General features: G+C 36.6%; 11 protein-coding genes and 1 long non-coding RNA gene across 52 annotated transcripts; 5 read left to right on the top strand and 7 right to left on the bottom strand.

The window, feature by feature from the left end:
- The first annotated feature begins 7,841 nt into the window (after positions 1–7,841).
- On the top strand, positions 7,842–18,199 carry kcnk1b (potassium channel, subfamily K, member 1b). Its single transcript, XM_088609739.1, has 3 exons — positions 7,842–9,329; positions 12,029–12,424; positions 14,691–18,199. The coding sequence occupies exons 1-3, from the start codon at positions 8,975–8,977 to the stop codon at positions 14,951–14,953; spliced, it is 1,014 nt and encodes a 337-aa protein (XP_088465865.1). The 5' UTR covers positions 7,842–8,974; the 3' UTR covers positions 14,954–18,199.
- Positions 18,200–26,886: 8,687 nt separating this feature from the next.
- slc35f3b (solute carrier family 35 member F3b) lies at positions 26,887–71,699 on the top strand. 3 transcript variants are annotated; one of them, XM_088610770.1, is made up of 8 exons: positions 26,887–27,284; positions 28,408–28,637; positions 58,975–59,302; positions 63,673–63,892; positions 65,517–65,642; positions 65,999–66,191; positions 66,948–67,037; positions 67,441–71,699. In XM_088610770.1, the coding sequence occupies exons 1-8, from the start codon at positions 27,190–27,192 to the stop codon at positions 67,680–67,682; spliced, it is 1,524 nt and encodes a 507-aa protein (XP_088466896.1). In that variant the 5' UTR covers positions 26,887–27,189; the 3' UTR covers positions 67,683–71,699. The 3 variants fall into 3 exon arrangements, with proteins under 3 accessions (XP_088466896.1, XP_088466897.1, XP_088466898.1); XM_088610771.1 differs by lacking the exon at positions 26,887–27,284 and adding an exon at positions 27,330–28,145; XM_088610772.1 differs by lacking the exons at positions 26,887–27,284; positions 28,408–28,637 and adding an exon at positions 50,511–50,803.
- Positions 67,652–77,209, bottom strand: LOC148646239 (5-hydroxytryptamine receptor 1D). Of its 4 annotated transcripts, XM_088610767.1 has the most exons (5): positions 75,062–77,209; positions 74,175–74,335; positions 72,265–73,474; positions 68,621–68,679; positions 67,652–67,739 (listed from the first exon to the last, which is right to left on the bottom strand). In XM_088610767.1, the coding sequence occupies exons 1-5, from the start codon at positions 75,240–75,242 to the stop codon at positions 67,683–67,685; spliced, it is 1,668 nt and encodes a 555-aa protein (XP_088466893.1). In that variant the 5' UTR covers positions 75,243–77,209; the 3' UTR covers positions 67,652–67,682. The 4 variants fall into 4 exon arrangements, with proteins under 4 accessions (XP_088466893.1, XP_088466892.1, XP_088466894.1 ...); XM_088610766.1 differs by lacking the exon at positions 67,652–67,739 and having other exon boundaries at positions 68,507–68,679; XM_088610768.1 differs by lacking the exon at positions 67,652–67,739 and having other exon boundaries at positions 68,507–68,679; positions 74,241–74,335.
- A 106-nt stretch (positions 77,210–77,315) lies between these two features.
- tarbp1 (TAR (HIV-1) RNA binding protein 1) lies at positions 77,316–96,733 on the bottom strand. The gene is made up of 30 exons (XM_088610765.1): positions 95,679–96,733; positions 95,310–95,407; positions 95,105–95,174; positions 94,595–94,743; positions 94,260–94,312; positions 93,872–93,969; positions 93,564–93,699; positions 93,253–93,349; positions 92,624–92,713; positions 92,181–92,328; positions 91,870–91,966; positions 91,152–91,342; positions 90,847–90,941; positions 90,297–90,455; positions 89,630–89,826; positions 89,139–89,364; positions 88,626–88,814; positions 87,236–87,423; positions 86,985–87,056; positions 86,294–86,414; positions 85,626–85,736; positions 84,623–84,772; positions 83,962–84,048; positions 83,453–83,655; positions 83,188–83,269; positions 82,843–83,014; positions 82,520–82,699; positions 81,214–81,338; positions 80,747–80,883; positions 77,316–78,019 (listed from the first exon to the last, which is right to left on the bottom strand). The coding sequence occupies exons 1-30, from the start codon at positions 96,631–96,633 to the stop codon at positions 77,866–77,868; spliced, it is 4,830 nt and encodes a 1,609-aa protein (XP_088466891.1). The 5' UTR covers positions 96,634–96,733; the 3' UTR covers positions 77,316–77,865.
- Positions 96,734–98,156: 1,423 nt separating this feature from the next.
- LOC148646237 (FERM domain-containing protein 6) lies at positions 98,157–119,120 on the bottom strand. Of its 3 annotated transcripts, XM_088609724.1 has the most exons (14): positions 118,740–119,118; positions 112,254–112,419; positions 111,438–111,528; positions 109,978–110,057; positions 108,565–108,641; positions 107,686–107,872; positions 107,038–107,193; positions 105,316–105,381; positions 105,038–105,106; positions 104,495–104,669; positions 103,171–103,485; positions 101,453–101,548; positions 101,040–101,110; positions 98,157–100,807 (listed from the first exon to the last, which is right to left on the bottom strand). In XM_088609724.1, the coding sequence occupies exons 2-14, from the start codon at positions 112,320–112,322 to the stop codon at positions 100,526–100,528; spliced, it is 1,734 nt and encodes a 577-aa protein (XP_088465850.1). In that variant the 5' UTR covers positions 112,323–112,419; positions 118,740–119,118; the 3' UTR covers positions 98,157–100,525. The 3 variants fall into 3 exon arrangements, with proteins under 3 accessions (XP_088465850.1, XP_088465851.1, XP_088465852.1); XM_088609726.1 differs by lacking the exon at positions 101,040–101,110 and having other exon boundaries at positions 100,664–100,807; positions 118,740–119,120; XM_088609725.1 differs by lacking the exons at positions 109,978–110,057; positions 111,438–111,528; positions 112,254–112,419; positions 118,740–119,118 and adding an exon at positions 109,257–109,928.
- A 39,214-nt stretch (positions 119,121–158,334) lies between these two features.
- dact2 (dishevelled-binding antagonist of beta-catenin 2) lies at positions 158,335–164,803 on the bottom strand. Of its 2 annotated transcripts, none has more exons than XM_088610029.1 (4): positions 164,692–164,803; positions 162,020–162,152; positions 160,895–161,161; positions 158,335–160,387 (listed from the first exon to the last, which is right to left on the bottom strand). In XM_088610029.1, the coding sequence occupies exons 1-4, from the start codon at positions 164,695–164,697 to the stop codon at positions 158,592–158,594; spliced, it is 2,202 nt and encodes a 733-aa protein (XP_088466155.1). In that variant the 5' UTR covers positions 164,698–164,803; the 3' UTR covers positions 158,335–158,591. The 2 variants fall into 2 exon arrangements, with proteins under 2 accessions (XP_088466155.1, XP_088466154.1); XM_088610028.1 differs by lacking the exon at positions 164,692–164,803 and adding an exon at positions 164,255–164,682.
- A 44,993-nt stretch (positions 164,804–209,796) lies between these two features.
- Positions 209,797–245,897, bottom strand: smoc2 (SPARC related modular calcium binding 2). Of its 3 annotated transcripts, none has more exons than XM_088609750.1 (13): positions 245,115–245,897; positions 238,855–239,017; positions 233,357–233,463; positions 232,360–232,459; positions 231,853–231,897; positions 230,093–230,176; positions 228,531–228,605; positions 226,707–226,893; positions 224,377–224,459; positions 212,141–212,282; positions 211,526–211,773; positions 210,907–210,947; positions 209,797–210,385 (listed from the first exon to the last, which is right to left on the bottom strand). In XM_088609750.1, exons 1-13 carry the CDS (start codon positions 245,184–245,186, stop codon positions 210,362–210,364), a joined length of 1,371 nt encoding a protein of 456 aa, XP_088465876.1. In that variant the 5' UTR covers positions 245,187–245,897; the 3' UTR covers positions 209,797–210,361. The 3 variants fall into 3 exon arrangements, with proteins under 3 accessions (XP_088465876.1, XP_088465877.1, XP_088465878.1); XM_088609751.1 differs by having other exon boundaries at positions 230,093–230,143; XM_088609752.1 differs by having other exon boundaries at positions 212,183–212,282; positions 245,115–245,896.
- Positions 245,898–250,762: 4,865 nt separating this feature from the next.
- Positions 250,763–260,269, top strand: eif3l (eukaryotic translation initiation factor 3 subunit L). Of its 4 annotated transcripts, none has more exons than XM_088609842.1 (16): positions 250,763–250,917; positions 251,415–251,457; positions 252,122–252,332; positions 252,905–252,984; positions 253,363–253,392; positions 253,869–253,930; positions 254,331–254,400; positions 254,870–254,943; positions 255,057–255,228; positions 256,631–256,785; positions 257,885–258,055; positions 258,275–258,408; positions 258,630–258,803; positions 259,285–259,474; positions 259,712–259,792; positions 260,066–260,269. In XM_088609842.1, exons 1-16 carry the CDS (start codon positions 250,885–250,887, stop codon positions 260,150–260,152), a joined length of 1,767 nt encoding a protein of 588 aa, XP_088465968.1. In that variant the 5' UTR covers positions 250,763–250,884; the 3' UTR covers positions 260,153–260,269. The 4 variants fall into 4 exon arrangements, with proteins under 4 accessions (XP_088465968.1, XP_088465970.1, XP_088465969.1 ...); XM_088609841.1 differs by having other exon boundaries at positions 250,774–250,926; XM_088609844.1 differs by lacking the exon at positions 253,363–253,392.
- Positions 260,270–269,018: 8,749 nt separating this feature from the next.
- On the bottom strand, positions 269,019–275,275 carry LOC148646233 (uncharacterized). The gene is made up of 3 exons (XR_015927907.1): positions 274,742–275,275; positions 269,904–269,973; positions 269,019–269,385 (listed from the first exon to the last, which is right to left on the bottom strand). It is a non-coding gene; the product is annotated as an uncharacterized LOC148646233 (long non-coding RNA).
- Positions 275,276–281,769: 6,494 nt separating this feature from the next.
- On the bottom strand, positions 281,770–291,767 carry asrgl1 (asparaginase and isoaspartyl peptidase 1). 2 transcript variants are annotated; one of them, XM_088609821.1, is made up of 9 exons: positions 291,629–291,767; positions 290,908–291,015; positions 290,582–290,782; positions 290,122–290,264; positions 288,445–288,599; positions 287,922–288,043; positions 284,132–284,242; positions 282,634–282,867; positions 281,770–282,237 (listed from the first exon to the last, which is right to left on the bottom strand). In XM_088609821.1, the coding sequence occupies exons 3-8, from the start codon at positions 290,766–290,768 to the stop codon at positions 282,656–282,658; spliced, it is 930 nt and encodes a 309-aa protein (XP_088465947.1). In that variant the 5' UTR covers positions 290,769–290,782; positions 290,908–291,015; positions 291,629–291,767; the 3' UTR covers positions 281,770–282,237; positions 282,634–282,655. The 2 variants fall into 2 exon arrangements, with proteins under 2 accessions (XP_088465947.1, XP_088465946.1); XM_088609820.1 differs by lacking the exon at positions 291,629–291,767 and adding an exon at positions 291,125–291,298.
- A 5,904-nt stretch (positions 291,768–297,671) lies between these two features.
- Positions 297,672–412,380, top strand: rims1a (regulating synaptic membrane exocytosis 1a). Of its 20 annotated transcripts, XM_088610779.1 has the most exons (37): positions 297,672–298,293; positions 305,371–305,442; positions 336,563–336,776; positions 342,036–342,047; positions 351,931–352,232; positions 353,593–354,461; positions 362,483–362,550; positions 363,353–363,463; positions 364,618–364,717; positions 365,166–365,289; positions 367,081–367,137; positions 367,874–367,920; positions 368,604–368,716; positions 369,887–370,017; positions 370,856–371,027; positions 371,278–371,431; positions 372,579–372,650; positions 373,499–373,658; positions 373,906–374,028; positions 375,463–375,525; positions 376,795–376,872; positions 379,286–379,399; positions 380,282–380,371; positions 382,084–382,161; positions 382,857–382,931; positions 384,905–384,976; positions 387,148–387,330; positions 388,124–388,236; positions 390,812–390,927; positions 391,133–391,293; positions 391,885–392,040; positions 400,465–400,685; positions 406,433–406,577; positions 408,087–408,199; positions 408,619–408,720; positions 408,973–409,112; positions 409,965–412,380. In XM_088610779.1, the coding sequence occupies exons 1-37, from the start codon at positions 298,130–298,132 to the stop codon at positions 410,181–410,183; spliced, it is 5,304 nt and encodes a 1,767-aa protein (XP_088466905.1). In that variant the 5' UTR covers positions 297,672–298,129; the 3' UTR covers positions 410,184–412,380. The 20 variants fall into 20 exon arrangements, with proteins under 20 accessions (XP_088466905.1, XP_088466908.1, XP_088466906.1 ...); XM_088610782.1 differs by lacking the exon at positions 342,036–342,047 and having other exon boundaries at positions 336,566–336,776; XM_088610780.1 differs by lacking the exon at positions 342,036–342,047.
- Positions 412,381–427,811: 15,431 nt separating this feature from the next.
- On the top strand, positions 427,812–575,275 carry kcnq5a (potassium voltage-gated channel, KQT-like subfamily, member 5a). 8 transcript variants are annotated; one of them, XM_088609556.1, is made up of 16 exons: positions 427,812–429,625; positions 543,196–543,286; positions 545,523–545,649; positions 551,067–551,242; positions 552,065–552,190; positions 553,857–553,967; positions 554,571–554,666; positions 557,176–557,270; positions 558,598–558,624; positions 560,283–560,339; positions 563,193–563,410; positions 567,322–567,430; positions 570,184–570,315; positions 570,936–571,049; positions 572,023–572,149; positions 572,248–575,275. In XM_088609556.1, exons 1-16 carry the CDS (start codon positions 429,261–429,263, stop codon positions 573,196–573,198), a joined length of 2,922 nt encoding a protein of 973 aa, XP_088465682.1. In that variant the 5' UTR covers positions 427,812–429,260; the 3' UTR covers positions 573,199–575,275. The 8 variants fall into 8 exon arrangements, with proteins under 8 accessions (XP_088465682.1, XP_088465677.1, XP_088465676.1 ...); XM_088609551.1 differs by lacking the exon at positions 560,283–560,339 and having other exon boundaries at positions 427,813–428,208; positions 429,233–429,625; XM_088609550.1 differs by lacking the exon at positions 560,283–560,339 and having other exon boundaries at positions 427,813–428,208; positions 429,031–429,625.
- The last annotated feature ends 1,441 nt before the right edge of the window (positions 575,276–576,716 follow it).

Raw genomic sequence — 576,716 nt, 5'->3', positions numbered from 1 at the left:
TAAAACTCACTGGAATAATTACATTTTCATACACGTAGAATCATTGGTTTTAATCAGATTTAATACATTTGAATCAGTCCTGTATTCACCAGTACTGTATTCACAAAGTCTTGGCTTACCACCGGGAGGCATCCTTAGCACCAGGAAACGTGAAATTTGCAGTTTTTCATGTGAATGTGCTTAGTATCGTATAGTCTGCCTTTGAACACAGCAGTTATTATTCTCATTGTCATCATCTTTACATCATCAGTGTCATCCAAAGCAGGATGTGACAATCGCTTCTCTTCGAACAAGAGGTGTGTTCTGCAAGCAGGAAAAAGCAGCAAAAGAAAAAGCAAGCCTAGCTTCTTATTTCAACATGAAACGAACAGGAAGCAAAGAATCATGAAACTCTGTCCTTTTTTATCTTCACCTGATCAGCAGAGCTGTTGTTTAAAATGCAATTTGGACAGTTCCGATTGTTGAGTACAATATCAAGAGGTTTTTTTTACTTTTTAATTTTTTTAAGTCATCATATAGAATTAGATTTGAAAGCATGAAGGCTGTTCGATACCAGCAGGATATTAAAAAAAAAAACGTTTGTCTATTAGATTATCTTAATTTTAGTAGATGAAGAAATTCTAGTTCATTACTAAAGCAATGTTTTATTATATTGGAACTAGATATAGTATTATTGTATCAGCCCTCAAATGTATTACAAAGTTCATATTATACAAATTGAGAATCAGAGGGCCCTAGGAACAACCTTGACTGACTTTAATGATTGAAGCCCTTTTAAGAATCTCAGATTTGCATTACAGAGATCTAAAATAACAGACCACAACAGGACAGTAGCTATTTTAGGTAACAGGATTTTAGCTGGCAGATGACCAAGAGAAAAGAGGTCCAGTTCCATTGAGGTTTAGACAAAAATTGCAGCATCAGCGGGAAGAGATTTAAACACATTTGGGTGAATCAGCACTAAAATACCATGGGCAATAATACACTGTGTCAATCTTTAATGTATTTTAGGGCATGGGAAACAAATATCAATTCTAAATTGCTAAAGGCCAAAGTCATTCAGTCATTTAAACTTCTATTGGAGTGATAAATGTGTCACTTTAGAACCAAGTCATGATTGTGCTCATCACTGCACCAAACATTTATTTTGCTTGTGTTCTGTGGTTTTAAAAAAGGGTTGAAGAGCAACAAAGATGACTGCAAAGTCACATACAGGAGAGATGATACAAACAGAATGGGGGTTTCTAAAAATAGTGAAAGCTTTTGGAACCAATGATGTAATCAGAACGTTATGAATGCTGATTTGTCTGGAGCATTCAAGATGTGTCAGAGGTCCACATAACAAATAGCTCCTATTCAACAAATGAGTGCAATGGAGTAATTATCTTCTGAGTCATTCCAAACCTTTACCACTTCTCCATGAATTCTGAGTAATATACAAATATTGTAAGTCATTTGAAAGCATAAATTAAGTTTTAAATTCTACTATTAAATCTAATTTAAAAGGTAGATAAAAATAAAAGATTAAAGCAATCTGTTTTAAAGATTGTCGTAAATATTATTTATGTACAGTACAAATATGTGAATATATATATTATGAAATATATATTCAAATTACAATTTCAAACATATATGAATCAAATAACCAAGGATGTAGATATATTTCAAATACAGCATCACAGTATGTTTATTTTGTCAAATAAAGACAACACTTCTAATCACATACTGTCACTGCATAGTCAATGTCAATAAACACACTTTTATCTGTTTTATTGTGATACGTTCAGCTCATCAAACATGTTCTATATTTCCTTTTACATTTTAGTATATTATTAAAGTCTATTTTAAAATTCATTATTCATCCCTGTTTTTTAGGTTAATGTAGCTATTAAACATAATTAAGGCTCATGAGAGCTCTAATAATCATTTTAGGTGTTCTGAAGACAAAGTAATCATCTAAAGAATTACTTTTTCAAATACCCTATAGAAAAATGTAACAGGGTTCATATTTAATTTATGGTTCTCTGTGTCACAGAATTGATCCAATACAGGAAGACTTAGGAAAATGTCAGGTATGTTTATTTTTCCATCCATACTGTTTATTTTTTGTTATAATTTGTGTCAAAGCCTTTACAGACTTTATGTTTTCTTGTCTCCTATTACATTGTATTATAAAGCTACCTTTCTGAAATACAGAAATATTTTAGACATACAATTTTTTCCTGGGACATATCACATTTTTTTTGTATGTTACTGTGTGGACAGGATTGTGTTTTAAAGTATACATGTAGTAAAATTTAGTTTTATAGATGACATCTAAATTGAAGATGCAATTTTGCTTAGTGTGAGTTTTCTACATTAACGACTATGCTTGCCAAGTAGAAAACTGTTTTTCCATTACTAGTACAATGTACTGTTGCAATGAGCCATCCAGCCAATTTCCAGTACAGTAGTATCATAGTAAAGGACAGGTATACTGTAGATGCTAGAGTATCTGAAACCTACCTTAAAGTAGAGTAAGTGGAGCTTAATCTCTTGGAAACTGTTTATGTGTGTTGTATAGTGTTGCTTTGAAAACCACCTGGTTTCAGTTCCCTAAATTTTCAAGGAAGGGCCTGTACAAGCAGCGGTAGAAAGTTTTCAACAGGATAGAGCAGTCATCCTTTAGAAGATGTGGATGATCTCTACAACTGGAGGAAGGATGTTACAAACTACAGGTTAACTAAAGGTCCACATGTTGCTGGTTTGATCCTGCATTTTACCACTGTATTCAGAGACTGGGATTCCCCAGATAGTGGCACACCATTGGCAGAGGGGTGTGATGGGAATTAGTTACCGTTTTCAGTTACAACAAATCAACAACCTGGTCATCTGCACACTTGGTGTGACACCAGTGAAAGAAACATTACTCCTCCAGTCGGCAATACATTTCCCATAAAGCACTGTGAAACTTGTAGATTGTCAAAAGATGATGTGTGTTGGTATGATGTGGCAGCGTTTCTTACAGGTCCTGACTCTCCCTGTTCATGCACAGAGGTATAGCTAGTGATTCCATACTGTTTTAGTGGAGTATATTACCTGAATCAAAATTAGTAATCCATTTCAATTGAAAAAAAAATAGAAGCAGCTGCAGCTTGTAACTTACAACAAGAGAACGAGACGTTAAGTTAGAACCAGTTATTAACTGTGGCAGCACAATAAATCACTGTCATTCTGAACTGTCCTCAGGTCTGTGATGTGGAAAAAGGATTGTGTGCTTTATGGACACATCTTTAATTGTGAAAAGTAATGCTTCAGCAGCCCTGCCCACGCCTCATCGCAAGGTTGGGAAAATGGTTCTGTTTGTACCCGTCAGTAGTTTGTACCAGTCACCACTAAACTGTATTGCAGAACTAGCTAATCTCCACTGTCAATATGGGTGAGGTCCCATACTTACTCTCAGCAATGGCATTCCCATTACATCTCATGTCATGCAAATGTAGGCAAGAGAAAACTCCCATCAAAATCTCAAGTGACACTCCCAGTTCGCTCGGATTTGAATAAGTGTTTATTAAGTTTAAGGTTGGCTACATTGTAACTGGCCTTCAGATTTCATCCTCCTAAGGTACACCTGAGCCTTAAGCGACACTTTGAGCTGTGCATCTCGAGGCAGGGGGCAATATGTTGCCTCTTCCTCTGAAATAAGGTAATTTATTTTAATTATGGGTTTCCTGCTTGATTCACCACATTGGTGGATCATTTTAGTGTACTGTATGTGTTCAGTCTTTGTGGAGACATCAGAATATTTGTAATATTATTGACTGTTACTATCTTTGTAATTGTTTTTGTATAGATATTATTGGTCTAAGTGTAAGTACTGTAACGCTTACGGCCAACAGGCACTGTGTAAGAGCCGGCGTACCAGAGCAGGTGATGTCACCGCCCTTCCCTGTGATAGCAGGACTACAGCTACTGGGCTGTAAAGAGATCTCTCTTTAGCTCACGGGGCTAGGTCGCTGCAGAGAGATGCGGGAGTCCCGGGTTCGAGCCTCAGTCAGGATGGGGCTGACCTAATGCGGCAAGGGCGCCCGCCTGAGCCCCCGTAGCGTTACAGTACTAACAGTAGCACCGATACCAGCAGGAGTAAGATTTGTTTCATTAACAGCAAAAAAACCTTTTTTTCTTAGACTACATTTTAGACCTTAAACTTTAGAGCTATAACTTTAAAACACTCAGCACTCTACTGCTAATAATAATTGCTTACACTTATTGAGTGCTTTTCTAGACACTCCACTCAAAGCCCTTTACAGGTAATGGGGACTCCCCTCCACCACCACCAATGTGCAGCATCCACCTGGATGATGCGATGACCTCCATAGTGGAGAGGAGAACAGAGTGATGGAGCCAGTTCAGAGATAGGGATTTTTAGGAGGTCATGATTGGTAAAGGCCAATGGAAAATTTGGCCAAGACGCTGGGGTTACACCCCTACTTTTTTCAAGAAACGCCCTGGGATTTTTTAATGACCACAGAGAGTCAGGACCTCAGTTTTACATCTCATCTGAAGGACAGTGCCTTTTTACAGTATAGTGTCCCCATCACTATACTGGGGTATTAGGACCCACATAAACTGCAGAGAGGGCGCCCCCTGCTGGCCCCACTAACACCTCTTCTAGCAACAACCTTAGTTTTTACCAGGAGGTCTCCCATCCAGGTACTGACCAGGCTCATACCTGCTGAGCTTGAGTGGTTGCCAGTTGTGAGTGGCAGGGTGATATGTTCATTCTGCTGTTCATCACAAACACCAGGAGAGCCCACCCCAAGAGCCTATGGCCAGATAGAAGACACACCCTTGAAATGAGTGATTCCTGTTTAAGTGATCCTTGAACTTGTAGACAGCCTGAAAGCTGGTACTGTCAGCACTATCTAATCTTAATATCAGGCCCAGTTTTCAAGACAGCCAGGAACTTACGTTACAGAGGGATTAATGTACATGACTGCAAACAGCCTAGGATTGTAAACTGCAGGAATTGCATGGAGTTGAGTACATACTACATGGGACCCACATACTGGCTGCTTTCAAAGAAGAAGTAGATGTTTATACTGATACAGTACATCATTTACATCTTCTAGACAAGGAACAAGTAAAAGTTAATTCCAAGCTGATAATAACAGAATGCTTTTCCAGGTTACTACTTTTTCCAGGTTTTTCTTTGAACTTTTCAGTATGGAATTGACCTTTACATTTTTCTTTGTGGCCAACACTCACAAAAGTAGCTCCCTAGACATTTAGAAAATGTGGGGGAAGTGATGATAAGGGCAAAATGATAGGATGTAAAATTAAAATCCTAAACATAAGGTCAAGGTATGTTATGTTATAGTTATAAAATGGACTTTTAAAACATCATTTTGAATATTATGTAAAATTGTGGCAAGTGCATGACAAAAAAGACCATCAGTCCAGAGGTGAGCAACCACATACTTTCATTAAAAGAATTTAAAGAATGTCCTACACTGGCAGCTTTGCCAATTTTTAGTCTTGAGCAGAGTACACCATGAGGGCATTGATCAAAATCCTCAAAGACACTGACAAAGTCAACCTAATGATGTCTTCAGAACCAACAGTGAAACACTGTGTTACGGATTTGGCCAATGATACCGAAGCTAAGTAATGAACCCACTTGCGGGAGCTGAAAAAATAACCCTGAAAAAAATCTATACTGCGATACAGAATCAAGTCCAAAGGGGAAGCCAGTAATCCTAAACCAGGGAGAGAGCTACCGAAGCCTTAGTCGAAGGAGAAAACCAAGAGTCCATAAGCAAAAAAGTAGCAGAGGGGAATAAGGCATAGGGCGACAAAGTAGCTCAAACTGAAAACCAATACTGAGCGCGGAGGTAGGGGAAAACTGTGCTTAAGTACAAGTTGAGACGGAGGTGTGGTGGTGAATACGTGGTCTTACAGGTTGTTTTAATTCAACATGGGCTACACCTTCTTCTGCCTCTTCCGTTGCCGGGAAGCAGGGATCGTAACACAACGGACACAAGTGAAACCCAGGCATGAATCAAGAACAGGACATGTGTCAAGCTCATGCACGTATACTGTACTGTATGATAAACAAATACAAGCTAATCAATGTCACTCTTGTGGATTCTGAATGTGAATTATTGATGACAAATATGACTTTGCTTTATTTAATGCTGATAATATTACTGTATTACATTTTCAGATGTTCCAAGCTGTAAATCATTCTGCTGTTTGATGTCCATTGTTCCAGATTTTGTTGGTGGGGGGGTATAAGTACATTTGGAGGACACCCAAAGAGCAGCTATTTCAGAATTCAAACTCTTAACAGTAAAAAGGATGGTTAATTATTAAGCATATCAATTTTAAAGGCAATTTTGCTATTGTATTCTCTTGAGCCCCCCAAAAATGAAAGCAGGCCATTAATAAAAAGAAAAGTAGAACAGACTATTACTGTCATTTACAACGTGTTCTGCTATTAAAGGTGGGTCAAATAACTCACTCTAAAATATGTCTTTTTTGCTGTTGGCAAGTCCACTTTTTAAGAAAAATACAGTACATGTAAAAAAGCTTCCCTTTTAGTGTATAAGACGAAGCAAGATAATAGAATGTGAACAGACTGTGTAATAGAGGAGTGGCGTGATCTTATATCTGGGTGTTTAATCAGGTTTACACACTTTTTTAAGAAGGTTCCCAATAATGCTTTTGAAAATATATTATAAATCACGCCTGCCCAATGAAAAAAACTGCCCAGTCCACTCTTGTACGTCCAGTCCCGTTTTTGTTTTGATTGTTCTTTGCTGCGTATAGAAGCCTGCTCAGAGGTTTTGAATTTGGTTTTGTCTAAAAAATACTTCGCCTTCCGTTACGACTATAAAGCGCTTGTCAACGTCTGCTTGCGATGTGGAATTTGCGGTCTCCATCATTTTCTTTTTCGTTTTAGGTCCTTCTTTCCCATTTTTATTGTATGTTTGTCTTAATTAGTGCCACTTATTGTAATAAATAAATACTAGCACAATAACTTTAATATATATTAACATTGCTTTACTACTATCATTTATTGTTACTGTGTTATTACTGTACTTCACTGCATTATCTCTACTAAGGGAGTCATGTTTATCAAATTTTTGCTTAAGGAAGACATTCAAGAAACGCATCCCTTTCGTAAAACGATGATTATATTATTTATTACCCATAAGCTTAAATTGGGCTTGTAAGCAATACCATCAACAAGCGCTTAAGTCATGTGTCCATGTTTGTAATGTGATGAAGTAGATAGGAGTCTTTTTTAAACATACATAGTACATAGTACATAGTACATAGATTTCCTAGCTTATGCGACCTGCTCATTTCATTGGCTTGTTTTTCAGTTTTTATGAAAGTGCGCATCTTGCTCAAACCTCTCAAATACGGAGCAAGAAACCCTGGGGGGTATCAGGGCCTCCTCCTGATCTGAGTAGGTAGACTTAAAAGAAAGAGCAAACGTTTCCTGGAACAGAACTTCGTTTCTGCCCCTCTCAGAAAAAAAAAACATGACTCTTGGCACTGCGCAGGTTGTGAATGAATTCCGTTTTAACGTTTTAACTGTAACCCTTTACAGTTAAAATGAACTCAGCAGTAAAACCCCCTTCTGGCTTATTGTTGGGTGGACACCCTGCAGTAGATAAACTACAACAGACAGGTACACGAAATGAGCATCAGCCGTCTGTAAAGGAATTCACTGTGGCGTCATCTGAGAATTCAATCTGTGCAATGATGCAGAAACTCAAGTTTAGCAAGAGTCACAATGCATACAGTATCTGCTTTTCACAAGCCTTACAGCACGTGTTTCTGTGTGGTGTGAGACTGAGGTGTGTGAGGGTGAGTTTAATGTAAACTGCCGCTTCCATTCACCAAATCGTCTTCACTATGTTAATTATTTGTTTTTTACTTGGATAACATAATGAAGCACCAATCTTTAAAAGCATGGATATTTTTAACGTGAAGCACTCACTCCTAAAGCCCATTACCTGCCAGCCTGCCTTTGACGAATTTTCTAGATCTAAAAGCTGCATGAAACTTTTATTTTGTAGGTTCAAAAGCACCGTTTATTGTCATTTCCTATTTCTAACTGTGCGTTGTGTGGGAGTTTCCTGTGAAATGATAAATGTCGTTAAAAAGAAGACGGGGGCAGTTTGAGCGTATATGTTAAGACCTGTGCTTGTTGTTGAGTCCTGTGCCAAAACAGACATATCAGAATGAAACCTGTAATTTGATAGTCGGACACCACAGGCATAGCACCGGAGTCTAAATTAACATACTTGACATATCGTGTGAAAACGGTCTAGATTTTTCCACGTCGCCATCACTCCAAGGCTTAAAATCAAATGAGTCTTCAACCCATGAAAACACGATACCTTCAGAATCCCGGACAAACCGGAATGTCGAGGATGATTTTATTATATCATTTTTTTGTATGCTAAGGCAGGCCACGTATACATAAGTACGCATGCACACACTGGGCAGATATCTACGCAAATATATACAGTACCTTATATGTACAGTACGCTACAATATCTCTGTCTTATCTGTATTTCACTGTTGTGCCATGAGAGCGAGCGGGCATTTGCACAAAGGGAGTGAGTTTGAACTTCAGTCCTTTTGTCAGCCGCTTCGCTCTGCGCTGCTACGCGCCGAAGCACTGCCTCCTCCTTCTGTAGCTAAGGAAGCTCTTCGGTCCTCCTCCTGTTACCTGGGCTGGGGAGCCAATAACGTCACAGGCGGGCTGAAGTCATCGCCACATCAGCTCGTCTAGCCTCAATGAATGTGAACCGACCGAACCAAAGAAAAACAGGGATCGGGAAAAAGAATTGGCGCTGCGCGAATGCGACACACAAATGAATCCTAGCTGGTTCTAAGTCGTATTTGGTGCAAAGGATACGGTCTTGAGAAATAACAGTAACATTACTGTTAATACCAATTTAGCTACTGGAAGATGTTACAATCCCTCACAAGTAACTCATGTGTGCGTCTCATACAGAGTAATAAATCGACGTGGTATTTCTTGTTTCTGATCCTGGGCTATGTGCTGTATTTGATTTTCGGGGCCGTGGTATTCTCCTCGGTCGAGCTGCCTTATGAGGACGAGCTCCGGCAAGATCTCCGCAATGTGAAGCGGAAGTTTCTGCAGGAGAACGAGTGCCTGTCGGAGGACCGGCTGGAGGAGTTCCTCGCCAAGGCGCTGGAGGCCAGCAATTATGGGGTCTCCATGCTGAACAACGCCACCGCCAACTGGAACTGGGACTTCACATCAGCTCTGTTCTTCGCGAGCACAGTTCTGTCTACCACAGGTAAGGAAGTACCGGGGGGAAGTCAAATACAGCGATGCAGGATGTTCAGTAAAGGGGCATGTCGAAATAGCCGTGTTGTATCTGCTTTATGTAAATTGGTAGTGGATTTTCCTAAATGGCTCAAAATTTGATTGTCGGGATAATATATTATAGTATCACTCTCATGTTGTGTTACTTATGTGTCAAGCCAGTAAGGGTGGGGTCGCTCAGTGAGCCTAGATTTGCATCATGGAATGTTTTGACCTGTAATAATATGCATGTGTTCGCTCAGTGGACCCTTTGTTCAGTGTCTGATGTGCCACAGTCATCCTACACTTTGGTTAAGACTGGGGTGCTTGATTGACATCGATCAGTTTATCCCGATGGGCCTCGCAGTTTTGTTTTGTTTTTGGGGGGGAGGGTACTATTAGGTGGTTAAACATTATATTTCAGACCTTTAGACAACAGAAATCCACTCGTTTTGTTGTCCTACAGATAAGATTTGCTTTTTTTCCTTCCATCAGCAAAATAACCAAATCAGCCAAATAATAAAGTTACAAACAGATCTATTTCGAAGTCCACGATTAAATTCTGAAGATCTAATTAAACTTCATGTAACCCTATATGTTCGAAACCCATTTCCTTTCTCTGTGCATTGATATACAAAGTCTCTAGAGCGCTGCAGGCGCTCAGGTGAAACTCGACTCCTGAGAGCCCCAGTAGAAGTCACCATTCACCGTCAGCATGGCTCGTCTGACTGCAGTGAGGAAACACGATCCCCATGACTTACCTTTCCCGGCACTGGCATCTCACCATTGTCCTTACTAAAGCCTGTAAAGAGTTGTTTTTAAAATAATCGGTTTACTTTAGGATATTTGGCCTAGACTTCCTGATGATAATGACATATCAATGCAGTTGCCTTGTTAGGTGAATGGTAAACCTAGAACATAGTTATAAACAAGGGAGTTCTCATGGTTATATCTGTGTCACTAGGTATCACACCATTACTGTATTCAAAGAGCAGTTGCACTTTGTTCCTGTTAAAGAATTGTCCCTCCCACTGGTAACCATAAAATCACTTCCTTCAATGTCAAATGCTTTATTTGAAAACATTCTGCAGAGAAGTACTTAACGTTTAGAAAATAAAAGAAACGTTTAGTCACCCCTGTAAGAATAAGTGAGTGGTTTGTGTAATAAAAGACCCAGTACTGCCCTGAATGTCCTGTTGTTAACAGGCTGCTGAGCTGGATTCTTGACTAGGAGAACCCGAATTGTGAGAACAGAGACCAATGGGTTGGACTGTGGTCTGACAATGGTGGTGATTATGTACACATAGACTTTCAAGATTGCCAACTGCTTATTCATTGGGTTTTAACTTTGGCAGGCACAGAAGAAAAGAACCACAGGAAATATTGTAGCACACTGAATGGTTATTGATTTTCATAATTACGCCCTTCCTTTTACTACAGAGGCCCTCCAGCAAGCTCAGGTGTGCCTGCTTTCAGTATCACTCCCTTATTGCATCATCCACTACATTGTAACAAGCACAACTGACAGGGTTCATCGCAACTTTTCTTGCTTCACCTTCAGGAAAGGGAACAACAAAAGAATGAGATGAAAAGCTTTATCATTATTCAGAGATCATGATGAAGTGTGGAGTGATCGTAGACTGAAACATTTTTTGACATATGGGAAGGACTTATATAAATAAACCTTTGTAGTCCATAGATACAGTAGCTGTACTGTTGCACAACAAAACATTTAAGTACTAACATGCAGTGTTTCTGTAGGTATGACTCCTTCCCCACCATTCTGTTGTGCTCTTCACTGCTACAAGTAGTGCTCTTTCGTTTTATCATAAAGGTCACCAGAGTAGCAGATCATGTTTGATGTAGAATTGCAGGTTCATGGCTCTGGTCTTTGAAAACTGCAGTGGGATTCTACAGTGGGTTTTGATGTTTTCTATTTACTGGCACAATAAATCGCATGTGAAATCCTGGCTTTCCTGACAGGCAGTTCAGTGCCATCATCCCGTACGTCAGTTATGGTGCAGGATCTTTACAATATGGCCCTTCGTGCTAGATCATCTATTTTTTTAACAACATGTATACTAAGAGGTACTGTCACAAAGGTCATAAATCTTCATGGAGGGAACCAGATCTGAGAGTTGAGTGTAGAGGCTTGTTCAGGGAGTTCGTTTACCTGCTGTACACTGTACTTCCCCAAATGTGCAGATACTTGGCTATGCAAACTATCCTAAAGACCTTGGGGGCTAGTGCGAAGGACACAGTCAGGGCAGAGCAATCTAATTTGTCACAAGTTCCACAGGTTCAGGTTAATGATGTTTCTACCCCATAGCCTGAGGAATGTTGCAAACAGTCAATGCACTGTAGGTTTAATAAATGGTTATGTATAACTTCACTATGTGCATTTTGACGTTGTCAGTATGGATAGAAAAATACAAATTTTTCTGTTCTACTGTAATGTGGTAACGTATTTATTTTCCATGTTCTCTTACCAAGAAAAGAAATCAAAGGCAGTACATTGGGTTTCAGGTGAAAGTTTTGTTTGCACATTCGGAGGTTAACATTTAGCATATATATACATGTAAAAGGATTGGTAGAAAGATCAGGTGGAGAGCATTTTTGTTGTCTCAATTTGTGACGTTTGATAAGACTTATTTTTATACTTTAACAGCCTGTACTTCTTCTCCCTTGCAGGCTATGGACACACGGTGCCCCTCTCAGACGGGGGCAAGGCATTCTGCATCATCTATTCAGTGATCGGGATCCCCTTCACCCTCCTCTTCCTGACAGCAGTGGTGCAGCGCATCATGGTGTTCAGCACCCGCCGTCCCGTGACCTACATCCACACCCACTGGGGCCTCTCCAAGCCATTGGTGGGGATGATCCATGCCATTTTCTTGGCCTTCATCACAGCGTCCTGCTTCTTCATCATTCCTGCTGTGGTCTTCTCTGCCCTGGAGGAGAACTGGAACTTCCTGGAGTCCTTCTACTTCTGCTTCATCTCCCTCAGCACCATTGGTCTGGGGGATTATGTACCCGGAGAGGGCTACAACCAGAAGTTCAGAGAGCTGTACAAACTGGGCATCACCGGTGCGTATCCTGTGCTTGTGAGTGGGTGAGGTGCCATGGAGTGATAAATGATGATTTTCTTTGAATATTTGGATCCTTGTTTATCTGGGGTTACTAAAAAAAGTGTTTAGGGCAGTCTGGTGATGCAGTGGTTATCATTGCTGCCACACTGTGCTGGGCCCCTGGGTGAAATTCCTGTCCTGGCATGCTATCTGCTTAGAGTTTGCATGTTCTTCCCATGTTTGTGTGGGTTTCCTCTGGGTGCTCCAGTTTCCTCTCAAATTCAATAATAAGAATATTGCTTAAACTTATATAGTGCTTTTCTGGACACTCCACTCAAAGCGCTTTAAATGAAATGATGCAACAGCAGCCAGAGTGTGCCAGTACACTCACCACACATCAGTGGGGAGGAGAACAAAGTAATGAAGCCATTTCTTAGATGGGGATTATTAGGAGGCCATGATTGGTAAAGGCCAGGGGGGAATTTGGCCAGGACACCGGGGTAACACCCCTACCCTTTTTGAGAGACGCCCCTGGGATTTTTAAATGACCACAGAGAGTCAGGACCTTGGTTTTACATCTTATCTGAAGGATGGCACCTTTTTATAGTACTACTGGCCCCACTTCCAGCAGCAATCTTAGTTTTTCCCAGGAGGTCTCCCATCCAGGTACTGACCAGGCTCACACCTGCTGAGCTCCAGTGGGCTGCCGGTTGTGAGTTGCAGGGTGATAGGGACATACTGGTACATTAATAAGCTTCTGGGAAAATTAGTCCTGGTGTGAGTGGTGTGCATGTTTATGTCTGTGTGTGCCCTGCAATGGCCTGGAGCCCCATCCAGGGTCTAAACCACCTTGCTCCCACTGCTTGCCAGGTTAGGCTTTGGCTCCCCTGCAACCTTAAATTGGATTAAGTGGTTAGAAGATGGATGGATGTAAAAACTGTTAAGTTATTTTGTCTTCTCTTAACCCACAAGAACTGTGACTATCTGCAGGTAACCATATGGACTGTCATTTCAACATTATGGCCATTTACATAAATTTCCCTTCAGGATCAATGAAGTCTTATCTTATCTATTTACCATCTTCTTGGTTTTGGATTGTACTACTGGGTGCAGTTTTAAGAGGGATAATCCATTGAAGGCCGGTGTCTGGGATGCAGAAGACAGGGAGGAACAGCTAGTTAAATTGCAGCACCTCTAACAGTACTTGCAGTAGAGAGCAGATGTTATGTGCTTTGATATAATTAGTGCCTTAGCAACGTTCCTCAAAGCACAGTACAGGAAGACAAATGTCCCCTTCAAGCGGCAAGAATCTTATACTATGGAACAAGTAATAGGTTTATTCCATGCTGAAAAGAAAGAAAACGCAACGTTTCAGCCGTGGAGCCTTCCACGGCCGAAACGTTGTGTTTTCTTTCTTCTCTTTTCAGCATGGAATAAACCTATAACTTGTTCCTTTGCAGCCTACGCATGCAGACGCAGTTGCCCACCTGAACTACTACATCTTCTACTATGGTTAACTAGATCTTGACTCTTGAGCCTTGAAGTTATCCAATTCCGTGGACGGAAATATGTTTAAATCCAGTTTTCGATACAGTGTGACATTACAAGAGCAAATGTATTTTTTTCTAGACCATGTTGTTTTTCAAGCCATGGTTTTGTCTCTGCAACAACAACAACCTTGTTTCATTGGTTCTTTTTTCCATCTGGTACCTGCCTGTACCTTTCAAGGGCTATAAAGCTTGTTCATGTGACACAAGGAGACACTCCTTGTCATTTAGATAAAGTTACCTTTCCCAGCTGCTTTTGGTTTAATCAGTGTAATTTAGAAGCATTTAGCAGATGATGGCATTGACGTCTGAGGTACAATGAGCCCGCGGGCAGGGCCTTTTTACAATTAACATCAGTAAGGGGCGACAGATGGTTGATAGTGTCTCTACTGCTGGTACAGTTTTTTTTCCAAAGAAAGCATTCCCGATCCCTCACTTTATTTCTGTTTTCTTTCTTGCAGATATTAATAATGGGGATACTCTTTTAAAGTTTTACAGGTGTACCAAGTAGTGTTTGTTAAAAAAGAAAGAAAATTGCTTAGTATATTTTATTATTTTGAGCAAACCACTAATCGTGATGCTCTGTAAATACCGTAGACAGGTGTGTTTTTTTTACCAGGCGTTTTATCCTCACTACAGGTTTTTCAATTACTGGGAAAGAGCCGAGAGCAGCTGAGGGCTCTTGTCTGGCCTGTACCCTGTAATTAGTGTGTGTATGTGTGTTTGTCTCTCTGCCAGTGTACCTCCTGTTGGGCCTGATTGCCATGCTGGTGGTGCTGGAGACTTTCTGCGAGCTGCAGCAGCTGAAACAGTTTAGGAAGATGTTCTACTTGAAGAGGGAGAAGCCAGAAGACCGTGTCACCATCCTAGACCACGACCACTTGTCTTTCTCCTCTGTATCTGACCAGGCTGCCACCCTCAGGGAAGAGAAAATCACTGAACCCTTTGTGGATGTGCAGCCCGTGCTTTACACTGCTACAGATGGCTCCATCAACAGATAGGGTTCTGTATAGGTTACTCTGTAGTGGAATGTTGTGGAGATATAGAATCATAGCTGGACCATAGCCCACATAAGACCAGAATAGCTTTTTTTTCAGAACATATACAGTTTATTGTGAAAAATGTATTTCAGAGGTTTTACAGGCTTGCTGTATTTGTTGAGTGGTGTGCTTAAGGAAAGCAAAATTAATTTAAGACAACAATGTTAATTTTAACTGACAGCATGCTATCAACAAGTGAATTTAGATGTCTATGTTTAAAAAGGCATACTTACTTAACTGCTGATATTTGGAAAGTGAGTTTAGTGTATTAAGCATAAGTCAAATAATGTCAATAGTTCTATCTCATGATTTCACTGGCTGTCGTTACACTAAGGCATACAGTAGGTTTGAACAAGTCTACCGTTTGTATTACTTTAAGGTTGTGCTTTAAAGTTTAAAGGGCTTTGAAGGATGATGGAGTTAAAAATAATAATGGTATAACTGTTCACCTAATGTGAGAAAAATATTAACATTCAGCACATTGTCTTTAAATCCATACTGTACTTGAAATTGTAGATTCAGGGAAAGTGTTGAGGATGATTTAAAGGTGAATGATTTGTGGATTTACACATATAAATGCATTCCTTGTTTCTGTCTAGAATACAAAGCAGCAGATTCCTGCTTTACAAGCTGCAATTATTCTAAAGATGGTGGAAGGTACTGTAATTAGTATTATTGTTATCTTAACACGTCTGTGGTTTTCTGTCATAGATGAGTAGAAAGAAGTGAAAAGAAATGTAATTTTAAACAGTCTTTTACAAGTGGGTATGGGGGCTGGTCCCTGATATTGTATTACAAAAGTCTTGCCAACTGTACATTTGTACATTGTATAGAGTTGCAGGTCCAAAAGAGAGAAAAATATTTTATAAGCAGCACAAAAATGTATTGAAAGGAGCTGTCAACAGTGTGACCTGAAGAGTTACATACTACCAATATAAAGGAATAAAAATGTTTTATTGTGAGATTTCCTAGTGACATTAGTTTACTGTATATTATTGAATAGTCCGTTCTCTGGTATTTGCACTGTACTTCTGTGTCTCTACTGGGTCATGTGTGGTACGTCAGACCGACCCATTGTCTTAGGAAAGGAACTCAAGCACAATGCATTTATGCACTCAAATAGCTGCTTCAGGATTAAATCATACATAGTGCATGCGCTGATATTCGATTGGTAAATTCAGAGTATCTGTGTAAAACAGAGTTTTTTCTTCTTATTTAAAACTGTAAATTGTGAACCTGGAGTATAATAAAGTGTTTATTAAGTTCAATTTCCTGTTACGTTGTTGTTAAGAGACCAGCAAATTCTGCAGTATGAATGTCCCTCTTCTTTGAGGTTGAAGATGAACTTTCTGTCAAGAAGGGGCAGTCGATTTGCCTGTTAACAGTTTTTCTTTTTGTCTTCCGGGGCTGTAGAACTGCCCTGATGCACAGAATAATAGACACCAACTGACCGTAAGAACATTAGAAATGTTCAAAATGAGACCAGGATGTTCTGTCTAGTTTGTCTGGTTGCTATTAACCAAGTAGTCCAAGGATCTGATCCAAGTCCATCATCAACAATTTCATTAAGCCAACTCAAGATAATTGACATGATGTTAAATGTAAATTAAATGATGCTTGTAAAAATATTGGATTGTTTATTAAGGTAGAATTTAACATGTCTACATGTCCTTAAAATGGGAGTCTGACACATTTGTTATATGATTAGTTATTTTCATTTGTGCAATAAGTTCAGTGGTACAGTATTAAATCTTTATTACTTTGACTTCTTTTAAATGTATGAATTATTTTCATAAGGTGTATGGTTAAGTCCTTATGGATTTCCTTTGTCATCAATGAAATCTTTAAGTATATTCATCACACAACTTACACAATAGTTCTGTAATTTTAGTTTGTTTTTATCAAAGGCTCCACCATCAGAGACTGATTTTATCTAGCAATTACATTAAAAACATTACAAATTAAAAGAAAATTACTTATATAACCAAGTGTCACAATGCATATATTTGCTTTGATGAACAGTTTCTTTCGAATTATTGTCAATAGCAGGACTGTATGTAGCTGTGCCTGAAAAGGAGGTTTGGAATAATATCCTTACTATTCCATCTGCCACACTCCTGATGGCACAGTCTACTTTGATCCTGCACGCGTTTTTTATATATTATTTCCTAATAAGTATAAAGATGGATGTAGAAAAATCAGTATGCAATTATTACCCAAGCAGACAATTTTGCTTGAACAAGACCTGGCTGTAAGATGCTCTCTTGGTTGCAGGAAGGGTGTGCATTTTACACGCAGAGAACATGCACACTAGAGCTGAATCTTTTAAGTGTTACCCAAAGCTGATAAGTTATTGATAAACAGTGCTGTAGTAAAACAGATCTGATGCAAGGGGTTATTCCTGGTGTGGGTGAACACTGGGTGAAGGACTAGTTTCTACTAGGCTCAAGGCTACTCCAAATCCAGCAGGCTCCTCCCAAAACGTATTGTTTTTTTTTTGCTTAAGCTTTAACATATTTCAGGTTATTTTGTTCACTTACACCAGAGGTGCCCAATCCTGAGGCCCACATTCCTGCTGTTTTTCATTCCTACTCAGCCTAATTACCAAACCTTAATTGAATTAACTGAAGTCTTAAGGGTGCTTGGTTGGGATATTTATTCTTTAACCTACTCAAATGTCTGGGACTTTATTTAGTTCAAATGAATTCTCTTCTAATGTCAATTAAGGGTTAAATCATGTAACCAAGAGTGTTTAGGCCTACGGGACCAGGATTGGGAACCATTGAGTTAACTACTGTGCGCATCAGTGTGCCGGAATAGCTCCACTAAAGTTGCTGTCAAAGATAATACTTTTACAAACCTAGCAATGAAAGAATGTGGATAGAGTGACTTCTCCTTCACTGCTCATCAAGCGAGATAGGCATCTATACACTCTTGGTTTTCAGGTCCTCCTGGGTATAAACAGGTTAATAATAATATGGTACACTATATACAGTAATGTATCTTTTGTCAGATTTAATGCTTATGTTGTCTGTGACATTCCACAGCTTATTCTTTGACTGAGTTCATTTATTGTTTTATTTGCTTAGATAGAATGCATGGCAAACCTTGTAAGACAGTATAGATCCTTTGTGATTATTGTACTGTGTGTAATGTTTGCACATTCTTGATTGAGATTAAAAAGCTCAAGGTCTTTCAAAGTTATAAGCATTTTTTGTCTTCTATTTTGTGCATTAAGAATGTGGAATATGAATTCTGCACCACTCTTGTATTGGATTCTGTTAAACTTACTCCTTTATCTTTATTGACATGCAACTATTTATTTTTTATAAAATAGTGGATTCTAATAGCTGAATATCCATACAAAGCATGGTGACTGACCGCTCCTAACAATTTGTGTCACTCATTTGCTCGTTCCAGAAGCTGTAAATCTGGGTAAAAACAGTTTTTGTTTAGCGTGCGTGGCATGCCTTTTTACTTGTCATCTCTTCACTTTGAAATCTTGTTACTGGAAATCTATGGGGAATGTGTTTTTTAAACTTTTATTTGATAAAAACAAAAATTGTCTCTTCAACATTGGGGAACTCTATATAGCTAAACCAGCTTTGGTTTTCATTTATCCAGAACCCTGACCAGAATCAGAAGGTCACTTTACCCTGGTATTTCTCCATTCATTCAATTTTCCTGCAGAATAAAGTGGATTTTAGTCTTTTCTTGTTGCATCACATTTAAACTTAACCTGGCGGACTGTCTGTACCTGTATACTTGGAAGTATAGGTTACAATGGCAGAGCTGTTGTCCATTACTTTACCATTAGAGAAAAATAGTGGTATGGTCAGAGAAAAAAACTAAAATAGGGAATGCTGAGCCATTTGCTGTAAGAAATTCAGAACTGTGTATGCAACAAGACTGTAAAGCTGTTTCTATGGTTATTTGTCAAATTCCCAGTAATGTATTTCTACTGTTTACCCACATTCATGTTTGCAGCCTAGAGCCACTGTCTGTAAGAAAAATTCCTGGGCAACATTATGTATTGTCTCAAAAAAGCACAGTTGAAATTTCATTTTAAAAGAGAAGTCACTGAAAACAAAATAAATGCTACTGAAAAAGGTTAGGCTAGGTAGCTTTTCAACCAATGTATGCTTCATATTAAAAATGTACACTGTATATATATAAGGAATCTGTAATGTTATGACATGTCCTTTCGGTTTTTAACATTAAACTAAAGTATCTAGTACGGAACGTCACAGTGAAATTAAGAGAAACCATGGTGAACGTGGCAAACTGTAATGAAAGAAAACTAATGACTATAATATTACGATGTTATACAGTAGCTGCTTCTAGACAGCATAAAGAGCGTGTCTCTGTTGTATGGCTTTGGAAAGCAAATTCACATATTGAGCCAAAAACAGCTTTCAGAAAAAAAATCTAAATAATTAACTGCAAAAGCAGGCATGTATTTTATGTGATGGCAGAAGGGAGACTATCAGGTGTATGCAAAACACTTTTTTAGGAATTCTGAAGCAATTTCTATCCCAGCATAATACAGATACCAAATCACTTTGTATTCTAAGTACAGAAAAGGCACGAATGTTCACTTTATCAGAATCAGATAATCAGAATGTAAAGACTCTATATATGAGGTGTTTTTAACCTTCATTACTCAAAATTTGGTGATGTCAATAAAATGTTTTCAGTTTGATTTAAGCAATTGGCATGATTACAATAGTACTGTTTCTTTTCCAATTTTGTGGAAATACAGGAACATTCCACACAAAGATAGTAAGTCTTTCGAAAACATCTTTCAGGGTGTCTGATATTGTTTCAACCGAATATTAGAAACATAATTCAACGTTGATGTCCAATCATCACTCACAACATCAGATTAGTTTGAGCACCATGGAGACCAGAGCACCTCCACAGCGATGAACTAACAGCCCTTCCAGAAAAGAGCAGCAGGATGCACAATGCATTGCTAATCCAGGGAGGAGAGAAATGTAGTACCTGTTATAGTACTGTGGTTTCCCAAATCATGTCATTTCTCTCATTCTGCTTGACAGGGTTCCTGGCCTATTTTCTGCTGTTCAGACTGTGTTTTGTTTTTGCAATGTTGATTAGGGTTTTTTTTTACTGACAAGCCACAAACTTTTAAGTGTATTTGAAAGTGAAGTTATTCTGGCTTCCATTAACCCTGGATAAAATATGCAAATGAAGCTGTTTCTCACAAAATCAAGAGCAACAGGCACTTAATGATTTAAAAATGTGAAGTAATCAGCCTGCATAATTTGTGCATTTTGGCCAATTACAATATGGCCCCAGTATTGCAGACTGCATTGCTAAATTGAAAGGCAATTAAGAAGATAATTTTAAAAACCAACAAGAAGGTATCTCACATCAGGAAAACACAAAATGTGCAAGATATTTCACTGCAAGTCACTGCAGTTGTATTTTCTAATGATAAGACAGAGCATTGTGTTTGTTTTTTTAATATCAAAAAACATTCAGCCAAAGTAAAACAAATTCTGCTAATGAATGTTCTTGCCACTTACATATACTATCATAGAGAAACTGAAGCTTTTTTTTCCTTCAAAAGGAAGCAAAAATCAAATATTAATTGGTATGTCATCCTGACCCATTTAACAATGCTCAAAATAGCCTGCAGTGAGAACAGTCGTTAGGAAGCATAGAGAGAGGCAACTTTGATGCTTTTTACTTGGTTAAGATGAACAGGAAAAACAGACAAGGCGATTGTCTGAGAAAGGTGGAAGGTCTTTTGTTGGAAAATTATGCCATATGCTAAGAATAGTATTCTAGGAACATCCAACTCAAATCAGTTGTCTTCATCGTGGTCTATCTTAGTTAAACATAATGCACAGCAATTATATAAAGCTTGAGAATCTTCACAGAAATGCCCATGGTGATCAGTTTGCTAGTCAATTTCTTGATATCAGGAAAGAAAGAAATATCCCAAAAACAGAAGCCTTAAAATTCACCTTTTAATAAAACTTTGCTTTTTCCTTGTTTTTTTTTCTTAGCAGTACAAAAACAGAATGTTCTTTAGATTCTTATAGTAAGAGATATATGATTTGGTGAAAAATTAACATCAATCTATATTGCTTTCACAGATGAGACCCCATCTGACACCACATATCTAAATCTTGCTTCATTTTTCTGAAAAAACAGGACATGAAAAGAGCATATGGCACTGTCGTACGTATTAATTAGTAAAATTAATGTCGGATGCAATGTATTGGAGTGCATATTAAAAGCTATCAGAGCTCTGATTTTGCACAAAACCAAGCCATTGCATATCCTTTTTTTTCAAAGATTTACCAAGATTTAGAAACTTTGCCTAGTACAGAACTCTTTATACTGTAGTAAAATATACCCAGCAATATTATGTACAAAATTCCCAACAATACTGAAATTCTTAAAAATGTTGAAGTTAAAAATATTTAATTTTGTTTCTTCAGTGCAGCTAAATTATGAGATATTCATTTTTCAATTTTAATTTGCTCTTGATTATTCAAACAAATTGAAGTGGAACTCATAACTCATGTACTGTATACCACAGAATAACATTTTAATTCCCCATAAAATTGGCATACCTCTTTGTTAAGGTTTGAAGATTTTGTTTTTCATACCTCTACTGAATATTCAAGTGGCTTGGGATTTGAAATACTTCATAATTGATCATTGTGATTACATAATGTTTTGAAAATATTGAAATATTTTAACTGCCCACAAACATTTTTCTATTGTTGTATGTATTAAAAGGTAGTATATAAATCATTTTACTGAAGGGTTATTCTAATTGGAGTCTAGGGAATATGGCTTGTCATGCCCAAAGCTCTGATTGTCAGGGACCTGTCTATCTAGCTTTTCAATGTGTATTGCCTAAGAATGCTGATATGTCAGTTTGAGAGCCAATTAATAAAGTAACAGAGAAATACAATGAATGATGAGAAACACCTTAATTTTATTTTAGCTCTCAATGAAGCAAATATTGTACCAGAGCAACTCAATTTCCACTGTTTGAGATTATGGCTGTAACTTAGATAATTGTCGTATGTCCCTCAGGCTTGATAACCCAAATACACTTGAGCATTTTTAGTGCTTTACATATTTTTCATTATGTCTGGGATATCACATGACATGCTGGATCCTTTAAAACAAATCAAATTTTAGGTCTCAGAAAAAGACATCAGACACACAGACTTTCAGTATCTCTTTGTAGACCTTTAGTAACTAGAGGTCAGTAGTAGAACAAATGACATTTAGAAAAGTTGGGTCATGGCACTTTGTCAGCCATTTTCTACCATTTAATGACCACCAATATACATGAACATCACAAAAAATATTACTTTCAGAAAGAAAGAAAACATTATTGTTGCAACTTTCCATTTATTTTCCAATATAATCAGATAACAGCTGATGAGCAAATGATCCAGTACCCTGGTTCATAGCTCCTACTGTATATTGTTTCTTGCAACCACTTGATTTAGATGATAAAATACCTTACTGATGTTTTGATATTTGTAGAAGTGCTTGGCAATAATTTTAGATCACTCATAACTCAGTTTTTAATAGAAAGCTGATTATGAGAGAAGAAATCTTTCTTAACTGCGTTTCAACTGAGTTTTACTGCGATTCAGGCCCTGGGCTTTCAGCCTTCTATTGAGCAACTTCAATTACTTTCAGATTTTAAATCAACATGGTACATGGTATAATATTTACCAGCCCAGCTCTCACCTTTTACCTGTTCCTTAAATCTCTGCTGGTGACTAAAGCATTTGTGTGCAATAAGAGTGTTGTTACATTGGCCAAGTCATCAGGCACTCAAGGGAATCTTCAGACAATAAACAGCAATCAGACCTCAGAGTCAGGTGGCTGAAAGTACAAAAAAAAAAAATAGCATCACTCTCCCTTTCACTGCAAAATCACTGATTGTCATTATGATTGTAAATGTTTCACGAAGCAAATCCTGAAAAGACTTAGAATAACAAGCACAATAATTTGCACCTCCTAGTCACTCCTTCCTCTTACTTGCTGGTCTCTTCCTCTCCAATTAATTTGCACCAGTGGGACAGAAAGGCAAACAGGAGAAAAAATATGTTTTAGTGATTAAGTGCTGTGAGGACTGCTGTGGAGAACTTGGAGTGGAGGTTAAGTGAGGACTTCTGAAATTCTGGATGTTGTGATTTTTAAGGAAAGATGAAAAAAAGGTCTGAGACTTCTGGTCATCTTTTATGGTGAATGAATCTAATGGCAGAGGCTTTAGACCTGATGTCTGCTAAATAGCATTCAGTATTTGAACTACCCTTTAATGTTTTTGGACTAATAAATAAAAGGTTTTAAAATAAATCATAAATCTACGTCTGTCTTATTAGAAACTAGCAGGTTATGTTCAGTTAATAAACATGATATCCACTTTATTACTGACTAACACTGAGAGCTGTCCTAAATCCACAGAGCAGATTGGAGGAGGCTTCCCATCGATGATAATAATACACGTTTCTGAAAAATGTCATGAATTGCATTATGAGGAATAAACAGTAGCTGTGACAAGGAAGAATGCAACATAAAATACCACAAGACAGACTATTCTTTATTATATATTTTTTCAACCTGGTATTCTTGGTATAACACTTGAATGCAGATGAGTAGCAGTGCAGTTGACACGATAGGTAAGGACAGGATTTGTAAATATTGTCTTCTATGCCAAATTGTTCTTATAAGTGTCTGAAGTCACTAACTTCAGATTTCAAAATAGCATATTCAGATTAAGTAAAGTTATAATTAGATTTCAAATCATCAATGATCTATGTGGGAAGAAAACAATTAGAATAAAACATTAGCAGTCTGTAACATTTTTCATTTTACAAGCAACAACATGTTACAAGCTATTTTAGCAGTTTTAAATTCTAAAAGCTTTTTCAGGAATACTGCTAGTTTAATCATGAATGAGCAATCAGCCATCACTTTGAAAGGGACACAAAGTTTTCTCCTAAAATATTGACAATAAAAACACACAAGTCTTCAAAGGCCTCTCATTGAATGTGAAAATTAAAAAAGGTTATGGTGGTGATATAGCCCAGAGAATGTTCTTTACAATTTTTCCCCGGTGGACCATGACATCACCTTTGACACCTCTTCCCATCTCTGTTGAATTCTGCTGAATCACCAAAGTTTGGGTATTACCTATTTTATAAACATGATCTACTGTAACAGAATTAATTAGCAGTAAAGTGTGAAGCTCATTCAACATATATAACATTGGACTACAAATAGCTGTGTTTCACATAGTGACAGGTATGTTATATAAGACAGCAGGGTGAGGTTATAAATAGCTCAGTGTATAAATTCCACTACTATGATTACACTGTGAAAAAGGCCATTGGTCCCACATCTGGTAATGATTTGATTTTTTTCATAGAAACGCAAAATATCAACAGCATGCTTGATTAAACAATACAGAGAGTTTTACATCACTCCCCTTCGTATTACAAAACAAGCATGAGAAAGGATCCTACTGAAATGAGGCATCATTTGGCACAAAGCTTCTGCCTGCTTTAATATTCCTGTGAAGTTTGTGTTCGTTTGTTGAGGGCTTTCTTTTCATCAATCTTTAAAGAATATGATTTTCAAGGCAGGTGACATGGTGGTGCAGTGATTAACATTGCTGCCTTCAAATGCTGAGGTCTTAGGTTCAGTTCTAGACCTAGGGAGCTATCTGCATGGTAGCTTTAGTTCTCCCTGTTTTTGTGGGTTTATTCTGCTTGCTCCAGTTTTCTCCAACAGTCCTAAGATATTCTTTTAAGAAAATAATCTTTATATCAATGTATACAATTCTTACAAGGATTGCAACTCTAACATAACATAGAATCTCTACAGAATTATAAAAAAGGTCTTTAAAAGGGTGATGGTCCATTGACAATAAATGAATATAATTGATTGTGCTTAATCATCCTGCGCTAATAGAATCAGCAACACTAGCTTTATGAAAGGAACCTATTTGAACAGTGCTTAGCCATGTTTTATAAGGCATCTCGTGACAGATGTGATGCAGTGCTCTCTTCATTATCTGCTTTGTGGGAAAAAATAATAACCAACTTATTATATATAATGTAAGTAAGAAGTGAATAGGGCTGCTAGCATAATGCATTAATCAAGGTACAGTTTTCCTGGTCATTGTTATTCTCGTCATTACATTTTAATCCACCTGACATTGATTTTCAGCAATCCAGCTGCTTTCTCTGAATGACTTCAAGGAATTGACCACCCCCAAGAGATGCAACCAGGGTTGTTGATTTTCCTCAGCCTATCTCATTCTTCTGGGCAGCTAACTTGCAAAGAGCAAATAACCTGAAGGCATTCTTCTCGCACCAAAAAATGTAAATCTTCAATTTCAGGCTGTGAATTATTCTGAGTCCCCTGGCATTTCACTGTAGAACTTGTTTTTGAAGCTTCTACAAAGGGTATAATTACTTTACTGTAAAAGATAACTGCCTCTAATATCATATGGCATGTTTTAAATATTTATCAGATTTGTGTGATGCTGTACATTTGTTGATGTACCTTGAAATAAAGTGATATTTCTATATGTGAACCTCCTGGTAATGTCTCCTGTGAGGTGCTGTACTCCTTCCTTATTAAGTTCCAGAAGCACAGCACAGTATTCATTTCAATAGTTTCAGTAGTCAATACTTAATTATGGCAAAGAAGAGGCATGATTTGAATAGTGAGCTTTATTGGGTAACTCACTGGACTGAGGAGAATGACAACCTGTTCGTAAGGATGGGCTAGTCTGACCTCTCCTACCTTTCAATGAAAGAAAACACAGGGACCTGCAGCAAAGATGAAGCCAGGATGGAGAGAGGGGTGTGAAAATGAAATGCGCAAACGAGTAGGTAAGAAGAACGATAATTATACGAAGGCAGGCTGAAGTGGGTGAGATTGGGGATTGACCTCTTCCAAGCTTTTGTTTTAAAAGTCCACTAATGACATATGATATGGTTTACTAATATTACTTCACTGGGAATAACAAAGAATTAAGAACATTGAAAGGTTTATTGAGTATTTTAGTCATCATGAATCTAGTTTAACCCGCCTGGCTGAGGACTTACTTTCTGGCTATAGGACAAAGAGGCTTGAACCCCCATGCTGAGTGAGGGAGTGACCAAGGGGCAGCTGCAGAGGTGGAGATGGGGTGGAGGAGGGATGCAGAAGATATATGCGAGGGAGAAAATGTGATCACGTACAGTATTTATAATGTTTACGTGAGCAAATGACGTCAGGAATGATTATGAATTATTGACAGCTGAGGCTGATTGAACTTGGCTGTTGTCATGCCCCCTGAATGTTTTGTATAAGCTCCATTTCTTGCAGTCTTACTATATGTTCAATTTTACAACACAAATCTGTTAATCCTAGTTAAGAAAATATGTTTTTTGACATGGACCATCTTCAGTCCAACCCTGCCAATAGTGCTTATGATTTCTCCCAGTGTGATGTAGTACATTCTAAGCAATAATTGGTTGGGATGCTGGTGGCTTATTTTGTTGAACTATTTTGCATTATCATAAGAAACTTAATAAGACAGGATTAGAGGAGTAGACTCCACCCTCTTCATCTTTTCAATGTAGACTAATGAAGATTTTTTTAGATAGATTTGTTTTTTTATAAGCCTTAATTGGTTTCCCTCTGTCCACTTGTTTATATGGGAATAAGACTAAAATGAAATAATTTTACTTCTTTTAATTAAGATTAATTAAAAAGAGTTCTAGATTCACATAAAAATGGAGCAGTTAAAGCGTTGTTAAAGCTGTTAAAGCTGTTTAAAACCTCATTTGTATTGTTCATTTTCTATAGATGCAAGAAATGATTCTTTGAGTGATACATTTTAGTAGCATTATTTATGTCTAATTTTTGTAAAGATCGAAGAAAGAAAATTAAACCTCGTCTAAACAATCCCTTTTCACGTATCTTTTCACGAGTTTATGTACTGCTGTGTGACCTGCTGGATATCTCGTTTGCCCGGCAGACGGCGTAATTGAAAGAATTACAGAAGCCCCAAAGTATACCCGATGGGTTGCCAAACGCATTTGTTTAGCTTTATTGAAATAGATGATGCTCTGTGAGGGAGAACTAGTGATCTTGAGGGGTTTCTGAGGGAACAGTAACTTGTTAACGTCCTTATGTATGGCGATGCCAAAGCAGACGGTGTGGAAAAGAGTCTGTGCTCCAGCCAGCACTGCCGATGCCAGCTGGGATTCTCCACTTTGATGCCGAAGTAAGACAAAGAAAATCTATCCTGACAGTCGTTTAATATTCCTAGCTATATAATGATATTTGTTGCTTAAAATATTTTCATCCTTTTTATTAAATGAAGGGCAAATGTGACTGATATTTTAGGGAAATATGACCTTTTCTAACGAAGTGCATTTTATCCCTTAAGTTTTAGATTTTAGAATATTTTCATACACGAGATACAGTAGTGTGATTAGGGTCTTACATGATACAGTATGCATAATCTTTAAAAAAATGCGTATACAGAACTGTAGCCGGTATTCTTGAAAAGAAGAGTTGGATCCATTAAAGTTACTAAATACCACGTGTACCTGATAGTGTTTTTAAATGTGTATAAAACATCTCTTCTCTATAGCGACACAAGGTTGGAAAAACGGATAGTCTCGAATTTAGAACTGATGCATTCAATTAGAACACATCTACACCATAAAGGCTTAAGAGCATAAAGCTACGTACATTTTATGCAGGGATAAACAGAATTTCAGAAAACAAATAATAATATTAGCTTGTTGTGTATGATTTTAGTACTGTGACCGTCATAATAATGACAGAAATTAATCTCACTCAATTTGAGCTTTTCAAAGAGAATGCCTCCCAGTGGCGGTGAATGTGATTAAAGCAGTGTAACGTGACAAGACATCACTTGGCTTTTCGTGGTCTCAGGAAAGGGGGAGCCTTCACGTTCACAACCCAATGGATCGTCCTATTTTGTTGCAAGTACTCTTTTCAAACACCCTGTGTCGCTTTATTTTATATTAATTTCTTGAATCTACTGTTGGAATATCTCTCTTCATATGGGGATCGGGGAGTTCCGCAACAAAGGAACCCATTCAGCAGCCCTAGTGTAAGTGTGAACGACTTTAAACGGTATTATTGCTTTCGCATGCAGTGCCAGTGAAAACGGAGTTCTGTAACTGTCCCAGAAGTACCCTGTGTAACAAGGAACATAATTTCTCATTTTTATGACGGCGAGGGTTTGAAAAGCTTCCACTTAACGGTGCCATCGAAAATGTGCAGTTAGGTCTCTATAGCCGGGCAGAGCTGTGCTTCTTACGGTACCTGCAGCTGGTTCTCTGCTCCGGTAACCCTTTGCTCTGCTGTTCTAGCGGGATGCGGAGATCGCCAGATGTGAGCCCGAGGAGGCTGTCAGACATCAGCCCCCAGCTACGGCAGCTGAAGTACCTTGTCGTAGATGAATCGATCAAAGAGGATCTGAAGTCGTCCAGGTCGGTGGAGGACATAAATAGTGCGTCTATTGGGCTAACTTCCATCGAAGAGAGGATTCTGAGGATCACAGGATACTATGGATACCAGCCCTGGAGCGCGATTTATAACAGTAAGACCCCGATTAATTCGTTAAATAAGGCTGACTGATTGATTGCTACCGTCATTATCAAACCCGATTCAGAATTCAATTACCAGCGAGCGTTAAAGTCCACATAAATTGTAATATTTCTGCCCTTGTGTATTAGAGCAAGTTAATCCCTTGATACATCATCAAATACATATTTTACTTAATTATATATGCCCCACTGAAAAAGCTTTATTACTCTTGGAATTTTAAGAATTATGTTTTTAAACGATAAAATGAGCCTGCTTTAGTGTCTGTTTTAGGACAGCACTTCACACTGTTTCTGTTTATTTCTCAATCGTCCAGCTGAGCTTTACTACCGTTAATAAAAAGACTAAAACAAACAAAAAATACTTAAGTGGTTTATTCAATTGTTTATTGCAGACATTTACAGCTGTGTTGCTGCTGTTGTATTGTTTGTCAAGCCTATAAAGAACAAAACTGAAGCAACAACATGCTTTGGTTAAACTCTTAATTGGACATAAAATTAAATTACTTGCTTTGTAAAACGGGTTTTAATCAGGCTGTTTTCTTAACGGGCTTCTCATTGGGTTACTGTGTTAAAGGTGATCTTCTTCAAATGTTTGTCTGTCTTTGTGGGGATATACCATTAACTCCCAATCTGTATTAATTGTATTCTCTCTACTCCACTGAAATGTAACTCGACACAGGATGAAAGAAGATGTAAAACGAACACATTTGATTTCAAACAAGATGCAATTTGATTTGTAAAGAAGTTGTTTTATTGTGGGATCATACCCCCCATTCTTTGTAGACTATCTTTGGGGGGAACATTTTGTCCCAAACCTTGCTACACATGCATGCATCTCCCCCATGACACAGAAAGAAAAAAGAACAGTGGAGAATAAATATCTTCCATCAATGCAGACATGAATAGCGGTAGAGAGATTGAATTAAATATCTATCCATGCAATTTATTTTGTGAATGAAAGTTCTTTATGTTTCTGCTGAATGATGATATTGACCTACACAGATGACTTTTAAGCCATTTTTGTCTCAGATTTCTGAGCTATAGGGGAATTCAATTTTGGATGTAGAGACCTGGGTCTTCCGTTATTGTGTCTCACCAACATCGCTTTCAGAGCATTCAAGTGATTTGTTTCCAGTGCTTTTTTACAGAGACAGTACTAGACCTTTCAAAAGTTTACTGTGTACTGAAAGGCTTGGATAGAAAACAATATTGCTCATTTTCAGGCTTGGCAATCCCTTAATTCAATAATGTTATTGCATATCTGAACATGTAAATGTCTCTGCTCTGTTGTAAAGCTGCAACATTGTGATATATTTTAATAGAAAGCTGGCATGGATGAGGAAAATGTTTAAGCAACGTGGCAGTGTAATATATTCTCCCAGGAAAGCTATACAACTTTGTTTGCATGGTGCCTTGATTAATCAATGTGTTACTTCCATATCATAGATTGTTGTTGTTTTTTCTATTTCCTATTAATGAAAAGAAATAATGAGTACTGAGACTGGGAAGAAATTGATGTTTTTTCTTTTCTCCGACTCAAAGATGACTTGTATGTTAGCACAAAATAACCCCCATCTCCACTAAAACATGTTGCACATTTTGTTTCACATGTTTGACAGCAGCTAAATTAGTCCTCCCCTCTTCAGCTAGGGAGTGTGTGTGTGTTGTCTAATAAATCATGTTAGAGTACGTATTTGAACCACTACTAAAATTGTGGAAAATTTTAAGCATTTTAAAACCTTTACAATAATTAAAAGAAAGGAATGATTCAGATAAATCTGCTTATTAAATACACAAGTGATTCAAATGTCGTATGTTGATATATCAGAAACTACACACAACCTCACCCAAATGGAGGTTTCCAAGTAAAAAGGAAATATGAGGCTGTCACCCCCTTAGAAATTAAGATCCAGGTGTGTGATACATGAATGCCATTGGCAGTCACCCTAAGTTCTGTATCTTATAAGACCTGTTGTGTCAGAAGGTTTGGTCTCTGTGCTTCAGCTGCTCAGGAGTGCAAACCAATGGCAGTGATTCACATGTGGGCTTCAAGAGATGTGATTAGTATATTTTGTTTAGCACTAATTTCCATGTTTTTTCTTGCTTAATTGAACTGGTCTTTGACCAAGATGCTGTACATCACAGTAAACATTTAGAAGAGAAGGATCATGGGAATCATGACATGCAGAAAAAGTCAAAAGTGATGTGTGTTAAAATATTAAATGAAATATTACTTTCTGTGAAGTGGCAATGGTTTTTACCCACGATGTACAGATAGTATTGAGAGAAGTTTCTGTTTTGATCATATTTTCTGGCAATACTGTATATCTATGCTTAAAAAATAAATCTGTAAATAAGGTAGAGTGGAAGGGAAAGTTTTAAACCCTTCTTGTACATTAAAAATTCTCAAATGAACTGCATGGACCATGAGGAAAATCTATTGGCATTGTAGTGATATTCCCCCTTAAATTGATAAAAACTAAATTTTATGCATCTAATAAAAATCTCAATTAATTCCCCCCCTGTAATTTTTATAAAGTTGAACAGATGGTACGATTCATTGCAAGTTACAGCTTGTGTATTATATACTCATCTGTGGCAATGTAATAACCAGTTTGCACAAGAGCCTCCAATTTGTTTTGACACATTGCGTTAGCACTCTACAATTAAATCCACCAGAGAGAATGTTGTGTGTTCTTTTTTAATACCAGCTGAAAAACAGAAATATCTGTAATGGTTCTGAGCCATTAAAAATAATTTAAATTCCTTTTTTCGGACAGAGGACTTTATTCATAACAGGCATGGACAGTAAAATGTGTTATTTTGTTCAGATTTCACAGTAATTTGGAAATCTAAGCACTGTAATATTTACAGGCATAGATGGTAAAAACTGCTGGTAGTAAGAACTGAGCTCCAGTAATTACCATGACAAGTGAATAGGTAGAAGGCTAGCTGTGAGATACAGCATCAGGCTTGCTGAGCTCTTACATTTTGTTTTATTGAGTCAGATTTTTTCCCCGTTATTCTTAAAAGTTGAAATGGAAAGAAATAACTAAAACAATGACTACATTGATCAGCCGAACAAAAACTTAGGTGTGGACCCATGGTTACTAAATACTCCAGCAGACTCCCCAGTAAGAAAAATAAAAATACAAATTCTCAAATATTTGCAATTATTAGGAAAACCTGACACAATAATAGGTTTTGCTTGTACTGAGTGACGAACTCTAAATTTTGTATTGTATTGTCTAAATTGTTAAGCTGCAATTTTCCCTTTAGCATGTAGTTCAGGCAACCTTACTAGTGCTGGCAGTGGTGTATTCACCTCAGATTCTACTGAGAATATACAATTCCATCATGGGATCTCACGTCTCCAAACCAGTTACACCACTAATTCCACTGTTTTTCATTAAACTGTGGTTTGTTTGTTTGGCAAAGGTATAAAAGTGTTTAATTAATCACATCCATGTGATTGCATATCAACCAGACTCATAAAAAAAATCTTAATGATAAAAAAGTTTTAACTGATTGTGTTGTTGAGCTCTAAGAGCAACAGATATTTTTGTCCCATGATTTAATCTGTGTTTTTAATGTGCACAAAACATCTGCACTTAACATAGATGGATTACTGTATGTTAGATTGTCAATATCTGTAAACACAAACATTCATTTCATTTCTATCAGGAATCTTTGTTCCCCTGCCTTAACTCTGTGACCAAGTCTGAGTGTGCAGAATAGTTTGTGCCCTTGACCAAATTCTGTCGTATTCTTGTCTTCACCATCTCAATCACAAAGATTTCACAGCACCAGCAACACGAACCAAGGACGTGTTCGTATTAAGCAGTGAATATGATGGATATCAGAACCTCTGCTGCTGTAGAATATACTTGTGTTACTGGTATTACAGTATTTCAGAAGTGCAAATAATTCCTTTCCTTTTCTCTTTCAAATGAAGACGAGATTTCCTCGTTCTCTTCTTTGGAGGTATTCTAATGCAGCACACATACTGTATTCACCACAGATCTATAAAGAGTGCCAGGGTAAATATGAAACAATTCCCCATTATTTATCCAGCTGCAATGGAAATCTCAATGTCAGATCAGTTCTATAAGGCAGCATTGTAAATAATATATGTGTTTTCACTTCATGTGACACTAGATCTCCTTCTGTTCCTGAGTTATACAGATGTAATAGAACTGGTCATGAAATGTAGTCCAGAAATCCAGACACATCACACAAGCTTGGGAGACAACCTTAAGACTAGTGCTTTCATTCCTGCTCTGTGGCATTGTACTTGTACTAAAATTACAGTTATAAAATGCAAATATATTGTATAGTGTCCAAAAGAGTAGTATATATAGTGTCAATCATGTGGGAAGACAGGTTTGTTTCAATGTAAAAATGTAAAGTCTGTGCCAGACATACAGCAGTTCAGATGGGTACTCCAGTTTTCTGAAATTTGTAAGCTTCTTTGAAAGGTTTCCCACATCAAATCTTAAAATATGCTGCTTTTTGCAGATGTGTCCCAGAGACAAAAACATGCTGTTTTAATTATTTGGGGGTGTTCTTTAAAAGTGATTTTTATAAAAAATAATGTCCACACTTTCCTTATAATAAGTTTTATCATAAGCCCCCTGCATGGAAAGCATAGAAGATAATTCAATTTTCTTTATAACAACAGGCAATATAAAGAGGCCATTTTCAGTTCATCCATGCATTTTTCTAATTCTTCCAGTTCAGGGTCACAGGGAGCTGGAACATATTCCTGCAAGCAATGGGTGCATGTCAGGACACACCCCTGAGATGATGCCAGTCCATCTTTGGGAAGATACAAAAACAGACACGCACATACTCACACCTAGGGTCAATTTTCCCAAAAGCCAATTAGCCTACCAGTATGTCTTTGGACTGTGGGAGAAAACTGGAGTACCCAGAGGAAACCCACATGCAAATGGGGAGAACATACAAACTCTATGCAGATACATAGACACAACAGGTCCAAAACTGAACCCAGGGCCCCAACACTGTGAGCCAGCAGTGCTAACCATTGTGCCACCATGCATGCAACCATAACATTTTCTTATATAAAAAAATAACTATGCACACTATTCTTTCTACACTGTAAAATAATTTATTGACTAGCATAGAACTTGTGAACATTGCAGTATACACAACCTTTCATCAGGACACATACACCCTTGGTTAAAGAAGGAGGCTTTGAACCTTTCGTTAATCTCCATTGTAGATAATTGTATATAATCACTTTACATATACTGCAGCATTAACAATAAATGAATATCGGGACCAAATACATTTATTGTGTATTTAATGCCTTTTAATTTTAAATGCAAAATAATGTTATGAAAAAATATATTTGCAAAGCTTTATATGATAAAAAATAATACATTCTTCAATGCAAAAAAATATTTAAAATTACAGAAGACCACTATGTGCCACCATGCTTCCCACAGGCAAATAAATAATAATATCTAACCAAGATGTTTCTTTTAAAGTTCATGCGGCCTTAAACTGTGTTGTGTTATTTTTTGATTAATTACTAAGGAGATCTGATAACCTTGCTGTGAAGATAAACCTGCTAGTGACTGAATCTACTGCCTAATTCACTTTGACTTTCAAGCAAACTGGAGAGAAGACAGTCAGGTGATCTGAGCTTTTGTATTAAAAAGTTCCCCTAAATGAGGTAAATCACAACGGGACAGATAGTTGACGTTGGGCTAAAATCACACTAGTACCCCCCCCTGCACTTGTTAAGTATTGTAAGGGGAAGGAACATTATGTTCACTTGTTGTCCAAAGTGTCATGGTCCTTATGGTTGTGTACAACCTGGATAAATGGCAATGATAATGTAATTATTATTATTGATGGCCTTGGCACACAACTGTTGTGTTTTAGAGTACAGCTCAGAGCCCCCTTATAAAGGTGCATCTTGCTCCTGTTTAGAAGAGCATTACTTTACTTTCCCACTTGACATCTGAAAAGCACAGCAGGGCCTGTCTGAATCAAGGACTGAGTCTACAGCAAGCATCTGTGTAAGCCCAGTTAAGGTCACACAAACCACAGCATTGGCAAATATGACAAGGATTTGTTGCCTCAAGAGACTACTGTCTGAAAAAAACAATGCTACTCTGTTTCTGCATTTAAGAAATGTATAAAACCTGCCTTTTCTCACTGCGATGAAGTGGGGTAAATAATTGATTTCATGCTGCGTTGAACGCTTGACTGTTTTTAACCTTTTTTCACATTTTGTGATGTCGTGATGAGGGATACATTTATATATGTGGAGAGAGATTTTAAAACAATAATCAAAAGAAAAAATCAAAACAAGGTTAGAAGGGAGTTATATAAAAGTCAAAGAACAAAATAACTGCATATTATTATGAGAAGTAAATAATTCTGCCCAAGACTGATATTTTGCTTCTGGATAGAGAGACTAACAGAGATGACAGAGAATAGAATGATTGTAAAAGTTTGGTACAGCAAAACAGGGACCCTTTTCCATATAAGCCTGGAGAGGTATTTTGGCTTTTTTAGAGTTGATAAATACAACCTGATGAAAAAAATAAATGGCTTTTGAAGACTGGGCTTTCTTATGGACTAGACCTCACTATGGCTTAGTAATGAAGTTCAAGGAGTCTCTAGACAGTGATATGTTTTAACAGCCTGCATTCATCTTTGTGTTTCACACTGGCATCTATTCCACAGCAGTGAGACTACTGATCTGACTTCATCAGTTATCTGTTCCATATCTATCTGTGGCTTAGCAACATGAGCTAGTACAGCTCCTGTCTGAGACCAGGGATATAGTATATGGCACTAATATGAGAGCTATACTGTACCATCCCTGTGTGAGTGGTGGACAGTTGTTCCCAGTATAACCACTGGCTGCGATTGGTTTTTTTTCCAGTCCAAGGTGGCGGTGGGGACATAACCAATATTGGTTATGCGACTGAAACAGAACAAAAGGAGCATGATAGGCCAAATAGTCTCCTCTCCTTAGGAGCCAATCTAATGTTCTGTTGTTTAGATGCCCTCTCTCTGTTGGCTTTGGCTTTTCTGAGTTCATCCTCTACCCTTATTTTTTTCTAACATATTGTGTGTGCCCTTCCCCTATTTCTCTTTTATCAGAATGAGTATGGTGGGCTTTACATATTCACTGATTCTCCTGAGAATGGACTGTGAATCGGGTGTAAGGTGTTTGAAAACTAAGCAAATGCTGTGCCTGTAGGCATATAATATTAGCACAGCAAAGGCAAAATTGGGTTGTGACTAGCCAGGTGGGTTTGCTCTTAAGGTAAGGAATTTGACAGAAGGAATATACCTGAGCCACTTCCATTAGCTCAGTCTGTGAATTTGGGTGATTTGATGTCATTACCATCAGGTTCCATAATTACTTCTTCACATGTCTAACAATAGAATTTGTCTATATTGCTTTATTGTCTAGAATGTTTCTGGTTTCCATTGTGATGTATAAGCAGTTACACTGCAGTTTTTTTCTTACTTCAGCTCTTCCTCATAATCCATTCCCCAGTTGTCTTCTGCCAGAAACTAGGTCAAATTAGAACTCAGTAGAGTTGGTACACTGCTCTCTTATTTTGCTCTCTGTTATAACACACGACAGAGCTTAATAGACTAGAGTATAATACTGTAATATTATGCTGCCTGAGATGTCATGATAGGTCAATGTATTAAATTAAGTTGGTTTAATATCACAATCCAAACAACAACTTTCCCCCTCCCACATTCACCACCACATAGGACCACCCCACTGAAGGATTTTCTCTTGTCTTCTACATTTTGGTTGGCTACAGCTGGTCATGAATGAAAAGAAAACAAAATGACTGAAAAATTCATACAAAATTAGAAATGCAAAGATGCTGACATTATGCTCCTATGAGCCCTGAATCCAAATTCAGTTTCACTAGGGACAACAACATCCAAGGATTGAATGCTTGTGAATGCTAGGTATACTTGTTAAGAAAAGCTTGGCTTATTCTGCTTGGTTAATGGGCAGCCTCCTGGCCACAGGACAAGGAGGCTCGAACCCCATTCAGACTGAGTGATCCAGGGGTGGAGATGGGGCGGAGGAGGGATAATTGAGACTAATGCATTGGAGTTCAGTTTATGTAGCTAGTTTGGTGGTGATCATGGTTAGGAACAGCGATGTGAGATTAACTTCTTGTTATCCCTCCCAAATTTTAGTTTATAACTTCCATTTAATGCATTGAGACATTAGTATCAGAATAAAACATGCAAATAGAAACTTGGTCAGGTATGCTGACAATCCACCCGACACAGTAATTATAGCTCGATTACCAACCTCATGTGGGTGGATTTCGTGCTGGCCTTTATTTCATTGGGTCTCTTCTTTTCCTCAGAGGGGCTGCTATCATTTATAATTGTGAAGGCCGCACAAAAAAACAGAGCTCAGTATGAGAGAGGCCCCACTGAGATTCTGTCTTATTTTGAATTCTGGTTTTCTGGCAGAAATGTTGTGTTTGAATGGAAACTGGGAAAAGGTCAGCCCTGAACAAAGTTTAAAGAGCTAAAGCTGTTATGACTGAGAAAAAGATAGAAAATAAAAAGGATATCTATGCTCTGGTGCCTATTCCACCCCAGGGGGTTAAAAGCATCCTATAGACTAGAGCAGTGTTCTTTTATCATTCCTTAATATAATTTCTTTTTCAGGCCTGGTATCCAAGGACACATCATGAGAAAGGTCTTGTTCCTCTTCCTGAATATAAAGGAATTAAAAAAACATATTTTCAAAAGGAGAAAAATGTGAATTATATTGCAAACTAATTTTTATAGTCTTGTTGGGGTCATTGGACTATCTTGGTGTTGGCTTAAAATGATTTTATTTGTTTGCTTGCTGATTTTTTTAATTGAATCAGGCTTTGAAGATACTTTTGAGAAGTAGTTCATGTTTTGTCCCTTTTGAAAACAGTGCCAAAGTAACAAGAATTAAATTGACTTTCAATTATTAAAAATGTACCTCATTTAGTATTCCCTCTTATAGGACTTTAATCATCTCCGAACTGTTGAACATTGCTTTGCAACATAATGGCAAACGATGAATTTTGTTTTGCTATAGGTTTTGACTTGACTTGACTTGACTTGAACTTTATTGCCATATGTAACCGGTGCTGGTACAATGGAATTCTTACTTACAGAAAGTCTCTCGATTGTAAAACAAGTGTAAAAAAAACAAAACAAAGTGCAAACAGTGCATCAAGACAATGTACAAACAAACAATAGACAATGTGCAAGTAAACATGCAGACAGTTTGAATGTAAACAATACAGACGTGTAAACAATGACTGGAGACGTACAATAAATAAATTACAATGAGGTAGATGGTGATGGTGTAGGTGTGGTCCGAGGGGGATGGCTAAATGTGTTCGCCAGTCTCACTGCTTGTGGATAGAAGCTATTGAAGAATCTAGTGGTAAGTGTCCGTATGCTCTTATATCTCTTGCCTGAGGGCAGTGGGGTGAAGAGCTCATGCCCGGGGTGGTGACTGTCCTCTGTGATGGCCAGAATTCTACCACGGCAGCGGTCCTCATAGAGCTGTTTAATCTCGGTGAGACCACAGCCGATGATCTTCTGGGCCATATTGACCATTCTCTGCAGTGCCTTTCTTTCTCGCGAAGAGGTGTTGCCATACCACACGGTGATCCCGTTGGTGAGGACGCTCTCGATAGTGCAGCGGTAGAAGTTCACCAACACATGTATTGGCATCCCCCATCGCTTGAGGCACCTCAAGAAATAAATAAGTATAGACTTGTGGTAATTATTACTAAGTACTTAGTGCTTTTTGCAAGAGCAGAGTGGTTGACTGAGAGATTGTGGGTTAAAGTCCCTGCTGCAGAAACTTCTTAGAGAAGGGATTTATCCCAGTTTTTCTAGTATCACCAGTATTGCTGGGGGGTTATCTCTGTGATGTATGTGTATCCTGTTGAGGAAGGCAATCATGTGCTCTTTAGTATACCTAATGCTCCAGAAACCATAATAGGCTCTGGCCCAATGAGTCACCTTTTTACTGTTATGAGAACTAAACAGCTGTGAGGAAGCTAATTTGAGAATTAATATGAGGATTAGTGGCGAGTGAGGAAATAATCTGGACGGCACATCACCTAAAGGTGCTGAAACTACAGATGTTGTATCATTCAGTCACTCATTAAGATTATTTGTTAGCGATGATGGAAAATTCTGGCAATGTGACTATGGCTACTGATAAAAATGGAGGAAAAATGGTGTCAACCAGGACAAAATAGTGAAGTGAGGTTTTCTGAAAGTATTGATGCTCTACCATGAGTCACTCTTGGCTTTCCCATGCCTCTTCATTGATATGAACTTCATAAGATATATTGAATGATATAGACTGTGTTTTGCCAAACATTTCTCTGCCTGTACTGTGGTGTACCACATTAAACTTTCATGAGGTCATGGTATGTCATGTCAGAGAATGTTCAGGTGTTGGATCTCACAATGCGGGTTCTAAATTTAATTAAGTGCTAACTTAATTAAGTGTTTTTATTTTCTCAGCAAATACTTTTAAAATAAAAAATGATTTTTATATATTTGAATAATATACTACAAGGTCACTTTTTAAACTCAGTACAGCAGCAGAAGAAGAAGCTTGCGTCTCAATTGATTATTCACAGCATTTTTTCTGTAGTTCAGGGAAGGCATGGCTGTTTTTTACTTCAGCCAACAAGGGCATTGCCAACACAGCTCAGCACACTGCCACTCCTATCCCAGTGTTTCTCACAGTGACATCCAGAAGAACGGCACCGTGGTAGAAATCCTCAATTAGCGAGAAGAAGGCATTTAACTAGATGAGACACACAGGGAAAGTGAAGAGACAGCTGAGAGTGGGGATGCAGAACAGACCAAAAGAAATGTTCATGTGCTGTGCAGTACGGCTGCAGAAGTGCTGAATCATTGGCCTGTGATTGGCCGTGTGGAAAAGGGAAACAGGCCCTGCCAACCACAGATGTATTCAAATGCCTTTTACACACTATGCGAAAAAATTCAATATAATTCTAGTCATTAATAATTAGTGTTAACACTTGAAATCACGAGACAGTGGGAGTACTGTATGTCTCTAGTCATTGTTCATGACAGTGTCAGCTGACTCAGTGTCCATCTGTTTGTCCAAGGTGTGAGGAGTAGGCTCACTGAAAGCAGTGCTTGTGGTGAAGCTGCATAAGAACTGACTTACATTGCTCGTCAGGCACCTACCTGATGTAAAAGGCTGTGGAAATGAACAGGGAAATGGAACACAGAATACACGCAGTACGTCCTGCTCTGTGTTTGTTGGAAATTTATTAACATTATGAATACCATAAACTACAATTATGTGCTAATGTACAGTATAACTTTGTAGTTGTATCTTTACAATGCTTGTATCTTGTCAAGTCTGTGCCCCTATTAAACAGCTTCTCCAAGCAGTAGAATTGGCCATATTAGGTGATGTACTGTGGATGCTTGGTGTTTGCAAATGAGTTTTACCCTTTTATTAAATAAAAGTGACACGTTTTTAGGATCAGTTTCTCCCACACAGTTTTGTAGCCGTGATTGCAGAGCGTTACTGATTGTATGTCGTGGGTGTGTGTGAGCTCTTTAAATGTCGAGGAAAAATATGTGATGGTAACTCTGTAAGACAACAACATTTAAATCAGATTCCTGGAACCTACACAGATTTTAAGATGAGATTTTATTCAGCAGATAAATTCCTAAATGCTCACAGGGGTCTGTAATACACAGTCAAAGCTGTTATTTCTCCAGCCTTATCTGTAAATGGCTAGTATTATAAAAAAGAGAACCCATGGTATTTTGAACACTTTCTTAGTATCAGTGTTGTTATCTTAGTTACAGTGCTGTAACAATGGTGTTGTGTAACAGTAGTTGTCGGTTTGTTCTAGATCCTGTTTCTGTTCATGTTGCATTGGTTGTGTTTTTTTTAATAATCTTAAAGATAAGCTTAGGATATCTTCTGATAAACATGATTAAGAATGAGGTAGAGTTCACTTTGTGCATTGAATGTGTTGTTCTATCCAGCAGACTTGAAAATGCACTCTCCTGAAGACCTTGATTTGAAACAGACCTCTGGGTCAGCATTATTGAAATTTTGTAACATATTTTTTTATCGCTGCATTTTTCCTTTTTTGAATACCTCTCCCCTATTAAGCTTGTGTTTTTTTATTTAAAAATCTGAGAATAATTAGCCAATTTATGCCTATAGTTACATGGAAAGACTTTCACTGAGATACTTCAATGCCAATGTATTTATGCACATTTCTAGTTTGCTACCCAAATTTGTCTTAGTTGCCATATGTGCAACTTACAATACATAGCATCTAATAGTTATTTTCAGTTTACCCATTAGAAAGATATATTTTATTTAAATAAAAACATTATGTATAGCTAGGGACCAATACACACTGTATTACAAAGCATGCATTCTGTAAGCACACATCTTTATCCCACACCATATGTAACATATGTTAAGGGTTAGTCACAAGTACTCAATGTGATGAACCTTGTGGGGAGAATGCAATTATTGGTGCTAACTGAATTTAAGCTTGAAATCAGTTGACAGATTTCATTAATGCAAATATGTGTGGTCTCAATGCTATTTCCACAGAGAGAAGCCACCATTTTTCACACCTCATGAATCTTAATAACAGTGTCAGATCTTGTTGTCTGTCTGCAAAGGGGAAGCACTTATAATATAAAGCAAGCTTTCAAAATGGAAAGATCATAGGTAAAAATTAATTAATAATTAATAACAAGAGGCAGAAGAAGTAAATGCTGCATTTCCTTTACAATTTTGCAGCACACCAGTTAATGATACAATAAATGATAATGGCTATTGATCTTTTACATTGGATGTATCAGTCATTAAATAACAAAGGTATGATTTTGATCTAATATTTATTTGGAATATCCAGATAAACAATTATGGTGCAAGGGCGCAGTAATGCAATTGGCACTATATCATGATTGCACATGCTTTGCTAAAAAACTATTTATGACCTCATTTCTGGTACTGGGGATATTTAGATGACTATGACAGATAACTGTAGACATATAGAACCTCACAATTGAAAAGAAAGTGTAAGAAAAATCTTTACTACCTTAGGTAGAGTGATTATGTGAGACTGCAATCCCAATACTTAGACAACTAATATCTGTGTGTCCCAGTGTCATACTCGGAGAATCAAGGGTTTTGAGACTGTAGATAATTATATTCCTAAATGAACTGTACTGTACAGGCCTGTAGGGATTTCAGTAAATTGTTAGTTACTTTGACAGGTTCAGTGTGATAATGTTGAAGAGCGAGTGTCCTCCTCCTTAGAGTGATGTTAATGATTCATAGGTGATTCAGGTGTTATTTTAATAAAGCCAAGTGTTTTTGTGCATAATGGTGGTGATTAAGACTAGAGTGATCTATGGATTATTTTTCCCTCCGAGATGTCATTCCTCAATGCAAGGCACAACCTTGTGTGCTGAATTATTTTTCTTAATGTATTTTTCAAATAAAAGACGAAAGCATCAATGTATTGTAAGCTGAAATGTGGGATAGCCAGCATGTATCTCTAGAGGATAGTTAGCAGGGGAATAGAAAAGACAGGTTTGGCTTTATTAACTTAGAGTTCTAGTAACAAACAGCAGCAATAGCGGAATATCTTTTTGGATTCAAAACCAGTACTGGATATTTAGATTTTGATAACATATGATGATTACCTTACAATAAAGTTACTTTTAATTCTCAGATTGCAAGAGGTTGAGGGGTTTAAGTTTTTTTTTTTATTGAGTACTATTTAATGGATAGAAAACAAAGAGTCCGGATAAGGGATGAATGTTTAAATTGTGGGTGATACCAGTTAGTGAAATACTACTGGGACCTAAATGAAGATATATGATGTTCCTGATTATAACAATAATCTAGATTCTGGTAGAGTTAGTAAGGTCAAGTATGCAGATGATACCAAATTAGAAGGATTACACTGTGGAAGCTGCAAAGGATATTCAACAAAACTGGGGCAGAATTTAAGATTGGGCTGCCATCTAGCAAACAGATAAATAGACTTAGGTGTTTAAGTTGGTATATCTTTTTTATCTTTTTTTATCGTCTGTCTTCTAGAATATTGTGTACACTTTTGGACAGCATGATACATAATATTGCCATATACAGTATATAAGTTACAGTTGCTCTGCAATCAGAACTATCTACAGTAGCAACATCCCAGGTCAAAGGAAAGTCCTATTCTGACAAGCTAAAAAAAAGCTAAATTGCAGTAAACTTGCTCAGCGATGGCTATAATGGGTATTCAGTATTTAATCTGAGTACAGTATTCAAAATCTTCTAAGGCAAAGGCAAAATCAAACAAGTGTAGACCAAATTGGCTTAAAAAACAAAGGCATAGTGCCATCTGCTGTTAGGCAGCTTAAAGCCTAATACAGGGTAATCTTAAATGTTGAAACAAATAAGAAGAATACTGCTGGTATTAAAGTCTTAAAAAAATAACTGCAATTATCGCAAGTTTATCTTTCCATGAAATGACCTTGCTTTATGTTTTCTGATGAATTTATTTATTTATTATTTATTTATTGGTGATGTATTTTACTCTTAACTATTTATTACTATTTTAAATATTAATGGCTCAGTTAATCAGTGTCAGTAGAACTGATGTCCCTGTGTGCTTGTTTGTGTTCTGAGATGAGCTTGTGTTATATCCATTGTGAAGTCCCCTCAGGCTCCTGGTGCTTCCAAGATAAGACCTGGGTTATTGTGACCCTTACCAGGAAAATACAGCATTGTAATGATATAAGTGTGTGGTATACAGGCACACAGTGTGTTTAGCCCAATTCTAATTTTCATTGTTTTAGCAAAATGTGGTGTTCTCTTTTCAACAACTTAATTTTTTTATTTTATCCATTCATTTTCTAACTGCTTCATCCAATTCAGAGTCACAGGTGAGCCTGCGCCTATACCAACAAACAAAGAGTGGTAAACCATAGACTAGACACTGCTCTGTCACAGGGCAGACACACTAACACCTAGGCCCATTTTCCCAGATTGCAACAGAAGCCAGTTAACCTAGCAGTGTGTCTTTGGACTGAGGAAGGAAACTGGAGCACCTACAGTAGCAAACAGAGGGAGATCAGCACACAGATCACATTACAAGTCAAGAATTAAACCCAGAGCACCAAGGCTATGAGGCAGCAAAGCTAACCACTGGACCACTGTGCCAATTCTGAGTTTCATTATTTAAAAAAACACACTGATTTGGGCACACTGGACACTGCAAATAATTTATTGACAAGCACTTGTCAACAATTTGTCACGACATACACCTTTGGCTAGAGAAGGTGGCTTTGAACCTTTAACTCATCTCCAATGCTGAGATGGATGTTTGGAGGTTTAAGTGAAAATGAAGATTTATGCAAAAGTTTTTATTTTCCATATACTTACCATATACACGGGGCATTAACAACAATTGAATACAGGAGCCAATAACATTTACTGTATATTTAATGTCTTTTAGTTTATTTTAAATGCAAAGTAATGTTATGAAAAATATATTCATTAATATGTAGTAAAACATAATACATTGTTTTGTGCTTCAAATCATATTAGTAAATTATGCATTATAAAATGACAGAGGACTCATATAGAGAATCTTTATTAACTTTATTATAGAGAATTGTATAAGAATAAACTATTCTTATTCACTGTTTATATAACAACTGAATGAAATCAGTAACTACTAAACATATCAAAATGTATGTAACTGCAGTTTAATATATATATGTAATGTATTTTTAGTATGAAGCTCTTTATATCTAATCTTGTACATAGAAATACACAAGGTTTGAAAGTTATATTTCTTCTTAAAACACATTGGTATAACACATTGGGGGCTAATTTGAAAATGTGGTTGGATTTTAGCAGTCTAAATTCTCTCAAAAAGTACAGAAAAATTGTTATCAACCAGAACCTGCAGTTAAATTCTCGTGAAGGTTTAGACTATGGTGTATTCAAATATTACCAATAGATGGCAGTATATGTAACAGTATATTGTGTTTTGAAACTGAAATGGAAAATGTTTGAATGGTAGGAAAAGTTTCAGCTGCCACTTGCATGAGCTGCAGGGGGTTGTGGGCTGAGGGCTATAAGGATGTGAAGGTACGAATCCTGTTCAGTTCAATTAGTGTTAAATTTAGATTTCAATAAGAGTGTTTTAGACTGAGTTGTAGACTGGACATACCTTCAAAACTAGCCTGGACTAAGACTGAGTTTCTGGCTCATGTGAGGCCTATTGATAAGGTTGAACTGGAGTAAAGGCTATAATCGGGTAAGGTTAAATCTTAAATTAAATGATAATTTAATTAAATTATGGTATGAAAAATAGTGTTTGAATTGAAAGTTACTTAATTAGTCACATACTGTAAGTCAAGTAAGGATGATGTCTGTGTTTTCAGTGGTTGTGCAAAATTTAAAAAGTCCCCACTAAATTTCTAGCCTTTTGAGCTCATAAATGCCACCACCTACACCATTTATTTGCAAGCCTGGAACAGAAGGTGAACTATGAGAATTCAAGTTCAGTCACAGCAAGAGGCTTCTTGTCAAAGCATGTTGATCTGACAAGCATTGAAAGGTCAGTATTAAGGATCTAAACATTTACTAACCTGTTTTAGCACTCTTTAATTAAACATCACACACATTGCCACATGCTGTTCATTTTACTGTTTAGTCAAGATTATGATGTACAGGCACCAGGTGGTAGAGGATGGGGTAAAGCAAAAGAGGGCTTTTACAGGGAAGTGCAGTTTTAAGCAACCTGTACTGCACAGTCAATTAGTTGAGTTGAAACAGTGTGCAGCTTGTTGGGACAATCCAACATGAAGCACGCCCAACAGCTGATAGCATTTGTCATTCTATAATAGTGGCATCACTATGTAAAGGACGGAAATGCATTCCTATAACTTAACTGAGTCAGTGCTTAGTATGTGCAATTCAGGCAATCCATAACATGCCATGTTCCTCGAATTATTTCTTCTATCACCAGTTTTCATGCAAAAAGAATGTTTGATTGCAGTACATTCAATCCCATTGAATCATATATATGATTTCATGGATGATATGTTTATAATTCCACCTTATTTTTTACAAGCCATTTATCTTACATTGCCCCTGGAGATACTTAATGTCCTCTAGGAATAAGTTTAAATACCAGATTCATTATTTATTCATTTATTTGACTGAAACTTTATCCGGAGTCACTTAGATTTGCACTCATTTATACAGCTTGGCATTTTTACGGAACCAATCTTAATGCGTTGCCAGGGCACAAGTCAATATCTTTAACCACTACTCCACACTGCTGCCTCAGATTTATAAAGCAGTTTTTTTCCGAACCCTCTTTTTCAGTTTAGCTCAGTATGGCAATACTGAGCAATACGTTCACATGTGCAAACGAAAACTACATAAATGGTCATGTTAACAGTGAACTGAACGAAACAATTATTTGGCACTTAAAGGTGAACTAAGAATGAAATCAATCTCTGCAAAGAGAGAATGAAAATCCATAGGGAAAGAAATAGCAAGACATTATAATGTATGAAATTAATTCTAAAAGCACCTTATTTCATGTTTTAATTCACACCTGTCATCTGTTGGCTTTGACATCAGGGTAAGAGTTATGAAGATAAAGCTCACCACCAAGTCATAATCATCATGAATTAATGACAGGTATGAGCTATTGTATTTCAGTCGGAGTATATAATAAACTTGAATGAAATGCAATAAGCACGATTGTCTCACCCCTTGCTTTTAAGTAAGAAAGAGGAATAATAATAATAATGTAACCTCCATTTCTGATCAGTGATTTTATTTAACTGAACCAGAGCTTTTTTCTTCCATTTTAATTTTGCTGAAGCAGTTCAAATGTATTGAAATAAACAACACACTATCAACATCAACCCATAAATTAACACAATGACCAAACATAATTTCAGCAGGCTTCTGTCAGAATTCAGTTCCCAAGGGGAATCAGCACTCTGGACAGCAGCAGTGCCATTGCTGTTGTACCATCGCCACTCCCTAACCCAAAGCTAGTATGAGCATCTGTATAATTATTGGTTGTGAAGTACGTATGCTCAGCTGCATGAAGCAATTGGTTTTGAAGTACTGAATTAATTTCCACTTGGCAGTATGTGGAGATCTTTGTTCAAGGTCTTTTATAATACAGTTTGTTACAGCTGTTCAAAGGTTTTCATATTCCTTTTAATCTTATGCTCAAAACAGAATAGCAAGAAAGAGAAGGGAAGGGCTACAGTTGCTAGAAATAATACCATAAGCAAAGAGCGGCCTTTGTGGCAAATAACCATTTTTCACAACCTAAGATAAGTGAAATATAAATCATAAAATGTGATCATGTTCTAATTGGTTTGCATTATAACTTTGGGTTATTCTTTTTTTCTTATGAAAACGGTAAGTCGGGAATTAAAAGGGCAACACAGATTGTAATATCAAAAAGTAATTGGCCGATCACTTGCAAAGTCAATGAATTAATACATCTTTTATATAAGTCAAATTTCAAAATTGCATTTCTGCCCCTGGAGAGCCATTGTGCATGTTCATAGTTTTCTTCATGAACGTCAGCCCAGTCATCTATCTTTTCCACTTTACCTCTTTTGCTTATACAACACTTTTGGGATAGAAAGCAGTCATGCTGAAACACTCCTTTCACAAATTATTTTCCTGCTACAACTTTGCCCCAGAGACCTCTTACAAGGTCACTTCCTCACCCGGCTTTGCTTATTTCAGTGTGCCCTGTGTGACTGGAACGACTTTAATAAGGTGGCTGACAGGGCCTAAGCAAATTAAGACTCACAACCGCTGTACAGAGAAGAGTTCATAGTGTAACAAACTCTTCATGTTGGAAAACAAAACCACAAGAAAACACCCAACACCACTAATACTATGCACACCCTTTTTATACCAATGTTTCACCCATGTTTGAATGTGTATCCTTCAACCACTTAGTAATTAACAAATGAATCCTCACTGTGACTATTAACAAGAATTAGAGTCTGAAATTGGCCTCTATAGCTGGTATAAAATACCCCCCTGGACAGTCCATTTGAGTTTCCTGCTTATTGACAGGACAAGAAAATTAGTGTTGATAACCAGAATATATCAGCTGTGTGATAAGCTTTTAACCTCAAAATCTCCTGTGAGCTGCATTTAAAAAAATGTGAATCAGCTCTTTTAAAAACCATTAAGATGTTTATTAATCTCTTCTTAACAAGTCAACCAAAGTAGCTTGGTAATGTGGAAATAAACCAGAAACAGTAAGTTTAGATTTTATTATTTCCATTACTTCATGGATACATGAAATACAACCACGTCTATCATGATTAAAATGCCACCATGGGAAACTGAGAATTTTCTGCCTTAGCTATTCGTCCTCTGCATGTATTCTTTCACTGCCACAGAGTCAAATAGCATGCACACCTGTCTGTGTTAGATTTATATTAAGATTTGTATTAAATCTGTATTAAAGTTTACAAATCCACAAACATGGCCCAATTTCAAGCTATTTCTCCCAGTTTTTTTTGTTTTTACATTCAATAGGTAGAAGTAAAGTATGGTCAATAGGATTTTTCCTGTTATTTGATTGTTCAAGGTCACAGAGATCTCTTTCGTTTCGTTTAGGCTTTGTTAATGAGAAGAGACATTGCTGTATTGGTCGACTCATGAAATTAAACCAGAATGCCTGCATGCAGTTCTGCACAGAATCACCGCAGGGTCTGCAGTTCCTTTAGAATCTTTCAGTTTGTGAAATTAAAATAAAACATCAGCTCATCACTCATCTGGTTAAATATCCTGTTTTAGTTCTTTAATAGTTCTGAGAACAAATACTTCAAAGGGTCCATTTTATCCATTAAACTGCATTTTCTTCTTTTACAGTTCCAGAATATTCTCGACTTTGTCCGCAAGAAATCGTAAATATGTCCAAAATCTTTTGCTAGGCTTTTGTGGAAAAAGAAACGTTAAGTAAAAAAAATACATGGAAAAAAACAGAGAATTCCAAGATATCAGTTTTTGGCGGCATCAGCAGATGTTTTTTGTCTTTTAACGGAGATGAAAAGCAGAGTAGCAATTAAAATGACAGTCAAATGTGAGTACATATATCTGTACCGGCATAACGATTCCCCTTTGTAAATGTGCATGACTCACACTGCAGCCACACAGACCCCCTCCTTCTCTGCTATTCACAGGAGGTTATAAATCACATCTGCTCTGGTATACCTCTAAGTGAAAGAAACTCATGTGATGTTCTAATTATTATTATTATTTGATTAGTCCATGGGCTTAATGCGAGGTGACTTACAGTAAAATCCTTGTTGAAGAGATTAGTAGGTAAAAGCGCTTAGAACCAGTACAGAGAACTCAGTGACTAAAATATGTATTTAACAGAGTCCTTGGGAACTAGGGCTTTAACCACAAAGCACTTGCTTTCAATAATTTATTGTCATAGCCACGCATAGCTACCCCGCACAATAGTACCATCACAGTCTTTTTACTACACATCCTGCTGTAGTGTCATCATACAAGCAGTACTGGATACTTACTACAGTAAAATTGCTCAGTGTTGTGAGAGGTAGTTTTTGAAATGATGGAAATATAACTTTAAACTCATAAGAAAAAAGAAAGCTTCTTAGCTTCCTGAATCATGAAATCTCTATTCTGGGTCAATGCAGAATGTTGGTTCTACAGTACATAGTGTGTAAGACTAGTACCTTTAGGCATAGGGGACCTGGAGCAGACTTTACTAAAACCTGTTTTTGTTTCACTTGTACACCCTTATTTGTCTTCAATAAAGGTGCTACACTCAATAAAAAGATTTCACCATGAAACCTTACTTTCTTCATTGCTGCCCTGCAGAAGCTACTGTTTCCCCTCCAGTTCAAAGCCTGTATTGCCACTACCTCTTGTCAGCCCTTCCTGTCTATCTTTGTTTTAGAGTAGTCACCCTGACCTCTCTTTTCTATGTACAGTTCTTTCTGCAGATTATGAGGAGCAGCTCTATTGAGTCGACAATGCTTGAGTTAATTAAAAGCAGTAAATTAGAATAGCAGGAGTTAAATCTAGCCGTCTTCACCGAGACCCACCGTTTCCTTAGCTACCTGTTACAGTGGCCAAGATGCTCCCAGATATGCTACTCTTTTGGACATTCTAGCAATACAATAACTTTCAGAGTTCTAAAAAGATTAAACTATCTGAAAAGAAAAACGGAATCTCGACATCTGCTTTATGAAGGGGTATTTAGTTAATTGTCTTCGCTCCCTATAAAACTTCCTGCATTGTTACTGTGTGCGGCAGTCGTTAACGAAAATTAATTCTTAATTTCAAAGTGTATATGCTACGCATCTTGCTTACGGCAGGCCGCCTTGAATTAAAACCTCTACAATAATAATAAAATTAATGCATCATGCGTTCATGATATAGATCATAACAGCTATAATAATTGGGCTGTCATTTATAGGTTTGTTTATTGTGATTAGTTACTGTTTGTTTTGTTAGAATGAGATAAACTAAATACTCATAAATAAAATATAGACGTCAGTGTTTTTTTTTACTGCTGACTTCCACGGCTTTCTGCAACAGTGTATTCTTGCTCTGACTTCAGCACGATGTTTGAAGGAGTCCCGTTAAATATGACACAGCAGCTACTGCAGTATCTTCTGCTCTCCTCCACTGAATCTCAAGGTGGTGTTGGTTTCACTGGGTTTGCCTGGGCTGGGTGATGGGGAGGTAGAGAGGGGGTGTGGACAGTGGAGTGTTCGTGACGTGCTCGAATTGCAGCAGTTGGTGATGGGAGTGTGACAGATCAGCATTCCGAGGGGTACTGCAGACAGGGGAAAAAAACGGAGAGGGAGAAGGAGAGAAAACGGGGATAAGCTTAATACAGCCTCTGCTGCGACACTGGTTTCAGGGATGTAGTCGACAGGGAAGAGCTCTGCTTTACCGAGCTCATCAGAATGAAGAAACACTCCGCTAGGGTAGCCCCGCTGTCTGCTTGTAACAGCCCGGTGCTCACCTTAACCAAAGTAGAAGGTAAGCGCTTGGGTTTGGGATGTGAACAGTGAGCATGCTGTAGTCGAGATTAACGTCTATCCGCTAAGTGACAGAAGAGGGTCTGAGTACAGTCCGTAGGATGCGTTGCACTGTCAGGGGCCAGTGTATTGGTGTCATGACGAATTGCTTAATTGCTGCTTGTGTTAATATCACTGTTTCTATGTGAGCCTCCCTTTTACGTATACAAGCCATATAGGGTTACTTTAAAATGCCCCAAATGGGGGTGATCAATAGGGTATTTTCCTAAGGGCAATTATGTAAAATGTCTGGTGTTGTGATTTGCGGACTGTCACAAGTACAGAGCAACTTTTATCGCAGCAATATAGCGCGCGTAGAGAAGGGAGACTCCGCTGGGGAGATACCGTGTCTGTCTTTAAGCATGACGGTCACGTTAAGGACAGGCGATGTAGCTTTGGAGATTCCAGGAGATGCGCTTATTATGAATGTGGGATCTTGCGAGCACCACGGAGACACCATGTAACACAGTGTTTGTGCTGTACCGTGGGGAGAGCAGAACCGCCGAGAGTGCAATGCAGTGTTTCAACTTGCAGTATTTATTTTCCTTACTGCACGGAGAATGTCTTCTATATTTAAACGACTGAACACGTAGTGAGGGGTTGGCATAGTGTCCATAGAAGTTTTAGAAATTGGTTTCTATGCGAGGAAAATGTGTATTGAATTAAGCACAGTGCAGCCACCCCTCCCCCGTGATTTGAGGGAAAAAATATTTTCCAAGTCACCACAAACATTTCTATGTTTAAACATTTTCAATTCTGGGTTCAAATGTGTTCAATTCTCCATCTGGAGTTTGTATATGCGCATGGGTTTCCTTTTGTTTCCTCCCTCAGTCCAAAAACATACTGGTAGGTTAAATGGCTTCTGGGAAATTTGGCCTTAGGTGTGAGTGTGTGTGTTTGTAACTGTGTACCTCCCCTGTGATGGACTGGCATTCCATCCAGGGTGTATCCTGCCTTGCGTCTGTTGCTTTCCGAGATGACCCTCCCCCATGACCCTGATTTGGAAGAAGAGGTTAGGAAAGGGATGGATATGGCCATACTGTAGATGGCACAGTGATGCAGTGGGTAGCATTGCTGGGGCCCTGGGTTCAATTCTGGACCTGGAGTACTATCTGTGTGGAGTTTGTATGTTCTCCCTATGTTCACATGGGTTTCCTCCAGGTGTTCTGGTTTCTTCCCACGTTCTAAGGACATAACCTTGGGTTAATTTGGCTTCTGGGAAAATTGGCCCCGGTGTGTGTATGCATGTTTGTATTTGTGTCTATCTGCCCTGTGATGAAATGGTGTCCCCTCCAGGGTGTATCCTGCCTTGTGCTTGCTGGGATAGGCTCTGGCTCTCCCTCGATCCTGAAATTGAAGAAGCTTTTAGAAAACGGGTGGATGATATGGACATAATTGTGCTGACAAATTTGTTGCTGGGAATCTCATTTAAGCTCCTTTATTATTTTCCTATCTATCAGGACAGCCACACTGGTCCTGTTATTTTCAGGGTGTTTAAGAACAGTTTGAATAGCCACACTTTGATTTAATGTGGAATAAAGTCTTTTAAGAATTCCTACTGTCACTGTCTTCCAGGAGTAGAGAAAATAAAGCTCATTTTTCACAAAGTTTACTATATTGCAGGTGTAGTGAATCAAGTGTAGCGGATACATCTGTTATAAAATATTTGATTTCATCCATCTGTCTTTGTTTTTATTTGTGGAAAGAGTGGGTAGAATTGTTATGGATATTTAAAATATATTTCTGCCTAAGGGAAACAAGCTATTTACATTTGTGCTACATGTTAGAAGACAATTTAGTAGACTAAATTATTACTGGCTCAATTGCCACTAAGCCTAATTTTACATTTCTTTTGTTTCACCATTAATTCTCAAAAGATGCTCTTAAATACTCTTCCATGTGTAGTGTTGTCTTAAACAATCACTTGCAACAGCTTATGTGTTATTAAAGCATTTATTTAGCAATGGGTTTGGTGTTAGGATTCTACACATAATGTATACTAATCATTTTACCAGCTTGTTATTTGCAAGGAAATGAACATTGAACTCAACATTGTACTTCCCACACGCCTTTGTGTCCTTAGATGTCTTGAAGAAATTGATATTTTAATATTCAGAGCTGAGGATATCTGAGATATTAGAATGATAATGTGCTCTCTAATGTGTTTTCCTTAGCTTCTTTGGCCCTCTTGTGAAACAGCTGCATGATTCCTGCAACTTCTCTGCTGTACATGCAGTTCATATATAGAAGCTTTATGGGATTTGGAGATCACAATCCTAATGGATTCCCACAATTATTCTATCCTTGTCCTATTACAATGAATCCTGCGAGATCTTCCTTTAGAATTATTTTAGGATTTTCTACACCATTTTGCAGGATTTTGTAGTGTCAGTTTTTTGGGGTTTCTATAGACATACAGAAATTGCATGTATGTATGTTGTGTCCTTATGATAAATGACCTACTCTGTGTATTGTGTCCAGTCAGACTGCTAAGGTTGACCTGCATGTATGGAGTGCTTAAAAGCTAGTTTCATTTAATTTGATTTTGAATCTGATTTGCTTTGATATTTTGAGTTTAGTCTTTTAACCTCTTTAAACACTCATTATATCCCCAAAGCAATGATCTTATTTCAGGAGCTTCCCTGCTTTACTGTATCTAAGGGTTATAAAACAGTTACAAACCATACATGCTTCAACACTGTGAACACTGCTATTTACACATGCGGAACTCAAGTCATCAAGACAGTGGGTCACCCCCATTTCCACAGCAGTTTAAAAACACGCTCCAGAGTATTTTCTTCTCATCCATGACTAGCAGTTGTGACTCTAATGTCAGTCATTTTCCTCTAAATGGTCTTTAATAGATGTCCCTGATGGGGTCACTTTGACTAATAATGTACTGGTGAATGGCCTGAGGTGGTCCAAATACATTAAACCACTTCCTGTTGGAGCTTTTCAGTGAGACAGGACACTTCCATTTACAGTTCCAATTCTGTTTGGTGTGCAAATGATGGTATTTAAATTATGGATAAAAATGTGATTAGTGAAATTAAAATTGGTAAAAATGCAAAAAAAAAAGCAAAAATAGAACATTCTTTCTAAATGTAGAGTGTAGCTCTTGGGGTTAGAATTAGTGTAATCTTTGCAGTTTTCTGTTGCTTTGAAGATTGTTACTGCATCTCGATTATGAGGCTGTCAAATGCCACATTATTTAATAACTGTACTCCCTTTATGTGAAACTGGCTAGGGGAGGGGTCTCTCATAATTGGTCATTGTGTGAGCATGTTGAAATGACCTCAAGGGCTCTGTCATTTTGAGTCAGAAGGTAAGGCAGATGCCTGCATAATCCTTGCCAGCTCTTTCATTGTTTCCCATCACGGTTTCTTCAGGACTTTAACTCTCTTATTACATTACTGATTGATAGATTTCATCATTCAGAGCAGTTTGCGATCTAGAAGAGATGGAAATGTGGAAGGTATCTCATTTCAAACGGAATATGTTTTGTGTCAAGTTATCAAAACAAAAACGGTTACATTAGAGAATTCGCACGGGCAGTTAAACATACCCAGAGTTATGCAGATTGATTAAATTGATTTTTGGAAAAGAGAACTGTCTTCTTTGCCAGTTTTTAAACTTATTTTTCACTGACTCGGACAGGATTGTTGTGGCTGTCAGAAGATTTAGTCTACTCTATAACACATAGCAGGCATTGAGTAATTGTTTACATTGCCAGTTTCGATTTTAATTGATGATGATGTTGCACATAGCAAAACGGCCATTGAGCCAAGGCACATATTACCTCAAGTTTGCTTTTTAAATGACTAAGGCCTGTAAGGGTTATTGCTATTTATACATTGAGAGGCTTCTTTACTTTGGTGGTGAATATGTTATATTGGTCTTTGAAATAAGGTACCTAAAACTGTTTAGTAAATACGCATCCTTTAAACCACATATAACTTTACCACTTCCTCCAGCCTATTTTAACCTACCATTTTTTATGTTCTCTTTATGCCAGACACCCCTGCAGACTCATCTGCTCACTCCAATTGTTTACATGTCTTTGATTGACACTCTTACCCTACTTTCACAGTCCAAAATCCAGTGCCTGACATTCTGAGAATACTCGCAGTTAATCAGCACTTTTAGGGAGAAATTTTAGGGTGATAACAACTTTTATACACATCACACATCAATGCGTTAAAATTCTACATAACCAATAAGTGATATCAAACTTTGAATAATAACAAGAAAGGCCTACATTTGAAAAAAAGGTTGAAAATTAATCAAATAAACACAATTCATTTTCAAAACTCCAGGATATTGGTCATTAAGGATGGTATAATACCACAACCTTGCATAGCAATTAGCGAACCTTCAGCTTGGAATGTTCCTCTCGGCTTTGTGAACAGCCAGTGTATCGGAGAGCCATGTGGGACAACAGTGTTAGGTCAACCTTTTCATTGGCATCTTGTCATATCAAAGATGTCAAAGACAGGTAAAGCATTTATCCTATATGAAATTGAAAATTGCAGTTTTGTGATAGTTGTTAGATCATGAGGCAGAGCAGTGTTCTGCAGTGTCTTTCTCTTTCAGCTGTTGTTCAAAGACTGCAGTCATACAGAGCAATGCTGCCATGTGGATTGTGACAAGGGCACTTTAATCCAATAGAACCAATTGGATTCCAGTCCTGGCCCTCATTATTCCTCCTGATATTCACTGGGGCTGTGCTGCGTTCTATTAGATGGACAAAATAACGGAAAAACCTAACCTTCCTATCCACAAAGAGTTAGCCAGCCTACCACAGAAACTGTTGAAACCATGCCAGTCTATCTGGGAAACAGAAGACAATCTCTGTGTTGCTCACACAAGAACTGTAAGGAGGAAACTTACCATCACTGACTAGAGCAGAGACTTCGATCTCCTCCAAAAGACAATGGATTCAACTGAATCCACACAGATCCTGGGTGAAGTGCTGCTCCAGAAGGGGAAGATTATCCAAAATGTTACTGTGATCATGAGTCCTAAATCAAGAAGTAAATCACAACCAACTAACAACAGAGATCTATTGCAGATCCTTCCTTCCCTGTGATAATCAGGAGGCCATTGAAAGGTCTGATAAGTGGACGTCCAAATGTAGTGCTTTTCATGTCATGTGACACGGAAATGGTCTTTGGTCAGGACTATGTTTTACACTTTAAAAGATGTGAAACAACATAGCCTTTTCCCGATGTTTAAATTATTTTTTTGTGTCACCTATTTTTATTTTGTTTTTGTATGGAGGCAAAATTGAGTATTTCTGTGGAAATGCTACTGCACAAAATGTAAATGTATGAAACGGATTTTTTGGTTGTACCGTGCATTACACTTAAGTATATTTTCAGCCTGAATAAAAAAGATGTTATTATTTATTATTTTATTTATGTACATTTAAATGAATTTATGTAACAGTGCAACAGTCCCAAGTCCACTGCCTATATTATTAAGTATTAAGGTGTCATACTGACTGTCGTGTAAAATCCAATTCTGTTACTATATGCAAAAACACTTTTGTTAGCAAAAAATACATTCTAAAATTGATCAATAATAGAATATATTGGTATAAAATGAATAGGCACATTAAAAAAATTTGAGCAATAAAATCAGTGGAGGGTATCAACTAGCAGTAATTGATTATTGACGTCTGTGTTTAATATAATTCTGCCCTAGCTCCCGACAATCTGTCAGCTATGACAACACAACCTAATTGAACTTACATGAAGCCAGCTAACATTTTGACATACACCTTCAACAAAACAGGATAGAAAACCATAATATCTTCATAATCTGTGTAAACACAGCAATTGCGTGCTTTGAATCAGAATGAGGAGATGAGGTTCTGTGAAGTGGAAGGTAATAGCGGAAGGATTTGCCAAGCAGCACAGCAGGTAATCTGCAATGCAGAAATGGGAGTTGGACGCAAACACGTTGAGGAACTGAGTACAGTAGCTAGATCAGTATGAAACACAGGAATAATATTTACATGCATATTTATATAATAAATAATTTATTGCAAATAAATAATAATAATAATAAATAATAATATTTAAATGCATGCAGGAATAAAAAATATTCCTATCACTGTATTAGCACAATCGAATTTCTGGGGGGAAAAAGACCACAGAACAATAATATATATATATATTTCACTGGATGAGAAATGTCTTTTGCAAATATTTCTAATACTTGATTACAACTTAAATCCCATTTTGAGAGACAGACTGATGTGAGTCTGCATATGTATGTTTAAGTTGTTCAGCACAAAGTACTATTCTTTTTTAGTAAAACACAAATAATACTGTGTGTTTTTTCAGACTGCCTACAGTATGTCAAGGGAGGTAGTGTGTTTATTTGTATGTAATCTTCTCTTTGGAAATGCACAGTGGCTATGGACAGAAGGAGTTTAATGCTTTTCATAATACTGAATACAGTGATATTAGATGGCATGAATAGGTGGATTAAGGAAATTACAGTTCACAATACCATAACAAATGTCACTTAACATGAACACAAATAAAATATATCCATAGTTTATGTAAACTAAAAAGAACCTGAGATCTCACTGTGGCTTTCTGTTTTCAGGGATAACATGAACTGAAATTTAAAACCTCTTCCTGTGTCAGCAGTCTTTAGCATTTGAAGTGTTAATGTGGTTGAAGAACAGAGGTTCTGGTAAATGAGTGGGAGTTTCCTGGTCACTCAGGAATGATTTACTGCAGACACAGTAGTTCGTCAGAGCTCATGACCAGACCTTATCCTAATGCCCTGAGCAAAAGAAGAACAATAAAATGCTAAATGTAATATTTTTCATTTGTTGTTTGGATTTTAATGTGGCTGTTTGAATAGCTTGTAAATGTAATGTAGGTATTTTCTTTGATCGTTTATTTCATTGTGTTGACTGCAAATAATATTGAATGTTACAGCGATACACAGTATAAAGGACAGAAATAGGGAACCTCCTGAATTAAAACAGTGTGTTGAAGTGTTTGAATGATGTAGAACCCTCAGAGATTTGAAAGCACTGCAATCCTAAACCCTTAGGCAGCCAGCCAAGAATCTGGGTACCCAGTCGACACAAGAATTTAATTTAGAATGATCTACTTCTTGAATCATTGGCTTAATAATCTATTTTCTTTATGGCATATCCATCTTTGTTTGAGCTACTGGTTTCAGGTACTGAAAGACATTACCAACAGAGCAATAAAGATCTAACTGTGATCTTCAGGGCCTGCTGTCCATCATGTGGTCATAATATGCATTTTAGTCTGGCAGTACCTTATTCCACAGCTTTGTTAATAGAAGAAGAAAACAAAGTAGCACAATGATCTTTAAAAAATCTTTGTCTACCCTTAACACTGAGATAGAAAACAGATCTGATGAGAAACTAGGCACAGAAATAAATAGGCAGGGCAATAAGAACATTTTCTGGTTTGCTGCAGCAGGTGTTTGATAATGGGAAAATCATTTACTAGGCAAGTTTTTAATAACAGCTTGTGATCTAGAGAGGTGAGAGAAATGACAATAGGAATTGCAGAAGCTAATGGTATTTCTTATTGTAGTCTGTAAGGCTCTAGACAGTAATATTAAATCAACACATTTTGAGAGGCCTGGATATTAACAGTGAAGTACTTGTAGATTTGTAGAGCATTTAATTTCTGCAGATAGAAAACCATAGGTGTGGAAGACAGTGTAAATGGATTCATTAAGCCAACATAATTTAGTGTCAGATAGTTTTCACCACCTTTTGATTACCAAGATGCAAATGGGATTTTGAATTAGTAATCTAGGACAGGGGGTCTAATGTGAAAGTTATAGGCAAACAATGTTATACCTTTGCGATGCAGATCTGTCCCATTCTTCCTGTTGAACCTGGACAAGCATGTTCACTGGTCTCTGACCCCTAGATGCCTCATGTTGTTCAAACTCACCCCGCATATGTTCAAAGTGGGTCAGGTTTGGTAAATAGGGCATACGTGGCAAGAAGGTTTCTGGTGCGCAGGCAAGAGGACTCCTGGGAGGATAGATTGTCAAATATAAGGTGCAGCTTGAACAGGGTACATCAGTGAGGTTCATCCTGATGTTTGGTGTGTCTTGCAGGAGAGGAGAGACCCCGTGAGAATGCCGCCCCTGTGGATGTCCAGCCCCCCCTGGTGGGGGAGACGGGGGGTCACTGTCTGCTGCGCTGCTGTCTTCAGATCTCGGCTGCCCAGGCCCGCAAGGCACTGTGGGGCGTCGCCATGGTGCTGTGTGTCTGTTCCTCTTGGACTGGCTCCACGCAACTGGCCAAACTCACCTTCCAGCAATTTGATGCACCTTTCACCCTGACTTGGTTTGCAACAAATTGGAACTTTTTATTTTTCCCCTTATATTATACAGGACATCTGTACAAGTCCACAGAACGACAGACTCCAAAACAAAGATACAGGTACGCCAAAGTCTGCTGGAAATAAAAGCAGCATTAGATAGCTTGTGAGTAGTGTCTTGTACAAGAATATCAATCACTCTGCCTTTGCTGTTTCTGCTGATGAAACTCATCGCCGTGGCTTCCTCATCCAGAAACTAGCGTAATACTCAGGCTGACACTTTTAATCCTCTGTCCTGATTAATACACTTGAACCACAGACGGAAGGAGTTATTATACTTTAAGTGGAATACTGTAATTATTTCTGAGCTGCGGGCTCTTCGTTTGTTAATATGGCATTACTTTTAACTGCACATTCTTCAAGTAATTGTCATCTACTTATCCCATTACAAAAATATCTATTAATACTGTCCATGTAAAATCCTGTAAATTCTAGAGTATGCTCTTATCTGGATAAAAAAAATAGGTTGAGGAAGTGTCAATGGGCAACACTGTGATTTGGCGATTAGCACTGCTGCCTCTTAGGTCCAAGGTTCCAGGTTAATTTTTGGCCCTTGGTATTTGTCTCTGCAGACTGTGCATTTTCTCTGTGTTCACAGGAGTTTTCTCCAGGTGTTCCACATTCCTTCCATTTCTCACAGACACACTGGTGCAATTTGCATGGCTTTCTCTGTAGCCCCATTATGGACAAGTATCCTGTCTAGGGGGAGAGCATGCAATTGTCTCTACTCTGACTCTACTCTGATATCCCTCATTACAGTGTTTTTCAGTCCTGGACCTGGAATAATCCTGTCTCTTCTGGTTTTCATTCTAGCTGAGATTTCTTAATGTAAGCTTATTAAACTCATTATTTAAACTTTATACTAGAATACACATTTCTTGATTTGCAGAGATGGTTAGAAATCAGGATTTACCCTGTGCAGGAAGATTAATTTTGTAATTTGTCTCACTTGGGTTTGTTGGTTTAAGGTGGAAATGTATCAGTGGGTCTATACAACACTAAAATGTTTACAAACTAGTATTTGACAATTCAGTGACTCCTGTGTCTGTACATTGTTAATTGTTTAGAAAGCTATGCAAAAGCAACAATTTTAAACATATTTGAAATCTGAAACAGATTTCGGATGCAGCATTTTGTGGAAGCTTAAGCATTAATTAATGAAAAGCTTAGCTGAAACAAAAATCAGAAGGTAAAAATACAAACTGTTCTGACATAGAGTTCTATACATATTTGGTTTTATTTGATATACACAGTGTTAAGGAAATCCTCCATTTAAATATGCGCATCTCCCTAGCTGTGCTTTAGTCTTATAAACTGAATCCAACCTTGCAAAAATCTCATTTTTAATTCTGTTACATGGTGATTCTTATTGTATTAGGTCCATGCCTGCGTATCTTTGTATTGCCAGTAATTGGATTTTTTTTTGTATTCATCCTGTGTACCGCTGTGTGGTGTAGATCCTTGGCACGTTGTCAGCTTTCCCTAGGATATTACATCGCTCAGAAAACCTTTGTCAGGCATATTGAGTTAGCATCTTGTATATCAATCTGGATTTCTGCATGCGATGGTTTTGATGCAAAAATATAGTAGGTTAGAAAATATAGTGAGTATTTTATGAATGGACAATACCTGTAATGAGGTTATTTTTTAACTTTAACAGTTTGTTTTATCTTATTCAGGTTAAAATGCTCTTGATTTTGTTTAGGTCTGCTTTGTTCAATAAAAAATATAGTAATAATAATATAGTTTCTCTTCTGAAAAAATAATTTGCCTAGGTTTTCTTTTGGTTTATATTTAGGTCCTGAAAATATGGCACATTTTAAAACTATAAACCTGGCCAACAGAATTCACCCGCCTTCATGCCTCAGTAAGTCACTTAGCTTAAGCCTTTGAGATTGTGTGTATTTTATGTGTGGAAAGCTGTAGTTGATTTTTATCTTCCTGAAACAGACTTTAGGAACACTTACAGAAGGTCTTGGATGTTTTACAAAAACTGCTTGATCGGGACAAAAATAATTCAAACATTATAATAGCCATTTAAAATATTTGACTTTCTAATGGAGCTAATTGGCACTGAGGAACTATTACAGTTCTGTCAATTAGACCAAAGAGATGAGCTAGAGGACTTGTGTACCAAGTCCTCTTTTGTTCCTATTGAACATTTTGTTCCTATTGATATCTAACTTCCTTCCCCCTTTAGGAGTTAAATGTAGGCTGAGTGTGAAAATAACAATGCAGTTGATACAGGATTTGGGCTAAACTATAATAAAATGCTGCTGATGTCTACTTAACTGTAACGTCAGGGGTGAAGACTGTAGCTAGTGAGTTCTGCAGCAGTGCAGCACTGCAGTCCTAGTCAGGATGTAGTGCCTGCACTGTGGGAAGCTGAAGGTTGGCAGATCCTGAGGAAATGGACTGGCTGGAAACATCAGAAAGAATAACAGTAAGATTCCAAACGAGATCTGGTCACGACTTGTTAGCAGAGGGCATTTTGGTATAATCAAGTGCTCTGGGAGACTGCCAGCTGTCTCAGGACACAGATCGTTGGGATTGAGTATTGGCAACACGTCCTCTCATTATGGGAATATGGATGGGAATCCCAAGGCCACCCCCCCCCCACTTCGCTCTGGAGATTTTCCAAACAAGGAGATATCCTCAGTGGCTGGGGAAATGAGTGGCTGAAACTTTGGGGATATCTCATTAACTGAAACAACTGCCTCTTCTGTAATCTGGAAGATGCATATGTTCTCTGTTTTGGTATTGTGGGAGACAATGTTCGGACTGTGATCAGAGAATTGGAATCTGAGTGGTGAAAAGATAGGAGCAGAGGCAGGCCGTCTGGAGTACTAAGATAGGATTGATCCTGAGAGGTCACAAATTGGCAGGCCACTTATAACGAATCACTTATCAGATTATTCACAATATGACATCACTATGTGTTCATTATGGATTTTTTATTTTGCTGTCTCAGCTTAAGAAAAAATAAACAACGTGACACATTAAAAGTGTGTTTGTGCCTTTGAGCAAACTATGCTGCTATGAAAAGAAAGAGTGTTTTTGATTAAAAATCATTAAAGACAGATATTATACTGGGCTCTCAATGAAATCTTCAGTCTGCTACTGAAAAGAGGAGCTGACGTGTGAGATCAGAAAAGCAGGTTATACCTTTCTGGGCAATTCTAGGCAGGCAACCAGGTCCCTGAAAATATCGGAAGAGTATGTTCTGGGAGATTACTGTTTGCTTATAGTACACTAATGTAAGAATTCAATGGAATATGTTCTTGGTTTGTTTTTCAGTTTGTGAATACTCAAGTTATTGAAAAGTTCAAACATTATTATGTGGGAGAAAGAGGTATGCAGCCAACAAAATGATTTCTGATGATGTACCGTGTGTATATGTAATGAGAAGAAGAAAGCATCGATCCAGTAAACAAATTGAAGTGTGGCAGAGACTTTCAATATGATCAACTTCAGCCACTGAAACCATTACAGACCTTTTAATCTAATGGAAACTGTTTTTATGTTGTTTATTTAACGCCAGGATACAAGTAACTGTTATAGGGGATTTATATTTGTTATATACTGTATAAATAGCAATATCTATTTTAAAAGAAGGCAATTGCTATGAATTATGGGAAGGAGACTATAAATTACCCATGATCAATTTAGTCATTTTATAATACTAAAAAGGAAGACCACATAAACAGACTTTTAATTCCAACTAACAATATAAGACGTAAGAGACAGCAGTCACAAACAGCTTCTTTGCCCTTTTTGTTGATAATTAGTGTGATATAGCTAACTTTGACTAGTAAAATAGGCATGCACATCTTACTAGGAACACCTTCTAGGTTGCTGAGGTTATAGCTGAGCTCTTTGCGGAAGATATCATTGGTATATTTTTACTTAATATCAACTGTTGAGCATGGATTGGACAAAATGCTTAGTTTCACATGTTGGAGTTCATTGGTTATCTTCGGCATGTTAAAATCATTTTACAAATGCTTTATGGATGTATACATGTCATTGTTCTCCACAAAACAGTAAATGTGAAAAATACATAATTCTTTGGGTGTTACCATGTCTCAGGGGGCTGCGTTATTAATGGTGGGTTGTAGATTAATGTCCCTGCTGTCTCTGCTGCTATTATACCTTGAGCAAAGTTCTGTATCCCAGTTGCTCCAGTCGACTAAAGCTGTAGTTACAGGGACAAGTTTTTTCCTGGGCTAATTCCTGTGGTGGACAGTTACCCCATCCAGAGGGGAGTCACATACTCTCTTTTCGCTTAGTGCCATAGAAACCAGGATAAACTCAGGCCCCTGTTGGTCAAATATGGAACCACCTGCAGTACCTAACTAGAGTGTCTGGCCCCCTTTTCAGTAACTGCTGCATCATTTCCTATCACTGGCTTTGTTGCTTCTGTTTTTCCCAGAGAATGCTGCAGGTTTTTTGGGGATGATGGCTTGACAGCGAAGGTGTTCTTCACCAAGGTAGCCCCCTTTGGCCTTCTATGGACATTAACAAACTATCTGTACTTACAAGCACTGAGGAGAATAAACACAACGGATGTCTCTGCACTGTTCTGCTGCAACAAGGCATTTGTGTTCTTGCTGTCATGGATTGTTCTGCGAGATCGCTTCATGGGAGTGCGAGTAAGTTAATCCAGGGAGCTCTGCAAGCTCTGTGTCTTTAACCACTGTCTAAACACTCCTGTAGATGGGATTGCACTTGCTCTGTACAGTCCTGAAACACAGTGCTGAGATTGGTGCTACAACCATTTTGGTGTTATATCATATTTATCATAATTTTTTTGTTAAAATAGCTTAACTGTGTGACTTTAAGAGAAGGCATAGTCCATGAGCACCTGTTTTCCAGTATAATTTTTTTTTTAAATGGGGAGTAGAACTGGACCCTTCATCACTGTGGTATAGACCTGCTGCAATGATCCTCCATAAAATACACTATAGTGCAGCCCATGTGATGAAAGAGTCTCTCATTTGTTCCTCTGTTTATAAGCATCAAAGAGGAGTGCTTGTAATTTTTTAAGCCTGTGTGGGCATTGGAGATGGTTTCCTACAATAATAGCTGCTTCAAGTACAGTACAAGTGCTTTCACTTGATATCTGACCGATTTATTAACTCTTCTTCATGAATCCACAGTACTGCAAATCTGTGTAACAGCAAATGGCCTTAAAGGATTGAGCAATACTGTGTTTAATTCATGGTGAACATGGGACAGGTAAATTCCCAAAACAAGCATATTGAGTGCTTGATAAAAGCTTAACTGTAGAAGTCTCCCTTTGAATGTGAATGAGTTAATGAAGGAATGATGTGATGCCCAAAAGAAAAAGACGTTCAAAGAAACATCTGGTTTCTTACAGCAGAGGCATTATTTTGATCACCAACCCCTCAGTGCTCCCAAGAACAGAGAATGCAGGCCATTTATCTTCACAATACCTTCTAATCCTCGTCTAATGTAAAATACAGTCAGGCCGGTACCCATTCATCATCCAGTCATTTCCGTTTACTCACTTCCTTTGCTTTATGTAGCAATGAGGATGTTGTCCTAAGCTGGAAAGAATGTTTGTAACTGATAAAGACCAGCATTGCTTGTTGAAGTTAATAAATAAATGTAATACATCCATTGCAAGGTATAGTAAATTATACTGGTGTATATAGGGAGTATACAGAAACATAGCTTGCTTCCAAGCCTATGTGGAAAAGGAATAAAATATATTTCTCTGGTTAAGCATCTGTTCAGATGCACCCAACTAGGATTACTCCTAATTAAGTTTTTGATTCCTGCATTGTTTCCATTTTAGAGTGTCTCTCAATGTACATTGAAAACAAGATTGCTGGTGGCCTGAATAGCTCACATGCAATACTGCTTCCCCTCCTGGGCCTCCAGTGCTTTATCTCACTTCTATCTTTACCTTTAACCAGTTTGACAGATGGACAAACAGAAATTGTCATTCCATACAGAAGCTGTGCAGCTAGAGTACTTCTGAGCCTACTATGTGTGACAACACTATCATTGCATTACTGTATGATGTGGTTATGGTATTATATAAGATGTTGTCCAGAAGCAAAACCAATAAACACATTTATGGAATATTATAGTGGTAGTAATGATATTTCCTGATATCAACACCAAGTCAGCTCTACTGACATTGTTTATGCTAGACTGGAACGTTACTAGTTATGAGTTAAGCTGGATGTTAACTGTTTGCAGAGCATCTGCAGATTGGAATCTGATCATATTCTTCCTTCTGACCAGATTGTGGCAGCAATTCTCGCTATAGCTGGTATAGTAATGATGACCTATGCCGATGGATTTCACAGCCATTCTGTTATTGGAATTGCACTGGTGGTGTCGTCTGCATCCATGTCTGCTTTGTATAAGGCAAGTATACTCAAAACCCAGTTCACGGCCCAATTCTAGCAGCTGTATCAGTACATTGGCTTTGCTTTTTTAACTTCCGGTGTTCCCATTTCCATATCCTACTGTAGATTTATTTTGTGAAAGGATATTAGCAAAAGGGGTCTATTAGGATTGCTATATGCATCAATATTTGGGTAAAAAAATACAGTTTTATGTGCTCTGGTAATCCCTCAACTGTTCGTCAGACTGACAGATGGATCAATTCCAGAACAAAAAAAGAACCTGGATCATGAAGGGCAGCAGATACCAACAGTAGATTGACTGAGAAGTCCTGAGTATCTCGCCAGTCTGTTTCCAACCAAACTCTTGTCCCGCAGGTGTTGTTCAAGCTCATTCTCGGCAGTGCCAAGTTCGGAGAAGCAGCCTTATTCCTCACAATCCTGGGAGGAGCTAACTTTGTGTTCATCAGCTTCATCCCTGTCATCCTGTACTTCACCAAAGTGGAATACTTTGACTCCCTGGAGGCACTTCCCTGGGGCTGTCTGTGTGGAGTGGCTGTCCTTTTACTAAGTAAGAGTACTGTGCACAGTTCCTTTCACTCAGATTCCAACTTCAGTAATTGCTGACACAACCTTCCTAGAAAATACAGCTTATTTATTTTGATGGCCTGTGATATGTGATGCAACTGCTCCGCCAGATATCGTCATTAGTGTCGGGTTTAAGCAGAGTCCACCCAACTTTTGCAGATCAGCATAGATTCATTTTTTATCTGAATTGCTATTTATCTCCTTTCCTTAATACACTTAATACACATGTTTTCAAACCTGTAATAGCCTCCTTGTCAAGTGAAGTCATGTTTGTGTCAGGAGGCCATAGCTTCTTAGCAAAAGTAAAGCATAGTTGTCTACTTAAAAATTAGTAACCCTTTTATTCGGTTTGAAAATATTTTTCAGTGTTACAATTTCACCAGTGGCATATTTGAGCCATTGTAGAAGGTGGAAAAAGTAAGTCAACCATATCAGCCCTATAACCAAAGGCTCAGTAGGTGTGAATTTAATGAAAACTCGGTCTGTCACTCAAACAAAATTTCAATCATATAGAATTTGCAAACTGACTACAGTGAGAAGCATTAGTCAAAGCTCAGTGGGCGTTACATTGTATGTAAAGCTAAATTATGCATTTGAGTATATTGTTTATAAAAAAAATATATTTCATTCTAAAGAAATCTGGAAAATGGTGGTACTACATTGGTTTTGTTTTCTAAGTGTCTTCTGTTAAATTAGTTTGTGTGTATCAACCACATCTGTTTTTATATTTTTGTTGCAGCTTTCAACATGCTAGTGAACTTTGGCATAGCTATTACCTACCCCACACTCATTTCATTTGGGATTGTCTTAAGTGTTCCTGTTAATGCTGGTAAGTAAGCAATTTGGTTTCTCTTGGAGTACAACAGAGCAAAAACTAATCGTTTCCAATGCTGCTGCCAGCACCTAGTAAACATTTGACTGATATGTGGTATTATGAAAATAAATGTGTTTGCTGCATACTGAAGGCTAGGATTTCTTTGTACACAGAGGAGTAGAAAACATAGTTAAATGGCATAAAGAATTAAAGTAAAAATGTAAAGATGAGCTTTGGATTCATAAAACAGTGCAGGTGAGAGGCAGCAACAGGAGAACTTGTGTTTTTGAAACTGCACCTTTGCATCCAGTGGTTCCTCCAAGTGTTGAGGCTCTCTCATTGCGGGCTTCTCCCTTCTGTGCTGGTGTCTGGGACACTTTGCCCCCTTTCTGAGTGCTGCTGGCCTGCTGTGTTGCAGTTGTGGACCATTACACCAGCGAGATCAGCTTCAACTCGGTGCGCGTCATTGCCGTGCTCATCATCTGCCTGGGCTTCCTGCTGCTGCTGCTGCCCGAGGAGTGGGACCAGTGCTTGATCCAGCTGCTGGCCCGGCTCCGCACGCGCAAGAAGGAGGAGACGGCCGAGGGCGGGGCGGAGGCGGGGCCAGGCCTCGGCTGGAGCCGGAGAGGCAGGACCTCCATGTCCACCTTTGCTCACTGATCACCCCCGCCACCCCCCAACGGTGACTCGGTCTGTTCTGTGCCCAAAAGCTTTGTCCTACCAAAACAAGGTGAAAAAAAAGCACAGCTGTTGTGTTGTAAATCTTTGTAAAGTTTTTTTCCCCATTATTTTTTACATAAGCTCTATATAAGCTGTATATATATCCTATCTGGAAGTGTACAGATTGATGCATGATCTCCTGTTGCCTGATTTTTTTTTATCATCGTATCACTGAGCCTTTTCTGGGGCAATGGCAGTAATGCATTTTTACAACTGAAGGCTGGAATACAGGGTGAGAGTGGAACTGCTGCATAAGAAAACATGCAAAAATCTGTTTTGCATTTTGACAACTAGGATAGAGAAAGTACTGAGGTGGAGATTTGTTATTTATATCTTATAAATAGGGGTATATGCAGATCAAACAAATTGATTTTCAAACCCCATTCATCATTAGGTTAAACAGAGTTAACTGCTTTCCAAATCCAAAGAGACTTGTTTAAGACTTGTTTGTTTCCTTAGGGTGATGGTGGAGGGTAAATTTTGATATTGAAAGTTAAAGACTTTCACTAGGCATGTGAATGGAATGGTCACATAATTAATGACATAACATTATGTCACATATCGTCACACATTATGTCTTTGTTATCTGTTTTTTAAAAACGAAACAGGTCACTCAGCTGAAGGCTAAAATTCAGTCCCTTTCAGGGGCTTGTTAATGGTTTTTCACAGCCTGGATTGTACCTGTTTGTTCTTGACAGTATTGCCAATGAGGGAAAACTAGATACTTTACATGGTGAGAGGTTTTTCAGATGTTGACAAGTAGGTCACTGCTCAGGTATGCTTGTGAAAGATGGGACCGATGTGCTTAACCAATCTAATATAATGTGCTCTTTGCACCATCTTTCACATGTAATTTTAATATTCAGAAAAACACCAACCTGCTTAAATAGAACAGTGCTTGAAATTTTCTGACTTGTCAACGGAAGATTTTGAAAGGCTGTCAGGGGATGACATAAGAGTGTTTGATGATTATGAAATTTTAGGATATAAATAAAGCATTAAGGAAAATTAAAGGCACACATTCACACAGGGATTATAAATGGAGTAAAAGGGGATTCCACATAGCTGGTGTTGATTGGCTATGATTATTGTGAAGTGGACTGTACAGTTCAAGAGTCAGTTACCACTTACTCTCCAAGGAGTCGGTTTGCTTCCTAGTGAGGCAGGAGCTCTCTGGTAGGTGTGTTCTGAGCTGTTGGTGGTGAGGCTGGGAAGGCTTCAGGATTTTTAAACCAAGGTTATTCTGCAGGGAAACTGGGGTGTTCACTTGAAGAGACAACAGGTTGCTTTCCCAAATTTCTGAAGATGTAGTATAGGGAAGTTTCAAAGTGTCCACAATTCCAGGGAGGGAATTTCTAAAGTTCAGACTTTCAGAGAGTAAGATTGACCCAATGAGCAACACTGAACATTTTTTTGAATTGTAATCAAGGGGGAACCGGACGGCAAGACACTATAAATTAACCACACAGTCTCTGGTTTATGTGTAAAACTTCCCTGAGCCACACTGTTGTTTCAGTGGATCCCCTACATTTGTCAAAACTAAAAGTCTAAACTTTCACTGTTACCTCAGTGCTAGACATTTGTAGATTTGTCCACTTATATAGATTAATTGGTATTCAGACATTAAGATTTACTGTCTCATAATCAACTAAATCATGAGCATTGTCTTAGCAACACTGAGCTTTCATTTCCATAAATATCCATTGACTATAATTTTTTGTAAAAAGACTGATTATACTGACAGAAAGTTAGCTGCTGAAATCTTTCACAATCCAACAGTTCCTCAGTAGATGCTGTGATTTTAAAAGCAATATAGATCCACCTTACTGTGACAATGTTATTTTTACACCCCGTAAAACATTCCACATATATAAGATTTTGTGGTGCCAGAAAGGCAGAATTTGCATCAGTAATATTTTTTAATCTTTTGCATTTTATACTGTGATGATTCAAAGTGCAAGTGTTGCTGATTATTGCTGTGACTGTAAAGAGAACTGTAAAGGTAAGTGTACATGAGCACCTTGCGTCTTACTCCTCCATGTTTCATAAAGAGCAATAGTGTTCTATTTGTTTGCAATGAGTTGAATGTATTTTTCTTACTAAAAATGCACATCTGCTTTCTTCTGGAAGATACACATGAGGTTTATTCATGGCAATTGCAGTTGTCCGCCTAACAGTGTTTCAATAATGGACACTAAAGTAAATTTAGAGACACTTAGTGATTTGTTTACTGCCAGTGAGTGATTGTGTCAGCTCTTAGTCTCTACGCTTGAAGAACATGTAAAACAGAAAAAAACAAAAAAAACACTGAGCTTAAGTAATTACTTTCACTGCCTTGTACAAAAATACATCTAACACTGTTTCCCATTGTCATTTTATAATGACAATAAATTATTATATTGTATTCCTCTGGAATTATTGCTAGAAGTAACAGTAAACCTTTGTAAGGAATGATTTATACACTGAAATGCAACATAACTTCATCACATTTAATTAAGGGTTTGGATAAGGGAATTAGCTTAATAATGGCATTTTCAGACATTACCATATGTACATATTTATGTCAGGAATTTTAATGGAAGAACTTGTGGGTTTTCTATTGAATGTTTTAATAAAATAATAGTGTCGATTTGTCAGTGAAGATCTTGAAAATGCCATTTATGTGTCTTAGTTTTTGAAAACAAAATGCTTGCATATTTAATTTCATACACAGAATAAAAGCAAAACAATATAGTTGTGCAATAAATCTTGTAATCATTTCGATCCACAAAGACAGCTAACGATCTTGCTACCCCAGGCACAGAAGGTATTAAGAAGTATTTAAAATAATGCACCCTTTAAAACATACAGTTGTGTGTTATATTGTAACATCTTTCTGTGAGTTTGCATGGAGTCTATGCTGCACAAGAGAAATGTGAGCAGAGACTGTATAACATTTAAATAATTCATCCTTTAGAAAGGCCCTCTTTGAATGTTCTATAAAAGTGTGCAAGATCAGGTTGGTTATTGCAAAGCTAATTTGTCTGGGGGACAGCTCAAGCACTGTGATCTGATTGTGTTTAAAGGTGTTATATACATTTTTTTTATTCAACAATATTTTTACTTGAGAGAGCAGAAGAGAGAAAGCTTAGCTACTGAAGGGTACTTAAATACAGACAGTCACACCCCGTGTCTTTATTGTGAGTAGGAATATGTAATTGTTTGCACTGAACTTAATGGGCATTTCTTTAGATTTCTTATTTTAACTGATGTATTGGCCTTAAACATTTGCATATACATATTGTTTGTTACATTTGTAGGCTCATGCCTATGAAGGGTATGAGAATTTGGCACCAGGGGTAGAAACCAAAGCAATAGTTGAGATGAAGAGGTTTTCTGACAGCAGTTTACAGAAGATATAGAAGACAGCTCAGGAAGACTGGCTGATGAGGTTAAATGGAATGTTTTACAGTGGATTCAGTGCATTAACATTTTTTCAGGTTCCAATGCATTGACATTTAAAAGATGTAGAAATCACTTTTGGAAAGAGCCTGTAAGAGCATTAGGGGGTTCACTCATCCTGCTTCTCCCCAGGTGTTGTGATTTTTTGTCTTAAGATGACAGAAATCACAAATCTGAGAGATACATATTGTCCTTAAATTAGTGTAGATGTTTCATGTGACTTAAAACAATCTGTTAACAAATGGTGCTAGCAGCCTGGAGGAGTGCATGGGTGTGTGAATCAGGATTGTGGCGCGCAGGCAGTCACAAGAGAATTTCCAGGCTAAGAGAGACCATTTTCATGAGGTCGATATCAAAGTGCCGTTGTACTGTCTGCAAGATCTCATTGAATCAGAGCTTTGTTATCTTAATCACAAATATACTTTGTACATTTTATTTTTCTATACCTTCACTGCAAATTTTATCAAACGACTGTAAATAAAGTGATAAATACAATAAATCTTGACAAAAAAATAATGTTCTAATAGTGTCCTTTTCACTTTTGAACTGATGCAGGTGATATGAGGTCCATCTGTGACATTGGAAACAGTGGTCTGTTCTCAAGTCAGAGGGATGATTCCTTGATGTTTCTAATGGATTTGGTGACTTCCATGTGTATCCTGCCAGGATGTACTTTAAGCTGATGAGCATGACATGTTATGAAAATTCTCTGTTCTGTTTAACTTTTGATCATTGGAGGTTAAAGCAAGTGTTTATGAAAAGATGTTGAATCAGGGTTATCCGAGAGGGTGACAATGCCATTCACTGTCTTTGATTGACATTCAGTAGGTTTATACTATAGTAGCATAAAGTAGCATGAGAACTCACAATAACAAAATATAGGATCTGCGCAATACTACAGCATGATTAACCTAGGTATGAGAGTTGCATGAATTTCTTTGTTTTTACTTCAAAGACTGAAGTAGCCCAAGGTAATGGCAGACACTGCTCTTTCACACTGCATAGTGAAGTCCCACAGACTGATGCAACAGATCCCGTGGTAGTCATTGCACATCATGCTCCACTTTAACTGTTATCTTACCATAAAAGAAGGTCACCTGTCTGTCAGAGGGTGAAGATGGCCTACTTGGCTTATCGCTCTCTACAGGGGCAGAGGGCACCTGCAAGTGCTGTGTATCCAGCCCCTGCCCCTCTGGCTTCACACAGACACACTCTTTGGTCCTTTCTAGTTTCACAGCGGAGGAAAGATGTCCGGGCAGGAGGTTGTTCCTCCTAGATACTTGTTCCTCCTTGTAGCCTTCTGGTGTGCAAGAGTCCAGGGAGAAAAGTGAGGAATTAAAGGCCCTTTCTGGACACACAGAGTTCATGCTGGAGGCAGCTGTATTACGGGGGCACTGTGGGCTGTGCTCTGTGCATGTCTGGGGGTTGCACGCCTGCTGGCTAACCCTGGCATGCAGTTTGTGGCGCAGGCTCTTCAGTGCCTTCTGAAACCTCTTGCTCAGTAGAGCATAGAGCAGCGGGTTGATGTCAGAGTTCAGCAGAGCCAGCCAGTAGGCAAAGGTGATGACGTTGTTGGGGATGTGGGTGGACTGGTGAGAAGTAGCGGTCTCGATGGCCTGCACCAGTGCCACAATGATGTATGGCATCCAGCAGCAGAAGAAGGCAAAGATGACCAGAAAGAGACGGAAAACGCCATGGTGCTCCTTGCTGTGGAAGCCGTGCCTAGTCAAGAGATTGTGCAGCCTCCCTGTGCTGGAGGAACTGCAGGAGGGGTATGGGGAGCTGAGGGTCTCGTCCCGGTGGGTCTCTGGGAGTATCTTCCCGCTGATGCAATAAATCAGCCTGGAAAAGGTGGGCTTCTCCTCCTGCTCAGCGGGATGTGGTCTGTTTCTCTGCAGGTGATCTTCCAGGTCGTGGATCCTCCGTGCGTGACCCCTGGCCACTTTCACAATCTTAACATAACAGAAGACCATAATGCAGGCAGGAAGCATGAAGGAGAAAGCGGCCACGAACCCAGTGTAGCTTGGGCTCCTGGACCAGTCCACTGCACAGCTGTACATTGGAGCGATATAGTCCAAATGACTCCACCCCAGTAATGGGGGGCAGCTAGTGACAGCCGCCTGGAGCCAAATCCAGATGACAGCAGCCACCGTCCTCCATACTGTGCTCTGAGAGCTGTAGTGCAGGCAGTCTATGATGGCGTAATATCGGTCCAAAGCAATCGCAGCCAGTGTCAATACTGAGGCTGTACAATACACAGAGGATGTGTAACCAACATAGAGGCATAAATCCTGCAAGAGAAGAAGTGAAAATAGCACTGAGAGGGTCTTATAAACCCTATATTCCAAACATAAACAAACTCACCTGAATGTCTGAGTTCATACTTGAAGCAATGGAGAAATATTAAAATAACAGAGCATTATATAATTATGAATATTTTTTAAAATCAAATGCCTCGTAAAATGTTTGTGTGCATTCTTTAAGACATGTTTAATGCTAAATTTATGTTTAAAATTGTGAGGATTATCAATATTTGGATTTCACTCTGAGAGGTTGTGTTCAACCCATATAAAACATGTCATTGACCACTGACATGTAAATTAATTCAAAACTCATTTCATGTCAAAGCAAAACTGAATATTTTACCAAATATGCCAGCCTCTAAAAGTTAATCTGATCTTGTTAGGATTTAAAGAAGAAAAATAGACACACAATATTACCAATTCACATGTCTTTAAAGTTTGAAGATTGAAATTAACCACACAGCAGCTAAAATACAAAGGAACTAGTGAGCAGAGGGAGAAGGACGTTGACAAAGACAGGGACAGGAAGGTTTCTTCTTTAATTCATACAGAGGGTAAATGAATACATATTTAATATAAAATTACAGGTTTTGAGCATAAATTTCTATAGGATTAGAAAGAATAGACAACGGCGTTGCAAGACCTGAATAAATGCTCTTTTCTGACAATAAAAATAATAAAAGCTCACTGTGCAATCCACCCATCCATCGTACATAACCGAGATGGCAACGAAGGGCATGACCCCGATGCCCACCAGAAAGTCGCTGATGGCCAGGTTAATGATCAGCACTGACGTCACCGAGTGGAACGTCTTGGTCGCGGCCACGATCACGATCACCAGAATATTACCTGCCAGGCCGAAACAGAACCTCCGTTACACTGCGCTGAAATTCATTCGCATTGTGCTTAACCTACAGGAAATATTAACGCTTGACAGACGCCTACAGTTAATAAAAAAAGCAGATTTTACCCTTTTAGGTTATTTAACTAAACTTTAAGCTAAATTTAACTGACAGATAGGCAAATGAAAAGAGTGAAACTACATACACTACAGCACAAAATAAAATATTTTCCTCCAAAACATTGACTGGTCACCACTTCAATACGGAATCTGATTTTAAACAATCAAGAACATAAATTCAATTTAGAGTGCAACTCCAGTCCTGGGGCACTTCAGTGTTAGTGTCTGAATGTTAACTCAAAAGATCTGAGCATAGGTGGGCTAATTAGGTCTGTTGCATTATTGCATCATTAGGTGCAAGTCATACATAATAAAACTCAGCTTTAGATAAACATTGCAGCCGGATGATCCATGTATTTTCTTATGACGTTACTCACGTTTTGATGACATATAATTCACAGGTTTTAATAAAAAGTTTGAAAATGTCTGAGACATGCAATACACAAAAAACCGAAATATGCATCATGTAACTGCTCCAACGGGAAGGTAACATGCTTTTTCCCGTGCCTTCATGCTCTGATTTTGGCATTAGATTGCCGAATTCTACAGTAAATCTATAAAAAAAGCCGCCTGCTGTGCTGCTTCGAATAGCCGTCCGAGATGCGACGTCTGACCTGCCACTGCGCCCAAAGCCATCAGCACTATCAAAACCTCCAGGAACAGCCTGGTGCGCGCAGAGATGTTCAGCCTGACCTCCGAAGAACTAAAGTTTACAGCTCTGAAACCGCCGGCAATAAACGGGTCACCGTTGTAATCCAGGGACTCACTAGAAGACCATTTAGTCGGAATGTCCATTTTAACGTTACCGGTAGGTCAGCAGCCTAACTGGAGCTTAATCCAGAAGCAGCGAAATTAGGTCCGCCTTGGCAACCGACTGGATACCAGACTCGGGCATGAAGTCCTGAAAGTGTTTCAGACTTGACAGCATGGCGAACACCAGAAGAAAAAAGTACAGCCGATACCAGCAATACCGCGGACCCTAGATTATCCAATCTTCCGTTCGCGATACCGAAACCTAAATATTCGGTTATTAAAGCTCAAGTAAACGGGGAGTCCAGACGGGAGATGTCCTTCGAGCCATTCGCGTCTCACCAGCTCCTCACCTGCGCTCTCGCTCCCCACACGAAACGGGCGGGGCCGCGGCACCCTGCGAGGCAGGGGCATATTCGACTGGCTGACGGTGTGGAAAATCAAACAACTTTTTTTTTCTCTCGGCAAAAATAAAAAAATAAATAGTAGACAAATGGTACTGTAGAAAAACGCTCTCTTATGTTTCATTAATATTAGTTTTCCATGCAATTGTCTGCTTTTGCGCCATTCTCTGGTTGCATTCAGTGAGTGCTGAAGGAAAAACAAGAAAAAAAACAATTTCTATAAACTTATTGACCTTTTGAGTGGTATTTTAAAGCTTTCTTCTAAGTTACTCTCTTACCAGTGACGCCTGTTCCTTCTTAGGAGAAAACCATGATTTACTTTGAAAGAAGTTTTTCTGTTTTGTTTGTACAATCCTATCGCATTGCAATCATACATAGCAGGTGAATTCAAATGTCTTTTTAATACAGTACTGTTTTAGGTTTACTGCTTTCCATTTTATGTTGCCAAGTGTTTTTACAGGTATGCTTCTGCATTAGTTTATAATATTAAAGTATTTCCTGGCAGCCAAAGTGCACCAGTACGCTCACCACACACCAGCTGTCAGTGGGGAATAGAACAGACGAATGAGCCAATTATTCATAAATAAGGAGGCCATGATGGTAAAGGCCAAGGGGAAATTTGGCAAGGATTCCTGGGTTAAAACCATCACAAGAAACTTTTTGAAGAACACCCTGGGATTTTTAATGACTACAGAGGGTTAGGACCTCAGTTTTATGTCTTACCCAAAAGCTAGCACCTTCTTTACAAAATAGTGTCCCTATCACTATACTGGAGCATTAGAACCCACACAGACCACAGGGTGAGCACTCCCAACTGGTCCCACTAATACCACTTCCAGCAGCAAGCTTAACTTTCCCAGGAGGGCTCTTATCCAGGTACTGGCCAGGATCGCAGCTGCTGCGCTTCAGTGGGTTGTCAGTTGTGAGCTACAATACAGGGCGATATGGCTCTGCTGGCATTTTATAAATGAAAAGGCTTACACAGCTAGATCCCCTTGTCCTCTTACGAAACCTTCTACCAACCACTACAGTACCTGGCACACTGCAGTTTCTTGCTGACTTTGGTCTCAGTCTGATAATGTAATTTCTGTAAGCTGAGTTTTGTTGTACTGGTACAGGAGACACAGAATAGTGGTAGACTACTTCATGCTTTCAAAGCTAGGTGATGATATCACTGTAATACTATTATTAGTACTGCTGAGGTACACATCTAACTCAAAGGATGTAAACAAACGAGACCAATTAAAAGATGTGTTTCAGTTCTGCCTTTTCTCTGTTGCCAGCATGTTATGGTACATTTTGCTTTATCACAGCATCAGCTGTTACATTTCAACTATCCATCTCAATTTTACACTCCATGTGTTGGAAAAGCTCTAGGGATATTTCCCAGAATGAACGCTGCCATTTTCTGCTGACGTCAGTTCCTGAGGCCACACAGGTCTCTTCGGTGCCGTTAAACACCTCATGACACCAAACTCACTCTCCATATCAGAGATCTCTGAGGGCAGAGCTGAGCGCAGTGGAGTCAACACCTCAACCCACTCCATCCGACACCAGTCATTCCCGATTTGGTCATTTCTGTTTTTTCCCCACAGTTTAGCTGAAATAACATTGTTATTCTGAACCTTCAATAATCTCCCCAGCTGTGATTGCCCCCATCAGACACACTGTAGACATATGACATGTTTACTAAACAAAATTGCCCTAGACAAAGTTAGATCAATGCAGTTTATTATTTGAGACAAGAATGAACATTTCTTTAAATAGTTTCTTGATCGTTGCCATGTCTGACATTAGCTGCCTGAACACGCCGATGATTCAGTCTGCAGGAAGGGGTCAGCGACTTTTTGCACATTCCTTACCCAATGTTTTGATGATTGATTTAAAATCTTCTATAGCATTTATTGAGTATAACATTAAAACAATTTAAAAATACTAAATCTTATTACAAATTCAAACCATCAACCACATTCACTCATGTGGTTTAAGAATAAAACAGTTCATTGAAGTTCCCATGAAATTCTTATGACTACAAAACCAGCATTAATATTCTTTCAATTCCAATAGGGGCAAAGGTGGGGCTCCCTTAAAATGAGTTCAAATAACAAATGATCTCTTCCAAGGTTTGTTTAAAATCCAGCTTTTCTGTTAACCCATTTTCAGGTTCAGACTGTTTTTTTTTTTAAAAGGAGCTCTCTTCGGAAGAATAGTAGCACTTGTGTCCAGGACTGTAGATCCCTGAGAACAGTCATCCCAGCAGATCTCTAAGGGTCCCCCATGTGCTGGCGGGTATACTCCCACACCAGCAGAGCCCCACTCACATGCACATTGAGCGAGCGGGTCACGCCAAACTGGGGGATCTCCACACACACATCCAGCAACTGCAGGAGGTTTGCCGGGATACCCTCCCGTTCATTTCTGTTGGAGGAAAGTTCAAACCGACAAAGAGATTAAAACCCGTCAGCACAGCATGGTCAATATCATATGAAATACATCACTTTCAATTGCAGAGGAACATCTTTCCACAGAGAGGCGGGATCTGTTCTGCACAGCCTCTGACAGGCCCCGCGACTCAAGACATTTTATTTTCTAAATATTTATAGGGCCATACTAGTTTACTGCTTTGTGGGAATTAAATGGGAACTAGCAAACAAACCTCATCGGCAGAAGGCTTCTGTCATTTTGGATCCAAGCCATAGCAACAATGGACTCCAAATCAAATGCAAAAGCATTGAACGGTTAAACATAAGTTGTTACAAAATTTGTTATTTTATGTTATGCATAAGTAAGAGATTACCTCAATTCTAAAAATGCAGTTAGATTTATATGAAAATGCTCAGCTCTACCCACCATGTTGAGTTAACCAGAAATAACATTATGCTATATTACTTTAACAGAACAATGTAGTCTGTAAACTACATAAATAAAAAACCCAGGAAATCTGTTATATTGGCAACACTCAGCCCTTAAGTCATACGACCCACAGCTGAACACCAGCCAACTCAGATATGAAAGAGCCAGAGCTTCAGTTATATCTGCACTGCACAATAGACTGGAACCAATAGGGGAAGTACATACTGCTGATAAATGTTCCATCTGGTCCTGACAGCAGAAACAGTGTTTGCTTTGACTGTTCTACAATCATATGTGCCATTCATTCAATGCAACATACCAGATAATTTCTTCTTTACAACACCATATGGTTACATCCCATCAGCTGAAGATCTAGTTTGCTTATTCATGCCATTATCACCCTGTGGCAGCGGAAGATCTCTGCAGCAGTAAAACTGCTGTCTTTTTTTATGTCCATTCAAGATCAAACTCTGTGCAATGGCATCAATTAAAGGTTGATGAGGATGCTACATTAAATGAATTTTAATTTCTGGTAGATTTAAAGCAGAAGAGATAAAACATATTGCAAAGTATTGTCTATAATTGCAATCATATGTGCACACATATATAGCCCAACCTATCTGTACATTTGCTCTAACTGCACACTTTTGTGCTATTGAATACCAATATAGGAATAATAATAGGAAAAAGGATTACAAATGAAAGAAGACTGCTTGGCCCATGCCCTTTGGTTGCTGATAAATAATTTAATCCAAGGATCTCACCTAGCCTTTTCTTGAAAAAAGTCAGGGTACTGGCTTCAACAACTGGGCTTGGTAACATGTTCCATATTCCTACAACTGTTTGTTTAACAATGCACCTGCTGATCTCAGTTTTATATGCCCTTCCATGTAGTTTCAAATTGTTTTCTGGTTTGTGTTTCATTGCAGATTATGTTGAAGTTCAGTTTAGTTCAATGTCTTTGAGGATTCTGAATTTTTTAATCAGGTGCCCTTGTAGTTTTCTCTGTTGAAGACTACAAATGTTCAGCTCTTTTAGCCTGTCAATGTAGCTCGTTCCTTCAGCCTTAACCTAGATGATTGATATAAATTAGAAGAGCTGTGGTCCACATACAGATCCCTGGAGTACTAATTACATTACTCCAATTTGATTTTTTTTACCTTATCTTTCTATCTTACCTTCCTTTTTACCTATTAACCAGTACCAAATCCAAATCCAAAAACACACATTACTTTAAATACCTAATGTCTGTAACTTGAGAATTAATATTATATGTGGAGTTCATTATCTAGGAATCTAAGCTTTATCATCTCACTCACTAGACCTTTAAAAAGCTTTGCCTCATACTTTTGTGCAGCTGTTGAACCTCCAGCCACTAGCAAAAATTTAACAGGACCTTTAGGATATAACAAATCCTGAAGTTCTGAAGAGCCATCAAGTATTATTTGGCAAGGCGCCCTAAACCTTTACACTTGCAACAACAGTGCACAGGTTATAGATTGCAAAACACACTAACAAATACCATTTCACAAGGTCAAATACAAGACTGTAATTGCATGCTTCATTCTGTACTGTGAAGTGCCATACTGATATGATCCTAGACATGATAAGTGTTTGTAAACAAATTAATGCACAAGCAAGCCTAGGCAGGTTTGTACATCGACATGGTGTAGTGGAAAGATGTAAGCAATTATCTTAATTAAACTTAAGCTTGGAGGCCGTTTTAAATTAGAAGCATCTGTCAGCAAGAGGTGGAAGAGGTAAGAAGGTAACGGACTGTTTGTGTGGAAGAGCATTATCGGTTCAAAGACAAGGGAGGAGTTCTGAAACAAGCAACTGCCAGCATTATAACCAGATGAGCCACAGACTGTAGCAGCACAGTGCAGGTCACTGTGGCCTATGATAACAGCATGTGGCAAACAAACACCCCTGCAATCTTTAATGTATTCTTCAAGACTCCATTCATTATTTGAATTAACAAACGGAAGGGCACCATGACCTGAGCTGCATTTCCCTAAGTGCTGTCTACAACCAAGTGTGACGCAGTCCTTACATCTCTCCCTGTATTCATTGGAGCCATAAAAGATCGATCTAATCAAGAGCTGTTGTCAGGCAAAACCAGATTTTTGGAAAACTGACAAATTTTTACAACTATTTACTATTTATCACTCTTAGCACTCTGAAAAAAATGTTTTAGATCAATGTTGAAGTCGAAGACTGCATCTCCCGAATCTGTTAGAAGGTGTCTGTGTTGTTCTGGCACAGGTCTATCAGAAACAAGGAAGTGCTCACCCCAGGAGCAGCAGGGTTTTTTCTGGGAACTTGTAGTCAGCCAGACTTTGACTGTTTGCTGTCTGTTCCACACCCACTATACTGTAGCCTTCAGTCTTCTTTTGCTCTAGATAGTCAGCCAGCTGAGGGGGCTTCACCTGCTCAGAGAAGACAGTAGACAATTCACAATGATTGTAGAAAACACCTTTTTGGCTCCAGAATCTTTGACAGCAATTAAAATAAAATATTTGGTCCTGCAATACATGGGGGATTGTTATTATGCATCGGCACTCGCCTGGATGAACTCCCTGAATTAAACTGTTTTTTTTCATTCGGAATACAAAAAGGTAAAATATGGTGCTGCACCTTAACCAACTTCTTGTGCATTAATCACAGAATAAACAAGGGCTAAATTCTAGGTGACCGAAATGAGCACAACTCTAGTAAAGAGACAGGAGAAAAGAGCCAGGAGAGGCAGCAGAACTCACCTCCAGCAAAGGGAACCAGAGCTCTGCAGAAACACTGAGAGCCTGAAAGTGTTTGTCACTGACATAGTGGAGGCTGTCCAGCACCAGTGCAGAGGCCCCGAAGATCTCACACGTCCGGCACAGACCTGTATGTACACAAGGTTGAAAAAACGTCTCCCCAGATACATAATAGGAGAATAACCATTTCCTTGTTTAGACTGACAGGTTCGTTTTTTTAAGAGCAGAAATATCTAGTCTTTCATAATATGACTACTTTCTTTATAATTATCTACAATGCAATTTAAAACTATTGGATCTTTTAACAGAAACACATCACAAATTATCACATCACAAAAATAGCAAGATGGGTAATTTCGGCCTAGCTTAGAGTTTAATGTGCAATGCCTGATTGTAAATACTATCCCAGTGCGTAGCAACTCAAACTGACAAGCCGCACTCTCCTGGAAATCTCTTATCTATGAATGTAAATCTATGCAGGTTACACAATGCAAAAATTAACAAATGTTCTGTTTCTTATGAGGTTTTCAGTATAGTAGCAATTCATACTAAACCACTTACCGCAAGAGATCAGTCTTCATTTATATAAGATGTAGTAATTGCTGCCTATTTTTCCATTTACCAAGCTCATTTTCTCTTAAGAGCTTGGCTTTCATGAAGCATTGCTGAGATTCTTGTTTTCTCTCATCTTTTTGGATGAGGAATTGAGTTTTTATTCTTTATTATATTTTAACTTTTTAACTATTTTATTTATTATATTTTCACTTCTTTATAATAAAGGCTCGTATGTGTTAAGTGCAAATGGTACAGGATAGCACCAGATGTCTATGTATTTGGTGCAACGATATAACTACTGTACCATAAATAAGCAGGCATGTTAATCTTTTCCTACCTATGTTTATGCATTGGCTAATGACAATAAGCATGTTATTTAAATACTTAATCAAAACTGTTATAATTTTCACAATTAGGTAACATTCCGTATTAAGGTGAGGCTTTGGTGTTTGAGAGAACACTGTTGAGTTCTAGAACTAATCAGAGACTATAACATGGAAAATAATGGAATTTAATTTAATAGTTTTCACCTTACACGCAGTTTTTGAGGAAGAACTAAAGCTCGTAGAACAAGAGGTTTCTGTACACTGCAAGAAAATGCACAAACTCAATGATGCAATTATTAATTTAAGCCCTACACCGAAACAACTACAGTTAGTGCTTACAACTAATGAATTTGTAATGAACCTCATGAAGAGTTCAGCTTTAGAAAAACTGAAGAGTCTGTTAATAAGAACTAATGTGCCCGTCTTACCTCCAAGGTTAGTAGGTTTGTCAATCAGTGAAGCCACCACAAGGAGAGCGCTGTTGAGCTTGCCTAAGCGGGCAGCTCTCTGCTGATACACAAGCTCTAGATCCTGATCAGGGACACTAAGCCTCCAAGGCATCATCTTCTTCTGCACTTCCACCCACTCCAGCTCCCTCTCACCATCACCTGCACAGCCAGGACAACTAGGACCTCAATGGAAAGTCAGCAGTAGGAATGACCACAGAAAGCTGGTCTAATTCTAACAGTTCTACCAAAGCTCAAGAGGTGTTTAATTAACAATCTGCTCATTTACAGCAACCACAACGTACATTTGTCGTGCTGAATCCAATGTCCGACTTCCAGCTTGCCCAGATCTGTCCGGAGGTTTCGCAGTGGAAGCATGGAGTTTATGGGAAATTCCATATGTCTTTCAAATTTCCACACCGGAATCCATTCATCATCAGCCAGTTCAGACAGACTGGGAAAGGTGTAGAATATGGTCTGGAAAGTGGGGAAAAAAAGAGGTAAAATCACAAGTTAGACATGATGGCTAGAAACAAAAATTAGTATTTTGCTCACTAAAAAGGTAACGGGATACAACCGTCTATATTTAACAACATCATTATGAATTGATATTCCACATCAGATAATATTGATTAAGCTTTAAAACGCACCTCTATGCTGTAGTCCTTCAAAGGGTGAAATGTTCCAAAAAAAAAGTGATCCTGAATCCTCTGCCAGTTCTTTACAGCATTCCTGTTGGCAGGAGGACAATCTTACTAGAACAACTGCCCATATGATAAAGGATACAGAGTAAATTTTTAAATTCCACATACTAGCACAGAAAAAAAAAAACTAAGAGGCAGTATGATGGACATCTCCACATAATACAAATAAGTCTGGGGCCTGCCTGGAACTGTACACCCACAGAGTACATACCCGGAGCCTTGCATGGCCTCTGTCTGCTGCAGGCTGGCCTGCACCAACCCAGACAGAGCCCCCAGCTCCGGCTCATCCCCAGAGCCCGTCCCCTGGAGACCCCACAGCCGCTTCAAGGCCAGCAGGGCGTACAAGCGCACGGTGAAGTTGTGACTGAAGCACCATTGCAGAGTGACGCCTAATGCTCTCCTCCATTGTGCACCCTGTCAACACAACAGCACGGTTATTAATAACAGAAGTCCAACACTCCCTTTTCAGTAATCGCAGTACAATTCACACAATGATGGCTTTGGGCAGTGGTCACTCAAACACAGAACACAATGCAGAAGAACAATGAAAACAAAATGTTTTACCAGGTTCAATATCATGTTTAAAGTTTTTCCATGCACAAAATAATTTTTTCTAATAACCCAGTAAGCACTTAAACCTAGAGGAAGGATGTCAAACTTTTTCTTTTAGAACTAAAAACTTTTTAAAAAAGCTATCTTCATCGAAAACACAGATTATACCTTGTCCTCCACGTTTTGAAGAATGATGTCAAAGTGTATTAACACAGACAGGAACGTGCAGATGCTGGTTTTTGTCTTCTCTTGATCCTACATATAAATTACATTCAGTATTTTTATAAAGAAAACATTGAAATAATCCCATTTATTCATATACCTTTAGAGAACTTTTAATTTGCAGATTAGTAACAAACAATTACATTCATATCCTGTTTCAAGTATATTTCCTTAATATGGCTCATAATAAATGTAATGAATAGCACACCTCTTGAAGAAATCTGACTAAAATAATTGCTGAAATTGGATATATTTTTACTTACATCAGCATATAAAGTGCCTACAGAAAGTCAACAAACCCTTTCTGAAGTAATTAATTTTGTGGCCTAACAGCCTAAAATCAAGATACATTAAATCAGAATGTATTTTACCTTTACTTACTCGTTGTAATACACAACCTCCAAGTAGAAAAACAAATGCTCTAATATTCTGAAAAGTAATAAAAAATTAAAACCTAGAAAATGAGCTGGATCATTTCGACACACCCCTGAATTAGTACTTGGTGGAAGAACCTTTTGCTTGAATTACAGCCATAATTCTGTTTGGACAGGTCTGTACTTAAATGGCAATGTTTAAGCTTGTAGTGTATTCCACATCACCAGCTCACCAGGAGGAAGCAGGCCCACAAGGTGTGCAGCAGTGCGGGGTGATGAAACAGGACCAGAGTGATCAGCCACTCAATCAAGTACTTCACTGATGCCTGGTTACTGCAGAAGCCAGCCTCATACACCCTGCCCAGGACACTGGCTACAAACCCCTGCAGAGAGCACAATATTCCATGAGCCTCACTCCAGAGACCAAAGTCAGCCTTTAAGTCACTACCTCCTGAGTTATAGGCAAAGGCTGGTGTTTTCATCTAATGGGGTACTTAGAAGGCAATAGGATTTATATCATACCAAACAGCTACTGAACATCGAAGTAAACATAACACCACTTATACCTGTATGTTTTAACAAAACTGAACTACACTGTTTTTGGGTTTAGATTAAATGCTTTTGGAATCATTTTGATTATTTCAGCATTCATAGTTAAGTGTGATAGCCTGGGTATAGTTGTTGCTCAATGTTGTTACATTATTCCCCTTATACTGCTTAATGATTATAACTTCAGTGATGAAGTCCTGGGACCTTACTGCTACTCTCACTGTGGGTTCATCCAGACTTGACAATATTTCAGCTGAACAACACATCCTCTTTGTGTATATTTATATATAAGTGTACATTTATGTAATTATGTTTATGTATATTTATATGTGTAGTGAATGATATAACATATTCTATTCTCTTCAATCAAAATTTTTTAAAATACAGTTCCTTGGTTCCACAAGATCACAGAAACCAAATGAATGAGAAGCTCACTGGTCCTGCAGCCTCTAAATGATTCTGCAGCCTCTAAGTCTGAGGAAGTCAAACAATAGTTCAGCATTTTTTTAAACTAGAGTGAGAGCTTGATGAGGCAGTATGGACGCAGATCTACAGGAACCTTCTGCATTCCCTGTCCTGGCAAGAAGGGGTGACAGCAGCTGTCACCAGCCTGTGCAGTGACTGTTATTCTGTATGAGAAGTGCCTTTCCTAATGCGTGTGTTATTACACGGCAGAGAGAAGCTGACCTCCTCCAGTCTGGGCAGCAGGACAAGCAGAGTCTGCCACACTCTATTCTTCACGCGGTGCTGCAGGGAGTTGCCATAGTAACGTACTTTGGATTTGGTCACCTCTTCATCCTGCAGGGAAATGGGAAAAGGGAGTGAACAAGAAGGCCTGGGGGGGGCTGTGTTGTTGTATGTCAACACTTGACTGCTGTAGAAGTTCTGCATGTGAAACGGATTAAGAGAGTAGCCCTGAGGTCCTCAGTTTGGTCACACAGCCTTGACCAGAAGCACCAGCGATGCCCAGAGACACACAGCAGCTGTGTGAGAATCAGAAAGAGCCGCTCCCTCAACTAGACAAGTGTAAACACCATACCATTTCATTACATTTCACTAAAAGAAATATTCCCCCTTGAAAAGGAAATAAGACATCTGTCACAATAGTTAAACAACTTGGTTCAAGGTCCTGGACACGTGAACTAAGTCTTGAGCTTGCTGATTTTTCACTTTTAACAAACTATAGTAACAAAATCATCCATATAGATACTTATTAGCTTTTCACCACAATGTTCAGTCTCTGTTTCAAATCCTACATTTTTTTAGTTAGAAGCACCACACTTTTCAATACTTAAACCAGTCCAAATGCACATGTGGGAATTTCATTCTGAATATCTCTTTTTTTATTTAAATACCTTTTTAAGAAGCTGGAGAACAAGCTCTTCCATGAAGGTTTTATGAAGATTGTTTGAAGGATCCAAGCGGCTCAGGAAGGTGATGGCACAAACCCGGGGATAAAGATCATCCCTCCAATCACTGTAAGACAACACCCAAAATGGCACCCTCAGCCAGCTTACAAACTCTTAGAAATTCAATGGATACAGGACATAATTGCCTACATAATGGCGAGCAGAATGACACACCATTTGGTACAGGTTAACACTAGTATACAAAGTTGTACAAATATTTGTTTTTGTACATCGTTATCAAAGCAGTATTTATCCATTTTCTAACATTACACTCCAAAGCAAATGCTGCATTTCTCATTATCGCCATACAGGTTGCATACTGGCTTTGCCTATCCCTTTGGTTGCATATTTTATCCATTATTAAGAAAATTCAAAGATTCTAAATGAGGGGAGGGCAATAGGCCCGGCTAGCTTGTTTGATAGTTGTATCAAATCTAGTGGTGTGGCATTTGATGTTTTTGATTGTATTAGGATTAAAAAGGTCCTCTTGTGCTTTAAAAGCACTGTTCTACACATAGAAAAGAAATGTTTGATTCAATCCAATGATAAATTCCAATTCTCAGTTTCATCCTAGCTTCCAGGTTATACGTTCAATAATGTGACAGTGCACTGTAACACTCAAGTGAAATGAGTTTACCTTTTGACAACAGTATTTGCAGCACATTCATCTCCAAGTTGTTCAACATATGTCTGTACATCTTGAATCAACCTAAATCAAGAAACACCTGTTAAATTCAACACCAAAAGCTCTGACACACAAAACACTAACTGAACTATAAAGACACAGTCAATGTAGATTCCCTACCTATAGATGTTACCCATATTAATAATTACCAGCATTAAGCATTAATCTTTCACAGTCTGGAAGAAAAATAAAGATCAACTAACCTCTGGTCTCTCCTGAAGACAGGCCCATGAATGCAGGCTTCTGTGATAATGTCCAAGTGGTTTAAGGCACTGGAGAAAGCACTCTCATCCCCAGGGTCAGGAGGCAGCCAGGTCTCACAGCAGTGTTTAATGAGAATGTTAAAGACTCCCATTTTCACCTGGGACATTTCAATTAATTCTGAAGCAATCTGTATAAGAACAAAAACAGGAATGATGGTGGTGTTTCCAGTGCCTTATATATAGGTGTTTAATCTTATCTCTGTTGGAAACTGTCAGTTCTGGTGTAAAACAGAAAATGAAACTGAGCTGCAAGCCAAAACATACATTTTAAGATCACCAGTCATATTCATTCTTCATTCTATTCTTTACAAATGCCTATTTTAAGCTGATGGCTAGAAGACCAATTTAGAAGAATACAGCAAACAAAAAAAATCATATTACAGCTCTTGCTTCTTAATCTATGATAAATATAACACAAAAAAACTCCTTTGTGTATAGTGTTTAAAAAATACAAGCTCACAACTCCTGCGTTTAAGACCTGCACTTTCCTTGCAGTCAAAAGGACGGATGACCTGCCAATATTTTCTGCAGCAATTAATCATATGATGAATTCCGTCACCAAAGGGACAGAGGAAAAGTGTGACTCAGAAAGCATTGAATATGGATTAAAAATTCTCCCTGTTTTCTTCAAAAGTGAGTTTTGAAAATAGAGGACAGTCAAAGAGTTGAATTAATTTGCTCTATCACCCTTTGTGCAGAACCTCATCTTTGTAATTTCAGATTAAAAAGCAGACTATACTTGTGCAATAGGTCCCTAAAATAATCTGAACCAAGATCATTCAGTGTCATATAAGTGAACAGAAGAACTGAAATCCACTTTAAATTGCTGTAGCAACCAGTGCCATTTACAGAGGATGGGAATTGTGCACAAGAGGGCTTTTAGTTAGTAAACAATGTAGAGGTCAGTCATTTTAAAACCCATTTAATACTTTAGAAGATAATCTAGTAAGTAAGATATTACAGAAGTCTAATCTTAACAATAAAGCCATGCATGAATATTTCAGCATCAGGCTTAGCCACGGGTTTGTTACAACGATGCAAAAGATATCAGTGGGACACTGTTAGTTTCAACTGATAGCATGGTCTCAAAGGTAACACCAAGGTTTCTAAATCTACGAGCATAACCTCTGTCTATTTTACCACAGTTTAGCCTAAGAATATTCTGGCATATAAATCTAACTCAATATCAGATCCAAACCTGTAAATTGCAGGAACAACAGCAGTATTGTCTAACCCGGTCCTCATACAAAGCTAACCGTCCTCAGTAAAGCAACCAAAATCCAAGGCAGAACAGACACTGTATGACCCCCTAGATACAAACAGATTTTACCTCCTTCACCGTAGATGGAATCAGACACCCTTCCTTGGAGCTGAGCTCCAGAACACTGTGGTCAAAGGCAAAGAGGACGAAGCCTTGAAGAGCTGTCCAGAAATCATGTGGATTGCTGCTGAGGCCTTGGACCACCTTCCATGTCACAGTCATAGCCTCCACGCACAGAGATGCATCTGAAAACAATAGCTGTTGCAGAGCAGAGACAAGCAGGCTCAGGTTTGTTACCAAGCATCCTATATTCACTCATATAAATGCATATCTCTAATGCAAAGATTCTGATTGAGTTTTTGGCTTAGTGCACGGGTTTGCTCTAACCTATCATCGTTAAAAATGATAAATACAGTAACAAGGATGAATGTTATGTTAAGAGATCGATCAATGTCAAGAACCTAAAATGGATTAACAAGTCAATACTTAGGTATTTTATTTGAACCACTTCGACATTTATGCTGGCTAATAAAAAGTTTCTTGAGTACATCTGTATGGAAAGAGAGGACTAAAGAAGCGGACCTTGGGAAGTACTGTTCTCATACAACACAGCACTGGCAGAACATGGTCACATGGCAGGATAGCCAGTGCCTCCAAAGCTGCTTTCAGAACAATGGAAGGCTGAGGGACAACAGTGTTAGGCTGGACATGATGCTTAAACACAAAATTCAGACACGTCCACTGGTCCTGAACAAACTGTGCAGCCACTCGGCCCCAGCCCTGCAAAGAGGACAGCTCTTCAACGGTACTGCAAAATAAAGGAATATGAGCATCAGCGTGGACTGACAGCAGGACCTGAGCAATGAATGAGGAATATCTCACAGAAGTACTTTTTAATTGTTATGTTTTGGTAAATACAGTATCCACACAAATAACACGGAACACACAGTCTTTCATTTTGTATTGACTCTATTAATAACTACGAATCTCATAACGGTTTAAGTGAGAATTTCTACTTTTACTCTGCAACAACATTAGTAAACACATTATTAAATGACAGCTGTTACACTGACCCCTGCTGGTCTCCACCGGCATCAGGTTTGTCCAACGCCTGGTTCATGGGGGCAGATGAAATATGGGCAATTAACTCTGCGAGAGCCTTGGTGGAATTAGAGTCAAGCTTCTCGTGGTGTCTGTCTACCACCTCACAGACCCATGCTAAAGACGCCATGCTTACGGACCTCTGGACTTGCGCCTCCAGTTGGGGGCACTGCAAGGAAATACAGAGATTAAATTGCCTGGAGTGAATGCAGACATTATTATAGTGTTGGAATAGAAAACGAAATCTGCTCTTCTAACAGATTTTGTTAGGAAAATGGGACATCCATCTATGGACATTTAATACAACACACAGGCAGCAGTAATAAATTAAAGGGAATGTGATACAAGAAAATTCATTTTTTCTTCTGTAGAACTCCAACAACTGAAATCTGGTCAAGTCTGGACTTTTTTTTTTGTTCCTGTTAAAACTTTGTTGCTTATAACATTACATAATATCAAAATTGTTCCAAAGGCCTGACATTCTCCATGTTAAGAGCATCGGAAGCATTAGCACATGGTCATCTATCCAATGGAAAACTATGCCATCTAGTGTTATAAGTTTATATACGACACAACTGCAGTAAAACAGTAAATCAGTGATGTAAAGTAAACAGTAAAACAGATATATCAGTGATGTACCTGCTCTCTCTGCAGTTGCAGGTTCCTCAAGCAGCTCTTGAGCAGTGACAGGACGAAGCTCTGGAGCCAGGAGGTCCTGTGCCAGCCAACTGCGGTGTACAGTTTAACCAGCTCACGTAGCACAGAAAGATACAGACTGCAGCGTTCAATATCGGAGAGCTGAGAACCACAACAGATAGAAGAAGAAGAATTTGTTTCTTAAACTGCAATGCTTGAAGGCAGACCAGACTAAAGACACTATATTCCAGCACAATATCATTTTTTAGTTATAGGTACAGTTATACACTCAGTTTCCTCAATAGTCTGAAACACATGGTAACCCATAATACTGCAATCAATGATGCAACCAAAGCACATTCTGGGTTGTCACACAGATCAAAACAAAAGGACTGGGAGGTTAATTGTTTAAAAAGTGAAAATGTAAAACACAAACAAGTTGATTTGTGATGGCTCCATGTATTATATAAAAAGAAACTTGAAAATGGCCAACATTGACATGTTGCAGCACAGAATGTCGTGAACAGTTGAAGGACACACTGGATAAACTCACTGTACACAGTTCACTGCTCAGCCTCCTCAGAATGTACTCCAGAACTGACCCAGTGCTGGCCAGCACAGCTTCTTCTAAAGCAGTTATGACAGAATCTGGAATTTTAAGAAAGCACATTAACTCAAGGAACTCCTGTGTATAAATTATCCTATTTGTGCTGTACAAAAGCACTGCATAGTAATATATACATTTCTTTGGCATTAAAAAGACTGCGGACTAAGGTACATCAGGTGCTCAGTTTAGTCAAAATTTAGGTTTTCACTTCTTTTGGAATAAATATAACCAGTACTCTGTGCAGTACTGACCCTGGTGAGCTTTTCCCTGCAGAGATAGGCTATTGTCTTTTCCGTGACAGAGCTGCAGCAGAGCGAGCAGTAACTGCAAGCTCTTGTCAGTCTTGTGCACAGGCAAGTAGACATTGGTGCTGAGTCTGTGCAGCGTGTCCATAAGGGGGCCCAGCAGTCGTCCCAGTCCAGGCTCAGATGCTCCTGCTTCACTGAACAGTACAAAAGACACATCAGCATACTGTACGTGCTATAGGTGTCAAGACAAGATGACTCCAATTAAAACATTCAAGCACCGGTTTCATTGGCCAAGGGTTCCCCTAGAAAGGAGAACCTGGCTGATCTTTGGCGGCACAGTTGTGAGGAAAAGTTTGTGAACCATTTGGGATCATCTGTACTCCTGCATTAACTGCTCCTAAAGGGTGCTTTGATCTTCAGCTAACTCATAATAATAGACAGTCTGATTAAATAATTAACACACAAACAATTATGCTTTTTCTTGCCTATATTGGACACATTGTTTAAACATTCACTGCTTATGCTGGAAAAATATGTGAACCTCTAGGATAATGACCTTTAATAAAGGGGGTAATTGCAGTCAGGAGTTCCAATCAATGAGATGACATTCAGGTGTGAGTTTGAGATGCCCTGAACCTATAACAAAACCCACAAAGTGTGGTTACGCACAGAGTCTGCTCTTAACAACGTCTAAAATCTAGTGCACCTGAACAAAGAGCACCTCTTCAGTCCATGTTGCTCCTCCAGATCAGCAGCCAACAGTATTGCTCTTGCTACCAGCTCAGCATCACCCCAGTCTGGCAAGGTGCTTGGAAGTCCTGAGAGACAAAACCATGACCTCTAACTGTTTTGTAAAGAGAAACAAATAATGATTCTAATACAATTTTAACAAATGCAATACAGTGATAAGCTTCAAAATGAGATAAATCATCAGTTAACACAAGTTGTGTGACAATTTTCCCTGGGAGACATGCTGTACAGTAAGAAAATGCTTACAGGATGAGAGTACAATTACAGGACACTTCCCCTCACCTGTGCTTGCAGGAACTCTCAGGAATGACTCCACCAGGTTCTGCACAAAACTGCAAACTGTCACACTGTCTCCATTTCCTGAATACGTGTTCTTGTCATTGACTCCAGGCTTGAACAAACGCTCATTGCTGTGCAGCCAGTTACAAAGCTGCAAATTGACAGTTTTGTGAGATTACAAATGATTCAGATGTCAAACAGGACTTATCATTATCATTAAGAATGAGCCACACTTCCATAAAGTTCCAATTATAAATCAAGAACAAATGAGAAACATTCAAGGAAGGGGTTTTCCTTTAGAATTTATTGTTCCAATTTAAAAAATGTGAAGCATGCATTGCATTTTTTAACAATAAAGTCCACCCTGTTCATTTTGTATTCAATAACTCTGCAGACCAATTGCTAGGAATATACCATTGGGTACTAGGACATGATGGTTGTCTTACTTGAGTCCAGAGCAACGCTCCTCTGCACAGTGACTCCTCCGTTCTGAAATGCTTGAGGAGGCTGAAGACATCCTCCAGGGTTACTGTGGTCTGTGGATACATGCAGGCCTCAGACACCAATGGTGAAGGAAGTACTTAAACAATCGGTTTCTCCAAGGAGAAGAAACACTATTATTTTAATTACAAAATGGAATTCTAAAGCCATCAGCCTGATCATGTCCCCAGGTGGTGAGGTACAATTAGGAATATTCAGCCAAGGGCCTCTAAAGGATCTATCAGAGGCCCCTGTGACTCACCACGCATCTACAGGCAAGCAGTGATGTCAACGAGAGAAGCATCACTTCTCAAACTGGTGCCATCTCCTCTGTCAGGCATGGGAAAACAAACGTGTGTGGCCATAGCCAGTTTATATCAAAAACACCTTATCAGACACCAGGACACCCCACACTGTAGGAGCGAGAGTTTGAAAGCACAATGTAAACTTATTGAGAGATGGAGAAAAGAAAAAGATTAATGCCATTACGAAATAAAAACAACGAATTAAAAAAAGGTTTAAAACTCTAAATGCCACGGCCTTGTGCAGTATTACTTGTATCACAGGTATGCAAGAAGGCAGGTGATTCTCTTACCACATCAGTTAAATTCAGGGCACTCTGGAGCAGGAAACACTGAGCAGCACCTCGCAGCAGAACCTGGTGAGTAATCATGGTACAGCGGAGAACCTCTCTGAAAAATAAAGACATACGTTGCTTCTGACCCATCGGTTTTTGTTGCACAATTACCTGGTCATCAGGGTGAGGGCTCTGATTCAGGTGAGGGGGTGCTAAAATGAAACATTTCTTACATTCAGTCATTTATGTATGGAATACAGATATCAATTGTGTGCTGTTAGCATTGCAGTAAGCACCGCAGATTGAAAGCAGTAGCCCAGGAGTCCTACCTAAGAGCACACAGACCCTCCAGTCCAAGGGCTGAACAGCATGGGAGCTGGGATAGCGCCTGAGAGATGAACAGGAGGGGAACAGCACACCAGTGACGACATGCCAGGTTCTGAACCATCTGCAGCAGCACACTTCCTGCAGGAAGGCAATATGGAGACTGGTATGGTATTCCTTCACTGAAACAATCACTTAACTATAAGATCTGTAGATCTAGGCAGTACCAGTAAGGCAGACACAACCAAACACAAAACTACAATTAATTTGGTCTCTGGAGACCTGGCCATTTCAGTTTGAGATATGCTCTTACCTTGTTTCTCCTTTGGCAGACTACTGATGAAAGTCACTAGAAACCTTTGCAGCTTGATTGCCAGTTCAGGGCACTCCCCGATGCTCTGTCCTACAGACCTAACACAGCAAACCACTATTGTGAGGAGTACATTTTTATCATCTTGTAATGCAAAGAGAATATTTACACATTACAAGTTCTTATTTCAGAATTCTGTCAGTAGTGTCCTGGAGAGAAAGAACTTCTCTACTTCAAGGCTTTTCTATATATAATGGGATAATCACAGTAAAATCTGTGGTAAACTTCCAACAATACGTTTTGTGGCATAATATATTTCCTTTATGTTTGACGTATGTTTTCTTTATGGGCAGCTGTTGACAATAACTGATGTTTAAATAACCTGGCTCACCTGTTAAACAATGTGCTTTCTGCCAGGACATCCAGGAACGGACCCACAATGAACTGTAAAAATAGACAGAACAGTCATTGTGGTTCAGTTCTGAACTTTGTTTGGGAAAGAAAATCACCGTGAGTACTCTTAGAAGATTGAAAACCTGGACCTGCTGCTTAGGTTTTTATCGTTCTGAAATGTATTGGTTTCCGTGTGTTTCCAAACTTCATACTTAATCAGATGAGAAGTTCTAGACTGGAAAACCCCTGCATTCAGGAAGAATCGAAGAAGCTCTTTTTCTCTATGATTCAACAGGTCAGAAGGATAGTGTAGAACAAACCTGCCATACCTACCTCAGAGAAGCCCAGGGAGAACATGGGCAAGTCCATCACAGACATGTCCAGCAGGTGGCACACCCCTACTCTCATCACAGTTTTATTCTCACTGTCGAACATCCTCCTGTACACACATACCAGCCAGCTGGGGTGGAACCGGCAGTGGTCTGGGACAAAACAGATGGGAGTAAGAACAGGGAAACAACTGGCTCAGATTTTTGCTCAGTGGAAAAAAAACTGCAACAAAGAAAAAGAAGTGAAAGCTTTAAATAAGGAGATTTTATTGTGGTTCCTACTTCAAATCAGTTTGAGGTTTTATAGGCTGTGAACTGTCATATGTGCCAATATCAGGTGCTTAATATTTTAGGCATTTTTCATCTTATTTTAAGAAAACATGCGTGGACCAACTTTGCTTCTTAAGCAGCATCAATTGTACCAGAGATTGTAGTTTGTAAAACCTAAAAATTGGACAAAGGAATGCGTTATGGGCATCATATCTTTCCTTTAATACAGCATTTAGAACATTACCTTGTCTGTCCATCATAGACACCTCCATGAGTTTATTAATTCTGTTCAGCACAGGCCTGACAACATGAATCTAAAACAAAACAGATAAGGACTTATGTGAGGTATTATCTGGACTTCTTTCCTGAACTGTAATGGAAGCATTTGTATTAATGTCAAAGAGATACTATTTTATAAGAATATATATAGTGTGTTTTAGGTGTTATACCTGGTTTTCATCCAAAGTCTCCATTATTAAAATGTAATCTTCCCAAAATCCCAGCAGAAGCTGATGTTGGTCTGGAGCCCACCAAAACAGACTGACCCCTGTAAACACACATGGACAGGGCAATGACATGACCTACCAGTGTTCCCTATTCCAGCCTTGACTATGATACTGGACCTATTCTCGGAATCCGAAATTTGTCTTTAAAATCTCCATCTTCACAAATACGTTCAGAAGTATCACCTTTGCAACTACAGGGGATGGCACTTGTAGTTATAATATTAAAATTAAAATAAATACAAATGAGCAGAAATGGCATATCCAGTACTGAGCATTACTCGGCTGTTCCTCATACCGTTAATACACTCTTACCGCTGGCCTCTGGTGGACCGCTGTGGAAAGCAGTATTCGTTGCTTCCGAGACGGCAATGCATCTCTTCAACAAGTAAAGGGCTCTTTTGCGCGACACGTTGTCTCTGTGAATCAATCCGTTCTGAACGGTCTTCCAGAAGCGCTCGGAGAGCCGCGGGTCTGGGTGGTCGGTGGTCTCGGCACAGGGCGAGAACATGTGGTCTGAGAGAGCTGTCAGGCACAACAGGATGCGTCCAGTCACACTGGGGCTGCTGTCCTCCACCTGCCAGACGCTTAAATCTTCTAAGATGCGTTGCAGCGTATCCGTTTTCCTCATTTTGCTGTAGTTCAGAAGAGTGGATAAAATCCTGATTGTCACTTTTGACACTACGTGATCTTTATGTTTCCTAATGCAAGTGAAAGCAGCAATAAGCACTCTGTGCGTCGTCCGTGGCTCAGATGAAATGAATGGTAGTGCAGCAGCTATAACCTCAACAGCGATATCTGCATCCAAGCACCCATCGCTTGACAATTCCAAGCTGTCCTCGTCAACCCCTGCAAGCATAAAAGGCAGAGCGGTATCTACCACTCTCTCTGCCGTGTCAGAGCGGCCACATAGTCCGAGACAGGCGTTTAACAATCCGCAAACCGCAGGGATAATCTCCCTCCTTTGACCGTTGTTATTATGTTTGCTCAATTCTTTTTCACGGGAAAATTTAAACAACAGCGGGAAACAATGATCCCACACTACATTTTCTACCTTATCGAGAATCTGCCTCCTGTTTGGTGGATTACTGGAAGCCCCATCACCAGCTGGCGTGCGGTCCAACACACTAGCAATGTTTCTGATAAAACAACTAAGAGCTTCTACCGTCTGCGTCTGAGGCCAGGAATCGCTTCCCCAGCAGAGTGAGTCTAAAACAGCCTCAAAGTCCCGGCAGTTTAATAAAAGAACATCTATTAAAACAGAGGTCATTGTGCGCACCGTTAAGCACAATGAAACTGAAAAAGGAGCAGGCACAGTCGAACACGCTGTCAACACAACTGCATTTAAGATAACTTCCGGGATTCCACGTGCTCTTCTGGACTACGCATGCTCACGATTACGTCATCATGACGTACTACGGCGGTGTATATAAAAATGCAGCCGTCTCCAACGGTGTATTGGTTTGTGCTTTTTCTTTTACGGTTTTCTGGCAAAATCGGAAACTGTCCTTCCAACAGATAAATTTGTGCACCCCGTATATGCAATTAAAAACCAGACATTATCCCCCGTCCACGATACATACTTTATTTACATGTTCATGTATTTACTTTTTACGTTTCCTTTTCCTTCTAGCGTTAAGCAATTGTTTAGTGTCTCTGTGTGTTGAATGGGACTTCGATTTGACTTATGAATCATATCTATAACTCGTAAACTGGTAGAAAATGTTCAAGCCAACCACCTCTCACTCTCCTAAAAACCCACAACAGGACATAATCCCTTCACATGGATTGTGATCTATTCCAGTTATTGAGTCTGAGCACTGAATCTCGTCACGTAAACGAGATCTTAGGCTAGCAAAGGATGAAGTTATCCACCATTGGTGACCATCCAAATTCTGACTTGTGAGGAGGTGACACACCCTACAGAGTTCTTTTTTGTCTGGATCAAAGGAATGTTCTACATAGATCTGTCAAAGGAAATTAAGCTCTCCAGTTCTGAGCAATAGTTCTGACACAGGTTGTGTAGGAAACCAATTGCAAGGTAAATCTTTAGAGGCTGAAAAAAATTGCTTTAAAAATAAATAATAAGCCAATTAATTTAATAATAGCTAGAGCATATCTTGGCAAGCAATGGGAGCAAGACAGGACACACCCTGTATGGGATGCTAGTCCATCACAGGGCACACACAGTTTGTCACACACTCACACCACGGCCACTTTACCAGTAGCCAATTAACTCGTTGTATGTATAACATACTTAACTTGTAAGTATGTTTATGGACTCCTGGGGGAAACCAGTGCACCCAGAAGAAATTCACACGTACACTGGTAGACCATACAAGCTCCACACAGAGCAGCACCCAGGTCTTGGATTGAACCCAGGAGCCCAGCACTGCAAGGCAGCAATGTTAACCACTGTGCTACCATGCAATATATAATCTGTTAATACATTTATGACATGTATTTCATTTATAAAATACTGTATTGGTGAATCTAATTACTGTACCTTCTGCAAACACTGTAGTTTGAGATGTTTATAGAAGTGCAGGTGGTCCAGGCTCTGACCAGTATTAGGGTTTTATTTTTACATGCAATTTCTCTACTTCAGAGGATGGTTATCATCCCATTTACATTTACTCTGTTAATACTGTATTACTATTAATCCTTTTAGAAATATTAAATGATTTTCATTACCTCTAATGTAAGATGCTAAAGAGATTTTTATGTGTCCCGAGCAGATCTGAGTTTTTGCCAAGCATCTTCAAGGACATCAAAAACAAGTCTTCACTTCAATTCATTAGGACATTTAATCGTTTTTATTGCTATAGTCTTACAAAAATGTTTCCTTTCACTGAAAGGAGAAAGCATTTAGAGAAAAACTCTATTTACCTGTTTAATGTATAAATGATTTTAAACACAGCAATTAATACAATATGGTGTAGTTAGTCTACATAAGATATAAATGATCATATAGGTCACAGATATAAAAAGGTACAAGGAATTTCTTAATAGAAAAATGCCAATATAAAAAATGAGAAGAACGAACAGTCACAGCTTTTACAATTAATACTAGAATGAAGAATACCAACAAACCTGTTGGTAGATTCTTTGCATAAAATAATCTTATTTTCAATGCTAGACATAAATAAATAATACACAGGAAAATGCAATGATTGATGCAACTTCTAAAAATACAAGATACATATTCCAAATAAGATAGGCTTTGAACAAAAATAACATATCACGAATCAAGTGCAAGAATTCTGCAAACTGATAAACCAGATGTACCCTTCTCATAGTTGAGAATAATCCTTATCTCTCACATTCACACTTTCAATTTTCAGAATCCTGAAAGACAAACGGGGCATATTAACAAGGACATATATACAGTCTTAACATTAATGCACCCCTTATTTAAACAATTTGCATAAGCTTTGTGATAAATCCTTTTAATCAAATTGCAGAATGCATTAAATTCAATCTTATGAAAATAAAGCCATTAACACAGAAAACATTGTATAAGTCTTGGTTTTGAAGAAGAACCTTAAGTTGTTATAGAAACATTTCCTTTAGTGTCCTGTGAATCCCCAGGGACACAGTACCTTCCACTAGTAGAATAAACCTTCCACTAGTGAATTAATAACATGCCAAAAAAGTGAAACGTGAAAACGATACAAGAGCACTAGAGCTGGAATAACATCTGAACACTTCATCCTGCTCAATAGCACACCTTCATTCTTACCGGATAACTTTCTTTAATATAGTACATCCTTGTCACAGGAAAAACAGTTACAAATACAACTGTCTTTTCATTTTGCTTCAAAAACCATCGGCTGCACAGAGCAGAGGTTGAGCCCTGTGGCTCAGACAAGTCTGGGTCATGTCAAGAGCCGACTGGGACTGGAATTTGAAAAGTGGCGGCACCATTGTGTGTGTCAAGGCCGAGCCTTCTCGGCATTCAGTAAAACAAGCTGCGACTTGCTTGCCACCCCTCAGGTCTACGGTTGCACCAGGGAGAAATGAGTTCTAGCCTACAAGAACTTTCCAATAAGGCCTTGTGGAACTTGCAGTGTGTCAAACAAAAACTTTTCTCACAGGCAGGTAATCAGAGCAGGACGTCTGCAGGTCCTCATTCTCTTCATGCAGTACACAAGCTGGAACCTCATGCTAGTCTTAAACAACTAGGGATCCCAAAGAAAGCTGGTATTTAAAAAGCGGCAATCCCAAATTGTTCTAAAAATAAAATTGCCTAAACAGTTTGTAATACCAACTAATTGAAGAAAACTACAGTAAATACACTAAAATTGCACTAAAAATGAGTTTTTGACAAAAACACCAATGAAAGCTGCCAACTACCCTCAAAAACATTCTTCTGCCCTGTCCTGTCCCTCCATTCCCTCCTCTTGCACTGTTCCCTGAATTCACTCTTTACCACAAACAACGTCCCGGTCCCCAACTTAACTTTTAACAACACATAAAAACCACAGTAAAAGACGACTACAAGAGCACATTAAATGTTAGTTACCAAAAATGTAACACTAAATGGATGTTATTCTTTATATTGCAATATTCTGTCAAATATCCCTTTCTATGATAGGAAGATTGTTAACTTATCTTATCATGAGAGATGATAGATTTGTTACCTCCACTGAACAAATCAATTTGAAACATATATTATTCAAGGCAAAGTGTGGACTGAGTTTCTGGCCCAGTACGCTTTCTTTTGCAACAACTGCAGCTACGTTTTTTAAAATACTAGTTCAGCTGCCAGAACATGGAAGACACAGCAGCTTGTGAGAAAATGGATTACAAAATAAACATTTTCACATATAATCAAAAGAGTTTTTACAAATTAAGGAAAACCTTCCCATTTCAAAGCAATAATGGAGTATCCAGTATATTTGTTCACTGGTCACTGAGTGTATGATCAGCTGGCTGTGAGGTATAAAGGTATATTCTTGCATGGCTGGCAATGCATGATTTCCTTCACATGCAGCCTTTGTATGCATGAGTCCTTCAATACAGTATTTGTTCTATAGGCACCCTTCCTCCCTTTCCAGAGTCTTCAGGCAGAGGACTGGACTGACCTCCTTCTCCAGTCAGAACAGGCCTACATTTTAAAGTGCTGTGTATGTGGGTTGCTTCCTCAACGCAGTCCTGAATTACAGCATGAACTCCAGCAGCTGTTCGTTCCCCAGCAGGTCCAGGGAGAGGCAGTTCATGGACCTCTTGCCATAGAAGGATGGTTTAGTCTGGCCCTCAGTGGTGCAGTATGTGTAGCAGTACTGGTCCTCTGGGTCAGGCGCGCACAGACCGAAGGTGTAGCTCTGAGACGTATCTGTGTGCAGGCCAGCGCCTAGTGGGGCTGGTGGCGAATACAGACGCACGTCATCCAGGCTCTGGCTATGCCGGTCTGTACAGCTCCGACCTTTCCGCTTAGACGCCTGTCAGAGAGGTGTGGAAGAACAAGCATGAGGAAACACACCCAAGCAGCGCTTGTGTGAGACAACAGGACAGCAGTCACAGAAATCTGGATCCTAACTTTCACTATACACCCAGCTCCTAGAATACTATCCCACTATCTTACTGGTTACATGACTCTCCTCTTTGGGATTTGTAATGAGATTTAAATCAGCAATTATCCCTAAACTCTCAAATGTGTCTTCAGCGACTCACCTGTTCAAGGGAGTCTATGTTACGTAGTCTCACTCGCGTTTCTATTGAGCTCACAGGCTGGATAGTGACATCTGCAAAAAATAAAGCTATATGATAGGAGTTTGGTTTCCAAATAAAGGTAATACTTTAAAGCACTTTTTAGTTCAAAATACTGAAACTCTTCATTGAACACTTGTGTGACAATTGCTTTTATGAAACTGCTCAGTTATGGAAATTTGTAATTCCATTTTTAGAAGAAAAACATTATAGGACAGTAGGTGGCAGTAAAGGCATGGCTGAGAATAGTTTGGTATTCACTATTACTATTGTCACAGAGCAGCTACTACTATATGTGTTCAGCTGTACAGTGATGATTGATGATCTATGAAGTGCTGTGCAGTCATCCATGTGTTCTCAGCTCCATGGTCACTAACCCTTCCAGCTCTGTTCTTGATTGGCCAAGAACTGCAACATTTCTTCTGGGTCATCCACAGACACCTCTTCAGGCTCATCCACAGCCAGCTCCACCTCTGCACATGAGAGACAGGTCCACATCAAACAACATGAGCCCAGAACAGACAGAGAAACTTTATCAGATACCTGATAAGTAATGACAGGTTTTATGAATGACAGCTGGCTAAATTGCTGAAGTGTGCATTATTCCTGCAAATGTTACTTAAAACGCATGTTCAAAAAATGACCAAGGATTGCTTGACTTTGCATTATTGCGTTGGAACATCTGATCAAAGTAAATGGTTCATTTACCTTTATCAAGAATGTATTGCTTAAAAGCAAAGTCCCCTTAATTGTAACCCAGATAACTTTGTGTAGACTCTGAGTTATAGTTAATATCTTAACGAGTATGCAGTCATGATGCCTTGTACATTTTCAAAAGCAGTTTTCTGAAGTTGTGTTCTACATTGTTGCAATTGTAGTGCTAAAAGTTATTTTCAAGACTGACTGTTAGTGTCTTTGATCTAATTCCTAAAACATAAGCTTATTTCTTATCTTAGGAAAATATGTGCTTGTACTTCTACAGTTCTAGCATTCCAATATGACCAGTGTTAAATATCTATCTTATAGAACAATACTGATTATAGCTGGAAAAGTTGTTTTATATACAAACCTGTGGTTCAAGTACTGCATTTTGTTTTTAGAAGTGTTTACTTTACATATACTGTATATTGCTCATTTTCTATGGTTAAAGGACCATAGCAAGTGAAACACAGTTAACCAAAACTGAGCTGTAAGGTAAAATAAGTTTGTAACAAATACTAATCATCTGTTTTTTTTCTGAATTAGCCAGTGAACCTAATCCAGTGTATAATTTCTGCATCTATCATTTGCACATCAAATAAAAAGTTCAAAACCCTTCATCATACAAGTTACAAAGCATTCAAACTGAATTTATCTTTTTCTATAGTGACAAATAGACTTTGTTCTGGTCAAGGAATGGGGTGTCTTTGCTTTGAGAGGGCTGCCAAAGAACACAGAGAAGCTGCTCACATTGAATAAAATACTTTGCAGGCAATTATCCCCACACAACAGTGAGGAATGTATGCAAACAGAAGTTCAGCCAGCCAGTTTAGTAATCCAGTTAATGGGTAACATCGTGCAGAATCTGGAGAAAGGTGAATATCCCTTCAAAAAAAGCAGTTTGGGAGACCCTCAGCAAAGTGTCAACACAGTAGTGGGAGTTGTGGCTCACAGGTATACAGATCAAAACTAAGGCAGGCAGATTTTCTTAAGGGGCCAGTGCCCTAGTTTACTTAACAGCTTCACCACAACTAAGCTCCTTCTCTGAAGTTCGGAGACATGAGCTCTGTTGAGGACAGAGTCCTTCAGACTGTCCTAGGGACGGGAACTATTGGGGAGTAACAGGTGTCTAGTTATCTACCCAAAATAGGGAAAAAGCAGGGCGAAGCCCACTGACCGTTGAAGGACATGACAAATAACACAATGAAGATAAGAATCCAAAATTCAGATCAATTCTGTGCCAAGCCACACTATGTTTAGCCAGGATTCTGAGATGATCACGGGGTGACTGCAGTGGAAGTACCCAGTCCTGCTCCAGAGTCCCTCCGTGATCCCTCACTCCCTAATCCGGACAGTGTAAATGCGTGGAGGCAGAGTGAGGGCGGTTTCCCCTCACCGTCATCCTGCCAGTCCTCATCGGCGCGGGTCTTGCTGCCGGTCTCGATGCCGGAGGTGTGCGAGCTGCCGTGGCTGATGGCCGAGCTGAAGGACTTCATGGCGGAGTGCGCGGGGGGCAGGGAGAAGGGTTCGTCCACCGACATCTCCACAGACGTGCGCTGCCGGGCGTCGGCCTCAATGCCGGAGCTCCCGCGGCTGCTGCCGGAGCAGGAGCGGCGCGGGAAGCGGGGGCTGCTGTCCCCACCCGGGCCAAGGGGCTCCAGGTCCACTTCCAGGGTGTCGCTGATGTAGGACTCGCGGTATCGCTTCTTATCTGGGGGGGACGGGACGACATACCTTCATTCACAACTCATATTCCATCCTCTGGCAAACCAAAGGCTTTACTGGGATTTTGACAGATTTATGGAATGCCGGCAGCTATATCACTCAGCAGCTCACAGCTGGCAGCCCACTGAAGCTTAGCAGCGAGTCTGGCCAGTACCTGCATGGGAGGCCTCCTGGGAAAAGCTTGTTAGTGGGACCAGGAGGGGGTGCTGACCCTGCAGTCTGTGTTGATCCTAATGCCCCAGTATCAGTATAGTGATGGGGACACAAACTGTAAAAAAAAAAGTGCTGTCCTTCAGATGAGATGTAAAACTGAGGTCCTGACACTCTGTGGTCATTAAAAATCCCAGGGTATTTCTCAAAAAGAGTATTTTGGCCAAATTTCCCCCAGGTTTTTACCAATCAGGGCCAACTAATAATGCCCGTATATGATTCGGCTGCTCTATTCTGTTCTCCTCCCCACTGATAGCTGGTGTGAGCGTACTGGCACACTTCGGCATGTCGCATCGTGCAGGTGGGTGCTACACATTGCTGATGGAGGGGAGTCCCCATAAAGCAGTTTGAGTGGAGTGTCTAGAAAAGTGCTATATAAAAGTAAGGATTTATTTATTTTACAGAACCAGCAAAACTAAATGACCATTTAACCTCTGCTGGACTCCTAAAATTCAGTCTTTTTCCTCTCTGGATTTTATTTCATAGGGATATGATGTTTGACATCACTCACCAGCCTTTTGCCGCTTGTCACAGCTGCTCTATGTAAGATCAAATGGTGAAGGACGAGTACTTGGTTTTAATTTTGGTAACTTCATTGCCTCAGAGAGAAAAACCTTACCTAAAAACAAACTTCAGCCTTTTTTTTTTCTTACGATGTCTATTATTTGCGATCTCTACGACTGTCAGTAATGGTGAGTAATACATGATTATTTTAGTTTATGTACAGTTCCCTGGACATCGAAGCAAACTCAATAGCTCTGTCCAAGCCCGTCTCACACTCTTACCCTCAGTCTCTTCGATCTTGCGGATGTGTTTGAGCACCGGCTGGATGTTGAGGTACAGTCGGTGGCCGTTACTGAGGTGCTGCAGCAGATGCCTGGACCGGAAAGGGGAGCCAGTGTAATACACAAGCTTTCGGGCTGATGGCAGCCCATCCGGCTGGATTTCAAACTTTTTACCCTGCAATATGGCAAAAGTAACACTGACGACTTTGTCTCTTATATTTCACCTGCAATGTAACTTGCCATCAGTATCCTGTGTCACATTCCTCTCAGAAACACACATTCTGTACTTCTGCTACAGTATGTGCATCTTAGAAACTGTTCTTCAGAGTTTCAAGCCTTGTATAAGGCAACAAGAAACATTCAAAATTGATATAACAAAAGTCATCTGTTAATACACAAAATAAAAGAGTCAGTGGATGTGTCAAATTACAAGAAAGATTAGCAATGCATTGTTGCTCTTGTTATCTGCTTGGCACGCCATGTTGACCGATGAGAAACAGGTTATATGAGATTCCACAAAGGAGAAAGATACACCCAACATACCAGGAACGTCAGCCTGCCAACGTTAGACCACGGGAAATCGTACAGCAGCTGACGTACACGGTTCAGCTCCTAAGACATAAAGAATGAACAATCTCAAAGCATCTGCTGGAAATAGCTTCAGGTAATCAATCTGTGCCAAACAAATCATAATTAACCACTTATCATTGTTCCCAGTATCTCCATCTACATGCATTATCTGTACTCAAATTCTTAACATTTTTCACGTATGCTTGAATTCTAAAATTTGGACATTTTGGAAGCCGGGCAAAATAACACACCTGATAAATGTGCATTCCTCGCAGGGTCAGCCCCAGGATGATAGAGCCATGCTTCTCCTTCTTGTCCTGTTGAAACCAAAAACTATTAGTCCCATTTCTGTTATTAAGATAAATATTATTTTTGAACTCTTATGTTTAGGTTTCTACGTTTCCACTATCACCACGTGATTTTAAACCAATTGGTTGGTGGGTACTGACTGTGTGAGTCTCATTCCCTTTTTGTCAAGCGTGTTGATAACTTAGATCTGGGATTTCGAACTGACAGCTGGATAAACAACTAGCTCCTCAGAAGTACGCTGCCTATCTCGACGGGCAGTGTTAAAATGTGTTTATAACCTTCAAAAGGAGCTGAATGATTTCTCTGAAAAGAAAACTGAAAATTGAAAAATGTTTGTGGGTTCTGGAGCTCGCATACATGTCAGGTGTATTCCAGTTACTAAATACTCTTAATCAGAGTATGAAAGGCAATTATCTTATCATTTTGAATGTTCAAGACAAAGTCAGAACTTTTTCTAGCAAGATATTGCATTGGGGGAGATAAAACTACATGAGAGTGACTGAAATGTTCTAGCATGACAGCTGACAACATTCTGGCTCCATATTTTCCCCATCTTTCACTCCGGAAGGATTATTTTATTGAGTTCTTCCCCAAGCTTGACATAACTCACTTAAACTGGGTCAGAAATCTGTGCTCATCACTAACTGAGCCAATTCTTGGCCTGCGGCCAGAAGAGGAAAATACTGAAAATGTCCAAATTTTATTTCCAGATTTCTTTCACTGTTTTCTCTATCGGTGTTCTGGATCTAAGTGAGTGAGGAGTACCCACAGAGTGAGAAAGCTCTTTAAGGTCTTCTACCCTTTGGAACCTCTCATTTGTGTGAAGCAGATTTTTCCACTTTAAAAGTCTTCAAAGACAGAGCATAAATACACATGGAGAATGATATGAAATCAGCACTAACATGAACAAAATCACATATTGCAGCAACCACCAGTCCCATCCATGCCACTGCAAGGGGCCAATTAGATCTTTATTATGAATTCTGCACTGCACTGCAGTTAAGGTTATTTTTTACTGTGCACCTTTAACGATAATATTCCATTAATTACCTGCATAAGCATCTTAAAACAGCTCATTGCAGCAAGCTGAAGAGGGTGGATAAAAGTACGATATGTTTCAGTGAGATGGGGGTCCTTGGTCAAAGTGCAGTCATCTTAGGGGGCCTTGAGAACCCTAATTTTTGGTATGTATGACCAACTTTAAGTACATTTCATTCAAATCTGGCCCACCATAGTAAACAAGTTTGACACCCCTGAGCTCAAGTGCTCTGCTGTATGTCACATGCCTTTAAGCTCGAGACGAACATATTTCTGAACACCTACTGTGTGCTGAAACGCTGTATTGCCACACCTCCTCTCTGCGAGTTCAGAAATGAAATCACCTATGTAAGAAGAAACACCCACAACTGCTGGAATGCTCAGCATACCTGAGCAAACATAATCCAAACACTTAAAAGAGGTTGGGCACTGCATGTTTAAATGAGTCACTTTTAATTTTGGTTTTGTATTAACAATGAAATTTCTGACTAAGGGAAGAAATGCTTTCTTTCTTAATTGCAGTACGTATGCTAGCTCAGCTGAAACCCACTGCATTTCGTATCTATGAGACTGATTTTAAGAATTGATTTTTCAGCTTTTGGCAGATGTGAAGTGCCTGCCCTTACCTTACGCAGCCTGTAGAAGTGCACAGGCACGTCCTCCAGCAGACAGGACTCCCTGACAAACAGAAGAATGGCCTCCTTGGTCAACAGCCCCTTCTGCTCCCTGTGGATCTTGGGCGCATGCTTCAGGATGTAGTCACAGCCTCTTCTGGCAATGACCTGGGATTTGGAAAACACTGTTAATTATCTTTCCTCTCGGGACAAAATCCCATAGGCTGGGGAACAGGCACTGAGCAGCACTATCTGTGCTTAGGCTCTCTAGGAACCCTCTCCATCCTACTGCAAACTCTGTCTAGGCTAACTAGAAACTGACATCTCTGAGAATAGGCCTGCCCAAGACTCAGGACAGAACTTATAATGATTTAATTTCAAAGTGAAATGATTTCATGGATCACTGCTCCAAAGACATAACACACATCAAATGGCTTGACTTGTTTGTATGACAGATGATATTAGGGTGTTACTGGATTGTGTACTTTACAGTACCACCCTAATTGGAGTGCTCTGCAAATTGTGCTCTGTAAATACATGTCTACCCCATATTTCATAGCAGGCAGGGAAGCTGGGATTGAAAAATACCGCAACTGTAAACCAATTTTTCGAATGCCCAAACAAAAATAACCGGTATTGCGCATTTAGTGAGGCACCTACCCATGAAGGGAAGTAGTCCTGTGGCTTGAAGTACTCTCCCACATGCCCCTCGGTTTGGTAGTCCCCTAGATCAGCCTGCAGAGCATACGCTGCTAACAGGAAATATACCTCCTCTTTGTGTCTACACTCCGATCTCAGCACTCGATCTCGTAGATCACAGTAGTATAGGTGTCTGGCCTTCCTGTCACTGCCAGGAAAAAGAAAGGGGCCTAGCAACACATCATATTGACTTAATATATTGCAATGAAACACAGATTTGTCGGAACACAATGTACACTGATCAGTGACAGAGTCCACCTGAGAGCAATCTTAATAGTGACAGAGTCCACCTGAGAGCAATCTTAATATCAACACCAATACATATTGTATTTCAAACTGCTGATTTAATTCGAATGCTGCTCGCCAAGATTTCTATAGTTTATCTCCTAATATTAATTTAGGAATATTTATTGTTTTATACATTATATATTTTATGTTATAAATATTATTTAGGAAATAAAATGTTTACAAAATATTTATATTTCTGTGGCTCCCAATGATGTCACCATACAACTTTGTCTTTTTGTGCACGAGTCAAAGATTAACTATGAATTTTCTATTAAATACACCTATCATAGAACAACTTGCCAACTTATGTACACATTCATATAACAGCTGCAGAACACAATGGAATATGTTTATTTTCTTAAGTACAACCTCACAAAATCTATAAGCATGCAAAAGAGTATTAAAAACTGATTTCATGTGGTATATAGTTTTACTAGGGTATATAATTCACACCCTCTAATCTCCAAAATAGACTTCAGAAGTATGATTGTTTCCTGCTAATGAGTATAAGAAACATTAAATCCTATAAACATTCTTGTTCAGAAACATTACCTTAAGAGTCTTCCATTCTCTATGTAATATTGTACCTGCAGACAGGTGACTAGAGGCAAGTCGGGACAGGTAGAGCCCTGCAAGAGGAGGGGACAACCAGAATCAGAAAGAGACACCACACTATAGCTTATAATAATACATATAGCTTATTTAAGTTGCCTTTCCAATCTTAAGCATTTCTTTGTGATAATTTTCAGTTTTTATAGATATATTTTAATAACTTTAATTGGAAAATCATTCTGTTCTGACAAAAAATAGTTAAACAGTTCTCACTCTGGTACCTAAGTAAAATGCATGCCAACAGTGCCCTAAGAGAGGTATACTGGACCACCACTTACTAGAGAACACAGTATCCTCTAAGCAACAAATATCATACCGAGAAATATATAGACCGATATTAGGAAATACTAGGTGGAGTGCATTTAAAGTCACAAACATGATGCCCTTCTATACAAAGAGCATCGTGGGAGCATGAAACAAGTGATGCCATGTAATAGAAGCTAATATCTCAAGCCTCTTTCAAGAATTGGCTGGACAAGATCCTGGGATCAATTAGCTACAAACTACCAAACAGGCTGGATGGGTCAAAAAGCTTCCAATCGATTGAAACCTTTCTTATGTCCTTGTGTAAACAGCAAAAAAGACAGAGGTAACTAGATTTGCTTTAATAATAATAATTAATAATTGCTTACACTTATATAGCGCTTTTTCTGGACACTCCACTCAAAGCGCTTTACAGGTAATGGGGACTCCCCTCCACCACCACGAATGTGCAGCATCCACCTGGATGATGCGACGGCAGCCATAGTGCGCCAGAACGCTCACCACACATCAGCTATCAGTGGGGAGGAGAGCAGAGTAATTCATAGAGGGGGATTGTTAGGAGGCCATGATTGATAAAGGCCGATGGGAAATTTGGCCAGGACGCCGGGGTACACCCCTACTCTTTTCGAGAAATGCCCTGGGATTTCTAATGACCACAGAGAATCAGGATCTCGGTTTTATGTCTCATCCGAAGGACGGCGCCTGTTTTGCAGTATAGTGTCCTCGTCACTACACTGGGGCATTAGGACCCACATGAGCCGCAGGGTGAGCGCCCCCTGCTGGCCCCACTAACACCTCTTCCAGCAGCAACCTTAGTTTTTCCCTGGAGGTCTCCCAACCAGGTACTGACCAGGCTCACACCTGCTGAGCTTCAGTGGTATGGCTGCTGGCTTTAGTAAGCAAATAACATTTGTCTCTATATAATAATCAGTGACGTCTCCAGGTGCTCAGCAAAACAGTTATTAAAATCCTTAATGTGTTCTAAGAGCACAGATTGTACTAAACAGTGTTTATATAAACTAACGCGTAGTAGGAACACCTTCAGCTACATGTGCATGCAGAGGTGCACTTTTAGACATCCAGCCTCACCTTACTAGAGTCTTTCTTCCATTCTTTGGGGAAATACTTGGTCAGTTTTTGCTCCAAGTCCATGAATACAAGTTCATTGTCTGAAAGAAAATGGTACAAAAGAAGCATTAAGATCATGTAATCATGCCTGAAATGATGTACAAAGATTTTAGAATTAACGCGGTGAGTTTGTCCTACGCATTATTTCTCGGCTACTTACAGCCTCTATGCCTAAACACATTGCTTCCAAAACACTATTTTCTCACTCCAATTTACCAAGAAACACCTTTTACCTTGACTGAAAGCAAGTTTTGGCAACAATTGTGAAAGACTGTTAAACTTTAGGTAAAAAATACAGCTAGTTTTAAAATGTGGAAAAGCAAGGAATATTTTCTTTAATAAATTTCCTTTGTCTGTAACCCTGTGCTGCCTCGTTCAGAGATGGCAGTTCCAAATCCAGCACAATAAACACACACAGAGCCTCAGTGAACTTAGTCACTGCATGCTTCACAGCTTACAGTCCAATTTCCAGAAACAATCTTTGAAGGAGAAACAACTTTTCTTTTCAAAGGGCAATAATAAAAAGGAAGATTGATTTGCAAATAATCTCGCTGTCAGTCAGAGGTACATGATGAATGTGTCCAGAAGCAATTTGCACCCCCTCACAATCTCCATCTCCCCTCTGAGGAGGAATGCTGAACTACATTCCAGCCTTAATGAAATTAATATTGCTGGAATCCTGGGTAATAGTGAAACACTCCATCCTGCAAAAACAAAAGGGCTCTTGTTGAGAAGGTAAGCTTCACAGGATTAGCCGAAAACAAAGGCAAAGACAAACTTTGCAGCTGTTTATCAAAAGATTAGGTATCTCAGTTATGCTGGAAACATTCATTTATTCAAACAAATGGCTTTGATTTTGGCAGCACACCCTCATATTGAGATTTCTTATGTAGATGGAGCACAGCACTTCAAGGACAGGCCTAGACCAAGAGATTGGTCCTGGTGTCAGCCAGTACGGCTTAATGACTCAACAGGAGAACTGGCAGGGAGCTTTGAAGTTTATAGACTGCTCTTGCCAGCTGTCTGAAGCCGAGTTCACCGCTGGAATCATATCTTTACACTGTGACAGTCCATACCCATCATGATTTCTTCTACACAACATTCAGTGTAGCAACATTTGAAGTAGAAAATGTGATGCAAACCATACAGGGGCTAGAATTAAAACATCTAAAATATAACACAAGCAATAAATCTATTATTAGTAATAAAAATGGACTAGACCAGTCATGTTGAGATTAACCAGTTTTTCTCCTTTGTTTTAACCTTTTAATCAATTATATCACACAGAATACCCTGAGACAACCTTTCCCGCGCTAAAAAAAGCCCATTAATAAGTACAGGAATGAAAAATAACATGAAGCAAGCAAGTCACATAAAAACACACATTGTCTGCACTAAAAAAATATTATAGTAAGACCCACCTTTCACGACGCTGAGCCCAAAGAAGTGAAGGTTCTTGACTTTCAGAAGCTCGCAAACACGACCAAACAAATCCTGCCCTATCGCCTTCACCTGCATCACACAACAGACCGACAGCTGGAACAGGCTCATCAACATCAACTACCAAGGAAACCATTTGTTCCACTTACGAGAGAACATTGTGCTTCTCTTTTATGCATTTTATCTACTGAATGGGGAACACTGATTTGTTTTTGTTACCTTCAGTGGAAATTTTACATTCACTTCTATCTTTTTAAAGCACTCCTAGGAGGGCATCCTTCGTTAAAGAAGCAGGAAGGACAAATGCTTAAGTAGACTTCCCACAACTTACTTAAATATATGAGCTGTGCTGAAGATGATTTAGTACTTATAATTTTATTAACTTTTACAACATGCATGCACAGAACTTTGCTCTTGTGAACATGCAGTAGCTGAGCATGAACTCATCTACGTTCACAGCTACAGGACACTTTCTCTGGTTGAAGAAACTATAAAATTAAGTGTAATATTGAAAGGGCAACGTGCTAACAAACATTTTTAGGGTTTTTTTTAATACTGTTATTTTTTCTACACTACTTTTTTTCATTTCAAACCCATAACATAGACCTGTAATAAAATAAACTCAAAATATTACTATTACAATATATTACTAAATATTGAAATTAGATTTATTCTGTAGTGAGTGACTACTCAAAGCCTCTAACATGAAGCGAAGACAGTTTCTTCTATGGAACCCGCATCTCAGCAATGCATTCACATACATTAACAGCAGTGGGCAATTCCGATTCTGCACTTACCCCAATGGTGATGTCAAGCTGCTCTTTGTTAGGCAACAAGACACACACACTTCGCTCCTGCTTGCTCATGGTAACTCTTTTATCTGATCCTTCACACAGGTCTGGCTAAGGGCCCGTTCCTTTTACAGGATTGCTCCAAACAGAGGCCCCGGAGCCTTCATCTCCCCTGGAAAAAAAGCAGAAAATTAATTAAGGGAAACAGCTCACCTCCTCCGCATGAAGAGAGGAGTAGACATGTCCTGACAGCTGCATTGTTGCTTGATGAAAAACGAGGCTTCAGCACATTCTGCACAGCACATTAGAACGCTGAATTCCACCAGCACAGACAGTATGCACAGCTTGTATTCTTTTCGGACTAACCCGCCAAGCACATCCTTTAGACATGTTTAACACTGGAAATGTTCACAGATCTTGCCGTTTTCTTAAACTTTCACATGCATTCAGTTTGCTCTGCCATGGCTTTCCACAGTTTCAATCATGTTTCTCTGAACACAACACCCTGTATTATCCATTTAGCCAAATAAAGTACCTTTGCCATCCATCAAAAGCCTATTCTGATCCATGTTTTGGTCAAGCATGAATGTGTGCTTTGTGATTTTTGAACATTCTTAAAGGTGCCATAAAAACGTCAGCCTCAGTCATTCATCAATAAAAACTCTTTGGTGTTTGGTCCAAAGGAGCAGCCAACAGAAAACATACACTTGTCATTACTTGGCAAGCACTCCAAGGTCCATTATTGCTGGCTATATTGAGCAGCTGTGAAATGTCTTTGATTTAAGCTGCACATGTGGGTGTCAGTCTTAAGCAAGAAAACCAATAGCTTTAAAAAAAACTCACAACAGAAAACCTTATTTGAACTCCTGAGCTTGTACATTCTTGTACTGACTGAGCTGTGTTGTTTAGCGATTCTGCTTCCAAAGTGGAAATCTGATGCACCAATTTTATTTTTGTTATAGTTCCAAATCCAAAATGCCTGCCTTCAAAACTTTCTTTACTGGAAGACAATTTGTTATTAAATTCACAAAAGATAAACAATTATTTGATTAGGTTTAATTTTTGTTTTATCTATTTTACTCCAACAACTTAAGACAAATTTAATCATGTATTAATTCTCATGAAACAAATGTCAAACTTTTTGTCATCTGTCAAACTTTTTTTTGCAGTTTGATCTTCATTTTTCTACAAACTGTTTTGACCTAATCTCAATAGCTCTTACCTTGTCCATTATGCAGAAACTACACTGAACCTAGACTCAATAGAGCACATCATCCACTTTTAAAATGAGGCCTATCCTGTGAAAAACAAAGTAGGTCTCTCAAGTACATGAGTGTGTTTAAGTGACTGAACTGAGATTCCAGTTTGAGATAAAACAGATGGCACAGAAAAGCAAGTAGAATCTGACATTACAGTATATAACACAATGGAATACAATCTATTCAGTAATTCAATGAGGTTTGAGTTTCCGACAAAATGTTAAGTCGATTATGTTTCAAGGCCCAATGCTTTTCTAAACTAGTACTGCCACTGAGTGATTAACGCCAACTTAATCACAAATCAACTAATCAGCTTAAAAAAGTTACAGTACTCACCCCAGCAAAGCTGTGGTTTAATACAGTTAAGGAATGGGAAGAAAAACAAAGATGAGAGATTGACATTTATTTACATTAGATAAATTTACAAAAGCTCAGAACACAATTTTCTTCAAGGTTCAACTGAAAAACGGACTTGGGTCTGTAAAATACTAACATATCCTTCCGAAACTAACATGAATTTTTCACAAATAAGATCTCGTGCAACATTTTCTTGAGCATTTGTGAGATTTCCGCATGTCTACTGGAAGTGTATGAGGCCATGTATGCACAGTAAGCAGAGTCCAGCTCAGCAGGCTTCTCACAACTTTAATTATCAGCCACAATAATGGCATAATGAGGTGTGGTCTTTTTGTATGCATTAAAACATTTGTTAACGTTTGAAAGACAGCACCCATGTATCCCATTCACGGTACTACTGTTCATTGTAAAATAGTGAAATACTTGTAAAATCCAATACCGTATAACCCATCTGCGCTGGCAACTTACAGTGCGGCAGCATCAGTATGGCTAAACATGTAAGGATAACTACAAATCAATTATTTTTAATTATATAATAAAGGATTGAATTAATGTCTCTAGCATTTATTTTAACAAATGAACGTGCATCCAAAGTTTTATCTTGTATGATTATAACTCTTCTTTATAAGCCTGACAACATTTTTTTAAATTTAAATCCAGTCTGTTAATTAAAATGTCAGCACAGCATGATTCCCTTAGCTCTGGTGGACCTACAGCTGATGAACAGATGCTCTCATCAGAAGCACCAAGGCTTTTCACAGCCAATTAGAGACAAACAGTAATGCCTATCTTGAGGTTTACAGATATTCAGAGGTATCACTGTGAGGTCAATCGCATTATGAGATCTCTGGAGACCTCGTTTTTAACCAGCATTTGCCAGTGACCATGCAACTATTGGCGAGTGTTAGAGACAGCGGCATTTCAAGTTAAACATATTCATGTAATGAAAACCCAGATACCCAATGGATAGGACAGAAAAGCAACCCCAAAAGCCTCACTTCAACCACAGAGAAATGTATTTTTATCAAAGAAATAAATTAAAGTTGACAGAAATATTGTATAGAAAAGCTTATTTTTAGTATTAGTTTTAGTACCAATTAATTTTTACTGTGCCTAAAAATAACTCTTCAATTTCCTTTTAATCTGGTTTACCCTTTGTTTTATGAAGTATGCAATTTAACTGTCCTCCACATTCAGTGAAACTCTGTTTGTTTAAAGAAGGTAGGCTATGCATACAAAAAGATATTAACCTGGTTTACTAATGATTGAAATATATATTCAGATAATATGTTCAATTAAAAAAAAAACAGATAATCTGCTTCTTTAACAATAATAGTAATATTCTTAGTAAACAATGAATACCAACAAAGAGCTGTGAACGTTACCCTGCACTGTACCGCTCAAGAGATTTGGACTCCTTCAAACCCTGACTATTGACCTGAGCCTGTGTTCTACTGTCATATTCTGAGTCAGTGTCTGAATCAACTATATCTGGAACATCCTGGGCTCACACGCGAACACTGAGCAGGTCCCTGGACCCCCACACTGCAGTGCATTTACACATGAATCACATGCTGACTGCAAAGTGAGTAGGCGTAGGTGTGGGTTTAACTTTGCTCATATTGCTATTTTACAAGTGATGTTTAATTAGCATTAAAATGCCTTTTGCATTGCATTTGAATTCCTTTATAAAATGTCAAGACTGAGGTTAATGGTGCACTAAAGGAGAATTCCTAACAGGATACAAACATGAGGAAATGGAAAAACACCAAGACCCACCACTTTTCATAAGACTGATTAGATACCTTTACCATTCCACAGTCAAAGCACTTAGTGCACAAGTATTTACAACACACTAAACCCTAAGAGAAAGACTTTTCATTGCTTCTGCAAAAAGGTAAGGATTTTGAAAGTATTTTGACCCGGAATATCATAAAAGTATTATTTTAGTGTATTATTTAAGGGTTAAAGCTGTAGCTGATTTTGCTTTATGACTTAATATCCTGGTAATAAAATGCATTCCCTATAAGTAGATGGTCTCATGATTAGTTACCTTACAGAGCAGATAACGCTGAACTGTTATAGAAATAACATTCAACTTTGCTCTCATGTGTGGCTCGTTTTATTAGCAAATCTAAGCCCATACTTCCGCACACCTGCTTGTATTCCAATGATAGTTTTTAGGAGAAAAAAACTCACCTACCCAAAGTAGAATTAATCTGTATCCATTCACTTTTAAAAGAAAATCTGCATAAAGCTGAAAAATAATAGTAATTTCCAAAAAACAGGCTACTATTTTGGTGAAACACATAGCACTCTAATGGCGTAACTTTTTCACAAGAATATAAAGCAACTTTTTGTTGTAGTTGCCTAGTTCAGAAGGCGAGAGACATCTGATTTATTTAAACTGTCTGAGCCTGGCATTCTCTGGAAGGGAGTAAAATTACCCCCAGTTCCACAACCCTACAGCAGTACAGCTGAAATGACTTTAGCTTCTACACACATCACCATCCCACCTCTCCCTCCCAACAAATACCTTTGTAGTCTATAGTAGCCACAGTGACTCACAGACAGTCACTGCTGAGTATGGCCTAACATGGAAAGTACAGCAACTGCTTAAAGCTGCAGCTATTTAATCAAGTGTCTGAACGCAGTGACTTCTGTGGTTTGAGACTTTTTGTGAAGTCAGGCACGTCTGGAGAGAGATGAGGGGTTCCAGGAGGGAGATGAATCTTTGCTAGAGTTTGGGGTCAGCCATCATTGTTTTTGTCCATTAAAGCAGAAAATTGAGACTAGCTAAATCCTCCTCTGAATCTTCCAAACGACTCCACGCAGCCCTCCTTAAGGACTGCAGCAGGCAGTGACAGTGAGCAACCCAGGGAGAACAGCAGTCCTAAAGTCAATTTATTTTCTTTTACAGCTTTAGTATTATGGCAAAACAAAAAACAATCCCACTAATGGGACATCACTTTAAAGCAAAACAGGTCCTGTGCTGTCCCCAGACTCAAGACAAAGACTGGTCAGTCCACATCCTGACAAAGAGTTTCTTAGACATAAAAAAAACACATGAAGTGGTCTTTTGTTACTGAACCCATGCGGGATACTTTGAAAGATAAACACCTTGGAGACCTTCACATCAAGAGTTGTCAGATCCCAGGCCCATTTCACTATTTGGTAAACTGATAAAAAAACAGCGTTTCAATATGTATACATCGGTGGCCCAGTTTGACTACTAATTTGCAGCCATACAAGACCAGAACCAGAAATGGCCATCTTGCCTATAGACAGCAAGAGGAGTGCTTTGAGATAAAAGATGAAAGGCAGTGACAAAGACATTACCTACTGTAGGTCTCTTAAAAGACAAACTTAAAAGGGGGAAAATTAATAATTGACATGGCCAGGTGTGTAAAATAATTCACTTTCTTCATTTCACAGTCAGCAGTCTCAAGCAAGGTTTTCCCACAAGCTAATATATATTGACGACATCTCGCACTCAATGACGAAGACCGTGAGCATTTGCGTTTGCGTGTTAATTTGCTGACATCAGAAACTGAAATACCACCGATGATCCATACAACGTTTTAGACAAATATGCAGTGTAAAATACATTTCATCCAAATGATAAATCACTGTTGGAGCACATTTAAAGGTTGGCTGTATCACAAAAATACGTTCAAAAAGCAACAAAATAAATTTAGTCTAATGCGGTTACACTACTTTTATTTCTCTTGCCTACCAAGCATATTAAAATACTGATTTAATACATTATTTTAAAATTGCCATAATGATTAGCAACATACCATCAAGCCTTCTATATCGCAACTGAGAGGTGTTTCCCTATTTAAATGTAAAACTGACGATCTGCAGACTACAGTTTTGTTTAAATTTAACAGCTACACAACATATGTGTTCGGTACCATTGCCTTAAGACTATATAATGAGATAAAAAGAGATTAATTTGCTCTTGCCAGGCTAACAACCATCTGTACGCCGATCTCTGTAACGCCTAGAGATCTGTCAAAATCTTATTTTTTTTTTACAAACGTGCCTGCTATGCCTCGACTGACGCATTAGAAACGCACGGGAGTATCACAGGTTGAAATAAGATACCCGTAGTCTTAAAACAGAAAGCTTATTTAAAAACACGATGGCAGGTGTAAGGGTCGCATTTTGATGAAGCCTGGGATAAAAACGGCCCCTTGTGTCAAATCTCAAGATATCCCAAACTAATTATAAGGAAATTACGCTGATCAGAATGTTGTTTCAGCACCAGTACGTTACATGTGGAAGACGACACCAGTATGAATCAACAATATGGTTCTTTCTGATTTAGAGCCCAGTGAATATAAATCGTTTCAGAATAATGTATTAAGTTTATATTGAAACAGTACGTTTGCAGGAGTGAGCGCAGAGCACGGGCAATGATTCCTAAAACAGAATGAACCATTCTATTGCTTAGCAATATCCACTGACACAGTTAAAATAGCGCTGTACAATTCACTGGCCAAGAAACTCCGCGTTTCGGTGACGATATTGCACCCACTAAGCAGGTTGTATACACATGGAATGTTTCATTGAGAAATGCTTCAAAATTGAAGATTTTTATTTAGAAAAAGGCAGAAGTAGATGCCACTTCACTGCTTACTTCCTCACTTTAATTCGGGACACAAAAATCAGACCGAGGTAAAAAAAAAAAACTGATTCAGTTGCGGATGCGTCCCCAGTTTAGAAACTTTATTTTCAATCAAGACCACCAACATACATTTCAATGCAGTTAAAGTTCAGAGACTTAGCCTAATATCCAATGAGCAAACTGAAATAACCATGCCATTTGTGGCTCGTTAACTTCTAAGGTAAAAGCCAGAGTTGTACTCACCAAAACAATGCACAGCACAGGATTCGTGAAAATAGTTTGAGGGTGACGTTTGACTTCTCTCAAGAGAATTGTTCTTCAGAGACGCTGCTCACTGGCTACTCCTAATTCAAAAACCCCTTCTTCATACACTAAACCTACAATCCTAAAACACACACCCACCTCCTCCGACAGCCCATTGACTGCCGGAGAGTAGGGATGGGCCAAGACACTACCAGCTGGAATTAATTGTGGGGGGCGACGCAGGGGAGCTAACTTTTAAATGAAAAAAAAAAGTAACATGAAAGACGCGTAACAGGATTACTTTTACTTATCTTTATAATCAGAATTATAAATGTACAGCATACTGTACTGTTAACTGTACTTGTATGCTTCCTGATCACGGAGACTATTATTTTAAAAAAACTACTGTAGTTATTTTCAGTCAGCGTGACTAAAAGGCAACAGCGGCCAGCTCGTTTTAAAAGCTATATAAATAAAAAAACACGTGAGACTCGCCTCTAGTATGCAAACTACGACGAAAGAAGGAAGGAGAACGCGAAGACGGTATAGTGTTAGTATTTTAATCCCAATGTACCTTTTCCAGATGTAAAATTAACATTTTAAATGATAAGAGTCCTGCCATGACTAGTTAAACGGTACTGAATATTAAAAGAACATTTCGGTAAACGGTCTAACGTGATCCTTTTTTTATTTGAAAATTAAAGTTTGGAAAAGTATTACATTTAACAAAACAACGCTGATACCTTAATAGTAATTAATTATACTTCCTTGTAGTGTTATTGCCAAAATGTCTATTCCTGTTTTGTTTTGTTTTTTTGGGTGGTGGAATTTAGTTATGCGGAAATTGCTCTTACGCGTATCTACAGACCATAGGTTGCAAATGGATAGAGGCAATAAATAGCGTAAAAGTCCAAGAATCAATCCCGCCTCAAGCGTGTTTTTACCATTACGGCTTCTAAAACCTGAGTCAACCTTGTTATCGGCTGATAGCAGGAGGCGGCGTTCATTTCCGAAGCCTGATTGTTGTCGCTAGTCGAGAGTTCAACAATGGGACAATAGCCGAGTATTAACAATGGAGCCGCTAGAGGGGACCGACAGCCCCAGTTCATTCACTCGCGCACCTGAATTTCTTGTACTGCGAGAAGGCTTACAGGGAGTTTGGCACGTTTACTTCTCCGTGAAAGTGTAAAAGGTTGGAATTGTAAACCAGAAACGAAGAAGCCATAGACAAAAGGGGCGAATGCTTTGGTTGTTGAATTTAGTACGTTTAAACGAAAGGCACAGCGCATATGGGACCAGTAGCTACAGTCCAGGATGAAATGCACTTTTATCTGTTGCGTGTCAATGACATCTGCTGCACTCGTAAAAAAAAAAACGAGAATAGAATAATCAAGATTCACAGCTTATTCTTTTTAAAGGACTATCTTTGATATTACTGGTGCAAGTAGCAAAATGAAGCCTTTACCCAATTGAATAAACCCCAGCATCACCTGTCAATAAAATGTTGGATTTTGACCAACTGATTAATTTCTGAACATTTTAAAATGATCAATTGACTTAAACCATATTCTCCCTTTCTTTGAGGAACTTAATATAATTTTGTTTTTAGCTGTGCCCTGCTACAGAAACATGCCCTGAGATTGATTTTAAAGGAAATTGAAAGCCTTTAAGATGTGCCTTTTGTGACTGTCACTGAATATGGTTTTGCATATGCCTTGCTTTGAGTGCTGGGAAAGTGCTCTCCGATGTGTGAATGGTGCTATGGGAGAATACATTTGCACTATGTGGTGGTTTTTCTCCCTTCTTGCCCATTAGACATACTGTAGTTCACCTTAATGGCTGTTTTGAAGGACTGGGGGAGACCATGTTGGTGGGTCACTTTGGCAAAATGGCACAATTCTTCAGTTGTGTTTGAAAATCAAGCACAGTGACATCCACAGAAAGGGTTAATGTATTGGCTTTACATAGGTGATGGGAGGTGCTGAATAGCATGACCTCAGTTTTGTTGCAGTTTGAGAAGGACATTTTGAGTCATCCCGTTTTTATATCCGAGATGCAATTAGGGAGTGCCGAAACAGCAACATAAGGGTTAGATTTCGTATGGATAGATATCATCACCATAGAAATGATCATTCAGACCATGTGAGTTCAATATCTGACCAAGTAAGAACATGTAAATTCTGAAGAGCGGGGGGGGGGGGTTGGAAATTGAGCCTCGGGGAGCACCAGAGTTATTGACCCACAACTTCAGTACTTCACTAAAACCCCCAAGAGAAACAAAACTTTTCACCTATCAGTAAGATACGAGTTGAACTATTTAGGAGCGATGTTAGAACTCCAAATAGTCTCAACACAAGAGAGTAAAATGTCATGATATCAGTTTAAAAAACAGCACTTAGGTCTAGCAAAATTAGGATAGAAGGAGTACTAGAATCAGCTGCCATAAGAAGTAACTTTAACATGGTTATTGTCTGAATGTTATTGTCTGAAACTAGATTGGAGGGGTTCAAAGAGACTGTTTGCAACGAGGTGATTGTAAAATGTACTGCATCAGAACTTTCTAAATTTAGGTGAGTTGGATATAGGAAAAGAATAAATAATTTAGGTTGTCCAGAGGTTCTGGTTTTTTAGGCACAGGTGTAACTGATGCCACTTGTAAAGCCATTGGTGTCACTCCAGTGCTCACGGACTCATTATGCTGAGGACAGGACCACAGAAGGCTGGAAAACAGGACTGACATAAAACCGAAGGAATGGGGCCTAGTAGACAGGTGGTGGGTTTATAACAATGAACAATATCAATGTACTAAGACATGCAGTGTCATGTTGAGAGACGCAAGAAAGAGGAGAACCAATAAAAACAGGTATGCAGGGAGGAGGTGTACCACCACAGGTAAGTGTGGTGGAGAGAATGTGATGTTGGATAATGTTCATTTTGGTTGGGTTGGGGGGACATACTAGCTACCAGCAGTAGCTTCAAAAACCACCAGGGGTCCAATTCAATTCAATTCAGCTTTATTTGTCATTATACTTAACACAGGTGCATAGTATAGTGAAAATTGTTTCTCATTAGTCTCTCAGGTGCAGTATATAAATGGTACAGCAGACAAGACAATAGACAGTAATACAATAACGATAACAGTGTAAACAACAGTATGGTGCCAGTGCAAAATTGTCAAAACTGTGCAAGTAAGCAGAGAAAAGTATACGAAGAGGACAAAAACAGTGCAAAAGTAATTTGGCGAACAGTGCAAAAATAATACGGCGATTCATAAAAAGTACAACTAGTACAATTTAAAGTACAATAAGCCAAGAGCCACAGGTAAGTTACAACTGCCTTAGAGTGGAGTATTTCATTATTATTCCTCTGCCACAAGGATGAGCTGGGGGACACACTCTACCTCCAAACTTCTTACCTCAGGTTTTTATTCCATAGAGACTTATATTGAACCATTGCTAATGTAGGAATGCCCATGGAGTAATTCACCTTCTGTGGTAATAATACATATGAAAGTGTTTAAATTACTTAATTTTTTGCTTACTTAATTTTTTGCTGACTTTTACCTGAAAAGAATAAATGTTTCTGTCAAGCACAAATCTATGAAATGACCCATTACCCCCAAAAAAATGTCCATATAAATTGGCTACAAAAACAAGGAAGGACTGGGTCAAACATGACAAACGTTACAAATAAGATTCAACATCTGTCCCACTATTAAGTCAAAATTCCATCATGTACCATATCTATGCTGACACTATGTCCAAGAGTAAATTTATCTGTGATGGATGTTCTAGGATAATGCTAATTTTTAGCATTTGTGCACAGTATACAGTTAGTCCAAAAACAGCTGTTCATACAGTATGTTGCATGGGGAAATGGAGCAGGTTTCAGGTTGTCAAATGTTTCTGATGCGGCTGTCATGCACAAGCAGAAGGACAGTGCGCTTAATGTGAAGTTATTGAATTACAATTTCAAGATGTGCAATGTGGACTGATTTCAGGAAACTTTGCAGGAACTATTTTGTGATTGAATTGACAGTTTGGTCTACCTTAAGGTGGGAATGTCTTTTTTTAATTCTTTGTATATTCTACAGTTCTTGTTTTTTTGGGGGGTGGGGACTGAACAGTCATTAGTAATGTTCCTGAAACTGTCATAAGCCCCAAGATCTGTCTGTATAGTCCATTATATGTCCATAAACTCCTCACACAATTTCCAAATTAGTTTATACCTATGATACCCATAGAAACCAGCACTGCTCAGTCCCAGGACCACCTTTAGGTGCCTGCTTAAGAATGGGGGGTGGTGTGGTGGCTCCTACTCTGTTGGGCCCCTGAGCAAGGCCCTTAACCCCAACTGCTCCAGGGGTGCTGTATAAATGGCTGACCCTGCGCTCTGACCCCAGGCTTCTCTGTCTGTGTGTCTCATGGTGAGCAAGCTGGGGTATGCGAAAAGACAAATTCCTCATGAAAGAAATTGTATATGGCCAATAAAGTTATCTTTTCTTAAGAATAATCTGTTAAACCAGCATATGTGGCCTCTAAGATCTTGGCAGCATGTTCACTAGCCTTCCACTGTGTTGCACTTTTTAATTCTCAAGCTGGTAATGTAATAAGTTAATTGCACTTACTCACTGTTAACCTAGAATATGCACCCACAGGGTGTTTACATAACTGCTCTGTACTACACTATCAGTATAACCTTTTAGTCGCCTCCTTTGTGTTTTGTTTTCATGTCACCTGAGTTGCACTTTTGTCATTTTATATATATTAATATATATTTTCTAATTTCTTAATTAAATTTTTTGTTTGTTTTATATTTGTTTTGCCTGTTCTTATACATACTGTTATGCTGACTTTGTATACATTGCTCTGAATAAGGATATAGTAGTACATAAAAAACATAGATTTTGTTAAGAGTGACAACAATTAAAACATTGTAGAAATGTACTCCATGTCCTTATTATTATTTTATCTTTGTATTTTTCTTTATACTCTTTTATTATAAAAGCAGAAATTATAATTGGCTTCAAACCTATTGTTAAACCTCTGTTTAATTTTCAACATTTGTTAACGACAGGAAGCAGAAAATCTAGCCTTAAGCAGCCCATTGATTGTGATTCAGTGGAATTTGAAAAAGTCTTTGCAAGAGGTTAAAAGTTGCATTAAGCAGCTGAGACTAATTCCTGGAGCTAATCAGCTATGGTTTTTATTGTCCTGTCCAAATGGCTTTCTCTGTCGGAGTCACACCTGTTCCTGTGTCTCTTTGCCTTTCCTAGAGATAAGAAGGATCTGCATTGTTTTCATTTTTGCAAGCGTGCATGGTTCAATTCCACCCTCCCCCCAGCAGCTCCACGAACTTTCCTCTCTCTTGCAAGTCGCCTTCCAGCACCTATTCATTTACATATACTACATTACATCATCCAACAAAGCATCTTTCACTCGGGCCCCGTACAATGGGAAAGGGGGTTAGCAGCTTTCAAATGGGGCTAGGAGTTGCCATGGGAACGCTACATTCCAGGATCAGCTGCTAGCACTGGCTACATGTGGCTGGGCCTAAGCTAGGCTCAGACCCTGGGAAAATTCCTGCACACTTCTGCAAGCTGAGTGAAGGACCCACTCTGCTCACAGAAACTGAGGGCTCTAATCCTCGTATAATGTCATCATGTTTCAAATACCACAGGAATTTACAGGGGAGCAGGGTGTGCTGACAGTGTTTTGAACATAAACGAAATATCTCTTTATACAGAGAACTCATCTTGTCTAGAGCAGAACCAGGGCACTTTAGAGTAGTACTCAAGATGGTCATTTTAATTATTGATTTAGATATCTGAGCAATTACACCTACTTGCCAGAATGTTACTCCTCTCTTATCTCATTTAAAACAGTGCCATTTTAGGATTCATCTGGAGGAGAGTAGGGATTATTTTTATTGCCAAACAACTTCTTTAAAATAAATGTCTCATACACATCAGCCAGAACGGTGACTTCTGCTTGCTGCAAAATCGGAGCATCGTTGTGTGATTTACTGAAGCTAGTACTGTTCAACCTATATAATATGTTTGCTTCAACACAGTCTTAACACTAAGATGTTTAAAGTATTTGTATTTCATAGTTCTCATTAGGGAGATTGGCTCTCTGTTTTCCATATCTGCCCGCTGCTATGTCCAACATACAAGGGGACAAACACGCAGAAAAAAAGTTGGTAGAGAAAAACTGAGTTCATCTGGAATAGCAAAGTTTAGAAGAGATTTATTTTTCTCATGCTTATATGCACATCATAGAATAGTAGCATATTGATACTGTTATCTATCACTAATGATGTATTATAAACGCTCTGCAGTTATTTCTGTGTAATTAATCCTGTCTTCCTCTGAGTTAGCTTCCTCTTAGCATTATCTTAGTCAGACAAGATTAATCAATACTGTACTTGTGTAGTGTCATCTGCCCTTTGAAACAGTGTTTAAAAATATGCCTAAACCTGACGCATTTGTTTGTCTTTCTGCAATATCAGTATGTAATAAATTATGATTAAGACGTTGACAAGTATCACAGGATGATTGCATAAAAGTTCATGTACTCCCTCATGTTCTTTATGCACACTAAACTGCCACCATGTGGACAAATATTTTACTTGCATGTAAGGTTCAAGAAACAGTGCACAAAAAGAACAGTCTATCATGCTTCTCTCATGCAATTCCTCTAGACAAGACTCTTCACTTATTACATCTATTTGTGTTTGATTCATATTCTTTCTGCCTCCCCTCTAAGCATTTTTTCTATATATATAATTATTTGTGCTTGTCTTCTGCTAGCAGCACGGCTGTGTCTTCTCTCCTTTTAGATGGAGGGTTTTCACTCCTTACCTTGCCCAACACCACCCCCTTAACACTAAAACCAGCTGCCTTTGCACGTCCAAATCATACTGTCACTGACCACTTTCCAATACATTCTTAAAACGTATCCATCTTACAGTTTGCCTGTCGGTCTTACAGCCAAGAAATTATGATCATTGTTGTAGTTTTTAACACCACCCACTACAGAGGTGGAGATCACCACCGCAATAAGCAAACTTTTTTACCGTAGTTGTGCATTATGTATCAGGCATTGTAATGTTTGCTACATTGTGCATTTAAAGAAAATACAGTATTAGTATTGTATTTTAATGTTTGTAAAGGTACGAAGTTAACTGGTAAATTTATAATATCCTATCATACATAAAGTAAATCTTTAAATCAAATAGTATTAGAGGAATGTAATAATTATATTTTAATATAAATACAAATATGAAATCACACCCTTGTGTGAGTACCTTCTCATTATAGAACAGAGCATAGTCCTTTAGAAATTACACAGACACCCATCAAATCCCTAACCTTGAATCTAATTCAAGAATAATTTCAGAAAAGAAGGCTATGAAGAAATGAAGTTTCCAAACCGAGAAACGGTTTGTGAAAGAAATATGGGTGTAGATGTTTCATGTCCTCATTAAGTCAATGTAGGTTAGCAACAATAAATAGAATTAATTTTAGATTTCACTGGATTGCAACCAAATAACCAAGAATCTTAAGTCATGATTAGTCTTGCTATTTGAGGGTCAAGTTTGTGGAGGTTGGTTGACAGACTACACTTTACCTGACTGTCATTAAGCCATTTAACTCCTGACCTCATGCAATGGCCCCTCAAACACAGAACTTGGTGTGCGTCTGAGAGCCTGGACATTAAATTCCTGAAAGCTGAGTAAAAACGCTTTCTGACAGCCATCAGATTGACCTGAAATACCATCTGATTTAAGACATTTTCTAGACCTTAAACACAGACTTAATGGTTGAATGACTTAAAGCTTTCCTCTTTGTAAAATGCCCATGGGTAAAGCTCCTCTGAACCTTGTTTTCCACTGATTGCAAAAGACACATTCCCATTAGTCACAAGGCAGAAGGAAGGGAATATGCTCAGGCAATAAGGTAGTTGGTGAAACAATTGTAAAGGCACCGTGGACCAACAAGAATAGATCTTGACATGTGAGATAAAATAAGTGGAGAAATGTAGTAAAGAGGAGTTGTACATAATGAGTAGAATCAAATTGAGGGAAGTAGAATTTAAATTGTTAAAAGATGAGGAGCGTAAGAGTGAGAAAAGGAAGCAAATGAGTTAAGATTAGATTACTTTATTGGACATATACAATTTCTTGCATTGGGAATATGTCTTTTCACATACCCCAGCTTGCTCTCCATGTGACACACAGGCAGGGAGAGAGAAGCCTGGGGTCAGAGCACAGGATCAGCCATTTATGCAGCACTCCTGGAGCAGCTGGGGTTAAGGGCCTTGCTCAGAGGCCCAACAGAGTAGGATTCCTCTGCTGGCTGTGGGATTTGAACCAGCAACCTTCCAGCCACAGCCACAGATCCTTAGCCACAGTGCCACCATTCTGCCCGAAGTAGGGGTGAGAATCATACCCCTAGACCAATGAGCCATACATACCCCTAGACCAATGGGTCAAAAGTGTTATTGGGCATATTGATGTTGTGAAGCTATGTTATCTTTTTGGAATCAGCCAACTTATCAAAAACAGTCAAATGAGATAAACGCACCAAAAAGTCTGAGTGTTCAAACACAAGTAAAATAATTAATTTGCTTATCATTCCTACCACAAATGTGAACTGAGTGTTCTGCTCCAGCAAGTAATCAAAACAAAAGCACTACACTTTTTATTTTACATCGTGTCTTTGCAGAGTGGGTAAGTTCCAGGCAACTTCCAGGCAAAGGCTGAGGTCACAGAGCTAAGCAGGTTATATTGAAGATAGACAGGTAGATTTCAGGCAGGTAGAAGAATGTGCTGATGATGTTGGTGATTGCATGTCTACCTCTGCATTCAAACAGCAAATAAAGCTTCTTTTACAATATCAGTCAGCATGCAACACCGCTATTTTTTCCAATTAATGAAAATATTTTTTATCACACAAATGAGAGCCATGATTTTATTTAAATTATGATCAGCATTTTGTGTGCAAAATGAATTGTTTTTGAGTTTTTTAAAGTGTATAGGCATTTTTTGTGGACTTGATCTGGTTTCCATCCAAAAACCCTATAGAGAGGAATAGGTCAGGGACAGAACACAATCGAATCTTTTTCTGTTTTGTGTTTTATATAATGCAAGGATATTTTACATCAGCATCTTTAAGGTATTCTTTGAACAATGTACTGTTTGCCTATAATTAATAGTGAACTCTGGAGTGTATTAGTGTTCTTCTGTGCAGCCAGACAACGAGCTGACAGGATTGAAGAACAAATTGATTTCAGCCTCACTGGTCCCCTGGAATGAGTGTGTATTTCTAAAGGATTAGCAATGTGATTGTACACAGAGACTGGTGCTTTGAAATACAGACCTATAAAGACTCAGCTGACTGACTACTCAGACAGCAGTATTTCTACTGTGCCATGTGATACTGCAGCTGACATGATCAAACAGTCAATGGCAAGTCCTATTAATTAAAGAAGACCTTTGTCTGAATCTTTTTACCTTATTCCTTGAGCAGACTATTTTGCAGATTAGGAAACAGGATCATTTGGACTGCTGTCCTCTGACTGTGAGATACAAATCTCAGAATCTGGTTGCACTGTCCTCAATAATTGTTCAAAATGTGTAAAATATATGTAAATGCTTTTGGTGCAGTTTCTGTAGTACTTAAATGGCTCTCAGATAATCTACCCATTTTTCTAGACTAGCATTTCTGTGCATAGAAATGGATTACACAGTAATTAACAAGTAAAAGTTATGAGGGCTTCAAGAAAAATTATTAGTCTATAGCGCCACCTGGGGAAATAAAATGTTGAAGTCACTGAATTTGTCTCAGCTTTGTGAATTTGTTTTTGCTGCCCTGAAAACTTCCTGAGATTCTTTTAATTATGAATGTAAACTGCACTTTTATTTACCAGGCACATGCTGTATCAGGCATATTTGGTTCCTTATCTATATTAAGAAACAAAGAGACACAGACCTAAAGTAATTAATAACAGTTGCTTTTAAGGTCTTAAACCTTAAAAATATGTTCTTGGCAGCGGCATTCCCACCCTGTAGCCCGATCTCTTTAAGAAGGGTTGAACCTGGTCAATACTGATGATGGATGAATGTGAAGATGGGAGGCTTCTAAAGAAATCCAGGTTGGTTGACCAGTAGGTGGCACTCTTCTCTTCCGTCTGGACCAGAATGTCCAATCCAAAGTTGCTATATAGATCACTTTATGGTGACTGCAGCTGTGACACCTGGGTTGTTAAACTACAATCTTACTTTGAATTAAGAAAATATTATAGTTTCTAGTTTGTAGTATTTATTTAAAATGTATAGATTTTATTGCTAATACCAGTTCTACATTGTCTGTCCTTTAAGAATGTAATCATTGGTTGTCACCACAACTACTATGTGGAGTAGCAAGTTAAAGATCCTGTGACTTTTCAAATCAGAATGGGTGCAATCCTAATGTCCTGGCTAAATTCCACTCTGGGCTTCCTTAAAATGGCCTTCATAAAGTTCCTGTTTACATAAACTGGGAAAGCTGTTTCTCCTTTCCTATCCTGATCTGTTGTGTAGTGGTCCTTCTAGAGTGCGTATTCACTGTTGCACTTCACCCATGTGGGTGCTGCATTTCGTGGTGGATGAAATACTTCAGTACTTCCCCTTCTATAAAAATAAATGAAGCACTTTAAGACCTTTTCTTCTTCTTCTTCTTCTTCTTCTTTTTCACAGCCTTAGTCCCAGACTGTCCTGGGGTCAGCTGCTTTGGTTGCTCTTCTCCATTTGTCTCTGTCGAGCACATCTTCCTCACTCACTTCACATACCTCCATATCTTTTCTCACACAATCTATCCATCTCTTTCTAGGCCTGCCTCTTCCTCTGTTACCTTCCACCTCAAATTCCATTACCCTCTTTGTTACTTCCTCAACGTCCCTCCTCATGATATGTCCATACCACCGTAACCTCGCCTCTCGCATCTTCTCAACCACATCCACCACCCTACATCGTCTACGGATTTCTTCATTTCTGATCTTATCCTTCATTGAAATCTGCAGAATCCATCTCAACATCCTCATTTCAGTTCTTCTCATCAAGTTTTCTTCCCTCTTTCCAACTGCCAAGCATTCAGCTCCATATAGTAGTACAGGTCTAATCACAGTCTTGTACATTTTGCACTTTAACTTTCTGGGAATTTTCCTGTCACAGATTATTCCAGTTATCTCTCTCCACTTGTTCCATCCAGCTTTCACTCTTTGTTTTACTGCCTCCAGTGTTTCTCCTCCCTTTACCAGTTTTGATCCAAGGTATTTAAAGTCATCAACTTGTTTCAGTTTTCCTCCATTTGTCTCCTCAACATTGGTCATAGTATCTCCTCTTCTCTCCATTACCATTATTTCAGATTTTTCTGCATTCATTTTCAGTCCACCCTTTTCCAGACTCCTCTGCCATTTGAACACTTTCTCCTGTAGTTCTACTTCTGAGTCTGCCATCAGTGCCACATCATCAGCAAAGATGAGTTCCCAAGGCACTTCTGTTCTTACCTCCTCTGTCAGTGTGTCAATAATGTTTATGAAAAGGAAAGGACTTAGTGCTGATCCTTGGTGTACTCCAACTGTGATTTCAAACTCTTTTGTCTCTCCCTGTTGTGTTATCATCTTCGTAGTTGCATCTCTATAGGTTGCTTGAACTAACTTCACCATGCTTTCTGGTACTCCTTTCTTCCTCAAGCACCAATACACCACCTCTCTGGGCACACGGTCATATGCCTTCTCCAAGTCCAGAAAGGCCACATACAGCTTTTTCCCTTTCTCTAGTGTCTTTTCCTGTAACTGTCTCATCACAAAAATGGCATCTGTTGTGCTTTTCCCCACTGAGAATCCAAATTGTGAGTTGTGGATCCTGATTATCTTCCTGAGTCTCTTGTCCAGAATTTTTTCCAGGATTTTCAATCCATGTTCCAGAAGTCCATGTTTAAGACCTTTTGTAGAAGAAAAATGCTAGATAAATGGAAGTCATTAACACTGTGGAGTCATTTGATTTTACCCACAATTACTGACAGTGACATGACCTTTTAATCCCTGCTACCTGCTTATTGTGATGATTTGTGTTATATTTCTATAATCCTATCATAAGTTCCAGTTTTTCTTTTTTTAGTATTAACTATTAATCATTACACATTAAATCATACTTTTCCCAGTTTAATATATTCATACAGCTAAAAAAGAATTCTATAAGAATGAAAGCACTATTACAATGCTTGGAGAATTTCTGCTTCATAATTCATTCATTGTAAGCCCTAAAGGAGATCATGAAAACAATAAACCATGCACCAATCTTCCTGTCTTGCACACATCTTCCCAAAACTCAAATCAATAAAATTCCCACTCAAACAGAATTTTAGGACAATTTGTTTTCAATATGGTGTGTTCTAAATTTAACTCAGAATCCCAGTTAGCTGCACAAATAATTAACACGGTATCTCATTAGTTATCAGACTGAGAGACTCCACCGACTAAAGGGCAGCTTACCGCCCTGGGGGAGAATCACAGCGGGGGGTACCTGCACCAGACAGCAAGAGGCCGGTTGTTCCAGTAGAATGACTCAAGCCAGGAATGCGAAACCCCAGAGAGAGCAGAGAGCCAGTAGCTCCAGTCTAGTAATGTCCAGAAACTGTCTTGTGTTCAATTTCACACTAACTCTTGTTCCTACCTTCTAAACATCTGGCATATTATAGCTCCCGGGCCCTGTGATATTCTTGTTATTGTCTTGGTGATATGGTCTTTCGTTCATTGCAAACCCATTGAGTTGCAAACCTACGAAACACAGTTAAAACAATAATGAATAGAGTAGTTAATGGGACATTAAACCATTGTGTGGCTGAGTTGTATTCTGAATATACATCTGAAAGCACTGACCATTAACACAGTGAAGTAGTCTGTGAATTGAATAGTCAAGTATGGCCAGCAGGGGGCAGAGAATCCATGGGTACAAATCTCTCCGTTTAGCCTACACTACAGTTGGCAGTTACTCATTTCTTTGGGTCCTCACTAGAAAGCATGACAATATTTAAAGGTGGGAGGTAAATCACTGAGATTTCAGGTGCCCACTCAGCAATGACATTAGGAATGGTCTTAAGTGGTAAATGTTTTGACAATAATGGAATGCAAATGGAAATGGAATAGCTACTTACATCTATTTTTATTTATATAAATTTCCTCCTTCATATGTATTCATATATGTAAATTGCTCAAGTAACAAAAGAATGTAGGAAAAATGTATAAATAGGAGAAGATGATCTTGCTTGTTTAGTTTTGTATTGAACAAAGAGTCCAGGCATTTCTTGAAAGATTCAGTTTCAGCACCTTTTCTGGGTAGGTGGTTTAGAGACTCTCAAATGTACAAATACCTACTCACATCTCCTCTAATTTCTGCTTGTATCCTTGGGTCCTTGTTTCATTACTTTGAAGCAAACACTTAATATGTTTTTTTTTTCAGAATTTGTATTTGTATACTCATACTCAGATTCATATATTGGTTAAACCTATGGAGAAGGACAGTGGTGCAGTGGTTAATGCTGCTGCCTTGCAACTCCTGACCCAGAGTGCTGTCTGCATGGAGTTTGTATGTTTAACTGTGTCTGCATGGGTTTTATCTGGGTGCTCTGGTTTCTTCTCACAGTCTAAAAACATACCTGTATGTTAATTGACTTCTGAGAAAGTTTGCTCTGGTGTGTATTTGTGTCTGTGTGCCCTGTGATGAAATAGTGTCCCATCCAGGGTCTATCCCACTTTATGCCTGTTGCATACCAGGATAGGGTCTGGCTTCCTCATGACCTTGACCCAGTCAGGAAATGAAAGGATGGATGAAGTTCGGTTTTCATCTTTGCCAACTATATGGCAATGCTGTGATGCCAGGTCTTAATGGAAGGTAATAGGCAGATAGATGAAAAGAGGTCCAACTTTTTCGACTGCAACAAAGATTTGGAGGAAACCTGATAAAAGCCTTCGAAAGTTGTGAGAAACGAGTAACAAACTTTTGCATTTAACTGACACTTGCAATATTTTACTTGCCATGCCCTCGGGGCCAGAGGGCATGGCAAGTAAAGAACTGCAAATATTTTCAGGACTGGGAACAGGAAGCACTTCTTCACTCAAAAAGATTGTGTGGAAAGAACTGTCCAGTCATGCTGTGGGTGCCGAGTAACTGGGGGCTGTGGAGGGAAAATCTGGACAGGGATTCTATGAATACTAAGCTACTCAGAAGTGGGAGATCAAGTTGAGCAAAAGGCATCCTTTGATCTGCAGTCTTTCTTCTGTTCTTAGTTCTATTCAAACTGGTAAGACTTGCATTTCTGTCTTAAGATAAACTTAAGTATATCCACACACTTTGAAGTTTTCCTTGTACTTTAATGAAGTCTCTTCTAGACTATCACTTTGCTTTGTTTCATCTCCTACATCCACTATTCCATGACTCAGAGTTATTGCTTTTATAGGTTTAAATATCTGCAACATTTTTTAAATCAGGACGCAAAGCATGAAGAAATTCAAACACTAAAGAACAACAGACAAATGATTTCCCAAAATTAAATTTCCCCCAAAATGTTCCTGTATTTTAAACGATTACTGGATATGTCCAGATCCTGTTAACACAAAAATATTAATAGAAAGCCCACTTTGTTGTTATTTTAAAGTCTTTATCTTCACCTAAATGTTTTTTAATCAAAATAGAAGTGCAAAGAATGTAGGGAATCAAATTAAATAAAGATAAAACTAACACTACGTACAAGGTTTGTTACAAGCTAGTTGATTTTGGAATTTGTTCCAGGCAAACAACTCAATGTTGTGTTCTGGAGTATTATTGATTTAAAATCAATTTGCAGATCCAATTTACACCTGCTCTGGGTCTCTTCTCAAAGAAAAAATGAACGTTAATAAAAAATTAATTATGTGGCATAATAATGATAGCATAATTTATAATAATAACAAATTAATATAGCATAGAGATTATGTTCTGATTCATTCAATATCACCAATAAAAAATATTTTTACATTTTGTAATTTCTTAGAAGTTAACATCGGTATTTTAAAAATAAAGAATTTGTGATTTTCTGCTTGCTGTATGTATGTGTGTTGCTCTCATATATTTAGTTTACATGTCAAAGCAATGCTGCAAAAAACTGTATGATCCAAAAATTAATAATGCAGGAAAACTAAACCGCAGTCAGTTTGTACATTGGGGAATTTTCATTAATTTCATTAATGGGCTGGTGGAGTAGTGTTTATGTTCTCAATGTGATCCTTTAAATGAAACATATTCAATGCTTAAGTAAGTTTTGGATATAATCTTTCTTTTTTGTCATTTTCCAATGGGGTCCAGTGAGTCTCTAAGGCTGCACTGAGCCATGTCTTTAAGAGGATTACAAAGAACGGGGGGTCACAGAGATGGGTGAAGGGTGCTTACTCACTGTGTTGGCTGCCCCTAACAAAAACGGCTTAATTAGTGAATTTAACTGCCGCTCAGCCACAGACATTCTTGAGTTTAAAGTAAATATTGTACCAGCCAGCGGTAACAACATCAGAGAAGACAGCTATGTTTTTAAGAAACCATGATAAAAAAAAACAGTTAATCCAACTACTGGCCAGCCACTCTGTCTTGTCATGTACCCTCAGATGTCAAAGCACTTTTCCATGCTTTAGCAGGTGGCTGAATTTTACTCAGGCACATACATTCATCAGAGCTAGTGTCCAACCACAAACTGTAATTTGTTTGAAAGGAATTGTACTCCTAAGGCACCAGTAGTGCTATCTTAGCATTAAATTCTCCGAGAAGCTTTTCCTTGACTAACTCCTTTGCAAATCACAACATGCATACTACCACTATCATGCATATTTCACTGAGTATTAGCACTTGATGTTCATTTATTGAAGACCATAAGGCAAAGGTGTCTATACCGTGGGTGTGTTGATCAGCCCAAATGCCAAAAATAGGTTCCAGCCTACGGCAGCACTTAAAAACACAGCATTCTATCAGTACAAAATTGTGGATGACATACAGTATAAAGGTAAAAGAGGGAGAAAAAGTAAGTACTGTATAATGGGTGGGTATGAGAGGCAAATGATTTGAAATGCACGGATCAGTGGCACAGAAGAGACTGACCTGGGGCAAAGTAATAGAACTAAGAAACATTAGTGACCTAGGTGCTCTTCTGCTTGAGCAAAATTACCTTAAGCAAGAACACTATCCACTATTGTATACAATATATGCTATATGTATCCACACCTGCACAATGGGAGAAATGTAGGGCTGTCTGTCAAAACAACAGCTGTGCCAAACACGCTGGTAAGCAGAACAGGAGGAAATAGCAAATTATCAGCCAGCAGACATCATCAGCCTGGTCTTTCTGGTCCCGGATTTCCACATTACAGCTGTGCGATGGAGTAAATAGAAAGGCTAAGGCCATTTGCAAGGTTTATTGGTTTCCTGTTGGCAGTAATGTAATTAAACTTTTAGCAGCAGGTTGATTGTACATTGTTAGTGCTCCATGCTAACTTCAGCACAGATCAAATGAAATATTGCCGTTGCTTTAAATAAAGTACATGAGTATTATATCCAGTCTCCTGGCTAAATTCCTTCCTAAAGTTCCTCATTAGATCATTTGGTAAAGCAGTTTCACACATCTCTACCTGATTTGTTATATACAATGGTGGGGCTGTTGGTGCATTTTGGCTGTCATGCATCAGACAGATGGGTTCTGCCCTTCAGAGATTGATTAAATAAGTTCCCTCATACAAGCCTTATACAATTGCAGTAGTAGTATCTTTATATCTTCATTTGTGGGTTATAACTCAGAATCCTGTCTGGATTATAACAGGTGGTGTTCTGAGCTATTATTATTTTGAGAGAATAAGCAGGCATGTTTAAATCGACAAGAAAACTGCTTTTGTTTCTGTTCTGTTTCCTCCTTAAAGCATGAAAGTCAATGGTTAAAAAATTCTGCCTTCTTCTGAAGCATGCCCATGCAGAGAATAAATCTTTAATTGTATTTTAAACACATAAATGTGTAAATAGAGTACTTTACCTCCCTGTGAGAATTCATATGAAATCCATTCACTGTAATCACTACAGTAATATAGTAAACAGACTTCCCATGCACTAGCTATTTATCAAAAGATTCATTCATATTTGACAGGACATAAACCAGTCCCTTAGTCTTTTGAAAAGAAAAACAATGACAATAATGATGAATATTATAATTGTCACTTTAGGTAGACATAGCAGAAGTACATTAGCAAGAACATTTATCATGTATAATATAATTACTGAATTATATTTTTATGATGTTTTTTTATTATTTTCTGTCATGTGCAACATAGAAAAAGCTCCCAAAAGTACAGAGAAGTTTTCTTGCAGACTTACCTTATAGTGAATTATCCCTCAAGATAAAGACTGTGGCTTGCATCACAATCGATTAATTATATTGTCATGGAGGAGGTATTATTTTATTTTTGTCTAAAAACCTGAATAAAAGTAGTAACAGTGAATTATTCAATTAAAAGATAGAGTATTTTCTTACAACCAATTTTCCACATTTTTGTGTGCTTTTTAAATGATTAATTTGCATTATGCAATGGAATTCATTTCACATGGAAGGGGATTTAGAAATGATAAAAATGTATTTTTAAGAAAGCAGTATTGCTGTGATTTTTGCACTACTAATGATAAATAATAATAATTGCTTTCACTTATAAGGCCCTTTTCTGGACACTCCACTCAAAACGCTTTACAGGTAATGGGGATCCCTTCTACCACCACCAAATATTATAGTATTTGGAATGGAAAATTTTATATTTACTGTCCAAGTAAGATGTAGCACAAAGAGAATGAACAGTGTGCAGCTGAAGTACAGATTTCCACTATCAGTTCTAGTTACGGCCTGTCTCTACCATGAAACAAAGACAGGAGTTTAATGTCCTCAGAGACATATTACAGCCAGTGTATTGATCTTTAATCTTGGTGGTGGTGGAGGGGAGTCCCCATTACCTGTAAAGCACTTTGGGTGGAGTGTCCAGAAAAGCGCTATATAAGTGTAAGCTACTATTATTATTATTATTATTATTATTATTCTTAATAAAGTCAAAAAGAGAGCTGCAGTTAACATGACACTCTATAAAAATGGGATAACAGTCTATTCTGACCTTTTTATATATTTTCAACAATAATCTTTCATTTTTGGCAGCTTCAAGAATCATGTAGAATGTTTAATGCTCAATAAAGCATATGACGGTAAAATACATCCTTAAGAGACCTAGGTTAAGGTGATGCTACAGCAAAATGAAATATAGTTTTTATAATGTAAACCTTAAATCTCTGTTGTGGAGAATGAGAACCCATAATGCACATATTTTGAGCAATATTTTCAACCACACTTCCTTAAAAATCTAATGGTTTTCATTCAGACATGCTTATACCTCCTGCCCCAACTAAGACACACTCACTTTGCTACAAAGAAGCACACGAGCTTCTCTGTGTTTTACTGCTTTTTTAAAGCTTTGATCCCAAGTGTAATGGGCACCTAGCATCCTTAACATATGGGGAGCTATCACACTTGGAAGGCTCTTTGTCATACACGTATGGAATGGTGGTCCATTATCTGGCCTCTGCATGGGGTCTAGCAAGGAGATAAGAACTGAAGAATTAGTGTGAAAAAGGCTCTGATCAACAGATTAGATGTGCACTCTTACAGAAATATGTGGTCATTTCTTTCTGACATTACACAAGCAGGTTAATGAACAATAGTCACCAGGTTGTTGTCATTTTTAGTAAAAAAACTGACAATGAAATTTAGATTTCATTTAAATTTGCACCATTTAGATGCAAAGAACGGTAATAGAGATCTTTGGTATCACCTCCTGTTTACCTCTGAATGGTGACAGAGCTGTGATGACTTTGCTCTAGGGAATGGCTTGGGGAATCTGCGAAGATATCTCATTTCCTTCTTCCCAATTTCTGCACTGTAAGAGGTAAAGATAAATATCTCCCTACTGTTGCCATGGTTTATTTTATTGTCTGAAACAGGGAAAATAACATACAATCTCATTTTATCTGTAACAGGGAGCTACAGTATACTGAATTCTAAAGCAAAATAAACCTTATTTTTATTAATATTCACCCAACATAAAGGCATATATGAAAAAAACACCACATATGATGCTTATTATAATATTTGATGTTTTAATGTCTCGGTTTCATTATCTCAATAGAAAATTCTGATCTTCCTCATCCTACTGACATAGAAAACATACTAAGACAACATAGACCTTCATCTTCATCATGGCCCTGGGCATGGTTTCTTCATCTGACAGTAATTAAACTGAGACATCACAGACCTGAAAGGATCTACAGACCTTTGGACACCTAGTAAGACCAAAAGGTTGCTTTTCAACAGAGAGAAAAAAATAACTTCCTCCACATTTAACAGAAGCAAGTGAGATACCATTAACAACAATAAACCACAGACCCCCTACAATGCAGATTAAGAAAAAAAAACATGATATTTATTGGGGCCCAAACTCTGCTATCTAAGACTATAATTTGTGACAGACTGTTAGTCTCATAAGGATACATTAATAATCCATTCAAGATGCAGTGTATGTCTTGCCTATAGGCTCTAGCCTCAAAACTAAGCAGTCTTCACAAACAGCTATTTGTTGAAATTATAGGATATTGTTCCACTGTTTTTCACACTTTGGGTTCTGACAAGTGAGGTGTTTAGCCTATTATTTTTAAATGCCGTAGATAACTCACTTAAATCACTAGGATATATTTAAAATAAAATACAAAAGATAAGACAATCAGCAAATCCCCAATGTGTGTTGTCTAATTTTGTGGAACAGTTTAATTTACATAGGGTCCTCTTTAGCTTCAAAAAGATGTCCTTTAAAAAGTGTCCTGTAAAAGATTTGTGTGTATTCTGTCAACAAACATAAATCTAATAATGTGTTATCATAACCGCAGTAAAGGAGACTTTTGTCAGGTCTGAGCAGGTAACTAAAATATACTACATTTGATATATTTAGACATTATATGAAAAGGAAGTCTAAATGCTAAAATAGGCCAGTTTAATGAGAGTTTTGTTCTTCAACACGTTATAGATATTTATATACATAAAACTAAGTCAGTGTATGCACATCAAGATACTGTGCATCAGCATACAATGCAATACAAACATTAGAAGCAGCTAACCTTATAAATACAACTGAAGAAGCACATGAACTCCTGAACCCTTGAAAATATTTGAGCCTTCACATTCAGACCTCTTATTTGCTGAGTCTTAAGAAAATATTTTTTTCTTTTTAAATATATATATTTTTTTCTCCAAACCACCCTTGCCTTCAGAAATAAACTGCTTAAGCAGTATTGTTGCCAACAGAGTTTTCACCTAAGGTGTTTGGTCAGTCTCACCTCAGGCTGTTTAATAAACCATTGCTCACCTATATTTGTCTAAACACTTCTTAATAGGCTGCTAATTAATGATACAGAGACACAGCTGGAAATTACATTGTGTTAAATGTTCCCATAAGAGCTTTTGTTGTTTTTTTTTCTGCTTGGCTTAAATTCCTGACACTTATTCATTTAAGTAGTATGCATAAATGAGGGGAACAAAGATCTGTAAAACTTGGAATTAGAGTTAATGTTAATATGTAACACCAAATTACCTTGTTAATAGCAAAAAATGGTTACAAAAAGCTCTTTGGAAGCAAGGCTTTCACTTAAAGACTTCAGTTATAATGAACACCAGAAAACAGTTTTGACAAGGCCCAGCACTAAGAATGACTGGACTGTTTAAAAATGAAACAAACAGGTAGGTTATTTGATATCAGTTCTCAAAATCATTGTGAATCACACAACGTTACGCTTTTATGTTTTGAGGGGGGGAGTAGTTGTCACACAGAGTAGGTGTTTTACTCTAATCGTGAATAAACAAATGAACAAATAAAGATGGCAATGAATGGAATCTGAGATTCAGGGTGGGAAGAGGGAGGGTGAAAAAAATATCACAGTTAGTTGAAGCTCATAAGCCACACAAACAGCTGGGAGATAAGACTGATATGGCAAATAATGGAGGCAATGCCCTTGCAAATAACATTGAGCAACCTCCTTTTTTCCATGAAGCATTTTGCACAGCTGAAAGACAAACTCATTTTACAACCTTGAGGAGTTAGGCAGTTTGGACTGATAAGAAGTTGGAGTACTCTGGTCAGATGTTATCTGTGATGGAGCAGGGAGTAGCAGGGGGAAAGGAACCTATATATCCTCCCTTCCAGCCAGGATAAGGCCCTCTCCACATCACACCTATCTGGGATTGGGATCTGCAATGATATCAGTGTGTGTCCAGAGAAGAAATAGCAGGGTATAATTGATTGCATTCTTAGTCCATCCTTACGTGCAAACCAATCTACTTCTTCCCTGATGATCAAATGCTCTAAAAGTGCAGATTATGAAAAAGACATTCAGTTTGTGAAGTCAGTGACAATCCAAAGGGTGTTTGAAGGAATAAAGGAACTGCATACAATGATTACCATGAAGAAGAGCACCGCAGCTTCATAAAGAATGGATAATTTACTGCAGCAATGTTTAAGGTTCACTGAAGAGATTAAGTAGTTGTTACACAGTGTTGTTTTTACCCCTTACCTGCAATTCCACGAAGAAGTGGCTTAGTGATAAAGGATGGATAATTACATCAATTTTATAGGCTCAAATGAATTTTGATGGTTCATTAATGGTGTATTTTACTCTGTCTTAGACCGGTATCTGAAAAAATCTGTATACTGTACCTCTGTGGGTAAAAATATATTTATTGGAGGAGATGAAAATCATCAGGGACCACTTGCATGACACAGCTTAATCCTGTGATGAAGAATAAACTACTCTAGTTAAACTTTAGTTATAGAAAACTAATGGTGTTCCCAGGTGTAGATCTGTTTATGTAGTGGGAGACATAAAATACCTGCTGAATCCTGACCAAAATTGGGAAACCTCACTTTGTCTTTTAAAAAGTGCTCTATGAAGAGTTCCGTCTTGTCTCAATTGCTAGAGTTGAGCTGGAGAGACATTAGCTACATGTGTATCGTGTAAGATAGAAATCAAGAGCATACAGAAAGTGTTTAATTTCCAATGGAAAACGTTACAGTATTGGTGCAAAGTTTCTCACAGTCTGCAGATAAGTGATACATTTGAATGAACCCTTCAACTTGTAAATTAACCCTGGGTCTGAATAGAATACTAGTTTAAAGTGATAAAAATACACCAGACTTTCTGACATAAAATCCTATGAATTATATGCAAACAAAATAAGGTCAGATGTCCCATTTTACTAGTTTGGTTGCTAAAAGTGTGTTAATCCAAGGATCACCAGGATCTACTTCCTGTGGGCCAGCTCTCCTGACATCATGTCTCCATATCCAATTCCCTGTTGCTCCCTGATCCCCAACAAGGTCTTCAATCCCTTGATGCGCCAGCTAACTGGGACATTAACCTGACATTTTAGACTGAAGACCTGTCTTAGTGGTTTTCATTCCTCATATATTTGTAATAGCTATTTTGTCTTTACCTTTCCGTGTGAAATGCTCATACTTGCTCTGTGTAATCACGTGAGACATCTTACCCCACTGCACGCTAGTTCATAATTATCTGTCTTTTCCAAACGTGTGATTATGAAGAAAAGTATTTATTAAGATAAATTTTGTTTAAGTTAATTATATAAGTATTTGAGTCATTTTTCATTGGGATATTCTTAAATGTAGCATTAAAACTCTAGAAAAATTATGTTCCTAAAAACAAAGAGAATGACAAAATCTATGTAAATGTTTACCACAAGAAATTTATAAGACAAATAACTGACTTTCTTATTTCTTTCTTAGACATGAATTGCATATTCAATAGTTTTCTATGCAGTCTATTTTTCTACACCAAATGTGAAGACACAATAGGCACAACAGCTGACCGACCCAAAACAGTAATTTTGTCTTAGAACAGACACACATTTTATTTTCTCCTGTTCTACTCAAAAAAATGTATCTTTTTATTTCATAATATGTGCTTTCCTATGGATAACTGTGCTTCTTTTTCCTTGGTAGGATGTCTTTGAAAACTTCGTTAGTGGACAATGTAAATTTACACACTCTTTCACACACAAACAAGCTGAAAGACAAAGGCACTTCCACATGGAGACAGTCTAGAAATGCATTAGAATGCAATAGAAATGTATTTTCAGGTTCCTTGCAGTGCAACATCCTTTATTGCTTCTTCAGTTCATAAAGCTTGTTTTAAGGGGATTGCTCAAGAGTGTACACAGCTGGTCAGACAGGGCTGGCTGTGTCTGAAGAGAGTGTGTGCCAGACAGCAATCAATACTGGAGCTTACTGTTCTGATTGCTATCACCCCTCTGGACTAAATGTACTAGGTGTGTTTAAATTCTCTGTTTTAAATTAATCCCATGCTGGTTTTCTTGAAGAAAGGAAAAACATAGGTTGTGATTAAACCCAAGAGACCAATAGCGGTTTCTATTAATTTAGTCTCAGAACAATGAAACTCAAAATTGTTTGAAGACATAAAGGGCAACCCAGAATTTTGATCCCTAAATACTTGTAGCAGGCCTTCCAGTGTCTGTAAAATGATACAGAAGGAGAGATAAATTGTCAAGCGGAAGGCAGTCTATGAGCTAAGTTTCTGCAGCTGGATCTAACACTTCAGTGATTGCCTCCTGGTGATAACTTTCACTGTCTGATGAGTGACATGCACCAAGCTGTGAAGTGCACACAACTCAATCTTTAGTAAAAACAACCTATATCACGAGTCTGGATTGAACCTTTGCTCAGCACAATGCTGTCTCTGAAGAACGTAGTGTCACAGCTCTGAGATGGACATGAACAGAACAGATCCTCCCATAGGTGACCTTTGAGCTGAGTCATTTAAGCCAAACAGGAGAAGAATATACAAACATTCATCGACATGTGTCAGATGTGTAGACATGCATGGCAAGCTGTAAGCTACCTGGACTGGTATAAGGGGAGATATCAGTATACAAATCTTCATCTTGTATAATCTGGTCTCTAGCATTCTGTAGCCAGTATCAGCAAAATTCACCCTATTATTTTCAATTTATTTCTGCATAATACACTTCTCGTATTCTGTCATCTTAAGACATTTAATGTGATTCAATATTTTAAATTGCCCTGCAAAATGTAGGTAATAAAGTGCAGTTGTAAAATTATATTATCATTTATATTTTAGATGGCTTAGATTATTTGAGATGATTTAGCTGTTGCATACAGTACATGCCTGCAAATGCATGTGTTCTGTGACAATTCAAAGAGAAAATTCTATAATATATAAATTTGGGTTTCAGATTAGAATTTGGCACACACAACATAAATAAGCAATCTGAAAGATTCAACAAGTGAATTAGAAACTTCATTGATAGTTAATGATGCTAACATGAAAAGCACCATCTGGGTCAGACAGGCAAACTAACAACTGCCTTAGCTGGTTTTTGCTGGTAGCTGTAACCAGTCAATGCTAGGAATGGTAGGAGGTGTGGAATGCCTTTCAAACATGTCTTGAAAGCTACCATACAAGTGTGACCAATAAACAAGCGTTTTCCTGTTTCTCTGGAACTTTTAACAAAAGAGGCTTCTAAACACAGACAAGCAAAGCAGCATCGAATGATAATAGCATAGCCTGGCATAGTAAGCATCATTCTTCAGTTCATGTTTCCTGTACTTCAGACTAGCAGTAACATTACTTCCTTTTCATGGACGTCAGCATAAAAGATCACCTCCTTCCTGAAACAGCAGTTTTCTGTATTTTTTGTTATGTATTTTGCCCTTTCTCTATGAAATGGCAAACATCACATCACTCTCACCCCCTGAGACTGATCCACAACCTCATGTTGCCTTATTTAAATCAATGAGCAAATCACTTTCTATGGCATAGCTTTGCCAATGCTTTAATATACTTGTAATTTATTTGTTGATCCATATATTTATAATTTATATAGTAAAAGGAATACTTGAAACATTGTTTTACAAAGTCTTTCAAACTGCATTACCGTTTTATTATTTCATTTGGTGCCAGATTTTTGTAGAACATACAAGTCACTGCTGGTTTGCTTGTTTTATGTTGGGCTGTCATGATGATAGGCACCATTTACACATTTCATACTGTCTAAACTTGCCCATTATGCACAGGAGAAGAACGTGAATTGAACTGTTGTTACAACATTAAAAGCTTTTGAATGCTTCTTTAGTAACGAAAAGTAAAAATTGCTCATTTCGTTATTTCCAGTATTGTCCAAATCTCAGTGTAATTCACACTAACAATGAATACAATATATTGTACACATCATACAGTTAACCTTTATATAATCACTCCCAATACCTCTATTCGACTTTTCCTATTGACGGATTGAAATGATCAGGACTTTTTCAGAGTTTTTGCTGCTGGTAGGATGGAAATATGCTCTTGCTTTAGAACTGGAGTCATGAGACAGTGTGATTTGATCAATTCTGCAGCCACATGTCAGGCTGATCAGGAAAGTACTAACTCCCGCAGATCAGCTGACCTAGCAGCGTGTGTAGTCTGTATCTAGGACTGCGGTCATCTGTAGGTCATTCATGAAGGAATGGTCAAGTCATATTTGTGAATTTATCACAAGATATGTCTAGATTAGAATTGATCTAATCTTATTATTAAGAAAGAAGCAATGTACCAAAGTATTTTGAAGAGGAGATAAATGAAGCTGGTCCATGGTGTAGCACCATTCTTACCACATAATTAGTTTTACTGGGATGTTTTCAAAAGGCCTTGTTTGAGAATATTCCATGCATTCTCAGTGGGGTTCACATCCAATAACTTGCCAGACTTATGCACTGGCATTCCAGGAGCTTTGCATTGCATGGACAACATGACCCAAACAAGGATCCTTCTTAAACAATCCCTACACTCCCTTTCTTGTGATCTTTATTTCACACGAAGGAAGAAGACCAAACAAAAGCACCGTAGAAAACCTCAGTAGTATTGGTTCCACATGTTTTTCAGCTCTACATGAGAGATGAACAAAGCATTTATCCCCACCAATCTACTGCGATTATGCATAAATATGTCTCACCCACAGTGCTTTAAATGTTTTTTTCTACCTTCACTCAAGTTCAAACTGACAAAGACGTGCTTCTTGCTGTACAAAACGTGTCCTAAAGCAAACAATCACAAGCCTGCTTTATAATAGCTTCTGTTTTTCATGTCTGGCAGTTGCCTACTGAGCTTAACTTGTTGCTACAATTCTTGGGAAGGCTTAGGAGTATTATGACTTGTCCATCTACAGTACGTGGATGCCAGCAGTTGTTGCTGTTGCAAACATTCACAGTTAAAAAAGAGACAAAGAGGTTTTGCAAAATTTAATAATATGTACACTTGGTGAGATGTCCACAAGAATAGGACTGCTGGCTTCTTTTTTGTCAAAGTATCTTTGAAAGTAGGAAGAAAAACATAAATGCAGCTGTTAGAGCATGGTAACATTGTAGCTAAGAAAACAACAAGAACCAATTAGCAGGAAAATGTAAGTCCCAGGGTGTAATTTATTTAGGCAGTCACACTTCAAACAAGTCACACATTACCAGGAAGTTGTGGTGTTGGAACTTTTACAGTCACTGACATGTCAACAGTCTTTTAGGAGCAAATACTTGAAGGCAAGAATAACAGAATTATGTTAAAGTAAATGTGAAGCACACTTTGGTAGCATTTGCTTTAAATAAATCTTGACTGTGGGTTGCTAAAGCCACTCTCAAATTAAGAACATAACAGTCTCTGACAGTGTCTGAGGGACTGCCTGAAAACAAGGCAGAGTAAGATGGAGTTAGCTGTTTAAGGAAAATAGATTTGTGAACTAGAAAGGAATACTTCAAAAGATGCTTCATGAATCAAGAATGATATATCATTGATATGATATATCATCTCTATGAATTGGCTACATTACTCTGCTCTCCTCCCCACTGATAGCTGATGTGTGGTGAGCGTTCTGGCGCACTATGGCTGCCGTCGCATCATCCAGGTGGATGCTGCACATTGGTGGTGGTGGAGGGGAGTTCCCATTACCTGTAAAGCGCTTTGAGTGGAGTGTCCAGAAAAGCGCTATATAAGTGTAAGCAATTATTATTATTATTATTATTATTTAAAGTGATAATTCCTCATCTAGATTTAGTATTTCACCTTGTGTAAAAACTGCTAACACTTATCAGAAACACACTGTCCAGTGTTAAATTGTCTTTGTGGAAAGTAGAGATATTTTTGAACTGTAAGGATGGATAAAAATGTTGAAAAAGTGGAAGGGTCAATACTGAAATTTCACAAATGGCTGTGGTAAGACTGTCTTTGTATGCAGTATATCCTCATCTATACCTGTGAGCCTGTTGCAGAGAAAAAAAGATGGTATAATCACAGGACGTATTACGCTATGTATACATTTTCAATTTATAATCTGGGAATGAAAATAATCAAAAACTAAAGTATATCCATGATATGTAGTTATCAAATAAATGCCTAATACATGCCTAATTAGTAATTATTAAAATAAAATGTTACAGTAATATGTCTTACATAAAAGCTTCATCTAACATCAGAAAACAGCTTGAATGAATTCTCAGCGTGATGGGACAGTTTGGTGTTTGTCAGTTTCTCCAGCTCTCAGTGTTTTCCATTCAGTTATGTTCACATTGTATTTTTGTGTGCTTTTCTTGTGTGATTTCGATTCCAGAACATTGAACTTGATCATTCTAAACAATGACTGGAAATTTAAAGAAAAAATACAATATTATGCTAAATTTACAATAGATTCCAGTATGTGAAAGAAAACTTTATTCTTGTGCCATTGGAGAAAAGGAGATCTCCGCAAATAGTATTTAAATGTATGTCCCTGCAACTTTAGAGATAAACATTTGACATCAAAAAGATTTTGACAATCTCCAGAGAGGCAGTGGAAATGTAAAAGATAAGTGCAAATATAACTTGGGGATTAATTTTTGCATTTCACAGCAGTTGGAGACCTTGCTTTCCTGGCCCATCTGTGTCCTCCCACTGGGTCTAGGTGGATCTCTTGTTCAAACCTCCTGTAGCTAATCTGCCCTCAGGTCGCATCAGCAAGTCAGACAGAAATCCTTACTAGAACTGGTAGCAAGCAGTGGACCAAACATCAGTAGCAAAAGGATTCACTCTACCACTGGGACTTTCTAGTCTTTTTAATCCTTGTTGCCATGGTTCTAGATTTAAAGAGGAAATGAAAGAATCAAATAGGTAAAAGCTGACAAAGCACTTAATTAGGTCCAGTGCTGGAAGATTAAGTTCTAAAGAAGAGTTTCTGGCACCCAGAGAAACATAAACAGAGGACACAAGCCTTGCACTTCCTCACTTCCTGTGACTTGGCTGCCGAGAGCACCATGGCAACAGACAATGAAGCCACCAGATTGCTAAGGATATATATTTTTAAAGCCTCTTGGTTGTTACCCTGTTAGTACTCTGATTGAATGACCATGTGTCTCTGTTTACCTATAATTCACTGAAATGTGATTTTTTTTTCTACTCAACCAGAATTCATTCTTATTTAATTTTTTAACACGATTTTACTGGAGAATTTAATACAATGGATTTTGCAATCATTTATTATCTAATAAGGCTCTGTTAAGTCAGTCCTGGTCCTGGTCTGCTGGTATTTCAGGTTTGAGGGCATTCAGTGGACAACAATTTTAAGGCCATTGCTGATGACTTCAGCAGGTGGTTGCTGTGAAGAGTGAAGAGTTCATCGGATGGCTCTCAAGGAAAGTAAAAAAAAATTAAACTCACGTTTGGTACACCAGAAAACACATGCCACATCTGATGTACATTTTCCTTTTGAGAAATCTGTCCTCTGATGGGGCATGGGCAAGATGAGGTAGCTATGAAGACAAAATTATTCTGCTGAAGTTCTGCAGGTGAATCAAAATGCAGGTGGCTGAAAGTGCATTTATTCTATTGTTTCTATTTATTTGACATCTCTTTTGCCTGATTTATCTATTGCATTTAAGTCAAGTACAGACTCACTCAATATAAATGTGTGAAATACAAATAGAATAAAAATATAAAGCAAACATTTAGCACAAATGTATCAGTATACAGTGACATCTTCTATTCCTTTAATATGATATATGTTTATTCACATGTCATTTAGGGACATTTCGTTTACCACCCAAGAGGTCTGTTATTGTCTGACTAAAAAGAGAGTTGTTAACATTTCTTTTGATTCAAACCAGTATTTAGATATTTACAACAGATATTGAAGTGCCAGAATAATTCTAGAAACATCTATTAGGTTCAAATGGCAGCATCCCATGGGCTAAAATAGCTCTAATACACATACTCTTTTCAGAAAAGAGATCAGAAATGCTTCCTACCTTCCTACACATCACCCTTCTATACAATTTTAAATTGTACCTCACAGGTTTAAGTGGTGCTTAAGTAGTACTCATGTCATTCACATTTCTGTTTGTTTTATATTTCAATGGACGTGACAGTGTCCTGGTGAAAAATAAGAAATGGTAAATGGTTTAAATGACAATTAAATGCATTTGATATACACCCCTACCTCTTTTTGGAATATTTTAATCTGAACATTTGATGGTAAGAAACACATGAATTATTATCAACATTTCGCATAACGAAATTATTGAAGACGTGATAAGAAGAAAAAATTGACACCCTCCACCAAATGTAGAGAGTGGCAAGGAAGGTATCGTACAGATCCTTTCATATCGAGTAAACACATCAAATTCCACTAACTAGTATGGGAGAGAGCTAGCACAGAGCCTAGCACAAGAGACGTGTTATACAGCTCATCGCGTCTTGCTTTGTGTGTTGTTCGCTATTGTGTGCTCTTACTTTTCATGTAAGAAAAAAAAATGTGGTTTAGATTTTATCATGGACCCTAAAAGTGTCAAGAAAATGAATTGTGAGTGTGTGTGATATTACACAGAAAGCAAATAAGGTGGTTACTGTATAGTACAGAACTGTACTGTACTAAGGTATTATTGTTTTTTGTCATTTTTTTAATTGTTATTATTGTTTCTTTTGTCATTTTTTGGTGAAAAAAGTAAAAGTAGGGGTTACATTTTCAGGTTCCAGAATGGCTTGTAATTTTCCCCTCTAAGAAATAAAAATAAGTTTTTCTTTTTATGAATTTTCACTGTACAAAAGGGATTCTGAGAATGAATTCCATTCTTAAAAAGAGATATGATTTCAGATTCATTCAGTGTATTTCAAATCTATATTTATTTATAAGATCAAATATCATTGAAAGTAAAAAACACAGTATTTCAAAGTTTTCCACAATAGTCACTATATAATAAGAATATACCAATAAAGATATCTGTACATGTGAACAGCTTGCTGAACCCATCTGTGACTAATCATTCTGTCAGTGAGCTTCAAAGTTAAATTCAGCCCCTTTATGTGCTAATTTTAAAGCCAAATGTCTGTTCTGTTATTCTAATCACTAGTACTGTCTTCTTAAAAGGCCATACTGGGTCAAATCTGTGAGATTATCTTTGCAAGGAAATGTGAAATGTAAAAACACAAAAAGAATGCAAGAGAGGTCAACCTCCAGTTTTATTATTTGTATCGTTTTGAAATCGGTTTCCAGAAAATCTAGGCTCAAGAATTAACCTGTAATACTTGGTCAAAAGCACTCTAGAGATCTAGATAGATAATATCATGCACTATACCATCCATTTTAGTTGTTGCATCTTTAAAGATTGGATAAAGAATTTAAAGGTTGGAATGAACATGGCCTTTCAGAAATCCATACCATGTCATTATAGTGTGAAATATATACCACTATATACCTTCTCTATGTAGAAAACCTTCGGGCTTAACTCTAAATATCAAATTCAAATACTTTGTTGAATAATACATACAAGTTAAGCTGGTCATTGATTGATTGGTTCTGTCCTATCCTTGTTCCCCTGGATTGGAATCATATTTATGGCTTTCTTCAGAAACAGTCTGCAGAACAGCAAATGTCAGTGAAAGATGTAATGCTTGGCTGAAATGAAGAAAGCTGTGCTCCTCAGATAGGGAGCTGACCTCTGAAATATTAAGTTTCCTTGTTTCTTTTATGTGACCTCCCTGCTGACCCTGAAGTGTCTTCTCTCAGGGGAATGGAAGCTGAAGCTTTTTGTCTATCCGGGAGTCATTATAAATTTTGAAAACCCTGACCCTGGTCAACAAAATATAGATGGGAATGAAACAGGCGGTGACAGCTAACACCTGAGCTCTAGCATCGTGCTTACCGCTGTGCTCATTTTGTGCTAATGATGAGCTGGCTGCTCAATGATGAAAGACAGTTGGAAACTCAATTCACACATTTCTAATTCTTGAAGCATAGGTTGTGTAGGGACTTGTCTTTGGAACAGGCCCCAGGGAGCTTCATATTTCCATATAGGCATCAGCTCTGTACAACAGTGTATTTTAATTAAAAAACGAATATGTTGGTAGGAAAATTGACATTGCACACAGATCTGCTGAGATCATTTAAGAAAATGGTCACCCTGGTACAAACATGACTCTTACACGTTTGATACATATCTGCCACACTTCTCTATCAGAGCTCCACCTACTCTTCTAGATGGGACTGTGTACCCTGTTTATTTTGTTTGCCTGATTTCTCCTTGGATCAGGGGCTCGTGTATTTTTTGAGGCATTCCAGGTCTCAGTCCCTTCTACTTTCTTGTGAACACAATTACAGTCAGGAGTGAGTGTTTTTTTTACATGGTATAAAAACTCCTTAATTAATACTTAAGTTAATGATATCTTTACAAACAAAACAGTAATGACAATGAGTTTTTCTACTTTTGGTAGTAACTACTGTACCTATAGGTTTAATGACAAAGAGCAATATGATCCTCTGTAATTTCAACACAGGACTGAAGAACAATATAGTACCTGGGTATTCTAATAAAGAAAGAAAAATCACAAAATACTGTAGAAATATGGTTGTTTTTTCAGTATATAGACATTTTTGGATCCTGATTAGTATATACCCATACCTCCCACATCCGTTCAGTAAACACTTTTTAAAAAAATGTTCAAATCTCTCAAATTCCTTTTAACTTTTCTCCCATGCTAAACCAACATCTAAGTAAACTGCTATAGAGCATTACCGCTCAGTGGAGCTGATCCTTTGTCTAACAGCAGGTCCCTGATACTGTGGGGTAATGAGTAACTGACCTAAAAGAAGATCATAAATAAAAGGATCGAAGCTGCCAAATGTTAAATGCAACAGAACCAAAATGAAAAATAAAAGCTATACATCTCACTAAACCTGGTGTTCTCTGTAGGCTTTCCTTGTAGGTTGTCTTTTGTCTGTACAGACTTTTCTGTAGCTTTATGTATGGTTTGAATTATTATACCTTTTTTGGATTGTTTTAGCATAGGCGGTTTTCTTGTAACTAAATGTTCAAAGCTAAATATTAAGAATCAGAAAAGGTGGAAACTTAATCTTTGTATGTGATTGACTAGGCTTTTGAAGTTTGTTGTACTGTATAGGAATAGTAACACAATACATCTATAAAAAAAGTTTAATGTTCCTCAGCCTCCTTCCTGCCAATAAAGAATGTAATTGAGTTCACAAGCTGGCTGTGAAGTTCAGGCATTATGAGCTCAGTTTTACTGACGTGCAAGCACTGCTGAATCAGAGACTAATGTTTTCACCCAAAGTTCAAGATGCTTTACAGATATGTGTTCTAAATGTTATTAAATAGGTAGCTGTGGGACTCTACTGCTTTTAATCCACCATTGTATTTCCTTTTTAAATCTGGTTGTTGCCGCTTGGTTTTAAAGCAACGTGCTCACTAAGGTAGGAATGACCTGGAAGAAGTAAAGAAAAAAAATCGAATGGGATTTTTGGAATTAGTAAATGTGCCATCATTTTAAAAATACAGATGCCACTTAAAAGAAACAATGTTTTAGGAAACATGAGATAATCCAGAGTGCTTCTCTTCTGAAAGAAGAGCATTTGTCCACCCAAATAATCTAGGTAATAAAATGTAAAACTGTGTAAAATGATTAACTTTGTTTTATTCAATCAATGAAACATTTTGAACCTGGAGGATAAGACAACTGTATTTTCTTGCATGAAATTAGGTGACAGCCTTCAGTTCTGATGTTTAAAGTGCCGTGATTGATAAGTGTTCTGCTTGCATGCTGCATTTTAAAAGAAAAAGTAAGATGAAAAAGAGGAAAAAGCTCCTTATCTATCAACCATTTAGACAATCGGTTAGGAAACCCTTTTGCTGCTCTTATCTGATCTTATCTATAGGATATGATAGAGCAATGCAGAGACTTAAGTTCATGTCCAGTTCTTTCCCTTTGATATTCAGATCTTAGCTGACTGCTCCCTGAGAAATTTCCTTACCCAATATCAGCCTTCTATCTCAAAATCTTGTAGGAATGTTACTGCCTCCATGTAACCCTCAGGGCATGATTTGTTGCAGACTCAAATTATATGATCTGTCTACTCCAACATAAACACAGCAGTGATAACAACTCCAAGCATATCTCCAAGCATGAAAAGTGCAGAACCTCTAATAGGAAAAAACTTTCTTTTTCCTTTTTTTTTCTAAGTCAATACTAACTTGTCTTGTACAGCAATAGGATTTTAGTTACTGTTGGTATGTTTGTGATTTCCCCTTTTCATTTTTTAAAGATTTGTTTAAATTTTGTATTTCCTTGTACAAAACTCTACAAATTTCTGTGTGTGGTAATAAGATGGCACGTGAGGTTTTGCCCATTTCCTTATTTACTGGACGTTTACAATAAAAGAAACTGTTTCTTTGGGGTCTCCTTGGAGAATTAAAGAAAAACAGTGCAACAATTATCAAAAATCCTCAGAAGTCCTTGATTTGTGTAGATAGGAAGAGCAACAAAAAGCTCCAAGTGACCAAGTGAATTGAAACATGAAGCACAATAATACCCAAAAGCACATGCATGATAAATGAAGAAAGCCACACATCTTTTTCAGATCATTAGAGGCTTCTGGTGCAGAGAGAAAGCTATTCAAATGTGTTAGCAGTAACATAATGGTCTCTTCTGGGAAATCGGAATGTTTTTGGCCTGGTTGACCTTTTGACCGCTTTTTGACCATAGCAGAAGAGCCACAATGCACTGCAAACACTGGTCTTCAGACAAGGAGCAGGTGCATTTCACCAGACCAGGCGGATAAACAGTACAGATGTGCTGTAAGTCTGGATCTTTGAGTGCCCCAGGAGTTCTTTTAAAAGCATTCGGAGAAAAGAGAGGACTGACTGGAAGATCTTGTGCACCTTACAGCTGGATGAGCCCACAATCAAAAACAGCACTGGCCATTCACATGCAGGAAATGGAAGTTTCCTGAACCTCCCTATTCATATGTACTGTATTCTAACAAAGAACTGGACACAGAAGGCTTTTCCTTTGCCAGCAGGGAGTTTGTGATCCTGTGGGGGAAATACAAGTACGATCCTTGCTCTAGGAGGTGACAATGGTCTTCTTATATGAGGGCTGTTGCTCTTTGGTTTTATCACCTTTAAAATGCTTCTCCTTCAATCTGACATCAGGAGTTGAGTTTGAACTGAGTTTGGGAGTTCTTTTTTATATTTTATTGTTTTAACAATATTGTTTGATAAATTGCAATATTTCCTCAACACTACAAACATCCTTGGTCTTTCGTACAATCAATCATATTTAAGTGCTAAACGCTGCATATGACACTTTGTACTGCTTAAAGAAACAATAGCAGGATTTTTACCTTTTGACAAAATATTAGCTAGGTCAGTTTTATAAGAACTGTATTATAAGAATTACATTTTATTTATAAGAATGTGTTTTTCTGAATTATTAAGGGGATTAGAAAGAATTTAGATTTGTATAGAGGGCACTGCCTCGTCATGTTTAAATAAATTCTTAAGAAAGTTGTGTTCAAGCAATTGCATAGACATGTACTTTCTTTCCTGGGGCACTAATACATTGTGATTAGGATTCTTAATCTCTGATCCAATGATTAATGACGCTTCTTGGTCTTGATAATAAGGAGTAAACCATAAGCTTGGTCTTGACAACATGTTAATGCAATCCTTTCATCAAATCCCACTACAGTTGCTCACAGTACTTTCTGATGGGCATAGCCTTAGGTGTAGCAGCGAAAGAAAAACGTTATAATTATTTTAAAGGCAAGTATCGTGGCTACATGGCTACGATTTCTTAAAGAGCATTTCCACTGATGTCTTTAAATATTAAAATATTTTGTCATCAATGAGATAATATAAATAAATATAAGAACTGTAAAAAAACAAGAAATACATTTTACATATACCTTCATGATTACTAATATAAATTATATATTATATATAAGACCAATTGTCTTTGTGCAGTAGTTGCCTTGGTCTGTTGTTTTATATGCTATCCTGTAGCTTTGTAGTATCACATAAGAACCTGCGCAAAAAGACATTGTACCTCTTAAAACAAAAATTCTAAATGAGATTCAACTCTTTTAAATGCAAGAAACACTCAGCTGGCTGTTTTTAAGGGAGGTACTCACACTGTGGTGGCATACCTTGCAAAAACATTCTAGAAGAGCAAGGACCACTGTACCAACAAACTGAAACAGCAAAGAAAAACACCCAGGCAATCAGGATCATTCGTAAGGGACATCTGTTGAGAAGATTAAAGTGAGGGAGTTTTAAATAAGCAGTCTTGAAAGGGAACCTGTTTAGTTTTTGGATTATTCCGAAGGGAAGATATGGCTTTAGTCTCACTGCTTCTGTTCTGACCAAAACACATTTCAGACTTTAGTTTTAGCAACCAGAACTCAAAACATGGTTTTCAGTTGGAGATTATTCTGTTACAAGTATACACCAGCAACACATCAGGGAACAAATCAGTAGAGGATGTTATTAATTCCTAAAAAGTGTTAAAGTTTTAAAGAGCTAATCCAGAAGCCAAGATATTTTATCTAACAAAGATGACTTTACATGGAACTGTTGAGATTAAATTTTTCCTCAATAGAGATGTCTTGCATTCAATCGTTGAAACAGTACCTCAGATATTAAAAATCATTCATGTTTTATTTGACAAAATAACCTGTTATAAGGAGTTAGTACAGTTTTCTCTTCTGTTCAGATCCTGAAGCACATTCATCACATTCACATATAACACATTCTTTTTTACTTTCATGTTTTTCACTGACTGAGATGTTTCTATAATTACCTCAACACAACACAATGGCTGTGGAAGACTTTAGTTTAGCCAAAGATATTTTCATTGATGTCTCTGATGGGGCTTTTCAGGCTGTGAAATGTGGGTTTAATGGTTAATGCATTGACAAGCAATGCAATACAGGTAATGATTTGGTAAAAATGTTTGTCCCACAGGATCTGAAGAGAGACACAGTTTCTTTAATATATTAATTAATTAATTAATAATTAATTTAATATGCCTGTTTAGAACATTTACAGAATAAATAAATAATGGAAATGACCCTCCTGGGGAAGCAAGAGCTGTCTTAGTGTAGTTAGCTGGAGTGTGGTTACAGCTGGAATGTTTTGTCAGAGCCCTGGGAGATTGCTGTAAGCATGGCCCTCCTGTTTCACAGTGATTAACAAGTCAAAGTTCAGGGCATTCCTCAACTCAAGCAAACTGCAGTACAGCCAGATATTTAGTAGAACACCGTAAGAACAGGGTTTAACCTTTACAATGCTATGAACTGTACACAGATGTATTGATGGTACAGCACAGATTACTGCCTAGTTGACATTTACATGAGCAGAGGATATGGTCTCCAAGATAATCAGGTTATAATTGTGTGACAAAACACACCGCATCAGACAAATGTGAAGTGGCAGAGTCTGACAATACAGTCAGCCTTTTGTGTAAGTAGGTCACAAAACACTAAGCTTTGCTATGCCCTAAAATCTACTCAGGTCAGCAAATTAGTTTAATTTGGCTTGTCGTTTGAACATTGTTTGATAACAAAAAGAAGACATTATTTTGTATTTCACTCTTTCTTAGATTATTGCTCTTTGTTAACCCTTAAATACCTAAGAAGGTCAAGAGAAAAACACCTCTATCCTTAAGAACCAATAGAAATGATCCCTTTGGCAAGAAAAGATAGATTTGTGGTTCATGAAGAACATTAAGCTAGTATATTATTTTGCAGTACTAATGGTACATAATAATGTAATGAGATCCAACATGACATAAATAATCTTTTGGTCTTGTCTGACAATTCATTTTGAGCTCTTTAGTTTATTAGCGTAGTCACGTACTATACTACCTAAGCACACCTACTCAGTGTACTGAACAAAACTGTGAATTAACTGTTGTAATTATAGTGATCTCCCTCAGTGGCCCAACATATTGTAAATAGTTTAATTCAAAGGCTTGGATAGATAAAATACCAATCCTTTACTAATATATATGAAAATAATTATGGAGTGAAATACATATGCATTGGTACATGATAAATGCTGTAAAAAGCTCTATAAATATCTTTATTAGTTTGACATTTAATGTTTTTGAAGCATTTCACCAAACATTTTCACAGTTTTATTTGTATTGAAGCCTGGTTAGCAATTGTAAAATGCATTTAAAATCCTTGCCAGTTAAACTTCATTATTTTACAAGGCATTTAATTTCCTGCTAATAAAGTTAAATGTCATAAAATGCCGTGGAGTACCTACTGATGAGTCACAAAACTGAAAATTCGAATCCTTTTATTTTTAGACAATTATTTCCCCGAGAGCTTATTTAGATTTTTTATTCTGTGTTCAATGTTTATCTTTAGGTCTGTCATGCTTAGCAACCATCCAACCTGATTGAAGCAAAACAAGTATTTTAGTTTTATATGCTAAGGGCAGCAACGAAAGGCTCTCAGCCACGCCTTGTTGCTTTCATTCTCTTGAGATACACCTGGCCATAGTTAGACAAGCAAGTCTGTATATATCAATAATTCATCTTTAGATGGAACAGCTGCTTAACGTTCAGTTGACATGCGTGACGCAAGGTTAGAGGAGTAGACAAAGCATTCAGGAAACCCCTATGCTACATAATAATTATAAGATTTAAAACAGAAATCTACCTGAAAACAGATCTTTACTGCGATATATTTGGAGCCACACCACTCTTAACAAGGAATCTCTACAAATCGTTGAAAATGAGATGGAACATCTTGGAGTCGATGGATCGAATTGAGGACCACGCATTTTCAGATATCAAACTGTCACAGTGATCTCCACCCCATTTAAAATGTTATACTTCATATCGGAAATAACAGCAGAAAGATGAACTTATTAAGCTAAGTCAGTCTTAAGATCCCCTTTGAAATTCCAAACTATCCAATGTCCCTGACATCTTAAATCAACAAAGAACGACAGCACATATTTTAAGCAGAAAAAAAAACTTTCAAAACAATGATAACTCTTTCAATTCAACCCCTGCTAGTCAATTATACAGGCAAAAGGTTTGCAGTGTTGAGTGAAACTGAGGGCGTACGCTTGTCACAAAAATCTCTTCTAAATGCTAAACAAAACAGAATGACATAATTAATGCTGCTGTTTCAGATTCGAAGATATGAATGGGTACTTCAATGCAGCTTGTAGAAGCTTCCTAGATGTCAGTGTACTCGACAATGGGCAAAGACATGACCCTGCAACAGAGGTCACACTGCCAGATAAACATGGATGCCCTCTTTACCATATAGTGTGATATATTGTATGTATGACTTGGTGTAATTCATTTTTGTGACTTTTTGTTACAATCTATGAACAGCTATCAAAAGCTCTGTTGCAGTTGAACAGGAGATTGTTTGGAAGCCATTAGTTAGATAAGTACAGTAGGTAAACAGCTTCACTTATTCACCAATTAAAACTGTGTCATTTCATACACTTACTGTATTGTACACTTACTGTTGTTTCTCTACAACTGTGGGTGTTTCCCTTGGATTCAGCATGCTTCAATTTACAGGTTAAAAGACGTGCTACTAGCTTTCAAGTATAATGTGCATTGCATAACATTTCTAGTTTCCTGCTATTTCTAGTTAACTACAAAAATGCAGTGTACTTTTGGATGCAGTGTTCAGTCAGAAATAAATCTGCCATCGCTTGGCACTTCGGTCTTCTATAATTCTCCGTTATTTATCCATACAACCATTTTCTAGCTGCTTTATGCAATACAGGGATGCAGGGGAGCAGGAACCAATCTCGGCAAATAATAGACGCAAGGCAAGATATACCCTGTCCCTCACACACAAACACACACTCACATCGGTCTGGCTTTGGACTGAGACTGGATATGTTTAGTAGAATAATTTACATCCAAAGACAGTACCAGTTAGATGTTTATATGCTATATAACAAAGATGGAAAGTGATTTTCTTTTGTATTTTGTAAGTCATAAGTATTTTGGGGAGTTATGTAGTATTAAAAGTTCTGAAAATACTGCTTCACTATTTACTAGAAAAACTCAAACCACAAGATTTTATCCAATATTAAATAACATTTTATTAACACATAACAAATCAAATCTGCTGTAAAGCAAAGCATTGCTCTATTAAGAAATGGTTACAAGGTATGGTGAACAATTTGTAAGAAAAATCGAAAAATATAATACAGAAAGTTAAATTATTCCACAAAAATACACTTGGGATACATAGGTTGAACTCCAGTCCAGAAATGAAAGCCCTCATTCCTCAGGAGGAAGCATAGCAGAAATGCAGGAAGCTACGCAGGTGATCTACACCATAGTCATCACCTTCAGAGCGGCTGGCTGGAACCTGCGGATCTTCTTCTTCAAGGCCTTGGAGGCTTTGATGCGGCAGGCAGGGGGCTCTGGCCTACTGGACAGGGGTAGTCCTGCAGCTGTTGGGCCCACAGTGGATTGTGCCCAGACCAGCTCGCCGTCCTCCATGTCCTCAGAGTTCAGGGAGAGACTGCTGTCAGAAGAGCCATCGGAACTGCTCTCGCTGGACTCGCTGTCCCCAAAGCGGTTTGCTGTGAAGTCGCTCAGCTCTCCTTCACTGCTCTCTGCAATGGTGGAGTGGAACAAGGAGGCGCACTCGGCTGAGTACTCAGACACCTCCGACTCGCTGAGCAAGCAGGAGTAGGAGTTGGGGTGGGGGTGGCGTGGGACACCATACTGACTTGGCCGGTGTCTCAGGCTGGTGCTCCGCATCATGCCAGCCTTACGCAGAACCTGCAGATGCCCAGCGGGGCGGCTGTTAGGAAAGGGAGCCAGGGAGGGTTTAGTGGAGATCTCCACTACAGACTGCCACTTGCGTGTCTGTCTCTTCTTGTTCGTATCCACGGAAACTCTTGGTTCTGGCAGGAGCAATCTGTGGGTTGTGCTAGGCCCGGACTTGGGAACTTGTTGCGTCTGCCTCAGATGAGCAGGATATAAGCTAGACTCTGAACATGACCTGCCAGCTGCTTCCCCAACACAGTTGTGCTCTTTGTAAACTGCCCTACCCCCAGAATGCTTATTAAAAGGAGCTGTCTCAGCAGAAGGGCCCCCACTGACCAAAGGTATCTTCAGATTTTCACAAGGAAGCTGTTTAACAGTTCTCAGTTTCTCACTGCTTCGCCTCTTGAGTTTTACTGCCTTTGTCTTCTTGCCGGCCTGTCTGACCTTCACTTGCAGTGACCCGGCAGGGACAAATTTGGCGTGAACAAATTCTGACTGGGGAAGCGCCTCATGGCTTTTCTTCTCCAGGCTAGAGGTGCTGCTGTGCTTTCTGTTTAGTGCCTTCCTTGATAATGCTGCCTCACAAAGTGTGTCCACACAGCTATGGTCAGGACAGGAATTCCCCTCACCCTTCTGAACTCTCTCCGGACATTTATTAGCTTCCACAAGCACCGAGACCCTTTGGTCTGCATCAAGGGGGGAATGGCAGGCTTTAAGATCCTCTCTGTGGTGGAACACCTTAGCAGTTTGGGCACAATTTACTGTCTCTTGTCTGTAGTTCACAATTGCCACTTTCTCTTCAGAAACAGTCTTGACCTCCTGCGGTTTTATGCTGGGCTGTCCTTGGGAGAGACTCTGATCTCCCTGAGATTTGAGCACTGCTCTGCAGTTAACCTTAGTCACTGCAGTGCTAAGAGAGAATACCCCATTATGACATGACAAAAGAGGCTGAGCTCTGTCTACCTGGCAACAGCCCTCAGGCTGAAGAGTTTCCCTGTTTTTTTTGTGCTGGAGAAGTTTGTAGATGTAACCATCAGGCCTGCTTTCAAAGGAAGTTTTTGAAGACACGCAGCTGCTGACAGTGGCGCCAGCTACTGTGTCTGTTTGACTGCCTTGTGCTGTGGCAGTCTCCCCACTGAGGGAGAAGATAGGGCTCTGTAGGGCTACTGCATGGAGCGGGCTGGGATACTGGTACACATCGGAGCCATTCCTAGACACTAGGTTGCTCTGGTACCTGGGGTCAATTGCAGTTTGCTTAATGTTGATGCCATGAGATAAAGACGGTACAGCCTTCGTATCTGGGGCTTTATAGAATCCCAGTCCTGGCAACACCATTCTGTCCAAGTCACCTGGAAAAAATGAGTAACCATTATTCAATCTGCAAAACGCAGCCAGATAACACATTTTCTGAAGCAGACAGGTAAATTATTTAAGACGTACATAGTATCAAAGGTAAACATGTAACTCAATCTGTTTGCAGCATAGGAAATCTGTACAAGAATACTATGCTAAGGTTTAGATTTCTGGTGGCATTTCATTAAGATAGCAAAATTAAATTTGAGCATTATGGCCGTCTGCGATGGACTGGCGCCCTGTCCAGGGTGTACCCTGTCTTGCGCTTGTTGTTTGCCGGGTAGGCTCCGGCTTCACCGCAACACCGTGTGGTATAAAGCGGTTTGGCACATGACATGACATTATGGCCGTCATGAACAAGATTAAAACCTGTATTTTACACTTTAAAAAAACATTATTCAAATATAGTTCTCACCAGTAAACAGCTGGCAAGAGAGACATATATCAAAAATCGACCTCAGTAATCACATCATTCCGGGATCGAGAGCGCAGGCCCTGTTTACCTGTGGAGACAGGCCTCTGTCTGGCCCTGGTGCTGCTGGCAGGCGGGTCCGTGCTGGTACGGATCCTGCTCCCCATGCGCACCCCCCCCCGTTGAGATGCGCTGCCCTGCACGGTGATCTCGTCGGCGGACTGGGGCCTCGTGCCTGGGGGGCTGTGCTGGCAGGAAGGGAGCAGGCTGCTCTGGGATGAGGACAGGCACTCGCTGTACACCGAGGTGCAGGAGTTGGAGAGGGACACAGAGCCACCATCGCTCAAATCATAGAAGCCTGAGGAACAGATTATACAATTAGCATGAGGCCAGAATTACATTTTGATATATCCTGAAGGGCACAAAGGAGCACAAAGGGAACAGAGTTTTTGTGTTGGCTTGTGTTGTAGTGTGAATTCTGACTGAGCAATGTTTTTAAATGTTGTTTTGTTTCACGGTATTGTGATGTCGCTATATTGTATTGTTGTCTATTATTATTGTATTATTGTATATTGTATTATGATTATTGGTATATGCTTGGAGCTCTTGATGTGCAAAAGAAATTCCCTTAGGGGCAATAAAGGTTAATCAAATTCAATCCCAGTTTCCTAATTATTTTTTTGAAGCTGAACTGCTAAAACATCCCAATCTACGAGACTTTAAACCGCAATAAAGAGAAAATCAGCTAGATTTGTTTTTTTACAGATGGCAAAACAGCATTAGTGGGAGTTTTGTGGCACTTTGTCGTACCTGTCTTTGGCCAAAACTAACACACATTGCTCCATGAGGAAAACAGGATTGAACAATGTCATTGCCCTTTGTAGGATTAGCATCTAGCTGTGTCATCATTCTCCAGAACTCCTCATGGACAGCTGTTCCAGAGCAGAACACAGGACTGTTTTTCCACTGCCTACGTGACAGAGCCCGGCTGCTTACTCCTTGATAATGTGTGCTAAAAAAATACACACAAACATTCTACTTGAAAAAGGCTTTGAAATACTTCTAGCACACAATGTTTTAGTGTATTGAAATTCCCTAGTGTAGGTTTAACTTATATTCAGGGCCTGGCCATTTTAATTAAGGCAGTTTCACAAAAGTCCTACAGGAGCTGTGATGCCAGTTGGTGAGGGTTGTTAGCCTCTGACAGTTCAATTACCTGAGCTAGGCCGGCTGTCGCTCTCCAGGTGCTCGCTTGAGGCCTTGGACATGTCCAGTTTCAGCTCGCTGATCTGCTGGTCCAGCTGCTGCAGGTGGCTCTTCAGCCCCACGTCCTGTCTTCGCAGACGCGACTGGGTTGAGAGACAGGTTGAGAAGCAATGTTAAGGGACTCCTCGTACAGCAGGACACGTCTCCATTTTCTACCAAACGAGGAACTGCAAGTTTAAACTGTGTTGAGAAAATGAAATAAGCAATTGCAACCTTTACATTTCATTGAGGTTGCCTGGTAAAAATGTGGCAGATGGACAAAAATGTGATGTTAAATTGAACAGGAAGACTATCACAAAGAAAACAGACTTTTTTTTACCATTGCAAACCCACTATTTCACTACTTTTTGAACTGAAATGTTTTATAGACAGGACCTGCGTTCAGAATGAGCCACTGTGTGACATTAACCTAACAGTACAGAAGGCAGTGACCCAGACCAGAAGGAAATGAGAGCTTTCACTGAATGTTTAGCAAACTATGTGTCAAATAAGACAACTGACTCTATGCAGGGGTTCTAAACAAAGTGTGACACCTCTGTTAATTCTCTCACATATTTTTAACATTATACAACACTTTGGGGGAAAAAGAAGTAGCAATTGGTTTACCATTAACAGAGGCTGGACATGAAAGCAGCTGAATTAGCTTTCATGGATAATTCATTACACCCCCAAAGCAGTTAGTTCAGCATTGTGTAACATCGAAGGGGGGAGGACAATGAGAATACTGTTTGTTTAGCATCTAACCACAGTAATTCCTTAAACCAAAGGAAAATCATTATTACTGAAGTGAATTTAATTATTTAGCCATTCTCCTAAAGCCCTTAATTTTTTAAACAAGAAGAGATAACCTTCTTGGCCTATCCAAAATGACACAGAAAAGACCCTGACCTTAACCCGTTCATAGTTCTTGTTGATAATAATCTATTAGCCATCTCATTTATTAGTCCGAAGACAAGCATTATCAGTCCATCTTGGGACAGAATTGCAATTAAATATAAAACACAATCTAACCACTATCCTTTCCTATTTTCTTAACAGAACTTAATCCCAGTGCAAGAGAACACCGCATTACCAAATGTAGTTAAAAAGAAAAGTGTAAAAAGAAAGTGTAAAGTTTGTATTTGAAACTACCCTTTTTCTAAATGGTCCTATTTATAAACTCCAGAATAACATGATTGAAGGTTCATATCTGCCAGTGTCTTATTATTGATTCAGAAACAAACATTTTAGCTTGATATAAGCTTCCAGTAAACATTTGATGTTAGTTTCCCATACTATTATTCAAAAGCTGTAGATTAATCGATTGTGTTTTCTATTGCCTACAGTATATTCTGCTTATGTACTTACAGCTATTTTAGTGGTGCGACTCATTTTGATGATGCTTGTCATGAAACGGTATGGAAGATTACCGATTTTCATCACACAAATGAATTGACCCTAGTCACTTTGAAATGTTTACAAATTTGACATTTAATTTTCGTTAAAGCTTTTGAAAGATTAATTGCGCCGAACCCTCCCAACAATAATTCGGATCCTTTGCAGCTCTGAAAAAGAATCCTAAATTGTTCAAACTCTCCAGAGCCATTATTCATATCTGGGTGCTATGAGGGCTGCAAAAGTCATAACAATAATCATTTATCTTTATAACTTTATAACCTGCGACTCTAGAACATTCCTCTGTAATTGTTTTTAATGTAAGGTTTCATGTTACTCCCGGATCAAAAGAATTGTAGGCCACTATAATTTTACAGAAGGATTTTTTTTGCATCGAACTTTGTGCAATTAGAAACGTTTTGATCCTCAGACGAGAATTAACGGATACACGTAGACGTGTCTTGGCTTGGAATAATACTGTATTCTTGATACAAAATGCAACTGAGATTATAATGCATTTATGTACCGGAAACGTCCTGCTAAGCAAATTAAACTGTAAAGATGCGTGCCACAAATTAAAGAAAACGTGCTATAATACTGAAACAAACTTTGATGAACGCCAAAAAGCTTCTAATGTATTTTACAAAATAATACATTTTAGGTTATGAAAATACATTTACAAAAGACATTTAAAAGGAATTTTACTAAAGACCTTATGGTTTACGTGACCAAAAGTAATTGCATTTCTGTCATTGAATTCAACCTAGATGAGAGAGACACACAAACTTCAGCATCTGAGTGAAATTCATACCAGCTGTTCCTTCAGAGCTGCTAAGGTAGCTTCCAGCCGCTGCTCATCCGTACTGCCACCTGGATCCCCTGCGTCTGGATGGGGCACTAGTGCAGGCTTCTCCCGGGCCATCTGGAGAGCCCATTGAACCATCCCGCTCTGCCTCTCCTTCAGGAGGTGCAGCTCCTGCACTCCAGCCAGAGCAGCCTGTAACCTCTCCCCGACCCGGCCGCGATCAATGCCCACGGTCGCGTTTACAAATCCTGATCCTGAGCCCAGCTTTCTGTTCATCATTTCTGGTGCGGACATCGGAGCGTACCAACCGCTGCCACTTTATAAACCGGCCCTATACGGTTTTTTATCACCTCGCGAGTAAAAACTCATACACAGCAGTGAATCCCGTTTTCCAACTTCGCTTTTGGCAGACCTCTGTATCTCCAATTCGAACTGCCACCTACCTGCATTGATACGCTCCATGGCCCGCCCACCAATTTTCACCAACCGCACCCACTTTCCTCCAGAGGAAAGATCCATTGGCTAGCAAGATCTTTTGACGCCAAGGTTTGCTATCCGCATCTGTTTGCGACAACGAGTGCCAAGACTGGGCTCCCTACTCTGCGTTTCTGGGAAAACGTGTCAGAAAAAAAGAAAATAATGTGTCTTAAGTCTGAACCAAAGTATTCAGTCTAGAGCACCGTATAAACACCAAAATTACTAAATTACCTTCTGTATTTATTATGAAAGAACACTTAACCTGGTTTAAGTTACAAACTAGCATTGTTGTAATAAGTATTGTCATATAGAGGGTATTTCAAATACGATCACACTTGTTCTCTATGAATCTATAGCTGTGCCTATGCTTATGCTGTCTAACAAAGTTTTTTTTGTCTCTTGTAGCGGCAAAAAAAAAAGAGAAAAATCGGAATTTGTTTTCCACATGGTTGTATTTTGCTAAGCCTGCAGGAGTCCGCAGCCCGAAGAACAGTAACGGAACCAAGAATCAAGTCGCGCCTTCAGAAGGGTTAATCAGTCCAGTCTGCTTTGGGGGTTAGACATTGGTGAAATTTAAATCAAGTTTTGTCAATTAGCCTTGTGTCTTTAGTTTGCGTGTTTTTAAATAAAACACTGTCAGTCACAAATCAATGAACATTTGAAGAGGTTCAAACACTCAAAAAAAAAGTACGATCACGACTTAGATTATTTTGTAAATAACATTTTCTTGACCATATAATCGGTTAGTGGACAGCTCGAGGTAACAACAGGTCGAGTGCACCCTCATCAGGGTCCGGACAGGAGCACAACCATGACAATCATCCTCCGTCTCTGTACGGTACATCTAGGACATCCATCTCCCACAAAGACATGATACATGCATACATGTTGTTTACTTAGGAAGGAAAAACCTCTGCTCTACCGACATATTATTATTATTAATAATATAGCGCATTTAGAAGTAGCTTCTCAGGGCGGTTTACAGTACAAAAGGAAACAAAAGAAAAATAGATTAAATATATGCAATGAGTATGTACATGACAGGAGGTAGTAGAAGGGAGTACGGGATGAAGGAATCTGTTATTTTAGAACATTGTTTTGTTTTTAAAAATACCACACGATGTTTCTCTTTGTAGTTTTCCCACCAGAAATAAAACGTCTCTGACTGCCTGACGTAAAGACAGTTAGAATTAGTTTATGTGAAAATCAGGATGCGAGAGCATATGTTGATTACCACAGGCAACAGCAACAGTTTTGTACAGCTTTTAAGTTACATAGTAATTAAAAAACGAAATGTCAAGACATTTTCTCACATTTTTGTAGTTGAAATGAAGGCATCATTCCACCTATTTTTCAGGCAAAGAACAAATGCTGTTTTGCACATAAACCCCTCGATGGTTATTACACTCTTTGGGTGTAGTACAAGGGGGACATCTTGTGTTCACTTCGGTATCAGCAAGGCTTGACCACAATTGGTGATCTACTACGTCAGGCTGTACATAAAGTTACATACATTTCCCTTGTTGTTCTTGGTAAACATGTTCATTCATACGTTGAATTAATTTATACATTCAAAATGAGCGAAATGAAAAACAATTCGACGCTAAACGCTTAACTGATCAACCGTTCGCTACAATACCCAACTCCCCAAAACATTTTCGAAACAATCAGCAACATTGTTCAGCTGTTCACAGCATCATAGCAAGAATAATTAATTGTCGATCAGTATTACACGTTTATCACGCACGGATATCAATTAACAGATTTTTAAACAAAAGTGTCCCAGGGCAGAAGAAGTCATCATCATATTATCATCTTTAATAACAATATCAATATGCCCCATGTGAAACCCAGTCCACGTAGTTTAAGGTTGCCTTTAAATCATGATGTTTTTTAAGATTAGGATCACTTGGAAGATATTGATCAATTACGCAATTACGCATTTGATGAAAATCTTGAGTCTTGAGTCCTGAAGCATATCGTTCATGCATACGATAGCAATTGGAAATGACTACATTAATTGTTGTTTAATTAATCAAATGATATTTCACCAGGACTTTAAAAAATGGTGATTTAGCAATCAACTGTAATATCTGCTAAAGTTCGATGCCTCGGGACCAGGTGTGGAGACCATCTGCTGTTTAGCGATCGATGTTTGACGTTTCTATAGATTGTACCGTTGGAAGTTTGTGACGATTTGATTAATCATGCCTGAATGGTAGAGTGAAGGATGTATTTGATTGCCTACTTCCAATTTAACAGAAATGGAAAAAACGAAAAGCAAAAAAACTGGGAGAGAAGTTTGAGTTATCTTTTGCACAGTCCGTGTATGACCTGATTGCAAACATTAGTAAAATGGATTTCAATGAAACCCATAGCCCAACACACTTAATGTTTATAAAAAGTTTTCTTTCAGCAGTTATGCTTTATTCGACCGTCAGGAAAGTGTCCTGAATCCTTGAAATTGACTGTTTTATCGATGACAGCTAGGATCTTCTTATCATTAACAGAAACTATGACTTACAGTACCAGCAGCCAGGCCTCGTTATCTAGTTCTCTTTAAGTTAGCTTCTCAACACAATGATTTAAAAAATAAAAACATGCATGTTCTTATGTTCTAAATTTTTTAAATATTTCTGTTGATTACAGTTTTTATCAGTCTTCTTGGTACTGATGTTCGAGACTGGAGAATGAAAGGAAATTACTGAGGAAATTGTGTCCAGATTGGGATGTGTATTCTGAGCATTCATGCAGACAGGTGAGTCATTCCTGGCTTTTTTTCGGGTGCTACCAGTATGCTGTCCTAGGTCTGTGACCAAGCAATGAGATGCATTTCTAAAGGCTAATACAATCGTCCAGAAGAACATCCAGCTTTTCCTGACTGACAATCTTTCATCTAATCTTGCTGTTGAACATGCAATGGAAAAAGTACTGTAATGTTATGTATTTCAGGAATGTTATTTCCATTATAATCAATCATATGTGTACATTGTATAATTAGTATTTGTCAAAACATTACAATTCTGTGTGCTGTGTATATGTGCTCTTCAACTAAAGAAAACAGCGGAAAACTAATTTTCATGGATGTTGTGATCTAGATCCTGTTGCAGAACTTGCCTGTCCAATATTCAGAAATTAGCTGCACATACTAATTTCTTAAATCTTTATTGATTTAAGTAAAAAATAAACTCACCACCCAACTGTTTATACCCAATCTGCTTCAGCTCAAAACACTTTTTCTTACCATGCTAAGTGATACTTTAAGTTAATAAATGTGACATTATCAGTGTTGGAATTTATTTGGTATTGTTATTTTTGGCAAATATCAAAAAGCCAAGCTGTGGAGCAAATAATTAAGACACATAAAGCCCATGAGTGATTAACAGTGTGAAAGATGTGCTTGGATTAATGTAACGTGAGGTAATGATGATTTAAGACTCTAGAGGCTCTTAGTTTTGGCAGCATGTAAAATGTTTTCTGGCATGATTTCCCTGGTCCACAAGGCACAACATAATTAATCTCTCTTAGTTTGTGTTTTCTGACATGACAGCCTGCACAGGGCATAGAGCTACCAGCAACAAGCAGGATTTAAATTGTGTTCTCGCACATCCAGGCATGAAGCCTTTTCTAATTTTTAAAAGGTGCAAGATAATAAATGTCTTAAAAGCTGCCATTTGTAATGTCTGTATTTTAGTGATGCAGGCCATGGCAAAAAACAGTGCATGCCCCACATGCCTAACCTTAAAGGAGTTCAAGATCACATATGTTTATTTTACATTGAGACTGTGAGTTTCACATAAGTCTACATTCTAATCAACATGTGTTCAATGTACTCTAAAGTCATGCCAGTTTACTGAAGAAATGAAACACACATGCAAATGCACCTGTCATTGTCTAAGGAAAGAATATATTTCTTGCATATCAACTGGTAATATTATGCAATGAAGTATTCAAAATTAAAAGGATTCAGACATGAGGGAAGAGATACATTTGTTCAAAAGAGGAACACCTGATAACATCTATTGCTGAGTGATTCTACCCTTATTGTTAGGGGTTTTGAGCTTGCTCATGTTTGGGTTGTGCATGAATCCAATATCGTTCTGACCTTTACATTGTAGAAACAAATTTCAGCCGGGTTTCTTTTAAGGTGATATCTTAACCCTACTGATAAAGACCTGGAATAAAAACATGGACATATTTGAAGTATGGCACGCAGTAGGAAGTATTCTGGAAGAGCCTTTCTGTGAAATAATGTTTTGTTTTTTTTGTATGTTATCAGTTGTAGTTCTTGAGAATCTGTTTGAAACAGGTCAGATAGCTACTGTTCTGTAGGGCTGAAACATAAAACAACCGGTCACGCAGGCTACAAAGATTTGGAAAGCTGGCTTAACAGGACGTGTCAGCAAACAACCTCACTTACAGGGCAGCTGGTGCTCTTACTGTTGAGGAGTGATGAACTGCAAGACATCTTGTAGATCTTGTACTAATGCAATATAATGTAGATATCAGAAGAATTCCTGCAGAGTACCATGTGGAATTAGAGTTGATCAAATCCACAATTCACACAACGGATGTGAATATTTAAAAATGATATCAAGCCACATTTGTGCAGCTATCTTTATTTAGAGCTTGTATTTGTTTTCCAGAAAACCACTTTTTTCCAATGTAATTTTAGTTAGTAATTTACATGCAAAAATCTCCCCCAAAAGCTCTCAATGTTCTTGGCATAATAAACATCAAGATACATGCCAGATGACTTTGTTAGTCATCAATTGTTAGGTCGAGGACTGGAGGCAAAAGTACAGCTCACAGCTTTGAAAAACCTTTCTTTATGAACTTCCCAGTGAGAAACGCATGCAAACAAGCTTCATAATGGGGACAAAGATCTGGCCTTAATGAGCTCCTCCACAGATTACCAGACATCTCTCTGAGACTCTCTGAGAGACAGTGACCAGCAAAACAGAAAATACCACATAGAGAGAAGAAGAACTGTTTAAACTTTCTAAAACATGTAAACTTTTGATAAGGAGGGTCTGTAATCCTTTCAGATGTTTATATTAGAGGTCTTTGATGCTGGAACAAGTATGTAAACATACTTACATGTTTACTGTGAAAGAACAGAAGTCCAGCTTCCTTGGTGGGTAACACTATCTAGTTCTCTGATGCAGGTACTGCACATTGCTGCCAATATTGCAATTTATACCAGCATTACTTGAGTTTGCTAGGACAAGAATGCCACACCACCTCTATATATGAATAACATCTGCACTAGGGTAGGGTAGTGCAACATGCTGTCTTCTGTTCTCTGTGCTCTCCATGTGAACTACAGCAATATTTGGCCTCTGGAAGCTAAGGGGGGTTATATTATAATTTACATTACCCGTGAGACCTACTGTCACGGAAATAGATATTTATACGCTTTCAGTATTGCAGACATAGTACTGAATATGTTTTTCCATATACTTTTTGGAGGGGAGATACTATACAGTGTACGTCTCCAGAGCCAAACCTAAATAAAACATTCTGCTGTGCAAGTGGTAAAAGGACCATATTTGAGGGACCACTGCAATATCAGGAATGAATGAATTTTGTACATCATTAGAGAAACCAATGTCTTTCATCTGTGTGTGTGCTATTTTATTTCATGTTTGGATTGCATACTGCAATCTGGCCTACTGTAGGTGCCTGGTAATGGCAAATAAATCTTATACTACCATAGATGCCAAAAGAAGCTATTCAGTCACGAAGATTTTTGGATAGTGAATTCACTTTCCAAATGAATTGAAAAGTTTTGTTTTAAGATTTTTCAATATTAGATAAGTTAAAAAAAGAAATTTAAATGGGGCATTGTTTCATGAATATGAAACTAAAATCAAATTAACAAAGTAATTTAATTAATTAAAATACAGAAAAGCAGGTATTACATGGTATTAGAAATAATTACGGAGGAAGTGACTATATAATATTTGTTAATATCGTTTGTAAAAAAATTCAATCTTACCTAAAGCTCTACTACATTGAAATGTGACAATGCCATTTGTTGGCAGGCCACCCATCAGAAAGTGCACTATCACCTCAAAACCTTTAAAAATACAAACTGTTACTGGAGTGATGATTTGTGCCTAGGGAGAGACACTGGAAAATGAATGCAGGATCACAGGCTGACAGCATTGCATGGTTAAAGGGTTAAGGGATTACAGTACTAAAGTATTAAAATATTATAGTGTTACAGTTTACACTAATATACAATTACATGATTATGGGGCTATGGAATTAAAGGATTATGGTGTCACAGTATTACAGAATTGCAGGATTAGAGTTTACCAGTGCTATGGAATTACAGGATTAAAAGGTCTCAGGATTAGACCATTGCAGGACTTTAATGTTTAGGCATTGCACTTCAGTGTGGTTTGATCCAGACACTGATGATTTTCTGTGAATACTATTATAATCATTAGATTTATCCAACTTTTTAGAAACAAATATACTAATTTAGTATACCATGACATCATGGGCCTTAAAAATGTAATTGAAAAATTAGTGTAATCTTTTTCAGGAAAATTGTGGATTTTTTGTTTCCTGATTGGTAGTTTTATGCGAAATATGCTGAAATGTTGGAACTGTAAAGTAAAACCCGGTTATCTGCTTTTCCATATTCCAGAAGTACGATGTGTTGCTTTCGCATGTTAATTCGTATGGGCACGGAACAGTTACAGTAGGGTGACATTTATCATAAGGAATTTTTTCCAAAACTGTTAGACCATAGTGTACTTTTAACAATTCTGGTAAGCTGATGTAAATCCCAGTCCATTCATATTCAAGTGAATCACAAATAAGGAGACTCTCCGACTTCACTGTGTAGAACAGAGGAGTTCAGTCTTGGTCCTGAAAGGCCAGTGTATTTGTATGTTTTTTTTAGTCCTACTCACCTCTTAATTAACTAAACCAGCTGGCTACTGTCTTAACTGGACCATTTTAATGGCTTCCCCCAGCTCTTCTGGTGCTGCTGCTTTAAAGAAACCTAGAAAAACCAGCAGACACATCGGTCCTCCAAGACCAGGATTGTGCACTCTTGGTGTTGAGCATCACAAAGGAAAAAAAATGTGATCTCAATGTCAGACAGTATGACCAGCGGAAAAATAAGCATAATCACTTTTTTAACGGCAGCACTCCTTTCTAACTTGGATTGTGTCACTTAAAAAGCATGGGTAGAATCTGTCTGACCTGTAGTCAGGCAATATTTAATGTTGTGTAAAATAATGCTTATAAATCAATGAGGAAGAGCAATACTAATCAGGAAATGTAAAGGTCTACTTTCTTCAAAGAATGAATTCTCTTGTGTGGTTATTTGTAATTGCAGTTACCACTAGATGTCACCATTTAACATTTCATACTGTTGAACCTTTTCAGACTGGCTTTTAATGGATGTTTTTAGAAAGCACATTAAGATCTTGATACTTTTTTAATCCTTCTTTTAAACAAAACAGGTATACATCTTACCTTTTCAGAAACAACAGTCTCGTTTTCTTTAATGAAATAAGACACCAGAGGGTGGTATGCTGAAAAAGTATTAAAACATATTAATCCTGCTTTCCTGAAAGAGAAAAAAGATTGCGGATATCTGGATTGTAGCAGTTTCACAATATTAAACAATTATCAGTTTTATCCTCCTAACCTGGTTTTACAGTTTTGTAAGGTAACAAATCTGCAGTGTACAAGAATCTGGTATCTCAAGGAGTGATCTTAATCTTTTGTTTGTGGGATTACAAATGTAGCGTATTTCACTGTGTTTTCTATACAATATATTAAACTTAAGGTTTATAAAGTGCTATTGTAGTAGCCAAACCAATAATTTCATATACAGTTATATATCAAGTAGTAACTAACCAAAATTAACGATGATTGGCATAACAGGAGCTACACTGCCACCCATTTACCCAATATACAGGAATCTCTAAGTGCTGTGGCATTCTGTGAGCATTCTGATTTCTTCACCCAACACCAGGGATATAACTGACATGCTAGTTGTGGACTCAAGCATTGAACTTTAACTATCCCAAGACATGAGCTCAGGGTTTCTTGTATGGCAATGTTTTTCTTTTAAAATTACAGGTTCTCCACCCTGCTGCAATACACCAGTGCCCTCTTCACCATTGAATCTCTTTCAGACACTTAGCTTATAGTCCCATGTGTTTGTTTCACTATTTCAAAACTGGTAGCACAATAAAATTTACCTCAGAAGAAAGCTGGCGAAAGAGAAATGTCATTTCCAAAGATGTCTTAGTAGAGACTTTTTCTCATACTCGGAGAAATCAAAACAAAAAGAGTCGAATGTCTTGTGTGCTGTGTTTCCTGATGCACAATACTATATGTCAGATTAAGTGAAATATTACTTGGCATACAGTACCATTTAAAATTGTACAAAATATGTGTTCAGTGTGTATGAAAATATGATTTTGTGGTCAATTTTACAGACAAGTAACATTTGTTTTAAACGTATGAAAACTAATTGTCTGACGTTGCTGGCAGAATAGCATGGCCAAGGAAAACTTGGGAACTCTCTTTATAAACATTTCAAACCACTTGAATGAAGAACAAGAAAAACAAATCTAAACTTCCTTGTTTGTAATTTTTGTTTTACTTTTTAAAAAGCAGCCACCTCAGGACTTTACGGGCCCTTTCTAATTGATGTCATCCTGCAAGGATATCGATATAAATGGCCAGAACACTGTGTGAACATGTGGAGGCACATTAAGAACGATAAAATGTTTTCTAGTTCCCCCAAGTCACTGACTGACTCTTTTGTGACCAGCAGGACACGGTGCAACATTGACATTTCTTTCTATTGTCTGTTAATGGAGTCCATGTATGTTTTTCTTTTAACTGTTCTCCATAGTCATTGTGCCTTTTGCAGATGCTGTGGGCCAAAACTCAAGTAAGACATAACAGGAAAAAATACATATTCAGTTTCAGTAACTGATTGTGTGCAGGAGCTCCTAGTTAACACACAGCATATTTTGTAGTTACACAGCTGGTATTAATGCATATTAAAACTTAATTCAATTCTTTGCCATTACTTTTGTTTTAGATGATTTTCAATAAAGTAATTCAGTTTTAAAGATCCTATTTCTATTTTCTTCAATGCACAGAATTATTTATATAAAAATGAGATGTTGATGAGTGCCAAATAAGTACAGTACTCCGAGAATTGTACTTCCTTATGATCTTAATAATTAATAAAAGTAATCTTTATTATTATTATTATTATTATTATTATTATTATTATTATTATTATTATTATTATTATTGCAGTGGAGTCACTACTCTCATAAGAGAAGATGCTGCACAAACCTTCAGTATTATCACATAGTTCTAGATGTCCTGTATATAAAGCATAGCTGTTTTAGGCCCCATGCTGCTGGTTTTGCCAACAGTCCATAACGGCCGATATTTTCAGTGACAATCACTGCTGTATGAGTAAAGCAGGAGGTCAGGGAATAGTGCAGATATTCTGTCAGTCCGTGGGTGGAGGGCCAGGAAAGACCTGTGCAAAAACGTTCCAGTTAGGGCACATTGTTCCACAGCTCTCGAATTAAAATTCCCACTTTCATTATGCTGGGGACTAGGGATAGCAAAGCATCAGGCCATTGCTTGCTGCAATTCTAAAGTACTTGACATTGAAAGAACTGCAAGCCCAGAGAAAATAGGCATCTTCAGAAAGTTACTGTTATGATTTTAACATTGTATATACTGTAAAGTTATAGAAGTCACAGTACAGCAGCACCAGAAAACAGTTAAGAGATGTTTTTCACTTTAAATTCAAGCACTTTATTTAACACACCTAAACTAGAAAGACAAAGGAAAATGGAAAATGATCTGCCTATAAATAATCAACATGAAAGGAATTATGTTGTCCTTTTCCTGTGCAAAGCTTTTTTTTTATCTGAATATTTGACTTTTCATCAATCTAATTTGAGAAATGTGAGTGGCAGCCTAGTGTGGCACAGCTCTCTGCCCTGTGCCCAAGGCGCTTCAGTAAATCACAGTCTCTGGGGCTCTGGGGTCCTCAATGGGGAGGAGAAGCCAGATGTTCTGCATGTGACCTTTTGCATGCTGGGTCTCCCTGCTTCCCATAAATAATGTCACAGAGTTCTCTCTACAGAGATACTCCGTCCTTCTAATGACCACACATCTTAGAGAGGTCTAGAGTATGTTATCTTTATTTTATGTTTCTTTTTATTTAAGAGACTAGGCAATCTTAGGAAAGGTTACTGTGGTATGCTGTGGAAGAAACAGATTGAAGTGTTGTAAAGAACAGTGAGATCATGATAAAAGTAAGGGGACGTAGAGAGAGGTGATACAGACCGTAGGAAACCAATGCAAAGAGCAACTAAAGCAAACAAAGAGAAAAGTGTCCAAAATCAAATTTGTGCTTGCATAAATGCAAATGTACATAAAAACAGAAGAAAGGTTACAAAGACGAGGAGGCTATTTTTCCAATCTATCCCAATTGGTAGTTAGTAGCTCATTGACCTGGGGATCTCATCCGTCTGATTTGTGGAAGAAGACAGGGTACTGGCTGTATCAATCTGACAGGATGACCTGGTCTGTACTCTGACAAACAGAACTGCTGCCTGTTGTCAGTTTTCAGTGCTCTTTCACATAGTTTCTACTTGTAGCCTCTAAGTTCCTGTTTAACTGTTGCTTCTGTAGGCATCCGCTAGGATTTATAATAAAGTGCAGAGTTAAACCATTCATAAGGCCAGTGCTCAAGTGTTTTGTTTCCACTATCAAGAAAACAAGAAAAGGAAGAGTGAAAAACACACAAGCAGGCATCATTAAACTGTTTGTATCGTTTGTCTATTTTTTTCTTTTAGAGACCGATCTGGTCAAACATCCTTGGTTGTGCACTGATAAGACTTTGACATGTTGCAGTGTCTTCAAGTTTTCTATCTCTCGTTATCCTCAAAGAGCATCTCAGGTGACATCATGATTTCTTAACAGACTTTCACAGAAAATTCATTGTACCTCCTGCATTTATTTAAAATGTTCAGGATGATGCAGGTAGCATTTGTTTATGTGTGCCCTTACACACCAGAATATAAAAGAGTTGTGCTCCATACCACCTCGAAACAGATGAAAAAGAACAATGCAAGACCTTTGTTTAAGTAGGTCCTGTACCTTTTAAGGTACCGCCCTTATCATTTTCTTTGATCTGAATGTTTTCTAGTTCCTCTGTTCAGGTCTCTTTTAGCCATTAGTAGACAAAGATTCTCCTTGTGTGTTGAAGTATGTAAAAAGTAACTATGTCACACTGGAAAAAGCTAGGGTGAGATAACATACCCATCTTAAACAACTTTAAAAACAAGACAATAAACAGGATGTTTTTTGAGGACATTACAAAATAAGTATTATCTCTTGTAATTTGTGGGATTTGCACAATACATGAACAAAATGCTTTTGTATGTACATTGTTTGAAATAACTTGAAATACAATATTTCAAGCACGTCACAAACAAGTAGCAATTTCAAAGCATATAAAATTGTCTCCGACTAGAAAATGATTATGCAAGTCTTATATTCCAGAAGTGAGTGAATATTATGTTCTGTAGGCTAAGGGGCCAACATATTAACCAGTGGAGGTTCAGAGATCTGAATAGTCTTAGCTAAAGCATTCTTCCCCCGTGTAGACTGTTCCTAAGTAAAGTGCAAGAGAGTATATCACTGTCATTTTATTTGTAAAATCTTTTTTTTTTTACTTAAACAAATTAATCCACTACACAGAGAGAAAAGTGTGGGAAAATGAAGAAACCAGACTCTTTGAATGTCAAGTAAATTAAAACGAATGATAATTTAATCCCAGAACAAAACTGACCTGGATCATCCAGGCACTACACATGTCTTCCAGCACTTCATTGGCTAGGAGCTTTGATGGTGAAGAGACAGATTCTAACCCTGTCTGACGGTTCAGTGGGAATACATTGATAGTATCACACTGGCATCTGTGTTACATTACAGACATTTAAGCTTTTGAAATGTTCTTGCAATTTTTGTGTTACAAAATTGTTGTGCAAACTAAATTTCTGTTCACATAATGTAACATTTTAGTTGAATGCTGAAATTGTGAGCTTTAAAATATGTATTTTTTCCATCAGTGCACACTCGACAATATTCTTTGCTGTTTGGTTATAAGTTTTCCTTAGGTCTGTTTGAGTATTCCTTTAAAGCAGGTAGGAGTTTCACTTTTCACAGCCTGATATGAATCATAGAACAAGTAGTAGCCAGGATAGGCCATTTTTAAACACCAATGCTAGAGTAGAAAATGTACCCAGTATTACCAAAAATGTGTCTTCCAGAGTAACCCAAGATTAATGTACAAGGTGTTTTTTAATATAAACTGGAATGAACCATGAACTAGGATTGGGGAAAAAAAGCCAACTTAATATTAAGCTGAATGCCCCTATTTATGTTTGGCCAATAAAGTTTCAAGCATGAATATAAAAAGAGCCAAATCACATAGAGGAGTGACTTATCACGACAGGCCTCTGGTGACTTGTATCATTTCATGAAAAAACATACACCTCCTTATAGGTCATGACTGAATGTAAAAGCTATGCCTCTTAATTTAATTTAAAATAAATTAATTAATAAACAAATATTTGTAAATGAGACGTTGAAAACTGGGGCCTCTTAAAATCATCTGGTTCACTCCAATTTCAAGTCTTCGTGTATTTTCTTCTGGAAAATGATGGAATTTTGTGTTGAAAACCTCTACAGTGACTGTAACTGTCATTAAGACGCGTAATGTGGCACTAGTTTGTGACGATAGGCTTTTCCTGCTGTCTCTATTAACAAGTGTGTTTTAAAAAAGTGAGCTCAGGAAATACTTTCCTCCAGGCTTTAAATATACTATACTGTATCTGCATTTCCATAGAGTAATAATTTACTTCTGCTGTGTAGTCCAACTCTTAATAAACTATTTAAAAAAAACTAAGTACAAGGAACAAAGGCCTCTCTGTGTACATAATGTGATGCAGCATTCCATAATAAAGTATTACAAATAAGACCTTTTTATACCAGTTTTGTACTTTGAGAAGTAATTATAAAGTATTCTTAAAGCATTTCCACAACCTGTAATGTTTGATCTTTTATAACGTCCTTACTAAGCATTGCTTAAACAGTTACATGACTTTAGGCATTACCTAAGATCCTGCTCTTCCTCAATGTGGAAAAACTCCCCAGCATGTAAAAAGTGTTGTGGACAAAATGTGTAGGATCAGAAACATTACACGTTGTTGAAAAATAAAAGTTGTTTGCTTGAAAAATTGTTTTTTGTTTTCAGGGTTTGTTTTGACGACATGTTTATTAAGTCCTTGCCAACATGACAGGAAGAAGTTTATTAAATCTCAGAAATCACACAAAAACATTTATTTTAAATGTACACTTGTTAAAAAACATTGAAATTTTAAAAAGTGCCCTTTTTAAACAACTGCTCCCTGTATAATACAGAATCCATAGTGAATTCATTCTTCTTTTTTGTTGTTTTTTCTGAGTCTCAGATGAGACATGGCAGTAAATTTCAGTCTGAATTCTAACTGCAGAATAACTCAGGGGAATGTTCTGCATCTAAAGGGAAACTGCTTGTCGTAGACAAGAACCTTTCTACATAAAAAGCTAATGTCACTTTGTTATTGCCTTTCCATTCTCCTCTGGACAGTAGTGGAAGTCTCTGTGAGCACCACATTTGGAGAAAAGGGTTGTTAAGACAATAAATAAGAATTTTGTTTAAAATGGCTGCAAACATGCGAAGAGGCTGCCATGTACGAGGAGACTATGGATCTCGACCTTAAACATTGTGTCCCTTATTTTCTGATCAGAGTTATGCATAGGTTCTCTAGTAAGCAAGCACACCTGAAGCAGGAGAACAAAGGTTGGAGCTTGTATTGAACTGCAGTGGGCCATGTCAGTCAAAAGGACAAAGAGACAAGCAGCTGTGAAAGCTGTTTGCAGGATTCAAAATACAGAAACAGGTTGGTTTATTTCCAAGAGATTAAGTGCTCATCCATTTTAACCCAGACAGATCTTCAAACCTTCTCTTGTCAGCATGTGATTCACCTCATTTCAATTCCCCAGCCTCCTGCTCCTGCGTCTGAACAGTAGATGATGGAGAGGCCTCTGTCAGTCCTAGGAAGTTTAAACAGCACTAAGCTTTTTTGCAGTTAAACATCTTTGTTTTATTTAGACATGCACCTATGGGACTATTGTCAGTGTGGTCCTCAATGATCTTTTATTAACCGTAATGATGTCGCCATGTTATTTATGCATTATGCCTTCTTCCTGTCAGTTTATTTTATGTGTCCAATATGTATTTAGATTTTCTTTTCGTTGAAAAGCTGCTGTATGGAGACGGGGCAACGATGAAACTCAAGCTTCATAAATACCTACTGTATGTTCACAAAGAAACTATGTTCTACCCTTTAAAGCAAAACAAGGAGTCATTGTAATTGGCCAAACCTGTCTGAATTTAGGCTATCTTCAACATTTTAATGTTCAAAGGCTAAACAGTAGCTCTGCACACGTTCCACATTGCCCAAGGGGTGCCAAGTGGATTTAATTAAAGCAACAATACAAACACAGCTGGACATTGTGGAAATTTGCATGAAATTCTTGCAGAAGCATGCACCAAACAACCACTGCTATTAAGTCATAATTGTGCATGCTGTAAAATATCGCTTACATAGGCTATGCATTTTCGCTTTGATCCTTTGATCCATAAGAAGAGAAAAATATCATTAATAGTCGCAAATTAATATTACTAAACTGATGTTGAGCCAGGAATATTATCCAGCAAGAAGCTTTTTTCTTTTTTTGTTAAGTTTACACACTATAAGGTGCTGGAACCTGATCTGACAGTCAGAGGATTGAGTGTGTTTCATTAAACAAAAGACCACACAAGATTATTTTGTTTTATAACTATAAACACTTAAAATAAAAGAGTAATTCAACCAAATAGCACAAGATTTTCCTTTACAGGCTACTTTAAGTATTTAAAAATCAAAATATTTTAAACACTGCCTGCAACAATTAATTGCTTCCCAACACCCTCATCACAAAGGGAAGGGTGAACAAAGATGTTATGATAAAAAATGTTAGCACAATTTATGTTGATGCTTGTCTGAATGAATGTGTTATTAATTGAACATATATACTGTATGTGTATATGTATCATGACATTTAAATGTGATCAGAGGACATTTTGACCAGAACTAAACACTGTTTTTGGTAAAAATAAGAAATAACGTGAGTGAAGATTTCCATGCACAACCTGAAGCAGATTTGGGTTTTGTTTCATCATTTCATATTTCCTTGTATTATTGCACAGAATGTTCAATAAATGGATATAACTGAAACGACTTCTGCTCAAGTCATCTTACAACAGGAACAAAGCCCACACAATATTCTTTCTCCTGACACCATAAAGTCTGCAAATTGCAGACTGTACTGTACCTCTGAAAGTCTTTGTCATACTGCTGAGTACGTTTCCTTTGCTATAGTTCCACATTTTCAACAAGAGCAATACCCATGCTGCTCATCAGTTCAGTTTAAAAATGATACATACAGAACAACTTTATCTCCAGGAATTCAGGTTAATTCTAATAACTAGATGCCACTTTGATAGGTCCTGTACATCCTAGTATTAAGACTCCATTCACAGGTCCCCACAGTAAAGTTGCTTTTTGTCTGTGATCTCTAAAAGTACTGGTAATAAAACCTGCATATGTTATTACCATGTAAATTTAATTTACCTTTTCCTAACCATATACTTTGCTTCCTGTGAGGACTTTGGTGTATAAGTGTTTTAAATATAGAGTCTCTTGTGTTCTAATGGTATGTTATGGACTTTCCAATTTATATATGGACTTTCCTTTATAGCTACTGTAGTTTGCCACTGTTACATGTGCACTTTAATAACATCTATGGAACTTGGCCTCATACTAAGAATTAAAAATGGTCAGGAAGGTCGGGGAAATACTCAAGCCAATGTACCATAAAACATTTTCTCCAAGGCAATTTTAAATACAGATTTGTACTGTTTACAGCTCAAGAGGGGGAAACTTAAAAAAACTAATAGTACTGTAAAACTGTTTAAAATGAATTATGCCGAAACCAGCCAGTTTGCAAAGATGTATATAATTTGTTTTATGTTATAATTTAATATGTAGTATTGTATTAATAGCATCACAGGGGGCCTGTGTTATGAATGCAGATTGAAAAGAATTTCACAGGAGCAAGACAAGCCTCTTTATCTTTTTAACATCCCACGAGGTTGTTTTTAGATTTTTTTAACAATTTTGAATTATACTTTTTGGGCTCCATGACCTGTTCTTATTATTTTCCTACAATCATGCTTTGCATTGTTTTCTTAATTTCACTTCAGCTCATGACAAGGATGCAGGAAGCTGGTGTTTCAGATGACTTTTTTGCATCTCAAAATGTTTACCAAACAAGCAAGAGTTTAAATAAACATGCTTAATTTTTGTTTAGCCGGGCCCCACTTTCCAAACTCTCTAGAAGCAAGACCTCTCCTTATTCTCAAACGTAGGATTGATATCAATTAAGTGCTGCATTGTGACAGACCTGATATGGGATGTGCTGTTATTTTCCATCCTGTGGTGAGCTAATCACAAACCCCATTGACCGTGTTATGCAGTGAGAAAGGCCAACTGAAGTAGCCTTCTCCACCCTCTTAATGAAAATAACTAAAACCCCAAATGATCTGAAACATTTAAGGCATTATGTCATGTGCGTTGCACATCATAAGCACCGTGCATGACACAAGAAACTGCTTGAAAGTCATATTCTTATTATTTACATAAGTTCAACCCATTTAGAATACAATGTGCTAGAAATGTAAACTGTTTCTTCAGCATACTTGTGACTCAGTCAAGTCAGTTAAACACACAAGTGAAACTGCCAGATATGGTGTTCTTTGTGCCGTCTGCCCGTACAGACGACATCCATTGCTGAACGTCTAGGAACTGAAACTGACATGGAATTTGGACAGAGATGCTGGAGGCTGACTTGTTTTCCTGCCAGGCTGAAATCTCTACACATTTTCTTTGGTAATGTCTGACTTCTGGCTTGCTTTGTGAATAGCTTTCATTGCGCCTCCCTCCAAGTGTCTGTCTCTGGACATCACAAGCATTGGTTGGTTTAGAGTCAGAGACCCGTAGTATATGGGTCTATTGATGGACATTTCTTCCTTTTAAGTTCCAAGTTGAACTTTTGCATATTATAGGAAAATCAGATTCACTTATGATTCAACACTAGACTCATTTTATGTCACGTGGGGTTCTGGATCAAGCAATAAAACTATCCCGCCACTGTCTCCATGTGAAAATGAACTGATGAAGCAGTGGACAAACAGTAAATTGTAACATCGAAGAGATCTAACTTTAACTTAAAGGCTCAAATCTGAAAGACATAATTCATACTTGAACCTCTCGTGCTCATCCTTACTGCCACTCTTTCAAAGGTCAATAATGCACAGAGCAACTATAATTATCAACCATAGATTTGAGGGTGGAGAAGCAGCATCATGTATCATGTAATGATAACTATTTATTATGAACTCAGGTTTTGATAGAACATGAAATAAATGATGATGAGTAGTGAAAGATCTTCAATGGGTATGAATTCAGATGTAATCTTCTTGCCTCGTGGCATTCAGGCTTCCGTAGTTGTTGATTAATTTTTATGTGTCAGTGTTAGTGTAGATGCCGCTGAATTATTATGAGAACTCTGCTTAATCCAGGTAAGGGTCATGGCACTTTCCTAGAAGTTTAGGCTTGGACAATACAATGGAAAGGATACCAGTCTGTTGGAAAGGTGTCTTTGTGTTTCACCTAAAAATGGTTAGAGCGTAAAAGTTCACCTTCTTAAGTGCTACAAGAAAAGGTCCTATACTAACTTGCTGGCCTCTCTCCAGGATTACAATAGGTTTTGTAAAGAGAAGCACTGTAAATTAGCAAAACTCTTTAAAAGCTGCACCGTGGGTGGCCCAGTCCTCCTGAGTAGGAGATCCATAGTCTTCCTGGTTTTGTCGTTATCTTAAACTCCTCAGTTGTTAAAAACTCGCGAAAAGAAAAAAAAACAATCCAGTTGATCAAGGGATCAGACTAAGAAATTGAGAGCACAGATGCAAAAACAAGAGCTCCTTCAGGTCTCGAGGAGCAGCCAGTGGGGCATCTTTCATGACCCTCCCATGCTGATAGTGATCCTAAAAGATATTTGGTCTTTTCGACAATACTGTACCATGCAGGTGCTTCTCGTTCAAGGGTCGTGGTGGTGTTAGCAACTTTTATCAGTCATGGGGACTCCAGTTTAGTTTGGAAAAGGAACAGGAATCCCCAGAGCAGATTAGTGGCTTTGGATCTTGAACTAACAACCCGAGAAAGGTGTTACATTTTTTAATTGGGGTCAAGAGAAGTCGAAAGCAATTTAAGAGTCTTTTTTCTCCATTTTTATTAAAAATTACAAGGTGCCCACAGTAGAAACATTGTTTTTTGTAAGAGAATAGCAATTAAATTAAAAGAAAGAAATGAATAATGAAATTAAGGTAAAGCAGAAAGAAAGAAAAAGAAAACATCAAAACACACATACAGTCACACTTCTATCAGAGTTTACTATAAAAAGTGATATATAAATAATGGCTTAAGGGTATATATTGAGCTCCTTTTTAAACCTAATGCTTTCAAAGGCTCATTCCACAGTTCTTTAAAACATTCCAGCTCACCTTTCAGGATTAATTTTAACTTTATTTAAGAGTATTGTAAGCAATGTAATAGCCAATAAACTTGAAGTTTCAATGGGATATGTAAACTCATCAAAAATACAATTAATGTGATAAGAACATTTGGAAAACCTACACACTAAAACTCTTTCTCTAAAAGCCTATATTTAAGCTATAAATATTTGTACTTGAACTTTGTAGTTTTTCATTTAAAGAGTGCATAAGAAATTTAACAGTGCAATAAAATCCTGGCACCTGACGTTAAGAAAAATGTTGATTTATACAACTGCATTTTCACTAAAAGTGTGAATAACAGAGGTGCTATTATAGGAGGTTTAATATTCTTTCCCAATGAAGAGTTGCATTGTTTCAAGAAAGAAGAAGGTAGATACTGAAACGAGCAACATGTTTTACAGGAATTTAATGTCATGGACATAGATAGTCACCAAGCTGTAATTTAAAAAAAACACAAAAAATACTTTTACTATATAAATCGAAGGATTGTATTTTATGAAATTTAAAAGTCTCATTTGCAGTGAATTAATGGAACGGATCCAAAAGTACAGTAATCATATCCTCAAACTCACACACATTAATATAAACTTAATAGGTGGACTAACGTGCAGCACCATTCCTCCTAGTTGACAGTTAATAAACCAATATTCAATAAATGCAGAGTAAGCTTTACAAATTTACTAATTATTTACATGATTAATTGGCTGATTGATTTAAAATCAGTAACTAGTTTTCCTGTTATTTTCACAATTTCAAACACAGTTTTTTAAAATCATGATTCTAGACTGAAAAACACAACAGCTTTCCTGTTACAATTGGAAAACATTAATGAATTTACTCAGCCTTTTACCGAGTTCTCTTCATTATCTCCTAAATTGTAGAAATGCCTCTACATTGATTTGAGGGCATAACAGTTACAAAAATGTAAATTGTCTGACTTGACACAAACCATTAAAAGTTAGAGTACTCTTCTAAAAAGGTGATGAACACATTCCAGGAATGCTGGGCAAGAGTTCAGACTGACTGAAAGTCACTTAGTTTTTTTAAAAATCACAGTTTATAAAATTATTGAATACCAGTAACATCAAGGAGAGAAATATCTCTTGCACATACATTACATTATACTTATATGTACATTTCCCATCATTATTCTAAAAGACAGGTGTAAAGATTCACCTTTCAGGTATCCTCATCAGAGGAAATTGGATAACTTTATGTTCATTTGAATAGTCTCTTGAAGAAGAAAGCTATGCATGAAATACCATTCTTAAGCCTGCTGCACTCTGGGCCAAATGTCACAAAATATTTAAAGCCATAACTAACCAGCAGTAGAGCAGGTTATTTTACACCATTAAATTATCTTCCAGACAGCTTGTCCTAAACCCCACATACTCTTATACAGAAGATGCATATCTGGGCTTGTTTTCACAGGATCAAAACCAGACTGAATTTCTTGCATGAAGATTTTTTAGCGCCATAGAGAAACATAGAAGCTTTCAATCACATTAGGGAGCAAAAGAGAGAATGAACTGTAACACAGAGACACAAATGAGAAATACTCTTTCTTTTCATCTTTAATGGAAAAATGGTGACCAAGATGATATTTTCAATATCAAAAAACATAAATGTTCTAAGTTTTCTAAATCAAAATTACATGCATATAAATGCATTTAAATCTCAAATGAATATTAACCTCAGGGTTACCTGAATCCAGTCTCTTTATCTAACCCAGATCTTACAGATCTTACATAGTCTTTTATTTTAATTCCAGCTGCACTATACATAAATACATTTGACAGCTAATCTTCTTAATTAGTACAAGTTAATTATCAACCATTTAGAACCTTGCGGAGAACCAGCAAGATTTTTACTGTCCAGTAAGAAAGTTGATGACTCCTAAACTAGATGGAGAGAAATGATCTTTGTTTACAACAATGCATGTTTTATTTTTAAAAAGTTTATTGGTACAAAAATCATTTGATTTTCAAAGAACACAACAAACTTAAATACTTGGATCAGACAATGTACAGTATCAACTGGCTTTTACAACAGCAAAATAGAATATTTCCCAATCCTTTATCATAAACAACATGCTCATTAAGGCAGCACACAGATGCCTGGAAACTGTACAAGAGGACTGGATTACAAATAAAGTGTAAAAGTCTTGTTCATTGAAGATTAATATCTGGAATGACAAAAGACAAAATTTTAAAAAAAGTTTAATAACCACTCACAAACTAAACAAGTGCTTTTTTGTGCCACTTTATACTCTGCTTTGGAAGTAATCTTTTCAAATGAAATAGGCTGGAATTTTTACAGCCATGGCCAACAAACGTCAGTCTGCACAGCCAGCCAGCTGTCCCATGATTCAGTGCTAAATGTGATTGATGAGTTTGGCCTGTAGGAGTCTCTAGGTTTGTTAAACACTTCTGCATTCTGTAGAATTTACCATTACCTTTAAAATGATATTTTACGAACAATTAGTTAGATTCAGTAGAAGCAACCGGAGAAGAATATTGGATGCTGTAGAATCTATATGGATTTTTGCAGATGTTACAATACATGCAGTCAGATAAGATTAGTTCAGTTTGCTTTGACATAAAATAGCTTGGTAAGGAAATGATTAATATTTTAATAGAATAAGATGTTGTTAGTTCATCTATTCATAATGAAACGTACATGCCACTAAAAAGTGAGGGACATATTTTGTGTTCTATTGCAGACCATGTTTTACTCACGAATAAACCTCTGGGTGATACAGTATGTAGTCAAATATATTTTATTCAGCCTTCTTTTTAAGAACAGATGTGTCTCTTTCACTAACCATAGTTCCCCCCCATTTTCTGACATCAAAGCAAAATTAACTCTCCCAACCAAACCTTTTCTATTTTCACAAAAGCGTGTTTTGTTCCGGCCTTCATTTTCCAAAGTCAGTAAATAACCATTGTTATCGGCCTTTCAAACAGAAAGTATCTACAGGATAGCTACAGGTGGGGAAAAGGGAGACTAGTATGTAGTTTCTACACCTAAAACTGACTTTTTGCTAGCTGACCCATAACTAAAGCATTTACTCTGAATTCTGTCAATAATTGCACCCAAAGGCAATGTGACAACTTCAGCAAAACCCCTGTAATATAATCAGCTCTGAGCCTGGTAGTGCACAAGGCTTTCTTTTCTACAGAGTTCCTGGTAGCACTACACTCTTACTGACACACTTAAAGGTTACGTTTCATCCAAATGCCACAATCTAAATATTTTCTTTGTAAACCTGAATAAGTATCAAGAACTAAACAAAACATTCCACACAGAGCAGATTTGTAGGTTAACATCTTGTATATTTGCAAGGCAAATGTTAGCTTAATAATTAAAGAAACAGTTTCCATACATGGTTTAAAATGCTTTAAGTCAATCAATCTTGACATGAAATGGCAGAAAATTGCCCATGCATTTTGAAATACAATCCATTATAGGATCCATTTTGCCTCTAAGTGCATTTTGCCTCACAAGTTCTGAGGATGGAAAATATGTGGACCATACTGATCATACTGTAGTGAAATTTAGAGAAATTACACTAGAATGGGGGCCTGTGTGCCACTACAAGTAAAATGTTCCAAAATGTTAAGAATTTTAACACATATATCCTTAAAATGAATTATGTTTTGTTTTTTATGGGTGCTATAAATATGCAAGTTAAATTATGAGAAGGATAAAGGATGCAGTGGCTTTGTATTCACATGTACTGTATGTATTTAATTAAAATAGCATAATACAAGGGCTGTGTTCAAGCAAGGTGCCACAGCAATAATTAAACATTGCTTATCTATTGGTCAGTAGCTATTCTTTTGATTTTTCATTGAATATTAACTAAAATATGTTATTCTGAAGGTATATGAAGTCCATACAAAAATTATCTTAAATTTCCAAATAATATGGAAAAAACTGCAATGGTGGAATATGCATGGTTAAATATCACCACAACAGTTTTATGGTTTATCAACGAACTTCTTGTTTGACGGAAAAAATCATCTTTGAAGGAACATAGGAAGCTACCTTTAAAAACCTTGAATTTTATCCTTCAACTATTTGTCAAAATGACTTTATGGAAATTCCATTTCAAGAGAGTGGTTAGATTGTTTAGGAAACCACAGCATAATTTGGTTGTGAGCAATAAATCGTATTTGCAGAGCATATTTTGTGTGGGGGCCAGAATTGCGTTCCAGTGCCAACATGAGGCTGAAAATGACGAATGCATCTGAAGGTGTCTTTCTCTGAAGTGTTTATTTTGTTCTTGCCATGTAATGTATAATCAAAAGTGGGGCAAAGCACACCTTTGAGACTTCTCAACCCAGTGCTCATACATCTAAAGAATCACTATTAGAAAAGCAAACATGCTGATTGCCATGAGCCTTCCATAGTAGAGCCAGCCTCAACAAGTCCTTATTGACAGCTGCCTGAAGTAATAATTTACTGCATACAGTTGACAAAAATCTTCTGAACCATTAATAACACTTCCTTCAGTGCAACCTCTAGCTCAGGTGTTTTTGTTTCATCATTGGTAGGATTTGAACGCATTTGTAACACTTCACTTCGTGCAACAGACGCCTGTGCAAACAAATCTCTCTCTGTTTGGTATCTTTATTGGAGGCTAACTAGTTTTTCAGCCACCCACACCTGAAACTGGCCCTCAGATGGAATACACAGTTCTTAAATGCTTTAAATTGTGCTTTTTTTCTTATACTAATGTAATTCTTTACAGCTTCCAGACATTTAGACATACTGTGTTCTGTCTCCTTGGAGTTATTACACTGGTGGTATTCTTTGTTAAACAGAGATGCACTTTTCACTTAATATTTACTTTGCTAATTGCTTGCTATCATATAATGTAGCAAACTAATATCAATATCTGAAAATATTGCAAAAAGTGAATAAAAACATAACATCTTGGCTTTTAAGTATATGAAGTACTGTATATGAGGAATCTCATTAATCTGTAACTATACATCTATTGAATATGTGTCATTATCAATATAAATGTAATCCTTTGTGATTTCAGTGCCATTAATGCTTTCATTTAATCATTTTAAACTTTAAAGACTGTGTGTGGAATTTTTTTAACCAGAGTATTCAGATTCTAACCAAATCTTTGCATCTGATAAGGGAGTGAGTTTAGATTCCCGACTTTTCTGGAGGATTAATGACCATAATAATACTATACCCCAGACATGGCCACTTTAGACCTGAACTACAGTATGTCATTAGATGACTGTGTCCAGATTTCCTTAAGCAGTGGCAATTGGCTACTAGAGTCAGTCAGGTTATACTCAGCTGCATAGCATCATTACGGCAGCTTGTTAGGCTCTTCTGAGCTTGCAGTGTTATAACTGAGTGCAGCTCTTCCATAAACTGAGCACCATGGATCTTGCAATATGAACAATGTCTGATGGTTCTGACTGTACTGTATATGCATGAAGAAAACTTTTACAGTATATTCCTCAGCCCCACCCTTACTACTGTGAAAACCATAGTGGAAAAAGCCTTTGTATAATTTTTCAAGTTTTTTATATACTCATCCTCATTTAAATAATCAATTTGGGGGTAAGACTACATCATCAGGACTGCATGGGGAGAATGCACATACTATTCTGACAAGCTTAGCCTCATCTGTTTGACACACTGTGAGATCCATCCTGCCTTACAGGAAAGTAAACACCAATGGCAGCAATGGTGTGTTACTGCAAAATTGTAACTGCCCTACAAATCACAAGAGTTACCATTTCACTGAAAGCCAAGAGAACAATGATCCCTTTTATGTTGCCAAATTCCCATAAAATAAAGGTACAAAAAGAAAGTAGTGGTTTCAGTTTTTAAAAATTTTAAAAATCCAAAAACTGGTTTAATTCAAGACAACTATTACATTTTAAAAAGCTGATCTACACTTTCACACAAAAGCAGAAGACATATATTCAAACAATAACTATGTATTTTCCCATTTTTATGAGAAATACATTTATGTTGACAGATATGAGAGAGTACCCTAATAAAGAGATATTTTTCTCACCTTGTTAATATATGAGCTTCTGAGAGATGGACTTGTTTCTAACAAGATTTTTGCTTTCCTATCGGCACAGTTTATCTTCTGATCAAGAATGTGATATAGGGGCACTATACTACAACAGCGAACTAAAGGCGTGTTCTTTATATTTATATGCACTGCCCATAAAAAACTGCAGTGCTTGGCAAAGACTCAATAAATGCAACATTGTTCCAAATGTGAGTTTTCTTGACAGAAATGACAACAGAGATGCAGGTCTTTCATAAACAAATCTTTCAAATCGTACAATTTGATTTCTATTTTCCAGTGCTGTATTTCAAAATACCCTTTTGTCTTTTCTGTGGGTGGATGAGCATCACATGGTTCATTTGTCAAGTATCAGTTGAAACCAGTCAAAGGAAGAAAAACAGGCTGGGTCCTATACAAAAAAGTGTGCAATTTTATATATATGAAGTTCGTTAGGCTTAATGGTTTCCCATCTGGCACGTTAAGATGCTTGCTCTTCTCTTCTGTATCCCTATGATGTCTCCACACCTCCCTGGTCACACTCACTCTACCCAGTAGGCTGGGTATTCAGGTACACTGCCCTTACTGCCTCCAGTGGCCACACTTTATCGCCCCCATACCCCAAGCTCATCCACCTGTGGCTCTGGTGGAGACCCTCTCAAGCCTACCCAGCACCCAAGTACCCTCAAAAGACCATCACTTTTACTGTTGTATTTTGGGGCTCATAATGGAGCCAGAATAAAATCCATCCTCCATTCATACTTACATTCTTTACTTTTAAGCTTCATTCCACTACCTGCCTTATGAGTCCCTTGTTCTTATTACTCCCTTTTGCTTACTCACCACTGGTTCCTAAATCACCTGCACATCAATGCAAAAGAGCCAGTCTCAGCTCCAGCAGTTTTTATGTTACTCTTTCCTGGTCAAAATGTCAGCAGCCCATCGTGTAATCCCAGTGTCTACCATCAAATGCCAGGTTAGTGTTACTGTGAAACCTACCTTGCACATATCTGAACTGACCCCATCAACCAGAAACTTGCACTCTATAAGCTTTGTCTTGAAGAACTCTCATCCTGTGTGATGAGGTTCCTTTAATCTCTTTTGGGATTATGTTAGCTTTATCCACATGGTCAGGTTGCCATTTTCTTAGCAAGACAAATTGTGCCAAATAAACTTTCACCACATAAAATTCATCATTAAATTGCATTATTTAGTATTTGACCAAATTATTGAATGGAAATTTGTTTTCCTCGAGTTCTAGATTTGTTACCAACATGTTTAATGAATTGGCTATGATTTCTATGAATTGGCTACATCACTCTGTTCTCCTCCCCACTAATAACTGGTGTGTGGTGAGCGTTCTGGCGCACTATGGCTGCTGTCGCATCATCCAGGTGGATGCTGCACATTGGTGGTGGTGGAGGGGAGTCCCCATTACCTGTAAAGTGCTTTGAGTGGAGTGTCCAGAAAAGCGCTATATAAGTGTAAGCAATTATTATTATTATTATTATTATTATTATTATTATTAATGTGAAATTCACCAGAATAAAATGAAGATTTTCCATGTTTTCTCCCTGATGAATGTCTTGGTTACATAGGCCATATATTTTGAGTCATAATCATGCTTTACTGTAAAACACTACCCAATAAGTATGGAAATAAACAAAACCAGTTTCTGTAAACTCAGTTCTGAAGGTAGCCACTCAAACCAAGGGCAATGATATTACCTCTACCATGCTTTACAGATGATGTGGTATGTTCTTTTAAGCATCTGGAGTTCCTTTCCTTCTCCACATTTTAACCTTTCTCCACAAATTAACACTTCAGTAAAGGTTTATCTTGGTCTCATCTGTCCATAAAACTTTGTTCCAAAACTCTCCTGGCTCATCTTTGTACTTCAGAGCCAATTCGAAGTCTGGCTTTTCTCTTCTTGGTGCTGCTGAGAGGTTTACATCTTGTGGTATAGCTTTTGTAATTCTGCTGTCTCAGTCTTTTGCAAACTGTGGATTTTGATACCTTCACCCCTGCACTCTCGAGGTTGTTGGTGATTTCACTGACAGTTGTTTTAGGGTTTTTCCTGACAGCTCTGATCATTTTTCCGTCATCAACTGCATATGTTTTTCTTGGCCAACAGGGACCTGGCTGATTGGTAATTATACCTGTGGTTTCTTCAACATATTCCAAATTGTTGATTTTTGCTATGCCCTATTTCTGAGCTATGATTTTTCACCTTCAAAATCGCCTGATTTCCTTTGACAGGAGGTTCTTTATCTATATATAGTTCTTTGTGTTTTTCCTTTTGACGATGGACAAACATCGAAGTCCAAGTGAGACACTTCTCTTTTATGATCCCTAACTAACGTATTGGCCCAATATTTTAAATACTTCAAAATAAAGAGTTTCAAAACTATGAATTTGTTATATTCACTCAAGAAGATAGAACTGAATTTGCTTTATTAAAGATAAGATACTTATGAGTTGTACTTCTCTGTTGTATCTTTTCTTGAGAAACCATTTTTATTACAGTTCATAGTGAAAGCAGAGTTAAGACTTCACTTCCCCGGTATTTTTGGAGATCACCGTACACTTTATAGCTAAATCAGTAAAGCAGAGATTTGATAGTTGTGTGTTAAGTAGCTGTTGAATTTCCTGCATCACTCATGTAATTGGGATACATTATACCTGCACACCTGTGAAATCTTGACCATAGTTTATTTTGATGTGCTCAGCTAGCACAACTTAATTAACACAGAACAGAGATGGATCACTGTCTAACACTTCAATCTGCAGCTTCAGCCTGTTTGTCACACATTCTTATTTTTCAGGATGTGGTGAAAAAAATGCTAACGCATTGCCAAGATACTTTTCTATTGTTCGGGCTTTTGCATAAGCCCACCAGCTGCACAGCATTCTCATTTACATTCTATGTGAAGCTGTCTTGCTTCATTTAAAAACATTGCCTCTGTTGAGACTGAAACACCAATGAGTGCACTGCAATTTAGATTCCATTTTATATTGGTGGGTTGCACATTTTTTTTCTTCATTTTTTTAAAACCACATTTCGGCCCGAGATAGGAAACAACAACTGAGTGACATGACACACTCATTAAAATAAAGAAAATCTTCTGTGCGATTCTTTGTGTATATATTGTGTATATTAGTATATTAATTTCTTAAACAGCTTCTTGGCTTTGCTCACCACATAGAACTGTTTGAAAACCTGACCCTTTATGCTAGAAAACTATCAATTAAGAAACAGAAATAAAGACAAAGATAGACTTTTATAAAAACAATCTACTGTATGCCTCTCTTTCACACACATGCAACATACTCTGTCCTGAATTTTTATATTTTATTGTTTTGCTAAGTTCACTGAAAAACTGAAGGCAAAAGAGTCTCATATTTTATCACACCATTGAGTGGTAAATGAGACAATAGCTTTTACTCTATTGCAAGTTATTTGTAAATCCCATCTTTCAGGTTGAAGGAGACATGAAACATATGCTGCATACATGGCAGGTCTGTACTAGATAAGCACTCTAAGAAAGAAATTCAAAACTAATTCCATTTAAGCAACTCATGACAGAAAATACACATATAATCTTGCTTCTAACGTTATTCAAGGAGTGGGGACAACAATAAATCTTTTCATGGTCTTTCACCCAGGATTACAGTTGCTGAAGTCTCCTCTTTTTGAACAATGTGACTAATACCTCACCATCTGTAACCTTTCTGGACAGATCACAGCCTGTCTGTTTTGCTGAGGGTTCATTCACAGCAGCTGGAATGTAAAAAATCTAGTTGTGTGGCAAAGGAGTAATCCAAAAATATCATACCGATCTGGCAACAAGTATCTTTGGGAATTTAGCAACATCAACCACAAAAAAGGAGTTTGCAAGCCTTACATGTCACTGGAGGATCATCCTGGTGATAAATGGATGAACAATCATTGCAAAATGGAGAGTAGGTCAACTTGAGAATCTTACGCCTTCTCAATCTTCAGATTCACAGAATTGTGATCACATTACATGGGCTGCATAAATATAATAGCATCTTCAGCACCCACTACAGCAGTTTGATTGCAACTGCCTGGTTTCTGAGTCTTTTCTGTGGTTAGAACATTTGTAGAACTCATTAGGCTGATGATGGAAATGCACATAAAATACAACTGAAATTAGTCTTTGGGTTTAGAAAATGAAATTCCCATTAGTAATTTGTTCATGGAGTTTTTCTGCACATTTTTCTGAAAATTACTTTCTGTCACAAGGGTACAAATGAAAAATATAATAATGACTTTAAAGTAAGATGCTCTGTTTCCTTGTCGTCTGTTTCATTCCGTATAGCATTTTCATATTGTATTGTGGGAGTCTTCACACAAAGCAAAATCTTTTCTTCCCATGGGAATAGGGGCTCTCTGTAATTTTGATGTCATGTCTTTAAAATCAGTCTTACTCATGTGACTTGTACTTCAATTTTTAGTTCAAATTGTATCTAACACATGTTACAGATGTAGAGTAGGACATTATACAGTCATAATACAGGTGTGAATATGAATAACATTGGCTCTGCTCCTTTAAGGTAATTATAGAGAAATATTTAACCGTTGTCCTTTTATTAATAAACTAAATATGAACCTGCTTATCAAATGTATGTATCTTTTGTATGTACCTACCTTTGTACCTTTACCCACCTCTGTCCTCCTATATTAATATTTTTGGATAGTAAAATAATCAGATTAAACAGCTGATAGAAAGCCGTTTTTGAAAGTCTAGATATTGCTTTAATTAATGTACCAGTCCCAAGAGAAACAAGAAACAAAGTACTACATGGTGGTCTAAAGGCATGCCTTTATGATTCATCTAAACGTTTCTGCAGTGATCTTCAAATAAGAGTGTTTTGTCAACAGAAGTCACTTTGCATGAACACCATTAGGCATTTGTATTTACATAAACATTATTTAATAGTTTATGAGAATGTTTCCGGATTTTTTCAGGCATATGAAATAGTGATCAGGTAATTACAGAAACCTTTAATAAAACTGGACCTGATGCAGTTCTTCAAAATGTCTGTGTAACTATGAGCGATCCCTTTTCCGTTCCACAGCTCACAGTACACAATGCATAAGAAATTTTATTTTAAATTCAAATTTAAATAGTCGATACAATTAGTATTCATATCCTTTAGGGGTTATTAGTTATAACTATTTAATTAGCATTGTTATCCAAGTGTGTTCCCCATTAGAAGAATTGTCTTAGATATTCAAATGTTATTCATTTGATCTTAACAGAATTCTTTTGTGTTTGCAGCCATTATGTTATGAAGTATCTCAATAGTCTAACAATCCACTATGTAGGTAAATCATGCTTGACTCACAAATTTGCTTCTTAAAATTCTTTTCCCGTCCACCGGAATGCCTTTGAAACACAATTATGGTTCCAAATAACATTTCCTGGTTAACCTCATGCTCACAGATGATGTGGTAAAGGAGTCTTTTTAGGCTCATTAGCTGTACTGAATATGATTGATTTTGAATAATGTTACTTTTTATTTCCTTGGTGTTGGGGTAATTTTGAAAAAGCCATTATTTACAATTATTTTAAAAACTGTTGTTGAGTTACACCAACGTAAGAGTTTTATAATGATTTCATGTTAACAGTCATTGTGTCAGTGGATAGTACTGTAGCTATAAAGAAAAATCTTATTGTATTTTCACCTACTGTACTTGTCAGAAAGCTTGTAGTAAGCCTCAGTAGGCCTTATGTCAGGGCCAAGTAATAGTTTAATGGACAAATATATACAGATATATTACTGGGTTACTAAGGTAATTTAGTTGTGTATTTTTTATTTTTCTCCTGGATATGAAATTATTTATTAGATTTATCTTGAAGTTATATTGTTTTATTGATTTTCCAAAGTATAAGTGTAATGCAAATTAGGTTTAAATCATTTTTGTGTCAATGATTATTTAAAGTTTTATTTTACAGTGTAAGTCAAAATGAAAACTTTGGAAAATAATGCAATTTCATTACATTGAGTTTCTCTGTGAGTAACTGTAGGATTAAGAGCCATAAGAATACTCTCATTATCTGTTTGTGTACCCTTGTGCTTTCACCTGTCTGTTCAGTCTTTTGCTAATATGAAAGGTAACTGTGGGAAATGAAAAAATAAGATGTTTTTATTGACCTTTTCATATATTTACAGTGGTTTCCCTGTACTTAACTGCACTAGGAATTCCATGAAATATATACATTTTGTAAAGCATTTTTACTGTAGTGTACCATTGTATTTGTATAGCCCAGTGTAGCACATGGTGAACACATGTGAATACAGCTGAAGATGTATTAAAACCATAGGAAATCATTGAAAATCTATACTAAAACCACAGTAATAGTGTGTAAAATCCTATGATAAATATTAACCACAATAACATTTCACAACTGTGGCGATCTTTCTGTAATTATACCAAGTGACTTCTTATGGACTTTCCAGGATCTTTAGGGTTGTTTTGTTGTCAATCAGTTTAACTGTTAAAAACGAAATCCTGCAAAGCATCAGAACAGTTTTAGAAGTTAAAATCATAAAACATCCATGCCAACTGGCACCCCAAAACCAAGACCAAAGTGTTTCTGTTCAGATTTAATCTTAATATGTTTCTGTAATCACAACCTTTCTTTTATGTAATGCTTTTAACAGAAACCATTATATTAACTTGAGTAGAGAAAATAGAATTGAAATAGAATTGTCTATATGTCACTGGGCTTTTTCTGTGAAGAATGTTCATAAGGCTACATGTGACCTACATCCTGAATGCACATAAACATTTAAAGATGAATTGTCCCAATATTTTTACTAAAAAACACATTGGCTTAATTTCCACCTTTCCTAGATCTCATAGTAGATGATTATATATAAGCCTATATATCAGAGATTGGTTTTTAGATGGGAAAATCAGTCTTTAGAGCATTGTCTCAGTGGTGAAAGAGAATTTCATTAAAGGATTAATTCTGCAGCGTAATCATAGATCCATAATGGCAGCTAATCCTATCATCATTCTAAGAACCTAATGACCATTGCTCAATGCCTAACTGCTGCAGAAAAAGAGCTGACATGGTTCTTTGTCAAAGGACTTATGGCAGTATATAGAAGATTGCATGCATACCTATATACCTCCTGAAGGCCTAAAAGACTTCTTTGTATATGCATTGCAAAAATGTTTGACCATAAAAGTTCCATAAACCACATATACAGGATATCTAAAATGCATTTGTAATAACAAACACTAAGTAATTCTTTTTAGAAAAAAAAAACATTCATATTAGATGCAGGTATTCAAACTTGATACATTGTGGCTCAAAACAGGACACACTTGTATTCCAGAGCTTTTGAGTTCATTTTCTCCTTGCTTGTGTGTTGCAAAGAAATCTCCCTTCAGCTATCCTTTATCTCTACTAACATAATAATCAACTTTACAATGAAAAACAATCCTACTGTGATGATCTTTTCATTTGATGTTCATAGATCTGTATCAGAACAAAAAGTCAGACAAAGGAATATTTATTACATCAAAATTTTAAGCTTTGAAACTGGAGTCCGTGCTATTTACAAATTGTTCAGCCAATAGCGATATTATATTGTTGCATGGGTACTACAACAACACCCATTAAATTTTAAGTGATCATTTTCTCTGTTTTCTACATCTGAAATAGATTTAATTTTTCATATATGTAAATGGAATAGTTTTATATTTGATCAACTTGTTCAGTGTTACTGTGAAAGCTTTCTACAGCAGCTTTTGGTGCTAAAACTCATGGATGCTTAATTTTTAATCGTTTATTTTAAGTGTAGCAGAAAAAGTTAACTAGCTTTGTAATTAATGATACAATATTGTCCAAAACATAAATGAAAATTGTGTCTGAATGAACATGTCGGTATTTACTGTATGCATCTAATGAATTGCCAGTACAATGGACAACTAGACAAGGTCTGTCCTTGGACACTCAGAAATAATCAGTTTTTTGCAGCACACTTCACAGAGCAAATTTGGCCAAGACATTTCCACTGACATTGTAGCACTGTAGTGGGACGATGCACATATATACAGTGCCTTGCGAAAGTATTCGGCCCCCTTGAACTTTTCAACCTTTTGCCACATTTCAGGCTTCAAACATAAAGATATAAATTTTTTATTTTATGTGAAGAATCACCAACAAGTGGGACACAATTGTGAAGTGGAACGAAATCTATTGGATTTTTGAAACTTTTTTAACTAATAAAAAAAATGAAAAGTGGGGCGTGCAAAATTATTCGGCCCCCTTGCGTTAATACTTTGTAGAGCCACCTTTTGCTGCGATTACAGCTGCAAGTCGCTTGGGGTATGTCTCTATCAGTTTTGCACATCGAGAGACTGAAATTCTTGCCCATTCTTCCTTGCAAAACAGCTCGAGCTCAGTGAGGTTGGATGGAGAGCGTTTGTGAACAGCAGTTTTCAGCTCTTTCCACAGATTCTCGATTGGATTCAGGTCTGGACTTTGACTTGGCCATTCAAACACCTGGATACGTTGATTTGTGAACCATTCCTTTGTAGATTTTGCTGTATGTTTGGGATCATTGTCTTGTTGGAAGATAAATCTCCGTCCCAGTTTCAGGTCTTTTGCAGACTCCAACAGGTTTTCATCCAGAATGGTCCTGTATTTGGCTGCATCCATCTTCCCCTCAATTTTAACCATCTTCCCTGTCCCTGCTGAAGAAAAGCAGGCCCAAACCATGATGCTGCCACCACCATGTTTGACAGTGGGGATGGTGTGTTGAGGGTGATGAGCTGTGTTGCTTTTACGCCAAACATATCGTTTTGCATTGTGGCCAAAAAGTTCGATTTTGGTTTCATCTGACCAGAGCACCTTCTTCCACATGTTTGGGGTGTCTCCCAGGTGGCTTGTGGCAAACTTTAGACGAGACTTTTTATGGATATCTTTGAGAAATGGCTTTCTTCTTGCCACTCTTCCATAAAGGCCAGATTTGTGCAGTGTAAGACTGATTGTTGTCCTATGGACAGACTCTCCCACCTCAGCTGTAGTTCTCTGCAGTTCATCCAGAGTGATCATGGGCCTCTTGGCTGCATCTCTGATCAGTCTTCTCCTTGTCTGAGCTGAAAGTTTAGAGGGACGGCCAGGTCTTGGTAGATTTGCAGTGGTCTGATACTCCTTCCATTTCAAGATGATCGCTTGCACAGTGCTCCTTGGGATGTTTGAAGCTTGGGAAATCTTTTTGTATCCAAATCCGGCTTTAAACTTCTCCACAACAGTATTACGGACCTGCCTGGTGTGTTCCTTGGTCTTCATGATGCTCTCTGCGCTTTCAACAGAACCTTGAGACTATCACAGAGCAGGTGCATTTATACAGAGACTTGATTACACACAGGTGGATTCTATTTATCACCATCAGTCATTTAGGACAACATTGGATCATTCAGAGATCCTCGCTGAACTTCTGGAGTGAGTTTGCTGCACTGAAAGTAAAGGGGCCGAATAATTTTGCACGCCCCACTTTTCATTTTTTTATTAGTTAAAAAAGTTTCAAAAATCCAATAGATTTCGTTCCACTTCACAATTGTGTCCCACTTGTTGGTGATTCTTCACATAAAATAAAAAATGTATATCTTTATGTTTGAAGCCTGAAATGTGGCAAAAGGTTGAAAAGTTCAAGGGGGCCGAATACTTTCGCAAGGCACTGTACAATAACAGAACAAATGCGTAATGCAAAGTAGTAACCACCACGACTTATAATAATGTAATACTTTACCAGTGTTATGTTGTTTCGGCTTCTTTTTTTCAAAGTAAGCATTATACCTCTGGAGGCCCAGCAGGTCTTTAAAGTGTATGATTCTCCACGTACCCCACAATTTTCATAATGCCCCCTACAATATTGCATGATTTATGAATCACCTTACATATAACTCATCAGCTAAGAAATCCTCTCAATTATATTGTAAAAATAATCTTATTGTTCAACATATTAAAGAGCTAAGCAGCCAGACATTTTATTCATCTATAAAAGCATGAGATGGCAAGTCCCTCTAAATGGTAAATTGGCTGTATCATGTATCACCGTCTCGGTGTATCAGACACCTTGGAACACAGAGGTACGCACGCAGAGAACCCCGGGCTATTTGGAAACCATCAAAGGAGACACGATATATTTTTAAAGGTTATGAGGTAAAAAAAAAGGTCACATGGGGAAACAGCATTTTTATATTTCAGTGTGTAGGAAAATAGAAAAAAAATATATTTCTGGTGACTCTCAAATGGCCAGGTTCAACTGGTTATTGTTTGTATTCATAGAATTACATAACCTGGTCTTAGACGTCTCTTAGGCTTTTATGTACTTGCAGCTCGTAAGACATTTCTAGAAAATCTGACTCCACACCAGAATTAACTGTAGTGAGCCTGAGCTCAGTTCTGGTGATCTGGCACTCTGAGACACTGGGGCTGTGTGGTTGTGTGGGTGCTACTAGAGAAGATGGAGCGAAGTGTGCTTCTTAATTAAAATAAATCATTTTTCTCATGTGTCAACAGGTTTGGCACTCAGTTCTCACAAGACTTCTCCTCTATTTTGCTGCAGACCCAGGAGACAAATGAAAGAAGGTGCTCCTGCATGGGTTTGTTATTATTGGAGTAAGACTATTGTTAGGGTGACCTTCATCATTGTTCATCTCTGTTTAAACATTATTTTGTGTATTCTTCCATGTGTCTAGCGCTAAGGCATTATAATTAGATTACAAGTTAGAATACGAAGTTATCGTCATCCTCAGTTTACTTATTTCTATATCGTACCTACTCACTAAAACTACTCATTTCACCACACTGTATTACATGACTGTTCTGTATTCCACTGTCTTGGTCGCCCTGTCGTGCTCATGAGTCGTAGTGTAAAGCAGCATGGCAGTTGATTACGTACAGTACCTGTGGTGATAAGTGTTTACATTTATTGTATCTAATTTTCAGAACATCAACAAAATCAGGACTTACACAGGGCTCACAGAAGGAAATTTGCTTGAATCTTTCTATGTTGCCTTTCTCTGATCACTTTCATTTAAGCAAGAAGCAAGCCATATTTATACAGAGCTAATGCAGATTATCTCCTAAACTTTACTATCATTAATTTATAGCTGATATAGAAACAAATATATGCAATGCTATATACACAAAGTACAAAGTACATACTTCAAGGATTCAAGTATATGTAAATGGTGAACATAAGAATTAATTTGTCACTCTGTGTAGTGTTTTTACAAAAATGATATACTCAAATAACATTGACTTGCATGAGCACTACATCATCTCATTAGTGAGAATTAGTGATGAGTGATGTCATTTGTGACGGGGTGCAGGATATATGGTGATTTAACCTGTTGAATGTCAAACCTGCTGAAAATCAAGAAAGAAAAACAGAGGAAGTAAAATGTCCTGCTATTCAAGTGAACAACTCCTTCATGCCATTCATATGTTGGAAACTGGAATAAGTCTGTGCACTGTTCCTCACCACCTAAGGTGTTCACAGCCAGCAATTTCTGATCTGGCAAAATGTTACAGCTAAACACAATCTGTCAACAATATGCCATGATCTGGGAGACCATGAGTCATGACATCTTGCCAAGATAGATGGGGAGGTCTAAATATGACAATCTGGGTTTAGTAGTGTTGAGAACTACAGCGTGATGGCAACCTGTCTGGAGAGTACTACATTAATCGATTCCTGGAACCTAATGTGTTGCTCTCCTGTGGGATCATAGTGACTACAACATTGCATCAGGACAACACCCATCTTCATGCTGCTGTAACAGTGGCTTTCTTTCAAAGTGAGAATGTGATATGTATATTGTGGATGCCCTACCCTCCCTATTAGCTGTCTTGAGCTCCATTAAACATCTGAGGGATGAGCAGAGGCAGCATGTGGCACCTTGGGGAAAAAGACTGCTGAACGGGCACATGCTTCTCCAGGGTGCACAACAGGAATGGGAAAGAACGGCACAGAAAAGAATCTGCAACATACTGAAAAACATGCGTCGCAAATGTACAGCATGCATTGTTTCCAACAGTGGTCACACACTCCATCAGCCTAGGAGTTTCCCAGTAGACTGTACTGTTCAGCCCTGTTGATATTAATCAGCATAATGGCTGTACCAATGTCATCCCTGTTCAAGAAGATGCACCTGTTAGGAAAAAGATTCTCATTTTCCTGATAATAAGTTTATGAATTTGTTGCAGTGATAAGTTGATAAGAGTTGACAATTTGATCATCACAATTTCATGTATATATTATTAAGCCAGTTTAATGGGACACTTAAGAGTATGACAAGGCATCTATCCTACAGGGTAACTGATGAGGAAAGGAACAGAAACAAAGTAGGCACCTTCTAGTTATTCTATTGCAGGGATCATAACATGCAAAAAGCACATAAGCATTATGCAGTGCTTGTACCCTTTGGACAAAATAGATCACAGCTGCTCCAACTCCAAAGAAATGACTTCTGCATTTTTAACAATGTTTAAGTAAATGAATTCCATATGTATCGAGAGCAGCCATCTGCCAGTAATGATCTTCTTGTCTTGGCTGTCAACACAGTCTAGATTGACAGCATACCTCCATTTATTTTCACTTTTTAACCTACTTTTCAGATTATTACATCAAATATGAAAAGAGTGAAATTCCAAATATTACATCTCACCATGTTTCCTGTCTGTAAGCTCTTCAGCAGACAAGAAGGTTTATAACAATTTTAACTATTTTGCTCAGCATTGATGACTTTTTTTTTTCTGGAACTCCTGTGCACCTGCCTGAAAGGCCAGCTGTTGGTAGGAGTTTGTCAGCAAAATGTCCCACAGCACATTCCTGCAGATAACTGATTCACTAATCCCTAAGGCTTAGACTTGCCAGCCACTGAAGTGCAGAGAGACTTGAAGGAAATGTTTCCACCATCACAGCTTCACAAATGATAACCAGCGAAAGGTTTATTGTGTGAATGGGATGAAAGGATCTCCCTCCCCTGTAGGCATAATCCTTGAAGAAATTCAAGAATGAAAGACAATATTGTTTGTTCTCAGGGAAAAAAAAATAAAATAACAGGATGTATCACACACCTGCTCCTAATTTGTACTAGCACATACATGGAGTACTGTATCTGGTAGTACTGATTTTTTTAAGGAACGAAGCCTTAGGTTTAATTATCTCTATTACCCATTTAGACCAGTTTCTAACTTTGACATCTCTGTATATACGCAATCTTTTATGCGTGAGCTGTTTATGTGGGCACACTAGGAACAAGTACATAATAAACAAACATTACATAGAGAGCCCCCAAGTTTTGTTCGCATCAGTGTTACAATCGTATATTGTAATATTTATTACATGTAAGAGAAAACTCTTATTTATCATAAACAATTGAATTCAAAATGCAAGGTTGAATTATTTCCGCCTCTGTAGTTAGTATTTTGTAAATCTTCCTCTGGCATGGATTACACTGACAAGACAACTCTTGTAGTATGCTGTAGGGTTCTTTCACTTTGGGGGGGGGGGGGGATTTTTGTCATGCCTTCAGGCAGAATTTCTTTAGGTCTTTCAAACCCATTTGTCAAGTGTTTTCTTGAATTTGAACCATTCTTGAATTAAACTGGATAGAGGGCTTGAGATTGAGATAGACAATCCAAAACATTTATTCTGTGTGCAACGAACCGTTTTTTGTCATCTTGGATGTGTCCTTTAAATCATTGCCTGGAATGTCCATTTCCAGCTCTGTGTGAGCTTCTTGGCAGGGGGAACCAGGCTTTTGGGCAAAATTCCTCCTATCTTAATAAGGGCTCCAGGATCCATATATACTGTACATAATAACCCAACCCCACACAGCATTTCACATTGGGCATGATATTTCTATCAACATGAGCTTCATTTTTTATACCTGCTGATGAACATAAGATATGGTTTTGGTTGTCAAAGTTATGTTTGGTAGCTTTGAGTTGTCTCCTTCAGTAATTGGCCCTCAGAACAAGTTTCTTCATTGCAACCCAGATATGAATATCAGATTCATGCAGGTGACTGCAGATGGTAGATTTCAACACTTTTTTGCCTGAAGATGCAGGTGTGTATTGAAATCAACAGTTACCTTCACATTTATGTTTGCCTTCCAAACCACATTAGTTACAGCCTGTGGTGGCAATATACACTTGCATCCTATTCTGAACAGGGTGGCCACTATATCATTTGCTTTACATTTCAAATGGACACTACAGTTGAAAGTAGTGCTTTTGTGGATCATTTTGTAGCCATTCCTTGTGGAGCTCAATGACCTTTTGCTTGCTGTCTTTGTCTCTGACATTAACCATGATGATGCATGGTAACACTGAATGTTTTTTGTGTATTGCCTCCTGCAATACCACAAGTTAATAGGAAACCTTTGGAGGGCTCTATATAGTTCTGGAGACTACAATTGCACTTACAAGGAGCAGAAAGTAATTGTAAAACTGACATTGTTGAATTTTATTTCTAAGAGCGCTTAGAGAAGTGAATAAATGTGACTCCCTTGTTTTTTGGAATTCAATTACTTATTCATTATTATTATTATTATTATTATTATTATTATTATTATTATTATTATTATTATTATTATTATTATTATTGCTTACACTTATATAGCGCTTTTCTGGACACTCCACTCAAAGCGCTTAACAGGTAATGGGGACTCCCTTCCACCACCACCAATGTGCAGCATCCACCTGCATTAATTTGACTTTTCTCAGTCCAATGCTGATACAGTTACAAAAACATATGAACATTATTTTAAGCAATATCCAGTATCCAATCTGCAATGTATTCTGTATTCAGATATTTTTTTCCTATTTTATCAGAGGTATGAATGTACTATATCTGGAGGCTACTGTAATGCAATTTTATCAATATTCACAACCCTGCTCACAAAGCAGAAGGGGGCAGCATAGCATAGTGGATAAATGTCTGACTTGTGGGTTGTGGGTTCAAGTCCCTGCTTTACACATTGCTGTTGTATCTTCAGCAATGTACTTGACCCCAACTGCTGCAGTCCACCCAGCTCTATGAATAGGGACCTGCGTTTGCTGGGGATAGGCTCTATAATGGATTGACTTCCCTTCCAGGGGGAGAGTCATGTGCTCTTGTTCACTTAAACCAGGATGATCTCTGGACACTGTGGCTCAAATACGGAACTACCTACCGACACTTAGCAGAAGCTAAAGCTATATAATAATGTGGTGACAATTCCCTAGTAAAACATAATTGTTATACAGCATAATTAAATGGGTAAGAGGACAAATAAATACGGCACAGGAAGAGAAACAATCTAAACAATCTAAAATGGTTATGATTTAATCAATCCATGCCTCAAGGAGAATAGGCAAATCTTCTTTTTAAAGTTGATGAGAAATTTGTCATTTTTTTGCCATTCATTCTTTTGGAAATGAGATTTTTTTTCCATCATATTCAGACAGCATACTTTTTTATGAACTTGAGGGAATTCTGATGCCTGTCCAGATGGTTTTGGCTTACACCCACTTAGCTGGAAGGAATATAAACAACAGCACCAATCATTTGTCAAGTTGTTAAAAATATTCAATTATGACTGACATGCTCCGGTGCGGATTGTCTTCGATACTGTATATCTTAACATATCTCTCCACTGGGCTGAATGGTCTTTTGAACCGGTTGAGGACAAATCTAAAAATTCATCCACTCGTGTGTTAGTGTTTTGTGATATGCAATTAAGGGATCTCAGGCCTTGCTGATTTTTTTATTGTTATTTATGTGTCCCTAAGCAGTTTTCCAGGCTTGGAAAGGATAGCTTTTACGTGCTGTTTGTGTCAGGAAGTAAGCTGTCTCAGGATTCAGAGTGTGATCCATTTTAATGCATCTCTTTTGGCATCAATATTCAAGCCTTAATACCTATGAAAGAAAGTAAAATATATACTGTATATGACTATTTCCAATATCTAGATATTATACAATATATCATTACAGAAGCTTATGTTATTTCCCTCCCTTGTACATACAGTATCAACCAGGTAATTCTCACAGAACAGCGTAATTACAACAGTAATTTAAAGTTAATAAGATGCACCTAATCCCATCACAGAGCACTGCCACCAACATTGTTTAAAATTATCTCAAGGTATGAAAAGATGAAACGGTAAGCATCAACTAAAATTATAAAGTGTTCAATGGAAATTTATTACATTTAATTTATAAGGCTGACATGAGAGCTAGAGTCTGCCAAGAGTTTTAGCTTTCATATTAATGTTTTTCTTTGTAAATACCTAGAATAACACAGCTTCTGTGTCCTGCTGAAAATCACAAGTACTGTTCTCAGCACCAACAGGCATTAGCCAGAATGGATACAATTCCAATGACATAAGTTGACTTGGATGCAAAACCTAGAAATAAATTATGAAAATATGTTCCAGAAGGAGAATGAATTCGTTCTTTAAGAATGTAATTTATGTCTGCTATAGTTAGTGAAATGCTGCTTCATGATTTTGGAAACATAGTCAAGTATGATCACTAAAAAAGAAAGAGGTTAGGTTATTTGTGCTCTATGTCAAGATTTTGTTAAAAGGTTAGATTTACTTTGGGTAGCAGATCTTACTTCGTTTATAGTGCAACTTTTGGTCACAAAAGATTTATTCAACACAAGCATAGATGATGTTTATAGTAAGAATATATGACATATTAGTTCAAGTAGGTAGCTACGTCTTCAGGTGACACGTGAAGAAGGCTTCACAGTCGAAACGTGTTTCTTTTCTTATATATTATCAAGACAGCACACAAATTGATAGAGCTCCACCAAGCACCAAGTGTAGGGTAGGTATTAGACAGACAGAGCTCTTTCAGCAAAACAATGAACCTTATGGCCTCCAGAATATGTGCAGTTTTGAAATGACACTGGAGAGGAAAGCACTTCTCCTGTAGTTGTCTACTGGAGGTTTCAGTATAATCACAAGGTGAACAGTTCAATGGGGGGAACATCAGAGGATCTTCACTGCCCATCCTTCTTCTGCCTATGCAGCATTGTTGCTGTGAGTCTGGCCATTAATAAAATTATTGGTGATTCCAAATTGATCGGGTACAAAATGAAAAATACAAAAAGAATAGAAAATATGGCATGACTTAATGAAATAAATGTGCATAAAAAATCACTGGCGTGGCATTGGACAACAACAAACAATGAGTGAACTGGCTTCAGTGTGAGGCAGTAAATGTGTAGTCAAATGTGTGGTATGTACGGTATATTAGGAAATGTAACGCTAAAACCATTCATTACAGAGAATTCAAGGTCAATTCTGGTTACCACCAAACAACAAGGATACTGCTTTGCTGTAAGGCACTTAACGAAGGATAAACAGGACTTCAGTAAAATTTGATTAAGGGAGAGAAAATCTGAACCCAGTTACTTTCAGCTAAGCGGCAGCCAACCAGGACCAGAAGACACAAATAACAAACTAAGCAGGAGTTCAGAGCAGGAACTCTTTGGCCCATCAGACCTGTCTTTTATAATCCAAAGACAACATCTAACTGATTTTTGAAGAATCCCAGCATGTTGGATATAACCGCATGGCTCCAGTACACTGTTCCAAGCATTAACCACGCAGCATAAAAAGTTTGTTTTTGCATTAGTTCCGAATCTACAGTTACTAAGTCTCCATATGTGGATGACTGTGCTCTATCTCCTATTTGAATAAGTATGAAACCCTTTAGCTAAGTTCTTTCCTAAAAAAAAAGTTAAAGGGAGCTGGTGAAGAAGGACCTCCCTCTGCAAAATGCATGATGACAGGTCTTAACAATTCTTCTGTACACGTACATTCAATAATTTTACAGCACTAGGCTGGTACTATGTCATGTTACATGAGCCGGACGGGAGTTTCCTTTTTGTACATAGACTGACAATGAAAGAAATCAGCTGAGGTCTGTATTTATTAAAGAAACTGTGACTCTTGGCTATGGATGATAATTTTATGAGTAATGTTTTTCAGCCTTTTTAGCTTAAGTACCACTTTTTCAAGACAGGGAGAGTAGTGTGCCCAAATGAGCAGTAATATCATTAATACTGTATTACAAACCTTATCAGAAAAGAAATATGGATGTGTAAAACAGAACAAGTATGGAGTGGTAAAGGAGAGCCTGCAATTGATTGATTGTCTGCTGCTATATACCAGTGGAAAGGTGTTTACATACCGGTAAAAGCTTAAACAGTTTAAGTAAAAGTACCACTGTTTAAAAATCAGTGCTGCAGATTGTTCTTCAAAAGAATCCATAGAAGTGTTGTATCAATAAGACAACCCAATGACTAAGATGTGTTATATGGGCTCTTCATGAGCGGCTTACCAACTTCGTGCTAAATCATAACTGATGCTCATAAATAACAAAAACATCAAGACTAAAATGCACTCTGAGCTTTTATTTTTAGTCAAAAGCTCTAGTGATGGCTCACATGATTTCTTCCAATAATCAGATGGTCTGTGCAATGTGTTTTAGTATAATGTGGCTTGTTCTAATAAAATATAATTGAAAAGGGAATTCTTGGCAAATGATTTCATTCAAGTATAATCCACTTCAGCAGTTAAGTTTCCTCCATCCTGTAATGATTACCACAAGTAAAAATAGATGAAGCAACTTAAAACATCATCAAGGTAATTGGAGAAATGACATAATAGTGTTCTAATAATTCTAAATATTCTTTTTTTAAGACTACCACAGCTGCTCTGTTCATGTGTGGAATAAGACATAATGACCTTTTTGCGGCTACATAAAGCAATGCACACATGAGATGTATTATAATTATAACCAAACCCTTCTGCTGCCTAAGTGATTTTTGCTTAGAAATCAACTGGCAAATCTTTCTATAGTGACACTGTTTTTTTTACACTACTGCCGATCTGATAAGATTATGTTTTTGATTAAGTTCCAAACACAATCTATATCTATTACATTAAAAGTTATTTAGTGCTAATTGGGTTTTCATAAATTCCATTTCTTTTCTTCTTTAGATCTATAATATTACTGATAGGTAGTTTTTTTTAATAACACAGGCTAATCACTTGGAAGTTGATAGTAGTTGTTTGATGACATCAAAATATTATATAATTAATATTTGTGTAACCATAATATTCACTGTTTCCACCTACACAGAGCCTAAACATTTCTTTACCCGTAAGTCATAACCACGTTTTCTGTTGTGTGGAAAAATCATTAAAAATAATTTATAGAGCAGGGCAGAGCTTCAGTCTTAAAGCTATATTGAAGAAACTACTTAAAGCCATTCTTTTTGTGAGGAATTTTCTTAAAAAATAGATTCCTTTTTCAGAGATGTTTTGCATGTGTATATTTTCTTAGGCATTTATGTTTCCCATATTTTTAAAATTGTATAATAAGAGGCATCCAGACCACAGAACTGCAGAGTGTTCTACATCAACTAAGCAAAATAAAGGCTATGATACAAAAATCATAATACAGATAGCAGAACCAAGAAATGCACAGGAAATAATCTGGAAAATCGTAGTCCTATCATAGTACTTACCACTCCAGACATATGCATTTTATATGTTAAAGTTGTATGATTATGAGAAAAGATTTAAGTTACTCCCTTTGCCAAGATAAGAACCAGTGTCTTCCCTTCTGGTGGAGTGTACATCTGCTTTCACCTCCTCACTCTTTGTTCTGAAGGCACTTCTAGCAGGAACAACAGATGTTATTTAAACCTGTAATGGAAATCCCCCTGTCTGAAAGTAGGGTGCCACAGGCAGGATCAGTGTCCAAATACCCTTAAAATGCAGGGTGTTTTTCTATTGTCAATAATAGTCATCAATCCAATTTGCAAAATTGTGTGTAACTGCTCCAACATTTATGTTGGGGCTTGGCAGCATTAATTTTGATAGTAATGACAACAGATGCTATCTCAGTCTGAATATGACTTAATACTTAATAACTTATGACAAAACAGAAATGGATCGTTGGAGTGGAAAGCAAAATTAATTTCATTCAACAGGAATAATTGTAAATGTTTTTACAGTACACTATGCTAAAAAGGAAGTTGAGTTGTGTTAAACCAGAAAGAAGCACCATAAAAAGAGCAACATAGAATACAACTAAAATATGAACATGTTTAAAAAAGGTCAAGGAGCCATTTAAATGTCTTGTGATAAACATGTTTATTAGTTTACCTTTTTGTTATTTATTGACAAAATATTTTTGAAAAAGGTGTAAAAATGTTTTTTAATTCTATTAATTCATTTTAATAACAACATTTACTTTGCATCAAGTCATGTTTAATACACACTTTTAAAACTACTGTACTGTTGCTCTGAAATGAGTGCTAAATCAGATGGGAAATTAATACAGTATCTCTACTATAGCTTCAGCAATTGAACCCAAAGTCTATTCTTTTTTCTAGGAAAATGCAACTAAAATAAACTATAAAACAAAATGAAACACATATACAAGAAATCTTTTACAACTTAGAAGCCATACCTTTAAGACACAAAAGACACATACATTGTATGTGTTAATTTTTTAACAAAAGACATGAAAACTACTTACGTCTTTCACAGATTCAAAAGTCTGCTTAAATACCTTGCTTCTAAAAAGTGAATTTACATTTTAAAGTACAAAGTGCAAATACTATGGTTTTCATTGCCATTTGGTGAGGAAACAATCTCCGAGAGAATTAAAAAAGTGTTGCCGCAAGAAGTTCATATTTTCAGCCTTGTTTCTTGGAGGCTTGCTGGAAAGAAGAAAAAGAAGGAAATCAAAATGGTTACAAAGGCATTTACAAAGTTTTTAAATTGAACATTAGAAATTGGCGTTTTTTTCTTCTAAAGGAATGCAAAGCTTTGCACAAAGGTCTAGACTGAATGAAAAAAATGACCCACCTGCAATTATAAGTGACAAGGCCAGTTTTCAGTTTTTTTGCCCTCTAACTGAAGCAAACCTTCCATCAAGTACTAGGTTTGTAATTTAAGAGTCAAAGTTTTGATTATATCCAGGAAAAAGTATAAAAGACGAAGCAGATGCATAAGAATACATTTTGTACAATATATTGAGCAAATGTTTAGGGCATCTGGATTTCACATTCAGACAACTGTACCCTCTAGCATCACGCCAGTGAACCTACAATACAGTTCTGTGCTGATCTGAAATGTGGATACCACTGTTCACAACCCCCTCATGTGAAACCTAAACTGGTGGTGTGAAATAAACCCCATGTCACTCCCAGCCTCCCTTCAATGTTGGAATGTCACCCACCTGTCTGGTAGAGGAAGCGCCATCAACAGGACTTCTGGGCCCTAAGTGAGGGGGGAAAAGGTTAACCAAATATTTCCAGTCTTGACCAGGTAGTCAAAATTGAATGTCAGTTATTAAACAAATAAAGTTATTAAACACATATTATTAAACACAAATAATGTCAACAGCTGTTCAGTAAGTGTAAAGATGAACAAAAAAATAAAGATTTGTTTAAAACTGCTGCATAAAATTGCCAAAGAGTTCTTGCCAATATCACTGAATAATATTTGGATTTACTAAAAAAACTGGATGTTAAAAACAGTTTGCAAGAAAATCTGCATTTTAGGACATCGATCATTTGTATAAGTCATGTAGCCATGCGTTCTGAAAAACATATTTTTGCATTTTTACCTGATCATAGAAAAAATGTCCTTGACATTATGAAAATTTTCCATTCTGTCTATTTATATCTGTCAAAAGATGTCTAAAACTGTATACTAGCAGAGCTTGACAAACACATAACATTGTCACTTCTCTAGGCTTATCTGGGGACAATTGTAGCAATGGCCATGTGCCAGGCCAGAACAACAGGAAGGAAAGTGTGTATTTAGTATTACAGTTTTAGGACAGCTTCACTCACCTTCCTCTTTGGTTACTCCCAGGCAGCCCATGAGCTCCTGCAAGGAGAGAGCCTTATCGTTGCTTACGTCACAGTATTCCACAAATTTCTTCACACATTTCTTGGGTTTGGATTTCTTGCGCAGAAATCTTTTGAAGGGTTTGATCTCCTTCTTGCCAATATCTCCGCTGGAGTTCTTGTCCAGCTGGCTGAAGTACCAGTGGACCACCCTCTCCTCCAGAGTATGGTTGGGGTCTGGCTCGCACATCCTGAGCAAAGGGCAGCAAAGAGCAGTGGTGTCAGGTCAGAGTTGGAACTTTATTATCAATTTACTGAGAGGAGAAACGTCTTCATTAGTTATACAATGAACCTACTTCATTGCGTTAGTATCACATTTTAAAGAGTACTGATATGCAATTGCCCAGGCAATAACAGGTCCCTCCAATCTCAAAGACATAATTGCACCTTTTGTGGGAGTTTTACTCAAATATTACATTTATTTTTTGAGTCATTCTCAAGGCAAAGCACAAGTAATGGTTTAGGCTTGTGTAACACAGATAAAAGTACAGAATCCTATGATTCTAGTCCCTTGACTTTCACTGTCTCTTTATGACACACTTTGAGAACACTGCTGACCTCCTGTCTTGTACTTCCCCCTGCGGGGACAGGGAAGCCCACCTGGCAGCAGAGGAGGGGTCAGTCACTGCGTGCACCATATCTGTAGACAGAGCATCCAGGACGCTGGTTAGAAACTCAGTCTTCTTGGCCCCAGGGCATCCTGAATGGGAAACAGATAAAATAAGGTGTTGCAAAACACTTTGATTTTTTTTTCTTCACCACTTTGGTTTGTCAAGGAAATGTGATTAATCAGCACAATTGCACAGAAGGAGAAAATAGAATAATCCTTTCATGTTAATACATCAAACACAGTTTCCAGGGACTGCAAAATGAGCAGCAGGCCTGTAGTTTTAATTTCCCACAACTGATACTCAGTAAATACAGATGCTTCTCCATCTTCTGCAGATAACAGCCAGGCAGACAGTTTAACGTGCAGTGAACATTTAGGGATGAAAACCCTGTAAAAAGTACTTTACAATATAAGAAGGTAGCTTTCATAAAGCCCATTGCTCTCTACAGCCTTTTTATTCCTGTAATAAATAAGAGCTCCTCAGCCTTTGGAGGGAGGAGGGCATTTGTCAATCACTAAGCTCCATTATCCTATTACACTTTACAACCGGCCTCCAGGGCTAAGGGAGGAAGGGAAGAAGAGCCTGACAGGTCTGTCTGGGAAATGATCACTTAATAGGCCCTGCAATGCAGAGCAGCACTCCCGACAGAGCAAGAGCTGTGCTTTCAACATAAAACACAGAATGCAATTTACGATGCCCCCAAAACAAACACAATCAGCACACATCTGAACGTCTAAACCTTCAGATTGGAAAACTCACTTATGATGTGCAGTGGATGTTGGTGACATGTTCAGCAGCACTAAACAATCATCATGTTATGTGAGCAATAAGAAGACTAATTTCCTCTCAATAAATAAGCCACAAACTGTCGTTTGACTTGAAAAGACTGTGGGATTCCCATTTAAAGAAATCTAAGTAAAGTCATTTTTAAATTATAGTAATTTTAAGTAGTACGTCTAAAATATCTTTTTCGTAATGAGCATACTGTATTTTGGAATGTTAGACAAAATGCAAACAAGAAATAGGCTCCTGAAGATTTGCGCCTGTTTGCAAGGGAAGGAGTCTTTCCAATCATTTAGAACTAAGCCCTCCAGGAGCAATTTCTGCCCTTTCTAGGATAAGTGCATGTTTAGTTTTGAATCGCATAAACAGGTGTTGACTGCCTACAAAGTACTATATATACAGGAATACATCCTACATAGAGGAGGGGACCCACTTTATCCACTGCTGAAGTGTAGAAGCCACCTGGATGATGTGCAGCAGCCTTCATGTACTTCAACAGTCTCACTGCACATCAGATCAGGTAGTGAACAGAGAAATTGCTTCTCTGATTGAACTACAGTGAAATTTAGATAGCCCAGATTGTGCAAATCCAGAGTAGAATACTCCAAAGTAGTAGCCAGGATACCAACATTAACACTCCTACTCTTACCATTAGTGTAATAGCATATTTAACACACAAGTAGAGGGATCATGGGATGGGACAGCATAGTGTCCCCGGTCATTGTAATTGAGCATTGGTGTGGAAATCTGGACCAGATGGATGGAAATCCACCAGTTTGTATACCAACGCAGCAGAAAAATGCTTTTTCTTAGAGATTTCCCATCCCTGTATTGGCCAAGAACAGTCTTTTTTAGCTCCTGAGATCTAACAAGATCAGGCTAGAAGGTAGTAATGATGTGCAATGTAATATTTCCTGAATACCACACATCTTACTGTAAAGGTTCAGTAACCTATTCTATGTTATGTGTGAAAAGAGATACTGTAGTTGTGCATAAAAGTCCTTCCAAAATAAACACCACCTCAAGCATTGCAAAACCTGCTGTGTAATAGTCAGAGCTTTCAGCATCAGCCATTCTAAGACAAAGTATTTATATTAGCTGTCAAAGCTATACAAAGTAACAAAATAGGAAACTGTAACAACTCCTTTCGGTTGAGAACTATAATTCCTTCATTACATTTAGTCTCTACAGGCAGATATAAGGATAACTTGCAATGAATAATTCATTATAGCCTAATTCAAGCTCTGCCACCTGATCTTTGAGATGAGTGACATTACAGTGCAGAAACAAAACCAAAGGAATCTTCTGAGCTGGCAGAAGCAATATCACTAGAGACTGGCAGATTCGTCTGTGCTTTATGTACAGTATAACACAAAGCACATTCTAAAGGCTCTATGGGATAGCATGACATCAGTATATAAATCACTCAAATTCTCTCTTAATCCAAAATTGTCTCTTAATATGTTATTACAACAATAATAAAATTAATAATAAGTACTTACATTTATATAATGCTTTTCATCCTAAAGTATCCCAAAACTCTCTCCATACAAGAAGGAACTACTTAAGTGCAGCACTTACTGTACATGAGAGATGTTTTGTGCCTGTATAATATGGTATGGTGGGGAGCTGTGAAATTGCTGCACAAATTGAATTAAGGGAGAACTTTATGAAGGCCAGATTATACAAGCCCAGAATGGAATTTATCTAAGACGCTGGAGTTAACACCCCTTTCACTTTAAAAAAAAATGCCCTGGGATCATTAAAGACCAAGTACTCATTAGACCTCAGTTTCACATTTCATCAGAAGGACAACACCTCCTACAGTACAAGGTACAAGGTTGTAATGCTGCTGTTAAATAGTGAAAATCCTTTAACTAGATTTGTAAACTGAGAACAAATTGTCATTTACAATGACATAAGGAAGAGAGGTTATTTTGAACAATTTATATGGAGCAATCTAAGTGACGTACAAAGGTATTACATCAGTGCCCCATTTGGAATTCAAACACATTAAACACAAATCTACTGCTCACAAGTCCTGTCCCCTAATCACTATTCCCACATTGTAGCAGAATGTTATGTGCTTTCAACTTATTTTGATGACATTAAGGAATGATAAGGATAAACAGAACTCAAAAACTGTATGTAAAGGTTTGGGAAGTGTTTTCAACCAAGGAGTACAAGCTCTTTATATGCAAGGTTCACCTGTTTACCTTTACGTTCCAAACTAAACTCCAGAATATTAATTGTCTTCCTCAAGTCCAAAATCAAACATTAAGATAATGTATGTTCACAGTTGTACTGTATTAATGCCCTTTATCTATGAAATGGAGTCTGGCTAGCTTGTGAAAAAAGGACATTTGCAGCAAATTTGTGCAGATGTTAAACATTGACATTGAATACTTTACCACACAACTGGCCGGTTGTGATTATCTTTGTAGATCATAAAAGGTTGCGATACAAATAACTAAAAAGCCCAACAATTAATCCACTAATGAAGCTAATAATCACAATTCCTTGTGTCCCAGGTATCTCTGAACACGTAAAAAGATTAATTTGCAAATATGAGCTGTACTGTGATGTCAAGACTAACGTCAGTATTTGAAATAAATATTGTGCCTCTCTAAACATGACATTCCAATGGAACACAACCAAAATGTGGTTTACAAAATCACTACAATGTGTGACCATTCTGTTTATATTGGTTAGACTGGTTGTACTTCTCATCAAAAGTTAAAAGAACACAAAGCAGCCTACACTGTGGTCACTGAACACATTTGATTGTGTCTGATATGCTACAATCATCTAGATATGAACATTGTTACCGTATTGCTATTAACGCACTCCTATCATGAAAGAAAGAACAAAGGGTTTATTCTAACAGAAACACACTGGGTTTCCTTTAATTAATGAGGAGGGTGGAATACATCCACAAGAACCCTGTAATGTCTTCTGGAGAATTTACACAGATTAGAAGAACATGGACAGAGTCATCTGTTATTTGTTTTTGCTTTTCTAATACTGTAATTTTTCATGTCTTTTTGTGCATTTCAGAGTTTCTTGCACACGATGATGGCTGGAATGCCGGACCAAAACCTGTGAACTGGTTTTAATCTTTGTTCTTTAATATCTAGTTTTAATTAAATTTTAAATCTGTATTGAACATATTCATAAAGGTAATTTGTGTAAATGTTCTAGTTCTTATAAGGATATTATAAGGTTAAAGAATGTACAGTACACATCACACACAACACAATATACACATTAGGGAAGTTAAATAAGAATAATATAATCCCTTAAAGAGAAACCATGAACTGTTTCAAACTCACATGCATAATACTTCAACAATGCAATTCGTCTATGGGGTTCTGAAGGATATCATAAGAAAATACAAAATAAAGAATTTTCAATGTTCTTTTCTTTTTGTAAATGTTTTGTAATTGGTAATTATTTTTATTACATACCACTCAGTTTGTAATTAACCATTATGTTGAAACCCTGACTATCTGGTACTGGCCCCTGTGTACCTGCTTGGAAGAGAATGAGAAACATGGATGTGCTCCTGCGTCACACGCATTTGCACAGCCATTCAGTAAGTGACATGCTGCACTGGGCCTGACAGAAGAGGGAAACCTAATTGGAAGAGCAGCTCTCTCACTGACATCACTGCAAGCCCGCAATGACAGAAGCCATTGTCTGACGGGAAAGTGCGCAGAGCCCTGGCTGACTAATCCCAAACCTATCTCCGCAGCATTCAATCCAGACACAGTCAGCCAGTGACATGGCAACTGCTCAAACCCTCAATGTCTGGGTCACAGAGCTTGAACTGGCACTGCATTTACTGGTGGAGACACACTGGAGCCTCCAAGAACGAGGTCCTCATACTTCTCAAATGTTATTGCTGGAGCTCATGAGAGAGTTAGGACCCCAGTGGTGTCACGTCAGAAGAATATGACAGCAACAAATTAAACCCACAACAATAACAATCTTCAGAATCTTCAGGCAGGCAGAGGAACCAAGTCTGTCTAGAAGCAAGAGATTGCATGTGTGTCAATGGACTCATATTCTGCTTTGACACACCTACTAATGCAGTGGATCTGGGAGATGAAATAGAAAATATATTTTTTAGTATCACTCCTTATTGACTTACCTCTGTGTCTAATACAGATTTGTTTTTCCCATTTTCTTAAATGTAGTCACCAATTAAAATGGTCTGGAACCGCGAAGAAATCTTACTTATGTCACTTACAGTTCGATATTTCAATGAATTCAGACAAACTATGGTTTTCCTTCTGTTGGGGTGTAATCAAGGGTAAAGAGGATATTGGCAAGAAAAAGGACTGTGCCTCAAGGTTGTTTTTTTCTGTCTTTTCATGATCACTCAAAGTACTTTGGCTTTTGCTGTAAACCCTCAGATGGAACGTGGTGTCAATGTGCATAAACAAACCTGTTTGAACACATGCTGATATGATACACACATGCCTGGAGAGTGATGATTTAATAATCCAGATGTATTTCTTATGTCTTCATTTTAAATAAGATTGGACTTGTTTGGTAACGGACTCAGCAGTTAGATTGTTCTTTTAATTTTGTCTGTGAGTCATTGATTGCACATCTGCAGTGAATTTATCTCATTGTCAGCAGCTTCTTATGCAGAAATGTAAATCAATGAAAGGTTTGGGCTCTAGTGCAGACCTGCTAATAAAACAATCAAGGCCATTTTGTCTTTTTAAAAGCTAACATCCGATCCCGTGCACTATTAGAATAGGGCTACCACTGCCAACCTGAAACTTGTGGTTTGATTTTTGTACTGTTTGGAAGAGAAAGATATTTGTGGGAGATATTTTTATGGTCCTGGAGACTGAAAATGAGCAGTGGGAGGCATGAGGCTTTTGTGGAATGTGAGATGATGTGTGGTGAGTGTTATTTCGTAAACACTGGGGGATTGAGTTCTTTAAACAAATGCCTGCACAAACTCCTAAGGGTTTTCTATGGCCCCTTTCCATACACCTAATTTCAAAGAGCCCTTCATATGCAAATACTGCAAAATAAGATTGCAGTGAATGAACTGGAATATAAACAAGCAGTTTTTCTTTTTTTCATTTTCATTGCAAAATTCAGATCATAATTATAGAGTGGAAAAATCAAATGACTGTGATTAGTAGATTTCAATATATAAACCAATCTTAAAAGCCTTGCTTTTAATGCATCTCCATTTGAAGTATTTTGTAATGATGGAAGGGTACCTAGGAAAGAAACTGCTTTTGTCCATCTTTTACAAATATTTGCTATATGCAATTCTGAATATCAAAACGAATCTAACTTTAGAATATGTCTTAATTCAGTTTTTTTGTATAAATAAAAGATCTTTTAGTAAAAAAAATAAGTTAATAATTCATATAACGAATGCACCCCATCAAAATATGCATTAAAGTAGTATCCTATGCCTATCGGTCTCTGTGGAAAATAATTAATAAATCTCTTCTTAACATGTCTTGATGTTGATTTTATTACACAGCAGATTAAGTCCTTAGTTCAAGTTAATGCACTACTTATTGAGATCTTTCATGGAATAAAAAGCAAAGTTTGATTTTTTAAGTATTCCAAAAGACTCCAAATTAAATGTTAAAATGTGACTGCAATGCAACTCATAGCCTATCAAATGAAAACCGAGTTGCTCTCAGCACAGAGATCCTAAAACATGGATTATGTGCTGGTAAGGTTCAGGTACCTCTTTCCCGCCAGGGTAGCAGGCCGATTATACATCCATGACACAATGTCTTACACCTAGCTGTGGCCACCTGGCCGTTTATTAACCAGCCAGCAGTGTTTGTGCAGCTGTCAAGTGAGGCCAGTGTCTCCGCACCTAAAACCCCCTGAACCCCAGGCAGGATCCCTTCAAAATAAAATGTTGCCTTTTCAACTGCAAATACAGTACGTCAGTCCTACTTACATCTCCTGCTGAAATCCAGTTCCGTTTGTCTGGATTCAAGAATATAATAAATCTTTATGTAAAAATTCAACTAGCACATTCTTAGAGGTATTTATTTTTGTTAAGCCAAGGCAATTGGCTTTCTGTCACGTGCTGGTAACGCAGACATCTTGGCTTTCACCGTTCTAACAAAAAACAACCACTTTATGTGTGTAAAAAGACAACCTGTCTTTTAAACTGTAATTAAGTCCAGCAGTCTCAAGAGGTCAATGTGGCCTTGGATCAAGCTAGTAAAGTGTAATCATTTAACAGTCATACCAGTGTCTTTTAATAATTCTAATTAGCCTTCAGAAAAATCTGTAGTAAGCAGATGAGTTCATAGTTTTGTAGATACAGTAGCTATTGACACGATAGTTGAATATCAGCATGTACAAATATATAATTTATCAAAAGAACAGCTCTATATGGAGAATAAACTTCACTCTAGATGCCCCAAATGGCTTCCTCCTGCTTGGAACTTTTCTTCTTACCCTTAGTTCTTAGGATAAAATGATTTTATGAAATTGTTTACATAAAAATCCAATATCAGATGTCCCATTTCTGACATGGCATTAATTCCTTAATATAGAATAAAATACAAATACAATCTGTTATTAGTTCTAAACATATTTGTTTTTTTTAATTAAATTTATGGAATAAGTCCAGTTAACTCATATTTGACTAAAACACACATTCTTTGTACTTTGTTTAAACATTCCCAAATTTTTAATCTAACCTGCTTTCATGGATTGACGTTACTCTTTTAAAATGTGTCCATATATGGAAAAACCTCTTTCAGAAAAAAATGGTATCAACCATTTTTCATTTTTGCTTGTCCTTGTAAATAAAGATTAGAATACATTTAATATAATTGCGCTCTTCAGGCAGTTTTTGAAAGTGTTTTCTGCTGGGGAAATGCTGAAAAATTCTTTTATGTTTGTGATTAGTTTGTCTGCTTCCAGGATATTAGTGCCTGGATATTACTGGCTAGAACCAATAGTACTTCCATTGTAGGTCAAATGCAGAGAATTTGGTAACAAATCTCAAAGGAGAGCATTGTTTTGCTTGATTACATAAGTGGCATTATCAGTTCCAAATTCAGCTATGTGTTTTACAAAGCCTTCAGCAAGTGGCAAGTTTTTAATATTGTCTGAAAAGCAGTATCCACTAACTGTAAGTTGTTTTTTAGATGGTTGTTCATTTGTTGGTTCTTGAATTTTCTACTTGTGCACACCAGCAGTTTTGGGGATATATTCCTGTCTCAGGCATCTTGCAGATGGAATGTTCTCCCCCCCTTCCCGAGACTTACGTGTTTATTAAGGAATTTACGCCGTCTAGTTTTTCCAGGGGAATACTAGCAGAGACAAATGCCTCTGTCAGATAGCAAATAACTTAACTTTCCTGCCTTTCTTTTCCTTTTTCTTATGTAAGATGATGTCTCACAATTGCCAGTTTGAATCTTTAATTTTTTAAAATGTTTTTGTTAAGTGTTGATCTACTTTTGCTTTTTGGTACAAAAGATAAATTGCAGGTGGTGCAAAATAAGCAATTGTATATCAATCCATGTAGGGCACACTAGGTATTTATTGCTCTCTTTGGCCTCTCAAAGAAACACAGTGTATTTTGTATTTACATGCACATCCATCTTTTCAAGATGATTATTGTTTGGATTAGTGGAATCTTAGTTTCTATATGGACCAGTGGAGTTTAAGGACTGATTTGTAATGTTATACAAAATGTGAAAATGCACAGCCCTCATTATGCATACATCAAGATCAAAAGTACTTAAACTGCTAATTGCACTTTTTCACACATGGTAGTAAAAATAATATGTTGGCAAAGTGGTCAACAAACAAGCTCCTTATAATGAAAAATATTACTCAAACCTTTTTCTCAATTTTTTTCTTTAAACAGTGTGGGTTTTTAAATAATATTTAAAACCAGTATTCATTCAGCTTCCCCCCTAATAAATCAACACCATCAGCTTGGACCTGTTTTCAGCAGCCACCTGTGTCAGTCAGACTAAATAAGGAGACAGTTACATAAATATAGGAGAGAACAGTAGAGCTTCTGTTCATTAACACTCTGCATGTCTAAAGGTCTATTAAAATGTTTACAAGCCATAAAAGGACACTGAATAAACATATTACACTTGTGCCACATATTTGACTATTCACTTCTCACTAGGACTGTAATTTTTCAGGAGCATGTCAAGGAAAAGCTTTGTGTCATAGCTAAGTCTTTAAACATGTCCAATTTGAAAAAAAAAAAACTGCTTAGAGAAACAAACCTATTATAGTCTGCAACTCCAGCATTTTACTTGGTTGTTGTTTCACTGCCTAAATCCACACACACTGCATATTAATCTACTGTTTGCTTTAAAAAATTCTGGCTGAAAAACCAAATGGAAAAAATACACTTCAGTCTGACAGGGACTGTTTATTCCCTCACAGTGGAAGAGATAATGGCACCAATCTCACTAACACCTTAAAGGACAGAACTAGAACAATTAAGGATAAATAAGTGTACAATAGTAAAAATGTTTTGTACAAGTAGAAATATGAGTTATGGAGCCACTAAGACTCTGTTTATTCTTTGTGGCTCCCTATGAAATCTTTAACATTCAGACAATACGAAGATGAAGGGTATGAAGAAAATTTACATCTAGCAGTAAGTCTTTCAGTGTGGAGAACTAATATAGATTCTAGTGTTTCTTGGAAATAAGTTCGCAATTTATATGCTTTGCTTAAAACTACCCATGCTAATGGCCGTTAGCGGCGACTCGAAAACTGATAGGGATATTGATTTTTACTTTAAAAATGCTTTTTACTTTTAAAAATATCATATTAACGTGTAATAACCAAATACCAATATTTGAGAAAACTGGCTTCACTGGTTTTACATTTTTTGTGAAGGCTAAAAACATTTTATAATTAAGAGTTTATGAAATGGAAGCACTTGGTAGCTTGTACATTTTTTAAATATCCTTGTCAAATTATAATTAATAACAGGTTTCATTGGAGTTTAAATACATTATTGTCTCTTGCAATTTTTGAATCCATATTGCACTGCAAATGTTTTAAAAAATGAATTGAATCATAGATCACAGTATATTACAGCTGGATAACTCATCAACTCACTGACCAAAGTCTTACAGTCATGAACTTATGTATGTCGCAATTGCAAAAATGCAGATTTATAGAAACAAGCATTATAAAAATACAATAGAAAGGAGCTCAGAAATCAGTTTAATCTTCATCTTAGTTCTATTGACTATGAAAAAAGAGTCAGAAAACCATGTCTTTTCCTGCTCTTCCTCTTTAACACAAGACTTCTCTGCAAAAATGTCACAAAGGTTTTCTTAATTCTGAACTCTGAAAGAATTTGTCTCCACGGTTTCTGGAAGCGTATAAACCCTCCAAAGCTGTCCTGAACACAAAACCATTTCTTTCTTGCTCTCCAACTTTGTGAAAGAGCAATTTTGGAGAAGAATTCTGACTCGCCTTGTGGAAGTTTCTTTTTCTTGTTGCAGTTGGCTGCAGTGTATATGAATATGTTTTTGTTTTATCGAAGTAAAGCCACAAATGTATTATCATAACGATATATATATTTTTTCTAATCAATGACTAATTGTTTCCCAAGAGGCTTTTTAGTTCTAAAGAAAAAACAGTTTCATGCTCCTGGCCACAGAATTCTTGGCCAAAGCATATTCCTATAATCTTCTTCACTGGAGTGACTGCTGCTGATGAGGCATAATTTTAATAAGAACATTCTAAAAGAGCTGTTTTGCCTTTTGTAAGCAAAAGTTACATTCTTATTCTACTACAAATAAACCAAGGAAACACGATTTCATTATGAGCTGGTTTTGTATTAATTAAATTGTCTGATGAAACAATTGATCCTCTTCAAAAATAACCTGAGCCAGAGATGGAAATAGCAGGCATCACATTGCAATTGGAGATGTGTAAAAGGGAATGTGATTTTATGTGTCGTTTCTTGATTTGAAGTAATACTTAATATAATTTAAATTATTTTGGTTTTAAAATACATAAAATGACGTACAGCTGAAAAAATATATTATACCCCACTGAAATAACATTGTGTGATTTATTTAATTCCCCAAGTAATATTGCTTCTTAATTTGATTTTGTACTTAGAGTTTATGATTTTAATGATTTATTGTATCTGAAAATATGAATTTATTTTTGAATGCTACAGTTAATCCTATATCTTATAAGTGTCCACATAAAGCACAGATTCTTGTAGATACTTCTGTAACTACATTCATAAAGAACATGTCAAAAGTTGTTAATAACCCTAACAGTTAAACCGTAAAAACTGGACATCAGCACTTGATAAGGGACAGACAGTGTTTGGTAGAAGCTAAGGACTTTGGACTCCCCATGCCTCATGTGACGGTTGCTTTAGGTTAATGCAATCCCCCCCCCAATTTATACAAGTCCTGAATTTTTAAGCTGAAGAATTGCTGCAGACAATGTGTATTTGTCCTGGTCATGGTGTCATTATGATCATCAGTCCACAACAAAAATTGAGACACAATTCATGTGTATTATGGGGATGGGGTAATATTGGATATTTACATCCACTGATGTAAAAGGATTCTTTCTTTGTAACTTCAAATAAATACAACTAAAGAGGAATAATTAACAACTATTTTTATTACTATTGTGTATGGACATTTCTTAGAGTGCTCCAGTTTACTAATAAGCTGATTATTATTTTGCTAGAATGCCTACCCCAGCTTAATTGGAATAAGGTTGAGGTGAAGAAGATCATGCATGGACAATATTTATTTAATACAGCTGCTTTTCAAATTGTTATACCATCTGTATCTGAAATGGGTATTTTAAATGAAGACACAACAAGTGATCACTGTCAACTTAAATAAAATGTGACTTTTAAAACTTGTCCTGTGACTCCTGTTTCAAAGCATACATATAGCCGGATACTCCATAGTATTGGATAGATTTCCAGTCCTGGAGCAGCCATTTCTGTAATCATTTCACAAAAGGAAAATTCTATAATGCGAGCTGATCCACAGAAATCTCTTTTAATCATGTAAACAGAAAGTGCACATTGAGCTGAGCCTGCTTATCACTATTGATGGATGTTCTCCCATTATTTTTGTGAAGGAAGCCAAGGAATATTAATGTTCCAGTTTACAGATAACAGCATTAATATGGCCATGTGCGAAACGCACTAAACAGTAAGCTGTTGTGTGCAGTACAGTTAGGATCAAGTATTCTGTGTGTCATGGATAAGAACACCACTTTAACTCTGTAAAGTCTTCCCTTCTCCTTTCTCTCTCTCACACACACAAGTGCACACACTCTTTCTATTTATTTATTTCTGTCTCAAAGATGGGTGCTGCGCTCCTGTACTTGAGCACAGTCCTTTGCACTGACCTTGGAGATGCCTGGTCTTGAAGAGGTCTTTTGGTTTTGTAGGATTGGCTCTTGCATTCCCATCACATTTGGGCTGCTCATACCTACAAGATACGCAAGCATATAAGTAGTGTCTAGGAAGCTATTTCAAAGCTTTTACTCACCTGCTTCTAACTTCCCCAACAAATTCAGCTTATGTTTTAAAAAATAATGCCTCAGAAAAAGATGACATATTTGAATTAACTTTAGCTGAATTTGCTATATGAATCCTTTTTGTGTTTATTTCCAAAAAGACAGGGAGCATATAACACCGTGAATGTAGAAAACCATTCTTAATGCGTGAAATGGAAGGATTTTTTTTCTGTAGTCTGGATTTCAGTGTCTTCACTGTATGCAGCATAAAACAAAGGTTTTGAGAAGGTCAATCCCTAATCTCACCCAATTCAGCCTACCTTTGTATAAGTATCACTCTTCTTGCCTACTCACTTGCAAGTTTGCACACCCCATATTTGCCCTTGCAGCAGCCTTCTGTCTCATCCTTCACTAAAAGGGAGGAGGACTTTAGCTGCCCCATCCTTACAGACATGTGGTTCTCCTCCTCAACCCTGTGATTTACGCCAGGAAAGATCACTATTCAACTCATCCCTCTTCTTCACCTTAATTAGGGTTTGACCAAACTACTCAAATAGATAATAAATATATTTATAGTTTTATAGAAAAGTACATTTAAAAAATCTGTAGAAAAATTATATAGAAAAGTGCAACTTCTTTCAGATGCATGTTTGATACGCGTACATATTTTGAGATTATAATGTTAAAGTCATTCTTTGCTTTCATTCCCTTCCCTATCTGGCTATATTTGCCCTTTTAAATTAAAGCACTGAATGTGGAACTGATGTCACTTCTTAATCAAGAGAATTGGGGAAAATGAATTTAACAATCTTTGCTTTGATCTCGATATGTGTGCTTATGGTACAATTCTTGGCATGAATACTATTGATATTTTACATTAATTATAAAACCTCTATAAGTGGTGTATGATATATGTAGAATAGTGAGTTTCTATATGGTGTTTTGGTGAGATTTTGTTTTTGTTAAAATCCACTTTCAGAGCAAACGCCAGACCCTTCTGATGGCTGAAAGGCCATCTGATATGTGATGAAACTTCATGCTGGTACTCATTAAGCTCCAGGAGTGAGAAAGGCACCCCTCTGGAGACCAGGATAGAAGCTGCTTTGATGGCGAGGCTGAAATGCATTGGATTCTGATAGCTGATGGGTGACCTCTTGAATCAGCCAAGAAAACAAGTGAAAGGGAAATCTCCATGCTACACGCACTAATGTGGAGTCTGGCATCCTGCCTGTTGCTCGATTAATCTGATACCCCACTTTACATTTCTTTCACTCATTAATTCTTGTTCCCCACACATTTTCTCATTTCCTAAACCTTCTAGGCAGTGAACCACTATGAACTACCTTGTTAACTTATTATCTCTGGACAAGCTCATACTGCTACTAATGGTGCAGTTTATAAATTAGTCACGCACCTGTAGGCCCATCAAGAATCTCTATCTTAATTTTCAAGATTGAAAAACAATAAAAAGAATCTCTTCAAGGACTGGGAGTAGCCACCAGAGCTATTACACAATTATATAACAATTCTCAAGGTTTATTTGAAAAGTTTGTGGTGCAGTTACTGTATAAAGTTAAAGGAAATTCAAGGCTGTTTCTCTCACTGGAATCTACAGTGTGTAATGTAAGTTGCTGTGGGAAGTGATTGTAGAAATATTACAGTCAGATGAAGACAGAGCTAATTTTTAAGAGCTCAGCACTGTGAGAAAGAATAAGAACATAACACATACACCAGAAAAGGTGTTTTGTCCTACAACATAAAGAGAAAGTAATATAAAAAGAAATGTAAAATTAATTGTACAGTTTTAAACTTTTCAGAAATCCTTTCACCTGTCCTAGACACAGATAAGGCCAAGGCTAGAGAGAGCAAAGAGACTCCCGTGTGTCTAGCAGGGAACTGCAATATCTGCAACACAACTACTCCTGCTGTGCAGGCAGAAAACAACATCTGACTGCGGGATGCTTTGTGTGAAATATACCACAAAGCTCCAGGGGGATTAAATCTTCCTGAGAACTCTCATACATGCCTCTGCATGATTCATAGCTACATTTGAACTTTATATTATTGAAGGCAGGCTGCTTGGGAATTCATACACTGATGAATAAATCTCCCCTTTAGAGCACTATGATTTATGTGTCCAAACCAGTGACAGAGAAACCGACAGTAAGCCATAAGGGCAACAGAGGAAGTGGGCAGCTTGTCAAAGGGTGCAAACCTACCTTGTGGATGTACCAGGGATGGGACGTCCTGTGTCCACGAGCACACACCAGCAGTACCCCGTAGAGGGGTGGCACTGCACAGGTTTGTACAGACCCCCGCTGGCACACTCAGGAATAAAGATGGCTTCATTCTTGTTCTGCCTTGCTTCCTCCTGTGCGGACTGGTGCTCCTGATCACAGGAAGAGGCTGCAGAGGAAATCATTAACAAACTAGCAGAACTACAATTTCACGGTATTATAGAGCTATCCAAGGTGATAGAGCTTTGAGGCACAGAGATGGGAGAATCTCTCATCCGGCCATTTCTTGAAAGAACCAATTGGCACTGGCTCCAACAACATGGCTGATAACTTGTTCCAGATCCCCACAATCTTTTTGAGTACAAAAAAATGCCTCCTGTTCTCAATTTTAAATGAAATAGTTATGCTAATGGGATTATATGGTTATTCATCAATTGTGATTAAAGGAGTTAGCAACAATGGTATTTTTATTAAAAAAACAGCAATTTCAGTTTTTGACATTTCTGACAACAGTCTTGATTATATATAAAATACTAATGCAACACAAAACTGGTACCCCTTTGCTAATGGGAAAATTGAAATCATATCTGCTTTGTTAAATGGATTTTCTCAGTGCTGTCTAATTATTTATTAAACATGTCAGTCCGTCTTTACATCATAATTTTCACTCCTTTAGAGTTTGTGGAATAAATTATTTTTCTCTTGCATGGCTAAAAGAACAAAAGATAAACAAGTATTCTATATGTGTCGAAACAAATAACACTGGCAGACTTTTCCTGGGAAACTTTTCCTGTATTCTCCTCGGGACCTTGCTAATTTCCCTTCATTCTGGGCTGCATCACAGTTTCATGCTTTTGGTTGGCAAAGCAAACCCAGACCTTCAAATGGAGCTGGTTAGTTTATTATACTATTACAGCTATTGAAGAGCACATAATATGTCTTCCATAAAGACCAGAAAATGTATTTTATTCTTTAAGATTTTTTAATATACAAGACTGTGTATTAACAATAGGCTAAACAAGATGGCACTGAAGAGTCTTAATCAGCAAATTAATTTAACTAAGTCCAGCCAGTTCTGTCATGTTTGTACTCTTTTTCTGAGTACAAAATAACAGTTTCACATTTAAGGGAGTACAAAAAAACTCTTAAGCCTGAAAATACTGCATTTCTGTGCCCTTTCACCCCAGTCTTTTAAACACTCACCAAACATTTAAACAAAAGTTCCCAATCATGTAATAATTGCCAACTCTGTTATCTGCTCCACTGAAATATTTAGAAAAAATAAGAAGCTAATGTCTTTTCAGTGCTTCGGGTGCCAAGGTAAAATAAACATTTAAAAGTCTGATGTCTTTGTCAGCAGTGGCCAGTGTGGCTCTGCCCAGTGTTTCACAGCACTGCTTGTTTACTTGTGAGTCAGCAGGGTAGTGATAGGGAAATCTAATGCATTCACTTTGGCAACATAGTTTAAAAAAATATCTTCGACTGATAACTGAATCAGCATATCCATAAACAAGCAGCCTAATAAGGCATCTTGTGAAGATATTCACATTCTCATTCCAGGGAATTTAGTGCTGCCAGAACAAGTAAGACATTTTAATCAAAGTATTTCAAGACATATTCTGTTCTGAATTCTCCTGACCCTTGGTTCACTGGCAGACATTAGGCGTACACTTAAGGCCACGCACTGTAGTCTTTGTGAAATGAATGTTTTGTCAGTGGAAGTGGAAGTTTAATGATTTTCTCCCCTGATTTGAGCTTTTGTAACCTCCTGTACTGTACCTTGTACTCTTAAAATAGATACAATACCTTGAGATCTAGTTCTGTTGGTCTGTCTGCTTCTCACTTGTTCAGTCCAGAGAGTCGGATATTGAGATATTAAATCTAAAACAAAAAGATATTCCAGAATTTAGCCACATGTTTCACTGTTCATTTTATCTAATCAAAAATATTTTGTCATGATAAACATACACCTTTCTACATTAAAACAAATCATTACTGTCAAAATATGCTCAAGTGATCTGTCATGAAAACGGTCTTCTTTTACAATCTTGGAAACTTTACAAAAGGATTATCTTTGCTCCCTCCCGGTAGAGTCTGAAACACTTTCTTGCCTTTGACTCCTATTTCCTGGACTACTGCACCATTCATATTGGACTCCCTTCAAGTTTCAATCAGCAAGCTAGCAGATAAAAAAAACATATCTGAGAGAATTCCTATGGCACAAAGTGGTACGAACATGCTACTGCACACATGGTTTGACCAGCAAGGCTTCAAGCCTAGTTTTGAATTACTTTGAAGACTTTTCTCCTATCCTATCAAGCCCCTCCACAACACTAGGAGTGGTAACCTCTCCAATCAGCATACTCTCTGTGTTCCTACGTGATAACTGATGCTCTGCTTCTAGCATGTTTGCAACTTCTACTTTTGACAGCTGCCCTTGGAAAGTACTCTTTCGGTTTTATCACACTATCACTTTGAAACTCTCTGCTACTGTAAGAGAAGCCCCAAACATCTCCTTGTTAAAATCTGCATTGATGACACATCTGTTTTCCCTTTCTTTCACCTGGCCCTCTTTTCAGTCCTACAACAGGCACCAGCAGGTAAATGGAGCAACACACCTGCTGCTTTTCTTAACATTCAGCTGACATTATTTTTGCAACTGCTCTTTCTGGCCAGGGGTGATTTCTTTGCATAGTTTATTTTTTTAGCCTTGCTTCTCATTTATTATAAATTTCTAGGCTTCCTCTATATATGTGAACTTTACAAAAACATGGATACTAGATTCTTGAATCTTGTTGTTGTGGCCTTTTTATTTTTTTAACATTATAAACATAATGAATTACAAGATGATAAATATGAATTCTGCTTGATCAAATTAATTCTGTTGCTGTGTTTCCCCCTTATTAGCACAAAATGGTTATTTTCGACCAGTGAAACATAAATATATATTTCTCAAGGATTATATATAGTACACAAAGCAGAATATTAGAAGTCTGTTTTCTAGTGTTCTGTGTCAGAACTAATTATTATTGGAATGTGAATAAGTCATGGGTGCTTGATTGTAGGACTGTACAGTATATGAAGATTACTTTATAACAACTCTTTTGATGTATAAACTTTTTACATTATTGGTAAAATCCATCTTTAAGGCTTGGCTTACCATGAAAAGGAGTCTATATAAAACTTGAAATGGATTGATGAGATGACAATCAAGCAGAGCAGAGAAGTTATGAGATATATCACCTCAGGAATCACAGCTATTTCATTGGAAAGGAAGTGAATATAAATGGGTTGCTCCACATAAAGACTTCTGCTTGTAGTTTTAATATAATATAATGTTTTTCTTTAGAATGAAGGGACGATCTCACCTTCTTCATCTGTGGGTGGTGGTGGCTCCACTACTCCTCCTGCAGGCTCATCTGAATTTAGAATGGATAAGATTTGCAAGGAGACTACAATTATGAGAGTAAGCTAGATATCACTCTACATTTGTCAGTAGCTCATGATTTGCACATAGCCCGGCCAATAGGAAAAACACAGAGAGAGCAGTGGGGGTTGGGCTGATCAGGAAGGGACCTAGAAAGAAAGGGGGAGGGGGAGTGATGGGTCAGCCAAAGAAAGAGAGGGAGACCTACGAAAAAGTCAAGAGAGCAGAGATACTGTCAATGATCAACAATGGGTAGAGGAGGGAAGGAAAGACTGAGAAAAAAACAGTACAAGTATTACATGCTTCTTGTGTGGGGAAACAGCATTTGTGGTCTGTAAACAAGTGAAGGAAATGTGTAATAATTTTTATTACTCATTAATGAGTAAATACATTAACCACCTCTCAGAGCACAGCTTTAGACACCTCACAACTCCAGCAACTAGAAAACTAAGGGGGAGACAGCAAAGGTTAGATTGATGAGTCATAAACATAAGAATCCCAGGAATTAGAAGAAAAGACATACCTAGGCAGGAAAAAAAACAGTCTAACAACAAAGTCTGAAAACAGATCCTAGTTCCTCTGAAATAAAGGGGAAAACGACAGTAGAATATGATAATTAAAATGCTAACAGTCTTTCCTTTGTTAGCAGCAGTCTGGAAGTGAATGAATGATATGACCCAAATGCATGAAAACAAAAAGGAGGGGGGAAAGCAAGTAAATCAAAACTTAAAGGAAAATTAATTTATGGTTTTGAGAGATGACAACCAAACCTTTAAATACAGGTCACAATACATGGTTCACTTGTTATCGCTTTGCCTTATTTCAGGCTTGTTTGCCCTGTTACTAATTTTGCTTTTGAACTATTTCCATAAGTAACTTAAAGACAGGGTTGTTGCTTCTGTCAATGGAAACAATGGAAGAGCTATTTTGTTGACTGTCTTCCACAAATGAAAAGTACAGTACAGTAGGTATAAATATCATCACTGCTATACATCACCCAATTGGGAGCTACTGTACATTTCAGTGGTGGAAGAAGTGGGTCACGTCCTGTATATAAAGCACTTTGGGTATCTTTTAAGATGAAAAGAACTATACAAATGAAATTAATTAACCCATTAATTAATTGATATTATCACTCCATAAGCTAATAATAGTCTCTTTCTTATAAACCGAGAGAACAACGCCTCTGTTAGTTAGGTTTACACCAGACATTCCCAGGAGATACCTGTGCTTGAAAGAAAAATAGGGCATCAAAAATGAGCCAAGGTTAATTTTAAAGACATGAGAATAGAAAGAAATCCAGACTTTGAAATATGCATGAGTTTACAGATAATTATCTGAACCAAATAAATCCTTCTTATTCAGACAGACTGTTCCCTCAAGGAGAAATGAAAAAATTCACTGAACAGAGCTTCAGTGTGAGTGCAGACATTCAGATTATCTGTAGTAGTTACATTGTTATGTCACTGGCTATTATTTTACTCAATTTACTGCCCAGACTGAATCTTATTTTATACACGTGTCATGTACATGTATCTCAGAAAAAGGGTAATGAAGGATAGAAATATTAGTTATTTTAAACGTTTACAACACGAAAGTGAGAATTAGAAAAGGCCATTGATATTACTTCCTGTTGACAATCAGAAATTTATGAGCGCTACAAAAGCAGAAATGGCCATGACGATTTTTTTAAATATTTACCTGCTTTTCCTGGTTCTTTTTGTGATACCTTCTCTTGTTTTGATCCTAAAAAATAATGTTATTGTATTTAAATAACCCTGATAAAAGCATTTGTTGCCGTAAAGTTCAATAAAAAAATTCTAATGGCAAAGAATTTGCTCTTGCTCACATATTCATTTATCTGTAACGATACTTCTTTTTTTTCTTTCCCCTTTTTCTGTATGTAGACATACATTATTTTTCATATTTTATTTTTAAGACATCGCAATTTTGGAAACATTTTAGTTTTCAATACCAATGTACTGTAGATAAATATAATGAACCTACAGTACATGACAATTGCTATTGATTAAAAAAAATAAAATCTCTAGATTTCTTGCATATTACTTAAAAGGTCTCAATATTCAATTGCTTATTTTTGAACAAATTCTACTTCATTTACATATGTTATTAATCCCCACAATAATTAGTCTTGGTAATAAATCAGTACCAGTTAACCCAGTACTCCATGTTACAGTTCCGTACTACCTTGGCATCTGGGCTTTTTATTAGCTACAGCTGATCCACTGATGGGCCTCCCATTTGGAGTGACACACCAACAGTACCCCGTGTAGCTATGGCACTGCACCTGAAACAGCACAACACAGCTTTAGATAACCAAATGCTAGAATACAGTCACATTCCTCTGCTTTACACAAAATTAAAAAAAGGATTTAGCATCTTGTGGCATTAAACGAATAATTCACATACAGCTTAGTAAAGTTTAGCCCATTGTACAAACTAAATTCAGTGTTAAAGCTCATATAACAATTTTAAATGATTTTGTGTTATACTAGTCATTTTTCACCCAGTGATATTTTTGCTATTCCCTCAGGAATAACAAAAACCCTTTCAAACTCTGATCTAGTTTGTCATTTCATTTAAAGACTTGAAGCAGGACCAAATCAAAACTTTGACCCACTCTCAATCACAAATTACAAACCTATTGCTTTCCTCTAAGCAAAAGGAAGAGGCCTCTAGCAAACTCAAATCCACCATGAAGTCCTGGCAGATCGGTGTAATGTTTATTGGGTCCAGACCTTGGCCATGACTCTGTTGTACCTAAAACCTTCTCCATAACCACACTGCACTGAAAGCATAATTGCACTACAAAATAACATCATTATATGTGTTTTTAGTGTGTTTACATATACTAGTTTATCTTAAAGTTTGGGTTCTTACCTACATTACATAAAGTGATGAAAGTGTACAAATCTAGATTGTGTCTATTTTTTACTGCATTCAACCATAAAAGAAAGTATCAGTTACTATTATTTTTCAGTTCGCTTGCCATAGGAAGACATACTGAAATATCTGGGACTGACTGGTTTAATGCAATTTGTAGTGAGGATCTCACTTAGTGGGTGACAATCAAAACCCTGTATTTGATTAAATGAACACGTCCAAAACGCATGAGAAGATTCTAACTAGGAGTAAGAAATGATGAACAACTCTGGATCCCATTACTGTGTCTGCAGGTGAATACCTCACTGTATGTGCCATCTGGGTTGCACACTGGAACAAAAACTTGAGGAAAAACCTTCTTTGCTTGCTGTTCTGTGTATTTTTTTTCTGCCACACATCTGGAAGTATCTAAAAAAGATATAAAAAGAGATTTATAGGAAGAATATTCTGTTTATATTTTATGAAAGGAGGGAATAATTCAAGATGTTTCGGAAGTGGTTATCATTCGTGGACTGGGAAAACAACCAACATACTATTCTTATTAGAACAGCTGACTACTAACCAGCATTACATCAACTGCCAAGTGGTTAAACAATTAGGATATACTTGTTCCGTACTGCATGCAGAAGCAACCAAGAAATCAGACATGCACAAAGTACACCCTGCAAAGAAATAATCTAGGTTTTATCAAAGTTCAGGTGAGAACAATAATTCTCAGACAGCAGAAATCTTCCTTCCTCCCCATTATTTTTAAATATTTAAAGACATAAAAGCAGTTATATTGAATACAATTCCAAATAATGTTGAAATAACATCTGTGCTTTTTCATAAGTACCAAAATGTAGTAAAGTTACATTTTCTTTTAATGAAGTCTTAGTCAGTGTCTAATGGGTACCAATACCAATAATGGGTAAGCATTGTATTGTTATTGTTGTTGTATTATGTTATCATAATGAAAATCATAATCATTATTATGACTGCTGCACTTCTCTTACTGATGCAGGAGAGGACAGTTAGCTTTGGTGGAAAATGAAAGTGACCCCATTCTCAAGCCCCAGCTGGAAAAACTGACACAAAGTTGAATCCTCTAACTTATAGAAAACAAATGTGATTCCTGCTCGGGATCTGCAGGCTTTGTGCCTCAATGATCAGCTGACATAAGTCCTCTGTATGCTTTCAACCAGAACAGTTGCAATTAATTTTTTTGAAGGTCTGCAAAACTCCCATTTTCCAGGAACTTGTATGGACTCAAAAGTCAGCTATTGGATTAGCAGCCTGTGATACACAATGAAACTTTTATTCCTTTTCTTCATAGCTTCTTAGCTGGAATTCTCAGGGCTAATACATGCAAGTCCCAGCAGACGTCTGGGTGTGCAGTTGTTGCTATGGTGCTTTATGAAGGCATGAAATCTAACTTTTCTACCAAGGACATTTTTCCTTGATCTATTATTCATTATTTAAAAGAATAACTCATTGTATTAACTGGGTGATAAACTGCAGAGGCGTAACTGGGCATAGGCTGTCCAAAGCATCTTCCTCCATCTGTAATACAACAAGGGATCTGTGAAAGCTCTGACCTTGCTTTCTGACAAGGGCATCATTTTTCACCAAACATAACACATGAATTCTGATCGATTTTGACAACATTGTGGATTTTCTCAAAGCTCTGCTCCTCTTTTTCACTCTGCCTATTATATAAAACCAATGATGGTAATTTTCTCATAATAAGACTAAACTGAATGAAAGACCAATCATAAATGCTACACGATACTCCAAGAAGAAAAAGAGAGGAGAGAAATGAATAACATGGGTAACAGACACATTTTTCAGATGAATCTGGCTTGTAATCTAAAGAATCGTAACAATATATTGGGGCAAAATATGGATTACTAAAGCGCTTTTTATTTATTTATTGATACCCAAAAGCCTTGAAAAGAAATAAATAACCAACACAGAATAAAGTCGGGAATTTCTGTGGCATTTCTTTCCCCTTTAAATTAACAACTCAAAGAATTCTCTGAAAAACACAAGAAGAATTCTCAAAGAAACTCAATGCATGTATTATATTTTTCATAAACATCATTTGGTAGAGAATGCATGGCACAGCAGTTACTCTTTGCATTGAACTGCAATGACATTTGGAAATGTGAAAATGAAAGGCTTCTGTAACCAAATTGAAATGGTCATATTGGAAACATATTGCTCACTGCTGGGGGCCTTTCCAGTAAACAACGAATATGCAGTGTAAAAAAATCAGAAGATATACAACATCTAGTCAATAATAACTTGGTTCGTTAAGATTTATGTCTTATTGAAAGAGTCTCTTTTGTTCGTGTGTTACATTTTACTATAAATTATTAACTATTAGCAGGCAATTACACCAAACTTAAAAGATCATACAATTAAAAAAATATTGAAATTCAAAATAATTCTTAGTAAACATTTTCCTTTGAAATAAATTATTTTTTAACCATAGCTGAGTTTTATTGTGTGTTCATGTTTGTTTTTACGGGGAATTTTCCAGAGTCAATGACACTGTGACTTTTATAGATATTCCTAAAATCACAAGTAAGAATGGAACTGAGAGTCGGGCTTGCTTATGTGTTATTTTGTGCATTTTTGCAGCTTTTTACGTAAACAAAACTCACCACAGAAATACTATTTTGAACAGACGTACTTCCTGCCTGTCTGACAATTGTAACTTGACAGTAGTGCACATTTGTAAATATTTCTTCACTTCTGTCACTAAAATCATATTTCAATTTTACTGTTTCCTAGTAATACAAGCGTGTTTGTAAATATAAAAGCAAGGAGAACTTTTAAGAAGCATTAAACTGAACTTTTTTCAGGTATGTTTTCTACTACTCAAATTCTTCACTCTGGCCATAAATAAGCAGCCTTTATAACACATACAGTACATACATGTGGATGAGCTCGAACAATGACTGAATTTTAATGTGAGTAAATCTAATAAATCAAATAAAAAGATATACCATTCTCATCCCTGGAGAACAGAATCATATTAAACAGTTAACATAGACTTACCAAAAGAATGCAAATATGTGGAAAGGATTTTTTTTCTTTTTTCACAAAGCATTGTTCTGTCCTACAGTTACTGATCTGGCTCTTTTGTAATCCATCAACAATACAGTTTTCATGTGGAATTCTTAGCATAGTTTAATGTTCTTCCTCTGCGGTGCTGGGACACACTGTAGTATTTTACTTGATCAACCATTTAAAAACACTGGGACATGCAAAGCCTACACGTGTATACACACACATATACACATATGCATGTGTAGAAATAGGGAGAGCAGAAATGAGCAAGATTAAGTTAATGGAATGGCACCAAGTTTGGAAAAAAAAATCAGTTTTTCTAGATTCATTGATACTGATAGCGCCGTAAATATGAATGATGTTGAAACTGTACTCTTGTACTTGAGTTCTTAACAGTTGTGTGGTTATTCATAAAAGACTGGGGCCAGCAACCTGGCTAGTTGTTGATGCAGATTCTACAATGGTTTCTTCCAAGAAATGGCTGGATGAGATTGTTGTATCATTTAACCACTAATAACCCAAGAGGTAATTTTTCTTTTTTTCTTTATTCGTAAATTCTAATTGAAATGTTGATTATTGGAGAGTTTTATTCACAGAAACATAAAAATCTCAGTCTATATTTTAACATACACTAAATATATTTTGTCAGGGCAACACAATAGTGCAAACTGATGAAATGAAAACATTTTTCAGATAATATGTAGATGACCACTTCTCTCTTTTCCAAAAATTTAACTTTTAGAAGAATAATTTCTTGAGTAGAAAACTTTGCCCTTTGAATTTTACAAGACATTACCACAAAGCACTTTCCAGTCTGCTCAGTAGTCATGCCTGGACAACTCTATTTATTTGCTTAGTAGCTTCTACTGTTTGTTTTGACACTTGCTTATAATTTTAGTCACTTTTAGTGTGCCACTCTGCATGACCTGTCTTGACGATGGATTTAGGAAAGACTTAAAAGGTTGTCCTGATGTTTGAATGAGGCCATATGGACACACTGTCTATTTTTAGGAATATTCGCCTTCTGTATGAAACAGGATCAGACAGAAAGTCTGACCAGGACCAATTTCAATTGGAAAACGTCCTACAGCACATAAACACGTAAAAGATACCCTTGATATAATTTTGATATAAGGGTGAAAATTTACTCTTTCTTCACAGAACACAATCTTGTGATCTTCCATGGCTGAAATCACATGACATCAGAGACAGCCAAGACCTCACAACTCCTTTTTAGTTCCTGTACAATTCATTGTTTTGGAGTAAGAAGATTAGTGTTACTTAGAAAGCTCCACGTTAAAATTCTGATAGCGAAATTTTCTTGAACTTGAACATTTTTAAAGGAATGTTTTCTAGTCCCTGTTTGTGGACTGTGGATGATCTCTGTACAGCCCAGTACGTTGGCTGATTATGCACAGGGGAGTGACAGGACAAGAGGGGATTAGAAGTGATCTGCACTACATTAACTCAGCAGCAGTTGGTTCGACATGCTCCTCACAAGCTGGCAGGCAGGCATTATAAACCCCTGAAATAGAGCCATCCAAGGTATTTGGGTGGGGCTGCTGTCTGTCATTACTGAACTCATGAAAGACGTATTGTGCACTTGGCAGTGTAGAGTGTGGTTTTTGTTTGTTGGTTAATTCTCCACCTCAGTAAGATCAGTTGTGTTCTGAAAGTTTGCTGTAGACCCCACACGTCTGTCTTTGTGACTGTAAGACACCTGGAAATGCCTTGAATGGCTCATTTCCACAATGGTAGCAGCAGTGATACAGCAGTCTTTGATAGTGCTTCATGTTTTAATGTAGTTAACTGTACCACAAAAGTGATATTAGGGAGGTTTTAATATCAAATGTAGAGGAACATTTTTAATACCTGACAAATGTACTTGCAGATGTATTAAATTGTAATTTGTGGTATATTTGTAGCTTGTCAAAATTTCATATTTGAGGTACTAAGCAATTCATTGAATTATTAATTAGCCAAAGTTTCTAAATTTAAATTTGACATGGAAGTAAAAAGTACATATAAATTAATTTACTTTGCATTTTTGCACCTCTATAATAATGGTCCCAGAAGGACCAGCTTTTGAAATTGAATATATTTCTTAAAGTATTCAGTGCAGGCTAAAATTTGCAAACTTCTGTCAAAGCCAAATGATTCCTATTCCCTGACCAACACCGTTCCTTGCAATTCCAAATTGCATTTACCTCCTACAAATATAGACTCAGTACAAAAACCCTGATGAGAGGAACAATTTGTGATCACCCGTGAGATGATCATTTTAAATAATGCAGTTGTTTTCAGTCTGTGAAAGTAAGTTCTCACATGGGTTCATATGGATTTTCAAAAAACAATCAGTAAAAATAATAAATAATAATCAGTTATTGTACATAGTTAACATGTCCCTAGGAGGTGGAAACAAAGGGGATCAACAAGAGTCAACTCATGCTGGCAACAAGTATAGTCATCAGGGGAGGTGTCAAACCCTTGACCCTAGAGCTCTGATGCTGCCCATTCGTAAGTACCAAATAATGGAGATAAAATGGGGATCTTTAAGAAAGAAACTAAGCAATGAAAAAGCATAGTATATATGAGGCTCTTTGGAATTGTTAAGATTTCACTAAGACACAGAAGATTCCAAATACAAAAGCTCTTATGAATCACTTTTTAATACAATGCAAATAACCACACATTTCTTACAAGAAAATGAAAAAGGTCCATGACCGATACAATAAAACTCACCTTTGCAGGGTCCCTTAATGACTTCTAGCTGGGGGTCTCTACACTTGGCTCTCTGAAACTCACATCGAGTCATGAAGGTTCGCCCATCAGAGGCACACAGGGGTTTCTTTGGTCCACCACTGCACTCCAGGTTGCATTCCTTATCTTGGTCCACCCGTAAAAACTGGGAGAACAAGAAGCATTTAAAATAAGTTCCAAGAAATCTTGATCCGTAAACAAACAACTTCCCAGTGCTGAAATAACATTGGCAGTTTGTGACAGGAAAGGCAATGTAATAAGAAACGTGCAAATGGGAAATGCATATAATCTTGCCAGTCTTTTCAGTTCTGAGATGTAAATGACACCTTCAGAGTACTGGCTGCAAGAGATGTTCAAAAAACATACGCTCATTGTTGGCTGTTAAACAAAAGCAATAAAGCAGTCAAGTGGCATTTTGATTGGTTCATTACTTAATTATTAGTAAGATAAATGTAGAAACCACAACCACATAAACTGAAGCAAATTAAGCATACGCTGTAGCATGTCTTTTTCTTAATATAACCACGGTAAACCACAGTTGAATAATGTTACTACAGTAAGTTATTCTATGTCATAATTTTTCTGTGCATTCAATATAATGTGAGAATTTTTTAACAACAATGAAATTGAAAGTAATTTAAAATGCAAACTTATTTTTATTGAAAAATATCAGGCATTTGTCAAGCTCATAGAGGAGCAAAATAAGAGCTTTTATTTACAAAGTACAATTCTTTCAATGTGGGCTATGAATCAGTAACTTCCTAAGACTGTGGTCTAGTGACTAGAACAGAAGTATGTACAATATCTATTTCTTATTGAAATAAATTACAGTCACTGAGTTAGGTTTATCCTTTTAATAAAACATCCAACATAACAACCAGGGCTCTGGAAGTAAATGCAATTTATATACAGTAGCATCATTTCTATGCAGGGCATTGTAGGGTTAAGTTATTTTGTGTTAAAACCCCTTCAGTCTCTGTCATCATGCAGGGGAACATGCTGTCTGTTTTCATACCACTTTTCCCAGGAAAAACCTGTTTCTAATAAATCTTGTTTTTAAAAAACTGTATTGAATTGCCGAGTCAATCCTAGACAAACAAAGGGTCTGATCAAACATGATATATCACCAGTCCAGATGGATAGATTCAGGCAAATTTGCTCTTTCTGACATATACAAATTAACAGTATTTAAGTCAATAATGGCTATTGAACTTTAAGACAAACGGCAATATCTGCACCTGGAAAGGTATAAAATCAGATAGCCTGGAGCCATAAAACTCTGTCTTTCTTATTATCTTTCATCCTAAATCTTTGAAAGAAATAACTGGTTAGAACATATCAGAGAAAGGAAGCCATTCAGGAAAAGAAAGTGTTGTGAATCAAGGAACATCCCTCTACATTTTTCTTCTAACCAACTTTCCATGTATTTAAGTTGAATAGTTGATGGATCTCTTCTGTCTTCTATTTACTGTCCCCAAACACACCACCAGTTAATGTAAATTTGCTTGGGAATTCCTCTTTCTTTAAACTTCTTTTGGTTTGTTTTTTTAATGGCTATCACCCAAGAAATGTATTTTTGTTCTTTTTCCTCCTCAAAAGCAGAAATGTTCTCCTATTTGACTAAACATATATTGGGATGTTTGTGATCAGAAATGATCAGATCTTTCTTGTCAAAGGCCATTCTGCTAGTCAAAAACCATTCCCAATGATGGTGTTGTTTTGACTGCTGTGTGACCCTGCAGAACTTTCAGCTTGTTCCTGTTGCTTCACAGATTTAACAGACGTTCAACCCATCCAGCCCTTAATTTAACGAATAATCTGATTAATTAGACCTTTTCAATTGTTTGCCTCCCCTGAAAAGGTGAAGTTTTCAAGTCACTTAACTTCTAGAATTGAAAACAAGACACAAAAGCCTAGTTGGCAAATTAATTAATCAAGTGCTCAGCTGGAACAAAAACCATCAGACACTGGGGGTCAGGAAGAGCTGTATTGGGAAGTGTCGATGTAGATAGAGGCTGTGTCCCTCCACCCCTGTCCCGATGCAGTCTCGGGTCACCGCCTGTCTTTTTCCTCCTCAGGCAACAAGCGGTTTGGATTTCTCCTCTGCAGCTGTGACCTCTGTGCACTCATCTTTTTCTTCACAGCTCAGTTTGCACATCAAATAAAAGACAGAATGAAAGACCTGTCAAAAAATCTTTAGCCGAGGTCAGTCTAACTGTGCCAAGATCATTTCAAATCATAATCATTTTGTCCCACTGCCAAAGCCTCCAGTATCCATCCTGTCCCAGTGGACAATGACCTATGGACTGTGAGAGTTAAGGGGGAAAGTGGCATAGAAGTGCAAGAAACAGTGAAGGATTTGAAATTTAAATAGAAATAAATGTATGAGGGCAATCATAAAAATCAGAGCTTTCAAAAATATTCTATAACAAATTTATGGGTTTGTAGGTTAATTCCACTAGGATAAGAACTATTGTAAATGGTAAGAGGTTTTTAATTGGTGTTTTTATTTAAAATGCAAAGCTTATACTAACAGAAAGCACAAGTGAATTAGAACTGATACAGTATGCCACGTGATTTCCTTAATAAACTGTCATATAAAGAAATCTGATAACATTAAATGTAATTTTTTAAAATCACAATAAACACAACAGGTGGTTTCCTAAGTCTGCTTTGTGAAATAAGGCTGTGTTTGCACTTAAGTGCACTTGACAAGTCAGAATTTGCGTTTTCATTGGTTTATGTTATGTTCACAAATTAAGTATTGATTCGTTAAATAGATAAAGACTGAGGTTTATGTGAGCTCTGAAAATGCAGTGTATAAGTAAACTTTACCATTTTAAAAATCAGTACAGAAATACATAGGAATTATGAAAAAAACAGAATTTTCTTCTTACTTCATACTTAACCTAATATTCAACAAATAAAATGTTATCCCATCTTTGGACAGCTGCAGAACCGAAGACCGTCTTTTCAATATAAAACTCCAACAGAGTATATATTGTTTAATTCTACACAACAGCAAAGAAAAAAAGTCTTGATGTGCATAGGAGCGAGCATTGAACAGGGGCTAATCTCTAAATAGGACACCAGCTGAGCTGCCATGAAGATGTGTGAAATTGTCCCCCCATGAATTTCCTGCACAGATTGTGTGATTCATTAATTTCCAGCTTGGTTCAAGGACGATTCTGACAGGCTTTAACCAAGCTATTAACTCAATCAAATAGAAAAGCATTTAATTGCTTTGAAAAACGTAAAGAAAGGCTAGTTACCATGTGAATAGTTTGCAGGTGCAGCATTTCATTTATTTTTGGTGAAACTAATGTTAAATGCCTCCTGTTACATTAAAAATATTTTAATGAAAATTTTAAACTGATCATCTATGCATGTTTAGGTTACATTTTGTGAGTTGAACATATTTTTTCTGGTATGGACTCTAGAGCCTACATTAGGTAGTCAGTCAAAAGGAGTTTAAATATGTAGAAAAGTACAACAAGGGGAATTCAGGAATTATTTGATCAATTTGAAGAGTTTTGTCCTCATCTTAAACTAAAAAGTCTCTTTGGAGGACACAGTGTCACAGAATAATATATAAAACAATACATTTTCTTCACTTTTTTATATCACAAAATCTTGCTTGTGCATAGCAGATGCACTTTGACGCACTTTGACTCTGTCAACTGGTATATTTGAATTAATATAGAAGAAAATTAACTAAGGCTCCATGAAGGTGACATTGCTAATAATCACCAATACTGAAGTAGATTCCCATCAATTTACCAACATTCACTTTTTTTTTCTCTGTAATACTCATAGTCACACACACACCTCATCATTAAGGTGTCAGAAGCCCAGACACTCCTAATGACTACCACAGTTATACGTTTGTAGAAGCCATCGCACTACTGCATTTAGTGTTATCACTATGAAACCAAATGACTAACTGCACTATTAACTACTGGAAAGAGTCTGTGGTTTATACTTTATGAAGTGGACTGTGTGACTAAGTACATGTGCAAAGTTCTCCTGGTATTAACATCAGTTTCCATTAGAGATACATATTCTTCAGCTTCCAGCATTCCATGGCTTGTCTGTGAAAAAAAGTAGTTCTGACCTTGGGTTAACAACTGCAGCAATTGGTTTCCATTTGGATGTCAAGACCTTTAAAGGATCACATAAATAATGTTGATAGGGGGTGGCAACTGTTACAGGCAGTACTAAATCATCAAAGCAATGCTTTGACACCATGCATTCCAAAAAATAAAGTTTACAACTTGCAACGCACAATGGTTCCGTTTGCAGAACTGCTGTATTGTAAACTACATGTGTGGCAACCAGTGTGCTATACAGCACTATACATTCTGCACTACATATCTGTCTGGACTAGTGTTAATTTGACATGATAGGACACTCATTATCTTCGCATAAGTGGCCATGGAACATTAGCAGAAGCCACCAGGAAAACTCATATTCCACTGTACGTATATAACAGGATGATCATCCACTTTAATAAAAGACCAGAAACAATCATTGTCCTTTGTCCTGTAATCCCAAAGTCAAACAAAATACATTTTTAATTGAGACTAGTAGTATGGAAAACAAACCACAGAAACCAGATGTAAGTATGGAAGGATTAAAAGCTCTCGTTAAGAATCTAGGATTCCATAAAACAATGGAGATGCAAACCATACCCCACCCCACCCAAAGTCAGTTGTCGACTGAATGATTCCATCCGGCTTAGAAACTGACATTGACTCATTGCAAGCCTCAACAACATAGCCTGTCATAGTGTGCAGTGTGGAATGTCCAGGCTGGTAATCTTTGAGCACCTGGGACCTTCTCCCCAGAAGAACATTCTGAAGCCATTTCTGCCTGTATAAACCTCAAATAACATATTGGGTCTGTGGAAAATGGTGATCTAGTTCATACCACCTACGCCAGGCAAAGACGGAAAGGGTGTTTGAGCATCATTGACCTGAAATGCACTGAGCATGTGAAGGGTTTCCTAGAATTATCTCCACAGAGGCATTATAGGAAACCCTCTTTCTCACACTTTTTAATATCGATACTGCGCCTGGAATGAGCTGAAATCTCACAGACCAGGACTGCTGATATAATCCATACAATCCATGTGTAGATGCACACAGCACTTAATATTTACATCTGGCCTGTATCTAGTGTGTATATTTATATCTAGTGTGAGGAATGGGGCCTTTTTTATACCATCTAACATCTTCTTTCTCTATCCTTTCACTTCTTTCTTTGTATATGAGTACATTATATCTACAATAGCAAGCTACCTTAAATGAGACTATACTGTATATATGGCACAAAAGTTTAATAATTTAACAACAATACCAAATTAAACTGTCCAACATTGAACCCTCATAACTAGCAATACCTGAATATCTGAGACTTTGCAGTCCTGACATATTCACTTTATCTGCCTTGATTTTCAGTCACCACCTCTCATTCCTTAATAATTTTTTTTGGAACATGTAGCACCCACTAGAATTATAGCTCTTAGTGTGCCAAGCAGAATGAAAACCACACTTCCATCATAGTTTATGTGGATAAACATCTTGTATTTACATTATTTTCAATAACAACATATGCATACAAACTAATCTAAACCTTCTTTTGTTTTTGTAGACAGACTTGTCATCAAAGGAAGATATACTGCTTGGTTCGGTCTGTTCACACATATAAATATGTTCATGAATTTAAAATGATTTAAATTGTTAAATTAATTGATTTTAATGGAACAGTGAGTTCAAAAGTTTACTTTTTTATCTTTAAGGACAATGTAAAACAAAGCACAGATTTTAGGTGAGTTAGTTTATTATGTGAATTTGGGCTGTTTTCCTGCTTGGAAATCTCGTTTGCAACAATAGATGCCAACTGATTCCAAATGTCAGTGGACTCTTCACCTCTTTTTTCTAGAAACTTATTCAAATAATCATAATTTTAAAGAATTTATGTGTTTGTCACAAACACAATTCTTAAGCCATATTCATATTGGAATAGACATTTGTTCTATATATAATAGTATAACATGCAAATTTTCCATACTTATGTATAGACTGAAAAACAGTTAAATCAAAGATTGCAAACTAAATGCATAGACACATATGCACCAGTCATGATCAAATTACATTACATTAAACACACACACATCCTAAATCATGTGGAAGCATGCAGCAGCTACATGAGTTTGCTTGAAGTAAAGCATGTCTCCTCACCGTGAGAGCTGAGAATTTCTGTGAGTATCCAACATGCAGAACCAATAGAAGGAGTAACGGCTGAAACAGCATCCTGGTGGGACTCAAACTGCGTAGCTCTTCGGACCCCCTCGAGGTGCTCCCCACCACCCTGCTTTTCACAGGAATTAAACCCTGCAGTCGGGCAGCTGTCAAATTCTCACTGCTAGCAGAATGATTTTCTGGATCCCCTGGTGTAATAATTTGTTTGTGTGCTTCCTCCTAAGCCAGATAAAGTTCTTTTGTTGTTCTCTTCTCTTTTTTCCCCCTGTGTCTCTTCTTTTTGTGTCACATTGATGTTTCCCTCCTGCGTTGAGCTTTTTCACTGAGCTCTAGGCAGCCTTTCTGCTTCTTCAGCTTCTTCGTATTCTTCTTTCTCTTCTCCCTTCTATTTTTCAGTCAGAGCTCTTATCACGAATGCAGGATCTGCCTCTCTGGTAGGTAGGTAAGTGTTGGATAAATCTTTCATCTGCTGGAAGCCAGCACAAACACGAGAAAAGTATTTGTTTCTTTTTTTTTCTTTTGCTTTGTGTATGTGATCAGCCGCTACAGGTAATCCTTGTTTTGTTCTGTCGTATTTCTTTTTGTTGTTGTTGTTTAAAGAAAGGAAGAAAGCAAGCCTGTTCTCTAGCTGTACCTTTGTGTGAATGAGAAAGTGTGTGTTTGTGTGAGAGTGAAGTGCATTAATCTGTGCCTCACAGGGCTGACTGAACTATCTGACTTCTCTTTCTGTCCCTGCCTCAGTCTCTCACTCTCTCTGCTCTTTCATCCCACCAGCTGGCCACTAAAGAGTTTCTCCTCCCATGTCAACCCCTCCACATTTTTTTCACTCTTCAGCGATTACTAAATCAAAATAAAGGACAACAAATTACAGGAAAATAAAGGACAAGTTACAACCTAGCTTGCTTTATGAAAGCAAAAGCTGGCAATTTTAGTTTCTTTTTATATTTTAAGAAGTTGAATGATATTGTATTTCCTTCCTTCTGTTATTTCAGTTTGTCCCTTTTTGGCAAATAAACTATCAGCACTTCTTGCAGAACATACTGAGCCTCTATTGCTGGTTCTCCTAGTTTGTCAAATGTAAGATACAGCACACTGTGCATAAAATAATTAACTCAAGGGATATATCTTTGTTACTTTTAATCAGATGAGAAAAACACCCAGTAATGAGGTGTTGCAAGACGTTGAATAGAAAACTTTCTGAAATATATGGCAAAGGTAGAAAACAGGCACTCTGGCTACAAACCTTGTAATTTATAGTCTTGTTCCTCAGTTTACTGATCTGAGAAATTAAGTATGAGCTGACACCTCCTGTGTGAAAATAGAATGTTTACGTGCCCTAAAAAAACAAGTGCTGTCATCACAGGTTTATGTCCTTTGTTTCTTGTCTACATTTTTTTAAATAAAATATTTCTGCATCTCAATTTAAAAGAACGTTTTATGAAACTGAGAGCAAAAATCCAAAAAACTAAAAGGTAAAGAAAATCATACTTCGACAGTTTTCCTCAAAAGCACTATTTAATGAAGACAAATACTACCCATGTTAATATGGTATTAGTCAGAGAAAAAAAAGTGGTTTTGTTAAAACTGTTTTTCTATAATAGTTCTATTTCTTTTTGTAATACTTTAGTTATTCTACTTGAAGAATGAAGAAAGCTTTTATCTGATATTTTTTAAAGGAATCTCTTATTTAGAAAGATGGTCGCTACCCTGTTTGACCAGTGTTTCCTAAATTTCATTAAAATACATCAACATATAAAACCATTAAAAAGTATGAAAGAACAAAATACTTTTAACAGTGGACTTGCTAAGGTACAGGCTTTCACAGAACACAGACAAACATCAGCCTGGTTACAAATAATTCCTTATGCAACATACAAAACACATTTTAACGTTTTTGATTTCTAAGCATCAATGCAATGAGAAGTCTAGTGCACTGCCACCACACCAGTATGTATTGCTGATTAATTACATATAAAAAGCAGTGCAGTGTAATTAACATGAGAGGTGAATTTGATTCAGTTTTACAATAAAAGTGATGAATTATAGCTTAGCCTATATTCTAATAAGCATTATTTTGTTCTGCAAATCTCTGAAAAAGACGAGTCTAATTATTTTTTGGGTAAAAGGCTTTTGAGTTAAAACTAAGTATTTACACCTTTAATATTATTACTAATCATATTTTAAAACTATTATTAATAATAATAATAATGCTGTTTCTCCTTTTGTTGTTAGTTTCCTCGTCAATGTATTTCCCGATGTTCATTATATTTAGGCTACCTCTACTTTATCTGGTAGTATTTATTCGTATTTGAAACCTCTTTGTGGAAAAAATAAAACGCATCCAAATTAAAATTAGAATGTAGTTTATTGTACACAATAAAAAGGGGGGAAATTGAGATTCGTTTAACACTTTAAAACAGAAGAAATTCACACAGAAGAAAGACTTAAATCTACTTTTTTCAACTACATTCGGCTCTTCGATGACTTTTAACTGTGAGCAAACGGCACCCTCTATTGGCAGACTTTGATATTGCAGTTTCCATCCTAAGGGAACATTTGTTTAAGTCTCTTAATTAAAAATAATTATTACGTTTATGTAGCTCTTTTAATTCCAAAGGATCCCAAAGAGACTAGAAGCACAGTATTCACTTGGATGAGCAGCCCCGCGGCACAACAGATTTGGAAGGGAAATCAGCATTTGCTTTTCTAATTGAATTAGGAGGCCATACTGGGCAAGCCCATGGTGGAGCTTAGCCTTGACAGTGGGGTTAACAACTCTATTACCTGTAGATTTGGAGGCACCCACCCCCAAAACAAAAAAGCCACAAGCAATGACGCTCAATGCATTGGACCTTGGTTTGACATTTCATCCAAAGTATGACACCGGCTACAGCACTGTCATTAGACATTGCTTTTGAAACTGCGGCCCACTGGGAAGAGTGTCACCTGAAGCATTAAGCAGCAACTTGGATTTCCCTGGAGGTCTCCCATCTCAGTACTTACCAGGCACAGTCTTGCTGTTCATCCAGCTACTGATTTCCTATTTTAGAAGACTTGCAGCAGCCTTCAGGTTATTTTTCAAAGGGCTGGATTACACACCTTGTGGATTTTGTCACACCTGGATTTGGGGGTGGGAGTGTGGATTATTAGCGAGGGGCTCTGGACACCAAACCAGGAGGCCATGACTGCACTTCCTGGGTGGCACCCTGCTGTCGTCCCCTTGAGCAAAGTACTGTTCTTGTCTCAGTTCGCTCCATTAAGTGTACTGCTGCATAGGTGGGTAAAAACCAGGTTGTCAGTGTGAACTAGAGTTTAAGGTATCTGGTGAAATAATTACAAATTATTTTGAATTAATCGATAGGAAAAAGATGTGCCTTGTTCATGTGGTAAATCCTGAAGAATAACATTACAAATTATTATTATTAATATAATTTTGATAATAATATTGAATAGGCACAGAAACCATCACCCCAGTAGATTTCTTCAGTCTTAATGTAGAAACGTGAACCAGAAGAAACAAGTGGATACTATGTGAAAGTGTGGAAGTGTATTTAAAAGTCAGCCATCATTTCTAAAGAAAGGGAAATATTTTATAACAAAAAGCCAACATGTGTACTTGCTGTACAAGATGACAATGCATAATGTAAACCTTGTATCTTGTAGTGGTTTTATTTAATAGAAAGATAATAGTGGGTGTTATCTTCCAAAGCTTAAAACATACCTCGATATTATGTGCTTAAGGTAGAACTCCTACAATCTGTAACATTAAAGAGCAAAGAGTTTTCACCACTGACGTACAGTAATGATGATGTTCCCATCACAGTAACATAACAATTCATTTGGGAGTCTGGGAGTCTCAGATTCTAGATTGCTATTGCTTAGAATTACACTGTGGTAATTGTAGCAAGACTAGCATATATCACCTTTCAGAAAGTATAACGGTAATACATGTGGGATCATTGATATACAGTATGATTTACTGTTATACCAAACGATACTGTTTCTGATCAGATGTACATTTTTATGCCCGATTAACTGTAAAATGTATCTGACGACTTTCCAAACATGTAGCCCTGTAAAGTTGCCTTTTCCAATACCATTAACATTTCACGCAAGAATGGAGCCTGTCCTTTATTTCGGATGTGACTAGGAATTCGAGGAGCTGAATCGCGGTATTTTCCATTGTGTAGCAATAAGTGGTACACTTCACACTTCCCACACCTCTGTCGATGTTCCAATAGCTCTTAGGATTAGGCAGTTTCACGACAACGTAATTGTCCCGTTAGTATGCATAATTCATTTTTGTGTAGATTGTGTGTAACACATTAGGCTTAAACTGATGAGTATAGCTGACATTCTTACATGCATTTACATTGTATTTTGCACAGATTGCCTATTTATTATTTTAAACCGTGCATTGGCAACAACGTAAGTGATTATGCCCGTGCAAGTACAGGCGTGGAAATACATTTGCATAAATAGCGGGACTCAGGACTTGACCAGGTAGCGCTAGCAGGCAGAAGCGGTTACATGCATTCTTTCGTTTTGAATACACAGCTGTGGCAACAGAGTGCTTCTTGAGAAACTGCGTGGCTGTGTACACTCTTCATTTTGTGGATGCTTGACCTGGTTACGTTTTTTCCATAAGAGTTCACGCAGACGTCGAACTTGATTTGCAATATGGGCAATCGATGTAAATCGTGGTGCGGTGAAGACACCTTGATTATGTAGTAAAACTTGTCGACTTCATTGGTATCATTCTAAAAAGAGTATGAATTCCTGTCTGCATCCTCGCCGACCCCATCTCGCTACAGTATCTATAGTGTTCCTACTATTGGCAAATAAAACCACGACGTAATGCAGGGGAAAGTACACAATCAACAACACATATAGCAAGTACAAATAACAGCTAGTTGCTGACAAACATTTCCTCTTCTTTTAGAAATAGAGGGAATAGAGGAAGGTCAGCACCTGATTGTTTCCAGTGCTAGAAAACGGAGAATCGACTGTGCTTGTTATTCCAAAAAACATTCTTAAGACAAATTAAATTTGCCTAAGCATATGTCTCGTTTCCGACTTTGACAGTAACATTACTGTGAAATAACGGGAGAAAACAACATGTCCTTTGGATAAATCTTAGGATATTTTGAATAGCTCATTGTGAGCCTCGAATCTGCATATGCCTCTTCACACCAAGTGATGCAGAGAGAGAATTGGCGAACGTATTATTTTATTTCTTATGTATTGAAAATAAAATTAAAAGAAACATTAATATAACTGTTAGATGACCTCTTATGGACACAGGATTTTCGTAATACAAGACAAATGCAACTTTCATTTTATGTCTTTGTAAGTAAAATATGCATCAAGATTATAAAGCACATGTATTACACTGTACCACAACTTACTGGTTTCACAGCGAAACCTGTTTTTACACCTGCTGTCACAATACCGTATTTTTTAACATCGTAAAACGCAGAGGGCAGTCAATTGCATTCACTTATTCTTCGATCACAATCTCTCTACGAACAGCGCCCCCCATGATTGAGTCTGCACTGACTGGTAGTTTTAACACAAGCAAAAAGTACCATGGCCGGTTCCACCACAATCCCAGAATGCACAGCACGTCGGGTTTTACTCCGGAAGTGAAGGCCCTTTTTTCCTCTTTCCTGTGCACGTTATGTGTGTTGCATGGTTGTATTCTTTGCTGGAATCTATTACAGACTGAAAGGGGACCAATCCTAAAACCATGTCATACCAGAACGAGGACGTAGACGGAGATGTAAGTACTGTGAGTAACGCTATACTCGTTCTGGAAAAAGTCGAATAATGCACATGAAATAATCACTCTCCTAAATAGAGCTGCCGGCAGGCGGAGGCCCGCGGCATACAGTGGTCATTTTCAAATTGTTACATATAGTAACGTACATACAGACGAGCGTGTAATTGGAAGGAAATACATTAATTTATCGTTTTTATGATTCCGACGTATAGTCTACCCGTTTGACAAAATATAACGAGCATTGTTTTAGATGGTCAACTACCTCATACATTAGTTTATACCTCATCATGTGTATTCTTGTGCATCGGGTGTGAATAACTGTGTTGCTCCCTGTGAATGTTGGTAAATATTGCATTTGACACTTGCGAATTCCAAATGTTTGAAACGTTTTTAAGTAAAACGGGGGTGTTGACTGATGTTAGACTATTTAACAGCTCTAAAATGGACTGTCTGCATTTTCCTTTTTAATTTATCAGCTGTTTTTTTTCTTTTGGCAGTATGATCCCTACTCTTACTCCAGTGACTACGACTTGCACACTGGTGAGTGTTTTAAGAGTAAAAAAACGTAAGCTCTCAGCTCATTCATCCCCAACAGGGTGATTCCATTCAATTAAAAATAGTTTATTCCAGCAGCCAGCAGCCATATCAGCCTGCAACTCACAACTGGCAACTCACTGAAGCTCAGTAGGTGTGAGCCTGGTCAGTACCTGGATGGGAGACCTCCTGGGAAACACTAAGGTTGCTTTCTTAGTGGGGCCAGCAGGGGACGCTCACCCACTCAATGTGAGTCTTAATGCCCCAGTATAGTGACGGGGGACACTATGCTGTAAAAAAAGGCGCTGTCATTAAAAATCCCAGGGCGTTCTCGAAAAGAGTGGGGGTGTAACCCCCAAACCCCAAAATTTCCCATTGGCCCTTACCAATCATGGCCTCCTTATAATCCCCATCTATGAATTGGCTTCATTACTCTGTTCTCCTCCCCACCGATAGGTGATGTGTGGGGAGTGTACTGGCGCATTATGGCTGCCATCACCACATCAGGTGTTTACCTGTAAAGCGCTTTAAGTGGAGTGTCCAGAAAAGTGCTATATAAGTGTAAGAATTATTATTATTCATATGTAAGATATATGCATGAACACATTTGCAAAGCTGACTACTGGTAATATTTGTACACTACATTTGCCTTTCTTATGTTGTCTCTCAGGTGACCCTAAAGCAGACCTGGCTTATGAGCGTCAGTATGAGCAACAGACCTACCATGTCATCCCAGAAGTGATAAAAAACTTCCTGCAGTACTTTCACAAAACGATCTCAGACCTCATTGATCAGAAGGTTTATGAGCTGCAAGCCAATCGAGTGTCCAGCGAGAGCATTGAGCAGAAGATATATGAGATTCAGGATGTATATGAGAACAGGTATCGCAAGGTTCTAGTACACATGCTCACTGAGAGTACACAAACCATTACCAGCAGAAACATGTTTTTGAATAGGAAAAGCAGAAATGTATATGTCTGCTTTAGCTCAGAAGCATCTGAGAACAAGTACAATAGAAAACAGATCTTTAAGTCCATCAAAGCTTACAGATTCCTCAGATGTCAATAATTATGTGGTTCTTAAAAGATCCCAGTTTATGACCTTAAGCACTATGTTTTGGGAAACACTATCTAGTCTTAGTACAGAAGAAAAATGGCTTTGGTAGTTATTGAATGTGCTCTTAGTAAATTTGTGGCTCCCTGTCTTCTGCTTGGTGATTCACCTGCTGTAAATGGTTTGTCTTTCAAGTTCTTTTCTCCATGTAGCCTCTGTCTTTCCTAAATTGCACATTTTTTTCCATTTTTTAATTAGACGTACTCTTATGAAAAGCCAGGTGTTACAGGTGTTTGTATTTGTGTCCTTTGTTTATGTGTACTGTTTCAAACAGAGGTGGCTTGCAGTTGTTAAATGAAGGTCTGTGTACCTATACCACTTCTCTCCCTCTTCTCTGTAGCTGGAATAAGCTGACTGAAAGATTTTTCAAGACCTCCCCATGGCCAGAAGCTGAGGCCATAGCCTCCCTTGTGGGAAATGGTAAGTTTTTATTTTAACAGCATTAGCCAAAAAAAATCTTCTGCTTTTCATTTTTTGCATTTTGTTTTTCATATCAGAATAATAATTTATTAGCAATAGTGTCTGCTGAAGCTGTGTAAAAGATGTTTTAATTTTGAACATTAACCCTTACCCTTACATATCAGAAAGAGTAATACTAAAGGTAATAAAACTATTAACTATTAAGTTTTGTTCTTCTTGATATGGTAAAAATGTTTTTAATAAGAATACTGATGTAAGTAAAATGTACATCAAGGAGATTGTGAGGCACACTATCAGTTTCTGTCAGGGTGTATTACACTGTAGCACAACTAACTGATTGGTAAGGCTATTTTAAAATCATGTATTTTTGAATCACAGAAGTGCTTAATCCTCACTCAGGAAAACAAGGTAAGAGTGCTGCTAAGAAATAAAATATTTATAAGCCATTTTACAATGTTAACCTCAAAATAGAACAATAGTTAGAAATACCACATTTATAGGACTGTTTTGTAATTTAAATTAGGACTCTTTTTGCTAGAATTCATGCATCTTCCTAAAAGCAATCAGGTTTCTAAATGTATTTACTTTTGGGCCTTTTGTGTGAATCCCACAAGGTTAGTGGCTAAGATGGTGTGGCATGTGCAGATAATTTTATGAGAAGATAATTCAGCATCTTAGGTTCCTTTAAACGCAGTATTTGTCATTTTAAGCTGAATAATGTCCTTGTGTTTTATTTATACCTCATTGTAAAAGTAGTGTTTAGATTGTGTGACAGCATCTTTTTCATACTTAATAAAATTGTAGTTCTGTAGAATAAATTAGACTTCAGCAATCACTTCTAATTTTTTCCAGAGTTGTGTTAAAATGGCTTTGTTTTCTCTCAGATGCAGTGTTCCTGATTCTCTATAAAGAACTGTACTACAGACACATCTATGCAAAAGTCAGCGTGAGTCATCCTGTCTTTCCTTTGTATATTGTAGAGAAAGATGAAATAAATTATTAATCTGAATATTTAGAAATAATTAAAAGTATCCTAAATGTCTTGCATAGTTTGCACAGTATATGCAGTTCTCTAATTTAGATTAACATTTCTGTGAACAAAATGGAAGTGCAGAAGGCATGCATTTTAGTCCTTTTAAATTTGCTGTATAAACATAATTGAATAAAATAACCAAAGCTTTTATGAAATACATAGAGCTGGATTCAGGGTTAAAGAGCAGTGAATTTGAGTTTGAGACATTTTTATAAAGGTTTCTGCCAACATGTTGGCGATTTTAGTCAAAAGTCATTTGTATACCATTGGTTAAATCAACAGTGCTAAGCACTAATCAGAAATTGTTTTGCAGGGAGGACCAACACTGGACCAGAGGTTTGAGTCCTATTACAATTACTGCAATCTCTTCAACTACATTCTGAGTGAGTTTTTATATGGGAACTTTTGCAGCTATTTTCTTTAGGAGCTATACCAAATAGTAGTACCATTTTGGTCTTAGATTTGTCTTCTAAAGTTTTTATCATTTTTTTTGTATTTACTTCAACTTACTACTGCTACAAGTCAGAAAAAAACAATATTTAATACTTTGTGCAGTGTATGTCGCAATCTTATTAGAAATTATCTCAAAGAACTGTTTTTTTTCTAAAATGGCCATTTAAATAAAAGTTTTAATGAAAAAAAATCTGTCTCAAACCTAAAGTGGTCAGATGAAGCTGATCAGATTTGAAATTCAGAAAATTGGACGTCTGAGATGCTGCTGTGAGGTGGTGAGGCTTACGTGTCCTGCTTTCAAACAATTCTCCTGATATTTCTGCAATTGTTAGCATGTAGCTGTCAGTAGTGTGAACAGTCCTCTTACCTGACATGCCTCTCTGAATGCCCATCCCTCAGATGCAGATGGCCCTGCTCCACTGGAGCTCCCTAATCAGTGGCTGTGGGATATAATTGATGAGTTCATCTATCAGGTAATCCTGCAAGTTGGGTGCATTGGAAATTCCACAATGTTTTTTTGCCTTTTGCTTAGTTTTTCCGCATTTGTTTTCATTTCAGTGATTGTTTGTTTGTCTCTGTGCTTCAGTTCCAGTCATTCAGCCAGTACCGCTGCAAGACCGCAAAGAAATCTGAGGAAGAGCTGGAGTTTTTGAGGAACAACCCCAAAATCTGGAATGTGCATAGTGTGCTGAATGTGCTGCACTCTCTGGTTGACAAGAGTAACATCAACAGACAGCTGGAGGTGTACACCAGTGGGGGTAAGTACACCTGAAAACGATGAAGGAGCCTATGCAGTCCAATAATTGTGACAATGAGGAGCAAACGGATGAACATCCATTATTATATGAAATGAGAGGAAACTTTTTTTAAGGACATAATTGCTTATAGAGGGTTATCATCTAGGTGTTGATGTATATTAATGAATTACCGTCAATTTACCTTACCTCACCAAACTGTTTGCAATTGCATGGTGGCAGTCTCACAGGTCCAGGTTCCTGTTATATTCCAACTCTGGGTGTCTATTTGTGTAATTTGCGTGTTATCTTAAGCTCATGGGTTTTTTGGCAAATTCTTCTGTTTTCTCTTCTCTTCCAAAAATCAGCCAATTAGGTTTGATTGGTTACTCTAAATTATAGCTTTTGAGGGAGGTATTTGTTCCTCTGTATGATTTAGTAGACAAGCAGGTGTTTTTGTAGCTGTTCTGATGTTCAGAGAAATACCTCATACTTCTGTGACTCTGTTCTTAATTTGTCTGGTCAGTGGTCTGTCTTCATGATGAGTTTTAGTTTGCCTGTCAAACTGTAGATACTTTGTTTTCTTTAGGTTTGGGAATATTTTTGTTTTTGTGAATACTTTTTTTCTGAGCTAAGATGGGGCTACTGTACAGTTTTTATCTTTTTCTTTGATTTGAGATTTAATTAATGTTGACATTAAAAACATTAGAATGGTTTTAAGTGAGAGGAGGCCATTCAGCCTGTCTAATATGTTATCCATTGGTCATTAATAGCCTGTTGACATAAGGATCTCATCCAGCTATTTTTTAAAGAAAGCAAGAGGATCAGAGTCCTTACTTACACAAGGATTGATTCAGTGGGCATCAGGTCCTTTTTAATAATTGTTCTTTCTGATACAGTCAATATCAAGAATATAAGAAATGTTAGAAATAAGGCAATTCTGCCTGTCTAGCTTGGTTGGATTTTAGTAGGTGATTGATTCTAAGAAGTCATCCAGAAGTTTCTTCAAGCCAGCCAGGGTACTGCTTTCAACAACATGGATGGCTAGCTTGTTCCAGGTTTCTCAACTATTTGTGTAAGGAAGTGCCTCCTGTTCAGCTTTAAATGCATTTCCCAGTACATCTGTTCAGGAATAAAAAGATTATTCTTTTCATCTATCATTGTGGTACATTTCTTTAAATTAGAAATGTACTGGTTGCTCTTCTTTAGGCTGATTGTAGAGCAGCAGTGTTATTTGTGTTTGGGGGTATGCCACTGTATCATAGCAAATCCCACATAATACAGTAAGGTGCAGAAGAGTGCAGTAGGGGAATATAGCAAACCTAACCCTTGTTTTTCTTTTTCAAAATAGGTACCTTATTTGTCTTTGTATGTCTGAGTCTCTTAAGCCCCTGTTGGGATTAATCAGTGGTGTCTTTGTTTGTAGGAGACCCTGAGAGTGTTGCTGGGGAGTATGGCCGGCACTCACTGTATAAGATGCTAGGATATTTCAGTCTGGTGGGTCTCCTGAGGCTTCATTCTCTACTGGGGGATTATTACCAGGCTATCAAAGTGCTGGAAAACATTGAACTAAATAAAAAGGTATGTTGTGGACACAGAAATGCTTATAGACCAAATTATATATATATATGTATGTATGTATAGATTCACATTTGGGCTTGGTGCCATTAAAATTGTTATAGTTATTAACTTTGAAGAATGGAGGGAGAGATCACTGTCAGTAAGTACTTATGTCAAAAAGCATTTTTCAGTTGAATGCAGATTAGTTTGCAGATAGTTTTCAATTTTAGGAATAGATCAGTATAACATTTGAATTATGAATATGTTTCTAAAAGCTCTGGTTAAATTGCGTAGGCTGCAAATGAACAGTTAGCGGGTTTATTCCATGCTGAATTAGTTTTCAGTGCTGCTTCCTTTTCTAAATATTATAGCATGCTTGGAAGGACTTCAGTGTGGTTATGCTGGAAGAGATGAGTTTCAGTTAATTTGAACCATATAGATCTTTTACACAGATGAATTTTGGATTGTAGAGTTTTTTTCTGATTCACAAATTACAAAATTGCTGCAAAATGGATTAGGTTTGCCACATGAGGGAGGCCCCTCATAGGGAGCAGCAGGGTAGTCAAGGCCTGTTTATAACCAACTGGCACCAGTCTGTGTGACATCCATCACTGACATTTCATTCACGTTTATCCAGCCTCAGTGCTGCTCAGTGCTCCTTTTCAGGATTAATAAAGTTCTCAGATGTCTTTTAAAGACATTTTCTCGGATTCCTGACATTAATGAAGGCTTTTTTTTCCCTGACTACTCTGCCAGTCTGTGTACTGCATGTGGGTACCGTTCAAACCCTAATTCCACCAGAGCTGAGTACCTCAGTATACACTGCAGACTGGGATATAATAGATTTGCTGGGTTTGGAAGTGAAATCAACTAACTTCAAACATAATATTCCTTTAATTTATTCAGTCTGCGCTGATTCTTCTCATTCTTCTATCCTGTGCAAACAATCATGAGCAATTTACATCTCTCCAGACCTTCTTGAAAAAGTCTGTTTGTACTTAGTATGATAAACGTGTAATCATCCCATATTGAAAAAACGTATGAAGCATATAATTACCTGAAACTGTTTTGTGTATTACTAAGTTGTGTACTTAACAAGTCTCTCAATTGTGTGGTGCAGAGCATGTACTCCCGTGTCCCAGAGTGTCAAATCACCACCTATTACTATGTGGGTTTTGCCTATCTGATGATGCGACGCTACCAAGACGCCATCAGAGTGTTTGCCAACATCCTGCTCTACATACAGAGGACTAGGAACATGTTCCAGAGATCAACATACAAATACGAGATGGTCAGTGTCTTAGGAGTGTGTATGTGTTGACACCTGTTTGTATTATTGAGTCCACAGTGTCTTGAGTAAGCATTTCCAAATCACTTAATGCATTCCTTATGCAGGGTAGATTGGTCGGTGTATTATTATTGCTTCTCTCACTGTGGATTGTGTGCTCAGTTCATTAGATAGATGTATCTAGTTTTGAAAGCATATCACTGTAGAATTTCTGTTTTCTAGATTAATAAACAAAACGAACAGATGCACGGTCTTCTGGCCATTGCTCTCACGATGTATCCCATGAGGATTGATGAAAGTATTCACACCCAGCTGAGGGAGAAGTATGGGGACAAGATGCTACGCATGCAGAAAGGGTAAGTCTAAATAACTAGGTTTATTTGTCAGACTTCATCATACTTACAGATGCTTATCACATAGGTCGTGTAACACAATCAGAACTTGGCATCCACCAATTGTTTGTGAATTTGTTGCTTCTTAAGGTTTAATGGGTTGACAGTACTTTGTATTGAAGCTCTTTAGTACCATTGCAGTAGTGCTGTATGTGGTCTTATTGTTATACTTCATTGGTCCTCAGTGATCTCCAGGTGTTCGAAGAGCTGTTCAGTTTTGCCTGTCCCAAGTTCCTCTCCCCTGTCGTTCCAAACTACGACACTGTGCATCCCAACTACCACAAAGAGCCCTTCCAGCAGCAGCTGAAAGTCTTTGCTGAGGAGGTACAGCAGCAGGCTCAGCTCTCCACCATTCGCAGGTATAGTTTGCATTTATTATGGTGTAATTTTTGTTCTCTTTGAGCCTAGTTGTCCACATGCTTGTGGACAGACTATTGTATGTGAAACCATGATTAACCTTACCATTTTACAACATTTTCAAGGTGTTAAATGTACCATATTGCTGTTTATAGCCCAGCAGAGTAGCAGTTTTTCAACTATGCATTTTCATTGAAGTGTTGGTTTCCTTAGCTAAGATTATTTTTTCATTTCAAGGGTTTCTAGCTGTCAGTTATGAAGGTGCCATTTGTCTTAGTGTAATATTTTCTCATACTTACTCAAAAGCTGTGTCCTGTGATTTAGTGAGGGTGTGCAATACTAATTTTCAGTTAATAAGCATGATAAATGACAGACTATACCAGTAACCTTCAGATTAGTTTGACCTGTGTGCTGTTGCTCAAAGTGTTAGAATTGTGCTGTCACTGCTTGATATCATTACAATTTAACCTGTCTTTTCCCTAGTTTTCTAAAGCTGTATACTACTATGCCAGTGGCAAAACTGGCAGGATTTTTGGATATGTCGGAGCAAGAGTTTCGGATCCAGCTGCTGGTGTTCAAGCACAAGATGAAGAACCTGGTGTGGACCAGTGGGATCTCGGCTCTTGACGGGGAGTTTCAGTCTGCTTCCGAGGTCGACTTCTACATAGATAAGGTCTGTAGATGTGCAGGGATACCACTGTCTCCGAAGAATCTCCGGAAGCCCCAGTGGCAATTTATGATGACGTGTTAGTCTTTGAGGGATGTTAGTTTAAACTCTTAAGTGAATGGCATCCCATAGGTTCCACTCTAACTTATTAATTAAGTGGAAATGTTTTTATAGTCAGCAAAGCTGCTTTTGCCATTTTTGATTTTGGCCTGTTTACATTTTGTTGGTGATTTTGTTTTTTAGGATATGATTCACATTGCAGACACCAAAGTAGCTCGGCGGTATGGAGATTTCTTCATCAGACAAATTCACAAATTTGAAGAGGTAAGAAAAATCTTTTTTACTTTTGACTTCAAAATGAAGAAAGCACAAACCTGGCTTAGTGACGCAATACTGTCTTTTTAAACTAGGCTGTTAAATATTAAGTTATTTTTTGAATCCTTATTAGCATGTATGGATTTCCAAATTACCTGCAGTGCAAGATTCCAAACAGCTGTTATTTTACTTGCAGCTAAAATAAGACTGCCTGTTAGGTTTTAAACTATGCTAAGAACATGCGTCTTACTTCCCTGATATTTGTCCCATTTTTCCATATAGCTGAATCGCACTCTGAAGAAAATGTCAGTGGCTGCAACTCCCGGGACCTCCAGCACCACCAACAACCCTGCCTCCCGTGCCACTTAAACTGATAGAGGGCTTTGGTCCTCGGAGCAGTGGAGTATGAGACTGGTTCTGCTAATCAAAGAACAATGGAAGCCTCAGTCACACATTAAAAAAAAAATAATAAAGCTAAAAAAAGAGGATGGCATAGTTGAGTCTTTCTTCTTGGAGATCGCATTAAGGCATTGCTCATGCTATGTAGTGTTATGGTTTTCCGGACCCGGCTCCCATTTTGTTAGATCAGTGGTGTAGGGTACAGCAGATCTGTGGCAATATTTCACAATACATAATACAAAAATGTTAAATTGGAGATGCGTGTAATGCTAAGATTCATTGTTTAGACTCTTTAAGTTTGCATTCTCTTATTTTGTACACCTTTTGTGCACAGTTGAGTAACTGAGTTTTTACTTTCTGTTATTTCAAGGTTAAAGCTAAGTTGAATTGACAGCTCAGCAGTGACAGCTTAGACACCAGTGGTGGTTGGTTGAATTAAATAAGTAAAAAGATGGTTAGCAAGGGGCTGAGTAGTTGTTCCAAGTCCACAAGGAAGCTTGTGATAGGTTTTTGCAAATACAATAGTGATAATTGATGAAATGGTGAAGGTTGTTCTCTAAGTCATACTAGAGTGAGAATTAGCCATTGACCACTAGTCACACAGAAGAAGATGCTGATCTGCAGCCAATCACCACAAAGTGGGGCAGGTGGGCTAATGTATATTTCTGCAGAATTCAGAACCTTGTCTCACCCAATTGCATTTTCTGTAGTTGACATGGAAACTGTTTGCTGAAAAGTTTTGCTGAATCTGGCATCCAGATGTTGACTGCTTAACCCAATGAGTGCACAGATTAGCTGAAAGCAGTGAGATAAGTGGCTAGAGGCACCCAATTTGGGTAAAGATTTGTCATTGTTGTAAAAACGTTAATTTTTAAGCAATGGATTTGTAGATAAAAATGTCGCCCTCTGCTGGTACCTAGACGCATGTTTTTTAATTGTATTGCAAAGCATGACATTTGGTGCATGGCTATTCATATTCTTTAAAATCTTAAGCTTATCATATCCAATTATCTGTAAGTCTGACTATTCAAAACTAGCCTCATTGCATTTCTTAGTCTTGCATCTGGGATGGAAATGTTGATATATCAAAAGTGAATTATAAATGCAGTTGGTCGCACAGAAATGAAACCGATTGTGAAATAAAAATTCATTGGAGCTCAAACTTTTTCTTATGCAACAAAACCTTGACCATACATTTTTTCTGGAACTTTATATTCTAACTATGGTCAAAGTTTTTTTTTCAGCAGTACAATAATCCATTTTTTTTTAATTCATGATGGATGGATATTTACAATGATTACTCTTTCTACAACTTGGATTCAGGTAAGAATTTACTGTCAGTTTTCTTGATGGGTTAATCGTCAAAGTTATAGATTAACAACTAAGTTTAAAATGAGTCATGACAATTAAAATCTGACAAGTAATGTAAATTGAAACAAACTGTAAATAGGGGTGAAAAGTGATTATACAATCACAATTTGAACAGAAATTAATATATACTTTTGGTATTTAGAGGACTCTTCCTATGAATCACTATCTGTAAAAGGCATAATGGCAAACAGACATGTAAGCAATGAGTTTTTAAAGTTTAAAATCGTCAATATTTATTAGGAAAAATGCAGCAGAATTTACACAAGCCTTTATTCTTGGAATATCAAATTTTAATTGGATATTGTGTAAATACATCAACATGATTAGTACCTGTATAATATACATTCTGAAGATTTTTTTTCCCCAAGTAATGCTGAGACGACACTTTCTGTGCCTTGGTAGGTTAAGTCAGGTGTCCATCGGATATCAGTATCAAAGACCTATACATAAAAAACGTTTTATAAAGAACTTAAATTGATGCTTGCAAACCTTTCACAGTTTTTAATCCTTTTAGTCTTAGCTCTGCAACAACTTGTAGTGCACCACACATCAATACAATACAATCTTAGAAAAATAATCCTGCTAATAGGTCACAAAGGGTTATTAACCACCAATTTAAAAAAGAACTGCTGAAAATACTTTTTCAAATAAGTCCACAAGTATTGCATTTATATTGCAATTAAGCCAGGAAAAATCTAAAACCTGACAGGAAATGAAGACTTCCACGTTAATGATGTCAATGAAGCAGAACAGTCGTCAGCACATCTTGCACACAAAGCAAGGTCATGTTAACAGGGGCCAGAGAGGTGGAAGTGTTTCAGCCCTGTCTGCCCGAAGGGGCGTGCACGCCGTGACTTCCTTTCATTGAGCAAGATCGCAAGTGCACAGCAAGAATGTATTCCAAGTGTTGACATAATTTCACATTTGTAAGATAGCAGGAAAAGCTAAAAATCATACCACAAATAATGTGCTACAAACGACATGGATCTTGAGCTGTTAAAAGGATGTTAAGTGTGCTGACTAGCAAAGAAGGGCAATCCTAGTTGTGCATTTTTGTCATTACTCCAGAAGTGGAACTGGGTAGCTAGCAGTTGAACAACCCACCTCACAGCTTTAGTAACAAACTGAAGTTGAAAAAGCAAACCGTACAAATGTAGTCATCTTTTAACACATGTACTTACAAGACTCCCATTCACTGTCCTGTATTAAGACAGCACAGATTTCTAATGCATTTTTAAAGAAGAGTTCCCTGTAAATATTACAGGAAATCTGTAAAAACCATCATTTTTTTTTACTCCCATGATACATTGTAAAAACAAAATGTTCTTCAAGGGCTAGGAGTTATAAATGAACTTGTTCAACTTCTCAGGAAGGAAGCACAGTTATATAACATATCTAGGAGCTTCTCCACCAAAGTCATTAGGTACACTATGGTTTTTATCCAAGCGTCTTTTAAAAGTAATGCTAATTTCCATAATTTATAAAAATAATTCAAATGATTTAGAATTACAAGCAAATAAGAAAACTATTTTATTAATACATTAAAGTTGGTAGGTTTAACTCCAGTGTCTGCTTTTTTGAGCCCATCAGATCAAATTCCTACAGAGCATAAGTGTACTAAAGTCCAAATCTATTAGTTTAACCAAGCCCATTTCCTCAGACGTTGCTTTTCCGAGCTAGAGAGCGCAAACACCCCTCTCCCAGCCTCTTTACTTGCTAAAGCTGAGAGTGTAGGATGTTTACACTGCCTTCATCTCGGAGCTCTTGTGAGAAAGTGTTCAGTATTTAGCAATAGAAACCCAGTTAAAGACAATGTAAGTACCTTATTCAAGCCTCCTCATAGGTTTTGAATCCACCTTTCCTCTTCAGCTGAGAAAGTCTTGACTGCCTAATTATTCATATTTCCTTAGTTCAGGCTGATGGTTTAAAGCATTCAAATCTCTTATGATGAGAATCAGCCCAAATCTATATCTAATACATTGAACCTATAGAAAGATATGTAATCTTTTTCTGTCAGTATGGTTGTTTAAAAGTCCCATCGAAAGAGGTCCAGAGGAAAAAAGGACTTGTATATACAATGATTAGTCAAGTATTCAAAACTAATACTGGCTTTGTAGAAACGCTGTTTTCTGAGGCCCAGGCAGGAAGCTTTGATGTGTTCTGGCTCTCCCAGTGTTTACAGGGCTGGACTCGCGGAGAGTTAACTCCACCAAGTGCATTTCCTCCACATTCCCCAGTTTTATTCTAGGATAAAACGGCTTTCCTCTTAGCTTTCTGGCAACAAGCTGCACAAGGTGCTTTTCTTGGGGAACAATCAGTCAACCTTGTTAAGCGCTCGAGCCATTCTCCTTAAGGAATTGTACGTTCTGAGTGGCGGATAACCGAGAAGGACAGTTTGTGATTTTTGGTTTTTGAGAAGTCACAGAAGAAAAGGTCAAAGCCATTTCAAGGATCTAAACATTCCTGTAGTAGCAGAACAGCTACTACAGGCCACTGCTCATATTCTATACAGTGATTCCCTGTAGATTGCTTTAAAAGTGTTTCTAGAAAGACAGAACCTTTCAAATAAATTGTAACAAACTACAGTGCTTATGTGTATCACTGTGCTTTAAAATAAACATGAGAGAAGCAAACTGCCCTCTGAGACATTTGCTCCCACTGATGAACGTCATTGTTACAATCTGGCAAGAACCCAAACTAACTCCCTCCTTCTTTCTTGTGCAGAGGATGTGGCAAACCTTATGAATGCGAATGATTTTGATTGAAAGCTTTTCATATTCATTGGCCCAATTTTCTCTGTTGAAAGGGAGTCTCCTGATTAATCCCATGAGCAAACAGAGACATGGAATTGGTCCACACGCTCTGTTTATAGAGAGCCCAGGGTCAAGACAGGCTGGGAAGAGGTGTCTCTCGATGCATGATATGTGGGAGAAGATTTTAAGAAAAGCACCAGAGGCTGCTCCACTAATTGAACTACTTTTCAGAAGATACTCCCTTTCATGATACACCAGAGAAACAAAAAACAAATCTACTGGCGCAGGGGGAGGAGTCAGGGCAGCCCTTATTATTAAAAGAACTGTGTGATGAGTTCAGGGACAAGAAACGAGGAAAATGGTTTGGATTCCATTATATGCAGCAGTGGTAGACATTAAAGGATCAATGAAAAAAATAAACAGCTCAGTTTTACATTTCCTGAGGTAGAGCAAAAACCCCAGTGTAACGTCATCAGATCGAAAAATAGGTTGTTAACAACCAGCTTGTGGACTAATAATTTTTTAGATTGCAAAACTCGCTATTATTACAAAAGGTTTTATCATATCAGTGTGACAAAGAAATAAGCGATTCCACAATCTATGGAAAACTAAAAAAAAACAATAACATATCTGATAGCACCTCCTTCAGTTTATCTTTGTATGCATTTATGTTTAAGGTTATTCACAAAGGAATTTATGGAAAATGTATATATTTATTAAGTTTAGGCCACAGGGCTTTCAGAATATCTTATACATAAATAGGTAAAAAGAAAAACATTTGATCAGAGCCCACGACACATTGTTTAAGGTCCTTCATTATTTTTGACACAATAATTTTCTCAATTGCTATTGGATTTGTGGTAAACTGAATTGGGAGACTCTAACCCCAGAAAACAGCAGTAATATGCCTGTGAACTGCAAAAAGGCAAAAGAATATTCCCTTAAGAGAGACAATTTAGAGTCAAAGAATATGAATTGAAGATTCAAGGATGAGGATGAATAGATAGCTATGATCAACCAAGGAGAAATGTTATTGAACTCGCGGCAGGGATATAATTAGAATACTTATGGCACTGTCCTCTCTCAGCATAATGGATTGATAAAAAATATGGTTGGGGTATCTGAAAGTATGCTGTCCAGGGTGCTGAATTCAATGATCAATTTATTAGAAAGATCAGCCTTGGTCATAGAGAGCCTTCAGGCTTTCTGTTGTCTGTTATAATTGCTTTTAATCAGAATCCAAATATCACAGTTTTTATGCATTTTTAATATTCTGTAATATAAGCTAGAGTTTTGACTCTTTTTTTCTTACTCTTGGTCTTTGACCTTACTCCTTTTTTCAACCTTGTGGATCTTCAGGAATGCAACTGAAGACTCCTGTCAGACTGTATTGCTTATTAGAAGGATTGAACCATTATTAAGATCCAAAGTAATACTGGGAGCATACAAAAGAATCCCCCTATAGTACATTTTCTTTAAATGTTTCTGTGAGACAACCCTTTTTACACTACATATTCAAGCTAAACCCTGAATGGAGTCAACAAAAACATCTACAGCATTCACTGTGCTCTATTTTATATATGTTTTAGGGTAAGATACTTAGACATCATAGGAAAAATAGAACACTGAAAGACCTGTTGCAATTGAAGTTGTTGTCATCCTGAGTTTAAGAAAAGCCGAAGTTATGGCTTCTTGAACGTGTGAGCAGCACTAATCTGGTAGTTATGGTTCTGCATTTGCTTGAAAGGAATGTTTCTCTTATGGTCACTAGAACTAATCTGAAAGAAATGCCATGCCAAGTGTCACAGGGTTGACATTTCACTGCTAAAATCAGCACTCGTTAAGATCCCCCTTTTTTAAGCTCCCACCCCAGGAGTTTAACATTTTTCCACAACAGAGGCCAACCAGAAAGAGCTGCAACTTACAAAGCAACCATTTTAATTACCTATTGGCTCTGGTGTTTTGTTTTACAATGTTTTTTATTACTAAAATATATCCATTCGTTGAATTCAAGGTGTAATTCAATGTGCCACATTGGCTTTAACTTCTAAATGTTACTTCTTATAAACCAGTTTTTGCATACATTTTCAAATTTCTTGCATTGATTCAAGGAAAGTGAAATCAACAGTACGAATACAATGCTAGTTGCAAATGAAGGTATTTAGGAAACCTAATTGCAGTCAACTATATGAATTAGGAGAAGCACCCAATTAAAATTAACAACAATCATCATAATTGTTTTTAATCAATTGTTTTCTTGTCATTGTACCAATAAAAAAACATGCCAAAGTAAAGAATAATTCTCATCAATTATAGTTAGCAGCAAGTGTTTTATTAAGCTATTTTCACTATATTCACTGTGACATTCAGAATTAAATACTTTTGAATTATTTAAAAATCTTTGTTATATTGAGAATTGTATGGGGCTTTTGTCCAAGGAATGACAATGTTTTTTTTTCTGTTTTGTTCAGTGTTTTTTTTTTGCATTTTTTTTGTTGGAAATGATCAACTTCTTTGGGAAGGCAAGATGGGAGCATCACATTTCAGAGAGTTATTAACAAAAATGAAAGAGGGATTTGAAGGTAATAGCAGTTGGCAGCTGCAAACATCCGACTGAAAGCCCCATCTTCTGCACCAGCTTCCAGTCAAGGATGTTTACAGTTGCCAGTACTGCCATCTATCTTTGTCAACCCAAAACCATGAGAAGCACCCACGAAGAGACTCTCACACTCTCAGGGCTGGATTTTAGCACATTAAATGATGACATCAATGCCACTTTACAAACAAAATACACTGAAATGCAAGATAACATGGTTTTTAAAGAGTCTCATACCAACTTTCTTAAATCACACAGATCACAAACCTGTCGAACACAGAATCAGTCGATCAAATGGTAATATGACTGTTTCCTGTAATCTGACCATTGCTATTCCGCAACCCGGCTCTTGTTTATGTTTGCCCTTCAAGTGTGTCCAAACAGGCACATCCCTGTTTACCCTAAAACTGCAGAGTCTGAGAGATTGTCCTGCAGGTGCTGAAGTGGCACTTTTTTTTGTAGTGTTCAAACTGCATGACTCAGCCACAAGGAACAGAAATTATTTTTCTGGTTGCATAACCTTTGATGGTTCAAAATGTCACTGTTTTGAAACTAAAGGCCTGATTTTAAATGGAAATATGATCTTGCATTTACTCTTGCAAGAAGTGAGAAAATTTGTCTGGATTTTTTTATCATGACCTCAACGCCCCCCATCCCCACTGCTCCCACATAACCCCCTGCCCCATTCTCCATGCCCATGCCTTCTCTCCCTTCTTCATGCCTTCATACCCCTTCCACCAATCCTATCTGGTCCCCTTTTTCCTTTCTCCTATTGTCTGTCACGATCACTTCTTCGTCAAGCTACCCACCGTGCCTTCGGCTCCAGCAATGCCTTCTGTGCTCTCGTCTCCTCGTCTTCCCCCACCTCTTCTCTTTTAGTTACCTCTACAGAAGGGCACTCCGATTCTGATGTCTGCTTTGCCCACCCCTGTTGGCTCATACATACGGCATCAGTGTGGGCCCTGATCCTTCTCCACTCTGCTTTCCACCCACACACCGGGCAGCCTGCTCTGCCAGGCCAGCGATCCAGCCCCTCTGCCTGACTGCAGCTCCACAGCCCCTATCTTGCCTCAGGCTATTTCTTGTACTAAGTATGACACCCTCAACTCCCTCTTCCACTCCCCGGTCTCCCTCTCTAGTGCGTGAACATTATCCTTGGCCTCTCTTCTCAACAACACAACCCTACACACCCCCAGAACTGTAGCTCGGTCACCATCACACTAAAAACTACAGACCCCCCTCTTTCATGTGCTTTCAATCTCTGAATTCTGCCTACCTTGTAGGTAGGTCTTGTGCTCCACCTCCCAGAAAATTTGCCCAAACTGGACAACATACTGTATTGGCTCTCACTGTCTGCTTTGCGGGTCTGCTTTCCCAATTGACACAGGCAGTTTCAGTTCAGGGCACAGCCTGCCTTCAGCAATGACACCATTGCTTCTACTGTGTAGACGTACAAACGCACTAGGAACCAAGCTCCTCTTGATGTCTGGCCTTCTCCCTTCCCATCCCTCTGCCCCTATTCCACATCCAAAGACTCCTGTCACTCCATCAACTTCACAGGAGGGGCATCAACCCTCTAATATTTTAACAACAGCTCTGTCAGATGCAGAAACTCCTCATCATCTTCTACACAAATGTAGCTATCATTGCCATCTTGTATATCGTGACTTAATAGCACCTTTCCGGGGAGGACTGTTAAAAGAATAGGATTTTCAGAGTTACTGTGACAATTAAGTAAAGCTGCAGATGAAAGGAGGCTGTTCAGACTGTCTTTTTTTTGGTCTTGTGGTTTAATATATCAAGAACATTGATTGGATCATCAATGTGGCAGTCTGTTGCACACAATGGCTAGCAGTTTTGTCCCCATAACTCCAAACACTACTGAGCACTTTGCTTTTCAGTCAAGAATCATGTATCTTACCTCGACCACAATAATACAAAGAGAACAAACGCAGGAGTAACACTACTCCAGTATTCATGAGGCAGTGGAAGTGGTTTTTGTTTATCTCTACTGAGGGAAAGGGGGCAGAGGTGCTCTCAACAATTCCTTATTTAATACTGACATACCTCTCCATCAATCCTAAAACTGTTAATTATTTAGAATTCAGAAAAGTGCAGTTAAGAGCTAGGTTTATTTTAGAAACAGGTTCAGTTCTCAAACAAATGAGCTCATTGGTATTTCTGTAGTTAGGAAAACTTTCTGAGCACAAGCATAGCTACCCTTTTACCTGAATGCATTTTGTGGTTTTTAGAATCATAATTTTACAGTGCCTTGGGGCTTTAAAAGTTATTAATCATCAGCATTTTTCAACTATAGCTCCTTAGTATAATTTAGGAAGGTGCACTAACTCTAGCTTTGAAAATGTAATAAAACCCCTGGGTATTAAGCAGGTTGAGGCAGTATGCCACTATACTTCATAAAAATTCTGGCTCTCTTCTATTAAAATCCCAGGGTCCCATATTTTCTTCAGTGGGTCAAGTCACTGAGGGAACAAAGCAAACTTTATCAGAACACTGCAATTCTGCATTCCGGGAATTCTTAACACTTGGCAACCATATAGCACAGTAAAGCAACAGGGGGAGGGGTGTTCATCATAATCAGAGGTGCAAGTCACTTATTGAAGGCCAGGAGAGTAGTACTATGACAGTATCAACTGTGATTATATGGATCAATTAGGAAGCCAAGGAAATTATTTATATGATATGTCCTTGATAATTTAACCCGATATTACATGGACGTGTAATACAATTCTGTTGTTAAACATTTATGCATGATGTATCACATTTTTCATTTTTCATGAAAGAGTGCTCTTTATTTTAATGAAAAGCCGATAATTTATATCTATAGACAAAAGAACAATTATCTTTAGGTTTTAATTAAAAATGGTATCCATTTTAAGGAAAAAATTGGGAGACCATGATTAGGGTGTGGATAAAGAGTAGGGAAGATTACAAAGTGCATGCAATTTCAAACATGTTATTGTTTCAAATCCATATATACCTTTCCCAATGAAGTTAAAGAGAATCAGATTTTCCAAACAGCACGTGTGAGTCATCGAAAGGTCATGGTCCTACAAAGCAAAACAGAAAAACGTTTTAACATTTTTATTAATTTTTCTCTTTACACTTTATTTTTGTGAAATATTGTAAAATGCACAGGTTTTAAATATAATATGCTAGCCAAACACTAGAACTCATCTACAGATTATAGTTGAGCTAACATAGGTTTTTAATCTGTAGTTTTTCTCAAAACTTCACAATACAAGGGCTTTTAGCAAAATCTAAAGTGATAAAAAGAGATCTTCAAACAAAAAAAATAAAATAATGGAACACAGGCTCCGGAAGATCAGTTCAATTGGACCTGGAAAAGGAGACATCAAAAGAAAAATAAGAGCATTGCTACCACAGATGACCAATAGGTGTCTCTGGTAGACGAGGTCTTAGTTAATAAAGCACTGGTAGTCTTAAATAGGCAGTTAAACCTATTATTACCATTCAGTCTAATTGGTAAGACATTGCAACTGTGACATACTACTAGTTTATGGTTATATAGCAGTGCTGTGGTAGGTGATCTCTGACTAGTTAAATACAAGATTGTAGAATTGCAGAGGCTTTCATGTGTATTAAAACCTAAAGCACAGTTTGTGTCAGATCATCTTTTGTGCTGGCTCTGTGATATTCTGAGTTGCTTCTTTAAGGTGAGGAGAAAACTTCTACTGGCAATATAGTATTCCTTGAAGTAGGATAAAAGAAATGTTGATTTCTGTTTTGTATAATGAGAAGATGGGGGGGACACCAGGAGTACAAGAAAATCAAAGTGGTAGAAAATGTTGTTCTTTCTAAAAAGTTCATGTGTGTATGTAGTTATCTGGCCCAGGTAATGTGGTGTAGGAACTTTCACAAGGCCTACAGCAGACAAAGGATGGTGTTTTTGTTTCTCCTGGATTTAAAGGTCAGTTTTGTATTTTATCTGCCTTCCTTTTGTATATTTGACTATGATAATTGTTTTATAGGTACTGTTTTTGAGGCCATATTCCTTACTCACAATTCCAAATGGACATTACATGTGCAGGCTATGCTTTATTAAAAGTATGACTTTAAAACATTTTTAATTAGTAACGTAGTGCTAAATTAATTAATGCCAAGGAAACCATTCATCGCCACCATTGAATATTCAAAGTCTTTTCAGGTGACTTTAGTGGACACTTGCTTCTGTGTATTTTTTATCTCTCCATCCACTCTGTTTTGTTGTCTTGAGGTTCACAGTGTGTCTGGGGGGATACCTAAAGGGGAAAACCAATGGCAAACCTCTTCCATCGACGTCTTAAGACATTCTGCAGTACTTATGTTTTGCACTGAATAATGATTTTTTTCACTATTCAAAGGATTTAAATCATTAAAATCTCACCTTTCAGCATAAATCTGAAACTATTACAAACGTATGCCTATTTATAAATGCTTTAAGTTGCTTGTATAGCATTTTCATACTAAATATTAAAATGCCTGAATCCTAATATATTCTTTCTTATATGGCCCCACCTTATAAAATGACAATGCAAGCCCTCTGTACACCTGTAGTCATGGTCAGTGAAAAGTGATACGCTAGCAAGATCCCCCCCCCCCCCCCCCCAAGAAATTCTTGTTCTTGTTAAAAGTGCCAAAATCCCCCAACCCAGAAAAAAAAATAACAATCCCCAGATTGTCTGAATGTAGACCCCTTGGAAACGGATCTCTCCAAGTCTGGAAATAATGCAAGGAAATATAAAATCAGAATTAACCACAGGAGTCTTTGATGACAGAATGCCATAGGATATGAAATTCTATTTTTTTTTGCCAGCTGATTGAATCACAAGTATTTTGCAAGGAATTAACAACTTTAAGGCTTCCTGTCCTAAACAGACAGTCCAATGGTCAGTTTTGTAAATGTACTAATGACAAACCATCCAGAGGGGAGCAACCAGATACACTCACAGGCTTAAAGGAATGTCCTACACTGACAGGCTAAATGAAGTGAATGTTTTTAGTCATTAACAGAAGAGACAACCAGGTATTCCAAATCCTCAAAGGCACTGACAAAGTTAACTTGATAGACTCTGCTAGAGTCAACAATGAAATGTAAATCAGAGGAGGCAAATAGGGAACTAAAATTAAGTGTATTTGAATTGAGAACAGGTGGTACTACACAATGGGTTGTGGGAGTCTTGAACAAGCTACACATCCATGCTGCTGCAGCTGAAACTCTGACATCTTTCAAGGAACAGCTGCATGGGATCCTGGTAACATTTATTTACTAGTAACCAAATGAGTCAGATAGTTTACAAACGAAAGGAGTCAATTCAACCCTTCTTATGTTCTACTGTATAATTCTGTCTGGCATTATCTGTTTGTTTATTATACAGCATAAATAGAAGTTATTAACTGGCGTTCGGGTGGGATAACAACGATAAGTCAATCTCGCACAACTGCACCTAATCACCATCACCATTAAACTAGCTACATAAACTGCACTCAGACACCTCCCTTCACATTCCTCTCAATCGTCCCTCCTCCGCCCCATCTCCACCTTGCTCTACCCCTGGGTTCACTCAGTCTGAAGGGGGATCGAACTTCCTTGTCCTACAGCCAGAAGGCTACCCATTAACCAAGCAGGCTAAGCCAAGCTTTTCTCGCCAACTATTCCAAGCATTCACAGGCATTCAATCCTTGGATGTTGCTGTCCCTAGTGAAACTAGTAGAGCAGTGTGGAACTATCTTCTCACATGTTGTTTAAGTTTATATTTGCAATTATGCCATTAGTGCTTCACTGCCATCAAAATTAGTTACTGAGTAGCTTGTAACCTTCAGAACTCAAGTTTGTCCTTTCCAATTGCAATTTATTTTGGAAAAGCATAGCTATGTTTAGTCATATGTGTTTCCATTCTTTATCTGATTGGACACACCCCATACTGTAAATGGTGGAAGGAAAGCATTTCCATCGAGTCTTTTTTTTAAGCAAAACAGAGCCCCGCGGCAGTTATTCGATGAGACAAAAACCTTTTGACCTTGCATAAGAGAGAGAGTTTTGACCACTTAGGTAGTAATTAAACAACAAATGATATTCTGAGCACGATTTAAAACAAAGCCACCACACCAGTCATCCGTAACCTTAGTACACTTATTAACAAGGCCGGCTCTCAAAGGTCAACCAAATGTCAAAGCATTTTCCAAAGTCTCCTGCCTACAAAATATTCAACTTGTTTGAATGGTGCGTGGGAAAACAAAATTCAAATATTTTGCAGTGATAATTTAACATGTCAAGGGATTTCATAATAGCAAATGTAAGAGGAAGAGTGGTTTGTTAATGTATAGATTTTAGAAGTACACATATTACTGGTATACTTGATTATCACTTTTAATTGATGTGATGAGTGGGGAGCTGTCAGCCAAACGTGATTTAATTGATGCCTAATTAGTTTGCATATTAGACGTTTCAGGTCCAATAGACCAAGTAAAACAACAAAATACAGGTTGAAATTGTAGTCATTTCGAATGTGGACAATCCAAGGATTGTGATTTCATAAAATAATGACCTAACATACCTATAGTTAAAGCTAATAATCACAATCAAGAAAGTCAAATGTCCTATGCAAAAAAAAAAGAGGAAGCCATTTGACTCAGCTTGATTGGTTGCTAGTAGCTATTCTATTCTAGAATCAAATTTTTTTTTTCTTTAAAGATGCCAGGGCATCACCCTAAGAACATAGCCAATTAGTCTGTAACAGACACACATTACAATTTGTGTAAAAATGTTTTCTGTTTTAAATGCTCTTCCTTGTAGTTTACACTTGTCACCTGGGTTGTGTTTTATCGTTGATTCAGGATTTCACGGTGTTGACTGTGTTTGGGAACCATAATCTTGGACAAGATCCAGGTAGGCCACATGCCCAGAGATGTCTTTGATATAAATTAAAATGTATCCTCTTTCAGAAGCTTTAATTCCTTTTCAGTTAACAGACACGTACAATATATTCATCTGTATCTTTCCTAATGAATTAAATTAAGAGGTTATGATGAAAATCTATATTAGCGAAATTTATAAGCAAACCGTTTAAATAGGGGTTAAGAATAAATAAGTCAGAACTCATAATTCCCCAAGTCCCGTTAGCAAAGCAGAGTATTTACTCAAGTTACGCAGTACATCTCGGAAAGATGCGTAACAGTTTAAATCAGGGGAATAAAGTGTGGGCATTATGATTTTATAAAGAACAATCAGAATCTCAGACGTACATTAAAATAATCGATTACTTGTAAGTGTAAAGTGTTCAAATACGATACGTTTTTCTATGAAGGTTCTTTGCTTTAAAAACCTAGCTGAGCGAGGTTCATCAAAACATGATGTAATGCTCTGTATTACAGCAACTAAAGACCTATGAAATGAGTTATCTTGTCTTCAATGTTTAAAGTTTTGAAACCTTTCCGTTTAATGTCTTATCGTCTGGTTTTCCAAGCTAACTCAAAGGTGCTATGTAATCCTAAAATCGTATGAGCAGTTGTTAATTATTTCGGAAATAAAAATTTGCATTCTTCAAAGCATTCCCAGAGTCTTAATTAGAGACAAGTTTTCAGCATTCGTCTTACGCGGTCAAGAACTGTTAATGTCACAATCTACTACTATTAGGCAGTTTTGCGGACCGAGTAGTCTGAGCGGTCAAATTCTATTTCCATTAACTGCACACTAAACAAATAGAACCTGTTAGGGATTTCACTGATATCTTTGAAGAGAAGTTATGCAACGACACTGAAGTCACTGCGGCAACTACTTTCACGCAGAGTTCAGGTTTTCTTTAAAATGATACTCACCAGAACTGTTCGCTGGAAGACAAGTGAAGGGTAAATTCTTTGACCCCTGCCGTCTTGCTAGGTTCTGAACTTTTCCATTACCCCCTTTAAAGCTGGAGGAACTTCTGTTATAAGCTTTTTTTTTTTAATCATTCGCGTTTCGTTTTTCTGATGTGCGCGTATGTAATATTAATCTGAGGTGGCATTTAACCGCTGCCCACTAAATCTCGCCATGTTCTTTGTCTTTTTCACTCTTGACCATTTCCCTATGTCTGACAGCTGGGGGCTCTATCTTGCTGCTCTCCCTGGAAATCATTCGTTTCACTGCGGAGATTTGCAATGCAAAAATAAAACGGCGTAAAAACAGTTAAGCACTGGGAGGAAAAAAGTGTTACCTGTAAGAAAATGAAAAAGCTACTTGATCTGAAAACAAAGCGAACTCTTGGCTGTTTAATTCCAGCTGTGTGTACTCTTCTTAATCGCTGTTTGTTGTGACCCACACTGGCCGCACCGCACGTCTTGACTTTTTCTATGAAGGCTCTTTGAAATGGGCCAGCCCCTTTTTCTGGCACTGGTACACAAAACTGACCAATAGCCAGCAGCACAACTCGCGTTCAATGGGAAGAGCGGTCCACACATACAGAAAGAAATGCAAAGGCACACTGACCTCCTGCCACAAATTACCGTAACATAAGCGCCCAATCGGCCTCGGAGGCTTTGCAAACATGGCTAAAGAACCAATCCTGGTATAAATGATCATAACCATAGCTAGTCAATTGGTTTTCCATAGATGTTTTCTTTTTCCACTTAATTAGACAACCAACAACCTGCATCGCCTTTTTTATGACCTAGCATTCTCTCACGCAAAATCCCATCGACAGTGGTCCTAAATGATTACTCAAATGGGAAATCGAAATTCTTTCCGTTTGAAAATATTTTCCCGACAATACCTGAAAGTGGACAGATGGTTCTGTAAAAAAAAGTCAGCTGTTGGTTTAACAGAATTGGTGGATCTAAATAATCGTCCGTATGTTTGCAAGAATAAACAGTTTCTTTATACAGCTTTAAGCAATTTGAAAATGAAAGACTTTGAGGTTTGTGAAGAGCCAATTTATACCCCTTTGATACAAAGATGTAGGTTTCCGTCTGTTTTAATACAGAAGGAATCATCCAGTGAATGTTCTAATTTAGGTGCGGAGAAAACTTGAAATGCAAATCGTTAGTAATCTCTACTGAATATTTTCACTCAATGCTAACTTCCAGTTTTCTCCGGTCAGGTCTGTCTCCTCTTTTAAAGCTCTGAAACAAAGGTGTTGACTTTGGGTACTGCAACTATAGTAATATCTGTTTCAAACGACAATTTATTCCGCGAACATTGTGATTGTGTGAGTGACTTAGACGTCATAGATACAACTCAATTTATTTAACTACACGGTGTCGGAGAGCCATGCTTGCCAGAGAACACGAACACCATTCTTCATAAAATCTGTTGAACGTTCACGAATCGGAACCGAGCAGCGGAGCGCTGGAATCTTGCGGGTTGGATAGGACCGTAAGATATTACAACGTAGGGTACCCTGCACCGTATAGAAAACGAAATGATTGTATATTCCAAATAAGCACATTGTTCAGCTGAAATGATTTTCTAGGATGGAGAGGGGTTACATATCATTTATTGATAAACATTACTGTGAACTGTAGCAGTTGGAGCTGTAGGAGGATCTGAAAGCTCTCACATTGTTCACATAGCGCCCTTGATCTTTTTCGCAGTCGCTTCCATAGGATGTCCATTGCGTTCGTTGTTTCCATCTAGTCTGCATTCTGCTGCTGTGTGCAGTTTGCGTTGGTTTAATGCCTGCAAATTCGCACCTTTTTAATCGTACTGCCATGGGAAGATACTGTAGATCTTTGATAGTATCTGTTTTGCTTTTCAAAATAGCCCCCATGAAGCCTGGGAAGGACTACTATGACTGCATTGTTAAATATAAATATTTATGACGATTAGCCCCACTTGAGGTAAAAACCTCATCCTGCCATTTAGAAAAAAGTAAATAACTGAAAAGGCAGTCGGAGTGCAACAGTGAAGATCAGTGTGGAGAGGAATCCGTTTAGTGTTGTTTTAGATTAAACAGAATGGAAATGCCTCTTCAATTCTTTTACCCTCAAACAATTTCGCACAAGTATTAAAGCCTTATTTCAAAACATTACAAAACTAGTAAAATGTTCTAACTTCAGTCTTGTTATTTTAATGGCCATACATTCATTTGAGTATTTTGTTTTCATACTGTATATTAAGAAAAAAAATAGTGGTGGTGAAGGTAAAGTAGCTGCTTTTTTTCCAGTACTATCTGGACAAGCATGATACCTGAAACTGCTGCACATTGCTGCAAATATTTAAAAGCCCCTTCTAGCAGAAGCTTCTGTCAGAAGAATAAGTAGTGGAAGCTGCGATTTTTAACAGCTGATAAACATGTAAAGCAGGCAAACCTTCCACATGCCACAGCCTTCACTGGCATTTCTGTTTACACCTTCACTGGAACGTCCAGAAAAGTGTGCCACTTCTTCAGTTTCAATTGGGGCTCCCAAACTCACACTTTGGTTCTCAGCAGGATTCAATTATTTTCAAATGCTCAGATAAATATACTGCATACCGAAGGAAACCTCTAGTTCAAAATGCAAATCGATTCACATCACTGTAAAATTGTAAAATTCACTGACTCCTAGTGCTCTTTTTCTCATAGAGTCTGGACAAACATGATTTGCCAGTGGCCAGTGAGCCCGAGATGCCACTCTTTCTGTTCCAGCTCATCCCACAAACATTCACTGTGGCTCAAGTCTCCTGTGTAGTGTATCCATGGCATAAATGTCACATTCCCATCCCTCCTGAATTTATACCACCAGGAATGTTGTCACATTGGAATAAACCTGTAGGAAAAGCAGCAAGTTACATGCAAAGATTTTTACCTTAGAGCACAGAGAAATTTGATTTATAACTGGATCTTATCTTAGTACGCAGCGGGCGCAGGGCAGGATACACCCTAGACGAGACACCAGTCTATCACAGGGCAGACACACAGGCACACACACACTCTGACCAGTTTTCCAAGAAGCTTATTAACTGAACCACTATGTTTTTGGAGTGTGGGCAGAAACCTACGTGAAAAGAGGGAGAACAAGCTCAATGCAGATAGCCCCCCCCTTGGAATCGAACCTAGGGCCACAACACTGCATGGCAACAATGACAACCATTGTGCCACAATGCCACCGGACATAACTCAAACAGTATTTACACAAAATAAGGCCTGATGCTGAAGTTTCATATTTAAAATGTGGGTACAATTCTGCTACTTTTTGGGGATAACCATTTTCTTTTACTAGGTACCTGGACAGATCTAATACTTCAGCAAGAAATACTTGCAAGCATGTTTTTATAACTCATGTTTAGTACTGTAAGATAGTTATTGTGCCAGGTGAACCTTATATTGAGCATACATTGTACACCTTTCAGAATGGTTATTGTGTTGCAGTGATAGTGACAGAATCAGAGGGGTCTTTCATGAGCTTGAATTGCTGCTCTGTTTCTAGCAAAGGCCTACACAGACTTTGCTATATCATGGATCGCATCATAAAACTCAGGGGAACAAACAGGAAATGACAACATTCCAGGACGGAACAAATGACTGGGCAAAGCGCTGCCAGGGCCTAATCTCCAGAGAGTCTGTAGTTTCTCTGTGACAGACGTCTTGTTTTTCTACAAAGTTTTGAACCTCCAAATCCACTGGATATTTAACATGTAGACTAGAATATTGAATATTGGTCATGATGGAAGTTGCTGTAGTGAGAAGAATTAAAGATTGTTGAAGATGATGCTATACGTTTCAAATCTTGATTTTTTTTGTATTCAATTGTATTCCTGTTGTGTTTTAATTATTTGTGTTTTGAAAGTTAAAGTTAAATACCCTTATTATAATGTTGGCTGCTGTAATATGCCATTACGCAGTTTAAAGCATTTAGGCATTCAAAGATCTGGAGATGGACTTCAAAATAACATGTTTACTGCTGAACAAAATGACCCTGCTTTAAATCAAAAGTATAAATGAATAATCCTAATTATTCAACAATAGAAGGCAATTAAAAATAATTGTTTTGATATCAGAACTTACCTGCATGTTGGCATTTTTTATATTTTATTACTTAAAACATCCATGTATAAAATTTAACATTCCATTACCACATATAAACAGTATTATTTCCTACATGTTCCTTCTATAGACTCATTGTATGGTCACTATGTATAAACTCACAGTCAATTATTTACATATCTATTTTTAAAAGCTTTGCTTTATATTTCCAAATGTATAAATGCCCACTAGAAAAAGTGATTTTATTTTTTAATACAGTATTATTCTTGTACTTTATATATAGGGAGAGAGTAGGATTGTACAAACATAATAAAGTTATATTTTCTGCAAATGTAAAATAATATTTTAACAGTACAATGTCAAATGTTAATTCAGCGTAGGAAGTGAGAAGCACTCCTACAGCAAGCATAGGAAGATTATTTTGACTATAAACAATCAAGGTAGAACAGGCAACCAGACAGAATCTGACTCATCAGATGGAAAACAGGTTCTGATGCTCAAACCCTAAATCCAGTTTTGCACCTATAGCAGCAACGGCCCCTATTAGCAGTGGAGCATGCTTCATCTAATTAGTGTGGGTATGTTTATACTGACGACAAATGATGTACAAAAATAGTCTTTGCAAAGGCTGAGTACAGTACACCTCAGCCTTTCACCTTGAACACCCCACACTCTTGCAATGCACATGCGTCTTTATTTCAATCTGCATTAATTCCTGTTCCACCAATTGCTGAGCTTAACAAAGGTTTTTATAACCTTTTTTAAGGTTATAATGGTTTTATTTTCTCAATGGTATCCATTACTTAGGCATTTGGCTCTGGGGGCAAAGCTTACTCTGATGATGCACAAAAGGAATTAAAGCCCGATACCTACGTGGAAAAACACTTACCGATTTACAGGTTATTGCTTTAACCTTAAATATATTTCTACTTGATGACCACATATATTCCTGTCATCAGTTGTACAGTGTACCTGTGAGTCATCAGTTACGGATTTGTTTGGGATAGACCTTGTGAATTTGGTTTTAAATATTGGCTTGTTGTCATGTTGGTAACTGTAAATCATAAACAAAATAATCATTTTAAATCTTAACCAAGAGAAAGGTCAGCCAAAAAAATACTTAAGGTTAAATAGTACAAGTTCCATTATGGATCTTATAATTTTGCACACAATTAATTCTTGTAAAAATGAATTAATAAAATGAAGATTTAACATTTTTTATTCATTTTATTCTGCAATGATTTATTGTACATGTGCAACCAAGTCCCTTTTAGTTTGTACCATAACAGCTTAATGGTGCATTTGCATGATTCACTCTTGCACTTTTTTTCCAGTGGCTCAGCAAGTTTGTTTTTAGACTGAGACAATCACTCACTTTGTGTTAGATTTAAGCATGTTCAGCTCAGATTTTTTTTAGATTGATAGTAACCAGACGTGATTGTTATCTTTGTTCTTTAGTCTGAAATGGTTCAGTATAGATTATTGTTGTGTTTAAATTTGCGTAAAATGAGATTCACATGTAAGAAAAACAAGAATTCTTATACTTCTGTCCATATTGCTTTTCTGTGACAGTATGGCAGTACAATCCTCATCTGTAAGACAGTTGTAGCTCTTACTTTAGAATGGATTATCAATTTATTTCTACACTTGTGAGTGCTCATAAACGATTAAGAGAGGGAAAACCGAACTGGCGATACTGAAGTCAAGGTTAAAGGTCAAAGATTAGATCCTGACATTTGACAAAAATTTGTCCAAGTTAAAGCCAGGGCATTTTGATATTTTAGATCAGAGGTTTAAAATTCCATTTATAAATTTGTAACATGTAATATATTATCAAAGCATTATAGAGTGTTAGTAACCTGGTAGGAATGGACTTCTACTCATGTTTAATTGCATGTTTAATAACAGGTCATTTTTTTTAAATTAAGAAGAGGTTGATAAATAGCCTATACTGTATATTTTCAAAGTCTCTTTTAGCACTTAATCTATGTTACCTATTCTCTCATTTCAAACCACATAAAATTAGTTTTGAAATAGATTTAATATTAAAAAAATACAAAAGTGCATTCTTTTCATTGACTTGAAATTTTAACTGTTAGTATATTTCCAAATACATTATTCCCTTTTGTTTTGTTCTCCAGGAAGTATTTTGGGATATACTGTAACTGCTAAAACATCCCAGGGGAGATCAGGTAAGTTCAATCTTCTATACCTGTTTTCCATGGACAAATGTCATTACCAATTATATATTTTTATATCTTTTAGCTTAGAAATCTATTCTCAAATACATTGTGTTTTTCCAATGTTTCCTCAAGAAAAGGTATGCAGAATATTCATGTGAATTTACAACAGGACAATAGTGAAAACCTAACCATGTAGCCGTGAGTTCGGTTTTAAAAAATTGATTAAATGCAATTCTTCAGTAACTTGTTTCCTTTTAATGAGCCATTTTTTTTAAGCACCTCAAAAACATTTTCTAATAACCATGCTGATTATTATCTATAATAATCCTATCCTGGCAAGCAATGAGAAAAGGCAGGACACACCCTAGACAGGACACCAGTCCATTGCAGATAGAAAAACATGCATACACTCAGACCAGGGCCAATTTCTCAGAAGCTAATTAACCAACCAGTATGTCTTTGAACTGTGGGAGGAAACTGAAGTACAGTATGCCCAATCCAACATGGGGAAAACGTTCATACTCCACACAGGCAGCACTGCAGATCTGGAATTGAACACCAAGCCCCAGCTCTGCGAGGTAGCAGTGCCAACGATTGGCCACTGTGCCACACCTCAATTTATTTTTATGTCTTCAATAAAACAAATATCCATAACATAAGTCAATTTAATTTCCATCATGTGTTCTATTTGAGCATTTAATAAATGGCAAATCCCACCCACATACATTTTTTTCAGCTTTATTTTTAACAATCAATGCATTCAAAACCTGAGGTTGAGTTTTAGAAGTTCCTTGTACATTGCTTAAAATGGCCCTCTGCAAATGAATTTTCCCAACATGGAAACATTTTCACTAAAGATTTTAACATTTTTTCAAAGATCTTTATAGTCTTTATAGTAATCTCCATCTCAAATGTGTACTAATAAGAGTTTGTTTTCACTTCATCCATGTTTCAGTCGATTTCTTAAACTGATTTATGAAACTGAGTGACGCAATTAAATTTTATCTTGATTTGATACAACTAATATAGATAAGTTCTAAAAATCACGATTCTAACATTTAATTGGATAAGACTTTTATCAATTACGATTCATAAATCGACCACCACTGTCTCACCTCTATAACCTATAAGATTAGCCCGACAGACTCAATATCAGAAAAGGCATGTAGTCCACTGCAATACCCAATGAAACCTGTAAAAAAGACAACATATAATCAATAAAATCCAAAAGAGTGCAGTTTTCACTGATCTGTGACAAGGTATCTGCCAGAACCAATGTGTGAGATTTTATATTATAGCCTTTTCAACAGAGTTAAAAAATTCATCTTGCAAACAAAGAGGGTTTCATTAAAAGGAAATGGAAAATGTTTTGCTTTATTAAGACAACAATTAATCGCTGTCGGATTAAAAAATAATAATTTCTTTTGAAATCAGTGTCAAAATGTCTTTCTTGAAAACCATTTGGCACAAAACCTAGAGGTTAGATGTGACTATGACTACCTTCCAAACCTTCCAGAGCAGAAACAATTTAATTGAAAAACAAAAATTATGAGATTTAGAAACATTCTGTAGAAATAGCAATACTTACAACAAGATGTGCAAGGAACGTGCTAGGTTTTACTTATGGGCATAGAGAAGAATTCATCTTTGTACAGTCCATTATAAAGCTGATCATCCTTTGCTGCTGCCCAGGACATTTGCTTGGAGTTAAATCTAGCAGCCCAGTCTCCAGTTTTGTCCAAAACCACAACCCCTGCAAACCCCTGTACTCTTTCGAACATGTATGCCAGTGCAATATCGGAGGCTTCTTTTGGAGACTTTCCTGAGATGAGGGAGAAAAAGAGAGAGGAAAGAGAATTGAGATTATATTTGGAGCTCAAGAATACTGTTAGTACTCGAGTCATCTCATTCCTGGCTTATAGACCAGGGGAAAGGACTATACCACTAATTCAGTGCAGTTTAATGTGCGTTACTGTGTCTATTTAAGCTTTACAACAAAGGGTGGGTGGTGTCTGTGCTATTGGATAAATGACCCAAAAACTATTTGCTGAATTTGGGACATGATTTATTTACTTTCCAATTGGTGACTGTGGGAGGAAGACTGGAATCTTTATTTTATGGAAATTTCTTGGAGAAATGGAGATCTTTTTCCATATGTGCATGTAAATATTTAATATGTTACATGAACCATTAGCACAATATCAACACAAACCATTAATCAGTTAATAAATATAAAATGTTACATTTTAATCTCAGTCCTGTTAGGACATACTTAACTGTGAGACTACAGGGAATACTGACATGACAAATGTCATGTTTATTGACTTTCTGATTCATTCACTTCTCCACTGAGGTAAATGTTTAACCAACAAACACCAGATCTGAATAACCTTGAGAAATGGTCAGCGAAAAGACATTTCAGGTAGAAAACTTGCACAGACATTTTAATCGATTTCTTTTCTCGTTAACTGTAGGTCCTAGGTTTTAATAAACCTTGTCCTCTGAATTAGATGATAAAGTAACTCCATTTTGAAGCTAATGATTAGAATGAATGTTCATAGTCATTTCCATCCTTTATTATGTATATTATGTGTAGCAAAAAAAAGGTTACATTACAAAATAGAAATGTTTAAAGAATATCCCTCAGAAATGGATCCTCTTCTATAAAACTTGTTAACTTCATATCAACAGCTACGTTAGTAATTACTTCTCATTCACTGCAGATAGGTCTGCCACCATCTACAGATCTTTGAGAATACTTCCTCTTTTCAACCCACATACTGCTTTGTTGCAAAAATCCAATTTGTTTGCTACTTTTCATGATGGGGAGCCTTCTGTTTGGTCATCTCTCCACTTTGTCCTGTTCACAGGTAGGAAGAACCTAACAGAATATTAGGAATGGGCTGGAACCATTTTGCAGCAGAACTGAAAAGATAGCACAACAGCACTTAAACCCTGGCTGCCCAAAGCAACTTTTATTTGCACAAAACACATGGCCTTTTCAGGCGACGTGTCCACCAACACTGCTGCACTTTCCTGCCATTTACACAGTATGTACACAACAAACACATATGTTGTAAGTTTACCTTGCTCCATGTGAAAAAGGATAAGTCTGCACAATGTCACCTTCATGATTTCCTCCCCAGACCCTGTGGGGGACGCTGCACCCACATAGTTATCTGCATAGGCGCCACACCCTGGGGGTAAACAAAGAGGCAGCTTTCCAGTTTAGGGTCCTGCATCGTGGCCAAAGCTATTGCTAACTCAGGTGGTTCAAAACACAGGCTGCAGGATTCCCTAAGGGATGGCAGTAAAACGGGACTTCTGCTCATCGAGCAGGGAAGCATATACAGTACATGTATTCATAAAAATGCACTTAAGATCCCAGTTGTTAGCATTACTAGAGATTTTAGTCATCAAAACTAAAAACAACAACTCTGGTTGCATAAAAAAGCATGTATGACAATTAAGTCGGTCTCCTTATTGGGATACATATAACATAAACATATGGAGAACATTTTCTACAATTCATTTGTCCAGATTCCAAGACAAATAACCTCTTGAACTTCTCCAGCAGAAACAGCCGTATCTTTTTTTGGTTCTTACTTGTCATACATTCTATTCTATGCTATTTTATTACATGCACTACTGCTATAAGACCACTGGTAAAAAGCGTCGTGATAAGCAAATTGGAAGAGATCAAAGACCAGCAAAACCAGCTAGATGTCATAAATCTTATTACCCACTAGGTGGTGCAAAATGTACTTAAGAAAAAGCTCAAGATCATCCACTGTAGTAGCAGTTAATACCTAGGACAAACACAAGCTTCACAGTAATTGTTCAAAGCAGGTTAAAGAATGACGTTTCTTAATCAGAAAACCTGACATATAAAGTCATAACGTTGAGACAGATAAACGGCACTAAAAACAATACAGCCACATAATTTGTTACTGAACAGGGCAATCTTATCATGCGATTAAAATACGAGTTCTAAGTGTTACTTTCTATTCCCAGATGTTATTAATTTAAACCATCTTGTGTATGTTTCAAAATTATTAAGATTACTGATTTTACAATTGCTTGCAGAGGAAGTGAAACCAAACAAATCAAAAAAGTATTAAAAAAATTAAACTATATAAATAAAAAAACACTGAATGAATTACAGAGAAATGCCCATAACAATATATTATAAAGCAAACATATTTCGTTGGAAATAGTGTAAAAGTGTGGTTTCTGCTCCTTAAAGAGAATGGCTGGTGCTCATTGGCTCTTTACACCCTCAGTAATCTAAATACAACACCTGCTGGGCACAACCTTATCTGACAGGTGTTGAGACATAAAGGTTTAATAACTTCTGGTTGAGAAAATTTCCAATTTGTATCCGTTAATACAGTGGATTGGAATTCTACTTACCAAATAATATCGCGAGTTAAACACGCGTGATGTACCAGTGATGTGGTTGTGTGTGCAGTATTACTAAATAGGTATAGTCTTAACATTTACAAAATGAAGAAATATGCAGCTGTGTTGATTTGGGTTGTGTTTCATTACATTCTTGTCCGTGAAAACCCACGCAGAAAAATATTTATCAGTAATGTGTTTATTGGCTACATTTATTTTGATAGGAAGATCTTGATTCTTGATTATTTCCCACCTAATAGCTACAAAGATCAGAATTCCCTGACATCAAGGCATACCTCTAAAGACCAAAAGACAATGGGCCATTAGAATAACCGGTTTCTGGGTCGATTTACATGAGAAAAATTGCATGATGCGTCTATCGCCAAACAACTTTTTGCCACCTGCTGACAATGTTTTGAGCAGGGACAGGAAAATGAATGTTGACGCTCTCTCCTCAAACTGCTGGTGATTCTACCATTGCAGGACACTTTGTAACATGGAAAATAAAATAGTAGACAAAGCCTTTTGAAAAAAGTTTTAAAATAACATTTTCAAGTGTACACAAAAAGCACTTCACACAGCCTAATGGGAAAATCAAGTTGGTTTATCTGCTACTATCATGAATGAAAACCGTATTTATCAAATCTTACAAACGTACTATATAGCACATAACTTACTTTTATTTTAAGTCTGCTTTTTGTGTAATACACACCGCACAATTATTCACACATCACAAATTATTTATGACAAATTTGTAAGTAACATAGTTGACATGAGGGTAACAGCTGACAACTGTAATCCTTACAAATTAATTGAAATTGGTTGAATTGAATTCAAAAATGTGCAAAAGTGTGCAAAAAACGTTTGAGGAGAAACAACTTCCGATATTTGAGGGGAAATGTTATTAACTGAGGTACAGTATTTCTCATTTTCGCAGCTTCCAAAAATAAACAAGAAAACATATCTAGACAGCCCAGCCTTTCCACTGCCTGTAAAAACGACACCTCTCAGAAATATGTGGTTGTGCTGCTTTGTCACATGCAGGCCCACTCCACCCTTGGTGGTTTATTAAATACATGTATGACTGCACAGACTTAAATTGCATGTTTGCACAGTCATGTTTTTAATTTGAACCTAACTTTAACTTGCAAGAGCTCACGGGAACACCGATTAAAACAAGCATATCAAAACTTTCCAAAAATAAAAACGGCAAGTTTATTTTTATTTTCAGCTACCACATCCAGCTATACAAATTATATTTATATTCCTAATTAATTTTATTAATAACATTCAGGAATGTTATTATATATATATTTTTTTATATTTGGCTACAACATTTTCCCTTTAGTTACATGATTCAATATCAAGTGGATTTAAAGACCTAGGCTTACAGTACATGAATGTTACAGTACTGTACAAGTACAAAACATACTGGTGTAGTGCAAGAGCCCTCAATCTAATGGATCCACGCTCAATTCATAGCATGCAATTCCCTTTATAGAAAAAAAAATGTATAGCCATGTTACATTTTAAAATTGCATCTAGGCTGTGTTTTTGTATGTTTATATAGCATATGAAATAAGTTATTTTCAAGAAATGTGGTTTTCAGACTGAGAAAAAAATTAAATGATAATGCTGTTACAGTGGCTGAACTCCCTATTTTGGTACCATCTGTGAATTTTTCCTACATTTTTCTTAATATAATAGAATCAAGATCACCACTGTAAGTTTCTAAGTAATTCATAATAATTCACAACACTTATATAGCGCTTTTTCTGGACACTCCACTCAAAGTGCTCTAGAGGTAATTGGGACTCCCCCCCACCACCAATGTGCAGCCCCCACCTGGGTGATGCAACAGCAGCCAAAGTGTGGCAGTACTCTCTCCACACATCAGCTATCGGTGAGGAGGAAAACAGTGATGAAGCCAGTGGACCGATGGGGATTATTAGTAGGCCCTGACGGTTGAAGGCCAGGGGGAAATGTGAAAGTCAGGACCTCAGTTTTCCATCTAATCCACACGGTGGTGCCTTTTTTACAGTATTATGTCCCCATTACTACACTGGCTAATTATTACCCCCACAGACTGCAGGGTGAGTGCTCCTTACTGGTCCAACTTCCAGCTCTTCCAGGTGGAACCACTATACATGTATCTTCCACCAGTAACCCTAACTTTCCCAGGAAGTCTCCCATCAAGGTACTAGCCAGGCTCACACCTGCTTCATTTCAGTGGCTTGCCAGTTGTGAGCTAAATGGTGATATAGTTGCAGGCTATAAGATGAGCAGTGGAATTGATTCCTGTTGTACCCAACTACAATACATTTAGAAATCAACTTGTTACACAAAGTGGTGTGACTATCTATAAAAAAAACTGCTGAGCAACTAACAACCAAATCAGGAGGCCATTCTACCCATATTGTTCTTGTAGTCTTACAATCATTTGCAAAGAAAACTCACCATCTTATCATAACTTACCTACACAAGCTGTGTCACCAACACGCCCCACCATCTTATTAAGCCTTCCACCAGTAGATGTTGCGCTGGCCACATTCCCTTCAGCATCAATTGCAACAGCACCGACTGTGCCCATTTTTTCCCTGTAAAATTCACAGCCATCAGGACACGTCAGTGAGACAATTACACAGCACAAGTGTCTAGATATTCCTACAGGAACCATGAAAGCTAGCAATGTACTGTAGTTGCATTAACAAGTTAGAAGGCGCATTTGTAACAAAAAATAATTCCACAAATGCTGAAATTTAATTGAACTGAACATTTTCTGAATTTAAGTTGATTTCTTTAGATCTTCATTTGTTGAATATTTAAGGATATCTTTTGATAAATTACAGGAGCACACCATTGACGGTGGTTTCAGAAGTGTACGAAATTAGCTTTGACACAATCAGAAACTGCATGCTGTTGACTACAGTGTATTTACATGCAAGGCAAGCTTAATCTTTTGGCATGCAAACATAAAAAATAGAAAAGAATTGCATACATCTGACATTGCACTGGATTGGATCCAGGGGGCAGATTCTTCTTCCATCTCATCCTGGAATAGTCTGTTTTTAAGGACTCCTCTGGCACCTCTGGAATACCCATTGCTTTGGCAAATCTAGATGCACCATGACCAGTCAGGCATACATGATTCGTCTAGAAAGAAAGGCAGAAAAATTCACTGCAATACATTAATCTCCCTGGAGCCTTTATTTCTTTTTTATAGCAAACTGAAAGCTCTACCAGGTTTCCCTAGGAATTGAATTGCAAAGTACATAATTAGTGAACTACTTCCAGGAAAATCAATAAATTTCAGCCAGTAGCAGTTGTAGTTTAACATGAAAAAATAAAGAGGGTCATGCTTGTTTTCTATTCTACATAAACTACTAGCATTCTTTTGAGAGACTGAAGCGTTGGCACTGTGTTTCCTTCCGAGACCAGTAAGTCCAAATGAGTCTGACCACGTCTTTTCTCCATGTGAAAATATTTAAGGTTGTCCTACCTACTTCTGCTCACACCCAAGCCTTTTTTTTATCCCCAGCCACTAAGCAGAGCTGAACCGATCTCAACAGGACTTGTGGATGCAAATGCTTCTCACAGCTGTATCATGGTATGAGAGCATGGCTGCCACCAAAGCAATTGACCCTGGATGTTCATATTCAAGCTCAAAGTTAATCCAGAGGACTACCACAAGATGGAAAAGTATAACCGTTACATTTAAGACTGAAAACAGGGTTCACGTCATAATAAGAGCCATTAGGATATGGAACAAACTGCCAACCAAGCTGTTCAAACAGATACATCTGTGAAGGATCCCCGGGACAGTATAGTATGTGATCTTTGCATCAATAAGCTACCAGCAGCACCAAAGAGCAAAAACCCAATCATATCCTTATACAAACAGGATACCATGAGTACACAGAACAGCAACATGAAAAGAAAAAGGGGACTATAACATGATCAACCTAATGATTTAGATGATAAACCTAGCCCCTGACCAGTAATGTGAATCAGGAAGAGTGAATAAGGAAACTAAGCCGATTACTGTTAAATGCTGCTTCAGGTACTGTACAGTATATGCCTTCTTATCTGAAATGTATGGAGGGTTTTTTTTGTGTGTATGTGAAGTTCTTATGAGCATACTATATAATCATTTCCTTGGGTGTAAATCAGTCTTTGAAACTATAAATAACACCTCCTACCTTTAAAATTGGTACATGTTAAGCGATAGTCTAAGAAAAACAGATACCTACTGTAAAAATCAAAAGATTTTCCATATATCCAAAAAAAGTGTTAGTCTTTGTGCGAATACATAATGCATCAGACAGAAAATTAAACAAAGACTACATTCAGTTTGACCATAAAATGAACACTGTTAGTTCCTACTTGGACATTTCATTTTATTCCCAGAATGGAATTCTTCATTCTCTTTAGAGCTCAGACAGGTGTATTTAGATAAGATAAGATCACTTTATTGACCATATACAATTTCTTGCATTAGGAATGTGTCTTTTCGCGTACCCCAGCTTGCTCTCCATGAGACAGACAGGGAGAGAAGCTTGGGGTCAGAGCGCAGGGTCAGCCATTTATACGGCATCCCTGGAGCAGCTGGGGATAAGGGCGTTCCTCAGGGGCCCAACGGAGTAGGATTCCTCTGCCAGCTGCAGGATTTCCATACCTTTTCCATAACGAGTCTTGATAGTTTGATTGGATTTGCAATTCTTCTGACAGCTGAGACTGCTCCACTGTTCAAGGTTTTGCCATCCATGATAATCGCATCCATTTCAATATCTCCCAGTTCATTCAGGACTGAGCCACGACCTTTGAACCAAAGGTACATGGGAAAACAAGAACACCAGACGAACACAGTATAGTCTTCAAAACATGCCATAATATATTTAAGTCACTGCATATTTTGTGTGAAACAGCAAATGATACCATGTGTCCGCTTAAAGTACCAAACATTGTGTTGTGTTTTGTGGAAATGTTTCTAGGCTACAGGTTATTTTAATTTTTGTTAAAAATGATTAAATTTAGAATTATTTTTACATGAATATCAGGATGGCGCTTGATGTCTTTGTGGATAGGTTCTCGTCTAGTACTACAGCAGAGTATCCAAAATTTAAGTCATATGTTACCAGCATTAAAAACGGGGTTGTTCTCCATTTGCACTACAGCCTCCTCCACTGCGTCCAGCGCGGTACCACCACGCTGAAGGATGCGGTACCCGTGAAGAACTGCTTCCCGCACTCCTTGACGAGACAGCTCCACTCTTTCCTCCGAAATGTGCCCGGCACCTCCGTGCACCACAATGACAGGTATCATGGCAATTAATTCACCTTGTGAAAAATTAGAGATTAAAAAAAAATATATATATTTATAAAGCATACGAATCTGCCCTCCGCGGTATTTTTCAGTTCTTTTAAATTATTCTTAGCTCAATTTTGCAGAACGTTTCACTAACCTTGTAATACTGCGTTTTGAAATTTAGGAACTTGGCTCACGACAGGAATCCTCAGCGATTCTTGTTTCTTGGCAGAAAAGTGGGCAAAGCTCGTTTCTGAACCTTGACCTAGAACAGGAGTATTTTATCACGTGAATTGCGTAGCGAAACTAACCATTAACAACGGAATGAAAAACTTACCCAAAATATCCCTTCTTGGGTTAAAGTAAAAAAGTACCTTTATTATATTAGGTAAACTCTTCACCAGACTTCACTGCCTTGTCATTCTCACACCTGAAGAAGGATCCACTGCCGAAACGTTTTCTTTCTTTATTTTTTCAGCATGGAATAAACCTATTACTTGTTCCTTTGCAAGAACAACTTTGCATGCTGACGCAGCTAATGTACCTACCGGAACTTTCTACGTATGCACTAGTAAATCGCATCAAAGAAGGAACTACGTATCTCCCAGGATTTCACATGACAGGAATACCAACAAAGGAATACATGCACTGCAAATTTTCAAAGAATAATTTTCATATGTATTGACTGAAAGAAACGGACTCCAGAGTGCCGCTTTTTACAGCGACAACATTCTTAGTTGATTACACAAATAAAAACCCTTAAACATTAATTTAAAAGAGTAAACAAATTAGCTAAACCAAAACTTTATCCAGGTATATCATATATGGGTTTCAGCTTTTAAAAAAGAAATTAAAGCATATTCAAACCATAAACAAACCTCTGTAACATGAATCCAAGAATCGTTCTCAGCAAACCAGCACCGTTCCTCCGTTATACAGTCGCATTTAGGAAATGGAAAAAACTGCTGATAAAGCGCACGGAAGCTTTGTGCGCCATCTATTGAACACAATGTAGCATTACTGGCTTGGACGACAAAAACGCATGGGCTAGATCGTAATATCAAAATGATAGTCTTGCTTTGTAGCTTTAAATACATTACTGAAACAAAAACAATGTCTGTAATCTTATAATTACATACTGGTATCTGTTGATAAGATAAATACCAGTATTAACACGTGCTTATTTACACCAGATTTCAGTTATCTACTATCAAGCTCAAATACTGGGTCTGTCCTGAGGTTATATCAGAGATCTCTACTCCTGGTCGTGGAGAGGCTGTGTGGCTGCAGATGGTCTAGGTCTGTTTAACGCACCAGCACCTGAAGAACTCGGAGAATTAGTACATTTATGCCAATGACGAGCAGATTCAGGTTAGTACAAGCCCAGCTGCCCTGCAGGACCAGGAGTGAGAATTTCTGGTCGATACTGGTAATTAACAGAAGACAGATCATTTTCAGGATGCTAATTATGCAGGTTTTAAAGGTATGGGTAAATATTTTTTAAAGACTTGGGAAAAAAAGTACTTGCAGGTGATTTTGTTTAAATGAAGTATTTCACAGCTCACTTATAATTCTCTTGGGTGAATAGTGATTACTAAATTGATCAAGTCTTTTGAAATCCTTGATTTAGTGTGATTTATAAAATACACTGGATTAGGGCTCTCCAGACCCGGGACTGCAAAGCCCTGATGTGGATTGTATTAGGCAGGTTATGTCAAGATTTTAACTGCTGTTGAAGGTAGTATCAATAGAATAATAACATTCTGAAAAGATTTCTTCCACTTCTATACAGGCACACCTGCTAAGAATACAATTTGAGATTTTGTTACACCCAGGACCAGGAGCCAAGTGTAAAAATAAAAATAAAAAACAAATATGAAATACTTGACAGAATTGTACTCTCATAGTGATTTTTTTACCTGCAATGCATTGTTTAATCAGGTGAATAGAAAAGTGCTGAGAAGAGAAAGAAAACCATAGCCAAACGTTTAAAGAATACACTTAGCAGTTTCAGCCACATTCTTAAACTCATAAACACAATGAGAATTGCCATTAAAAACCATACTCAACCCTCAGAAACGGGGGTATGTAAAGACAACAGGTGCTTAATTATACAATTACAAAAGCAATAGATTGACATCCTACTAGATGTCAATTGCCTCAGTGATTAATTAAAATAGTCATGAAAAGTGTATAAAGTAAATGAAGAAAATATACACTATTACAGTACTTTCACTAGACATGTTTCTGTAACTAAGTTGACTAATCTAAAAATCCTGAATCTGCCAGGAAGTCAATTGTAATGTTCCTTGTCAAACAGTTCAATACATTCATGTGACCAAGCTACCCTTCCCACTATTTGAGTTGTGCTAGCCACGTCACATGACCTGTTGTCATTTTTAGTGATCCGGCTTCATGTAATCGTTACATTCAAATGCCCTCCAGGACTCCTAGCTTTCTCATTGGTCACCTTCTGGAAACAACCCAACATATTCAGGTCTTCCCCGATCTCTCCCTTGTGTCTTACACATTGACAGCACTAATATTTTTACTCTTTGGATCTTTGCACTCTTTTACACTAGGCACAGAATGTTCATTTCAAGTTACGTTGTCTTATTATGTTCTTATGTATCATTCTGCAATGTCTTGGCTCTCTTGAGCAAAGCAAAAAGATACACAGCTTTTTTTTTGCCTCCTCACATCTCCTCATTTGAGTGCCTTCTGTAAGCCCAGGTTCAGCAAGCTATTCCTGTTTTTCAGAAATGTGATACTCACACAACCTACCAATTGTGCCTAGGACCCATGAGTGGCACACCTCAGTGCATTATCCTTTTAAAGCTGCTCCAGAGCTCACCAGTCCTACAGGCCTGTTAGCTACACAAATGCATTTCTAACAACATCCATTTTCAGGGGTCTGCCTGTCTCTCAATGAGCCTAGATACAGCCTCCTGATTAGTCAGAGATGTGACTAATTCCATGGGAGAATTATTCTCACGGCTCTTTTCCTTCTCGTGGAATTCCATTCTCTCGGAATGCTCCAGACTCAATCAGCCCAGCTGTGTCTCATTCTGCTGCAATTTTCAATTACCAGGCAGCCATCTTGACCCAATGCAACGCCATTAGTCCTGGGGTTTGAGCCAAAATGGTGTCTTCCTCAAGGAGCAACCTCTTAAAACATCACAGCTTCCTAATTAAACAAATTGCATGAATCCTGTTTTGCTATCTGCTAAAAGCTGCTAAGAGCATTAGAACACTAAACATAAAAAAACCTCTTGCAAAAAAAGCCATAAATAACAAAACAAAAATGGATGATGCACAATCACAGACTGCAGGGATGTTACGTGATTAGGAATTGCAATTACAGTTTAAGTAATAGCATAAGAAAGGTTAGATATGAACCACTAAAGAGGCCAGATGGGCAGCTAGCTCATTGTAGCCTTTATTCTGTTCTCATCATATTATTTTAACATAGTACTGTATCATATATTTCCCAGACTCAACAGGTCTTTTTACTTCTCTATTTATTTCCTGTTTCTGCAAGCTCTAAATGGTTGTACAAGAAATGTGTTAATGTAGTACAAAGTCGAGATGTATAACAATTTTAAGTGAATACCATCTCAGTGATGACACATCAGAACAGCTATTACTGTTTTTATTATTTTTCAAGTATCTAACTTTGTTTATAGTTTGTTTTTCAGAAAGTTTCTGTTAATAGAACAAAAGACAAAACAGAGGCTTTTTTATGACACACCTATAACAGTACATGAAATGTTTTGACAACAAAGAAAAACTCATTGCTCCTATAAGGATTTTATTATCATAAACAAAATAAAAGCATTAAGACTATGTACAGTATACTTGTGCTACATTGTAAGTGAATGTCTTGCTGCTAGTATTATCCTAAGATTTACTGTTTGTATAATTGTGATGTTTTTGTTTTTAAATCAATAGCTAAAAACTTTTGTTTCTAGCCTGAAGTGAAAACACAATTTGAAGAGAGACTACAGGTATTACTATATGCTCTATTGTTTTTTAGCACAATAAATTAGAGAATTATCTTTTATAACAACAGAATAGTCATCTTTATTGTGCACATGTGCAATAGTGAAAACAGGACATACATTAATAACACCAGTTCACCATGTAATTTTAAAAGACAAAATCTTTTAATCTAGTCAGAGTAAAAATATTTACTAGTGTTAGAATTTAAATACATTTTTACCCATGTTACCTACCTTGGAGTTACAAGGAAATTGTGGTATTTGCATAATGTATAGCAGGCCAATACAACCTTAGTGGCTTTTTTTGCTTTAAAATTGTGTATGTTTGCTTACAAGCAAAGGTTACTACAATAATTTATTTTTTGCATCTGATTCTTGGATCTACATTTTTTTAAAACTATGCAATTCAGCCATTGTTTCAAATTTTCAATGCTTTTTTATGGGTTTGGGAAGATAGTGTTCAGGAAGTAGAGTTGAATGCAACAGATTATTGCTGTAAGCAAGAGGCTCACACAGATAAGATGAATCTTCTCTTCCAAAGAACCACAGATCAGCTACAGTATAAGTTCTGTCCATGGTCCTGAATCAATGGTTATTTTATGAAAATTGTAGCAGTTGAAATTGCAACCATGTTTAACATCACTGGTAAATGAATAATGTTGTTTGTAATGAGAGCCTGTCATGTGTAGTGCATATTTTAGGACCCTGTGCAGAGTCAGAGAGAGAAAACTGAATTCCTATGCGAACGTAATCCAAATCGTGAGGCTAGAGCGAGGTCGGGGATCAGAAGCAGTAGATCAGAAATCCAAGGGGTCAGAAGAACGAATGAGAAGTCTGAGTAAGTTGCTAACTGGATGTGTAGCTCTGGCTGAGGAAACCTCAATAGTGAGTGAGGACAAGTTGCAGAGTGGGAGTTTAAATAGACAAGGTGAGTGAAGCTCATTAGTGAGTGATCAGGTCCTTGTGGGAATGCAATGGTGTCTGCGTGCCTGTGTGCGGTTTGTTTATGGAGCTGTTAAAAAATAGCTTACCCATATAAATTGAAATTTTGGGGATTTCCAATTCCTTTCCAGACTTCCAGCTGTTAAACAGTCTGAGCATCACATGCCTCCACTTTTATTGGAAAATAGCCCCACAAATCACATTCAAATAAAAAAAAAACATTGATGAAAAGCCTACTATCATTTCCAAGTCCATCAGAACCAAATGAGAACAGAATACCAGAATAATCATCCACCCATTTTCTTAATCCAATACAAGGTTGTGTTAAAACAGTTTAACAACAGCTAACAATGAGCACAACTAGGAAACCTGGACAGGATGTAATTACTATAATAATAATCTTTAAAAGAAAGCAGCAAAGAGTAATGACTGGGAATATAGCCATTTTACACTATGATGACCTCTACAGCTCTAAGATTCTACAATACAGTTTTGCATTTGACAATGTGGAGAGGTTAGAGGTTATGAAGATTTTTTTGATAGAGCATGTGACTATAACACTAGTTCAAGAGCCAGGGCCAAAGAAATTCAACTCAACTGAATTAATCTGTGGATGTTATATTAGACATAGGTCTCTTTTACTTAAAGATCTGTGGATCTCCTACATTCTGTATCACATTATATTCTATCACATGCTCTAATTAATGCAAACATCCAGAAATTGCTGTTGGATTACGATGGCTGTCTTTTTTTATGTAGCTACTTCTCCTCAATAACTTTGATAGCATAACAATGCAGACACGGCTGAGTATTTTTTTTAATCAAATCAAGTGATCAATCAAGTTTTCTTGGAAAAAACATAAATCAAAGTTATAAAGGAAGTCTGTAGTCCAAGTTTCAAATCTCTGTCAATTGTGTTTTTGGAGAACATTGGAGAACGGAGTCAAAGATTCCCGGAAAAACCAACTACAGTATGACTGCCATCGTGTGCCTTTTGTTCTTTATTTTGGTGTTGTATCAGCTTTTCATAGCTCTCTAGAACCATTTGACTTTTCCTAAATATTTGTCTAATAGTATGGATGGTCAAAAGCCTCATGATTATGATAAATATTAATAAGCGTATAATAAGTACACGCGCATAAAAGTAATCTCAATCAGAATTGTAAATCATCCTAATAAAACCATACATATTTACTTTGAATTGATTCAACAGATCCTGCAAATTGTCTTCAGTTTAGATCTGATGATAGACACTGAAATTTTGTTACACGGTAATAATGAAGGAAAATTCAAATGGTGTTTGGGGATTCTTCCAAGCGATCTCTCTCTCTCTTATCGATTAACTTTCTTAGTTTACTTTCTTTCTTTGAACGTTCACTCTAGTTTCAGGAGATTTGCTGATGTTTAATCGATTATAAATCTCCCTATGCTCAGATGTTTACGTTGATCAAATTCAGTATCTTTACCCTCTCTCTTTTTACTGGAAGCTACGTAGGACATATGAGCGCAGAGCCACATTTTCAAAGTCAGACACCCCTCTTTACATACAAGAATGAAAAAAATATATAACTCATTGTGTTATTACCAGTAAAATACAGATGACAGATGTGCATTAAAGGGAGTGAAACGTGCACATCATTCTTTCAAATTAAGGGCGTGATGCATTGTACTTACCTAAAAAAATATAAGGTATAGTTTTACAATATGTTGAACATTTTACAGCAGTGGTGGTTATCAACTACTAGATACTGCGCCCGTCTTTCAGACAGTGAATTCCCGGCACCAGGACTGCCTCCGGCTCAGATCCTGAATGAACAAGACAGTAGAATAGAAACACGGACGCGCACGGGAAAAGGCTTTGTACTTCCTGCTGAGATTTATTCGTGCACGAGCCCAGAGGGGGTAGGGGGTAGGGGGAACGGGGGTGGCAGAGGTGGGAGGTGGGCGCGCCGCCAGCTTGTTCACATGGGGAGAGGTGCGCGTACAAGAAGTCCCATTCTCAAATGTGAGTGCGCGTATTCGTGCATGAGAGGGGTGCGCGCTTGAGGGGCTGCGGTCCCATTGACTGTTCCATCTCCCTGACAGCAGCATCAGCAGCAGTAGCAAAGAGCAGAGCAACGTACGGACTCCGCCTAGCCAACATCAAACACCAAACCCGAGCCTAGTGGTAGGGAAATTTCACAGCAACCAAACCCATGCGCCGCTGATTTACTGTGTGTTATCTCCCGATTAAAGATGGGCTACCAGTAATTGGAGGTGGATTTTGGTGGGGTGGGGGAAGTCGAACTGAAAAAAAAGCACAATCGTGGGTGCCCGCAACCATGAAAGGCTTGCACTGTTTGCAAGAGCCGCTGCTCTGTCCGTGGACTATATTGTGAGAAGTGGGTTTGTACTCGGGTTTTATTAAGAAAACGGCACGATAAGGAGGGATATAACATGTCTGCTTCTCTGGGGTCCCACGGCCCTCGCCCACCCACCGCGCCTCCTTCGATGCAAGATCTGCCGGACCTGAGCCATCTGACGGAGGAGGAAAGAAAAATTATAATGGCTGTGATGGTTAGACAGAAGGAAGAAGAGGAAAAAGAAGAAGCCATGTTAAAGTAAGGGAAGATCAGTTCCTTTTAATTAGCGTTGCACTCCAATTCGTGTAAGGTGGCTATGGTCTGTAGAGATAGTGAGATACTGGATTCCAGTCCGCCATCATTTTGGTTATTAAATATTTCCTCAGTCAATTGATTATTACCATTTGTAGTACAATGTTTCAAATTGATTAAATAGTACTTACGTGAAATCTTTTATTATGTGTGTTTGTGTATACAAGGGAAGCAGCATGCCTTTAACAGAGACTGCAATTGTTCAGACTCATTTACTTCTTAGATTGGTAGCAATTTACAAGAAAGGTTAGTTCGTATTAGGTACATGTCAGATAGCTGGGTGCTGTATAGATTCTCCCGACGACATACACATTGATACACAGGCAGCCTGCTGATAGACCAGTATAATGTAGAAAATGGTTAAGCATCTTAATTAAGTAATCGGTGGACTGTGAGAATAAGATTTGGTCTGAAGAAAAAAAAACGCGAGTCGAACATGTCCACAGCTGTCTTCGATCTCGGAGAGGCTAGAGGGGGGCGTGATCAAACAAGAACAAATATAAAACAGATCAGAGTCATAGTCTGTTTCCACCCAACAACTTATCAAAGTCTTTTTTCCCCCTCCTTATACCCCTGTTCTCTCTTACAAATGGGGCGCTAACCGGTTTTCTATTGCACACCTCAACGCATTTAGTTAGCAAAGCAGCAGGTCAGAAATGTGAATAGCATAGCATATACAAATAATTAATTACTAATGGTGTTATACAACAAGAGCATGGCCTTTGACAGCAGTGACATAAAGGAGAGGTGGCAAAATTCTTTGCGAAACCTCGTTACTTCGCATTGCCCTTTAACAATTGATAAACTGTATTTATATAGTCCAAATTCCCTCGAAGGGGATTCCATGTTCGTTTTTCAGCATGCGGGGTGTGGTTAACAATTTTAGAGCTTTGTGTAGGCCAGCACTTTTTCAATACATTTCTTGGACCCGTAAATGAGATAGGTAGCTAAAAAGATGAGAAAAATGCAATTTTATCCAGATTTCTAACAATCCTGTTAGTATGTGTGATCCAGTTTCATACAGACTTGCCGATCGTCCATTGTTCCCTGTTTTTTAGGATGCGATCACGATACGCCGCGTTTCATTTGGTGTGAGCTGCCTCCAGTGTTTTTATCATACAAATTATTTTGCAAGTCATTATGATCAACTGTAACAACCGTATCGTATATTTTTTTGTGTTTTGTGTACATCCAGCACAAAATTGATTTAAACGAGCGCTGTGTAAATTCCATTATTTTTTACAAAAAGGAACAAAATGGGTTCAGACTGTAATCTGTAATGTACAGCAGCCCATTCTATGGTTAAAGAAGTACAATTGCTAGAGAAAGATTTAACAATGCTTTTTGCTTAATTTTAATACCCTTTTAAGATTTTCTCCCCTATTCAATTATTGGTTTAGACGTAAAACAACGGATGAACAGGTGGTTTGAATATACACTACAGTGTCTTTAAATGTTTAAAACTTGTCTTTAATGTGACGCGTATAAATTTGGCAGTTTAATGTGTTTTGGAACTAAAGCAAAAAAACAAACAGGTTTGGTTGTAATAAATAACATAATTTACACGTTTATACAAATGTCTAAGCGTTTCCCACTGAATAATAATTTAAAGTGTTTTTCTTTTCAGTATCGCTCACAATTTAGGTTTTTCTTACTGACTCTTCAGTATGACCCTAATAAATAAACCGGGTAATGTCAGCGTCGTAGAAGCAAAGAACTTCATATACTGAGAAGAATTGTCATATTTCATTGGAAATAAGAGCTCAGTCAATTTGTTGTTTTTATAAAGTAGTTGTTTCTATGCATTAGTTTAGTTTGCAATAGTATGATCAATTGTCACAGTTGTAGTTAATTTAGCGAGGTTATGAAATTAATAAATATGTCTGCCTATGTTAGACCTGTCTCTTGTGTATTGTGGAAAAAAAGACATTTTTGATTAACATTATCTTAAAATTTAAAATTTTATTGAATTTTTACCCTTCCATAAAGGGAAAACCCTTCTCTTTGTTTGTGTGTACTGTATCTTTTAAATACTCACCTTTGAGACTACATGTTCTTAAACTTGAATTCTTATCATGCTCTAAAGAGAGTTAAGTATTCGTGTCCTAGAAAATAATACCCAATATTTGTTTTTCTTTTGCTGGTATGAAGAAAAAGATAATTTTGTTCTCCTGAGCTGAAATTTCCTGTTTTTTTCTGATTAGAAAATCTTGAGAATTTCTTCTTGATTTTCTTTTACTTTCATTGTGTTTCTTTTTAATTCAGGTGTCCCTGCTGTTCACTTGTATTCTAATATGACACAGCTGTTATTTGAAAAATATTTAGAGGTTGTTGGCTGTTAAAAGTATTTTCATTTCACATTTAGTTATTTTTTTGTATCCAAAACAGACGGTGAAACTTGGAAACTGGTAAATTTCTGTTGTCATTATAGTCATAGTATCATTTGCTGTTTTTTGTGAGAAATGTAGCCTTTTCTAAATAAATGATGGGACATCTAAGGAAATCAATATTTGGATTCTAATGTACATTAATTCTGTCTATTCCTAATGTTGTAACGATCAACACTGGTCGATTTATTACAAATAATCTGCAAACAACATTCTGGATTAAGTGGTTTGGTAAATCCCCTGTACCTCCTGCAACAGGTGGTTGTACCACCCATTGTTTTGTAAATGTGTTTCCTCACATTTTCCAGTTGGTACATTTATACAGTAGGTAAGGTTAAACTATGTCAGCAACAAACAAAACATCTAAAAATAATGTAAATCTCTCTTTTCATTACTCTGTCAGCATTTATGTCAGAAATTTTTAATTTATCAGGGATTTCACTATAACAAAAGATTATTAAATGTACATAGTTTTATTTGTAATCTGTATTGATACTGGAAATAAATTGTGGTTTTACTGAAGGTCTGGATTGCATTTTAGAAATAAAAACCAGTGAATTAATCCATTAATCTCTTTAAACTTCAATCTCTGAAACAAAATTTAAAACTGATGGTCATATTAACAGAGCAAAATGATGGCTCCAATTCTGTGCTATGAACCAACAGGCCAACAGTACAATATCTGACTGGGAATTTTTCAGGTGATTTTTTCTATTTAAGACTCAAGCCTGAAGGTAAAAGTTGGGGCCTTCACTTGGGTTCATGGCTTTTAATTGAGATCATGTTAAATATTGACCCCTGAGTCTTTACTTTTTCCTGTTTTTGAAGCAAGAATCTAATTAAATATTACTTTCCACCTCCATTAAGCTTATAATTCAACAGTTAAATCTTTTAATGTTCTCTTCAATTATAAAGATTCTGTGCATAGTTAGATCCCTTGCCATATGTCATGAACAAAGATAATAATGAGACATATTTATGTTAAGCCTTTTTAGAATGCTAAATTGAAGGAAATATTTCTATAATGTATTTGGGTTATGTAATCATTTAATTAGGGGGTGTTGTGTTTGGGTTCCTTGAACATGATAACTATAAATTCTCCATACAGGTGTTCTTACAAACAATACCAGTATTTGTACATAATTAAAGAAACATGTCTTGTAAAACAGCTTAATATTTAGCAATACTGCTGTAACATATTTTTAGAATATCTAACATATTAATACTGTCTTCTCTATTCCAGGTATTTGGATATGTCAGGTTTACCTACAATATAAGGTCTTATCTTATGTGGAGGATCTGATTTAAGTAGGCATCAGAAAAAGGAAGGTTCTTGGGGTACAATTGAAAACAGTTATAACAGTAACTGAGTAACAGACATCAGTAACCATCATAATTGCAAAGGAGATGATGAACACTATACATAAAGATTTTTTTAATTGGTCAAGTTTAGCTTTGATTTAATTAGATTAATCAGAATTAATTTCAGCTGTAGGTAACATATTTTACATGTGGATTTACATCTTGCTTTAGAAATACATGGCTTGATTGTGATTTTTTCACAATTTTTATTCTTGATGCTTTGCTAAAATGTGTGTCCACGACTTCTAAAACCATTTATGTCCAGCAGCTGAAGCCTTCCAACACACGCATTTAAGATTTACTTTTAAATGAAGCACAACCGTAAAAAAGAAGGTTCGGAAAAGTAACATTTTATAACTGTTGAAATTCCCATTAAAGCTTTTTTTAATGAAAGCTTTGCAAGCCTAGGGAATGCAATGTCTGCAGTGATTTTATTGTTTTAGTGTTTCCTTAACTTTTTTCCTGTTTTATTCTTAATTCTGTATTATGAAAATACAAATTATTGCAGTTTAACAGATGAATTAATATTAATCCTTTTCTATTTTTGAAAATTTAATTTGTTCCAATTCCAGGTAGAAAGCTTCAGTAACAATCATACTGTTTAGTGGTAAATGTGTAGGCTACATTTCTTGTCTGAGTATTAGTGGTTTCTAGAGGTGTTCTACTGAGTGGCCTAGATAAAGGAAATCAAAATGTTCTAAGAAGTAGAGCAATGAAACGATTGTAGGGTGTAGTTTCACATCCTCCATTTGTCTTATGATAAATTGAATTGCTATTTATACACCACTGAAAATGTATCACACAGTACATAAATAAATAAAAATGAACTAGAATTCCATCTCTCTAAAGCACAGCCCATTTAGTGTTGCTATGGAAAGAGTTTGGACAGACATTAGCAATGTTAAAAGCTGGGTATTTTTGTAGTGTTGTTTGGCCACATTCTGTCATACAATGTGTGTTGTGGCATCCACAAGGTTTCCAGATACCACATAACGTTCATCTCGCAGCCCTGTGGAATTCGGACAACCTTCAGTCCTGACAATTGTGAACTCTGTCGTAGGTAGTGTGCATGACTGAGATCGGCTGTAAATGAATCCTTTTATTTCCTAAATACGTTCCGTTGCTTCGTTGAGAAGTGACTAGCTTACTATGCCCCTCAAGCAAACACTGGATCAGCAGCTAGATCACTGAGCCCCATTATTTGAGGAACAGAAATCCACTCAAGTGCAGCTGGTGAAGCAGCACTTATGAGCATGCTCAGTAAATCTGTGAGCCGTGCTGAACTGGATGGTCAATGAAGGAGTATACAAATGCAGTCTGACAGAAACCTGCTTTATGTGATAATGTCTATGTGTGTAGGCCTGTGTTTAGGGCTGGTAGAAGCAAGCTAAGCAAAGGGACTCTATTTAGGACATTAGAAAATAGACCTGGTACCTTCTGACTTTGCATTTGTGCCAAGACCAGATAAGTGCCAACAATCATTCTTTACCTGGAGAGCAGGCAGCTTGAAGAATGAACAGATTAATTATATGACCAGCTCTTTTGAATCAAACAGATTGCTGGATCTGGATTGTCTCGCCTGCTGCCCACATCTGATAAAGTTTGATATATTGTCTAAAGTCATTACTTAATGAGCATGCACATAAAATAACTGTGGTGAAATTTGTGCAGATATTATTTACATTTGGAATCTTTAATAGATTTGTGAAAATAACATTTGGATTCTTATGCAATGTAACAGTTCAGACAGAGCTCAACATACTGTATTACTCTAAAAACATCTCAGAAACATGAGTCAGTGTCATTCATTTGGTCTCTTCCATAACCCAATTACCTTTATTTTAAGAAATAGTTTGCTTTCTAGCAGTGTTCTATTATAATATTTTTGGGACTTATCTATTCAAAGTATAAATACTGTTTGGTTTTCCATTTTAATATTGTAAGTTAAAATCTTCACATGTTTTGTGGAATTTACTTCCCATGGCACACTTTTAATAAGTGACCTTGATTATCCTGTTATGCATTAGATTATCAGCTTCTTACTAACAAAATGTAACATGACATTTAAATGCACGCAAGCCTGTACTAGTACATCTTAAAATAAGCAAAGCAAACAAAAGAACTTAAACCCTTTAAGCAAGTTAAGCAGAAAATTGGAACTGTTCAAATCCAAGCTAATCCACTAAAGCATACTAGTTAAGGTTTTCTCTGGTCAGATCTTTCAGTGAATTTTTTTCTCTTTTGAGGTTTTTGTGCGTCCTTTATTTTGTATGGTATAACATGTTTAAAAACAGGGCTAGAAAGCTTTCACCAGATGCCAGTTTCATTTGTAAAATGAAGTACTGATTAAAATTTGTGTATAATTACAACCGCTCTTTCAATTTTTGTCAAATGAAGGTGCTGACTCAATTACTGCAGGTAAGATGCTGAAGAGATAAGGCATAGTTAAAAATGAAAACACTTCCCATAAATATTCTAAACGCTTTGTTTAATAGTTCTGACCTTTGCAAAGAATGTTCTGTGTATATTCAAGTATTAAAAAAGGCTTGAACTTTTTGCAGTGCTTTGTTTTTAGTTTTGTAAACACGCTGTAGATTAAAATTCAGAAACTGATGTGTATGATTTATATTGGGGACATTTCTGAGAAGAATCATTTTATTTAGCCAATGGGTTGCGATGTATCTACCCTCTATAAATCCTAGAGGTTTCTCATCAATTTTCTCCACCAATTAAAAGATTAAAAGCAAGTGTTATGAAGATCAGGCAATTATGGACAAATTATCACAACAAAATGTATTGAAAAAGAAGGCCACTCCTTTATTTTTTTTTCTTTTTCTTTTTGGAATTAATGATTTCTCATGGCTCTGGATCAAAACCTTTAAACTCTGTTACTGTGGCACAATTTTTCTTTTCCACTACAGCATTTGAAAAGGGTACCCATTGCCGAAAAATGAAATCCAATGTTTTTTTCCTGATTGCAATCTAACATTATGTTGCGTCAACAATATTCTTAAGAAAAGGGTGATTCACAATCAACACGTTCAGCTCCAAGCATACATAATCCCACCTATACACCAACACACAATTCATCTAGAATAGATCAGACAATTTATAGACTATATGAGTGGGGTGCAGTGATGCAGTTCCTTTTGCAGTGATATCTATTAAGAATAAAAAATGTATGATTATAGTTTAAGCTTTAAGCAAAATCATCTTGAGTACGATACTTCCGTAAATGCAGTTCTATTTTATAACACTTTGCCATGTATTATAGAGATGAAAATCCAATAGAAGCAAGAACTGTGCTCGTTTTGGGAAAGAAACTTCCTGAACAAATTGAAATCAGGTAACTGTTGGTAATTTTTGCTCTTTGATTTTTCTTAATGTGTGATTTAATACAAAGTAGCACTGAGCTGTATTTGCATTACCCCAACATGAAAACTAACAATCATGAGCAAGGCTGGCATGCTTGCAGAGATAACGTTGTTCTTTTTTCTTATTTCTTGTTCCCCTCAACTTGTCAAGTGCTTGAAACAAGAGAGTTAAATGTGTTGCTTGGTGTCTGTAAGTGCTATTCGGTGGCTGGTGTGAAGAGATTATTGTGTTTCTTAGTATGTTGATTTGCCTTGAAGTCTTGCTGTGGTTCACACCCATCTTTTGTCAGATTAAATTAGCTTTATATTTGTATACACTTTTTGCAGTGGTGCTGAAAAAGGTAGAGCTACACCCGACAGATTATAACATTGCTGACTAGAAACAATATTCCATTTTAAGAAGTAGTCCCTAGTTTCTTAATGAATAAATTTCTTGGTCTGAAGTCAACACAAACTCTTACACACTTAAACAGAATGTTTCACGTGTTCATTTGTTCATTGTTGTGTACATTGCGCAAGTAACTCTATGTTACATCTCTGTGTGCAGCTCTGTGGATATGATGTTTGAGTTCATTTTATATCTTTCATAGTACATAGTACATTAATCCTGTTTATTAATCTAGTTTTTAATGCATTTCCTTATAGGTTTTGTTTCATTGTTGCTTAGTAATCAGATCCATCAAAGCATATTTAAGGTAAAGAACAACTCACATGCTTCTGTTTAAACTGTATTTTCTATCACAGTGGATTCATAGATTTATAATCTTTGATTTTCGGTTTTTAGCTGTGAAAATAAAAAATAAGGAACCTTGTTGAAACAGACTATAGAGAATTAGAAAAAGGAATGGAGTATGAACTGGGACAGGAAAAAATGCATCCAGACTGGACTGGGTTTTATTGTATATACATTGCCAGGGTTAGTGCTCATCATTGTTCCTGAAGGTGTGTAGCAATGTATTTAATGCTTATTAAATGTGTGTATTGTGTTTAAGGAGTTCATCGGAAGAACAGTGCCTCAACAAGACAAGGCCTGCCTTGACTTTGAGCTCATGTATTCAAGCTGCAAAGCCTAGCTAGCTGTGCTTCAGGTCTATCTGCACATGTTGTCTGTGGGAGGCCTGTGAATTAATATCTGACAGATTCGATTTAAAGGTTGTGTGTAAATGGTCCTTTGCTGTAGGTTTGGATTTTTATTAGTCATTCCAAATCAGACTTTGACACATCTAATGGTGTTTTATGGAGGGAATAGTCTTCCAGAGCTGACAGGCTAAGGCCTGAGTCTACAGCCTGAGTCTTTTTCAGAAAACTTGGGAAGTTCACCATAGTCCTGACACAAAGAGCATCATTGTTTTTCTGACCTGAACTTTCTGTGTGCTTGTGCTTTTTCTTGATTTCAGCTGTATTATATACAGTATGTCTTTAGTAAGTCTCAAAGATTGGGTTTGTGCTCTTTCATAGTGAAATCCATATGGTAGAAGTGTAATATTATTCTTTCTTGAAGGCCTTATTTCAGTTGCTTTTCCATTTCATTACTGTAAAGTGCTCTTTTAAAAATTGTTTTGCAATGCAGTCTCTGTTTCTATCATCAACAAATCTAACAAATTAAGGATTCATGATTTACAAATGAATTGAAATAAACAATGTTGAGATACTTTGATGTTTTGGAAAAAATACACTTTTTAAAAGTATTTATATACTTCACATTGTTGACTTGAGAGAACACAGGAACATATGCATGTCAGATGTTCAGAGAAATGTCCATGTTTCTCTGACTAAAAATCAGATTGAGTTGTAGAGGAGCCCAGCTATAACACATCTGGTTATTCAAAGGACCTAATGTACCTAATGTTGTGTTGTATCACAGTACATGTTGAGTCATGTGAAGTACAATGTGTATCACAATTAAAAGTAGTTCAAAAGAAAAGAGGTATCTCATCTTTTGATATATATATTATGTAATATAATATTCAAAATATATAATAATATATATGGTACATATAAATAATATGTAATTATATGTTATCTAAAAAAGATTTTGTTCAGGTTCTAAAATTAAAGTTAAAAAATAAAAATTTATGAAAACTATGAATACATAGAGTCTTTTTATACAAATTCAAAGGTCCATGAGACCTTTTATTGGCAGATGAGTCTTTTAAAGCAAATTAATTTAAACATCCCAGCCAAAAACCTGGATGGTATTTACTCTGGACACCTTTTTCTGCATGAGCCGTTTTCATGTGAGCCAGTCTTATTTCTAGAAAACAATAGAACAGTACATGACCTGGGATTTTAAACTCTTCTAAGAGTTATACTGTATTTTCTACATAGCAGCTGATACTATCCACTTGGAGGTGGTGGTTTTTGTAAAGTAAAACTGTTCAAACCAGATACTAGTGTAATATACAAGAAGAATGTAGCTGACATCACCAATTGAAATAATTTAGAAAATAGACCAGTGTCCTTGGTATTATTATCTTTTTGCGTGCTCCTTGTCTGCTGGCCTGTATTGGTAAGGGAATCAAAGAAAACAGAGCTAGTGATCATGACAAAGAAGTGAGGTACTGTATACCTTGTTCGGGATAAACTCCATTCTCCTGAGTTCAATAGACTGGCAGTTGTTTAAAAAGAGAACATAACAGATTTTCTTTGTCTTCCTGAGTAGCAACTTTGGAGTGAAATGTTGAAATAACAGTTTGCATTCTGATGAAAACTAAAAGGAGAAACAAGATAGGGGAGGCTATATTTATTAAAATGAAAATATGGAGTTGAAATGTCTTTATTTAAACAGCTATAGTTCCTTCATACCATACAGCAGTGGCAAATGTGTAGCTCAAAGCTCATTAATCAGGGATAACCCCCACTGCAGACACATCTTGAGTATCAGGGTGTATCCTACATAAACCAAAAATCTTCAGTTTTGGGACAGTATGAAAGCATGGAAACATTTTTGAATGAAAATGCAAAGGTCAAATATGCAACAGAAGAAATTAAAATTCAGTGATGCACGTTGCACCAGTAGTCAAGCAATGTCAAAGCTTAAGATTAAGTTAGTGCTATTTTAATTATTAGTATGACACTTGCATTGCTAGTCCTGAATTGACTGGTTTCATTGACTTTTTATTATCTGTTAATCTTATTCTACTCTATTGTATCCTGTACAGTGGTTCTTTATAATTACACTTAATTTCTGCACTGTAAGTCTCCATGGATAAGCGCATCTGCTAACCTAATTATAATCATCCAGGGCTCAGGTGGGACAAGGTAAAAATCTATCCAGTTGACTGCCATGACTGGACACCATTGTTCATTGTTCAAACATTCTTTGACTTTGACCCAGAACTTACAAGAGCTCTGATGATATTTCAGTGTAGCTCCAAAGTGGCCCCAGATACATTTTGGTAACCAGTCACCTGCTACATTGTGTCTGACCTCCCTGAACTCTGGGTCATCTGGGATCTTTGGATACTGCTGAGCTAGTAATGATTTTCTGCCTTGCATTTGCTCTCCAGGATGTAAAAATAGATAAACATATTTGTCTGATGCTGATTGTGTGTTTATCATGGGGTGTTTCTTCACAATAATTTCCACAAAGGGGCAATGACATTCTCTCATACCCATCTCTCAGTAATATGAGATTCAATGAATATTACTGAAATAGTCAATAATAATTAATTGCCTAGGTTTTTTTAAGTATACTCCTTATCCCATACCAAAGTTAAGTGAATCATCAAGTAAATGGTTTTCTGATCTTTTTGAAAGCGTGTACTATGGTGTAAGAGTGGACATTACAAAAAAGCCTCCCTCCCTTTGTTTAGTTGATCATTTGTCTTTTTACACAAAATTTGTAATTTGTGATTAAATTTAATAGAACCTTTGTTGTCAGATATATCAGCTTAACTTTTATTACTAAATTATTGAAAGAAATTATATGGTGTCTTAAAATCTACTGTATTATTTGGCATTCGGGATAGTTTTGCTGTTCATGCTGAAGAAACAATATAGATCAAAGAAACAGCATTTGTTTGAAATTCATCTGTATGCCATATGAATTCATTCACACATTTCATGGATGGATACTTGATTAATTAATAGTATAGTCTCTGTTCTGTCAGAGAAAGTCTTGGAATTTTGGGATGGTTTCCTGGGATTCTTAGCTATGGAATGGATTTGTGACGAATGCTGTAAGGGTACTTTATCTTATGACAGTGGAATGTGTTATATAAGCACTGAAGTTTGTAGAATACCAAATATAGCTAATGTCTGACAGCCTTTATCTCTGTGGTACTGTAGGTTTTTGTGAAAAGCCTCCTTTACTACTTAAAGACTATTTGAAATCATCTCTAAGATTTATTTAGCATATGTCTTGTTAGTGAGACTTGACCACAAATGTTTCATCACAGAAAAAAATGACCACTATTGTTTCAGTGAAGTGTAATGGTGTTTTGTTCGCCGCAGTGAAGATCTGCAAATGAAAGTGCAAAAATGTTTCTGGGAAAACTTTTTAATGTGTTTCTGTGGTTCATTGTATTTGTGATAATATAAAATACTTTATAGGAAATAGATATTATACTGCGTTGTAGTATTCGTAACAGGCACTTAACATATGACTGCACAATAGATGTCGCTTTGAAAGATAAGTATTTTGGATAATTGTGGGAACTGTAGTTTGGCATTTAAATTTTTCCTAATAGACAACTTCAAGGCAAAAAAAAGGTTCTCTAGTTTGTGCAAGGGAAGCAGGATGATAAGGCATAAGATGTTTTTTTTTTATTTCTCTCAGAAGTATGTTTTATAGGCTTCTTTTTAAATGCTTTACTCTCCACCAGAAAGTCATCATTGTCTTCTTGGATATTCATACACTGCTAGCCTTCATCCCTGGTCATTTCAAGAGTCATTTCCCACCCGCTTTTATGTCATTGACCTCTGCAAGCCTGTAGTGTTTTTGCTGTGATCGAGTGAGTGCCATTGGGCATTTTAAGAAAATGGGTATCTGTGTTAACGTGACAAAGCTGGCATTCTGTTAGCTTATGAACTTGGAACATGCCTACTAACGCAAAGGAACAAAAAAGAAACCCAAGGCACTTGTGTCTATCCTGCATTAGATTGGACTTTTTTTCCCAGATAAGCCAAACTGTCTTTGATTGTTGTGTCATCTCACATTAGGGGGCACAGTCATTTTGACTGGTAAATCAATTGTATACAGCATATACAATTATCGAATATGTGAAACGGATTTCTTTCCTGTAAGTAATACCAACCAATATACATATAAGAAGAATAAGAGTGGTGTGGTATTATTGTTGAAACTGGAGGAAAGAACAAACTAGGGCCACAATTCATGCCATAGAAATGAACATGAGATGTATTACTTACATTTTTGGGAAAAATACATCTTTCCCCATACAGTGATAATAAATAACTGCAAGACTTTCTGCATTTTCTGCATTGCTGGTGACCACCAGTCCTAAGCACTTGAACATGTATGTCCATATTTCTGGCTGGTTGCTCAAGTTTACAGCAATTAGAGCCATTTAACAGTAAATTTCTCTTGAGGTGAAATTCAGTTGACTGTAGCATGGCAGTTTGAAAGACAATTCAAACCAGTCTTTCTTCCTTAAGAAGATTAATAAGCTAAAGGAAAGAGGAAAAGGAGTCACAATTGCCTCAGATTTTAACTAATGTACAGCTATAGTAAGATTTTATTCTGTATGCAAGTCTGCTCTTTTTTTCTTTTTCTCCAGGTAAAGGATTATACTTTTAAAGTTAAAAAAGAACTAATGAAATTATTGACGTTAGAAGCTTTGTTTTTCAGGTTTTAGCACCTGTGGACTTGTACTGTCTTAATTATCCTATCTAATATTAGTTCATATATAAGATAAGTTATTAAATACTATAGACATTCACAGTAGATCTGACATTTATGACTTCTTTGGACTCCTATAGCTTAGTTTATTCCATTGACTTAGTTTATAATATAAATTATACTATATATTCAAGTGGACTCCATGTATAACTATGAAAAAGAAGTCAAGTTGTATCCAGATTAGCTTCCAAAGTACCTTTATTGTAGATGAAGAGCCACAAAGGCAGAAACATTACAGAGAGTTAAGGTTGTGATTGAGGAGAGGGAACGAAATCATAGCCTACAACACAAGAATTTTGAACATTTGACCCAATATTATGCTTCATTAATCTTCCCCAATATGACTGACAGTATAAAAACGCAATGTTTACCTTGCAATGGTGGTGTGCTCAGGCAAATAATTCTGGTGAGTGGAGATGCACCTAACATGACAGGCACTGAATCACATGAAATATTTTATACATGTAAATTTACATGTAAATGTCAAATCAGTGTTCCTGCTTGAAAGCGCTACAATTGTTATTTCATAGTTTTTGAAAGAAACAGTAAGTTACAGTAAAATAAACCTCAAATTGTAATCCCAATTCTCTCAAAACTGATAACTTTCAAATGTTTTCTCTGATGAATCTGAGGGAAAAAAAATCCCAAGGAGGCCTTCTGTTGCTAAGCACATGACTTTGTATGTGTTTAGTTTTCAGGGTGTTGAACTCTTTGTTGTGATTGTATTATTTTAAATTAGCTGTCACGCCACTAATCTAAATATTTACAAGGATCATTTTTCAATAAAAAAGTGTTCAAACTGAGCCAAAGGTTTCAGGGTTCCAAAAGGCAGTTATCACTGAATTACAGATGAGGGCTGAAAATAGAATCTCACTGGGAGCAGCTTGTGAAATATTTAAATATTTCTGTTTACCGGCTCTGTCAATGCTCTGTTTGGATTTTTCTTAAAGGGTGTACAATCTGTTAATGAGTGCTGCATTTGAAAACCTCTGAGATTTGGGGCATTATGTTCTTTACACAGCAAGCTTTAAAAAACAAAGCAGTTCTAGTCATATGACAATAAAGTCAATTCTGAGAAGGTGTATTATAAGTTGATTATAGGGTGAAGTGTGCTTAAATTTCAGAGCATTATGTCAGCGGAAGACTAGTAATACCAGATTGTTGCTTACATTTTTTTGAGAACTTGGGTCTCTTTTTAATGTCTGGTCAAATCTGGAATATAGATTTATTTATGGTTAGAAATTAGTTTGTGCTTCTCTCCAATTAAAAAGAGACTTGTAATAATAGAGAAAGACCAATAAAACAGTGTATTTCTTTTATCTACTATCTCTCAGTGCAGCACAGCAAACTCATACTGTAGTAGTTAGTGTTCTTCTGATTCTAAGATAAAGTTAAGATTCTGCTGATAATCAGTAAAAGCTTAATTGTCAGTCTCATTGCTGTAATTTCCAACGACCAATTTCAAGAAACGTGTGCCATGCGCTTAGATTTCACTGTACATCTGTACCCTCTTTATTCATGGATGACTTCACTCGTTGCAAGTTGGGAAATATGTTTTAGATAGATAGATAGATAGATAGATACTTTATTGATCCCGTGAGGGAAATTGCAGTGCAACAGCAGCTTAACACACACAACACAGCCACAGTGTAACGAATTATATACTAATAGTACAATACATACAATACAATACAAGAGTTACTCACAGTCCGGACACACAAGAGGAAACTAGAACAGAACAGTACACAGAAAATCGTATCACACGTATGAATATAAATATAGATGTAACCATAGATATAAATATAAATATAAATGTATTGCACAGGTCCCTGGCATATATTGCACAAAAGTGGTTGTAAACGGGAAAAAGAAAAAGAAAAAGAAAAAGAAAGAGAACAGATGTAGCAGTATATGTGTATATGCGTTTAGTCCAGAAACAGGTCACTGTCGCTGTTGCCTCTGCCAAGACGCAAGGTGGATGCGTTGTACAGTCTTATGGCAGACGGCAAGAATGACCTCCTGTAGCGCTCCCTGTCGCACCGTGGGTGAATCAGTCTATTGCTGAACGTGCTCTTCATTCCTGCAAGCCTGTCATAGAGGGGATGGGAGAAGTTGTCCATGATGGCCTCCAGTTTGGACATCATTCTCCTCTCAGCCACTACCTCCAAGGGGTCCAGGTCAGACCCAATGACAGAGCTCGCTCTCCTGATGAGCTTGTTCAGCCTTTTGGAATCTACTGCTCTAATCCCAGAGCCCCAGCACACCACTGCGTAGAAAATGGCACTCGCTACCACCGACTGATAAAACATGTGTAGCATCTTACTACACACATTGAAGGACCTGAGCCTCCTCAAGAAGTAAAGTCGGCTCTGTCCGTTCTTATAGATGGCCTCGATGTTCTTAGACCATTCCAGTCTATCGTCGATGTGCACTCCCAGGTACTTGTACGAGTCCACCATCTCCACGCCACTCCCATGGATGTAGACAGGAGTAGGTTTGACCTTTTTCCTCCTGAAATCTACCACCAGTTCCTTTGTCTTTGTAACATTCAGTTCCAAGTGGTTCACCCCACACCACTCCACAAAGCTGCTGACCAGTCCTCTGTACTCCTCCTCCTGCTCACCCTTGATACATCCAACATCCAACAATTTTAAAGAATTTATTTAAATGCAAAGCCTTGAGTAATTACGTTTTTAATTTTTAGACATGAACAATTAAAAAAACAATCATTTGGCATTTAGTAAAGGAATGATATGTGTGTATTATCACATACTGTAGTGTTGTATTTCTGTAAAACAACCAGATGCTATTTTAGAACTTTAAACACCAAATACCTATTTTTCCTTCATAGTATTTTTAGTAATACAGTAGAAACTTTAAAATGTGTCTGTCAGAATCTTTTTCTCCACTAATGGTGTATGGTTCTTTGGAACAGGAGTATATATAAAAAGTCAAGCAGAGGTGTTTTTTGGAAATTTTGATTGTTTTTAATTTTGTTTGCAATCATGTGGGAAATCAGGTATTTGCAGTTTTGAGCTACTGTGTTGATTTGTCTAGATGCCTTAAATTGTAGTAAATTATTCCCAGTTAATTATTGTTAATTATTTTTCTTTCCATGCCACTCTTCTGATCTAAGATACTGTTATTTGCATATAGTGTTGGTCAGACCTTTAAATTACATATACAGAGGTACAGAAAAAACAAACCCTGTAGTCTCATAACTTTCTGCAAGCATTTTTATTATAGCACAAGAGAAATACTTTTTTAAAATTAAAGCAAAATTTAAATGTCAGGTAGAAAAATGTGTTTATTGAGGGATGCACAACAATCAAAAGGCACTTTATAAAGGCAAACCTGTATGTGGATTCTGGGTAATTCCTCAGCAAATGAATCACTGTTCCTATTAGTCTTTCTTTTGGTTTTACTTATGGGTGAGTTGTACGATGGATCCCTGAACATTATGACTAAGTTTGGATTTTTTTTAAAATTATTGGTTTAGGAAAGAGGGCTGTCATTGACAGATGGATCACAATCTCTGTGCTTAACAGTTCTGACCTTTCAAACTATTCAAGCTACTGTCAACACTTCAGTGTAGAGGTTGAAAATGTAGTTTCTAAATATATAAACTGCAAGTCATTCATTCTGATGCATCTATTATAAATGTATATATTAGAACTTACCTAGTTTAATAAGATACACCCAAGAATATTGGATGCCACATTATTGAAAGCCACATTCAGAAGAGTCTGAATTCAGTGCAGACAAAAATCTTAATTTAAATCTATTTGTTTAGAGCAGTTTTATGTTAAATCATTCTTTGATCACATATCTTAGCAAATTTTAAATACTATTGCTGTTAAAAACCCAGACATTGGATATTGGTAAAGAAAATGTTAATTCAGGGAGAGAGCAAGTATTAAAGGAATTGAAAGCATTAAATTCACTCTCTTTCAATTGAGTATCTCACTTGTATCACCTAAAAATATCCCTTTTAGGAAGTGAGAGATAACTAGGTCATCTCTGAGAAACAGTCTCATGTTTTTGGAGGGGATACATGATGAATGTATTAATTTCATTTGGAAACTTTTGAATAAAAACGACTGATCCCCCACAAATGTGATGAAATCTTCAGAAGAAACTGTATAATGTGTTGGGAAATAAATGTTCTCCCAAAATTCATAAGCAAAAATGGGACAAGGCTATACTGTATCACACATACAGTATGAAGCTCAGAAAAGAAAATAAGGACGCAGGATGGCATTCATTGTTTATAATTAGGCACCTATAATTCAGCAAAAATTCAGACTTGAAAAAAATTGGAAAGGCTTGGACTGTGTGCTGCCTTTCAGAATTCCTATAATAAATTCACTGTGCAATATAGGCAATTGGATTTTTTTTAACAACATTCCCTAAAGAGATGCATAAGCAATTTTATAATATTCTGTACAAAAAGTATTCTTTATACTTTTTTAAAGAAGTGTATTAACCAAAAACATACACACACAATTAGAGATTGTGAGATTGCATAGCTTAACCTAAGAAATGAGTGTTGTGTCTGAGGAGTGTTATCATTCCTCATTTTCAAAATCTAGTCTCATTTGTGGAAACTTTGATTGAATCCAACTTCATTTTCTTGCAACTTGATTCCATAATCATCTTCTTGGCCGAACAGATGTGTGTATCACCAATATGCCTTGAGAGGAAAGGTAAAGATCAGAACATGTGGTGTAGCTCAAAATTCAACATTTTCATAAGAATGAGATCATCAGAAGAGAAATTCAGTTTCAAACTCTTAGCAGTGTTCCTCATTACTTTACAGGAGGCTAGGGTGACAGTTATAAATTAGGTATCAAAAGCTGTTTTTTCCTGGGCTTATGCTCTCTCACATACATGTACATTTTAATTGATTTATATTTCTTTTGGCAGTTATCCAGTTATAGAAAAGATCGTAGGTGATCAGGAAAGAAACCTCTTTCACACATTTCCTACACCTGTATAATCCAAAATTTTATATCGGTGATGTACATATAATGCCCAAACACATAAGACAACTAATAAACTTAAGTAACTATTGCAATGGTGTTTTAGTAAAGGGTAGACTGGGTTACAGAACAAAAATGGAAGAGAAGGTAAAAAATTGTGAAAGATGAGCAGCCAGGCAGTATATTAATGAGGAAAGCACCTCCGTAAAGAAAATGATAGTCTGTCAGCACTAGCAGCCCTGTAGAGACAGAACTGTGAAGCACTTTGAGAACGGAACAGCATGAAAGTTTAATGTCCATGCTCTCAACCTCCTCTGCCTGTTTTTTCCGTTTCTGAATTTTTTCCAAGGTTGCTCTTGCCCAAGGAATATTCCATACTAAATATTATATTTCGGAGGTATTTGGCTAATTAATATGTTGGCAGCAATCTACTTAATGAACAGGATGCACTGTTAATAAAACCCTGTCATTGCTATTTTTGCTTAAACTGGGTCTGTGTTCAGTTATTGCATTGAAACTGAAAGTACATTTTCCAGAGGTCTCTTTATAACCGACAGAAATCTTCATAAAAATGTTCTTTATGAAGTGCATTACTCAAGTGAAACTTATTTTTTGTAATGGTAAAGTCTTCATTTGGCGCTGATCCAAACGAAAGAGGACATTTGCAATTGGTTATTGTTTGTTGCCTCCTGCAGTACTGCTGCTCATCAGTACTGCAAACAATTTTGTTACTGAACCCTTCACATTTGTATTTGCGAATAACAATTAGCTATGGCTGAAGAATTTTAGATTTATTTTTTGCGTTGCTGCCTTCTAGCCCATGAGAGTAAGAGAGTATAAAAAGGGATATCTAAGAGGAACTGCCTGCTGGAATAAAATCGTCCATTACCTCACAAGTTACAGTGTGGTGAGTGTTTTTTTTCATTCCTGGACAGATGTGTACAGTTAAGCTCTTTTATTTATAACACTGAACTTGTAATTTTCAGGTACTTGTGACTATAGCCCACTCTGTAGCCCTGTGGCTCTGTGACTGTACGTCTCCTACCAAGCAATGCAGATTGCTAGCTGCCCGGCTTGTGGAGTTCTCAAGTGCTGTGATTACTAGGAAAGCCGGGCCTTCTGGGAAGGCCAACGGCATTTTATATGCAGCTACTAATGGTGGTGCATCCCATGCGTGAGACATGAATGATGGAAGCACTTTGTCTGGAAAAAAAAAGGAAACCCAGCAGCCTACTGATTTATTTTAAGTGCAATGAAAGGTTGAGGGGGTGGGGTTGACCCATCTTATCCTGTATTATGACAACCATTTATTTTTTTATTCCCCTAACCCCCTCCCCCAGACACACAGTTACAGCATGTGTTTGTCAGAGAGGCTCAAAGAGATAAGGCAGATTCATGCCCACATGAATCCCGTCTTATTATAGAAAGCCAGGATAAAGACACTTATTAGGAGAAATGAAGACACGAATTTATACAGTGGGATAAGCTTTTTGTAAAAAACACAGAAATAAGGCGGACAAGGAACATAGTAGATGATCTTAGTCTTAAAAGGCAGAGTTGGCTATTGGCCACAGTCAGCAGAGGTCTTGTTCGTAATTCTCTGCCTCTTCCAGCTGAGGATAGCTGTGCTTTGCTGGGACCTATGCAAGCAGAGGCGGGCATAAAGCATCCCCACTGGCACTTCCTGTGAACACCTTCCCCTGATCCATAGGCAGACAAAAGAAGAGCAGTGGAACCTCCTGCTTTCCTTTGGCTTTACCTCCTACAGGATCTACCTAATAAAAGCTGCCTATTGGGCATCCGAGGTTCAAATCAATGCTGCCTGTCTTGTTTAAAAAACGTTTTTAAACATAACTGTTAAGATCTTTGTGCAAGGGCATGTGGAGACTCTAGTCATGAACTGTAAGCATTTTGTGAATAGTTCCACGATTTAAATTTGGGTGGAGACAGCTCCATTCAAGGATGTGAGAGAATCCCACATTTGGAAGAGAAAGCCTTTAACAGCTCTGTTGAATGATATTGATTTGTGCAGTGCTTTCCAGTGTATGAGAGTAGAATTGATTTGATGGTTTAGAGCTACTTGTTTTATTTTTAATCCAAATGGCTGTAATGGTAGACAGCTGGCAGATTTATGAGCCATCATCTTGGACAAGACAGTTAAGATAATGTTAGAGAATAAGTGACTTATCAAGTCCTCTGTGTTCACTTCAGCCTTTAGTGAAATTCTTTATCACTAAAAATATACCAATAAATAGTACGGCAAACGTTACTAAAGTGCCAGATGTGACTCAATGCTTCCAATAATGTGGTTGGCAGTTTGTTAATAGGAGACGTTTATTTTTAAAGATTGAAGCACCCTAATTGAAAATTACATTTTTATTTTTTCTGATGGAGAAACAAGTTTTCTCTACTGCCTTTTTCAATCTTTCTGAAAGTTGAAATTGGCAATAGAGCAAACTTCACTTCAAAATTCTAATGGATGTTTTATGTCTATAATATTAAGGGCTTTGAAGAGTGAAATGCTGCCTTCTGGAATCTAGACAATTGAGATCAAGTCTGGTCGTCACCTTCAGTATTTTAGTATAGTGCCTGCTTTTATCGAAGGAGTTTGTACAACCCTGATGGAATTGAACAGTATACTATAACCAAGGAGAAAGCATAAAGGAGGATATCTCTCATATGTGATGTATATGGTTCCCGCAGTTATCCAGAAATCCTGTTTGAAAGGTAATCTGCACAGTAGGAGTTTTAAATGCTTCAGGCATGGTGCATGTACAAGCATCCTGTAACAGGATTTTTATTTTAAAATGGAAGTCTTTGTTTCTTGATTTGTGAAATGTAAAACAGATACTGGGATGTGTCTGTTAACAGAGCAATGTACTCAAAAGGGCTATGGTTCTAATATTTTAACACAGTGTTAGCCAATGTTTTGTATGTTGAAAATGAATTTTAGTTGACTGAGTGAGAAATAAAACAGAATAAAAGTTTCCTGCTGATGCTTGTTAGGTGCAACTGTAAATGATATTGGTTAATGAAGCTAAGATTTGACTCCGTCTTTACTAATCTTGATGGAGTTAATGGAGTTATTGAAAACATTTTTCTCTGACATTTAGGTATTTGCTTTTTCTTCTTTGTAGAATGCATATTTCAGATACTTCATTTTACCCCACTAGGTGGCACAATAGTGAGTTTTTGTGTAGGTCTCTTCAGTTTAAATAACTGTGAATAATCCTTAATAGATATGAAAGGGAATTGTGTAACAAAGTATTAGACTGTGTATTTTATCTTTGGTGGTAATCTAAGTCCTGTTTAGAGTAATAGAATAGAACACTAGAGTTCTGCTTATACTTCCTAAACCATAACTGTGCATTCCCTTTTCTTAGACCATGTGTTTGCGTTTAGACCTTGAATTGGGCATTTCAGAGATTCGGCTAAAGTTTGGGGATTTTACAATTACAGATAGTTTTTCAGTTTGCTTTTTGGCTGGATATTATAATTGCTGCAAGGCATGCACTTATTTGAAATTGAAGATAATCATAGTTAAAAAAAAACAGCATTTTCATTTCATTTTGTATCTTGTTGCTCTAATGCACACTAGGTTCCTCATCCCAGCTTTACAAGCAGCCTAGAGATCCATAACCATGTTGAATGTCTTTTCGCTGTAGATGAGGTAATTAATAATGAAGGGTGGTATAAAGTGGGTGGCATGTGGCACAGTGTTTAGTATTGCTGCCTCACAGCGCTGGGACCCCGGGTCCAATTCTGAATCTGGAGTGCTATCTGCGGGAAGTTTGTATGTTCTCCTTATGCTTGCATAGGTTTTGTCCTGATGCTCCAGTTTCCTCCCACATTCCAAGGATGTACTGTTAGTTTATTTGGCTTCTGGGAAAACTGACCCTGGAGTAAGTGTGTCTTTTTGACTGTGTGTGCCCTGTGATGGACTGGTGTCCCATTCATGGTGTGTACTGCCTTCTGCCCACTGCTTGCTTCCCTGCCACCCATATTGGATAAAGTTTTTAGAAAATGGATGGATGGAAGTTGTATTCAGAACAGTATCGATATGTCAGCTGTCCCATTATGATACACGGTTCTGATAACATCACTCTACAAAAGCCACTGGTCATTTATTACTGCAACAAATTCACAAAGCTCATATCAGGAAAATGGCGAAATCTGTATTGTAGCAGGGAAACTTACGTTTTATTGATCAGACACGATACAAGTAAGTTCACTATACTGATTAACATCTGTCATCGGGGTGGGGGGTTGAGGGGTTCTGCTGTTAAACTGTTAAAGTCACAGGCTAGTAGTGTATGTGGCTAATGTTGGAAACAATACAACTTGTACTATACATCTCTGACACATGCTCACTACCAGGTTGCATACGATGTTTGGTGGAATTTCCATTCTTTGTGCCTGTTCTCTGGTCTCTGAGCTCTAGATGCCACACACTGCATCATCCCAGCTCATTCCACAGATACTTTTGTCAAGTCTATATTATATCCATGGCATAGATTCTGCATTCTCATTTTGCAAAAAACAAACAAACATTGTTACCAGTTTTTACAATTAGGTCTTGGGTTATTCGTCTGGAATGATGTTGATGACAACATTGAGAGTGTTGAGGTGAACAATTGAGGTGTTCTAAGTGCTGCAGTCCATGAGCTGTCTGTCTACACTGAGCCTTGAGTTAAATCACCTCATAACCTGTATCAGGTTAATTCTGATATAAATCATTAGTTGATTTAGTGCTTATTAAGTACAGTAAAAAACATATTACAGTCAATCATTAATGATCAATGGATCAGAATGATTCCAAAAACATTTAATCAATAATCTCTAGCCAGCATTTAATCAATTTACAATCTGTATATTAAATTCTAAAAACATATGTGGTCACACAGAGTGGTAGGGTTTCCTTTGATGCCCAGTATATTACTTGAAACCTACATAATCCTATTTATTTTTTCCCTCAGTCCAGTTTTCTTTGTTATAATCAGGGTTAAGTGATGCTGGATGGTAATTTGGAATATTTTGTGGAAGTTCTATTTGGGTCAGTTTTTGTTGGTTGTAGTAAATAATACTGAGGAGTCAATTTGATCAGAATTTTGACACATGAAAGGAAAATATAAAATTTAAAATAAGCGTGATAAAAAATGAAATTTACAAGCTAAACCTGAATGGCTTTAGCTGTCAAAAGCACTTCCTAAAATTGTAAGTCTGGATCTATTAAAGTATCTAATATTTTTAGACTCTTTTGTGTCTGTGGTATTATACAAAGACTCAGGGATCAAGGAATCCGGAAGTGATGCTTTCAGAGGCCATAATAGCGTCACAGGCTCTGAGAATATAGATTGCTGGAAGAAGAGAGATTCTGGGGAGTAGCAGCTGTGGAAAAGAAGCTGAGAATCTTAAATGCTACAGTACACGGTGTGTGAGATTGAGGTCTGAATTTTAATGATCTTTTGGTTATAAAACCCCAGCTAAAAATAAATGAGGAAGAAAACAGACAATAACATTTCAGTAGCAATGGGAAGAAAACTAAAGATAGAAAAACAAAAGTATGGAGGTAGAAAAGATATATCAAATGTCAGTTTTTAAGATTTAGGTGGGCATTGTTCTTGCAGAAAAAGACATCTAAAATTTCAGTCTTTAAGCTGCAGTGTTCCACCCTCAGGCACTGTTTAGCCTTTTGTTCTTCCCACTGCTATTAGTAAGTGTTGGGCATACTCAGAGGCATCTTTTTGGATGCAACAGTGCTCGTCAAGTTTACAAGCAAATGGTTTGAAAAGAGTCTTATTCAAAACACTAAATAGTATAATTTGCATGCAGAAAATGATTTGAGCTGTTTGCGTGACTTGACATAGTTTTTTAAATGGCTGTTTTACTGTATATGCAAAGAATACCACCAGTATACTGTATAGCCATATGGAGAGAGTGGTCCGGGGAATTCTATATTCTATCATTTAGACTGCTGGCAGTTCATCAATCTCCTGTTCCATCTGTCTTCTGTTTCCTTTTTGGTCAACTTGGAATAGGAAGCCTATGAAAGCAAAAGTATTAACACATGAAACTATTTTGCTCTATTTTATAAATTTGTATAAATCTTTTTTCATTTAATAAATGTATTCAAACCAGATTAAATTATTTAATTGGAATAATGCTGTCAAAACAACAGTATTATTATAATAATTCAATAACATATATATAGGTGATTTTTCGATTTAACAGCAGTTTCAGCAGTTAGGTTATAAACCTAAAATGTATATATTAGCTAATGGATCTTCTCCTACTGGTTGTTGTCTATCATCAGTAGAAGATGCCTACTTCTAAAGATTACATATTTACAATAGTAAAAAAATGAGTTACAAACTACTAACTATAATAACTATCTGGATATGAAGACCAATCACTGATCTTTTCGGGTTAGTTTGAGCAGAAATAACAGTTCAGACAAGACTAGGCTTGTTTTCAAAAAGGTTTCACAGATTCCTGTATTGTTCTAGTCTAGTGCATTAAATTGCATGTTCCGCTGGTTGTGGCAGAATTGAATAGAATTTAGATTTGGGGATTGTTGTAGCCAGAGGAGATTTGGAAGCCTATCTGGTCCTCAGGCCAGGGCAAGTCCATTCATTTGACTGAGGGTTTCTGAGGGGGGGCCTGGTGACTGACTCGGCAAGTCAGAATTCATCACTAGGAATTTGCTTGTCAAAGAATACAGCAGGGCTACTGTATAAATACAAACAGTCTTTTATCTATTACTAAACTGCAGCATAAAAATTCTTAGCCTAAATGTGAATGTAGGTGGATTTAGTCATTTTCTATCCCCATGAAACAGTTGCATAGTACATGAACGTCTTGTAACCTTTTTTTTGCCTTGTGTATGTATGAGCTTCTCATATTGAAAAAATACTTATTTATGTGTTCTGCCAAAGGTACCACAACCTTTTTTCAAAAACACATAAACATCTGAATTAGTACCGGTTTTTGCAGTTATCGGACGTTTAAGCCTGGATCATGTCACTAGATGACTATGACCAGGAATCCCCAGCTGGCAGGACTCAAGCGAGGGCTGTCTTGTCTAAACAGCAAACCGCAAATCCCTGAGACTTGTTGTGCTATTGAAGGCTTACAATGACACCTGTGAGTGATGCACTGCTCCTCCAGTAGGCGTTAACTCACCTGTCAGATGCTATGAAGCCTGTAGCTTGTTACATAACAAATGTTTTTTCAGGTGCATGTTCATGGGTCTTCTTCTTTTCCATAAGAGTATAAAAGTTCCATCCATCCATTTTATAACTATTTCAGAGTCATGGGGGAGCAATGGATACAAGGCAGGTAACACAAGTCCACAAGTCCATCGCAGTGCAGACACACAGACACACAGATACAAAGACATGCAAACACTCACACCAGGGCCAGTTGTCCAATATGGTTTTGGACTATAGAAGGAAAAGGGAACACCTGAAGGAAACCCACATAAACACAGGAAGAACATACAAACTCTGTGCAAATAGCACCCCAGATCCAGAATTGAGCCCAGAGCCTCAATGCTGTGATACAGCAATGCTAACCACTTCGTCACAATGCTATCCAGTACAGAACCTGTGGCTAGAAAACAGAATCTCTAAACAAGAGGCAGTTCTGAATCAGGTTGGTATATAGTCTATATGGAAACAATAATAATTATTTTAGCATTTTAAATTTGACCATAATGTAAACAATAGCTTTAAACTGACTCTGCTGATCTGTGATTTGGTAGGTTTTGAAGGTAAACACATGGTAGGCTTAAAGTCATACAGTGCTTTGTTTGTAACCTCAGAGCCCATTCCCTGTGTTAGAGTGATTTAAGGTGGCTTACAAATAGCATCCACTGTGATTTCCCTGAGTAGAAAGTAGGTTTCTTCTTCTGTCATCTACATTAAGCCCCAGCTGTCCAAAGAAAGACTTGTTTTCCTTCAGTCTTTATTTCAAATTGGTTTCAGAGTCTGGAGGATGTAGGTTAAGTAATGAGATGTAATATACAACTGTTCTTGACCTATCTTCCAACTGTTCCACCCTAGTTAGAACTAACTTCTTAATTTCTTAAGATCAGACAGTTTTGGTTGAGACAGGAAGTTCCACATGCAAAACGCATAAAACAGTAGCCTATTTTCAAAAACAGTAACTGTACAGATACTGTCACTGTTAATTTTAAAAATAATTTAATGCACATTAATCGTCTGAAGATTTCTATTCGGTTATCTGTATTTACTTCATACACTCCAGCTGTGAACTCAGGTTGCACCCGATACCTGTCCTTCTTGGATCCGATGGGTATTTGAAGGTTAAATTCTTAAACTTGTTTTACATTTCTGCACCACTTCACAGAACCTTTGTCGGCGGAGGAACAGAAATAGTAGTCCCTCATTGCAGCATATTTATAGAGGTGTTAATTAACCGCACACACTATGCAGGGTAGCACCATGCATTCTGACAGTTCTGGATCAAGCTGCAGTGAGGTGTGTATAGCAGGAGGTGCAGTGGTACTTTCTTGTATTTCTATAAACTTGAGACTTAGAAGCTAAATATACTTTCCTGGATCCAAAATGTACTATGCTCATGTAACGCTTGAAATAATCTCACACTGGTACTGTACTAAGGACAATAATGGAAAGCATTTGCCATTTCCAAAATCTGTTCAAGCGTATGCACACCAAAAGGTTTTATTTTGTACCCACGTTAAACTTGACTACAGGAATAGAAAAAAAGTCACGTTCGGTTTTACACTCTAATTAAAAATCAGGCAATGTCTACCTTCGAAGTCAGGCTGGTGTAATCCCTTTGAAAAAAAGTCTGTGAGATGGATGGTGAAAGCTCTCTAGTGCAGTGTTGTTTGTGGCATAATGAGGACATTTCTTCGTGTTCTGTATTCTGTACCTGTCCTGTGGGAGGAATGTGGGTGTCACATGACATACTTAGTATTGAACTCCAAAGAGTTTCCTGGGATTTCTGGTCAAGCATCTTAATAAGGTATTCCCCCCCGGTAAGTATTTACCAGAGTCTATTCAGCTGAAAAATACAGTTAAAGGAATACAATATAAATTTAGATTTACATCGTGCTGACTGTAGGAGCCATTTAGACTAATTTGCACTGCTGCACTGCTCTACATTTTTTCATATTGGCTCCTTTTAAATGTATTTTGTTTGGTACACAGGCTTTTTATTTCACATTATAGGAATGGCTCAAAAAATCACAGAACAAGGTATGTTGAATTAATCACAGCGACTTTGGTTTACATCTCATTTTGGAAATTTTCTGCTTTACAACATTATTCACAAAAGTAATTTCTTGCTTCTCTTCTGGGCAAATCCCTAAAAATAAATTGTATCATATGAAAGTTATCTAATCATTCCAGAATCTAAATGGTCAATTTAAAACTGGAAGAACGACTGAGTGGTACACCACTGGTTACATTTGCCAGAGGTTTTGCTAATTAACATGACGTGCTGCTGTTTGTGAACTAGTTCTTGATCCAATTGTATACATACATACTGTACAGTGTCCTTGGGTTCTTATTGTTTTTAGTTGAATAATTCTGTTTTTAGTTGAATATTCTTCTAGTTTAACAATTCTAAGTTTTCAAAACTGTATTACTAACAGACAGATATAAGACTGATTGGTCTACATATTCCTGGTTCAGTTTTAGTTCCTTTTCTTATGACTTGATGTTACATTTGCAATTTTCCAATCTATAGGCAAATATCCTAACTAGCTATTAAGGGATGTAATGTTAAAATAGTACAATGCATATTTAGGCCTCATTAAGAATATTTTGTATAATTCTTGTTACCAATTAAAAAAAAAAGACATTGGTTTTCTAGAATCAGTCCAACCTGATGCAGGACTTAAGAGACCAACTGGCTGAACCTTTTTTTTCGTCTTGAAAAGAGATGAGTATTAGATTACCTAATAAGGAATTAAAATTAAAAGCAGTCAACTTTATTGGAGTGGACGTCAGAATTAACAAGAATAAAACATGAACAAGAGGAAACAAGTAAAACTACATGGAAGTGCACATACTGTGCAACCACGAACTGGAGCTGCTTCTTTATGGAAAGGTTATGAGAGTATGGAACAGGCTACCTGGCCATGTGGTTGAAATCAATGCATCGGTTTATTTCAAGAAGTGGCTGGATGAGATCCTTGAATCAAGTAAGCTACTAACTACCCAACAGGACAGATGGGCAGAATGGTCTTCTTTTGTTCACCTAGTGCAAAAAAGAGTCAACCTAGTGCAACTGCTAATGGTGTCTATCCTAATGATGAAGCATTTTGAATACTACTGTACCTCCTCTGTGTGCAGAGTGTTGCATAATCTTCTACCATTCTTAGCATTGTATCACAAGGATGAGTAAATTTATTTCAAAATAGCCATGCCATTTTCAGAAGTGTTTCATTTTTAAATTCAGGTTGCCAAGTAGAGTCTGAAAAATTAGACGTGCCAAATCCTTTTGTGTTTTGGATTTTAAAGTTTCTGCTTTTGATTTTATGATACCTATCTATATGATGCAACTCCCATAATAGTAAAAAGGTAATTTCTCTGATTGCTCATCACAGAAGATAAAAGCTAATCAAAAGACATTGTGACAAAAAAGTTACTCCACTTATACAGTACTTTATAGTTACACAGTCAGATTAAGTCATAGCTCTTTATACTTAAAACTCGGCTGTAGTATCCTTCAGGGACTTGAATGAAAAAGTATGTATTTAAAAATGTTTTTTCTGAGGCAAAAGGCTACAGTCTCATGGTGGTGTTCAGTCGGCTTGTTTTGAACAATGATTAATGACATGCCATTATTTCCCAGAGAGGAAAACGTTGTTTAAGACTTATCTACAGCACTTGTATACTGAGCAACAGAAGAAGCTTATTATTTAGTTTCTACATGTTTATAGACAAAAATGTATAGAGAATTTGAGTATTGATTAAATGCACTTGAGGCCATTTTAATTCATTTATCATTCAAGACCAATTGTGGCACACTCAGGTGACTTAGACTGTTGCATAAGCATCATTTAGCTCATTTGTAAAAGAGTAGATCAGGCACAAGTGATGAGGTGATTTAACGTGTTTAATGTTAAACCTGGGAAAAGCAAGAAAGAAAAAACAAGAAAGTATCTAATATTAAGAGTAAAATACCTTTGTGCCATTGGTATGTTGGAGGGTGAACTAAAGCATTGCTCTTTTGCTTCCCATCTGAGGTGTTCACAGAGATTTCTAACCTGGTAGGAAATTAAAGCCAAACCCCAGCTGGCAATGATAGGTAATGAGTCATAATGTATTTCCAAATTCAACACGTTCTAATACAGTATTTACCGTACATATCTTTGTAATTGTTTTCTCATTGCCACTTCCACAGCAGAAATGGCTGACTGGTCCTGAACACTTATTGGTGGCTGGCAAGATGACCACACAGTCTAGTCTGTGATCAACAAACGTCATTGTTGCAAAAGACCAAGGTGGAGTCCTCTTTGACTGTGAATCTAGGATTTGTGCACATCACTCAGCATAGAACATGCTAATTATAGGAGAAGGCTGGGGCTAGAAAAGTAGCATTTGCAATTAATTACGGGAACAAATATTAATTCACTCTTCATTCAATCACAAAACTACAGGGGAAGGAATTGTCTTTTGATTTCTCATTCCTCCCTTTTGAGCACGTATAGTAAATAAAAATTCTGCAGCATTGATATTCAGTGAAGAGCGAATTAATATTAATACATTTAAATCGTGATATGTGATGATAGGATGGCATGTTGACACAGTGGTTACCATTACTGCCTCACAGCACCTGGGCCCTGGGTTCAATTTCGGACATGGGATGATATCTGCTTGGTGTTTTTATGTTCTCCTTGGGATCCAGTGGGTTTTTATCCTGCTGCTCAGGTTCCCTCCCACAGTCCAAAGAAATACTGGTAGGTTAATTGCCTTCTGGGAAGAATTGGCCCTGATGAGAGTTTGTGTGTGTCTCTGTGTGTGTGTGCTCTGCGAGTGACTGGTGTCCTGTCCAGGGTGTAAACTGCCTTGAGCCTGTTGCTTGCCAAGATACAGCTATAGGCTACAGCTCCCCTGTAACCCTGTATTGTAAAATGGCTGGATGTGTGATGATGGGTATTATGTGTATAGCAGACCAAGTGTGAAAGTCAGGGCAGGAGTGTCTGGTCTCCACAGAACTCAACTAATAGTGATTGATGGCAACCTAACTGTTACAAGGCGCTACAGGGACGAAGACCTGGGACCTCACTTTCTGCTGCCGCATCCCGAGGCATTCCAGCAGGACAATCGTCATGTTGTCTGTATTACAAGGGCTTTCATGCAAGATGAGAATGTGATAGTGTACATTCAACATGCGCATGAAGGACTTATTTGCAGTACAGTATATTTGTTTTAAAATCTAATATGCTGAAGTCCTGTTAGTAATCTCCTGCTTTTAAAAAATATGTACAGCTAATGCTGTGATTCGTTGTGTAATTAGAGTATCCTATATACTGTAAATGCAATCATAACCACTGCTCTTTTTTAACTATTGAGTTATATAATACCTGTCCAAAAATGTACCTTTTTTTTCCTTTATTGGTTGCCTAAACCTATGCTTTTAGTCTGTAGCAGTAATAGGATTGTTTTTTGAGTTTTCAAGAGTGACTTGGCCTGGACAGTGGGTGATTGTAAGAGGCTAGTGCATGTCAAATTCAGCGTGCAGAATGAAACAGCCATGTGAGAGCTCTGGAATAGCATTGTATTACTGCATGCCTGGCCAGGGGGGAAGGATTTGAGAAGGTAAACTCAGCAAAGTTAAGTTCCTGCAAAAAAAAAAAGAAGGGAGGCTTGCCAACAGTTAGTAGCCAAGTGAGGCTCAGTTTTCAGGCTGCTGCTGATGCCATATGCCACCACACAGTTTGAACAGAGGCACTGAGACTCAGTGGAAGTGCTTATGTAAGCAGAAGAAGCCTCAAAAGCCGGCCAGGCTAAACAAGCATGGTGCTGACAGTGAGGACTGGACACGTTTTTTTTCCTTTGAACTAGAGCCCTCCTGGACAAAACTGTTCATTTTAGGTCAGCAGTCGTCTGCTGTATTTAGCAAAAAGAGATAAAAGGAATATGGCATGCTTCTGTTTTGAAACCTGAGCTCATTGGTTCACCAGTGTTGGGGGCTGATGTTGACAGGCTATCATTCAATAATTAGTGCATCTTTACAACTGAACTCTACGTACTCAAAACCTCATTATTTTTAAGTTTACCAACGCCTTCATTTCTTTTTTTACAGTTATCCACAATATACTACATGATTCAGATGATAGCGAGGGCTGCTAAAATAGAGACACAGTAAAAATACATTGTAGCAGAGATCTAGCTTTCTCAACACCCAGAGACAGATCGGTCAAATTCAGCAAGTCTCCAGGATGTCTGGCTTTCCTGACTCACCTGTGTAGTTGCTGGTTTATCAGGTGTGTTTCATCATTTACTTGTTAAACCAAGTATAATAATGAAAAGTAGACAGATGCAGCTTGTTTTGCAGTGTGTGAGGCATGTATTGGTACTGTATGATAAATGTTTGAAATTCCACTTTCAAGTCAACACTTCTACTGTGAAGCGATCAGCTGTTCAGGAGACAGTGAATTATAATTAGCAAGAAGAAAGACTTACTGTAAGCTGAAAGGCCAGAGCTCTCACAGCTGATGGTATGTGCTTTGTGGTAATAAATTCACTTGCAAACAGCACCAGATAGTCTTTGCCTAGATAAACGCAGCTGTTGATTATTACTGTTTTTCAAGTCTTTTCAAGTTTTCAAGTCTATTTAAAATATTGTTGTGAACATGGACAACTACATTTTAATGCTTAGTTCTGAGTTACTTTATATACTGAGAGACATTAAAAATGTAACAAATGATTATTGAAACCAGTTGTCAAATAATTTTAGTCAATTTAGGCCCTTTGTAGAAGTAACATTCACAGTAAATTTCACTTACTTCATATACTTAATTTGGCTTCTCTAGCTTAATATTTTTTTGTGGAACAATTTAAAATGTTACATAACTTAAAAGGTAAGGTATGGAACTTGGGAGTCTCAACCTGCAATGCTCTATTAACTAATGTAGCAGTTGATAGCATATATTATTTTTATTATGTGACTTTATGAGGTGAATCTCATTAAAGGAAGGCACTTAACAACAACTAAACAGGAATTATTAATAGTCTGAAACAGATTCATAAATGTCAACACAAGAAGATTTAAGCAGGGAGGTCCTTAATGGCAAATTAGAATTGATGAATCGAGTCAATCATGCAGATATCAGAGGTTAATATAATTTAAAAGCTGACTAACTAATCAAGTTTTTTTTTTCCTTGTGATCTGTTAAAAGGGACTTCATAGATATTGCTTCTGTTGTTATGGTGATACATTATATGTTTTTTAAAATAAAAGGTCTCATGAAAGGCGGTGGTTCAAATAAAGTGGTGGTTCTTAACCTTTACTGCAGCCTGCACAGCTTTGCTTATCACAATATGTTAAAAAATTGTTATAGTAAGTAAGTTCTTTAAACCTAAGATAATAACTAGAATGAAGGAAATATAAATATAAATATTTTTATTTTGCAATAAAATAAAAAATGCATGAAAAAATACAGTTTTAAAGTTATATATTTATTTTAACTGTGCAGTAATATTAAGAAAATGTGAAAAATAACACACTTTATTTTTAAAGGTGCATTTGCATTAAAACATCTAAATATGATGAAAAAAGTAGTTGTTCTTACATTGTTCTTTACATGCTTGTGCTTAATGTTTGTTTTTGATGATTAGCCTTCTAAACAATCTGGCTGTCTCACACGGCCAGAAAGGGCATCTTGCACCCCCAGGTTGTACAGTATGTGCACCCCAGGCTAAGAACCAATGGAATAGAGGAAGACTTCTTTTAAAGTGAAAGCTGCTCTTGTTCCATTGATCACGTGAATACCAGGCTAGATGAACTCAAATGAACGAGTGAGTGGGTGTACTTGAGTACCATTTTTAAGGCAACACTGTGAGGTCTCAGCAGGTCCCAGAGTATAGGCCTCTCCAGAGAGGGAGACATCTACTACTGAGACTCCAGTCAATTGAAACAGAAGTTACAGGCTTTCAAGGGCGGAAGTGCACTGCAGTGTGATGAAGCAGTGGAAGGAACATGTTGAAACACAGAAAAACAAAAGTGTTAATTTCCTGATGTGTGAAATTAAATTTAATTAATGTCAAAATGTTACTGTGTGATAGGAACAGAACACTGTAGCATCAGTATAAAGTTTTTATTTGTTTTTTCAAAGGAGTGTGCTATTTCTGTCTCTATCAGGGAAGGCCATATGCTTGTTGTGTTGGTAGATCCAGCTGAGTTGTATTGAGTTGTAAGCTTTCAGGGACTTTAAAATGTCTAAAATAAGCATCTGACATTGATTGTCTTCACTGTTGCACATGTCTGCAGGTGTATGCTTTCTGCATTCACTGCCAAAAGAAGCATGCAAGGGTCAAGAGAGACTACCTTTGTTTAAAAGGTGAACTCCTTCAAAAACCTAAAAATTGAGCTCAATCTGTATGTATTGTTTTCTATCCCATGTGGTTGGTCTTTGTGTTGTTTTAAAACTTTTCACTTTGTAGATCCTTGTAGTGAAGTCATTGTAGTACATCTAGGTCTGTATCCATAAGTGGACGCTTAAAAAATGACATTGAAGACTAACATTTCTATTGCTTGAGTAGGAGTCTTGTTTACTCTTCCCGTATGGAAGGAGTCTAAGTGGGATGTTACATTGCCTGAAATAAGTCCAGTCTGTGATGAGGTGCTGACAGTCTGAGTAGGTGTTTAGCATGCACATAGTCAGCAGTCAGCAGAGGGAAGACAGAAATAATTATAATTTTAAGTTTTCAAATGTGCATAGAATTTTGCAGCACATAGTCTTTGTGTGATGTTTGAGAGGTACTTAAGTTTCTCTTCTGACCTTTTGTGATGGATCAGTGTATTCGAATCATTATGCACACTAAGCATTCCTTTGTTTATGTATACTGTAGCAGAATTACCTTTTGGAAAAATTGACACAGCAGCTATAAAAAACAAGCAGTAGGGAACAGCAAAGTCTAATTTTCACTTCTTTAATGAAGTGTTGCTGATTAACTGGGACAGTGCTAAAAAAAACTGTAAAGCCCACACCAACACAATCATTGGACAAGTCAAATATCAAGCCTTTTGCAGATCTTTGAAATGTTTTGTTGTATTTAAATTAAAATTTCTTATGTAGCTTTCGGAATTTAGTTGTGTCTGCTGATAATGGAAGGGATTAAAGTACATGATTTTTTATCTTTAGCTTAATTAAAATTGTTTTACACTTTGAAGAACTTTGCAAAGATAAAAATGTATTTTAGTAATCAGTGTTAAATATATTTTTAATTCAATCATGCTGGTAAAACAAGCTAGTAGTTTTTACATTATATGCTGTATTTTATAGTTCAGTTTTACATATTGAATATAAGTTGTATAAACATTACACGAAACATGAGTTTGGGGAGTGATAGTACAAATGCAATATATTGCATGAATGTCTTTATTGCTTTATTAAACAAGCAAGCTTTCTTGGTAACATTTCAATAAAATTGCTTTTTTAAAAACTCATAATTATTAATAAAAGATCAACAGAACATGACTACGATCAATAGAGCTCTCTTACTTTTCCTGAAATGTGTTCTCACTATCTTTTAAAAAGCAGGTAGATCAACAGAATGAATAAACACAAGGAAGCAGATCTCTTTGTATAAGGTTAATAAAAAATACCAATTATTGAATTGAGGCCCATCTGTGCTTCTGGATCTTTAAACAGGCAGTCAGTTACCTTTGTAATAATCACAGAAGCCTCAACATATTTACATTTGTATTGCCTGTTTGTTTTAATCATTATCATAATATTAAATAATTACCCTTGAAAATGACAATATGTGGTATTTAAAGTATAGTTGTTATTATTAGGTTTTGTGACAAAATAAGTAAAACCAGCATTTGTTCTATAAATAATTGTAGAAGGCAGGGAAATCTGAAACAGTATTGAGCATTTTAGTATAAATAGAAATGTTGTTGAATCAAATTTCGTTTTTAAATGCACCCCCTCCCCCCCAATAAACAACATGAGAAAATGAAGTCAGTGAAGACTAGAATCCCAATAAAACATTTCCATTACTTACATTGACCAGAGGCACATTCAAGGTGGAAGTGAATGAAACCTTATACACATGGTGCGTCACACTAATTATTTTGTGTGAACTGCAAGCACAGTTAGAGATTGCAGAACGATATCACTGTTGTTATCCTGTGAAATGTGTTGGAAGCCATTAGAGAGAGATCCTGGCTCATCAAGATTCATGATGATGATTCAAGATTGGGAATTCAGTTGAAGTACAAATAAATTGCATGAAGACCGACTTCGATACTGAATTGAAGTTGTACAGCGTTTTAGGATACATGTTTTATTTACAGATAACAGCACATTTGAAATCCCAAGGTGGGGTGCTGAGGTACTTCATAGCAGTGAAGATCTTTTTATAATACGGTTGTGTTTTGCTGCCAGCAAGCCTAAATAAAACAGGTGCAACATTATTCGTAAGAGTAAAAGACCTTTAAAGATACTCCAGTTGCAGAATGACTTGCTAATGGACATTTTTTGTTTCACTGAAACTTGGCAGGTTTCAGTGAGTGGGCTTTTAACTTGGAAAATGCTTTTTGGAATGCTTGTAAGCCCAGTTTGCTTTGGGTCTTTTATTGTAGATAATAATGAGTCCTGACATCTTTAGGTTAAATTACCTTCTTGGATTTATGAAGGCAGAACATTAATAGATACATTTGAGATTGTATTTCCAGACAGACACAATATTTTATGCAGATCATAGTATCTTCTCATTTTTGAATTGCTTGGTAGATAATGATTTTAATATAGGGGACAACATGGTATAGCCATTTTCATTATATACAGTACTTGTTGGATGAACTGTTTTTGGAATGAATAATATTCAGATGAGACAGATACTTGTTATTTTGTTTTTAGAACTAGGATTTCAGTTCTGCTTTAGATTTAGTTTTGATCCATTTGTTTAAAGTTACAATTCAGGCAGTGTGCACAATACCAGAAAATCTGTGGTTAGAGACACAAATGTTTTTAATTTTCAGAAAAAAATATACTAATCAAACAGCAATGTTAATCCAGTTTTAAACAGCAAGGGAATTAAATAAATAGCATAAGTGTGGAACTGCTTTGTGGATACTGCATTATAATATGTCTTAATAAACTTAAAATGGACATCACTTAATTCATTTAGCCTTGTCTCAGGACATGCTGGCTTTTAATTTTTGACAGATCTTTTAAAATTCATTGGTAGAGAGTGCAGTTAGCTTGCATAGTATTTACATTGCAAGGGACATGCACAATATCTACATCCTTCCAGTGGTAATTAAAGCTTGCAGCATACCTTAATTTAGAGAAATTTTATGCTAATGCTTTATTCCTTTGTGAATGTTTTGCCTTCATTGGAAATTATCAGATGCCAGTTCATGTAGAGACTGTGGTTAATTTGCATTTCACAAAAGGTTATTTTTACATTGAGAAAACCAAGTGGGGAATAAAGATTCTTCTCACTTTCTTATAAGTTTTTTTTCGTAGACTGCCTGAAACATTTTCATTAATATCGCTTGAGGCTGACTGCCACTGCAACAAAGGCTTTTCTTTTTATTTTCAGCTAAAAAATTGTCAGAAAAACAATCTATTTTTGCCATGCACCTCTGCCTAATGTACAGCTACTGTATACTTTGTTTCAACCCAGTTTCCTGTATTGTGGTGCTATCTACAAGTGCAGAGGTTCATCTGGTCTGTTGTAGTTTATGTTCTGTTCGATGGAAGGACATGCCTTATCAAATGAAGACTTTTGTTCTGTGCCAAATTAGATTATGGAAATCTAGCATACAGTCTTATAATATTTTTACAGAATTTCCTACTAAGGGATAAGTCCTGTTCCTTGATGATATTATCTGTAGACATTCACCTAAGAACTCAATAAATGACCATGTTTTATTTTTTAGGTGGGTCAAGCAGTTGTGGAGCTGAAACAGCTCATAGGTGCTGTTTTAAATTGTTTTTGGTGATGTTCTGTAGAAGGTTATTATCCTAGAGGTTGAGTTTGTCATTTTTTAACATATTGATTTGCCAGAGAACATTTTTTTTGTGTTTCAGTAGAAGAGCATTCTAATAACATGATGCTGCCACCACCATAGTTTACAGATTGGATAGTGCTAACTGGGTGATGTGAACGATAGGTGTACTCTAGGCGTAGCACATTGCATTTAGACCAGAAGTTTAAAACTTCATTTTTTGTCTCACCTGACCATAAAACCTTCTGTCACATTTCTGTAGTATAAAATCTTATAAGAGATTTCAGATGAGTATTTTTCAGTAAAGGCTTCTCTCTTCTTGTTCGCCCAGATAAGTCAGCTTTAGGACCAGGATATTGTCGACGTCTGAATAGTGACTCTCATTTTTTAAATCTTTCTGAGTCACTATTGGTTTCACAGGGATGTTCCTACCTACTTACCTGCTAGCCTGTCTACTAGGTTTGGAAAGGTGGCCTGATCTATGTGTGTCTGTGTGATAGTGCAGATTCCACTTCTTAATGGTAGATTTCCCTTAAGGGATAAGAAACCTTCTCCTGATCTGTGCCTCTCTAACACTTTTTCCCTGATTTGTTTTGAAAGCTCCTTTGTCTTCATGGTCGATTTGTTGTATCGCAAAGCAACTTGTGGCTTGAAATTCAATATTGATCTGAGGGAACTTACAGAGACATTAAACCACTTTGATTACAAACAGACAAAGACCATTACACTAATTTTGTGAGCTTTTAAACTTTTATTTCACACCTGAACAGATTGCTGTAGCATAGGAATTGGTATGGAAAACTGAAGAAGTTGAGAATCTTCTAATTTTTTTCAAAAATCAGCAATTGTTCACTCTTAACAGTTTGGTGTAGATTACAAATTCCTATTTGAAAGTCTAATAATTACAAGCAACAACATGTAGAAGCTTTTCAGGGGAATAATTCATTTTGTAAGACACTGTAAGACACTGTATGTTATGTATGCTGTATAAACTGTATTCAAATTGTGTCTAAAATCAAACCTGCCACTTACAAGCAAACCTCTCCCACTTCTTATTAGAAGATTGCACCAACAATTTGAAAGCTACAAAGAACAAGTCCGGAAGATTGGGGAAGAAGCACGGAGATACCAAGGAGAGCACAAAGATGATGCTCCAACCTGTGGAATCTGTCGCAAAACCAAATTTGCGGACGGCTGTGGCCACATTTGCTCCTACTGCCAGACGAAATTCTGTGCCCGGTGTGGAGGACGGGTCTCTCTCCGCTCCAACAACGTGAGTGTCACTCGTTTCCTTTTCTCTCAGGCTCTGCTTTGGATTGCGAGTATAACACATTTCTTCATTGTGTGCTCTGCCTTCGTCCTTCACAGTGGGGTGAGTTTCAGGTGAATGTGGGAAAAGTAAAGCACCCCTGAAACACCTAATGCATGCTTAGCCTTAAATGTAACTGGTTAGAAATCAGATTGTGTGATACTGTGTTTGCTTAATTCATACATTACAAAACCAATAGGCATGACATTAAATGCACCAGGTTTAAATAAAAATGTGTGACTGTCTTTAAAGAAGTATTCATTATGATTTTTTAATGTTGTTCTTTAAAATTAGACCATATCCCATGACCTCCAAGTGTATCACATTCTAAATGATGTAATGTGACAGTGTACTGATCACCTCAGGAGACATTGTTTAGAGCCCTGAAGGTTTACTTGCATCAGTTGCATGGGTCCATGTCTATAACAGCTACAGTTAACACAAGAAAAATATTTTTTCCACCTTGAAGCTTTTTGCAAAATGTTTTTTTTAAGTGAAGGTCTATAATAGATAGAAAGTTTTCTTCTGAAACGAACTAAAAAATGTCAATGATTTGTTTTGAAAGATGTTTTGTAGGTTTCCCTGAATTTCTAGGTCTCTCTGATAGTCTACTGTTTCATATGGAGATGATGATTAATTAATGCATTATACATTTTAGGACAAGGGGAATTGGGCTTACAAAAGTGTAGTCAAAGATCAGCTTCATAATAAAAATGGACCCATGTCTTAATGCAATGACCTGAAACTAAAGAAGAAAAGACAGTTTTACATAGAAATATGTCAAACAGGGCATATCTTATGTAATAACCAGCCAAGAAGCTATGATGTTTTACAGTGTGCCCCTAATGCCATAGTTTGAACTGTCTGTCTGAAAGGAAGTACTAACCTAATGTCAAAGCTGCATTGTTTAGTGGGAGTGGGAGTGGTTGTAATTAAGGCAGTCAGCTCATGTGTTGAGCTCATGAAGGCCAAAGGAATGATAGGGGGAGTTTGAAAAGTATAAAACAAATACTGTACATTGGAAGTTAATTTAGTGAATGAAACTGTGTGCTAACGTGATGGAAGTCTCTAGTGATTGGGCAGTGAAAATATATACTGTCACATTGCATTTATCGTGTAATATTTTGTTCTAGTAAATGTGAATGTGAGGTGTTAAAATTGAGATTCATAACTACAGTCACAAACTACATTAAGTATATTAATGGAGCAGTAAAGTAAACCATGTAATCAAAATACTGAAATTGACATACTGTACGTACCCACTGAAATTGAGTTCTTGTTCCACTATTTTGTTAGGTAAAGGTGGAGAGAGGCAATATTTTCACCCCCTTTCAGTGGCAGACTTGTTAAAAGTCGACCATTTAAAGATGGGTCTCAGAAAAATAACTTTGACTAACAGTACAATTGATAGGACTTTAAAATCTGAAATGTATAATTAAAGTCGGACTTGCATTTAAAAGTACACTTGCAGTGATTAGGAAATAAGAGAGCAAAAGAGGCATGTCACATAAGCAGCCTGGTTCTTAATATACTGTACACCAACACTATTCTTCAGCCTCTAGTATTCTTTTCTGAAAAAAAAATGTGTTCTTGATTGAAATGATTTTCACATTGGTGCTGTCTGTTGTTCTTTGTCAAATGCTTTTAAATTTGACAAGCATTAAAGTGTTTGCATTTAAAAAAAACAATTATAAACACCCTGCTCATTTAGCTCTCTGAATTACTGCTGCCAAAGGGATTTCAGTCAAAAGCTCTGCACATCACTACAAGTAAAAGGTTTGGTTTTAAATACTTTTTTACTCTGAAAAAACCTTGAACAAAACATGCTTTACTGCAGTCTCCAAGTAATTGTCACACACATATATACATATGTACCAATTTAGGTTGAAAATGCATGTAAAATGTCATTATGCAATTTTTTTCCATCCTTAGTGAGCCTTTTTTCTTTGCCCTTTCCAATATACATGCAGGCAGGGGATGACTCCTGCTGTTATTATTTCCATTAATAATAATAACAAAAACAATAATAATTCTTTTCACACACTGAGTTTCAAATTAATAATAATAGCAGCAGTATAGAAGAATGAGAGACTGCTATAGTGAATTACAAGCAGAACACTACCTGATAACAAGCACTTTTGAAATTTATATTGCATTTGAAGTTGCTTATTATTTAGTTGAGAGGCATATAGTTATGAGCACATATCTCCCTTATTTAGTCACCCTAACTGAATCATTTTACACATTGCATAAATGAGAGAAAGGCTCTTTTTTATAATAGAAATAAAAAACGACAGTTTATGTGATGAGCACGTTATGTGAACCAAATGCCCTGCCTTTATTTTCAGACTTACCAGCTAGAAGGGCAAGCAATATGTTCATTAGGTTTAATATTTCATTGTGGTATACATTCTTAAAGGTAAATCCCATCAAAAAAACTCAATGAGAAAGGAGTTAGCTCAATAAAACATTTCCTTTAATAACAGTGATAAAGCAAACCACTAGACAGTTTTTTTAAAGCTAAGGTAATAATTTTAATAATGCTAATTATACTACTAAAATGCATTTTTACATATGAACCACAGATACTATATATATCACATATAGATAAAGATGAAATTATTAGAATAAGGCTGCTTATTTTAAAACTGCTGGTGAGTGCCAAGACTTGATTAGGAAAGGGTAATGAGGAATTATAAGAGCAAACTAGATCACCATGGAGGGTAAACAGCCATCTTGTGTCTTGTTATTGAAACGTTTCAGTATGAGTGTCATGTAGGTAAATACCTCAAAAGTTGACCCCTACTTAGAACTCAATATTTAATGATTGCTCCCCTGGGAGACTGCTGCTATGGAACCTGTTGCTTTAATTAGTTCTTATTCATAACGAGTCTGTGAAGGGAAAGTCAACAGACAGAAAGCCCTTGAAGTGTTCATTATTGAAAAGGGTAAGGAACATCAGAGGAGTAAAAATGAACAGTATCATTAATTAATTGGAGTTCTGCATCAATCCTGGCCTTGTGCAACTTCAGTGCTTCTAATGTAAACATCTTCTAATGTTAAAATGTACTTTCAGCAGTAAACACATTCAAAAGTTTTATAAAGAGACCATAAAACATTAATTAAATTATGCTCTTGTGCTCTGCCAGTCTAATACATCTCAGGCAGTAATACTTTTTTTGTGACCTTCAGACATTTTTGAGATGATCAGCCTTCAATGGTTGATCATCAGAAATGTACTGAGCATCCCTTGGAAGTACGATTTTTTAAAGTGATTGAGAAAAATGAAATATACTGGAATTATACAGATTGAAATAGGAAGGCTGAGTTTGGTATAGTGGGTAAAACAATACCAAGGTACAGTACATATTTGTCACATTAATGCTAGTCTCTCCATCTCAGTGAAAAGGTTCTGCGTAGCCATTAGCCAGGAATGAAAGAAACCATGTTATACTTGAAGCTCACAAAAGGTGTAGTCCTGTAATTAAGGACTAACTTTCCTTGATCTTTTCTAAAAGACACAACTGAGACTGCAAAGGTAAAACAAAACAGCAAATGGCTTCTTGACTAACCACTCTAAAATCCAGGCTTCTCTGTTCCTTAAGGACAATTCTCCAGATTATTATGTGGGTATACAAGATGCAGATGTTGGCAGTTGTTCAACACAGTAAGCAGCATATCCATGCGGTGAGTTGGTCTCCCCGCTGGCTCGTAATGAGAGAGCAGAGGCCAGGCCCAGGCTGCGGTGCTCTTGAGGTTGTCTTTCTTGCTGATGGGGCAGCAAACCCCCTCCTGGGAGAGCAAAACTGGCTCTGGAGCTCTCCTGCTCTGGCTAAGCCCATGCATGCTGTTCTGCAAGCTGCTTCAGTTCCGCTACAACCAGCTGTGCCTGTTGCTGAACAGCGGGGAGACAGGAATCCTGCAGGGTTGGGTTTGACACAATATACCAAATTAGTACTGAAAAGCTAATCTGGAGACAGTAAACAGTAAAAATGTCCACCTTGAAAACAAACCCATGGGTGTTAGAACCCAGAACGATTCTGTTCTGAATTTGCATTAATTTGATCAAAGCCCATTATATGGCGATGCTCAAAATGGGAAGAGCACTTCATGGTGGGTGCCCAAAACCAGTGATTCACAGAAAGGAGCTTTTCGATGTTAAGACATTTGATCTGATTACTGGGATGGTAAAAGGATTAAGATGGGGGCTGGATGCTTGTACCATCCCACCAAATAATGATGACTAGCCTTTTTGAAAATTATTTCTTAAATTTGACTGTTTTCAATCAGTCACCAAAATGTGTCTTGACTGTTTTCCGTTTTGGTTTTAGGTGTTAGTCTTTGTAGTAATGCTGGTGGGTAGCTGACAGTCAAGTGTAAAAATTGGATTAGAATATGTACGGTTTTTTAAATAGATTTTCTGTTCGCCCACTGTACTGCTCCCGTGCCCAGATTCCTTTCATTCTTATATAAGATATTTTTCTCAACTTTTCAAAAAGTTAATTTCCCAAATGAGAATTACTAGCTTTTGTGTTGGATATTGTGTTTGCAGAGTAGACTTGATGAACCCAGGAACAGTTACGCACTCTGGTGTAATTAACATTTTGCCTTTTTAGTTACTTTCACAAAAGGAATTGTATTTCTTCGCTATTTGACATAAATTCAAACATTTGACTAATGGCAAACTGATTAATTATTCAGTTGTTGTTTTTTGAAATACACATACAAATATTAATAGCATCAAACTATGGTAGTCGTCTGTAAACTAGGTTATTGGTGCCTGCAATACACCTCAATGTCCTTAGCGTGGCAATGTTTGAGCACATTTCATGCCACCCATTATTATTAGGAAAACATTGCACAACATAGTTTACTTTTGTTTTGTAAAGGAAACTTCATATACTCTCAGTTTTTGCAAGTAAGGCTAAAGCTTATTTGTGTGTATGTGAGCCATATAGAAAAATAGTGAATGGTTAAACAACTTTTTTAGGTCTAATCACATTTGTTTTGTGTGTGTATTAAAAGTGCATGACAAATGACATGCAGAGGCCTATTTAATGCATGCATGTTGTTGCTTGTTTTAATCCTTCAAAATTACTTCTGTCAGAAGACTGGATTGACGCACCCTGCTAATCTCTTTTATGCTGTGTTGTACTTATTGACACTGACCTCACTTCTCTCTATGTATTTGTTTTCATTGCTTCCTGGATTGCACTGCACAAGGAGGACAAAGTGGTTAGCATCTTTTTTATTATTGATGTTTTTATTTCAAATATTTGTAAGCAGTACAAGTACAGTACATGAATGAAGCACTATCTGGCTCATGCTCTATTGAGGTTTTTATCCACTTGTTCAGAGGCATTTGTTAATTTATGACTAAGTCAAAGTCTCAGAAGGGTTTTTGTCATTATATGAAATTTAATTACTCATTGGTTTGACCTTAACTCACGACTTTGACTTTTTCGCAAATTTTGTCTGGCACATTTGCAGAACACTTCCCAAACAGGCAACCTATATTGTTTTAAGAGTACCAAGCACTTACTGTTCCAGTGTATGTACCCTTCTATAACCTTCTTGTAAAGCTTCACTATAGACCCTAAATTGCTTAAGCAAACATTTGACTTCTCCCAATGTGAACAGAGGCTATATTTGCACTCTGTCTAAATGCAGCTGTTCTTTTGTCAACATATTGGGATGTGCTGAAGCACTGCTGTGTAGGTACTGGCAGTGCAGTGATTTTGACAGCCTGTAAGTTTGCAACAACTTTGAAAATGGATAAAAAACAAATTAAAATTAAATCAGCCAGAAGTTACAATTTTGTATACTAGAGTCCAGATATGCAAAACTCTGATGTACTTAAATACTAGCACCTTTTGAATATTTTTTCAAACACAGATCTAACTTGGATACAATGCTTTTTTATCCTTTCTGTTAAGTTTCACATATCGAATGACAGGGTAAGATGCAATGGAAAGATTCTGCATGAATCACACTTAGTGGTCTCACCACGGCACCTACACTCCTCAGTGGCAGTCATCTGAATCCTTCTTCAATAAGCATGATCACTCCTTGCAAAACCAGCTGCCAGAATGTTTAAGTGTGCAATGTTCTGAAGTGACCGAAGGCATGGGATAGCCTTCTGTGGCATGTATCTCAATGAGTTAAGACAAAAGCTAGTGGTCTCACTTGACGCAGAGGTTTTCCACACAGTTTAACTAATCTAACGTTTCTCTTAATGGTAATGCATATCGGTGCATGCTTTTGTCGATGTTAAAAACTCCAGAGGCATGCAGACTCGAGGGAAATTGCTGGGGAGAGAAATGGTGCTACTTTCCTTGAGAATTTGTGTTGCTGCATTTTTCAAAACCCTTCTCATGCTAACAACAAAAAAATTCCAAACTTAAAACTTGTTATAAAGTTGCTGTTTTTTTCCAATAACAAATCCAAACATATGGTCTTCACAGAACAGTGTCTCCATCGCTCTAGAGAACTTGAATTTACCATATATGTCACTGACATGGTTACACAATATTTGTTGTATAATGTGGTAGTTTGTAGTGAGAACCATGTGCTTATCCGGCCTCTAGCACAGATTTCTGAGTCTTGTAAAGCATTCATTTCAGACGTGTTATACAAACCAGACCTCATTAAAATCAACTGTGACTGTGTGTCTATGCTACAAGTGTATACACTTGTATTATTTGCTTGTAATTAAATTACTTGTAATTAAAAAAACAATTTTCTAAATTAAATTCCTCTGATCTTTGCTGTGTTTAATGAATTACATTCCATTAAGACTTTTTTAAACCTAATTAACTTAATTAACTTTGAAAATCTAGAATATGGTGGATCTAAGAGAAGATGCATACCACAGAAATATCAGAATTCTTGCTGTTTTTGCCGGACTGGGAAATTCATCCATTACTTTTGACACTCCTCAGTACTAAGAGGAAATCATGTTGGGCAAAAGCTCAGAATTAAGCGCATTTGTTTCCACTTTCTATTTTTATTGATGCTTAATTTATTTTTGAAGTTCCTGTGTTTAACTAATGGATGAATATTACACATTGCACTTCTTACAGAAGGAAGGATTATTGGCAGTTTATATTGGATGCTAGTATACCAAAAAACGAACAGGAAAGCAAGATACAATTTGATATCGCATATAACCGTCATCAATATTATTATTTAATACATTTTAATTTAAGAGAAAGCAAAATGTCAGCAAAAACATATAGACTTTTTAAAACCTAGGAAAATCAAATGTGGAGCGCAGTGGATAGTCATTTTAAATCTATTTTTAACTGTGTTGCTACCCTGTTTTTGTTCCCACTGCACACGTACTGTACTAGGAAGTCGAAGTTTTTTCTGTCTCCTGCAGGAGCTATCAAAAAGCAGCATATTGTACTGTTTTCAATTGCAGGTCCACCTTCTTTAAACTGAACTACTGTGGTATATGTGCATGCTTCCTTCTATTTATTTCACAGACTGTTAGGTATCAACTCTACAGTATGTCCTTATAGTGCTTTGTTATGCTTAACTATATTTTAACATGCTTGGCTGTGCTTTTACCACACTTTACAATGCTTTCTTCATTGATATACCACAGTAGTTTTTTATGTTCGTAGAAATGTTTTAAGAAATGCATTGTGATTGTATCCCTTTTAAAAGATTCTCGCATTTGTTTTGTGGAAGAAACATACAAATTTCTTGATGAACCCTTTGTCTTCTGCTTGCTTTACTTGAATGCCTTACATTACCAACTAATGAAAACCTGCAGATGCGTATAGAAAAACGTCAGACAAGTAACAGTAAAAGATTTCAAATTTAATTTAGATATTGTATTTATATTAACTTAAATATAAAACCATTATGCTGTAAAAAAGTCGCTGTCCTTTGGAGGAGACGTTGAACTGGCGTTCTGACTCTTTGAATTGGAGACGAGCTAGCTTTGTATTGTTTCTGTTTGTTGAAAGAAGCTTAGGCCTGATGCCACCCAGTGGAAAACAGTTGGAAAATCTTTAATGCTTGAGGAAGTATTGTTCTCAAGGAGTTCTCTTTTAGTAATAAACCATGTAAATGTCGCATAATGTGAACGTTTCACTTTCTTGTTCATAAAACGAGAATGTCCTATAGTTTTACACTCTTTATAAACTGAAAGAATTACTGTATCTTTTATCCGAGGAAATGAAAAACCACTCTGAAGACTAATGATAGATACTGTGGTGCCATCTAGTGCTAAATATGAAAGCCCACTAAATGTTATTCACTTTCAAAAAAGAAAATCGCAATCGTCCGTTATTTCTACATTTTTACATAAATGTACAAAGTTTTTGTACCCAATCTTCATAGAAGTGATGGGAATTTTATAAAATATTCCAGCTCAAATTATATTAGGTGCAAGTCTTTTTAATCTACAGGGAATTGTTTGAAAATCATGTGCTTTGTCACACTTCATTGTTACCCAGAGTAAACAGATGTACCTTTGTTCTTGATGTGAAAAAAACAATAAGACTGGGGTTAGAAATCAACAAAGATCCATAACAAATTATTAAAAATATTGATTTTCTGGTTTGATTTTAGAATGCTAAATATATTAAGTAAATATGAAACTGTTATAAATAGCATGAAGAGCGACATTCTTGGAGAGTTGATATACAAGCTCATTATAAGGAATGGACTATAATCTGTTTTATGACAGTCTTTAATCCTTATCCAGGATTTATAATTCAGTGAATTATTGGTAGTGCATTGCCCTATATATCAAACTGGCAGTAAAACGTGCTCACGTAATGACTGTCTAGAGTGCAATTCTGGTAGACTTCATTTATTTGACCTGTTTGTGAAAGCTGAAATAAGCAAAATGCATGCTAAGCACTGGTCTTTTCAATAAGAAGTGCAATGACAGCAAGACAAAGTTAAGTCTTTTGGTCATTGTTGTAAATTTATATGAAAATGCTAAGTTGCTATGTCGAAGTTAAAAGTAGGTCAGCTTGAAGGCAAGCATGATTGATGGACGTATGAATTCATCAAAAGATTCAGTTATTGAACTCAAATGTGGAGCTTCTTTGCAAGGTAATTTTCCCATGTAAGAACACAGGATCTGTTATTGCACAATTTTACAGTTAAAGTCTGACACAAAGGGTAATCAGCCCATACTAATTGCTTAAATGTGGCTGCATGCTGTGCATCATCTGATGATTCCGATAGGATAAAAGCCTTACAGGCTTGGCAGCAAATAAAAACAAAGTATACACATGGCTAGGGAAGGCTTAAGGATCTGAAATGAGAAGATCAATGTTAAAAGGTCATTCACTAATAAACATACCTGGAGATGAACAGGTGTACCTGCTCTATCATCTCTGCCACTATTTTTACAGAACCATGAAGTGGCAGGATCAGTCAAGTGTGTATGTAGGAGCCTAAAGCTTCATTGCCCAGACTTTTTAGAGGGAACTCGGTGCATACAGTACAACAAAAATCATTTGCAAGTACTGTACCACTGTATCACTGATAGACAGCATTTAATCGGACACATTATACATTGTGTTTGAGTGAGACCTGTTTTATTTAAATAACTTTTCCTGATGTATACATGTTGGCCAAATAAAAATAAATCTTAGCTATATAATTGGTGACGTGTTTACGACCAGAGCATGTGCTGGGTTGAAATGAGAAACAACAACTGTGACAGTTTTATCATCATTGTGCCTCAATCCAGGAAATTCTTCCTGGATATATCACATGTAGTCACTCCTCATACATTTTTAATATTTTAATATAGTTAGCTATTCATTTTTCACAGTCTAACAGCTCCAGTTAGGACCTGAATGCTGTAAAGATATACAAACAATTTGGAAGCAGTTAGAAGTGGTGTGCTCATTATAGAGGATGCAAGAGGACGCATTCCTTAACATGCAAATTCATCAGTGACGTGCACAAACACCTGCTGATGACAAGTATGCTAAACATTTGTGATACCTATTTGTGACACTTCTAAATATGTTTATAACTTATTCTCAATAATTTATTTAAATTGTTTTAGTGCAGTGTGTTGCAGACAAAATTGAATGAGACCCCATAGCTGATCTAGGGAAAGGTTTAAGGAAAACGTTGGTGCAGCACATTGTACTGGATGTATTAAGCCCGTCCCCTACTCTCTGAGGAACTTGTATAAAATATTGTAGGTGCATTGCCATACATACTGTACAGTACATATTATATACAACCTTTCAAACTTGAAACTTCAAAACATTTTTTCTTCAATATTTTTGATGATTTTTTTTTTTGCTTAAGGATTTTGTCCAATCAATCTGTTTTCATTTGATTCAGCATGACTTCATGATGTGTGCCATTCTGAATTTTTAGTATCTGAATGTGTAGTTGCTATTTACTAAATAATACTGAGAAGCAATTTCACCAGTGAAATCACCAGACTTCAAATCAGATGGGCAACATAAAGGAACTGGAAATGTAGCATAAAAAAACATGTTTACAGAGACATGGCCATATTTAATGTAATATAACAATTCAAGGATCGTACATATTAATATATTAGAATAGAGGTTACAAAGCATTTTATTGGTGACAAGACATTTAATCTTTTTCTCTGGTCTACCCAGGACCTCCCCATTTAGGCATATTTATACAAGCCAAACAAGGAATCATCTGTAAAAGTGTGCCTAAAGCTCTAAATGGCTCTGTATCTGATTATCTCTAAGATATATGTGCTTTTATACTCTCTGGCTAAAGTTATTAGATGGTGCTCTGTTTAATATCCCTGCCATTTGGCTCAAGCACCAGAGGGATAGAAGCTCTCACATTTTAAAATCTGTCCTGGAATAAACATGCTGTAATAATAAAAAATACATCAATTTGATAACTATTTATCTACTATAATTGTTATTTTTTTTCTTTCCAAAGTTCATCGGTTTACTTGTCCTATGTTTTATTTTCTTGCTTATGTTGTGGTTTTGCATGTGTTTCAAGAGAGCTTGAGTTTCATTGCACCAACTGTTTTTTTAAACACAGTGTCACTTAATATGTTTTGCTACTGTTACATGGACAAATGAGAATGGATAAAGGCAGCACTTTCTTGGGGCTGCTATACATTAGATGTACTGTCTAATTTTATGGTAAGAATGATCCCCCTCCAGGATAACACCTCTGAAATTCAGGAGAAAAGGGGGAAAAAGTTTTATCTACTGTGTGGAAACAAGTGTCAATTGTCATTTACAATGAGGCCAAAATTCAGATGTTAATTTTTTTCATACATGTACAGAGTTTTAATTATATGTCCTTTTAAGGAAATGAACTTTTTTCTAGAAGTTGCTGAGTTATGGGATGTAAATGAAACAAATTCCTCAGCCATATTTTTTGTTATTAATAACTCTACATTCTTGTTTTTGAAAAATGTTACCATCCGTTATCCAGCATTTGCCTGATGTATTAAATAATGGTGAAGACGTTGAATTAGAACCCACTAATCCCTCATCAGAGTGTTTAGCTGGTTGCCTGACATCTGTGGATTGTTAAGCTGAATCATTACTCGGGCCTGCTTTAGTTTAGATTAGTTTGGACACAGTCCAAGTATATTCAATCAGGGTATAATACTTGTTTGCTGTCAGAGGGTTAGCTGTGCTTTAAGTCTACACATTACTTGCTTAAAATGCAAGCTGCATTGCTGGAATTGTCAAGATAACTGCAAAGGTTTTGCACTAAAATTTTCATGATAAACTCAGTAATTTGGCTGTTTATTCTGACATGTTGGGGAAATCTAACTTTAAGAAAAAACATCCTATTTTACTGTGAGGAAGCCCCTTATTATTAGAGATGGCTACCTGTAAGTATTGCGTTTCTTTTAAATTTTATTTATTTAATTCAAATTATGATAAAAACTGACAGCTGACTGTGTTTGTACTTTTATGAATACTGCAAGAAGCCTTTATGTACAGAAATTATGTTTCTGTACCTTCTGCTAATATGAGAAAGCAAGTATACAATATGTATTATGATTACTGTATTAACTGTGATGAAAATGTTAAAATCTTCCTGGTTGCTTAAACAGTACAGAGAATGTTAGCTTGCTTAAAGATTTCTGCTTTATATTGCATGATCACAACAACCCAATTATTACAGCCCAGTTTCTGCATTCAGATTATTCTTAAAGCAAATTAATGTTGATACGAGAGGTTTGTTTAATTTATTGCCTTATGCTTTTTTGGGCTTACAAGTTATAACTGATGCAAAATCATTTATAAGAAAACAAGCACTGATACATTTATTACTAACACATGATTGTGCTGAAACAAATAAAGCATAATAAAATGGTACAAATATATTAACTATAGTGGGAAGAAACAGTTTAGGGCTAATGCAAAAAATTAATAATGCATCCAAGTCTTTTTTGCAAAAAATATTTTTTCTTCCCAAATTGTTTTAAGTTTATAAATGTGTTCTAGCCAATACAGATCAGAGGATCTTGCTTTGTATTCTGTATTTAAAAAAACAAACTGTATCAATATTTAAGAGTGCAATATACAATAAGAGCACAGCTGATACAGATCAACTCTGCCTGTTTTCATATTAGCGTTCAAACAAGGCTGGGCCTGGTGGCACTGGCCCCTCTGAGCAGGAAATTCACAGCCAATATGGAAACTGGAACCATGTACTATAGAAACGGCCTATTGTTGAGATAATAATAATAACAATAATAATAATAAAAAATAATAATAATAATAATTATGATTATTATTATTATGATGATGATTATTATTATTATTGTTTACACTTATAAAGCGCTTTTCTGGACACTCCACTCAAAGCGCTTTACAGGTATTGGGGACTCCCTTCCACCACCACCAATGTACAGCATCCACCTGGATGATGCGACGGCAGCCATAGTACGCCAGAACGCTCACCACACACCACACAGAGCAGAGTGATGAAGTCAATTCATAGATGGGGATTATTAGGAGGCCATGATCGGTAAGGGCCATTGGGAAATGTGGCCAGGACGCCGGGGTTACACCCCCTTCTCTTTTCGAAAAATGGAGCTCAGTTTTACGTCTCATCCAAAGGACGGCGCCTGTTTACAGTATACTGTCCCCATCACTATACTGGGGCATTAGGACCCACATGCACCGCATGGTGAGCGCCCCCTGCTGGCCCCACTAACACCTCTTCCAGCAGCAACCTTAGTTTTTCCCAGGAGATCTCCTATCCAGGTACTGACCAGGCTCACACCTGCTGAGCTTCAGTGGGTTGCCAGTTGTGAGTTGCAGAGTAATATGGCTGCTATGAGATGAAGGAGTTCTTTATCTTACTAGATAAGTCAGTTAAGAACAAATAGCCTTTTACAATGTCAATCTTGAGACCTATTTAAGGTTCCTTGTCCAAAGGTGAGGAGCAGTATTCCAGCTGAAATTCAGACGCACAACCAACATCTCTCAAGCCCAAAGCACTACTTCACGCTGTTACTATTAATGTTGACATTAATGCATGATCCTGAAGGACTTTTCCTATGGACAAGGGTTTTAAAATCTGTGCCACGACCAATTCCAAACATGGGATAGTAGTTATGACCTTCCTTAATTGATTCTAACTAAATTAGAATGAAACACATTGATCCTAAAAATATTTTTCATCTTATCCTGTTTACATATGGGTTGACCTAGTTTTTAAAAAGTCCTGTTTAATTAGTCCTTTAGTTTTTTTTAACTAGATTATTCTAACACATATTTTACAAATTGACATATTATAATTTTATGATGCCAAAACACATAAAGTTAGGATTAAATGCTTTCACTAGTATAGCAAGTGCAATAAGATGTATCAGTTGGCTTGAGAGCACTTGCACTGCTGTAAGACTGGTACAGAAGTATGAAAATTAGTTAAGGCTGCAAATGTGATGATAGACTGCTCTACTAAATATAGAAACAGTGATGTAGTCTTATTCTCCTTTTTTCTCCTCATGGGTTTTCATTTTTAATCAAAAGTAATCTTTGAGAAGAAAAAAAATAGATAAAAAGGGTATTTTTGGAAACTCTCAGGCTTCTGGCAAATGAACCATTAGTGATTCTATTACAGTAATGAAAAATACTGACAGAAATAAAGATCACATTGAAAAATAATGCCACCAATTCCTTAGTGGCCATTTTTTCTTGACTTTCTGAGTGCTGGCAGCCTTCTGGCACAGTTCCACACCTATCTAGGGAGGAAGCTCAGACAGAACCCCTGCTACTGCATTGGAACATTTTCATTGCTGCAGTAATGCAATGTTTTTAAAAAAAACATTTTCCTTTGCTGGAAAATCTAAGTCTCTTTCTTCAAATGTTTTGTCTCTATTCATTAGAATAGGGAAGGTGGAAGAAACTCAGAAGACTCTGGGTGTTTAAAATTGTCTGAACTTTTAAGATTGTGTGATTCCTTCCAATGTGGCAGCTACTGTAGCTTTATACTCCCCAAACAAAAGTCTTCTGGCCTTCTGGCAAATTTTCTCCTGTCTCCTCCCAGCAATTTCTTTGTAATGATATAGCTTTAGATTTGCAATTGTTATTTTAACTTATCTATTCAAATAGTGCCTCAAAAGTAAGTGTAAAAGAGTAATGCATTGCCGTTTTGAAAAAAATCTTTCTTATTTTTATCAAAGCTGAAATAACTATAGGCACACACTAAAATCTGAAACAAGACCAGTCCCGGTATTAAGCTTTTTATTTGTTATTTCTGAAGCTTTAAAGGTGATGATCTCCTTTTTGGAGAAAGGGATTTATGGAAATCTAAAATCAAATTTTCAGAGAGAATTCAAGTCTTTAAAATTAATTTAGGGAAAATTAATGCAGGGATATTGGCAGAGAATGAAAGAAAATACTTATTTCTTACTTTATTTTTTTTAGTGACCCTTTAAATATTCAGAAACAAAATCTGAGAAGATAACAGTCTTTGAAATATTTTCATTCTAGTATCTGTCTTCATTGTTTGAAAAAAAAACGTATCTACAGTATAATTAAATTAGATCTTAAAACAATTAATAACAAAATGCTCGTTTTCAAAATATTGTCCTTTTCTGTGAGAAGGGACCATTTAATCATGTTTTCTTTGTTTGTTTTTTCGGAATTAGGTAATGTGGGTTTGCAATCTGTGTCGTAAGCAACAAGAAATTCTGACAAAGTCGGGAGAATGGTTTTTTGGAAGAGGTTCGCAGGCATCCAGTCTGGATGGGGCTCTGAGCGACACTGCCATGCGTGGTGATGTTCCCAGAGAAAAGAAAGTTCGTTCGAGATCCCAAATCCCCTTAAGTACGGCGGCAGGCTCTCAGGAGGCCCCCCAGCCCGTTCTTGCTACTGAAAGGAGCAAGGGAGCAGATTCTGCTCTGCAAGCAATGCCTTCCTCCCGCTCCAGAAGTGAACCCCCAAGAGACAGGTAAGGGATTCACTCTGTAATGAGACAACTTACTTGTTACTTCTTCACTTTCCCTTCAATAGAATTTTGACCACGGAATGTGAGAGATAATTCACTGCTCACACTTAACATTTGCCTTTATTTTTACCTCCCACTGAAGAACCTTTGACATGGTGGAGTTGAAAGGGAATAAACTGCAGATGCTAAAAAAACTAGGAGCCTTAAGAGAGTAGGTCATTAATAAGAAGAATAGCACCTAAACAAGACACAGCAGTGCTGCATCAGAATCATATTTTTTCACAAAAGAAAGATAAATGAGTATAAAGACTTGTATTTTTTAAGATGGTGTAACGAATATGTCCCTGCGTATAACAGGGATCTCAGCCACCCAGGCTGAAGGAGGTCTCCTTTAGCTCAGCTGGCGAGTTCCCTGTTGCATGACGCCAGAGACCTGGGTTCGCGCACAGGCAGTGAGGGGAGAACTGGCAGGGCGGGAGCAGAAAGGGCGGAAACCCCAAGAACCGTTACAATGGCTAGCTTGCTAAATACAGTATTACGACTGCATAGTCTTTTTTTAGGATCAGTGGAGTCGAATCTAAATTATATTGGTTACATCCAAGCTCATTGCACTGCCAGTAGCAACCTCAATGCAATATGGTTCATGTTCATGGTACAATATTATTTGTGTTGGCTTTGTAATGTGGGTAGATGGTGAATAAACTATAAAACCTGTCCTGTCCAGGTCTCCAGTAACATCACATCACAAAGCACAGCTGTTATAATCATCACTCTCTAGGGTACTGGCTTCTACTCAGCTTCTCAGAAATCAAGGCCATTCATATTAAATGACAAATCCTCTACACAGCTTTGTCAGTTCCTTTATTCCTCTAGATGTTTCTTGTACAAAGTATTTTTAGCCTGCCGATAAAGACTGTACTTGTTTGGAGATTTTTTTTGTGCTTGTGTGTAAAACGATTTTTGCCGCAGATGAAAATCCTCTTTAGCTGTGATATTTTTCAATTTATGCGAGGCACTACTGTGGATTTTTTATTTCTCTAGCGATCCCATTTGGCAAATGTCTAAGTATTCAAGTTACGTGAACATAAAGCTGGATCGAATGTTTTATTTGTAAAAGTCTTTTAAAGGAAACTTTTGTATTTTTCATTAAAGCATTAAGCTTTGTGGTACAGGGCTATTCATGCATTGTGACCAGCAGGTTTCAGTTTTTAAAAAGTCATTTTTTTCAATTAAGAAAGTAATTATTGCAGTTAAGTAGTCCTTAGATAAATTGAATTAAAACCAAAAGGCCGCGTGTTCTAATACAGTCCATTCTAGTATTGCTTAATTCCAGCTGTCATTGTCTTTTGTCTTCAAACCCCAGGAAAAAACCCTCAACAATTCCTGAGCAGAATGGAAAGGCAGGTGTGAAAAATGAACGGAAGCGTGTGCCAAAGTCTGCTGCTCAGCACGGCGAACGGCAGATAGAGGACAAGGAGCACAAAGAGCGCCGTGAAAGTCGGCGACTGGAGAAGGGCAGGTCACAGGACTACCCAGACATGGATGAGGGGAGAAAAAAAGCTGAGGAGGAGAAGCAAAGGAAAGAAGAGGAGTTCCAGACACGGTACCGCAGTGACCCTAATTTAGCAAGGTATCCCATCAAACCCCAGCCCGAAGAACAGGAGATGCTCATCCACGCAAAAGTCTCAAAAGCTCGGCATCAGAGGAGGCATAGCGATGTGGCTTTGGCAAACACAGAGGCAGAGGGATCAGAAGTGTTAGAGAACCGACTGGGAAGGCGATCGCAGCCTCCTGGGGCAGAAGAACATAAATCGCCAATGGAAAACCACAGGTCATATTCAATAGAAAGAACAGGGAATGTGCAAATCTCTGTTTCCAAGCAGATGGCAAATCATAGCCCACCCACTGCGCGGCATAGTCCAGTTCCTGCTTCACAATTAGAATCCAAGGACCAAGACTGGGGCAAAAAGCAATGTCATCTAGACCCCAGTTCTGCGGCTATTATCCGCAAGACCAAGCGGGAAAAGATGGAGACCATGCTAAGAAATGATTCACTCAGTTCTGATCAGTCGGAGTCTCTAAGGCCTCCCCCTCCCAAACCCTACAAAACAAAACGAGGAGGCAACAAACGACAAATGTCTGTGAGCAGTTCCGAAGAGGAAGGAGGTTCTACTCCAGAGTACACAAGTTGTGAAGACGTTGAGATTGAGAGTGAAAGTGTCAGTGAAAAAGGTAAGGATTTCCTTTTATTTAGGTTTTAACTGGCACATCTATTATTACTATGAATTGACTTCAAGGCATTTTGAGGGCAAACCAGCGGTGTGGTGTTGTATTTAGTTAGGGTCAGAGTTTCAATGTCTAAAATTGCAAAGGTAAGGTTTTCTTTAATATTCCTTTTTGTGATATTTAATGGCCTTTTTAAATGATAAATCCGTAGTATTGGATGAAAGCTCCAATGAATGCAGTTCAGTATTTGGAAAGGAGACTTTAATATTTCTGATATGTGCTTCATATAATTGAAGCTTTGGAAGATGCAGACATCTCTTAGGATATGGATATGTAATCCATATGTAAATATATAAAGTAGAGCCATATCTACTTTGGGAATACGTATTTAACAGGAGCCATAAAATCCACTGTAATCAGCAAACAGTGCAAAAATGATACTACTTTGCTTTATATAAGCCAGTAATGCACTTAAACACAGTGTGGATGAAAGCTATTTTGGACTTTGCAATTGCAGGCTGTTCTGGTGCACAGTAATTATGATTTCATTCTGGAAAGTACGTTTAAGGGGATGCTTTTCAGAGGGATCAGTCAACAATAGTCATATGCTCCTTTGTACTTTTGGTAGAAATATACTCTATGTTTCCCAAATTTTACCATCATTTTAACTTATTTAAATTTTTTCTATCTGGTCTGCACGTGTATGCTTACCTATCCTGCCCCACATACCATATGAGGCAATATTAACATCACTACATACAGTACATAAACTGCAAGAAGTATCTTTGGAAATACTTGCTAATGTAGTTGTGTTTGAATATCTGTTTGTCAGTTTAGAGACTACAATGAAATAATAACCAGGAATGTTAAACATTTACTTCTGTGGCAGCTAAACAAGTAAACGAAACAGAAAAAATTGGGTTGGCATTAATTACTAAATATGGGAAATGTGGAGAAAAAATTAAATTACACTAGTGGCTAACTGGCAATGTGCAGTTTTATTTTAAAAAGTAAAAATACCAATAAATGTAATGTTATCATAGGATTCATGTTATTAAATTGAACCCTGCTCTACTCCAGCAGATGTTTTATATATAAGCCCAGCAAGTCTTCAAGCTGTATGAGCTTCACAGGTGATATGTACTGTATGATGAACAAGGTTGAATTCTGGAATGGCAAACAAAGTTGTATAATATTATGAATTATCACTTATGTAAGTGCCTTATTTCTAACTTTATTAAGTATTCTCTCAAGTCAAGAATTACAAGTTTTATAAATTACAAAATTTTAAAAAATGTAAACCTTTACATTAAATATTTAATTTAAAAACTTTGAAAGTTAAAACATTTAAACAAACATTAAAAAAATTACAAAACTTCTAAAAAGCTTTTTACATGGCTTACTGTAGCTTTCATTTTCCATGGGAAATGTGGCATAAATGCAAACACATAGAAACACTTACAGTATATCTTGTCTATAACATTAAAAATGCCAGAGTTTCTCGCAATGATGGGGAAATGCCAAAATAATAAAACAAGGTAAAAATAAAATAGATTTTAAATTCATGAATATTAGTGGTGCCCTACAATGATTGGTCAGTTACAGTACTTACAATAGGTGCTTCTTGTGTTTTGTATGCTTTGGCTAATTTTATACTGTACAGTATGTTTAAGACACATTAAATCTAAAGCTTGTATATTTATGATAAAAAAGGCACAGGAACACTTTTTATTGTTAATAGTGATTGTTAAAAAATAAGTGAAAAGATCCAGAAAGCATATATAAGATCATTTTATTGGCCATTTTCAATGTCTTGCATTAGGAATTTGTCTTTTCGCATACCCCAGCTTGATGGCTTGAGACACATAGACACACAGACAGGGAGAGAGCGCTGGGTCAGCTATTGTACAGCACCCCTGGAGCAGCTAGGGTTAAGGGCCTTGCTCAGGGACCCAACGGAGTAGGATTCCTCTGCCAGCCGCAGGATTTGAACCAGCAACCTTCCAGCCACAGGCACAGATCCTTAGCCACAGTACTATCACTCCACCCCTGTGTGTCTTTTCTTCTCTTTTCAGTATGTAATAAACCTTTCCATGTTCCCATGTAGATTAATGTTCAGCTTAATAATGTTTTCAGGGCTGGGGTGTTGCAAATAAGCACTGTAGTGTTATTAACACCATGTAGTTTTATCAGGCCACATACAGTATGTAGTGTTATCAGGCTGCAGAACAAATGATCCATGAACCGGTCCAAGACTTTGAGAAAATGCATTCAAATGCATTCAAACTTTATTTTAAGGAGCGAAATGTTTTCACTCCCCCATTCACCTCCCATGAAGTTTAAAATCATAACTTGCTCCTCCTTTTCTTCATTTACAATATACAGTATGCACACCCTGCTTTGCTTTTTCTGGCAGGTAATAGAGTTTAGGTGATTCATATAATATACATGTACTGTAAATGAGATACCGTTTTTTTCTAGGAACAGAGAGTTTAGGTCATGTACAGTAGCTCACCATCGCTCATGCTACTTCAGAAGGCTAAGTGGAGGTGTAAAAGGTCATGTTCTTTCTGTTACATGTCAAAATTTTAAAACACCTTTGGCAATAAACTTCTTTTTTTCAGCTTTGAATTGCTTAAAGATTGCATTTATAAAAAAGACAACACAAGCAAAATGGGCCATGTGAACAAAAAAGGAAATGGGTATCTGGGTAAGATCTTTAAGGTTTAATTCAAAAAGACAAAGGCTGTTTATTTTCAGTGGTTCAGAAATCATGTTATATTTACTGTATAGTTGTGTTTGTCATATAATGGGTGTTCTGTGTTTATTTTACTTACCTGAAGACATTTCTTTTATTATTTACAAATTCGCTTACATGCTCTGTCTAGTCTCTTTTACAACATTGTTGTTTCATTTAAAAGATGTCTTGGCACATGAAAATGATTAATATACAGTACCTATTGAGGAACAGTAGCTGTCCTGTATTTTAAAGAACTTTACCGAAGAGAACACAGACACTTTGACATATGACTTAGTTGACTCGCACAAGAAAAGGAGACGGACTTAAAAGGTCAATTTATTTAAGCATGCTGGACGTAAAATGTAAATAATAGTACTGTAGTACGTCAAGCAGAAGAGCAGCTATTTGACTTTGTAAAATATTTGCCTACGGTTGGAAAGAAGCTCTACTGCCATTACGTAGATTTATTCAGAACAGGAAAGTTCTGGAAAGTGGAAACCAATTGAACTTCATTTTATGAAAGTAGGTAAGCTTTATATAATTCTCTATATAAATTCATTATCTAAATAATTATTGAAAATACACTATAATATTGTTTAACTGTAAATGGTTAATTGCTATTACAAAGCATGGAGCACTAAAGGGTATACAAATATAATTTAATTAGTATATGTTTTGTTGATGCAGATATTTTTTAACATGGTACTGATGGTTATACTGTATATTGTTTAAATTAACTACTGTGTGTCGTTATAGTGCGTCTCATTTAGAATTTGCAAAACTTTGAGAGCTGTGAATTCATTACCTTTTAAAGCATTTTAATTTTACAATTTTGTGTTTAAAGAAGTGCAATTATTAAGATTACAAAGACAACATAGAACACAATGAATTATATTTAATTTCAACACAATTTACAAAGAAAAACAATCGTTTCACCTGTCGTATTTTATGAGACCATTAATGTTTGAATTTACCAACAAAAACTGACTTTGCCTGAGTAGGGAACTTTTTTGCACCTCTAAGGGAAATTGTGATTTATTTCTCCTCCAGTGGGAAATACAATATTAAATAGCAATAATAGCTACTGCAAAGATATTGATTCCAGGGGTGCCTAAGGGTTGTGCTTTCCTCATTCAGCACCATCAGTATACTGAATTCATTTGCCCTTAAGCTGCTGAGAGAATTGAGAGTTTGCATGCAGCTAGGTACAATAGTCTATGCTGGGCTCATGGATATAGTACTACCATAGATCCTGAAGGAAAGCCTAGTGACTCAGATTGAACCTACGGATTACTACACTAATCAATGACTGTTGTAATCTCCAGAGATTTGTTTGTGATTATAGTTTCATTTCCTACCTTGTTATCTGGTGTCAAAACACTAGGCTGTTTTTTAATGTGCTTTTGGAGGATTATGCTGACACTTTTCCATGGAACTAAAGAAAGAATAGGGAGAATCTGGTCCGTCTTCATGGCAGAGAAGTTTGTAACGCTTTACAACTCAATGGGTTTTTTTTCTCTTGTCAGCTACGTAAATATATTTGAGATCCTTATTTCTGGAAAAAATTGAAGTCTCAAGTTAGCAATGTTGGCAAGGTTTTTCTGTTTTTGCTTAATACTTTGCACTCAGGGACAGGTAAATCAGATGTGCTTTGAAGTTGCTTGGCTGCTGCTGTGAAATGTGTGTGTGTGTTAATTGTGTGTGCTAGAACTGGAAGTTGGATAAGTATAGCTTGTGTTTGCCTTAACGACGAGATTTCTTGGTAGTTCTAACTCTCGGAACAGCAAAGAATGCACTGCATGGGAAAGAATCTTGACAGTTGTCTTTTCTGCGTTGACGAAGACAGCAATGGGACTTATCAGGGGCATTGCAAGTTTCAATTAAGCTTTATGACTTGTAATAGAGATGATATGAGGTCCATTTGTTCTTGGAGACCCAGCTAGAATGTGGAAAAAAGAAAGATGGTTAAAGTACCCTGTTGTGTCTGGTGTTTTCAGCGGCTGTCTTTGGTGGAAGACAGTTGGGTTGTTTTCCTTGAGAACAACACAGTGGTTAGTACATTCCAGAATTTTCATTCTCATTGTTATAATGGGTCCTCTGTGTAACATTTTGCAGTATGTTTCAAATATTTCTTGTGTGTACAGAGGTAACAGGGAAGGTTTTTCGACATTTTCCCCTTTTAATTGCTTATTGAAATACAGTAATATTACAAATATAATACAACAATAATATTGTGTTACTGAAGTACAGTATGCTAGTGTGCTGTAAGAATCACCCTACCTCAATACTACATTTCTACTGTAGATGCATGATTAAAAATCAAAATGGATTCTGCTTTAGGGGAGAGTTTATGAAGCATAGTAAGTGTTTTGATACTTTTATCCTTCTTGTGGCATTTTATTAGCTACATCTGTGATTACAATCATTGAAGTTCAGGGATTAACATTCTTATAATTGGAATAAACAGAATCAGTAGATTTCAGACTGCAGGCTTTAATGAAATTCAAATGAATAAGGCATTTGAATTTAAATTCCTAATTGAGTTACTTTTCTTGTGATCAGTACACATTCGGTCCTTACATTTCTGTTTAGGGAGACTATTTTTTTGGAGCATCACACTTCACAAATAGGCTAGATAATCTATAATATTTGGAACTACAGTATAAGCAGGGATTTTCTTCAGAAATGTTCTGTATGTTCATTTAAGGTTAGGTTTTAGAATTTTGTAATATGTGGCAAGTAAGCCTCAAAGCTTTTAAGAATAATTGTGATTTTTAAACTCCTTTGTCTATCATGCATAAAGTCAGATTATCAGTTCACTTGAAAATATTGAAAAGACAAAGATGGAGAGACTGCACAATGTGCTGTCAACCTTCAGTCTGACATAGTGATCAAATCCATTGCCTTTTTTAGTTCTGTTTTGAAAACTATTTCAAAAGACTACCGTGGGTGGGATTTTACTGTATTGTGTAACATTTATGTACCAGTATGTTAGTGTTGCTAAGAATGTTGCAGATCAATCCAGTAAATAAATTTTATCCTTTGTGACTGTTCTTCGCTGGTTGACTCCTGGACATATTTGACCAGAGTGATATGGCAACTTTACTGAAAAGGAGTCATCTGCAGATTCAAGCTCCAAAAAATCAAACATAGTACATTTTCTTTTATCGTGAACACCAATGGAACTTTTATTAAAAATGTTTACAGGGTACATCATCAGTGACAGGAGTACAAATATTTAAGCTCAATTGTGTCATGTTTTACTTGCAGAAAAATTGGTTAACATTCACCTATAGTATTTTATACAAAGCACTCCTATAAAAACCCTTAGTTCTATTTGCTGTGTTTGATCTTTTTTGGAATAATTATTACATATTTGGGAACTATGGTCCTTTGAATCCATAAATTACAGTATAGCATCAGTGTGGAATCTCAAAACAGCAACTGCAGCAGGAACCATATCATATGTACTGTCGATGCTTGCAGCAATGAAACTTCATTATATAAAACACCCTTTGTGTTTTTTTAATTTATAATTTTTCCATGATAGCTTTTCCTTCTTCTTTTTCATTTTTGTGTGGATAATCTTATTCCGGGTTGGCAGGACTGAAAAAAATAAAGTTACAAACCACCCTTCTCAATCTGTGGCAGTATACTTATGAGAGTCAAAGTGGAAGGGTCAGGGTAATAATTTATATAGAAGTTACTGATGTTGTGGTAATGTAACCGAGAAAATAATCAATAAATTGCTAATTAGTCGGGTTCTAATCCCTAATACTGGGCTTAGTCAGATGTGTGTGGTACTAGTGTTTGAATCTTTGCATGCAGGGATTTAGCAATGACATTTTCCATCTGCCTATGTTTGGCAGTAGAACTACAATGAGAGGTTGTCAGAAACTGGCCATGACCTAATAATACATTCCATTCCATCTTTTTATTTAACTTCTTTCTAATACAGAAGTAGACAGAAAAGATACCAGTAACTAGGTGAATACACATGTGTTTAGACTACTGTCAATAAGTTAATTTTGTTTTGCTTTGAAAGATTGGATTTTGTCTTTTGTATAACATATTTGTAATCACAGCATTATTAACTTGGCTTTTATCTTTTGTATCTTTTGTACAGTTATCGTGTAATTGTTAACCTATAAACTACTTAAATTGTTTATATCCAATGAATCTTGATAAAAATGTTTTTTTGACATTTGATAAAAATAAAATGTAAACAGCTGACAGGAACAAATTTTCTGATCAACAAGCTATACATCAATTGAGAAAATAAGATGATCAGACAGCAGATCAATATTGATTAGCTAATGAACTTTAAGTAATGGACAAGTTACAAGTAACAGTCTGCCTTCAGTTGGTGTTAGTAGTGGGATCCTCAGCAAGGTAAGGCTTTTGAGTGTAGCACCTTTTGAGTGTAGCACTGAGGAGAGGGCCAGTCTGCCTTGCTGGGGATCAAGACAGCTGAAGGCAGAGAGGTGAAGTGAACCCTCTTCAGGAGACTGGGAAACAAACAGTCCAGGCTACAGAGGTGAAGTGATCATCAGGTCTTTATTTCATCCGAGATCAAGATATGGCAGGTTGAGTGAAAAAGTTATCTGCCTCTTTCTCTGTCAGGTCTATTTATAGCATGTAATAAACAACTGTTGTAAAAACAACATCTTAATAGTCACTTCCTCTTGCTGGCTGAACTGTCTTTTTACCTCATCTTGCAGTTGAAAGAGAACGTTCACCATTTGTTTGGTTTAACATACTGTACATCATTAGACATGTATCCCAGACAATACATTTAAATTGGATGCATCTGACACAAAACATTAATATATATATATGCTTGCATGGCACAATAAAAGGTCTGAAATACTGTACAGTACTTACAAATATCTTCAAAAGCCCACATTCTCTTTAATGTGAGCTCCCTGCACTATTAGAAGTCTGTGGAAGGGTGTGAGATTTCTGATTGCTTCCTTTGTATTAAAGTTTGCTTCCACAAACTTTTTAAACAAACATAAGAAGGAAAATTAAATTAGTCATTTCTTTCCAATTCAAAGAACTGTAAGCATGATCTGCATGTCGCTTTGTAATGCACTGTCACCTTATTTTTAAATGTTCAATAAACCTTGCACTTTTTCTATAAACAATGTTGTTTAAACTGAATCCAGACCTGCCTCTGTTGTATAAATAAGCAATGGAGAAAATCTGCACTATGTACGCTTGCCCTAATCCTTGTCTTGAGCATGCATTCCAACACTGTTGCTTAGTTTCTCACATTTGTTTGCAGGTGACTGGGATTGCTTTCCTCTGGATCCTGCCATCTGGCATGTAAGTGAGACTTCCCCAATTAGTTCGGTAAGACACCTGCTTATTAATGAATAAACAGTCTGGAGGTTTTAAATTGAATTTTAAAGGTTTGTGGGAGCTGATTTTTTTTTTGACAGCCTCATAACCTCAACAGTTAAAATGATCAAGAAAACTTGATGTTACAAAAGGAAAACCTCTCTTGAGCATTTGCTTTTACATATGAACGTACATTGATAAGATCACTTTATTGGACATGCTGTATACAATTTCTTGTATTAGGAATTTGTTTTTTTACGTATTTTAACTTATTTTTTTAAGGTAATGTGAAAATTAGCTGCCCGTGATTTGATCTGCACTTTATGGAATGTTTGACAAAGAATTGAAGTTTCAGAGTTTCAATAGATAAATAACTTTAAATCGTCACTCTCTTATATCTCATATTGCGCTGCATCACAAGACTATATTGTCAGTAATTAATTAATACATGATAAATGACAGGTACTAGAAAGTGCCATATAAAGATCTCCTGATAGATGAAGTACTTGTAGAATAATACCTGATAATAATTTCTAATTGATCAAGCATGGACTCCTGGCATTTACATGGTTCAAGCATACTGAAACTTTATATTTTCTGTTGTGTTCACAATCAGACTCTGTGAGTACAGCACATTAAACAATAGCACTGTAAAAGTAAAGACCTGAGCAAATTAGACTTGTCAAGATAATCACAGGTCTATAATTAATGCTGTTGTTTAGCTAGGAAAGGATATTTGTGAACTTGATATCCTGAGTGTATGATGGAACTTGCTTGTTGTAATAGGATTAAATCAATGCCTTCTTATTTACAGCACCCTGTTACATGGCAGCCATCCAAAGAAGGTGATCATTTAATTGGACGCATTATTTTAAGCAAGAGAACAACTATGCCCAAAGAATCAGGTTCATTACTAGGGTTAAAAGTAAGTATGCTAATTATCCTTTAGTTTCATTGCACTGATACTAGTTCACTAATAATGAATTCTGTTCTCATTCAGTCCTCATTTAGAGTAATTGATTTCAAATTAGTGGGAAAAGCTTTTCTAATGAATGTACACTGTTAACACAGAAGCCAATGAGTTTCTTGGTCTGACTCATGTAGTTACTCCTCCAATAAAAGTCAGTTTAGATGTAGGTGTATTTACCTGTAAACCTAGATGAGTGATTCACATTTCCTGTTATTCACTGCCAAAAGCAAAGGCAAAAAGTGATATTTATTCCATGTTTTACCATCAAACTGTATCTAGACCCAAAAAAGCTTGATATGAGATCAATTAAATGATCAATTTCTAGAGTATGATGCAGCAACTAGGGCTGTTTAATCATAACTGGAAGGTTTTGGGTTCAAGTTTGTTTTGGATAAAAGCATCAGCTAAATAAATTAATAATATAGTGTTTTCTTAAAGCAAACATAATTTCAAAGTTCTATAAAGCAAACTATGTTACAACAGAGCATGTTATACAGTAAGTAGCATTAAACAGTATGCAACTAATCTACAGTTTCCCACATTTTGAATTACAGGTATTTGCATGAAGTGTATAGCACAACTCTGTAGCAGGATTAGGATCAGATGGAAATTTGTTGTGGGCAGAATTGGATGGGCAAAAACAAATATAGCATTAAATTTAAGCAAGGGTAATATATTGATAAGTTCTATTATATTAATTTCTTACCTGATTTAAACAAGATTTGTTTTATTCTTAAAGTGGCAAGATCAGCACGAATTCAGATTATATAATATATATCACATATTAACATTTTTTCTAAGCATGGAGGAAACTCACACTCTTGTTAGATCCTGTAATTGTGAGTTCTAAGTTTATTTTTTTGTGGGTAAGATTGGGATCGCAGTGCAAGTGGGACAATTGTGGGACAATGTGGGACAATTAGGGACTGCATTGTGAAACAGAAGTGTAGTTAAAAACTAGTCTCTGCTAGGGCTCTGACATGTAGATTTAAAAATAATGGTACTGTACATAAGAGTGTTCAGCAGGATGGTATCTTATAAACTTGTGTGATGGTGGCTTATTTTTTATTTTCTGTTGGTGTACTGACTAGAATATTTGATCAATCCAGGTTGTTGGAGGAAAGATTACAGAAACAGGAAGACTTGGTGCCTTCATCACAAAAGTAAAGAAAGGAAGCTTAGCTGATGCTGTTGGACATTTAAAAGCAGGTGTGCAACTAAGAATATTATATTATAAGACCGAATGTCTGTTGTGTATCAAGAAATATGTGCTGTATTTTGTATAAATATATGCTTTAGAGGAATGTAATTAAAACTTAAATTAAATGTGATATTTCCTTATAACTAAAATGTATTTGCGATAGTGATAAAAAATTAAGGATACTGTATTAGTTTGTTGAGCTTATTTTGTGATCTCCTCTTTTCAATTTTTGAGTTTGAATAAGCTTACTGTAATGGTTATGCATTTACACAGAGACAACAGACGTTTAAACCAGTGATAATGTTTTAGGTGTTCGGTTTGTCAAAAATGACATTAGATGAATGCTAATTGAATGTTCCCCTTTAACTGGTCTTTCTGTCATCACTTGTCTACAACAATTCCATGTTGTTGTTCTGTAAAACTAAACAGCATTTAAATGGGCTTTTGTGTTGAAAGGTGATGAGGTGTTGCAATGGAATGGAAAACCATTACCTGGAGCTACAAAAAAGGAGGTTTACAATATCATTTTGGAATCCAAATCAGAACTCCAAGTTGAAATCGTAGTTTCAAGACCAATTGGGTAAGTTTAAAATAACTCCATTGTCTTATACAGTACCTGTAGGACCAGTTGTTCCTTGCTTGTTTTCATTTCATTGTTGAATATTGAGGTTTTGATATCCTCAACCACCAACTTCTTTGCTAGCTCAGGTTCCATATAATACATGCACTGCATATTTGAAGTCAAGGACAAAAAAAGTCTCAAAAAGCTGTACTTTCAAAAGATTAGAGAGATTACTAAGTAACAACATAGTTACTGCAGTGGCACTACAATGGTAGATAAAGCTCTAAAGATATGGCGCCCGAATTCGACATTTATCAATAGAGTGTTTAACCAAGTGGCTGAATCTGTCAATCATGTTCCAGTGGCATTGTTTCTGCAAAGTTATCTGTTGATAGTTGTGCCTGTATTCCAGCTATGGTTGTAATGTGCATTTTTCAGCTCTAGCATTTTCATATGAATATCTCTGTAGCTTTCTGTGTTAGCATATTTAACAACAGCCATTTTGTCAGTTGCCCCATCTGAACTCCCACATCTCTTACCCTAAAACTAATCTCAACCAAAAAAACTCAACCCAACTCTTCATCTAAGCAGTTACTGAAAGCAGTTGTTCTATGCTGTGAAACTGGGGAGCCACCTTTTGAAGGATAAAATGCTTTTGCTTCTAACAAAAGAGGTGCAACTCCCAACTCACAACAATTGTATAAAATGGCCGCTACTTTATTGCTTCAGTAATGCACACTACAGCAGTAATAATCGAGTGTTTATTATTGATTACTGATCTCATCGCACTTTTCAACTGGCCATCACTGATGGGACAATGATGCAGGTCTTCACAATACCATGAGGTGATGTGATGAAGTTGCTTGCGTTTGCCAAAAAAGCTAATCAGCTGTGTTAATGCGCAGTTTGAGAATGCGACTAACAGATGGCAGAGCTGTAGCAATAGCCACAGAAATGCTGCCTTTCTGGGGAAAACTGGGGCTTTCATCTTAGCATTGCCTTTTAAACATCCAAGCACTGCTTCTGATCTCTCACAGATCTGGTATAAATGTTAAAGTCTGTTCAACATGCAATGTGTGCATGGCATTTGAAAATATTTATACTGGATGGAAAAGCAAGCATGAATTATGCTGTCCACAGAGAAATGTTGCTGTGGTGAATTTAGAAAAAATTAGGTCAAGACAATTTAGTACACAGTGAGTGGTATTTCATGAGATGATAGATTTATTGTAATTAAAAAAATATATTTAAAAAATGGTGGTATTCATTTACCAACAGCAGCTGCTTTAAGAAAATAAAAACCTAAAACGAACCTTATTTCAAAGAAATAAAGTAAAAGGGCATTGTGTTTCTTAAAATAGGAGAGTGAGGATTATAAAGAATGTCTTGTGTCCATTTTTGAATATAGATTGTATGATGATGAATTCACACTGGTACTTGGAAAAAAACATTCTGGGGAATGTGGCAGTGTGTACTCTGTAGGGCTTGCTATAGAATGGTGTAATATAGGCATATCCCCTGTTTTCTTACCCTAATTGATTCAAAGTATTCTCATGACAAAATATGTCAGGCTATGTGAAAGACCCTTTTGCCTCTTGATTGGTTCATAAAGGGTTTCTCAACTGTCTTTTGTGCATTTCCTTTTCTTTAAGTTGAGTTCCATGCCCTTTCCCCCCTGTTTTTCTGTACTTCACAGCATCCCTGCTGTTTTTTGTGTTTTCTTCCTTGCTTCCTTCCAAGCTTTGGTTACTCATTTGATCTCTTAACATTTTTTCTCACCTCTGATTTGTCTTCCTCTTTCGTTATAAGATGTATTCATCGATTTCTTTCCAAAAACTTCTTGAGAAAGGTGTATAAAGCATACCAGTAAGTAACAAGTACTGTATATACAGTATCTGTGGTCTTCCATGAACCTTATCCTTTCCCTTTCCAGTCTGATTACAATTAAACCACTGTACTTTACAACTTTGGAAAGGATACACTGTAAACTGTTTTTATCCCTTTTGTTCTGAAACAGGCTGATATGTTCCTATTGCTTGACTTTACTGTTTATTCCTTCAAACTGTACCCCACCTGTCACAATGTTGTGTGCACAGTAAGAAATGTGGGTTTGCTAAATGCAAATCCAAGTCTCTGCTCTCCCTCAGTGACCATTCTTGGATGTTCAGTGACTCTTCTAAAGTGTTTGTGAAAGTGTTTGGCTCCAAATGTGACTTTTTGATTGAGTCACGTTATAAGTCACTTCCCAGTGTATTGAAACTCGACATTATGTTTTCTTCCATGAGAATTTGTCTTTTCCAGAAAATGAGAAAAGTGCCACATGTGATGCATTGATTTTCCAGATCAATGCATTAAATAATCTCAGTGTTTACAAGTGTGATGATAGATGTTTTAATCCCATTTTTGTGGATATTCCTGTTAAACATAATATACAAATATTTTATTCCATAAATTATTTTAAATAATGAGTAATTCATTATTAAAAGAAATAAGCTTACCTTTACATGTTTAAAATGTCCTGCCCCGAGCTCTTGAGTTTCAATGATCAATATTGTGGATACATATTTTGATGGTATTATGATTTATTTGTTTTTATTTTTAGAGATATCCCAAGAATTCCAGAAACTTCACATCCTCCACTAGAATCCAGTAGGTTTTGTGAAATATTTCCTTGCTTTGCACTCATACTTTAGAAGTGATTTTCTGGGGCAATGTCATAGGAGCATGTTGTCTGTATTGTTTATGTACAATTTAAATAAATCTAGATTTCTAGCCTCTACAACAAGTTGACAGTAATATCAATGTCCAGGTCCTTTTACTTTATTGTTAATAACTCTGTGGATTACAAATAGCAATGACACTTTCATGTATCAAGCAGCAAAAATGATTAAGGAACATTATTTCCAACTGCACACAAAAAATATTTTCAAATTTGAATTCTAGGTACCAGTATACAGTATGTCGTAAAAAATTCTCCCTTATGATTCTTTTTTTTTCTCTCAGAATTATTTTTGGGATAATTTTGTTTTGTCAAACCAAATCATATAAGTTGGTGGACACACCAACATGAATGGTTAACCATCACTCATTCAAGCATTCAGATACAGTATACTGAGCATAAAAAACAAACTCATCACTGTTTATTCACATATGTTTTTACAAAGCCAAATGTGAATAAACATTATATTGAATGTCATGACTGCCTCATACATAGGAGTGTCTTTGGCTCTCTACACTTTTTTCCTAAAAACATAAATGCAGAAATAAGAAATATATTAATCTAATTTTGATGCTCAGTGTACATTAAATGTCCTTGTTCTTTGAACATACAGGTTCAAGTTCTTTTGAGTCCCAGAAAATGGAAAGACCTTCAATTTCAGTTATATCCCCAACGAGTCCAGGTACTCTCAGAGATGCTCCTCAGGTTCTACCAGGACAGCTTTCTGTAAGTATGCAGTGCTATAAGTACTATATATTTATTAAGATGTACAGTACATTAGCCATCTCTCAGCGTCTCCTGCGATGTAACCCCACTTGTAAACAGACTGACTTTGAATAAAAATAAGATTGAGACCTGTGCAGCTCTTCTTTGGAAAAAAAAAACATCAAGCATAAAAATGAACAGAGTGGTAAACTCAAAACAGACATTTAATATATGTTCAGGTGGGTAGCTGCGTCAGCATGCATAGGCTGCAAAGGAACAAGAAATAGGTTTATTCCATGCTGAAAAAAAGAAGAGAGAAAAAACACAATGTTTCGGCCGTGGAGCCTTCCTCAGGTGTGGGAAGAAGGCTCCACGGCCGAATCGTTGTGTTTTTTCTCTCTTCTTTTTTTCAGCATGGAATAAACCTATTTTTGTTCCTTTAATATATGTTGGCATGTAGATCTTCTCTTCAACAGCAAATTGTTTAAATTTCTAGTTTTTTTTAATATAACTTCATACAGTGCACACTGGGACTTCAGAAATGTTCAAAGATTGATTTTACTTTAAATACTTCTTGAAGATAAAACAAACTTTGAAACAGAATGTTGTAACAGCCTTATGGGTAAAATCAGTAGCATGCATTGTAGAAGAACCAGCCCTCACTCCACTAATGAGCAAGTGGAGAACTTCAGTTTTGTGTTCTTGGTGTCTGGTGTTCTGCTTTGTGTTCTTGCCCTGTAAAACTACAATAAGAATAGAATGATGAGGATGGAAAGTTCAGTCATGTTATACAATATGTGTATAGATTAGACATTTATTAATAATATTGTGAAAATATCATTCACCATGCATAAATTGACTTGTGGTATTTCTGTTTCTTGGTTGGGCATTCTGGAGGTTGTCTTCTTCTCTAGGAAATTCACCAGCCTTTTGGGTTTAGTTTGTGGTCACTTTAAGAGGGAATCTGGGCTGAACCCAAAATGCTGACTAACATGCAGGTCAGAAAATCAAGAGAGTGGTGTGTACTGTTCAGCTTCATGGAGCTTTGTCTACTCAGGTGCTAGCATGAATGGCATCTTGTTTTCTTGTAACTGATTCTAAATTGTGTATGTCCTGTTTTTTTTAGACCTGTTAGCCTGCTAGTGTTGTTTCTTCTTAGTATAACAGTAATTGAAAATCAATATTTTACAGGTAAAGTTGTGGTATGATAAAGTGGGACACCAGCTAATAGTTAATGTACTTCAAGCAACTGGCCTCCCAGCAAGAAGTGATGGGCGACCAAGGAACCCATACGTCAAAATGTATTTTCTTCCGGACAGAGGGTATGCAGTACTCCCTGTCTGTAAAACAATTTTGAAGAAAAACAACAGGAGATACAGTAACCAGTAACAGTCCAAAGTAACCCACAAATGCTACAATTATATATTAAAGGGTGATTAACAGTGCCTTTCAAAATACTTACCCCCTTCCAGTAATGTCTCATTTTGGTGAATTGCAAATAATGTATACCCAACATATAACCATTTTCTAAAAGTGAATATTTCAATCAGAACTAAAATAGTATTTTTGTTTTTTCTTTGCAGATGTTTGTGACAATTTACTTTCTTCATCCATAAGCGTTTTACAATTGTGCATTTAAATTTGTATTAAAATCTGTATTGTTTTTAAGATACTGCACCTCAGGAAATAATTAATGTAATTTGCAATACCAAAACAGGTTAAACATAAAACCCAGAATTAGATCAGAACACACGCTAGCATGTGCAGATAAAATGGCTGAGTATTGTCATCAGCTCTTCATGAGGAGGTGATTCACAAGAACTTAGAGCAAACAGAAACGTATTGCTGAGTGCAAAGCAACTCAGTTTGGTCAACAAATCATAATTACAAATCATGAAACAAAAAATAATATATGTAAAGATTAGCGTGTCATTCGTCAATGTTGTGGGTAATTACTCTAACATAATGTTTTTATTTTTTCTGTATACTGTATTACACTTTACTGATCATCTATTACATGAACGCAATTTTTCACATTCCAAGATGCAACAGCAATACAGTAATCAGTTATTTTAAACCACAGTAGATGGCAGTGTACACCCTGCCGTAAACAGAATAAGAGAGATAACCTTTAAATGTGAATTTTATTGTAATATTCAGTGACAAGAGTAAACGGAGGACTAAAACAGTCAAGAAGAGCCTGGAGCCGAAGTGGAACCAAACCTTTCTGTATTCCCATGTACATCGAAGGGACTTCAGAGAGCGAATGCTGGAGATCACCGTATGGGACCAACCAAGAGTACAAGAGGAAGCAAGTGAATTTCTGGGAGAGGTACGTTTTAACAAGTAAACCAATGTTTCAGATGTGGCAATTCTATTCTGCTCGAAATCTTCATCCAACAATTTCATCTTCGTACGAGAATAGGACTAAAATATTTGTGTGACCATGGTTTTAAATATAGGTTTTGTTCTGTGCTAAGGATTTTCCAAAAAAACACTGCTACTGCAAACTTCACTGTAATATAACACTATTAAAGTTTCTTTCCCAAGTAATAGAGGTGTTATTTCATCTTTATATTTAGATTCTAATAGAGCTGGAAACAGCTCTGCTGGATGATGAGCCACACTGGTACAAACTCCAGACGCATGATGTATCTTCACTACCTCTGCCACAGCCATCACCTTACATGCCACGGAGACATATCCACGGGGAAAGCCCATGCAAAAAACTCCAAAGTAAGTTTTTATGGTTGTTTTTATTTTTAAAGGGTCTTGTTGATTTTAAATTACAACAGGCAGCCGCAGGCAAAATAAAAGAAACACAAGGTAGGTTATCATGATTCAAAATCCCTTACATTTCATTTGATCATGGGAAATTAGCACTGCACATTCTCAGTCACGAGAGCAACAAGAACAAGCAAATTTTAAGCTATTTGGTGATTATCAGAATTTAGGGCATGGGTAATTCAAAGTGACTCATAGAAAACTGTTTTGTATTTCAGACAATAGCTAATGCATAGAGGTGTGGTAAATATGTGAACACATTGCATTAATTCTCAAATGCACAAGGCATTGCCCCCTCCAGAAGTGAATATTTGTGTAGATTACATATGAAATAACTTTATCAAGCTCCACTCCATCCCTTTTGAACTGTTGTCAACATCATAAAGGACCTTAAGTGCATTAAATATACTCTACATATGCATTTTAATTACTGTACATGTACAGCAATTGCACTAAAAATGTAAGCTTAAAAAATTCCATTAGGCATATTTGGGTGTAGAGGAAAGAGGTGATAAAACGGAAAATTTTATTTATTGGATTATACTTCATCGTCTGAGATTATTACTGACATTTTGTTGATATTTTTTATGTTTAAGTTGAACGTGGCTACATATTTTGACTTTTGTGCTATAAAATGAACATTCAGTTAAGGTCGTTTAAATTTATTTACATTTTTAAAAATAAATGATGCATGACATCCCCCCCAATACAGTAAATCAGTCACTTTCCAATTTTACAGCATACAGCTGTCACTACTCTAGGTTTTCTGCACAAGTGCTCCAAACTCCTCTGTCTGTTTTGCTTTATCATGCCAATATGTCCAGGTTGAATATGGAAGGTGTTAACACATCCAGCAAATGGAGAAACACAGATGAGCCTTTCCATCTGAATAATTCCAGAACCACAGTTTCTAAAATTATTCTATGTCAGTATATGGGTTATGATGCAAGAGACACTTTGCATACAGTAACAGCACACTGTCCTCATGGGCATGCTGTATAAGAGCCTGGAAATCTAGACCGCTTTGAAAGTCGTGCTGTGTTAACATGTGATGAATCTCCAAAATCTGCAGCTGTGTGTTTGTCCCATCATTATACAGGGTCTCAACGAATCACTGATAGTGACATCTCAGATTATGATGTTGATGATGGTATTGGAGTAGTTTCAACAGGTGGGTGGGGTGGTAGAGCATGATTCAGTTATTTTACACAGTGCTTTATAGGACTCATGCAGGAGGTCAGAAGTAAAATGGAGTAAACACCAGACAGAAATCTCAATGGACATTGCGAATGTTATTCCCAGAGTGAGAGTAAATAACATGTAAATGTGAGGGTGGTGAAGATGCTGTTTCTTTTACCATGAGTATTCTCCCTTTAAATGATTTCCTTTCTGGAGCAAAGGTTTGCTGCTGCCCATGTACATACAGTAGTGTACCAAAGCACTACATACTGGAGGTGATCACTGAACTTGTGAACAATGAAAACAACACTCAAAGGATTTTCAAGTCCTGTGCTTTTCAAGGCACAATTCAAATTCACAGTACTAGTTACTGTAAGGTAAAAAAGTAAATTATAATTCTGATTTTCAATCGCTTATGTATTTGTAATCTGAAGTCAATTGAATATTCATACAGTATTGACACCGTTCTCCTCAGCACCCCTCTGCCTTCCTGCTTCAGCCCTGTTAAGCGAACCAGAAAACGTACTCTTGCATGATGTCTAGAAGGATGTCACTTTCATAACAAATAACTGATCTGTTTCATTTGAGTTGCATGCACAATGTAGAAGGGACGACACTTGACCGTCAACTCTTTTTTTTGGGCATGTTTGATCCAGTGTGCTTTTCAGAAGCCTAGAGAAACGTGATTTCCGCATGACAAAATGTACTCTCATTAAAGTAAATGTTATGTGTAGTGCTGAACCAATAAAATTCCTCGATTGGTGCTGCTGCAGGTTGCCACGTACAAATGGTTTGAACCGACCCTTTTCTGTCATGTGTCTTGTTTTGAATGGCAAACAGCGGCAGAATGCAGGTCTAGCAGCAAAGAAAGGAAATCTACAACCCTCACTGTGCCAGAACAGCAGAGAGTGGCGCACCACCGCTCACGGTCCGTTTCTCCTCATCGCGGTGATGACCAGGGCAGGACCCGGTCCAGACCACCAAGTGTGCCACTACAGAGGTAAGCATTTGCTCTAGCCTTGGACTGCTTTGGGTAGTGGGCACCCTCTGCCACCTAAGGAATGTCTGAGAAAAACAACTCAGGCTCCCTTTAATTAATGACCTCCGCCCTTGGGACTTCTTGTCTTTATAGTTCCTAACTCATACATCAAATCAGTAATTCCACTCTTTCACACCTCCTGTTCCTCTGGTTATTATCATTTCTCACTGCTCAGTCATGAGATCTTTGTCTTTTCTTTGTGTCGTAGGAGTTTAGATGAAATTCATCAGTCAAGACAGTCTCGTTCCCCAACAAGATACCATGATGCCTCTAGAAGTAAGGATGATCGCAGGTCCAGAGATGGGGACAGCCAGTATTTTCCAGAGGAAAGGTACATTTTTGGTTTCGGTGCAAAGCATGTGTCACGTCCTGAAGTTATTTTTCATATTGAACATTGCTCAAAAACAAACTGTATGAGTGCACAACTGACAAAAAAAACCCAATTTCCTTCTCAGAATCTAAATACCACTCACTGTTTCAAGCCTGTAGATCTGTACCTTTATTATAGGTGAGCATTGAATTTTAAAATGAAATAGTGAATATAAAAGAAGACACAAATGTACAGTAGTTACACAGTTCAGAATATGGTATTATTCCGTGTAATACTTAATGAAAATTACAGGGTGCAATATGCAGTATTTTGTAACTTTTTGACACTTGGGGTTGGGGTAAACTTGGGGTTTACTTTATGCATTTTAAGAAAAAATTGTGAAGGATTGGTCCCTTAAGATTGATTTCAGTAGCTGCATACACATGAGCCTGCCACAGTCAGTGTTCATGACTGAAATAGCGCAAAAATAGAAATGTTTTTTACGATTGGAAAGTTGAATTTAGGTCAAAGGTAAATAAACATTGTGCACATTTTGGAGCTTTTGATATGAAAACGACTTTATTTTTTAACCCAAAATAATGCTTAGTAAAAATTATGCATTTCTAGGCAAAAGGACAATGAGGTACTGTAAATTAAAAATGGAGGAAATACTGATTTATGTTGGTTTACACCGTGATGAAAATGTTGAAATGATAGTGTTCTTTGTCAAGCTTGCAGTATATAAATAGTTGTCCCACCCACACAATGTCTCAGTAAATATGCATCTTGCTTGTTTTAGTAGTTATGATCAACATTTTAAAAGAAGCACATTTTTTAATGGGTTATTTTGAAATTAATTATAAAATCAGTTTTTGTACTAGAAGCACTTCCATGGCTAGTGAGGTTGCACCATAAACGTTCTAGTTCTTATCTGGGGTTAAAAAATAAGTCTCTAGTGTAGCCAGCTACAGCACCCTTTGTGAATGTTTTAAATAAATATCCACTAGAAGGTGCTGTTGTACTTTAAGTCTCATCTACATTAATAGTTCCTACGTACTGTATATGGTATTGTTGTGTGGATTACTGTTTATTGACACTCTTTCTTCAAACATAGGACAGCAGGAACAAGAAGTTTCATATTTGGTAATGTTTTAGAGAAGGCTGATATGTGGAAAGCATTAGTTCACCAGAGACCTAACAAATACCTGTGCAGTTTTCCAGTGCTTCTGAAATAGCTGCAGTAGTATAGACAACTTCAGTTTGTAAGAACCGTACATTGTTTGGCCATATTCTTAGAGTTGTGCTTTTAAAGTCCTAACAAAAGTACGTTAGATTTCTTTTATTTGTTTTGCCTTTTCTTTTGCATTTTCACTGGGTCACCAACTATACATCTGTTCCCCTTCTTTTTGATTACTTCATTTTTCTTCTGTTACCCCATCCATATTATTAACACAGCGAGTTCCTCATGCTGCCCAGAGCAAAGAGAGGGAGAAGTGCAGAGTGCCTGCATACTAAAAGGTAAATCTGAGAGTCTGAGAACTCACAATGTTTATTTCCTTTCTTTTAGTTGTGTTTTTTTATTATTTTATTTTGGCGCATATTGCATTTGGAATCTCATACAAGCATTTCCGATCAATTTATGTTTTTCTGATTGAGACATTTTTTAAGCGCTCATTTTTATTTGCTTATTCTCTCTGTGGTGATTGTCCTAAATTTTGTCAGCATAGAATTTTCATGGATATTTAACTCCTTTACTTTTCTGCTGCAATAATATATACATGCCTTCTATAGAAAATAAGGCAAAAGCTAAAAATTCTCTGAAATGAAAAATTTCAACTACTGTATATGATATATAAGTGTTTTTGGCGCTTTATGTGAAGTATCCAGTGAGTACAAATATTCAGTTCTATTTACAGTGCTTAATAAAGCTAATGAATATTTGTTATTTTTATTTGTTAGACCTTTGCATCACTAAATTCACATTCCAATACACAAGTCTGCCATCGCTACATTACACAGAAAGGCCACCTTGATGGAAAAGACCATTTTTCTTGTCTTTTGATAATGTGTTTAAGTAAATTGCACTTAAAAGACCATTTTTAGGTTATTTGGCAGAAAATGTAATCATTCAAAAAAATATTCTGTAAGTACCTTGTCAAACGTTTCAGGATATTTAGACATCTTGGTCTATTTTTACGAGTGTTAATTGAACATTTGCAGTAACAATTCAAAATCATCCAATTGTGTTTTTTAATATCAATCTAGTTATCTATTTAAATACTTTAAGATCATGAAGAAGTCATTAGTATGATTTATCTGTGGAAGTTGTTTTCTGTAATGTGTACTCTGTTTATGAAATAAAGACAGAGGAACTCACTGGGAACTTTCACGGCTTTTTAATTTTCAAGTTTGCAGTCTGAGTGTCTTGTTATTTGGATCGCTGTTCCCTTTTTTTCAGAGCCCAGTGCAAACTGTGGCTTGGAAATGTCCTTGACATGTCATATTGTATGTGGTGTGCTAATATGTCAGCTATGGCTAGGCTGCTTTGTTTGAACATTATAGTTATTCCTTGGTATTGGTTTGTAACGTCCATTGCATTACTTTGAGTTTGTTATAATGAATTGGATGCTTGCATAGTTCGTGACAATCAAAATAACATCAATGAACTACATTTATCTACATTTTGTCAAATATATTTTTAGTGACCCAAGTCACTTTTTTATCTTGCATGCTTCTGCTTTGTTTTGCTTTCTTTGTTGCATGCGCTTGTGTGCTGGCAAACATAAGAAGTTCAATTAAATACAGCAAAACATTACCTCCCAAGATGCCGTTGTTAGTGAATGGTATTCACAGGAACATATACAGGTAAGGAGTCATATCAGATACTGGGAGGCAAGTGATCCACCCCACCCACTATTCCCTATATTCTGTGCCTCGCTTTACTTTGTCATTGTCTAACACCTGCCCCATGTTTCCCAGCTCTTCCCTGTAAATCTCTTTTCTTTTCACATCACTCTCTTTCTGTGGTTACTGACTTGGCACTTTTAAGCTGCTTGTTTGCTGAATTCTACCATCGCTTTATGGCAACTCTCCAGTTTCAATGAATTCATGGGTTATGTTTTCTGTCCATACAGTTACTTTGTTTTTGTGATCTTAAGCTAATCATTTTCTCTTTGATGTATTTGTTGATGGAGTTTATTCTGTTTCCTGTCCAGAAGCACCTAGTACACATTAGACAGTACTAATATCCCAGACTTTCACAGAAATATTTAATTAAATTGATTACATTATGATTATTTAAATTACTGCTTCAAAGATATAAAAAGTGCTATTTCCTAAAGCTAAAATGAAACTATTAAGAGGGAGAAATCTTTTGCTGTTCTAATTTTCTCATTACACATTGCCTTTGATGGCATGCCATGTTTCATCCTCAGGTTCCTGATAGGTTTTACAGAAACAGAATTATAACAATCTTTACACTTTTCCAACAACGTATCAGCAGTTTAGATCGCTATATCCATCACAGAAGGTAAACATTTGTTCTGTTTACTGAATCATGTATCATTCGCTAAGGATTTGTACAGTACCTGAAGTAATTTATTGAGCTACAGAGCCTTGAGCACAGAATTGTTAGACCATGATCTTTCTTATTTACCCTACTTCCTTTTTTTCCCTTTGAAACTGTGCACATTAATTGGAAATTGCTACAGTATAAGCTACAATGCTTTTTTGGAGTTAATACTGTACTTGTTTCTTGCATAGCTAGTTTCTAAAAAAAAATCATATGACAATCATGGTCTCTTGTGGAGCCAAAACACATCCTTCACTCAAATAAATTGCTGTGCAGTCTTTTCTATCGAATGAAAGAGATGAGAATGGTGTTTCTAGAAGCATTGGCTCATGACAGCTGCTTAGATTTTATACTTAATTATCTCATCTTGAAATTTACTCAAAGGATAAACTAGATGCTAATAACAATATAGTGTACATATACAGTACAGTACAGCATTTTCTTTAATCTCATCATTGTTGGGTCTTGCAGAAAGTGTACCTTTAAACTTTTACTTTCTGTAAGTTAGGAGCATAATTGGCTTCCAGACTGAGAAGCTTTGAAAAAATCTACGTAGTCTCTTTTGGGAGTCTACAGTATGTAAACTAGTTTTGTTTTGATGATAAGACTGTGAACTTAACAATTTAACTTTACAATTGCTAGTTCTATTGTAATGAGCTGGGACAGAAGCAATAGAGACCTACAGGGAATTCGTATTTCTTGTGTCTGGATGGCCTGTTACGCAGCCACAAGGCTAGATTTGTGTTTATCTTAGTCTATGCTTTTCTGGTTCTCTTGGAATAGCTGGTTCTACAGAGGACTGCTGGTTGTATATTCAAGGTCCCATATTAATACTGCAAGTAGTTACATTACTTTGATTCTGAATTACAGTATTTTTTTTTAAATGTTGTAGCAAGAAGTTGGTAATTTCTCTGTTTTCATATAGTAATGTGTAGATAAACTAATAGGTCAGTTCCAAAACATATTCTGGAATAGTTTCTATAACAAACAGTGTGTGGAGCAGGTCAATAATATACTTCACAGACTACCGTAGACACAACATTGAAAAAAGGGTCCTAAATCCTTTTGAAATATGCAGGATAGAAAGTACTACTATAGCTTTATTGAGTGTTGAATCTTCATATTTAGTTTGTTTGAAGCTTCATGCAACTGACTGCCTGTATCTGCTTTACATTAGCATTTGTGCACTGTTCATAATTAGAAAACTGGCAAATCAACCATTTCAGGAGTTAAAATATTGCGGCTTGAAATCTGTGTCCTGTAGAAGATGAGTTGCTTCTTTCAGGATGTAATAATTATTTTTTTGAACTCGACATTTAACCGCATGTGGAAATTTGGCTAGAAACACACACTCTAATGTGTGCTTGGTATAATAAGCAAAACAGAACAACAGGAAAAAGAATTGCTCTAATTTATTCCAGTGGTTTCTCTGTGGATTTTTTAAAAACAAGTTGATTCTGTTTGGCTTATCATTCTTGGCTAAAAAAGTTAATTAAAATGAAAGTTCTGACAATTTATAGTAAAATAAAGACTTATTTCCCTGGCAAATATTTATTACAAAAAGATTCAGAACTATCTACAGATAAACCATAAAGGTTCTACATTTTTCTATTTTTATGTCACAACACTTTGTTTACCTGGTTTTAGGTTTGCATGTGTTCTCTCTGCATGGCCTTTGTCACTTTGTAATATATTCTGTTTGTTAAGCTCTACTCTGCCTGCATGTTTAAAGACTAAGTCACTGCTTAGAAAGGATCCACCGAACCCTCGCACATCCTTTAGCACAAGAGTTCTGAGATTCACAGATGAAATCATGAGTAGGTAAGAAACACAGAAAATGAACAAAAATAAACATGCTTAATATTTGTCCTGTCCTTTTCCCAGAAATTGTGATTTATGCAGTCACTTTGAATTGACTGATTACATCATATACATATCGTATACTGAAGAAAATTTTAAATGTCACAGTTTATTTCCGTAGAGTACTGAGATTTATATCTGCTTTATGTGTAGTTAATCATTTAGGCTACTGCACATTGACTATTGAAATCATTTTAAAGTGAATATGACAGAGTGTGAGGACAAACTATAGAGTTTACAACAACATGTTATGAATTTTGTGATCAATTATTGGACTTATAATTTATGTACAATAGATCTTGGATAACAGCTGTACTGTCAGATTGCTGAAATATATTTGAAAAATGAATAAATTGCCTGAATAATGAAAAATGAAAGAAGCATTCAAAGTTTTGGAGTAAAGTATACATATTAAAAAAGAGCTGAAAACATGCTATTTCTGAATTTACTCTCTAGTTTTTTGTTAATTTTTCGATAAATTATTTACATGTCTCAGCTATTTTAGAAGCAGCGTGCTTAGTTATTTAGGTATAAAGAGTAAGGAGATGCTTAACTTTCCTGATGCCTACTCTTGAAAATAAGAGCTTGAATTCTGAAATTCATTGTATAGTCTTTATTTTGCTATCCCATATTTTGATTTCAAAAGGATTCAGCTTACAACTTATAAGCTGAAGTAATCATTTCAGCTTCTTTTAACATCTGGAATGGCCTCATACTTGTTGTTTCTTATCATGTGTTAAGATTACATGTCCTTTATGATTTAGTATCTAACATGGTTTTCCTTTTGTTTTCCTTTCTTTCTCCTTTCTCTACCACCCTTTGGATGCAATGTACTGGCACTAGTGACCTCCAGCCCTCTCTTGACAGGCTTAGAAGTGCTAGTACCAACTGTTTGAGACCAGATACTAGTTTCCATTCACCAGAACGAGAAAGGTACACAGACAATATTTTTCTTTTTTATTTTTACTTGTGCTGGTGATTCTCTTGCTTGAAATACAGAAGGCTTTGTTGATGTGCACTGGCTGTGGGCTTGTTCATGTGGTTGTATAGTCAGTTTCAAATGGAGATACTATACATGATGCAAGTGGGATGCCTAGAGATTGTACACACACTTCACTTCGGCTATTTACATCCACCAAATTGGATAAGATTGTCTTATTGCCTCTTCATTTTTTCCATAGAGTTACAATATCATTTGCATTGCAATTAAACTATAACTTGGTAGATTACCACATTAACAATATTGTAACAATAAAATGCCTTTTGCCCCATTTTATGTTTGTTATATTATGCCTCTCTAAGTATAGCTGAGCTAAGTACTGTATGTGTTCTAAGCATATAAATCTAAGCAGACCTACAGTACATACAGTACTATACTGCATGTGTCATAAATTTAGAATAATCATCGTTTTCATCAGTTCTAAATCATTTTTGCAGTATGAAGCTACTGCACACATCTTATGGCCAGGGCTCCATCTAGTGACATTCCAATAAGGCCTCCAAGCACTTTAGAAGATTGAAATTGCAGTAGTCAGTTTACAGTACCATTTCTGAAGTTTTGTAAAGGTTATTGTACGGTGTTCATAAGCACTTTGCAGTGATCATTTTTATTTTGTTTTCATTATATGGAGAATTTTGCATAATGGTAATTTAATATTAAGAATGCATTTCAAAGCAAAAAATCAATTTGTTTCAAAGATGAAATTATGGCTTATTTTAGTGGTTAAAATAAATACACATTATGACCAAAAAGTACAATATCGTATCTCATATGCCTAGCTACAAGGTTTTGAAAATGATTTTTTTTTTGCTGTTTTTAGTGCAAAGTATAGCATATGTCATTGAACTGTCTCTGTGGCAAGCTGTGGGTTTGGTATTATCTAATGCTTCAAACCAGATAACAGCATTATTCAGTTTGAAAAATTAGATTGCTGGATCAAAATTGAGACTGAATCTAAAGAATGTCAAGATCTTGTTTGTTTTTGCAACACATTTGCAGAAGTTTAGTCTGCATAGTGCTTTTTATTATTTTAATATACAGTATCTGTGACCTCATTGCTGTTTGAACACTGACAAGTTAATAGGTCCACATTTCTGCATTCATTTGTATTTAGTTTTTGTTGTGCTTATGTGTCCAGTCATTGATTTTTGTGTATATGTTGTTTTTCTCTTTGAACGTTTCTTTCAATGCCCTTGCCGTTTTAATTTTGAATTATTGTGTTACTTTATGTTCCTGTGTAAGTGATTCTTATGAAATACCTTTTCTGCTAATTCACGTTAAAGCGCTCTTAGCTTTGGTTGCTTCCTCTTGGCTGACCTAAGGCAGGCTCTTCGACAGTCTTATAAATGTCAAAGGTTTTTGGGAGCCCAGGAGATCTTGACATTAGATCTTCCTTTGGGAACTAAGTTAAAGCATAACCCCTGTTGTGTCATCATGTACCTTCCTGCTGCCCAGAGACAAAAGTGGCTAAGTAGCTCTGAGGCTCCAGGGCTATGTTCCGATTTTCAAAGGAGAAAATAAATTATTTTAGGAGACTGTTGCTGCAGGTTTTATTGCCTTCAGTCCCAATCTGATTGCGCTTTGGAACTCTGCAGCCTAACTCATTCTGTCTTTCCTATCTTGTCAATGGGGCAATCATGGATAGATCCTCTCAGTCACTGCCTAGGAGGCGACCTACAAGTCCCAGGATTTTAATCCAGCATGCCTCCCCAGAGGACGACAGGTACTGGTACAGTCCTCCTGTGCTCTGTGGTCCCCAGTAGAGCCTGGCATACTCTAGCTTCTTAGCAGTAGAACAACTTAGACTGTAGTACCCTGTTCTCCCTGATTGCGTATACAACATAAGAATCCACCATTTGTCTTAACACTTCATTGCAGTTCATCATCTTGATCGCTGTTATTTAGGTTGTGTTGTTATTTTAGTAGATGTGGTTCACTTCAATGTATTTTAATAGTACAGCAGTACCCAAATATCTAGAGTTTCACAAGTTCATATCCATTACTGTAAATACTAAATGCTTCCAGGGAATAAAAATTCACATAATGCCGGTTCTTAAAAAGTAAAATATCCTGCAACCTTTTGTAAAAAAAAAAGTATGTTCAAAAAATTAATAGGATATTGGATAGTTAGTAATTTTACTACTTAATTAGTTAAAGAAACTCTTACTCTTGAAGCAGGGCTAAGGGTTTATTAAATTCTAAAAATTACTAGATAGTGATTGCAGGAAAGAGAAATGTTTGTGGCTGCAGATTGTGACTGGCAAGTAAGCAATAATACTCATGAAAGGGAAGCACTGAAATGTTGTGCTATTGATATACATTTTCATCCCCATTGTGTGTAACTGTCTTTGTGTGTTTTTTGTTTTCTCCACCCTTTTTCCCATTCACCTCCATGTTTCTTCCTTTTTAACGGCGAAGCTGGATGTTGGAGCCTATTGTCCCTAAGCAGGAGACTATAAACCACCTCAGTGCTAAACCAGGGGCACTGCAGAGGTACCTCCATGCACACTGCTGGGTGACTGGAACACACAGAAGCATTGTATCTGCTAGCATTATAGCTTAGAGATAACTTTTTAATGCCTTTTAAAATGTTAAAGGTTTACATTTATGTATTTTTGGATGTACGGGTAAAGTGACATAACTGATTTGCCAGCTGTTTTAATTCTTTATACAGGCTTGTTTAGCTTTGCTAATTGAAATGGGGGATCTGAAATGGTTTGTTTATTTTTGTGCATTTATGGCTTTTAATTATTTTTAAAGAACCTCTAATTAAGTGCAAATAATGATTACCTTTTCCTAATTTTGATGATAAAACTGTGTGTGTGTGCTGGCTGGGGGAGGGGTGTGAGTGTTTTGTTTTGTTTTTGATATCAGAAGCACTTATCTCAAAGACTTTCGAAAGATGTGGTGCCCTCTGTCTGTCTCATCGTAGGTCTTGTGCAGAAAATCTTGCTCTGTACTCATTAAATTCTTACAAAGTAATCTCCTAATATAGACTCACTAGATCTTCAAATGTTACATTTTACTATTTGCACAATATCCTGCAGCACACGAGACATAACTGTGTGATAAAACAGACACATTTCCTCCATGCGGCCCACATAGAACAAAGGCGGCAGTATTTATCTTATGAAGCAAAGCACAGCAACAACAATGACAAAAGTAAAAGTCAAAAACATATATCATGAAGATTTATCATCATAAAAATAAGCTAATTTTTAAAACAGCTATACTGTATACGCCAATATTTATAGACTTGGTCAGAGACTTTAAATGAAGATAAACATTACCCAATATATATTTTATCTTTTGGGAATTTCTGCAGTTTCTTAATTGTAGACAAAAAATACTCACAGGTTCATTCTCCTGTTTTATATAAAGATGAATACCAGTGTTTTTGGTAACAAAGCACCAACAGAGAGAACTGTGTTGTTGACAAAACGTGATATCTACAGACAACTTTTCTCCAAACCTCTTTCTAGATTCCAGATAAAAAGACCTAGACAACCTGGTGTCACTGGTTATGAGTCTCGTTTGACAGCTGGTGGTATTAAAGGTTTTATCATTTCACTGTTACTGCCATATTGCACACGTTTCAAAGAAACTCTGCACTTTGATTTTCCTGGTTAAGCATTCATGGTTACATTTCCATTAGAGTTTCAAACAGGCTATATATTATTATTATATATTTTTTAAATATGTTGAATAAAACAGTAGGTTTCACATTAACGTGAGATTAAACATATTCCTCATTGCCACTTTCACTTGGCATATCCACCTCTTCTATTTTTCTACTATTTCATCATTTGTTAGTCATTTGATTAACAGAAGCCCTTGTACAGGGTGAGTAGTAACACAGAAAATTTGCACTCAGTGGAAATGCAAGAAACAATCATGCAGGAAATATAGAGTAAAACATGATCAAAACTGAATAATCCTCTTTGTGGTGTTGTTTTTTTCCAAACATATTGTAAATGACATTTTTCAGCTTTCTGGATGGCTCCTTGAGCTCCTGTATTGAGTCTACAATATACTGCAGATCTAAACTGCTCACTAAAATGTTATCTGTGTGGTGTTGCTGTCCATCAAAACACATCAAAATCGTAGTGATCTGCAGTGTGTTTTTCTGAACCTTTCAAAACTTTGCCTTTGTCCAGTTTGCGGAGAAGGTTTTACGTTTCTCGTTTACGTTGTGCCATTTGGCAGTATGATCGGTTGGCATCCTGGAAGCTGTTCAGTTGTATTTTTTCTAAGCATTATCATCATTCACTGCATAGATCAATAACACTAAACCAAGAGATGTATGCATCATTTTGACAAAGAAAAACAGTGATTTTAACGACGAAGGCGTTCATTTATTTCCATTAACCTTTGACGTAATGCTTCTTTTCCATTTTGCCATCTCCACATTCTTCACTTTTTGTTTTCTTTTCTTTTTTTGTTCCATGTCACTTCCCATGTTGCAGGCAGTCAAGAACAATGGAAAGGTCTAGCTCTCAAAAACATAGTAGAAAAAACAGCGCACCTGAAAGTGAAAGGTAGGATCAACTGTGGCCTCCATTTTCCTAGTGATAACAGAGTGATGCTTTTAAAGAGATTTTGTTCGGAAAAGTTCTTAATGGTTAAACTAGTAATGTGGTAAGTCATCAACACACTCGCTCATTTCATTTCAGATTACCTTTAAAAGAACAATAAGTGTGTTTGCTTGTACTGTATTTTCTCAAAACATTCTTGTGGTGGTGTTAAAGGATTGGGAACTTCGGTGTTAAATAATGAGTCTGTTTTTAAATTAAGGATGTCAGTACATGCACGTTTTAGTTTAAGATGATTTCAGCAACACCCACATCAGAAAGTTCTGAAATGTGTAAATACAAAAGAAATGCCATTTGAAATTCAGTAGTGCTTTTATCCGAATTCTCTTGACTGGGGAGGAAATGCTAGTGGTTATTTTTTTCCCATTGCCCATGGTAGGCAAGCTAGCTAAACAAACACCTATTGGCAAGCTTGTCTACATTAAAGAGCACTATTCAGGTTGATGGTCACATAAGCTGAAATGCCAGCACTACTTTGTAAATATTTTATTCTGACTGTTTTTTGAACTTTAAACACAGATCATTTACATACTGTAGGTCAGGATTCATTCCCCAGAAGATCACAGATGGTACTTTCTAGGTTGGAATTAAAACTGCTTAGATGGATGCTTTTACTAACACTTTTATGAGGCCTAAAATAGATATCTGTATACCGTGCTAATAATTTGTTTCTGTTTTTTTATTACATTTCCAAGTATGAGCACCATGTTTAAAAATGCATAAGCATGATTTATGTGCATTATTTTCTTGTTCAACCGCAACTGTGAATGTGTATGCTGGATCGTTATCACATTGGATAACCATAGAATGGAAAGGGATTTGTAGATTTCTTTTGACATTTCATCTACTATACATGTTTTATCTGGACTTTCAGTTTAACGGTATTGATTAAATGTGCATTAAAAAGGGTTTGGATAAAAAGCATTCCAGTTGTGTGTTCTTTGAAAATATGGATCATTGCCCTGATCTGTTCAGTATGTATACTTGACCTGATGGAAGCGCTTTACACAAGTTTAAAAAAAGCAGTACATTTTTAGTGTTGTTTCAGTATTATCTTGAGTTTTATTATAGTGCTTTAAAATATTTTGTTCATTGATCTTGTTATTGGTCTTGTTTTAATGCTGAATTATGCACTCCCATATGTACTCTGTGATATTGATGTTAGTGTGTATACAGTATGTATTTAGAATGTATGGTTTCAGTTCTGGATAAAACTGGTCAGAATTCACAGAAATTGAAACTTGGCAGATTTGATTTAATGCCTTTCTTCAACAAAGCTTTCCAAAATGTTGGCGATATACAGTTTAAGAGTTTTGAAGAAAATAACAGAATAAAATTGAAAAAAAAAGTTTTTGAAAACCAATGAAAAGTGCTAAATAGAATCAGTTCTTCTGGAAGTCTTTCACACAATACGTGCACACCAGTGCAAAAATGTCTTATGAGGTGCATATTGTACAGTATGTTACACTTGAGGATTATGTGTTACATTCTTGGGGACAATTATTATTTTTCTTTTATATTTTTAAATTTGCTTTTATCTTATCTCAGTAAAATATTTTTTATTCTGTTTTCCCAAATTCTGTAACTTAAAATATTTGTAAGTACACTTTTTCAAAATTAATTTCTGTTACTTTTGTATATTTTAGAGGTTATTACTATAATAAACTATACTATTGTTAAATATTTGTTAAATACATAAGCAAACAGAGCGTGTGTGTGTTAATTTCTTGTGTAAATAATATATGCTTACAAAGTCACAATCCTTGAGTACACAGATCTGACATCAATGTTTGAATAGAAAATAATAAAAACATAATTTGACCGCAGCAGTATACAGTATATTGTGAATAACTGCTTTTTAATGCTTTTTTGAGATTTTAAATTGAAATTACAGCATTGGAATGTGAAGGAGGGTGTAATGTAAAGAATTGCTGGTTTAATTGAAATTGAAGGCGTTACGGGTCAGACTCACCTGAAAATCTGAACAATAAGTCCTGGACTTCGAAGAGCTGAGGAATGATGACTTTTCTATTTGTTTTATTGGTGCGGCAGTAGCCATGTTCATGTCGATAAATTACTGCGCTGTTTTTACTTTGCTCTTTCCCGCCTGTTTGTAGAGAGCGGCTAACATCTAGTAGGAGGGGAATCTCTTCTGCCCCGAGATCACCTGATCACCTTAGCGTTAAAGAGAGGAAGCCGACCCGCTCCAGGTCGAGCGAGCGGCCTAGTGAACGAATGTTCCGATCTGTCTATCAGATTACTCCTGGCGGGTCAGCCCCCGCCTCCCCCCTGATGCACAGGTGGTATTCTTTGTGCAGTGAAGTGCTGCTGTCTGCCTCCCTTGTTTGGTGTTGTGCCTCACTGACTCCTGAGTGCATCTCCTCCTTCTTTCTCTGGAATTGATTACATTTGGCCCCAAATCCACGTTGTCCAGTTGTTCTGCTGGTTTCCTGGTAATGATACACCTTTTATCATTACATCTTTTGGAAACCTGTGCTTTCTGGGACCCCTCTCCTTATTTCCAAGTTGTTTGGTGATTTTCTCCCATGCCTAACTACTCTTTAGTCTCTGTCTGGGATTTATTTACTGTTGTTGGCGGCCTTCAGTATTTTGCTTCTATGGTTAAAGTAATTATAGGCAGTACAGTCTCTGTGTGTTATTATTTTTATAGTTCTGGAGGAGAAAAAAAAACCCTTGTGTCTGTCCAATGTCACAAGTAAGTAAAAAGAATTAGGTTTATTTTCACTGTGAGAAACAACCATGTTTTGACCATTATTGAAAGCAGACAGGACCATATTCTTGCATGGCAAAGGTAAGAGAAACAGCGTGAGCTGCAGAATGTCTGCTGGAACATTTTCGACAGTTTTTAGAAAAGCAGAATGAGAAAAGAAATAAACTGATTATTAAAATCTCAACTCTGGATGGATAAACTGCTGGAGGTTTGGATGTGGATCATCGTTTTGGTAGTAAATACAAATGATATCTATTCCTAAATACATGTGCTAGTGAATACTTGTTTTTGCATTGCATTTGATTCTGACAGGCGCTTACAGGTCTCGTCTCTGCCTGTCTTTGTTGTCCCCATATCCACAGAGCACATCAGCATGGCAGCCCATCTCAGTCTCCTCCAAGCGGGACGCCTTTATCAGGACGCAGAGGAAGGCAGCTTCCGCAGGTCCCAGTGAAAAGCAGCAGCATAGAGCAAGGTACTGTGGGATACTGTTTGCAAACCCAAAAGGAGAGCAGCGCTACCCATTTTTGCAATGCTTACGTAGCGCTTTGTTAAGACATGTGGTGAAAAGTTTTTTTTTCACTGTGCAGGTTCTTTCAATCAGATTGTTTTGAAAACCTCGATTTGTGTGAAAGATGAATAATTGGATTAGCTTGATTTGGAAAATAAAGGTAGATCACTGTTACTTTCAGTAACAGTGAAAAGCAGCAGTTAGAGCTCTGGAATTGCTGTTGTAACTAGATGATTGTGGGTTTAAATTCCAGTTGGAGCTCTGTTGTTGTATCCATGAGCAAGGTACTGTGTTCTGATTGCCTCAGTAAAATACTCTACTGTATAAGTGAGTAATAATGCTTTGAATAAATGAACAGCACATGGATAATTAGTAGGAGTAAAAAGTAATATCAGTGGAAGTAGCTGTATATAATGCAATAATCCCAACATTTTGCCATTTTTAATGAAGTACCAATATGTAGTGATGCAGTTTGATACGTTATGACTGAGAAGTTGAGCTTTATTGGAGTAACTCACCTGACTGAAGAGCGCAACAGCCTGTCTGTAAGGATGACACAGTCAGAACTACTCCCCAACCCCATAACGTACGAAGACCTACAGAGCTGCTGAAAGAGGGAAGATGGGGTGGAGTTTCCCACCCATTGATTTTAAACTCAAATTTGACTTAACAAGAAGCATTGATAGGCAGGCAAATGGAAGATGGAGAGATTAGGGTTTAATCCCCTCCCAGTCTTTCATTCAAAACTCCATACTGTATATAAATGTTCAGAACCATACAGTATGACCCAAAATGGAGACAGACAAAACTAAGATGGATGTTTTCTTCAATTCAGACATGCATGCCAACCACCTTCATGGCACCTTGCAAGAAATAAGAGTACAACTTAAAGTATCGCACTAGTTGTAAATTGAATAAAAATAATTATTGCCTTCATGTCAGGGCTAGTCTGCCTGGTTCTGAAGTTATTTTATTTAGTCAAGGTTTGTGTTACTTATTCAGACTTGATGCTTGGTCCAGAAGTGCAACATTTTTGTACAGTGGCATTTTTGAATGTGTTGGAGTCAAGTTCCTTACAATCATTTTAATTTTCTATTTAATTGGTTAGAAAAAGTGTTCGGTATTCCCCACAGCCTACTGGACATGCTGTGCATTTTTCAAAAGGTAGCTGGAGATGATCCTTCCGATCCTATAAACCAAGATAAGCCACAATAATTGTGTTGCAGTTAAATATTATATGTTAAACAGATGACCTTCTGACCTCTTTATTGATTCACTATCCATTTATTTTTGTGGTTTATATGGACATTTTACCAAACTTCCAAATTGTAGTGATTGTAATGGGATTATAGTCCTAAAGTTTTTGCACTTTAATATTAAACAAGAAACTTTCCTTTTATGAATTCAGTCTTCTAAATTAATAAAAGCAAATAATGTCTTAATACAGTACCTAAACAGTGTAGTCAGCATAATAGGAAAGTGTGCCTGTGAATGGAGTTAGTTGTACCAACAAATTAATCATACTGTAGTTTAGGTCATGTAACTTTAAAATTCCTACTATTATTACACTATATAAAATACAATAGTTGGCTTTGTCATAAAATAAATTAGATTTATTTACTTCTTTATACCGTGTAAAAGTTAATTAAAAAATGCTAGACCCCCAGATCTGTTGTGATGTTATTGTTTTCATTGAGTATTACATATCTTAGATGTTAGGAAGCAGAATCGTTGTATTTATTACAGCAGTGGTTTATGGAAATGCTTTATCTTGTGACAATACATATGTATGTATTAAGCCGTGAAGATGGAATTCCACATGTAAAGGCGCACTGTTTGGCCTGATGGCTGATTTATATACGGCAATATAAAGCTTCATTTGGGAATGCACAGTCATTGCACATCAGAGTAACAAGGCAGATTCTTTTGCCCATCCCAGTGGCATCAGTTTTTGACATGTATCATCATTCTCCTCTGTCTTTGCATTGCATCCCTCATTCTCTAAATTCCATGTCATTGAAGGACAAGTAAATAGCAAGTCTGATCAAAAAGGTCATCTTGAAACATCTTCCTGATCAAAACTTCTTGTAAAACAAGAAGTCTGCAACTGTTGGGTTAATTATATGCTTTGTGGTTTTTTTTTATTAAACCCTAGGACTCCAGAAAAGAACAATGAATTTCTCCTTTTTTATTAAAATACTTAGCTTCCCAATACCCAGTGCTATATGCTGCGTAGATGCAGCAAAGAAAATGCTGATCTTTAGAGGAGAAATTCGTTTGTCCTACTGCCTGCTGCATGGCTATCACTTTCGCACCAGATGTTTCCAACTGTACTTTAAAATGAGTGCTGTGCAATTCAGTCCAGTCCTCTCACTGCCATATAGACCTAATATCCTTGCTGAAATGAATGTAAATTGCACTGTTTTTTATGACTTGTACACCACACATTTTGTTTTAGTATTTAATATATGTTTTGATTTCTGTGTAAATGAATCTATTGCAAGTTGAAAACCCTTGCAAACTCTCCCTCTTCCTGTAGCTCTTGCTGTAGAGGAACGCGCACGACAGCTGCAAATGAAAGTACATTCCTACAAGACATCTGCCATGTCCAGCTCCAGTCAGGAACTTGAGCGGGAACTGAAGACGAAGCGTGAGGTAAAAGAACCCCAAAAGACTCCTGCAAAAAATAAAAAAATAAAAAATGCCATCTAAACACATTTCTATGGGGCCTTTACACAGCAGAGGAACCTCTACATGTTAAGACCAGTGTGTTTGCCTCCATCGTGACAGAGATGGAGGAGAATGTCATGTACCACAAGACCAGTCGTTCTCTCAATGTCTGTCATTTTCTGCTTTCCAGCTTTACAAAGAACAGCACAGGAGCTGTGACAATGTGTCCACTAGATCATCGGACAGCGATATCAGTGACGTGTCAGCCATTTCTCGTACCAGCAGTGCCTCTCGCCTCAGTAGCACAAGCTACATGTCAATACAATCCGAGCGTCCCAGGGGCAGAATCAGGTAAAATCCACTTTTGGCAGCTTGTACCAAGCATTAGAGACAAGTTCAAGTTCACGTTTATTTGTCATTCCAGCCATATACAAGTATACAGTGGAACGAAATATCATTCCTCCTGGTCCACGGTGCAAATACAAAAAACAGGTCAGACAGGACACTGACATAGACAACAGCATTATTTGTATGCGCCAGCATAATACCGCTACACCACTGGCGCACTATAAGGACCAGCTATTGCATTCTTAGTCATTTTAATGAATGCAAATCTGCAACTCTGCATCTAAGGTCTTGTGACTAAATGTGAATGTGTACTATGTAATCTTGTAAAATTTCAATTTATGTTCCAAAAAATACTAGTAAGCAAAATCACAGGCCTTACTGCTTACAGGAACTTTGAGGTAATGCTTTAATTTTAGGGAGAAAATGATGAAGTGAAGAAATGGAATGTTTAAACTGTATATTAACCCAACTTTGTGAGTCAGGATTCCTTGCCACTGTTTATTTTTGTTTATTCATTTACTGTTTTTATTTATTCTTTTTCATGTGAATGATATTACGTAAACATTGCATGCCTTTGTGCCGTGCCGTGAAAAGGTCAAAGTCCTTAGAAAGCTGCAAAGGTGAGGAGAAAAAAGAGAGAAGGATTTCATGGGAGTTAAATGGCAGAGAGGAAAAGCATGAACACACTGAAAGGAAGCACAGTACAGAAGACCTGAGTAGGAGGCGACACTCAGTTGCGGGTGACATGAGGTAAAGGTCCCCCCCACCCAAAGCCAGATTCAGAACATATTTTGGCCTAGCAACTTAGAGTCCCAGTCGTATTGGCTCCGTGCCTCGTAAAGGCTGAAGTTTAGAGTGCTCCTCAGCATGTGTCAAATGTTTCAAGAAAATGCTGAATAAAAGAAATTAGTGAAATTTCACTTAGCAGCACAGCATTAATGACATTAATGTTCAGGTGCTTATGTGAGTTTCGTAGGCACAAATGTGTTCTGAATTTGGACTCTCCTAGCCCTTCCCAGTGTCCTGCTCCCTGTAGTTAGCTGAAGTCTGGCCTTCTTTCCCGTAACCTTGGATAGCGTCTTTATTTTTAACAGTTTACCTTATTTATTCACTCTGTATGTTGAGTTATTTCAAATGTTTTACATCCTGTTAACCAAATGTTATTTTAACACAGTGCCATGCAAAAGTATTCACCCTTCTGCACAGTTTCCACAAGTTGTTCGTGTCTGAGTATGCACTCACACCTTCAAACATCTCCAATCTATACAAACTGATGAAGCTAAACAATGCCAGTAGTCTGTAAATTAGATTTAAATAGAAGAATTTACAATTGCATACAGTAAGTATCTGTTCTCTTTACTGCAGCAACCCTAAATCACTTCAGGTGAAAGCATAGTTTGAAAGGTTGCAAACTTTGTGGGATTCTCTCTATCTGTGTGTGATGTAAATGGTTAACTTGACTACAATTGATCTTACGTCTGTTACATTGATATACTGTAGAATTTGAAGCCACAACTCACATAGTGATAAGGTAAACCAACCCTGAAGACAAGGAGCTTTCAAAACAAATCAGGGATAAAGTGGTCGAGAAGCACTGATTTGGAGAAGGTTACTTATCACTTAGAGTACAGTGAAGCTAACAAGTCCAGTGTATATCATACCAACTGGACATTACCTAGGTCAGTCCAAACTGAATAGCTAGGCAGGCAAAAACTAGTGGTTAGGTGCTACTGTTAAAGCTTTCAAAGATTTCCAAATTTCCATTTCTTAGATAGGAGTCACTGTTCATACATCAATTATATTGATAAGAATGTCCTGTATGTTGGAGTGTCAAGGAAAAAGCCTTTATCAAACAAGTTGGTATTAGATGGTTTTATGGTATGAAAAGACAAAAACTGAAGATTTTTGTCTATAGGCAAAGCATTATGTCTGACACAATCCCAACGCAGCACCTCGCGCATTCAGCACCATCCTAAATGTCAGGCATGGTGGTAGCAGCATCGTGTTATGGGGCTGCTCCCCATCAGCTGGGACTTGGAAGTTTGTCAGGATTGAGTAAAACATGTGTGGTGCAAAGTAGAGGCACATACTAGAGGAAAACCTTCCTGAGTCACCAAATTCACATCTTAGAAAAACAATGATCTGTGGCACACAGCCAAAACCACACTGAAGTAATTTGATGAGAAGAGAGTAAAATTGCAGTCTAAGTCTGACTTTAATCCAATAGAAAATGTATGGCAAGGCTTGACAATTGCAGTAAATATACCAAACAAACATGTTAGAACTGGAGCAATTTGCCAGGAAGAATGGTCACAATTTCATAATCGCACTTCTGCAAAGCTATAAGAGACCAATCAAAAAATGTTAAAAGCAGCAATTACTACCAGAAGGTGCTTCCACCAAATACTGACTTAAGGGTTTGAATATCTATGCAATCAGTAAATCTCACATTTGATATCTTCTTTTCAGGTTTTGCTGACACTCAGTCGCCTTCACATTTAGGAGTATTCAATTTGATCATTACAGTTTTCAATAAACCTTTCATTTGAAAAAAAACTGTAAAATCAGTCAAATCTGATATTAGTAGCAGGAGATAAATACGTTTGCACGTTACTGTACATAATCTGTATATAGAATTGTATAAGTTTGTATGTTTTGTAAGTTTATGTATTAAAATATGCATTTAATCAGCCTTGTACAAAGGTAACACTTAGGATCCCAGACAGCTAAATAATGGTGTTCTGGGATGATTAGTAATATACTATAGTACTACCATAGAGGTGTTATTCACAACTGGTAAGAGTGAAGCATCTGTGTAGATACAGTATTTTACTGATTTTATTGTAGGAATCAAGGTGTTTCCTTTACTTTCTATGTTAGTACACAACTGAGTTGAATAACCGTAGCAAGGTCAATCGCTATAAAGAGTGAAAAAGTGGAGCTTTTCATTCTAATATTATTTTCCAGTTTTGAAAGTTTTGCCATTACCATTTCTGCTAGTTTCCAGTGTGCACTGATGTGGTTTTGAAATCTCTCTATAGCATTTTGTCACAGAATCCAGATATAATACTCGAACTAGCAACTTCATACGTTCACAGATATGGGACTGCACTTTCTGCCTTCTTTGACACAGTTAAAATGGATGAAGTTTAAATGTTTACATTTCATAGCTTGTTCTGTATTATAACACTAGTGTGAATATATTGAGGCTTAATGGGCCTGTTGAATCATGATGAAGACTGCAAATATTTAGTTACAATAACTGAAGTGTCAGCAATGGGCTTCCATTAGTTAGTTTTGTAGATTTTTCTTTTGACAGTGCAGTTTAGTTCCTACTGAAGAGCTCTTAATTGCAGTTTAATTAGAATTTAATTTGCATCTGCAACAAATATTTGTATGTCATTAACCCTTCAGGAATGTAGGCCAAACATGGATTTTTAAATATAGATGTGACAAATGTGACAAGCATATGATTCATATTCTTGTACTGTAAGTCAGAAATACACAGCATTAGAAGACAATACCAATGGAAGGTATTGGGGAAAAACTGACATAACCGTATAATCTCAACAGGTACAGTTTAACAATATACAGTAATCCCCTTTTTGCCTTTGAAGAAGCATTTTGGAAATATGGGATTGTAGTCATAACATCCCTAACTGGCATAGTTTTCTTTTTTTAATGAAACAAGATATTCAAGTTATTTTTAGCTTTTTGTGTAAAAACCCACATGGCAGCAGCAAAAAAAGCCTAACTAAAATTGTTTGTTTATAGATCTGGCAATAACTTTTTAAAGTTTTCTATTTTGAGTGCAATGCTTCATTCTTTGGCAAATGTATGACTAATTTAAAGTGTGCTGTTAGTGATAATCACAAAATTCAGGATGTTATATCAAAAAGCTCTAGTAATAATTGTTCTGTGGTTCTCCACCTTGGCATTGATATCTCTGAAAACACCTACACAGCAAGGTATTTTCAAAACCTTTTTAACTCATTATCTGAGAGAGTGCCTGTTTCTGCAATTTTTATTTTAAACACGCAATCAACAACAGAAACCTTTGCATACAAGGTTACTATTGTTATTTCATGTTTTAATTGAAACTTTGAATTTCACAACTGGTGCCTGGCTCAAATTTCCATACTGTAGATGTGAGAACTTTCATTTAAAGGTTTAAAGTGACAAAGTATGATTAATTAGCCAGAACAAAAAAAACAGTATAATTTATCTTCCAGTATGGGTGCCATAATCTAGTTATTTTGACATGCTGCAAAAAAGCCTACAGTATATGCCACTGTAAAAATCATATTGGAGCAAAATATATGCTACAGTATAACCCATGAAGATATTTGTTATAACAGTGCGACACAAAGGTGACTGCAAGGTTAATTCATTTCCACAATTTGAAATGCTTGTTCTGATGTTCTTCAGGAGTATTAATTAGGCAAATGCAATGTATTCTTTAAAGGTGCTTTCAGTTTACAAGACATGCATAGTGCTCAGTGAAGCTGCTTTAGGTTTAGGTATGCCTTTCTATTATGCTTGCCTTTTACTCCTCATATGCAGAAGTTGCGAACATTAGTTCTTCAGTAAATTACAGAGAGCAATTATTTTTTATTTTGGGCATATGGTAGTGGGCAGGGTTCCTTTCCTGCATTTCATTTCTAGTGCTGTTTAACATATAATACGGTATGTCATATTATGAACTTCCAATTGTGACATGCTGTATCAGGAAGTGTGTTTTTCTTGTATTTTATACTTTATAATAGACTGTATTACATCATTTGTTATATATTGTACATGACATACGGTATGTGCCATATGTCAGAGCCTAAAATAACATTTAGAAGGTTTTCAGTCCATTTTGGGCTTGTGAATCAAATTCATTTAATTTTAACAACAACTTGAAGCCTTTTCTTTATTGTATGTGTTCACTAATAGAACAAACACAATGTAAAAGCAATATTTTTTTGCTTAGCTTATTGTTTCTTGTAATCTGTCACAAAATGGATTAAATTATTGTTTCTATCCTTAAGAAATTTGAAGTACTACTGTTTGGCAGTACAGAGCCTTGAAGAGCAAAATACTGCCAGTAAATAGATTTTCCATTGGCATATGCTCTCCAGACTATTTCATTAAGAACAAATGCCTTCCATGACAAATAAATAAAGATTGAAATGTGATTAATCTTGCAAGGCATCGATCTTCAATCAAAAATCTAGTGTGAAAAAATTAGGTTTTCTGGTAGAACTTCCATAAAAATAGAGAAATCTTCCTTTCTGATAACTGCCAATTGGTTTTAAAGCTTATTGTATTAACACTTACAGTAGTTATTATTTAAAAATCAAGCACTGTTAATTTGAACAGTTCACTACATTACAAGAATATGAGTACACATGATCAGTGTTATTTAAAAGTCAATTTTTGATACATGCAGCAACATGTATCAAAATGTTGCTTTTGATAATAGTAACCATCAGTGTTAAAACTAATCCTTAGTATCTGAAGTGTGTGGAAGACATTGAAAGATTTAAAATTAAATCATTCTTCTTTACTTTAAACATTCTACCTTTATTTAATTTAGGATTTTTTGTGTCACAGTTCTTATATTTAAATCTTCCTAGGTGACCATTGCTTAAAGCTAAACTATTGACCGCTTACAGCCACATGAGTTCTCATATTGGAGAACTACTGTAGCTGCTGGATCCCCCCAGCAGAAATGAAAAAACAGACAGTCATGGTATTACCACCTGTCCCAGTATCGTCCTTAAACTTTCCAGCAATAAAGATATGACATTAGTTAATAATCAGAGGACCTAAAATTATTTTCCTATTTATTTTTCAGGATATTACTGTGAGAAAAAGAAAAACATGATGTGATTCTTAAAAAAAGAGGCAGTAACCCATAGCCACCTCCTTATTAGAATAAAATGGTTTATCCCACACCATTCGCTTAGAAAATGATCATTTGTAGTTCTGTTCTCTTTGTAAAATCTGCATGGTCTGCCAACTTCCAGATCTTGTGTCATAATTAATGCAAAGGAGTAGCAAGGATATGTTATTGCATTATCTAGTTCAAGTGTAAACTACTTTGGAGTCTATTAGTATTCATGAGATACCTTGTTAAAAAAGAATGCCACAGGGGCTGAGAACCACAACAGAATTCTGCATAGCACCGTTGGAGAGGAAGGCATCCTTTCCAGTCACAGCTACCATACAGCTAAAGGCCAGTGGCACTGTGAGAAGCTTAGGTACCCCAGTCTTTGTGCAGAAGCAAACACACAGCGAATAGAAGACACTGCGCTATTTCTTACAATGAAATAGAAATGCATGCTGCATGCTGAGAGAAGTCTGGTTTTGTTGGGGCTGTCTCAAGTCAAACATCAGTGCAACAATGGTATTGGTATACTTTTAAAATGTAGATTTCACTGTGTTGGATGATTTGGATACAAAACACAGGACTGGTGAGTGGTTTTTTGTCTGCCTTACTTTCAATGAATCAATTTTAAGGCATTTCTTTGCGCTCCCAGACAAAAAGCAATATAACATTAACAGGCGGATTTATTACTAGAATTCTAATCAATAATGTCAGATATAGTGATGTGCCATTACAAACGAGTTGACCTCTGTGTTGTATATATTTATTCATTGACCCATATGTATGTTTTCAGTTGCATTTTCAATTAATCATGTCATTAAATGTCAAAGGTGTTCACTTATTTAAACACATGGAAATAAAAACAAATCTATACCTGTACTGTTTACACTGTATTTCAGTCAAGCAGTTAACCACTCCAGTTTTGGGTGGAAGTGCTGACAGATATCTCTGTCAGTACTACTGTATAATTTATCTATCATCTACGCTCCCAAATATACTGGAGTGGATGTTTAGATGTTCTAATGTTAATTGGATAAGGTGCTGAAATATAGATTGATGCATATCTATATGAAAGTCTATTGTTTTGTTTTACTATGCTCTTAGAATGTCTTTAATTGCATTTGTCCATACTGTTCCAAAAAACATATAGCAGGATGCAATCATTGATCAATAGAGATGACTGATGCAGATGACATGTGAAGAATGAATAAGTGAAATATCAGTATGTGTATGGTACAAATATTGCTTCAGGAAATTACATTGTGTGTATTGTTAATGGGTTCCAGGTGAAATATCACTATATAGGAAAGCCTTATACGTAAAGATGAGGTATTGTGTTAAATGAGTCTCTTGTATGACAGATTATTGGACATTGGATTTGTACTTCTTTTAATAGTCCCAGTACAGTTTCCCTGATCAATACAATGGTCATAAGGTTCTACTCAACAAAAGGTTGCGATTGTATTGGTTATCTGCTGTAAAGCTTTAATGGGCTATTCAAGTCAGAGCATAGGAGTTCTTAAAGAAGACTAAATGTTAGAACAAATAAAGGACACCATTTTATTTTAAAAGCTGTGTTAAGGTTAAATATTTTAAAAATCACTTACAGTATTATGCTTGTGGTTAATGTTGATCCCAATGCTGGGTAAATATGCTTTTGCAGTTCTAAATAGCATTTGAGAAACCAGTAGTAAGTGATATATGGTGGCAGTTATTAGACAAGTAATGAATGACTTAAGGCTTAAAGATGGAATCTACAAGATCATGTCATCACCTCAAGCCCTTCAACCTTTAAAGAGTTGAACATTGGGTTTTATATGGGGCTTGCATTATTTCTTGAAATACACAGAAAACAGAAATAAGTATTTCTATTTTCATATGGGGAATTATTCTGAAATTAAATTATTGTTTTTTTTCTAGATTTTTTTACTTTTGTATTTCAGTTTTTTTAGGCATTGTCATTAAATGCTCAGGAAATGTGTGTTTTGAAATGCCACAATGTAAATATGCACTATAAATTCACAAGTAAGTTTTACAGAAATCAACTTGACAATGTTATTTTACTAATATATGCTGACATATTATTTGAGTCAGTTATCATCATTCTCATTATTTATTTTTTAATGTCTGTACTTTTTAAAAAAGGTATAATGAACATATATCCCCCATAATAACTGAAATACGTTTGAGCTTGTAAGAGTTATATTTAGGTTGTCGGCAGGTACATGAATATTGGACACATGAAGGAAACTTAATGATGACTTTTTTTTCCAAATGAGAAGTGTGTATCATGCTCCAGAACTCAAAGATCAACAAAAAGGCTTTCCATGGGTAATAAAAACAAAAAGGAAATCTCACACTGTATTGATTTGGTACAGTAGCTCCAAATGATAACTGTGGAAAAAGACTTTCAGCCTATTCATTTTAGAACCTTCATACTTTGACTTTTAAACATTTTATTAGCCAGCAGCCATATCACCCCTCAACTCACAACTGGCAACCCACGGAAGGGAAGCAGGTGTGAGCCTGGTCAGTACCTGGATGGTGGACCTCCTGGGAAAAAAAAAGTTTGCTGCTGGAAGAGGTGTTAGTGGGGCCAGAAGGAGACGCTCACCCTCCAGTCTGTGTGGATCCTAATGCCACAGTATAGTGATGGGGACCCTATACTGTGAAAAGGCGCTGTTCTACAGATGAGATGTAGAGCCAAGGTCCTGACTCGAGGTCCAATGGTCATTAAAAATCCCAGGGCGTCTCTCAAAAAGAGTTGGGGTGTTACCCCGGTGTCCTGGCCAAATTTCTCCCTGCCCTTTACCAGTCATGGCCTCCTAATAATCCCCATCTCTGAACTGGCTTCATCACTCTGTTGTCCTCCCCACTGAGAGATGAGTGTGGTGAGCGTTCTGGCGCACTATGGCTGCCGTCGCATCATCCAGGTGGTGGTGGAGGGAAGTCCCCATTACCTGTAAAGCGCTTTGAATGGTGTGTCCAGAAAAGCACTATATAAGTGTAAGGAACTCTTACAAAGTGTTAGTATTCACTAAGATTAAAAAACAGGACTTTCTGTGAGGAACATGCAGGAAGAATATGCTGTATGTCTGCATGCCCTTTCTCCCACCCAGACCCGACTGTACCGATATCGTTATAGTTGAGCTCTGTAATAACATCCACTCAAAGCTGCAGACCAGACAGACACGCAGTCCGTTTGCCGATATGAAATTGTCTCGTCTTGCCACTTGTCTGTCTTTTATTTCTCTTTGCCCTGATTTTAAAAACAGTCCATTCACTTCTAAAATGTGCAGCAGACAGATGCGGCCTTCTGGGAGGAGCATGATGAAGAGCACAAGCGTGAGCGGGGAGATCTACAACCTGGAGAGGAACGATGGCAGCCAGTCGGACACAGCCATCGGGACCGTCGGGACAGGGGGAAAGCAGCGCCGGTCCAGCCTGAGCGCCAGGGTGGTAGCCATTGTGGGTCTGCCATCGCGGAGGAGCAGAAGCACATCCCAGCTCAGCCAAACGGGTAAGCAGGCTGGAGCTGTCCAAACCCTAAACTCCCAGGGGAAAGGCAAGCCTCTTCTTCTCTTGTGTTACTTGGCTTTCTGCTGGAGCTTGTTAGTATGATTGTATTAAACCATATTAAATAGCAGAAGTATCTTGCAATTAATTTTAATGTGCATTAAAGCTTGTAATACTGTAGGTGTGTTGCAGTTCATTATATAAATATCTTTCTCTTGACATTATTTCTGTTTGCTCTCCCTCTTTTTTAAGAATGATTGTGATGAGCGATATACAGTATGCTATTGTTGCATATTTATAACATCTTCCATCTTGCTATACTGCGGACTTACAGCAAAGTTATATTGATTTTTGTCGGTTTTAAATTCATGTTTTACATTTTTGGCTTTACATTTTCATTCACTGGACATGGCTTTGAGTCAGCGGATGTTGAGCTTGTAGGAAACGTGGGGAAAAATAACTTTCTTCAGGAAATTTTCCTGAAACTAAGGCATGCTAATCCATTTTCTCATAGATCTGTATAAAGTGGTTTACCCTTGGACAACACCAGGAAGGTTCTATTTCTGGTGTTTTTTGAGGTTAGAAAAACGGGTTCAAAATGTTCTTTCTGTCCAAGTTTATTGAGTACTGAGGTTCTATACTGGTACTGTATGTGAGTCACACAGTTTGCAATCTAATAAGATAAAGATGCACAGAGGAAGTCGGATAAAAATGACTTTTCTTTGACAGTTCCTATAAATTGCATAAATAAACATTTAATAATTTAGTTAACCTTAAAACACTTTTCTTTTTATCCTTATCGTGAAATGAGAAGTAAAGATTATATTCTGAGTAGTGTAAAAAATAAGAAGAAAAAAGGTCGAGAGGTTATTGTGAAAGGGAATGCAATCTGTCAGAAAAGAACCCCTGCTGCACTCAGACTATGGATTTTTTTTTGCATGGAACATAAAAGCCAGTTAGATGTACAAGGCCTAAAGGGACACTCTTTGTTAAGAAATTGACAAAAGAAGGTGTAAGGAACTCAAGCTTGCAAAGGCTTCACATTGAAAGACGCTGTAGTCTGTACAGTATCAAAGGCAATCTTATACTGTAACTCAAAAATTGAAGGTAAGCAAATATTATCGTTAATTTATTGCTTTTGGATGAGAAAAAAGAAGTTTGTGCATTTAGGACTTTGCTGTAAAGTATGATCTTTTCATAAAACCTATAATTTCATATATTCTGAGACAAAGGAATGAATTGTTGTTCTTATTCACTTCATTCATTTCATTGCATTTTTGGATGAATAATACAATGATGTGAAAGAGTTCATATGGAAATTTGGAACATATTTGGACTGATATTAGGAATCACTGCAATATCGTTGTACGGTATGCTGCTATGCAAGTAATAAAACAGCATGAGATACGGTATAAATGACATATTCTGCATGTTAAAATACAAAATCAGTGTAGGGAAAAAAAAACATAACACTATACATTTATATAAGGGATGATTCTGGACTAAAATGTCTTCTGCCTTCTCAGCAAATTGTAGGAATTCTAGCATGTTTCTCCTTTATGTGTCTTCTCACAACTTTCAGTTTGAATTATTGCCTAGCTACAGAGCTTTGTGAAGCATATCAACTGTTATTATAACATTAGAAACCCAGCTGGTTAATATTTTTCAGAAATCGAAATGCTTGTTCTGTTTTACAAATTTCGTGTCTGCAGTGCTATTTCTTCTCTTGCTCCACAGTATTGCGCTGCACACCCAAGTTCCCTCACTTTGCTTCCTGCTAAAGCTGATGTTTCTTTAAAAAATAAATAAAAAAGTGCACCTGATCAGTCTTTCGGTGTTATTAATTTTTCCATCCAATACCTTCTTATTTAACAATGTTTAACATGAAACTTATAGAGTTGTATGACGTCAGAGTAAAATAGAGATCCTGTCACTTTTTTCTGTCATAAAAAGTAGAAATATAAAATCATCCTGATCCTCCTACAGTAGATATTATGTTATATTCTGGCAAAACCAAGAAAGGAACTGCATTGTTCTCTGACAGTCTGGAGCAGTGCTGTTATTTATTACATTTGAGAACTGATGACTGTATGCCACTAAACATACGGTTCTTTTCTCACTCTCCACTCCAATAAGCAGGAAAAACATGTTCTTTTTTGGCAACTGTTATCAATAAAACCCACACATGTTGGTTTCCCACTTTGGTAATTTTGTAATCCTGTCTGGATTTTTTTGTGTGCCTGAAACCAGATTAATATTATAATGTTCCCAAAACTTGAAGAACAGCAAACTGTGAAATTTCCCTTACAATTCAAAGGGCCTTTTACTTGTAATTTGAAAAGTAAATCAGCTAGTGAATTCCGATTTGATGATAATTACATGTATTAAACAGAGGAAAATGATCTTTCAATTGCAGAACAAACATTGTGAGCTAGGACACTGCTGAAAATAAGTATTCAAAGCAATTTTTAATGTTGTCAGGCTGAATGATAGCAAACAAAGCAACTGCTGAGCAAAGGAATTTACTACAGCTGATAGCAATGTATTCCAGTACTGCTGTCTTGCAAGAGATACCTTATATGGGATTGTTTTTTTTTCAACAAATAACATTCTTTGCTTGACGTCCCCAGTCCATTTCAATCACTTAAATCTACTTTTTCTAAATTAACTTGTGTTTTATAACAGTATAGAAAGAGAATTGTTGATTAAAGAGGGTCTCAGTGGATCAATATTGAAGGTTTCAGATTTGTAAGTAGAAATTCGAAATGCTTATTTTACTGTATGTCTTTACCATACTTTAGAGACAAATAACTGTTCAGAAGCTGCTTTTCACTTGAAGAGAGGAAGCTGGGTTTGACACGAGACAAAGAAGAGAAAGCCTAACACAGCTGTGGTTATCCAAATTAAATTTCTGAAAAAGGGACCATATCATGCAAGTCCAATAAACAGTCTCCAGTTTTTTAAATAAAAGTAAAGTTTGAGAAGAGGAGGCATAATATATAAAAAGATGGTTCGTAACTTTGTGCTAAAATGTTATTTTTAATTAAAGAGAAAATACAAAATGTAGACTATGAAATAAAGGTACAGTATCACAGCTTTAACAGTTAGAAAAGAAGACAATTATCAGAACTTTTATTAGGATTATCAAGGCAAAAATAATAGGGTGTTATTAAATTAAAAATTGCACACAGCCTGCAGTTTCAATTTAAATGATGAATTTCTACACATTTGAACCTCTCATGCAAGACACTGGAAGCAATTGGGCTCTCATAAAACCAAATTCGGTTTGGAGCTAAAGCCGATTGTGGAACTACATCTGTAGCTTGATAATGTGCCTTATAGAGAGCTGTCTGAAAGCATCATTATTTCCAGCTCAAAGAATCAAATGCATCATTGCTCATAAATAACCATGCTTTCAGGAAGATGACATAGACTGATGGCTCAGAAGGAAGCAGTATTTGGCCAAATACCTTGATAGATGCCCAGTATCTAGTTTGACACATTGTTGTGACAAGATAAGGCATCATGTAGGCACCGTGGTCAAAGATTTGCTGAATGGTATTTTATCAGTACAATGAAATAATCACATATAGCTTGAAAAGGGTTTTTGTATCTTTTGCAGTCTATTTAAAAATGTGATAATAATGTAACAGTATGTTGCTATCAAATCAATAAGTCTCTAATATATAATATAAGCTAAACTGTTTTGATTAAAAATTATAATGTGTACAGCATCAGAATTCATACAGTACATTGTTAATTATAACAAAGAGTATAGATGTAGTCATTGTTGCATTTATTTATTATATCATGGGATATTTTCCATTATAATTGATAGGTACGCAAAAAATTAGATTGAAAGTGAAGCCACAGAGAAGAAAAATGACTTTGGAATCAAAACGTTCTTTAATGGACTTCTTTCTTTGATACATTTTGTGTTATAGGGGGCTGTTCAGAGATGACAGTATGATCAAAGCACTATCTGTAACTTCCAGCCAGCTAGAACGATGAATACTGCAGTTCTATTTTACATAAAATCTGACATTTATAGAAGGGAATCTTGTGCCGTAAAAGTGAATCTGTCACAGGTTGGTAATGCTGTGTGAGGATATGAGAAATACAGAGTACTTTTGAATTGTAAAAAATCCAAAATAGTCTTGGCTCCAACTAAAAGAAAATGAAAACAAACGGTCAGGTAGTATCTGCTGACACTAAAGAATGAAATGTTGTGCATTCATTGCTGGACTTGGCTGGTGTGGGCTCAGCATTTGTCAGGTACTGATCATCCTCAGAACGTAATCAAATGTAATGTGAACTAAAGTCTTTGAAGTCGTACTTTGATACCCTTTAAAGTACAATGTATTTAAGATCAGCCTATTTATGTTTAATAAATTTACTTTCAAAAAAATAATACTTGATTCTTTTTCATCCAAACCTCTGAATAATATCTTGAAAGCAGGTGGATGATACAGTAAATCAAGCTGCAGCTGCAGCAGCTTTTTGCAGTAAATCAGCTTTTCATAAACTCCATTGCCCATAGCAGGTGGTCTTTTTATGCTGTTTGCTGATGGGCTCAGTAAGAGCTTCAGTGATGTCAGCTTGGCAGTTTTGACAAGGTCTAAATAAACCACACAATGGCAAAACAGTTTGCTGAAGCAAAGAAAAGTTGGTCTTCCTTGTCAAAATATAAATGGCTCACTATAACTAACTGTCTTTATTTTCAGATAAAGACAGTGCTATATACTGTGATCTTTGTTATCTTGAAAACATCTTTCTGATGTTGCTTAATTTCTTTCTCAGTATTATCAATTGGTAACAAATATTGGGTTTCATAGTTTTTATTTATCAATTAAAGAGTGACCAAAACAGCAAATTTGTGTTCTAGAATTAAAGAAAAACTCACATTGAAATACAGTACCATTAAGACAGAGTTAGTTTGTCTTTAAAATGCCCCCGCATAAAGCTGAAAATACTCTTCTAAAAATGCTGTAGTTGAGGTGCAGCCATAATACAAGTAGAGGTCAATTATACACTGAAAAGAAAAGAGAGTGGGAAAGAAAATGTCTGGAGCCCCTTTTTAATGGAGAAAGGGAGAGAGATTGGAAGTGAGGGAGAGAAATGGGTGGGTGAACTAATGAAAGGTGCTAATGGCAGTTAAGGAGGGTGGGAGGACAGATCATGTTCAAATTTCCACCTGATGTGAAAAGGGAACAATTTATGAAGTTTGTTTCAAAGATGTGGAATTGTGTTGCATTGTAGTGCATTGACACCTGCCCCAGCTATGAAAACTATTTAGCCTGAGAAGTATTTTATCATGGTGTTATTAATTTGCGGTGTGGCAGGGTGTGCATTTCTGCAAAGCTGTTGCATAGTACCAAGTGCTATACAGTACATTACGCAAAAACAAATGTCACGACCTCTCATGTACACAGTATTTTATTTGCGCATGTACCTAAAGTATAAAGCATTATGCATGGGATTATAATGTATTGTGTATCAGATATGAAGGGATTATTTAGCCATTGTGCAATGACATTCAAATAAAATGTTACCAAAACTTAATATTTGTAAAGTTCAAGTGGAATAAGCAAGTATAATCCAGAAGCCTTGGATTTTCAATTCAGTGTTACAAAAGCCTATTTTGTCAGTCACTTTCGGACTTTGGGTTGTACAGTACTGTATGTATCAGAAATCTAATACACAGTATTTGAATGACAAACCGGTTGCTTTATGAGGTGTGTTTGCTTTCAGAAGCTGCCAACAAGAAGTTGAAAAGTCAGATTCAAAGAAGCCAGGAAACGGGCATGGCAGTAGAGTATCCCAGGAATGCAATGGCTCGCCAGGCCAGTCGTGAGTCCACAGATGGAAGCATGAACAGCTACAGTTCAGAGGGGAAGTGAGTATGAGTTCAGCCACTATTCAGTGTCACTATTCTGAACTGAATAGATATTTTTCGTTATAGTTTGGAACAGTAGTAAATATAGTAGAGACTGTCAAGTGAAAATGGTTCTATCTGATACCTCAGAGCTATTCCTTCAACAAACATTCTTTGTACTGCAGTATGTGCTCACACCTTATGACCTTATAGTGTGACTGAAAGGTTGTTGAAAGGTGGGTTAATTTGGTCATGTTGACATGTTTTTTTATTAAAGTCATGCCCATTACCAGAAGTCCTGGTAGACAAACTTTTCTTGTATGGGAGCTAATGTTACTGCAGTATAGCTTCAACATCTTGAAAAATATAGCCTCCATAATGTAGTCAAATTCTTACCATCTGTACAAAATCTTAATAATTTCTCTTAGAATCTTAGAACAAGCCAGTCCTCTATAATATTAACATTCCTTATCAGTATAGCTGTCACGGACAAGAGAAATCAAGATGAAGCTTAAATAAATGATAGATTCCTTTTAAATTAAAGGTCAGAAGTTTAGTTGTATACTTCCAATAGATAATTATGCACAGTACAGTGAAAAATCCTTTGAAGTTTACTTATATAATTGTACATTGGGAATTTCAGAGTACCAGAATATGGTTTATTAATGACTCCCTTCTATATCCTGTTAGAAACTAAAATTTTAATTCCAGTAGCTTTTTTAAAGGAATATGCACACTTAAAACCAGTTGATACTCATAGAAGTGTGTTGTCTCATGAGTTTAAGAATTTTGTTGAATTCATGTAACTGATTTTTAAATAAAAAATAAAAAATCAAAGATCCATCATCTCATGTATTTAAGTAGTTTTATTCAGTCCCCCATTGTATTTTATGCCACTTTGTTCCAAATCCCTCCTTAGTTTAAAGGCTACCTACTGTAGTAGTCTCAGAATCTGTCAATCCAAAAATAGCATCAATGGTTTTAATCAAGAAAATGTTGGAAGGTAACAGTAATACTGCCACTCAAAATTTCTTTCATTGATATATGGCAAAGTGGATCTGGACTCCATAAGTATTTCATCTAATTACAGGGTGATTAATAGAAAAGGTCTCATGAATACGTACATATTGAATCGTTGAAATGGCATCTCCATCTGGCATTCCTGAAGGGATTAGGTAATGGAAAGTATGTGTGCTTCACAAAAGAGAGTTTTACTTTACTTTTTTAAAAGCAGAATATGTTTTCAGTCTACTTGTCTTCTTTAAATAGTTGGTTTTATGAGTTTCAAAAAGAGGTTTGACTAGTGATCGATACAGTATCTGTCTCTAGGTCTTAACATTTAAACCATTTTCTAAAGATATGTTGATTTTACAATCTCAAACCATTTCACATTGCATCATTGAACATGATTAAAATACAATTGAAGAGCAACAAGCAAGATCAAGCAAGAAAGCGCTTGCAGGGACAAATGCTCTTGCCAGGTGTCTGTTCTTTGGTTTCAGTCTTTTTAATCCATGCATCTTTGTATAGTTTAATATTCTCAGGGATGAGATTAGGAGCTGACAGCCAGTTCAGCGATTTTCTTGATGGATTGGGCCCAGCGCAGCTGGTTGGTCGACAGACTCTCGCCACACCTGCCATGGGTAAGGATTTGGTTTCTTTCATAGGGATTCATACTGGCAGCAGCACTCTCTGAACTCCCCCCAAAAAACAACAACAACAAATGAACAAGTTTGTTAAAACTGATGAGAAATAAGAGTTTATGTTTTAAAAGGAGATCGATATAATAAAACCAGGAAGATGTGGATGTACAGTACGTGTTCTTATTGCAGTTCTGTCACCATTCTGCCTTGGCAGTTGTAATAATGTTAAAGTGATCACCTGCCAGAAATAATTATTTCTTTAAAGGAAATTGTGTTACTCGGCAACCTCTGAAAAAACGTGGTATATCAAGCTGTATTTAGCAGGGTTTCTACTTTCCTCTTTAATTACTCTGACCCCACCTCAGTTTCAGTCCTTTTCTTCAGGTTAATCACTATTTATTGATTTTTCTTGTTCTCAGGCGATATTCAGATTGGAATGATGGACAAGAAAGGGCAGTTAGAAGTAGAAGTTATCAGAGCACGTGGCCTAACACCGAAACCAGGTTCCAAATCTCTTCCTGGTGAGTGATGTAGCAAAAAAAAATCATGGTTGAAAGTAGAGTTGTCTTGGTTATAGAGTTAGCATATTTATTCAAAACACGAATTCTTTTCACACTGGTACTTCAGTAGCTAGGTACTTCATTTAGGATTTTTACTCATGACTATCTCAAGATTTGGGTATTAGATCTGGAGAATGTTGCGCGTGTCTGGGTGTTGATCCAGAGACAGAAACGTCAGTGAGTTTTATCACGCCTTATCTCTTGCTTTTCCAGCTCCATATGTTAAAGTTTATCTTCTGGAGAACGGAGCATGCATAGCCAAAAAGAAAACAAAGATTGCACGGAAAACACTTGATCCATTATACCAGCAATCACTGCTTTTTGAAGAAAGCCCACAGGGTAAAGTTCTACAGGTAAGTGGAATATACATTTCTGAAATTACTGCTTTTCTATAATCTGTCTGTAGATGTACAATGGCAATTATTTTTTGCATCACACCCCCACATCACCCAAAGTGGGAAATGATCAATTGTTAATCAGCCTTGTATCGCAGTAGACCCCTCCTACAACTCATGTGAGAGGAGGATTGGACATGTCTCCCCCTGGAATATGTCCTATCAGAGCTATCTGCTTGCTGTTGTTACTTTGATCCTGATGCCTGGACCAGTTAGAATTAAACCTCCTTGATAATACAGTACGTCTTGCACACAGCATCCCTGACAACGTCACAAGATTTCCTCAAGACCTCTCAAGACCACTCAGCCCTGGTGTTTCTGAGCCATTTATGCTTTGCTGCTTTGGGAATCCCAGCCACAAGTGACTAATAGAGTGGCTCAGACTGATGCAAAACAAAATCTAAACTGAGACTTACAATATATCTACTGTGGTAGAGCAACATACTGCAACATAATTCTTCGTAATTATTTTCCCTAGATAAAGGCAAACACTTGTCTTACAAATCTGTGCCTTAGTTATGCCCTATTGTTTTTCATGTTTACTTTGTCAGGTAAAGCAAAGGCAATTAGAGAAAATGTTTTTTTTTTTATCTTTCTTATGGTATACCTTTTAGAACATCTGGTACAGAGGCATTGAGTAGGGTGCACTTTCAAGTGTTACTTTTATATCTTGCTGGGGGTTATATGGAACTGAAGAAGGAATATGCTTTTACTTAATTAGCATTGAGCCTTTTTACAAGTCTCATTAAAATATCGCTGGCTTATTTAATGCCCATGCCACTGACATTGTGTGTTTTTCTTCATCACCAGGTAATAGTCTGGGGAGATTATGGGCGCATGGACCACAAATGTTTTATGGGAGTTGCTCAGATTCTATTGGAGGAGCTGGAATTATCCAGTACAGTGATTGGCTGGTACAAACTTTTTCCACCTTCATCCCTGGTGGATCCCACGTTAGCACCCCTTACTCGCCGGGCTTCCCAGTCATCTCTTGAAAGCTCAACCGGACCTCCTTGCATCCGATCCTAGTGAACTTAGAGGAAATCCACGTTGACATAACAACAACAAAAAAAAAACAGGATATCAATCAGAACCAGACAAAAACACGATCAAAGCTTTGTTGGAGCCAGACAATCACTCCTGTTGTTTTTGCCAGTAGTACATTTTTTTAAGAAAGAGGGCTGTTGCAAAAATTGAAAAAAAAAATTAAAAAGACAATGCTGCTTATAATTGGCAGAAAAAAATAACCACCATGTAGATGCTAGTAGGCCAGTGTGAGTCTGTTTTAATTTGTAACATTTGAGAACTGAGTTAATATTGCAGCTTAAAAAAAATCTAACTGGAAGACCTTTGAGTCCTTTTGAGAGAGAAGGAAATTTTGCCCACACGTCTGCTGAAGCTGTAATCAGTGTTTATTCGCTGCTGTGGTGCCCCTGTTCTGCACTTCTTTCATGTAACCAAAGCCCTTGAAAAGGGCAGTAGCCTCTAAGAGCATTCCAAGACAGTGTCTGTCAGCAAAACCTTCCCCACTTTCTGGACAGCGCTGGTTCCCAGTTCTGGTTCGTCTACCCCTTGAAAGCAGTTTACAGCAGCATCTACATGCTGCTCCTTTCCTTTTTCTTTTGTATACAGGCACACGTTTGCATTATGAATAAAGGTTTTTATGTTCTCTGATGTTTTGCATGGAAAACAAAAGTTCTGAAGCAATCTCTCTGCAAATGATGCTGGGGACTGTTGAAAAGCAGTTTCTGTCTTAATTTCAACGGTAAAATGTTAACTTGTAATGCAGTTCTCTTTGTTGAATCCTAAATAAGTTAAATTCAGTCCTGCCTGTATAAATATATATTTGACTTCCCAGGATGTTGACCAATACAAGGGGTTAGCATATGACACTTTGAGCTGTACCCAGGCTGTTTGAATATGTGTCACTTTCGACACCTCTGTTTACCCTGGTTAGAGCATGGTATAATTTGTTTGGTTCCACTGACTTTCAGTGAGATGCCCTGCACACGTTAATGTTTTTATCAGACTTTAGTTGACATTATTTTGAAATTAATGCAAGCACAAAAGCTTGATTTTTTTACTGCAAAAAGTTAAACTTTTTCGAAAAAAGAAGCCAAATTTCAATTTGCGTTTTGTCCATTTCATTTCCTCTTTGCCTTGATTTTCAAAACTAAATCAAACGAAATCCCCTTGTGCATTTCTGTAAATGTGACAAAAAAGACTACAGACTGTGCAGGTGCAAGGATACCATTTCCTCTCATTCTTAAAGCGGTCATTTTATTTTATGATCAAGTAGAGCAGCATGACTCTGGAACTGTTCAAAGCTGCATGCACATTTTGTAAAACAAAACAAAAAAAAAGTTACTTAAATAAATATGTGTGTTAGTTCCACATAGACCAGCTTGTATGTTGCATGTACTTGTACAGTTTGCTCGTACTTATTATAAAAAGATAACCAAGAAACTAAAGCCATTCATTTCACATATAGACATTTTGCACAGCTCAATCCAGATTGTGTCCTTCTTTCTGGTGCTCAATGTCTATAGAAGAATATTTTTGTTTTGTTTTTTTTAACCCTATGGGAAAAGTGACGTAGTATTGACCATACCCCCTTCTTACTAAATATCTTGGTGTAGATTCCTACTGTGGGGCTGTAACAGATGTAGAAAACTGTGTACAAACAAGATTTTAATTATATATATTTATATATATAAGATGTACTGCCTGCACCATGTGATTGTCTGTTATTAACAAACTGTCCAGGACAAATTTGCCGTTTATTCTGCAGGGCAATCAAGGTTAATCACTGCTGGACCTGCTGAGCAGGAAGAACTGAAGCATTGGTGCCCTATTCGATTTTATTGTTTTAAAAAACAATGGCCAAACTAGATTCCTGGTAATTGGATGCTATCTTTCTATTCAAAACCGTTGTCTGAACACTCCCCTGTGCTTTTAAATGAACTTCCAACTCATGTCATGTAAACATGTTTAATAAAGTTTACTTTTCATGTCCAGTGAGGCTGATTCATTTACTTTGTCAGTATTATTGAAAAATGCTGATTGTTTACAATTGTGTTCCACTGAAACAAAGAGAGAAAAAAAAGTATTCACTGCAACATTTCTTGTTTGTATTACAGATGTGGCTCAAATGACTCGTGTATGTTTTATATAAAAAGTTCATTTTTATTATTTACAAATAAAAGATTGTGTGGAAGAAAATTAATTTTGCAACTTTCATAAGTTTATTTTTTTTATCTTGCAAAGTGTGATTCTGATGTATTGAAGTGAAATTAGCGTCTTCCCCTAAATGGGTTTCTGTTTTTTCTTTTTGTGAAAAAGTGCCTCCATCATACTTAACTCTTATACTGAAGAGAATCCCCTTTGTCTTAATTAAAGATGGACATCAAGACTCTCTCAGCATATACACAAAATATCCATTTGGATAAATGTATACTGCCCTGACAAATATTAGAGAGCATCTGTAACAGCAAGTTAGTTCACCTCCCACGCAGATTACAGCTGCAGTTCATCATGGCTTTAATCCCACTGGATGTTCACAGATGTCCACAGAGTTTGGGAGCTTTCAGCCAACATGAGTTGAGACCACTCTGCAGATCAGTAGCTTCTTGAGGGCCAAACGTTTGCTTCTTTAGTCGATTTTTTTCTTACTTTCCATGAAATGAATATAAACCTCTGAGGCTGAGTCTCGTTCAGCACCTGGTCTGTTGTCACTATCTGCAATGCAATGAAGGCATGCACGCCAAAAAACTTTCCTCCTGAGTGACCACTTACTGTAAATTAGCTTTCTTTCCCATTGTGCACATTGAGGAAAAGGACGGACCTCTTACTACTTTACAGTCCACTGAGAATAATGGGTCATTCAGGCCCTGGGACATTCCCACAACTTTGGACAAGATGGGTAACAATTCTAGAACATTTTAGTTGGACCAGTCATACAAATTAAAGCAGTACCCATGTATTCTAAGTATCAGAAACAGAGATGCTAAATATAATTTATGTATACTCCATAGTATAAAAAGATTTTAAAAAAATCCTAATCCTGGGCTTACAAATTTCCATTTTGCTTTCTAATGAAACAAAAAAAAACCTGTTTTGACAAATAAATATTTTTTTTGGTTATGTAAAATCAACTTTACAGTACCCTCCATTAATCATTGTAGACAAAAATCTTATAAAAACAAAAAATCATTGCTAAATAATAGTAAAATAAAGGGGGTTCGCATTGGAGTGTATGGGAGTTTATTATACAATGCCTGCACAAGATGCTATCGAATCAGTATAAGAAGAAATATTCCAGACTGGGGGTAAAAAAGCACTGTGTAAATGCAATGAATATTATAAATTGCTCAATTCACATTCTCTAGGTAAACAAAATATTAACAGCATCGCATTTCAGGATTATGGTGTGTTTTAAGAGCACGGTTTTGCTATTAATGATGGGAATGAATATTAATTAACTCTCACCCTTTTTGCTGTGGTGAAAGGTACAGTAGAACCATCTGATTGTGCTTTGCATGTACTGTATATGATAGCATATTTAGCAGCTACAGACACCCAGTTAGCCCTTATTAGAGCTCATTAGCAAAGCATGGCTAACTTAGACTTGGGAAAATAGGTGTATACAAATTCTTCTTACAAAGAATACGTTTCTGGTTTATGATGTGTTTTTAGAGAAAGCCATCACCATCGAATATTATTGGTTCTGGATTTCAGCTTTAAGAGACACTGAGAACTAATTATTATTCCTAAAAACTGAATAATAGTTAATACTAATTGTTGTTGCTTAATTTGGATGTATCCTTATTTGTTTCTACCATGTGGATAGAAATTATTTAACAGCACAGAGCACACAAAGTGCTTCAGCAATCATACTTCTACGTACCCCATCTAGTGGAAAGATGCTATTCTGACTCATGATAAGTGCTTAAACACAGGACTACACTACATATGGGTGTAGACATGAAATGTTTATCTTACCAGAGCACCTTGCCCTTTTGCTTTTTCACTATTTTTCTCTTAACAAATTACTTCAAGTATGAAATAGGAGGTGTTATCCTTGCTCTAAGAGCCAAGGTGCCAAGGTCACAGCAAGGTCTCTTCAGACACATGTATTTTTGTGCCCAGTTCATTGAGGTATTTAAATATGAAAAGTTCTAAATTACAAACTTTTCCAAAAGGCAAAATTAATTTCAAAAGAAAATGAATACATTTTCCATGTATTCAGGATTTTTTTTGTGTCAGATTACATTGTTAAATGCTGATGTGTGAAATAAATTGAGTGTTTTGTTAAATTTATGCTTTAAAAAGAATAGGAATCTCATTAATTATAGAAAGACTTAAAAGTAATTTTTGAACCAAAAATCCCAGAACTAATATTAATGAATTATTTACTTATGATTAAAAGTTCAAATGGAACATTCATATACCAAGAAAATAGTCAACCATTTCAACCTGCAACTATACTGTAAATACTGTACATAGAATTGTCTAACTGTAACTCATTCAGTCTGTCTTTAAACAAATTAGTTACATCAAATTAAATTAAAGTGTTATTTCTGTGGGAGCTGTAAGTACATTATTAAATTTAAGTTATTGGACTTTCTGGACTTATGGTTATTGCTCTTTTTAGAAGGCATGGCATTTTTTACATTAATGTTAACTGGTTCCAGGTGAAATCTACTCATATTAACATTGCCTCATATACTTTCTTGAGGGATTTGTTGTGGAAAAAGATTTCACTAAAAATCATTAAAGGAAAAAATATGAATATGGATTTTGGTCTTTTTTACATTACTACTTTACATATGGACAAAGGAGTGATCGAATGGAATTTTACCTTTTTTATGAAAAGCTTTTAGCAGGTGTTCCATGTCAATGCCAAATCTTCAAACGCTAGCCTGTACTGCTGTAAGCTGTCTTTTTTCTTATATGCTTTAATCTTAGAACGTACAGTCATATTTATAGAGGTCCTGTTCTGAAATGTCAGCTCAGTACTAATGGGTAAAATCAAATGTCAGCTTTTCCCAAGTTTACTCATTTTTATGAAGTGTAAGAGTGACAGGCTACAAGAAAATCAAAGGATCCTGCAACAATTTGGCAGGACAAGATTGACTTGACTTGCATGATACATATCTATATAGCTAAAATGTTTCAGGTGCATGTGGTCACTATATATATAGTAGCTATATAGTGACTGTATTGACTATATAGTAGCTTTAATGTAAGCAGTTTTTCTCCAACAATATTAAGAAATACTTTCTCACAGCACAGAAGAATTATTTTTAGGTTGGTAGGATAATTTAGTTAGTAAGTGTATTTGAATGATTTTGTTAATATTTGTAACATTACAGTGTACAAATGTTACCAGTATCACAGTCTTGTAAAATGTTTTTGGAACTTTAAAAATGGCACATTAAATATAATGATTAGCCAGTCCTGTACATTTACTGCAGGTTTGCTAAACTGTTGAATACTGCATTTGTTTAAAACATTAAACCCGAGAGTACTTATACTGAATTCAACATTAAATGTTTTGCTTTTAAGTACTCCCAGTTTTATATTGTTTGGCTTGCAAGTGAAAGTTAGTATCATGGCAGTCCAGTTATTCATTGCTTTTCTGATAGCAGATCTGTCCCAAATTACTGTTGACCTCCTCTCTTTATCCACAACCAGACAAACCCTGATTTTTGTCTTTACTGATTACATCTTGCCTAAATGTCGGAGGAAGTCGTTACTCTTGTGTTTCAAATGGAAACGTGCGCGCCAGGTTCCTTTCAGTTCTCTAATTAGTATATAACTTCAGACCGCTGCTGAGCTTCAAGGTAAGGCCATGTCATTTTGAATCATATAGTATGGGTTTCTTAAACAGGGCTATTCTGTGGAGATGCCAAAAAATATAAATGAAATCACAAATCTACAAATATAAAACTATGTATTCTTCCTGCCTTCTTCATGAATATAGCAGGATATGGTGACAGAAGTCAAAATGAAGGTTACTTTCTTCCATATATCACATCCTAAATTTTCTCTGTAATAAACTTCATTGATTCATTGATTAAGAATAGTTTAAGGTTTAGACAAAATGTCCCCCCCACCGGAATTTAAAAGCAGATTTGTTTTCTCCTATAGCACTGTGACCCTAATATTTGCATAGTAGTAAAGTAGAAAATATGAGATTCAATTGAAGTATTGCAGTGAAAACACAGTGCTGTGTTTGGAGGTGAAACTGCAAACCGGTTAAGATATTTAAATTAAATGTTTACTGATCTATCCATTCCCAGCTCTGTAAATATTTAAATTATTTTCCCAATATCTATAAAAAGATTCAAAGTTTTCCAGTCCACACTTTGAAAATTTAAACTACTGACTACATCTTTCACAGTCTAAGAGGATGTTGTGCTGGTTTCTGATTCCAAAGTTACTATACCAATTAGCTAAGAATTTTAAACTACAGTATTTACTGTAAACTACAGTAGACGTTGCTGTAAAGGCAGGATTTCCATCTTCAAATAACGTAAAAAAGTGCTCAAGTAAAATACATATTTTGCACATTTATACTGGCTCTTTCAACCTATATTTGTACCTTTAAATGTATGCACTTCTTTTCAGAGAACTGGAAACAAAAAGTAATTGGATTCACCCTTTCTGTTCAATGCAGAATTTTGCTGATGAACAGTATATACTGATGTATATAGTGTTTGTCTCATAGTGTGTGGAAAGAGAGAGGTATTACAGTTGTCTGTGGAATGCATTAGACATATACAAATTACTGGAAGCATCAATCTGCATCTTGTAAGAAGATAAATATGGGTGGTAATTTAGCCACATGACCCACAAATTGGTAGGTAACAAAAATTAGTGGAATTCAAGCTGAGTGTTTTATTATAATGCTCTTCTTCTTTCTTACTGTCCCATTGCAGTTTTGTAATTTGTGGTCCAAATCAAAATAAAAAGTTCTTTCACAGTTGAGCCACAAGTCTCCAAGCTACTGGGGAAGAAACAGTAAGATCATTCTGTGCATTGTGAAACTAAGAAAACCTCTTGTTTTGTGGTATTTAAAGATTACATATCAACTGACACATGTGCTGATGTGACAAATCAGCTGTCTGATTTCTTTTTCCTTTTGGGTGTTTCTGTTGCAATCTGATAAATTACCTTTATCTCTATTCAGGTTTACCTGTTTGGCTGTTTGGCTTAAACGATGTCCACTATTTTATTTTACTCATACACACTTTAACAGACAGCTGCTTATTCCTGGTAAGGGTATTTGAAATTGTAATAAAATTATTGCACTTAAAATCAAGAACAGGAAACACTTTTATGCAAAGGTGTGTGGGAACATTGAGCCCTGAACAAGCAACCTAACCACTTTATCTGAACCATGCAGTTACTAACTACCGAATGAGACAGAGTGGCTAAATGACTTGCTCTTGTTTGTAATATTTCTACTGTATATTCATGCGAAACACTGGGTAAAAGACTTCTCACTTGATGGGATACTGATCCATTGCACGGTAAACAGGAATTAATTGGAGACACCAAGTCAGCATATCTCTTGAAACTGGGGGAGAAACTCGGAGCACTCAGCAAAACCCCACAGTGAAAAGAATGTGAAAACTCCACACAGAGGGTGCCTGTATCCTGAAATGAACTCAGGACCTGCAAGGGAGGAATGCTATATGCTACTATATGCCCCCTTTTCATTTATTGTATTTACATTTCCTTTCAGTTCATTGGACGAGGCCTTATTATTCCAAGACATTATGCTGGCAGAGATAAAGGCTTGTTTCTTATAACTGTGATGGGAAAGAACTCTCAGCAAGAGATCAGACTAATCTCTGGTACTCATTTGCCCATCACGTTCGACGTCTGAGCACAGTTTGTGTTTTTGTAGTTAAAATATTTTGAGGGGGGGTGAGAGGATCTCATGTGAGTGGCACAATTATGAGCGTGAGAAATATTTTCTTTGCTGTAATACTGAGGTTGGATGAATTCAAACATGTTTCCAGAAAATCCTTATGCAGAAAAAAACAAATGGAGCTGTAGCAACAATTACTGCTGCTGTAATTTGGTGATACAGTAGTTGTCACCAGTGGTATCAACCACTGAACACAACAATTTAACATCAGTCATGGATTTAAAAATAAATGCTTGCATTTATACAGTATATTGCTTTTCCAATATGCAAAGCAAGGGCTCAATCTCTCTACTATTGAAGTGCAGTAATCTTTATAACACTGTGCCCCTGGTCACCACTCTGTGTTGCCAGTATGACAATTCTGGTCCAAAGAGAAGAGTGATGTCTACTTATACAGCAACATATAATTTCTATTTGTAGGTCCCAGGTTATTATTCACCATAGTTAATTAAAATGCAGTAGTAATACAACATGTTTTTGAGACTAGATTAACTCAATGAAGCTGATTTACATTTACATTTCTCTGCTATTTTATTTCTGTTACATTTCATGTTTGTGAAACTCAAGAGTGTTTTATTTAACATCAGAATAAGCTTATACAATAATAATTAGGGCACAGCAGAGAAATATTCCTTAAATGAAAAGATACAAATCTTTAACTACTTTTAAAAAATCACCCCCAAAGTTACTGCAATAAAAGTTGTCCAATACCCTGTCAAATGTTCTCAATATTACTATTGCAATTCTGAAACATTTTCTTGTGAGAAGTGAATAAAAAAAACTCTTCAGTGAAAAAACTATGAAAAAGTAGACATATGCATGTATTTATTTCTTTAAGAAGTACATGAAAATATTGAAGCGATCTCTCTCACGACCTAAATAACTCAGCTACTGTTTTTGGCCTTAAGTACATAAGGCAGAAAAATACAGAATTTATTAGTAACAGGGAACAGATTATGTTATTAGAAGATACTAATCTGCAATTCACAGGAAAAACAAATCCATTCTTGAGTAGATAAATATCAGGGAAACTGCATGGTAAATATAAAAAAACAACAGAAAAATACAATTCAATTTCCATTTAGCTTTAATATTTATCATAATAAAAAGAAAACACATATGCCTAAGAATAGGTTCTTATTACTTCATATATACCTATTATGTTGCTATTAGATGCAGCTTGATAAAGAATTATGGTGATCATATTCCCTTTAGCAAACAAGAGCTAGGAAACCAATTGCTTAGCTATTTTCTTTATAAATCAGCACCTATTTGTTAAAGCACTGATTTGAAAATTATTGGATAACTTAATTAATGACCTTGAGGAGAACCTCTGAGATTTTTTAACGAAGGATGATTTATCTTGTTGGCAATATTTTGCAGTTGTATCTTGATGATCATTTGTTTTCCCCTGGGATTTATTTTTTTGATCACTGTTTTGAGTATGGAAAGACCTCATACTGTAAATACATATACAGTATCCTTATATTTTATGTTGTTTTTAAGGATATTTACTTACAATTTTAAGGTATAAAAACAATATACAGCTAAGATAGCTACATCTAAATTATTCTGCAACATCTATAAAAAGAAAAAAAAAACGTTTACATCCACAATAAGTGCATACACACAATAATGCAGCTTGATTTTCATTTCATAAATCTTTATTTGAGACACTTAGTTCTTGAGCCATGATTTTATGTTGATTTTATGTTTATGCTTTGCCATTATAATACTAATTTTAAAATTTCCACAATTTTGTTGAAGATGGAGAGAAAACCAATTGAACTTCCTCATTTCTATATAACACATACCAGTTCTCAATCAGATGTCTGCAATAGTGTTTCAGGTGTAACCAGATAATGTTTAAAATAATAACTAATGGGAGATAAAACAGAAAAAAACACAGAATGTGAGAAAAAAGATGAAGTACTATGTATAAAATGTAAAAAGATGGTTGACATTCATGAGGAAAACTAGGAAAAAACACAAGGAAAAGCGTGCCTAGGGCCAGCTTTGGTTCTTAAGCACTGATGAAATATTGTTAATACTGTTCATAAAACACTTGTTGCTTCATGTGGCTTGTGGCACAGAAAAATGACAAAGCAGAACAAAATGCTGAAAAATCGACAATGTAGTTTGCCATCGAAATTGATCAATATATGTTGGGAGAACAGAAGGAGAAAATACAGATGTCCAATGACACTATCTAGTAAAAGACAGATGTTATGTCAGAGTCAGAATACAATACATCAGAAATGGCTGGCATTAAATGAATATTTCACGGGTTAATTTTCTCAGGCATGGAGGTCTCAGACATCAGTAATGGATAAAAACAGAGCTGATGAAACACTATATTTCAATTTTCAGAAGGGTTTTGATTAAGTTCTTCATAAAAAAATAATTTGCAATGGAAGACAGTAGGCATTTAATACAATATTTATAATTGAATTAAGAATTGTTTAGTGGTCAGGAAATAGAGAGTATGGGTTAGGAGGGAATGCTCAGACTAGGGTGATGTACAGTAATAAGTGGTGTACGCCAGGAATCTGTATATGGACCACAACTCTTCCTGTTTTGTATTGATGATTATACCAGATTTTGGTATAGTTATCAAACTGATGAAGGTCATAGATGAAACCAAACTAGGAAGATTAGAAGACAGTTAAAAGAAGTTCAAAAGAACTTTAGACCACATTCAGGACTGGGCACGTACAGTACCTGGCAGGTGTTTGGGTAATTTTATGTGAAGGGAGCCTTAGGTACATAAGTCTAATTAGATTATTGTTGGTAGTAATGATAGTATTAATGCTATATGTTCTTAAACACTGGGAAAGACCACTCAAATCTAATTTTTTAAAGTGAGACAGTGAATTAAATAGAAGTGTTTAAAGTAAATTCATGAGTCGCAGTATTCTGAACATACTGAAAGATATTTACCACCTTAGCAGATGTCCAGTAAGGACGTTGGTAGCAATTTCTCAGAAGTTAATTGAAGACAAATTCTTGTATACAGTAGTGACTGTGAGAATTCCCATTTATACGGTATTTTAGTAAGTGTAGCAATTCAAGGATTTTACCGCATGTGGTACTGAAGGATACCCCGTGAAACTACTGTAGTGACAATGGAGCTGCCACTAGAGGCCACAATGCAGATGGTATCAAGTAATAAATATGTAAATAGCTCTCACCTGGTTTCAACAACTCTGGTGGACACTGAGTGGAATGTGAGGATTTTCACATGAGTGTTATTTGTATAAAAGGTGTGTCAGCACTAGGGAGGAAAGTGGGTAGAAATGTTTAAGGCTTTGTTTTTGTCTGTGGCTTGGCAGAAATTTAAGAAAAAGCAACTGTTTCTTAAAGCAAATTAATAGTGGGTGGACCTTTGTTTTAGATTTATAGTGAAGTGGCCTTTGGATGTAATAAAAGAAGCCATTTACTTCAGATAACCATACACAAAAGGTAGGTTTTTAAGATAAAAGGATCTACAGTAAATAGACTGATATATTTCTTACTTCTACTTGGGTTAACATACAGTTTATTTTTATTTGACAGCATGGTATGTCTACTTAATCAAAGCCATTTTGCTGGATATATTCTGAGCAATTAAACGAAGTCAGGATTGTCCCTGCTGCAAATCAAACCCATTTAACAAGAGCTGAGAAACAGGCTTCCAGCATGCTTCTGGTTCACCTTTACTGCTTGTCAGGGTGTAGAGAGCTCCTGCTTAGCATCAGGCTACTGCAAGATACTGCACAGCAGCTGTGAAAAATGTCTACATATGAAAATTGATTTATGCCTATTCGTGCAAATATGCTAAAAAGCAGACCAAGAGCAGAACTCAATCTCAAATGGGTGTATTACCAAAATTTTAGGACTCATTATTCATTTCCCTTCTCCTTGATCCCGATGGCCATATAATTTCCTGAGTATTTTTATGACTGAGGTTATTGGAGAATATGTCTGGACTCACGCAATCCTTCGAGGTTGTGCCATGCTTGAGTTCTACAGAAATGTGTTTCAGGTTGATGGACTTCCAGAAGAGGTCTTAGCATTTGTGAAATAAAGTGCCTATGAATTTTCCATGTGTGTGTAATTTGACAATCCTTTACTGTCTGATAAAGACTCCTGAATCTGAGCACTGCTTTGGTAATTACTGTATTCTGGTCCCCTCAAAGAACATAATTGCACATTTTGTAATGTATCTTAATGGCTGAGTGTTACTGTGAGCCCACACGCAAGGTTATCTGGAGCTATTGCGTTTACCAGAACAAACCCAGAACATTTAACATTAACAAAATGCATTTTAGAGTGATTCCCCCGTCTGAATAACCCTGATTTCCCAAAATCCAGTTACTCTTTAGTCCAAAGCTCTTACTCTTGGGAAAGGAACATTGGTCAAGTGCTTGTCATGTGGTGCTGTCTGCTCATTTTTCCTTCTCACATACTGTACTGCAGAAACTCTGACGTAGTAGACAAGCGCTGAACGCTGGAGAAGTGCGTTTTCGATATTTTACACCTGTTCAACAGGACCTTTACTTTCTGCGGCAACTGTGTTGAAGCGAAAACAATGGTTTAGTGTGGAAGGGGGTCAGTTAGAAAGTGCGATTTGGTAGTCTCCCGGAGGCATAGTTTATTTCACGATCTGATAGTGCGACTAGAAACCACTGAAGACACTAGAGGCCTTAATAGAAGCGCTCTTGCAAAGTTTAATTTATTTAAATAAATGCAGAAATGTACTTAATTCCTGGTACGAGCACTTACAGTAAGTGTTGAGACGTAGCCCATTAAAAGGGAAGGAGAAATGTATGCGTATTTTTAAATCCCATTATACCGTGTTCTTAGTGTTTTATGATTTTAAGATTTTGGAGCCAGGTGTAAGTAACATGTTTGATGTTTGCCCAAATGATCTTTTGCTTCTTCCCTTAAAATATCAGGAGTGAACGCTATGAAGTTAATTAACCTATGGAGGCTTTTATTATCACTGTTAACTGCTGCATAAACTACTTACTGTATGAAATCAGCACGGTGAAACCATCAAGAAAACTATTAAACTAATGCCGCGGCAGCATTTTCAAAGTATGCCCTTCTGATATAAATTTGTGTGATTTAATTAACCGAGTTTAATCTATTTTTCTTGCTGTGAACTGCCATACAAGTAATGCAATACTGTTTTTGTTTTTAGATAAGCATATTGTTCTAACAGAAAAACAAATGTTAATTAAATATCATTCTTATTGAAAACACGATTCAAGCATATTTTGCGAAATTACATGCTCAAGTTCTGCAAAACCCCATAACTACGGTTTGTTTTTTCAAAGAAAATGATTTATGTGTCTATTGTGCGCAAAATTGGGATGTTATTTGGTATTATTTACGAGAACCGTGATTATGAATGCAAGAAAAAAAACCTCCATTTGAGGTTTTTCAAATTAGAGACGAATACAGAACTGGAGAGTACATACTGTATAAACATAACCACATTATGTAACAAAAATATGGAGTATTATTAATAAACTTATTTAAAGTTTTGTAGTAGCCATTTTAAGAATTTCTGACAGAAACTGGAGAAGACAAAAATATGGGAGCTGATGTTTGTGTATGTACTGTATTAAGAGTAACTGAAACGGAGGCTCTTTTTTTAAAGAAGCATAGAGTGGAACCAGCTACTGTAAATTGTAATTGTTACAAAACATGAACAAACGCCTAGCGTACAATGAATGTACGTACATATATAAAGTAAATTTGTCATTGCCTCCCTTATAAAAAAAATCCAATTTGGCTGCTTAAAATATTCTGAATATAACGGCATTCAAAACGTCGCATTGCTAAATGCCTTCGTTTAAGTAGCCACAGTGAGGCGCTATTTTATTAGTGCTTCAGTACTAAAGGTAAAAGGTTTTATCTGGTCCTCCTGTTTGAAAAGGTTTTACTTTATATTATGCTATCAATCCTGCAAACCCTAAACAGACTTGGATCGATTCTTTTGAAATTGTGCCTATTGTGAAAACCCTGTTTGGGGATAGTCAGCTGTTTCTAATTACAGGCTACTTTGAAGCAGAACTGAACGTTTTGGACAGACTGCTGACACAAAGGAATGAAAAGAGTAGTTCATGACAATTCTGTAATCCATTCAATTCATTCAAAGAAAGTATTATTTTATGGTTTTCATGTATCTTGTATTTATATCAAGGAAAAGCTGTAAAATAAATGTGGCAATTCTAACTTATTCTGATCACTTATTTATTCCTGATCTTTAGGTGAGGAGGAGAAAATGTTTGATTACTGTATTGTTTCCATCAGTATCAGAATCCCACATCTTGTCTAGAGTATATCGGATGTCTTTTATATTTCAGACACAACAATCAGTTATAAATAGGCCTCTTGACAACTGTAGCTAATTTAGTTTGTGAAACTAAAAAACTACAGATCAAAATTTCCATTAACTGTTGAAATACAAATAAGGTGGCTTAACACAGTAAGTGCTATACAAATACAATGAACATGTATATGTAATTTTCTCAACTTTTACAATCTAACCCAGCAACATATACTGTACATTGGAATCATCTTATAGAAAAGCTTTTCTTTGAAATCCATGAGTGTTTGCAAACAAGTAGCAAGTAAAGCAGCAGCACTATACACACCAGGAAACCACTACTCAACATCTTTGATCCTTTTCATTTTGCCAGACACTTTCCTTGCAGGAATCAGAGTATCACATAAATAAAATACAATATTCTATACTTAATGCTACCAAGTGATACAACAGGAATCACTTGGTGTTGTGAAAGTTGCTTGCTGCCTGAAGTATAATATACATTTTAGCAACGACCATGTTCTGTCCTATTTTTAGAAATTATCTCGCTCAGCTAATTTCAATGCAACCAACCCCAGCAATTATGCACAATCCCTAGGAGTTTCTTTACACCTTAATTGATTGACACTACCCAAATGTGAACTGAACCTGAATCCAAGCCCGAAAGTTGCACTACCTGAACTTGGAATCACAGGACTGTAGCCCTCAACCTATACTTCATTTGTTTGTTTTAATCCGATGGGCAACTAAAGAGCTATTATTTATCATACATATTTTATAACAATTACTTAATTCTACAGATGAAGTCAAGAGTGTACTTTATACGTTTTGTCCGAGTTGTTCTAACAAACTTTTTTCACAGTATAAGAGCATTACTATGTTTTTGCATTCCTCTGAAAGTCCCCAAGATTGATTTTATGAAAGCTTTTTATATTCATTAGTGAATATTAGAATGCTTTACAAAATATACAGTATATACTGCATGCTATAATATGTAAGGAAAAGGAACATACTGTACAGTACTACATACAGAAGGTAGGCTATCTTTCTAGTAGCATCAAAAAAATCTGTATACAGTTTATAATCAGTGTATACACTGTGTATACAGTGTATAATCTGTTACAGTTTAACCATATAATTAGAGTTCCTTGAAGATTAAGTGAAATCTTCTAGCTCTTAATTTATATTGAGGTTTATCACTTCTGTTTTTTAGGTCCATTATTTGAAGAAATCCAAAAGCAATACAGACTTGATGGCAGTTCATAAATGCAATGTCTTTTGAGGAGCAGTGAAAAGGCTAGTTTAATCAGTACATTTTCAAGTGCAACCTAAATCAGCAAGAAAACTGCAACAACATTTGTGAAATTTACTTGAATTTTGCTTTGGATGTCCTGATAAGTAAACACTGGAAAGTTCTATTACTGTGCTTTGCCAAGCTTCTTGTATAACTGTACATGACATATAAGATATTGACACAATGAAATGAAAGTTATTTTTAACTTAAAGAACCACTGCATTTATGGCTATAAAAACTTCACAAAACCTCTGTGTAAAAGAAGAAAACAGAATTGTTTTTTACTTAACCTGGTGAAAATAACCACAACTTACGATGTAACTTCCTATCGAGTCTGTAGCTGATAAATTTCCTGTTTTTAAATACTGTACATCCTCTTTCTCATTCCATATTCATTTAGGAGACGCAGAAGCATTAGGCAAACATGCCGTCTTTCTAAACTGCTCTTTTAGCATTTCTGTTTCGTTAAGCAGCATGCATGAGCTTGTTTTTCATAACTTCACCTATACTACCAATTGCCCGGTCCCATCATCACACAGGCAATATGGTATATTACAAGCCTTTGCTTCTCATCAGACATGGACTGCTCAATCAGAAAAGCATTTTTTAATGGCAGAGCATTGTGTTGCAGAGTTGCATGGCGAAATAATGTGTTTGGATTATACGACTCTGAGTGTTTCCCTAATTTAAGTGTGGGCCTCCATAATTACTGTAGCGAGGCTTTAATTGTTACGATGGCGCTCCATGGTCATTTCAAGTGTTGCATCACAGACACCATTACATCTGTGACCCACGAGATGTCATACCTGATTGCACACAGGAAAGAGGTTTCTTGCATCATGCAATTGAGATATTCTTGATATTTTAACTAGAATATTTTGTAAAATACACTCATCTAAAAATTTAATTTGAAAAAATGTATAACACTTAGATGTCTAATTTAAGAGCTTACAGCTGTTTTATTAGTAACACACTCTAGTATACAGTATAGGTTGTTGATAATTCTTATAATTAAAATACTATATTGTCCACTGTAAACTGTAAAGCAGTGTTTTTAATCTTTCTATGGTCATGGAATAATTAAGTCACTGCGGCTTAATTTAAGCACTAAATCAATGTTCATTGAAGTAATAGGCAACTTACACTACACATCTGCATATTTGGGTGGGGGAGGGCAAAATAAGTTTAAAGACATCAGCCCTAAACATGATGTTCCTTTCACTCATTAATGCCATAATCGTGTTGGTATTGGAATACAATACATTGTTTAATAAGGAAAGGGTTATACAGAGGTTAGGGTTCTAGGATTCAAACACCATTTTGAGCTACACAAATTAATTTTTATCTCCAGTACATACATGTTCTATTAAGGACATACTTGAGCTGAACAACTGCCGTAGTTTGAGTGATCATTAATTTACAAAGAACTCTTCTTATAGATTAATATCCTTTTTAATTGGAATTGGTTAAAGAAAGACCAAAAGTTGAACTTTGTCGTGACCTTGATGGTATGAATCCTAGAATTAAATGAATGACCTCTGAATACAACGGTTATATTGTAAAATATATAAAGTGTAATGTATGACTGATTTATTGGAGAATGTTTACTTTGTATTACAAGAGTGAGGTACAGTACAGTATATACAGTAGTAAAGCAGAACTTTTTAATTTCATCAAATGATCAGTTAACCGGGCGGAACAAGGAATCGTTTACGGAAACATTACTAACTTGCTATACTGTATCACTTTCACAACTTCCACTGCGGGAAGAAAGTTGCGCCCCTTATTCTAGTCTGTGGTAAAGTGGGCATGCATTGTTTTACAATGCGAAAAGTTTCTGTGGCTATTCAGTTGTTTCGTAAATTAGGGTTAACTAAAATCCAGGATGTTCTAAAACGACCAATACATATCCTACACCTACTAATACCTATGGATGTTTCCGTTTATATCATTTACATAATTATTGAGTTGTTTTGCATATATTTCAGAATATGCAAAATACTTTGGCCAGCTGTGGGAAGTCGTGAAAAATATAAGTGTTCCAGAACCCGGTAGTACAATACTTGATAAAGCAGAAGTTCCCCCCTTTTTTTACAAAAAGGCTAGAGTTACAGTGAAGTGATGAGGGCTGTCCTTCAATTTACGCTGGTACTTCTCAGTCTGCGTATTAACCACTTTTGCTAGGATGTATTGTATCAGTTTGCCAACTTGGCAGTAAGTGACCTCTCCGGCACCGTGCGTGTGTATTTTAGTTCGGTTTGGGTCACGTGGTTTTCTGACAGCAGCACATTGCCTAAGCATACAGAAGCACGGAAAGGGAGACGGTAGCTATTGGAAAGAAAGAGATTATGTGAGGCGAAATAAGGAGAAGAAAAAAATAGGTTGAATGAAAAGCAAAGACTTTGAAAATGGATGTGTTTCACTGAGTTTGATGTACTACTGTTTCCCTTCTGTGAAAGATAATCTCAGAGAAGCAGCACTGCTGATTACGGATACACATGTAAGTAGAAAATGATCGTCACAATTTGTACTGAATGTGGATAACAAATTCGAACATCATTGCCTTTTGACTTGAGTATTCCCTGAACTCTAAATGGAAACTTAATTACGATCTAGTTTCTCCGTGAATTGGAAGTGTACGGCTCGGGGTTTTTTCGGGGAGTTTTGACGTCTAACCTGATGGCCAATTAAAGAAAAATTAACGCATCGACTTTTTTATTCAAGGAAATAAATGCATAAAAACTGTTTACTGACGTGACATTTCAGTGCACTATTTCAGGATGGCAATCAATAAATCTTGGACAATTTTTCATATAAATTTATTTTTTCCGAGTTTACAAGACATGAAAATGTAAAAAAAAAAGAATACAGTACAAGGAATCACATTACTTGGTGAAATCGTGTCTGCTTATGCATGCTTACCTTTATCAGCATTTCGTTTAACCCTCCTAAAAAGGGAGCGGAAAACGTTTCAAAACTTTCACAAAAGATCTAATCATGAACATGAGTTTATTCATTGGAATAACGCTGTAATTTAATAGGAGAAGACAGTGTGTTCGAAAGACCATTTGGGACTTCTGGATTGAAAGCAACAGCTTGCACTTCTTGCTCATGTGTACAAATCAGTTTCAATTATGATTTTCTTAAAAGACCTCCTGTGTTTTGGATGTCATATCATGGCAACCTTTTAAGTTTTCTTAATTATATATTTTTATTGACAGTTCCTATCCTGACTATTGTCATGGACAGTATATAAAGCTGAATCATCCCCTGTGGTTACAGTGTTTTTGCTCCGTTTTTGAACGTCAGTATCGTTTAACAGACAAGAAAATGACCTGCGAAAACGATGTGGATTAAAGGCGAGATCCTTAAACGCCAAGTACCTTAACTCAAAAAGGTGAAGAAGGAGTCAGTTGATTGCAGCTATTTGTATGATTATAAACTCAACGCAGTAAAAAGCTTTTTTTTTGTCTTTTAAACCTGATTACGAAAACTCTACATGTGCATGCCCTCCGAACTTGAAGCGCCCTTCCAGCCAGCGCTGGTGATGCGATGCCCCGCAACCACAGCGGAGATGAGGGTGGATCTGGGCTCTGGATGAAAACTTCTCCTGGGCATCGCACTGAAGTGTACGACATGAAAGATGTGGAGTCCGGCAGAAGGATGAAGAACTCAGCTCGGGTGGGAGACGGCCTGCTGCCTCTCGGCACCGGCTCTTCGCCTTCGGCGACAGGTGTGGGGGGTCCCGAAAGCCAAACTGGAAAGCAGGGAGCCCGCCTGAGTCTGCTCGGGAAACCGCTCTCCTACAGTAGCCACCAGAGCTGTAGGCGGAACGTCCGTTACCGGAGATTCCAAAATTATCTGTATAACGTGCTGGAGAGACCCCGGGGATGGGCTTTCATCTACCACGCCTTCGTGTAAGTACAGTTAATCCGTAGGACTAAAACGCTACTGCGCTTTACTTCAATGTACACGCATGTTGGAATAGGCTGATATTCATAACTCGTGAAGTTGACAATGGCTTTTTCACCTGTTGCGGCATTTTAAATGTGGGTGATTTGTAGGGGAAAAACAGACCATCTCTGTTCTGCAGTATAACACGATAAAAAAAAAACAACAAAAAATGATAGGGTACTACATGAAGTGATGAAAGCAGCCAATTGGACCTCTTCCTCCAAGGGCAAAATGCTAAATACAGTCTAAAAAAGTAGTCTTAGGAAAGCACTTAACATGCAGGAGGACAATCGCTTCATTCAACACTGAAGTGCTGTTTCTACAATACACTTATAGTGTCATGGGACCTTTAATGACTGAGTAGTGAGAACCTTGGTTTAATGTCTCATCCAGAGGAGGTCACTTATTACAGCACAGTGTTCACTTCCCAGTCCCCATACTGGGGCACTGGTTTGGAAATTCTGGTCCAGGGGGAAAAGTACCACCTACTGGTCCGCCAACACCTCTTAACGTGGATTTCCTTAGAGCACTCCCATTACATTACTCAAACTTGTTTAGCTTCTGAGATCCGATATCAAGTTACGAGGTGTTAATGCTGCTGTAAAAAACAAGAGCACCAAAGTAAATTTCAGGTAGCACGTTAGCAGTATGAATTCGTTCAGTCGGATTATAGGCTGGTCACCTGGTTGTAGAGGTTGTGAAATTTCAGGATGAATGAAATGACATGATGATCATGACTGTGGAGCAAAATATTTAAGATACACTCTGAAATTACAAGTTTTCAAAGTACAGTAGGTGAAGCATCCAAAGTAAAATGTTTAATCCTTTACCACAAGATAGAAGGAAATGTCAGATGTTTGGAAAATGACTTTTTCAATAGGTTCCGGTCAAAGAGTCTGGGAAGTTCATACAGTATACTGTATTCCAGTGTAAATAGGAAAAAAAACCACCTGTGTAATTGCAAGCCTTCAAAATGTTTATTCTGCCTAAACCATACATTTTCAAAATAAAGATTAATTAGCTTTATACAGTAGTTAACTATTTTATCCCATTTTAGAGCTTTGAAATGTCTTAGTTAAGTTAGTCTTCAAATTAATTCAATATTTAAGAACTTTTTTAAGTTATTTAGTGAAGTTATTTCACACATATATCAACTGATCTGTTATTCAGGGGGATGCTGGTACAGAATGAGTAGTGTGTGTGACTCAGGTGGGAGTTGTCTTTCGGAGTGGATGCAGTGGGTCCTCTGATATGTACTGTATTGTGCTTTGGGATCTTCGGGATGAATAGTACAGCATAAATGCAAATAAGTCTTAGTTTTGTTCCTATAATTTTAACAATACTGATTCATCATCATTAAATCCATATGCATTTACAAAGGAGGGAAATAATCAGAATGCATATTCTCTTTATAAATATTAAGGGAAGAAAGTGGACTGGATAGTGTACTGTATGCACACCAGTTGTAAAATGTTGAGAGTATCAAAAGATTTGTAGACTTTTACATTTTAAGTGCTGGCATCTAAAGAATGCATCTAGGAGTAAAATAACTAGTCATTGCAGGATCAAAGTTCAGAGGAAAACATTAAAAAAATAATATTGCAGTGTAATGGTTAGATCAGGCTTTTAGTTTATATACTGTGGAGTATATAAATGTGGAGATGAATATAGCATGTGATACAGTAAGTGCACTTCATTGGGATGATCATTACATAAGAATGATAGGGTAGACACTTATTTTCTAGCTGTAAAAAAGTTATTTGTGGTAGTTTTTTGGCATTGACAAGTTCAATTGCAAATCTTCACTTTTTAAAGTGACAGTATTTTTAAAATTATTTTCACTGTTCTTGTGAGTTCTTGTGAGTCATTTGGTGATTTAGTAAAATGTATTATTAGCCTTCAGAATGGATTATTAGCATTAAAATAACTTATTCAGGGAAAACTGCCCAAATTTAAACAGCTCTTTCTAAACTAACAGCCTACTTAATCAAGGCTTTTCTTCAAAAATGTTTTTTGAGAATGTTAAGTAGAATTTTTTACTGAAAAGATGTTTCTTTTCCCTGCCGTTTTGACAGCTAATAGATGTAAGTCTGATTTTGGTTGTGTGTACATCTTAAAGAGTGGGGATTTTTAACGGAAAAAAACTGAAAGTTTTTCTCTTTTGTGGTTAATGTTCAGATTTGTTGCTTGGTCATTTGAGAAGGTTCCTATTTTGTCTTAAGTGCTGAACATTTCTAAACCAGTACAGTAGCTCCTCTGATAGGACCCAAACAGTGGGTCCTACATCTTGTGTTATTAAGCTATAGGGAGCATGTTTTTTTATTTATTAATTAAAACAAGAAAACTGCTAGTGTAGAAAAAAAATCATACTAACAAGTTAGATGCTTTAAAAAGTCTAAAGTATTACTGAATAATGCACTGTTAGTATACTGCTACTTGGGAAGCATTATACCTTCATAAAGTTAGTAGGTAAAGGACTTTTGACACAACAGAGATTATGAAACCTAGTCTTTTACAATAATCAAACTATAAAAAGTATTTCATATTTAGGTATCTGAAAACAGAACTATGAATAACATATGTTGAGAAAACCATGGCAACCAAATTTCATTTTATCCTTTTGCAAAATCTTTAAATGTACACAAAGGAAACTTAATTATTCACATTTCTTATTGCAGTAAGTGCTGCAAAGTATTGACAAGTTTTTTTTTAAGTTTTTCACTAAAGTAAAGCCTTCAACAGAGGCAGAAAATTTCCTTTTATATTGTGACTTCAAAAAGAAAGATGGCAAAGGTTTGGAAAACTTATAATACATGTAAGTATTTGATTTCCAGCACAGGTTGTTTTGTTTGTATGTAATAAGCTAGTATCAGGTTCTGGAGGTACCAAAAATGGTTTTAATCAAGTTTATACAACTTGTTCATAATATTTCTTTACCTTTTTTGAAAAAGGTTGAATGTAAAATAAGTACTCAACAGACCTAAGGAATGGATTTAAGTCCTCACATAAACATTATTTTTAAGGTACAGTATTTATAGGTTGGGACCTACATCATGGTTTCTTTAAGCAATAAATATAATTTTTTTCTGCCCTTATGTTTAGATATGCATTATAAAGGAGAAATTACCCCTTTTAGACATTGATATTGTTTGTAAAATTTTATAGGAATGTTTATAGGTCCCATAGGTCCCATTTGATACATTGAAATTACACATTAGATACATTTATTTATTGATCATACAGTAAGTGTTTAATGAGCACAGATTTAATGAGCACAGATTTAATGAGCACAGATGGTCTTTGTAGACACGTCAGTAGTATCTTAAATTAAGAAATTATAGAGTGCCTTCAAGAATTAAAGAGGTGGGTTAGTTCTGAAAGCCTGTCAAGTAATTGAAGCCAGTGTAAGGACTGGGGGAAAACTAAATAGGCGGTTCTTATTCATTCATAAATTTGCTTTATTTGTGGTAGAAGTATGTGTTGTAATTTAATATTCACTATGCTCTTTGCATTATTCAGTACATAAATAGTGCATAATAAAAAAAGTCAAAATATTGTGTAAGAAAGGAGTGGCAGTCACAAAAGTTATGGTTTGATGCAATAATAAAGGCAGAGAATATGACATTGACATACAGTACCTCTGGCAATCTTTTAGGATGATTTCATGACCATTTGGTGGTGATAATGTGGCAGTTTTGTTATGCATGTCCTGCTGATGAGCTATTGAACTTTTGGATGAGCTGAAATGGAGTGTGGCATCTAGGGCTCAGAGACCAGTGAACAGGCACATTCATATTTATGCTCTACAAGAGGAATGGAACAGGATACCATAAGGCACAAACTGCAACCTTGTACAAAGCGTGTTACAGACAGCTCGTATTTCTTCCAGTGGTGGCCATACACATTACTAACCTTTGACTTTTACAGTAGAGACCCCGTTGATGAGCTCTGTTCTTGACCAATGTACAATATGAGCACAATGATTTTATGTGCCATGTCGGTTCAATAAAATAAATGCACCTCCTTCCAAAAGGAACTCATTATTTTCCTGATAACTTTGTGCATTTGTTGCTTGGAACTGTATGTATATTCATAAATGTGACATTTGCACATATATATTAGAACTTAAGCTCTTTCTCTGATAGTAAATCAAGCAACATGAGTAAACAAATTGAAATAAAGAGTAGATCATAAAGTGCTGATGGCACCTGTTAGGATACCTCTTTCTAATAATTGAACTTCACACATTTGAGTTGTATCACTGAGGTGGAATATTGTGTTTTTAGTGCATTGTTTCGTATGTAAGTTGAAAAGCTCCATAATTTATGAATAGAGATTCGTAAAGGCACTTGTTCCAAACACAGTATGTCTATTCAGTTTACTTGGGATTAATAACCTCTTATCCTTACAAGTATGTGTGAGATAAAAAACTGACTGAAAAAGGATACATGTTCTCAGTGTTATATTCTTCACTAGCAGCTAGAGACCTAGCATTGTAAAACTGCCAAGTCATCAGAATGATCTCACACAGCACACAGTGAAGTCAGTCATGAATCTTTTTTTTTCTCCTGATAATACTTGCTTATTTGCAACCTGTAAAACTTTCTGCTGTGGATTTTTCGGCTCTTCTGTGTAAAAGCTACAGTTTACAATGATCTATAGACCAATCTATTGGTCTTGTTTTGTCAATCATGATAAGTTTCTGTTCCAATACAACACATTTGAAGACTTGCTCTGTTGCTTTTTCCCCAGACTGGAATTTTAGCATTTTGTTTGCATTTAGCTATTCTGTACAGGCATTACACAGTTTGGCAGCTGTTGTGTAATCTTATGGGCTCACTATTTTTCCAGGTTACAGCTAATAGAGGAGCAGCTTGACAGCAGATTGAGCAGCTATTACAGCAGCTAATAGAAGAGCAGCTTGATGTAGCTCAATGAGAGCCATTTAGAATTCATATGAATAATTGTCCATTACTGTGTAGTCTTCCATAGAAATGGTCTCAGCAGGTTTATGTATTGCAATTATGAAAATGTCTCTGTATCGGGTAAGAGTAAGAGCATAAGAACGGATACAAACGAGAAGAGGCCATTTGGTTCTTCTAGCCCTGTTGCTAATTAGTAGCTAATTGATGCAAGGATCTCATCCAGCCATTTATTAAAAGAAACCAGGGTATTTCAACAACATGGCTAGGCAGATTCTTCCATTCTCCCTTATTTTGGGTCAATACTGTGCCTCCTATTCTCTATTTAAGGATAAATGCACTTTCACATTTCCCCCATTTGCCCTCTGGTCTTTGTTTTGTTATTCATTCTGTCAGTGTTTTTACACATAATTAATACTCTACAGTTTGGATGGAGGTGGTTAAAATAATGAAAATCGTTTTCGTGTTATCTAAAATTTTGAGAAGTAAAGCACCTCTCTTATTTTTGTGCATTTCATTTTCTTTGAGTGTAGAGATCAAATGTTATTTATTTGTAATGGGGATAGTTGAAGATTTTTCTTTTAAAACGGCATAGGCATTTTCAGTATAGTTTTGTAGCACAATATTCTGGATACTTGGAATGGCTTAGGAAGTGTAATAAGTGGACTTTTTAAGGACTGCATTTGATGAAGCTCATAAAAATCAGGCCTTCCCATTCTCAATGTCAATATATGGCATATGCCTTTAAAATCTAAATGCCCTTAATAATGTCAGCATTTTTCCTGAGATAGCGCTCTCTGTCAAGTGAATAGTCATCACACCAAAATTAAAAAGTCCATAGTTTTTTGTTGATGCTCACACTGTATCTTTGGAACATTATTATTATTATTATTATTATTATTATTATTATTGCTTACACTTTTATAGCGCTTTTCTGGACACTCAAATCAAAGCGCTTTACAGGTAATGGGGACTCCCCTCCACCACCACCAATGTGCAGCCCCACCTGGATGATGCGACGGCAGCCATAGTGTGCCAGAACACTCACCACACACCAGCTATTAGTGGGGAGGAGAGCATAGTAATGAAGCCAATTCATAGATTACGGATATTATGGACATATACAATGTGCTTCTTAGGAACATTTAGAGCATGAACGTCTACCTTGCTTTCTTCATCATTAATTCTAAAAACACATTTAAAGGAGAGATTGACACCCATGTTTTGGAAAAGATGTAGGATGCATCACAAGGACAAAGATGTTAATGCTGTATGAGGACCACTTCTTGTAGCTAATGCTCTTAATTTAGAGGTCATACTTTCCATAAGCTCAATTGGCAAAATTATTTTTCACTTTTCCACCTGATCTGTTCTGTAGTGTGAATGCTGGTACTGTATGTGGTTCCCCTCCTGTGTTTATTAATAGTCCCACTTTCACTTAGAAGTACAGTAGCATTAAAAGGTTTATGGAACTTAATTGTTTGCTGTAAAAATAGAGGGATTCCCAGCCTCTGCAGTTGAAGAGTTGAGCTTGCATTCTTTAGCTTACACTGTCAGGAGGAGTTGGGGGCTGTAGCTTTGACTCTGCTATGTATAGGTGAAGGTTCAGTTGGCCGGTGTGCTGTCAAGAACTCCATGTGCATCCTGTCAGCAATCTTGTTCTCAAAAGGTTGTACCAAGTGGGCTTGAGACTGTACATACAATCCCATATGTTTTCAGTTTGCTCTTTTCTCACTGAGATGTTTGCAAAAATAACATAACAAACAATAACATAGGTTGGATACTTCCATCAATAAGTGAGAACTTTCAGATTTTTTTATTCTAAATATTTCAGATTGTCCAATGACATTATCAAAAACATATACATTTGCATTTTAATTTTACCACCAATCTTTTCAAGTGTATATTTGCATTCTGGAAACATAAATAGAGTTTGATTACCTTTTTAATATACTATTGGACATCTACACATTGTATTTTTTCTGCACTGTTTAGTGCTTGCTGTTTATTCTATTACAATATTTTTGTAACCTCAAATATGATAATAATACCTTCACAATGAGAAGAAATTGTTCTGCTTTTTGTGGAGTAAAAAGACATCTGTTTTTTTTAAATAAAACCTTAAAGTTGTTCTGTTATAAATGTAAAGCATTTATAAAACAAAAGCTTAGTATGGTATAATAATCATTTAGTACAGCATACAGACAGCAGTGACCAGTATGTTTTTTTTAAGAGTACGTTGATGTGCTCCTTCCCCTGTGATGTGAAGTAACGTACTTGCATTTCTCAGTGTTTCTAAAGCTCTTGCTAATTATGTGTCTTAAAATAGGAAGTGCTGCTCGCTTTCATTTTGCAAACAACGCTTTCCTGTTCATTTAATCTTGTGTTAGGGTTTCAGCCATGTACATAGCTTGCTAATAATGGATGTATGCAGAAAACAAAGCTGTTGGGGTTTTTGCATGAACCAGTTTATTGTGAAGTTGGAACTCAGTTTCTTAAGTGGGCATTAAAAGGTTAGTTAAAAAATTATTAATGAAAGCTGTATAGGCTTCCTCATAAGCTCTTTATGTTTGCACAGAGAAAATTATCCTTTTTAATTCTTTAGAGTGTGAGTGTGGAATTTTGAATAAAAAAGTATTGAAATGTACTGTATTTAAAAGCCATGTAAGCTCATGACCAGTGAGGTTAACTTTTACTTAGAAAATAGATTGTCCTGTAGGTCATTTTCCACCTAAGGTTTATTAAGCTTGAAACTGATACACTTTTAACTTATTGAAACATTTAAAAAGTAATTTTGTGATTTAATTCCCTAAACATCTGTACAGAAAGCCACACAAAATTATTGGAGTTTTGTGGTTTAATGTCTATAGAGACATCTGGCTATCTTCTTGGACAAAGTTCAGCAGACAACTCTTTATGACAGAGTGTTTTTTAAAGATCTTGTTAACGGATACAGTGGATTCCAACTTGGATTACTTGCACTGCCATTTCAGATCTGATAAGTGCTCAGAATGGGATGTACTTTTCAGTGTGATCAAGAAAGGCTTTCCGATGTGTCCATTGAACACCAGTGTACAGTGTATTAAAGACATCAGGAATGAAAACAAAAAAAACAGCAAGTTATTCAGTAAGCCCCATAATGTCTTATCTGATCTTATTTAGTACCAATAAACAGGAACCTTCTGTGTAAGGAGCTTTAAGCTGCAGATCTTAAAGTTCTGTAGCTCTTAACTTATGAATAAATAACTCTACAGACTTGTACAAAATAATTGATTGCATTTGTATAGTGTTTTTTTTATCACAAAGGACCCCAAAGAGCTTTGCACATAGCCACCTGTGATGTGTGGCAGCTGTTGTGTGACATTATGCAGAGTTAGTTTCTACATAAAACTGACTCTTAAGTCAATGTGAACATTCTGAGAACAACTGATAACTAATAAGATATCAAAATGGAAAATTTCTGGAGTGTAGTATGTTAAGTCATTTTTCAGTTTGAATATAAATTACATTTAACAGCTTTGAAATGAGCAGGTTTTGAGCATTGATTACGATCTGATGGTTTTTTGATATAAGACAGGACATTGCTTAGAACATCAGAAAGTCTAAATAGCTTGCAGTACTTAGGGTTAAGTGCTGGAGAGGAAGAAGGTTTTCTTGATGATATACATAAAGTAGGGTTTAACTCATTATCTTCTTTCATAGGAATGTACACTGTTCATTTTCTGTCTAGTTATCATTATGTTTGGACAACAGATTCCAAGCAATAAAAGCAAAGTATGTGAAGTCCTGCAAAGAAATGAATAAGTCTTATCGTTGATCCTGCTATAGATATAATAAATGTTTGCATAAGTTCATTAATCATCAAATAAACTATTTTCTTTGCAAACCCAGTTTTTTTCTTGTCTTTGGCTAGTAGACAGAAACCTTGAGTGCACATGCATCTCATTTTGTGATAAGGCATCATACAAAGACCACTTATCTAATTCTTCCACTTAGATCTTGGTGTGTATCTGTTGATACAGTATTTACTGTACCAATGAGCAGAGGGAAAACAGTAAGTTTTTCTGAAAATTCCATTAGCTGAATTCTGTTTGACAAAGGCTTAGAACCAAACAGGTTGTTTTTTCAGTGAAAGTAAATTGAGTGTTTAATTATTTTTTAAAGTGCTTGAATATTGTTCTGTTTTCTTTTTTGTTTTTGCCCCAACCCTACCACAATAAATTTTGAAAGATATAGTAGTCTCTCGTTATACTGCTATGAAAAAAAAGTATCCTTTGAATTCACATTTTAGAGCCCTGTAAAATGTTCGAATGCCACACCCTAGCCTTGGTTTTCCATGCACGGAGTTTAGCTATTGTTATGTTGTGTAATGTATAATTTCTCTGACTAATAGGATGGAAAAAAGCACTTGTAAAGAACACGCTACTGTATAATTACTGAAGAAAGTCTTTTTAACACAAAATAAGATACACTAACTCCTAATATGCTCATTACATTGAAATTATTTAGAAATAATTTTTATAAAATAACTTAATCTGAAAACTTTTAAATGAATACTAAATTTTGTTCTTTAAAAGCTGCTATGGGATTTTTAGGCACTTAACACTCAAATATAGATATATAATTTATATGGTTTAAAATGCATTTAAATATACAGAATGTTTTTTAAAATAACGTTGTTGCAATGGATATATGAATATGTCAATATCTACTTGATAACATATTAAAAAGCACACAAAGATTAGTACTTATGTACTGTATGTACCAAAAATATGGTACTGTATATTATTGCAGCATTATTGCTTTTCCACAGAAAGCCAGAGTTCAATTTTAATTAACAGAGTAGTCTGATTTAAAATATTGAGAGTAGTTAAGAAAGAGCTATTGGGCATGAGTAATTGGTCGTGATTCATGTCAGAATTAAGGAAACCTTTATTGGCATTGCTAGACTTCTCTTATACTTTGTTGTTTGTTTCCTTTCAGCTGATACAACAAGATTGGCCTGCATAAATAAGAAAATTATTTAGGACTGACCTATTCTCAACCCAAATGACAGGAAATGAACCATGATATTCTAGCTGATGGGCAAATTCTGTTTTTTACCAATAACTGCTGTTAAGATCTTTTTATTTATATTTACAGTATATTCTCATTTAATGTAATGAAAACAAGGCACAGCACTGATAAAGGTGTGCCATTGAAGTTATTTTGTCAGATATTACCATAGTTGCAGTTGTGTATAAAGTCCACTTTGTTTTGCTCACAAGAGGTTTTCCTCCTCAGTTACAAATGGAAAAGTATTCATTTGTATAGAAGATCCACCTTTTAAACTCAAAAGAATGAAGTTTTAGAAGTATTTGTCTTTGTTGACTCTTCCAGTGCACATACTGTATAATGTTGTATACAGTATATATTTGTATAGGCTGATTAATCAAGAGTCCATCCTCCATCCATCCTTCCATTTTCTAACGACTTTATCCAATACAGAGTTGCAGGGGAGCTGGAGCCTAAAACAGTAAGCTACAGGTGCATGGCAGGATACACCCTAGCCAGGACAGGATGCCAGTCCATTGCAGGGCACATGTAGACACAAACAAGCACACACTTACACCAGGATAAATTTTCTTTGGACTATGGGAGGAAATTGGATCAGATGGAGGAAACTTGCAAACAAACTCCATGCAGGTAATACCCCAGCGCTGTAAGGCTGCAATGTTAACCACTGTGTCACCATGCTCCATTTAATATTATCATTAATATTACAACATTAGAAATGCAAATGATAAAACAGTTGTAGGTCAGCTAGGTTTAGACAATACACTCTGTTGCCACAGATCTAACACATTTAATTGGACTCATACAGTACTTTGCCCCATACGTACAAGTGTGTTGAATTTGATGGTGTGATTGACTATGTGAACTTTTCTGTTAGTAATTGCTTTTCAGTTCTGAATTGTTTGTGTGCACTGTGTATAATACCTTAAATGATTATATGACCCTTATAAATAGATTTAATATTCTAGGTAATTTTAGGTCTAGAATAGAAATAGTAATATTCCAATACTGGCATGTGGAAACAAACTTTTGTCTGGATTACAGGGATGTTCAGGGTTTATTTTTGACTCCAAAGTTATTGAGTTTGATGGGAGGGCTAAAATAGGTCACAAGGTCTCAATGACATGTTCCAGAATGGCTTAATTCTAAGGTTATCTCAATAGAAGCATAGCAATAGCAGTGCTAGCTATGTATTAAATATGATCAAAGACTACAAAAATAATACTGTGGGCAAAACAGAGTAGGTTAACATGCAATTTTGAACATGAATGTAGGAACGATATTACCATAGTAAGACCTGTACAAACCTTACACACTTGGGAGGTTTGTGTATCAGCAGGTTGTAAGGTTAGCCAAAGTATAAAATATCCAGTATGACAAATTGGGCTAGAAAAGTCCTGTGTGAGAGATCACATTCCAGAAGTGATGACTTCAAACAGCTGTGCTGATGCTCTCGACAAGTAAGCAATGTAAAGAACTTCTAAGACTCCCCCATATACTGTAGTGTTGGTTCAGACCAATTCATTATGGAGTCTGGTTTTTATTCCTAAAAAAAAGTCAAGCACCTGGGATGACATAGGAATTGTTTTGAAGTAACCAATGTTTATATGTTTGATGGTCATTCTATTTCCCAGAAGCTTGTCTAGCCTGCATTCTTTTCTCTGAATTGTTTTGTATGTAATGTTCCTTCTTTGAGACATTTTTGACTGGAAGTGTCTTTTATTTTCTTTAACATAATAGTAAGTAATATATCAGGTGGGTAGCTGTGTCAACATGCGTAGGCTGCAAAGGAACAAATAATAGGTTTATTCCATGCTGAAAAGAGAAGAAAGAAAACACAACGTTTCTTCTCTTTTCAGTAAGTAATATATGTTCACTTATTATTTTTCTCAAATTGTGTTGTCATAATAATATTTATTATTATAATCACTGAGAAAATTGTATTTTAACAATCTTAGACATCCCTGGTACTTTGTACTAATTAAATGGTCTTACTCAACTAATAATTAAATACTGTTTTTGACCATGGGAATATTCCCTATAATGCCATGACATTAATATTGGTACTTTTATGGTTTTCTTAAATGAATAAACCCTGTTGATACATTACTTTTCCCATATACTGTATGCCTCTAGTCATCCTATGTACTAACTGAGTCACTTGAAAATGGGGCTTCGAGACAGTATCACCTTTTTCTGATGGAATATCCTGACCTTGCTGAGAGAGATTCCTAGGCCTGAAAAAATGTTATAAAAATTGGATTGAAGTAAATTGAATAACAATTCTTCCACAGAACATACAGTACGAATAATAAAGGCCTCTCCATCCAAAGCACACTTTCCGACTATCTGCACCAGATTTTGGATTAGTGAGGAAGAGAAGCAACTGAGTATTTTGGTCAGAAATAGCTTCCAGGTCATTTCCATATGGGTGCTTTCCACGTCACCAGTCTAACAGCGACCCGTAATTCACAGTGGCCTTAGAATTCAGGCACAGGAACACTAAGAGGCTCCAGGGAGACTGAGATCTTCTGGGTAGTTTTCATTATAAGTGTTGAATTTAATTTAAGATGCAGAAAAATCCTTTTAGTTTACAGTGTGAGTCCTGGTGTGAATCTTAGCCCTACTGACCCTACTGTTTTAGCTGTCACTTACCACCTTCATGCCATCTTAAGCCGGCTGTGCCATGTTGGGTCATAGATCAAGGTAAAGGACAGACATGGTAAGAATATGGTGGTGTTTCTAATAACAGTTGCTGTATTTGAAGAGGTGTGGTTGCAGAGGTATTTCTTGTGAGGATCATCAAAACTGATGGAAATGAGGAAGGTTGTTAAAACGAGAGCAGGTGGGTTGAACTTGAAAAAAGGGTGGTTATCTGGGTGAATTTCAGAACTAATTCTACCTGTTACCTGCCTCAAGAAATTATGATTAAAAAAACTCAGATGGTAAAGATGGAGAAGGAGTACTTACTAGTCACATGGCCTTTAATATTTTCTCGTAAAGTATATTCTTATAGTTTCTCAATTTAGCTCCATGTTTGGTCTGTGGCTCTTGCAAAAGAGCTCTTCTCTCACTGCTCGAGCAGTTGAACACACCAGTCATTAAATCTTTAAGTGGCAATGGAAAAAAAAATATTTTATTGTTTTTGAAACATAAACACAACAGAGAAATAGTTTATACTGTATTTGCAGATGTCAGATCAATTCTTATTTTACAAGAAACTGTGAAATGTGTTACTGAGTGCACAAATGTTTAGCTGTATCACTGAGGATTTTTGTTTCTGTAAGGAAAACCTGCCCTACATACTGTACTGTATAAATGAATAGCTATCTATGATAGTATGAATGGAAAAAAATGAAACACTTTGTCACCTTTTAAAAAATGTTTGATAAACTATCACTATGAGAATTATTTCAGGCGTCTGACTCAGTATTATGTAATTTAACTCTCTCAGGTGCCTGTTTAAGAAATATTTTCTGTGCATCTCTCTTCATTAGCTGCTCAGAGCTTTCATAGAATCATATGAAAATGAAATCCCTCTTGGGAACTATAGTCAAATTTAAAAAAACAAACAAATTAGTTTTAAATGGAAAATGGCACAAAGTCAAAGATCAAACAGCTCTTCTTCACCCCAGGTATTATTTAGCACTTAAAGAATGTCTAAAGGCTGTTTGATGATCTTTAAATCAGTGGTGTATAGTGTACCACAATAGTTTTCAGATGTTATGACTGTTATTGATATAGTTAACATTTTTAAATCACCTGTTTATGTAGAGTTTAACATGTGATGCAAAAAGCACACTGATGTGGGGTTCACACAGCTAAAAGCTGGTCTTATTCAAAGAGAGCTTTACAAGCTTAAGGTCTGCTCCTGCCAGTGCCACAGTGGTGACCCCATGCTCACATTCCACCTAACCAAATGAATATTAAGTTTTCCCTAAAGTGGACGTTGCTAGTAGCAACGAAATCCAAAGCCAAAAGTTTGTTACTCTAGTTACGCTGTATAAAGGCCCACTTTGTGAGCTGTATAAAGAACTGCATTACAAGGAATGAATGTGAATAAATACAAAACACCTCAGCGAATGAATACTGGGCATTTTTGTTGTTATTGGAGTGTAAAATGTTGTGGAGTGCAGTATGAATACTAATAGTGGAATATGTGTAGACAGATACCACATATACACTTGTTGAAACACTGTAATGAAAAAGAATCATTTGTATTTAAAATATTGTTAAAAATAAATTAATATAGTGACATAGTGAGGAATAAACCTTATGAAAACTAATTACAGATGAGCTATAGATTTCTCTAGAAATGTCCTGAGAGAACTGGGAGAATTCTACAGAAAACATTGCTATTTTTATAAGGGAAACTCAGCATGACTTAATGAAGTTGTTGAATCTACTGAAGCTAAGCACTTTTTTCCTAAGCATTGCTCCATGATAAACCTATCAACCTTTGAGGCTTTATGAGTGACTGAAATCAAAAATAAAATCATTTTACTTTCCAGATTCTTTCAAAGGAAATCATGGATGCCATTTCCCCTCTCAATCTATTGCAGGCTTTAAAGTAACAAAACCTAGGAGGGTTCTGATTTACTGTATCTGTACTGCCCTTGTATAAAAAGTGTCAGTTTTGTTTTCAATTTTGAAAGCTGTTAGGGGGGTGAGGGGCTGTGTAGAGCATTGATTGGGGATTTGTCGATTATGTCGAAAATTTTTGAGAAGGCAGCTATGGGCTTGAGTAGTGTCCCATCTGAAGGAGAGTTAGGCATTCAGAAGCTCTGTGAAAAAGGTATGTTGTTTCAGTTTGGCTCTTCTAGACTGTTGCTTATTCTAAGCTGTATGTAGGAGTGGATTCCTGTTTTATTTCCGTAGCTAATGCAACATCAAAGCAGTTCCTTTCAGGGGAAATCCCCAAAATGCTACCGCTTGTGTCCCGAAACCTTCACAAGGTGCTTTTCTGCAATGACAGATGAGCTTTTTTAGCTTTCTGAGCTGTAACATCTCATTAACATTGATTAAATGTATTTCAGAGTTTGAGAGAAAAAGCCTGTTATTATTAGTGGTACAGTATTTTCCCTCTTTATCTTCCTCTATCTTGAGACAGGTTTATAGTATTTCACAAACTGATAATGTATGGTTTGTGAAAACCACATTTTTGTTTCTGATTACATAAAAGGTTTGTATTTTAAATTTTTGGGAATTAGTGAAGGGATCACAAGAGCAACCTGGTATTTTGTGCAAAGCCATGGCTTTAAAAGCCTGATTCCTTTCCGTTAAACCCCAATTAAGACTGAGTAGAGGCGAAATACAGTATGATGAGGCTGTCAACCTCCCCCCTTCATGAGGGATGAACCAAGTAAAAGGTACAGGAGTGAGGAAGGATCAGAGGGAGGGAAACAACATGAAATGTTGCAACGGCTATGCTAGAAACATGATTTTAATGCTGTAGGTCGACGGAGGTCTGCGGGATTAGAGTCGGACCTCCTTTTAAATTCTGTTCTTTATTTAAAGAATTAAATTTGGCATTCCGTCATTTTCTAGAATGATTTGTGATACCAAATATGACATGCACAATTTTCCTAATTTTATCTCAGGATTATTTTTGAAAGCTGTTATGTTATGGGTGGGTGTTATGTTATTCCATTTGATGTACTAATGCAAAATGCGCCCCCCTTGGAGAGATGAACAAATGTACTCATGTCCTCTGGGAAATCTGTGCCAAAATGGCTCTGCTTTCGGTTTATTATTTGTATTGTGGTCTAAGAACTCAGACTGAGAGCTGTAGTGCCAGCTTGAGAGTGGACACAGCACTTAGTGATAACATTCACTCCTTCGGGCACCAGGCCTGAGGTGGGTGTGGTTGGCGAACAGCAAGTTGTGTATCCTCCAGCTGAATTGCATTACCTGGATCTAGAGCACTATTCAGAACTCTGAACAGAGAGGGATTTGATGCTTCACTTTCTAGATTGTCAGTATTTGCTGTGTTGCCATAATTATAATTTCTAGACTCAAAACCTTCTTTAGAAGAGCCTTTACTTAACTGGTTCTGTTCTTTACCCCTCTGCTCCTACTGTATTCAGTACCACCATCTACTGTCTCCTCTCATTGTGTATTCATATTGGGCATATAGTATCTTGTTTATTTTTTTTTTATTGTTGTTGTCAATCTGTAAGGCGTTTTGAGAAGCCACCTTTAAAGGCGCTGTATAAAATAAAGTTTATTATTATTTAATTTTCAGAGTACGTTTTTGTGTTCTGTCTCACAATTAATCAGATTTTCTCAGTGCCGGTTATCAGTTATCCTTCGAAATTATGGTTGCTAATGCTTTAGTGAAATTGTAGTTCACCTCGCTCTTTTTAATTCTGCATTCTGTATCTCTTAGGTTTCAATTCTTTTTTCGTGTTTTATTTTGACTTCTGGTCAGAGAATTAATAGTTACTTTTTATAGAGATATGTTCCATATATGTACATTCAGCATCAAAAGCAGCATATTTCCTTTCCATTTTCCATGTCCAGTAGTTTTCAGACTTAGTTTATTTGTGTTGGAAGATGTGGAAAGTTCTGTATGGTCAGCATTCAAATGTATCCGTGCAAGCGGCCTTTACTCTTACCATGTCAAATATTTTGCCATGCTCTCATAACTATGGTCTGTAAATAATAATATTGGAAATCCTTCGATTACTAATCCAGAATTCCAGTTTCAATTGCAGAAGACCCGGTTGTGCAGGATATTGGACTTGCTTTTAGTCTATTGCAAAATGTCTGTTGTAATGTTGTAACTTCTAAAACACAGGAGGCAGTTTTCTCTTTTGTGCATGCTAGACAGTTACCTAACTTTCCATTGACTATAAACACATCTAGGGGGGTAAACCTCAGCTAATACTAAAGTAAAGAAAATCTGACAATACAGTTTAAATTCCTTTGAAGCATTAAGCCATTAATGGCAACACCTGCGATCAGATAATGCACATGAAGAAACAGTGTCAAACTTTGCTATTAACCAGACGCTATAGACACATCTTTCTCCACTCTGATTCAGTCTCATGACTTGAAATTCCGGAAGCCAAAAATCTTTGAAGAATCCAAAAAAGGGATGAGTGTTCCTGTGTCTGTCACTCGAAGTACACAGTAAAACAAAAACTGAAGAAGTCAGTCCTTTACAAAAAAAGAATATACTGTACATCCTGGGGAAAGTATGGTCCTTGTGCCAGTACAAAGTTTTAGCTGCTGCAAAAATAATTTTCCAAGACCATCTTAAGTAGGGATTTAAATGAGGTGTAAATTATTGCTGTTATCACATCGAACCTTAATCACTGCTTTGGCAAGAAGCGAATGCTCTGCTCTAGATTTTATTTTTGTATGAGTAAGCTTTTCTTTTTTATTGGGGGGGGCTGTCTAAGCAGTTGTGGTACTCTGAACAAAATTAGACTGCTGCAAACATTTGAAACTCTTAAATATTTTCAAAACAAAGTTTTAATGTAATAAGATTTACTTCAGGTTTGAAAAAGTTTGTTTTCAAGCCAGTGAGCTTTGATTTTTATTGTAATTCAAAGTAAAATGATTCGTCTGGGTACAAAATACATTAATGCAGAAGTATAGATATTTTGAAAGAACATGCTTGATGTTCTCATCTGGTGGACTGTGGCATAACTGGGCATATCAATGTAATGGTTTGTTTGTTCCGTTGTCAGTGATGTCCATTTCCCTTTCACCATTTGAAGGCAGGGAGAAATCATACAGCTTAGCTCTGTCATCTTAGGACTTAATTATTTGTGTCACAATTCGAAATTTAGGCTCTTAGTTAAGCAAATAAGATCTTGACTTTATCTCATGTGTTCAGTCTAATTCTTCTTTGTCCTTTTTTGAATAATGATAGTTTATCTGCATGACTTTTAAATGACTGTACGTTTATACAGAAACATGAAAAAGTGCTCTAATGATATTAATAATATTTTATTTAATATATTTATATTATCAGGTGTGTGAGATTTTATTTCTAATGCAATGCGAGTGCATAAGAGGGAAATTGATGTGCTCCTATTGAACTGAAAACACAGTTTTTCGACAGTAAAACGTGGTACTTTGAAGGCAGCAGGAGAACGTTTTGTGAAAGATGTCATATTGTTCAGTTAGCAACCACATGGCCTGATATGAAGCAGGAAGCAGCTGGAGCCTTGCGTGTTGAGCCAATAGTTGCCAAGAAAGAAGGCAAGACATTTATCGTAATAAGTCTTTCATGATGTGAATTTGATGTTTTGGGGGGATTTGGGGTTTTCATTTTAATTTAGGGACATGATACCAACATTTTGTGATACATTCTTTTATTTTCCACAAACTCCAATTTTGACTAGAAATTTGAACTACATCTTCATTTCTAAGCATTTAAAGTCATGTTTCAACAATTGTTTTCAAACAAGAAGAATGCTATATTTAAATGGCATGTTTCTTCTGTGGCTGGAAGCAAAAATATGATTACTGTGAAAATACTAGTATCAAAAAAGTTCAATAAAACATATCTTGTAGTGTGTTTTGTAGAAGTGGAACATAATTTCTCTGTCTTGATTATATTTTATTCTCATTTACCACTATTCTATTGATTTTATTGGTCATAAGAATCAGCAAGGAATTATGTTCCAAAAGGAAAAAAATACTGTTTTATTGAAATCAGTAGCACAATACTTTTCTTTTCATTTGAATTTACAGTATACAAAACTGTCATTGCTGTAGCTATCATTTCATATTAAACTGAAATATTAAGTAATGTAAACACACCTACTGTACCAGACATAAAAAATCACAGTGTTTTACATGAAATTTAATAGGATCTGAAAGAACTGGGTTGCTTGCTTTGCCTAATTGTCCTCATTATGCCGTTGTTGTTTACATGGGATTTTAGTTTTTTGACATTTCAGAATCTTTTTCTGTACAAACGGTAATTTCACTCATTTCAACATCAGATTGCTGTATACAGTAGATTGTGCAGAGTGGAGCTTTTTGTTTTTTTCATCTTTGCATTGTAATTCATACTTAAGATTCACTTAAGATTCAAATGCTAAAAATTGCAATTAGTCTGCTTTCTTTTGCAGGCAGTACATTATGATCACTTCATTTGCATTTGTTAATTGCCATACACAGCTCATTAGGGCCAATGTTAAATTGTGACTGCCAATTTTTCAGGACAAGTCTGGAATCATACTGTTTCTGCCATGCAGATATTAAAATTGAAGCCTTATCCTGTTCTACCATAGTGTGGAGAACATCACAGTCTTGATTCTCAAGGTCTGAATCACTACTTAAAGAACTTAATGGAAACTAACCCATATCAAATAATGAACAATAACAGCTGAGTCAGAGTGAAGATCTGGGACTACTTTGTGGTTCTGTGCACAACAATACAGTTCAATGAGATGAGAGGCTTAACAGGATGAGTGCAATAAGTATAAATGGATTAGAATGGACAAGGAAGTTCCAGGTTTCTAGACAAAATGCATCTGAAGCCCTTTCTTAAACATGTTAGCCATGCCGTACCTGTAACCTGTAAACTCAACATCAGAACAATTACAGCTTAGACTTTTGGCCCAGTTCTCCATACAGCTTAGGAATAAAGCTGGGGACATTGGTCTTTTCCTCACGCCAGCCACCACTGCAATAAGTTAACTCTGGAGAGAACTGTTATTATGAACTGTTACTATTTGAGTAAAATATGAGTGTGTGTGTATTGGCTGTCAGCAGCCAAGTGTTGGAGGAAGAAGGATCTGAAAAGGACAGTGGCTAGAAAACTGGGGCAGGGTAGTTGTGAGTAGACTTTCTTCGTGCATTGGGCTATGCTAAATGCCCTTTGATCAGTAATATAAAATGGCCCATATGTTTTAAGGTTGTTTAAAGACTTCTTAAAAATATAACCTATGTGTTGTACAACAGTACTGTATAACGTCTTCATAGGACTTTCTTTATTTGCACTTTAGGTATTTTATTTGAAGCCTAGCACTTAAATTATAAACTTCATCTTTAATTTGTAATTTAAAGTTTATCATAATTATTTTATCAACACCTTATACAGATGCCTGTACAGTAATTTATTGTTTATGAGTTTGTTTTATTGTATATCAAGCAGGAGCTACTTGGGAACCTTAGGAGTTGTTAATGGTCACAACATTGTGTGTTTCCAGTTCCTGACCGAATTCTAATGGCTCTGGCACTTGGAAACATCACTGAACATAACACATTGCTTTGTTGCACTTACAGTGAAGGAAAAATAAAATAAAATTGCTTGCTATCAGTATTCAGCTTCTTTTTAATACCTTCCCTGTTGAAAATATGATTCCATGTATTGTGTTGTTTGTTTAAATTGCATTTGCAAGGCAAATTGTTGCACCTTACTCATGCCAATGTGGTTCAGAATGCAGGATTCTAGAACAAATTGTGCCAATTGGAAATTAAGGTTATGCATAATGAAAAATAGCAATGTGCTTCTACAAAATGTTCCATGTTTGTTCTGTTTATTTTTCAGTTAATTAAAACTGTGTTTTGAAACAATATTATAACATTTTAATTGAGATAGGAACTCTTACCATATTCAGTATTAGCTTCTGATTTGAATCTGGTGATTTTGGTTATGATCATGAACTGGCTGGCTGTACTGCGGATTTTCAGATAAATTTCACTTGGAGACACAAAATCCAACACCTTACAATTTTGTAACACCCTTAGAGATTTCGATTTAGAATTTGAATATTAGTTTCTTTATAGGTTTAAGTTTAAAGGCTTAAATGTTATTGCTTGTTTTTTTGAATATTTAGATAATGCCTTGCAGGCTATCAAGATGTTTACCTTAATTCTGTTTATATTCATCTGTGTGAATTTGCTGTAAGAAGAGCTTCTGTTAAAATGTAATTAAGAATAAGAAAATCCATATCATATCTGGATAGGCTGTAATGCCTGAATTGAACTGGTAAAGTACACACTTTGTTTTGAATGTGTATCTCTTATACCTCATTCTCATTCACAAGTGGCATCTTGTTTTGAGTCTTAATCATCAAAGACATACAAAAAACAGCAGCCGCCTCTCCGGGTAAACAGATGTTTTTTTGACGTAATTCGCTGGAAAAAGAGGAGAAAGGTATCATAAATATAATTTCTTATGAAAAAAAATCTTATAACCTAATTATTCTTTTATGGGGAGATTGAGCGCTGTCCTTGTTCAAGCATTTTTTCAGATTTAAACAACTTAATAGTTCTGTGTTTGTGCTGTGTGTCTGGATCTCTTCTCAGGAAGCAGATCTTGAAAGAACATTATTATCTGATAGACACTTCCTTTTACAAGTCTGATCAGCTTAATCATATTATTGTCAAATCACTGGCCCTGGCTATTGTAGGAAAGCATACCATCACGCAAAAAAACACCTCTTCTATTGTGCAACTAGAAGGAAAATAGAGCAGTTCTTCTCAGAAATCACTTTGGTGCAGCAACAATGGACCTGAACACGGCTTGGGGTGTTAAATACTGACACTAAAAAGCAAATAAAATTAATTTTGTGTATGGTATGATATATTATGTTAGCTCTATTAAGCTGGAAAATCTGTCTAAATATCTTTGCACTTGTAGCCAAACAATCAGTGTGACTCAAAAGAAGTAGAGCCTGAAATGCTTTGTCTTCTGTTTTGATCATAGAGAAGATGCCGTGTTAGGGTGCATTTCTTTATCGAGAAGCTTCAAACAGGCTTGAAGCAGTATACCTTGAATCAAAGCAAGCAAAGTGCTCTGTGGTTCCGTCTTAAAACCACAGACTGAAATGTGTGGATGATTCACATTTGACTTCAGTGGTTCCGTTCGTTGCTGTCACTGTACCGGTACAGCTGAGGCCGATCAGATTAGGTCCTGTGGAAGAGGGAGTGTGTGATGCACATTGACAGAAGTGTAACTTGTGTAAGAGGATTCAAGACTTGGATGGTATGATTTGGTCTCTCAGAGCTAAGTATGGCTGACCACAACCGGATGCTGAAAAGAGCTACAATATGCAAAATACTTCTGGTACACAAAACTGAAACAAAAAATGATCTACAGTATCTAAAACTTGAACAGCCTTTAAACCTTTCTTAACTCTATTTGCTTAAAATGGGTGCTGTTTGTTGTTGAAAAGTGGCTCACAATGCACAAAACGTGTATTTCTTTTAATTACATTATACTGCTGAAATAAGATTGTGAACCCCAAAGAAACTTTATTTTCTTAGATTACCAGAAGGGTTTATATTTACCATCTTAATTATTTTGAGATGCAATAGTATATGAAGTTAAAGAAAGTGTAAAATTGAGAATAAGTGTACTACTGTATACAGTATATGGAATAATAAGTGAGCCCCTTGTTTAGTTAGCACTGTTTATGGTATAATCCAGATTGATGGTTAAATAATTAGGTAATATGTAAAAAAGAACTGGGTTTGGGTAGTTCTGTCCTAAATTATGGTCAGTCTGGTCTTTACCTTACACGTTAGTGGTAACACACTGTGCCGCAAAAGAGATTTCAGAGGACATCAGAAAAAGAGTAGTTAATGTTCTTCAGCCTGGAGACGGTTACATATAAATAATTTTTAAACATTAGGGTTTCATCCACTATCAGACAGATACTGTAAGGAAAATATTCAAGACTATGGAGATTCTAACCAAGACCAGTCATTCTGCCAGTCTTCCCAAGAACAACCTGGAAAATCATCTAAGAAATTACAAAGAACTCTAGTGTAACAAAGAACCTTCAGACCTCTCTTACTATGGTTAATGTCAGTGTTTATGTCTGAGCCTTGTTCATGCCGGTGGAAAAGACTAAACAGGAATGGTTTTCATAGGAGGACGGCCATTGCTCTCTGAAAAAAACATTGCTATTCAACTCAATTTTGCCAAAAGCACCTGGATGAATGTTTTCTAATCAGAGGAGTCTAAAGTTGAACTTCTTGCCCATAATGAAGTTTGTGTGGTGAAAACCAAACAGGTTTCCAACAGAAGAACCTCATCCTGCCTGCAGCTATAACATCCTGCAACTCACAAATGGCAACTAACTGAAGCTAAGCAGGTGTAAGCCTGGCCAGTGCTTGGATAGGAGACCTCCTGGGAAAGCTGGGAAAGCTTGCTGCAGGAAGAGGCGATAGCGGGATCAGTATTGAGTGCTCACTCTACAGTCTATGTGGGTCCCAATGCCCCAGTATAATGATGGGGACACTATATTGTAAAAAAGATGAGATGTAGAACCGAGGTCTTGACTGTCTATGGTCATTACAAATCCCAGGGTGTTTCTCGAAAAGAATAGGGGTATTACCCCTGTGTCCTGACCCCCTGGACTTTACCATTTGTGGCCTCCTAGTAATCCCCATCTTTGAATTGGCTCTCTCCTCTCCTCCCCACTGATAGCCTGGAGTGTGGTGAGCATGGTGGCGCACTTTGTCTGATGTCGCATCATCCAGGTGGGGCTGCACATTGGTGGTGGTGGTGGAGGAGAGTCCCATTACCTGTAAAGTGCTTTGAGTGGAGTGTCCAGAAAAAGTGCTGTGTAAGTGTATTCCTAATATATATATATATATTATATATATTATTCCTATTTTCTATACAGTATATCCTGACTGTCAAGCACAGTGATGGGAATATCATGATTTGGGGTTGCTCTGCTTCCTCAGGATTTGGACAGCTTGCCATCATTGTTGTATCAGCAAATTCTGGAGAGGAATGCAAGTTCAACCAATCGTTAGCTGAATGCTGAGCCAAATGTGCATCACATAGCAAAACAGTCACTCTACACATTCACAAAGATCTACAACAGAAAGAAGAAAAATACATTTTGCATTTAAGTGGGTCTAGTCAAAGTCCAAACCTAAAACACCTTTGAAGTGCTATGGCAAAACCTGAAGCAAGCTATTTGCTTGCAACAGCTTTCACAGTGCGGCTCATATCTACAGTGGATAACTGACTTATAAATTTCAGGACATTTTTACAGATTTCAGTCAAATTTATGTAAGATAAGAAAAGATAGTCTTCATGTATGTACTGTAGTTTGAAAACAATACATGACTTTGTTGAAAACACATAATTAAATGTGTTCTGTTTTCTTGCGGGTGGATGTGGAAAACAAATGCAGTATTAAAAATACTTTATGGCACATAATGCTTAACTTCACAGTTATGGTAAAACAGTGATTATATTTAAAAGGTATAATTAGTCTTACAGTTTGGATTTCTGTTTGAGTAAATCATTATATTGCTGTCTTAACTGAGGGTATTGTTGTAATTTTTCCTTATGCTTATTAAATTTGACCTTTCAAGTTACATAAGGGTTTTAGATACAGCCCATATTTTGCATATGTGAATGTGTTTAGTTTGTTTGGTTTGTCTTTCTGAGAATGGGAAAGACATTTGATTTCTGCCTAAATGTGTCATTGTTTTTAAATAGTCAGAGTATTAGTAGTACAGGTATTGTTGCTGTCCTTGTGTTGCAAGTCCTTGATTCAGATATGCTGTACAGAGGAAACAAAGTCACTTTCTCTCTTTGTGTACAAGGCATTGTCCATCCATTGTCCGTATTTTGCACGTTTGCAAAAAATATTTATGGTAAATGGTATTGCAACTTTTTACTTTTTCATTGTGCTCACCCTACCATGTGTGTGGGTCATAATGCTCCAGTATACAGTAGTGATGGGGACACTGTACTGTAAAAAGGTGCTATCCTTCAGATGAGACATAAAACTGAGGTCCTGACTCTAGGTGCACACTAATACACTCACCACACATCAGCTATCAGTGGGGAGGAGAACAGAGTGATGAAGCCAATTGATAGAAGGGGATTATAGGAGGCCATGATTGGTAAAGGCCAGTGGGAAATTTTGGCCAAGACGTTGGTGTAACACATAGACTCTTTTTGAGAAACGCCCTGGGATTTTTAATGACCCTGGAGAGTCAGGACCTCAGTTTCATGTCTCATCCGAAGGACAGCACCTTTTTACAGTACAGTGTCCCCATCACTATACTGGAGCATCAGGACCTACACACATGATAGGGTGAGTACCTCCTACTCGCCTCACTAACACTACTTCCAGCAACAACCTTAGTTTTTCCTAAGAGGTCTCCCATCCAAGTACTCCCATCCAGGCTCACACTGCTTAGCTTCAGTGGGTTGCCAGCTGTGAGTTGCAGGGTAATATGGCTGCTGACAAACAGTCAGCACACTGAATGATAATAAATGTATAGCTTTGTTCAGTTATGTCTGTTTGTGTACAGTATATAAATATTTATATCTGCTTTCATGTGTTTTGAACCTGCAATTAAAACAAAATGTTTTATTTTGCTGTTGAAGCTAATATTCACATTTTAAATATGTTTGCGAAGCTTGGAATTATTACATTTGGAAAAAAAAACATATCAATAAAGGTTTTATTTTGCAAGCTTTTGAAAATTATTTTCAGAATACTTTTTATTGGTTTCTTGAAATTTCCAGCTTTTAATATCCGATCCAAACCATAAAAAGTAATTTATTTTTTTTCTTTTTCCCAAAAATTTGTTTCATATGTGTTAATCTTGAAAATTCATTTTAATTTTAATAAAAAAATGCTTCTTTTAATACCAAAATTCCAAAAATAAGTCAACATGAATTATATTATCTCTGCCTTTTTTCAAATGTTTATTTAAAGTGGTGTGTGCAGAGAAGTTTCCAATGTTTGTCTAAAAAGCGTTAAGCCCTGGTTTGTCGAGGGTCATGTCTTCTGGACTGATTTTAATTTGCTGGCAGGTCCACATATTTCATTTTCTATCTGCAGAGTGGTATTGGAAAAAAAAAACCAGGCCAGGAAATGTGGTAGAATAATCAGTTGAAGAAGGAATGAAACCGAAGATGGCTGGTTTTAAGGTAAATCAGGTTGTTGGGGAGGTTCCAGACACAGTTCAGTCGGGATAGATTTTGAGGCCTGAAACAAAAACATCAGGGAAGATGGATTGTATAATATCGAGGTGTCAACTGAGGCCATGTGAATGAAGCATGTCCATGACATCTCCCTGGAGAACCAAAGTCCAGCTTGAAAGATGGAAAGACTCAGCCTTGTCTGCTCCTCAAACAAGTTATTTTTTTGTTGATGCTTCTGGTCTATTAGTAGCAAATGAACAAATATAAGGCTTAGGCATACTTCCTAGTTCTTCCAAATATCCTGGTATTGAAGGATCCTGGGTATGTGATATAGCCAGCAACTGGCAACCCGCTGAAGCTAAGCAGGTGTGAGCCTGGCAAGTACTGTACCTGGATATGAGACCTCCTGGGAAAAACTAAGGTTACAGCTGGAAGAGGTATTAATGGGACCAGTATGGAATGCTTATCCTGCAGTCTTTGTTGGTTCTGATGCCCCAGTATAGTGATGGGAGCACTGTGCTGTAAAAAAGCACCATCTTTCAGATGAGACATAAAACCGAGGTCCTGTCTCTCCATGGTCATTAAAAATTCCTGGGCGTTTCTCAAAAAGACCAGGGCTTTTAACCCCAGCATCCTGGCTGAATTTCCCTCTGGTCTTCATCACTCTGTTCTCCTCCCCACTGATAGTTGAAGTGTGGAGTGCGTGCTGTGCACAGTTTAGTTGCCGTCACATCATCCAGTTGGGGCTGCACATGGGTGGTGGTAGAGTGGTGTCCCCTGTAAAGTGCTTTGGGTGTGTGTTTAGAAAAGTGCTGTATGAGTGTAAAGAATTATTATTTCTAGAGAATGCTGCATTAAGGGCACAGCTGTCATTCCTGCATCCCCCTTTCCTGAAAACCTGTCAAGCTTTTCCCTTACCGGACTGACTGCCCTGCTGGGGTAGGCAAAATTCCTGTTTTGTTGTTTGTCACTTTTATTGAAGAAAGATAACCTGTCCCTGTCATTCTTTAACTGAAAAACAATGCTTCTTTCGTTCCTATAATTTTAATTAACTTGACTATAAACTTCCTTTTAAATACATCTCAATTGGATATTGTTTGTTCATGAAATACAGAGTATCATCAAATGATGGTTTTCTCACACAGCAGGGCCACCTCGCACAGCACCTGCTGTAAATGATGCAAACTGCTGTCATGGGCTGGGGCAGAATACATCTGTTAAATATGTTTGGCAGCAGCACTGGAACTAAACAAATGGAACTTAGTGTTGCAACTAATATTAAATCATTCTGAACTGAAACACTTAACATATTTGTTTGGCATTTTAAACTTTAAAGGGACCGTATTGGACTAAAATGAAGGGTACTTCAAAAACATGTTTTTACTGTTATTTTTATTTTGTCATATTAAGAAGCTGGCATTGACTTGTTGAGGATTATTTCAGAAAAACAGACTACGCTTTGTTGCCTTATGTGTGAATTGTGCTTTTATATGCCATAGTAAAAATACAAGGAAGAATCTGATATCTCTCAACTGCAAGCATTCTTATAATATAAACAAAAGATTAACTACTTATTTGTGTATTCTTATCAGGGAGAGCTACAGTAGGTGAGCTACTTCATGGGTATTAACTTGAATGCTAATTTGTAAATGATTCTGAAACACATAAATAAATAAGCAATTGGAGTATTGTATTGCATATGAGTGGCAGATAACTTGGCACCATTCTCATCCTGGAATCTCAGCCAATACTTATCAGCTTAGCTATGATTCTCCATTAACTGGGTTTCACTAAAAGCTTTTTCACATTCACCTTACACAGTATGGCGTCACTTGTCAGCTGGCCAGAGTGGTCCCATGCCTCAACTTGTCTCCATTTCCACACTTCAGGCATGGACCAGAACACAGTTTTGACCAGCTTGGAATATTCTTTTTTACTGCACATAAATATGATTTATATTATAAGGTGACTGTATTAATTTTTAAAATGCACAAGCTTCAGCATTTTCTCCCCTGAGAAATACAACAATGATATACATCTGCTCTTAGAAACAGTAAAGTAAAGCGGGCAGCCTAGCAGGGCATTCAACAGCCTTCAAACTGGTAAGGTAGCATACCTGTTTGAGGAGCAATGTCTTTTTCATTTGAAACTGCTTTTACAAGAATTACTTTGCAGTTGTCCATCAATCAGCGGTAGCAGAAGAACTGTAAATGACATCTCTCCCAGCTGATAGCGGATCCGTGACGTCCAAATTAAACTGCTGGAGTCAGCTTGGAAATTTATTTAAATTTAGAACCTTAATTTGATCGGTAATTATCAAGTGGGAAATGAGATGCTTGAAGGGGCATGTATCAAAGTAATTTTGCTGTTGCTTAAAAGGGGTCTTTGGTAGTAGTCTGTCATGTGAAGCACTTTTTTTGTGCTGGTCATAGGCAGGGGCTGTTTGACAAAAGAGGGACTGCACATCCCCATCTGGAATGAGTGCAGTTGCCATTTCAATTTCTAATAGCAACCGATGTTTGTCAGCAGTTCTCTGTAACTCTGGCCCTACTCCAGCTGTGTCCACATGATAATTGCTAGTGTCAGGACTGTTTAAAATAAGGAAAGCCTTAATTTTATTCACAAATGAGTTAATGGACTCTGGAGAATTGGGGGTTGTAAGCAATGTGGTGAACCTTTTCCTCCATGATGTGTTATTTTTCTAAGTACGTTAGTTGTGGAACCATTAGCAATACAACCATTGTTAGAGTCAGATAAAGGTGTTAAATTGAACATATCTATATCTCTCTGTGGTATGCAGTGCAGTTTTGGTTCCAGCTTTGGTGATCAGATGCATTGTTTCTTGTATCAGGCTTTAATACTGTATATTTTGAATAATGATACAGATCTTGTCGGTCATAAAGAAACTAGGTTGGTATTTTTCCATATACAGAATAAAGTATTAATAAACCCCCAAAAAGTTTTGTAGCAAGCAGGGGTGTTTGGTTGAACATTTCTTAACTAAATAGTTTTTTGACTGCTTCTTCTAAAGATGCTCAAACATCTTTTGTTTGTTGAGAGTGAGATGTCCTGTGAAGTTTAAAAAATTAATCACATAGCTTCCTCATGCCCTTATCTGATAGTAATTAGAAAAAGGTCCCCCAATGTGCCTTTGCTGAAGATGCATTCTGTATACAGTTACAGAATCCTAAACGGGAATGCAAAGCTTTCTCCTGGTCGGTATACTGGCTGACCGACTTTCACACTGGTGAAAGTGTGCTGCTGCAGTTCTCACCTGGGAAGCATTAGGACACTTCGTTTTGCCATAAAAAGTAATTCTTAGGTAATGTGATCCCATTCAGTAAATCTCACATAAGAGCTCTTAAAATATGTAATTGTCTGCATACAAATTTTAATTTTACTTTAGAATTATTTTATATATTTCCTGTTTTAGTTCATTTCCATTATTTTTATCATTAGTGTTTTCTGTTTTTAAATAAGTGAATGTACAGGGGATGTCCAGTAGAAAGGGGTATTTTCTCTTAGTGTTAACATACAGTAAGCACTGCATCAGTTAGTTTTAGCCTAGTGCATGGTGCTGCAGTGTTCCACAACACTTAATCCTGAATGTGTGTGACTTCCCTTGCTGTTCTTTAACTTTCTAGGATCATGTAGGGTGTAATGTGGAGGAACAGCAATAGACTATGATTCCTGAATTAATAGCAGGTTTTTTTTGGAAATGGGAAAGTCTATCATTTTTATGTGAATTGCAAGCACTTACAAGATTTACTTTAGTGTTATATCCTGCAAAAGATAGTGAGATACATGCACCAAACACGTGAAACTCCTGCACTATAAAAAGCAGTATAAAATGGTGTATAAAAGCAGTATAAAAATGTTTTTCTGTCAAATCTTTTGTTGCTTTACCACAGATTCATGTGCATAGCTTCATTGATATTTAAGATCATACTGCTGTGTGTTGCTTTTCTCCCAGACACTTATTCATAGCGTCCTAAATAAGACCAGAAGTCTAAAGTGATAATTGAATGTCTGCAACTTTAAAAAGCAGGCACGCTGAGGACAAAACTTTTTTTGATTAGCTGTTTTCCATAAATACAATGTGATGCATACAGTATGTGTAGCTGAGAAATAAAATACTTTATTAATAATACAGGGGCACAAACTGTAGGTAGCTGTTTTTCCTTCTGTAATTATTATTTTTAAAATGTTTTTCCTAAATGTCTTGGTGAGAATAAAAGCAGCAATTCAATTCTAAGAACTATAATTACTTTGTGCATGTCAAATAAAGTTGCACTTCTATTAATTAGCCTATTTTTCCATGACAGTGGTATAATACAGTACAGTACATCTAGGATTCTACATAATCAATGATTATAGGTCAGGTATTATCAAGCACACCTTCAACACAACTTTGGTGGGAGACAGCTTCATCAATCTGTCAATGGACAGGAGTCGTTAAGTCAGTTGTATGAACAAGCTATCATAAAAACAGCCTATTCAAGGACTTTCTATAAATAGCTGCTCACAAATGAAGATTTTTCTATGGTTCAGTGACTGGCAACAGGAGCTGTAGTCATCAGCCATAGTTGTAATATTGACAAGATATTTCCTTTCTGGCTTGAAAGTTAATGCTCAGTGAAGGGACAGCCCAGTGTGTGGCTTCCTGTTGGTTTACATTATACTTTTCTGACATTACATTGGCTTTTAGTCCTGTTTGGAACAGGAACATGTAAGCTTTGAGTCCTTTTCCATAGTGGCAACAAATTAACAGACCTTTTTATTTTTTGTTTTTTACTTATTCCAACTTAAAAATATGACACATTGTAAGTTAACATTAAACAGGATCCTTTAAGATATCATGAAAAACAATATGCATGCTGGAAATATTTTATTGCTTAAATCAGCAGCTGCATGGTGCATGAAACCCTTCTGGGCTGTACAGTACCACTATGAAATTTCTCTAATTACCCTATAAATTTTGTCTAATAACAGGCGAAAGATGTGGGTCTTATATGGGCATTAAAATTCGTCTTCTTAAAATGTTCCAATCTTTCATAGAAAGTCCCCTTTCATGCTATTTCTGTTCAAAGATTTTGTGCGTAAAACATGACTAGCCCACCCATAAAAGTCTTTATGAATCTTATTGGTCGTTAATGACTTCCATTGGATTCGATTTATTCATGCCGACAAAGAAAATTAAACTTATGCTATTTTTTGTAGTGTGATAAATCCTGAAAATTTTGGAATGTTTAATTTAACGCATTAGAATACAGAGTTTCTCTTTAATATGATTTTTAGTATACGTAAGTATTAGTTTGCATATCCCAGTGGACTCCTGCCAGCCTTAAATGTTTCTCAGATGATTCTGCAGTTGTCTGCCTATATACTGCTTTTCCATGGAATGCTTAGCTGGGAAAATCCACCTGCCGCACTTTATATTTGGTGTGGTAGTGTGAAGAATTCTGCCGGATGAAGTGATAAGACCGAAGCTGATACAGGATAAATATAAATTTAACAGCATGCTTGAAACTCTTCTGGACGAATGTCAACTCTATAGTTAGTTTTCCTTTTACAAAAAAGTACTTTGCCTCCGAAAACTTCCATTGTTGTTTTGGGTTGTATTTTAGAAGTAATTTGGTTTAATCAGAGAAGCCTGCATGTTGTTCTGGAATATGACTGATTTCTGTTGCTGATCAGAAACAAGATCCAATTTGTGTCATCCTTAACTCCCAATAGTGACTTTAGTTTGTTCCCATAATATGAAAGACAAACAATTGTCAGGACACTACATTAATCCTTGACCATTTAGTACATGTGTTCAAAAGCCATTGCTGAATGACAATGGTAAACTAAAAGTGACAACTGTGACAAATACGATTGTTAAATGTCTCCAATGTAGGGCAGCATGGTGGCAGAGTGGTTAGCATTGCTGGCTTGTGTCATGGGGGCCCTGGGTTCAATTCAGGACATAAGGTGCTACGTTTGTGGATTTTGTATGTTCTCTCTGTGTTCACATAGGTTTCCTCTGGGCGTTCTGGTTTCCTCCCAGTCCAAAGACATTCTGGTAGATTAAATGACTTCTGAGAAAAATGGCCTTGGTGGGAGTGTGTCTCTGTATGTGCCTGCGATGGACTGGTGTTCTATCCAGGCCGTATCCTGCTTTGTGTCCGTTGCTTGTGAGGATAGGCTGTAGCTCTACTGCTACCCTGTACTGGATAAAGTGGTTAGGAAATGGATGGATAGATACATGGACACCAGCAGATACTGCATTGAAATTTAAGAAATGCTGCTAGAAACTATTAATTACTAGTAGTAATTTCCTATGATGCTATCATAGCTATCAATTATTTTTATGTGCTCCCATATAAAACCAGTATGTTACCCGTAGGTTACTAAAAGTTGCAAAGTGCTGTATGACCTCCATAGTCCCTGTAAATCGCTATATGTACAGTAGTAACACGATAGCATGATTCTTGCAGTTACGCTTTTGTAGGGATATTGTTGGAAGTGAATACCCTTTTTTTGAATCATTAAAATTGTTTCTTTTTGTAACATACCAAAAGCATTCATTTTTTAAGATAAAAGAGCTTCAGGAACATGGTTATTAATGAATAATCAAATATCATGTTTTTCTACATGTGGGGCTCTGTGCTCTTATTTGTATTTCAAGCAATACTTTTGGCAGAAAGTTTTTCAATGTTTTTAAATTAGTCAGTACTTTAGATTAAAATCTAATAAGAAGAAATCATTCATCTTCCAAAGAAGTGTGACATTCAGCTTAGTTGTTTAGTTTCTTCTGTTTCTATTATAAAAGTAATGGAATAATGTTTAAAGTCCAGGGATTTTTTTGATTTCTCAGAAAGAGTTTTACACAGATAGATTAAAAATGTTATTTTAACAAAAATACATTACATTGTTAACAGAAAATCTGCTAAATGTTCCGCAGAGTAGTTTCTAAAGTTAATATTATTAAAAACATGCAAAACTTGCAGGAAAAGGGATATGGAAATAGACAGCTTCCATTTAAGTTTGTGTAAAGTTCATCTGAAGTGTATGGAAGGGAACTGAAAAATGTCTGATTTGTTGGCTTTGATTGCAAGTGAAACTAAGAAGAAAACAAAGTTACAAATGTGAGGAGGCCTTTTGGCTAATCTAGCTTGTTCAGTAGGTGGGTTTAAGAGAATTTGTGTAAGAAGGCAGTGAACACTAAAGTAATCTATTTCTTTAGTTTCTGAAGATTTTATTGATGCGTGGCACAGCCCTCCTAAAATAATTTGGAAAACACTGGCGTTTTGCTGCTGTCTGTACAAATTCTAATATAGAATGCTGAGGTACCCTGAGAGGAACATCTCTCTGTTCCTTTCTTCTCTTTGTATTTCTCCAAGAGCACAAGCCATGTTAAATGCTTAGGTCCGCTGAGGGTTTTTAAAGCATTTTCAACAAAAAAATTGAAATAGTCATTGAAAGCTGAGTTATGTGCATTATTGGAGTTTGTTCAGTGTTTTCTGACTTCAGAAAACATTTTTGCACCATTGTGTGAGTCTACTGTATGTAAATTATTCTGTTCAATACATTATATACAGATAATTCTCATTTTGCAATATATTTCTATTTAGTCTCATTAAATAGCATCAAGAACACATATTGTACAGGTTCCTTTTTTCAATATCTTGCTGATGCTAAAAAGGAAACTCCTCATTATCAATACATAGTGTATCATACTGGAAGGGATTCTATAGTGTATGTTAGTAAGTGGTACTGCTTTCAGGAAGAATCATGCACAACACTACATGCTGATAATAATAAAATAGATACTAAGCCTTATTATTCAACAATTGTGAGTAATGTTTTTGTCCTTTCCAATGAGTACCTCTTTTGATCTGTGCAAATGCTGAACTCAGTTTAATAATTTTTAATTAGTTTCAATGATAATCAAAGACATCAGCCTGTTCTTTTAAATGAAAAAGTGAGGAGATGATTCCTGCAACTGTAAGGCCAAATCTTTGTTTTTGGTGTCAGTTTTAAGAGTTTTTTTCAAGGAAGGTGAGTACACAGAAACAGATTAGGATTTGTGGATTTCACATCATGGCGCCATGCAGAAATTAGAACCTTATTTATCATCATTTGTGTCAACAAATAGAAATTAATTTCTGTGTAATAACCATCAGATGAATGCCATGCCACTTTTCTCTAGATTTATTGTCTGCCATTCCCATTTTGTTTCTTCCAGTTTTTTATTCCCAATAAATATATCAAACAGATGCAATAAAAAGCAATATAGGTGATAAATACAGTTCATCTGTCAGAAGAGATGAAAAGCTAAATAAAAGAACTCTAAACTCTCACTGTTTATGATTCTTATTCAGTTTTGTCATTTCAACTGACAATAATTGATTTATTATGACATTGGACATTGGATTTTAGTATCCTTTCTGTTCTTGTACTAAAAAATGTATTTCTGACCAGACTAGGATTAGTTAATAAAAAGCATTACAATTCAGTCATTTTCCCTTTTGAGAACCTACTGTCATGGCAGATGAGTGACGGTACTGTACAGGATGGTACAATACTTAGTTCATTAGTCCAGTTCACCCATTCTTATTTCTGGACATTCAAGGTGACTGTCATAGCAGTGCTTATGGTCAAGTTTAAGGCACTAATCTGGGGAATCATTATCATTGGATATTTTATGTATATTTCCAAGTACTTTCCTTTCGGTTATGGTTTTGCTTAATACTTTGATATTACCCTGCGATAGACTGGCATCCTGTCCAGGGTGTACCCTGCCTTGTAACTGTTGCTTGTTGGAATAGGCTCCAGCTCTCCAACAACCCTGAATTGGAAGAAGTGGTTAGAAAATGGATAGATGGACTTTTATAATACTTTTAATTTTTTACCCATAGTTGGAGCTGGTACTAGGATTTGTTGTGTTATTTGACTGGGCCCACAGATTTATAGGTCAAGAGAGGCTCCCTCCAAGGATTTGTAATCACCAAGAGAATGACTGACTATTCCGGAAGTGTTAGAGTTACAGAAATGTATCAAAAGATAAAGCTGGAGACAGATATGAGTTAAACTAGACAATGAGAATATAGAATATTTGATTATGCGTAGGGGAATTTTTCAACATCAGTTTTAGAAACGAAAGTGAAATATAATGGCTGAGCAATTCTGCAGCGGCAATTTCAAATTTTAATCAGCATTCAGTAAAGAGGTGACTTTAAGCCATAGGTTGGGGGGTTGCATTGGTTTACTTGTTAGATTACAGACGGTATTAGTTTTAATAGTTTTAACTGGTGAAAAGTAAGGCTAAGAGACAGATCTCCATTACTGTTATGCTGTGTTACAGAATGTGTTACTATACTGCACTTTCAGTGCTGAAGTTAACATGATCTGGTGCTATGCCTCATTACATCTACTTTGTTTTTAATGGTGTGTCTAGCAGTGTGATTACATTTGCAAAGTAAAGTGTTCTTAATGCTCTATGTACAGTTACTGTACTGTAGTCAGTTACTTTGCATCACAGCATTATGATGTAATGGATGTTTTACACTTTAGTTTTCTGTAGGAAAGCTTCATGGTGTATGTTTCTTTTCCTTACAGTTAATGTTTGCATGTCTTTTAGAAATAAAGAGGAAATGTAAAAGCTGTGGCAAACTGTGAATCTGATTCGCACATATCAACAACAGTGAAACATGAAGAATAAAGTGAAAGTAAATTAGAGGGTTTCATCTCTGAAAAGCATCTCTGAAATGCTTTGTTAGCTGTGCCAAAGTCAAGATTCTTCAGGCTTTCATAGGTCCCATGATAGAAGCCAATGTAATTGTAGAAAAGAAGGCTATTTGTAATGTTGCACTGATGCTTATTTGTTGGTCTGGGTAGTTGAAGAGCCAAGTCCCCTGTGTCTGCAGAGCATGGCATGTTGCTGAAGAGGACGTTAGGAGATTTATGACCTTAAAAAATATATCAATTGCTGCCTGAGTGAACTGTGGTTCTTAACTTGCTTTACAGGCTGGCCATTGGTATGTTTTCTCAGTCTTTTTTTATTTTAGACTCACTGGGATCAATGTTCTAATGGGCAACAACTCTTGTTTCCACTGGAAAGATTTCTTTTAAATGAATTCTGTTTTTTTTTTTCTTTTAACAGATCTTGCTTTGAGTTGGGAAGTGCATTCTGAAAACAAAGTTTGGTTTTATATTTGCCAGTGGCTGTCACAGATTATTCGTTGACATTGCTTTACATATGTAAATGTAATTTTGTTGGCCTAAAATTGGAGGATGCACAGAAGGAAAGGACAAGCTCTTTGTTAAGATGAATCTACAGAACTGTCAGAATTCTGTTAAAATGTATATAGTAGTAGGATCACCTTAAAATCTGTACAGAAAAAGGAAAAAAATGAGAACTTGATGAGTGCATTCTCTGAGTGTACAGTTTCAGAGTTTAAGCTTCTGTGAATACAAATTTGTTTGCAAGATTTTGTATCATTGTGATTTTAAAGTCTTCTTTTTCTTAAATTGAGAATGTATGAAAAGGGAATAGTTGCTTGGGGAAGAGGGGATTTTTCTGTATTTAGTATTTTATGGGCAACATTCAAGTGTGCGTTGTACAGTATCTATTTAAATCTAGGTTTGAAGCCCTTCCCCTCAGGGATTCTTGTTCTTGTCTCGTAGTCCTTTGTGATCAAAATGATTTATTTTACCAGCTTCTCCCTTTTTGATAATGAGTTTCTTGAAATAAACTCCATTTTAGCTCTTGTTGAGCCTGGAAGGTGTTCTCCTTGTGCTTTTATAAATTGATGTTCTTCTCTTTGAGCTGCTTATACAGTACAATGTGGCACAAAATGTGCTGTCCCTTGTCTTTGTCACTTAAAACTAAAGAGCACTATGTGGTAGATTATTTGTTTAGGGGGGCTCAGTTGCATACATTAAATAGTGGGTCCTTAAGTAAGCAGCATTCTACATTAATTTCATAGTGCTACATGAACTGAAGGATTGTGTTTCCATAATTAGCTTTTTTTATTTGGCTTCCGAGACCATTTGAATAATTTTGATGGGTCCTCCATCCCTTATGTTATGAACAGTTTGAATACTTCAATGAATTCCACGATGAAAGAATCACAAAAACTTGCTGTAGGTATATTTTTAATCTAAGCTGCAAAAAATGTACTTTTATCTATTGGTGACATCAAACAAAACCATGCTTTTCAGACAGAAGACCTTCAGAAAGAGGCCAACATAGTTCATAGGAAACCATAATCTGTCCTGTTGGTCTTTACTTTTTCTTAGTACGAGTTGCTGCAACTGGAGCCTATTCTTGAAGCATGGGGTGCAAGGTGGGTCTACATTCTGGATGAGACACCAATCGATTGCCAGGGTGCTCACACACACGGAGATCATTTAGATACACAGCTAACTGAACCAGCATGTCTTTGAGCAGTGAGAGGAAACCATAGCACCTAGCAAATACCCTCATGAACCTACAGCTGGAACATGCAAAGGCCACAGTGATGATGTCCTAGACCAGCATTGAACCCAAGAACTACAGTATGAGGCTGTAGTGATAACTACCATGCCATTCACCAAGCTTGACTCCTGTCAATTAAAAACATAAAAACGCTCCTTGAAGCTCAAATGTATAACAGGTTCTTATCTAAGAATGTTATACTTAGCACTTTGGATGTCAGATGGATTGACTTAACTGAACACGTTGTTCTTTTCACACGCTTGGTCCTGTCTGACCCTTCCCCTGATGATACCCTATCATCTCCAGTCTCCAGCGCCTGTCAGAACTCACATCCTGAACTAAGACGTCTCCTGCTGCGACTGAGCAGACACCTCTTCCAGTTCCAGCTGCCATAATCATTTATTATTGACTTCAGACACTGACTTCCCTTGGTGAACTTCCTTGACTGCCTTTTCTCTCTTAGTTTGCCTATCCAAGTGCATGTTCCTCTGCAAAAAAAAAATCATAAAAATGAAGAATTCTGTAAAAAACAAATTTAGAAATGGCAGGTTTACAGATGTTGATACTGTGTATACAGAAGTAGCATTTTATAGCTTTGACATTTTCCAAGTATCTCTTGAACTGTATTTTTCTGCTTTTGTTCCTATGTAACGTTTACTGCAAACAAAAATGTGTATTGTCGTTGGACAATATCTCGGCTAAATAAAGTCTAGGGTGAATTTAGTCCTCAAAATACTTTTGATAGAAGAAAAGGAAACTGGTGCATCAGTTGAATCCCCCAGAAACATGCTGACAGTGTTGACATCTGGGGAAAGCGTTTGAAGGCAGTACATGTGTGGCATCCTGCAGCTGTGCCACAAGGAGGGCGGGCTGGAGTGATAAAAGGCAGCCGAGACACCGTTGTTTGATTCGAAGGCACTAAACACCATGCCCTGCATGTCCTGCATGTCTGCTCTTTCTAAGAAAAGGCCACACTCCTGACATCTGGAAGGGAAATTCTGAACAGGAAGACCTGGGAGTCCCCCTCTTCCTGGCTTGGCTGTGTTACGTAGACCCTAAGAAACAGTGTCAAGCAGCGTCATTTTTGCAAACTTTACAAACTGCATGGCTGTTGGAACTGAAAAACGGTGTGTACTCAAATTCAGGGAGAGTGTTGCCTGACTTTTACTCTTCTGCTCTGTATCTACAGTTTGAGGGTCATAAGTCCCCTTGATATAATTTTGGATCATAAGAGCCTTTACCACTTCTGTAGATTCTAGGAGTTATTTCTTATCTGTATTGTCTTGTTGTGTATAAGATTTATACTGCTTGCAAATACACTGTGCAATAGATGTACTGTACCTTCATTCAGTGGCTTGAGTTTAGAGATGTACTTTATGGTTCTTTGTGTTAATGGGAAATGAAAAAACAATTTTATAATCATTTTTGGACTTTTGGAGATCTGATTACATCATTTTAGTGCAGCACCATTATCAGTAGCCATAGTCATCTTGACCTGCAGCAGCAATGGGTTCGGATAGAGTCGGATGTTATTTTGATTCTAATTGGCTTTCACAACCAACAGTACAATACATCACACAGCTCATATTATGTGGATGGGCATCTTGACGGCACACTTTTCAATCTGCTAAAAAATAGTAGTTACCGTGCCATAAGGGTAAGTATTTTGAATCAGACCTTAAACCACGGTTCTTCATACAGTACATTGTGTCTTTGATATTCAGTCTTGTTTCCCCAGTAAAGCAGGGGTTTCTAATAAGGGTGTCAGTGCTAAACATTGTCCGTGGGGGAAATGTGGTTTGTAAAGATTCCTCTGAAGCCTGAAATTCTTAATTCTGAAAAAAAGTTTTAAAGCATATGCTGTCTCACAGTGTAGTGTTATTAAAATGCACCACATATTCTACATTCTGTAATTTTCCATTACGACAGAAAACACAACATTGACAGTCTATCCAATTAGCAATGAGTTGTTCTCAAGAAACAAAACTGGTTAGATTGTTTTCATCATTTGGTATGTTCATAATGACTAGTCTGCATCACAAACATGTTTATCATTATGAAGTTTCCGGTTTCAGTCGCTTTATTTTTCATGTGTATTTGAATGTTTCCTGGAGAAAAAAAAATGTTTAAAATAAATTACTAGGTGTATTTAAAAATGCCTCAGCGCCACAGACAAAAAATAGTTACTGCGTTTAAATGAGATAACATTGTGTTTAAATCTATATATTGCCCCAATATAAAAGACACGCCTTTGCAAACATTTCTTTGTTGATGTGGATCTGCAGAAACATGTAGATACAGTAGGTTGTTTCCTGATCTTTAAATATTAAGCAGAATATGTTTACAATGACTAAACAGTAAGAGTTATACCTATAATAATAATAATAATTGCTTACACTTATATAGCGCTTTTCTGGACACTCCACTCAAAGCGCTTTACAGGTAATGGGGACTCCCCTCCACCACCACCAATGTGCAGCATCCACCTGGATGATGCGACGGCAGCCATAGTGCGCCAGAACGCTCACCACACATCAGCTATCAGTGGGGAGGAAAGCAGAGTAATGTAGCCAATTCATAGAAGGGGATTATTAGGAGGCCATGATTGGTAAGGGCCAATTGGAAATTTGGCCAGGACACCGGGGTTACACCCCTACTCTTTTCGAGAAGCGCCCTGGGATTTTTAATGACCACAGAGAGTCAGGACCTCGGTTTTACGTCTCATCCGAAGGACGGCGCCTGTTTACAGTATAGTGTCCCCATCACTATACTGGGGCATTAGGACCCACATGGACCACAGGGTGAGCGCCCCCTGCTGGCCCCACTAACACCTCTTCCAGCAGCAACCTTAGTTTTTTCCCCAGGAGGTCTCCCATCCAGGTACTGACCAGGCTCACACCTGCTTAGCTTCAGTGGGTTGCCAGTTGTGAGTTGCAGGGTGATATAATGTTGGTTTACAGTCATTCTGTATTTAAGCAGAAAAACACATACATTTGAATTTTGATATGCACATCAAACAGCAAGGAACGTGTCATGTGAAGAGTGTGAGATTGCACAGACATGAATGTAATGAAATGCCGGAATTCAACCCTCAAAATCCAAAAACAGTTCTAAGATGCCACACAAGCTGCTGCCATAGGCAACAAACTTATGCATTTAGAGTCCAGTTGGTGGCGATGTGTTATGCAGGAGTATCTCGTAATAACGCAATTTTATCTCATTTAAACACAATTCTGATTAGGTTTAAATGCAATTATTTTTTTCTCTGTGGTGCTAATAGGCTTCCATACTTTAGTTGAGAAAAATATTTTGGGCATATTGAAGCCTGTTTTCTAAATTGTACGGACACTTTTGAAGACTGTTCTAAAAGCATTAGAAGCAAATAAATTACACTAAGATTCAGATTAATATTTTTGTTAAGGTGATTAAACATGTATAGTTTGCTTAAAGATGTTCTATCATATCATAAGAATGTATTGCTCATCTTCACCCACACTTAATTCACTTCTATCTGTTCTTCTTCACCAGTGCTATAGTATTCATTTTTTCATTTGTGTTTGTTTTATGAAGTTAATTGACCTAATATTGTGTAACGTTTTGCAATATTGCAGCCTTCTGTCTACATTTAAAGCTCACTAAATAAGATTAAACACCACAGGAAGCTCAGAGATCTTTTGTTCTGCCTGTTGGTATCACATTTTCAACGAGATTCTCTCCAGTTTCACTGAAATGATATTTATGTGTTTCTATGCTGTATTGTCTTACAGAAAACATATTTGGCCCAAATGAAAAAAATCATACCATTTAATTTTTTTAGATCATTCTTAACGTTTGTTTTTAAAATATTATACTTAAAAAAGGAACTTGGTGACCAAATATAAAAGGAACTTAGCTGCATTCTTTGGGGAAAAAAATGCTGATAAAAGCAAGTTTGTTCAAATAGCTGCATTTGGCAACTTTCATCCCTGGGAAAAAGGAATTATGTGAAGGGGAATTGCGTTCTTCACCCTACATGATGCTCTACTGAGCATTATATGATAAGATTTATGTTACCCTATGTTATTTCTTAAAAAAATATTTTCTCAAGTGGGAGCTCTCAAGCCATTTGTAGATTCTGAATTTCCCATTTCTGAAATGCCATTGATAATGTGACTTAGACACAGAACAGATCATGTGGTGTTTGACAGAGACACAGGAGTGAAGAAATAAACCAGGTTTTTCACATGGTAGGGGTGGGCTGCACAGATATCATATCAGCCTGTCAAAGCCAACAACAAAATAATAACTCTACTTATTTATTGTGTTCTAGAAAAATTAGGGTGAAGCTTCAGAATGTATTTTTTTTTATTTTACTCATTTAATGATAGCCAGTCAGCTGTGACCCTCACCACTGCAAGCAGACTGCTAATGGTTGGATGATTATCTTTCTGACTTTATAGAACCTACATCAGAAACAGACCATGAGGCTGAAGCACAAGGTCAGGACATACTGTATAATGACAACCCGTGGAGTTACAGATTACAGAAATTAATGTTCCTCATACCGCAGGTTAATGTGTACTGAGTGTACTTCAGTTGGACTTTAGGTTATTTGAGGGTAGTTTTCTAGAGTCTTTTCTCATGTCAGCAGGGGTGTCCAGGCAATTAAATCATGTTTATCTCAAGGGAGGGAAAAAAGGGATTGGTATTCAGAGTTGCACTGTAAAGAGAGAAAATCTGTGGTTTCCTGATGTTAGTACACATTCATGCTGGAGCATCGGAATGTTTTATTGTCTTCAAATTAAAGAGCTGTTTAGTAATAATTATGCTATGGAAAGGATGCATATTTAATGATCTCAAACATTTATTTATTGGAGGACCTCTTTTTTAAGTTTTGCAAGAGTGGGTTCTGCTGCAGCTCTTACATTATATTATATAGATTTATATTATATGAGACAATATAATTTATATCTCTTATATTAAATATATCTTTTATTAGGCATTGTTTTCTGGATTTTATAAATACATTTTTAGAATCCACTACAGAAAATTAATTCTCTGATTTTGGTTTCAGATCTTTTGTAGTTCTGTCTGTCTAGTTCTGATTATACTGTAATACAGTACTTGAATGATATATACTTTTATCTGCCTGTCAACTTGCCTTGCAATATTGGTGAGCTGTTATTATGCTATTCCTGGGGCTGGAGGCTAATGAAGAATGCTTTAGCTTTTTGTTCAATGAGCTGTAGTCTCTGAAGAGCAAGGCTTAAAATATACTTTCGAAATTAAACATTAAAAAACCATTAGTTATAGCTTATGATTAGAACAACGATGCACAAAAGTGTTACAGTTACAGTGTTTCATATTAAATTTCTGTCTGCATTAAGGATGGATGACCACTGACAAAACATAAAAGACTAGTTATCAACTTTATGTGCTTTGCTACTGTGAAATCTCTACAAGTAAGGATTGTAATGACAGTGAAAATTGTAAAGTTTAAAAGAGGAAAATCTTTCTCAAATATCTTTTAAGTGGTAGAACTACATGTAGGTAATCTGCTTATATATCAAATCTGTCCTGACACTGTCCTGGGCCATCACATGCAGTACAGTACAGTATAGCCACGGGCTTGCATCCTTTCTTCTTGCCAATGAAGTGTCAAAGATGTCCAATTCCCATTTGATGACTGTGTAGTATTTAAAAGCAGTTGTGATCCTCTCGTGTACTTTAAGTGGAATGCTTTCTATAGTAGCCTAAAGCTTATTTTAGCTCAAATAAAAAGAGGCCACACATTAATCCGTTACTTAAAATGACATTTTGTTGTCTAAGAATAGAAAAATAATATTCATCTACAGTATACTCTCCCAGAAATTTCAAATTAACATTATACTTAAAAGTCAATGTTTTTTTTATGGAATGAGAAAAAGAAAGCTTTTGTGTTTGATGGTGTCCTGTCACTGAGTGTGTTGTTTGCTTTGCTCTTCAAGAAGCACCCTTCTTGACAACACTGCAGACTGTACCTGCTTCTAGACCACAGCATCAGGACTGCTTGTTTTGAACAGTCACACAGTATGTATCTGAGATCTGAGACTTTTCTTGTGGACTAGTGTTTATTATTCATTTTAAAAAAGAACAAAATAGGCATGGAAAAGTATAATGCAAAACCCATGGTCATAGAACTGAAAAACGTTAAATAAGAGAGGACATTCATTTTTATTTTTGAGATACAAGCTTGAAGAGAATTGGGAACATGTATCCATCTGAACATCAGTGTGTCTGTCTTTTTACAAATGGTAATACATTTTCTGAGAGCAAGTTAAAATGAATATATTTCAATATCGAATTGTCTGAAGTGTTTAACTACAGGCACAATTGAAGAAAAGTGAGTTTTCACCATTGTAAATCTTAATGGTAGTTAGGCTGATTTTGACCAATTAATTTCATACCCTGATAGAACACTCCAGTCATCCAAAATTGTTAAAAGATTAGGGAGAGATTTGGAGATGGCTCAGTAAGTGGTTCTGAAGACCTGGAAAAGAACAGATAGAGTGGAGATCTGTGATGAGTGAACCTTGAGATAGTAAGTATGTGAAATTTAAAGGAAGTAGCTGTGTGGGCTTAACATATTACTGCTCAGTAAAGATAGCTTTTAAGGTTTCGGCTGTGAAGCCTTCTTCAGTGTGGGCTCTACAGACAAAACATTGTGTCTCTTTTCCTTTCACCATGGATTAAACGTTTACCTGTTCTTTTGCAGACTACGCATGCTGACACAGCTACAGTTCCTATTTGTCGTTGACATGTCAGTCATGGTTGAAATTGAAAACAAGTGAAGGTAACATTTGTCTTGATTTAGTTACAATGTGTGAGTATCATTAGGAAAAGAAGATAAGAAGAAATAGTCAAGTTTGTGATGTCCATAAATACCAAATGTGTTTTTTGGAGTTTATACGGAAAGTTCAGGAGGGATGATGAAGTTCATTGTAAACTGAAAAAAGTTCAATGCTGGACTAATCAGCTCTCAGTAATTAGTAATCAATCCTGATACCATTTGCTCACTTAAACATTATAAATACTGTACATTATACCCTTCTTCCCTTTATATATGTCAGTTTGCGTCCACCCCAACTCCACCTGTGCAGCTGCCCCTTAGTTAATCCTCAATCTGTACAGGGGTCTCTGAGGTTATCCCTCAGCCAAGAGGGTTAAGCCAAGTTTACTGAGTAAAAACTCCATAAATCTTTCAGTACCCTTTATTCTTGGGGGTTATTCTCAGTGAAATGTTTTTAGTCCTAAATGGTATTTGGAATTTTAGTGACAGAAGATATTTCTTACAGTTCATTTTGTGTTGTGTATTTAATATGTATATTTTTTTGGTAAAAACATTATTACCATTTTGCAGTAATTTAAGTAAGACTGAAATGACACTATTTAACAGTTTTCAAACTGCTTTAATTAAGGGTTTAGAAAACAATTCTAATTTACCAGGAGGGTGCCTATAGTAATTACATTTTAATGAAGTGGAACTAGAAAATAGATAGCAAAAGGATGTTGGGAAATTAATATATCTTTCTAAATGAACAGAAGGCAGGACTGGCATCACTTGGTGGGATTTTGTTTAGAGACAAATTGTACAACTGAATTATATTAATCTAATTAATGATTAAACACGGGAACTGATTTTCTCATCCATTCACAAAGTCAGTGAAACATACAGAACAGTTCAGTTGAATTGTTCCAGTAAGGTGGTGTATTTAAATTCCATGTTTCTTGATAAGCTATTTGAAAGGTTATTGTGATACAAATAAAAAAACACAAGGGCCCAGTTAGAAAATGTAAATAAGGTAAAGGTGTTTTAAACATACATGGCCAGCAGCCATATCACCCTGCAACTCACAACTGGCAACCCACTGAAGCTAAGCAGGTGTGAGCCTGGTCAGTACCTGGATGGGAGACCTCCTGGGAAAAACTAAGGATGCTGCTGGAAGAGGTGTTAGTGGGGCCAGTAGGAGGTGCTCACCCTGCAGTCTGTGTGATGGGGACACTATACTGTAAACAGGTGCTGTCCTTCAGATGAGATGTAAAACCAAGGTCCTGAGTCTCTGTGGTCATTAAAAATCCCAGGGTGTTTCTCAAAAAGAGTAGGTGTGTAACCCTAGCGTCCTGGCCAAATTTCCCAATGGCCCTTACCAATCATGGCCTCCTAATGAATTGGCTTCATTACTCTGCTCTCCTCCCCACTGAGAGCTGGTGTGTGGTGAGCGTTTTGGCGCACTATGGCTGCCGTCGCATCGTCCAGGTGGGGCTGCACATTGGTGGTGGTGGAGGGGAGTCCCCATTACCTGTAAAGCGCTTTGAGTGGAGTGTTCAGAAAAGCGCTATATAAGTGTAAGCAATTATTATTATTATTATAATGTGCAGAGGAAGATGTCTCAAGAATACTGTTTGCAGCTGGAATGATCTAAGGAAATTAGTATTAATTAAAGAAGAATATAAATTAGACACTCACAGATTAATTCAGTTCAAGTTTACAATAACATATCGTCCAGGATTTCAAGACTTATGTGCTATTCCTTGACATCAGTGCATCATAAGGACCGTTAATGTGTTTAGTATAAGACAGGAAATGTCAGACTTATAGTTCTACCTGATCAAGCAATCACATTGGAGGTCATAACTAAGCTGTTTTGACATTTATATTGTTTACTGTTTCTTCCAAAAACAATGATAGGCACAGTCTGGGTTACTGAGTGTTTAAAAAAAGACATGTGGTTAGACCGCTTATTACAATTGGAAAAAAAAACATACACTTGACCCTTATTAACCAAAAACCAGTTAGGGTTTACAAAATAGTTTTGAGCTGCTCTTTGGTATCTTTTAATAAAAATGAGTCAGTCGGTGGGGAAAGCAGTATTTTGAGACCTGCCTAAGTTAAATAACTCTAAAAAACAACGAACTCCACAAATGGAAAATCAAGCCTTAGGGAAAAGGAAACAACAAACACAAGTAGTCATTTAAAGGGGACTGGTTAAAGAAAATTGAGTTTATTATGTCAGTAAAGTTTCTTCAAGCTTATCACTTTTTAATCACTACAACATCTGTGCAAATGTAAGTAGCTTATTTTATAAACACTAATGAAACACTGGCATGGATTTTTTTTCTTGAATTGACATCCTAAATATTTTTGTGCTGAATAAATATTTACACTGAACAATTACATTTTGACATCTGTGAAATATACAGTATATATATATTTAAAATGCGAACAGAAGGCTAAAGCCTTATTTCTGTCTAGACAGAAATTATATTTTATATGATAAATACTATTGTCTGCATTTTTGGGGCAAAAAGTCAGTCTATAAGTACGACTGACATTCCCCTTTTTGTTAAGCAATGATGGAAGGACTTGATGAAGTTGCTTTATAAATGAAGCAGACAGTGCAATTATAGTTAATAGTCACACAAAGCATCTGGAAATATTAAAACGGAGATCAAAGATTATTAGCATTGCTTTTGCTAATAAAAAACACTGTCTTGTTTTTTTTCTTTATCTTGCCATGGAGAAGCTGAAACAGTACCTTCTCACAGAGGGTGGGAGGAAGCAAAAGCAGCCAAAATGAGTGAACATGATCTTGCTGATGATCGGGTTTGAGTCACAGTTTCCCCACTGCTATTATGCACTTGCTGACAGATACTAATAGAAGCTGTCACTGTGCTGAATTTGTAGTATCTGTGAGAGAAAACAGACAGAACAGAGGAGCAGCAGCAGAAGCAGCAGTGCTGTGCTAGCAAAGCTGGTGTCTACAACATCTGCAGCTCTTGTGTCACGAACTGCTGGATTGAACACGTGTGTGTAGCCACATCAAGAAGTGCCTGAGCCAGATTCAAAGCCTAGACCCTAGACGCAGGCGAAAATGTGTATTCTCACTTTTGACACTGCCTGGGCTGGACTCAGCCACATTAAGAATGAATTTTCGCTCATTTTATTTTCTCACTCCTCCGCATGAGCTTAATGAAGGCCTACATATTTCATGTCTTTTTTTTTTAGATTCTGCCTTTAATATTTTAACAGTAGGGTAATTGATCAATCATCCAAAAATAGAAGCTTGTTTCTGTGTAAAAATGCCTTTTTGTCACATGGCATTTTGCTGATGAGCTCTGTTCATTTTTGCTTTTTCGTTTTTATATATAAGTATAAAGGTCAGTGTGTGTCAGAGGTGAAACTGTGTGCTGTTTTCTAATACAATATCTGAAATCCAAATGGATGCTGGAAGGAATTAAAAAAATTGCTAATTCATCATTATTGATTCGAAATTAAGAACTAAAATACCTTCCGTATTTGTATGATACAAAAGCCTTATATAAATGACCTTATCTTTTGAATTATAAATGTCTTTTTTTTAAAAAGGGTTTTATGGAAATGGTTCCACATAGATAATTGAGTATTATAATAGTTTTATTTTTAAGAACTAGAGATTGATGTGTGTGGTTTATAGTTGTTGTTTATGCTATAGAGCACATATAAATGAATTGTTTTTGCCAAGCTTGCTGGCTTGCACACTTACAGAATGTATGAAAAAGTGAGCTGAGGTGTGCTGCAAAGCTTAAATATGAAGAAACCTTGTGTGTAACAGAAATCACACATGAACAATACAAGTTCAGAAACTAAACAGTATTTAGCAATCAAAGGACAGGAGAATTTATTAATGTGTTCTGTTGCAGCCTAATAATTTATATAACACATTACTGTTTATATCATATATTGCTCCCAACCCAACGTTTCCTCATGTTTGTGTGTGCTCACTGATACTACTGTACATTGGGCATTGCACAGAGGAGGGCCCAGTATAGAAGAAGGTTACTTTCTATGGCTCAGAAAGCTGCTTTAAGAAGACTGATAGAGCATTATGGATATGTTTTGAATCACACAATAATTGTACAATAACTTCAGATGTTGTGGCCCACAGGTTGGTATGATTTATGATTGATATTGTTTCACACAAGCCATTAAAATTCTTTTTGCGAAATCTGTAGAGGTGATGTTCACAAAGTCTCACTGTTTTTCCCTTTTTCAAGTGCCGAGGCGTTTTTTCAGCACTGAGTGATGAGGCACAGCAAGAGTTGAGAAGAAATTTGTTAGGATTACACTAAACATCTTGCTTTACAAATTTGGGATCATCTTATATTTGTTATTGCTGGCACAGATATTGGCCTTCGGTGAAAAGAAAACAGCGGCACTTTCTAGCAGATGAATGCCTTACTGCCCAGAAAGTTTCCGTTAATCCATCTAAGCATGAGGACTGTCCTGCCCTGACGTCATTGTCAAATTGATTTTAGACAGTATTTAAGTGGTGCCCTGTGAAGTGTCTCCCTACATTGTTTACTTCTCTCCATTTCTTTTAATAAATTACTAGTTTATTATCGGGCATCAGTCATATTGTTTTGTTACAAATGAGATGACCGTTTTTCTTACTAATGTTTTATGATAAATACATCCTTTTTTGCTATGTTTTTTTTTCTCATTAGTGAAAAGCCAAGCAAGAAAATAATAAAAATAGAACTTTCAGGTGGATGTTGTGTGGTAGCATTCACAAAAGTGTGTGAACATATCAATAACAATTTTCTTAAAAGTAATAACTTGATATCCATTATACGTTTTCCATTGCTTGATAATCTCGCAAATAACCACATACAATGCAAATGAAAAACTTAGTTCAGGTGGGTAGCTGCGTCAGCAGGCGCAGGCTGCAAAGGAACAAGTAATAGGTTTATTCCATGCTTAAAAGAGAAGAAATTAAACACAATGTTTTGGCTGTGGAACCTTCTTTGGGTGGGAATGAAAACCTTGTGAATGAAAAAATGACAAAACGTATACTACTCTAACCTTCAACAAAATTGACACATGACCAGACATATTACTGGTAATTGGACTCCATGAATGACTACATGAATTTCTTTGTATTTATTAAATCCTTAAACAAAAAATAGAATGATAAAACTATAATTAATTAATGCACACCTCCTTTATTGCTGATGTCTAGACTGTGCAGAACTAAAAATAAGAAGTGTGAAATAATACATCTAATAAAATTGTATCACACAATCCAGTTTAAACTGATCTGAAAAACCCTAATTTGTAGTCTGAAAAAACTACAAATGAAAACTGCTTCCTTGCAGCTAGAGCTAAAGTTGTGTGAACATTAATGAAGCTTAATGATGTGTATTCTCTATATCTAATTGCTGACTATTGAAATTTTACTCTCCAATCTTCCAGTGCAATATAGCGTGTAGTAAATAAGACACTGAATATTTAACTGGTCGTAGTAAGCTGTAAAATGTAAAGGTCGTCTGTTTATGCTCGAAGATACTGAACCGTATCTAATTACTTACAGTGGAGTGTGGATGCAGAAAAGTGTCATTGTGTTTTAAAAAAAGCCACGATAGCCTAGATGTGACTCACATGACATCAGAAGCAAAAGGTGAATGAGTGCTTTGGTCTTCACAGAAATTGCAATTATAGTGCTTTTTCCCCAATTACATACCTTTTAAAAGGGTGATACTGTGCACCGCTTCAACAAAAGCAGGTGGAAAGGACACCACATGGGCTAATAAAATCAATGATTTAGACTGTTGTATTTCAACATTTCTAAAAAGAAGTGACTAGAGCAATTTAACTTTAAAGCTGGATTTTGACATTTAAGATTGTGTTTCCTAAATATCTGTTCATTTTTTATTGCATTTAATTCATTGAAGTATTTTATTTTTGATATTTCAAAGTGTCCGTTGTTCAGATTTAAGGACTTTATTGAAAGGAAATCCAAGTTGAATGGAGTTTTTACAAGTCAACATTCAGTTAGTGTTGGTGTTTACACTGCCATTGATTACAAGCCTAATCTTGTAAAATTTGTTGTCCCCCAATTTTTTTTTTCAAATCTAGGTTTAATCTGTAGTCAAACAGTTATGCATTCGAAATGCAGTGGATAATACAAAAGGCTCTGAGAGAAATTAAATCACTAACACTTTCACAAATACTGTCTTAATTTCACAGTGAAAAAAGCTGTAACGGGATGTGTCTATAGTAGCTGAGGTTAATTGAAGCTTAAGAAGTTTGTAACGAGTTTAAGGTGAACTGATTTTATTCAGTCAATATATACTTTATTTGAAGTGGTAGATACTTGGTGTCATTATACCCGGGGTTCTGAGACCTTTTTTTATGGCTTTTCATTAGTGTACATATTAGCAAATGTAACAGAAAGGGTCACAGACAGGTTAGAGAAAATGGGACTATGGTACATTTACTATTGTTGTGACAGTAAAGACCTTATTCAATTACACTTCTTGTCCTTATCACTATCATCCACATTGTCGTTTACATCTTCTGGCCTGTCATATCTCTGACTCTAATTAATATATCCCTATATTAATATAACTTAATCTTCCCTGTGCAAGCCGATGAACAGAGACAAATTGAAAATTAATGGTCGTGATGCCATTTGCAGTGACATTTAATCTATGGTTATTTCTGAGTAAAAGATTTTGCAGAAGAATTAAACAGACGCTCAGGCAGTATTAATAAAGGTATTATAATTGACATAAAATAATTCTCCCACAATGCTAATTAGACAAACCTATTATCAGCTAATTGAAAACGCAGTGCATGAAATCTTCCGACAACTCTGTATGACACTGGAAGTTAAAGCACATTGGTAGTTGATGTTTTTCTAATTTTTATCAGATGCATGATTATGTTTCATTCAGTAGTGTCAGCATATGCATTGTTTTATACAGTATATTGTATTGGAGATTTTTGGAGTTAGCATTCATTTTCCCCTTGCCATTCTAAGTTTCTTTTATTGCAAAAGCAGAAGGTTTCATTTCAACATGTATTTGCTGTTAACAGAGTGAATAACAAAAGGAGGGCCAGTCATGTTGTTCCACCAGCACATATTACTACAGTACATTACTATAAATACAAGACAGAAGAGTCACCATAATATGGTAAAACCATTGAAAACTTTTTTCAAATGAAGCAATTTGACTCCTAGCTAAGCTGTAAAACAAAATGAACCATGACATGTGGTGAACCTAGATACTATCTGTAAAGCCTTTAATCATTTAGTCTTCAGATATTATTAACTTTAATAAAGTACGGGTTAATAATCAGCCCATTAATGAAAACTGATTTCTAGATGAAGATGGTGTGTCGTGAAGATCATATGTATTGACGGTGCTCAGACAGTTCCTTTGGGGATACCAAGTGGTTCTTCCAGAACAGGCATTTCGGAGGGCAGGTCAAGCCCTATAAGTCTGACATTGCCAGTACCAGTCTGGACTGTTGTTAGCTTACTGTGATTCCCAAGTCAAATGGCACGCATGTTGACCAAGTGCAAAAGGGGTTGAGTGTGCCTGAGCTGATCAGGGAATCCCCAGTTATGCTACTGTATCTACCTCTATGACTTCATTCCATCATCCATCACACCATCATTCCAGAGACACTAGTCAAGAAACTCAGTGCACTGGGTCTTGACACCACCCTCTGCAACTGGATTCTGGACTTCCTGACAGGCAGACCCCAGGCTGTCAGGCTTGGAAACCACATCTCCGGCACACTAACCCTGAATGCTGGGGTCCCCCAGGGTTGTGTGCTTAGTCCAATGCTTTACTCCTTCTACACCCACGACTGGAAAGCCAAACATAACACCAACTCACAGACAATGATGAGAGAGCCTACAGGGAGGAGGTCAATCTCCTTACAACATGGTGTGAAGACAACAACCTCACCCTCATCGTCAGCAAAACCAAGGAGCTGCTAGTTGATTTCAGAAAACGGCAAAACTGTCATGTCCCTATCCACATCAACGGGACTGAAGTGGAAAGGGTCAGTAACATCACATTCACATTCCTTGGCGTCGATATCACCGAGAACCTCACTTGTCTGATTAAGAAAGCGCAACAGCGCCTGTTCTTCCTAAGATGGTTGAAGATGGCTTAGATGTCTCCCCAGATCCTCACTAACTTTTACAGATGAACTACAGAAAGCATACTGACAGGTTGCATGACAGTGTGGTATAGCAACTGCAGTATTGCTGACCCCAAAGCCCAACAGCGGGTGGTGAAAACTGCCCAGTCCATCACTGGAGTTGCTCTCCCATCCATCCAGGACATTTATGACAGACGGTGCTTGAGGAAAGCTCTAAGCATCATCAAAGACTCCACACAACACAGCTACAGACTGTATGACCCTCTACCGTCTAGAAAACGGTACCGGAGCATTCAGGCCCGGACTACCAGATTCAGAGACAGTTTTTACCCTCGCACTATCAAACTATTAAACTCCCAGGCTCTCTCACCTACAATCTGAACCCTTACAGTGCCTTCTCTCTTTATCAAAACTCAAACACACATTGAAATCTACAGTACCTCTACCTCACATGTCACGAAGTTCACTCCCCATAATGTTCTGTCCTTTATTTCATTCTGTTGATGTATGATTTTGCACAACTGATGTTGTTTTGCACATTATCTTTCTTTTCTTATACAATTGTATTGTTGTTGTTTTTTGTACTACTTTCTGTCTGAGAGCTAGCTAAATAGCATTTTGTTATACCATATACCTGTGTATGAGCATAATGACAATAAATTTGAACTTAACAATGCAGTCAGTCAGAACCCCATTGCTCCTCCAATAAATCCTCAGCTGTGCTGTAGATCCTGTGGAATTTGGCCATGTAGAAAGTGAGGAATGGCTCTAAACACTGCATGTTTCAGAGGAAGATGCACATGCTCCTCATCACTTCTGTGCAGCCATGAGGGGAGGAGCGGTTAAGTCAGTTTGATTAACATTTGACAATTACAAATTGTAATGATTTGAAAAGAAATACTTCACATAATAAAATACCCAAACTTTTGTCATGAAAGCACTGGTGGACTGCATGAAAACGTGGGGGAATTAGGCCTGTGGCGCTATAATATGACATGATTTGTCAAAGTTATATCAGTGCATCACCTACAGAGTTCATAGTGGCCATTTAGACCACAGTCTCTCCACTGTCTCAACCTTTTCCATCCCAGAACTCGCTTACATAAATGTAAAAATTCTGCAGCACACCACCCCCATCTACACGCATATATACGTCAGTGGCCTGAGGACACTATTGTTTATATTTTAAACAAAACTTCTTTCAGTGTTTAACCTGACTTTGCCTAGATATGGTTAGACATCGTATCCTTGCAGGAATTAATAGCAGTGAAACATGGAGCTCTTACCCAGCCACACTCAGATGTTCTCTGTGTTTGTTCCTCATGTACGTCACAAAACACGTACAGTACTTGGAAAACATAACTTGCACCACTTGCCTTCTGTCTTGTGTACACCAAATGTGCAACAGAGCACTCTGGTTTATCCACAAATCCATATACATAAACATCATTCAATTTTATTGAGTTTTTATTTTTTCATATGAGACTTTTCCAAATTTCCTCAGAATACCCGTTAATGTTTCAAAAGACACGCCACTCTGCTATGGCAGGCTGGTCCAGAAACACTGTTTAAAACTATTATAGCAATAAGATAATCGTAAAAAGTACTGTAATAGTATCAACTTTAGGGGGTGTCATAGCAAATGTAATTCACAAGATGAACTAATGTGAGGACCGGCTGACGACATTGTAACGTCTTCAACATTAAACCGTTTCTTACAGTAGTGGTGGATCATACGTTTAAGTTGACAGCTGTAATTAGGATTGACCAAATTCCCATTTGTAGGTTATTGAAAATAAGATCACATGCTTTAAGCCTTAAGGTCATATCAGTTGATATATAGTATGCAATGCAATTTAAATATACTTTCTGTATGACTGAACAATATTTGGTCTTCTTTTTGTGCTGTTTACGGTTTACATTTAAGTCCTGAAATTTATTGAGTTTAATTTTTAACTCAATAAAGTGCAGAACTTGGCCCTCAGTAATATGTCTGGTACTATCTACAGTACATAAACTTTTAAAATACCGAAAAAGGTACTCAACAGAATTTGGCTTTCAAAGGCCCATCTCTTATGTACAGTATGTGTATGTCACATGCTGAGTTTGGTCAAAGCTTTGTGTTGAAGCTTAACATTTTGGTTTTGTTCTTTATATTCCATTAGAGTGACCTTCCTCTGTTATAGCAAATTCTGTATATACAGCACACATTAATTAACAGTATATTGATATTTATGAATATTTAGCTGGAAAAGTGATGGGAAAAGATATGATTCCATCTTAGCATGTGATAGAGCAATATAGAATGAAAGTAAAGTGCTATATAGCATAGTTAAGTCCCTGAGATGGAATTACAGCTTTAAATACATACTGGGCCTGTGATTGCATGCTCCTTTCACTTTCAAAATGCTTAATTCTGTTTGCTTGCAATGTTGAGTGTGCTAAGCTTAGTTACCCTTTTAATGTTTTATTAAAGGAAAACAAAATGATGGTGTCGCTACATTTTGTACGGTGCTTTATCCGTGTAAAACAAATATGCTGTGTGTTGGTGTGTTGCACAGTATGATCAGCAGTAGCTTCTTCTTCCCCAATGCAAATAAATCAAGAAGTGCCTTGAGGTACTGGGATTCATTTCATTGCACAGTCTGAGAGCTGTATAGTAATCTGGCAACAACACAACCAAGTGGTTTTGGATGACGTGTGAATCATGCCATTCTTTCTTTCCTGTAAACCGTGAATACAGAAATTATTCAGCTTCCATGCTTCTATTCAGAATGTACTTGCATAACGAAATGTGTTATAGCTTGAAATTCATCCAATGCTCCTGCCGGGTTTTTCTAAAAGCTCTCTAGTCTGAAAGGGTCTGAAAAGGAATAAAATAGGCGATTGATACCTTTTGTAATCTCAAGTAAAAAGAACCCAAAAAAATTTACAGTACTTTCTCATGCCTGAGAATCAAGTGGTCTGATAATTAAAACAAATGAGCCCCTGATTCCAAATTGATTAGATTTTTTTCCTATTTTTTGGGAGAGTGATTGCCATTCTTTTGATTTGCACATTTGCACCAATCTGTTACCCCCAATTACAAATAAACATGCCTTACCAACATAGATATTGTCTATGTTAGAACTCTGTGTATTATGTAGGTTTCATAATGTAATATCACATTATTTTAAGATTTTAGGATGATTCGTATGTCTGTCTTAATGAAAGGTTCTATTAGAAAGCTAGAAACACTTTCTTAATGTCTGCACCGTTATCTGGGCTAGTCTACTCTTTTTTCATTTCTCGATTTTTCATTTCATTTAGTTTTTCACCTTGTCATGCGCCAAGAATTATGATGTCACTATGATTAACATCACAACTGGAATTGTCGACTTTCTGTGACGCTGGTTTTGGGTCTTGACCACATTGCCAGTAGAAGATGCAGACCATTGGTGCATCACAGCAACTGCACAAATAAAGTTCCAAGTGAATTATTACATAAAAAGTACTGTATGCAATAGTGATGGTATTAATCAAGCTTAATCAATTAATTTGACTGGTGCTTTTAGAGAATTTTCAGCTGTGTAGTCACAATCTTTTTTTGCAGAAGGAACAAGCTTCACATGAAGCCTCAGTTGTGAATTGAGAGGGGGTGGATGTCAACTGACTAAAAACTTAAAACAGTAACAACTGCTGACTTGGTCTGAAGAAAAACTACAGTAGCTGTGGTATCTTTACGCATTCAGAACAAATGCATTGGCTTCTTCCTACCCTCAGTGTTTATTTGATCATGTTGGTCTCTCATGTTTGTTTTGTTCTAATCTCATCTCACAATATTATAATAATAATAATAGCTTACACTTATATAGCGCTTTTCTGGACACTCCACTCAAAGCGCCTTACAGTTAATGGGGACTCCCCTCCACCACCAATGTGCAGCCCCACCTCACCACATCATCCAATGTGCAGCCCCACCTGGATGATGCGATGGCAGCCATAGTGCACCAGAACGCTCACCACACACCAGCTATCAGTGGTGAGGAGAGCAGAGTAATGAAGCCAAAAATAGAGGGGGATTATTAGGAGGCCATGATTGGTAAGGGCCATTGGGAAATTTGGCCAGGACGCCGGGGTTACACCCCTACTCTTTTCGAGAAATGCCCTGGGATTTTTAATGACCACAGAGACTCGTTTTATGTCTCATCCGAAGGACGGCGCCTGTTTACAGTATAGTTTCCCCATTACTATACTGGGGCATTAGGACCTTAGTGAGCCCCCAACCTTAGTTTTTCCGAGGAGGTCTCCATCCAGGGACTGACCAGGCACACACCTGCTTAGCTTCAGTAGGTTGCCAGTTGTGAGTTGCAGAGTGATATGGCTGCTGGCATTATATATCCTCTTTTATTATGCAAAAGGCTCTTAAAAGTCTTAGTCCTTTACTCCTTTTATAGTGTGCCAAAATCTAGATTTTTTCTCTATTGTTTTTACTAGGACAGAAAAAACGTGTCACTACAGATCTAGGCTTGTCTGGAGTCTTTAGATATTAATTTAATCTGAAATGCTGAAATGACTAGGCACTTCTGTTATGTGTAATGCAGTCAGTACAGAATGCATACTGGCATGCAGACTTTTTCAAATCTTAATTATAAACACCAGGTTGCAAATTCAAGGAAGCCAGTCAATCCATCTTTCTTGTTTGGTACTGTAGTTCAGTAACTAATTAAATCTTCAATTTCATACAGCCATATCCTGAGGGAGTCCAGAGTTTGAGCCATAACCACTTGTCTGGGTAGCGTATTTGGGGTTCCCACAACTGGTTGTGTAAAGACATATTTACTGTTCTGCATTTTAATTTATTCATCTTTTAGTTTCCAATTGTGACCCCATATCCTTGTTTCACTACTGAGTCTTAAGCAGTGAGGTGACTGTATATCTGCCCCTCTGCATTTCCTTCGTCTGCCTTATATCTTATTCTTAGTGTTATCAAACTTGTTCCTTCTTTAACAAATTCCAGTAGGTTAGTTAAATAAGACCTTTCCTTTCTAGATCAATGCCGGTTATCTCTTAAAGTGGTGCTGTTTTATATATGTTCTTCTAGTTTAGCTCTCTCTTTCCATATCTTTTCTTTTAAGAGACTGGTTTGCAATTAAAATTGTTGAAATAATACCAAAAGTGTATGATTTCCTTTACAGATCATCTTGAGTCCGTTGCTATCCTCAGACACTTGTTTTGAACAAACATTACGTGGTTAGCACCTCTCCAGCTTTGTCACCCAACCCGTAGAACAGTCTTCCTGTAACAGTGCACTTTCTGAGAGAAGGGCAGATGACTGAAGCTGTCTATGCCACAGCCTTGCTGGCTCTTTGAGCAGGAGGGCAATGAAGTAATGCTCCATGTGGAAGGTACTCACTTCACACAGTAAAAAATCTAATTGCCAACCAGCTCCAGCAGGGACTCCCACAGATACAGATTGAGTATGATTACCAGAGTGGAGAGATGACAGAAATTATACAAGATTTTTAAAGATTTACGTAGAAAAGCCTTGAGCCTTCACTTCTAGAGGACAGACAAGAAGTAGAGCTTTAGCTAATGCAGATTGTATTGACGAGGAGAGAAAATCATAATGTGGAGTTCTGCCTTGGTACAGCTTGTGCAAGCTATTACTTGGTAATATGCAGAAACTGCTTCATCTTTGTCACCACAATCTTCACACAACACTTCAAGGAGACTCCTGTGGGATTCCAACTAATTAAGCCTCGGACGTTCGTCATAACATCTTTGACTGAACTTCTAATTAGTAAGAAATTTAGAATATACACTCAGCAAATTACAAGAATATTTAATCTCTAAACAAAACAATTAAACATGATGCACTTGCCTAACAGTGAAAATACAGGGAAAATGCCCTTTCTGCTGTACAATTTTGATGTCTCATCAGTTTGTGTTTCTAAATAACTAAAAGATCTCTCACAAAAGGTGGCTTATGGATGCTTTCCTCCGATGATTTTTAATATCCATGCATTTAATAAATTAGAGTATCAGCCACTCTTAAAGTTAAGAGTGCCAGATATTCCTAGAATGGAATGGACATACATTATGTTGAACAGATAGGAAAAGCCCTGTGTCTGGAATGACAAAGGAGTGTTTCTTATCCTTTCTGTTGATTAGACTCATTTTTGACTCTGTTTGTCAATTAGAAACTAATCACATTGATATAGTGCAGATCTCTGCCCCTTTTGGGATTTGAACCTGGATGCTAGTAGGATCCAAGCACACACAGTGCCACTCCCTAGACAGCAGATTATTCCACCATGGTAGGTTATTTTGGTTATAATGAGGTTAATTTAATGCTGATAGAACATTCTCTGATATTACAGTGTGAGTGTTTACAATTAATACAAATGTATTGGAGTATGTTACTGTAATAACATGAAAGATATGGATTAAAAACACCACCTTTTTTTAAATGGTAGTTTGAGAAGTATATTTTAATTAAGATCCATTAGCAATACTGCCTGTGTGTGGAACAAGGGAGAATTTTAATGAAAAAAAATGTATTTAAAGAAAGTAAAGCTGACACAAACACACTGGGTACTAAATACTGCATATACTGTACATAGAAGGAAAAATAACCTAACATGATACATTTTCCAATTATGTATTGAACAGATTATGCATGTAATGTTTAGAAGATTAAACTTGTGTTCTTCCTTATTTCACAGTGCGGTTAAATACAGGAAGTGTCTGCTTTCTTGTAGAGTGACAGTTTCCTCATTATCTTTGCGAATGGGTCAACAAGCTTCTAATGCATCCATAGATCACTTCTGTCACATTATGTAACTAGTCCAGCTGAATGGGTGGGGCTGTCCTGATGTGTCTCAGGGTGACAGTGTCTGCAGAACACTTACTCTCTGAATATTCATTTTGGTGCTGTTGGCAGTGTTTGATGATTTCTGTAGAACTGGGACAATTAACAATGTACCGCAAATGTATCCAAAAACGTGAAGGCTTTTAGAGAAACATAAAATATCTCAGAGAAGGGGTCAAAGTAATATTTCAAAAAAGTCATTTCTTGATTAGAACACACAGTAGTTTCTTGCACAAACTATGTTGTGTATGAGCTGAAGTAGAACTGTATAATCCGCGATGATTATATGATTTTCAATTGAGATGTTTCATTACTATGAAGACATTTTAAATGAAAATGCAATGTGTGTCTATGTACAGTGCTTACATAAAGGAAAGCACTCTTGGCAGCTCCTAATGTGTTTGGCCAGTCGTTCTTGACAGATCTGATAATACAGTACAGTCTTTTACAGTCTTTTTTCAATTAGTTTATACAGTGTACTGTTTCGTTATAGCAGGGATATAAAACTACTGAATGGCTAATCACCCAGTACAAATACAAGCACTGATTATCATTAAAGGGCACATTATTGTAAACACGAGTAGGCTGTCTAAAGCGATTTATGTGCCAGAAATGCTAATAATGGTTCCCATTCTGTGGGATATAATGAGATTGTTCTCAGCCTGATAAGCTTTTGCAAAGAGATGGGATTATGGAGAGTGAATAAAAGGTATTATGAGATTTTTTGAGTCACTGCCTCTATTTGCCTTAGTCTTAAATATGTTAATCCCAATTTGCTTTGGTTTAGCCAGCAAAAAGTACATGTCACATACCCCCAGTGCACATTGAGAAGACTGGCCAAAAGACATTGTGGTCACCGTGACTTCTTTACTCTGTATAGTCTTTCTCCTGACTTCATGTATCACTCTAAAGTTTAAGACTTGTCTTTGAGATGCTGCAACACTTTATGGGTCATAAAAGAGCACATTAGAAAAGACCAGATATTGGATTACTTTATAAAAAAGTCCTTACAAAACGTCCTGCAGTTTTCTAAATTATTATACTGTAAGGCATGCAGCCTTTTCTGTACAACAGAGCCACAGGTTTCAAATGTATGTAGCTTCTAAAAGTAGAAAAGAGGTACTTTCTGTGTTTTATGACTATGCATAAAATATGATAGAGTTGGAGACAAAGTGTTTTAACCTAAAACACTACCCAAAGTTTATTACACTGCTTGGATGATAGTGGTATGGCTTTACTTAAACTTTGCAAGACCAGTGTTGTGAGCTGACTACTTAGAAATAAAAATATATGGTTCTCACTTCTTCATTCATTACATTTTTTGGCATTTGTGTTATTATTAGAACTGGGAAATAGAGTGTGCAGCTACCATCAGCATCCAGGTTGCAAAAGAACAAATTCAGGTGAATCCCTCTTCGAAAAGGACAAAGAACGCTTAAATTATATCCAAAAATTGTCTTTGGAGCCTTTATCAGGTGTGGATCCGCAGCCAAAATATTATGGATTTTACTTTTTTCTATTTACTTTATAGTGGGGAACTAGGAAGCAGTTTGAAAAGTAACGTTTCACACAACGGCTTTGAAGCAAGAAGCTCTCCCAGTTCTTAGAATTAAGCTCTCTCCGCAATAGCTTTTCTGATATCATGCTGGGTTTTCCAAATGGCATCCTATATTAAGAACAATGTGAATTAATTATTGTGTATAAGTTGATTAATTAGCTAATTAACTAGGTGATTAATGGGTGCTCATTGGAGACTGGAAGTGGTAGAGGAGACCAGAGCATATGGGAATAGACAGCCTCAGAAAACTATGGCATAAAGTATTTATTTAATTTGACTTTTCTTTGAATTGACGTATTACATTATTCTTATTTATAATAGTATAGTGAGGACAAATAGTACTATTGTTTCTGGTGTGTTTAAGCGACCATGTACTGTATGAACAACACATTGACTGAGAAAAGGGTTTTTTTCAGTAGCTGTACATTTTGAGGTGACTGTCAGAAATCCCAGGTATGTATTGAGTGAAACTAGGTTGAATGAGCTATAAGAACATCTTGGTTATTAATCATATGTATAGGCTAGTTTCTTTTTTTCTCATTGTATATATAAGTTATTGTTGGAAGTTGCAGAGGAATGAAACAAGCAAAATGTATTTGCCCAAAACGGATCTGTGGGAAGACACAGGTGCATCTTATTTCTGAGATCTCTCTGTCAATCTATAGTAAAACAACAAGTGATCCCACACAGGATAACATATCTCTGACCTTAATGATTAAGAGCTGACTATTACATAATCCCTGTATAATGTGTACTTTTGTATATATGTGTGTGTGTGTGTTTTTGTTTCAATTTCTCTGTGTAATTATATTTGGTATCTAATTAAATAGTTGTTCCCTGTTGCAAAAAAGTAAATTATTATGTTTAACATTAAAATACAAAACAGATTAAACAGAATATTTATAAACAGACAGTTATATATAGGAACCATTGATCAGTACAGTGTCTGAGATTTGTACAGTATAATTACTGTTTATTTACGGTTACGGTTTATTTGCCTCTGTCTTGCACATTTTAATGAAGAGTCTCACAAACAAGCAGTATTTCCACACTTTCTCCTGCTTGGGTCTTCTGTAATGATTCATATAACATTTTTGTCTGGTCTGTGGGGGGTTGGGGTGAAGTTGTGTGGGTGTGTCAGATGTTTGTACCACTCAGCTGCTTTTGAAGTTTCATTTAATTTTTGTTTAGAGGAACAAGTGATTGAAATTATTTCTCTTGCTGTGAAAATTTTGTAGAATTAACACTCATTTTCAGTGAATTTTACAGTTGCTTGTGGAAAAAGAAACATTTCCAACCATTTTTGAAAACAAAAACAAGCCGCCTTTTTTTCTCTATCCAAATTCCACCATTTTCTTAATGGAAAATGTGGGATGATTTATTTCCAAAGCAGTTAAAAAAATGTCCTTCTAAGTTGACCGCAGTACATTATGGTCTTGAAGGCATTTTCAAGACGAAAGGTATCTACAGGCATTTGAAAACATCAGAGAAACACATGGAAAATCATTCAGTGGATTATTATTTTTCTGTATGTTTACATGAGAAAATGGAATAGAAAGAGTTGGGTGGCTGGTGAAACCCAGGGCTCCATTTCAGAGCTTTAATGTTTGGTTTAGTGACTATTTCTTCTTTGTCAGCTTTTATACTGAAGTTGTTGGAAGAGAGCAGTAACCTGCCATGGTTCAGCAGGTGAACTCAATAAACCTCTAATACATTCCATAGTAGATACTGTATGTATTCTACCTTTATCAACATGTGAAAACACTTAAATTAATAGAGGATAAGGCTGGGAAGACAGTCTCCTATAGAAACTTTGGTGGAATGTTGACTATACCATATTTTTACAACCAGTGCTTTCCCATTTGCCAGTGTAAGGAAGTACAATATATTACTTCCTTTAACTATATGCTTGCTTAAAGGTCTGTATGTTTATCTACAGTATATGGAATATGGAATGAGGAATTTTCTTGGAGTTCGGTTCAGTTGTGAAAAGAAATGAACTCTCAAACCTCCTTTTTTTGGAAATAAAAGAATGGTAATAATTCATTTTATATTTATGTAGTGGATGGCTGCTGTACACACTAAAACGGTGCAAGTTAAGGACGCCTGTAAGTTTCTTTAAATAACGATGATTAATGTTTATATCTGCAGATTTGCTGATGGAACTAGAGATGGGGTTCAATTTCAAAAGGTATGACAGTGTAGCCCAATATCCAGAGTAATTATTATTAAGCAATGGCTGTTATGCTTAGCTCAGCTATATTGTATAGTCATCCCAGTGCCAAAGATGAATAGTTGCCTGGATTTCAGAAGGTGGGTGGTTTGTTGCACTTTACTGAGCTCTCATCCTTTTATAGGACTTACTGATAACCTGAACTGCAATCATCTATTCTTTATCAGAATTTTTCAACAGCTATATTACTTTTACAGTATATTTAAATGTTGGTTTTAGTTCTAAGGCTTTTTTCACCCAATTCCCTCTCAAAACTGCATATTTTTATCATTTGTTATCACTGTGTTATATTTTGGGAATACAGACCAGTGCATTCTAGTACACAAATCTAACTTTGGCTATGTGAAATAGGCATAGTATAGTGGGTATGTCTGTGATGTCATCATATGTGGTTTCTGGGTGCAGACATTGCTGTTGTTTCCTGAGCAAGGTATTTTACCTCAGTTGCTCTAATATACCTGGCTGTCTAACTGGGGACCTGTTGGGGGGTAATCCCTGCAATGGACTGGGAATTTGGGCAGGAAGTCACATATTGTCTTGCCTGTTGAATGCCATGGAAACTGAGATAAGCTCTGACCTTATGAGCTGCTGTGGCTTGGATATGGTAATTACCTATTGTCTGCCATAATAATTACTTAACCATGGGTTACTTTTACCAGTTTATGCCACTATCGTGCAGCAGACAGGATTATTTAAGAACATAAGTAATCTTTTCAACAAAAAAAGGCCATTAAGCTCCTTTTAGCTTGTTGTAGACTCTCTGAACTCTTTGTGTACAAGAGAGCTGTGTATTCAGTTTTAAAAGTAATTCATCTTGTTTTCTATTTGTTTCCTCTAGTTTGTGTTTGACTGTTAATTCTGAAGAACTCCAAAGAGTTGAGTTTGTCAATGTCTGTAATTAGCTCCTCCTGCTGTCTATTCAAGGCTAAAAAGATTTCAGTCTTTTGGCCCGTCAGAAAAGGAAATTTCTATGAGGCCAGGAAAGTACCCGGCTGTTCTGTATCTCTGCTTTAGTTGTATCCCTGGATCATGACCGTTCAACAGCAAACATCCATGTGCCTCAACTTATCAAGAGCAGTTTCTGTTTTTTTTTGTGAGGGCAGATGCAAGCTAGATTTCATAGTCAGCCGGGCAATTTCATAACCAATATGTACTCCAGTGACTGCTTGCCAAGAGTTAGTATTTTAAGAGACATGTGCCACAGTTGCTGTTTGAAAACAGTGGGCATTTGTCACTGTTAATAACACCTAATTATCACAGGAAACAAAGCCCACAATGAATGTAAAGAAGTTCTTTTGTCGCTCCATGTTGTCTGATCAAGTTGTCTGTCACTTTTTGGAGTCAATGCACAGTTTTCAAACCTGGTTTGTGTGTATTTATAATTGTGCTGCATAATTAAATTATTTCTTTCCATTAGTCGCTGGCACCCGTGGGTGAGGACAGTGTGTTTTCTGCTCTGTCGTGGTATGAAGTGCAGTTGCTGTTGCTGGAAATAGTCCCTGATTGATTGAGGACTGTAAGCAGCTGCGAATTTTTCTGGGCTTGTCAGAATCAAAAAGTAGAAAGTTATGTGTTGTTGGCAATAGTGTTACAAAGACGCTTTAACTGCTCGGGGCAGGAGAAAATACCTAGCTATAATTTTTAGTTATTAGCATTCCTAGCTGCTAATTGTATAATTCCTGATTTACTAGGTTGCATTTTTTTCCACTGTTCTACTTTTACTTTCTTATTTTGGGTACAGTGCACGATAATACATGACCTTAAAGCTACAGTTTATCTTTTATATACTCAACTGTACTGGTATATAAAGGTGGTCTCACTATAGTGTTTGGTTACATCTGCTATAGTTTACATCTGCCTTTAAGGATGTCAAATTAAATATTTAAAGGAGAATTAAGAGTCTTAACATGTATGTTTTTATTTGTATTGTTAGCTCCATTGAGACCTAGAGTATTCTAATGCTCATTTTCTGTGAATTGTTTTTAGTTCTAAAATCTCATCATCAGTACATGTGGGGTTAAATGTTGCAGTGCACATTTTCCTGTATAGTAATACAGGTGTTTTTAAACAGAATGTGGGGAGGAAACCCCCTTCTGCCCTGTTACATATTTATTGCCTACTAAGCACCCCTTTTGCCCCTTTCCCCTCTTCTTCTCATACCCTACCTCTCCTTCATCTTCACCCTCGAAGCAGCTCCCTAGTTCATTCCACCTAAAGGGGTGGGGGGGATTCTGACAGTATTGTCTTCTTTCATTCTGCCTGTTTAATGTATTAAACTTTTACATTTCTTTGCAACATCAAATTAAATTTAAATTTGTCCAAACTGGCCAGATACTGTTTGTCCTTTATAAATTTTTATGAGAACAATATGGAGTCTAAAATAATTTATGCTGTTATTGACATAAGAAGGTCTGACATGACAACCCTTTAAAAGAGGTATCATTTACATCATACATCATAGTTGATGTATCATTTACACAGAATTAGAACTGCAAGAAGCCAGTCCTTGATTAACATCCAGAGAAAACATCTTATAGATTATTATATAACATATTAAGAACTGGTCAAAAGATATGATCTTATTATTCAGCTGTTGCTTGTTACAAAACTAATCAAGTACAAGCTTAATAATTGATCATGTACAAGCAAACCAGGCAATAAAGAGCCTTGTAATACTCTAATCTAAATTAATCTAATTGAAGACTTTTGGTCTTTCAGTAATTACCTGCATCTGGAGGAGTTCCGGATAAACAAGGACATTTTTTTCTTGGAATCTTGATGTTTTCTGGTACTCTTGTACATGAGAGTACTATCATTTTTCTAATTTGTAAGTCTAAAGACATGCACCAATCTTTGTAATGCTTAATAAGGACAATTTGTATTTTTGTACGGTTCTTGAAAAGCACAAAACCACCTTTCACAGGAGGCCAAGTGGGACAGTGAGACTGGAGAATATTCAATATGTAGAAAAACATTCTGTATCTCTGTTATCATGAGCATATTTGAGATTTCTTTGGAATCTTTTGTGGTTCATTGAATGTATGGTAGCTTCAAAAAAAAAAAGAAATATAGCTGAATTTTATTCTTTTGTTTTTTTCTGTTATGTAAAATGGCCAATACACATGCATGGATGGATACATGTTCTAAAAAAAAGAATTTGTTTCAATAGAAAAGCAGGTTTTATTTCTACTTATAACTACTGTAAAACTTTGAATTTCACTTTTTTTTCCATAGTGAACAATTGTAACAGTTTTTGTGAGCTGTCAGAATGAACACCTTAGTAATCAATTTTTGCTGCTATCTCTGCTTTGCAGAGCACATTTTTGTATTTGTCAAACGTAGGTACAGTACACTTTAACAATTCACCTACCTTTGGTATTTCTGAGATCATGGGTCAGATGTGCTAAGAAAAGCTAGTCATGGCACAGATATACTGCAATATGCAATTGAGCTGCAACAATTCATAAAGCGAATGCTTTGCTTGTGTCTAGGTTATGTTCTGTGTAGCAGTTATTCCTTGATTGTGAAATCCTTCAACTGAACACCAAATCTTGTTTAACTGCAGAATTATGGAGGCACATCTAAGAGGTACCGTGATACAAAGCACATCTTGAAGTCTGTATGGTGAGACTAGAGTTTCTTCAGTTGGATGCCAAGATACAGGAGTATCAGGATTAAACCAAACAATGGATACAATGCGAAGACATAAAAATTGAAAGTTCAGCAAAGACAGGTCTCCCACAAGACTTTCTTGCAGTAGAACTGAGAATTTAATAAGCAATCTTCCTTTTCCATATGAATTTCAAAATTCTAAAATGCAATTTAACTCATATGCCTAAGGGGCAATAGAATGGAACCATAGAACTAAGCAACTTCAAGAGAGGAAGCACATTATTTTCTACTATGGTGACATGGGCTTGAAGAGAATTGGGAAAATGGGTCCATATTTTCAAGTCAGTGTCTATAGGTTAACAATAGTGTTATGTTGTTTGTTGTAATAGCATATAAAGTTGAAAAAATCTCAGTACCAAGAAATCTTAAATGTTTGCCCAGTGACACAGTCGGAGGTAAGACTTTTCTCCACTGAAAAATATAATAGCAGTGATACATACTTTGATCGATTCATTTAATACCCTGATAGAGCACAGAAATTGTCTAAATTATTCAGCAGATAAGGAAGAGATTTGTAGACAGTATCTCCATATAACAGTATATAAACTATTTATCTATTTAGAGTAATCTAAGTAAACCTATATAGCACTTTTCTGGACACTCCAACAAAGCACTTTACAGGTAATGGGGACTCCCCTCCACCACCACCAATGTGGGGAGGAGAAATTATGAGGGAAGTGATGAAGCCAGTTTATAGATGGGGATTATTAGGAGGCCATGATTGCTAAAGACCAATTGGAAATGTGTGCCTCTAGAAATAGGAAAATGGGAAGAACACTCAGCTATGATTAAAATGGCTGAAAGGTTAGTATATAGAATTTTAATTAATGAAACCAGATCCCAAGCCTATATCCAGAACTGACTATGGATATTCCCACTCCAGCTGATCATAAGATCAGAAGTCTTCTCAGCATCTAATGAAAGAACAGCGCAAGGGGAGACAAACTGTAGGCTAACTTGAGTTGTATAAAGAAGACACTATCAGAGGCCATACGCTCTTCAATAAATCCTGTCTGATTGTGATAAGCTAATTCGGTCAACTGAGCCTCTGTTCAGTGTGATAGCACTTTAGCATGCTATCCTGCATCATGCTTGTCATCAAGCAAATTAATGAAATGGGACAGTTTGCTCAGAGAGATCATTGTCTTTTTTCAATTATAGGACTATAAAGACAATATTAAAATCCTTATAAAGAGAGCCTTCCTCAGTGACTATACTTTATATCAAGTCAAACAAAAGTGGACCTAATTGAGGCTGAAAGGTCAGGTACAATTCTGTAGGAATGCCATAAATAGTGGGACATTTACCCTTTGTTGTGTCCTGAACAGTGTCCTTTAACAGGACAGGAATACAAGCCCCTCCAATACAGCTAGCAGCCTAAGGAAAAGAGGGGCAAGTGAAGAGGTTGTAGAAACATCATACAGTACCTTTCAAGATTTCAGTCACAGATTGACTGTATAATTTAGAGTGTTGAGAATAAATTAGAATATATTGAGAATATACAGTAGAATATACTCAAATATTTAATACATTTGGGTTTTAAGAAGATATCATTTTGAGAAATAAATCAAATTTGTGTTTGCTTTACGTTTGCATTTTTTCTGGGCTTTTTTTTAACACCACATCTATGGTAAGGAAGAAACCAATTGAATCTAAAAGGTGTGGCAGAGGTTAGTCAGTCACAGTAAAGTCAGTTAGGTTTGCTATTCAGGCAATGTAAAAGCCATCTTAACTTTGTGACTTTCCAGACAACTTAAGATGTGTGATGTTTTTAATACAAAGCAGTAAATTTCCATATTTTTGGGGTTTAGGATTATACTGACTCATGTATAATGAGCACAAAAACATGACATGAAGAACCTTCTCAGAATTAATTGAATTAAATATACAACATACTGTACAGTACATGCATATGAAATACACGTGTGTTAAATGCATTATAAATTTCCATCTGGTCTGTATTGTTTGTCCTTGGTTATTGGTTTTAGGATGTCTTTATAGCCTTCTTCAAATAGGGAAGAACTGTGACTAAAAAAGGTAAATGTCAGTCTTAATTCGAATAGCTTGTCTCTAGGCAGCTATCAGTTCTAAATGTGTTTTAATTTCACAAATATATCAACTTTAATGTGAACTGTTCTTTTTATTTCCAGAGTTGAAATCGAAAGAACAATGTTAGTATCCTCCTGGCTTAGAGCTTATCAATTTACTTCACATTATTAATATCATTTATCACTTTTCTGGTCTGCTGCTATGTTGGTGCCTCAAGTGGGAATCTGAATTTGGTTTAATAAGCCTTTTATATGGATTCTCTTAGTCATACAACAATGCAGAAAATTACATTTTTGATATGTTTAGCCCTGGGAGGATTATAAGAACACTTGTAGCACGATGTTGGTTCCCTTTGGAAGTGTGTACTAGGAAAACATGAATAGCATTTATCACAGCTAGGGACAGAGACTGTGAATAGCACATTGCAAGCTACCTGAAACCTAGATCTGACGTCTTGGAATAACTGCTACACTCAATGTTTATGTCACTAAGGAAAATCTGATTCAAAGCACTGAGATGTGGCCTGAGAGTCACAGCTATGCAACACATACATTTAAACATGATGGCCTTCTGGAATCTACAGTGCTATAAAGAAAGAAATACTAAAATAGCAACACAAACCTTCAGATGTACATACAGTACTGTATATAAATGATAGCAACAAAAACACAGTAGAGAAAAATGGCACTTGTGAGAGGAGATCCCTAAGAGGTAATGAAATATACACAAATGTAGTTTTTAACTTGATGTTATGAAATTTTCTGTTAAATGTGCAGCAACCAGTTTGTGCAAACACATCACTTAATGAAAGAAATTCCAAACAATTATTCCGCTCCAAAATAAATTAAAATAACATTTTTATTGTGAAAGAAATATATAGCCTGTCATATACATACAGTATAACACCACAGAACAATTCCTACACATAAGGAACAAATCTCATCATTGCTTATTTAAATTATAAAAGCATGCATATACATTTAAAGAAAGAGAAATACTGTACATAGCAAAAATGTTGAAGTATTTAAGGGCAACTACAGGTACCATTGGAAGTTAACAGCTTGTAATACTATTTGTTTACATAGCGCTGATAAATAATACTGTACTTGGCTTTGTTTTTTTACAGGACAAACACTGAATATCCTAGTTTTAATTTCTAATTAAAGTTAAATTATGTCAAATAAGCTCCTTTACAAAAATGAAAATGTAAGGTAGAAATGACTTTCAGTATCTGTTTTTTGGTTAAATAGAATATTAAATGCAGATCTAGAGTCTTCCTGTTAGATGTGCTACTTTATCAAGCAGCAATACCAAATACATTACAGGCCAGAAATAATTAATTTAGCAGTCAGCTGGTCCTTTAGAGCTAACTTGAGACAGTTATAACTGACTTCATCATCTGATTTTTGTAATATGCCACTGGATAAAGATATTTTGATTAAATATATTTTTTAAAATATAACCTACAACATAAAAATGTGAGAGAGAGTGTAACAGTGCTAAATACCAAGGATTCATGCTTCTCAAGAATGTTCCAGCTGTATCACTGAATACTTTCTATCACAGAATGCGAAAGATAATACTCCAAATCATTTCATAGAGTTATTTTTGTCATCTTCATTTAGACACCCCTTTTAACAGTGTGAATGGAAACGCTTTTTGAATTAACCAGGGCTTTGGGCTCTCTGTTTTGTATTTTGCTTTGCAGGCTTTGTTAAGCAGCAGCCTCATAAAACATCAATTGTAATAAACCTGTAGGAGTTTAATAATGGATTGTTTCAGAGATTAGGGCAAAAAGGTGGCAGTAACACGCAGTGAAAATAAGGCCCTGAAGAGACAGAGCAATGCTGGTAATTTGATAATGAGATTGTTACTGAATGATATCCAGATGTTTGGAGTGAAACAGACCTTTTTCACAGAGAGCAGTGAACAAGGTCAGTCCTTAAAACTGCAGGTGTGCAAAATTACTAGAATAGTTATTAGGATCATGAGATTAACAGTCTGCGATTAGTATCAGAGAACTGAGCAGTCAAAGCACTTTCTGGTTTTTATTTGAACTTTTTTTTATAATGTGTTGTCTTTATTTTTAAGAATATTTTTCTCTAAGACAAATATGCATTTTTAAGGTTCAGCCACAAGCCACACTTGTTGTGTACTGTATCTGGTTGAAAATGTACTTATAAGGCTTTTTAGTATCTGATTTACACAATATTGAAGATGAAAAGCTGATGTATATGTAATAATTGTGTTTTAACCTTACATAAGCTTTTTGTTTATTCAACAAGCACATTTTTTTGGAAATTCTATGATTGAAAACACATGAACAGAAGGTGCTGTCTAGAGAGAGCTCTTAAGTTTAGCCCTAGAAATCAAAAGCTCAGTTTTTTTCTCTAATGAACAGGACAGGTGCAGGCATTTATATTATTTAGATTATTTGGGACATTTTGTTTCCTGGCTTAATTTCACAATCTGTAGTACTCTAACAGGCATGCAAATGTATGACTCAGGGCTTAATGCCAGCCGGCCTGCCTTTGTAACCCTTGCCTGTCATTGTTCCAAAATCTAAAAAAAATATTCCTGTTTTAAGCAGTTATGGGGGAATTTGCTGACTGATTGATTAACTGAAGCAATTAGCTGAGAAAGACTGCTTGAGTAAGTGGTGTTGAAGCTAATCAAATAATTTATCATGACTACTCAGCATTTCAGCAGCAAAGAAAAGGATTGTGGCATCCCTAACTCTCAAATCAGCAAGCCTTTGCAGGGAACAAGAAAACATTAAACATTTACTGTGACGTGCATTTTGATGTAACCTGATTTTTTATCGTTTCTTTGCTGTGCCAATAATGTCAGTCTATAAAAGTGAATTATAGCCGGGAAACTGTAAAGCAATATATATTTTACTCAGATATTGACAGATGAGCTTTTAGAAATTGCAAAAATAAAAATGTCTGACTCTAAACAGAAGTGTCATATGACGTATTGTTTTTACTTTTCGTTATTACAACATATTGAGATTTAATTGCTTAATTAGAAGGTACTATTACTTGTGAAATTAATGAAAACTATTCTGTTGATTTGTATACCTGCAGGTATCAGATATTATAATTGAAAGCCATATAATCACCAAGTTGAGGTACAGATACAAGGGAGCACTGGGTTTTAAATCAGGACTAACACATTGTTTCACTTTGGAAAGAGGCAAGCTATGGAAAATCATAGAGAATCTCTCCAATTGTCTGTGACAGGTTTGGCCTTGCAAAAAAAAAATGATCTGGGAGCCCTGACAAGTCGGTACGATAGTGCAGTTTTTAAACTTGTCTCCTATTTCTGTTTTGTCAAACTTTTCTGTGTATTTTAAATATAGAGATTTTTTTTTAATTTTAGGTTTTGAGTTACAGTACAGTACCTGTAAAAGGAAATATGGTCTTAAGAATGGAATGACACAGTGATAGGTCATGACATTATGGCTTTGGTGGTTGCAAATTAAATAGTGTTTGTGGACTGTTTCTGCAGTAGCAGTCTTCTCTATATATATTGGATCACTCTGAGTTTTTTGGAAATTTCGTACCCCTTTGTTATACATTCTGGCATCACTACTTTGGATTTCATAACACTAAGTTCTGCATTACTAGGGTAACAGAAGAATAGCTTGGATGTAGAGACCAATTCTTCTCTGTTCTATGTGTTGAAGAGAAAATATAGTTGATGATACATTGGTATGAATCCAGCAGAAGTGAAAGAAAGGATTGGTAACAGTTGGGAAATTAGCACAGGTATTAGTATATAGTAATACAGCTATTATTTGTGCAGTAGTCTCTGGAGTTTTGAAAGGAAAATCTGAAATTATGAACTAATTCATAACAAAACTATAACTGGACCTGGCATTATCACTGAATTAGCTGTAACACATTCTAAAGACACTGGCAATAAGGCTACTATTAATGATTGAGGCATTTTAAATCTTTTAGGTTATTCTCATCAACATAATATATTCATGCTGTTTTTGGCTGCTTTCTTAAAGACAACTATGAGAGGCATTATATTATGTTCAGTATATTATTACTGACATGAATGAAGAGCTTTGGATGAATACATTTGAATTTCTCTTTAAAGTAAGCAACATGATATGTGTAAAGTATATTTCTTTACCTTGTTTGGAAACCTAACCTATTGATTTTCAGGGAGTTCCCCTTCTATAAAAGCCTTCAGTCCATTGTATCGCATTATGTTTTTCAGTTCAGCCTCACAGATGTAAGATACTGGTTCATTTTTGTGGTCAACAGAATATTATATGTACTGTGCCTATTTTATCAAAGTCTGTTTCAGACTTCATAAAATCCTGTTGTGGTTTACTTGGTCATAACAGAAACACCCATGTTGACATTTCCATGTCAGGACAAGGTTTACCATAATTGCTGTCTGTTGTATTTTTACAATAATGTGCACATTAGAATATCACACTGGACTTCTCATCATAATAAGTGTCCGAAACTTCACAGTGTTATAGCTATCAAAATATAAAGATTTTAGAGCTTTATGGAGTGCTAAAATAATATTTGTATTATATATATAAAACATTTTACATAATTTAAGATATAATATAATTCATTATTTGCTACACTCTCCATGAACTGAAAATGTACTTTCTCTGGAAAAGCAAAATTCTTTTTTGACAATACACTATGGAAAACAGGCTACAGTAGAACATATTTACATAGAAAGAAGCTGTGGAAAAAAACAGATGTACTGTATTTCCTTTTCCTTTTCCTGTCAAAATAAGTAGTAATTCAATTAAAAGGCTGTACAAATACACCCAATGTGTAGTTGAGCTGTGAGTCTAGGATATTGCCCTCATTAGAAACCATTAAAATGGAACTGTTTACAAGCTGCCACCTATGCCTTAAGGAAGAAGCTCCTGTGTGAAATTCCATTGCTGTTACAGGCTAAAATTATTAAGTCAACCACGGTATCTTTAGACCTTTATACTTTTACAGTGCTCTACAGTACTACTGTACTGTAAGTTATGTCATGCAAATTAAATACAGGACAAGATGAAACAACATTTTACACAGTTTTCATTTTTTTAGGATCAGAAGCACACTACAGGTACTACTACTACTAGTACTACAACTGACAAGTTGTATAGCCCATTTCCATAATGGTTCATTGTAAGAGTACAAATCAATTAATCTGTTGACATCTGCATGCTATTTCTGTAAATTGTGGAGCCTGTAAGGTTGAATAATAAGATTCTGGAATAAAGGTTGGTGAGGAATAAAAAGAAAAATGGGACACAGCAGCAAGATTGCTATAAAAAACTCATAAAGGTTGACCAATTCTCATATATCACCTGGTGAATGGAAGATGATTTTGGTGAAGGAAAAAAGCAGGGCAGGTTGGTTGGAAAGAAGTTTTTCTTAGCAGCAACACATGTAGCTTGTCTTTTGTTGGCTCCTGCTGATACTAGAGTAGTTTGTTTTATAAGGTTCAAGTTTGTGAGTCTTTGTGCTTGGGAGAAGTTACTTCAGCTGAGCTCACCAATTGCCCTGCAGTCACCAAATGCCTCTAGTAGTTGTAAAACTATGTTACTTAGAATAAAGGGTACTTATACTTCCCATGCCTGTTAAATCTTTGTGCTGTACATTTCCAAGACATGGTCTTCGTCTATATACTATTTATGATATTGGAAAGAAGAAGGTGGGTCTGTATGTTGGACATTCTATAGTGATGTAACACTGCTTGAATCCCATCCCATTTGGAAACATAATTGATTTTGTACTTGAACATTTCTAGTGATTCTCTATAGTGTTCCTTTTCTCCTACTTGGTAAAACGGTAAGGAGCAACAGAGCTCTTCTCTATGTTTCATAATATTCTGTAAGTTGTGTAACAAATGTGGGTGTTCTTATGACTAGTTTGTTTGAAAACATTGGGTCTGATCCTAAAAGAATTGTAAACCTCTTTAAAATATTGTTTCAACTTGTCCAAACCTTACTTCCATAATGTACCTTACAAAAAAAGAGCAAAGATATCAAGGTACAGTTGCTGGATTAATAAGGTGAGTAAGCACCTCAAAAAGTGCATATACTCTTTTGTAGACGTACATAAATCACTGCTTCTCTCCTGTGTTAAGATCTAGGTAACAAATGCTTTTCTTTTTCCCAGATATGAGATTTAGCTTTAAGGTGAGTAATGGTCAGAACATTCACGAATAGAATGTGATTAGTTAATTAAGTGAAATATGGGTACCAAAATGATATGCACATTCCAGGAAAATCCCACTAAGGATGGAAAGTAAATAAAAACACCAGTCCTGTAGCCCTTTTAACCATTGAGGTCATTTTAGTCACTTAAAACAAACATATTTCTTTTTCTTTTATCTATACATACAGAGGGATGGAAATAAAATAAAATAAAATTGACTAAATCACTCAGATTGCCCTTCAGCAGTTGTAACAGTTTTCACTTAAATGTGAGGATCAGGCTACATAATTTTATTGGAGATTTTCTGTATTTATCTTAATCATTTTGTAAAGGGTCAAACTGAGTGAGAAGTCTGTCCTGTGGCCTCGGGGCACCTATTTCTTCTGCATTAATATAATGAATACACCACATTACCGCTTCTTTCATTAACATGTTTCAGTGTTTTTTTTAGTAACAAGGTTAGGAAAGGAAAGATTCAAGCCCTATTTTTGGGCCAGATTTGATTTTTTTCTAACTAAAAGTAGCTTGCTGTAGACAGAAAACATTCTTTTTTTCCTTCCAAAACAAATGACAAATGATAAAGACAGGAATATAGATGACAGCACATAACACATAACAGCAAATGTTCTTGAAAGTAGCAGGTGCATCCTGTCAACTAAAGAGGATCCTATTACACTTCTGACCCCAAACATTTCTCTAACATCTTTAGTCTTGTTTTGTTTGCCTTACATTGAGTTTAACTGGTTGAGTGTAGGATGCATACCATTCCTTTTGCCAATTGAATATGTTGTTGCTCTTTAATAGAATGGGGTTGAATAATGATTAAGAGGATGAATGGCTTTGTCTGCGGTTACTGCACTGTATGAAGTGGTTTAGTATTTGGACTTAAGAGGCAACAGTCCTAGTGCATGCAAGACAGAGAAAAGTTACATTTAAGCACACCAGTGTATGCACATGGACTGGACTAGAATCAAAAGAAAAATATTCTTGTATTTTTCACAAAAGTTTTGAACCTTACCTGGATGATAAAGGCTTACAGAAAATGGTTCCCATGTATTGAATGGACAGTCCAGCATTTATCCACTTCATTCTGAGTGCATATTTTGTCCTTGAAATTTTAAAATGAAGGTACAGTATGATGCTAATTGTTTTGCATGCTAGGGAGTCTGCTTTTGTTGCAAGTACCCACATGTTAAGACAGTAGGGTATCTCCCTGGAATGTTTTTGTCTTCAAAGAATAAAGAAAATACAGATCATAACATGCTGCACCCTGCTGTCTTGTTCATTTTTTCAAAAAGCAGAAGATGCCTTGCTCTGAATTCAACAAACCAAAGTGGTACGTTTCTAAGCAGCAATTTAAGTTTGCTGATTTCCTAAGAAATGCTGAAGAAGGAAAAATGCGCAGCTAAAAATGAGCAAGCAGTTTTCACAAAACTTTATGAAATATCTCTTTGAAAAATGGCTTCTAAAGGTTAGCTGGCTGTTTTGTCATGGTACATAAATAATTCAATCAAATTGAAGATAAGAAAATCGAAAGTGATTTGACAGTTTAGAAGGTTGCTTTTGATTAGTACTGTTTATCACCTGCTAAACTCAGAATACAAATATTACACACATATGATGATGTTGCATTACATGTGCTGTCAATGTCAAAAATAAAACCAAAAGCATAAGAAGCATTACTTAGTCCTAAAAAGGTTCCCAAAACCTTATTATTCTCAAAGCACATAGGTTGCACAATGTCTTTTTCAAGTATGGAATTTGTAATCCTGTCTAGTTAATGTAAAATCTATGGAATTCTACTCTTCAAAATTATTTCTGCTTTTTAAAGCCTCTAACATTCTCTTGGAAGCCATACTGCAAAATCTTTTATTTTTGTTTCACTTCTCTGCAAATGCTGCTCATCCGTTATCCATGACTTCGACGACACAGCAGTATCACCTTTCAGTTCCGCCTTTCAGTTTTACATTATTGTAGACGTGTGTCAGAATCTATCCCGATATTGTGGCAGCATTTTCCAACAGAAAATATTTGATATAGAGACTTTGATTATTTGATCTCATTGTGCTCATTTTTAAAGTACGAATGCCTTCCTTTTTATTTCTTTACTCGAAGCATTTTTTCTTCTTCAGTATTCTGTTATAAGTCACATTCCTTTTGCCTGTAATATAGAAGCTCATGTATGAATAAGGCCGACATTTTTTTAAATAAAGCTCCAGCATCTCCAGATTTCTGCACAAGAAAAAGCATGTAGCTGATATTTGTATAAATGTTTTCAGCACAAAAACAATCTTGTATCACAACAAAAGTCAAACTTCACTGGTTATAAAATTATGTAAAAGGACAGTACTTGAAACAAGTACATTTGAGCAAATTTAGATAAGAATTAGAATTATTAGAAAGATTATTTTCTGCACATTATTTGTGCATTCATACTTTATAGACATATTTTGCTTTGAAATGGTTAATAGAATTGTTCCACTTTGTCACTGTCTTGCACAAGTGCTGAACATTTACTGTAAGTGCAAATTGAAGACATGATTAAATTGCATACGATATTAATTAATACCTATGGGATCAATTTTTATAATAGTTTTCTCCACAATGTTTTATTCTATTTTCCACAGAATCACACCTGGCTATACTTGATCATAGATATGCATTGCTATTACACCTGTAATATGAAGAAGAAAAAAACACCCATGGCATTTCACGCTCAACAGCTTATTCATATTAATTACTGGATTACCCAGGTTTTCAATTAGTTATACCTGTGAAGTGAAACAGGTTCACACTATCTTATAAAATGCTGTGGTATTTTGTAAACCTTTTGCAAAATGGCAACTTTTGCATACCAATGCTTGCAGCTGGTTAATACGGAACTAGGATTTAATTATGATGTTATGATTTTAAATAAAAGTATGTCTATAGGAATGATTTTGAAAATCGTAACTGAATTGCAAGAAAAATAATTAAGGATCATGAATTGCTTGTTGTTTTTCTGTTTCAGGACAATGTATATGTTTTGTATATGTATTACACAATATTCAAATAAATCTGCTGTTTGCTGTGGTCTACCAGACACTCACGTGGATACTTTCTATCATGGAGTTCCTGAGGATAAGATTTATCCTTCCATTTTCAAGCAAAATTCATTTAAAGTGTGTTCCATTGATGTTAAAGTAAATACCTTAAACACCTTAGAAATATTGTCTTACCGTCAAGTCTTTTGTACATCAGTTTTATCACTTCTATTTCCACTATGTGTATACAACATTGGAAACCATCACCTGTATTTTGTACTGTTATAAGTCTGCAAATCTGTTCTACTCTGTTTGAGGCAGAAGTATTTATGATATTGTGTGTAATTCATTATTGAAGAAGGGAGAAAAACAAAGCTTAGTAATGCTTCTGATATTTAATCAGAATCAGGTTCACACATGAAAGTTATTAATGAAAGCAATATAAGATTTCTCACCATTTTGACAGAAAAAGAGACCTCAGAATTCAAATCATGTTTTAATGCAAAAATCATCAACTCTGTTTGAGAAAACCCTGCCTCCCATTTTGACAAAGACCCTCTTGTTATTTGGCCTATTTTTTGTTTTGGTCTCCTAGCCAAGACCTGTTTGATATTGAGCTCTCAGCTTTTCAGAATACATACTTCAAATGAAGTCTAAAAACCAGTTTATCAAATTTGATATGGTTAATATGTGACTGACACCTGAGTTATTATGGAATGAAGCATTCTGCTATAGCATCAGGCTCTGATGTCTAATTTTCTTTGTCTAAAAAGTGTTGTTTTCCCCTTCACAGATTGAACAAAAATACAGTAGGCTTAAGATTTTAAAGATTAAATAAAGGAATATCAGTTCATTCACAGAAATGTCAATAACAGTACATGTGTTCCCTCCTTTTCACTCCATGCAAAATAGCTTTCAGCTCTGCAGCAGGTGGAAATAATGTAGTTATGCCACACGTGGAATTTACAATACATCTTTCCAACAGGAAGACACAGGGGGTGAACTGCAGTATGCAGATATTTGACAGTTCAAGACAGCAAGCTGTGTTATTGGTAGTTTGTGCAATATGGTTCATAGTGTGTATGTCTTATTTAATAAATAAGTAAAAAAAAACAAGCTATTGAACAGACAATTTTGTAAAACAAAATCCCAGTATGATCCATAGATAGGGTTCCTGTTCATGCAGCAATTATTTGAATAGTGAAAGATGGACCCAACCTCAGGGCAAATTTATATTACATCAAGTCCCATTCATTACAGGACAACTGTACACCAACAATCACAAGCTTAGAACTCAGGCAATGTAAAAGAAAAGCTTTGTTTGACAGTATGAGCGCACCAGCAATCTCAAATGGCATCTTTTGTTCATATGGGATATTCTTAGCTGGAGATACGGCAGTCTTAATGTAGGACCTCTGCAATGTGATTTGCAGTCATTTGCAATATCTCAAGACACATCTGCATACTGTAGGTGTCTTCAGATACTGCAATTTTGTCACTTGACCACATCATGTATCATGCAGCATAGAATGCACACAGGATTCAGTGGCAAACGAATATTGACACCAGATGAGGTTTAATCTGGATTATCACCCTTTGGAGTTTAGGGTGATAAACTGATTTATTGTGCTGTAGATGGAAATTCCGAAATCAACTTTTCATTTAACTTTGTAAACATTTGCAGTGTAGATGGTTTTTGACATTTCGAACAATCCAGTGTTGGGTTATTATAATGAAAAAGGAAGATCTGGAGAATAACGTGAAACTGTAATACAAATATTTGTGCTTTAATTATATTTGAAATAGAGATATTTTATGGATTTTTTAATTGTGCTGTGCAAGTAATTAATCATGACTCCGAGGTAATCTATCAAGAAATATTCACTTCACATTAATTAGCCTTAGGGAGGGAAGGGGAATGAGCTTGACTAATTCACTCTACCTGTGCTCTGTCTTTAATTACTTCACAATTACATTTCAGCATTTTCTGAACTGCACGTATTGTGCTGGTCCTTAATTAAACTGTTTAAAAGCCAACTTAAAACCTTCTGTTTGATAAAGTAGTCATTTTTGAGTACTTTTTTATATGCCTCAAGATTGATGTTATTTCATTCTGAACACAAGGGGAAAAAACAGTATTTGATGGGTATCAATTGTATTTGTTTTTCTGTACTTAGCTTTGCTTTTCTAGCAGATCCAATTTTGGTGCTGTAAGTTTTGTGATCATTTTGCAAGCTTCTTTTCGTATTATTTTTGTGAAACTTGCTTTATGTTTTATTTTTTCTTTGTGAATTTCCAATACACTACCTCATACAGTACCACCAGTCTCTCAAGTTACATGAAGCAACTTGTCAGTAGGCTTCAGTGGCTTCAGAGCTTTTAGTCATCCTAGTTTTCTTCTCTCACACTTAAATGTCTCACAGTTGTTTGTCAAAACCTTTAATATCTTTAATATTATTTAGAAAATGCATATTTACATCTTATCTTTGTAGTTTTTTTTGCCACTTTCAAACTATGTCTTCAGTCACAGCACACAAACATTCTTTAGTCTGTAGGACCTTAACCGACCTGAACCTAAAGAAACAAAAGTTTTTAGACCTCTGATGTCATTAGACAAAAGTATAATTGTTAGTAAGAAACCAAAGTGTAATAGAAAGAAAACAACTTAATTTTAGCACATTACATCCATAGTTTGTAAATTGGAGGAAGTAATTGTTTGGAAAGGAAGTAGGTAATGAATGTATTCATAATGCTGTAACTAAACGTACTGTAACAATTTGTGAGATATGACCAATTGATTTGAATTGAATTGAATTAATATCAGTGACTGAAACTACTAGTATTTAATGGGTTGCCTTGCACTAAAGAGCAGAAAATGTTGTAATGAAAACTTACGTTTTAGTATCATCTCTCTCACTTTTAACGTAGAGTGTCTTTACATTCAACCTCCTCATTTTCATTTTAGTTTTTTTGTACAAGTTGGTGAAAAGAATAAAGGGGAAATGAAGTGCTGCTAATTTAGGCTGGATATTGCCACCACTTATGTCATTCCATTTCTTCTACATTTTCCAACAAAAGTGCATACTTCAGTTATGTAAAAAAATGGTCTAAAAGGTTTTCTTGAATAGCATGAAAAAGTAGCTATTTTTTAGCCCTTGTCCACAGATGCAGCTAGTTAACGCTGAGTGATTTCAGATGAGAAACCCAGAGAAGTACTGCCGAGGAAACAGTTCTCCAGTGTGTTTTGGCAGAGCTCCTGCTGATAACATTAAAGTGGAAAAAAAGCACAACAACAAAGCAGGTATCATCAGAAGCCCAACTGACATTATTATGCTGCAGTCTCAGATATGAAATATCATCAGTCCAGTGATATCATTTGTAACCTTTGGTCCTTATTTGCCACATTTTCTATATTCCAGTTTTCCAAGCCCTGCAGTGGATGCTGGCTATCATCCATGCAGCCTTCCCTTGGGAATGTTTCTCATCCTGTTTAGCTCTTTTGCTACTGCAATTGCAAATTACCTCACTAAATTCCATATATATATAGCAAAGAATATGTGTAATATACTGAATATAGTGAGATATAGTATAATATTACTTACCCCAAAAATGCCTTTGCATGTACTGTACAGTAGGCACAGGTCTTGTCTATTACTGGAATTAATATACATTATATAGGAGTCATATTAATGGATGTGCTAAGCTTGATAATCGTTTACTTAGAAATCTGTTGTACAATTAATGGGTATTTTAAAAGTGCAGTATACTGAATGCTGTCTGTCTTTATACTGCATGTGCTCTCTTGCCTGCATTAATTTTATATGGTATGCTAACACAGCTATAAATTAAGAGTAGAGGGGGTTTCATTGACATAATTTATATGTAAATTTAGCAGTAGTTAGCAGTAATAAAAAAATGTTTTTGGCTATCATATGTTGCACAAGAATATAAGATTTTAACAAGTGGTTAGCGCAATTAATATAATTTGATGTTTATGAATTGTATTTGCTATTATACTGTAGGTATAAAGGCATATATTATTGATACTGTATGCATCTACAGTATATGATTTTAGATTATATATTATGTTTAAATCTATAATCATTTAGGTTTTCTAAAATTCACTTTTAAAGAAGTATTCAGGGTTGGAAAAAATATGTAAAAAATTAATACATTGGTAATGAATTGGAAATTCAATATATGAAAGCAATACTTTCTGTGGTGCAGCCAGAGCAGAAGCATTAATTTTGTGCTTTTTCTAGCAGGGTGCAAAAAGATTCTGTTGATATTTGCCTCCCCAACTCTCAGTTTAAGGCATATTATATTGTTCACATACAGTAGCAGATATTGGTTATTTTAAGGAAAACAACTAAGCGCTTTCTTCTTGGTTTCATTGTGTTGGCAAGTGCTCATTAAACCTGTAAGAGACCGGGAAATGATGTTCTGCATCAGTAATACAACTTAAAAGAAACACTTGTATATTCCAGCTTGGAGTTGAGACTATGCCACTCAAGAACTTCATGGGAAGAAAAACATTGATAAAGTGTAACCAAAAACACAGGAGTTTGCTTTTGGCCCAAGAGGTCCTGTCACAGACACAGGGGACTTTGATGATGTCCTTCAGTCAACTCCTGAGTTCAAGTTCCAAGTCTAAAAGTCAGCTGGCAAGAATGAATGAGGAAAGTATTTCTCCTATCTTAGAGTGGGCTATTCTAAATTAATTTACAAGAAAGATAAAATAATTGCTTATATCAGTAAGAAAACGAAAATAAAAAACAAGTCAGTGGTGTGTTTAAGTATCTAAAACAAGTCCTAGACATCTGAGCTAAAAGAACCTAAATGTTACGTACTGTACTAATGTGTAAATATTGTGGTTTGTACTGTTTTTAATGTTTATCATGCAGTAATCTGTATTAAGTAAAATCCTGCAGTAGCAAATGGGAAGGACACAGGTGTTAGTTTAGCACACATTCTGGTGCACATCTGGATGTAGTTAAACAGCTGAAGTTTTTCCTCCAGAGGTATAATTTGAAATCTTTGAACAGTTAGACTCCGTATAACAGGTTTGTTTTGTATAAGTGCTGACAGCTGCCAGTCAAAGCAAAGGCTAAGGAAAACAAGAGATTTAATGATGGAGTTCTGCACAGTATCTGCATACCTCAGTTTTGATTAATTTCTTCCTGGGTATAGCTGAACACACACTTTAAATAATGGCCAGGCATTACCTTTGTACTTCATTAACTTCCATATTTAGGCCACAGAAGCTGAGAGTGATGGATTTTGTACGTCACTACAATACAGCGGAGCTTTTGATTAATTATTGCTTTTCTATTTTGGGGTGAGGGGGATTGCCTGAGAAAAAAATAGTGAATGGATTGCCTGAGAGAAAAACAGCAAATGAAAGAGCTACTCAGCAGAAATCTGACATTTTGTTTTACTGTCTTTCCAATAAACCTTGCAGAAATATGGTACAGCATCACTCTTTAAAAAAGACCGCTATATTTCCATCTGCCCTTCTTATTTTGTGTTTTTTGTATTGAAAAATGAGGACTGAGTGAGCATCTCAAAGTTTTTGTGACATTCCTTTAGTTATGGATAAGTTAATGTAATTATTATATAATATTTTACTAATTATTAACTTTTTGTTCATAAAGGTTTTGCTACAGTCCTACTCATTTCATGCTTTCCTATTTACATTAACCAAAAATCAAAGTCCTAATATCATGGTGTTAGGACACACACAAACCACAGGGTTAGCATTCTCTACTGGTCCCATTAACACCTCTTCCAGCAGCAGCCATAGCTTTCCCAGGAGGTCTCGCATCCAGGTACTGACCAGGCTCACACCTGCCGAGCTTCAGTGGGTTGCCAGTTGTGAGTTATAGCTGCTAGCTTATTTGAATTGTGTTTTTACCAGCATACAAAATCCCACATACTCTACTGTTGGTAACAGTATAAGCTTGTCAATAGGAGAAGGTTAATGTTTTTTTTTTGCCATTTTTACTTGATCGATGAATTGGTATCTGGCATGATACTGTATTTCAGGCTTGAGTGAGTATATGTGTTCAGGTGTCAGCGGAGACATATTGTAGTGAATTCAGGGAGCAATTTTTAATTGTGATGGTAATGTGGGTGCATATCAGCCTGACTGAGACTGCTACAGTAGGTTTGGATCCAGGAGAAAGGGGATTTTCAACTTGGTCTTGTTGGCATGTGTCTTTTAAATACAAAATGAAACATCCCTTTCAGATAAACAAACTCTGGTGAATTGTTATTGGATCATTCCAGCCTTGTGTAGGATTACATTCTGGGATGAGACTGTTGTCAATGTTTATATAAGATTTCCAGGGATAGGATTTGTCACCTCAGGCTATCTATTAACTATTGAATTGGCTTTTAATCTTGCTCATTTTCTATATTATTGATCACAATTTGTAGTATTGCAAAAACAGTAGTTTAAAATAGTAATTTAAGATTAGCACTTGTATTTATATTTCACAATGACTCTCAAGTGTTTTTCTGTAACATTAATTTGAATTCCACAAGCTGTTACCACAGCAACCTGTGCTGTCAGACTTGGACACTTTCATTTGCATTCTGCCTTTCATTGATTACTTGACACATATCATTTTCTGTCACTTCTAACGTGACAGTACTACATGTTCTTCACATAATTTATTACATTGATGGTTTTATGAATGCAGTAAAAATACCATTTTTCCATTTTCCTGTAGCTGCACCTTAAGCCAGATTTTCATACCCTCCACACATCTTGTGCCAAGGTCGAATATAATCTGTACTTTGAACAGAGAGACTGACTGACTTGATTGTGTGAACTATAATCATGCAGAAGCTGACATTAGGCCCTTTAAAAACACAGCACCTTTACAGTGGGAAACAGGGAGGAAAATGGATCCAGAAGCTCATTAGTGTGACCTGTGAAGTTTTTATTTCTTTTAAGCACCTCAGTCTATCCTCTAAAGGACAGTGTATTGGCTTTAAACATTGACCTGCATATTGACCCAACAACATGTGAACTGCAACTTGCAAGACATTGCACATCTTTCAAAGCCCTGGGGGCTGCCATTGCCCTAATTCACTATGTTTCTTGGAGATTCAAGCCTTTTTAGCATTCAAGCGATTTATCCTTGCCATGCCATGCGCACTTCCAGAAGGGTTATGCACCTCTAAAAGCGATGTTTCATCATCATTGCTATTAACAGCAATTTAATTTCCGAAGAAGTAAAAATGGCTGGATATTTCTCATTTCATTCGTTTTAAAGCAAGCTAGTACTTCTCCATTTTTTTTCAAATTGCTTGTAGTATCTTTATATAATGATTTTTGTTATGTACCAGAGCTGTCTATTGGAAGCATTACAAAAGCTGTGTGTGTAAAGACTGGAATTGAAGGTGAGACTGCAGTGGCACTTGGAGAATGTCAAAGGGGATGAAAGGAGGAAAATGCTAGCTATTTCAAACTAACATTAAAAAATACATTGGCTCCAGATTCCTAATCAGGAATCATATGTCTGCTTAGAGGCTGAATTAACCATCGTCATTTCATTGATTTCTATAGAGAATGTTTCTTACAGTATGTTTTCTCAAAAGATGGAAAAGTATTGTACATAGCATTAAGTGGATGATCTGGTGACAAGACAGCTTTTTGCAAACCCTTGATCATAAATACTCTTTGCAAAAATTGGAATTTTATGATTTGCAGTGGACAATTAATCAATTGTAGTTTGGGGATGAAAATAAACTCTGATTTATGGGTGTTGCAATATGACAGCTATGTTCCCGTGTCAAGTGTAGCACTACATACCTGTTTTCTGTTGTGCATAGTGAAATTAGATGAGGCACTGCAGAGGTCAAAAGTTGCATAGACTTGGAGAAGCCTTATGATCTATTGGCAGAGACAAATAATACTGACAGTTCTGAAAATAACAAGAATTACATCAATGTCCAAATAACTTCCATGATACTCCAATAAGACAAAGTAACGTATGGTGCTTTCAGGTGCACAAACTGAAACAATTTTGCTAAATAGTCTTATCTAATGGATGAACTGAACCATTCTTGTTTATTTGGCACCACAACCAGCTCTGGCTCTGATTCATAGAAACCTTACAGCAAGCAGGATGTGTTTTACCGATTCTGAAACAATTACTGAAACTCCCTTGCTTAACCTAAATGGATGCTGCAATTGAAATGTTGTGGTTTTATGTGACATTTTAGCTCACTGACTGGACATTGTAACCATAGGAAACCCTCTCTACCTGCACATTCTTTCTCCAACCTATTGCTTACGAATCTGCAGAAGTGCTTACATGTTCATTTTGCTTCCAAATACCAGACTTGATTTATGACTTAGTATAACTACAGTATATGCACAATAGCTTCACCTAGTAAATGCCATGTTGCATTTTCCTTCCAATCAGGTTAGCAAAAGCTTTTATACAACTCAAATTTCTTTTTTAAAGATCCTTCTGCTTGGCCATATGTTGGCTTATTATGTGTAAATTAACCCCCAACTCAGTACTCATTACTTCTCTATTTCCATTTTTAAATGACTCATCTTTATTGTTCAAAGCACACAGACAATAAATTAGTTCTTCTACTAATTACGTTATTTTCAGATCCATTGAGCACACTCAACCAAACTGTAATGAGTATGTATTACACCTTATGTTGCTTTTAATTCACAAAGTGAGATTTTACACAAAAAAATCAGTGTAGTGAAGTTCTCAAGAACCCAAGGCTGCTTCAAGAAGTAGTGAGAAAATGTATAAGAAGGCTCCTGGGTGGAACAGCCAATAAATTGGAACATTCCAGATGAAGATATGCATTGTGCTCTGTGCCACTGAGAGGGTTTTAGCCATTAGCTGATTTGATTGATACTTAACAAACACACACACTGGGCTATTTGATAGAGTTTAATAAAGCAAACTTCAACACACTTCATCTGCCTTCAAACACATCCCCTCATCACGGTGTTATTTGCATCTCACAAACATCCAGTTAACCAAATCTCAAAAAAGACAGAAATATTATTTCTAATATAGAATATTAAGATCATTTCCAAATATCACATATATCATATCTTTTTTCTTCAAGAGTGTTCCACTTGCATATTTTAATCAGATTTCTGGTTGATAAGGAACTGGATTAGTTTTCATAAGAGTCTTGAGATCTTTAAGTGAAAAAAAGGCTCTTTTCTACTGTTTCCAGTTGTTCTCTCATCCTCTCACAGGAGACAGATGAGTGTCTGATTTTCTGATCAATGAGACTGTTCACGCACAAAACTTTGTGTTCCCTTGCCTGAAAGAAACATAAACTATGCAGATTTCATGCAGGAGAACACATAGTTTTTTTGGGAGACTACATTTGGATTTCACCTAGCTTGTTATATTATGATTACTCATAACAGTTTTGCCCTTTTCAGTTGTGTAGTATTTTTATCTTTTTTAAACAAATTTGTTTCCATATACAACAGAGTCTAAAACATCCCCAACACAGAGATGAAGTATTTAATTTTTCTTACCAATGCAGCAATCAGGTTAATTGTGTGCAACCACATTTACAATCCCAGTTGCATTAAAGGGAGTACAAAACAGCACTTAAAACACTGTTCCCAAAATATAATGAAAATAAAACAAAACAGCACTTAAAACACTGTTCCCAAAATATAATGTAAATAATTCTAATAATTTGCTTATATACTGTAGGCTCCCAGATGATCCGTTCTATCACTTGTGTTTATATAGAACATTGGCAGAGCAGTTTTTTGTATGGTTGATAATTTATTTCTTATGTTTTTAAACTTATTTTAACAGACAACAACACTCATTCCTTTGAATGCAGTGTATATTTGTGAACTAACGGGAACTGCTTTTATGAGGTGCAAAAATATAAATATGGTTATACAAAAAAGCAAGAAAATCCAAGTATCATTACATCTGTTGCCCAAAACTTTTGCCACAAAAAAAATCTGTACATCAGTTTTATGTTGGTCTAAAACTGTAATCCCTTTTGACAGGATGATTTCCTGCTGCTGAATAACAATAGGATCACTTTGGCAGTTGTTTCTTTGTGTGAAGAATATTACCTGAGGCTATAAACCAATTTGCAGACTGGCAAATGTGCTGGAGTTGTTTTTAATCGTAATTGTTTGGAGCGTATTGAGATATTAAAAGGAGCATTAACCCTTGGCCTATTTTCTGCTAATTTTAAGTGCCTTGTGTTATGATTTTGAAAAGAAAGTAATAATAGCAGGAATGATGTCAATACATAATGTGACAATGATAGAATGTGATATGTGAATGTGAAACATTGGATGTGTCTGAGACAAAAGAGTACATATCTGGAAGTGAAGGCATAAGGTTCTGAAGTGTGCTAAAATTAATCAATTATATATTCAACAGGAAAGATTGAGAGGATTTGACATTGTTATATTTTGATAATCAAAATTTTGTTTAATACATAAAGCACAAAAAGAATAATACAAGTGATCGTGGTGTAATTGTCAATAGACTGTTTGCTTTAAAGCACTGAATAATGAAAGCATTTCTTATATACGCAGACAAAAAGAGTATGGAAGTCAACACCATGGGTGGTAAGTTAAATTAAATGCAAATGGATCAAATTTAGTTTGTGTTGTGCTGCCAGAAGTGTATTGTGCTAATTAATTTGAGATGGTAGGGGTTTGTTTTGGAAAGTGAGGAAAATGAAAGGGTCCCTAGTATTTGAAGCCCATTCCATTTCAGGAAACTCTAACACTCTTTTACAGGTTTTCAGCTGCACGTGAGCTCTGCCTCTGTTGCAAGGCAGGGCTTGGTTGTCCTTTGTTTTTAAAGTCAAATTATTTCAACAAGAACCAAACTAGTGTAAGTCTTGTGTAACGTTCTTCCTCATCCGCAGCAGTCAACAGTACAGTAAGTGTAACAGAGGTCAGCACTACAGAAGGGGCTGCCAGAGCTTGTCACACAACTCTGCCAACTTATTTAATGGACAGAGCTCTTTGACAAGCAGCCCAAAGTACTAAATTATTTCCTGTTTCAATGAGACGGATTATCAACACACCGCATGTGAAAGATCATATCAGCACTGTATAATGATCTAAAAACACAGTGCCCTCCATGGGATTTTCTTTTGGTTCTGTTTTTTCTGTTTGCTGTGCAGGTACAATCTAAGGGCTGTGAAATGACAGTTTTCATGTCACCCTCCTGAAGCAGATATTTTTAAAATGACAGGGTGTGCATTATTTCTTAAATATGCTATATCATCATAAATCTGTTCAGCAAGAAGAGTTGCAAGATATGCTTTTAGGGCATTCAAAAACATTTCAATAAAATATGCAGAAATCAGCCCTCTTTAGAAAAGTTATAAATCCATCTGTTTGCCTTTAAAATGTGAATTTCTTGTTTTCTTTCATTTTTAAAACGTTTGTTTATATTCTGCCCTTCTACCTGGATAGATCCCTTAAGGTGCAAGAGTGCAAACTTTACAGTTGGATTTTGATGGTTTTTATTTTTAATTAAATGTTTTATTATGATATATGCTTTTGTTCATTCAAGACTTTAATTAGTCCTGTCTTTGAAATATGGCTTGCAAGGACTTCTGTGATCTCTTGCCTAATTGTAGCATGCACAACTGATAAATTCCCTTTTATTCTTTCCATGTGAGAATGTGGGGCATGAGAAAGTACTGTGATAAATCCCTCTTGCCTGCAAGAACATGCTCCGTTCTTAAAGTGGATTTTCAGTGCCCAAATCAGCATTCATTTTATCAGCTTTTTATTCCTTTGAAAAGTTCATTTGTAGGGTTTTTAAAGGAGAAATTCTTGCAGCTTGAAAATTATTTTTGTCTATGCAACTGTTGTCCAGATGTGTTGATTTACTTGTTCTTTTACAATGGAAAGTTACAAAAATGCGTTTTCCAGTTATGGCGTGGATCTAGAGAATTTACATGGTAATTTAGTTCTAACCCCATTTATAAATTGAAGGTATCTAAAGTAGATTTTTATGCACAGGCAAATCCTTGTGAATTTAAGCTTGTGAATTCTGTGCTTAGAGGCCCCTCATTATTAAAACGATTCCTAGAAGATTCTTATTTACTGTAAAACACAAGTACCACCTCACGAGTTGTGCAAAGCTTTTATGCTCACCTGCTGTCTCTTTAAAGATTTTACATTATTTCAGCAGGAGCCCTGTATCACTTCTTTGGCAGTTTTGCTGATGGCTTTATGTTTTAAAAGTATTAGTTAAGCATTTTTCCTTTTGGCAACGTTTAGTACTACAGTCTATGCCATTCTTCACTTTCTTAGTAAGTATGGGAGCAGTCTAATTGACTAATTGATACTAGAAAACTATGTTAAAATGATTGAGAAATAAATCTCAGCAGAAAAGTTAAAGTCCTCTGCAGTTGTACACTTGTCTCCTTGTTTTGCACGGCTATGTTCATCCTCAAAAGATTGCCCACACTTACACCTCCTTAAATGGGAATTTACTGTATTTATTATTTTCTCTGTTCACAATAAGGGAAAAGAGGAGCATGGTGAACAGTTGGTTAATTAATTGTAGGGAAGTATTATGTTTAAATATAATTGAGGTAATAGCACAAACTTAAGTAATCCCAGATATTTTGAAAGTGATTCTTTTAAGATGTGTGGTGTTACAACAGTAGACTTATTTTTATTTAGAAATACATAATAATAGCCCTGTACCTAATTAGAAAGCATTCCAGTTGGGTAGTTTTTCTATAGGAGAAAGCTATGGTTAAGATATTAACCAAGCATCAAATGATTTGTACATTCCATCTCTTCAAGGCCCAATTCAAAGAGTGAAATTCAAGGAATTCTAATTTTTAATTAATCATAATTTATCTAGCTGATGTTCTTTTTTCAAACTTTTATCTTCAATCAATTATGAACTGTAAAACATATTAGAATAATTTTCTATGATACCAACTGATGTGTTAACATTCTCGGTGACAGTTCCAGAGTGCAAATCATTGTATGACTAAAAATACAATTTTCACAGCTTCTGTTGATTTCGGCAAAACTAAAACACAGCCAGTGCTTAGTTTGTTGACACTAATAAACACAAAAAGACTTAACATCTGCATGGTGTGTTTTTTTGTTTGAGTGGTATACTAACCCCTTTTGTGTAGCTTTCATGTGTAGCTTTTTACCCTCTGTTTTCGAAAACCCACTTAAAGTGTTCCCCTGGATACCAAACAACTCTTCCTCATACAAACAGGCAGAATGTCCATAACTATGAGATTTGTATACTGCAATTAATCATTCTCCATGGAAAAACTTTATAAATCCCTTATTAGCCTACCCCAATTCAATCTGGCCTGCTGTGACAAGAATCAAAATCTCATTTAAGCCTCACTGTCTTCCTCTATGTGGATCATATTAAGCTTTATAGATTAGATTTTCTGTTTGTAGAAACTGATTGTGTGACTTCAGTGAGAATAGTTTACTGTGACAAATCCAGAGCTCTGATTGCTTCCCTGAAGTGTGATAGGCAGCAGTGAGTAGCGCAGAACAGAAATAAAAATGTTTAAACATAGTTATTTCTTATTAATCCACAGGCCTGTTGACAAGCTAGTGAAATGGCACTACTGTGCAGTTCTAAAGCTTTCTGTTGTAAACAGCATGTTGCACTTTAAAATCCCCTGTGCATCACTATAAATGACTTTGTCAACACACCAGAGTAACATTTACTTCATTTGCCTTGACATACAACAAAGATTAACATCTGCACTAATGGTTAAGTGAATTCCAGTGGGACAGAAAATAAAGTTTGATAAAATTCATTATAATCCTAAAAGCATTAGGCATATGGTCATTAGCACAGAATAAAGTACAAGGAACCTTGGTTTATAAAGGGGCTGAACACAAACTACAGATGTACCTCAAGGAACTTTGTGGTTCCTCTGGAAAATGGGCAAATGTTCACACCAGCTGCAGGAGTGAAAAGTGTGCAAAAAAGTGTACCACAGCTAGTATGACTGGTTGCAATCTTGCTTATCCCTAAATGAAACCAGCATGTGTACAGCACTTATAGCAATTGACTGTATATTGGAAAATTAGTTAATTACAGAATAAGCTGCTGCTTCTAATATTCAGACTCCTGCAGTTTCATGGCATGCAATCTTCAGCCTATTAAACTAATGAAGATTTTACTGCCACGTTGCCGGAAGAAGCCACAATGAAGACAGATTTGTGTCCCTTATTTTGTTGTAAATTGTGAGTGTATATTTTGCTGGTGGGAATAAGTTTAAACTCCTTTGAATGTACTATATTGTACTATATGTACTATATGTACTATATTTTCCTTTTTTGTTTGGTTTTATAAATGAGGTTCTCATAGAGGGTGTATATAGGCTCACATTTTTTTACAGATGTAAAAGTGTGGGTATTAAAGCATTGAAAGTAAAAGAAAAGGAGCTTGTATTCAGCTTGCTTGTACAACTGGTATTCAGTGATTTTTCAGTGTTAGGACCCAACAGTTAGTGAAGTGTCTTTTTGGTTTTGTACTCCCTGAGTGCAAATGGATAGGCTGGGTGTGAGTGGTTAACCTGGAATAAGGGAAACCTACTCAAAAGCATACTAAGCTGAATCATAAAGCAGTATTTTCAATACTACCATGGCACCTTTCTTTATGTGACTGTGATGTAGTGCTTTAAAGCAGTACTATAAATGTGTGAATTCTGTGGCATGCATCTGAGTGTGTCTGACCTTTTGGTGTTCATTCTGTGCTAAGCACCTTGTTCCTTTTTCAGAGTGCAAACTGCTTCTAGCTTTATCTGTGTAGGTGGCTCAATTTACAAACTTTTGCATGTGTGTTCTGAATCTTCTTTATAGTTGCAGGGATATTTTTAGAAGAAAAAAAGCCAAGGGGATAAACATGAAATTCAAATACTCACTCATTAGCCTTCAGAGATTATCATTTTTATTTTTATTTTAATTAGTTAAAATGGTCCAAAATGTTTTTTTATGGATTATCATTATGACAATCAAAAAGCAATCAAAAGTATCTTTTAAACTAAATAGGCAAAATTAGCTCGCTAGTATTTTTTACTGTTTTCAAATGATCTTTTGGATTTACATATACAGTACATACTGTATATTCCTGTAAGAGATGTCCATGGTACTCCAATAGTCAGCGACATAATAATTTGTTAATGTGTTAGGATGTGTCCAACCATTAAATAAAATTAACATATATCTAGCCTTAAAAAACATGTGGACTAAAATCTGCAGATCTACAATGCATTGCAAAGGTCATAACATTTTAAACATAATGAAGCATCAAAATTACATGTAGAATGTTTTAACAATTTAATCAAAGCCTCCACTATTGTTTTATATTATTAAAACTCCTTTTATTAATACAGCTTAGTTGAGTGAAACCAACCAAGATTGTGTTTAAGTAGTCTTTAAATCAAATCAATTAGAATATTAAAAAATGTGATCATAACAACTCAAAGTATGCTTCACATGACACTAATATATTTTGCTGTAGCTAATCCATCATTGTTACCAATCAAAGCTAATTTAGTCCATATCAGGCATTCCTTTTCATTAACATCATTTGTTCCTGTCTCCATTAAGCTATACAAAAACTAAACAAAAGACTATGTTTTTTTCTGCAAATAGATCTGTCAGGATTATCTAAAAAATAAATGTTAGCTTAAATTAAAATGCCTCTGTAGAACACTAACATAGAATTGTATTCCTGCATTAAGAAGAAGAAACACTGATTCTGAAGAGTAGTAATAAGTAAACGTAATTTGATATATCTAAGGCTTTTGTACAGCATTGTATGTCACAGACTTAAGACTTGTTTTTCATGTCTGCCAGGTGATCAGGCTGTTCAGCTTCTGGACATGAAAAGAGTGTTTCAGGTGCAGTCCTAGTCTTAACTTTTGAATTAAAGAAATGTATCAAAGGAAAAGGTCAAGGCTGTTTCTCTTCCATGTATATTTTCCATCCACCATTCAACCTCTTAAAGTGTTTTCCTCTGCTCAACACCATTTCTAGGCAACAGTATTCACTGCACCTTAAACAACAGTGAATAAGAAGGCCTGGCTGTTCAGTTTCAAGCTGCTCTGGACTTGTTCTTCTGAGTGTGTTTGGTGTCTGAATTGATGGCTTATTTGATTTAGATGTGCAGCCCGTTTCTGGGAACAACACTACAGTCTCTTTTAACCATTCACTATTGTTTCCACTCATTCTTGGAGAAGCCACATCAACCATTTACACCAAACATAGCTGTTTATATTTTTAGTGCATTAATACTTAATATTTTTGCCTTAACTAACCTGATGTAAGAACTGGCAAGACTACTGAACGGATTTTCATAAACCAGGAAAGGGTAAAGAGATCTGACTTGGCTGCTGTTTCCATGATGAAATCATTCTTCTTAATCATAGGTTCACATAAGACTTTGCATTGCCAAAAATACACTTATGCATTTTTGAAAAAAAAAGTTCAGAATAACAAGAGTTGACCTGAGGTAGTGGAACCAAGCAATATTAATTCTGTCGGTCAAAATGATGATGATAAGTGTTTCCTTGCAAAAAATAAAAATAGACTGGTATTGCTAGTGTTTAAAACTAAAATATAACAATTCCAAAACAAGTATTTGGAATTTTTTTGGTACTGTTATGATGTAGTTAAAAAGGAATGAAAAACACTTTTGCAAGATATGAATAATGTCTTAAATTTCATTACCAGCTTGAGTATTTATTACAAATAAAGTTCTGCGAGTTACACTTTTGTATCATTCTGTTGTGTGTTATCACGGAACACTGCAAATACCTTATATTACCAACAAGCAGTAAAGATGGAGTGAAGTCCTTTATAGTTTTTTTTTCTTCAAATATGATAAAACCTAGTAATATATTAAATTAGATGTATATATAATTAATAAAAATGTATATTGATTATATTGTTTTAAGTTGAACATGCAGATTTAAAAAATGTAGCATGAGATTCTTAATGAGTAACATGTTTAATGTAAATTGCATTTAATTATACGTTTAAATTAGTGTAGGATAAAGATAAGTCATTGTCTGCTGTTATCACTGTAGCATAACTCAGTTTTAATTATTATTTAATATTATTTAATAATTAATTAATTATGACAATGCAATAATTGAACATTGATAGTAGACAATATGCATTTGATTAGAGTAAATTACTTTGGCTCAGACTGATGTTTGTAGTGAAAGTGTAGAAAGACGTTAGATAAATCACATGGATTTGGACCCAGCAAGGGCTCCAGCTGGACACCTGCCCATTTAAGGCGTTATTTTTACAAACATTTTAATTTTTCATGTATTCGTATGTATGGACAATATCAAAATACCCAAATGTGCAAAATGCACAGGAACCTGAACAGTTTATTTTCATATACTGTACAATAAAATGCATTGTTTATAAAAACATTAACATGCAACTCTTGCAAATCGCTAAAAAAACTAACATTTTGATCGTATTTTGCACTTGAATTTTGACTTTGAACTTGTGAATAAAAAAATATTGAGTTCATATTTGGTCTTGCAGCACATAATAAAGAAATTAAATTTAGAAGTCATTTTATGTATTTGTTTTTTCTTGGTTTCATCAGCCTGACATGAGTAAAATTAACTTAGTGTACCATGAGCCAAAGTGAGGCATTCTGTTATTAATCATTGTGTTAGTGGAGCGCAATTAATTTTAAGGACCACTGCATTACTTAACATTCAAAAACCTGGGCACCCTCAATTTCAATGATGAAAACGTTATTTTTTTCCAATTTGTCTTATCTTCAGCAAGCGACTTAACAGCTTGTCTAGTCTAAGCCTGTTTTACCAATTCCAGTCTCACATATAACCCAAACAGAGATCAGCAAATATCTTTAATAATTAACTGTCTGCACCCCATGTGACAATAAGCACTAATGTAGAATGCTCAGCTCAAATTAATTTTAAAATAGAAAATAAAATCCACCTTGAAAACTGTAAGCTACATGATAAAATATTAAAATTTTCTATTTAATAATTGGAATAATTAAATAGATAATAATTGGAATAATTCTTATAACGTTAACACTGTCTTTTTATTCAGGATGAACTTTCAGTGGGATTTCTGCATACAGTAGTTCATTCTTCACAAGTTAGGGCTTGGTGTTTCTGAAATGAAATGTTGACTGTCTTTTTTTTAGTGATGTTTGGACTTATAAAGATTCATTGCATCAGGTGCGTCATACAAAGATATAAACAGATATAAATCTATCCAAAATGTTGTGTCAAACTAGATCCCATAGCATTGTAAAATTGCTTGAGGAAAGTCAAAGTTAGCATAGCTGCTCCACATGTCCAACACTGTGAGCTGTAAGGCCAAGGATGGATCAAGTACCTCTTTCTGGAGCTGCACATACAGTATGTGAAAAATATAACAAACAAAATGATAGTATATATTTGTTTTGTACAGATAACTTGTTTTTTAGACAAGTCAGAAAACATCGATTTCAAGTACATCTTCTGAAAAATAGAAAGTTAAATGAAAATTTATTTGTGCAAGAAATTCCCTCTTCATTACACAATATGGGTATAATTACTTGTGTAAATACTTGTATTTATAATATAAATACTTGTGTGAATATCTTGATTGGACAGGTAAAGCTTTTCTGATAAAACCTGTGATTTAGGACCTTACCTGTGTTCTGTGATACAAATTTTGCTTATATAACGAGCACTTTAGATTTAACAAGCAACATATTACTCATTAACCCCAGTGTTTAGGTACTGCTGTTTTTACACTGAAGCAGGTGCTGGAGCTCTTACAGTGATCAGTTTGCATGAAAATTCATCAGCTCTTATCTAATCATCTTTGCAAAAGAGGCTGTAGTGAAAGTGTACAGTCTGTTTTCTTTTTTTTATTCATGCCCCTTCTTAGTACCACTCGATAGCAGTTTTATGATCACAGTTTATTCTGTTAAATACTGAGTGGGATAATCAAGAGGAATATTAAAATTCAATGGATACATTCTATTTTTATAGGCTCCCAGACACCCTTTGTGTTGAGGAGCTCCAGTTTTGCTGATCACGAGAGAGCAAATGTTACTCAAGAGAGTGATACATGTAGCAACAATGAAAAAAATGTTGGTCGTTATCTAAACAGATACTGCAGTAAAAGTATGATGCCTTTGGTAATATAAAAATAATTATGTCATATATAAATTTATATATCAAAAACAATTATGGATGGGCATCATCAGGGCTTGTGAAGGTGTAATCCTATTGTATCACAAGCCCTAATGACTTAATACTTTGAAGAATGCCTGCTTATACTGAAAAATTTAATCTTTGAGGAGGGAATTTTAAGGAATGAATTATCAATGCTATTACAATAAAAAAATAAGATTTTTAGAGGTTTTCTCTCTAAACCATGGGTCTCTAATCTTGATCCACATACTAGGGGGCCGGTGTGTCTGCAATAGGTCTAGGTCTTTTAAGAACAGCAGGAACTGAAGACCAATCTATTGGTAAATAAGTTGAATTAAGCCAATAACAAGCTGATTAAAGTAAAGATTCCGCTGGCTGACAACACTGTAGACGTACTGGCACTCCAGGACCATGACTGAGAATCCCCAATCTATAAGAGTCATAGAATCAAAACTTCTCAAAACTGAAGCATACTGCCATATACAGTACAATAGTACAAATCTCAGTGGAACTATTATTTACATTTATGTAAATCTCAAAGGTAGTGATAGGAACTAAATATGCTGGCTTCAAGTACTATTACTGTTAGCTGTAAAACATAAATGAACTTGCAACAAAATAAGAAATAAACTAAATGTTTAAGGGTTTTTGGTAGGCAGAGGGTAATATATCCTTTCTTTAATCCTACATCAGAAATTTTTCTTAGTCTGATGAGTTTCACAAGTCTTTGAAGACCAAAGAATACCATAAAAAGGAAATTTCTCTGCAGCAGTTGTCAGTGGTAATGCAACTGCGCAAAGAATTGTTTAATGTCACTGAGCACAATGCTAAAGTTTTTAATCCATACTCTCATTTCAACTAATAGCTTTCATGAGAGAACTCAATTTTTTATCACCTGAATGCATAACTTGGGTTAATTTGTTATCACACTTGCAGAATAGTACTGCAAGTGTTTGTCTAACTACTTTGTCCTGACTCTTCTCCTATATGCATATTTCTCTGGGTCTTTGTGCACTTAAATAACTTGTGTTATGCAGCATTAAAGACACAAGACTTTTGCTAGATCTGCTCAAAGCTTTTATTTTTAATAGGGGATTTTTAGATCAGGTTTAGTTTTGTCTTACAAAGCTCCATAGACTGTTTTTATCCAAAAATAAAGGTACAGTACCTAAACAAAACTAGCCTCTTTACCCCTGTGTAGCCTCAGGCAAGCCTTTAAGGGACAGAATGTTTCCAGGCTAATGAAAGTGAAGAGGGAGGTAAAACAATGAGGTAAAATCTGACTGTGGAATTTGAGTAGAATACTTTTGAGTTTACAGAGCAAAGATAAAAAAAAGAATTAAAAAGGCCATTATTTTTTTCATTAAATTCTGTACTTTGAGAGTTTTTTTAGACAAAATATGAGATTCTTTTGTTGTATTTTATATTACTATATAGTTTTATGAAATGGTCATATAAAAGGCATTAAATATACTTTAGTTTTGATATCATAGTAGAAAATACAGCGTGTTAACTATCTTAGTGTGAAATATAGTCAATTCAAATGAAGCAAGTGCTTTGCTTTTAATTCTAAAAACAATACAAATCTATTAAGCCCTATAAGCAACACGTGAAAATTCTAAAGCCGGCTGATTAATTTGAATCCCATGTCATTTTGGAGTCTATTGTATTTACCCACTACATAACTTCTTATCATACAAAGTCTGTGCACACTTAGGATTTATGAATGAACTGTGTCCTGAAAAAACATTCATAGTACATGTAACCTTCATTGTGTTAGAATTGCACTGGTCAGGAAGTATTAAACAAGCAAAGAAATTAGACTGGAACAGAAAGATTGTCTTTTTCTTCACTGTTACAGTTGAGAGAACACTGATGCAATTGTTTTGTTTTCTTAATAAAACAGTTCATTTCATACAATTAAATGAAGCTTTTCATTGATGACCAGGGGTTATTAGACATTTAACTGGGTTTCAGAACAGGTGAGGTAAAAGAACTATAGGAAAAAGTATTTAATATTCAACACGCACACTGAGCTGCACATGAAAAGGCTGGGTGTACTACACAAACATCTTAGGTCATCATGCACATTACTCCAGCCCGTCTGACGCTGTCTTTGCAAAGGCAGATGTTTATTTTATCACTATACTAATACCCATTCTAAGAGTGGATTTTCTTATGGTTTAGAAAAGTTGCTTTTTTTCTAAAATGCTTCATATGCAGTCAAATGGTGCCTGACATCTGTTTAACACAGCTACATGAAGTCAGAGGAAAAAGGGCAAGCCTGGGAATTAGAGCTGATGGAAACCTGATGGTGATGCTGCGTGTGCCAGTGTAGTTTATTAACCTTGTCAGCTGTTAGACGCTTTTTTATCTGGATCCTGTTAAAGTAGGATTTGTATTCATCTCATGGAAAAGAGCTTTCTTTTCCCTAATAGTAAAAGTCTACTGGCTCACATCTTCAAAGCCACTCAAGTCTGCTACATCATGGAAATTTGGCTGGAGTTTTGGGGCTTCTGGTGATGTAAAATTCAGTTTAGATCATTAGAGTCTGACAAAGTTATGTTTGTCCCATTGCCTTCTGCAAACTGTATGGTTAAGCATTTATGTCTATTAATTAAAAACCTGTTGTGTTCCTGTAACCAATTTCAAGGTGCAAATGGACAGTGAGCCACATACTGTAGTTAGCCTAATAAAATTATTCCGAAATGAATAGATCACAGCAGGCAGACTAATTTTGTGCTTGCTCTGCATGTTCTTTTTAACAGCAAAAATCTGTCCTGCTGTGAACATAATTTGTAATCATCCATCAATAGTATGAGAGAAATCGGCTTCCATATATTTCAGCGTATCAGTGTAAAAAAGTACTGACAAATTTTTTTCTTAGCTTAAATAACTTTGAACTGGTCACGCCAGTCATGCTCATGCACATATGCACTGCCTGGTACATACAGCTCTTTGGATGGAAACAGACCTTTTCGTAGTGGTGCAAAAGGCAAAAGTTTTATCTTCTTCTATAAGGATGAGATGGCTGGTGTCCACAGACAACATCCTTTTTTCACAGTTGTAAAGGTCTTGTAATTGTAATTGAGTGCGTACAGTAGTTGTAATTGAATGCCATTCACCAGTAAGAGTTTGCAGAATTGAAAACTTTACCTTTTGAAGAATATAAGAAGTATGTTCCCTATTAAATAAAAACCCATGCACCAAACACAGACTTCAGTCTCCAAACCTCACAGAAAAAAAAACCTACAAAAGAACACGAAATTTAAGGCTTTTCAGATAAAACACATTTACTGCAGGGGGATAATGAGTACCTCCAGACCTGCTTCTCCAACATACACACCTGTCAGAGCCAGAAGAATTAAACAGGGGAATTGGTGCCAATCGAAGCAGCAGCATATCCTTTTCTGGCATCATTGCAGTTTGCAGGCACCCCACAAGTCACACAAGTTTCACTAAAGGCGAAGAGAACCTTGGCTGACTAGTCCACTTTATCCCAGGAGCACTCAGTATCACTGCTGTCATGCACCAGGCTCAAACCAGTGACGTCAGGGCTATGGGCTAAAACTGTGTTCCAGGCAAGCAGTTGGTTAAGCCAGCTACATGGTTTTAAATTTTTTAGATGGCTTGAAAGTCCGATTTGATCTAGGTCTCTGTTGATTGATTATTCATAAACTTTTTTTATTTTACTACAATTTCTGCAGCATTTAATTCTACAGTACCTAGTATGACTCAAAATATTTTTTACCTTACGTTTTCTAATTACGCATAAAGACTGTGCAAACTTACAGCATTCGTGACTATATGTATTTTAGATGATATATTCACCAAATGCATGAACTCTTGTCATAGAGTCAGGGTTTATATAAAGACCCATTTCCTGCAATTTTCTCTTTGGTTTGGTGAATTTTTGTCAAAGCAAGCAGTTTTATGAGACCCAGCTTTGTTTGCAAAGTGTTAGATTAACAGTGCTAAAGTGGTATTTTGTACATTTTTTACATTTCTCACAAGGATGAAGCATTACTATGTCACAGAAAGAAAGCCACCTTTAAGCAATAGGAAAGGCAACTGTTTGCTTTTCTTATATGATCTTGGGTACAGTGGAAATGAAGGGAATGCACAGCCCACACCCATTAAAAAAATTCCAAAGGCAAAGTGATAGTTCCAGAAAATCTTTCCATTTCCGTAAATGTTGGAGAGTGAGTGGTGTGTGGCTTGAAAAGTTTTTTAGGGGGTGATTTTTCCATTAGATCTTTAAGACTGTGTTTTATTACGCTGCATATCTGAATGATTTAATTGATAGACAATTCTTAAGGCAGTCAGTAGCACCAATGTAATATAAGGAACAGAATGCAACACATTACTCATCACACAGATAAAACTCTGTCTTTTTATGAAAAGAAAAATACTTTTGTTTTCACGTAGGCTTTTTATTGCTCCAATTTTCTATAAATTGGTGAAATTGTACGGATCTAGAAAACCAAAGTTTAAAGATCTTAAACAAATGCTGTCTTGGATCAGAGGAATATTAGGAAATGAATAGAAGCTCAACTGATACTCAGTGGAAAATTAATAAAATAACTGATAAAGATAAAAGTATTGAACTATCCTGCTTAAAACCCATGCCTTCAAATGGTTCTTAAAACAGAATATAAATTCAGTTTGACCCAAGTAATTAATCTACAGTTAGAAACCTTGGCTAGATTCTGTTTTGTCAAGTAGTTGCTTAGATATAAAACCTTATGTTTTGTATAACTGATTGTGCTATAAAATATTGTACCCAACTTTATAAACAGTTGGATTATAAGGTAATAAAGTGTTGGCAAATACATGTACAGTGTCTTTCTTTCTCTATCTCTCTTTTAAACCTTGTCCAAAGTAAAGTCATTTGATTTATCAGTTATACTACTTGGATTAGAAACAGAAAAAACACAACAGAAGATTTTCTTCTTACCTAGTTTGACCTTCAGTTAAAATACTAATTATAAGGCAGTCATAACAAAGCTGAATGCTTTAAAAGCCATGGGACCTCCAATTTATATGTTTAATTTTTAGTGGTAGATATTGGGCTACAGTAAGGATTTATGCTGCTCTTGTCAGTCAATCATTTTTACCAGCTATGTTTGATAGGTGAACAGAAATAATTTGAGTGGCCTTCAGTGTTTATCAGTTTTGAAATGGTTTAAAGATAACATAGATGAAAGGCCTGAGTATTACTTAGGAGACTTAGGAATAAAAATATATGCTGTAGGTGTAGCTATTTAAATAGAAGAAAGGAGAAAAGCGGTTGTAGTAAAAACTCAGAGGAAAGATGAAAGCAGTCATTGTGTTGGACCCATTGTCTGTTTGTGTTGTAGCATTGACAAGTAACAGGTCCTTTCAGTGCACATGAATTAGAAGATTATTATTACTGTGTGGTCCATACTTGGTCTTGTCCAGATCTGCAGTTAGGTGCAAATGATAAATTGAATCAGTCATTATTCAGCCAGATTCTTATCATGTTAATGGTCTGCAGCGTAATTAAAATATGGTAGAACAAGCAAAATTGAAATATTAATATATTTAGAACAACTTATTATTAACTACATAAGTTAAACTGATTTTTACTTCATTAACTCCCCTTGAATTAAGTTTATACAACATGCAGTTATTAGAATGAAAGGTTTCAGATTGTTCTTTGGAAGTAGAGCGTGTAAGTAATAAGTGACCAATATATTCTATAAAATGGTAACAGTAATAAAATGAACAGTTATATAACAATCATAACAATGTTATAAAAAGGTTAATGCCACATTGAAAAGTAAAACGAAGAAATAATGTTTCTGCTAAAGCACCTTTTTCAGATATGAGCAATGTCACCTTTCCTCACAGCTGAAGCAGCCTCTACAGCTGAAACATTGTTTTTCTTCTTTCTAATTTTCAGCATAGAATAAACCTTTGCTCATTCTAATGTAACCAATACACACTGACATTTCTCCCAACTCAAACCTCCACAATAATAAAATGCTATTTGAGGGTTTATAAAACATTTATAATCAGTGGATTCAGCACCCTGGACAGCTCACAGCCCTGTAACCTTGGCTTCTAAATTTATTTTGCCCTGATGTCTTTCAGGAGATAACCGGTTGAATACATTGGATGAGTATATTCCAGGTGCTGAGAATTATCTGAGGCTTTTTTTAAGAATGGTTACAAATGAGTACCTGTGCTGCTCATCTTGTTTTTCAGTAGATTATTGATTCAAGGATCTGATCCAACTGCTTGTTGAAGTCAGAATATCAGCAGTGACATGGCTGTGTAGTGTATTCCATACTTCCGCAACTCTTTGTGTAAAGGATTGTTCTCAGTTTGGTGTGCAAGAATTACTTTTGACAGAAGAAAAAGTTGATTTTGAAGGCTGATCCCAGATGTCCTCAAAGACAACCAATATAAGCATCTTTTTAATGATTGTTAAAAGCTAGGTTCCCAACTCCAATGTCATGAATCAAGCCTCACTATTATAATTCTCCACAGTGGGCAAAGTAGAAAATATGATTTTTCAAGAAAGGACATTTAAAGCATATTTCCCCCAAAATCAATTCAATGGATGATGTAGAGTACAGAAGGATTCTGTGTCTAGAAAAAAATATTTGGACTTTAATTAAACTAATTATATATGATTAAATACATCCTTCTGTTTGTCTTTATATATTGATTTTTGCATAAAGGTTAAGGGCCATTCATAAAAAAATTATAACATCTGATTTGCTGCAGACTTAAGATACCACCCGCAGAATAAGAAAATAATGAGAAACAGGCTTATGTCATTTTCAGTGGAGAAAAACAGGAGGAACATCGGCTTAATTTTTAACCTTCTGTTCTGTGGATACTTTCATCTTTTTAGAATTCATTCTTAGCATTAAGAACTTTCTTAATCAAGGTTTAAGAAATGAAAAGTCCTATATTAAGTTATCTTTAAATGAAATACGTTTGAGAGGCAAATGTTTATAAAATACTTTTTTACAATGCTGCCTGTCAGATATTACTGTCCCTAAGGGACAGTCAGTAGTGCAATGTTAAAACTGCAGTCTTGCATACTTTCATAAAGCATGTGTTTTTCAGCATAAAGGGAGTGTATTTTAGACTTAAGGCATCCAGCTATATTTATCATTCTACTTTAGCTGATGTCTGGGTACCAAGACATTGTGCATCATCAGATGTTGATCAGGTCACTGCGGTGCATTACACGTACAACAGCCAAATACAGCAGCATTCTTAATGACTCCAATGATTAAATAATCAACATTATAGCAAGGTAAGTCAGTAAAACCAATATTTCCCTTTTACCAGAGTTTATATAACCACATTATAACAGAATAAGAATTAAGGTGTGATAGCTTTGAAGGTGGAATACATGACAAATTAAAGATTTACCTTCACAGATGTACAGTATGCGAGTACAGTATCTACCATCAATGTACTTAAAGCATAAACCAAAAAAAAACAAACTTGCATAACACTGTAATATGAATTGAAGCCATTATGACAGCCAAACTGTTTTTAGCTCACACAAATGCAGCAAACACTGAATGGCACATGGCAGTTAGGAACATATGTGTATGCAATTAAACCACTATGCAAATCTATGAGGGAGAGCAGGCAGTCAGGAAAGATGACATTGACACCTGAGTGCAAAAGTGTCTTAGAAAACTCTGCTAAAGTGGGAAAAGACCGCTGGTGTATGCTCTCTGCCTTTTGGGATGAATAAGACGAGCAGGTTTTTTAATCTTTTTTGCCCAGTATTAAAGGCTTTCCAAGGGCATTGTGTGGAATTTGCTAATTACTGCGCCTGTGGAGTAACACAGATATTCCAAAATAAACTGCAGAATATACAAGGATCTCAGAAGTTTACACAGAATGGGAGCAGCCTAATGAAATTAGCCTCTTTAGTATTTATGTTGACATTTATTTTATCAGAGTCAAATGCAGTGATGGAACTGGAATCAATTAAACATGACTCTGTGTCTGTCGTGTTCTCAATTTAATAAACGGCCACATTTTTCCCCAGCTGCTAATTATTGATGAACGATGGGACCGTTTGCCCAAGTTTGCAAATTGTAGATTTCAGTTTTAACACTAAAATAACACAGGCAAAATCTGAGCTGGATGAGTTTCATCTTAGGTTGTTTCTGGGGAAATTTCTTAAGAGAATTTGGTTCATTTTAGCCATCTGTAAATCTCAACAGTAAAAGAAGGACCGTAGGATTTAAGTGCCAGGCTGTTGTTATGACATGCTGTGTAGCCTAAAAGCAGCCAAAGTACACCAGCCTATTTCCCAGCAGGAGAGCGCTTTTTAAAAAGACAGTTGAAAGCTTTTGAAATGGAAATTGATCACCTTAGATTTATGGTACTCCTTTAAAGACATAAGCTGTGTCAGTGAGCTGCTTTTGCAGTTCAATATTTAATAAAAGAAATCATTACAGATGTCAGGCATATATTAGCAGTGCCAAAAGAATGTCCAGGCATACAGTCAGTGTAAAAGAGCCAGACATACTAGAAGCAGCAGACTTCCTCACAAACATTCCATGACACGCAGCTCTAACCCTCTGCACCCTACAGCCCAACATAATATTCGTCCTCAGCTCCGCCCCAACAACCTCCTCTGCCAGTGTATGAAAAAGGATCTGACAGGACTGGTACTGTGCTGGTCAGGGGGAGAGGTGCAGAAACCGTCGGGAGGAAAAAGATGACCTCACTCAGTGTCTGAACTCCGGCTCTCCTTGGGTTACTAGAAAAACCGCAGCAGGAAAACAAGATCTCACAGAACCGCTAGGCCTTGACCCTGCATTCACGACCCTTTACACCGACATTTTCAAAGGAGAAGTCCCCCCTCTTACTACTGCTTTCATCTGTTCCATAAATCACAATCCTATATGAGGCTCGAAGGCAGTTTAATAGTCATACTTAAAAAATTAAGTACAACAGCTGGTTTAGTGTTGTGTCTGAACTGACTGAACTGGCCACTGGAATAAATGAACAAGTAATTCCATAAGATTACACTAATATACAATAAAGCTATTTCTCATTGAGACCTGTATTGTTGCATACTGCGCTTTCAGGTACTCCGAGTTATTCTCTATGGGAAATATTATCAACACTCATGCGGAATTCTGCATAATTCCAAAATTCCATTGAATTACCATGAAGAAATGTAGCTTCATTTGAACACATCTAATCATATTGCAGTGATGTTTGTGCTTGAAATTGATCAAGCACATTGATTATTCCCATAACTAAACAGCTGCCAAAAAAAAGCTCAGTTTTCTACTGTCAAACCTGGAGATTTATTTCCTTCACAAGCACTGGTGTGGAAAGGAATAAATATTTTTTTAATACACACAAAGAGCTGATTGCAACGTTAGCAATAATGAAGCCATTACATAACTCAAGGAGGAAGTCAAATTGCCAACTGACTATGCTAATTTTGTTATTATTCCAAGGTACCTTTGCAAATCAATTAACAGTCAAATCAAATAAATCACTTTGTGATAAGACAAAAGACATATAATATTCATTTCCATACACAAAGGCAACATCAGCGTACTATAAGCTTTAAGTTTTATTTATGTTTTAGCAAAGTCATCATCCATTACATGATTTTCTCTCATGCAAAACTTTTGTTTTAGGGTTATTTTTAAAGAAGTGGGAGACCACACACTCTATGTGTTTTCAGTTGTACATAGATCCAGATGTGCTTTTGTAATTGAGCATTAATAGTAATCCATATTTAAAGGTTTGTCTGATGGTTCCAAGCACTAAAGAGGCAGCAGAAAGAACGCAAACTCTTTAGCACCACCTGTAATAAGATACAGTACTCATGTCTTCAGTTTCAGACAGAAAAAGGTAATTAGGAGCTCAGAAAATATTAAACACAGATGTACTGAGAGTATTTGTATAAAGCATTCAATAATTCAAAATTCAACTGTTATAATTCAGACAATATTACGTTTTGGACAGTGACCCTCTTTATATTTCATATTAATCTAATGGAAAATGAATTATCTTAATCATGTGAAAGGAAAATTTACTGGCCACAGACTGGAACAGCTGGAAGAGCCAACTCCTTTTTGGCCCAAGGATTTTTTGCTTTATTTCCACTCTAAAATGCAGTGTCTGCTCTTTTTTGTTGTCATTTTCTTGTCCATTTATTATTATAAAACTTTGGCGAATCATTTCCTTACCATGTAAAAACAGATGATTCCCGGTGTGCAGAATATATCATTTTTTGGTATAAAAAAGACTAGTAGCAAACATTAAACAAGGAAATATGAAAAACTTTGTTTCCGTTGTGCGGACTGCTACCTGCCTAGAAAGGTGAAGAAATATGATTTTGTTCAATAGGAAAAACATATTTTATCTTCATTATTAATTATGATATTGGTGTTACCAGATATGTGCTGAAATGTATTCATAATTGTAAATTGATTCAAGTCGAACAATTTTGTAAGCTCAGCACAGTAGGACGGGATGTAGTATAAGAGATTTTGGTCTAAACAATTTGAAGAATTATCGGTTTTGATGTTCAATCAATAAAATAAAAAGAGGTATTGTGTTTTTATTTTATTTTGAGGTATTTTGATTTTGATAGTCGGATTTAAGAGGAGGACAATTGGAACCAATTAATGAAAGCGACTTTTATTTTACTTATATTGTAATCTGACACCAGCAAACACATTGGATATGCATAGCACACATATATACACACAGCATTAAATTTGGAAATTTGGAAGACTATTTTTAAAATGAAAATGAACATCCTTTTGTATTGCTTAACATTTCACTTTACAACATCTCTTGTTCTGAAATAATCCAGGCCATTGCAATTGATGATCATTCTCCAGATGGAATATGTACTTAACGGTTAGTCCTGTAGCCCATAAAAGAATGATAATGTATTAGTCACATGCATGGCTTGTACTGTTTGTGCTCAAATGTACTCCCACAAGCCCAATATGCTTTTAACAAAAATATGCAGATTTATTCTGTGGAATTGTTATAGCTTTTTTCATTCTGATAATAAAATGGTTATAAGATAGGACAGGAGACATAATGATCCTAGTACCACAGTATTGTTGTGGTTAACACTTCAATTTCAGTCTAGGGTCGTCAGTCTGTGTGTAGGCTGCATGTTCTTTCTATGTTTGGAAAAGTGCTCTGGCTAGCTATATTTTAAATAGGCATGCTTATATTTTTTAGATATTTTGGACTGGAAGTTAACAAGACTGACCTCTAGTGTACAAAATAACTATTCCCTTGTATTTTTGAGCATGGGGCAGATACAAGTACAGTGAATATAATGTATATATTTACTTAGATGTATAAAATCTCCACTTTCAAACTACTTATATAATGATTAATATAAATATGAATGTGTGTTAAGTGTTAAGTGAAAAGGTGTAAGAGGAAAATTCTTAAAAAAAAAGTTTTAGACACACCTTCCTCAAAGGAAAGCCTTAACAGCAATAGCATGATGTGACTAAATACTCACGTACAGTATGTACAGTGCCTATACTATATATCATAAGCTCTCCTTTGGTATAAGTCTGTTTTGGAAAGTAGTGGATTAAAAGAGAAGGGAGAGTGTCCTTCACTATGTCTAAAACAGGAAAGGTTTAAGGTCTGAATCACTCTTTGAGGAAGTTGCTAGTGCTTGTGGTCCAGTTTTGAAATCACCTTTACCTGGTATTTGTGGTATTTTTCTCTATAGTACTTTAAGAATTGCAAAAAAACAGCAGATGAATTATTATGCTGTGCTTAAGGCCTACGTTTCATGTGAACTGCATTGAATTCACAACACCAGCTTTCATGGTTCTATGTCCTCCTCATTTATCCAAACCAAAACTTCTCATCACAGGCAAGACCACACTAGAAACAGGATATCCTGAGTAGGTTCAGAAAGTCAACTGTCTGCAGCTGAAGGAGGCCAAGCACCTACAATATGCCCATGTTTAGTATGAAAGAGTCATTGTTTGAGAACTAGTGGCTCTGTATAGTACAAAACCATATACCTGAAGCTGTTTAGTTATGGTGGTGTCCCTTCCTTTTCCTATGTTTTTACTAGCTTAGATTTCACTTCTGCTGCCATGTCTATTATTATGTGGAAAATTTGATTTCTACGATATTTGCCTGTTATTTTAGTTTCCTGGAACCATTTTGCCGATCAGTTCACCTAAAGTGATCCTTTATGTACTTGACTATGCTTTCTTTTCTTGGGGCTGAGAGGAAGGATGGAGAAAAGAAGAGACAGAACTAAGACCTTCTGCACCTTATCATTTGCTATGTCTGTCATAGTTGACATATGGACCTTCTGTCATCGTCGCCTCTAGAATCACTCCAGAGAAGAGCAATTGGACACATTTCCTGGCTAGATTTCCAGGTGTTAAGGAATGTCCTACACTGAAAGACTAAAAGAACTAAATCTTTTTAGGCTTGTACTGAAAAGAAGGATCTGCTTCAGGTACTTCAAATCCTTAAAATCATTGACAAACTCAACCTCAACCCAATTCAGAATGGACAGTGAAACATGAATCATGGGGCTCTGTAACATGCTATGTTGAAGATGATACCTTGTCTTCTTTCAAAACATGGCTGGATGAGTTTTTCAGATCACTAGCAATTGAACTGGCTAGATGGGCTAAATGGCTTTCTTCTATTTGTAACCCTTCTTAGATCCTTTGGGCTTAGACAGTATATTTCATCCTGTTAAGGTCTTTACTCAAGTTATTTTAGTACTGGGAGACTAGGCCTTGAAAGGAGTGCCATTATTTAGAATTGACTTAAAATGCTAACACATAAATCTTACCAGGTAGTGAAAAGTTGGGTATTAGAATTCATTTGGAATGTATCAATTGAGTGAAAAGGATAAACCAGTAAAGAATACTAATGTATCTGTATTTACAATGGATATATTAAATGACATTATCACTTTTGCAACTTATCAACATCTTTAAGAGAACTGATTGCCTCTGATTACAGGCATATGGCTATGGCTTTGAGGAGAGAGACAATAATCAAGAGTACTATTAATTAAGGTTTAAGGATTTGTTGAAAATTTTACTATTTATAAAATTACTTCAGACAATCAAGGTCATTCAAGATCTTTATTGTTTATCCTTTCACTTGTACATTAACAACTGATTAAAGAATGAAATCTAGCACATAGATATGCAGACCTCTTGAGTATAAATTGTAACTTGCAGTGGGAAACTTGTCATGCATAATACTCTAATTTTGCTCATATTTATAGATTTGAAATGTGTACTTTTGGTATTAAGTAAAATAATAAAGTGAAAAACTTTGCTTAATTTTAATTGTTATAAATGACTATAAGGCAAGGTCTAGGCAAGAGACAAGACAGAAAGACAAGAACATAAACCTTCTGCAATTTTAAAAATTTTCATTCTTAAATTGATTATTATGTGTGTTAGGTGAATTAGATTCAAATGTTTTCGAATTTGTAATATTTGTATACAGCATACTCATTGACACTGTGGAAGAATTGCTGCATGCTTCTATTTTTAAACTCACGTCAGCAGAAGTAGTTCCTTATATAAAATCTGTGCCTTAGGCTGCAAGATTTCTGCTATATGAAAGGTGGAATAGTTACTGTAAGATGGGCAGACAAGTGACTTTTTTAGCTGACTGCAGTATATGGAGACCTTTCTCACTAGCTGAAGCCTTGCTTTAATGATTTGTCTATCCAATCTGGACTAAATATCTTCTCCAGGGGATATACTGTGCTAACCATGTAGGTCTAATGTATTCTAACTATGTATAACAGGAGTAATAACAAAATACTAGCATATCACCTTCATCCCTAATTAAGTATTAAACTGGAGTATTAAGAGAACAGAATCATGACTACAGATGCATTTATCTTAGCTCCAGTTTTTTGGGGTTGATGGAGATGGACTGAGGGCAGCTGTGAGAGATTGTATCTGAGAACCAAATTCAAATTCCTTGGAACAAGTTACCCAAATGCACTGCAATAAGCACATGCTTTCAGACTGGTGCATATGTGTACAGACAGTGTTGAACTGATGAGATGTGATGGTGTGATAAAAAAGAAAAAATACAATTCTCTGGCTAAAAATATCTTAGAAACTGAGGATGAAGTTGCTGCAGTTCTTTGCCCAAGGCTAGTGTTTTACTGTCAGTAGAAAAAAGCATGATAGAACAGACCATCTGTTTATTCAGCAAAACAAGCAAGATACAGACATTTGAATTTTAAAATAAAGAGCACACTTTCAGTCCAGAAACAAGCAAGAGGACTGATTATGTAAGATCTTCACAAGGCAGTTTTAAGCAAGATCGAGGATGTATTTTAATTAGTGATTCACTCACTTTTTTATTACCGTTGTTTTTACACATTGAATATCTTAGCGACATATTATGTTAAGAATCGTGGATGAGTTTACTCTATATTCTTTTATAAGCTATTGATGATCATTCTGCTTCATATAGGCGGCGCTATGGTTCGTCCTGTAGGGTGCTGGTCTACGGCCACTGGGGGTCTGGGTCCAAATCCACGGGTCACCACAGACCGCAAAGCATGTGCCACTAGCTAAATCACCCTGCAACTCACAACTGGCAGCCCACTGAAGCTAAGCAGGTGTGAGCCTGGCCAGTACTTGGATGGGAGACCTTCTGCAAAAGCTAAGATGGCTGCTGGAAGAGGTGTTAGTGGGGCCAGCAGGGGGTGCTCACCCTGCAGTCTGTGTGTGTCCTAATGCCCCAGCATAGTGACCGGGACACCATATTGTAAAAAGGCGCCATTCTTCAGATGAGATGTAAAACCGAGTTCCTGACTCTCGTTGTGGTCATAAAAATCCCAGGGTGTTTCTTGAAAAGAGTAGAGGAGTTACCCCAGTGTCCTGGCCAAATTTCCCATTGACCTTTACCAATCATGGCCTCCTAATAATCCACATAACTTCGTTTGGAATTTATGGAATTGATTTTTTAGATTTTTTCAAACAGTTAAAGTGGGAACATTGACAATATTAAAGGCAGCTTTCAGCTCTCCTTTTGTACATTTAACTATTAATCTTTTGCTGTGTTTAAAAAAAAAACAATGAAGATGGCAGATTAGAGATATTTGAGCTAAATGCGACGGCTTAACTTTTTATTTTTTTTCCGCTGTGTTAAAAAAAGTGATGAGGGATTCACAATCTGAAAATAATTTTCTTATTTGTGAATGCTAAGGACTGGAATCCTCAGAATTAACACTTCCAAACCCTGTTGGAAGTGAATTACCTAATTATGATCACTTATAATCACTTTTATGAGTCAGAGTTTTACCGATTTTTATGTTAAATATGTATCTCACTAGCACTTTTACCCGCACTGCAATCCAGTTATTGAGGTTTTAAGAATGTCCAAGCAATGTTTCCTAAAATTTTAAAATCTACTAGCTTTTGTTTGGAACTACTGTATATGTTAGAAAAAAACCCAAAATGAATTGAAATTCAAAACTGTTAAGTTTCCATGAGTAAATCATTCCCTCCCTTTGGCTTTGTTTTTCCACAATCAAGTTTGTTGTCAAGCTGCTTCGCATTTCCACAGCATTTAATAAAGGAAGTCATTGCATACATTAAATCTTTTCACCCTCTAAAATAAAATAAGTTTCCTCTAAACAGGAGCTCTTGCGCAAGTAAAAAAATAATTTAGGTCACCCACAGTTTATTAATTTTGGGATATTTGGTTTTTCATATAAATATCATGTTATAAATACCATGCCTGTCTATCTGTCTTCTGTCTTTCTGTATTCTCTTTTTTGTAATTAGGTCTGATTAGACATCATTAATGGCAAACAGATCAGATTTTTAATTTTAGTGGTAAGACCCGATGTCAAGGATGAGGAACTCCAGTCCTAGAGGCCTGGTTTCCTGCAGACCTTTCAGTTAACAACGGATTACCGGATTGATCCAAACCAATGGGTGCCCTGACCAAATAAACTCTGTTATTCTATTATCTATTCTATTTTTTGCCATCAAATATAAAGGTAGCATAAAGACTGGAAGAACCTCAGTGCCCTCAACTACAGTAGTTAATGTACTCTGTCATTTTATAACTCAAACACAGTTGTTTTATGATCATCTAAATGACAATAATAATAACATTTTAGAATATTATGCATTATTGCATTATTATTTTATGGAATAACTGATTTTGACTCTTTTTAAGAATTGAATGGATGTCAGAATAATATATCAAAAGGATATCATGGTACAAATGAATGTACAACCCAGTTCCCCCTCTGTTGTTTTTTTATTTGCACTGTTACTTTGTCCTCTTGAGGTCTCAGGAGCTTGGTTTGCAGTGTTGTGGAGATTCCCCTTCAAATTTCTGCAGTAATGAAATGAGTGCCACCTCCCAACACTAAGCTATTGGCTTTCTTTTACAGGTTTATTCTGGTGTTTGGCTGCTTGGTCCTGTCTGTGCTTTCCACCATCCCAGTCCATCAAGACCTCTCCTCCCGTTATCTTCTCATCCTGGTGAGCTGAAACAGAACTCTGTTTAATAAGCTTGTCATTAAATGTGATTTATATGCTCATTATTTTACAGTATTCTTTTATTCCCTCATCAGAAGTCAAGCTGCACTCTGGGGCATGGCAGATGTTTGCTTTAAAGTTAGCCGCCTTGAGATTTAAGCTAAATAAAGAAAATATAAAAGGAGTGCCATTTATTCAAGCCACACTCATGTATGTTTTAGAGTTATTGAGGATCTTTCAGTGAGGAGTTAATGTTTATGATGAACTAAGGACTTTGAGTTAAGATTTATAATCCAGATTTACAATCCAAAAATATAATAGGCATCTATATTTTGTCTGTTTTATGTATGAGATGTTTGATGTTTAGATCAATATTTGTGTTTGATTGTGCTTGTTAAAATTTCGAAAAAAATGTAAAACTATCTCTAAAATTGGTAGTTTCATAGACTAGGTCTTCCTGTAATCCTTGACTGTTAAGTTAGGCAAGACCAAACTAGTGCTAGTCCTTCAATCTTAAGGGACTCTCCTAAATACACAAAGAAAAAATTCATGGAAATAAGTTCCTTCCTGTCATTAGCTGGTACAGTAGTCACTAACAGACAGGATACTGTATTTCTTCCAGTCTGTTCTTTAAATATAAATCAAATACGTATACTCAGACTTAATTGGATTACAATTACAAGGAGGCACATTATTGCAATAGTTCTCTCAGTTGAACTTCTGTGTCATACAAACAGGGCATCTTGTCTTGTAATTTAAAAGCATGTCTCAGTATGCAGCTTACCTTTTATTAGCATACACATATTGATTTTTCCATATTATTCCTCAATAGCAAATGCAAACCTAGCTATAAACCCTATTGCTCCCAACAGTAGGCAGTCAATTCATCAAACACAATCAATATTATCTTATGGTAAATTACTTCGCTTTATCCCTCGTTTCCACCAGCATATTGTTTTTTTCATAGCTGTTAATAGAGACATAGAACAGATGAGATCATGGGTCATGAGTTCTACTACTGGTCTCTGATTTACGCACTTGTCACCTTTTGCAACCTTTTACACAACCTTTTTTGCTTTTCTGTGCCTTGTGTACTGTTTTCCCTTTGCTTTTTTGCAAGATTTGAAATTTTTGATTTTGTTATTAGAAAATCAAGAAGCATTTTTGACAAAAAACTATTTTAGGAACATGTAGTAACCACTAATAATGTTGTGCTTTCATTTAGAAAGTTATAGGATTACCATTAAAAAAGTCACATAGAGCAATCTGAAACAATGTAGTGACACTGAATTACAGTTAACTGTAGATTACGCAGAATGTGAAGCCAGTGTATGGTTATATATTTGTGATGTTTGTGTTTGTGTGCATTTCCATTAATGTCCTATGTTTTGTGTTTTATATTTTAATTTCTTCTTGAAGATAAATACACAATTTAGTACATTTTTCAAACTTTAAGATAAAGCTGTATGAACTGAAACCAAGAAATGAACTTAAAGTAGTGCAGGGGGTGTGTTACAAAATTTCCATTTCCTTCATTGTAATCCTATTTTGTTATATGTGTTATATTCCATCATGTTTCTGAACTGTATTGTCATCATAACAACTTAATAAAATGAAAATGTTATGTTAGTGTGCAATAATTTAATATGATTTTGCAACTATTATCTTTGCATTATACGCTCAAATATTTCAATATGTGACCGGGGGGAAGTTTCTTTCCTTTGCACAGTATCATTACATTGGGAAATAAAGAATTTATTAATGGTATATGGTTGTAGAGCACAAACCATTAACGAATGTAATGTAAAGTGTAATGTTACAGTAATTAGAATTTGATCATAAAGTCCCATTTCAATTATATGTATTACATCCTACTATGTTTGGAGTAGTATAATTAAATCCCATTGTGTTTATATAAAACTAAATCCCCTTACCACTAAAAAAAGCAATTTTCTGTAACATTATAACAGAATCGTCATTTGTAATGAAAATATGCAACTCACTGTTTGAGAAACAATTTCTTTTTATTTAATTAGGGAATAAAGAACACACAGAATGAAGGACTGCCCTTAGACTTTGTACAAGATACAGTACACACAGCTGTAGTCCGCTACGAGTATACGGTCTTAAATTAATTTCGTCTATCAAGTGTAACTTAGTTTGAAGAAAGAAATGTAATAAGAAGAGAGGAGGAACTTGTTACCCCTTCAGCTGAGCTGTGTTTCCTGTCTCCTCTCAGGAGTTCGTCATGATCGTCGTGTTCGGTTTAGAGTACATCATTCGGATCTGGTCTGCCGGTTGCTGCTGCCGCTACAGGGGGTGGCAAGGACGGCTCCGTTTTGCAAGAAAGCCATTTTGTGTCATAGGTAAGCATTTTCTAGTCATTAAATTCTGTGGATATAATGAAGTCCTCATTTGGACCTGATGCTTATTGAAAAGGGCTTCATTCCATGCAATGCACTGCTTTACAGTCTCTGAAAGCTCAGGGTTTGCTGCATTCTGTTTTGCGCATGATGCTGTGGGATCAGAAATCATTATCACACACAAGGCAGAGCTCTCCAAGGCAAAAGGTGTGTTGAAGGGCTCAAAGTGGGTATATGCAGTGAAGGACTGAAGATTTGGTTGGTAGCCTCTCTGCACTTTGCTGTATTTTAAACAAAAATATGTTTTATATTATGGGCCATGAGAAGATCTGAAGACACAAATAGTCCTGTTTCAATAGTTCATGTTAAACCACATTGTTCAAAGGCAACAGTACAAAAAGTGTACTACACAGTTGTTTAGGGAGCAGGCTGTCGCTGTAGTTTATGGAAATGTTTTATATTCTTTTACACTTTCAACACTCAAATAATCATCTGTCTCTAGAGTTTCATTGAACACTTCTAGAACCAAGAGTACAAAAGATTCCTCCCCCTCTCCATAACATGATGTAAGTTTACTCTCATCTAGGTAGCTTTACAAAATTTTATACTTCACAATTTTGTCATCCATGTTACTAAAGTGCAAATACTCTTCAATTTGATGTCTACAGAACATTAGAATTCCTACAGAATTAAAAAATAGACATAATAATAATGACATTTCTTTTTCTCTGAGCTATCCCAGTGCTAGGTGTAATTTGAATGCTATTGAAAGTTATCCTTGTGATGCATTGCAATAATGTCAACTTCCTTTCTGAAAACAGCCACCCTGGTCTTGCTGTTCCTGTTGGTTTGAGAGCCTTTCAGTTGTTCTGTCCCGTAATATCCAGATGATCAGCTGACAGTAAAAGGAATTAGAGTTCTATTTTCTGTTTTTTTATTTTTGTGGCTTGCAACCTTTGCCATAATAATAATAAACTTTATTTTATATAGCACCTTTAAAGGTGGCTTCTCAAAGTGCTTTACAGAACTATTACAGTGCATTCTGGAATAGCATTTTAGTAGAAGGGTCTTTTTCTTTCATCTTTTTGTCATCAAACCTTGTATTGCTTTCTTCTAATAAAATCTGTCAGTTGTGCCTGAATTATTATTAATATTCAATTACCACTTTTTTTCCAGAGCAGTGTACTGTATAGTTGTGACAGTTTATATACAGTAATTGTCAATTTTACTGAAGCAATCTAATTGAAACAGCAACAAGAGCACGGCCCAGCGTTCAAACCCAAAACCCAAAACAAGTTCTTCCTAATTATAACCGCTACTCCACACAGCTTTTCATGTTCTAATGAACAACAGATATTTTTTTACAGTCACCATCAGGAAAAGCAGTAGGTTAAAGGGGTAAACTAATTAGGTGCTAAATTACTAATTAGTAGTAATTTACACCTACAGTACACCTACAGTATAGAACCATGCCTCACTTGATAAGTGTAAGACTGTAAGCTATACACCTGATAAGAGAGAAAGGGCAATGTAGTGTGGTATTCCATTACGCACTTTATACCAATGATACAGTATTGAACTGTTTCATAAGCATAGAGTATCTACTTCTCTGATCAATTGGGTTCACTCTGCTCAAAGCTAATGAATAGAAAAGTAGTTGATAGGGCCAATCAGTGAATCACTTTTCACTGTGAATCTCAATATTCTGTATGGAGCACGTTTGCAGACTCAGCATGAATACTCCTGAATATCAAGGGATACATAAAAAAATAAATAAATTCATTATCATTTAGAAAAATTGTATCTTCTTACAAAACGGAGTAATCAAGCTCTCTCAACAAAAAGATGAGGACCACAAGGACCAATAAGAAAATGCATACTTAATGCTGGTTTGTGATGCTGCTACCTTCCTCACATGTTGACTGGAACTGCAGAATAGTGTTTTCTGATGAAAATGTTGAAGATTAATTTGCTTTGAGATGGAAATGAGTCGTTTTTGTTTTTTAAACTCCACTCACCCATATCAAAAAGTCCAAACTCCTTGTGGTTATACAAGACTATTAATAAATCATATACGTGTCTCTCATGTGCTCCATCTGTGAAATTAAACACTGAAGTTGTTTGTGCACAGGGACTGCAAGCAATCATCTTATGAAAAGCCTAAAATTGTGGCTTTTTTCATTTGCTCAGAAAAGGAGACACTAGATTAAATGGTCAACCTACCTAAATGAAAAGGTTCAAAGATCGGTTCAAAAGTGATGGTATGAGAACCACTTTGCCGTTTAAAAACATCTCACCTCAAAGGAACACCATTCATAACACAATCTTAGACTACTTTTCAAACAGACAAGCGGCTAGCTGGAAGATATAGTAGAGGGCCGTAGTGAATTGTTTTTTTCTTTGCTTTGTTTTGTTTTGTTTTTTTGGATGAAGTGGCATCCTCCATATGCTGGGTCAAATAAATCCATGTGACCAAAGAATTTCCTGCAAGTGGTGTGCCAGCAACTTAATACAGCAGGCCCTGATTTATGATAACCCTCTCTGTGTTACTACATAGAAACTGGATTCCTCTGGAATTGAAGGTGTCTGTGTCAACACATCAAAAGCAGCAGTTACCTACAGCCATGTGTAACCCCCCTCCCCAGCTAAATTCAGAAGCTAGATTAGATCCCAGGCAAGTTAAAGCGCTTTCCGGTGAGACTTATAGAGAGCTGAAGTGTAATCACAAGTTTTATGATGTAATAAGAGGAGCTGCAGAACGACAGGTAATGACTAAAGGGATTATTCCTCTTGGGTTGGTCTTGCCAGAAAGCTTTGCTTAGTGTGTGATTATTTTGTGGAAATTTCCTAGCTAAAATGCAAAGAAATGCTTATGTTTTTTATTGACTGTGGTTTTAATCATTGGACTGATCATACAATTGTATTGACACTTCTGTGAAGTAATGCAAACTAGAGTATAATACTGCAGCAGATAAGTTTCTTCAATTCTAAACTTTTATCTTAGGAGTTATTAAAATGCCAAAAACAAACATCTGTAGAATATAGAATATTGGTCATTAAGACATTACTTATACTGTGTCTGAAATTGTTTGACCAGCGCAAATTCTCAGTAAAAACTTATGATTTTACGGTTGTTAAGACAGTGCGCAGTAAACATCACACACTTGCGAACAGTTTTTGTTTATGTTCATCAGTATGCTTTTGCAATGGCACTGTATATTTAACAAATAAAAAAGTGTTTTCTCAGTATATTTCACCTTTAATATACTTTTGTTGTGTTGTTTATTGTGTAGTAAATACTGAAACATAGGTTTTTATAAACATCTACAAAATGACATAAACAGTGAAGGAAGAAGATCGTGTGATCACATTATGTACAGTACCAGCAAATGCCTTTGAGCCATGAGCGCATGGCACACACATCAGCTTTTGGAAAGGTCCAGCAGACCGGATGGCATGAATCAGGATGGTTTTGCAGATTTAAAAGTGGATAAATCAGAAGTCCAGATGTTGTTGAGATAAGTGTACATGTGATGTTCAGCCAATTCAATTTCAAAGCGTGTTTAGGCATCTAAATGTAGCTTCTCAGACTGATAAGATCTAAACATAAAAGTATTGTTAGAACATTTGCTTGCCTGTAATGAAATTGTTTCGTTTCCATTACAGGATCATTTTTTCAATGATTATATCTGTCCCTAATTTCTTTCTAATTCTCTGCAGTTATAGGCCCCTCTTAATGTGATGTGACACCATTTACAAGAGACATGTGGATTCTAGTATGTTTTACTAGAAAGAGTGAAAAAACTGTGAAAAAACATCCAATCGTTTAGACTGCCAGTCCCTGTATACAAAACAAGTATGGAAGTTGTAACTGTAATTGTATTTTTTATATGTGTAATGGTAGAACAGCAGGTAGGCACAGGGGTCAGCGTTGCTGGGACCCTGGGTTCAATTCTAAACCCGGGGTGCTATCTGCAGGGAGTTTGTATGCCCTTCCTGGGTTTCTGTCAGTTTTTGCTGGGGGCTCTGGTTTCCTCCCACAGTCCAAATATATACTGGTAGAGGAATGAGGAATTGGCTCCTGGGAAAATTGCCTGTGGTGTGAGTGTGTGTGTGCATGTCTGTGTCTGTCTGTGCTCTGTGATGGACTGGTGTCCAGTCCAGGGTTCATCCCACTTTGGTCCTGTTGCTTGCTGGGATAGGCTTCAGCTTCCGGATGACTCTGAATTGGATTGAAACAGTTAGAAAATGGATGGGTGTGTGGGGGAATCTATTTTAAAAAAGGAATGGTTTCTTCTTAAATGTCCTGCAGCCTTTAAATCTTGGTGCCATCTGAAATGCTGTCTTCAATGATTATCCATGTTCCTCCTTGATTATTGACTTAGTCAAAACCACTGGTTCAATACTTCTTTCTACTATACAGGATGTGGTATCTGTCCCCACACACTGATTCAGAAATCGTGTGTTTTTTATCAGCTGATATTGGCTCTGAACAGAGATGGATGGTGGAAGCATGATTATCTTTTTGGTCTTTCTGCTCTGTAGGTCTTTATACACACAGCAGGGGAATCTGAACTCTATATCAATTTGTTAATTATCATTACGTCAATAGAAAAGGAACTGCGCTGTAGTTATTTAGCCTGTGGTGCTCCATGCCCTTTCCAAGTCTTCGAGAAATTGTCTCACTTTGTAGGTGTTAATAAAATAAATTGCCCTGGCCTTTACATCATTAGCAGGTGTTCTCCCTTTTATGCTTGCAAATATAGATTTCCATGGGTGGCATCAGAAAAACATTGTTGGGATAATTAAATGAAGACAGTAGCAATTGATCAGTGTTATGGAACTAAAGCTTAAGGCAGGAAATAAGCTTGTGAACCTGTCAGTACCTACATGCTAAACACTTGCTCGAAATGAAAAGTATTTTAAATTGCATGCTGAAATTGATTTTGTGGTTAAATGGTATCTATTCTTTAGTTATGCTATTTTAATGTGAATCCTTTTTTATGTGGTTTGGTGAACCCACTTAGCATATCAACATTATGTTGATCGTAACGGTCAGTTTAACTTCTTTTGTAATGATTTTTGGTACATGATTTCTAAAGTATCTTCTTTCTACATACAACTCCCTGGTTGGTATTTTAATATGACTACAATGATGAATAGATGTATCTTAACTATACTCCTGTACACAAACCATAAAAAAGCTATCTTTGATAGAAATAGTACAGAAATCTGAAATACTGCATCTTTATAACAAGAAGATATTATTTTAAGAAATCAAAACGTGTTCACTGGCTTCCATATACTTCAAAAACAAATTCTGAAGTTCTTTCCCCTTCAATACACATGATGTATTGCATCATCTGCAAAATAAGTTATTAAGTATTGTCTGATCTGTCTCTTATTGTGCCTCCTTCCAGATATCATTGTTCTCATCGCCTCTGTGGCCGTGGTCTCTGCTGGAAGTCAGGGCAACATTTTCGCTACGTCGGCACTGAGAAGTCTCCGATTCCTGCAGATCCTGCGCATGGTGCGGATGGACAGGAGAGGAGGCACCTGGAAGCTGCTGGGCTCTGTTGTTTATGCCCACAGCAAGGCAGGTCTTTTCTACTCCAGCTGCAGAGCAGCAGACAACCAGTGTCCATTTGAAAGTCCCAAGACATCCTTGTATTAAATGGCACTATTTTCAGCTGCAGAATAGGAAATGGAAAATGTATTGCACTTCCATATTCTAAAGTTATAAGAGGTAGATTTGAAAAAGAGTGGGATATGGGAATCATTATTATTAAAATTACTAATATGGTTAAAGAAAAGGCATCTTTTGTTAAATTTTATTTTTTGCTTGTTTATGCTATATGGTGAGCTACTGAAGTTGTAGCCATATTTTTATCCCTTTATAATATCTGTGGAGTCGGGAGGTTGATTGTAACAAGTTTGTATTTCCATGATGGAAACTTTTTTCAGGAGTCTGGCTTCAGCAAATTTGCGTTATGCTTCCTTTCATTTATCTGTGTTCTTACTTCAAGGGATTAAACCCCCCTGCCAGAGAAAACACATGCAAAGCTCTCCATTTTGCATATTAATCTCTGTCGCCTACATGAGACCTTCTCTTTTCTAATGTTATAATAATAATTCCTAGCTTTTATGCAGTTTTTAAAATGCTGTACTCAGTTCTGTGTCTAAAAGCCTGTTTTCTAAAATGGAATATTTGAATGTAACGTTTACACATAGGTATCAAATAGGTATCACTAAATACTTTTTTTAGTTACTTATTATTTAATCATGTATAACAAGGCACAGTATTTTTGTCTAGCAGCTACCTTCCAAACTCTTCAGTATTCCATAATAGATTGTGAATTTGACCACATTCTCAAGCATTTATAATTGCCTGTGTATACTTTGTATTTTGTCACTGTAGGAGCTGGTCACAGCCTGGTATATTGGATTTCTTGTTCTCATATTTTCATCATTTCTTGTCTACCTGGTGGAAAAAGAAGCTAACCCCCAGTTCGCTACTTATGCAGACGCTCTGTGGTGGGGCACAGTAAGTCCATTCTACAAAGTAAATAGTCTGATGCATTTCTAATTGAAATAAAAGTAATTTGTTTATCCATCAACAGAGCAGGTATTTATACTTTCTAAATATTTGGAAAGTTGTTTCTGTATGAATTTTCCATAGATCATTTGAACTTAACAATCCCTGCTTTATTATATCCCCTAGGAAACAGAAAAACACTCCAGCAGTGCACAAGCAATTCTTTGTCATCTGATAAGACAGTTCCTGCAAAAAGGATTTATGGGCAGAAGTTTTAAGGATAGACATTTTATGGAATGCTTATTAAAATATTTTTTTTAGAATAAGAAACTCAGAAATTTTATTTTTTACAAAATACAGCTTTGAAATTGCTTTATGTGCTTCCAGAAAAAATGTAATTTACACTTCACCTGTGTTTCCTTCTTCAGTAATTGCCATTGTAACATAATGATGAGAAAGAGTGTTTATGATGGATGTTCAGTAATAAACTTTAGTAGTAGTTTAGTAGCCATGCCTCTTACAAAAACTAAGAGTCTGGTACATTTTATTGATAAAAACACCTTTCCCAGATTTTAAAAGCTACTTTTCAAAATGAAATTGTGAGTGTATAAGAGTGAAGTAAAATTTGTGCACTCCTGTTGGGTCACATTTCCACATGGATAAACACACTAAGGGGGAAAATGATAGAATATTAAGTTACCAAATACTCTTAAATGACTTTTCTGCGTCCAGTATTAGAGCACAAGGGATTCTGATTGCACGAATCATACGCTGATGTTCATGAGATATCAGCTGGTGCAGTAGAGATTATATTGTGAGAGTGGTCATTTGTCAGTGACCCAAGACATCTGGGAGACATTAGCAGTACAAATACAATACTTCTGCAAGAAGCAATACCTTAAAAGGCTGCCTTGTAATGTCGCTCTGACAAAATTTGACACTCTTTTGCACAGACTTTATTTTATCAGAACCACTTATTTATATGAACTGCATAGTTATAATATGATGAGTAGGTTATTTTGTTACAGATATTTATAGCATTTAGGCTGTACATTTCTCCAATTACGCTAGTATCGTGCACTTTTCCATAGAAAGTTCAGACATCTTAATTAATAAAAGGCTGAGTCTGTAGGAAACCAGGATTACGAACTATTCAACAAAAAATTAACTACAGGGGACTATCTGGAGATGTCAGTTATCCTAGATAGCCTATCTTTGGACTGCTGGGCTGTGGGTGGGAAAATGGAAAGAATGCACCCCAGGCCAGAATCGAAGGACGCAACTGCTGAGAAGCAGCAATGCGACTGCCCTGCCACTGTGCCACCCACTTACCAAATCAATCCAGCTGAAAGTGCTGCAACCTGAGCAGACACAAATTATAAGGAAAACATAAATGTAAATCAAAAAATTGTCCATAAAAAACAATATTCTCTAATTGTGTGTTCATTGTTAATTTTATTCCATCAGCTGCAAATTCATTATAATATGATGTGATACAGATGTTCCACAGACTGGAGCTCAACAAACATTCCAGCCCCTCTACTTCTGCATTTGGCCTTTGGTACATATAGAACACCATCATTTGGTGATCTCATTGGCTGAAGACTCAGTATGAGTCAGGACTTTGTCTTTGAAACCAGCTTAATGAGTCTTCTATGACCAACCTTATTTACAGATCACATTGACCACCATTGGCTATGGAGACAAGACACCTCACACATGGACAGGAAGACTTTTGTCTGCAGGTTTCGCGCTGCTTGGAATCTCCTTTTTTGCTCTGCCTGCTGTGAGTATCTGTACAATGCAGGTTTGCGAGTGAGCTGTGTAACTAAAGCACTAGGGGACCAACTATAATTTTAGATTTGTGGACAGTATAGACCCAAACATACTGGAAATAAGAGACACATTAATGAAATTGGACAGTCTGTGATTTTACTTCAGTCAATAAAAATAAAGTCATTTTAAGTTGTAATATAGAAAACTAGCAAAAATGTTATTAAATTAAGTGATAAAACTACCCTTTCTTAAACCTTATACTATATGCTTTCTTCCATGATTTTGTGAGACCTACTGTATAATCTTTTTCCGTGCATTCTCATAAAATATAAACCAGGTTTTAAAACTGTTTCTTACAAACTAAGGGGTCCAATAAAGTTATTCCAATATTTTTATTTTTTGTATACAGTACTTATACTGAAATTATGTATTGGTGTTTAGCATGGTACTCTTGAGATATTATGCTGAAGGTGGCATCTTTACTTAAAAACTTCCAACAATGTTTGAAAACGATTTGCTAATTAGGTGAAGACAGGCATCTAGAATGGTTTATGTGCCGCATGTACTAATTTAGAGGTACTGTTTTCTACAAATTATTTTTTTTACTTCTCAGGGAATTCTAGGCTCAGGGTTTGCATTGAAGGTACAGGAGCAGCATCGACAGAAACATTTTGAAAAAAGACGAAACCCAGCAGCCAGTTTAATCCAGGTAAATAAACTTTTCAAAGCAGCATGGGGCATCTTACATTGACTCAGTGTAAGACTGCTTATAATATCTTTATTAAAAAAATATTCTTGACACCAAATCTCCTTCATTTTCCTTCACTTAATTCTGCAGAATTATTTCAAATGTCTTTTTATCATTATTTTGCCAGCAGTGTTCTATTGATATTTTGTTTTTGACTGACTGTACAGCATTTTTCAGAGACTGACAAATACACTCCTTGTCAGCATAATTAATTTATAGCATCTGTTCTGATCATGGTGACCTTTGGACGCTAGGTGGCCCATTGAAAGGTGAATGGGCTGTCACATGTACAATTTGTGGTGCTGCATACAGTATTTTCACCAAATCTCTAGACTAACTAGTGCAGAAAAAATGTAAAATTGCAACACACAATGGAAACATCACTTATTTCAGATCAAATATTCTACCGCTATATTCCTTATAAGCTATATCCAGTTTTGTTGCTTACGTAAAAACAAAAAGCCTAATGTTAAAACAGCCAGCACGTTTTTCACAACCTCTTATTTTTATGAGCTGCCATTAGCTGCCATGAAATAACCAATGGCCTACAGGGCCATGAACTGGACCCTGTTCATGAGCTCTGTCTTCCATGCTGCGTATGAGTAAAGATCAATAGATTGGTTTTATATACCAAACCAGGTAACCCACAATGTGACATTCACCATGTGGTTTATTAATTACCTATTTAAACAGAAATAAACATAAAGTACCACAGCAAGGGGAAAGCTATCACATATAAAACTATAAAAAACTATAAAATAACTATAAAAAAAGAATCTTTAAAAAGATTTAATCAAGAAATCACATCCCGAATTAGATCAACAGAGTACCTTTTGTGTCACTATTGTTTAATGTCATGCTTTAATGATTAACGATAAGTTTTACTTAATTTTCAGAGATGTATTGTGGCTGATTGCTTTTCTTTTTCTAATCTATCACTTTGTTTCTGAAGTTTTACATTAATTCTCTGCAGGTTTTCTTGATTTGAAAGTGTATGCAGTATTTGCTTAATGCCATTTCAATGTTCATTTTTTTATTTTATTTTAAGCTTTCCCAGCAAAGTTATGCCATCAGTCATCAATGCAAATGAGTGATGTTCCTCAAATGTCATTCAAAGTTAATATTTAATTTCTTTCTCAACAAACTCATTACTAGGTGGTTGTTAGAATTTTGTAATTTTGTAATTCTAACTTTATTAATGGCACACTTCATCTTAGTATTTAACAGTTAAAAAACATTTTTGCTGGACCCTTTCTACAGTAGCTCCACAATGTTCTTTAAATGAGGCTGGATAGCCAAAAATATTATATTACAATACATAGGGTTACAGAGCACAGAGCACATTGGTTTGCAAGTGAAGGTTTTCAACTCCTTCAAAATGTTTTTTTTTAATTTTGTATCCAGCATTTTGCACTTGCCAATATCTTCTTAATTAATTTCGATGTCACTTTTTTATTACAACATAACACACAAAGATTCTAATTTAAAACATTTGACATTTTTTCTTTTCCTTACAATACCTCCATGTCTGCATATAATGTAAATATCATAAGATCTGTTCATTTGAAATGTAGTATTTTTGTAGAAGTATTTTGTTCTAAACAAATTAGTTTATCGTCCCACAGCCTAATTTTTTTTCAGATTCTACTGGCAAAGTGTGGCTCAAAACCTTTCTGAAACAGCCCTGTAAACCCATTGATTATAGAGACTAGATGAAAGTTCTCTACAACAAGAACCAAATCCTGCAATCTTACATTCTTTACACATATTACCTAGTGTCTTGTGTGAAGGATAATATCCTTTTTTATTCCTCAACTGTTTGTTTTCCTTTAAATCATATAGTACCATGTGTCATTTCACCCAATGACTCTCAACAACGCATTATTCCATTCACAGCTTTCATCTTGTGTGCAGAAAGGTAATCAGGACTAGAAGTGGGGAGCAGTAGTGTTTTGTTTTGAACCACTTCATGTTGTCTTGTTTGTCTTCTTCACTGTATTCTCGGTTCTTTTTACATTACACTATGCCCTTTAATTTCTGAGGCAAAGCTAGCGTGACCTATGCCTTTCTTTTGTCATACCATGTGACGCAGAGTGAAATGCGGCCTTTTGGTTGAAACAGCCCTGTTGAGAGCAAAGCTTGTAGGACGCTTCTTTTATCTCTTGACATATCGCTTCACTTGTTGTGGTTCCTCTGTGCCTTTTGTATCTCTCCTCCTATACCAGGCTGCTTGGCGGTTTTACTCCACTGATGCCAGCCGAACATACCTGAATGCCACCTGGCGATACTATGAAAGTGTTCTCCCACCACTCAGGCATGTATATGTGCTATGTAAGATGATAAAGCAATGACTCGTATTGGGTTTTACTAATCTGCTTTTCAATTTTTTTGTTTTGTTTTATCCCTGCTCCCTCTGGCCTTGTTTCTTTTTCCTTTTCTTTTTTTTTTGTTTTGTATATCCTGCACGTAGTGTGTATGGCGTAGTTATGCGGCTGATGAGAACTCGGTTTCCATTGCTACCTGGAAGCCTCATTTGAAGGCCTTGCATACCTGCAGCCCTACAAAGTAGGTACAACTATGGCAGCTGGTGTTGTATTTGGTGTCTGTGTTCCTGTAGCTTTTAAATATTTGTTATTTCTGTTTGGTCTGTTTTCTCTCTTTCAAAAGCTTTCATTATTTTTTGCCTTTTTTTTTCTTTATTTTGCCTTTTAATAAAAAAGGGTCACAGCCATCAAACAGACCAATATTGTCCAGGCTCCCTTAGATATTTTCTTTTAATAGTGTATACAGGGTTTAGTGGTTAACTTCTAATTACTAGCCCAAGTAATAGTTACAACAAATATTTAGTTCAAAGAAATTAATAGCCGAATATAGCTACAAACTTGCCAATTTATGGGTTTGTGTTTACCCTACCTCCACCCGAATTAGTGGTTACTGTCAGAATAGCTGCGAACATTTTTGGAATATTGACAGCAAATCCACAGAAAGAGAAATTCTCTCCTTTATTCCTATAGAGCACAGGCTGAATTGTTGTACACATTTTTTCACATATACCAAACATTCAATTTTGAAAGTAGTTCTCCAGGTCCCCAAAACATTCTACGTGTATGGTGAAATACATCCTTATACAGGTCATTTCCATACTAACATAATCTAAAAAGTTTTAGATGTGCCTGATACGAAGATGCAAATATTTTGCCTGCAACTGTGAGGTCGCGAAAGCTCCTTTTAATGTTTTCTTTTGCAGCATTTCAGTAAATGCAGATTTTAGTGGAGCCTGGAAATATTGGGTGAGCCATCTGCTGAGAACACATAGATGAAGATACTAATAAATTTACATTTAGATTAATAATCCCTTTTTACCAACAATAACCACAGTCTGCCCCCGAATGCCCAAGATAACAGCCTGCAGTGTTGAAAGAGACAGCATATCATAGGGCGTTTTGTGATATTCTTTCCTGATATAACAAAGAATTCTTGCTTTCACATGAATACAGGCATTTCAGTCTCCAGATATCTAGAATACCAAATCTGCAGGTCCCTGTTATATCTCTCGCTTTTCTAGCACAATCTGACTTGGTATGTATTGTGCATAAAGTGCATGTCTGCTTGGTGTGTGTTGCCAGTTTGTGGTTTGTCTTGCTGAATTGACCATTTTTTTCTGAATGACTGTGGTTTCTTCTGTCTGGCCTGCTTTAATGGTATTGTGCCTGGTGGTGTGTTTTTAAAAATATACCTCTGTATGCAGCAGTAGCAGGTGAATATATTGATTTCTTTTCAATATATATATGCATATTCATTTTATATCTTTCTTTAACTGCTGGGTGCTGTTATATTCAATAATTAATCTCTTTAACTTTGTCCCTTTTCTGTTATTTACTAACCTCTGAAGGAAAGACCAGGGGGAGTCTGCTAGCAGGTTTGTTACACTTATCTATATGAAATTATTAGATTTCTGTTCATTTCTATTGCTAAGAAAATTCAAGATATGTTTTTTTTATAACTGACCATGAGATGATTGAGACCATGAGATTGAAGTTGTTTTTAGAATTGGCACACTAAGTAATTGCAGATGTTCGTAAAATACCATTGCATATAACATTTGAATGTAGTTCAAGAGATATTTTGATCAAAAATAATTCCTTTGTAACTAAGTTCATTTGACTGTTTGAGGAGTATATATTTATATAAGAAAATTGCATGCCAGAATCAGTATTATGATATTGGATGGGGGAGATTGTATTTAAGATATCACAAATTACAAATCAGTGGAATTTTTTTCCTTGAAATATTTTGAGACTTCTAAATCAAAAGTGAAAAAAAAATTGGCAGATGCAACCCTAAATTCTGCTTTTTGTCAAAAAGTACAGCTGACAGTGACTAATGGTTTACTGTGGAATACTCAAATATGTAAAGGCAATAAAGTTAACTAGGTCGACAAAACTCCAAAATATTTAAACAGAAAATTGGCGTCATTTGTAATTATTTGTTCAGCCTTTCGAAGATGATGATTTCCAGTTGGTGGAACTGTTTGATGATGTACTTTTTCCATTACGAGTTATTTATATTATTTATTAAATAAGAACCAGTGCTTTCAAGAGGTATTTTTATAATATTTAGATTATTATTAGAATATTAGTATTGTATTGTAAAGATTAGCAGTCAAATGGACTTTTTGGACAGAAACATCGGTCAAAACCCTGGATATTTTACATTAAAATATCTTCTGATTGAGCGATGAGTATGGATATTATTTTATTTAAGTGGATTTCTGAAATAATGTATTCATTTAATCAAGTGCACTTGGAATTAAACAACATGGCAAATGCTAATTGTTTTGCAGTTTAATCAGAATAATTTATTAAACAATTTTTACTAATTCAATTCTGACTTACTTTAACTGTTTTTATTTAAAACATGACTAACCGTTGTGCTGTCAAAGAAAATGATTAATATTCTTAATTTATCAATTAGATCATAAACTGGAGATTTCTGGGAGGCGTACTAAGCAATTAAAAGAAGAAGGAAAATCTAAGATATAGATATTCTGTGCAGCTGTATAATGTTGCCTGGGAGAGAACTCTCACTGGATTTCAGTAGAAATTTCAGTAGAAAAATAATAAAATGAAAATGAAATGTTTCTTATAATTTCTTTAATGATGATTTATGTTACTCAACATATAAAAATGTACAGTATCAGTGTTGCAAAGCTCGAGTTACACAGGTACCAGAAAATCCTAAAATAACCAGTACTGTAAATTTAAAGCAAAATCTAATTGTTGCCTTCCATGCCCCCTAAAATATAACAATCTTTTTAAGTTCACATTTAGTTGGAGGAGTGCTAAAGGTGATCCCAATCTGATATAGTGTTGTGGATGTCTAAATACCATGCACTGATTGTCCATCACTTGATTTTGTCTGAAAATGTTAAATTCCGGACGCTGCACACTGGAATGTATATGTGCTGTTAACACTGGATTTACCATTACCCTCATGTACTGTTACTATTTGAAAAAGGAATCCTCTTTTTCTTCTTAGTGAAATGAAAAGTAATAATCTATCTCCCCTCATTCCTAGTAAGGTTCTTAGTAATAAACAGAAGCTCTTCAGGATGTATACGTCACGGAAACCTAGGTACCCAGCATCCCCTCCAGTCACATGATCTTTGAGAATGCAAACTAACAGCAGGTGCATGGACAATGAAAACTCATTCTAAGTGCCACCCAAATGTTCTTGCCCTTTACCCTTTTTCTAGGGACTTTTTCTTGATTTGGTGGGTCTGACTTGTTTTGTTTTTGACACTGCTTGTCAAAACCTTTTGCTGCTCTTTGACCAATCAAACCAACATGCTCATTTCCCATCTCCAAACCCTGCCCTGCAACAGGCATCAACCTTCAACCTGGTCACTTTGATTCAGAGCAAAAGAAAAAGAATGCAAGCTATCCCTTTGTATGGATTGCTGAATGAATGAAAGGAATTTATGACACTGCAATATTATCACAGTTATTCATTTCCAGTGAATTACATTTTAAGTGGATTAAAAATTTTACTTTTTCCACAACATTTGGATTACAATACAATGATAACATTTATTTTTTCACTTCTGCAATCTTTTTTTGAAGTCCTTGCCTATTTTTCAAACTCTGAATCAAATGTTTGTGTGCAGCATGCTTGGGCCTGGCACTTGATAAGCACTTTTGAGATTATTTCAGTGATGGCTTTAGACGGTCAAAATACACAGTTGTGAGGATTAGAATACTCTCCAAATGTCTTAGCAGAAAACCTGTCTCTTTGCTTGCAGCATGCTACAATTCATTTGTGGGAACAGCAAATAGGCTAGTTCAATAACTTGTACTTGTTATTGCTGTAAAGTAGAATCCCCTCGGATCTGGCCTGTGGAGCCTATGTCCGATTCAGTTCATTAACTAGGAATTGCAGGATTGCATGTCAGCAGCAATGGTATGTGTCTTAGCTAGGCTTCACTGACCCGTGTGTCTTTCTCACCAGAAGTCGTATCTCATAGCTTAAGTACTCAAAGAAGCAGTCTATTGTTTCTTTCCTTAAGAATCCTTAGCACATTTGCAAGTCAAACTCAATGCTTCTGAAAAAAAACAACTAATTGTGTTGTATTGCCCATACAAAACAGTGTGCACAGAAAATAAAATATCTGTCAGACCATGTGTCTTACATCAACAAATAAGTACATTTTTTAGTTAAGTAAGACAAGTGAAATGTCTTATATGAATACTGCAACAGCTGTAAAAAAATAATGATCTGTTACCCTCAAGCATCTTGTTAAAAAGTGGAAGTTTTATCCATGGTAGTTTCTGGCATGGAGAGTAGGATATGGTGGCTACATCACTAATACTACTGTTTTATTTTTGCTTACTGTATTTTGGAACTTTGCATATATACATGAATTTAATCCTTGCTAACAAAAACAGTTTCTTGCAAAATATTTGCATTGTAGTATCACTTGTATAATTATAAACACTAATAATGTAGAGTTTAATAATAATGTCAGTTTTGCTATATACTTGAAAGACATGTGGATGTCCATTTTTGTGATGAATGAAAACTATTTTTCTCACTGCATTCACAAAATACTAGATAAGTGCTGCTAGTGGTAGATTTGCTGTGGTTTTGTTTGTTTTCTAACACATGATCCCACACAAAAAGCATTCAAATACACAAGTAACTTCAAAGTTCTGTCTTCCTCAGTTTGGTGTAAAAGTTAGAAGCAATCAGTGCAAAAGAATAAGTGATGACTGTACAATGCAGAAGCAAATAGGGCTTAAAGTAGGACTTTAAGACCAATAAGAAAACAACTTTTTCTTCTGCAACATGTATAGTACATGCGCCTTGAAACTGGTGTTCTGTTCCAAGTCATAGTCAGAGTTTATGTCAGTCTTTCTAGTTATACAATTAAGGACAGATCACTTTGGAAACTGCAAGATAGCTCTGGAGGCGTTGATGTCCAAACTGTATATTTTTCTCCATAACTATTTGTTTTAACTGCATCAGCTTATGAAAAATGTGTCTCCTCTGAGCTTCATCTTTTGCTTGCTGCTTGTCCCTGACTTCTGCATGCTTGTCTTGATGCTTACCCCAAGCTTACATGCTGGTTTGCATTCTTGCATCTGCAGATTATAGTTTCATTATTTTTCAAGGGATGCAGCATAACCTGTAGCTGTCATTTTACTTCATTCAGTCAGCCAGAGGCTGACAGACTCTCACGTGGATTTTGTTCTATACTTGTAGCTCCTGTTATGAAGTGAAGAGTTTAATATGTTGTGGTGTGCCCATTATAAGGCCAGCAAACAGTGTACATGCTTATTTTAATCCTAACTCGCCATCACAGTCATACTGCTGAAACTCTGGTGGAAGTGTTTTTATATCTTGTTCACCCACCAGTGTTAAGCTGAATGGGGTACATCCAACAGTCATGTAACATAGTTCTCTTGACTCAGAATGAAGGAAATACAGTTCAGATGGAGCATCTTGCATGCATCAGTAGTCTGCTTTATGCATCCTACATAAGCAAAAAACAGTGCATTGTGTGTTTAATGCAGAGCCCTTATTTTGTTCTACATGTATTTGTGTTAAGTTAATCACGACCTTTACACGTAGGGATTTTCTATTTGTCCTTGGTTTCTTACTACTGTATATAGGAGAAAAACGTCAAAGCAATACTGTATATACATGTATATAAGATATGTCAAAAGTAGTTTAAATTTAAGTTTTAAACATAATACTTGGCACTAAAAATAAATTAAAGCTCACTGAATTGTATGCATAAATTAAAAAGCTAGCTACAATCTCTGCTGAAATTCTTTATACCTCTCTTCATTCACTTATTATTACTAATTTCATTACATCATGTGAATCGGATGTAACTCTATTTTTTAAATTATGTGATTTGCAACATTTTGACTGCAGGCCCTATTGTGGTTACTAAGTGTTTTTCTCCTTGTATGTCTCTTGCAGCCAGAAATTAAGCTTTAAGGAACGGGTACGAATGGCCAGTCCACGAGGACAGAGCATGAAGTACAGGCAAACTTCTGTTGGGGATCGGCGATCACCTGGCCCTGACATCACCACTGACACCAGTCCAGCCAAGGTGCAGAAGAGCTGGAGTTTCAATGACAGAACAAGGTTTCGCCCATCACTGAGACTCAAGAGCCAGTCCAGGACCACTCCAGATGGTACAAGTCCCTTAGCACTTCCGTTTGTCATCCTGAAGTGGGACAAGGATTGGGGAATCCGGAGACATTTTACATTTGTTTTCATCCTAATAAAACTAACTGACATGCTTTTCTAGGAAAACTATAGAACTGCCTCAATGTGTGTGGCAAAGTTAACCACGATTTGGATTCATGCTTTCTTTTGAGAAAAGAGAAAATTTCTCCATGACTAAATAAAATAAAACTACAGACAGAACTCACAGAACATTCCCAAACGTAAACAGCTTTAGAGTTTCCGATTAAATATATAGGATTATAAATATATACTGTAGGAACAGTGCAGAGGAATGCTGGTCCATCACTCTGCCTCTGCATGTAGGATATAGATAGCAGCCTTTCGTGTCATGCTTAGAGGAAATGACATTGTCCTAATGAGCCTGTTTTTAATTTTGTTATTGGCAGTAGTGGTTTCTTGTGTGCTTTATCATATTATAACAAACAAGTCATGCTCTGGAGTTATTTGCAAATTGGACAAGAAAAGAACGACTGTCAAAAATGTCACAAGACAACTAAATGGTTATTTGCATCTTATAGCTCCTGGCTTTATAACGTTTAGAACAGGTCCCCTCAGGGTTACATTGTTTTGTAGTAGTCAAACACATACTGTATGTCACTATACCATACAAATAAGCTATTATCAAGGTACACACTACACAAAAATGGTTTAATTCCTCTACAGCAGGCATTGAGTGTGATGCTATTTTGATTTGACTGATCATTTTTCGTTTTCATTTGGCTTTTGATAAAATTGAGCATTTCCTTGAATGATCAAGGTATTGAAAACCAATAGAACTGAATAATTACATTTTTTTCTGCCACTTAGATGTTTGTTCTCCTTTCTGTATGTCCTAAAGCTCTGACATTTCAATAAATCAACGAATACCTCTTCACAATTGACTTTGCCCAAGTGCTTGTTTGAGCACCAATAAATCCTTACTTTGAAATGTGTTCCATTGATATTCCTCCGCAGTTAATCAGGCGTACTTGATGAAATCGAACAGGATGAATTAAGCTAACATGCATCCTTCTTTTAAGAATTATGGACACAAGAGTTACATTTCTTAAAGTATAAATTGGTCTTCATGCTCTGTCAAATTGTTTTTTTCTTTCATTTTCTTTTTGGTTTTGTAGTTTGATCATTTGCACTGAAGGATAAATGACAAACAAAGTTGGATGATAACTCACTGGAATAAATTAAACTTTACCACCAACAAAACCACTGTCACAAAAATAAATTCCTCTGTGGAAATTGCTTTAGCACAACAGAGAAAGTGCTATATGATCATTATATTTTTATTTTTAAGCACAGAATATTTCTATTCTGCATGACAATAACTGATGCAATTCTTTTAACTTATTTTTTGTGTATTTTTATGTACTGTATTTCACCCAGGTTACGCGTGTTTCTTTGAAGCTCTGATAGGAGAATAAATTCAAACAGACATCTTCAGTACATCAGTTAACATTGTATAGTTTCAAGTGTTTTTCTCAACATTTATTTATTCTTAACTGAATTAGCACTGAGTGGCCACAGTGGCTTGGCAGAGAGTGCTTCTTAGTCCTGGGTTCAGTTATGGAGAGTGATGCCTTCTCTGTAGTATCCTTGTGTCCACCTGATTTTTCTCTGGATATTCTGATTTCCTTTCACCTGCTGGACACATGCAGAAAATGTGTGTGTGTGTACCCTGCAATGGACTGGGATTCCACATAGGATGTAGTCATGCCGTTCCCCATATGCTTCTAGGACAGGCTTTGGATGAAGTGCACAATATGAAGATGATAGCCATGACCCTTACCAGGGTTAAACTGCTTTATGATAATGGATGGACAAATTATCACCATCCCTGGTTTAATGAAAAAATAAGAAATTCAACATAAAAATTAAACAGCTTTTTCACATTTGTTTCCAACCTATTTTAAATAAAATAGGTTTGTATTACTGAACACTGTGATGCGTTTAATTAAGGAAAACTGTTCAACTTCTGTGGCAGGTGTAGTCCAATTAAACATCATTTTACAGGAGAAAAAAAATACCTAGACCATTTATTTCAAATACGGGCAGGAAATGCACAATATGAATATGATGGTGTAACATTTACAGGGAAATTAAAAGATTCAGCACTTAATTAACTATAGGTTAATAGTGCCTTATGGATACATTTATTGGTTGATATTGCTAATGTCACATTTCCCTTTGGAGTCTTTGATTTTCACAACAGAATCTTGTTTCACTAAAACTATTAAGGCTGTTTGTACATTGGTGGTTTACTGTGGTGAGTGTTATGTTTTAAAATGAATCCATTTCCAGTACAGAAAAATAGAGCATTCCTGTAAACCTAAGATATAATATAAATTATGTTGCTCATTATTTAAGAATAGACTTCTTATTAAAATTCTGAGTCTACTACAAAAAAGTTGTGTTTCAAAAACTTCGGCTGTTATCAGCAAGCTTTTTAGAGATAACTTTTGTCCCCTGCAGCATCAAATGTTGCTTTAGGGGTTATAAAGTCTATAAGTAACCTATGAAAATGGCAGCCACAAAACAAGATTTATGTAGTAGTTAAAGCAGACAAGCCTCTAAGGACCCGTTTTCTTTCAAATTGCTTACAGATTTTACCCATGGCAATAAAGCTGTGGAAAATGCTTAACTCTACATCTCAACATGTAACCTCTATCCAATGTGTACCATTATCTACTGCAGCTTTAAAAAGTTGTCTTATTCAGTTACTCCTTGTCAGTTGTTAGTAATATAGCAATATTAGCTCTTATTTATCTATTATTCACCCTTTGGTGTCCAAATGCTGAATATACAGGCCTGGTACAGAATGTTAAGTAACACTCTTGCTCTTCATGAATGAGTGGTAAACTAAGTGGTAAGTATTGCAAGTGCCTTTTAACATCTGTTGTGTTACATTACTTTCTTTCCCCAGCCACACACAACCAATTGAACTGTAATATAAATGCAAAGATAGCTCCTTGTTTTGGGGAGATTTGCCATAATATATTTTTCTTTTGCATCCTTACATAGGAGGCACTAGGTGTCCAGACATTGTCAAAGAGCCTTCAAGCTACTTTTAAAGGCAAAGATGACTGCAAATATCATTACAGAAGCAAACTAGGACATATTTTTTTCTTTAGGGCAAATGAGTCACAGATGGAATAATACTTATCAACTGTTCTTCTGCCTTTTAATGCAGAAATTCATAATGGGACTTATAACACACCAAGTGTCTAGGGGCAAAATTGACAGGTTGTTAGTTTGAAAAGATGCCGTCATGAAGTAGCCTAAGCTGATAAGAACAGTTACAAAAAAGAAGGCCATTTGGCTACCCACTGTAGCTCCTTTGGTAACTAGTATCTTAGTGATCATAAGATCTTATACAGATGTTTTCTGACAGAAACCAGACAATGGGCTTTGACAGCTTGGCTAGGTAGCTTCTTCCAGACTCCTACAACCCCTAAAATGTATAAAAAGTACCTCCTGTTCTCAGTTCTATAAATGCCCTTCCCTGTAGATTCCACTTGTCCCTCTGGTTCATGTGTTACTGTTGAGTCTGAAGTGCTGTGGTTTGACTTCATCGGTTCTTTTGAGGAATCTGTATACTTGAATAAGGTTCCTTTCAAGTCTTCTTTATTCAAGACTTTGTTTGTTTTGGAAAAAGCTGAAATAACACACTTAGAATTTTTTAAATATATATACTGTATGTAGAAGCACTTTAGCTAACCTGTCAGAGTCTAATGAGAACCAAGGAGAGATCGAGACATAGGACTGTGACTTTGTTTTCACGGAATTGCCTTAACAACAGTCAGGCAGTGTGTTCAACACCTTCTCAAATGATGTCACTGAGCTAAAATCCCAATTTATCTTCCAGCTGACACCAATCTCGGAACAGATGACGGATTTGATGAGAAAGGGTGTCATTGTGATGTGTCTGTGGAGGATCTCACTCCAGCTCTCAAAACTGTCATTAGAGCTGTCAGGTGAGTGAAAAGGTGGGGGAGACAGGCAGCTGCGTGGTAATACAGAGAGCTCATTTGCTTACTGCAACAATTCTTATTTACTTGTCTTTTGCTGTCATTTTGTCACCAAATATCTGTGGTTACAAATAACATCCCTTCTTTTAACATGGACTATTGAGAGTACAAGACAGAAGATCAGAAGTGCAAGAGTAATCTGACAACACATGGACTAGAATCTGGACATCAGAGTAAAATCCTAATGCTGAAAGTTCAGTACAATTTAATGATCAGAAATCTTTACTTAATTTATAAAAAAAACAGTAAAATGACCCTAGTTTTGTTCAAAGACAGTGAATGGAGATTATCCTGAAATATCCAGAAAAAAAATTACCATTTATCATTTACCTGTAGCTATCCTCAGCCCAGATATCATGAGGTCTTTATGATTAAGTGCACTCTGAAGTTGCAGAAGACTACTGCATGGATCTTTACAATACAGTAGGTTCAGGAATTGATATAACTTCTTTACCAAAGTGAAAATTTGATAAACCTTCTAATTTACCCAAGATCTGCACAGAGGTCACGAGAAGGAGTTATTTACCAAAACAAATCATCAGTACAGCTAAGAATAACCATGAAAATGCACAAACCTAGACCCCCCCCTGCATGGAGTTAAACAGGTGGTCAGCTGTTCACTTGGTGCCCATTACTGTACTTTCCAACCTTTGTCATACACAGGTCAGTTCTGTATAGACATTACAGCCGCCTGTCAACAGAGTATGGTAGGGGTCTTGACTCACCCCTTGACAGTGAATATTGTTCATATTTGGTCCACTTAAACCTTCATTTATTGTTGCACATTCCTTTCCCTTCGCGTAAGGGAAGAAGTGTGCGATTGGTGTCTGCTGTATTATCATGCCATTGGTTCTTTGCGTTTATATGAGGTAAAGAAAACGACTCTCACTTCTCGCTTTTATTAGTTGCTGGAATTCCATCATTTCATTAATGTTGCCAAAATGACATTGTTCCTGAACATGAGGCTCAGCTCTCCCTCTGACGAACTGTTGAACGCTCTTTATAGTTCCAGAACATGACACCTTTTTTGGGTCAAGTCCTTTTTTTAAATCAGCTTGGCAGAGAAATGCTTATATTCACACTTTCTGCATGAACTATTTACTGTTTGCTCCATGTCTGAGTACCTTTCCATTTTCTTAACAGAATAGAACCTGGCATGAGGCCTCTTTGAAGTTTTTTTCTGCCTCAATTTTGTGCCTGGTATATTTAAATGGTAACAAGACATTACAAGTTTATAATTATTTAAATACCCATTTAATATCAATTTTGGCTTTGATAATTTGGTGAGGTTATATTAACCTGTATCAACATGTATTTATGAGCTCTTGCTGTATGCACTACTACAAAAACCAGCCAAAACGCTTACCACTTTTACTAGTCTATCAGATATTACTTTCTTTCTTACTATATCACTAATATATATTATTCTTCAACATCATTATAAGAATCTGTTTTTGTTTACTTTTTATTATCTTGTGCCTTCTAGTGGCTATAGCATTAATTGCTGCCATACATCACCATATATGAGAGTTCACCATTTTTAAAATGCAAATTTTTACTACATTTATTCATACGGAGTAAAGACAGATACACAGATGTGATTAAAGGTGCATCTGTGTTCATTTCAAATATATTAATATTACAAATTATGAAAGGTTTCCTTTTGAACTGATTATCTTGTAATACGGTTAACATAATGTACATCATGCTGCGGAAACAGCTCGTAACTAATCAATGTTTGCTGTAGTATTGTATTACACCAAGCAGTAATAATACTGCGCGCAGATGCCTGAAGTTCCCACAGAGAACAGCGATCAGTTGTTTCGGAATGATCTGCGGCCAACTTGCTGCAGTCGGGCATGTCTCTCATTACGCTGCGAAACCCAGACCTTTCCTTTCTGAATTCCCCAAACTACACATTCCAAAGGTATCGACTTCCTAAAAATAACAACATAAACATAAGCTCTGGGGCTAAAACACAATCTGTGTAGGTAAAGTGTGTGTGATCTTGGAGTATCACATCTTCAAAAAGCAAATCTGAGAGGAAATAGCTAGGAGACAATTTTAGAGAGTATGATATTTGCCTGGTCAGAATGTTAAGTTCAAGTGATGTTTGCATCCACAACTGGTGTGTATTCGTTTCTGTGTTTGAAAAGGGATACAGAAGCAAACGTATCATATTTTTATTCCGTGTTTCTTATTTATGTTTTATCATAATTGCCAAATTGATGGAAAAGTACTGCATAAATATGGTGGTTATTTTCTTTCTTATAAACCATCCTTTTAATTAAAAAAAGTAAAAACTGACAAAAAGAAGAAAGAGAACACAACGTTTCGGCCGTGGAGCCTTCTTCAGGTTAAATATTATAAGATATAAATGTTTTTATAAGGTGGCAGGAGAATGAAACTCCTGCGATGCCAATCCTAGACACTAGAGGGTTATAAACGCTCGATACTCTCTAGCTATAGAGACTATCAAGAGTTCATCGTCATCTAGTGGATAAGGTTGGCATCGCAACTCATTCTTTTATGCCTTGCCTCAAAGTCCAGAACATACAAAATGTTCAGTACAAATGTCACAGATAGAGAAAAGGTGGCGTTGACTTTCGTGTGCTACAATCTGATTTCTCTTTTTGGAATTCTTTGGCTGTTGTCAGCATTGCCGTTTTCATCTACATAGTTTCTATATTCCTTGACAGAATTATGAAGTTTCATGTGGCAAAGAGAAAATTCAAGGAGACTTTGCGACCGTATGATGTAAAAGATGTAATTGAACAGTATTCAGCTGGTCATCTGGATATGCTGTGTAGAATCAAGAGCCTCCAGACGCGGTGAGTGGCACTATTTGATTTTCTCATCTTCAGCTGTTCAATTGCGACTGTCTGACACATAACAAATATTGTTTAAAGCAGGGAAAACATCCCTAGTTCTGGACAACCAAAGATTTCTACTAGATTATATCTTTAAATCACCAAAGGCAGTAGTGACTTTTAATAACAGGTTTTGTTTTGTAAGTTAGAGGCCACGTGATTAAAAACTGGAGACTCTGTGTCACCAGACAGCTTAAGATAGACAGACCTTTCCTGAAGATTCATAGAGCAGATATTTATATTTTTTAAGACTTTATCATGAATAACAAAAATCATTTTCAACTAAGGGTCCAAATTTGATACTTTATAATTTGTTTCTTTATTTCAGTTTTTTTTTCATCTTTGTTTTATTGGTTTTGGCGTGAAATAACTAAATTACTGTTCAGGATGAAAATGACTTTTTACTTGTCTACCACTAAATAACAGCCTCGTTGTGGTTTGCCTAACAAATGAAGATATATACTTGTCAGAGGTAAACTACATTACCCATGGCTTCTTGTTTCTTCTCCTAATAACCTAAATGGATACTCTAATGTACCTATGTTTTTTTATTCCTGTTTAATTTACCCTCTTTTGCACAGGTTGGACACCATTGTAGGTCCACAGCAGCAACTGGCCACCAAAGTCAAGACCTTTTCTTCCCCCTCTCTGCACTTATATTACAGTCAACATGGCAAAAAGCAGTCCACACCAGGGTTAGGCACCTTACTGTGAAACTGCAGTGTTAAACTGGGGATGTTAGAGCAGGGGTTCCTAGTACCTGCCCTGGGGACACTCTCGCCTGCTGGTTCTCATTTCTAGCCAGACTCATTACTTAATTGAACAATTGGGCTAAAACAAATTGCTTGATTAGAGCCTTTGCTAGTTATTTTCTGCTTAAAATGGTTAAAATGGTCCAACATGGTTAAGAACTGAAAATATTTCAAGAGTAAAAATTAATCTTATTATTAATATTGTGGTATAATAAAAGTTTCAGTGAATGCACAGCTGGAAGAACAAAACAGCAGGTGTGTGGAACACAAGGAACAGAACTGGGAACCCCTGTTTTAGAAAAACATACTTTCATATTTTCTTTTATCAGGGAATCAAAATCTTTTTTCCTTGTGATTTCTGCATCAAATAATGATTTCCTGCATGTATCATATAGCAACTGTGTCACATCCCAGCATATACTGTATAAATCACTTTTAAACTCTGTGTACAAAAGTATCTGAACAGAAATAGTCAATAACATAAGGCTGCAAACCTTAAAACTGACTTTTTTTTATTTTTCTCAGTAGCTTAGTAGATGTTTCCTAAGAAAAGTGCATTGTGTGCCTTATTAAAACCTTGCTTTTATGCCAAGCAAATCTGACAATGGCTAATTATAAAATTATACCATAGCATATTACACAAAATAGTTATTTTATCTTCAATAACAATTTAGTGGAGTGTATTAGGATATATCTTTTTGAAGAAAATCCCAGTACTCCAGATTTAGTTCCTAGATGCTTGCCTTCTTGGGATCATTTGTTTTATAAAACTAATGACTAGATTTAAGATGCTTACTGCTTTTGTTGTCCTTTGCTTATTTGCCAGATTTTTGCGTGTCCTGTGGTAGTGGGTGCTTTGAGTAAGCTATTCTTCAGAACCTTTTCACCCCCTTAATATCTGCCGTCTTTGTTGCAGAGTTGACCAAATTCTAGGAAAAGGACAAATACCAGCTGATAAGAAAACTAAAGAGAAAGTTCTCCCGGAGAGTGAAGCTAATGAAGACCTCAGCATGCTGGGACGAGTGTGTAAAGTGGAAAAACAGGTAAGATGGCCAATTTGTGCACAGCTAAGCTACTTCAATTCACTGCATATTGACAGAAGTTGTATTTGTGATTTCTTTTTGTTCAATTTCCTTTACAGGTACAATCTATAGAAACGAAGCTGGACTCCTTGCTGGATATCTATAGGCAAGTTTTAAGCAAAGGCTCTTCCTCAGCACTGACTCTTGCCTCTCTGCCCCTCTTTGAGCTGGATCAGACCTCTGATTATCAGAGCTCTATTGCAAGCAAGGATACATCATCAGGCTCTGCACAGATAAGCAGATGTGTCTCAAGATCTACCAGTGCCAACATGCCACGGGGCCTACAGCTGATACTGACACCAAATGAGCTGAACAATGCACCATACTATTCTTTCTCACCAACTATGCACAGCTTACCCACACAGGTGCCAACGAGTCAGAATGAGGGAACAGTACCAATTTTGACGCCCAATAACTTGTCAAGTCAGTTGGCTGAAATGTCCAAGCCAGCAGCGCCAACATCATTGCAGATACCCTCTCTGCTTCCCCTTAAGCAGATCAACAGACCCGTAAGCATGATTCCAGTCACGACCCAGGAGTCTGCTGGTGATGTCACTGCCTGCCTTGTTGCTTCGAAAGAAAGCAGACAGGTGACAAAGCCTAATGCAAAGGAAGAGGGCTCTTGGAGAAGGCACCTGAGCCTGGAGACAGAACCCTTGGTATCAGTGCCCACTGCAACAGACAGAGGCCTAGGGAAATCCCTTTCTGTTCAAAACCTGATGCAGTCCACAGATGAACTCAACACTCGCCTTTCTAGTAGTGACTCAAATGGCTCCCAGGTGAGCCAGGAGATGTGCTCTGACTGGAAGGAGCCCAGGCTGTTTATAACAGACAAGGATCTGGATGCTGGAGCGGAATCCGAGAGCTTTGATCTTCTCTCTCAGCCAACAGTGGAGACCGTTTTCTCTGAAGACTTTACAAGGACTGGAATAGGAGGATCATCTCAAAGCATCAGCAAAACTGGGGACAGTTCTGAATCCCTCAGCTTGCCTCATGTCCGTCTAAAATAGCATCACCCACTTTTATTTGTACATGTAGTACTTCCTTTAACCATACATATCATTGCATGGACTATTCTTAAAAAGAGAGAGCATAAAAGGCAAAATGACAAACAAATGGAAATCGGAACAAATCTTGTAAGATCTGGAAAGAATCCGAAAGGCAGTGGTATGAGCCCGTGATCTCTAACTGCATGACCAGAGCATGTTTAGATTTTACAGTACATTTAATTGATAGTATGAACACATCAAGCCCTTTCATTTAGCAAGATTGCATAGAAACGTAGGCATTATATGTCCAGCTAAAGCACCAAGGATCTGCCAAATCTTACTGATTTAATTGGTTTTACGTTCACTGCTGCAATTAGTGATATGCAACAGTTCAGATTAAATTTTCTGTCTTTTTCTCTATTGGTTAAAATATAATGAAATATAAACAAATCACATGGGTGATAGCAGGTAAACAGCTCCCGGAGATCATCACCTCTGTATCTTAACTCTTTAGCCAAATTGTAACTATTTTAGTGTTTAATGCATTAAATGGATTCAATTTCTATGGAAGAAATTAAGGCATTTGGTATAATTATAGAAATATTCATGATTTTCTGCTGCTGTACTAAGCAGAAAAAGTAGCCTGTAAATATCCGTGTGAGAATCCATTTTGAATCATGCGCTGGTAGGATAAATGTATTGGAAGACCTTTTAAAAATGGCAGTGCCTTGACAAGAGTCTATAGGACAAAACAGTAGGATGCATATTGTAGTGTTAGTGTAGCTATTACGATTACAGTATACTTATGGGGGCAGGATTACATACCACATTAAAATACACAATCTATTAGCCTGCTGTTCTCCATATGTGCCAATATAAATATTTTTTCTTACTCCACGGCTGAAAGTTACAATAAGAAAGAATCTTTTATGTTTACAGTTCAATAAATATACAGCTGCTAGAAAGGTACTGAGGAAAAAGTAGAAAATCATGGTTTGGCTGCTACGTAGAAAACACACAAGGTCATAATTTATCTGCTGTTGCAACTAATATTCATATTCTGAATGTCTTTTTTATGCTTTTTTATGAGTCAGTGATGTTTACCACTGATTCATTGTTCTCAAGAAAATGCTTTTAATACAAAATGTACATACTGTACCTTTTAAATAGTGGTGACACCCTTTGGACAGGAAGATACTGTAGTCTTAAATCCATCTTAAGTGCTCTGAAAAGTGATAGCCTTTTTCCCAAGTTGTATTTTTGAACATTATACAACAGCTTATGTTAGTTAACATCATACTGTAGAATGTATATATAATTACAGCATATTAATATGTATGAGAGGTACAAGTACTGGATAGTAGTGTAACATAGACGATGCTTTGAAAAAGCCACTTATTGGAACCTAGAGAGGTGTATTGAAGCACAATTTGTTGAGAAATGCCAGTGCACATCCCTTTTGTAATGCTATGGGCTGTGTATGACAGACATAAATGTCAGACTCCTTAAAGTGGTACATCAAAGAAAACTACATTTTTAAAACCTCCAAAACAATACTCATTTGGCACAAGTGACTCATTAAAACGATCAAGGATACAGATTATAATGAATGTCTGCATTTAGCCAAACACAGTGTGTAAAACTAAAGTATTGTATAAAGTATACATAAACTATACCGTTTTTAATGTTTTCTTCTCCCTTCCTTAATCAAATATGCTTTTATGGTGCCTTTCTTGCATATTATTTTTTTTTACTCAAACTATTAAAGATTTGCTTTTTGACTTCAAATGTGGGGTGAAAAGTTGGTATCTGAAGCTGTGATAAGAAATAAACATCAGTTTGCTTTTATTTTTTTCTTGCTGCCATCCCCAAATGCCATGTCAGACATGGATACATTTTTTAGAAAAGTTTTTTCACTGGTAAATTATTTCACAAAACTGGCCTTAACTTACATGCTTGAGAATTTTAAAGTTCTGTTTCATGTATCTAATTTATTTCAACAAATTATGTGCACATAACAGAGGTTACATAAACTGTAGTTTAAAAAACTGCTCAATTTAACTTTTTTCTCATACTTCAATAAACCAGGAAAGCAAGATGTATGTTTTCATTTTGTTGTGTGTTATTTCCTAAAACAAATAACAAAAAAAGAACAAAACCATATACAGTATAACCAAATTTTCTAATGGTTTCATATTTTCTTGTGAAGACTAAGAGAAGTCAATGCCAATGAATTCTTATGAGGTTTAATAAACCTATAGCTTTGAAAGGTTCCCTTTTACAAAACCCTCAATGTTTTCCTCAGGTAATAAAATAACAAGGGAAGATGTGTAAATAAAATGAACAAATCTGTTATTTGACATATTGTTGCTTTGAGTTAGAAAAGAACACAGCACATGTACAAATGCAGTGGAGCAGTTCTTAAGCCGTCTACATGGATGGGTAATTGGGCACTCCTCGTTCATTCATGTTCAGTCTGCTTTTCCTGGTGTGGGTCACGCCATCAGAAAGGGAGGACTGAGCAACATCTTCTCAGCAACTGATTCCACCCCCTCTTTGGGGATTTCTAAGTGTTCCCAGACCAGCCCAGGGGAATAACCCCTCTAGCATGTCCGAGGTTGGCCAGTGGGATCTGCCCAGTAAAGCTCCATTGAAAGCCTCCCAAGGGTGTCCTTATCACCTGAACTGGCTCTTCTTATTCCAGAACAGTAAAGAAGAAGCAGCTGTAAGAGGCTCTCTCAAACAGCTGGAATCTTGCAATGAGACCTGATTTCCATCACTTGTATCTACAGTCGTGCTCTTTTGGTCATTATCTAAAGTTAAGGACCATAGGTGAGGATGACATGGATGACATAAAAGTACACTTGTGTCACTTATGTTTTTAATTAAAAACACTCATCACCATCTCTAAATGACATACCCTGATGGTGAGGTCCCACTGGGCAAGAGGAGGTACCCCTGGAGGCCTGGAAAGGTAGAGCTTGCTACTAATAATGGCAAGATGGGACAAAGTTATAATCTAACTGTGATCAGTGTTCAGTATGAGTTTGGTCTTTTGTACAGTTCACTTTTTACACCATTGATTGTGAGTCTGGAACAAACTACCCAACAATGTCTTCAAAGCTGATGGTTGTGTTCAACAAGTAAAAGGCTCTGCCATGGTGCTTTGAAATGGATGTTGTTGTCTCTTATTTAGTGGTGTGAGGACAGAGCACTTTTATCCTTTTCAGCAATCATCCGGATGAGGGCTACACATGGGTGTTGGTGGAGGAGAGTCACCATTACCTGTAAAGCTCTTTGAGTGGAGTGTCCAGAAAAGCGCTATATAAGTGTAAGAAAAAGTAGTAGTATTTTAAACAGTAGTAAGGAAAAATGTTTATATTATATATATAATATATTTATATTAAATGTTTATATTGTTTATATTTTAGTAAAACCAGGAGACCTGTTACCTCACTCTTCTAATAGACACAACCAATGTGGCAACTTCTCAAACTACTGTCTAACATTTTATACCTCTTTCAGCTAACAGGGCCATG

This window comes from Lepisosteus platostomus, chromosome 17, assembly GCF_059453375.1.
Source record: "Lepisosteus platostomus isolate fLepPlt1 chromosome 17, fLepPlt1.hap1, whole genome shotgun sequence".
Taxonomy (NCBI): Eukaryota; Metazoa; Chordata; class Actinopteri; order Semionotiformes; family Lepisosteidae; genus Lepisosteus; species Lepisosteus platostomus.
Note: the sequence above shows the minus strand (reverse complement) of the source record. Positions and strands in the feature narration are given on the sequence as shown.

Bases quoted from the DNA above. Each gene is read 5' to 3' on its own strand.
- kcnk1b (XM_088609739.1), top strand. From the start codon at position 8,975: ATGTTACAATCCCTCACAAGTAACTCATGTGTGCGTCTCATACAGAGT. The intron at 9,330-12,028 runs GTAAGGAAGTAC...TCTCCCTTGCAG, and splicing joins CACAGTTCTGTCTACCACAG to GCTATGGACACACGGTGCCC. The intron at 12,425-14,690 runs GTGCGTATCCTG...TCTCTCTGCCAG, and splicing joins GTACAAACTGGGCATCACCG to TGTACCTCCTGTTGGGCCTG.
- slc35f3b (XM_088610770.1), top strand. From the start codon at position 27,190: ATGTATGGCGATGCCAAAGCAGACGGTGTGGAAAAGAGTCTGTGCTCC. The intron at 28,638-58,974 runs GTAAGACCCCGA...TGTGTCTTGCAG, and splicing joins CTGGAGCGCGATTTATAACA to GAGAGGAGAGACCCCGTGAG. The intron at 63,893-65,516 runs GTAAGTTAATCC...CCTTCTGACCAG, and splicing joins ATCGCTTCATGGGAGTGCGA to ATTGTGGCAGCAATTCTCGC.
- LOC148646239 (XM_088610766.1), bottom strand. From the start codon at position 75,242: ATGGACATTCCGACTAAATGGTCTTCTAGTGAGTCCCTGGATTACAAC. The intron at 74,336-75,061 runs GTCAGACGTCGC...TCGGCCTGGCAG, and splicing joins GGCTTTGGGCGCAGTGGCAG to GTAATATTCTGGTGATCGTG. The intron at 68,680-72,264 runs GTAAGATAACAG...ATCCCCTGACAG, and splicing joins ACAGGTGACCTTCTTTTATG to CCTTTCAAAATCTTCCGTTG.
- tarbp1 (XM_088610765.1), bottom strand. From the start codon at position 96,633: ATGACCTCTGTTTTAATAGATGTTCTTTTATTAAACTGCCGGGACTTT. The intron at 89,365-89,629 runs GTCAGTGTAACA...TTTATTTTGCAG, and splicing joins GCCGGTGGAGACCAGCAGGG to TACCGTTGAAGAGCTGTCCT. The intron at 82,700-82,842 runs GTACGTTGTGGT...CTGGCTGTGCAG, and splicing joins TTGGATTCAGCACGACAAAT to GTGATGGTGAGAGGGAGCTG.
- LOC148646237 (XM_088609724.1), bottom strand. From the start codon at position 112,322: ATGAGCAAGCAGGAGCGAAGTGTGTGTGTCTTGTTGCCTAACAAAGAG. The intron at 111,529-112,253 runs GTAAGTGCAGAA...TGTGTGATGCAG, and splicing joins AGCTTGACATCACCATTGGG to GTGAAGGCGATAGGGCAGGA. The intron at 100,808-101,039 runs GTGAGTCGCTGA...CCTCTCTGACAG, and splicing joins ACATAGACTCCCTTGAACAG to GCGTCTAAGCGGAAAGGTCG.
- dact2 (XM_088610028.1), bottom strand. From the start codon at position 164,542: ATGTCCGCACCAGAAATGATGAACAGAAAGCTGGGCTCAGGATCAGGA. The intron at 162,153-164,254 runs GTATGAATTTCA...CTCTCAACCCAG, and splicing joins CAGCTCTGAAGGAACAGCTG to TCGCGTCTGCGAAGACAGGA. The intron at 160,388-160,894 runs GTAAACAGGGCC...CATTTTTTCCAG, and splicing joins ACAGAGGCCTGTCTCCACAG to GTGACTTGGACAGAATGGTG.
- smoc2 (XM_088609750.1), bottom strand. From the start codon at position 245,186: ATGCTGTTTCAGCCGTTACTCCTTCTATTGGTTCTGCATGTTGGATAC. The intron at 212,283-224,376 runs GTCAGTGCAAAG...TTTCCCATTCAG, and splicing joins CAAGACCAGGCATCTCCAAG to GATGCCCTGGGGCCAAGAAG. The intron at 211,774-212,140 runs GTCAGCAGTGTT...CCCTTTGCTCAG, and splicing joins GGGGAAGTACAAGACAGGAG to GATGTGCGAGCCAGACCCCA.
- eif3l (XM_088609841.1), top strand. From the start codon at position 250,885: ATGTCATACCAGAACGAGGACGTAGACGGAGATGTAAGTACT. The intron at 254,401-254,869 runs GTGAGTTTTTAT...CCCATCCCTCAG, and splicing joins TCTCTTCAACTACATTCTGA to ATGCAGATGGCCCTGCTCCA. The intron at 254,944-255,056 runs GTAATCCTGCAA...TCTGTGCTTCAG, and splicing joins TTGATGAGTTCATCTATCAG to TTCCAGTCATTCAGCCAGTA.
- asrgl1 (XM_088609821.1), bottom strand. From the start codon at position 290,768: ATGATACCTGTCATTGTGGTGCACGGAGGTGCCGGGCACATTTCGGAG. The intron at 290,265-290,581 runs GTAACATATGAC...TTTGGTTCAAAG, and splicing joins CAACCCCGTTTTTAATGCTG to GTCGTGGCTCAGTCCTGAAT. The intron at 284,243-287,921 runs GTAAGTTATGAT...GTTTACCCCCAG, and splicing joins TGGTGACACAGCTTGTGTAG to GGTGTGGCGCCTATGCAGAT.
- rims1a (XM_088610779.1), top strand. From the start codon at position 298,130: ATGTCTGCTTCTCTGGGGTCCCACGGCCCTCGCCCACCCACCGCGCCT. The intron at 368,717-369,886 runs GTAAGTATGCAG...AATATTTTACAG, and splicing joins TTCTACCAGGACAGCTTTCT to GTAAAGTTGTGGTATGATAA. The intron at 387,331-388,123 runs GTGGTATTCTTT...CCATATCCACAG, and splicing joins GCCTCCCCCCTGATGCACAG to AGCACATCAGCATGGCAGCC.
- kcnq5a (XM_088609556.1), top strand. From the start codon at position 429,261: ATGCCCCGCAACCACAGCGGAGATGAGGGTGGATCTGGGCTCTGGATG. The intron at 552,191-553,856 runs GTAAGTCCATTC...CCTTATTTACAG, and splicing joins ACGCTCTGTGGTGGGGCACA to ATCACATTGACCACCATTGG. The intron at 557,271-558,597 runs GTAGGTACAACT...TAACCTCTGAAG, and splicing joins CATACCTGCAGCCCTACAAA to GAAAGACCAGGGGGAGTCTG.